We start from the raw sequence: 576,716 nt of genomic DNA, 5'->3' as shown, positions 1-576,716 counted from the left end.
AACAAATATACCGTTTCTTAATTTTTCTACTCGGAGTTCGGTTATGAATTTAATTTAGTTTTTAATACTTAATGTCGAAGAAAAAAATTAAATACCGAAAAATGCATGATGACGTCATACATACGGTTGAATGAAGTAGTTCCTTGGTCCAACTTATTATTTATTTTTAAAAAACTAAGATACCGTCACTTGTCAAGGTCAAACGTCAATATTACAATAGACACGTCACAACTGTCACTTTCAAATAGATAAAGAGAAACAAAGAAACTGTCACTTCACTTCTTTTTTACTGCAAAGCAAAGGTCATTACGTCTTGAGCCGTATATATGACATCATTCGGTGCTTACGTCGTTTTAGAATAAAACAATATTCAAATCAAAAATCTATATATATAAAAATGAATTGCTGTTCGTTAGTCTCGCTAAAACTCGAGAACGGCTGAACGGATTTATCTTATCTTGGTCTTGAATTATTCGTGGAGGTCTAGGGAAGGTTTAAAAGGTGAGAAAAAATCGAATAATTGCCGGGAAAATCCTCAAAACAGCATTTTTCTATTTCCCATACAAACGTTTTCTAACTAATACGTAGAGTCAATTTGAGCTTTATTGCTATAGTTTAAAGTTCACTGTTGTCTAAGCAATGTAGGTGTGTTCCTAACATCAAAGCAGTGTGCGTTGGAGCACAGAATATAATAATGTAATGTCGCGTTCTGAAACTCAACAAAAGTGATATCGCGGACCCGACTAAATTGAACAGTCACAAAATTTAATATATCATTAGTTATTTGGTTGGCTTCACGATATTATTTCTTTTGTTTTACTTTAAAATGCATGTTTTCGTTATGGACAATTTTTGAGCTACTTTTGCATATCTATACTTATAATAAATCTGTAGAGAGGTCAATTCTGTACATGAAATATATTTCCAAAATAACTGGGGGTGATTAGGGATCGATACTGATGCCAAAAATGCAATTAGTAAAATTTTTGTCTGTCTGTCTGTATAACCGTTATAGAAACAAAAACTACTCGACGGATTTTAACTTAACTTGGTACAATTATTTTTCATACTCCTGAGCTGGTCATAGTATACTTTTCATCACGCTACAATTAATAGGAGCATAGCAGTGATGGAAAATGTTGGGAAAACGGGAGAAGTTACTCCATTTTTTAAGCTTCCGTCATTTCGTGTGCAACCTTAATGGTTAAAAGTTCCTTCGATTTCACCAGGATCCCATCATCAGACCCTGACCGGACAATCGGACCACCTGCATACCACCATAAATTAAAAAAAACATCCCGACAAATTGAGCACCTCCTCCATTTTTGAAACCCGAAATCCACGCGGGCGAAGCTGCGGGCGGAAGCTAGTCATGAATAAAAATATGTAATTTGAAAAAAGGAAAAATATGGGTCTCATAATTTTAGATCTAGTTTCATAAAATATAAACATTTGAGTATGTTGAAAAAATGAAATGTTGTCCATTGCGGGGAATATTTTTTTTATTCAACCTCAACAAAACGATGCATTACTCTTGATGGTAAACGCGAAGCCGACCATCGCCTTTGCTGGTGCTAGGATATATTTTATATTCGCCTGGATAGCGACCACCGTTCACATGGTGTTAAAACCCGCCATAGTGGCCCACGTAAGTGTCACGCTCCGGGAACAGTCTGACAATGTGATACAATACTTTAATACCAAGTTCAGAGTAACAATCTTCCGTGTATAAATGAAGTAAACTCTCAAATAAACGACCAATTTCTTTATTCGATAGTATAACAACTTAACGACCAGTTTCGATAAGCTTCGAGTGTAAAAACAAACAAATCGTATTATAAGATACAATAGCATTTATTGTATTTTAAACTGCGATGAATTCGTAACGAGATAGAAATGGCATTCAGCCAAGATGCAAAACAAATTTAACAATAAAAGGCCTCGACATCGAAGGAAAGAAATAATTGGACCAGTGTTTTATTTTATTCAACTGGGAAATTGTTACACATCACGCTTTTATTCAAATAAGGTTAGGCAGAGATACAACTAGTTCACCTACTTTTTCCAAGTGTGTTTTCCCCGTGATGTCATAGAGGGCGAACCGAGCACGATACCAAGAACAAATTCCAGTCTCAAGGATGATTTTGATTAGAAAACCCGACCCAGGATTCAAACCCGGTGTTCTCAGAGCGGTGTCGTACCGCGCACACTATACGCCAATGAGCCAGTTGAAAAATTGTTGTTCCCATTTTAGGGACTACTTAGACCTACCACCAGTAAAATGTGTATTTCTACCGTCAAGGAGCAGTATGTATGCACTGTTGTGTTCTGGTTTCAAGCACGTTGTAGCCTAGTAAGGTATTATGAGACTTAAAATCTTATGTTTCAGGGCGACTCAGTGGAATACTGTTATTAGTGTTTCTTTAATTATGCACGACAAAGTGACCCCTCTTCACCCTCATGGTAAGTGGAGTGGGGTCCAATAGAATATTGACTGACGAGAGATGATTACCCTCAGCAATGGACATAATTATGCCGGCTCGTTGGAACCAGATGTAGGTTGATCTATATCCGGTCCCAACTGCGGTTCTGGCTGATACAGACTGATCCCAAAATGAGACACACTGACGTGGGCCACTATGGTGGGTTTTAACACCTTGTGTATGGTGGTCGCTATCCGGGCAGATATAGAATATATCCTACCACCAGCATAAACTATTTTACTAGTATTTGGGATACTTTAACCGAGCTGATGATGGTATGGATCGCTACAGGGATTTTAGTAGTGGAGAAGACCGTTCACGGACGCAAGATGGGAGCGACACCTTCGTTTACGAACAAAACGCAAAATCTAGTTGAATATTTTCCTTAACAAAACAGTCTCACGTCTTAACAACATAATTTTCGCTCTGACGTAAATTAAAATCCAGAATCCATTAAAATACACCTATTTTTATAAATAAAAATGAGATTCCGAATTCAATGGTTTCCAAGTTAAGGTCAGGTTGTTCAAATTACTAATTTAACATTGCAAAACATTTAAGATTTGACAAAGAAAAGTTAGATTACAATACCAGACGCTAAGGTTCCAAATTAAATTTCAGTACTTTAAATGGAAGTTTGTTTTGAACTGTTAGCTATTGTCTGAACGTCGATGGAACGACTGAAAAGGACAGAAACAAAAAGAATTACTTTGTTATCGCCGCGGGTATTGCGACAAACGATTTTGAACTTTGTGTTAAACGCTTTTTTTACAGTAAACATTATATTAGCAAAATAATTACAGAATACAATTTTAGACATTTTTCGACAAAGTCCAACCAGAGAGAATAAAAGAATAATCGCCGCGTGACATATCTTCTCTTCTGCAAGCCTGCCCGCGCAGCCGAATACTTCCGGAAACGCCCGATGTCATCGGCTAGGATAGCGGTGCGTAACATTTGATTATATTGGTTTGGAATGGAATAACAAATCGGAATAATTGGTGAAATAAAATATATGATAACTTGATAAAGGTCGCAGGAACACACTGGATGCAGGCCGCTTTAAATAGGTCCTTCTGGAAATGTTACCATATAAAAACAAACTCCTACATTAGGTTTTACACGTTGTGTACAGTCGTCGCTATGCGGCCGGATACAAATATCCTGTTAGTGTTAATAGAAAGCAGTATATAATGTACATTTTTGCCTCGGTGAGCGCTGCTTTCTCTTCCTTCCTCTACTCTGTGTGATGTGTCACTGTAAGCGTGTAATTTTCCAATATACTTTTATATACAACTGTTTTCTTATTGAACCAGGTACAAACTACAATACCAGACTCATTTTTGTTCTTTACTATTATCAAATATTTACGTTATATAAATTATAACACAAAAAAATTTATTAAAATCCGGTAAGAAAATCAACAAGTTATAAGTCTTTGAATGTCGGTGGTATTTAACAAGAAACAGAAAAGAGACAAAATACCCACATTTGACGTCATCGGGAATTACGACGCGTGCAAAAGAAAGAGATGAAGCGATATCCTCACAACGCGCCCACTTTTGCACGTTACAATATTTAAAATATGAATTACTAGCTCATTTTTAACCAATTTTTATGCAATTTTCGCAGGAGTGCTTCTTTTTCGTGTAATTAACCATTACATATAGAATAATTAACAAAATCAAACATGGGCCGGTACCCTATTCCTCCATATCCAAGCACCAGCGAAAAAACCAAAATAACTTATCTTAAAGGAAATATTCAATAAAATAGTTTCTGGTTTAAATTAATATCGTATCGGTTTACAGAATAGCTTCGATGCAAGTGAAAGACATCGTTGATACGATAGAGTGGGCAACGAAGCGACGAGCTAAACAAATGTGTGCTGTTAGCTTTGAGTTATCTCCTTCTAGTCTATTCAGGGAAGTTTTGGAACAGTGGTTTGTTGCATAATTTTTTTTCTTATTGGGTCACGTTTCTTGACAATTCAGTGGTAGGATATATTATATCCGCCAGGATAGCGACCACCCAGGTGATAAAACCCGCCATAGTGGCCCACGTAAGTGTCGCGTTCCGGGATCAGGCAGTGTATATCTGGTTCTAACAGGCCGGCATAATTTTGTCGACTGACGAGGGGTAATCATCTCTCGTCAGTTGATATTCTATTGGACTCCATACAACTTACCATCAGATGCATAGGGGTCAATTTACAATGCCAATAAAAAAAAATCAAAGCTCTAGGATTCTATTTTTAGATTGTAGCCCTATATTATATACTGCTAACTGCTAAGCACGAGTCTATTATTGAGAGGTTTTAGGGCCTAGTGCGGGTTAGCACTTCACATACCCTATATAGAGACTAGGTTTTGCGTGCAGCACCGCATGGAAAAGTTTTTGGGATACATATTTTCCTGGGATAAAAAGTAGCCTTTAACACTCAGGAGTAATATAGCTTCCTATTAGTTTACCTCCCTATTAGTAGATCAACACCTCAGTTCCTCCCGTGACCACGAAGGCTGCAGTCTTCGAAACGTCAAGATAAAATTATAATATAAAAAATCACGAGAAAATCCATAAAATAGTTATGTTTCAATCTCTATTTTACAATTAGTATTAAATTATTTTTTGGATTTTATCGCGGTTTCTATATCTTATTTTTTTCCCTGCTGCAAAGTCTTCGAAACGTCGGAAGAAAATTAAAATATAAAAACTGCTATAAAATCCGAAAAATAGTTTAATTTTAATATCTAACATTCGCGTAAACTATGAAATCTCTATTTTACAATTTATTTTCTAACAACTAATTTGTATAATTAATACGATTTTTTTTTCTAATTATTTTATCAGTCACAGTGAAAGCTACATACCGCATGATGCAACAAACTTCGCAACCGCTAAAACAAACAAGTCACATTAATTTAAAAGTATTCAAGTCGCTTTGGACTGAATAAAAATGCGCGCGAAAATGATGTTCATTCTCAGTTATCTTCGTAACCAAAATTTTATCTGCGTTTCTTTTGCATGGTATTTTTAAACCTGACCTTGTTTTTGTATAGCTATATATCTGGAAGCTATGCTATACAATGTATTTCATGAATAGACCGAACTGGGATAGTACCCCAGTCTTACAAAAAGCGGAGAAGAGAACAAATTTGCTTTTTAAACACGGTCTTGACAAAGAACTGGATAAACAACACACAAAATGATCCTGTATGGGTTCGATTTGAAGTACGGAAGGCTAAAGAACTGACGTATTTCTGGTTCCAACAGGCCAGCATAATTGTATCGACTGTCAAGGGGTAATCATCTCAGTCGACGATCTATAGCCGGTGAGGAGTGCGACGCGTTACCCTTCTATTATCCCCTACTTGCCAACCTGAGCTTGTTACTTCGGTTTGTACCTTGTCTACATTATAAATGTTATCCCTAATTTAAAATGTCCATAGTTATACAAGTAATTTTAATAGTTGTTTAGAAATAATGATAATTATGCTTTGTTTTGACGTATCATAAGTGCAACTTTGTTCGCCTACGTGATAAATAAAGTATTTTATTTTATTTATTTTTATTTTACTATCGGAGCCCACTCCACTTACCATCAGGTGTAGAGAATACTTACCTTTCTATCATAATTACCATCGAATCTTACATAACTGACAAAGGAAGCCATGCACGCTATAATGTGTGTTACTCTGCTAATTCTAAAAAGTGAATAATGCTTGATGTTTGGTATAAATACCGAAGTACAAAGATAGATAAAAATATAAATACATTATTTAAAGGCATACCTGTGTTTTATATAAATACCAAACTACAAAGATACATAACGATACAAATACTACTCAGTAGAAAACTCATTAACAGATAAACTAGGAAACTGTTACTGTTAATTACCCTGAGCCGCTGTAATTCCTGTCTTATCTACACTGCGTTGCATCGTATCGTGCGTTGCGTGATTCAATTGCTTTTATTGGTTTAGTTTGTTTGTTCGGATATATATAGGAATTCCCAGAAAGAGGCATGCAGAATAAAAATTTGACTTATTTTAATTTATAACTTTTATTAATATGTACGACGTATAAATTCTAAAACAGAAGAAATTATTGAAATCTGATAAAAAATACACGCTACAAGTTATAAGCCATTGGAATTTGGTAGTAGGGGTAAGTGTCAAAAAACAGAAAAGGGACGAAGTACCTGCACGTAACGTCATTGGGAATTACGATGCGTGCGAAAAAGAGATGGAGCGATATCCCCACTTCGCGCCCACTCCTGCACGTAGCAATATTTGAAATATGAATATCTGCCTCATTTCTAATCGAATTTTAATTCTGTTTTCACAGCAGGACTTCTTTTTACTAATTACTATCACATATTAAAAATGCACAATGCATTTGTGTGAAGTCCGATCCGCACTAGGCCAGCGTGGTGGACTAAGGCCTAAACCTTCTCAGTAGCTGAAGCCCGTGCTCAGCAGTGGGACAGTATATAATACAGAGCTTATATTATTATATAAACATAAGAGACCTAACTTACAAAAACACTATCCCAACCAAAGGAAAAAGGCACAAACAATGATATGTTAATACATCGGAATAAAACAGGGCCGGACTAAATTATTCATCACGCATTCGCAGGCTGACAGGGACGTATCCTGTTGCGGAAGGGTGCATATAAAATTACCCACTCGCTTTCGTTTTAAATTTTTATACCACTAGTTTTTTCATTTACCTAATTTTCCGTTTGCGAATGTTTTATTAGGTTGGATTTCGTGTGATGGAATTACTGATTAAGTAAAATGAATGTTAGAAGCTGGTAATAAGATAGAATATCTTATACCCGTAACGAGAGCAACCATGATTAGGTAAAATGAAAATTGGTATGCTGGTGGTAAGATATAATAACTTGTATCCGAAGAGCAACCAACGCACACAATGTATTCAAAGCCGCCATAGTGGTTCACGTAAGTGTATCGCGGTCCGGGATCGGCCTGTGTATATCCAACTCCAACAGGCCGACATAATTGTGACGACTGGTGACGGGTAATCATCTCTTGTCAGCCGACTCTATCTGAACTGCTCAGCGTACCATCAGGTGCAAAGGGAACACTTTTCTGTGCCTAAATAACTAGTTTTCATAAAATCTCAATTCTGTATTTTTTTCCCTTTAGTTAATAACGAAAAGTGTTATATATATGCCTCTTGTGATTCACCGACGATCGTTATATTTGGTGAGAGTATGCCGTTCGATTCCTGAGTTAAATTAAATAACAGTTACGTATAAGTCCAATCTTGTAATAAGAACTGAACGAAAATAAATTTTCAAAATAATAATTCATATTATTAAGATCGAACATATTACATGATTTTCACCGCCAGTTCAATACCCACTACGCCACGCAATCTAAAGTATCTTAATTACTATTTTATAATAACTCAATACTCTATTAATTGACCTCATCAAGGTCAATATAAACAAATTTCAATACACCGAAAGTGCTATTAAATTTGATAATCCTTCGTAATCTAAGGCACATTAAGATGATTAATGTAACTTTTGTTAAAGCAATTCTTCTATATTCATAGCCATTTAACCGAATATACATTGATTATAGTGCGAGAGCTGGGTATCTTTACATATTAAAAAAAAAGTCTCCCGTCATGTCTGTCTGAATGCGATAAATTCAAAAGTAGCAAATGCATTTCAATAAAATTTTGAATGGAGATACTTAGAAGCTGTAGGAAGGACATAGGTTACTTTTTATCCTGGAAAAACAGCCGAAGCTGCGAGTATAGGCTAATAAAAATTTTAACATAATATTCGCGGATTGGCTCAAGAGAACAAAATTACTTTTTTGAGAGTTAAATTTTCATTATTTATATAAGCTGCTTTATATTTTAATACTGCATAATCTACTAACTGTTCGTCAAATTGCATTTAAATTCGTTATGGAATTTAGCATAGCATGCCAAAATTTTCCTCAATCATCGCATTCATAATCTAAGTAATCCTAATATACAAATATAGTCAATAAATAGACTAGTCTAATAGTAACCATTGAGATACAACTGCATCGAGATATCTATGTAGGCTTTTACTTCAAAAAAAGTTTATACAGTTCGAAAATCTTCACAAACTGTCATTCATAATATAAGTAATCCTATATGCAAAGATGATAGTTATCAATAAATAAGCTAGCTTAATATACTACGATCGAAATACAAGTGTACTACAATAACTACCAAAAAAATATAATTACTTTTCAGTCACTCATTTTTCCAATATAAAAACTGTGCCAAGCTCTCGGCCTAAACTAATTCGATCATCAAAAACTACACACAATTAATTCCCTAAACGATAAATCATTGTACACTAATGATTCATTAGACCCAGTTATTATAAACATCACAAAATTGGTTCAATTTAACAAAGCAATTAGATTTCGGGAGGCGGGAAGTGTTTTTAATAAATATTAAATTTCAGTTCGTGGTGTAATTCCGGACTTGATGTGGGTGAGGTGAATTATGAAAGTAGATCGAAATACATCTTATGATGTAGTAGATGTTGCACGCGGCTTTACCTAAGTGAAAAACCTTACATGCCACAAATCTCTTAAATAAGGATCCAGCATCATCGATTTAAAAAAAAAAATATAATAAATCCATTAATAATAATATCAGCCCTGTATTATATACCGTCCTACTTACTGTTGGGCACAGGCTTCCTCTACTACTCAGAGGGATAAGGCCTTAGTCCACCACGCTGGCCTAGTGCGGAATGGTAGACTTCACATACCCTCAAAATTCCTATAGAGAACTTCTCGGGTATGCAGGTTTCCTCATGATGTTTCCCTTCACTGTTAAAGCAAGCGATAATTCACAAAGAATACACACATAATGTTTAGAAAAGTCAGAGGTGTGTGTCCTTGAGATTTGAACCTGCGGACATTCGTCTCGGCAGTCCGTTCCACACCCAACTAGGCTATCGCCGCTCTATAATATTAGTAAGATTAATTTTGAGTTTTCACTTTTATTAATTTTACATCGTTCAAAATACTAGTAATATATTTGTATTCGCCTGGAGAGCGACCACCGTACACAAGGTGTAAAACCCGCTAAAAACAAACAAATTTGATCCCACTATTGCTTCTCCTATAAGCTAGGATCGGCAGCACGCATTTTATATCTAACAGTGAAGTTCGACAAGTTTCTGAATTCAATGATCAGTTAAGTATAGTTATATCAACAAATAAATAAATCAAATAGATAAAGAAATGTCGATACATCCTAATTTTTCAACAAACAACACAATAGTATCATTAATACGCTTAGGTTTTACCCTAATGAAGCCAACAAAGTAACTTCTAGCCGCAGTATATTTAACTACCTCTCCTATAAGCTAGGATCAGCAGCACGCATTTTATATCTAGCAGTGAAGTTCAACAAGTTTCTAAGTGCACTGATCAGTTAAATCAATAAATATACTAATCAAATAGATAAAGAAATGTGTAAACATCATAATTTTCCAACAAACACAATAGTATCATTAATACGCCTAGATTTTACCCTAATGAAGCCAACAAAGAATCTTCTACAGTACATTTAACAAGACGTTGTCACGTGGTTTGACATGGCTTGTCTCGAGACCGTCGAGCACCTGGGCGCCTTATCACAAGGACCCTTCTCAAGTGTCCGAGATTAATTGTACTACCTAACTATTACTGAACATTAAAATGATTACATTGCCTTTGTTTCCCCTTTCCGTTATCTCAGTGTGAGAACTATCAAGATATTTATATTATTATATAATACAGAGTTTGTTTGAACGCGTTAAGCTTTGGAACTACTGGTTCGAAGTGAAAAATTATTAAGTGTTGAATAGCCTATTTATCGAGGAAGGCTGTAGGCTATATCATCACGCTATGACCAATAGGAGCCGAGGATCTAACGAATAATATTCCTTTACATATTTATTTTGTAGCATAATTATTACATTAACACAATTCATGTTTTTTTTTTATCACGAATTTAGTTTATATAACATTCCAAAACCAAAGGAAGCCTTAGGGAGAGGTGAACCGCAAGGAGCATCAAGCTTACAGTCGCCTCGCGTGGTATCCTCGAAGACCTTTTTGACGATCTTATCAAAGTAAGTTAAAACTGGGGAACTTTTCTTTGGCTCCGCCCGGGGCCTAGCGTTGCTTCTTTTTCTTTTGGCTGGGGCTTCGCATCTTTTAATGCTGTCTAAAGATAAAAACGATGAAGCAATTAAATATCCAAAGAGAATATACCATACTAATTTAAGGCATCAAAAATACCAAACCGGTAACGGGTAACGAGTTAAAAAAAGTACAAAAACTGGTCGCGATATTAATAAAAGTGGCTTTATTGAAAAATTTAATATTCGGAGAATTTTCAGTGCCATGGAAATTAAAGTCTATGGAAATATGAGGAACGCAGTTTGGGTTCCTGCTTGTATTTTCACGATATACACACACAAGGGGTATGCAGAGGCGCAACCATGGCACCCACTTTTCGCCAAGTGTGTTCCGTCCCATGATGTGATAGGGGGCGAGCCTATCGCCATATCGGGCACAAATTCCAGACTCCGGGCTGAATACTGAGCAGAAAAACCCAAATATCACTTTGCCCGACCTAGGATTCGAACCCAGGACCTCAGAGCGCTGCCGTATCGCGCATGCAGTACAACTACGCCACCGAGGCAGTCTCACAGTTTTCACGATATAATTATATTTTTATTATCACTTACACCACTTACCATCAGGTGCAGAAAGATCAATTTACTGTGCATTTGCATAAAAAAATTGCCCAGGTGTTGGTATCACATACTAAAAGAGTCTTTTGATTGTAATATTGTTTTAGCTGATGTTCGAAGATGCAAAGTTGTTAGTCAAAGTGTACACCTTATGTTTCACCTTATATCAGTCTAATTAGTGTGATGAAGTTTTTTTTGTTATATTAGTTAATTTTTTTACATTCATCATAAAAAGCGGCGATAGCCTAGTTGGGTGTGGAACGGACTGCCGAGACGAATGTCTGCAGGTTCAAATTCCAAGGGCACACACCTCTGACTTTTCTAAAATCATGTGTGTATTCTTTATGAATTATCCTTCGCTTTAACGGTGAAGGAAAACATCGTGAGGAATTCTCCTATGCAATAGTAGCTGAATATGGGTTTTTATAAAGTGTAGTGACGGTGATTCCTAATCGAGTTTCGGCCACGGCGGTCAATCTCAACGGAAATCAGCCAAGTACACAGGAGATATTATAGTGCACAAGTGTGTGCGCAATACACAAGTACTCTCTATTCCTTCACTCTTATAGTCCGGGAAGACGGCAATCCGACATGACCAAATAGAGATCAGGCGCAGGACCAACGGCTTTACATGCTTTCCGAGGCACGGGATACCACACCGCTAACTTTCTGACTCCGAGCTAAGACTGAAGAATTTTTAAGATGGAAAAACCCAGTTACAATTATTTTGGTCCGACCCGGGATTCGAACCCAGCACCTCGGGGCAGTAGTCGCTCTCGTACTGTGTACAATTCCAACTACGCCACTGAGCCGGCCGTTTTTTTATGAAGTGTAAAAATTACTTAAAGCCCGATAATTCCTGCATTGATTTTAAATGCGTCATCGACTTCATAACTGACAATGCTTTTAACATAGCCAAACTAAAATTACCATTAGAACATAAATAGCTTCACAGTATCGGATCAGTCATGAGATATGTGAATAATAACCGGCGATAGCCGTCAATATACTTGAACGTTCAACGCATCGCATCCATTAGAGTTTACTGATTATCAGAAACTACAAAGAGCTATCTAGAGTGTTCACACTATACTATTATAGCAATAATGTTGTTGCATTAATTATTATATAAAAAATGTGCAATTACCGTTGGCTGAAGTAGCAGAACCTTCGGTAGGTTATATTTATTTACGTATATTGTTTATGCATCGATATACATTTATATGCACTACGGTCTAAACTCTATTTATAACGCTTTAGTACTGCATTTTAAAAAGTTTGGTTATACGACGATTGATGTTTTTGCGCTGCAACGAACTTTAGTTCTAACTCCAGATTTTGAACAAATAGTTTATATAGACGTTTGTGTCTATAGAATATACGTCAATGTGTTTATGGCTATATTTACTAGGTGTATACAAATTACTATGAGTTACTTGAAGCTTCGCTCGTGAGTACAGCCTTTCTATCTACAAAAGTCCTTAAAAACTGCAAGCCACCAACGCCATATTTGTCCCTATAACACTGCTAGTCTCTAGCGTCATCTTATTAAAATCTGATTTAAAACTTCTATTATCCATCGGAGTAAATTATCGTAATAAAAAGTAGGCTCTGTATTCATCCCGAATATCGTCTATCTCTGTGCCAATATTCATCAAAATCCATTCAGCTGTTTCTGCGTTTACTTCCAACAAACATTGAAACATTTTCACAATCTTTCGCATTTCATTCGTAAGAGTAAGATCGTATAACAATATTTATTGCATCCACATTTTTAATATTAATTAAAATCAATATATTTATTATTTTGAAAGCTATGAATTTCTTGATGTATTATTCCTTTTATAATTCAGTTATGTAAGTATTTTTTCCTACTCATTCATTACTTATTCAAGAGAGTTTTGTCATGACCATATAATACTAATTTATAATACCAAAATGCTTACTCCAAAATCAATATCATTTCGCACTCCGTATTGCTTCATTAATTATTTCTACATCGAGAGTGCCTTTAAAACATTCATCTCTGTCTACAATATTTAATGTTTCAATCATAATATTAGCTTGGTATCGGCTGAATCTGTTAAGTTAGTATATAAGTCTTTGTAGGTTAGACTGGGTACCATTAGCTATTTCAGTTTGAATGACACTGAAGTCATTAGCCAATGCAGATATAGACATCTGATGCATCAAAATGGTTACTTTATATATATTTAGTACAATTCAGATATAATTTTAAATTCTGTGTACCTACTTATTGTTAGTTCTATAATAGGCCCTATCTACCACTATTTTGGATCCAAATTCCCTTGGTAACTTGATTGCTCGCCAAGGTTAAAATCTAATTTACCTTGGTAACTTGGTTGCTGCAAAGACTAAAAACCTAATCCTTGATCAACCATGATATGATTTTTCCATAAATTAATAAATATGTTTATTGCAGTTGAATGACGAAACGAGCTTGCCGCTCGCTTGATGGTAAACGATACGACTGCCCATAAACAGTAGCAACACCATACAGAACTTTGAATTACAAAGTATTGCGTGGCACTCCACTGCACGCGTCACCCTAAGAAATAAGATGTTAAGTCTTATAATGCTCAGCTATACCGCTAACTAAAATGTCCTTCAAACCAGAACGCAACACACTGCTGGCTGGCGATAGAAATAGACATTGCTGTAATACCTACCCACACGACGCCTCGCAAATGTTAGACCTATAATAAAATAACATTTTCTGAATAAGAAATCTACATAAAAATAAAACTATTTTTCCATATTTATCGCGATTTATTTATATAATAATTTTCGCGTGACGTTTTGAAGACTGCAGCAATTTTGGTCACGAGACTGTCTCAGTTGTGGATAATCTAAAAAGACAAACTTTTTTTCAAATATTACCGTAAACATAATAAATCAATATACATACATTAGTGTAAATTAAGATATACAATACATTCGTACATTATGCTGGTGGTTGGATAGTTTATATCCGCCTAGATAGCAACCACCGTACACAAGGTGTTAAAACCCGCCATAGTAACCCACGTAAGTATGTCGCGTTCAGCCTGTGTATATTCAGCACCAACAAGCCGGCATAATTGTGTCGACTACCGAGGGGTAATCATCAATATCTATTAAATAAACTTCTATATACAACTATCATTAGAAAATCTAAACATGTCATAATATAACGATTAAAAGGCTCTAACTAACCACAACTTTAGGGTCTAAAGCATTGCTTTGTAATGGTAACCTGTCATTATAATTTGGAGCCAATGGGCATGTACAAATTATTACGCAGTAACACGAATAATGAAAGTGTTAATGTATTTAATGATACAATAAATAATTAATTTGCATGTAATTGTATGGTTTAACAATATTGTATTTTTTAATCAGTCCACGGCGAAGTGTACCTACTGGACGTCATGGTAAGATGAGTAAGGTCCAATAGATTGACAAGAGATGATACCCCTCGCCAGTCGAAACAATTATGCCGGCCTGTTGGAACCGGGAACGTGACACACTTACATGGGCCACTATGGTGGGTTTTAACTTTTAACACTTTGTAGTGTGGTTGCTATCTGAGCGGATATAAAATATATCCTGCTACCAGCAAAATTTATAAATACGTCCCTTAGGCAAGTTGCACTATTCTATTCCATCGTCTTTTTAGACTTATTTCTCATCAATTCGTTCGCTTCGACCACGTGATATATTGCCAAAATGTCATTTCCACAAATTTTTCCCCTTCTATTAGTGGTAATGTTATCTTATGTATTTATTTATCTATATCTATATACATATATTTATTAATTATTATTTGATTTCCGAATATTTTGTTTTTCTTACCTTCCTTTTATGCACGTACCCTGCATACTTATACCGTATGCCTGTATACTTTTGTATATTTTTGTTTAAGTGCTAAATAAATAATGATAGAAGCACATTATCTAAGACACATTGTTTGTGTAAATTGTTTTTCTAAAGAAAAAGTGACTCTTTATAGGAGTCTGGAGTCTAATTCGAATTGAATCTAAACTTATAGTATAAAAAAATCATCGCCCTCACTCCCACCACAGAAGCTTCTAGAACGAATTAATTTCAACTCTACGTTAATTTAGAGGGCCGTACTCCTGTGATCCTTCTGAGGAGCTCATTATTTATTCTTATAATGCCTCCTAACCCGACAGCTTCGGGTTAATTTGCTACGGGTCTCGTTACCAAAAATTCGTGAGTGGAATCTTGAAGTTTTTTGAGTAACAGGTGTAATTTTTTACATTTCTATTTTACTTAACGTGATGAATATTTTAATTGTGTTAATTGCTGTTTATTTAAAATTTTGATAGAGGATTTTTTTTTGATTTAATGACGACACAAGCTTGCTATTCGCCTGAGGATAAGCGATACGATCGCCCATAAATAGCAGAAACACCATTCAACACCTTGAATTACAAAGTGTGTGGTATTCCACTGCGCTCGCCATCCTGAGACATGAAATGTTAAGTCTTATTATGCCTAGTAGTTACACTGGCTACAATATATTCACAAAAAATACTACGGAGACTCATAGTGCGCCCAAATGCATGAGGACAGCAATTTCATAGTTTTTTTTTTGATTTGCTATCTGACAGTCAACTGCAGAAATGTCGTATCTCAATATAAGCCAATCACAGCGTCCCTATGTACTGCGAAGATTTTCATTCCCAAAGCATTGAAGATCAGACTGACAGACTGCTGGTGGATATATTTTATATCAGCCCGGGTAGCGAGCACCGTACACAAGGTGTTAAAACCCGCCAAGGTGACCCACGTAGGTGTGTCGCGTTCCGGAATCAATTGTGCATATCTCGTCCCAACAGGCCGGCATAATTATGTCGACTGCCGCTGGTAGTCGTCACTCGTCATTCGACATTCTATTGGACCCCACTTCACATACCATCAGATGCAGTGGGATTAATTTAGCATGCCCAAACAAACACTTCTTATCATACCATTATTTTGAACTTAAGTTAGTAACGATTGCAAATACGAGCGTCTTTTGCGTGTCTCCTCTGTCACGGAGTCGATGTAACATTGAAAAACATGTTGCGAACAAGAAATAGCTTAGTTTTTACCACATATTTTTTGTCGTCAGCCTTTGGCTGTTTAACATACGGAGACCTTGACAGCGATCGATATATCTATTGTTAGTACTTAAAATATTTTTGGGAGGGAATTTGTGACATGAACTTTTTGCTATAAAAACCCGAAACCCAGAAGCCTTCCCGCAGCAGAGATCTCCTCGGTGTCAACGGCAGCATGAGGTCTGCCTTCCACACTGCAGTCCATTCTGGATCACCACACACACTAATGGCGAACGGCCCCTTGCCACCCGCTCGTGACTATTAGTCGCCTTTTACGACAGGCAGGTGATATCGTGGTGAATGTAGGCTAGGGACTGTATATAGGTTAGGGACTCAGCCCGGCGGTCGCCCGAAGGTCAATATCAACGCCGGGTCGTAAGGCCGTTATGTTGGGGTGACCGTCCCCAACATAACCGCTCAGTCGCCCCCCACGAAGGCTAGGCGGTCGTAATGAGGCACTTTCTCCGCCAAAACAAAAAAAAAAGGTGATACAGTGGTAGAATTCCCTAAATTCCACCAATCAACAGAACGGGAAACGCTGGTAAGTCGTCCACCTGGCGCCTCCTATGTCTCCTCAGGTGACAGGAGGGATCTTCACGCTCCCGCTCCCCCTCGGAAAGTATATTCATAACCTTACCCAACTATTGCAAAGACCGTGTATTCAACATATTAAAACTTTGCATGCATTCGCGTTTCATTCGGTATGCCAACGGATAACAATACACAAAGCAATATCAACACAAAATATTGAATGCGCTCGGAGCTTGCTAGTCTCTAATCTAAAGTATGAGTCTCATTTTCCAAGGCTGTGTTTACACAGACGCGAAACTATGTTAGAAATCTTTATGATTTTGGATATATAACACTGTTTGTTCATTATTGTGGACATTATTTTTGCTTATCTCTTAGATCGGTGTCACTATATTATATAATATGAATTGTGCATTCTTAAGTCGAGAAAACTGAAGTCGGTTTTTAAAATGGTTTGCATAAATAGGACGCCAGATGGGATTAAAGCCGTAAAAACAAAACCAATTAGTTTTGAAAACGTAAATAAAAAAGTGTTTTTGCTGAACCTACATTGAACGAGAATGAAGTCATGTAAAAGAAAAAGCAAATAACAGTTAAAAAAACAAATTACCAGTTGATACGATAATTGGCTTCTTTTTAGCGTAATATTTTTGTCTAGACGATGCGTTTTCATTATGAATTTCACTGAATGTCCTCCATATATTTAATATGTAGGCTTTATAGTAATAAAATCGCTACATAAGACTGGTGGTAGGTCTCTCATATGTGAGAGTCTGCCTGGGTCGGAACCAACGCCATATCTATTTCTGCTGGCAAGCAGCAGTGTCTACTCACTGTTATCACTGTAGGTACTGTTGTGTTCCGGCTTGAAGAACATTGTAGCCAGTTTAATTGGACATAAAAAGACTTAACCTTTAACTGTGGACGCGCGGTCTCACAGGCCGCTCGCAGTTTGAAAATTTCGTGTTTACACCTTTCCACTTGCTCCCCTTGTATAAGGCGCTCAGTAGCTTTAGTTTTAGTGACGTAACGTGTGTTAAAATGGGAGACAGTATTGGCGGCTGCAAATAAGGCCATTTATTTGTCTTTAAACTTTAACCGCGGTCTGTGAGACCGCACGTCCGTGTTTCATATACAAATTTTTTCGCCGAATTTGTTTTTTTTTTATGTTATTTTCATTCAAAATGTTAATAAATATTAATGAAAGTGCATCTACGTCAAAATAAACGCCAAGGTCACAGCTGCAACATATTTATGATCTACTTTTAGAGTCACACCAGTCTGATAATGAGGAAACTATCGAGGATTGCTTTTATCAGAAGCTTATTTTATCCGAAAACATATAAGTGACTATGAAGATAATACCAATGTCTCTATCATAGACGATAACATTATAAGGAATATCAGCCCCAAGCGAGGATCCGCGAAAATGTATCTGGTTTGCTAGTACAGTACTAAAATGTTGACTTGACGTCACCTATCAATATAGGCAGATAATATTGATAGGGGTCGTAAAAGGCACGTTGAGCCTAACATAGCCCCCCGCGATTCCTGGGCGGTAGTAGTAATGTACTTTCTCTGCCAAAACTAAAAAAATAAAAAGGTCCACCGGAACCAAAAAAATTTTGAGAGGGGTCTATGAGATATATAAATCTGGGAACCTCTGCTCTAGACGAACCCCCTAGTCAGGATACTGACTCGTCAAAGCGCAAAACATGTCGTATTTATCCCCCAAAACTAAAGAGAAAGTCCAATTTTAATTGCATAAGTTCTAAACAGGTCATACAGTTACAGTGTTCCAAACTCTTGTGAAAAACTGCCAATAATTTGATACATATTGAACCATTGTCAAAATTTTTATGTTTGAATTTAAGAAAACGTTTATTTGATTTTATGTTAGAATAAGCCTTAGATTTATAGAAAACACGGTTAATTTTTAAAAAAAGATTAATTCATTAAAGTTTTCAGCCCTTAAACTGATCTCAAGTAAATTTATGCCAAATAGTGCCTTTAATTGTTAATATGATTTGATTAGGTGAGAAATACATAAGGATTGATTAAAAGCTTCTAAATTATTTTATTTTAATATGCCTAGAAAATAATAAATAAAATAGCGTAAAAATAAAATTTATATTCACGTTGTATTTTAACTCAGAACATAGCGGTCCGAGAGACCGCGCGTCCGTGGTAGTGGGACAAAAAAATGACGTCCATAGTTAAGGGTTAACATTGAACAATCGACAACATATTGGAATACCAAACAATACTTTGTAATTCTATGTGTTGGATGATGTTTCTACTGTTTATGGACGGTCGTATCGCCTACCATCAGGCGAACAGCAAGCTCGTCTCGTCGTTCAAAAGAATTAAAAAAAAAGAATATTTTTCAAATTCGTTTCTCTTGCATTTGTGGAGTTAAGTCTTTCAATAGCTCCATCATTAATCCTCGCTCATTACGCTTCAGTGTAAACTCGGCCAACTATAGGTGAGCTCCTATAGCCGGTTATAGGAATTAGATATCTAATCTTAAATGTGTAGCTTTTATGTAGTTGTATCTAGGCTCTACTGAATGTTCCTTTACGCTGGATTAGAGAGAGAGGGTTCAATTTCTTCAATGTTAATTTAATCTTAAGGTCTAGTAGCAGTTATATTAATTCTAAGATTTGTCGCTTGTCTAGTCGCAGATAATAATTAGAGCCTTCTTCAGAGTGTTCAGCCACTACAGACCGCTTAAAACGTCGGTGTTTCACATATATGCAGATGTTAATTACACCGAACTTTTTTTTTAGATCCACTTCTGTTCGATTGCAAAAGTGATCTTCTATGTCAATACCGAAAGGTACAACCAAATTGCCAAATTGTTGACATGCTTGATCAAATAAAGCATGCGTTAAAATGTCTATTAATTCTGATAAATCTGTATTCGAAATATATTCGGACGAATATTCGCTGGTTCGCAATCCAAGGGCACACACCTTTTTTCTAAAATTATGTGTGTATTCTGTGAATTATCGCTTGCTTTAACGGTGAAGAAAAACATTATATACATGCATGCATACCTGAGTTCTCTATAGGAATTCGGAAGGTGTGTGAAGTCTACCAATCCGCACTAGGCCAGCGTGGTGGACTAAGGTATAATCCCTCTCAGTAATAGAGGAGGCCCGTGCTCAGCTGTGGGACAGTACAATACAGGGCTGATATTATTATAAATCTGTATACCTCGCAGCATTCATACTTTCTAGTACTGTCCGACGAAATGTTATTTTAGTTTCAATAACAAATACCGTAGTTTGTTAGTTTCAATCGTTGATTTTTTCCATTCGTATCCGTTCTTTGTATGTTTGCATTTTGTTTACGTACATGTTTTATGTATTTTATTTATCTATTTTAGATAAAAGTTTCATGTTTAATTTTTTATATGATCATGGTAAAACACTAGTGAGGTAAGCGATGTAAACTCATATTATAGAGGCAAGTTACGTGGATAGTCGTACCAGTCGATAAAATTATGCCGGCCTGATTCATACCAAAAATTGACGCTGATCCTTGAACGCGACATACTTATGTGGGCAATATGGCGGTTTTTTGCTTTTGGATGGCGGTTGTTATCGCAATGGATGCAAATATCCTACCTCCAGCAAATATAGATCATACTGAATATGGTTTGTCTTAGTTTATGTTACATTCAATATATCTATTTGACAGCCAGACCCTAACGATTGGATCCAGCATTCAAAGCCAAGGATAAGATCGGATGGCGGGTTAAATCAAAAAACGAAAGAATCAAAATTAATTCTCGAACATCAAAATAGTATTGCACTGTTTTGTAATTTAAAATTATCGGTCTTGCCCTGCTATCCGGAATTACCCAACTCGCTGCAGCCATGCATCAGCCAATGATAAGCCAATATATCTCAGTTAGCAGAGCAATAAAAGGAGAACGCAATTAGGTCTGCAACACACCGACAGACAAATTCCGCTAATAGGGTCGAATCGCGGGTAACGTACTATTATTGTGCCAATAACAATAAAACAACCTGCCTTTCTACAGGGCCGGATTTGGAGATTATTAAGGGGATCGTTTTAGTTCTTATGAAATTTGGATTATAGGACGGTTTTGTATCATTAACCGCCATTTTCAATAAACGATGCCATTTGCTCTTTTCTAATTATCGTAAAAATATACCATTCAAAATAAGTTACTTGAGCCGTAGATGTAAAATAAAGAAGTGTAAGTTTCGAACAAAATAAATATAAATAAAACGTATTTTTGATTTTACGCGCCCTAAAGCCACTATTATTACTCTAAGATAATTCGTTGCAATGGCAACATCATACTTTCAGTAGGAAATACACTAGCGCACACGCCATATTCGCATTAAACTATGAATGATCAAAAAATTAAAAAACTAAAACCAGGATTTTTCTTGAAAATAATAGTTATTAATAGATGATTTTTGACACAATTCCACTAAAGGTGAAGACGAGTATGTGATTTTATTTAGTAACGCAATGTCAAAATGACCCTCTATAATAGAGTTTAATATCTAATAGGCTGAATACGTCCCCGCATCTCGTATTTATGTGTAGAAATATATTTTACGTGGGGCCGTTTGTTTCGGGCTATGATCGCGCCAACGAAATTGATGTAAAGGTTCTCACTTTACGCACGTGAGTCTAGTAAACTTTTATAACATAATAAATATTAGTCTTTAAACCGGTCACCTTAAAATTCTTTTTTCTCTGCGTTATGTCAGCTTTCATATTTTTACATATAAAAGAAAGTTGTGTTAGTTACACTATTTATAACTCAAGAACGGCTGGACCGATTTGACTGAAAATTGGTAGGGAGGTAGCTTAGAACAAGGAGACGGACATAGGATACTTTTTATCCTGTTCCCACGGGAACGGGACGTGACATACAATGTGGTATAACAAAACGTAATTTGGTATGGAGATAGTTTAATACCCTGGGAAGGTTGTTGGCTACTATCCCGGGAAAATATATAGCCGGACTTTTATCCCGGAAAACACATTCATGCGGGGAAGCCCCGAGCCAAAGCTGGTACTGTATAATTATTGATGTCTCATTCTTTCCCAGTGACCGTCATGAGCCGAGGTTCGTTCGTTATTGGGTTGCTCTCAGTCGCTTAATTTTCAAGGGTTGCAAGCTAAAGCACTCGCCCAAAAGTTCGGTGTGTTTGTATAAGTCAGCCATTGCCAGGCAACCGTAGGGGCATTTTAAAAAAATCACATACAAATTAATAAAATCCGTCTGTCCTGCCATTATCATTAACAATATGATGTCCACTGATGAAAGTAGACGTCCTCTAGCGACTTTCAAAGGAGTCAAAAGGGCCTGGATCCAGCATGTTTCAGTGACCAAGTAAAATCGTCTATCCATTTTCTAATTACACATGGTAAAAAAAATAATAAGTCTGATAGCTAGGAGATAATGCTTAACAACTTCCAAAAACTTCAATGAATATAAAATAGAGTAGTCGAACCCCTAAAATTCACATCCTATTCTTTGGTATAAAACGCAACCAAAAATAGTAAACACACACACTCTCGCCTTTCATCCGCGAAGAGGTAGACACAGGCGTAACTGGTGCACCCATTTTTTGCCATGCGTATTCCGTCTGATGATATTACAGGTGGTCAGCCTATCACCATATCGGGCACAAATTCCAGACTACGGCCTGATACTGAGTAGAAAGATCCAACATCACTTCGCCCGATACGGGGATCTAACCTGGGCATCACCACAGGGAGCCAAACATGCACATTGCATAGCATACACTGAAAGCGGAGAGCCCCCTACTGCCCGCCGACGACCCCCCAATAGCCCTTATTAGTCGCGATGCCTCAGCATTGCAGTCGTTCCGTGATACAACTACGCCACCGGTGTAGTCAGTGTATTATTTACACATTATAAATAACCTCCCAGTAGAGCTATTCCTGAGCACTGATCAAATGAAATCTGGGCTTAATCTAGATATTTAGACACTGATGAGTCCCACCCTGGGTTCAGGCTTAATCCAATAGGGCAGACATAACTGTGGCTGCCATCGAAGACCGCAACATATTTCATTGGCTGACATCAAAATTGGTCCCTAACCTCACTAGGTTAGATACAATTTTGTCCAATACTGTGGTGACAGTAACTCGTTCTGCTGAGTCGTATTCCAGGATCATCCCACTCACTAAAAAAATACTGGCGACAACAAAGGCATTAAGGCTAAAGACCAGTAGTGAAAAGTAAACATTTCCGAAAGGCAACCCAACATAGCTTAAAGGTACTAAATATGCATTAATAGTGTCTGCAAATCGTTCTCGTGATAATTAGATTCTACATAAACAGAAGCTAGTAGGAATCGGACTATATAGACCCTTCAGTACTACTAAATAGCTACTAAAAACAAGGCTAAGAAAATTTGTGAAGGAAGAATTTTAAATGCATGTAAATTTTGATTGGTTAACCACAGAGACTTTCCCGTTCTCACACCCACCACTACAACTCCTGTCAGGATCAGCAGTGACACGCATTTTATGACACCGAGCAATGAAGCTCGGAGTCTCAGGGAAAACTAGTTTGTCTTTATCCAACGAAATTAACCAAATAGAAAGATAGGCAGGAGTTGGAAATATTAATTGTCCACTTCCCTTCATAGCAAAGCGGGAGACAAAATTATAAAGTAAGGAGCATTTTAACCTAAAATATTCATATAACCTCATGGTATAGTGAGCTAAGCATATTTATTAAGTTATTTTAATGCACTAATACTCATTGCAAATGGACAACTTGTCTTTTATTAGTGAACTAGCTTTTGCCCGCGGCTCCACCCGCGTTATAAAGTTTTTCGGGCTAAAGTTTTCCATTATAAAAGTAGTAGTTTCCCGGGAGCCTATATTCTTCCCAGGGTCTCAAACTGTCTCCATACCAAATTTTATCCTAATACGTTGGGTAGTTTTTGAGTTTAACACGTTCGGGCAGACCGATGCAGCGGGGGACTTTGTTTTATGATATATTTTTGTAGAACTTTTTAAGAGGAACAATCCCGTCATACATTATTGTTGCATAACTTTAACCGTTTGCGCAGCGCACGCAACAGAAGCTCTCAAAACTAATAAATTGTCCCCGTTTTTGCATCATGTTTCATTACTGCTCCGCTCCTATTGGTCATAGCGTGACGATATATAACCTATAGCACTCCAGGAACAAAGTGCTATCCAACACAAAAATATTTTTTCAGTTCGAACCGGTAGTTCCTGAGATTAGCGATTACTGCTCCGCTCCTATTGGGCATAGCGTGATGATATATATAGCCTATAGCATTCCAGGAACAAAGGGCTATCCAACACAAAAAGAATTATTCAGTTCAAACTCCTAGTTTCTGAGATTATCCATTACTGCTCTGCTCTTATTGGTCATAGCGTGATGATATATATAGCCTATAGCACTCCACGAACAAAAGGCTATCCAACGCAAAAAGAATTTTTCAGTTTGGACCGGTAGTTCCTGAGATTAGCCATTACTGCTCCGCTCCTATTAGGTATAGCGTGATGATATATAGCCTAAGGCACTCCACGAACAAAGGGCTATCCAACGCAAAAAGAATTTTTCAGTTCGGACCGGTAGTTTCTGAGATTAGGCATTACTGCTCCGCTCCTATTGGGTATAGCGTGATGATATATAGCCTATAGCACTTCACAAACATAGGGCTATCCAACGCAAAAAGAATTTTTCAGTTTGGACCGGTAGTTCCTGAGATTAGCGCGTTCAAACAAACAAACAAACAAACTCTTCAGCTTTATATAATAGTATAGATAGAATTAGGGTTTACTAATGGACATGAATCTAGACTCTATTGTAATCATTTAACTACAGTAAACACAAACAAAAGCAACAATAAAAACCAATAACCAACTGAAAAATAAATAAACCACGAACTAGTAAATAAGAACAGCGAAGCTCATCACAAACCCCAACGAATAAATATTATTCTGTTCAGCTCCCGTAAGAATAAAAATAAACAAAAATGCAATAAATATTGGGAAAATTCATTGCAGTCGATGGTTGGTTTTTATGTAGCCCGAGGAAATTTGTTAAGCCGCGGGTAATCGCACGCTACGTAATGCAACGTTATGTGACGTGGTGAGAGACACACTGGTCCCACCCCACCGTATTCCACGTGGTTTTGTGTGCGTATTGGATTTATTTCTGAAGGTAACCCCATAGTATGTTATTTGGTTTTGTGTACGTATTTGATTTATTTCTGAAGTTAAGAGTGTCGCTAGCAGGCCTTGCTACATACCTTGCTATATATTTTTTTATTTATACGGCACAGCAAACCTCACTTCACCTGATAATAATGGAGAACCAATAGAAAGTCGATTGACGAGCAATGATGACCGCTTGGCAGTCGATACAATTATACCGGCCTGTTGGAATCGGATATACACAGAATGATCCCGGAACGCGACGCTTACGTGAGCACTATAACGGTTTTAACATATTGTGTACGATGGTCGCTATCCGGGTGGATATAAAATGTATCCTACCACCAGCAAAATACCAGCAAAGTACCAGTAGTAGTAGTAGTAGTAGTAGTAGTAATAGTAGTACTAGTAGTAGTAGTAGTAGTACTAGTAGTAGTAGTAGTACTAGTAGTAGTAGTAGTAGTAGTAGTAGCAGTCCATTAAGATTTTGTTTTATTTGTGTTACCTTCTTGCTTATATTGAGATCTACAACACTACGCTAATGCGGGTTGGGGTGTGCCTAGACCCATGTCTATAAACAGGGTGCACTAAGTCTTTATACTTTATTAGATAATAGCAAAAAATTAAACAATAAAATACAAAACAAACACAATTAAAACAAGACTTATGTTTAAGTCACTTATATTTCCACTTAGAATACATTCAAACAAAAACATAGAATAATGTTTCAAGTCACTTGTCTATTTTCACTTAAAAATACATTCGAAATATCGTTTTAAACCCAACTACTAGAATTGAATAAAAATTCTAGACTTTGTCAGTTCAAGCACATACTTTCCGAAGCGGCGTCACGTGGCGATCTCAAAATGTTCCCCCAATTTTAATATAAACGCACGTACCATTTTGACAAATGGCTTGTAACGGCACACTGAATAAGCAGACAAGCCCTTTTTGTTTAATCACAGCTCATAAAGGGCTGGACTCTGGGGCATAAATCGAATATCGTTAGACCCTCGCCAAAGTGGGAGGCAAAGGTGCAACTTCTCAATCGCAATTTCGTCACCACGTCAAGAATAAATTTGGGAGTACGAGCAAATATTGAGAAATACTCAAAAGCTATACCGAAGAAAGCGGCGATAGCCTAGTTGGTTGTGGAACGGACTGCCGAGACGAATGTCCGAAGTTTAAAAGCCCAAGGGCACACACCTCTGAATTTTCTAATAATGATGTGTGTATTCTTTATGCATTATCGCTTCCATTAACGGTGAAGGAAAACAGATGAGGAAACCTGTATACCTGATAAGTTCTCTATAGGAATTTTGAGGGTTTGTGAAGTCTACCAATCCGCACTGGTCCAGTGTGGTGGAAGAGACCTGATTCCTTTCAGTAGTAGAAGAGGCCCGTGCCCAACAATGGGACAGTATGTAATACAAGGCTGATATTATATTATTACCTAATAATACAAGGCTGATATTGTTATTATTATATTTTTACCCAATATAACTCTGACCGACTCAAGTAACGAACCTGAGACATCGCACTGGTAGTCGCACCACACATGAAATACAACTACGCCATCAAGGTCATCAGAGTTTGGTTACGTAAGTATACACTAGGTGCCATGATATTTATTTATTATTAGTATCAAAGTACATAGAACAATGTAACAAATGACTTATTCTAACTTATTGTACTAGTAGTGGCTATATCTGGTGCTCAATAAGGAAAGCCTGAGCTATAAGCATCAGAAACCTTCCATTGTGACTGAATTTAATTTATATTATTAGACCAGAATAATAAATCGAACTAATTTCATTCTTAAGTGCGATACTGAGACGCTTTTAAATTAAAGTCAGTTAATTCATTAAGAGGTAAGATGACGGGTTTTAACTTATAGCTGATCGAGTAAATTTGTATTTCAACTAAGCATAGCTATGCGAATTTTTTATAAGAAAGACTATAAATGTCTACTTGAGATCTAACTCTAAGGTTTTATTCATTTATTAATACGGCCCCTTAGTGTTGCTTTCGGCTCGCTCGCATTGAAAGACATATATTTAAAAAATCTGATTAAAAGTCTATTAGTTCCCATAGGAGCACATTACTGGGATAACAAAATGACATACACAACATCATGCATTTATCCCCGAAGGGGTATGCAGAGGCGTAACCAGGGCATCCATATTTCGCCAAGTGTGTTCCGTCCCATGATGTGATAGGAGGCGAGCTGTGTGATATCGCACACAAATTCCAGACTCCGGGATGATACCGAGCAAAAACCCAAATTTCACTTTGCCCGACCCGCGATTCAAACCCAGAGCCTCAGAGCGCTATCGTACCGCGCATTCAGTACACAAAATTACCTATGTGTTAATCTATGATATGGTTTAAAAGTTCGCAGGTAATTCTGCGCTTCTAATTGGTTCTAATTGGTTGGTCTAAAGATCTTTAGGAGATATGTTCAGCAGACGACTTCCAAAGACTGTTGATGGTAATGGATATTATAACGTGAATATTTTATTCCACCAATAGCCACGCGAACGAAGCCGCAAACAAAATCTTGTATCTAACATTTTTATTATAACAAATAACCGTCTTTGTAATAAATAGTGTACCTTCATCGTTGTTTAATGGCAAAGGAAATTAGCCTTATTTATACTAAAACATCCTTTATTTTCTTATGATAAATTATACTTTTTACGTTCTTGTAAAGATTAATGTTTATGTAATGTTTAAAATGGTGGCTTGTTCGTGGCTTTTACAATCTCTGGTATTGTAGTTATCGGACGGTATTTAACTAGTGATCTACTTACTTAGCTGGTAGGATATATTTTATATCCGCCCGGACAGCGACCACCGTACACAAGGTGTTTAAACCCGCCATAGTGCCCCACGTAAGTGTCGTGTTCCGGGATCAGCCTGAGTGTAACCGGTTCTAACAGGCCGGCATAATTGTGTCGAAAGTTGAGGGATAATCACCTCTCGTCAGTCAACACTCTTTTGAACCCTACACTACTTACCACCAGGTGCAGTGGGGACACTGCCGTGCCCGTCCAAAAAAATCTTTGGGTCTTGTTTGAGGTTGGTGGCAGTATTTTCTATTCGTCCGGATAGTGATCGTACATAAGGGGCTCCTACATGACTCGCCACATACTCACGTGGGACACATTGGCGGGTTTAACACCTTGTGTTCTGTGGTCGCTATCAAGGCGGATATTTATTTATTTATTTGAACAGCCAACAAAACATACACCTTACATAGTTTTTTTAACAATTCAGTAAGTAATTGCTGCAGTGCTGTTTTAATTACAGGCTGTCACAGCATGAACATATTAATACATAACAATAAACAATTGGCTGCACCATAAGTGCAGTATATTTTAAATATAAGACTGAATATAAAACTAAATTTAGGTTTCAACGAGGGAGTTCAATATTTTCTTTTTGAAGATAGGAAGCGAGTCATTCAATATGTCATTACATTCAGATTTTTCTACAATTCGGTTATATAATCTGGATAAACTAGATAATGAAATGATATATCCTACCACCAGCAAAGGGTTCACGTAGCTTATTGCATGTTAGTTCCCCAACAAAGTTTCAATGCGCTCATACTTAAGTCTAATCATTTCTACCGTACCCGACCATTTACTTAGAGAAGTGGTAACTTAGAGAGAGTTTTTGGCGATCTTTAACTTAGATCAAACTATCGACCCAAAGATATACTATCCCACTGCTGAACACGGGCCTCTTGTACTGCTACTCAGAAGGATTAGGGCTTAGTCCACCACGCTGGCCTAGTGCGGATTGAGTGCACACACCTTTAAAATTCCTATACAAAATTTCTCAGGTATGCAGGTTTCCTCAAGATGTTTTCCTTCACCGTTAAAGCAAGCGATAATTCACAAAGAATACACACATAATCTTAGAAAAGTCAGTGTGAGCCGTTGGGATTTGAAACTGCTGACATTCGTCACGGCAGTCCGTTCCACACCCAACTAGGCTATGGCCGCTTTTTCTGCCGACCCAAAGATCCCACCATAACGAAGGGAGCAAGTCACGTCTCTCAACACAAAAGTCCATTACAAAACATAGTCTCACTAAAAATAGTTACATTGAGTTTACATCGCAACGTTTGAGTTCTTTACGTCGGAATTCAATTTGTAAGCCATCAGTTCACCTCGTCTGGAATCCTTTACGAATTTACATATTAAAATGAGTTCCACGCTTATAGACATTTAGTAGGTGATGCTGTGAAAATTGATTTTATATTGCTGAAAATTTTATATTTAATTGGAATTTTCGGACGCATTTTTGCCGCGTTATCTACTATTTGCTACATTACTTTTACATCTGGTTTTCTAGTTGAATAAAAGTTTTATTTTAAGGGAATATAATACATATATCTATATATTATCTTTCCCTCTCTATTTAGCTAAACCAGAATTATAATTATAATATTTTAATAACATTAAATTTTACTGACTTATTTAAAAGTCATAGACTATAAATAATGGCCTTCGTAAGTGTGTCGCGTTCCGGGATATGCCTGTGTATATCCGCTTCAAACAGGCCGGCATAATTGTGTCGACTGTCGAGTAGTAATCATTCTCGTCAGTCGACATTCTATTGGACCCCACACCACTTACCATCAGGTGCAGCGAGGTCACTTTGTTTCGCACGTATAAAAATATCCACTACATATTAGAGCAGGCATAATCATTAATGTCTGATTCTCTCCCAGTGACCGTCCTGAGACGAGGTTCTTAACCTGTTAGTGGATTGTCCTCATGGTTGCTTAATTTTCAAGAGTTGCGCATAACCCGTTAGTGGGTTGCCCTTATGGTTGCTTAATTTTCAAGGGTTGCGACCTAAAGCGCTCACTCAAAAGTCCAGTATGCTTGTATAAGCCGACCATTAACAGGGTGACAAACGCAGCGTGATGTTAAAAAAAGTCATATATAAATAAATAATATCTGTCTGTCCTGCCATTATCATTAACCAAATGATGTCCACTGATGAACGTAAACCACTTCTAGCGACTTCCAGGGGAGTCAAATGGGACCTGGATCCAGCATATTACAGTGACCAAGTAAAGTCGTCTATCCACTTTCTAATGATAAAAAAGTGTAAGTTTGATAACTAGTTGGATTAATTTTCAAGGATTTCGGGTGCTTAAAGAGTTCATCCGAATCTCTATTTATTTATTTATTTACGGACCTCTAACGAAAGATACACGGCATATAATAAATCCAATGTCGTAGTATTTTGCAATTAACAATGTGACGTGCCTCTTCAATTAAAGGAGACCATAGCATGCAAATGTATATATTAGTACAGCGACAAATAATCATATTTGTGACTAATATTATTTTAATATAAGTAGAAACTTAAAACGTATGTCCGTTGTGTTTGTATAAGCGGGCCCTTCCAGGCTAACAAACATTCAGGTTAAAAAAATTGAGTAGTCGCATAATCTTCATTCTACCTCAAGGGTAGCCAGACCTCTAAAACACATAAATCAAAACTGATTACAACATTCCCGGCCACAACAAAACGTCCAGAATAACTGTCATTAACGAACAATTATGAAAAATGGCCGCCACGAATTTATGAGGTGTATAAAATGAAACAAAGGAGAAAAAATCGCGTCCATTAGTAAACGTGAAGTAGGATTGTGCGGTTTTAAATGCTTGCGGTTCGGTACGTTTAGGCGCCGCGCAGACATTACGTTACTATTAAATAGGCGAAAGGTGAATTTTTTTAAAAGGAACCCGGTACTACTTATTCTCCCGTGCTAAGCTCAAAAGCATTATCTCAAAAAAATCAAAATCTTGATTTTTATGTCGTCAGATAGCTTAAAGAAATACCTATACAATGAACTTACTTAAATAACGATATCTTGTTTAGAACTTCTCAAAAATAACTTAAAAGAGTTTCTCTATCTCAGTTTTACAAACAAAACTATAAAACTATATTTACAAAACTTCGATTATCTCGAAATAAGGTTTCCCTGACATACCACTTGCGCTTAGCATAGCATTATAGGTATTAATATGCGTAAACGTGGTTTGGTAATCGTTTTATGATAATTAGTTTTATGTAGATTATGAAAACAAAGCCAGGAAAAAATCGGGTTATATGGACCCTTTACCACTGACATATACACGCCCATATCCCGTAGGGGCAGACAGAGACTACTGTGAGCCACATCACAATAACAAATTTCAACAAAACAAATTTCTTTTGTCTCTTTCAGATTCAGAAGTCTTGAAATGCATTTCCGCATGTAAAAGGAGTCAAGACTATAAAACGGTTTTTCAGAATAGTGCAGTATTTCTGGGCAACAAATTGACAACATCTACGCAAAGACATAGATTTTTAACACTTATAGGTAAATTAGCGTCAGTAGCGGTGGTTCTTGCCGTCTGGGTGGACCCAATATTTACCACCCACGGCACCTTATAAGGGAACAAAAGTCATTTCGACAAACAAGTGTCACATACACCCCTACCCCTGCCCCACTTGCCATTGGTACATGCGGCAAAAGTAAAAATATTGTATAATTTAATTAATTTTGAAGTACATTCATCCGTGAACATTGTTACAATAATCATATTGTATTCACTGTCGATTTTAAAGAAAAGAAATTGGATTTCGGAAACAGGGGTGTGTCTAGAATGAAGAGATCGTGGTTTCCTGTAAGTGAAAGAATTATAGTAATCGGAACATCAATTCCATAACTAAGCAAGTTCAAACAACACAAACCATAAAAATAAATCTTTTCAATTAAATTTATAAAAATATGTTCGAAATTCAAAATATTATTTCGATAAAAAAAGTTTTTAAATAAACGTCACCGAACCGCTAAACCGGACAAGGCTTAAAGAAAAGCTGTGAGTAATTTTCCACGAAAATACATCTTTCGCGACCTTTCAGAGGGCTTAATCACTGATGTTTGATGAATAAAGTTTTTTTTTTTAAGTACATGATATTAAATTTGTATTCAGGCCAGTTTTAATGTAAAAGGTATGGTATTAAAAAGAAATAAACCCAAAATAGATTATAATACTTTCTTTTATTATAGTACTAATGTATATTGGTGTTAGACTGAGAGCTTCTAGGTTTCTATGATTTTCGTAAGATCATGATCGTTATATGGTGCCATGCAGTTCTATTGATGTTACAATTTATGATTTTATGTTTGTTTGTTTGTTAAATTATATAACATAGATCCCTGTATAAATATTATTAAAAAAATGTTTTCAAGGGCTTCCTCTACTACTGAGAAGCCTAATGAGAGTTAGAAAATGTCACATTATCTTTTTTTTTCTTAGAATTTTTTATGAGGAGTTCCCAGGTATGTAGGTTTCCTTATGGTGTATTCCTTCACATCTATATGACTGCCTTGGTGGCGTAGTTGTACTTGTACACGGTACAAGTACGACTACCGCGCTGAGGTCCTGGGTTCGAATCCCGGGTCGGGCAAAAATAATTGCGACTGTGTTTTTCCATCCTTAAAATTACTCAGTCGCAGCTCGGAGTAGGAAGTTGGCGGTATGATACCCTCGTGCCTCGGAAAGCACGTAAATCCGTTGGTCCAGCACCTGATCTTACTCCGTTCATATCGGATTTTCCGCGTCACTGGACTATGAGAGTGAAGGAAGAGAGTGCTTATATATTGCGCACACACTTGTGCACTATAATATCTCCTTCGTACTTGGGTGATCATTGGTGAAATCGGCAGCCGTGGCTGCAATTCGGCTAGGAGGATTCACATTCCTACACCGTTAAAACAAACGATAATTGATAACCAACCCCTATTATCCACTTCTGTTTAAACTGCCCCCTTCCCACAATCCAATGACCATACACGTCCAAAAACAATAAGTTTATATAAAATAAATAATAAATCAGAAAACATTAAATAATCATGGAAACACTGCGTTCAAAGAAAGGTCAAAAACCGTCAAGAATTAAATTATTCTATTTATTTGGACATCTGCGAGCTTTTCCTGAAATACGTAATTGAGAAGGGAGAATTCTTATTCCGCTATTGTTGGATTTATATAGAGTTGTTACACTTTTTTCGCTAAACCGTTTCGATAGACAAGTATATTATATGCAGCTGCTCAGATTAAGTATTTTATCGACGCTTGAAAGGCAATAATATCTAAGCGACAAATATAAATGAATTATATAAATATTTAGAATCGCCATGAAAGCAGCGATAGCCTAGTTGTACACCCCTCTCACTTTTCTAAAAAAATATGTGTGTATTCTTTGTGAATTCTCGCTTGCTTTAACGGTGAAGGAAAACATCGTGAGGAAACCTGCATACCTGAGAAAGTCTCTATAGGAATTTTCGAGGGTGTGTGAAGTCTACCAATCCGCACTGGGCCAGCGTGGTGGACTAAGGCCTAATGGCTCTCGGTAGTAGAGGAGGACCGTGCCCAACAGTGGGGCAGTATATAACACAGGGCTGATATTATTATAGCATCGTCATATTTTTCTGCATCATTTGATCTAGGTTTTATAGGTTCAGGATAATTTTAATATCATTAGACTATATCTTTATAAAATAAAAAAATTAATTTGTATGAATTTTCATATTAAAATCAAATTTATAGCACTCTACTCAACAATTTATCGATTGTCGCTTAGATATGATTGCCTTAAAGCGTCGTTATATTTGTAACTTTATAAGTTTATGGCGCAGTTGGCCAGCGATCAGAAGGGAGGCCACGACCGATCTCCATGTAACATCAAATCATTGCTCTGGGAACATGTGTCTTGTTTATGTTGTGAAGCAATAAAAACCTCCTCCTAGCCGAATTTCGACCACGGCGGCCAATCTTAACAAAGATCAGCCAGGTATAATACACAAGTGTGTGCGCAATACACAAGCGCTCTCTGTTCCTTCACTATCATATTTCGGTGAGACGGCAATCCGACATTACCGGAGAGAGATCAGGCGCAGGAGCAACGGCTTTACGTGCTTTCCGAGGCACGAGGTATCACACCGCCAACTTCCTGACTCCGAGCTGTGAGTAATTTTTAAGATGGAAAAACCCAGGCACCTTTACATTGTGAAGCAATATTGCGTCGTGAGAGGAATAAAGGTGTAAGTAGACTGACAGGATTGTGACTGTTATTTTACGTCTATCATTAATCGATGTTGTGCAAGTGCAACAAGATACCCTGGGACCGTCTCGTGCGCGCCGAAGAAGGCGGGTTTTGTTTGGTTTGCCAGTGTGGGGTACACAGGGGTTAGGGACTCGGTCCAATGCTCGCTCGGACACTATACTCCCGAGTGTCGACATTGGGCTGTAAGACCAGTGGAACCAACATAACCGTTCCACTCATCCTCCAAGTGATGGTAGCGAAAACGCGTTTTTGTTCGCAAATAATAAAGTATATTATATACGAGAGCTTGTATGGGTAATATTGTTTACTTTGTCGGCCGAGCAACAATGCGCAAGGTTGGTTCAAAGCTAAGAGCAATATTGCTGATGTAATTACTGCGTATTTTGATTTACTATGAGACAAAAATATAATGATTACTATCAGATAAACAAAATACTAGCAGCATACTTTAAAAAAAAAAAACAAATAATTAAATTTTTATGTAGAAAAAATTACAAAAAAATAAATTAACATTTTCCTCTTTTCTACAAAAGTATGAAAGGCAAATTAAATATAGAAAAAACTTGTTAACATGAAAAAGGAGTTACTACACACATCTCTCTAGATATATTGTTGCGTGTGACCTAATTCGCAAGGCGGGGTCAGACCCGCGGTAACAAGGTTGGGACCTTCATTTGAAAAGCAATTCTTTCTCTTTTTAACATCCCATAGACGTCTTGTTTGGGAGTCAATCTGTTACATTTGTTTACAATGACATTTGACAGTCGAATAAGGTATGGTACACATCTGACTATACTGTTGTTTTTTTAAGCTAAGAGCACATTATCGCACCGGGCAAACGTTTTTGTTAAGCAAGTTTCAAATCAGTGTAGTGACACAGTCAGATAAGGTATGGTACACATTTGACTACTCTGTTGTTTTTTTTAAGCTAAGAGCACATTATGGCATCGGGCAAACGTTGCTGTTAAGCAAGATTCAAATCAGTGTAGTGGAACAGTCACATAAGGTATGATACACATCTGATTACTCTGTTATTCTTTTTAAGCTAAGAGCACATTGTGGCACCGGGAAATACTGTTGTTGCCAAGACTACACTAATTTGAAACTTACACAAAGTTGCTGAAATAAATCAATTTGCCTACAACGCGAAAGCGTGTGCGTGATGCCTTAGGTTATTTGCTGGTGGTAGGATATATTTTATATCCGCCCGGATATCGACCACCGTACACAAGGTGTTAAAACCCGCCATAGTGGCCCATGTAAGTGTGTCGCGTTCCGGAATCAGCCTGTGTATACCCGTTTCCAACAGGAGACATAATTGTGTCGACACAAAACAGTCGACTGTCGAGGGGTAATCATCTCCCGTCAGTCGACATTCTATTGGCCCCCCTCTACTTACCATGAGGTGCAATGGTATCACGTTGCGGAGCACGAGTAACAAAAAACACCCATTATAAATGATAGAAATATATATAATAATAGGCTTCAAAATAACACGTTTAAATGAATAATATGAAATATTAAATGCCTATATCAAATTACGTCTTCAATAATGCAATATTTATTGTCATTAGACGTTAATATGGCTTTAGTATGATTGAAAATACTTCCTTATATTCAAAGCCTAAAAACAAAAAACAGGACTTTGAGAAGGACAAAAGTAGATTTAACTAAAAAGACAAAGTCCTTCGTAACGCATAACAAACACTGTAGTATATTTTTAATTTAATAAACACGTTAAAAAAGGTGATAAAGTCGAAGCCGTTGTCAGGGTTCTCTATAAAAATCATTTTTTACACCCGTCCTTTTGCCGCTTGAATGTGGTTTAGATGATTTAAGACGCTATGGGTTATTAAAAATGATATTACTGTTGGATTAAACATATTTTTCTGAGTGTATCTGTGACACTTTTTGCTATAAAAAGACTAAGCGTTTGACGGACCGAAGCCCGCGTGTCGACGAATGCCGTAATGTTTAGATAACGGTGAAGAAATACATCATAAGCAAACTGGCATACTTGAAAAGTTCCCTATAGGAATTTTGGAAAGTTCAATCCGCACTAGGCCAGCGTGGTGGACTAAGGCCTAACTACAGTGGGACATATAATACAGGACTAATATTATACTAAGTCAAAAAGGCAATCAAACTAAAACAGTTTTGCATACACCACACGGAACTCCAAACTACATAAAAACATCCTGAACTATGAAAAGATGGAGTGAGCTTTTAACTAATTAAATATGCATATATTAATTTACGCCGTCCGACCGCATTATATAGAGTAATTTTTATTAGTCAAGTGAGCGATATATTAATTAAACTACTTTATTAAACATGTATTCAGAGTTTAACATTGTGGTATAAAACTTTAGCGCATAGTCAAGCACTGCGTACGTAATTAATCGCATTGCATTAGTTTGGCAATTTAGTTGAAGCAACCTGATGAAATTTACTGGTGGTAGGTCTGCCTGGGTATGTACCACCGCAATGTCTATTTCTGCCGCCAAGCAGCAGTGTGTAGTCACTGTTATGTTTCGGTTTAAAGAATATTGTAGCCAGTGTAACTACTGGACATTAATAAGACTTAACATCTCATGGCGAGCGTACTGGAATCATTATGTCAGCCACAGAAAGTCCACTGCTGAACATAGGCCTCCCCCAAGGATCTCCACGTCGACCTGTTGGAAGCGGCCTGCATCCAGCGACTTCCTGCGACCTTAGCCAGGTCGTCCGTCCACCTTGTAGGCGGGCGTCCGACATTCCGCTTGCCGGTACGTGGCCTCCACTCTAGAACCTTTCGACTCCAACGGCCATCGGTTCTTCGAGCTATGTGTCCGGCCCACCGCCACTTCAACGTGCTAATCCTATGGGCTATGTCGGTAACCTTTGTTCTCCTACGGATCTCCTCATTTCTGATTCGATCTCGTAGGGAAATACCGAGCATAGCCCTCGCCATAGCTCGTTGAGTGACCTTGAGTCTCCTAATGAGGCCCATAGTGAGAGGCCACGTAGTGAAATACCAAACAATATTTTGTAATTCAAGGTGTTGGATGGTTTTACTGCTGTTTATGGGCGGTCGTATCGCTTATCATCAGGCAAACGGCAAACTCATCTCATCATTTAAAGCAACAAAAACAAGTAATTAAGCGCATTGCATTAATTTGGCAATTTAGTTCATGTAACTGTCAACCAACCTATTGCTGATTAATTTAGAAATAAACAACTGTAAGGTTCATTTTAATGGCGGGAAATGAAAAGATCCCGAATGCCTTTTATCATACGTCATTTTAAACAAAAAAGCGTTATAAAAAAGTACCTTTTTGAATCCCGGGCTTCCCAAACGGGATAAAACGTAGACAAGTAATTAAATGAATTAATTATTATTCCCTACGCATAACGTTTAATATTCAAGTAACGTATTTACAAAGTGTTCTTAATGAATATAATAATATTATCACCGATCTATGTACTGGTAGTGTTTCTCAAAGTGGGGCATTACGCTCTCTCGTGATCGCTGGAGGGTTTTAGGGGACCTATAAAGGGTCTAGAAGGAAAGTAGACAAATACTAAATGTCACCTATACCTTTTGTAAGTAAAAGTATGAGTCTTTAAACCCAGAAGTATGTCACACTCATGTCACATAATAGATATAAAATAAAGTGATTTTGGGGCAGTTGCGGAGCGTAGAAAGGGTGTTCATATATAAATGGGGGCGAGTGGCTGTTTTTTGCTCTTCCACAGCGCCTATGGGCGATACATTTTGGGTAAGTCCCGGTCGACAAAAAGCCATCCCACGAGACTGTTCGGAGGGCGATTATAAATAATTGCCTCTCAAAGAGCACTAGAATAAATAACTTTGATGACCTAAGCGCTAGTGGATTTGGATGATAAACGGCGGAGAGAATCTAGTTTTGAATTCCAGGTTAAACCATGCAAACTGCTGTTTGGCGGCAGAAATAGACCTAGAATCACATGTATATAAGAGACCTACCTTATATTAGTACGTGTGCGCTCCGTCTCCACACGGAATGCATGCCCATGCATGGACATTTGTCGCGGCCCTAGACACACAGTTAAGTGTATACCTCATGGTTGCCAATTCACATTGAGGCCTATAAGATCTCGCGAACATTTCCTGGCCTTCTTCCTTCCATACTAAAAGGTTTCCTTATTCTCCCCTCACACACTTCCTTCCCAACTTTCCTCCAGGGCAGGTTTCCTTATCCATCCCCCACAATTCCTTCCTATCAGTCAGGCAGGCCTGCAACTAGCGACTGCTAAGCCGAGGCATTCCAGTATCTCATGCAGCAGGTTTCCCCCGATGTTGACTGCCCGATACCCAAAAAAAACTATACATAGCTTTCTTTTACCATATTTGAACACCAGGTCGTTAATAAAACCGAACGGTCGGATTGGCAAAAAGGTTAAAATATTCAAATGTGGATAGCCTTAATGACCGGCAGCTAACGACGTCATGGGTTATGCCTTCACGCGTTTTTTAAACTGTTACAGTTAGCCCTATCGCATACTTAGCGAGGATATATTGAGCTATACATCGCATCTGGAAATAGGTACGAGGCCAGCGTGGCTGAGTAAGGCCTAAGCCCTCTGTTTGCTTAGTAGTTTCGTAGAGGACGTCAGGTCCTAGCAGTGAGATGGGATATAACACAGAGATGGCCTTTTTTATATACTTACTCCTTTATTCATAGACGTTATTTATCAAAGGACGGAGTAATGCTGTTATAACAAATCTGTCTCTCAGCTTCGTTTATCTGACGGCTTGCTGTTTGTTCAGCTTTGTTTATCTGGCAGCCAACTAGATTCAAGTTGTATCTCAATATTAGCTAATCACAACAGCCATAAGTCTACGCACTGGGAAGACTGCCATGCCGGCAGCACTGAGAAACAGACTTGTTATCACAGCAATGCTCCGTCCTTACATAAATAACGTCTATGAATAAGACGGTTAATGTATAACTTTTGAATATGTACTGAAGTCGAAATTATAATATGTATTTTGATTCCACATAATTTTAAATTAGTTATATCAATTTTATCCTTACATTTTTCAGTATATATATAACTTAGTCTTATAATAAATTCACAAAACTTCAATAAATAACCTTATGTATCACTAACTGTAACTCTTGCCGTATTATCTACGGTTAATGAATATACAAATGCTTTGAAATCGCAGTTAATCGCATCGCTACACACGCAGGCGGTAGTGTGGAAACGGCTTTACAGTACATCGGGTTTGATCGTTCTGTTTCACAAATAATTTGTAACGACATTAAATTTTAAATTTAGAATCGCTTGATTTTGTAATCAAAATTGTAAAACTAATTAAATAAATGTGAAAGCTAAAGAAATTTTACATCCCTAAAACCTTAACTTAACCTTACTTTACTGATTTTTTCTTCAAATGTTATGCGTTTAGGTTGACCTAGAAAAAGGCAGTAATACTAATATATTATGCTGAAATAATACAAAATAACACACAAGTTATAACTAATAAAAAGAGCAGCGATAGCGTAGTTGGGAGAGGAGCGGACTGCAAGACAATTGCCTGTAGGTTTAAAACCCAACGGCTAATACCTCTGACTTGCCTAAAGTTATGTATGTATTCTTTGTGAATTATCGCTTGCTTTAACGGTGAACGAAAATATCGTGAGGAAACCTGCATACCTCAGAAGTTCTGTGTAAGAATTTTGAGGGTGTGTGAGTCTGCCAATCCGCACCAGGCTAGCGTGGTGGACTAAGGCCTAATCCCTTTTAGGAAAACATCGTGAGGAAACCTGCATACCTGAGAAGTTTTGTGTAAGAATTTTGAGGATGTGTGAGTCTGCCAATCCGCACTAGTCCAGCGTGGTGGACTAAGGCCTAATCCCTCTCAGTAGTGGAGGAGGCCCGTGCCCAACAGTGGGACAGTATTTAATACAGGACTGAAATTATAAATTTTTATATTATATGACGAAATAAACATATATTTTATTAAAAACATTTTTATCTAAGACAGTCGAAAAATAAGCAATGGATATACTCCAACTTGGCAATTTTAGGTCGTTTAAGTAACAATAGGAAATTGTTTATTTTTGCCGTTAAGCAATGAACCAGCTCAATTATTTGAAAACATCTCAGACAATTTTATTGAGTGTTATGAAACCATCAAGTATCTATGATGAATTGTAGGAACTTATACTTTGCCCGACTTAATGTGTTTTAAAACTAATATTTTAGGATTTTTTTAAGGAAATTCGTTTTAGCTTGTAATAAATAAAAATAAAATGCTTTCTTTTATCACTTAGGCGCACATAGTTGTACTTATAAGTCAAGGTACATGAGAATATTTAATTATTACTTAAATTAAGTCGCTTATATAACTACAGACACTTTATATTTGACATAAAATAGATGAGACTACAAAGTCAACGAAGAAGCCAGCTCGGGCTGACAGGAAAGAAGAAATAAAAAAGATTACTCATAATTACTTATATTACTTATAATTCTTATTTGAACTATTTATACTTATCATGTCTTGAAGATATTGCGTACATATAGAGGGTAGATAGACCTAAATAATAATAACAATGGAATACGTGCAACATACTAAAAATATCCTAGGACCTTGTTAGTAAATAAATCTTATCTTAAACTGTTTCATGCATACCAACACCATTAATGATACAAAGATAAACCTATATCCTCTTACTTATATTGGCGTAGCTACGGTTTTTTCTAGAGAGGGGAGTTCAGCTGGCGAAAGTGAAAAAATCACCGCATTCAATGAAATTCGAACCACACGAGGCCTCTATAAGTCCAAGGCTTTTTCTAAGATAGAGAAAGACTTCTAGGGTTGATGTCGCCCACCCTTGCCCCAAGCCTGAACCACACCAGGCCTCTATAAGTCCAAGGCTTTTTCTAAGATAGAGAAAGACTTCTAGGTTGGATGTCGCCCACCCTTGCCCCAAACCTAAATTACACCAGGCTTCTATAAGTCCAAGGCTTTTTCTAAGATAGAGAAAGACTTCTAGGTTGGATGTCGCCCACCCTTGCCCCAAACCTAAATTACACCAGGCTTCTATAAGTCCTAGGCTTTTTCTAAGATAGAGAAAGACTTCTAGGTTGGATGTCGCCCACTGTTGCCCCAAGCCTAAATTACACCAGGCTTCTATAAGTCCAAGGCTTTTTCTAAGATAGAGAAAGACGCTTCTAGGGTTGATGTCGCCCACACTTTCCCCAAGCTTGGACCACACCAGGCCTCTATAAGCCCAAGGCTTTCTCTAAGGTGAGGAAAAAGATATCGCCTACCCTAACCCCCCTAATAACGTCCATGCTTACTTCCCTAAATTCCGTAATCAAAATCAAGTTTCCTAGTGGATGCGTTTATTTAATTACTATGCAGACGGCTGTAAGACAAATTTCCTCTCAAGTGTGCGGATCAACGGAGCATAAATCTACGACCATTCTAATATGTATAATTTACTTTATCTAGCAATGGAGAAGTATTCATACAATAATTCCTATCTTCTTCCCTTTTAAGTTTATTTAGTTAAATAGTTAAACTAGCTGCCATATATTAACTGGGGCATTTTTTTGTATTACCTTTTGGAAAAATTTCACCTTTCGCAACTGTTATCTAGTAATCTATTCTAATAGTGTTAGAGTATTTGTTTGTTTGAAAACGTGAATCAAAGGAACTACTAAACTGATAATTTTTCACTAATAGGAAGGTACGTTACTCCCGAGCGTATTGGCTATTTTTTATCCCGAATTTTTGTATCACGTAGGCGAAGCCATAGGCAAAATATAGTATAATATAATTTACTTACATTATAACTATTAATAGGTATATGGTGACTCTTAATAACTATGGGCAGTTTCTATTTATCTTTTTTCATTACTTTGAATGTCGAGACGAGCTTGCCGTTCGCTTGATGGTAAGCGATACGACCGCCCATAAACAATAGACTCCATCCAACACCTTGAATTACAAAGTATTGTTTGGTATTTCACGGCGCTCGCCACCCTGAGACGAGAGCTGTTAAGTCTTATGTCTAGTAGTTACACTGGCTACAATGTTCTTCAAACCAGAACACAACAGTGACTACACATAACTACTTGACGGCAGTAATAGACATTGCGGTGGTACCTACCCAGGCGGACTCTCACATATCAGAGACCTACCACTGTGAAACGATGTCATGTGAAATTCAGCTGTTGTCCTCCCCACCCCATCCCCCTTTGATCTCCGTAGGGCGCGAAACAGCGCTCGCGATCTGACTATACTAACTATTCCTAGTACAATAAGTAACAGTTAGCCGTCTAGTATCGTGTAACCTCGCATGCGAGGCATACCGCCTAGCTATACCTAAATTTAACAGTTAAAGTCTAATCCAACAATAAGCTTCGCCATAATTGGCTTGGTACCAGACGGCTTAAACTACCAACATTAAGCATACCTGCATAAGATTTATTCTAAGTCAGCTCGAAAACTTTGAGCACGGAATCCGTGGCTCAAGAGGCTCGCTGAGTTTCAGTGCATTAATTCACGATCGGTTGAATTATGAACGTTTTGATATTTAGAACTTTAGGTTTTTTTTAGAAATTCCAATATAGTTGGATATTTAAATAGAATTATGAGATATACATAAAATGACCGCCGTATGGCGTAGTTGTATTACGGTGACTGCAGCGCTGAGGCCTGGGGTTCGATCCTCAAGTCGGACAAAATTATATTTTATTTTTTCCTTTCAATATCAGCCCGGAGTCGGGAATTCGTTTCTGAACGGTAATAGGCTCGCTCCCTATCACATCACGGGACGGAATACACACTACGAAAAGTGGGTGCACTAAGCACCTCTGCCTGCTTCTTCGGGGATAAAGGACCTCCTCCCATTTATATAATTTAATCATCCCTAAGATATTTGTATAACTATTACAACGCTCAGATTCAAGCGTTAGTAACTTTATATCCACTCCACAATCCTTTGAAATGGATCGAAGTTGGAATCCAAGGACGAGTCATTAAGTTCTATATGTGATACCCGATCGAAGGTATAATTATGAGTCTTAGTTTAATTGGCAATGGTTTTTTTATGGAAAGCGTTAGTTACTGGCCAGATAACAAAGTAAATAAAAAGAAAGAAGTATTTATTGCTGGCATTAAAACACAGAACAAAAATCAATATGAATGTCTATAATATAATGAGCAAGGTAACGTGGTCAGTCGTGCGAAAAAAAGAAAGAAAAAGAGCGCGAAACTGAATCGGCTGGCCAGCGGAGAGAGAGAGTAGTAAGCCGAGACGTCTCCGGCCTAAAGATCCTTAACAATATTGCTTGGCGGCAAGAATAAACATTGCTAATTGCAGTGATATCATCTCACGCATCATTATCAGCCGCAAGATGTCCACTGCTGAACATAAGCCTCCCTCAAAGATTTCCAGATCTATTGGAAGCGGCCCGCATCCAGCGATCCCCTGCGACTTTTATTAAGTTATCCGGCCACCTCGTGCACAACTCTCGCATAATAATACTATAATAATATCAGCCCTGTATTACATACTGTCCCATTGTTGGGGACGGGCCTCCTCTACTACTGAGAGGGATTAGGCCTTAGTCCAACCACGCTGTCCTAGTGCGGATTGGTAGACTTCACACACCTTCGAAATTCCTATACAGAACTTCTCAGGTCAGGTTTCCTCACGATGTTTTTCTTCACCGTAACTCTCTCATACAAGGCATAAACTAGTAAACCTTAACAATCTAAGCACAAAATACAAAAGCCAACAATAGCCTACCTCTAGACACATATCCATGGCATATGACGGCATTGGCGGGTCGCGGAGACGGCTTGTTACGGCATTAGCGTCATGGGAGGTGGCTTGCGAACGAGCGCATTAAAACTGAATTGAGTTAGGTTCGTGGTGTAGTGGGAGACTCTGCTTATATGAAAGCTTACGCGCATAAATATCTTCTCGGGAAAAAAATAGCCTATAACACTCCGGAATAATGAAGCTTCCTATTAGTAAATATTTTTCAAATCGATATAGTCTTGAGATTAGCGCCTTCGAAGAAATGAATTGTAAAATGTAGGTAGATACTGTAACATTGACTTTACGGTCGACCAGCGCCTTAGTTCGATTCTTCGAAACGTCAAAAGAAAATTATAATATTAGAACAGCGATGAAATGCGAAAAAATAATTTTATTTCAAGATATTAAAGCTCAAATCCCAAGGGCATACACCTCTGACATTTCTAAAAATTCAGTGTGTAAATTAAATTCTTCGTAAATTATCGCTTGCTTTAACGGCGAAGGAAAACATCGTGAGGAAACATACTCGAGAAGTTCTCTTTTGAGGAATGGTAGGAATTTCGACGGTATGTAAAGTCTACCAACCCGCACTAGGCCAACGTGGTGGACTAAGGCTTAATTCCTCTCAGTAGTAGAGTCGTACCCAGCAGTGGGACAGTATATAACACAGGGCTGATATTATTGTATTATATATTACAAAGTTATCTAACCTCAGTGTACCTCGCACCTCATCGACCTCTTGCCTCCGCACAATTCGCAAATTGCAGTGCCAAGCTGTTTGTGGCCCTCTGTAGGCGCTAAGTAGTTCCTTTCCTCAAATGGAGTGATTATTGTCATTGTATGAAGTTTAATGAACTGGTAGATCTTAAAGCAAAGTTTTTAATTAGTATTTTGTATTCAGTAATATTTTTTATGCTTTCCCGTTCTGGCTTCGGTTTGGTAGCAGAACACCTGGGCCTCAAACTTTCTCTTTAATAAAATATTGCTCGCGGTTACAACCGATAAAAGAAAAGTGGGATAAAATTCTGCTTCAATTTTTTTGGGATAATAAGTAGCCTATGTCCTTCCCAGGGCCTCAAACTATCTCCACACCAAATTTTATTGAAATTCATTTGGTAATTTTGAGTTTATCGCATTCAGACAGACTGACACGTGTTTAGGTACTATGTTCCATAAAATGTATGTAAGTATAAGAGTCAGTCGATGGCGTAGTTGTAATGGGCGCCCAGTACGCCACTGATCTGAAATTTCGGTTTCAAAACCCGGGTAAAGAGATATTACGCTTTTTCCTCAGTCGGAATGTCTAGGATTAGCTCAATTGGGCGATCGCCCTTTAACTCATAACGAGACGGAACATGGCAAAAAGAGGTACCCTGCCCCTGCCTACCCCTTCTACGATAAAGGACAAAAAAAAATGGAATGAAACAGTAGTTCGCATTCAACCATTAAAAGTTGGTTTTCTAAAGAACACAGATCAATTCAAGATCTCCACTTTAAACAACATACATGCAAAAATAAATATTAGAGAACCTTCACTTATATTGTAGCCCATCAAATTAAGTCCAATAGTCTTTCAACACCATAAAAAACGTACCCAAAAAGGGTTAATATCAAAGGTGTTAATACTTAACCCTCTAAATGCGATACCGTGTCATGTTATAGCAAGCTATTATTTTTCCTCGGGGGTCGAAACGATCTGGCAATTTCCGCTATATTCTTAATTATAGTGTAAATAACCCTCTTAATGCTATGAATTTTGTTTGCTTTTTTTGGGTATGCGTTTGGAGAATAAAAAACTTATAGGATGCGTGTTTCAGAAGTTGTATTAACAAATCAATCTTACTTTTGAGTAACATCTCAAATAGACATTTCATGTATTGAACTATTTAATAAAGTAAGCTTCAGTTGTAAAATCGACAGTCTAGAGTTAATCATCTCTCGTCAGTCGACTTTCTATTGGACCATACTCTACTTACCAATCAGGTGCAGTGGCGATAAGTTGGCGTAGTTTAATAAACAAAACATAGCTGTCAAAATTCGTCAAATGCTGGTACTTAAGATATCGTTTGAGATCTATGAAATAGCGGAAAAAAAAGGAATTGAGTATAATTCAGGTTAAATTGCACTAACTGACGAAGCGGCGATAGCCTAGTTGGTTGTGGAATAGACTGCCGAGACGAATGTCCGCAGGTTCAAATCGGAAGGGAACACACCTTTGACTTTTTAAAAATATATGTGTGTACTCTTTGTGAATTATCGCTTGCTTTGACGGTGAGGGAAAACATGGCGAGGAAACCTGCATACTTGAGTTCTGAATAAGAATTTTGAGGGTGTGTGAAGTCTACCAATCCGCATTAGGTGGTGGACTAAGGCCTAATCCCTCTCAGTAGTAAAGGAGGCCCGTGCCCAACAGTGGGACAGTATATAATTTACAAGGCTGATATTATTGTATATTTATATTATAATTGACGGAAACTTAACCGTATCACCTTAATAATTAAGCTCATGTCATCTGCCAGTAAATTCAGTAAATAGTTCTAAAAATCCTACATATGTAGAATGTCAAAATTCTACACTTCACTCTCTTTAAAACTCACTCCGTTAAAATGCACCAAACTAGCTGGCCACAATATTTTCGGTGCAAAATATGCTCGAATAGTCAAAGAATTTACGCAAGGCATGTAGTTCGAAGCTTTGTGCGGTGAAAAATTACAGCTCACGGCAGGCATTTTTCACCTTTCATAGTGAAAGTATGCTTGATTACGAGATGCTGGATGGGGCATCAGAACTTGTTTATTTTTGATATGACTGTCATATTTGCGAATGGTTGCGAAACTTTAGATGTTAGAAGTAAATACGGTAACCGCTGAACGGATTTGGATGAATTTGGCAGTTGGGTAGACCTATATTTACATAAAGGCTACTTTTTATCCCTTGAATTTGTTACCATAGGAATTTTTTTAATTTTAATGAGAAGTAGATAGCGCTGCTGTTTTAGAGCCGACCCTAAGGATCACTAGTGATATATTTTTGTATGGGCTTCTCATGCGAGTAAATCCACCTTAGTTTCTAGTAGTTTATTGTCTGCAATAGGGGCTCTGGCCCCTACATACAGGGCATTTTGACATTGCGTTAATCCTTGTATTACTTTTCTAATTTTTTAATCATTTTGTAGTTTTTTGCCAAAACGGCGTAGAAGTGAGTGTATTTTTGACTGAAAGTGTGATGTTGCCGCTGCGACGAATTCTCTTAGAGTAATAGTAGTGTCTTTAGGAAATTTAGGTAAGGATATCCTTTATTGTTATTCAACGGTGAAGGGAAACATCGCGAGGAAACCTGCATACCTTAGAAGTTCTCTAAAGGAATTGGGGGTATGTGAAGTCTACTAATCCGCGCTGGGCCAGCGTGGTGGACTAAGGCCTAATCCCTCTCAGTAGTAGAGGAGGCCCGTGCCCAGCAGTGGGACAGTATTCAATACAGAGCTGTTATTATGATTATTGATATTTTTTGGTCGAAACTTTATTATTTTACATCTACGGTTCGAGTAACTTATTGTAATGTTATTTAGAAGATATTTGGTTTAATATCGTAACTCAACGTTACAATGACCCTGTATATGATACATGAAAATAACATTCGAATTTATTAATATTATAAATGCAAAAGATAGAGAGGATAGATGTATGTTTGTTCCTCTTTCACGAAAAAACTACTGAACGGATTTGGATGAAACTTTACAGTATTATTGCTTATACATAAGAATAATACATAGGCTATAATTTATAATGATTTTGTGTAGTTTGGCCATAATATAACAATACATATCAAATAAGTCGGAAAACTCCTTCACGCGGGCGAAGCCGCGATCAAAAGCTAGTATTATATATTTATAATTTATACAGAATCTATTGAAACAAAACAACGAATATCTCAAATGCTCAAAAACTCTGCGCTGTATAAAATAGTAACCACGTTTGCTCTAAATCTTTGTCCCGCAATGATTTATGGGGCTCGCCTCCAACATTTCAATTAGAAGTTTGACGACTCACTCAATACCGTTGTATTGATTTATACACTCGACACTTTCTTATTTGGCAAAGGAAATGGTGGAAAAGTTCGGATGAATGTTTTTCGATTCAGTATTGCGTTTTGCTTTTCAATTTTGGTATTTCTGTGTTTATTGTTGTGTTCCAACAGTGCATTAGTGGGGAAACGTGATTTTTTTTAAAGGGAATTCGACACAATATTTAGGTATGTATGCGGTATCAAATCGTTTTAATGACAATTATAATAAATAAATAATTAAGGGAAGCCGACAGGAATCGGAGTTATATGGACTCTACAACATTTGTTGATAAAAACACATATTATATGTTATAATAATAAATAAAATATAAATTTTCTTTGTTTAATTTTGTTTGTTTAAAGTAGTATTGTGTCTATTTAAAATTGTGCCAGCAATAACTCTTTCTTTCTTTCTTTCTATATACACACACGCCTACTCCCGCACATATACTCTGATTCACACTTCGTGCCTTTTATCTTCAAAGAGGTAGATATGTTGCTAGGGAACCCCCATTCCGCTTGTTTGTTGATGTGATCGCCTATCGCCATATCGAGCACAAATTCAATACAGCAGAAAAATTTAATATCACTGTGCCCGACCCGGTTTTCGAACCTAGGATCTCAGAGCAGCATCGTTTCGGGCACGCAATACAACTACGTCGCGAGATAGTCAGCATTATAGATGATGATTTACTGGGATCACAATTAACTAGTTTCTTAACCTAATGCTGTCAAAAATAAAGTCAATTACAAATGAAATTTCTACTTTATATATTTTTTATTTTTTATACGGACCAAGTGGCCCAACTGCTCCTAATAGTAAGAAGAATGAAGTCCAGATAAAGTTGAGAGATGATTATCTAATCGACAAAATTATGCCGGCCTGTTTGAATTTATACCCAAGTATCATATTATAAATAATTTTTACTAACTTACAATACAATAAAAGGTTATACGATAACCTCCTAAACCTTGAAAAAACATAATTTATAACTTAGTAAACTATTACGTCATTAACTGAAAATCCTGTAAAATTACATTCAATTTTAAACCTTAAGTAATTAATTTAAAGTGTAAATTGAATGTGGAATTAGTGCAACAACTTGCTATTAAAATGCGCTTAAGGTAATTGTTTCGGAATATTCCGCGATAAAGTTTTAATATCAAAAGTGTCTAGAACAAGGTATCGCTATTTACAGCCGCCCAGCCAAAGGGCACAGTTGTTTCGTAGGGTTGGCACTTAATTAATTTGCTGGAGGTAGGATATATTTTATATCCGCTTGGATAGTGACTACCGTACAAAAGATCTTAAAACCTACCATAGTGGCTCACGTAAGTATGTTGCGATCCGGGATCAACCTGTGTATATTTTGGTCTAATTGGCCGGCCTAATTGTGTCCACTATCGAGGGATTCTATCGGACATTCAGTCAGATCCATCCTATCGGATCCTACTCCATTTCCCATCTGGTGCCGTATAAAAAAAACATATTTATTTATTTTTCAGTGCAATGATAAGCTATTGTACGGTAGAGTGTTTTATATTACTCCTATATCAGGTATATATAGTCGTGCTAAAGCAAGAAGAAAAAAATTATCATATATTTTTATCGTGTTAAGATAATGTCAAATAAAAGCTGAAGGTAAATATTACCTACCAAGAGATGAAGTCTTAATGAATTTTTGATACAACAGAAGTTTTTGCATCGTAATAAAATACACATTAGTTATAACATATAAAAATACTAATTAAATATTGTCTCCATTAGTGAGTATATCTTGGGCAAATTACATACCTTGTATAACACCAACTTAAAATCAGTAAACATAGCATGCTACGAAAAAATATACAAAGCTTTCAACAAAATCATAATGAAATTTTAAAATATATAAGGAAAATTTAATTAAAGATATTTTAAATTTGAAGAAGTGGCAACCCTACAGATTCCGCCGTCGAAACGAGCCCAGTCTTACACAGGAGTTAAATAATTAAAACGTTAGTGCTACAAAACTAATCAGCTTGCGGTTACTGGAAACTGGTTAAGTTTGTGTGACCTATGAACAGCTCCAGAGGTTAGAATAGTGAAACTGATTTTGTTTCTAGTAACATTATTAACACGATATTTTCATAATGATTTCTTATGTTTAAATGTGAGACATTGAAATATAACTATTTTACGGATTTTAGCGCAGTTTTAACCGACTTCAAAAAAGGAGGAGGTTATTAATTCGACGTGATTTTATCTAGCTTAACTAGCAATTTTAAATAGGCACCGAATCCAAAATTGGTATCCAATATATAACCTGTTATGTGAAATTATTTTTTGGTTTTGAGCGGTTTTTGAAGGCGGTCTAATTTTTTGTTATTTTTTTTTTATTTTATAATTTTCTCCCGACGTTTCGAAGAGTTTGCAGCCTTCGTGGTCACGGGGTGGACTCACGATATTTTCAATTAATACTTCAATATATGAAAATAAAATTACTTGTATATAGAACAAGTTTTTACTCACGGCGTCGTCTGGGATAAAGGGTTTTTCCCGAGATAAAAAGTAGCCTTGTTCTGTAATCCGCGTTGCGGGATCAACTTGTGTATATCCGGTTCCAACAAGCCGGCATAATTGTATCAACTGTCGAAGTGTAATCATCTCTCGTCAGTCGACATTCTATTAGACCCCGATCCACTTACTATCAGAAGCAGGGGGTCAATTATTCATGCCCGTATAAAAATAATAATAATAAGCCCGCAGGGGCGGCTTTGTGGCGAGCCGACGGTGAGTGGCGACACCGCGTTCCCTGATTCCTTGGGGGCTAAATGAGACCCCCTGACCCTTGGCTTGCCTTAACTGGCTGGCTAGGCGTGGAAGTCGCAAGAGCTAAGAACCTAAGCTCCAGGGTGGAAGTGCTCAATCTGCGTAATAGCGAGGAAGCCCGCTCGGGGACGCGATAGCGACCCGCGACGGTGAAATCGGTGCACACCTCTCGACACCCTTAAGCCACCCACACCGGTGTTGCGTCCTTGGCTTACGCCACTTATGGGATGCCCATCTAGTGGGGGGCAAGTCACCGTCTGCCTTGAATACATAAGATTGAGACATTTTACTTGGCAGGCGTCCCGTTGTCTCAATCAATAGCCCAGCAACCAGTCCAGCTAGCTCCCATCCATAGACCCGGTATAATTCCTATCTTTTCTGCAATAGTCCCTGCACCTTGCAAGCGCTGTCTTTGGCTGTATTTCCTCCATAAGTACAGACAGAGAGAGTACTCGCAAGTTGTATAAACCCCAACTAGAGTAATGTATCTTAAAGGGGCCTCTACGTGTTGGATCCATGTCCCCACGCAAGCCTTCCAAAAGGACCGGCCTTTATGCCGTGATTTCCCGCAGGAAAGATACAACATAATAATAATATCAGCCCTGTATTATATACTTGCCTACTGCTGAGCATGGGCCTGCTCTACTACTGAGAGGGATTAGGCCTTAGTCCACCATGCTGGCCTAGTGCGGATTGGTAGACTTCACACACCCTCGAAATTCCCATAGAGGACTTCTCATGTATGCAGGTTTCCTCACGATGTTTCCCTTCACCATTAAAGCAAGCGATAATTTACATAGAATACACACATAACTTTTAAGAATAATCAGATGTGTGTGCCCTTGGGATTTGAACCTGCGGACATTCGTCTCGGCAGACCGTTCCACAACCAACTAGGCTATCGCCGCTTGTCTAAATATAAATAATTGCGCCATTTAAATTCAGACAAGCGGCTTGCAGGTCCCATCATTCATTGATTATTTTTAAGATAAACAGGTCAGCTGACCTAGCTTATGATGTCAAGATTATTGCCATCTCATTATGTAATAGATTACGCTAACCCTTAATCGAGGTCTTTCAAACCTGGACTCAAGTCTTTTTCGAATCAATTTATTATATATACTATATATTGTCGATTCTGTGAATGAAACCTGGCATATTACTACCCAAACCCATCTCTGGGAATTAAAGTTTGACTATGTTTAAGATAAACAGGTCAACTAACCTATCTTATCATGTTAAGATTATTTTTATCCCATTATGTAATAGATATCCCATAATCGAGGTCTTCCAAACCTCGGCTCAAGTGTTTTTCGAAACAATTTGCTAATTATCCATCCTGGGAATAAAATTCAAATCCTATTTACTAACCAAACCCATATTAAAATAATAAACATCTCGAAACTAGAATATATTAGAACATCTTCCAAAGCAGAACCTTGGAATATCACGTTAGCTAGTAAAACACACGCTATGACATCGCGGTAATTACATTAATTCGCAGCGCAATAACTCAAGAATCCCATTATATCACGCTAAGCCACTGTATTCTGTTGCATAACAGCTTTCATCACACTTATATGAATAAGGCACACCATGGGTTTGAAAATTTGAGGACAAGCTCAATCGGATATTAATTCAAATTTCCAAACCCAACGTAACATTTTTATGGGTTTGGAAATTTGAGGACAAGCTCATTCGCATAAGCCAATGTAACGCATGACGTCTAGGCATTTCATTTTAAAGATTTGTGCATTAGAAGACTGAACTAGGCGATACCACGTAAGGGCGGTTTCAGAGTATCTTCTTGGCAAGCGTGCTCTACCGTAGACCAACCATTTACCATCAGGCGAGATACTGGTGAAACGCAAGCCTATAAGCTATAAAAAAGACTATGCACTTACAGGAAGAACCTGCAGTTGTCTCTAATGCGCTGAAGTTAGCGACGGCAGTTTTATTTGGTATTGTCATGTAGCGTGGTATATAGGGTCATTTTGACTGCGTTACTAATCCCTGATTCACGGTCAATATTATGATCAAGATGATGGTAGGATATATTTTATATCTACCCGGATAGCGACCACTGTACACAAGGTGTTAACCCGCCATAGTAGCCCACGTAAGTGTGTCGCGTTCCGGTATCAGCCTGTGTATATCCGGTTTCAATAGGCCGGCATAATTATGTGGACTGTCGACCCGCCATAGTAGCCCACGTAAGTGTGTCGCGTTCCGGTATCAGCCTGTGTATATCCGGTACAAACAGGCCGGCATAATTATGTCGACTGTCGAGGGGTAATCATCACTCGTCAGTCACAATTCTATCGGACCCTTACTTACCATCAGGTGCAGTGAGGTCACTTTGGCGTGAACATATAAAAATAATCCAGCCGGCCTAGCATGCGCATCACGAGATATCTCGAGAACGAGAGTAGACAAATTGTCGATGTCGATTAATATCTCGTTTTCTCTAACATGCGCACCACGATCGACAAATTCCTCGTTGAAGACATAAGTTTACTCGTGAAGACAAACCGATGTTGCCCATTGAAATATATATTCTAATCATTTTATTTTCTAATATAGCTACAATGGTTTTAGTTCATTCAATTTTTATAGATCTATGATCCAATTAGGTTTTTTTGACGTTTTATGTGACAGTTTATGTCATAACAAAGAGCATAATGTAAATAAAAAACGTAAATAAGTAAACAAATTCAAAATTAATAATAATATTGTACAATATAATAAGGATTCTAACACAAAATAACAGCTCCGCCCTATTTTGGAGTACGAAGTAACAAGACACAAATCAAATGAAATCTAATAAGACAATTATTTGTACGAGTATATGGTGCCCAAGCCGGACTTTACCTCGGGTGACTACAACCCGCCGTGAGAACGATGTACCATAATGCCTAATGGAATCAGTAGTCCAATCGGGAAGGAGATGGCTGTGGCTTTGGGCCTCACAAAATACCCAATTGATGTAAGTATAGTGAAACAATAACCTTATTAGCAAAACACCAATGTTGTAAGTTGAACTTTGCAGCCACAAAGCTCAAGTTTGTTCTTATTCGATGGTAATTGATGTTTTTTAGTATAAGTGTTTATTAAAATATGAAGTATATATTTTCTTTTTGTTTTAGTTCCGTGAATCAAGTCCCTCTACATTCATTGGAATGTCCCCAGCCCAGCAGTCAACACCATGTTGAAGAGCTTACCAATTACTACTCCCAAAAAGTTTTTTAGTTGCTCGGTTTGAACTTAATACTTTAATGAAAATATGTATTTTTATAACCAGTTTTTTAAAAAAAAACTACATTTTTAAATACTTAATATCTTGTATATATATTTCGTTAGGTATCTTTATTTATACACTAGATAAAACATCTGTATGTTAGGAAATTTAGTTCTGTTCTGTTGTGTTCTTTGTTCTGTTGGTTTAGGAAATTAATAATATAAGTAAACTGCAGCAATTACTTGAGAGTGCAATTTCTGTTTCTTGTAAGTGTTCATAGTATTTCATTACAGTAATTATTGTAGGAAATTTGTTGTATAACAAGTTATTATGAAATATTCTATTGTTGCCTAAATTTGTGTAGAAGATTTTGTTGTAATAATGAAAACTATCTTGATATTTAAAATGTGAATATAATAAACTATACATTATTTACATAGGAAAATATCTATTTATTATAATTGAGGTCATCCTGCTTGAGAGACACTTGCAGGTACTGATAATTGTACAGGTTCTTCTCACATATGATGTTCATTTATAATAGTTTCCTCCATTGGAACACTGTAACATAAAATACTGCATTACCTACAGTTACTTAACAATAGTAATATAATGTGAAGTTGTACCAGTGGTAAAATAATATAGTCAAACAACAATTTGAAACAGTGTATAACCATATATCCATTATTGTTAAGTCCATCAGTATACAATCAGTGTAAATGAAGTTTTTAATAAAGAAATAAAGCAAGATATTGTTTGTTTATATTGTTAAGTTGCATAGTAATAGTATCTTCTCCGATACCTGGCATTCACATTAAGAGTTTTGCTGTTTGAATCCATAATGTGACATTTTTTTGGTAACATATAAGTACTAGTTTTGCAAAACATAATGGTAAAACAAGTTACTCATTTGTATTTGTAGTATTAAAATAAACAAAATTAAAACTGCAATTAATCTGATTAAATAGCTCTTATTACCTCATTAGTTGGCACACTTATTTCATTTTTATGAAAGGTAACCCGCTATGTATTAATTGTGAAGATATTTCTCAAAGTACATTCATTTTTTATTTCTATTAACTCTAGTAATTAATTAATAGTACATTACCAGTTGAACCTTGGTGTCGCAGGCATCCTTCCTCATTTTTTGATATTGTGCACTTTGTGGCTCATTAGGAGGTAATATTTTTATACGGGTACAATCTAAGAGCCCTAACATACCTTGCACGTAAAATTCACGAGTCTCACCTTAAAAAAATAAAAATGATTCCATTATCTATAAATCAAAATACTTCAATTGATATTAAACTCAGCTACTTATGTAATTAAGTATGTAATAAATATATTCAATTACCTTTAAACGGACGGCTATGCCTTTGGCTTGAGACTTCAAATCGGGAGCAAACTTTTCTTTAATATACAATGCCATTCGTTTTGTAGCAAAGGGATATCATAAATCAATTAAGTATAATATGTCTTCTTTCCACTTTTCACGCCTCTCGTGTGTCATATATCGATATTATTTTACTATAGTAAGATACCACCATCGCGTTTTAACGAATAAATTAAATTGATAATTTTCTCGGTTTATCTCTTCGTACAATATCAAAGAAGACAAATATCTCGTTTACGTGTGTCAAAAAACGATAAAATTATTTGCTCATGTTAGGGTTTGTAGACAAAAATACCACAGATTAATAAAACATTAATTTTTCTCTACTTTTCTCGTGACAAGTCGAGAAAATGAGCGCGCATGTTAGTGTCGGTAGACATATAGAGATAAACGACAAAATCACGAGAAAAAGTGTCGATAAAATCTTGTCGTCGTGCGCATGCTAGGCCGGCTGATTTCGCTTAATTCGTTGCATACTTGCGGGATATCCGTCAAGGTTATGTCTGAAAGGTACAAGGAATAAATGAGTACCAAATTCACATGATATTCAAAAGAATATATGTCCCATCACCGTCTCGTCACAAACAATAATATTATCCCTAAACATTCAACAATAAACACACCACAAAACATCCCCAGAACCCACGACGACATGGCCACCACACCACACGTATGCAGGTAATCCTAATTGCATAGATTCGAACCTGGAGCGGTTCCAAGAGCCGTCGCCGCGCCACAGTGCCTAAGAGATTAATTACAACCAATTTATGATCAGCCAACAATAGCATGGCTGGGCAGCGGCCAATAACTGGCCTATGGGGTCATTCGTTTACTCTTGGATTAGTTGCTAATGGCTTTAATTGTGATAATGGTTGATAAAGGTGGAGGTGATGATAAATTAAAGAATATTTGAGTTACTGGTGGTAGGTCTCTTATATGTGAGAGTCCGCCTGGGTAGGTACCATCGCAATGTCTATTTCTACCGCCAAGCAGCAGTGTGTAGTCACTGTTGTGTTCTGGTTTGAACATTGTAGCCAGTATAACTACTGGACATAAGATATAACATCTCATGTCTCAGGATGGCAAGCGGAGTGGAATATCAAACAATACTTCACAATTCAAGGTGTCAGATGGTGTTTCTACTGTTTATCGTTAGTCGTATCGCTTACCATTAGGCGAACGGCAAGCTCTTCTCATCATCCAAAGAAATAAAACAAAAAGTTTAGCACTAATAAAAAGTAATTACGCTAAACGCCGCTCTTAATTGGCCGTTCCTTAGCCAGATGCAGAAGGCAGTATTGCTGGACTCGGCGCGCATTGTGAGGAGATTCCTCACTTTGCATCCCTAACCGCCGATGGCTTAGGTCTTGAGCTTTGCCAGCGGAGGGGGAATCATTTTTTATTTTTTTATATGCATTGTCATTTTTAAAATAGGTATAAAAATGTAAAAAGAATACCTTAAAAATGACTTATTGCCCCGAATATTCGTATCGAGTAAGTTAACGTTTAAGTATTTTGGACTATACGTCAAATAATAGATTCTTGCTGCCAATTTCCATACATTTCGAGTTAACTGTTATGTGGCTACAGGATTTAATACTAGAAGTTTACACACGCCCAATGTGTGCTGCCGAATTTTAGTTCCAAATACGCTCGCGGTGCGCTGTTCAAATCTCATTACACAAATTTACCGAAACAAAACCAAAAGGAAAATATTTGTGTTAGGGATGCTGTTTTGTAGGTGATTTCGCGTTTTTTATTTGAATGTTTATTCACAGCGTAAATTTTATTACATAATAAGGTCAGCCCTGTATTATATATACTGTCCCACTGCTGGGTGCGAGTCTCCTCTATTATTGAGAGTGATAAGGCCTTAGTCCACCACGCTGGCTTAGTGCGGATTGGCAGACTTGAGATACCTAAAAAATTCCTATAGACGACATTAAAAGTATGCAGGTTTCCTCACGATGTTTCCGAAAAGTCAGAGGTAAGTGCCCTTTTGAAACTGCAGATATTCGTGGGCATCGCATCGAAAAGTATTTATAGATTTTTGTAGTACGATACGCATTTCATACAGAAGAAATCGCGAGTAACACTAATCTCATAAAAAGTCCAAGAAAATATCAAGAAAATTCCCAGTTCCTTTCAGAATAGATCAAAAACCTTTAAGATATAAAAGATTATGTCATTTGAATAAGAGCAAGTCAGTGTTACTTATTGACAACCCTTTTAGAAACCAACGGCGAGGAAAATGTATTTATTAGATTTTTCATGTTCCCCCTCGGTTGGCAAGACGTACTTATATGTGCACGGCATTATGACCCTACTGTACCTGATGGTAAGTGGAGTGGGGTCCATGTCGACTGATGAGATGATTACGCGGCAGTCGAGATAATTATGCCGGCCTGTTCATTCATTGACTACACTGCTTCAGATGGTAATTGAAGTAGCGTCCAGATCCTGGATCGACGAGAGATGATCCCTCACCAGTCGACATAATTATGCCGGCCTGTTCATTAATTGAGTAACTATAGTCCTCCTTATAGTAAATGAAGTCGCGTTCAGATCTTAGATTGATGCGAGGTGATCTCTCGCCAGTCGACATAATTATGCCGGCCTGTTCATTAATTGAGTAACTATAGTCCTCCTTATAGTAAATGAAGTCGCGTTCAGATCTTCGATCGACGTAAGATGATCCCTCACCAGTCGACATAATTATGCCGGCCTGTTCATTAATTGAGTAACTACAGTCCTCCTTATAGTACCTAAATGAAGTCGCGTTCAGATCTTCGATCGACGTAAGATGATCCCTCACCAGTCGACATAATCATGGCGGCCTATTCAGTGATTGAGTGACTACATTTCTCCTTATAGTAAATGAAATCGCGTTCAGATCTTCGATCGACGCGAGATTATCCCTCACCAGTCGACATAATTATGCCGGCCTGTTCATTGATTGAGTAACTACACTCCTCTTTATAGTAAATGAAGTCGCGTTCAGATCTTCGATCGACGCGAGATTATCCCTTAACAGTGGACATAATTATGCCGGCCTGTTCGTTAGTAAGTTAACTAACATTTTCATCGTAAACAATAGTTACATTACAAACCGCAACCTTAGAACTAAGTGACCTAACTCAAAATTAAATATTTTCTGATTTTAGTAAATATGACCTTCCAAAGCATGCTCTGTAACCCTATGATGAAAAAACGACAACATTATGGAATAGAAACAGAGATTCTTACTTTCAACGACCGGCCAATTCAAAGGATTCATTTTTGTTTATTGCTTTGAATGACGAGCTTGCCGTTCGCCTGATGGTAAGCGATACGAGCCATAAACAGTAGAAACACCATCCAACACCTTGAATTACAAAGCATTGTTTGGTATTCCACTGCGTTCACCATACTGAGACATGAGATGTTAAGTCTCATTATGTCCAGTAGTTACACTGGCTACAATGTCCTTCACATCGGAACACAACAGAGACTATACATTGCTTAGCAAAAATAGACATTCGTGTACCTACCCAGGCGAACTCACATATGAGAGACCTACCACCAGTAAAAACAGTTTCAAACAGTCATTTTTGATTTAGGTTATTTGATTATTTAGGACAGCCAGTAGTTGTGACAATGTTGCTTACACTAAACAAACGAAAAACAATATTATAAAATATAACACCTTTTTAAGTCAGTCACAACATGCACTATATGTGATAAAAAAAAGTTAGTTAGGTTAGTTCTAAGGGTAAACGTTCCGCTGAATGCCAATGCCCCATACATATCCATAGTGTATTAGCGCGTCTAAATTATTTACAAGAAAATGGTCAGTCTGTGTTCCTAACTCCAATTAACATATGTGGACGGTTTCATGCATGAGCGCAAGCCTGTTGTGACACAACTGGAAATTATGGAATTTTGGACTGTTATGCTGGTTGTGTCTCGGATTTGAATGGAGTTTGGTATTTAGGGGAAGATGTAAGCTTTATAGGTATTGTAAACATTTTGTAAAGATAAAGTCCACCAGGTATGGTAAGTAATTAACTATTATTTATTTATTTATTTATTTATCATCTTCATCATCATCGTCAGCCACATAAAGTCCACCCTTTAACATAGTCCTCCCTTAAAGATTTCCAGACGGACCTGTCGAAAGCGGCCTGCATCCAGCATGTTCCTGCGACCTTTACCAAGACGTCTGTTCTTGGACGTCCACCTGGGACGTCCAACGCTGCGCTTTTTTGCCCCATCTGCCGCCACCTGAGCGAATTATGTGGGTACTAACTAATTAACTGTCGCCACCAGTCAAATAGGTTATGGATTCTATGGACCATGAGACCCTGTGTTCAAGCCCCGATTTGGGAAACACTTTTCTAACATTTCTCTGGATTTGATCTACCAAAAGGAGTTGACTTCAGGTGGGTAGTAACAACCAACCTAAACACACTCTTCAAAATACTTTTTTCTTCAAGTTTTTCATCAATGACAGTACAGTGTTTCCAAAAAAACATACGCTACTTTATCCTGAAGGAATAGGCAGAGACGCAACTGATCTCCATTTTCCACCGTATCTATTCCGTCCCATGTTGTGATAGTGGGCGAGCCTATTACAATATCAGGTACGAATTCCAGGGGGTGGGGGTTAAAATATAGATAAAAAATATGCTACCGAAGCAGTGCGTGTTTCTAAATTAATATTTTAAAAAACAATATTGCATACACCGATCTCTGTTACCGTCGCGGTGACAAATTAATGTTTGCCGTAAGGAGTGGCCGGGACATCACCTGTCTATACAACTACAACACACCAACACAACACCCACACAATTATACTTATACGGTCAAAGCAATGTGACTCTTATGCATTATGATATAAGAGTTATTAAACAATATCAATCTTCAATCCGATTCCAAGAATGAATCAACATAACTCATTTGTAATCTCAAAAAAATCTTTGCTCTGATTGGCCATTTTGGGATAGAAAGAAGCTTATTGGTGGTAGGTCTGTCATATGTGAGAGTCCGTCAGGGTAGGTACCACCGTTGACCGTAATGTCTATTTCTGCCGCTTAACAGCTATGTGTAGTCACTGTTGTGCTCCGGTTTGAAGAAAATTGTAGCCAGTGTTATCTGGACATAAGATATAACATCTCATGTCTCAGGATGGCGAGCGCAGTGGAATTCCAAACAATATTTTGTAATTCAAGATGTTGGATGGTGTTTCTACTGTTTATGGGCAGTCGTACCGCTTACCATCAGGCAAATGGCAAACTCGTTTAGTCATAGAAATTAGTGTATAGCAGTGTAAAAAACTCAGAATAATATTTTTGAAATATTGAATATTTTTCACTTCACAATATCGGCGCACTGTAACCACACAATGCCATGTAAACGCCATAAAATCCAACTTTTTGGCCTTAACGTGGGAACATCAAACAGAATTCAATATATTTTACAACATACAAACAGACAATAACGCGACACTCATAACTTGACGACCGGTAAAGCCGACATAAAGAGAGCAATAAACCGTTGAAAATATGTTTTCCTGCTGTACTATAAAATATTAATATAAAAAATGATCGTAAAGTAGGCCTTGCTCGCTGTAGCTATTGGGTTTTTATAGAAAATAAGGTAAATAAGGCTACTAGTAAATGATCATGGTTGACTATAAACATAAAAAATATTAGAAGGAAATTCGATGCTTCGAGGTTCAAGGCGGAAAGGTTGTTTTTCTTTGGCCCAACGCCCAGATACAAAAAAAAATCACAAAAGTTTTTAGCGCTTTTTTAATCTGGTTTGAAACTATAGTACGTGACGATAAATTCGAGACCTTTAAAGAAAACTTAAATTGTAATTTTTATATTATAAAATTACAATACGGGAGACGCAGCGTAGGCAGGCCCCCTACGAGATGGACCGACGACCTGGTGAGAGTTGCCGGAGTCCGATGGATGAGGGCGGCCCAGAACCGGTCCCTGTGGCGCTCAATGGGGGAGGTCTATGTCTAGCAGTGGACGATTCCCACCTGACATGATGATGAATATTGTAAAACATTATTTCTAAAAAATACTAAAATGAAAAAAAAATATCTTGGAACCATTTTAACAATATACGTTCTAGTTCCAACTCTAACCCATAGAAGATAGAGGCTATATTTATGTACAGTCAAAATATAATTCATCTAATTCTAAAATATTAAGCATGCTACGAACGTGGCACGCGGTGTAAGGAGTAAAATACTTCGAGATGTCCTGAGTGGGCTCTCTAGTGTTTAGCAAGGTGCATTGCACCTTACACAGAGGGGGATCGAGGGAGAAAAGTGGGGGATAAGTCCCCCGAGAACAATGCAGTTAATTCTGATGTTGTCATTTTAATAGCGGAACTGTTATCTATACTTCTACTATAACCGAAAAATACATTTTGCGTTGGATAGCCCTTTGTTCGTGGAGTGCTATAGGCTATATATCATCACGCTATACCTAATAGGAGCGGAGCAGTAATGGCTAATCTCAGAAACTACCGGTCCAAACTGAAAAATTCTTTTTGCGTTGGATAGCCCTTTGTTCGTGGAGTGCTAGAGGCTATATATCATCACGGTATACCCAATAGGAGCGGAGCAGTAATGGCTTATCTCAGGAACTACCGGTCCAAACTGAAAAATTCATTTTGCGTTGGATAGCTCTTTGTTTGTGGAGTGCTATAGGCTATATATCATCACGCTATACCCAATAGGAGCGGAGCAGTAACGGCTAATCTCAGGAACTACCGGTCCAAACTAAAAAAATCTTTTTGCGTTGGATAGCCCTTTGTTCGTGGAGTGCTATAGGCTATACCCAATAGGAACGGAGCACTAATGACTAATCTCAGGAACTACCGGTTCGAACTGAAAAAATCTTTTTGTGTTGGACAGCCCTTTGTTTGTGGAGTGCTATAAGATATATATCATCAAGCTATACACAATAGGAGCGGAGCAGCAATGGCTAATCTCAGGAACTGTCGGTTCGAACTGAAAATTTTTTTTGTGTTGGATAGCCCTTTGTTCCTGGAGTGCTATAGGCTATAATATCATCACGCTATGACCAATAGGAGTGGAACCGTAATGAAACATGTTGCAAAAACGGGAAAAAATTATTAGTTTTGAGAGTTTCTGTTGCGTGCGCTGCGTAAACGGCTAAAGTTATGTAGCAATGATGAATGACGGGATTGTTCCTCTTAAAAATTTCTACAAAAATATATTATAACATAAAGTCTTCTGCTGCATCTGTCTGTCTGAACGTGTTAAACTCAAAAACTACCCAACGTATTAAGATGAAATTTGGTATGGAGACAGTTTGAGACCCTGGGAAGAACATAGGCTCCCGGGAAACTACTACTTTTATAACGGAAAACTTTAGCCTGAAAAACTTTATAACGCGGGCGGAGCCGCGGGCAAAAGCTAGTGATAAATAAATCAAAAGAATAATGGTATTTGTCATTGTGGTTTTATTGTTATGAATGAAATTGCATGAAACTGAATATCTATATACATAAAAGAAAGTGGTGTTAGTTACACTATTTATAATTCAAGAACGGATGAACCGATTTGGTTAAAAATTGGTAGAGAGGTAGCTTAGAACCAGGAGACGGACATAGGATACTTTTTATCCCGTTCCCACAGGAACGGGACGTGACATAAGATATGGTAAAAACTGGTTCAACTATGGTTGAACTTTAAAACCATACCATTAAGTCTAAGTGTTAGTGGAGGGGGGGAAGGAAAAACAATTGACGTTAGATGGAATAATGGAAAACTTTTAAGTGTTTTATAATTTTTATTTTTTGACATAATGTAATTGTTGACATATCAACTTTCTTTTTTCCTTTTTTTATCTTACTAGCTGACTCAGTGTTCCGAATAGCAGAATTAGTATTAAATAAAAGAAAATTAAGGAATCGACTGTTAGGCGGTACGAAGTTCGCCGGTTCAGTTAGTTTGAAATAAACTAGCCGAACGTCATATTCTCACATAAGAGTTATTGCTGAACACCCGACCCCCCAGCCTTGTTCCCAACTCCGCCCCTGTACCAGACAAGGCGTACAGCCTCTTAGTCACCCTCGGGGGAGAGCAGCCGGTCCAAACTAGCCGCGTTCTGTTTACGTTGTATCGTAAGGAATTCACTGACCGCAAATTGTCGTGTTTACGACACGGCGTCAACGAACACCTATGGGTTTTAGAATATTTTAGTTCTATCGATTTAAATTTTACATTACACACACAATATCACGCATTTATCCCCGAAGGGGTATGCAGAAGCGCAACCAGGGCACCCACTTTTCACTGTGATCCATCCCATGATGTGATAGGGGGCGAGCCTATCGCCATATCGGGCACAAATTCCAGACTCCGGGCTGATACTGAGCAGAAAAATCCAAATATCAATTTGTCCGACCCGGGATTCGAACCCAGGAACTCAGAGCCCTGTCGTACCGCGCATGCAGTACAGCTACCAACCAACGCAGTCGAGGCATTTTACATTACAATGAGAGACAAATAAAAAAGCGGTGATGCCGAATCAGACTGCTGAGACGAATGTCCGCAGGTTAGGTCCAAGACACACGTCTATGACTTTTCTAAATTATGTGCGTATTCTTTGTGAATTATCACTTGCTTTAACGAAGGAAAACAGCGTGAGGAAACTTGTATATCTGTAATTAAAACCCTTCTAGCGTATACTGAAATTTGAACCTAATTTCTTATTCTATAAACAAGCTAATACTTTCAGAAGATAAATGATACGACTATCCAAGATCCTGTGGGTTAACGCTAAGTTATAACTCTGGAGTGCAGTTCAACCTCTGAAAATGCACGAACACAACTAAACATGCCGTTATTTTCTCCTCCGTAAAGTCAGAGTAACAGCTGACTTGAAATACCGATGCTCTAAGAAGGTTGCAGTTGCTAAACATTCTGAAAGGCTTCAAAAATTATCTTGTTTACACAATAAATCCTTCCCAAACCCACTTCTACCTGGGATGATACGTGAGGTTATTGAAATTTAATGGTATCAAACGGACTGTCACATATGAGAGACCACCAGAGAACTGGCGTGCTAAGCGCAAAAACGGTATGTCAGGGAAACCTTATTTCGAGATAACCGAAACTTTGTAAATATAAACTTTGTAAACTTTGTTAACTTTGTAAATATAGTTTTGTATGTAAAACTGAGATAGAGAAACTCTTTTAAGTTTTTTTTAACAATTTCTAAACACGATACCGTTATTTAGGTAATTTCATTGGATGAGTATTTCTTTAAGCTATCTGACGACATAAAAATCTTGATTTGTTTTTTAGATGCCGCTTTTGAGCTTAGCACGGCAATGTACCAGCCTTTCGATGAGGTTTTTCAAACGTTAGAATTGATGTCGTATGCCTACTAGAGAAGTCTGAATGTCCTTTGGTTAAAGTATAAATCGGTGATTCTGTCACGGTGTGCGTTGGCCTAAAGCCGCGCGTCTGCGGTCGCGGTCCGCAGAAATGCCGATCGACTGGTTCACCAATCGAGCAAAAAGCCGGAATTGCACGCACGATTTTTATTATCCACTAGTTGACCCGACAGACGTTGTCCCGTCTTAACTATAAAGCAGCACGATTTCTGTCAATCGCTGACAGTTATTTCAAACAATTGACAGTTATATAAAATTAATATTTTCGTTAATATCTTAATTTTTCTAATTTTCCGCGCAATTTTTTGAATTTTTTTCTTTCATAATAACTTTTACCTGACAATAACAAACACAACAAAGAAAAAAATAGTGAAATCGATCCAGCCGTTCACGCGTAATGGCATGACCAAGGGAAATAGGGATTAATTTTTATATATATATATATATATATATATATATATATATATATATATATATATATATATATATATATATATATATATATATATATATATATATATATTTATATAATTCATATTTATATAATTTTATATATATATATATATATATATTTATATTATTAATTTTTATATATATATATATAAATATATAGACAAAGAGATCTAAGATTATATAGAGCGGACATTGGGAAGATTGTCATACAAATATTTGCGATCATGCGATGGATACCTACTCACACATCGGGAAATAGCTAAACACTAATATAAAATACTTTATATTCCATATCGTGATATGCACGATTTGACGCGTTTTAGCAAATTTTCTGTAATCATGTTTTATTTGTATTCATATCTAAGGAAATTGCTAAAAAAGATATGTTTTTATTCCTGACTGGTATAATGAATGAATTAAAAGATACTATAGAACCTATTTTCAATACTCTTAAAGTCAGAAATTGCTTAAAAATTTTTCCATACATTTTGTATGAAAAATAAAAGAAAAATCGACGCTACGCCTACACAAATACGCTTTTAAACATAACAAAACTTTGTATTTAGTGTTGATTAATCTACAAAACACAATAAAAAGTTGTCTCACGCCCCTAATGCTTTGTCGCGACAACCACACTGTGTACGTCCATACTGATTGTAGTGTGAAAGTAAAAACAAGATATTAAAAACACAGTAGGGCTGATACGAGGAAATTTATATACAAATTACTATCAGATAAAACAATTTGATAATAATAAATCATTTATTTTGGACAACAATGATACATAGGGATAAGTTACTTACCCTATTTACACATTTAATCTTTGCAAAAAATATAATAATAATATCAGCCCTGTATTATATATTGTCCCGCTACTAGGAACGGGCCTCCTCTACTACTGAAAGGGATTAGGCCTTAGTCCACCACGCTGGCCTAGTGCGGATTGGTAGACTACACACACCCTCAAAATTCCTATAGAGAACCTCTCAGTTATGTAGTTTTCCTCACAATGTTTTCCTTTACCATTAAAGCAAGCGATAATTGACAAAGAATACACACATATTTTTTTAGAAAAGTCCGAGGTGTGTGCCCTTGGGATTTGAACCTACAGACAGTCGTCTCGGCAGTACGTACCACACCCAACGAGGCCAACCAATTCAAGAAAGAAACATTTTTTGTCATTCCTATTTTGATGAATGTTTATCCCTCAATATTGACTCCGTCATACGGATAAAATTACTAAAAAGGCAGCTTATCACATGATTATTCTGTCCACCCTCCGTCACAGCGTGATTATACCGTTAGAGTACCTCTTACACTTTTTTATCCGGCACGTGAAAAACTAAATGAGTTTTTGATGACCACGGGCTAAGCCGGGACCGCGGCTTTGAACGGAAGCCGGACTTGAGTACGTGAATCTCTGTTCCGTGCAACTATTTTAGACTAGCTTTTACACATAGCTCTGTCTATTTATTTTGATGTTAAGGAATTGCAAAATATTAACACCAGTTGCTATAATGAAAACACTTATTACTGGTGTTGGGTCTCTTATATGCGAGAGTCCGTCCGGTACTACCGCAATGTCTATTTATGCCGCCAAGCAGTATGTAATCACTGTTGTGTTCCGGTTTGAAGGACATTGTAGCCAGTATAACTACAGAACATATTAAGACTTAACATCTCATGTCCAAGATGGCGAGCTCAACTTTGTAATTAAAGGTGTAGGATGGTGTTTCTACTGTTTATGGGTGGTTGTATTACTTACGATAAGGCGAACGGCAAGCATGTTTCGTCATTTATAGCAATAAAAAAATATTGTGCAGAAGTTGTAAAAAAAAATCAGCAGCCATATTATATCTACTTATTTTTCCACTTACAAGTATTAAATTAGAATAAATTTAATCACATGTGGCGTTGGCATCACTTTATTTTCGGTACATGGTCTATCTGTGACCTACATTCATTCAAAGTATCCTGTATTTAGATTTAAATATTTTAAAATCCAAATTCTCAATGTGGCAGTATAATTAGCGTACACCGCCATCTTGTCAACATCACCGGGACTGCAATGATCGATGCATTGACATAATTGTAGTGATAACGCACAACAATCACGCTAGATGGTGAGAAACGATACTGACTTACAATAGCAGAATTTGCGCGACACGCAGCATATATCGCACTCTTTATAAAATAATGACCCATTCCAAAATTGACAATTTGTGGGAATCGTCAAACAACCAATTTCTGTTTGCGACCTTTTAGTTTTTTCCCTCTTTTTCATGCTAAAGGTTTCATTTTTTACCTATCTTTAATAAGCTCAATTTTATAGCAACTTCAAAAAAAAGGTAGCATACAAAAATTATTTTTCCGACGACTGCCACAAATTAACAATTTTGAAATAGTTCATTATTTTATTAAGAGTGCGATTATACCACCTCCGAATAGGAATCGTCGGAGGGCCCGCGGTCGGTCACAAGCAATATCTGCCTGACTGGAAATCTTTCCCTTCCATAGAGGAACGCAACCATCTGTTCCTCTACAGCGGTGTCTTACCTATACACCGCTAAAGTCACTAACATTCTTATTTATAATAATCAAAAGTAGGATTAATTTTTAAACTGATGATTAAATATAAATAAAACAATTTATTTTTTAAATATAAAAAAATAGAATTAGTTTATTAAACGGATGATTAAGTATAAATAAAACAATTTATTTTTTAATAAAATTTAATCCTGCGAGCATTATAACTGAAAATGACAATATGCGCATGCAAATACGAAACACTGGTAACATGCAATATTTTTATCGATTTTCCATTAAATTTTTCAAACAACGTAAATTATTCGCAATGCCCATTATTAAAATTACGATGAGGAAATTTGAATTCACATTTTAATTTAATTTATGCGCAAAAACATTTTTAATTTAATTCAAACTTCCCCGAATTAAATGAGAAATATGACACGCTTCACTAAAAACTATTGCATAAGTTTATGATATAAAATCATTTTATTACAAAATGCATTATATCCCCTTCTATACAATTATCACAGTAATTATGTATCTATCGTATCATTTCACTACAAACTCAGGCACAAGGTCGATTTATTTTGTACCAAGAAATATTCATAGCGTTGTCATAAAACTGAACAATGTGGAACATAAAACGTAATGATTTTGAAAGTACCATATATGTCAATAATAATCTTATGATGCTAAAATTCTAACAAAATATCGACCGCACGCCTGAGCTCTGCAAGTTACTAAGTTGCTAGACACCATTTTGTTAACGGCTTTAAGACAAAGATGAATTACCACGGCGGGTTTATATAAAATTTATAAAATATTTTCTCTCAGTCTGTATTACACTTACACTATAAATTAAATGGAATTTAACATCAAAAATACGTTGAGCAACCTGCTGTGAACTTTGCGTAATAAATGAAAATTAAAACATAAATCAGCAAAAGCAAAACAATGCAAACTGATTGATTGCATTCAATCGAAAGAAGCGAATACAAGGTAACTATTTACATTTAATTTAAAAAAAACATACATTTATGAGCATTCTTAATGAAATTGAAACAATGAATCACGCGCTCCAATTAAATTAATCGAAAAAACTGGCGTAATTTTATTACATTGTATTTTTATGATATTCATTCCAAATTTAAAAATGAAACATTTTGATTATATCAACACGAACAGCGCAAGAATTCAATGAATTAATAATTTCAAATTTCGAATCACGAAATTATTTTATTCATTTTTAATAACCAATAAATTAAATCGTGCATTTTGAATCTTCAGACTTATGCTAAAAGTCGCTATTTACATTTCAGTCAAATTTTATGTATAATTAGGAACATATATTACAAACACCTCAAAGTGTACATTACAAAGTTCATTACGTAATAGGCGAAATTTTTAGTACACTTTGAAGCTAGAAAATATTATTTACTGTCCATATTATACAAGATATAACGCTGCCTACACGTGGGTGGCTTGCGACGGTTGGTTGCCATTACCTGTGAAAAATGACAGCAATTAGCCTAAGTGATATTGAGGGAAAAAACCTCTAGTTAAGTGACACGCCACGGATTTATGACTTAGATATTAAAATTCGGGGTCGCCAAAGTTAATTTTTAATGCGTGTATATAAATGGGCGCGCTTTTGTGATTACAAATAAAATGAATTGTTTTTAAAATTAAATTAGGTTTGTTTATTTAAAAAATACGGCATTCATTTTTAAAAATAAGGATTAAATTTAATTGTAATTTTAAATATAAAATAAGGCAAATTAATTAAAAATGTACATTTAAATTTGATGGCTTTATATTTAAAGTACATTTCTGGAAATTATCATAAAAACCAATCATTTTTTATACTAAGCCGATAAATATAACTTATTTGAATAATGAACTGTTTATTCAAATTATATTTAATTCAACAACTATAAACCCAAACACGAGACAAATCTGGAAAGTACAATAAACTAAATAGAGTTTTGGAAACCTATTAATTATTCACGAAGGCTCGTTCGGAATGCAATTAAATTTATGCGACTTGTCAAACTTCGAACGTATAAGTAAATATCGAGTGGCTACAATAGTAACTTCGCAGACATAAACTTACATTATTCATGAACTGAAGTAAAAGGTATAAGAGTTAACACATATCTAGTTTAGTTTAAGGTAATAGTAACTTTGATATTGGCGATAGCCTAATTGGTTGTGGAACAGACCGCCGAGACGAATGTCCGCAAATTCAAATCCCAAGGACACACACCTCTGATTTTTCTAAAATCACGTGTGTTTTTTTTCTGAATTATCGCTTGCTTAAGTTGGTGAATGAGAACATCGGGAGGAAACCTGCATGCCTGAGGAGTTCTCTATGAGAATTTCGAGGGTGTGTGAAATATACCAATCCGCACTAGGATAGCATGGTGGACTAAGGCCTAATCCCTCTCAGTAGTAGAGGAGGCCCCTGCCCAACAGTGGGACAGTATTATAATACGGGGCTGATATTATTATATTATTAATAGTAAATTTTACTGACAGCTAACTGATTGAAAATAACACGATTACATTTATTATGAGATGTTGAAAAATAAAAATGGCCTTTATCCTTGAAGAGGTAAGCAGAACAGCACCTAGTTTTCGCCATATGTGTTTTGTCACGCTTTTATCCTTGAAAGGTAGGCAGAAGTGGTACCAGGGCACTCAAATATTCGCCATTTGAGTTCCGTCCCATGATGTGATAAGAGGTAAGCCTTTCGCCATCGGATACAAATTACAGAGTTAAGGCTGATACTGAGTAGACAAACCCAACGTCACTTTGACCGACTAGGGATTCGAACACGGGACTCCAAAATAGTAGTTGTCTCGCTCTCAATACAACACTCCACCGAGGCCTTTTCAATTTTATTTAAATTTATTTGATGAAATACATATTGTGCTCTTTAGGTATCAAGTGTATTATTAAAGTAAAATCTATACAAATACCCGACCTGGGTATCGAACCCAAGATTCCTGGTCCACCTATATTCGATCATAAGAGCAAGTATATTAAAATGTATTTAATAACTTAATTAATCAATGTATTTAAAAAAATATAGTCACAATTTCACACAATATAGTTCTCCTATTATAAAAATAATTTTATAATTAAACAATGAAATAAATATCGACTAAACACTACACCTAAATATCATTTCAAATTATTAATTAAATGCAAATTCCCCGAATATTATTAATGGCATTGTCTGAAATTTATATATTCCACGAAATGGAATGAATTAAATATACAAATATTTGTATTCTTGCCAAAAACATTTCATTGTTTTCTGCTTTAATGATTGGTCGTTAAATTTCAAATTTAGAATGAGGCCGTTTTTTTTTATTAATTAGTAGGGCAAATGATATAGGCTCAACAGATGTATGGAATAATTGGGTGAACAATATTCATGTTATTTGGTGTATAATAATAAATAAAAAAGAGTTTGTCGGCTGTTTTCTTTATTGACTGTAACAAAGCTACTGTAACTTTTTTTTAAATTTGTGTTATGCTAACTCTTAAGGCTATTACTTTAACGATGTTTATGTTTTGGCAAATTTTAATGGCTTCTTTACTTTTAATTTATAACAAAACTTACTGAGTTTATTTACATGTGGCGCGGTTTGCAAATAAAGATATATTTTTAATTTAAACTGATTTTACCTGTCGGCATTACCACTGAGCTTCTAACTGCCGAATATGGCGGAGGTGCTGGAGTGGCAGCGGGCTTCGCTGTGTGCACTTGGTTTCCATAACCTGTATTAATAATTACAAAAAAATAATCAGCACTGACACAAGATAATATGAGATGTAACTAAAGAGTTGAGTCAAAGTAATGTACCTTCCTTAATAATATAATAAGTAGTAATTTGCTGTTGGATATATTTTATATCCGCCTGGATAGCGACTACCTTACACAAGGTGTTAAAACCCGCCATAGTGGCTCACGTAAGTATGTCACATTTCGGGTTCAGCCTGTGTATATCCGGTTTCAACATGCCGGCATAATTGTGATGACTGTCCAGGGGTAATCATCGCGTCAGTCGACCTTCTATTAGATCCTATTCCACTACTTATTAATTAGGTACAGTGGGGTCATTTTACCATGTACGTTTAACAGAGTGGATAAATTAATTGTAAAATATTGAGGGTAGATTAAAAACTTTAATCTAAGATTGAAAATGAAAAGAGATGGCGCTTTTCTAATAACAAACTGCTTTGACTGGATACAAAGAATATGCATGTATGTAAAGCAAATTATACTAATAATTTTACTAACATAGCTGTAATGAAGAAGAAACCTTAAAACAAAATAAATAAGCATCAAAACCAGGAAAGAAAAAATTACAAACTAATTTAATCTTGAAACCAACATTGAGGAGTACAAATAAAAATCCGCTTTGAAAATACTTTTTCCTGCTAAGGGATGCGATGAATGCGATGTTTAGAAAGAGCGACATCGTGCAAGTTAGTTGAATGGTGGCTTGTCGAGAGCTTGATTGTTTTCTACCACAATGCTTGAGGGTGCGTACGTAGAAAATTCTAGACGATTTTAATAGCGGATAAAAATGAGTATTTAACGCTTGGAATGAAGCAGAGAGGGTTATGGCCGCTAGATTACTGGTGATAGGTCTCTCATATGTGAGAGAGGGTAGGTACCACCGCAATGTCTATTTCTGGAGCCAAGCAACAGGGTGTAGTCACTGTTGATTTCCGATTTGAAGGTCATTGTAGCCAGTGTAATCACTGGATATAATAAGACTTAACATTTCATGTCTGAGGATAGCGGGCGCAGTAAAATACCAAACAATACTTTTTAATTCAAGGTGTTGGATAGTGTGTACTGTTTATGGCCGGTCGTATCGCTTACCATCAGGCGAACGGAAAACTCGTCTCGTCATTCAAAGCAATAAATGTTAATAATGTCGTTATTCGCGTCTCTGAATTCCACATAAAGATTTTTGATACGGATTCCATTTATTTTTACACGGGCAAAACAAAGTGATTCCATTATACCTGATGGTAGCTGGTGGCCTGATATGGTTGATTACGGAACGCGACACACCCACGAGGGCCATTTTGGTGTGTGTTAGCACCTTGTTTACGCTGTTGTGGTAATCAACAGGGGCCTTATTCTCTATCCCGCACGTTATTTTAACAGTGCGTAACAAGCACGTAACACAACGCATCATGTTTAGGACGATAGAAATTTGGCTTACAGAATACCATTCCACACACATTTCTCGAAGATAACATGACACGGCCGCGTTACGCGTTTACACTATCATACAGAATAAGGGCCCAGCAAGTCAAAGACGGTCAATTTATTTCTTACTAATTTGGAATGTTCTAAACGAATTTTCTTTCTATTTAGGTTTCATATATCTTCGTAAATTAGAAATGCATTTTCTTGTTTGATAACAGCAGTAAGAACGATAAGATAATCTTGTTAACCATCTAATAGAGCAGAGGCACCTTTTTTACTTTTTTTCTCGATTATTACTGTAGTACAATGGTCGCTATCCGATAGAAATATGCTACCGTTAGCAGTTGTTATTTCCTTTATACGGAAGAATTTAAGTACAATATAATCTCAGCCTTATAAAAGTTGTAGAAGATCACTAGATGCGGGCCACTTCCAATAGGTCGATCTGGAATTGGGGGAGGCTCATGTTCAGCAGTGGACATCCTGCGGCTGATGATGATGATGATAATCTCAGCCTATGTAATAAAAATTTACCTACTAACTCGCTTTCCTGTACCTAAACTTCCAATATAAAATTGCTATGGATTGCAAAGTTCTTTCTTCTTTTTCCTTCAATAAGTTAAGGACCTTTGTCGAAGCCCTTCTTGAGCTAAAGTTACTTACCAGTTGTGCTGTTCCTCAAATAAGGGTTGCCGTATGTTGCAGCGTATCTCAAGTCCACTCCATGCTGAACCTTCGCGTTCGGCTGAGCGTAGATAGGCGCTGGTGGGCCTAAGAAGATAAAAAATTATTAACAACCAGCTAACTAAACAGACAATATTATAGCGCATCGTCATGTTAAACAGTTTGCAAATAACATCCGGGGTTGTATACTACATGGACCTTGTAGAAACTAGACGGAATTTCCGTGCTTTCCGGCGTTTTTGCCATGCCCATTATAATCAAATCTAACAGCTCATGTGATAGGATCCTTTCGTTTAATATTTATTTATGGTGCTTTACAACTAGCTTATCTAGTTGTGAACCCTATACTTGAGGTTAAAACGCCTCTTTAGTTCACCATTTTGTCTCATGCTTTGCTATGGAGGGAAGTGGACAATAAATATTTACAACTCCCTTCTGTCTATCTGATTAATTTCGTTGCCGGATAATGACATATTAGTTTTCCCTGAGACTCGCCGAGCTTCACTGCTCAGTGTCATAAAATGCGTGCCATTGCTGGTCCTGGCTTACAGGAGTTGTAGTGGTGGGTGTGAGGGCTGGCAAGTGACTAAACAGACGCTGATCTTAGCTATGAATATTTAATTCAAACTGCGGCTTTTCGTTTGATTTCTATTCAAAACCATTTTGGGAACTAAAGTATTTCAAAAATCACATTCGTCAAACGCGCGAAATATCAAAAATGATAAAAAACACACGTAGTTAAATTAAACGTTAAGTTTTCGGAGATTTTCCTTTATTCTGATAAATTTACTTAATTTCTGTTTCCGTAAGAACCTTAGGCAAAGTATTAAATGAAAATGAAAAATGAAAAAAATGAAAAAATCTTTATTTAAATAAAAAAAGGTACAGAAAAAATTTCCAGAGGTTCTCAAATTAGGCTGAGCCTGTGTCTTGAGAAACCAATTAAAATTACATGAAATGGTTTGTTAAGCGCGAGTTAGAGAGCGTCATGTGTGTGTGTGTGTGTGTGTGTGTATGTGTGTCTGTGTGTAAGTGTAAGTGTGAAAGAGGGAAAGTTTAAGTGTGTCATGTGGTAATAGGGTTAATATAGATATAGAGTTATCTAATTCTGGATTACGCAGTGCAAAAGAGAATTTGTAGAATACCAATGAGAGTTAATAATATTTTCAGTCGCCTCGTAGTTGAGATTAAGGAGTACATTCCTAATTTTTGTTTTTGCTTCATTAAGAGTACAGTTCTTGACATCACAGAGTTTAACTATAGAGTTATAGATTGAGTGGTGACTAATCCAGGGGAATCTTTCGGCAAATTTTGTTTTAGTGGTGGGAATAGGCAGCTGGAAAACACGCTTATCCCGTAAGTCAGATAGAGATTCAGATTTTAGAATATTTTTATGGACAACTAAAGAAGTGGATAAAATGTAGAGCTGGCGAACCCGTAACACATTAGCTTCTTTATACAAAGTGTCTGTAGGGAATCTATAGGGTTTGTTGAGCATCCTCTTTAAAAAAGAGCGTTGAGCTCTTTCTAGATTTAGAAAAATGGTTTTATTCGCGCTACCCCAAATGTTGATGCAGTATGTTATAATAGACTGACAAATTGCAAAGTATACTTGTAGTAAAGTGTTTATATCGGCACAAGTGCGTAGTTTAGTTATAATACCCGAAAGTTTACGCACTCTATTGGACAAGGTAATGATGTGGGGTTCGAACGTTAAGCGTTCATCAATTTGGATACCTAGATACCTGATTACGTGGGTGCGTTGAATTTTGTCACAACTGCATGGAAGGAGAGGGGAGTGGTTAATGCGTGGACAAGAACAGATTTTCAAAGAGTTGAGGAGGAATTTTGGTTTGGAAGCGGATGTCTTGTGAAAACAGATAAACTTCGTTTTATTTGTATTTAACGTGAGTAAGTTTAGTTGAAGCCAATTAAATATAGAATTCATGCCCCTTTCAGCTATTGTAAGTGTTCTGGCCCAATCAGTTCCATGAAATAAAATTGCAGTATCATCAGCATAGCAGATGATCTCTGAAGACTTGAGGTGGAGATCATGAATATCATTCATATAAATGAGAAAGAGAGTAGGGCCAAGAATGCTACCTTGCGGAACACCATAAATTACAGGCATTTGATTACTGCTAAGGCCGTCTAATTTAACTGTCTGTTTACGATCAGTAAGATAGCTTCTAAACCATTCCCAAGCTATACCTCGAATGCCCAGCAGTTCCATCTTGCGGAGAAGTATTTGTGTGGAGACAGTATCGAAAGCCTTGGCAAGGTCAAGAAAAACCCCAATACAGGAAAAGCCATTATCTAAGTAGGATGATGTTAAATTACTTAAAAGTGTTACAGCATCTTGGGTGCATTTGCGTTGACGGAATCCAAATTGTCTATCAGAGAGAATATGTTGTTTTTCAAGAAATGCAATTAGACGTTTATTTATGATTTTTTCTAGGAGTTTTGAGAAAACGGTAAGGAGTGAAATAGGTCGGTAATTGTTGGGTATATTTTTCGGTCCGTCTTTGTGAATTGGGGTGACAGAGGCTATTTTCCAGCACGCGGGGAATCTACCGGAAGAAAGACTCAAGTTGAAGATAAATGTAAGGGGTGATATAATGCAGTTACTGATTAATTTGACTAACCTATTGTTGATATTGTCAATACCAGGTGCTCCATCAGGCTTAAGCTGTTTAATTAAGTTATAAATTTCAGTTTCGTCAGTCGGGGTTAGGTAAAGGGAGTTTGATAAGTTATTACCTATTCTTATTTTCGAGACTAAACTGTCAACGGTAGCATTCATTTTTGAAAGGGTAGTATTGGCTAGGTTTACGCCTACGGTAGAAAAGTAGCTGTTACACATGTCAAGTGATTGGGATGCACTATTTGCACAAGTAAGTAAATCATTTGCGTTATTGTCTTTGGATTTAAAATGGCAAATTGATTTAATGTTGGACCAGAGTTTTTTTTGGATTATGTTTATTTTGAACTAACGATTCCTTCTCATAATTATTTTTAATTCTGCATAAAAGATCATTACAGAAATTTTTATATCTTTTGTATATTTTTTCCAGGATTTCGTCTTTTGGGAACTGTCTTGTCACACGGTAGAGGTGATCACGGTGGCGCATACAGCGGAGAAGACCGGGTGTAATCCATGGGGACAGATTAACTTTACTCCTACTTAGACGAATTGTATGCGTGCAATTAGCAACGATTGAAGCTATGGTAGTGGTTAAAGCTGAAGCAGCGTCATCTACACTAGCCTCACAATAAACATTATTCCAGTCGCAAGTCTTGAGTTCATTTAAAATTGCCTCGTAATCAATTTTATTTGTAAACCTGTTCTGAGATTTTTTTGGTTGGGTTATGTTTAATACCGATTAAAGCAGCATAGTGGTCAGTGATGTCTGTTTCGCATACTGCACTAGTTATTTTATTTTTGGATCTAACAAATATGTGGTCAATACAACTTTTTAATCTGGTAGGAATAGTGATTGCTGGAATAAGTCCATGAACACTGGCTAGGCTCAGGTAGTCAGTTGCGTCTATACCAACATTATTAGAAGGTAAGATATCTATATTAATATCGCCTGCAATTGCTAGGCAGGGTTTATTTTGAAGTTGGTTAAGGGTATTATCTAAAGAGTTAAGAAAGTTGTTTAGACATCTGATAGAAGGAGACCTATAGATTCCAAGGATTGTGATCACATTCGGAATATCTACTAATAAGCAGCACGCGTCCGAGAAAGAAGGTTCTGATACATTAGCAGTCCAAGTATCTTTAACATATACCACTACTCCGCCATTTTGGTTTATGTTATTTAAGGTAGAGTAACATGAATAGCCGAGTAATTGTCCAATAATTGTGGAATCATTTAAACGACATTCAGTTAGTATAATTGCGTCAAAAACTGTGTTTAGCCGCTGTAAGAGAATCGTAAATGCGTCAAAGTTTTTTTGTATGCTTCTAATGTTGAGTGTTAATAATTTAAAGCCATATAGTTCTGTTATCACCTCAGAACATGTCTCTGGTGAAATAGTTTTGCAATTGATATCTAAACAAGAGTCTATATCACTGGCTAAGTCTATTCTATCCATGTTTATAGTTTGGTTTTAACGTATATATTTGAATTGCAGTACGGGTAATTTTTAATAAATGATTTTCTAATAATAAAGATATCTGTTACATGGCTTAAACAAGGAACACAATGAAGGCTTTCGCTTGTCGAGTAAGGAAATTTTGTATTAAGCTTCAAGTGGATTATTATACTATGACATTGTGTAGTAAGGATCGAAATCAATAGTCGGAAGTTGTTCAAGGACATGATAAACAATAAACTTTGGGTACGAGAATTATGAGAATTGTCTGTATCCGTGAAGAGTGATGGATTATGCAACGGGCAGCCAAACATTTTTAGATATGTGTTTAAGTAATGTGTAGTAGACAAGTGAAGTATTGCATTTATGTGGTTACACTTATTCTTGAAATAGTGACAATAAATGAATATATTAAAATAAGACAAAAATAAAGTAATCTTAAAACTAACAACGTAATTATAACATGAACAAAATCTGAAGTATAAACAATAACGAATGTTTACAATAATTGGAAGGTAACTTAAGAATGAATTAGCATATGGTATATTTAAATCGATACAATGTAGCAAAGTGAAAATAATAATACATGAGGAGTGAGAGCTGGATAACATTAATATTTTAATATGTATGTCGTAAATTAAATGGTTTAGGAGAAAATTATGATTACGAGTAATTAAATTAAAGGGGTGCGAAACACTGAAATAAAAAATAAATCTGTAGTTAGGAATACTGATTAGGCTCCGTACTAGTGGTGGGATCTTTTTTAGTCTCAAGAGAATTGCCTCAGAAGATACTCTCAAAATAGAGCTGGTTTCAGATCTGCGCATATATATACTACCATTTGACGACCAGACATATTTAAAATTAAGATCTTTGCCGATAGAACGTGCCTTACTGAAGAGTATTCTATTTTCTTTAGTTAAGTGTTCGTTCACAAACACTTTGCGTGAGTTTCCGGGAACTTGAAGCATTTCTGTTGTAATACCGCGGCGGACGCGGGCGGCTCGCAGAAATTCGTCGCGCGGAGCACGCCGTGTCATGGTGACAATGATGGGGCGCGGACGTTCTAGGGCTCCAGGCCCTCCGCCACGCAGACCGACTCTCCGTATCTGGTCGATATTTTGAGAATCCATCTCTACTCCTAGCTTTACCGAAAGAACAGAAACTATTTGAGGTAAATTCTCCTCTTTATGTTCTGTGATACCCGAGATTTCAATGTCTTTTAAGAATTTTTCTTGCTTCTGGGCGGCCAATTCTTGTCGAAGTTCGGATACTTCGCAACGCAGATTTTCAACTTCGGTTTTATAGGAATCCAACTCCTTAAGTTGTGTTTTTACGTCTTGCAGCTCTTTCCGAAACAGAAGAATGTCATCCGTGGTTGAGTTAAGAGAAGCTGTGAAGCTACACATTTCTCGTTGCATAGCAGAGAATGCCTTTTCTAGTTGTTTAAGTGTTGTAGTGAGTGAGAATATTGCATCGTTATCTTTGATGCGCACAGGCTCCGAGCATACGGGTGGGTCAACCTCAGGGGATGGCTTAGGTTTTTCAGTCGAGCCACGACAAGGAGTTGAATCAGAGCCATTTTCGCGTTTCTTCGCTTTACATGTCGGTTCATGTTCGCATAACTTAAAAAAAAAACAAATTCGTAAATAGAACGACTTAATCGAATGAAATCGAAGTCGTTCTCAAGTTATGTCATGACGAAGGGAAATAGAGATTTATTTTTTTATTTATAGGTTTGTCTATAAATAGCATTTGGTCCGGATTCTTCGGACTTCATAACAAGAAACTTAATACCAGGCAGCTTTGATAGATTATTTAGTAGATGTCTTGAGCCTATTTCAGAATTAGTGAGGCTAGCGACGCGGGGGATTGCGTGTAACAACTAACGCCGAGCACCAGCTCGGCGCGAACTGTTTTAAAACTACCTTAAATACTAACTTCATTAAATACAGAAAGTACCAGGAATTTTCAAATTATGTAATTTCTGTATCTTGGGGAACCATGATTGCATGAGGACTTCATTAGAGATTACCCATAATTTCTTACCTTCACCAACTGGCAACCCCAAGTTGTTGATCGCGTCAGTCTCCTCGGGAGACTTCGTTCGTTGTAAAGTGTTGTTTTGCGACTCGTTGCCCGCCGATAGAGGGAGCGTTGACGCCGTATCGATGCTCCTGGTTAGGGAGCCTTGAAGGGACCTAGGGAGAACAGGGATTTAATCTTCGTGGTGAGCTTAAGAAGAAGTAAAAGTAACTGATAATGTCTTCCTAGCCGTTGCCGTAAACATATTTAACTCTAGTCGTGCCCATTGATTGGCTCTTATTTGATATATAGCTAATTTTATTTTTGAATTATAATTTTATTCAAAGCGCAATTTGGGCACAATAATACCCCGTAAACGTAATTATAATTAATGGCCACAGATAGACGTAAATGATGTAACAACTGTCAACTACCAAAAGACTGTGATGTTATTGTTAGGGTAAAAAAATTGTGAGGGTATTTGTAACATTTTTTGCTGTAAAATCACTCAGTGTTTAACAGGTTGAGGCAGTTGGTCTTTGACAGTCGGATCCATCGGTTAGTTGGTGAAATATCAATAGTTCTTTTTATTTTTAACTAACCAGTTCAGTTTCTAACATTACATTATTAAAATATTAATTACTGATTGTTTCTCGAAGCTCCGACCCTTATTTCACATCTAATATCAGTCAATTTATTAATAATGCCATAAAGTAAATAAAGAACCTTCTATGTTATAATACAATTGGATAGAAAACAAAATCATAAATGGAGCGCTAATTTGAGCCACGCAACATGTTACACAAAAGAACAACGTGGCACGAAAATAAATCCGTTGAAATCAATATTACGTTGTTAAATATACGTAAATCTCTACTATTATATAAAACTGAAGATATTATTTGTTTGTTTAAAAATGATAATCTCAGGAACTAATGTTTCGAATTGAAAATTATTTTAGTCTACCCATTTATCGAGGGAGACTACAAAACATCGCATTAATAGGAGTAGAACATTAATGAAAAATTAAGGGAAAAATTGTCCTTTTGTGAGCTTCTGGTGCGTGCGCTGCATAAACGGTTAAAGTTTCACAACAATCATCTATAACGGAATTGTACGTCTTGAAACATTCTAAAAAATATAAAAGAATGTCCCCCCGCTGTATCTGTCTGCTTATTCGAATGCAATAAACTCAAAATCCACCCGACGAATTTCAATGAAATTTGTTATGGAGATAGTTTTTTTTGGGGGGGGGAATGCTATGGTTATCACCTGGGGTTCCCTGCTAATGGTGTACAGGCGATCCCCCGGCTTAGCAACCATTGGATGGAGATAGTTTAATAACCTGGAAAGGACATAGGCTACTCCCTAGATAGAAAATATATAGCGAGACTTTTATTCCAGAAAATTCTACCACGCGGGCAACACCGTAAGCAAAAGCTAGTACAAAAATAATTCCAATACTACCCGCCATTCAAAATCGCTATCGAATGACAGTAACGACGCCATAATATAATACTACACTTAGCGTGTTTGTCAAAGCAATATCCACGTTGTTCTTTATGTATAAAGTTGATGTTGGTTTGAACGAAAATCCAAATACGCGAAATGTGACCAAAGGTATTACCTGCTCGCCGGCACGTCGGGCGACTGCACTCGCAGGTGAGGAGGAGGCGCGTACCCGTGCGGGTAGTCATAGACATACCCCGAAGGCGCCTGTTGGAATAGTTTTACAGTATATTAGGGGGTTAAGTTAGGTTAGGTTAGGTTAGGAGTCCTTGTAGAAAAAAAAAAGAGTCTTTGTAGAATAAGTCTCCAGTATCCGCCAGAATGTCGAAGTACAGAATGATACTGAACTTCAGAACCCAATAACACCCGATTGGACGGAAACTGCAATCGAGGCAGTCATGTGTTTTTATACGAGAATAGCTAACCCACTGCACCTGATGGTAAATGGAGTACTACAGAATGTGGACTGACGAGAGATTACCCTTCGGCAGTCGTCACAATTATGCCGGCCTGTTGGATATAGACTGATCCCGCGAACGCGATAAATTTACGTGGGCTACTATGGGTTTTACCACTTTGTGCACGATGGTCGCTGTCGATGGTCGCCGGATATAAAATATATTTACCACCAACAAATTTTTAATTAATACTACATGCCTTATAGTTATAACTTACAATACTGAAGCTCCAAAAATGTAAACGCATATATTCAATCATTTTTGTTACCGGAGTCTGTAGCTTGCATATTTTCATACTTTATCCAAATTTTCACATTAATCAAATCTGACATCTCTCACCTTATAATAAGGCTCATTGTACGCCGGATCGGAGTAATCATTGCTGTAGCTGAATTCGTCGTGTCGGATCGCCGGCAGGGGCACGGGTCCGGCCAACGGCAGCCCTGCTTGCAACTTGCTGTCCGATCTATCGGAGCTCGTGTAATCCTGGTGCAAAATACGTAGTATCTTTAAATAATAGATATTTATCGACTAACCACTATTTGAATAAACGAAAGGAATTTTTTTACACACTAAGGAGCCGTTCAAGTATTACGTAACACAATTTATGAAGATTTTTGACTTCCCATCTCCCCATGTTACGCGCCGTAACATATTCCTGTACGCCCCCGCCACGCCTCCAAAAGTTATGTAACTCTAAAGTGTCATTTTTTTTGTAATATTCACAATTATTTTACACAAAATACCGGAAAGTCGCTAAAATACCTTTGTTATTGTTTTAAAATAAAAATCCAATGTTACATAACGCTTTGTACGAAAGCCCCTTCCCGCCCCTGTAACAATTGCGTTACGTAATACTTGAACGGCCCCTAACTAATATTTTCAATAAATTATCCAAATTTTTTTTACACACACACATCATGCATTTATCATCGAAGGTGTATGCAGAGGCGCAACCAGGGCACCCACTTTTCGCCAAGTATGTTCCGGCATATGATGTGATATTATTGATCTATTGCAAGCAGCCCGTATCAAACGACAGCAACAGATTAAGGGTTGTTTGTTGATGTGAGAGTTATCTATCAATTATAACTTGACTGAATATAAAAGTTAGATATTGGACCAACATTATTCATATTATTGTCATTTTAATTTGTTCACGTAGTCTTTTATACAACAAATAACTTATCTAATGATTGAATTTGCCCTTATATTAAAAACTAGCTTCCGCTCGCAGCTTCGCCCGCGTGGATTTCGGACTTCAAAAATGGAGCCGGTCGCGAACGTTCGAGAATGTTCGTTTTACGAAGCTACTCGCTAGGTGATTCGCTAGCCTCTAGGTGCCAAGCAAGCCGCCTGCCTGTGCGTTCGCGACCTTATATATATACAAAAATAATCCTTATAGCATGATTCAGTATTCACGCATGATGGCTTATTATTAGCGTATGTCATGTATAACTTTGGTGTTTCTATACCGATTTCTATGATTCTTTTTTATGGAATATTTAATAATGTTAACTTTTTTAATTAGTGATGACTGAGAGTGTTATAAACGTAAGAGTAGACAAATATAATGAGAAAACTTCGAACTGCTAAGCTATCGGGAGTTACACGTGTTATTGTGAGTCAACCATAAAAGATATACATATACTGTCGTGGGATATTTTTTACATAATATTAAGGAGAACATTTCCGTCATACATGATTTCTGTGTAGCTTTAACCATTAAGCTTGCACACGCGACGGAAGCTTAAAAAATGGAGTAACTTCTCTCGTTTTCCCAACATTTCCCTTCACTGCTCTGCTCCTATTAATTGTAGCGTGATGAAAAGTATACTATAACCAGCACAGGAGTATGACAAATAATTGTACCAAGTTTCGTTAAAATCCGTCGAGTAGTTTTTGTTTCTATAATGGTTATACAGACAGACAGACAGACAGACAGACAAAAATTTTACTAATTGCATTTTTGGCATCAGTATCGATCCCTAATCACCCCCTGATAGTTATTTTGGAAATATATTTCATGTACAGAATTGACCTCTCTACAGATTTCTTATAAGTATAGATAGATAATGTTACAGATACTGTGTCAAAACAGCATTGATGTTATAGTATGTAGTACATATATACATATGTATATATCGATGTTTATCTGATGATTAAAGTAGTATATTAAAAATAATATATAAGACAATAAACAAAACAGATATTAAATACTATCGTACAAACATACAAATTCTGAACAAATATCAACGAAAGCTGGAAATTTTTAATCCCGATACCGGAGACGTAACAGCGGGCGTATTTACAACAAAATGGCCGAACGACGGTTAAGGCCGAAATAAAACTTTTTATTGCCCAGTAACGTGGTACAACTACAAAGTAACACGACCTACATCGTGGTAAGTCATTTGTCAAAGTTAAAAAGCAATAGATCAGGTACGTGGTCAGTCTAATTGGAACTGATAGAGAAAGTATTATCAACTGAAGATATGAATGAACAAATTAATTGTTATTGTCTTTCCAAAATTTAGTAGACATTTTGACATTTATTAAACAAATATGAACAAGATTTGGATGAAATTAAGTTGAAATCATTGTTTTAGCATCTTAATCTAATAACTAGCATTTGCTCGTGTCCTCGCCCGCGTGAAGTAATTTTAATTAATTAATTAATAAGTATTTTTTTAATTTATTGAGATAAAAGCCCGTTATATATTTTCTCGGGATAGAAGGTAGCCCTTATAACCTTCCCATAGTCTTAAATTATCTCCATACCAAATTCCATAAGAATCCGTTTAATGTATTTTGAGAAAATCCATAACATACAGATAGAAAAGGCGACTTTATTTTCTAATATATACAGATTTGCAAGTGTGTGTAATGGCAAACACACACTACTAAATATAACATAAGTTATAATTATGTGAATAACTGTATAGTTTTCTAGGGACTTGGAGCAGGAAAGGCTTCACGCGGGTGGAACCCCGAACACCTAGTGATTATAATATAAACTTACCAACTCATAGCTACCATCGCTTTGCGGTAACTGTAACTTCAAATCACTGATGTTAGAACTTCTATCACTCTCTTTATACATGTCTCCGGTAGTGACAGTTACGTCTGGCTTCTCGTTTATGTGTTTACTCTTCTTCCGTCTTCTTCTATGGCAGAGGACCAGAAGAATGATGAAGGCGGAGAAGATGATGATGCCTGAAGACGCCGATGAGGATTATGTAGAGGGGCAGGGTTTCTGGAAGAAAGATTTGTTGTAGTACCATTTTATCATAGAAGTGAATTTCTCAAATATTTAAATTAAGAATCTATTCAGTATTATTTATTTATTTATTAAATAAAACATTAATGACAAATGCATCTAAAAATCTCTAATAGTAAATACAAATTCTGATACATATTATGACTATTAAAGGTATGTACAGGATTCTCTTACGAATAACATCTACATAAAATTACAAAATAAAATATGACCAGAAAATACTAATCGTTTCGAAATTAATGAATACAAAACAAATATAAAATTTTAAAATAGTAACCATAAAAAATCATGCCGTTTTTGTTTTCATGAAGCTTTAACACCGTATTAAAAAAAATTACCGCTGTTAAGTTTTTTCCATAAAAATACCACTCATAGTAAATGATAGATGATTTTATCACATGAAAACTGATAGCCAGCATGAGTGAAATGTGGCTTGTATGAAGTTTAAATGAATCTACAATTAAAACCCCTACACATAACGTATATAAGTATAAACTCCGAGAACTAGAAGCAAAATCCTCCATAGCTAAAGTTATAAAAATGAATCCTTAAAATAAAACTATTTGTCGGATTTGAACGCGATTTTTTTAATAAACATACAGAATTTTGTATAATTGTAAATTGTAGGTAGATATAGTAACTTTGACTTTTCGGATGACCAACACCTCATTGCCCCCGTGACAATGAAAACTACAATCTTCGAAACGTCGAGAGAAATTCATAATACAAAAACCCGCAATAAAATCCATAAAATAGTTTTATTTCAATATTAACATTCGCGTAAAAAAAAATCAAAATAAGTCTTATTACACTACACTTAAAGATACTTACTAAGTGGTTTCAACATGATGCCAGCGTTTGCGTTGCCGTATTCGTTTGTGACGCTGCAATTGTACAATCCGTAGTGTTTCGACTGGCTTGCTCTGATCACTAAACTAGATTTGACTGTACCGTCCGGGAACGATTCTTCTAACGTCGCGTAATCCTGTAGATATGGGAAAATTAGTATCTTTTAAAATAAATATTTAAAAAAGAATTCAACAATATATTAGGTTTTAATATAATTTATTATTCTATAGATTTTAAAGGAGAGTTTTTTACGTGGGGCACGCATTCCTCTAGTAGACTGTCAGGGTGCACAATGGATGGAAAGTACGGGACCCTTTATATCTTAATAATAATATCAGCCCTGTATTATATACTGTCTCACTGCTGGGTACGGGCCTACTCTACTACTGACGGGGATTAGGCCTAAGTCCACCACGCTGGCCTAGTGCAGATTGGTAGACTTCACACACGCTCAAAATTCTTATAGAAAACTTCTAAGGTCCGAAGGTTTCTTTACGATGTTTTCCTACACCGTTAATGCAAGCGATAATTTATAAGGAATACACACATGATTTTAGAAAAGTTAGAGGTATGTGCCAATGGGTTTTGAATCTGCGGACATTCGTCTCAGTAGTCTGTTCCACAACCAACTAGGCTATCGCCGCTTATATCTTATTCAGTTCTATATACTGACAATTTTACAGGGATACACTATATCTTGGCAATTTAATGAGCGAATCAAAGGCTATACATTTAAGCTAGACCATTTCGTTATTTTACTCACTGGATCATCGATAGCGCTGATCTTCCTTCCTTCGAAGAACCATCGTATATCATCAGGTTTTGGCACAGACAGAGCGAGACACTCTATCCGCGCACTCTCTCCTTCTGACCCGAACTGAGTTCTGTTTGACAGTATCTTAGGAGCGTCTGTTAAAAAAGATTATCGTTTATTATAATATTGCATAATGTCCCACTGTTGAGTAAAGTTCCCTGGCTCTTTATAACTGAGAGGGTTTAGCTTTTAGTCCTACATGCTAGCCTAGTGCGAGTTGCTAGACTTCACGAAGCATTAGCGTTACAGGTTTATCGCTTATTTGCCAATATATTTCTGATATATATAAATTACTGCAAATCACCATCTGATAATCTTCAAAAATAATCCAAATCCATTGTAAGAAATATCCAAACATCTTTCACAAACTTTCGCACCCATTAAGATTTCCCATACCTTTAATAAAAACAGTGGCTTCGCTTTCGATCTCAGGGTATCCTTCCACGGTGGCCTTGCAGATGTACCGTCCAGCCGTCTCCCGATCCACGTGCCGCAGCTCAAGCTTGGAACTCTTCCCTTTAACCTGCTGGAGAATATTACACGCTCACATAAGGCTGTCTTGAAATCATTGCACTTTTTTTAACATGACTTTTTAGCCTAACAACGGTCGGCTTATACAAACACACCAGACTTCTTGGTGAGCGCTTTAGACGCTCGCAACCCTTGACAATTAAGCGTCCTGAGGGGAACCCAGTAACGGGTTACGGACCTCGGCTAAAGACGGTCACTGGGAGATAATGAGACATCAACAGTATGTGTACTTAACCATGATGATTGTATTTTATGGAATTTTACTAGCTTCTGCTAGTGGCTTTGACATGGAATTTGGGTTTTTTTTTCCAAACGAGTCACATAAGCTTTTATTTCTAAGTCAAGTAGGGGGGTCAAGTGTTTCTCATAGGGTGAGGGGGGTCGAGGTTCCGCTATTTGATACGTAGTTCGTCCCCCCCCATGGAATTTGGTTACTAATAATAAAAAAATGTGTATGTCCTATATTGGGATTTAGACTAACTTCTTAATGAATTTCATCCACATAGATCAATGATTAGCAAGCATAAAAAATGAGCATCCAGAATTATTTATGCATAAATTATTTTACTAGCGATTGAGATGCATAAAATACAAATAGATTTCAACGTGAATCCCAAGGAAGGATACGCATTTTCCATTATATCAATCGAAATTTCAGCCGAAGCCACGAGTAAAAGCATCATAGAATTTTACAAGATCTTCAACTACCTTTTAAACCGAACGTTACACAAAATACCCGAGAAAATAGCGAGCAAATGCACTTACAAAATCAACTAACACTGTTTCCTCGGCTTAATCTAGGGTTGCCATTTACAAACTGGGATGTCACCGGTTTAGAATATTTTGTCTGGATCAGTCCACGATACCGAAATTAGAACTAGTATTGGTATGCATACCAGGGCAATAAAGATTCTAGAATTTTCTCATGTTTTACGTTAGTCATTAAGTTAAAATTGCTCAGGATGGTGAGCGCAGTGAAATACCAAACAATACTTCATAATTCAAGGTGTTGAATAGTATTTCTAGTATTTATGCGTGGTTGTATGGTCTACCATCAGACGAAAAGCAAACTAGTTTCGTCATTCAAAGTAAAAATAAAACAGTATGGCTACCCTAGTATAATCGAAGTTTAAGTGGCATTTTGCGAAGTAATAGTACGTCCATTAAGTTCATATTCGATTGCTTCTTACACCGGTTATTTCTTATACTAGCGCAGTCACATAGCTTAGGAACTCATTAAAATCCATTTCCTTTAAACATTGCATTAACGGTATACAGATCTTATGTAAGGTTTAACTGTAAAAGTATTGTGGAAAGAAACAGGTAGATGATGATATATAGCCAGGGCTCTATTTCGTTTAGGGGAGTATATACGTCTGTTGCAATTAAGGATGTTCTTATTTATATATTTATTTATGGGTAGACATACAGATTAAATTTTATATAGAGTTACATAGTTAGTTATCGAAGTATCGCTTGCTCTAAAACGGCTGTGCTGTATAGTCTATCCATGCTCATATAGTCAAGTCAAAAAATCCGTTAGTTATCCATATGATTATCTCCCGTAAATGGAATAAGGGCCTCTGACTATAAACTGAATTGTATTTTACTACCATCGAACATCAGTTTGCATATTGAATTTCGTTTTAAAGAACATTGAAGGCATTTTGTATTTCTGAATGATGAGCATAATTCCTATACGTCAATCAATGATTTGATCTGTTTGAGCGCCAAATTTCATCCAAAACTGTCTACCAATTTACTTGTAATATCGGAACGTCTTCACAAATCGCATAGTAAAATATTCAGAATATACTATCAGCACCAATCTACGTTACCAAGCCATTTTTATATTCTGGAACAAAAGTAACTTCACAACTCCTGGGCTGATCATTATATCATATATCAATTATGACAGCCTGCCAAATTGCGTCCTTATTTCCTGTGTAATAGAGGTAGCATGGTAGCCACTTACCCCGATGCGACCTGGCTCGCTGAGCAGCCATCGTATTGCCGGCGCTGGCTCGCCGTCCACATCGCAGTTCAAGGTCACGCGGGAGCCCATCTCAGCTTCTACGTTCTCTGGTCGCGATCTGAACTTCGGGGGATCTGAACAAAATGAGAACATAGCATCACGACTTTTCCAGTTTTAGAAGTAAGTTACATTTCGCGACTGTGTCAAATCTGATCTACATATAACAAACATAAAAAAGCAACCTATGCACTTTTGCACCTAATTTCATCAAAATCAGTTCTGGGGCTTAAAGAACTTTAAGACAGTTTCGAATTTTTATTATGGATTCCAAGAAACCCAATAGGCAAGGGAAACAACGGATGATGAATTGCAAAATCCAGTTTCACTTTGTTCTTTCTTAAAATGTTTACGTTTAAATCATCGATAGCTCTTTGATTTATGCGAGTTGTTTTAAATCTAAGTGCGAACCATTTTTGATTGTTAACGTTATGTGGGTGTTTCCGTTAGTTAATAATAAAAATGACTTACGAATTGAAAATAGGACAAAAGGTAACAAAGATGGAGAATGACTAAGAGTTTGGTCGAATTATAAATGAACTAGATATCCAAGAAATATCAATATTAAATATCGAATTAAAATTGAACTTGATAATAATTACTGTGGTAGTTCAAGTTAATGTCTCCTAAAATAACACTTATAAAATATATGTTACTATCTCGGTGGCGTTGTTGTATTGCATGTCCGGTACAATAGCGCTCTGAGGTCCTGGGTTCGAATCCCGGGTCGGGCAAAGTGATATTTGGGTTTTTCTGCTCAGTATCAGCCCGGAGTCTGGAATTTGTGCCCGGTATGGCGATAGGCTCGCCCCCTATCACATCATGGGACGGAACATACTTGGCGAAAAGTGGGTGCCCTAGTTGCGCCTCTGCATACCCCTTCGGAGATAAATGCGTGATGTTATGTATGTAAAATATATGTAACCGAAAATCTAAGCAGAGATTTAATATTCTTGTAAGACACACACACTCACCTTTATTCTCGTGGTGCTACGCCAAAGTGCAACTGATGTACCCACTTTCCGTGGTGTGGATTTAATCTCATGATGTGATAGGTGGGCCTATCGTCATAACGGTCACACGGTCACATTTTGGGCTGATACTGAATAGAAAACTCTATATCACTTTGCCCGACCCAATCGAATCCAAGACCACAGCACAACAGTTGAACCGCAATAGAACTATGCCATCGAGGCAGTTACACTGTACACACACATTTTTTACACAATTACATTATTTTAATTGCTTCAACAATATATTTGTAGTTTTTTTTATGTTATTTTGTGTCGTGTTTTTGCAGCAATAATCGTTTGCGTGGCGCCTAACACATCATTTTCGGAATCAGTTTATTGGATACCCACATCAATTTCGAACCTAACGATGTTGAAACTAAGGTTGATTTATTATTGTTACCTATAAATACTTCGGCTTTTTCAGCGGTGATTCAATCACGATTCCTATTGACGTCATCTGTTGTGGGAATTTCATTTGTACAAACACTTGAGACTTGAATATTGGGCATATTTCTTATTTGCTTAATTAAAGTCTCAGCGTACTATTTGCTTCGATATTTTAGTTCAGTAACTTTAGGAGTGATTCTTTATTAGTTTTGTTATTCGTAGAAAAAACAAAAAAATGGGCTTTTTGTGGAACTAGTTACAGGTCGGAAACTTGTTATTTTGTTGAAAAAATATATACATACACGCCTTTTATACCCGAAGGTGTAGGCAGAGGCCTACCACCCACTCTCTACCGCCATTATTCTGTTCCATGATATGATAGGGGGCGAAGCTATCGCCGTATCTGACATTCATTTCAGACTCAGGGCTGATACTGAGCAGTAAACTCAAATATCACTTTGCCCGACACGAGATTCGAACACAAGAACCTCAGACCGCTTCCGTACCGCGTATGTAGTACAACTACGGCATCGAAGCAGTCTCAATCTAATTGCATACTTACAAGTAACATCTAAGGTGACAATAGCCTCACTGGTACCAACATTGTTGCTAACTTCACATTTAACTTCAGCCTTGTTGTGTTTCCTGGTCACGTTGAATATAATCTACAAGAGATATCAATTAGTTGAGTAACTCAGAGAATCTTGCTGCAGTCATTTTGGATTTGAGATTTTGTTATTTAGATGATACCTTCACATTGTGATTGTGATGTAGCTATTTGAGCATTCATACAACCAAAGGTCCTTTGTTATAGGTTCACGCTAAAGTGACTCCACTGCACCTGATGGTAAGTGGATTGAGGTCCAATAGAATGCCGACTGACGACAGACGATTATTCTCGGCAATCGACACAATTATGCCGGCCTGTTGGAACCGGATATACACAGGCTGATCCCGGAACGCGATACACTTACGTGCGCCATAATAGCGGGTTTTAACACCTTGTGTATAGTGGTCGCTATCCGCGTGAATACAAAAAAATATCCTACCACTAATAAAGAATCCTTAGTAACAAGGAAAGTTCTTAGACCTTGGAAAACACTACAATCAAAGTCATTTTCAAGTTACTTGTTAAACCTAAAATTATAACCGCTTCCACTACTGACACGTAAATCTCCGATTTCTTCTAATTGTTTTTGCTGTCATAACAATTACAAGAACACAAAGAACCCCTCCCTTCCCATCTCTCCTAAACTGACCAGATGGTGACTCGATCCTATCCCTCAAGCCGTCCCTAAGACCACAAACAATAATTTTCCCAACATCAATCTTGTCGGAGTTTCGGAACAGCTACAGTTAAAACAAACAAAATTGTAACACACGTGCTGACAAAATCCAAATTAATGTTGTTGATTACGTTGAAGGACATGCGAATGTCCATGCATAAAGGATGCAGTGCGCTCTAGTGAAAAATTCAGGAACACTGCAGCCGCTGCGATTAAATTGGGTAATTTACGTTTATTACGCACTTACAAACGAAAATTTGTTTTCATAATAAATGTAGTAACTGGATTTACTTTGTGCGATCTTTTAGAGCATTGCTTTTCAAAGTTAATGCATTTTACTGGTGATAGGATATATTTTAAATCCGCCAGTATAGCGACCACCGTAAACAAGGTGTTCAAATCCGCCATAGTAACTCACGTCAGCATGTCGCGTTCCGAGATCAGGCTGTGTAAATCCGGTTCCAACAGGCCGGCATAATTTTCTCGACTATACGGGATAATCAACTTTCGTCAGTCGACATTCTTTGACCACGTCCTCCTAGAGAGGCATTATAACATGTACAGGAGGGGGGAGTTGAAGTAGATTTTGTTAATCAATGTATCCCTCGAAAGAAAAAAATTGTCAGAATTAAAGGTACCATAGTATGTCCTTCAGTACCCTTGACAGTTTGCAAAAATTCAAGATCATCGGTTTGAGAAGAAAAGGCGTGAAGGCGTAATAAATCATCATCATCATCAGCCCTGTATTATATATTGTCCCACTGTTGGGCACGGACCTCTTCTAATACTGAGAGGGATTATAAACGACTTCTACTGAGAGGCGTAATAAACAAAAAAAACTCGCTTTCATAATATTATATTAAGACTGTCGAAGGGTCCCTGGTCAGTCGACATTCTATTGGACCCTTACTTACCTTCAGGGGTTACTTTGCCCCGCCCATAAAAAAACGAAAAAAAATGGTACTTATATTAAAAACATACTTCAACCTTACCATTTCATTAGCATAATCTCCTATAACTGGGTTGTTGTTGAGGTACCACCGGTACACCTGTGCAGGCGGGTTTGCATCTACGTCACATTGTATCCTCGACTCCGAGCCTTCTGGTATCCGCTTCTTCACCAGCCCGGTCTTTATCGTCAGGTTCACTTTCGGCGCGTATTTTACCTGTTAATATTGATTTTTTAAATAAAAACTCTTGTGTTAATTTTTGTTCCCAAAGAAGTGACATTATATGATGTTTATTTTTCAATCCAATTCCAATTTGTTGTAATTGGTTCAATTAATTCAAAGCATAAAAATCATTCTAAATTCTACCCTATTATTTGATTGGTTCCACAGAGAACAGTCTAAGGTCAGAGACCATGCTGCCGTGTCATAAGTAAACATTTGAGTAAACACTTGAAATTTATTTATAAAATTTATAATTATATCTATAAATTGGTTTGTGTATGTGCCAGCAATCATTTTATTAAAGAGATTACATTCTCTTTTCATCTATATCAATAGAAATATTAAATGCTCTCGTATCACGCTAAAGCCACCGATTAGATTAGAAATTTAATTGCTTTAAAATCTTAAGCTTTGTCATACGCATACGGATAAATTATGAATTTTATACTGGTGGCAGGTCTCTCATATGTGGGAGTCCGCCTGGGTAGGTACCACCGCTATGTCTATTTCTACCGCCAAACAGCAGTGTGTAATCAATATTATGTTCCAGTTTGAAGGACATTGTAGCCAGCGTAGCTACTGGACATAATAAGACTTAATATCTCACGTCTCAGGATGGCGAGCGCAGTGGAACACCAAACAATATGGTAATTAAAGGTGTTGGATGGTGTTTCTACTGTTTATAGGCGTATCGCTTACCATCAGGCGAACGGCAAGCTCGTCTCGTCATTCAAAGCAATAAAGAAAATGTACCTCAATATGCACAGTGGCCATCCGATGCGCCCGGTCGGCTGTGTTCTGCGCCTGACAGGTTATTGACTGATTGTGGTCCTCCTTGCGTGGGGTTAACCGCAGCACCGATCTGTGGGGTTCATGACAAATGCGATTATCTGTATAAATATTAGGCGAAGTTTGGAACATAATATTAGACCTATTATCATTCTCAAAGGTTAAAGAAGTGAATCAAATATGTTAAGTTTCATGTAAACCAAATTAAATGCAATTCTAAACTCTTCTTCTCGTTATTTATTACGAGACGGAATCTGTATTGGGTTCAGCTAAGAATCAGTGCTTCAGTTCACGCTGTAACATAAAACTGAGCTGGATCCGTTTTGGTTTGTTTCTTTGATTTTTTTTGATTTCTCTTGTATTAACATAGTTTTGATTTCGTTCTTATTATTTGTTTTGTTTTTTTATATTATGTTACTAAAACCAAATAAAATATTTCTTTCTTTCTTAATATTTTAATAGAAAATTTCAATATTTTTTCATACTAACAAAAACTACGTTTTACCCAAAGAGAGATACCGCTCCATACTTCAAAAGCATAATAATTAATCACAAATAAAGAAGGGAAGAGTTCCAACTCCTTATTTTGGTTTCTGAAGACACAGGCTCAGCCTAATTTGAGAACCACTGGTATTTTTTTTGTACTTTTCTTATTTTTAAATAAAGGTTTTTTCAATTATTTTTTTCATTTACCTCGTTTTGAATCTCTGTCCATCCTCTAGCAACTCCACTTTGCTCTTCACGTGTTTCTTTATTACTTGCTGGTTGCCATCCAACCAAGTTATCTGTAGGAAATAAAATGTATAAATATCCAAATATATTCTGATAGTGAGGAATATTCCAAAAATTCTTGATACCTATAATAATGTTTTTATAGTTTTATGCTAGTATAGTTTAGAATTTGCTATAATTTGATTGTAATCTCTTTTGCGTCTTAATTTTATTAAATAAATAAATAATGCAAAACTTTTTTGTAACATGGGAAATTTGTTTTTTACTGTCAAGAATGTATTTTCGTAATGAAATATAGAGGTAAGAAAAATATTTGTTTTTTATTCTCAAAGTATATGGTGGGTAGGAGAATATAAAAAATATTTTGAAACTTATTACAGAAACTGTTATGAAATACCTACCTATAGTAATTATAATATACAGGAAATTAAACAAAAGTAAACCATTGAAATAAAATTATTTTTCAGATTTTATCGCGATTTTATCTATATATATAAAAATGAATTGCTGTTCGTTAGTCTCGCTAAAACTCGAGAACGGCTGAACGGATTTATCTTATCTTGGTCTTGAATTATTCGTGGAGGTCTAGGGAAGATTTAAAAGGTGAGAAAAATTCGAATAATTGCCGGGAAAATCCTCAAAACAGCATTTTTCTATTTCCCATACAAACGTTTTCTAAATAAAATGGAGAGTCAATTTGTAATTTATTACCGCTGCATAAAGTTCAAATTCGCGTGCGCGTTGGAGGATCTAATATCGCGTTCTGAAACTCAACAAAAGTGAAAGTGAATCGCCAACGCGACAAAATTGCATAGTCTCAAAATACATAGTACATAAATAGTGGTCGGCTTCGAGAAACTCAATTTTAGCTAACTTCAGTTGTTAATATAATATATAACTCAAAGGTGACTGACAGTGATATATCAAGGAACAGCCCAAACCATTGGACGGATCGGGCTAAGACTTTACATGCATAAAGCTACTATGACGTAGGCATCCCCTAAGAAAGGATTTTGATAAATTCTACCCTTAAGGGGATAAAATAGGGGATGAAAGTTTGTATAAATGTTCTTAGATTTTCGACTGATTGAACTGAAATTATAGATTGGGGATAAAATTAGTTTGAACCTATAAGTACCGGGAAAATATGTAGCAAGACTTTTATCAAACAGTGGAATTTTATCCTGGAAAACACCTTCACGCGGGCGAAGCCGCGAGCAAAAGCTAGTTATATTATAATTTTCTCTCGACGTTTCCAAAACTTTGCAGCCTTCATAGTCACGGGGGAGACCAAGGCCAATGAAGCTGATTTGATATGTCTTAAAAATTAACGCGCTCTTAATATAATAATGACCTATTTCAAAATTGTTCATTTGTGCCATTCGTCGGAAAACTAATTTTTATTTGCTACATTTTTTTTAAGTTGCTATAAAATTGAGCTTATTATAGATAGGTAAACAATGAAACCTATAGCATGAAAAAAAGGGAAAAATCTAAAAGGTCGTAAACAGAAATAGGTTGTTTGACAATTCCCACAAATTGGCAATTATGGAATGGGTCATTATTTTATTAAGAGTGCGATATAATGGTTATAAATATTCCCGCCAAAACTTACCTCGGCAGCCGGTTTCCCGCCAACCGACTCGCATTCTATATCGATAGGTTGGTTCTCTGTGGCGTCTATAAACGCACCCTGTATAATCCTGGGAGGATCGGGGGCGACCAGCACCGTCACCTGGGCATACCGGGAACGGATGGCTGGTTCTCCTGGATACAATTTTTTTTATTAAAGAAGTGAATTTTGATTATAGTCTCACCATTTCCAGAAATGTGTATTATTCTTAAGTCATTTATACTCAAATTATGTATTTTTCAAATTTGAATAAGCAGTTCCTATAATGTTAAATGTAATTAATGTTTTTTATTGATATATTATTTTTTAAAAAACTCCGTCCTTAGATAAATAAAATCAATGAATAAGGGGGTAGGTATTTAATGTTTTGGTTTCAATATGGACGAAACTAGTGTGGGAAATGGGAAAAACATGACAGATAATAAACTGGGGCTAGGGTAAGCAATGAAGGTCATGAATAATTCTCCGCACATTAATAATTCATCAAGCTTAATTAAATTGTTTGTTTAAAATTCTTGGCAGATCTGAGTAAAAATATTTAGTGCATACATATGGCTTGAAGGTTACAAATGATTAATGGTAACGGCAAAAGTTATAGTCAATTTCCAAATTTCATTTATATTAACTACTCTTGTTGCTAAGCGACTTTCTTGTATTAGAGATACAACACAACCGTTTTGTTGAAAGTAGTAAATTTATGAATATTTCCCAAGCAAATTAAATTTAAAATGTTATTGATTTCAATGGATTACAAAAAGAATTATTTTTATACCTTACATAGAGATTGGCATACGTAAATCTACATATTCGAAGCTTGAGAACATGTCTAAGCGACAAATATACCTGAAATAAGTTATGCACATCTTTGGAATTGACAGAATTTTCGGTGTTCTTTTATTTATATGTTTTGTATATCTAGAACTATTTTAATATCATTAGACATTATTTATGTAAGTAAACAATTTTATTGTTATAAATTTTCTTATTTAAAACAAAACTTTAGATCACTTTACTCAAAATTGCTAATTGTCGTCTAGATAACGTTCCAAACATCAAATTATTATTAAGAGGAAATTGAAATCATTTTTCTAATCCATATATTTTTTTCATATTCAACATTGAATTGTTTTGAATGTACTGAAATTACTTACCGTTTAACCCTGAGCTGACTTGGCACTGGTATTTTCCATCATCTTCTAACGTCAAGTCTTTTATGTCTAGTGAATAATCTCCTGAAACAAAAGCTATATCTTAAATACTGAACTACTATCAAAGTATAACAATTAATAAACATTTTCAAATTGGATTTGGTCTTAATATTTATATATCTTTAAGCTAACACACAAAATCACGCATTTATTTTGAAGGGGTATGCAGAGGCGCAACAAGGGCACCCACTTTTCGCCAAGTGTGTTCCGTCCCATGATGTGATAGGGGGCGAGCCTACCGCTATATCGGGCAAAAATTCCAGACTCCGAGCTAATACTGAGCAGAAAAACCCAAATATTAGTTTGCTCGACCCAGATTTGAACCCAGGACCTCAAGGCTAGGCTAAGAATATTGAAGGTTTGTGAAGTCTACCAATCAGCACTAGGCCACCGTGGTGGACTAAGCCCTAATCCCTCTCAATAGTAAAGGCCCAACAGTGAGAGAGTATATAATACACGACTGATATTTTATAAATATATTCTACATAAACTGAATACAAAACTTGAAAAGCATATTCTTGTTTCCACTGAAGTATTAGTTAGCAACATCCTTCCCAGAAATGCAAAATATGAAAGTTATAAAGCAAATGGATACAAAGAATTTCTAGAAAATTGTGCGCGCTATACATTTGAGTCTAGAAAATTCTAAGAAGTCGTTTGATGCTTTAATATTCATTTAGAGTTTCAATTATAATACGCGTTTATTTATTCTTCATTTATTTATTAATGTCTTTGTTTTTTGTTAATTCCTCGGTGACTTAGAAGTGTTATTGTACAAATGCAGTGTTGAGGTTTAGGGTTTAATCCCACAGACAAAATAATATTGGGTTCTTTTACTCAGTATCAACTCAGAGTCTGGAATATGAGCCCAATGTGGCAATAGGCTCGCCCCTATCACCAAGGCTCCGCGTTTTAACTATATAAAAGACTGTTGCATGTTCATAAGGTGTTATCAAATTATAGACGGAATAGCTACTTGGTGCGCGCAAGCAGATATTACAATAATCTATATATAAAAGAAAGTCGTGTTAGTTACACTATTTATAACTCAAGAACGGATGAAGCGATTTGGCTGAAAATGGGTGGGGAGGTTACTTAGGACCAGGAGACGGACATAGGATACTTTTTACTATATACAGCTGAAGAGTTTGTTTGTTTGAACGCGCTAATCTCAGGAACTACTGGTTCTATCCCGGGAAATTATAAAGCGTAACTGTTATAACGGAAAACTTTATCCCGAAAAACTGTATTACGCGGGCGGAGCCGCGGGCAAAAGCTAGTATATAAACACAATAATGTAGATCCATTTTCAACTTATCCATTTATAACACGTGTCTGTGGCGAGGAGGTGCTTAACCCTTGATTTCTTTCGTTAAATGTTTTTTTTTTGTATCCATTATCTTTTGTTAGTTTGTTTACTTAATTTAACATTCTTTTTGTCAAAAGAGTTTTGCTCACACTCAACGACGTAATTTAATTGGCATTTTGACACCTAAATTGTTGCTTTCTAATATAATTATATAGCTCTAAATTTTCTATACTGTATAATAAATGACCTATGTGCCTATTTTCTTTAAATAAATATGTTTGCTGTATTTTAGCTCTCAGTAATCAATGTACAATATTGGCACAACATTCATTAATTTTATTGGAAATGTTTCTAACAACCACTCTACTTAATTAAGCAAATTAACCAGCCTCGGATCCCTTGCGAATGCGAAGTGTTCTTTATTAAAAGATGTTACTTATTAAAACTTAATTACGCGTATAAAAAAAAATCTTTATATTTTTTTTCTTTTATATTATATACTTCAACCAGTTCTTACTCGGCTTCGGATAAACATAAAGAATACTATATTCATATATATGCTATGTTATAGTTTGTATATATACATAGTACTTCTATTGCTTTGTATGACGGGACGAGCTTGCCGTTCACCTGATGGTAAGCGATACGACCGCCCATAAACAGTAGAAACACCATCCAACACCTTGAATTACTAAGCACTGTTTGGCATTCCACTGCACTCGCCATCATGAGACATGACATGTTAAGTCTCATTATGTCCAGTAGTTACACTGGCTACAATGTCCTTCAAACCAGAACACAACAGTGACTACACACTGCTGGCGGCAGAAATAGACATTGCGGTGGTACCTACCCAGGCAGACTCTCGCATATGAGAAACCTACCACCTGTAACGAGTGGTCGTCTAATGGATACCCTGCCCATAGACTTTAAGCAAACCTAGGGGCACATCCAAGCCTTATATTGAGAAAACCATAAAATCACTTTACCCTACCCAGAAATCGAACCTTAAATCTTAACGCAGCACACGCAATACGCCACCGAGGCCGATTATTTATTTTACGTGGAAATGTTGATCAACCCGTATCTAAATAAGCCGCAAATGTTTTGAGCCACTTAAAAACTAAAAATAAACTCTACTAGCATCGACATAAATCCCATTTCTCCATTATTGCTTATTTTAATAGCACGTTAGAAACGCCTTTCATCGCGCCCTGAAAATGTTACAAAATTTTTCAACGAGCTTTCATGCGCTTTAGTAAAAGCTTTCTTGGTAGAGTTGCTACGCGTTATAGACTGGCCTTGGGTTTGTTCGTGGTATTATGAAGCCAACAGTAAGGTAGCTTTTTAGTGTATTAATTTGTTGTAAATATCAGCTAAAAAATTGCATTATAATATATAAAATTTAATAACCTATGAGGAATTTTATTTAACTTATTTATCTTAAATTATATTATAGAAAACAGGCAAGCGCAGCGTCGGATATCCACCCACGAGGTAGCTAGATGACTTCATAAAAGTCGCTGGATGCGGGCCGCTTCCAATAGGTCGATCTGGAAATCTTTGTGGGAGGCCCATGTTCAGCAGTGGACATCCTGCGTCTGATGATGATGATATTATGAAGTTTTTAAAAATATTTTATTTTTAATATACAAAACATTGCAAAAAAAACAGTTTTTATTTTTTTAGAAAAATAATATCTTCTAAAATAAATAAATTCCAATAATCGTAAACAAAATTACAATGAACATCGGAACCGCACATACCAATATTAATATTTATTGCACTCAACAGAAACTAATGCCAAAAACATATCATACTAAACATTTACTATATAACATTAGAACAATCATTGCTCTATGCCAAATGTGCGGTCATTGACTCATTACGTAAATTCTATTAGTACGCGTGATGCAAAAACTATGAAAAGTGAATTGAGAAATATTTGTATGTATTTAAACGCCTACGTTTGCCAATGCCCTGGGTTTATGAAATTACAATGAGGAAACCGGAGGACCGTGCAGCGTGGCGCGCTTTAGGGAAGGTCTATGTTCAGCAGTGGACAGCTGTAGGCTGATGATGATGAACGATAGCTTAGAATGGGGACTGCTGAGACGATCTGCAGGTTCAAATCCTAAACGCACCTGCCTTTTTTAGTTATATATGTGTTATGTATGAATACCTATATGAAAACCAAACTTCGACAAATCTAATTTTAATAAACTTGTGATTAACACTAAATAAGTATACAAGGTTTTGTCTTAAACGTCTTGGTCTTAACTATGCAGGCCGACTTCCTCTCTCTTACCTGCTTGCACACTCTTTCTCGCTCATCTCGTTTACGGCCGGTCTACAAATCTTTTCACCCCTATATGTTTGGATATGTGAGTTAATGCTTGCTTTAATGGTGATGGAAAACATCGCGAGGAAAACCTGCATACCAACATATAAACAACCAAAATTATGCATATACAGTTTAAAACAGGCCGGCATAATTGTGTCAACTAGTTGTAACATCTTCTGTAAATTGATCTATCTGGACCCCACTCCACTTAGCATCAGGTGCAGAGGAGTCAAATGCTCACACACTTACGCCTTGTAACTCCGAAGGGGTATGCAAAGGCGCAACCAGAGCACCCACTTGTCGCCAAGTATGTTGAGTCCTATGATATGACAGGGGGCGAACCTATCGCCATATCGGGCACAAATTCCAGACCTCGTGCTGCTACTGAGTAAAAATACCCAAATATTACTTTACCCGTCCCGGGATTCGAACCCAGGACCGTAGCGCTGCCGTACCGCACATGTAGTACAACTACGCCACCAAAGCAGTCTCCCAAATACTAAATAAATTAATTAATTAATTAAGTTCACTGGACAAATTGGCTGTACAAATAGATACCCAGACTTTATATTTATAAGCCCATGTAATTTCTTTTAGTCTAAGATTCGCGTACGTCATACATTTCCGAGAATTAGTCACTATTTATTTGGAGTAGAAATATCTAACAAGGCGGCTACTACACACGCTGTGCGTTCAATTTCGCGGAAAAATAATAATTGATTCCTTCCTAGTTGAATTTCGGCTGCGCCGGCCAATGACAACAGAGATCAGCCACGAAAGATATTATAGTGCACAAGTATGTGCGCAATACACAAGCACTCTCTGTTCCTCCACTCACATAGTCCAGTGAGACAATCCGACATCATCGAGGAGAGATTAGCCGCAGGACCAACGGCTTTACGTGCTTTCAGAGGCACGAGGGTATCACAACTTCTTGACTACGAGCTGCGACTGATTAATTTCAAGATGGAAAAACCAAGTCACAATTATTTAAAAGTACCTCTCCGTTCAGATAGGCAGCCGTGGCCGAAATTCGAAAGGTTTCAAAAGGGACGAGGGTTTTCTTGGCACTAATATAATTTAACTTTTTTTTTATTTCTTTGTATGATGAGACGAGCCCGCCTTTCGCCTGATTGTAAGCAATACGACCGCCCATAAACAGTAGAAACACTATCCAATACCATGAATTACAAAGTATTGTTTGGTATTCCACTGCGCTCGCCATCCTCTGACATGAGATGTTAAGTCTTATTATGTCCAGTAGTTATTCTGGCTTTAATGTCCTTCAAACCGGAACACAACACTGCTGCTTGGCGGCAGAAATAGACATTGCGGTACCTACCCGAGCGGATTCTCTATTATGAGATACCTACCACCAGTTGTCTCACACGTGGACAGATATAAACCAAGTTGTAGGCATCGCATTCTTGAGTATAGAATAAAAAACCTTAATTCAAAAGGATATAAAGATGCTTTCTCCAATCACTTAAAAAAATCATAGTCAAATGCGGACTAAAATGTTCACTATTCAATAAATTGTAGTCTAGTTTACATTACATAATCGATCTTAAAGACTTTAACCAGGCTCCAACCCGACCCTGTACCAATTTTCTTTCGTTAGTAACAGGTGCCTACCGTGGAAACTCCAAATACAAGCCAAACATAATTTACCTAAATATTTTTATGTTGTGTTATTTTCGCGCGGCGTGTGCCAAATAATCAACTTTTTCCTCTATGTAACAGCGAATTCTGTTTATTGGGCTTTTTAAATGGTAGATTACGTATGAATGCGTGATTTTTTTGTTTCAATCCAAGAGTTCTAAACATCGATATATGTACTACGTAGTAGATCTACTACGAACTGTACTGCAATCCGTACACCTGACTTTAGTATGGTTTTAACGTTGACAGCGTGTGGTTTGTACGAAGTGGCGTTCATGAGAACTCGAGTCTAAGTGTAAACCTGGATGTGAATAAAAAATATTAATTATTTGTTGTTCAAGTGAATAAATAGGATATAACAGTAACGTTTTGGTTGTCATTTTAGTTCAGATTTTGAACAAATAGTTTGTATAGACGTTCGTGTCTATAGAATATACGTCAATGGTTCTAAGATTATATAGAGCGGACATTGGCATGATTGTCATACAACAACTGCGCTCATGAGATGGTTACTCAATCTACCATAAATAGCAAAACACTAATGTAAAATACTAATTTTTTTTCCATATCATGCTTTCGACGGTCTTAATGATTAATGACGAATATATTCACCAAAATCATGGTTTTAGTTTTCTGATTTTTTTATCATTATGTAGTTTAATGCAAATATAGCATGCGCCTGAGTGTATTTCTGGCTTAAAGTTTGATGTTGCTGCGACGAATTCTCGTAGACACAGTAATAGTGGCATTAAGGCGTGTAAAATTAAAACTACCTTTTAATAATTTTTATTTTGTTCGAAACTTAGACTTTATTTTACATCTACGGCTTAAGTAACTTATTGTAAAGTGTTATTTCCAAGTTAATTCAAATTCAAATAGTTTATTATAAATAAAACTTAAATGCTTAAAATATATAATAAAAATAATTTTAACAAAAAATTAAACCGCCTTCAAAAACCACTCAAAACCAAAAAATAATTTCACATAACAAGTATATATTGGATACCAATTTTGGAGTCGGTGCCTCATTAAAATTGCTGCACACACTGCACAGTACGACTATCGCGATGAAATGTTACGCCTCTGCCTACCCCTGACACGGGGAAAAGATGTTATGCTATATGTATAAGTATGTGAGAAGTACAGTCAACCAAACTCAATGCAAAAAAACATAACTAAACACGTCACAGGAAAGCTAAATTCGCGATTTCGTTTTCTTGGACGACATAATTATTCTAGTTTTTTTAATTTTAAAACCAAACTACCGAAACGATCTTGAAAAAAAATTTATGGGACCAATCTGGAGAGAAATTCTTTCGAATAAAAAATCAATTTTCCAAATCGGTTCATAAATGAGCGAGTTCTGAGGTAACAAACATAGAAAAAAAAAAAAAAAAATTCACGTCGAATTGATAACCTCCTCCTTTTTTTGAAGTCGGTTAAAAATAAATAAAATTGCAAGAATTTATTATAGACAACTACGTAATTACCAGAAGTACCCAAAGTAGGCAAGGCCTGATCTTAAGAAACAAATGAAGAGATTATAACATCAGTGAAATAACTTTATATTCCTAAATAGGTGTAGACAATAATACAATAACGGAAAAAGATGTTTATGTAGTATGAAAACGCAACGTCAAAATGACCCATACAAAAAAAATATATTCATCAAAACAGTAACAAACTAAATTCACTTTAAAACTGGTACAGCACGTCAGATACAGCTCTTCGCGTCCGGAACCGATGACCGAACGTTTTTTCGCTGAACAAAATCGTTGATGCGTAATTCTATAATAAAGGGTACATTGTTTCGAACAGAATTGGAAAATGCGATTTTAGGATTTTTGAAATGGATGCGCTGTACGGAACTGGATTTGTTGACGGTGTATAAAGTTACTGTTGTATGTCGTGTATAAATAATTCCCCGTTTTTGTAACATTTTTGATTGATTCTTCGCTATTGGTCTATAAATTATAAAATACTAGCTGACCCGACAGACGTTGTCCTGTCTTAACTGCGTATGCACGCGCGCATTCTGTCGATCGCTGAGTTATTTCAAACCACCGACAGTTATGTAAAATTAATATTGTCGTTAAGTTTACAAAAATTCTAATTTTCCGCGCATTTTTTTGAATTTTGTCTTTCATAAGAACCTTCTCCTCACAATAACAAACACAACAACAACAAAAAATAGTGAAATCGGTTCAGCCGTTCACGCGTGATGGCGTGACCAAGGGAAATAGGGATTCATTTTTATATATATATATATGTACATAACTGTCACTAAATTTATGTTTGTCTCCGTGATCGGGTTATCACGAAACTGGACCTAATTTGTAAGTAGGTACAGTGTATTTAAAAATGACGACTATTGAGAGACATAGTCCAGATTTTTCCTAGACTGTATTGCTTTATAGATATTGGCTGAGATCTGACACAATTATCATATACGGTAGACACTATTGAGATAAAAAATATATACATAGCATAAATTCATTATGAATATCCTTTTGATACTATACAAATACTTGTCTCAATTATTATGGCCTATGCACATGACTTTTTGATACGCGTGCAGTTTCCGTTTTTAGCACACACACGGTATATAAAATACTAAATAATTACTTTATGCTTCACACCAACTTAGTGTCCGTATGTCACCTGGGCCCCTCATTGAAAATCAGCGCTACAGTATCAGTCATGCTGGTACCGCAGCATGGAGCTGAATGAGGGTTCCCATTGTTGGCACAATAGGTATAATTTTGTATTTTTTCTTTAAGTATATGTTTTGCTTGTCTTTGCTTGTATTGTACATGTTATACTGTTATTGTCCCAATAATAAATCTTTCTTTCTTTCAAAATAAAAAGAATTTTCTGAGGTTACAAACATTTAAAAATCATCGAATTGTAAACTCCTCTTTTCTTTGAAGTCTTTAAGATTCTCAATTTTCAATGACTCCATCCCATATTACACCTGATACATTAACTGCGCGGTAGAAACGATCGTTTTAAAAAAACGTCGTGCGTAGCGTTTTAAAACTGTTTTAAAATCGTCACCTACCTTCCTCATCGCTGCCGATCATGGAGTATCGGTCATAACCGCTGAGGTTCCGATGCGTGCCCAGCCCGAAGTCGTCCTTGGTCCACTGCAGCGCGCCAACTTTGTTCTCCACTCGACACGGAAGCGTCACTCTTGATCCGATTATCGCGCTCTGTTGGGTAGAACAATTATAAGCTACAAATACAAATTCTTTATTGTAGAAGGTAGGTACTTTATGTACAGGTGGTATTAAAATATAAAAAAATATTCCAATACATTCTACCGGGATACTGTTAGTTAACTATTATCTTGCAAAAGCTTATGAACGCTTAATATTATCACTTAATTGGTATTAGAAATATTTTTATTGTTCACTTTTTTTATATCTAATCGACACTATTCTATTTGCTTTTTAAATTTTTTGGTTTGTAATCTTCATTCGCCTTCTTTTGTTAGTCACATATTAATGCTAGGTAGATATCTCGTATAGAATACAATTCTGATTATGAGGCTCAAATATTTGATAACTCAAAGGTGTTTTTATCTAAGCGACATTTAACTATGTGTTTTTTAAAATTTTTGGTTTGTAATATTCATCCGCCTCCTTTTTATTAGTCACATATGCTAGGCAAATCTCACGTATAGAATACAATTCTCATTATGAGGCTCAAATATTTGATAACTCAAAGGTAATGACACTTTCCCACACACCCACCACAACAACTCCTGTAAGCCAGGATCAGCAGTGGCATTTTATGACACCGTGCGATGAACCTCGGCGAGTCTCAGGGAACACTAATTAGTCTTAAGCCGCAACGAAATTAATCAAATAGAAGTATAGGAAGAAATTAGAGTTTAATTTTTCTTAAAAATCATCAATGCATGGCTAGAATTGAAATTTCGGATTCTTTAGCTACTATTTATTGACAATCATGATTCTAATCAGGCGAGCGACTTGATAAAAAAATTTACCATCTGGTCCAAGACAATAAAACAAATTCTAACATCCATTTAAAGATTCCTATAAATATAAAATATTCCGTCCAAATTCAGATCGTGGAGATAAAATGTAATGGCGCATTACAGTCCGACAGAGTGCCTATGTAAATGAGTTCAATTATACATTCAAATTTATATTGCCCTAATGTTATTTTGAAGAGGAAATATTGCTTACAAACATTAATTAGCACTGGATAAATAGATATGCTAATAGGATATATTTTATATCCGCCCGGATAGCGACCACAGTACACAAGGTGTTAAAACCCGACATGGCCCACGTTAGTCTCGCGTTCCGGGATCAGCCTGGGTATATCCGATTCCAACAGGCCGGCATAATTCTGTCAACTATCGAGGGATAACCATCTCCCGTCAGTCGACATTCTATTGGTCCCCAATCCACTTACCATCAGGTACAGTGGGGTCAGTTTGCCACGCTCGTCTAAAAAAAAAATCTTTGGTCCATAAATTGGTTCTGATAAACATAATAAATAAAAAAATATAACCTTTCTCTACAGTCATCTTAAACTGTACTTCTATCTTCCCTTCCCCCGTACTTTACTTTAGCCGCCCAGCGTGATCATGACACTTGCTATTGTGAGTTTTTTTGTGCCCTACGTCAGGTACCCCATATGCTGTTTGTTTTTTACTATGAAATAAAAAATTGTATTCCGATATTATCAATTCGCTTAATGGTAATCAACTCTTCTTATTAATAACACTAACAAGAACATAAGAAAGTATTTTTCGGATTTTATCGCGGTTTTAATATTTTAATTTTCTGCCACATTTCGAAGACTGCAGCCTTCATGGTCACGGGGGGACTGAGGTGTTGTTCATCCGCAAATTCAAAGTTGCAATATCTACCTACATTTTACAATTATACAACTTTTTAAATTTTAGCTGTTCGTGGTCCGATCTACACAGAATGAACTCACAATGTCTTGAAGAACGTTGGGAAAAAAATAACATATTAAAACCGCGATAAAATCCGAAAAATTGTTTAATTTTAATGTCGAAATTCAAGTCAACATAAAAAAGGTTTAATTCATTCGTCAACAAGAGATTTTTTAGCCTCAAAGCCTTGCACAAATTACGATGTCCCCAATCCGAAATAGTGCTCGCTCACTGCTTGGAGGAAGTTAATAAAAATTGTTACATACCTAAATAGATTCTAATACAAGATAAATAAAATACAGTATAAAACTAAATTCTAATATTCAGAATTGACATCAATCAGTCTAGAGTTCGAGTCTAGACTACATAAAAAATAAACTTTATGACATGTTTGTCATAGATTGATATCAGTACGTACAGATGTTTCAAATGTCAAAACAACTGATTGAATTATTTTTGATAGAAACGTTGTATTGAAAGTTTTTTTGTTTGTCAATTTGATTGACGAGTGTGGATCGGGTCACCTCATCGATATATATGTACTACGTACTAGATTTGGCGTACCCATTCACTGTGTCCAACTGAATTGAACTGCAATCCATTCAAACTGACTTATGGTCAATATTGACAGCTTGTGATTGTGTACGGAGCGCTCATGATATAAGAACTCGAGTCTAAGTGTAAACCTGGATTTGAATAAAAAATATTTATCAAATAAAATTATTTGTTGTTCAAGTGAATAAATATGTTATGACAGTTTAAGAAAGTGAATAAATATGGTTGCCATTTTAGTTCAGATTTTGAACAAACAGTTTGTATGGACGTTCGTGTCTATGGAATATACGTCAATGGACCCATTGGTGACCACCTTTGTTATTGGCAGCGTGTGTTTTAGGGGGTTATGATTATGATTTCGCGATCGATATTTTGTATAAGTTTTCTATACATTGTGCCTGAGGCTGGAGTCTCAGGAGTTGCCTTCAGGTAAACGGTCGATCGTAAACACCAAGTCGTATATGCGCCATAGTGACCCACGTAAGTATGTCGCGTTTCAGAATCAGCCTATGTAGATGTAAATTTTCGATTAAATTTTCCTTTCCGGTGTAAATAGGGCGGCATAATTGTGTCGACTGCTGAGGGGTAATCGTCTCTCGACGACATTCTATTGGACACTCCACTTACCATCTGGTACAGTGTTACATCTGGTACAATATAAAAAAAATATTCTTGGACGCGTCTTTTCGATCTGACATTGGAGTGGGATGAAGAAAGAACTGAACTGAACAAGAAAATCAATGAGACTCCTTATTTACAAACATTACATAGGTACATAACGAAACAATTCAATTTTTAAGTGATGAAAAGACTGGAGAAAAATATAATATAAAACCGCGCTCAAATCCATATAATAATTTCAATTCAATAATACTAAGCATGTCAAGCAAACTTTATTCCGATTAGTCCATTTTTACAATCGATAAAACGATTACAATTACAAAACATGAGAAATCATTGTCTTTTAAACTATAATTTATTTTACAGTGTTCGCTCGACATACCGTATGCCTAATTACTAATTTAAAACGCAAATAAATCCTATAAATATTCATAACAATATCATTCAGGATCGGATTATAAACTATAAACAAGATTACAATCAATAAACATTAATTATATTCGGAGTACTGATTTAGTATATAGAATATTATGGGCGATAAAATTAACATTTCAAATTATACCGGCAAGCTTAGGGAAACGTTTTTTAACAATACTATTAACATTGGTGACTGATTCGATCGTGTAATTGTGTTCTGTCGCTGCGTGCGTGGTACGGCACCGCTTTGAATCCCGGGTAGGGCATTGGGATTTTCTCCTCAGAATTATATCGAATCCAGATAGAATTTCGACTGATGAAAGATGTTCCGTCGTCAGGCAATAGAATAATGCCTGTTTGAATGCCCATAAAGGACGTAATAGAGATGTTTAATTACAATACATTAAACTGTTGATATATAAAAAACAATGCTTATAAATTATAACATAATTACAGCTCTGGATTATATACTGTTCCACTGCTGGGCACGGGCCTCCTCTACTAGTGAAAGGGTTTAGGTTTTAGTCTACCACCCAGGCACAGCGCGAATTGGCAGACTGTTTATACCCTCAAAATTGTTATAGAGAACTTCTCAGGTATGCAGATTTCTTCACGATTTTTCCTTCCCCATAAAAACTGATTATTTCTACAGCACACTAAGGTTGGTAGAGAATGCCTATGGCATTAAATCCTGTATACATTTTTATATGAAGTGCTTAATCAATAAAACAATGTAAAGAATTAGGTTAATAGTATATAAAATAATTAATCACTATACAGAGTAACAGGTGTTTCAAAAGAAGACTTTGATAAGATTTACGAAGTCGACCAACATCAAACACATAATAATTCACGAACAATAAAGATAAGGCAAAGTATTAAAATAAAGTAGATTATTAGCATAAACGATAGAGTTAAATTATCAATTCTTGATATCGCTACGACAGTAGAATTAATTAGAGCTATGGATTTCTCAGAGAATTCTATGAAAAATATAATAGTGTAAGGATTTGTTTTGTATGGTCAATGAAAACTAATATTGAAAGAAAAGAAACTTATTTTGCAACAAACACAAGTTACATAAACATAACAAACAAACAAGCGAAACAGACAAAAAAACTTAAAACCATATTTGTCACAAAAAGTCACCTATTGCTTCGTTCAATACGTATTTTGATAAGAACTGTATCATATCTGTTGTTTCATTCGGTTGTGTCTGCTTTTAATAGATTATCAAATTCTTTATCATCGTCTTTTGCATACTCTTGATTTGCTTCCAAAAATATTTAATTATTAATAACAAAATTTCCGCCCCCGGGTGGACTCGAACCACCAACCTTTCGGTTAACAGCCGAACGCGCTAACCAATTGCGCCACGAAGGCGATGGCAATATTGGTATATTTACGCTATATGTCCGTATTTCAGTACATATCTTATTCCTCTTTGAAATATCTAAATGGAGATAAAAATATGACAAATTAATTATTTAAAAAACCGCCACAATGCATAATGCCTCGTTCTAGCAGGAGGTAGTGAATTCAGAATTTGCATTATTTATTGATATATTAATAAGAATATTGAACAATATAACAAGCTTTAAGGATTTATGTTCCCGTGAATGTAAGACATTGAAATAAAATTATTTTACAGATTTTATACTATTTATACTGAGGTACTGAGGACTCAATCTCCCCGTGACAATGATGGCTACAGTCTTCGAAAAGTCGAGAGAAAATTATAATATAAACTGCGGTTAAACCAGAAAAAAGTTTTATATTAATAACAAACTGTAAAAAATATGGAGATTACATTGACACGCATTTACATACATACATACATAACATCACGCATTTATCCCCGAAGGGGTATGCAGAGGCGCAACTAGGGCACCCACTTTTCGCCAAGTATGTTCCGTCCCATGATGTGATAGGGGGCGAGCCTATCGCCATATCGGGCACAAATTCCAGACTCCGGGCTGATACTGAGCAGAAAAACCCAAATATCACTTTGCCCGACCCGGGATTCGAACCCAGGACCTCAGAGCGCTATTGTACCGGACATTTATATTATATATTTTGAGTTGATATTACAGGCAATAAAGAAATTGATAATTTAAGACTCAACACATAGTAAGTATAGCAGAGGCTGACCGACTCTATGAAATACCACGTAAAGGTAGTGTTGCGGGTAGTCAAAGTTAAAATTCGGGCTAGGATATTTCAATAATGTTTTCGTTGAATTAAGAAGAAAAAGGAGATAATTTAAGCACTGGGAAGTAACACAAGGTAAGTAGCAGACCCTGAATGGACCCGTTTAGCCAAAGATCGAGTCTCATGAACTCCTTAGAGGCCTTTGTCGTAGAACAAGCTGTTGCAAAAAACAAACCGATTGCCAATATTAAGTAATAGTTATTGTCATAAATTGTTAGATAAATAAGTTATAAGATATTGTAATTAGCAGTAACATCAATAAAGGCTTATTTTATGTTTTATTTATTTGAATTAAAGGTATCTAATACAATTGAGATTAGACGATAGACTATATTGCATTAGATTTTAACTTTAAACAGTGATTCAAATTTATGACAACTTACATTGTCTAACAAATAAACTACTTAAAATTTTATTACCACCCAAACTCAGAGAGTACTAGACGTTTTCAGTTAATTTCAGAACAGAATTTCATTCAGATTTAGTATTATCATTAACTCTAACTTCTACCTTTAATGTCTTAAGACGCCTCGTAGACTATCAAGCTATAAAATATAATGCTGTTTGAAGGTACAGTAAATCCAAATAATGTTATTGACAAAATGTTGTTAAATATCTCATAAAGTTTATATATACCACTATTTTACTGCTTGATGCTTTTACTGGACCACTGCAATATCTATTTGTGCCGCCAAGCAGCAGTGTGTAGTCACTGTTGTGTTCCGGTTTGGAGGACATTGTAGCTAGTTTAACTACTGGACATAATAAGACTTAACATCTCATGTCTCAGGATGTCGAGCGCAGTGGAATACCAAACTAATACTTTGTAATTTCAGGTGTTGGAGGGTGTTTCTACTGTTTATGGGCGGTCGTACCGCTTACCATCAGGCGAACGGCAAGCTCGTCTCGTCATTCAAAGCAATGAAAAGAAGACCAAAAGTTTCCAAACTTTTATTCTTATAGAGCCCTTTCAAAATTTTCCTGGTTCCAGTGGACTCCCTGCAGTTAAATATTTTACCATATTACCCAGAAAGTTTTTACAAGTAACAGTCGCTGAGCTTCTTAAAACATTATCTGCCTACATTGATAGGCGAAGTCAAGCCAAAATTTTGGTTCTTTACTATCAAAACGCGATAAATTTTCATGGAACCGCGCTTACTAATTTCAAATCAAATTCGGTCACACCAAAGTAGACCCTCGTTGAGTCTCCTGTGAACCCCTGGGCCACCTGGACCACTGGGAATCAATGATATAGACTGATGAATACTTCGTCATTTAGTGACCGTGTTTCATCTTTTAATATAACTACTGTATCTTAAACTATTTCTTCAGTTAAAGTTACGTGTCCATCTAAATATATACTTTTACATAGATCAGCTTAAATACCGTACATTGCCTCATCTATATTCCACTTGTTTATTAAATAACATATAATTGAATAGAATAATGATTGTGTTGCGTATTGAGGGCAAAGTTATTTCATCTGACCAGAATTCAGTGTAGGCCATCAAGTTAGCCGTAAGTTTTCTTGATTTAATAACTTATAATTTGCTCACCACCAGCCTCATTTATTATACTCTTTAATCTATTAAGATAATAAACGTTATCTAGTTTCTACTTAGATTCACTATCAATCATAATAAGTATACTAAGTAGGTATATAGCGTATACCTGCAAGTTGAAACTATTATTTTTGTAATTATTTTTGAACATGGTCTACATATTCAAAAAAAATAAATACCTGATCCTGTGGCTCCATGGCGAACCTCTGCTCCTGGTGTCCATGACAACCGGCAATCAGTACAAACAGCACCAGCACATCCGGCCGCCCGCTCCATTTCCGTTGTTTATTTACGGAGATCCTGCGCGCGCGCAGCCCTACCGATTCTCGCGCTTTGTGTGTTGCCGCCATTTCAGTTTTTGGTACATATTGACTGCACTTGTTTGGAGGTCATTTGTGATGTGTTCATATGAATGGCATCTGGAATAATAAAAGGTTAGGATCAAATATTTATTACCTTTTACTGGAAGAATATATGTGATCATTCATGCTATTCTGTTTTTTTTTTTTTGTTATAAAATTATTTTCTCACTCACAATCATTACAAAAATTTTCATGGTGACAATATAGGGTAACTATTACTAATGTAAAATAAAAAAAAACAATTATAAACCAAAATAAAACATTAAGTTAATAAATACTAATTATTAGGTATAACAGAATAAATAACAACATATTTGCCAATTCACTTCACTTAAATTGATATTACGCCCTAAATATTATTTCCATCGGAATTTACCCCATTTCCTCTCTTTACCTTGATCACCATTCTATTTTTAACCGACTTCAAAAAAGGGAGAGGTTCTCAATTCGACCTATCTTATTAGAACTGCAATATTAATAGATTACGTACTTAATTCCTTTTCTACTTTTTTCTCTACGTTAGCAAGTTTAGATTACATTTCTAAAATTAACGTTCCGTCCCTTATATTCAATAGATGTTGGAAGCCCCTCAATCGCTTCTTATGCGGATGCATTCTTCCTATAGGAACTGTAATGACATCCTCCGGATATCCTGAAAATAGACCCGGCAAAGGAAGTAAATCTTACTGATTTGTGTTGAAAATGGAAATAGGGAAAGATAAAGGAAGTAAAACATTTAGAAAGTATAAGATATCTAGCATATGTGCTCGCAACTTCATAAGAGTTAAATACGGTTCCGGAGTAATCCTTCTGTAGAAAACCATAAAAACCGTTTTGTTTTTTTTCTGAATAAAGATTAACCTATGTATTATGATCATTTCTAAAATCTATATATTGTACTGATACCATGGACATCAATTTTGTCGAACACAAATGGAAACTAAACCTGGACACAGTAACAAATGCAAACAGGGAATCATTAAAGCTAAATATCATTCACAAATACATACAGTTACTCAAATACTAAATGATAAAATATAAAAGGCGCCAAAACCAGTTTGAAATACAAGCAAGAAAGGATATGCATAATTTATTGTGACAAAGTATTTGTGTTAGCATATATATTTTTTTTTATTGACATTCAATTTGGAGGCGAAAGAATGTTGTTTTTAATCCTTAATGTTGTCAATTTAATTATTTTTTGTATAAGATTTTTATGACTGTTTTAGCGATTTGGAGTACGATAAAGTGATAATAACAAAAATTTATTAACGGCCGATTTTAAAAATCGAACCCAATTTAAATTTTCGAACAGATCCCGAGAATAGGCCAAAGTATACATGTCAAAAACGTTGTTCTTATCGGTCTATTTTGAGATATATAATAAAAAACGGTTAGAATTGTTTGTTGAAATACGATAAATAGATACAGAAATAAATTTATTATCCAAATATTACACTTCTTATAAGGTGGTAGCTACATTTTGTTTCGGCTTTAATCTGGGTGACTAAACAGTATTGGCAGAGTAAAATTTAAATTCACGTCTAGTTAGTGATTAGATCTCGCAGTTGAAGAAATATGTAAATAATTAATCATGGATATTTCGGCCTTTAAAATTTAATATGACGAAATTTTAAAGGCCGAAATATCCATGATTATTAATTATTTTTACATATTTCTTTCAACTGCGAGAACTAATCACTAACTAGACGTGAATTTAAATTCTTTACTTGCCAATACTTGTTTAGTTACCCAAATTAAAGCCGAAACAAAATGTATGAAAATGGACCTTGAGCTACCACCATAAGAACTGACAACAATGTCCACACTAGGCTTATATCGTGGCCATCAAAAAACATCAAATCAAAATGGTAGTCGTGCTTGAGAAGTTACGATTCCGCATTCAAATTTTACCTTTTATTTAGTTTAATAAAGATGTTAATACGCATACGGCGAAAACTTCAGACCGTTTTAATAATTTCTAGGTTAAGAATTAATCAAAATATCATTAAGTATATTATACGTGTTCCAACTTCTGCACTAGTTGCTTTTAAATATAAAATAATTTAAAAATAGCTTCATTCTAGAGGTTATTCTTTACAAACAAACTTTTTCTAATATTAATATAGCTCACACACATCCTTGTATAATTGATTTCAACATTGACAGCGTGTGGTAATGTACGGAGTGACGCTCATAATAAAAGAACTCGAGTCTAAGTGTAAATCTGGATGTGAATAAAAATATTAGTGAAATAAGTAAAATTATTTGTTGTTGAAGTGAATAAATAGGTTATAACAGTGACGTTTTGGTCGCCATTTTAGTTCAGATTTTGAACAAATAGTTTATATGGACGTTCGTGTCTATAGAATATACATTAATGGGTATATCATAAACTATTTAATAACATAAAGATCATCCACTTCATTGAAGAAGCTGTTAGCCAACGGAATGAAGTTCGAAATTCCTCGTGTCGATAATGTGCGCGACACATGTTACAGCCATATGTTACCGTTATCACAGAGATAGTGGCCGTGGATGTGACAAAAACTGTGTTAAATTAATAATTATCAATTATTTTAGGGACGTTTTTAACTTATACCTTTATTGACGGATTTAAAACGACGTTCCCTACGTAAAGTATCGAATCTGCAAAATTGCTTTTTTGTCCTTATTAAAATGAACTGAATTTATTTAAGACAATAAGGATCGAACTGCTTATGGCCATGGTAATATAGCACTAAACAAGCGATGTATATTCGACAGACCCTACGCATAGCGACCGTCGAAAAAAATATGGAGATTTTCAATTAGACGGTTTTTTTATGTTTGTCACCTCAGAATTTTTTACTGGGTGAGCCGATTTTGATGATTCTTTTTTTATTTTAAAGTTTGTGCTTCCCGTGTTGTCCCATATAATGTCCTTGTTGTTGGACGCTTGACTTCGGAGATATATTAGAAAATTTAAAAATATGTCGGTGACTAATTAAAATTGCTAGTTCTCGTACATTTGTTCATTTATTTATCTAACTTAACCAGCAATTGTAATTAGGCACCGACTCCAAACTTGATGACCAGTATATAGAAAATGTAAAATAATTTTTGGTTTGTGGTGATTTTTGAGGCGGTATAACTTTTTGTTAAAAAGATTTTTTTTATTTCTTTAATAAAACTTACATTTTTTCCATATAAAATTACCACGTCAATGTAAGTAGAACGGTGCTAACCTAGTTGGGTGTGAAACGGACTGCCTGCGAATGGAGAGGTGTATTTAACTTAGCGTCCTAGCTTTCGCATTGCGGAGCGAATTTCTGTGGCATTTAATACAGCCCGTACTCTCGAACATCTTAAGATGATGATCTCAGTACCAATGGCGAAGGTGACATTTTTAAAAAGGTAACCCGAAGCAAAAGAAAGTTGCCTTTTGCCATATCGTGGCCAATTTAATAAAAAACAAAAATTAAGACGAACATCAATAAACCTAAAAGGGAAGCCGATAGAAATCGGGTTGTATCAAATGTACTGTGCTCAGTACAGTACCATGATTTTGTTATTCAAAGTTGTTCATGACTTTCTTTATAACCATGAAGTTAATCATTCTTGTGTCAGTATAAAAAGTTATTGGTTGCATTCGCATACACTAAATTATATACAGCATAGATCTAGATCAAATGATTAAATTCCAAAGGAACTTGTAATGCGAGTTGATTATGCAATGCAATAAATTTAATATATTACCATAATCTATACTAATATATAAAGCTGAAGAGTTTTTTTGTTTTATCGAATAGAAAACCCAATATCACTACCCGACTCATGATCGAACCCGAGACCTCGCACTGCCGTAATACAACTACGTCACCGAGGCAGTCATCAATAAAATATATATCATGTTTGTTTATCATATTTAATTCACTACAATTTGTTAAAACAAATATTACTTTAAGGCGATACCTCAAGGTCCATTTTCATACATTTTGTTTCGGCTTTAATCTGGGTAACTAAACAAGTATTGGCAAGTAAAGAATTTAAATTCACGTCTAGTTAGTGATTAGTTCAAAATTTAATATGACGAAATTTTAAAGGCAGAAATATCCATGATTATTAATTATTTTTACATTTTTCTTTCAACTGCGAGAACTAATCACTAACTAGACGTGAATTTAAATTCTTTACTTGCCAATACTTGTTTAGTTACCCAGATTAAAGCCGAAACAAAATGTATGAAAATGGACCTTGAGGTATCGCCTTAAAGATAAAATATAACGAGCGGTGAAAGCCGTACCGTAATGCAACTACGCCACCAAAGCAGTCATCATTAAAAACAAATATTTATCATTTTTAATCAATAAAACATTTTATATCATATTTATTTATCATATTTAATTCACTACAATTTGTTAAAACAAATATTACTTTAAAGATAAAATATAACGAGCGTGGAATCCAACAAATTAAATTGCTATAAACATCCTGCTTTCCACCGGCGCTTTATTTCTTACAAATAAAATTAGTCCAATTAAATTAATTACCTCATTTAATTTAATTAATACGGATGGGTATCCATAACGCAATTAAACAATTTCATTAATTTAATGCAATGTCTTTTATTCCATTGGAATGGTTATTGCTTTTTTGTTGATTAGAATATTCTTGTTTTGTTTATTTTGTTAACTGACTTTTAAAAAAGAACGTTATTTTGATGTGTATTTTTTTAAATGTTTGTTGCCTCAGAACTAAGTTATTTCTGAACCGATTTGGAAAATTATTTTTTTATACGAAAGAATATACCGTTCAGATTATTTATGAAATATAATAAAATTTTGTTAAAAACTTTTTATCAAAAATTTAAGTATACCGCCTTCAAAAACCACTAAAAAACAAAAAAAAATGTAACATTACCTATATACTCGTTACCAGTTTTAGAATCAGTGCGTAATAAATATTAAACATTAGTCATTTAAATTGCTAGTTATGCTAGATAAATACATGAACTATACGAAAACAATGTAGGTATAATTTTTTGTTGAAAGAGTTTTTTTTTCTTTTTTTGTGTTAGTAAAAATCAGTATACGTTAACGACATCATAGTTGACGACATAATTTTAAGATTTTTCTGATGTATCTTCAAATTCAAAGGTCTAACAATATAGGACCACACGGGAAGCATCAGCTTTCAAAAAACAAGAATCATCAAAATCGGTTCACCCAGTCGAAAATTTTGAGGTTACAAACATAAAAAAATCATTGAGAACCTCCTCATTCTTGAAGTCCGTTAAATATGTTATAATGAGACGAAAGAACTTGTCTTCTGGGAGACTAATGTATAAAAAAAGAAACAGAGCAAAATTGCAAAAAAAAGTGTGACATTGCACTGTTTTCCTAGGTTGGTGGTCTTTTACACCATATGGACTTTTTTTACAATAACCTAACACCCATTGATTGTTTTTAATTATTGCATCATAAAAAACTGACAAAAACCACGCTCGTGTCCCTTCCATTAACGGGTAGCCATGTGGCGTTCAAATATTGTTCCGAATAGGGTTGTCAACATTATCTAGAAGTACCTGATATGATTATGAAGTTTTTTATTATAATTCTTAAAAATATAAATCAGCTGAAATACTGTCACCTATATTTTATCGTTAGAAATTAAAGGGATTTTTTATCTTAATCTACATAAAAAAGAAAAATATTAAATTTACTAATATTTTTACGTGAAATAAAATAGCGATTTCTGTCCCTTATTATTAAAAAATATTTTAGCATTAAAATAAGAAACGATTTTTTTTCAAATATAGAATATTGGTTTATAACATACCTAACTACATTTATGCTTTCTTTTATAATATTCCTTTTTTTATGAATAGTTTTATGGCCAGTGCGTAATAATTTTAAAAAAGATGCCAACCCTAATTCCAAAGCTTATTTTTTTCAATAAGTACTCGTAGTTACCGCGGCTGCGTGCAACATGTTAATATTTCGGCGGATGTCTCATTTGTTTATGATTCGTTCTCTTAGAAAGGGTCAATTTTGGTTATTTATAAGATATTTAATATCTATTTATACATATTACAAAATAAAGTCCCCAAAAGCTGACTGCCTCGGTGGCGTAGTTGTATTGCATGTCCGGTACAATAGCGCTCTGAGGTCCTGGGTTCGAATCCCGGGTCGGGCAAAGTGATATTTGGGTTTTTCTGCTCAGTATCAGCCCGGAGTCTGGAATTTGTGCCCGATACGGCGATAGGCTCGCCCCCTATCACATCATGGGACGGAACATACTTGGCGAAAAGTGGGTGCCCCAGTTGCGCCTCTGCATACCCCTTCGGGGATAAAATGCGTGATGTTATGTATGTATGTATGTAAAGCTGTCTGTATGTGATCGATTTTCTCAAAATCTACTGAACGGATTTTTGTACGGATTTTACTAAAAGATAGTGCAATTCTTAAGGAATGTTTAGGTTGATAGTACATTACGGTTTTATGTAAATTGACTGAAATATAACGATTACTATAGAAGAGGTCACGTGTTTGTAAAAATCTCATGTTTAAGTAGTATATCCAGAAATTTAAATCATGTAATTAGTATAGAGGTTGATGTAGCTTAGAACTGTACGGTCTTTTGTTTAAATTTTAAGTGAATTTGTGCGAATTATGTTTTGCATTTTTATTTCCAACATTACCTTCTTAATACATTCATATAAATACTTTGATACCTTTTTGGCAGATTGTAATGCTGCATACTAACAATTAGCTACAAAAAGTGGTCGCGGATTCGTTATCAAATTTGTGTGGGTCCAAAATTACTTTACTAACACACAATCAAACCCTGTTTGTACTATATACGATAGCTTTATGTATGAAAGATTTCGGGATAAATAGTAAACCATAGCACTCAGACATAACGTAGCTTCCTATTCATCATCATCACTTCAGCCGGGAATCGTCCACTGGTGGATATAGGCCTCCCACATTGAGCGCCACAGGGACCGGTTCTGGGCCGCCCTCATCCATCGAACTCCGGCGACCCTCACCAGGTCTTCGGTCCATCTCGTGGGGGGCCTGCCTACGCTGCGTCTCCCGGGAGAGCTTTTTATTAGCGAAAAAAAATCAAAATCGGTTTGGTTCCTGAGATTAGCGAGTTCAAAGTCTTCAGCTTTATACATTAGTATATCGTCGCTGTAGGTGGAGAACTAAATATCTCAAAATTTCTAGTTTCGAGATAAACGCGATTAACTGTTTTTTTTTTCGTTATTTTTAAGCATTACTAAAATACTATAAATAATTTTAATGTCAGTATTTTTATATATCTTGGGTCTTATTATCTATTATATTATGCATTAACAAAAAAAACTCTGACCTGAAGAATAAAAATATAAAAAAATTAAAACTTCTTATTTAATTCTGCCACAACAATGTTTTGTAAGTCTGCTGAAGTAAACTAAATAACTCGTATAGTTATTTAGTTTTGCCACACTAGAAACCATAATATGGTAAAGTAATTATAAGGTTAAATAATTAAAATTATACAGTTTATTAAAGTGAATACCATTAGGATTTTCAATGTCTAAATTAAACAAATCAAGTTGTTTAGTTCTTCTACACACTTGATTAATTTTGTTTACAAACAATAGACTCGAGGAAGAATTAAACAACTCATTTTATGTAATTTCTTTACTATTGAACAGATTATAAGTCGCAGTTTATTGATTTTATTATTTACTTTTTCTACAACAAAATATATATTATTTGAATATATTTATTTCTTCACTTTTAACATAAAGAAGCTATAATTTCGAAACGGGATAAGATAATGAAATGCTTGTTAGGCCAAAATACGCGCCATGTTTTGGGCAACACAAAAGTGATGAAAGTCCAAAATGGCCAAAATTCGAGTTATTTAGTTCTCCACCTACAACGACGATATACTCTTAACAAAATAATGACGTATTCCAAAATTGAAAATTTGGGGGAATCGTCTAAAAACTAATTTCTTTTGGTGAAATTTACTTTTCCTTCTTTTTTTCATGCTATAGGCTTCATTTTTTACCTATCTTTAACAGGTTCAATTTTATAGCAACTTAAAAAAAAAGGTCGCAAATAAATTCGTTTCTTTGACAATTCCCACAAATTAACAATTTTGGAATAGATCATTATTTTATTAAGATACCGATAGTAAGTAACCGTTATTATTTTGCCATGTAAGGTCCTTTCCTTTGTTCTAAGTGTACATTGTACATTCCAGCGTGTCACGATAACAATACAATTCGCCCATGGGACATTGCATCATACCAGCTGGCCGAGCGATCTCGTTACACTGATTACCTATAACTGTACGAGACTGTTTCATTTATCAAATGACGCTTAGTTCATCTAGATTTTGTTCTAGTCATTCACTGTGTTCAACTGAATTGAACTGCAATCCATTCAAACTGACTTATGGTCAATTGACAGCTTATGGTTGTGTATGGAGCGCTCATGATGTAAATACTCAAGTCTAAGTGTAAACCTGGATTTGAATAAAAAATATTAGTAAAAAAAATATTTGTTGTTCAAGTGAATAAATAGGTTGTAAGTGACGTTTTGGTTGTCATTTTAGTTCAGATTTTGAATAAATAGTTTACATGGACGTTCGTGTCTATAAAATATACGTCAATGGTTCTAGTACGAAAAATGTTGAAACCATATATAAAACAACTTTTTAAATAAGTGTGTTCGAAATGCAAAAAAATATATTCCAAAAGTAGGTTCGATACTTTTTCAAATATAAAAAAACATGCGAACGTTTAAAAATGTAATTCATAAATTAATTGTCGATTATAGATTAAAATCTTTTTTAAAAATCGAACGCGTTTGTGATAAATATTAAAAAAATGAAGCTGCTTATCTGTTTGCCTTTTTTTCAATAATGTCAACTAAACGTTTTTACGCAAACAACTTGCAAATCCAAATAGCTTTACACTCCACACAGATAAGATAAACTCCAAGTGTTTTTTTGTAACTAGGTCACATTTTTCTTAATTTTTTGCCGGCGCCCATTAAACTGTCACCTCGCACTGTCATCGTGAAAATTTTGACACTTAAGTGCCTCCAAAACGAGTCGAGGATAATTTTAATAATTCCGAAATTATTTAAAATTACGCAAAACACATTTGGCTTTTCTTTTAACCCTGTAATGTACTTTATATAATTATGGAGTCATTATGTACCTTTTTGTGCCTTAATAATCTGAAAGTTGATGTAAATGAAGGCCTTTTGACTGTCGGCGACGCCCATATTCTCACTCCTTTAAAACCACCCACTAAAATTGCAATCGACAGCACGCACTGTGAATGATTGACATCGAAGTCCGTATCTAAATGAATGTATGGGGCGAAGTATTTATTTATTAATGACCATTTATTTATTTTAATAATAATAAATTATAACATTTGTCGTCAGATAGTATAATTGTAATTTTAGCAATATTTAAATGCGACTTTTGCGAGTCGATATCAAGAGTAGGTAAATGTTCTTAAATGCACTTTATAGGTCACGAAAATGTATTAATTATACGTTTTTAATTATATGTAAGTTTGAGCATTATAACACATAAAAAATATATAAATCTTTTGTACAAAAATGTTGTGGAAAATCAATATGTACGAATATTTTGCGTTAATGTATGAAACAACGTTTTAACTTGGAACTTTAAATACCTATTTATAAAGTGCATTCAAGACTGCTCTTATTTAGAGATATTACTCTATTACTTACACCTGGTGCAATTGAGGAGATATCCCCTCAAAGAATATAAATAGAAGTCACCCTCGTATTTGTCATCATGTGCTTCATGCTTTCTTTACCCTGATAAGTTAAGTCAGAAAGGTGAGTTATAACTCTGCCTAACCTTGAAAAGTAGAACTAGTAAGTAGGCTATGTACAGTTAGCCAAGAAAGTAGCTGAACAAATTCAAAATTTTGGTCTTTAAACTCTTGTGTCCGTTTTAATCGTTATGAAATATTTGCCGCACAAATTATACGTGAATCGGGAAGATTCAAAATCGATTTCCATTTTCAAAATATTTTTTTTTTAGTTTGAATAGAAAAACTATTTAAAATTGCGTAATCTAATGTAAATATTGTATTTTAAATTAAATCATTAAAATAGTACTGAAAATATAGTTTGAAAATTCCTTTGTTTTCATATAAAGGGGTCAACTTATAATGGTTTATATTAAAAGACAGTTACGTGCGAAATCTAGTCATAATGTAACTTAGTGCTTAAGTATTGTTTATAATCATTGCGTTCTGTGCTATGCCTTTTGTGAAATAAATAAAAAAACAATAAAATGTACTTCTCATTACAAATCAATAGAAAAAAACATTAATAAATGTTTCACTCTACACTACTCTCTCTCACTACTCTAAACTATATTTAATGCAAGACAGAATGCAAATTAGATTCAGAGTGATATCGACAGAAACTTACTCGGATGACGAGGCGACATCTGCCCAAATAAATTAGCGGACGGACCAGTAACTATTTTAAATTTCCATTTGTTTGGAACTACGGTCCGTTTCGAGTTGTTTAAAATATCACAAATTATCGTAAATGTGTCGAGAAGTTCTTACATAATTATCTTAATTATATTTATAACAAGAAAATTCTGCTGCGTGAAGGTTTCGCGAAGTTAAAATCCTGTTTTTCCAAGATATAGCTAGCCTGGGTGTTAATCTAAGGCATCATTTATCTATGTGCCAAATTACATCCAAACTTGTTCCTACAGTTTCTGCGTTTATTTCTAACAAATCCGAACATTCGTATAAGAAAGAACACCAAGATGATGAAAAATATTCTCACCCTTCTACCTACCCTTTTTTACTTTTCTGTGGGGTCGAAGCCATACACTTTTGCAAGCATATTGAACGATTTGGTTCTATTAACGAACTTCTCAGGGAGATCTAATCGCGTACATATTGTGAAAGGAAAATGACACACTCACTCCAGAGTTGAGAAAGTGTGATCCACCGCTTGCCGTCAAAGACCACATGACATACAAACAGACATGACACCTATATCCCATATTTAGGCAGAGGTTCAACCAGATCAAGCTTCTTCGCACGGATTTGTTTCGTCCCATGTGATTGGTCAACCATATTCCCTCATTGGACTCCGAGCTGATGCTGAGCACAAAACTACCAACTCTACCCGACCCCAGACAATACCAACGATTCAATATTCGAATTTGAAAACCCTAAGAAGCAAATTATATTCAGCCAAGCAGAGTTCAACGCACGCACCGATATAGACGAGAATGGGAAACAAAACTAAAACGTTACTGAAATGCTGCGTTAATGATATTCCCGCGTCTGGTCCCGGCACCCTTTTAGGGATAAGCTATAAACAGCCCGTGTGGGGGATACTTTTTATTTCGGATCAAATATGTCAGGATATCGAGAATTCAGACTGCCCGACTGGTGATGCGAAGGTTGGTGTTCGAATTCCTTGTATTGCGACTATTGTAACCAATGTAACTGTGTGCCACGTGTGTCGCGTTGTAGGGTCAGCCACCCTGGTTTGAACACATTTGTGTTGATTGGAGAGAAAAGAACGAAAGAAAGATTTTATTATTAGGACATCATCATAACATGTATAATAAAGAAGATAAAAAAAGAAAAAACAAAAAAATGTAAATAAATATAACACAATTATACCTTTTGTGCCAACAATGGGAACCCTCATTCAGCTGCTTGCTGCAGTACCAGCATGACTGATACTGTAGCGCTGATTTTAAATGAGGGACCCAGGTGACGTCCAGAGGGATGATCGTATCTCGTAAGTCAATGCTCATCTGGTAAAGGAAGTGAAAGCCAGATAGTTTTGGCTGAGGGGACGCCAGTTAACATAACTGCGGCCTGTTGGAACGAAATATAACGCGACACACTTATGTGGGCCACTACAGCGGTGTACACGATGTGTTTGTTAGCTATTCAGGGGATAAAATCATCCTACCATAAGCAAATTTATACCGGGTAAAGTGGTCCACGAATTTCAAACTTAAGTATATAGGAACAAAGAAAACTGCGGAAGTAACATAAAGTTAATTATTCATAAATGGTCAATTATGTTAAATATAGTTAACGGAAGATAACTACAAGGTTTACGAACGATGGACTGGTATCCTTTCCATTTTCAAACAAGTTTATTGAAACAAGATCAAAGAATATCTAACCAAGTATTTTTTTTATCTGTTGACTGAAGTATCTTATACTTCCGGAATAATAATGGGATAATTATACGACTGAATAATAATTAAAAAATTAGAAGTAAGCGCCATAACTTTTTGTTAACGAAAAGCATTGGAAGGTCCGTTATGTGTGAGAGTCCGCCTGAGTAGGTACCACCGCAATATCTATTTCAGCCGCCAAGTGGTAGTGGGTAGTCACTGTTGTGTTCTAGTTTGAAGGAAATTATAGCCAATGTAACTACTGGACATAATAAGACTTAACATCTCACGTCTCAGGATGGGGAGCGCGGTGGAATACCAAACAATACTTTGTAATTGAAGGTGTTGGATGGTGTTGCTACTGTTTATGTGCGGTCGTATCGCTTACCATCAGTCGAACGGCAAGCTCGTCTCGTCATTCAAAACAATAAAGAAATGGAACACAATTTGAATTAAGAACAACGAAGCATACCCTCCAACATCCTCAGATATTAGATCTTTATTCACATAATGGCCATTAATTACACTGAATGCAATTTCCTTAAAACTGAAATACAACAGTGCGTGCATTTTGGCGGTAGATAGACACATCTGTTATACCTATCCAGTCAGTCTATCGAATCCAAAAGACCTACCGTCTATTCTATTTTACGAATGCTGCACAAAGCTCTTACGTTCGACCACGTGGCTAAGACTTCAATCTCTTGCAGTACTGATTCTAGGTATTTATTAAACCCACACAAACTTTAACGACGTGGGAATCAAACCCGGGACCAATCTACAGCACTATACCAAGGAGTCATCTCAATTACGACTAATTTAAATACCGCATAGTTAATATGGCGCAATAAAAATTAATCATCGCAAGCAAACATGTCCAAACATGATACTATTAACTAGTGTAATTATTGTGTAAATGAATTAGCAATATTAGCTTTTGAAACACCTTTCAGTTTTTTAGGGTTCTGTGGCTCAAAAGGAACCGTTGGATCACTTTGTTGTCCGTATGTCTGTCTATTAAGGCCCTTTTTCTAAAGCGTGGAAATATCAAGTGGAAATTTATACCAGATAGAATGTTTCTAAAACCTAACTACGTGTATTTATTTGCAATGGAATCTAATCTTTACGTTACATATAACAAAGTCCTCTGCCACATCTGTCTAAATGCGACAAACTAAATAAATACTCAACTAATTTCGATGAAATTTGGTATGAAGATAGTTTGAGACCCTGGGAAGGACATAGGCTTCTTTGTATTCCAGAAAAAATAACTGTTACGCGGGCAAAACCGCGAGCAATGTCAGTTTTAAATAAATTTCGATACGCAATAAATAGGTTATATTAGATAAAGCTTGGAAGCTGCTATTGTTGTATTCAGAGATCTACTTAGCCTGGTCTTATTCTACTCTAGATATATCTGATTATATGACGCGTGTACAAAACGCATGTATCAATATATCACAACGGATGTCTTAAAATATGCGTAATATGGAACGTTTATATTTATTTCTCCCACGCTAGTAAATATTTAGACTAAGAATTACTAAATATTCTTGCTGGATTTATATTCCTAGATTTTAGTGTCACAATGCCGCAAAAAGATTCTTTAGTCACGCATCGAGTGCGAGACAAAGAAATACAATTTTTGTATTGTTTTCGTATTTTTATTACTTTTGCTAGTAAAATAATGTATAATTTGCTAAACAAAACACATAAACATAATTAACTGCGTAACAGTTTCTCGGAAATAATATCTTTTTCAATACGAGCAAATAGGTCATACGCATAACTAACAAAAATACCATAGACCAAAAATATTACTCACACGTTCCAAATTCAAATTCGTAATCACAATCACTTCACTAAATCACAATGGCGTCTATAACACTGATATTTTTCGAAATTCGAAATTCGAATTTTGGCGCGCGGGCGGCCTGCGTTCGTCTGACGGGACGTGCGTGACTAAACCGAGCAGTGATGTGCGTTTATAATCCGTGGCTGTATTTTTAGAATACGCCCCCTTCTTGAAAATGTTCGGCCGAATGCAGGGTCGAACACGTGGTCCGCATCCGGCCGAATGGTTCAAGGAACTGGTGGTATTGGCCTTAAACCCTTAAGGGATGTTTTCGTCGCTAACACGTAAAAGGTTAGGTTAGGTTAGGTTTTATTTAGGTGTGTTTAGTCATAGTAGTTAATCTAACTTTCTGCGTTTTAATCCAAAGATTTTTTATTTATAAAAATTAAAGTTATTTGTTAATTGCTAATCTAAAATTCTGCTCATAATGGAGTATCTGGTTGAAAATGAGAACAACTCGTTATAAATGAACAATATTGACAACTGATAACACGAATCGATGACAGTCGCGCATGATCGCATTCATATAAACATTGTTTTACGCCTGACAGCACTTGTTTTCCCAGCGGCATGGTTTCTGAGCTAACAGCATCCCGACATACACACAACACGATTTTATCCCCCAAGGGGTAGACAGAGATGCATCTAGAGCACCCACTTATTGACACATATGTTCTGTCCAATGATGTTATAGCAAAATAAAGCTACAGAAAACTTCGGTCGTATTTTAGGTACAATTCCAGGGTAAGGCAGACGTCTGGATTTCAATTTTATTTGTGTCTTAAAGGCTCGCTCACACGAAGCTATAAACCAGACTGGGGTTAATTGCATGTCGCTTCGTTAAATTTTTCTTGTGTTTATTTCATTCTAGGAACCAGACAAGTTCAATCATTTTGAAAAAGATATATTTATATAACGTTATAATATAATTCGCGATATTTGTTCTCTTGCTTTAATCGCAGCGCGGTTTCAAACAAAAGGTTTTCTTCCCAGGTTGGGCGGGAATTAGTATGAGTTTTATTATTCGATTTGCTCGGGGAAAGATACTCGAGGAGGTAGATATCCAGGGCGAATGGTCGTTAAAATTTAAAAGCAATTCAGCAAGATTCGCGAAGACACGCCGAACTTCACTGCACGGTGTCATAAAATGCGTGCCACTGCTGATCCTGGCTTACAGGAGTTGTAGTGGCGGCCGTGAGGACTGTAAAGTCTCTTAATTCAGCAAGATTGCTAGCAAAGCGTTTTGTGTTAACCCCACATGGGAATGAAAACGAAACGAAGATGTTGATAACCTACAGTGCCGATCGACATAAAATACAAGCATCCCCGGACGATCGGCACAGTCATGCCGGCCTACATAATTGCTTCTTGGGAATCGTATTCTTCATCACTGAAAGTTGTGTCCATCTTTCTGGCTTTCGTCAGGGCAGTGGTAATAGAAAGTTCTATTATACTTTTTATTTGATCAAACCAGCGGGTAGATAATCGCCCACGTGGCCTCCTATTGTCTACTTTCCCTACAACCAGCAGTTTGTCAAAAATCTGGCTGTCTTCTTACGATGTGGCAACTCTTAATACTCGTTGGTAGTATTTATTTAAAAGTATATTAAAATGTACTCAGCCACCATTTACATCATTCTTTATCTAAGCCCCATGAGGTCATGCGCGAATGTGTTTTCAGACATTTCAAAATGCCACGTGTGCGTCGCCGTGGGAATATTAATGTCTCATCTCAGATGCTAAACGAATGGTATTCAGATGTTTTGTTATTTGTTTGTCATTGGACGAGTAACTTCATGATTATATTGTACTCAAGTAATAATTAATTTAAAATGAGCAATAGCCTAGTTGGGAGTAGGGCGGACTGCCAAGAGGAATGTCGTTATGTGAGTATTCTTTGTGAATTATCGCTTGCTTTAACGATGAAGGAAAACATCATGAGGAAACCTGCATACCTGAGAAGTTCTTCATAATAATTTCGAAGGTATGTGAAGCCTGCCCGCACTAGGTCAGCATGGTGGTCAAAGGCATAAACCCTCTCATTAGTAGGAGAGGTGCGTGCCGATCAGTGAGACAGTATATAATACAAGGCTAATTTTAATATTATTATTGTTTTATTTTATCTCATGTTACTCTAAGTAACATGAGATAAAATAAATGGTTGTGAAATATTTTAACATTTGTTAGAAGTAACATCACCCATCGCTTAACGGATTTAGATTAAATTTGTTAATGTTAGACTATGTCTTAGATTAAGAGAATCTCCTTCCCAGTAAATTGCTTCTGTAGAAAATATTTCAATCTTTTAATTCTTAAAACAGGTGGTGCTAGCGTCGTCACTTCTTAAGCGAAACATAAAAACGATTTGGTTTAGTTCTTGCTACCACGTGTTTGACATCCCCTCTTCAGGCATCCAATCCTAGTTAAATGTTCTTAAAAACCCACACAAAATATTTACCGATATCGGATTCGACCCGGGGAACTCTTAGTTACAAAGTCCATATAAGCCATAGCGGGACTGTAAATGCAACACTTAGATGATTATTGAATATTGCAAATTATTAATATTGACCATGCACAGTATTTAGTTTATAAATAACTTTTAAATGTTTTATTTTATTGCATTATGAAATCAATGATCATATCAGATTCTCCATATGGCATAATTAATGTGCTATAAAAATTTTATTTCTTTATTTAACGATGTTAATAGTAAACTACCGAGAGTGCATTTGGAACTTTATTTGAAATGTTAAAGCCCGTTACACAATGAAAAATAGATAAACTTCACCTAGCCATTGAGAGTGATATAATAATAATATTAGGCCTGTACTATATACTGTTCCACTGCTGGGCGCGAGCCTCCTCTACTACTGAGAGGGATTAGGCCTTAGTCCACTACGCTGTCCTAGTGCGGATTGGTAGATTTCACACACCCTCAAAATTCTTATAAAGAACTTCTCAGGTATGCAAGTTTCAAGTATTATACATAAACTATTGATTCCTTCATAGCCTTATCTCGGCCACGGCGGCCAATCTCATCGGTGATCAAGTATGCAGGAGATAGCAGCGCAAGAGATCAAGCCGGTAGGCAGGAGATATAGTTCACAAATGTGTGCGCAATATATAGGTGCACTCTTTGTTCCTTCACTCTCATACTCCAGTGAAACGGCAATCCGACATGACCGGAGATCATGCGCAGGACCAACGGCTTTACGTGCTTTCCGAGGCACGGGGGTAACACACAGACAATTTTCTGATTCCGAGCTGCTACTGAGTAATATTTAAGGTCGAAAATCCATAATTTTTTTTCCCATTTTTTATTTCATTCTATAGGTATCATTATTCACCAATATTTCATAAGCTCAATTTTATAGCAACTTCAAAAAGAGGGTAGCAAACAAAAAATTGTCTTCCGACGCCTGCCACAAATTAACAATTTTGAGATAGATCATTATTTTATTAAGAGTGCGCTATATCACCGAGGTATATAAACATAGTCAAATAATAGTTTATTTATATATAGTTATAATATCAACATCACCCAAACTTTCAATTGAAATTCGCTGCATATCGTTCCACTGCCCTCGTCACCCTTAAACATTAATTAGTTTCATAACGTCCAACAATTAGCTACAATATCCACCACGAATAAATTATCAGAAGCAGTGTTATTTTATTCCTTGTGGAAAATTCTTTTGATTCCCCGTCGCGCTCAAGGTAGAGTATTCCGGATTTTTTCCTAACCAGACGTATGAAAGGCCTATTTAATGCAAAAGTGGCATGTCTTGGAAATAGACATTACGGTACCAACCCGGCAGTACCTACCCTTGTGGCAAATCCTTTTGAGTCTCTTTCGCGCTAAAGGTAAAGTATTCCGGATTTTTACTTACACAGACGTACGAAAAGCCTATCTAATACAAAAGTGGAACGTCTTGGAAATAGACTGTACGGTGCCTTCCCGGGCTTGCGCATGCGCGATTTACCACCAACAGGTCGGTTGCGAAACACGGAACGTACAAACTAGTACAGTTTAAAAATCATTCATCACTAACAGATTTTTGTAACCTTGCGCAAGCGCCTTGTTTTGTGTGCTTTCAGCGGGCCATTAACTGGTACGCGTAGGTCGGACATAAAACTATACCAGACGTAGGTGTTGCGCACATTGAAGACTACGTATTTTGTCGCAGGTGCGTTTTTAGTGCGATTTTTAAAAGCTCGAATACTCTAGCTATCCTCATTCCTATTAGGTAGGTTATACATAATGGTATTGGGTACGATTCAAATTTCGAAGGTCCCTACGTAAAGTATCGAATTTGCAGATGCAATACTTTACGTAGGGACTGTCGATTTGTATAAATATTCTACTTGTTTATTTTATATAAAAATCATTATGTATAATTTAGTATTGAGAAAAGTAGTTCACAATTAAGTATTTTAATAACGCTTGATGATCGTTAAAGTTTAATTAAACATCGTAAAAAGTCTTTAAAATTAATTACAATAAACCGCCCGAAAATTGTGACCGTTTTAAATTGACCTCGTTAAGTGTGAAATTGCTTTGTAAGTAGAAATCATCTTATAATTTATAATTTGTTGTCTAAAATATAGTTTATTTATGACGGAGGTAGTTTTTAAACCACTTAAAACGATTACAAGTTTAGTAGTAATTATTGATGGTAGATCTCATATAAGAGATTTCGCCTGGGTAGGTACCACCGCAATGGCTATTTCTGCCGGCAAGCAACATTGTGTAGTCACTGTTGTGTTCCGGTTTGAAGAACATTGTAGCCAGTATAAATACTGCACATAATAAGACTTAACATCTCCTGTCTCAGGACAATGAGCGCAGTGAAATACCAAACAATACTTTGTACTTCAAGGTGTTGGATGGTGAATTGTTTATGGGCGGTCGTATTGCTTACCATCAGGCGAATGTATCGTCATTCAAAGAAATATAAAAAAGTAGTTTTTGCGTTTGCGGAGAAACAAATATAAACATAATAATTGTCTTGAGTTCAGTGACCTGTGATTCTAGGAATGTCTATCAAACTTTATTATAATGGCAATAAAAATATGCAGCAAAAAATCATCGTGTGTGAGCAATCCCTTCCGCCTATCATGCCATCCTTCTCTAGTCTATAGCTCCGTCTCTCTCACACATTATTCGTCTGCATTACGTGTCCAACCTATTTTATTTTACAATTTTAAATTTAGAACTTCCAATTGTTTCATGATTTTAGTTGGAAACATTTTAGACGTTAATTACCTTTGAAATGAGCTTGTTCTAAATAGCAATTACGAACTTTATATCTAAGCCACAAAACCCATTTCAGCTTGATTTTTTAATGCAGTTAATTGTCTTCCAGTGAATCGAATATTAGAAATCAGGTATTGTTTTGGTTTTGTTTTAATTGTTTGTGTAATTAGGAAGAAAATTAGGCTCTACTTTTAGACTCAATTTTGACTGAAGAAAGTAATTAGGCCAGTACTTGTAGTAATAAATTTTCCTAATAACCTACTTTCCATTTATTCTCTCTCTCTTTCCATTTATTCTAAAGGGAAATTAGGTCTTGAAGTTCTTAGCATAGCAACACCGGAACGTGGTTTCACAACAATTAATCTCAAAGTTTGTAAATATATTTGAATGTTTGTTACAAGTTAAAGCTAAATAGATTTCTACGAATCTTTGCATACATATAGACCCATGGGCGCCGGAAAGTAAAAATATAATAAAAATGGCAGTATCGTACTATATACTGTTCAAGAAATATATAATATGCAAAATTCTATATTTTCAACACCTAAAAATATCGAAAGAACTGAACTATTCATTGGCTAAATATAGTAAATACAAACTCCGAGCAAATCAATACAACGCCCATTCCAAACATATTTGTGCTATTTTCAACAACATAGTTCAGAATTCAATATACGCAACCAAGACATAACAAAAACAATCTCATACAACTACATTCGTAAATAAACATACATCCTTTCAGAGCGCGCAGTGGACCAACCGGTGTGTAAAAAAAAATTAAAAAAAAATATTTAAAATAACCTTTTTCAAAAAACATTTATAAAACCCAAGCGGAAAAATATTCTCGTACCTATTTTAATTCCTGATGTGCTCGGGAAATTTACCTTGAAAAAGGGGTGCCAACGTCTGAACGGGTATACTTTTTGCCCGCTTTTCGCCGTCGCTCGCTAAATTTGTCCGCAGTGCAACAGACCCGGCGTTTTTTTAATCCCCTACTCCGACAAATGCACCACTGGCTGTGCAAACGAAAACTCGCTTTATAATTAAGGTAATACGTTACACATTCAGGAAATTATAACTTGGCTACAGGAATTCCGATGTTATTCTGTCTGTAATACTGTACAAATTGCATTACTTTGTGAAATAAGGATCGGCAATCCTGGAGCACATGTTTTTAGTTATTCCTTTGGATGCGATTCCGTTAAGCGTTTAATTCTCTGAGTGGTGGACTTTGGAGGAATTTATCTGATGGTAGTGATGTTTATTTGACTTTTATCGCTTGTGACGTGAAACGGCCAATCAATTTGCTATAGTTTTTTGGCCAATAATTTGCCAGTTTTGTGACACTGTGATATGATTATCTATGATACGTTTATTTTAAGGAGTGGCTTTATACTTTATAATAGCATAATGCAGGTTTTGTTTCCTTTTTACTTATAATTTAGCTTTTTAATTATTTTGTTTAACTAATACCTAAATCATTGTGTAAATTAATTAATTATTTTCTTTCGATTTATGTATCTAAATTTTACTTTTTTACTATTAATTACAATTAATCAATGATATTTTTCAAATTTTTAGTGCAGTAAGATACTAAAGGCCGTTTCATATGCTCTAAAGAAGTCCACCACGGGTTTTGATCAGAATTCCATTTTAAGGAGTATTTGTTAGGGACTCGGTCCAATGCTTGCTCGGATGATCACTCCCGAATGTCGACATTGGGACGTAAGACCGATGGAACCAACATAACCGTTCCACTCACCCCCTAAGTAGTCATAGCATGACGCATTTTTCCCCGCGAAAAAAAAGGGTTTAGAAGAGATACCGGTGTTGTGTAGATATTACATCAGAAAAAGACCCGGAGAGAGCAACGAACTAAATCTAATATAGATTCCAAGATGCCAATTTATAATAATGATTCACCTTTAATATGAAACCGAAGAATCCAATGTATGCAAAATTTTTGAATGTCAATGCACTTTGATTCCATAACTTTTTTTTTTATAGAAGCTCGGCGAAGTGCTCAGTTTAAAGCTTTAATAGCAGTAAAGTGGACTAATCTACGGAAATCGCGTATATTATTGTGTTTTATTTCAAATCCATTACAAATGATCGGTGCACCAAATCGAACCTCGTGGAGAATATTACTGAACGACCTTGGACGGGATTACGATCCTCAGTAATGAAAGGCCGACTGAAGAAAGGGAGATAAATTAGGTTAATATTTATATTAGATTATATTTACGTTCAATATATCGCACGTTTAATAAAACAACGATATAACTCAAAATTTCAGCTTTGTGGGAAATTGCTGTTAAAGTTTTGCACCGTCGCACCGAACACTTAAATATTCAATGAAAAAAAACTTAGGTGTTTGTCAAATCTGAAGATAGTCGCGAATAGTACAATCAATAAGCTATTATACAACCGTGTAATATGTTGTTAATTATAATTGTAAATAATTATAAATGAACTTTTAAAATAAAGTTCACTTTTTGATAAAACACACAAATAATTTAAATGTCCAATGTTAATAGATATTATTTATTTGGACTGCCTCGATGACTTAGTTGTATTACTGTTATTTATGTTCTTTTTAACTTGCTTAAACTATATCAAAACATAAAAATCTTAAGAATACTGGTGGTAGGTCTCTCATATCTGAGAGTCCGTCTAGGTAGGTACCACCGAAATGTCTATTTCTGTCACCAAGCAACACAGTCACTGTTGTGTTCCGGTTTGAAGGACATTGTAGTCAGTGTAACTACTGGACAATAAGACTTAACATCTCATGTTTCAGGCGACCGCAGTGGAATACTAAACAATACTTTGTAATTCAAGGTGTTGATGTTTCTACTGTTTATGTTCGGTCGTATAGCTTACCATCAGGCAAACGGCAAGCTCGTCTCGCCATTCAAAGCGACAAAAAAAAATTGTAATTTAAGGTGTTGGGTGATATTTCTGCTGTTTATGGGTCGTATCGCCTACCATCAGGCGAATGGCAAGCTCGTCTCGTCATTCAAAGCGACAAAAATCTAAATAAATAAAACACGATTGCTTGCATGAAGGTAAGTCGATACTTTCCGATACCATTGACCGATAACAACGCCGGAATAGTAATTAAAACTAATTGGACCGTGAACCAGTTATAATTTATACGATTTTTCATTAGTAACTTAGTGATGAGCGGAGCGGATAGCGATTCCTATTTTTTATATGTATATGGAAAAATAACTCTTCTGTCCCTAAGTAAGTGAAGTGGCTTAGCAACCAGATATAGTATGAATTGTTTAAGGATGGTTATCGCTCGCTAGTGTATACAATTATGCCGGGGTGTTAATTTTTTTTACTTTCTTTCCAAACAAAATTAAGGATCACTAATATCAATAGAATTAGCTACTTCAGAGTACATTACAAAATGGTTTTAAAATCCTATTTCATCCTACATCTTACTTAATCTCACTTAATATATAGCATAACAAAGCACATGTGAAGATGTTTGTCAGAACTTATAAGCAAAGACAGCAATCATTAAGTGCAAATTATGAGTTACATTCAAAGACCTTATTCTGAATTACCTTATATTAGGTTAATTCTTATCTCAATAAAACATAAATAAAGAAAATACTTTATTTATCACGTAGGCGAACAAAGTTGCACTTATGATACGTCAAAACAATGTATAGGAATAATTATTATTTTTCTAAATAACAATTAAAATTACTTATATAACTATGGACATTTTAAATTAGGCATAATATTTATAATGAATACAAGGTACAAACCGTAGTAACCAGCTCGGGCTGGCAGGTAGGGGGAAATAAAAGGGTAACGCGTCTCGATCCTCACCGGCGAGGACATGAGCCCAAAAAGTACCCAAAATAAAGTACCCAGTGGGACTTTTGTCAGACTAACAGTTTTTCACGCAGGCAAAGTACCTGGTACAATATAAGATTATTAGTAGCAACAAAATGTGTAATTTAAAATTATATAAGTGACTTATTGAGTTACGTAAATTTGCATGCTGTGATAATGTATAATTTGTAATGACGTTGAGCCTTATTTATGAATAATATGTATTTTAATATTTTCAATTTTGTCAATGTACATTACGTTGATGAGTCTATAAATAAATAAATAATATCCTAGCAGGTATAAAACAAGAAACACAATATTTGCATCATCCACCCGCTGTCTCTAAGCTTATGCACTAAGGTCTCTACTTTACAAACGTTATCAAAACTAACACTAAATCTAATGCCGAATTTATTTACGAATCTGTTTTGAATTAATTTTTATAAGATTTCTAATTGACCTCCATTTTGATTTAATTTTTTTTACTGTTCGCCATACAATCAATGCCTTTAATTTTAAATTATGGTTGTTTTAATTAGACCATCGTATAAAATATGGGTATCTCATTTTATTGCTTTGTATGTTGCGTTTGCCGTTCGCTTGATGGTAAGCGATACGACCGCCCATAAACATTAGAAACACCATCCAACACGTTGAATTACAAAGTATTGTTTAGTATTCCACTGCGCTCGCCATCCTGAGAGGTGTTAAGTCTTATTATGTCCAGAAGTTACACAGGCTACAGTTCAAACCGGAACACAACAGTGACTACACACTACTGCTTGGTGGCAGAAATAGACACATGTATATGCATATGTGAGAACATATGAGACACTTACCACCGGTATCTCATATAATTGCCTCATTCCTACAGTTATGAAGTAATGAGGTCACGTGTTTGATCCTTGCATAGGTAGTGATATCAGATTCTAATGTTCACAGGTTTAATTCTTGGATTGGGCAGTGATATTAACTTTTTTGAATCAGCCCGGAGTCTGCAAACGTAGCTAGTAGTAGTAGGGTCACTTCTCTTACATGGGACGTAACATACCGGGTGAAATGTGAGTGTAACCCGTCATTACAATATCCGCCCTGATAGCAACCACCGTATACAAGGTGTTAAAACCCGCCGTAGTAACCCACGTGAGTGTCTCATTTCGGGATCAGCCTGTGTATATCTGGTTCCAACAGGCCGGCATAATTGTGTCGACTGCTGACGAGGGACCCCACTATATTAGGTGCAGTGAAATCACGTTGCTGGGCTAGTATAATAATATGTTTTATTTTATTTTCATTTATTTGGAAAGCTTACAGCTAGGTAATACAATAAGAATTACCTAAAAAAAACGAAGGCCAATTACAAGTTTTCACAATTAGGTGATCTTATATATTCATCAACCATAGAAATTTTAGTACTAAACATAAGCCCCGCAAAAAAATCCTCACCAACCTGATAGAAGCGGCCTAAGTCTAGAATATTCCTTCCTTTATCAAATCGTTTGCCCATCTTGTATGTATAATAGACCACTATAGCTGTTAACTAGCTCTCTATACGTAATGCATGTCCGCTAAAAGCCTATTGCGCTGTCTTTGAAGCCGTCCCTCTGCTAATTGATGGGAAATGTCACGTGCGATGCGGTTAGCCATATAGACAGTAGTGAATCCGTATGTATTTTACGAAATCAACGAACTTCAGGACCCTGTGAGCTCGTACCCTAATAACAAAAAAATAAAAAAAAAGTTGTATAATTGTAAAATGTAGGTAGATATAGGCGCCGGGAGGGGGGATGCAATCTGTATGGTTTTCTTCAAATCAACGAACTTCAAGACTTTGTAAACTCATTCTGCGAAGATCGTACCACCAACAAAAAATTTAAAAAAAAGTTGTAATATATTAAAATGTAGGTAAATATAGGTGCCGGAAGTGGGTGCAAGTAGGTGGATGTGAACCCCCCAATCATAGATCACAAAAAATATAAGTCACTGCATAAATCTGCAACAATGGGAAATTTCGACATAGGTTTTTGTATGACAAAGCATTTCAAAAAACCTGCGTGATTTGAATTAGAAAAAAAAATGATATTATGTAGTACAGTGCGTAGGTGCAGATGCATCCCCTAAAACTAATCTTGACGGCGACCAGGTAGATATTGTAACTTTGACTTTGCGCATGACCTCAGTCCGCCCCGTGACCATGAAGGCTTCTTTCTTTCTTCGAAACGTCGGGAGAAAATTATATTAAAAAAAACACGATAAAATACGTAATATAGTTTTATTTCAATGATTCACTGACTCTTTAATGAATTATATGTTAAGGGCCTCATGAGTAAATACTATTCGTCATAATGTATAAGCTAATATAGACTGGTGGTATGATATATTATACCGCCCGGATAGCAACCACCGTACACAAGGTAAAATCTGCTATAGTGACTGTAAATGTGTCGCGTTCCGGGATCAGCCTGTGTATATCCGGCTCTAACAGGCCGGCATAATTATGTCGACTGACGAGGGGTAATCATCTCTTGTTAGTCGACATTGTATTGGACCTCACTGTATTTACCATCAGGTGGAGTGCGGTCACTTAGTTTGGGCAGTATTAAAAAAACCGACGTAATCCAAAATTCACATTAATTTACGCTCCCAAATAAACGGTAGTAAATTAAGTACCCTTCTAAATTAGCTGTTAAATATGATAATTGTAGGTAAAATAAAAACTTGAAACTTGTGAAACAGGCCATAAGTGTAGGCTACGTGATTGCCTATAAATAGAAGTTACCACCGTAGGTACCTACTCATGCAATTTAACTCCAAAGAAGTAGATAGACGTGTATCTACCAACCCCATTTTGACCATAGATTCAGCACCAATCAGGACGTTGATTTAGAAAGTACTAGATAATGTGCCCCATTTCTGACATCACGGAGAAACACTAAATCCCTCTACGATAAAGGTCTTACATGCATAGACTTGGCACTCTCAAATAATAATCATAAATACAAATACAACTAGGTTGTTGGGTTCCGCTATATACGCTAAACGAACTGGGGCCTTATTCTCTATCTCGCACGTTATTTTAACAGTGCGTAACAAGCACGTAACACAACACATCATGTTTAGGACTATAGAAATTTGGCTTACAGGATACCATTCCACGCATATTTCTCAAAAATAACATGACACGATCGCGTTACGCGTTTACACTATCATACAGAATAAGGGCCCTGTCAATACATATTTTGACACACACAACAACAACGCTACTCGGCGGATATCAAAAACAAAATAAGTTTACGGGAATACCTTTAAATACACTATGTACATAAAATACGTTTATAAAGACGTTATATAAACCTTTAAATTTATCTTTATTTAACATAGGTATTTAGCCCCTTGAGGCAATTCTTGTGCGCTCGGTCTCCTCACCAAATCCACGCCCATGTACAAGTGACAATTGTCGCGGCCCTAGGTACCTAGGTAGGTAGGCCCTAGGTAGTTAAGTGTGTATACCTCATGATTGCTAATTCACATTGAGGCCTATGAGGGCTCTCGAACATTTCCTGGTCTTCTCCCTTCCTCCCACCTAAGAGATTTCCTTATCCTTCTTCCACATTACCTTCCAAGCTATCCTCTCCCAAAATTCCTCCAGGACCCTGCAGCCGCTATGCCCGGGGATTCCAGTATCCCATTGGCAGATTTCCCCGGTTTTGAATGCAGGGAATACCCAAAAAAGTTTTCCACAAAAACTTCATACACACATTCTAACCTCTGACCTCAGAAAACCAACCAATAATATGAATACAACAGTTTCACCAAAGTATACAACAAAAATCCAATTAAAAAGCTCAGAAAACACATAAAAATCGGAAGATACGATCAGAGACAGATTTGTCAGTTGTAGATCGGAGATATTACCAGTGAATTTTACGAGATATTTTAACGACATGTTAATGAACTTTGGCGATCGTTCGTTCTGATTCTAAAATTGTTTTGTTTAATCGCCTCAACGGTCTAGTTGTCGCATCTGTCATTCTCTGTGTTCTGAGAAATACTTATGAATATTTTTGGTTTTTTGGTTTGGTTTTTTTCATTGCTTTGAATGACGAAACGAGCTTGCCGTTCGCCTGATGGTAAGCGATAGGATCACCCAGATACAGTAAAAATACCATCCACCACCTTGAATTACAAAGTATTGTTTGGTATTCCACTGCGCTCGCCATCCTGAGACATGAGATGTTAAGTCTCATTATGTCCAATAGTTACACTGGCTACAATACAAACCGGAATACAACAGTGACTACACACTGCTGCTTGGCGACAGAAATAAATTACCTCCATTAGTTCTTGTTAGAACATAAATTCTATAATAGAGGTTTTAATATAGGTAATAGCTTGATGTTCGGCTGGATTTAAAAGAAAAGTATTCTTGACTTCTCTAATGGAATTGGTTCTAGTTGTTCTTTCTGTATTTGTAATGAATGTATTGATTGGACTCCACTAATAAAATTCACAGAAATCTAGCTAGCCACAGTCACACACTGTCTTGTAACCAGTGTAACTACTGGACCTAATAAGACTTAACATATCATGTCTCAGGATGGCGAGCGCAGTGGAATACCTAACAATTCTTTGTAATTCAAGATGTTGGATGGTGTTCCTATGTTTATGGGCAGTCGTATCGCTTACCATCAGGTGTACGGCAAGCTCATCTCGTCAATTAAAGCAATAAAAAAAGTCATATTCAATATTAATTTATTTGAAACTGTAAACCTATAATTCTGAATGGTGTTACACTTTGAAGGTACAACTCACTTTACCTTACAAGTCGCTGGCTGGTCCTTTCAAGTATATAATGAATAACAATATACATATACACTATATACTTTGCTATTTTTGCTTGAAGAAGGTGTCACCGACAACAAAGAGCTCGCACAAAACATAAAAAAATGAAACCCGTCCTAAACCGCCGCAATTATAGACCGGTGCTAATGTCCCGGCAATTATTTAAATAACAGACAGCAGATAGCAAATGAGAAACTTTGTAAACGCTAATTTGGGACACGGAAGCCATGTTTCATAATTACTTAAGGAGTTGTTAATGATCCAGAAATTTTTTGAGAGTGAAGTAACTTGAAATGAAACGTTTTAAGACACTGTGAACTCATTCGGCGTATATCGGACCGTCAGCTAAAATTGAATTTTGTGTAATTGTAAAATTTTGGTAGATATTGTTACTTACTTTTGAGATGACCATCACTTGAGCAAATCCCCCTTCTTCCTTCCCGTGACCATGAAGGCTGCGACCACGAAACAACAGGAGAAACTTATAATATAGAAAACTGGGCTATTTCAATGTCTAACATTCGCGTAAACATAAAATATCATTAATTTGGTAATTCATAAAAGGCATTATAGCAACTGATGAAGAACATGTTGCTCGATTGTCGACTTTATTGCTATACGCGGCCGGGAAATTAACTTCACTGCACCTAATAATAAGAGTGACGACACAGAGTATCGATTGACGATAAATATAAATTTGATCTAAACTTACTTAATAAATGCCTTAAAGATTTCCTTTAGTCATTTTGCAGTTTTACAATTAACAAAAGACGAACGGAATATTTTTGGACTATAGATACAGAGAATAGAATGTGCCTACCCAGCTGTAGAGAAAAGCATGAGCACAATAAATAATAAACAGAAATTATCTACACTGTAGGTTGATGGAAAACAAACAAGATTTAAACTAAATCAAAAATTTCTCAAAATCACCATGCACCATACTTACGAAAAGTTGACAAATATATCATTGATATTCCTATTTATGAAAACAAGGAATTTCATCTTCCACATTCTAGAAACTAGACATTAAATACACTTAAACAACATTGGAATGTCTCCAAGCCAGTACGCGGAGAGAATGTAAGAATATTGATTATCGAAGGCTTCCACAGTACGGCTTCCAGTAATAATATGTTATTAGAAACGCATTCGAGGGTAACCTAACCTTTCGTATGAAACATAGTTAACACTCACACACCGACATACATACACACACAAACACACACGTAGACAGAGACATCAAGAGGGGGAAGGAGGAGGGAGAGACAGAGAGAGAGAAAGAAACACACCTTATACCTATAACGGGTAGAAAGTCCCACCACTGCATCTCCTGCACGCATTTTATGACACCTGGTAAAGCTTGTCAAGTATTTGGTGGCACTAGTCTGTCTACTTGCAATGAAATTAATTGATTTGATTCTAAATCATGATTACCCGGATCCCTCCATAGCAAAGCGGGAGACAAAAAAAATACTAGAGGCATTATGACCTGAAGAATAGGAAACCCTAAATGGCAGGCAGAGGTACCAATACACTCACTTTTTGCCATACGTTTCTAAATACGTTGATAAAGCTAGCTTCCACCATATATTAAGCATGTAAAGCCGTTGGTCTTGCGGCTGATCTCTCTCCGATCATGTCGGATTGCCGTCTCATCATATTATGAAAGTAAAGGAACAGAGAGTGCTAGTGTATTGCGCACACACTTATGCACTATATTATCTCCTGCGTGGCTGATTTCCGTTTAGATTCGCAGCCGTGGCCGAAATTCGACTAGGAGGAATTCATCACCATATCAGACACAACAAGCTATATTGATACTAATAAAAACCTAATATCACTTTACTCGACCAGGAGATGGAACAAGCTACTTTACCACTGCAATACATTCAAGACTTCATACAACTATGGCGAGTCAGTAATAGTATGTAATTAGAAATTGCGAGTCTAACCCAACGTTTGGCATGCAACATAGTTAATGTAGTTATTAAGATACGTAATTGGAATCGTTAGATGGTCATGGGAATCTAGAACGTTCTATAATGTTGAACGTAAGCAATTAGTGTTTTTAAATAAGTCCTTAATAGGTCAATCAAGCGTATTGCTAATATAGGGTTAGTAAATTCGAATTATAATAATATCAGCCCTGTGTACTGTCCCACTGCTGGGCACGAGCCTCCTCTACTACTGAGAGGAAATAAGCCTTAGTCCACCACGCTGGCCTAGGGCGGATTGGTAGACTTCACATACCCTCGAAATTCCTATAGAGAACTTCTCAGGTATGCAGATTTCCTCACACATGTTTTCCTTCACCGTTAAAGCAAACGATAATTCACAAAGAATATATACACAGATAGCTTTATAAAAGTCTGAAGTTTGTGGCTTAGAGCTCAATTTGCTTTCAATATAGATTATAATTACCATCTCTATTATAACATAATATCAAATTGACTGTATTCTGTATAGAAAAGAAATTTGTAAACATGAATATTTGTCCCAAAAGGCATGCTAACGGGATAAGTTATTTTATATTGTTTGTATGCAAAAACAAAATGGGAACGGCCACGTTTGTAATGCAATTTGCATAGATACGCGCCGCCACCGCTTTCAAGAAAAACATGATGGGTACACACAGTCGGGGAAAACTACGAACTTTTATTATTAGTAAGAAATGTTGTCGCAGGAGGTCGAGAGATGCGGGCCGTTTCCAATAGTCGATCTAGATGTCTTTAGGGTAGGTCCTTGTTCAGCAGTGGACATTCTGCAGCTGATGATGAAGAAATGTGCATGAATTTTATGTTATTGCTATTATTGGCTAGTCTGCTTTTTAGATTTTTTTCTTGGTTATTTTTTTTTATAACTCTTATTTAAAGAGGTTTGTCGTATGCTCATGAATATGTCGCTTCTACATCCGCTTTAATGTATACCTACTCATTTCCCCTCATACATTAAACATATTCTTTAACTACTAAGATTTTTTAAATTTTAAAATGTAGAGTTTATTATTCTGTTTAAGCTCTTAATTAACTAGCTAATAGTTCTGTGTTATTGACATATATTCTACCTACATATATATATCGATGTTCTCCGTACTTAATTCTATGTCAAATTTATTACCTACTTGCTATAAACATGCGTGGTACGACAGCGTTCCGAGGTCCTGGATTCGAATGCCGTGTGGGGAAAACTCATATTTGGGTTTTTCGGCTCAGTATCAGCCCGGAGACAGAAGTTGTGCCAAATGTGGTGATAGGCTCGATCCCTATCACATCATGGGACGGAACACACTTGACGTAAATTGTGCCCTGGTTGCGCCTCTGCATACATCTTCGGAGATACATACGTTATGTGTGTTTTTGTTTAACTCACACGGTTTCGACAGAAAGAATTCGAAATAAAGTAAAGTTTCACGACACACGTATGTGTTAAATATTCTATTTGAATGCCTGAGTCGTTCTAATATCAATATCTCGCTTCAATATAGGGTCGACGAAACTTAGCTTTGACCATGACGCAAGGTAGCTTGGATACCGAATTAATAGCTTAGCTTTTATAACATGCCTAATCAACCTACTTATGATCCAATCATGGGCATATCGATTTATACTGTCAAAAAGGATGGCTGATTAGTAAGGACCCTGCCTAGTTCATTACCTATTCGTTGATAAAAAGCCTCGTTTGCTAAGGATAATAAAAACTGTTAACAGACCTAGTAATCAAACCTTCCAGTCCAAATACTATGCGCTGATAGTTCCTGATTGAGTACTAAGAAACCAGAAAATGTGTTCATCATCATCAGCCTATATCTTTGTCCATTGCTGGACATAGGCATCCTCCATTATGAGCCATTTTACCCTGTCTTTGGCCTGTCACAACAAGTTATCAGCGATTTTTCGCAGATCGCCACTTTGGAGGGCGTCCTATACTATGTTTGCCGAGTCGTGGTCTCCACTCAAGAACTTGTTTGCCAAAGTGTTGCCTGGTCTGAACTCGAACCTTGTACCTCACAGTATATAATAACACGCTAACTATAGAAAAGCTCGAAGAAAAACTCGCCCGTATTATCCCACTTTGCTATTCACATTCTTATACGTGTTAAACTCGCCACACGTAGAGATTACATGCAAACTATGTTTTACGTTATTTAAATTATGGTTCAAAATTGAAATAAATCAATTTGAAGACAATGATTTATGGACTCTTATTAGCGCAATTTGAAATCAAGTATGAATGAATGATTTTTGAGCAATTATATGATTAAAACCGCTTCTAACAAACGCAGCCAGAAAAAGTGTGTGTGTTAGGAGAAATAAGGATAAAAGAAGGAGAATTATCAAAAACTTTACTATACATGAAGTGACATGTACGCAGAAGTCTCTGAGTAGGTGTAGGAATATAAATACCACAGCTTAGCCAATCTTTAATAATTTATAGTTATGGCTGACTTAGCTACTATCAATGCATTCTAAGCAAGCCATATCATCTCCTATTTGTATAAAAAACGATAATAACACACACACGCACACTTACGCCTTTAATCCCTTAAGAGTTAGACGGAGATGCAACTGGTGCACCCATTTTCCGCCATGCATATTCCGTCCCATAACATGATATAGAGGAGCATATAACCATATTGGAAACATATTCCAAACTTCAAGCCGATAATGAGTAGAAAGACCCTATATCACTTTACCCGACCTGGAAATCGAATCCTATACCTCAACACTGCAGTCGCACGTAACACAACAACGCTACCTAAGCAGTTAATAATTAAAACATCACTTATAAATATCTGATCTTGGCACACAAATCTCTCTCCTAATTAATTAACTGGACACTTATGGCTCAGGTTACATTAATTGATATTTTTATAGTTATTTTCACAGTGTCGGTTGGTACGTAATCTATAGGTGTTCCAAGGTATCAATTACTTCAATTCCAACGTATAGGATCCTGTTTTTGGGAACTTGTTTTTAATCTTTATTATTTGGATAGTGTTGGAGACGTGGACGCTGTCGGTAAGGCTAGTCCATAAATTTAAGGTCGCGCAGCAGGCGATGGAGCAAGCTATGCTAGGTGTCTCTTTCGCGGACAAAATCAGAAATGAGGTTATCCATGAGAGAACCAAAGTAACGGACATAGCTCGGAGAATAAGCCAGCTGAAGTGGCAGTGGGCTGGCCATATCGGTCGTAGGACTGATGGCCGCTGGAGCTGACGAGCCCTAGAGTGGAGACTGCGTCTCGGTAAGCGTAGCGTAGGACGACCTCCGACCCGCTGGTCCGACGACATTCGCAGGATCGCCGGTGGACGCTGGATGAGCAGAGCCGAGGACCGAGCAACGTGGCGCGCTTTAGGGGAGGCCTATGTTCAGCAGTAGACGGCTGTAGGCTTATGATGATGATGATGATTTGGATAGTATTAGTGAAGTCTACCAACTTGTACTGAGCCAGCGTAGTGGATTATGACACTCTTAGTAGGAGAGTAGACCCGTGCTCAAGAATAGACAGTATTTCAAACACGTTGATGTTATTATGAATCTAATAGGGGTATGGCAACATAATATTTTAAAACAAATAACCTGACTATGAAATTTTTTTTTCGGATTTTATCGCGGTTTTATATTAAAAATATTCACCAAGTTTTGAAGACGTTGCACCCTTCATGGTCACGGGAAAGACTGAGGTGCTGACCGGCCGCCAGATTACAAGACACTTAGCTCATTCTGTGTAAATCGGACCGTCAACAACTAAAAAAAATTGTATAATTGTAAAATGTAGGTATATATTGTAACTTTGACTTTTTGGACGACTTAAACCTCAGTCCTCCCTGTGACCATGATGGCAGCAAGTGTTCGAAACGTCGGGAGATAGATTTTAATATAAATAAGGCGCGATACAATCTGATAACTAGTTTTATTTAAATGTCTAACATTCACGTAGAAATAAGAAACCATTATTAATATCTGGACAATTTCAAAGTAACCACCGCTACATAGAAATTCGTAGAATAAAAAGTGCTTCATCGAATCAGTTAAAATTCCCAATTCAAGTATAATTTTGAAATTTTAAAACCAATGTTGTTGGGTGAAAACAAATCAGACTCAAGCAGTTTTGTTTCATAAACATAAATAAATATCACCTGATGATAAGCTCGACTACCACAAACTGTAATCAACTAAACTAAATTACAAAGCATGATATTGAATTGCACGCTACCTCTGGACTGATACAACAGATGTATCTTAGCCTTGCAGTTGATTTTTTTATTGCTTTGAATGACTAGACGAGCTTGTCGTTCGCCTGATGGTAAGCGATACGACCGCCCATAAACAGTAGAAACACCATCCAACACCTCGAATTACAAAGTATTGTTTGGTATTCCACTGCACTCGCCATCCTGAGACGTGAGATGTTAAATCTCATTATATCCAGTAGTTACACTGGCTACAATATCCTTCAAACCGGACCACAACAGTGACTACACACTGCTACTTGGTGGTAGAATATAGATTGCGGTGGTAACTACCCAAGCGGACTCTCACATATGAGAAACCCACCACCAGTAAATCTATGAAGAGAATTCACTTACTTCAGCAATCTTATCAATATTTATTAGAAAATCCATGACGACTCAAACCGGTAACGTGTGACCTCAACCAGTTTCGTAGATTAGTATTTGGACCGCAGATGTGATATCATCGAACTGTAAACTGCATGAGGTTACAAATTAAAGAATATAATTATGAACTGCCGTTCAAATGCTAAATGTCTTACGGTTTTAGAACTTTATATTTATAAATGAGAAACTTAGTGAATCCCTCGTGTGTTAGTAAATTTGCTGGTAGGATATATGTTATATCCGCCCGGATAGCAATCACCGTACACAAGGTTTTAAAACACACCATAGTGGCCCACGTAAGTGCCGCGTTTAAGGATCAGCCTGTGTATATTCGGTTCCAACAGGCCACAATTGTGTCGACTGCTGAGGGGTAATCATTCTACTGGATTCTATTCCACTTACCATAAAGTGCAGGGTCACATTGTCGTGCTTGTTCAAACACAATTTTATAGTAGGACAGTATTAAGAGCCGTAAGTATTCAGATATCACTGTAGATAGTACTACTATGTGTGTAACTTCTAAATACTTGACGAGATTTAAACTTGTGACAGGCGCCAAGCTTAACGCTGTTGCTGTCGCAAGCTATAAAGCAACACGTCTATCGAAATATTTATAAATCCGCAACGCAAGTAAACACACGTAATTGAGCTATCGTGTTTAGTACAATTAAAGTTTCGAACGCCCGTCTAATCGATTTAACCGTAACGTAACTTCACGGTTTTAGCGGAGAACATAAAGGTTATAATGATCTAGTTGATTGTTTCTGAATTTTGAAGTAATGTGATAACTGCACGGATGCATTTATTCGGATGTTTTCATACAGGTAGTCACTTTTTATTCAGTCTCCGTACAGTTACACCACTTCTGCGGTCTTTGGAAGTCCACTGCTGAACAAAGGCATCCCCTGGAGACTTCCAGACGAACCCGATAGCAGCGGCCTGCATCCAGTAAATTCCTGCGACCTCTACGATATCAAAGACGTCCAACGCAGCATCTAGCTTAGTAATTACTACCCCTTAGTAAAGGACAATATGTTGTATGGTCTAACACGCTCCATACAACTACAGAATATACAAATTCCATGCAAATATCTCGAAATCTAGACGTAACTGAATGCAGCTGCGTTCTACAAAGGAACTCAATCGAGAATACGTGTACATGGACATCGCAACCGTGACGTACAATATTTGGCAAATGGAAATCATTCGACCATACATTGAATAACTTAGTTGAATCCGAATATCAGTCTGACTCGTCTTGTTTGGTGGAATTTTTATCCCTATTTCCGTCAAGCAGCAGTCTGTCTGAATGTGTTCTTCTTTGAAGGATACTGTACAGTAATTACTGATGCTGAGACTTAACATCTTATCTCAGGGTGACGAGCGCAGTGCGATTCCAACTTTTTTTTAAAAAAGTTGATTGGTATACTGAGACGGTCGCCATTCGCTTTTCTATAATCATCGCTAATAGAAAACAAAAATATGTATTTGTTAGCAATGGGATATGTTGCAGAGTAATAACGCCCTTAGAATTTAGAAACAGAGCAGACTTTATTTACTATTAACTGAGTTTTACGCTACATCGTATGTATCACAGTTACACCATTTCATATAATTCTCTTTGCACCATTTTTTGTTCTCGTTATTTTCCATCGCTATGGAAACTATAATGACATTTTCTATATCAGCCACCTAAATTGATATAATACATATAAAACCTTCATCAGTATTGGCATATCGTAGCGACAAATCGGTCCGATTCTTTCCCATACATATTTTATTATCGTCGGCTTGTCGTTATACAAGAGGCTTGCTCGTCTTATCTCCGAATTATATAAAAAAAATATTTTATTAAAGCGAATATAATATTCCGACAGGCCAATCCGAATTCCACGCTGGAACCACGAGCGAAACGTGTTAAATATAGCTCATAGAGTAAAAAAAACAGTCAGCTTTTTTGATTTATTCACAATTGAATGAAATATAAAACAATAAAATATTTTCGCCGGTCTCATTAGCGCAATGAAGGCGATTCCAATTATTCAACGTGCGATGGAAACAAAATGTCGGTGAAATATTTTAATCAAAATTAATTGACAATCCTCGCATGAACGTCGGTCTGTTCAGCCTTTGATAGGTTTTTTATAGGCTGACACAAAAGACAATAAAACTGCAATTGGCCTGGGGTGGATTTGGGAGGATCAATTGAGGGTCTTATCCCCTTATACGCAATTATTGTTTAAATTAGTAATTATTTTTACTGACGGATTTGTATTAGCTACATGAAACATATGACCAGAAAAAACACCTACAGTAATGCCAAAAAGCCATTGCAATAAAAAGTAAAAGTTACTTTTGGCATACAAATGTTTAATGAATGTGTTATAACATTATAAATACAATGGCTGCAGATCGGTAAATTTTCTATCATAAAAAAATATTCTATGGTACACAGAGAAAACTAGATAACAATATATGATGTTACTTTTGATTGAACAATAAACTTACTATTTCCTTACCTTGACGTAGTATTTCCCTATTAACCCTTGTCAGATTTTAACCCCAAATCCGTCACTAAATCCGCACCTGACCGGTTCAAACATTTCCCATTTTACAGGCAGGATTATAAAATAGAGCAGAATAAAAAAAACGAGTGACCACACAAGACAGATTAAAAAGATTCAATCGCGATTCATAGCACGTGACATCGGCTGGATGCAGCCTGAATGCTAACCTGTGAAATCAATAGAATGTAGGTTTTTTGCGATTGCTTTTTCAGTGCGTTTAATAGTGGCTTAGATTTTGCAGTGTAGATGAGTCTAACAAATCTACACTAATAAATAAAGCTGAAGAGTTTGTTGAGCGCGTTAATCTCAGGATAATTTTTTTTTATTGCTTTGAATGACAAGACGAGCGTACCGTTCGCCTGATGGTAAGCGATACGACCGCCCATAAACAGTAAAAACATCATCTAACACCTTGAATTACAAAGTGTTGTTCAGTATTTCCCTGCGCTCGCCATCCTGAGATGTGAGATGTTAAGTCTCATTATGTCCAGTAGTTACACTGGCTACAATGTCCTTCAAACCAGAACACAATAGTGACTACTCACTGCTGCTTAGCGGCAGAAGTAGACATTGCGGTGGAACCTGCCCAGGCGGACTCCCGCATATGAGAGACCTACCACCAGTAAACTGACTACTATACTAATGAATTGATTTAGATTTTTTTTTCATTTTTAGCTACATTACTCCTGAATGCTATAAGCGTTTTCTCGGGAAAATATTTATTCCGGAAAAAAAATTTCACGCGGACAGAGACGAAACAAGAAAAAGAGGCCTATTATAAGTTTGAGGTGTATACTTGTATGTCTGAGGCATCGTATTTTACTCTGTTGATAACGGTGTTGGTTGTGTAATTGTTACGCCTACAACTATAATTTTGTATTTATTCAAAGTGTTATTACCGAATTGTTTGTTGTCCCAAATAAAATAAAATAAACTCCCAAAGGAATAAATGGTTTTTAGCCAGCGAAAAAAATTACTGGGGTACTGAGTCCAGTAAAATCCGAAAACTAGTTTTATTTAGATTGCCTCGGTGGCGTAGTTGTACTGCATGCGCGGTACGGCACCATTCTGAGATCCTGGGTTCGAATCCCGGGTCGGACAAAGTGATATTTGGGTTTTTCTGCTCAGTATCAGCTCGAAGTCTGGAATTTGTGCCCGATATGGCGATAGGCTCCTCCCCTATCACATCATGGGACGGAATACGCTTGGCGAAAATTGGGTGTCCTTTTTGCATCTCTGCATACCTCCTCGGGGATAAATGTGTGGTGTGTGATTAGTTTTAATCCGATGTCTAAACAATAAATCATAACTTTACTCGAGTATGAATACTCTTATAATAAACTTGTACGTGTCAAGTAAAATTGAATCAGCTTTCAATCAATTCAAACAAGAATGACTGTAATTACTCGGAAGTGAATGAAACAAGCGAAACACCTATCAATCAATATTATCGCTAGTCATAGTTTATCGAGTTGTTCCGGAAAGGCAACCCGAATTGGAAGTAATAACAATAGATTATAAAAACTAACATGTCAAAAGTAGGGGCAAGAATTAGGACGGCTTTGCATATGCGATGACGATGCGCTGTTTTGATCTCGCTTTTCGAGCGTTTTTAGCGCAATGATATTTCAAAGTATTCAGTCTTACTTTTAGTTCCAAAACGCGTATAAAATCACGGTGTATTTTGTGTGGGACTCCTTTTCGGATAAATTCAACCTTTGCCATTGCATACCATACTAATAGTGACAAAAATGACTCTAATTGTTCATATAAATGGTAACCAGAACTGTGGCTTTCTCTACGCCGCGCCGTCACATGTGCTAAAAAATCAAACACGAACTAAGTTGGACATAGCTTTTAAGTAAAGGTCGTCGACCTTTGGTGACTTGTTTTGGTGTCTTTGTTTAGATAATTAGAGTCTAGCAATGGCCCTGTGGGACGTGAGGTCACGAGTTTGATTCCTGTTTGAGATAAATATTTGTTTTCATAATCTTCAAATGTTCGGACCGAATGCTACGGTGTATAAATTTTGTTAAATCCATTTTAGTGTAAAGTAATCTATATATATAAAAATGAATTGCTGTTCGTTAGTCTCGCTAAAACTCGAGAACGGCTGAATGGATTTATCTTATCTTGGTCTTGAATTATTCGTGGAGGTCTAGGGAAGGTTTAAAAGGTGAGAAAAATTCGAATAATTGCCGGGAAAATCCTCAAAACAGCATTTTTCTATTTCCCATACAAACGTTTTCTAACTAATACGTAGAGTCAATTTGAGCTTTATTGCTATTGTATAAAGTTCACTGTTGTCTAAGCAATGTAGGTGTGTTCCTAACATCAAAGCAGTGTGCGTTGGAGCACAGAATATAATAATGTAATGTCGCGTTCTGAAACTCAACAAAAGTGATATCGCGGACCCGACTAAATTGAACAGTCACAAAATTTAATATATCATTAGTTATTTGGTTGGCTTCACGATATTATTTCTTTTGTTTTACTTTAAAATGCATGTTTTCGTTATGGACAATTTTTGAGCTACTTTTGCATATCTATACTTATAATAAATCTGTAGAGAGGTCAATTCTGTACATGAAATATATTTCCAAAATAACTGGGGGTGATTAGGGATCGATACTGATTTGCCAAAAATGCAATTAGTAACATTTTTGTCTGTCTGTCTGTATAACCGTTATAGAAACAAAAACTACTCGACGGATTTTAACTTAACTTGGTACAATTATTTTTCATACTCCTGAGCTGGTTATAGTATACTTTTCATCACGCTACAATTAATAGGAGCATAGCAGTGATGGAAAATGTTGGGAAAACGGGAGAAGTTACTCCATTTTTTAAGCTTCCGTAATTTCGTGTGCAACCTTAATGGTTAAAAGTTCCTTCGATTTCACCAGGATCCCATCATCAGACCCTGACCGGACAATCGGACCACCTGCATACCACCATAAATTAAAAAAACATCCCGACAAATTGAGCACCTTCTCCATTTTTGAAACCCGAAATCCACGCGGGCGAAGCTGTGGGCGGAAGCTAGTATGGTATATAAATATTACAGATATTTTTTTTAAATGAAATATAATGATTTATTTGAATCTGTAAAATTTTATACATTATTTATATTCCATTTATGACTGCCTCGGTGGCGTAGTTGTACTGCATGCGCGGTACGGCAGCGCTCTGAGGTCCTGGGTTCGAATCCCGGGTCGAGCAAAAGTGATATTTGGGTTTTTCTGCTCAGTATCAGCCCGGAGTCTGGAATTTGTGCCCGATATGGCGATAGGCTCGCCCCCTATCACATCATGGGACGGAACACACTTGGCGAAAAGTGGGTGCCATGGTTGCGCCTCTGCATACCCCTTCGGGAATAAAATGCGTGATGTTGTGTTTATTTATATTCCGTCAATATTAACTCTACCACCAGTTCGGAAAGCAGTTCTCACCAGAGAAGAACGGGCAAGAAACTTTGGTGTTGCTCTTTTCAAAATCAGTTTAAGGTAAATGATAAAGAGCCTTTGAGGATTTTATTGTTTTCGCTAAATTATCATAATAACATGACAATTTATTCTGAATATTATTATATTTTATTTATCGTCATACTGCGGATATATCAATATGAATAATTAAGATAAAATTAATACGTAAAATAAATTATAAACCGTCTGAATATAAAAGTGAGACAAATTTGCAACTGACATTTTTAATTCATTGGTGTTTATCTGACGAATTAAATCAGAAGATTAAAGAAACAACACTAAGCAAACAAAAAAAAACCATTTATTTATTGCAATGAATGACGAGACGAGCTTGCCGTTCGCCTGATGGTAAGCGATACGACCGCCCATAAACAGTAGAAATATCATCCAATACAAAGTATTGTTTGGTATTCCACTGCGCTTGCCATCCTGAGACATGAGATGTTAAGTCTTATACCTAGTGTAACTACATAGGCTACAATGTTCAAACAGGAACACAACAGGCACTACACTGCTGCTTGGCCTCAAAAATTGACAATATGGACGTACTTTCACAGGCAGACACCGGAACATAATAGTGACTACACACTGCTAGACCATCCAGTAGTACCTTCCCAGGCAGACTCTCACGCATGACAGACCTACCACCAGTCACAACTCCAAAACCTACCAATTACCAAATCATAAAACCAAAAATGTCACCAACAACGGTACATAATTACCCTCGTCCGGCATCCAAATATTTATTACCGGAATTATGACTAACAAATTGTCTGCATTTTAATTGTTCGCGTAATGAACTGACAATTCGTTTCCCGCTAGTGTTGATGACACAGGCATTAGTAATGCTTATTGTGTAGCCAGTGGGGTCGACCCCACTTGGCTTGATGTTGATTAACCGTAGTTTCTACCGTTTTCATCAATTGATTTACCATAGTTCTTTAGCATCAAGACTATCAGCCCTTGCAGTGGGGTTGGCCCCACTTGGCTTGGTGTTGATTTACCATAGTCCTTTAGCATCATGACTATTAGCCCTTGCAATGAGGTTGGCCCCACTTGGCTTGGTGTTGATTTAACTTAGTTAGAATCAAGTCTATCTAAGAGAACATTGGTACATTGTGATGGAAATTAAGTCAGGAATTGAATATGGAACCGCTCACTTCATAACCTATACAAGATATTAAACCATGGTTACGATACTGTACTTGACAATAATATTACACGTGTTAAAGAAAAAAAAAACTCGTTAATAACATAGTCTTTAGAAAGAGATAATTAGCTTCGCTTTGGTATAGCGTTGTCTCTGTCACGCCTATGTTTGTTGGTGAGACTTTAGAAATATACACACATATTTTATTATTATGTATATTAATACTCTATACTATATAAAGCTGAAGAGTTTGTTTGAACGCGCTAATCTTAGTAACTATCAGAACGAATTGAAAAAATATTTTTGTTTTGGGTAGCTCATTTATCGAGGAAGGCTAGTAGGCTATATAAAATCACGATATAACCAAAAGGAGCGAAGCATCAATAAAAAGATTGGCAAAAATAATAAAGGACATAGGCTGTCTATCCCGATTAAATATATAATGGAAATTTAATCCCAGAAAACTCTTTAACGCAGAGATGCCCCGAGCAAAAACCTAGTAAATATATGTGATATTTATTCACTTCTCTCTCATTTATAGCTTAGTTTTATATAATAATAATATCAGCCCTGTATCATTTACCGTCCCACTGCTGGGCATGGGCATTCTTTATTACTGAGAGGGATTAGGACTTAGTGCACCACGCTGGCCTAGTGCGGATTAGTAAACTTCACACACGCTCAAAATTCCTATAGAGAACTTGTCAGGTATGCAGGTTTCCTAACGATGTTTTCCTTCACCGTTAAAGCAGGCGATAAGTCACAAAGAATACACACATAATTTTAGAAAAGTCATAGGTGTGTGCCCTTAGGATTTAAACTGCGGACATTCGTCTCGGCAGTTCGTTCTACACCCAACTACACAATCGCTTTTTTCGCTTCACAGATAATTTTACTTATTTGACTAATATTGTTTATTCACATCCAGGTTTACACTAAGACTCGAGTTCTTACTATGAGCGTCACTCCGTACTTAACCACATGCTGCCAATGTTGAAATCATACTAAAGTCAAGTGTACGGATTGCAGTACAGTTCAATCGAACATAATACGCCAGATCTAGTACGTAGTACACATATATCGTACCAATCTGTTTGAAGTGGATATAAAATAAATAAATCAGTTGTTCACTCTCTGTATAGCGTTTTCTTTGTCTCTATGTGACTTTTATTTTGCTGCCGACTGTATTTATTGTAAGCACCGGATAAAATCAAAACGACAATTTCACATCAGGATTTCATGACATAGTATTCTAGAAATCAATGGAAAGTAATCGAACTACACATTATAATAGAATTTTTATGAGTTGACATTATTTTATCTTCCGCTCCGGTATTAAAAAAGTAGACCAAATTTTATTACTGGTGTTCGTCAAAATTCGACCTTAATTCGCTACGTTTTAAGTTTAAACGCCTTTGATGTGTTTGTCAGAATAATAGCTTGACCAGGAAAATAAAGAACATATCTGTGAACGCAACTTTTGCTTATTCGTTTTAAACTTAACATTGTGACATAAGTTTTTTCCTTAGTTTACATATGGTGAAGATTTATAATTTTCGGGACAGGCTATAATAAATAATCAGTTGCTGTTGTTCACCCCAGTCTTTGATAAATTATCAGTCTTACTTATAAACTTGTTTTAGCATTGAGGTGGTAAAGAATTGCTTAAATAGTTGTCAAAAACATCATTTCCTAGTTTAAACCTTATTAAAAGGCAAGATGGCGGGTTTTGACTTACAACTGATAGAGTAAATTTATGTTTTAACTGAGCATAGCTTTGCGAATTTTTTATAAGTAAGAATATATGTCTAGATGGATTAATAGTTTAAGGTGAATATTATGGCGTGCGCGTGAGTGTATTTCCGACTAAAAGTGTGATGTTGCTGCAACGAATTCTCTTAGAGTATTAGTAGTGGCATTAGGGCGTGTAAAACTAAAATTATTATTAATATTATAAATGCGAAAGTTTGTGAGGATGGATATATGTATGTATGTTTGTTCCTCTTTCACGAAAAAACTACTGAACGGATTTAAATGAACTTTTACAGTAATATCGGTTATACATCAGAATAAAACATAGGCTATAATTTATAATGATTTTATGTAATTTGGTCATAATATAACGATACATATCAAGTAAGTCGAAAAAAATTATCCCGGAAAACTCCTTCACGCGAGCGAAACCGCGAGCAAAAGTTAATTATTGATATTTATTTTCTTCGATACTTACACTTTTTTGTTTTGTATCGGTTCGAGTGACGTATTGTAATTTCAAGATAATAATGTGGTTTTATGTAGTAACAGTGTCAAAACTCTGTATAACAAAAACGAAATGTATCGCTTAAATATCAGAGTTCAATTTCTAATGTTTCAACACTGCGTGGGTGTGTTACCGTTATGCTCCGATGATAATATGTGACCTTTATATAAATAAGATACTAAAATATTGGTTTTATCATTCGAAAATGGGTTTATTGGTTTAGAAAATACGGTTGCTCCGGGATTGTTGATAAGGGGACAAACTATAGAAAGAAAGACGTATTGTTGGGAATAATATTAACCATTTTAACTAAAAAATAACAATAACTAGCTGACCCGACAGACGTTGTCCTGTCTTAACTATGTATGCACGCGCGCATTCTGTCGATCGCTGACAGTTATTTCAAACCATTGACGGTTATGTAAAATTAATATTGTCGTTAAGTTTTCTTAAATTTTCTAATTATCCGCGCAATTTATTGATTTTATTCTTTCATAAGAACCTTCTCCTGACAATAACAAACACAACAACAAAAAAATAGTGAAATCGATCCAGCCGTTCACGCGTGATGGCGTGATCAAGGGAAGTAGGGATTAATTTTTATATATATAGATGACTAAAGAACTTAAAATATAATTAAAACTTATATAAAATCTAATTATTGCACCAATAATAGACCTCCATTCAGCTATATCCTGCAGTAAGTAATAAACTAGCTCCATTCATTTCGTAATACTGTTTATATATTTCTTATTGCTTGTGGTCGGATTTGAAACCACCCGAATAGTGACTACCATACACTAGGTGTTAAAACCCGCCATAGTGGCCCACGTGTGTGGCGTTCAGGGATCACCCTGTGTTATCCCGTTCAGGCCGGCATAATTCTATCGACTGCTGAGGGGTAATCTCTCGTCAGTCGACATTCTATTGGACCCTTCTCCACTTACCATCAGGTTCAGTGGGTTCATTACTGTGCCCAATAAAAAAAATATCAATAACTTATAACCTCACTAAATAAAGAAGTTAAAATACAGCTATATCGTATTATAAGTAAATACTTGTTAAGATGATAATGTAATTAGTTAAATAATTAAAAATCGTATTACTTGACGCATATTTTGCAATCGTCATTTAACATTAACGTATATTCTACAGACACGAATGTCCATATAAAGTATTTGTTCAAAATATGAACTCAAATGGCAACCAAAACGTCACTGTTATAACCTATTTATTCACTTAAACAACAAATAATATCAGCCCTGTATCATATACTGTCCCACTGTTGAGCACGGGCGTCCTTTACTACTGAGAGGGATTGGGCCATAGTCCACCACGCTGGCCTGGTGCGGGTTGGTAGACTTTACACCTCCTCAAAATTCTTGTAGAGACTTCTCAGGTATGCGGGTTTCCTCACAATCTCCTTCACCGTTAAAGCAAGCGATAATTCACAAAGAATAAACCTTTAATTTTAGACAAATCTGAGGTATGTACCCTTGGGTTTTGAACCTGCGGACATTCGTCTCGGCAGTCCGTCCCACAACTAGGCTATCGCCGCTTTTCGGTAGCCACCAGGTCTGTTAGTGACTTATATAAAATCAACATTAAATGACTGAATCGGTGGCGTAGTTGTACTGCACGTATGACAGAGCTCTGAGGTCCTGGGTTCGAATCCCGGGTCGGGCAAAGTGATATTTGGGTTTTCTACTCAGTATCAGCCCGGAGTCCAGAATTAGTGCCCGATATGGCGATAGCCTCGCCCCCCATCACATCATGGGACGGAACACACTTGGCGAAAAGTGGGTGCCGTGGTTGCGCCTCTGCATACCCCATCGGAGACAAATGCGTGATGTTGTGTATGTGTGTGTAACATCAAATGGAATTCATTCTTGTCTAGATAGTGGCTGCCATAAAAAACCCGTCTAAGTTTCTCGCGGCCGTCAACTACGTCCTAACCAGACGCACCGCAAGACTAGACCGGCTTTTTCTATCGACGAGTTTGCATTTTTTTTTGCATTGATGACGTAGTTGTTATTAGTAATTCCAGCATAAGTATATTTTTTTTTTATTGCTGCTTGAATGACTGAGCTTGCCGCTCGCCTGATGGTAAGCGGTAGACCATAAACAGTAGAAACACCATCCAACACCTTGAATTACAAAGTATTGTTTGGTATTCTACTGTGCTCGCCATTCTGAGACGTGAGATCTAGTCTCATTATATCCAGTAGTTACACTGGCTACAATGTCCTTCAAACCGGAACACAACAGTGACTTCACACTGTTGCTTGGCTGCAGAAATAGACATTGCCGTGGTATTAACCCAGGCAGACTCACATATGAGAGACCTACCACCGATATTATTAGGAAAAAATATTGTCATAATAATTATCTGATAATATAATAGACTGCGATTTTTATGTTTACGAATGTATAAGAATAAATTTAAATGATTATTACCATAATAAGATCCGTAATATACAAAAATATTTTTTCGCAGCAAATAAAAAAGCTATATCTTAAGGTTATAGCTTAAGGTCCATTATCATACATTTTGTAAAAAAAATTTGTCATATTAAATTTTAAAGGCCGAAATATCCATGCATATTAATTATTTTTACGTTTTTCTTTCAACTGCGAGAACTAATCACTAACTAGACGTGAATTTAAATTCTTTACTTGCCAATACTTGTTTAGTTACCCAGATTAAAGGTGAAACAAAATGTACGAAAAATGGACCTTAAGCTATAACCTTAAGCATAGTTTATAATTTATAATATGTTATAAGTAATTATCTTTCTTAAATTTTTACGTAATACTCAACAGCAACCTATTTAACTTGTTTTTAATATAGGGTTTATTAGTATTATAAATAATTAAGTTATAGTTTAAATATCTATTTATATAAGTAATATGTATTCAGCGTATAATATAGTAAGAGAAAGAGAAATTCTTTATTGCACTTTGGTACTTAATATACAGGTGCTTTTAAAATATTAAAAATGTTCCAATACATTCTACTAGGCTAGGCACCGGTGTGCAGTACTACTTCAGTACACAATGCTACTACTTTTACATCATTTTTTTTATATAATATATGGTTCAAATGATATTCCTTATTATTTTACAATATTCTTTGCAGAATGGAAGTCGTCGTATATGAACTTATATATTATAATTTGCAAAACTTATAAATATCTTTTTCTTTAATTAATAATTTCTACTTTATTTTTTTATTTAAAATATCAGGTATACACCCCCTGCCACAGCTCTTTATATTGAATCTCTCACTGTAAGTCCCATTTGTTTGGAATATATCACTTATTAGCAATAGGACCACCTATTGATGCACATATTTAATTATTATAATCGTATTAATTTTGCTGTTTGGTGGACAGTGAAGTGTTTTCATTCATTCGTTAATATAATGTTAAGTTAAAAATCAAAGAAGTATAACAGACGAAAAAGGTTTAAAGCATACCAGTCTATTTTCTAAGTATGAATTAATTAATCTCTCCCAGATGAATTTCGGTCATGGCGGCCAATCTCAACTTAAATCACCAAGGTACTCAGGATATATTATAGTACACAAATGTGTGCGCAATACACAAGCAATCGCTGTTCCTTTTTCTAACTACACTAAGTATATACACAATATTTTCACATAATCATCAACAATACAGAAAGAAACAAAGCACAAAAATGTTTTACAAAACACTGGCTTCAAAGTAAACAAAATTACATACAAATAGTTCCATGCTAAATTACGGTTGCGTAAAAAACACGCTACGGCTAAACAAGATGATGCCGTACAAATGCAGTGTTTTTTTCCACAGCGCAAACAAAAATTGAATCCAAAAAGATCACACTATGACCACCTGCCCTTACATATCAAACCTGTTTGGTCTTCTGAAAAAATTACAATCTTAAAGCAATAACCGGGAAATATCTCATCGACCCTTATTGATATGTGATAAAGTCGAAATTCGAATGCGGTGTTTATAATTATACGGAATTGGCTTCGACTCATCTTGGGTTCTCCAAAGTATCTTTTTTCGTGCCAACTACTACATAATGTGTTTTTTTAACGTTGGATGTTGAATTTATAGCGATAACATGATGTTTGGGTGCTCGAATGTTTGAGATTGTCTCTTAATAAGTTCATTAATACGGTTTATTCATTTTATATCTTTATACGTATGTATTTTTCAACATGATTTAAAAATATATAACTTTTAATTATATTTGTATTAAAATAAACACTAATTATAAATTAAAACAGGTTCATTAATTATGATTATGCTTTTAAAATTAATAATAACGATTAGATGAATTACCTTAATGTTAACTCTTAATGCATATCAATTATTTATCATCTCAATTACCAAAAGGTTAATTAAAAAAAGTTTGTATATAATTAAACTATCCATGATTAAGAATGAGTATAAAAAATGATTCTTAAGCAAAATGTAGGAACTAGTTTTCGAAGTGCATGGTAGCGACATCTCTTGGCACTTTCACAACAACACTAAATATTATGATTTTTTTTAACTACATATTCCAATTTATAACAATTACTATAATAATGTTAAGGTTACATGTACTACTTTTTGATCTAAACATTATTTATTATTCTTATAATTTTAATGTTACAAAATATTTTTATTCGATATTTGTACTTATACTCTGTAATAATATTACTTTCCTAGCAATGTAAGCGCATTTTATTTCCTTGGGCTAATAAAACCTTTTTTTTATTTTAATTAAATAAATAATAATAATAGTCCTTACCTTTTAAAATTCGAATTCGAAATCCAAACGACAATCACAACACTAATGTCAATCAATAACACTGGCCACTCAGTGCGAAAACTCACAATAAAAGAAAAAAATAAGAAACGGCGCGAAAGCCCGACGGGCGCAAGCTGTCAAAACGTCAAAGATTATAACACAGACGTCCGCTGTGGCGCCTGGTTGATACGGCACTGTAGCCTTACCAGCGCCCATACTCCATGTTTTGTTAACGTTTGCTTTTCTAAAAGCCCAAGGTCGAGTTAAGCGCCAGCAAATTCAAATTTCGAATCTGTATCGATGTTGATTTATATTTAATTTACTATTATCGATTTTTATGACACTGGCAATAAATTCGATAATATTGAACGTATATATAATCTGTATTCCAATATAAAAAATAAAAAGCATTCGAATTTTGAAATTAAAATGGAATTTTCAATCCCTTTTATAGTTGTCGAGGATATTTCTTGGTATTGCGTTTGTTATCGATGTGTAACAGAAAACTGCCTACATCCGCAGAATTTAAGAATTAATTCACAGAATTATATATATAAAAAAAAACCAATTGTAAAATATTTTCCTGAAAACATATTTCGTACATCAATATTTCTAAAAAATATTCTCTCTTGGAAAACAATTGTGACAACTAAAAATACATGTAATTGATAAAGAAGTACAAGACCTCTTGTTAGTAGAGTCCTAATTTTTCTAACGATCGAATGCTCAATGCAAAAGAGCAACTTACCAAGACCTTCTTTAAAATGACATGCATATTTTATAAAAATGTTAAAAATAAAAATCGAAACAAGTCCTCCATTCATGGCTGTATATTTTAAACACAACGAGCTGATATTCCATAACTGGACGCAATACAAAAAGGTTGGTTCCTTTTGGTCTCACTTGTATAAAATTAAACTAAATTCACGGAACGGTTTTTATTCGCCTGTTTTATAAGTAACTAGCTTTTGCCTGCGGCACTGACCGCGTAAAGAAGTATTTCCGGGATAAATATTTTCTCGGGATATAAAGTAGCCAATAGCACTCAGGATAATGTGGACTCCCTGAGGTTGGCGTTTTCAAAGAAACCAACACACAAACAAACTCAAGCTTTATATATTGGTCCATACTAATATAATTTAACTTTGGCTTAGTTCTTTATGTCCATACATAAAGAACTAAGCCAAAGTTAAGTTATATATTTAAATTTTAAAATATAAAAATCATCGTATTGATAAATTATCAACAGCTTTTTAAGAAATATTCTGAAACTGTAATTACACAAGTTGGTTCCTTATAGCATAAGAATATCTCGAAACTTATAGCTTGGTTCTTTCTAGCATAACTCGAATCTGTCTACCGTGCCCTATGAAACAGCGGAACTACTCGCGTGACGTCATTGATAAACACACACGCAATTTGCAAACATTTTAATATATAAAACGGTCACGCCATTCGCGTGTGACATCACACTGCGTCACTTTATACAAAGCGAATTCTATTTTCGTTCCAAATTTGAATATTTAATTTGAAAATTAAGTTCTTTTTTTGTCAGTTATAATGTAAATAAGTTCTGTTTGTTCCTTCGCCTGCAACTGTTTGTGGTAGATATTAAAAAGTACCCTTTATTTATTGTCCTTCCTTAGGATTTAAGATTTTTTTGTACCAAATTTTATCAAAATGGTAGCTTATAGAGTTATTTTAGCACTTGTAATATGGGTCCTTATCAATATAAGCAGTACGTATGTATATATAATTAGCAAAATATTTTATGAAAAATGTAAAAACAATTTAGCTATTAACGACCTAAGTTCTCCATTACATTAAAAAAAAATCATAAGGAATTAAATTATCTAGTGACTTAGTTGTATTACGGCATGACTAAGGTCTCGGGTTCGATCCCCAAGTGAGCAAAGTGATACTTATTTTTACTTAGTATTAGCCTAGAGCTTGGAATTTGTGTCCGATATGGCGAGAAGCTCGCCCCCTATTATGAGATGGAATACACACGTCGGATAGTACGTCTCTGCCGCTTCTCTCTGATATGGCTGCCTACCCCTTAGGGGATAAAAAGCACGTTCCTGTGTTTGAATTTAATAATACTGACTGAATACTAATTTACATGAAACTGATACATAAGGGATTCCATACTCGCTACTCGTTTCCCGTTGACTACAAAGAGTTTTCTTCTCCGTCCAACGACCTGGTGAAACCAGCTTTTGCGGTATTTCAAATTTAGCATCTTAGGAGGCATCCTAAGAGTCGGTACTCAACAGTAAATTAGTTATCTTGGGATAAAATCTGATTTGGAAGGACTGTGGATTCAAAATTACTTTATCACTACATAGTATAAAACAAAGTCGCTTTCTCTGTCCCTATGTGTGCTTAAATCTTTAAAACTACGCAATGGATTATGATGCGGTTTTTTTAATAGATAGAGTGATTCAAGAGGAAGGTTTATATGTATAAAAAATCCATTAAATAATCAGCATTGCACCCGTGCGAAGCCGGGGTGGGTCGCTAGTTATTATTATAAACTAGCTTTTGCTTGCAGCCCGCGTTATAGTTTTTCCAGGATAAATAGTAGCCTATAACACTCAGGAGTACTCTAGCTTCCTATCAGTAAACAAAAATCAAAATCGGTTAAGTAGTTCCTGAGATTAGCCCCTACAAATCTACAACCGTTTTTGTTCATAACATTTGTAAAGATAGCAAGACAAACTGCTCTTAATAAAAGTCACGGCTCTCAAGTAGCAAAAACAACCGTATCTAACGCAAACGTCTTTCGTGGCCGCTAGGTTTTTCTTTGTATCGGATCCCGCAGTCAACATGGGAGGGAACCTGCGAATGGGATACCTAGAATCTCCTGGTTTAGCAACTGCAATGCCCTGGAGGAAAGTTGGAAGTGGATAGCTGAGAAGGAAGAGTGGGAGAAGAATAAGGAAATCTCGTAGGATTGGAGGAGAGAAGACCAGGAAATGTTCGCGAGCCCTCATAGACGTCAATGTGAATTGGCGACCATGAGCTATATACACTTAACTGTGTGCCTAGGGCCACGACAAATGTCCCCCTTGGAGACCGATGGTTATAACATATAATACCATTACAGATTATTCTTGAATGCGCTTTGCATGTTTAAACGGATTTTAGCTCAAACAAAGCCGAGGGGAGAAGCTAGTCTTATAAAACAGGTGCTTAAGATAATAGGATCATGAAATTTAAGTGCAATAACCTGCTAACAATTAGCAAGAAACTTAAGCAATTAGCGAACAGTAATTGAGGATTATACTTTAAAGAAACCTTGTATGGTGTTATCGTAAGTAATAATTCGTTGTACATCGGACCACCAGCAGCGCGGCACCAATAGTACGTAGCACATATATACCGATGACTATTACTTTTAAAATAAGTGTCCTAATCGAACACAGTATTATAAAATCAAATTAAACTGACCTAAAACGCGTGGTAGCTGCTTCAAAACCATTCTTTAATTTAAACCCAGAGAGCCATTAGTTACATTTGGCAAAACAAGGAAACCAACTTACCCCACAGAATCAAGTATCGGTAAACAATTAATTATAGCATTCCAACTTAGAACACTTAGTGTTAAAATCACTTAGGATTTGAAGTCGAAAATTGATTGTACTATTGATTAAACTTTACGTAATGGTTTTTGGAGCTGGAATTCTGAGAACTTGGACACAGCTGTGGAAGATTCATGGGTTGGCGAAGTACGAACAATGGTCAATGGTAGTAGGTTTTTCGTAAGAGAGTATCGTATCACTGCAATGTCTATTTCTACCACCAAGCAGCAGTATGAATGCACTGTTGTGTTCCAGTTTGATGGACAATATAGCCAACGTAATTGCTCGACATTTTGAGACTAACCTCTTATCTCAGGGTGGCAAGCGCATTATAATTTCATCTAGTACGTAGTACATGCTTTATTGAAAGTTAGTGTTGCTACTATACTAGGTCATTATCACTTACCATCCGGAGAGCAGTTTTGAAACTAACATCTTGTCTTAGAGTGACGAGCGCATTAGAATCTCATGTAGTACCTACTTTATTGAAAGTTAGTGTCCCTACTTTTGCGTCGTTATCGCTAACCATCAGGCGAGCAAGATGTTCGTCTTGTCCTTCAATTGTTATAAAAAATCATGTTATGCATTAGCGTTGAAGGAGCTATAGACTCGAAAGGATCTGAGACATTCTTTTATTGCTTTTTCTTTGGCTTTGGACCTAAGTGTAATAAATCAATATTTTCTTTTATTATTCATGGGTTTAATGAGATCTTAGTAAAATCTCTTAGGGATCTGTTGAGAAGGGTTAGAAAAAGTCAGTCCCCCCTGTGACCATGAAGGCTGCAAAGTCTTCGAAACGTCGGGAGAAAATAAAACACTAATTACCGCGATAGAATCCGAAAATTAGTTTAATTTCAATGTCTAACATTCGCGTAAACATAAGAAATCATTAGGGTTAGAAAAAGTTATTTTAAATACATATATATCAATAAATGGAGGAAAAAATGTACACGTCGTTAAGCACATTGCGCGCACGCAGAAGTTTGACATTAGGTGTAATTAGTTCATACAAAAGATTGCAACAAAATAATAGTACATATGTATTCCTAATATATTTAATTAACCATTGAATTTCGACCCCTAAACGACCAATAAAAGGTTGGAAAAAGCTGTTCTAAAAACTACATTGCTCATTTAAACCCAAAATCAATAAAACCACTAATAAGCCGAAAATATCCACCGAAACAGGCATATGAATTTCCTATCCAGAATAACAAATTGTGTACCGATATACTGGGATAAAATTAACCCAGACAGCGCCGTGCTACATAATAGAGCAGGATGCTGTTATGCACATTGTTGCCAATATTACATACTAGGTGTCGCTCGCGGATTCGCCCGCGACAAACTTTTTCGGATACAAAAGTCGCTAAATCAGTAACGGTCAGACAGCAGCGCGATCTATTTATAAATTTGAGAATGTTAATTATTTCTTACGGAAACAAATTACCGGAATAAATAGTCTGTGTTTATTCAGGATATACTTAGTCTATCCGTATGCTAAATTTCATCCAAATCCGTTCAGTCGTTTCTGCATTTATAACAAACATGGAAACATTTTTACAAACTTTAGATATTACGCTTTAATAATATTAATAATATGCGATATATGTGTAGTGAGTTCGGGTAAGACCGAATCACGGGTAATTCCGTAATTTTTTGAATATTTCTAATCTATAAATACCAAACAATTGTGTTACATAACAAAATGTTATTTCGGGATATTTTGTCGTTATGAAACGTTGAGTTTAACAGTAATCTTGTAAGATCGTGATTACCCTTTGATCCAGTATTACCTAAACCTTAAGGATATTAAGACATATGAATACCTAAAATGATTTAGATATTTCGTACTCAGACCACGCCGTAGATTAATGTTTAGGCTACTTTTATCCCAACAAAGTAGATATTAGGATTTGTATTCCAAGAAAAATATTTGGATACATCCCTTTGTGTACTTTTTGTGGCTTATGTAACCTTGGTAGCGTAGTTGTATCGCATGGGCAGTTGAGCACCGCTCTGAAGTATTCCGGGATCAAATCCTGAGTCAAGCAATTGGGCTTTTTTACTTAGTATTGTAGAATTTGTACCGAGATGGCGAAAGGCTCATCCCTATCATAGGAAGGAAAATGGATGGTAAAAAGTGAGTGGGGTTACGATTACCGCGCTGAGGTCCTGGGTTGGATTCCCGCGTCCGGCCAAAAATAATTGTGATTGGGTTTTCCATCTTAAAAATTACTCTGTTGCAGCTCGAATTTACGAAATAGGCGGTGTGATACCCCCATGCCTCGGAAAGCACGTAAAGCCGTTGATCCTGCGCCTAATCTCTCTCCGGTCATGTCGGATTGTCGTCTCACCGGACTAGATTGAAGGAACAGAGAGTTCTTGTGTATTTTGCAACCACTTCTGCACTATAATATCTCCTGCGTGGCTGATCTCCGTTGAGATAGGTCGCCGTGGCCACAAAATTCGACTAGGAAGGATTGAATATCCGTGAATGTCTGCTAAGTACCGTACATAATACTTTTTTATTCTACATTGTTACTTAAAACCATGGTCGCTTGTCACTTGTGTGAAGAGAGGCCTACTCATTAAGTATAAAAAAATATCAATCATTTATTATTTAAGAAGCAAAAACAACTAATTAAAACAAAAAAATTATGAGTCTATGACGGCTTTGCGATTATCGTCTTTAAATTACCCCAATATTAATAACAAAGTTCGAATGTAGCCCCATAAAGCCGAAACAAAGCCTACAATAATTTATCGAATCAATATTGCAAAATCGATCACAAGCTAAAATCAGTAGTGGCTTGCAACAAGTTATTATAACTGGATTAAACAAGTAAGGTTACTATGCATCTCTGTCTCGCGCCACGCGACTGTATCCATCCCTTTCACACCCGAATAAGAAGCTATGTCTGTCTCGGTCTCCCGGCACGCTTATATCGCCCTCTCGCTCGCACTGGGTGAATGCTCGGCACATCCGTTGAGAACAGGTCTGAGATGTGACAGGTGTAAAAACGAACCGAGAGAAAATTCCTTACTCAGTGGCGTTTACGCACAGATGGTCAGTTATGTACCACGCTTGGAACTTTCGAGAAATCGCCGAAGGTGTGTAAAATTAACTTGTTTCGATTGCTGTTATCCTGGTACTTGGTCGATGCTAAATATGAATTTTAATTGTGAAAATTATAAGAGCCTTTCAAATTCCATTCCATAATAACTTCTATTTCGGAACTGTACATTTCATTGTTAATTGTAATCGTAATTGGATTAGTTCCACCATTAATTTACATTAAATAATTTTAATACTTCGTATTCCATACCTATATTAAATTAAATAAATAGTAACATTTGCTCCTTAGCATTTCATTTGTGAGGTTTGTATCAGCAACACACTCCTGGCCGCAGTCTGTAAACAGTCATAAAAAGCAAACAAGCCATTTTGAGTGAATAATATATCAGGTGTATGCATTGGCGATACTTTTATAGAAACCGAAGCGCGGTTTTTTAACTGACCCTACATTTGTTACCCTGGCAAGGGCCGGCCTATACAAAACATCGGTCTTTTGGGTGTATTAATGAATTAAGTGACCATGCTGAGGGCAACCCGCTAACGGGTTACCAACCACGACTCAAGACGGTCAATGGGAGAGGATGAGACATCAACGGTGTAACACCACGCTATACGCCAGTAGATAGCATCGAAAAACTTATAAAGGATCTTGACAGCCATACAAACGGTCAAACTGATTCCACGAGGGTTCCATACATAACCCTAAAAACGACTTAACAGATTATGTAACACCGCGCTATACGCCAGTAGATTTACTAGCATGGAAAAACATATAAAGGATCTTGACAGACATACAGACGGACAAACTGATTCTCCAAGGGTTCCATACATAACCCTAACAACGACTTAACAACCAACGTACAAATTATGAAAAAAACAATTGGCAAGTCACGTTTCGGGCCCAATCAGTCGTACACTGATCCCATATTTTGTACGCTGGTTTGGACCGCAATTTTCTTCGGAATGACTGGTGAAACAAACTCTGGAACTATATAGGGTCTCTCGTATACAAAGGTCGGCCTGAGTATCAACCAAGGTGAAACATTTCCGAAGGGAACCGATGCGAGATAGGTTGTTATCGTGGTCCTTAGCAACACTAATATGCATAGGTCAGCAAATCATTATGATGATGGGATTTTAGATAAATTCTACATAGAGAGATGCCGGCAAAAGTCGGGTTATATAAAAGATATTCGCCACTGGTATCAACGCTATGTATTTTCTGTTTAACACTGGATATATTGCTTCGTTCAAAGGCATTGTAATCAAAATAATTACAAGGCATAATAATAATAAAACTATATTTTTTTTTATAAAGGGTTCAGATCAATGCACACACACTCTCAGCTTTTATCTTCGAAGAGATAGGCAGAAGCGCAGCTGGTGCATTGCTGCCGTATTGATTCAGTCTTCCGTTCAAAGGCATTGTAATAAGAATTAATCTAAGCATAATACTTAACATTTGTTGTCTCCGCGTAACGGGTTCTGGGCAATTCCCGCAAACGCCTTTTATCCCCAAAGAGATAGGCAGATGCAGAACTGTTGCATCCACTTTCCACCCTATGTATTCCGTCCTATGTATTCCGTCCTATGATGAAGAACATGAGGGGGCGAGACAAAAACAATTTAATATTACTCGAACCAAATATCGAAGCCGAAACCTTTACACGTATCACATTACGTACGCCACTAAGCCAGCGCCATTTTCCAATCGTTTATATCACCACAAACAACAAATACATTAAAATTCTACGTTAAAAATCTGTATAACAGTAATATGAAGAGACGCGTCGGTAACTCTCATAATCTGGGATTAAGCAAACCAAACAGATTCCTACGGGATAATTTCCATTCGTGGTATTTAGTGATCGTATCGCTAGATCTGGAATGGCTAATTTCAGGAAGATACACCGGTTATATTTGACTTAAATTGATATACTTCTGTATACTTGAAGCTTAACCAAGGTTTTTAAATGAAGAGTGCATGATTGGGTGTATAGTGCAAGCAATTCAAAATCCAAGGCACATCATAGCTGTGAGTTCATAATTACGTTTTTTTTTAACTCATAATCGACTATATGATATTAACTTGAAACATTTTTTTCATAATACTAACTTGCACTTTTTAAACCAAGTTTCCTCACTTCTTAAAGATTATCCGTTTCCGCAAAAGCCGCGGCAAGAGAGATTCTTATCTTGGACTTAAAATAGCTCCTATTTTTATAACGTCTAGATTTTAGATTGAGTTACCTAGCTTTACAATGATTTAGCGTTTTATAACTGGTATTTAATGGATAAATCTAGAACAATATCACAAAACATTTTGCTGTAAAAGGAATATTTTTGTGATAAACAAAGACAAAAACAAAAATGTTTTTGATGTTTTCTTTTTTTTTATTGCTGTGAATGACAAAGCGAGCTTGCCGATCGCCTGATGGTGAGCGATACAACCGCTCATAAACAGCAGAACCACCATCCAACACCTTGACTTACAAAGTATTGTTTGGTATTCCACTGCGCTCGCCATCCTGAGACATGAGATGTTAAATCTTATTATGTCCAGTAGTTACCCTGACTACAATGTCCTTCTAATCGGACCACAACAGTGACTAAACACTGCTGCTTGGCTGTAGAAATAGACATTGCGGTGGTACCTGCCCAGGCGAACTCTCAAATATGAGAGACCTACCACCAGTAAGTAAGTATTCGCAGTATTTTTAATCCGATTTTATAATCTCTGATTAATAATGATAATCCTTTACATGATCAAATAATTAATTCTCTACAATAATGTAAAATTACTAATGATTTTGAACCTTAAATCCTACGAATAATAAAGGAAATCAAACCACATACAAGGGGAAAACACACACCGTTCCATCAAAACACGTAAGAAAAGGTAGGTAATTACTCCCAAGTCAGTAACAAGCGGCGATTCCCACGTTCGAACGATATCCCGTACGTAATCTATTGTCTTACACGTTATAGAATCGGAATTATGTGTGGAATATACGCCATTTTGGAACGTTCGAAATATGAATTAAAAATGGAATCTGACTATTGTACACGTGATGTTGGAAATAGGCGTGGATTGTCCGCCATTTTGAAACGCGGTTCGAAATTTTTAATTATTTTTATATATTTTAATTATGCGTATTATATAGTATATAGTAATTATATATTATTATATAGTAATTGAAATAATGGAATCAGAATTGCTAACGTCTGGGTATTAACAAGAAAAAGTCAACGGATTTTTTTCACAACTTTATCAATTAATGCTATAGTGTTAGTAGTTTTAGAATGTCTCTATCAATAATAAATGACATGAGCCCACACAACTAGAGAAACTGCGGTTCCATTACAAACTTTGAAAAATAAGAAATAAAAATTGTCAATGCTCAAAAGAATTGCTCAAATTGGGATAAAAAGTTGTAGCGACCCATGGCGTAATCTATATGACGCAACGCCATCTATTAAACAAACCGGTTAAACATATAAATTTTGCCACGACATCTAATTATCGGGATTAAAGTGGTCTATAATCCATAATTATCCAAAGTTCTTGCAAATCTACTTAATGGCTTCTAAGTTTAGAAAGAAAGAAAAAATAATATTTTGCAACAAATACGAGGTACGTACAACAAACAAACAAAACAGACAAAAAGCATTTAAAATGTTTATTACAGAAAAGGCTTCAAATCGGCAATATGCTGGCAGTGGTCAGCACTGGTCTTCCATTGAGTCGATTGTTCCTTGTAACGGAGGACAACAAATTTAACAAAAAAAATATCCATTTAAAAAAGAATAAAATATTTAATAATAATAATACTTAATACAAACGTTTATAGCCAAAATTAAAACTATTACATAAATTAAAAACATAAAAGAAAACAATCCTACAAATTAAAATGGCAAAAGGAAGTGGCCCAGCTCACTGCTGTCTGAGTTAGGACTAACTGTACTTGCATTAATTTTTGAGCTGCTTAGGTCGAATATTATTAATATTTACTTTTAACTAACAACGGATCAAGCAAACATCTTTACAAACATTCGCTTTAATTGTATTATTAGTAAGAGTAGATGGTTTAATTGTATTATTACTAATATTATATGATAATTAAATCAGAGAAGAGTAGTCTGAAGTTATATTATATTACTACCTACCAGGTCTTGTTACTTGCGATATAAATTTTATAGTGTAATCACTATTAACCCAGTTACCATCCTAAGATCGTAAAAGTCTAGGAATGTGTATGAAATGACCACAAAAATGTACGAAATTTTCATGCGTGTACCCTTTTTTAATACTGCATGTGTTATGAAATTATGATAATTTGCATTTGGAATTTTACCTCGTTTTGTTAAGGATGAAATTTGAATAAAAGAGTATTGCCGTGGTTATTTTTTGTAGCGTCGCAGTTAGGTATCGAGCGGAAAGCGTATTCGTTTAAGAGAATTCTGAAAATTCTTTGCCCTAATATATTGGTTCTCTCAAATTGATATACTATTATGTACACTATTGTTTATCCCTGGAAAATATATATAGCCGTGCTTTATCCCGGAAAACTCTTACACGAATACGACACCTTGGAATTGCATGTATTATAAATATATATAAAAATTAATCCCTATTTCCCTTGGTCACGCCATCACGCGTGAACGGCTGAACCGATTTCACTATTTTTTTGTTGTGTTTATTAATGTCAGAAGAAGGTTCTAATGAAAGAAAAAAATCCAAAAATTGCGCGGAAAATTTAAGAAAACTTAAGGCGATACCTCAAGGTCCATTTTCATACATTTTGTTTCGGCTTTAATCTGGGTAACTAAACAAGTATTGGCAAGTAAAGAATTTAAATTCACATCTAGTTAGTGATTAGTTCTCGCAGTTGAAGAAAAACGTAAAATAATTAATAATCATGGATATTTCGGCCTTTAAAATTTAATATGACGAAATTTTAAAGGCAGAAATATCCATGATTATTAATTATTTTACGTTTTTCTTCAACTGCGAGAACTAATCACTAACTAGATGTGAATTTAAATTCTTTACTTGCCAATACTTGTTTAGTTACCCAGATTAAAGCCGAAACAAAATGTATGAAAATGGACCTTGAGGTATCGCCTTAACGAAAATATTACTTTTAATAACTGTCAATTGCTTGAAATAACTGTCAGCGATTGACAGAATGCGCGCTGCAATTTCATAGTTAAGACGGGACAACGTCTGTCGGGTCAGCTAGTATATAATGAATATATTACGACAAAAAAAGAAAATGTCGTAAAAACATTTTCCTTTCTTACTTTTATTTTGATATATACTCTTAGGACAAATGTGAAGGTATGAAAATGGGTTATAGGGTACAGGTATATGTACGAATCTATGAATGATTTAAAATTAAATTTATCTCTGTAGAGTCTACATGGATGGTGTACTGTATAGATTATATCCTAGATGAACATTATAGTCTACTTTTCATGTAGGGAAAGGACAAAGATATTTTTGATTTTATTATCACTGATAGAGCTCTTTTACGCAAAGGTTCATCTGTGATACCACAACAATGTAAAATTATACCACCAAGCAGCAGTGGGCTAGCACTGCATCTTCCGGTTTGAAGGACATTGTAGCCAGCGTCTTACGTCTCACTGGCGAGCACAGTGGAATGGTGTTGTTAGTTGTTATTATTTGTTAGCCATTTAACAGACTTGTAGGTGGGCAACATGCTCGTCTCGTCATTGAGAGCGAATTTTTCAATCGTCAAGTAAAAATTATCTATCAAAGAATTTTAAGCTGAGTATAAAATTTCGACATTTGAAATACTTGATTCATAGAACTGTCATTTTTAATTTGTTCGTATTGTAAATATATATGAATATTTTTATGTAATTCAAAAATAGCCCTCAGTAACACAAAGAATAGAATATTAATAAAATAGTATCGCATATGATTTTTTTTGTGTGAGCCTCTTCGCCCCACTCTCCTTCCCCCTATCCAGGACAAGGGTTTTTATTTATCTTCTTAGTTTTTTAACGCATATGATTATAAGTAGGTTATATTATAAAGAATTTACACGCTACCCGCTCTCTCCAGAACCGCATCGCAACAGGAAAAAACTAATTTAGTTAATCAGCCAGCAAGCTCGAAAGTTTCCAACTATGCACTGCTTATTAGAGTACATTGCGTGACAATTAGCTACTTTTGGTACTGGAACTTTGTTTTTAATGTCATTGCCTTTGGAAAGGCTGAATATTAAAGTATGTGGCTTGGGATTTGAGAATCCCTATGCTATATCTATGAGTTCTTTTAAATTTTGTTTGTGTTAGCATAGTAACGTGCCTTGAGATTGGAGTCTATGTACATAATTCGTCATACGGTTTATGGTATTTTCGAACTGCCTTGGTGTAGGTGTAATGAGTGCGTGATACGACTTTTGGCTGAGGTCTTGAGTTCGAATCCCGGGTCGAGCAAGGGATTCGAGTGTTTGAGTCCGGAGTCTGGAATTTGTACCCGATGTGGCAATTCGCCCCTATTATATCAAAGGAATATATACTGCGAAAAGTGGGTGACCTAGATACACCTCTCTCCATTTCTATGGAGATAAAAGACGTGTATGTGTATGTATTTCCGCCTCTTTTTTGATACGGAGTCCAAATAACTTTGAGCAAAGAGTCTGTATCGATCGATAGTCTAAAATTACTAGCCATTTACGGCGGCCGATATCAACGGAAATCAGCCACGCAGGAGATATTATAGTGCACAAGTGTGTGCGCTACACAAGCACTCTCATAGTCCAAGGGAGCAATCCGACATGACGAGAGAGATCAGGCGCAGGACCAACAGCTTTAGGTGTCTACCACCACCAACAAACAGTTGCTAAACAATTCGTTCTCAACTAACTACACTATAACCCAGCATGGAACTCCATAAATAATTTAATAACATACATTCTACTGTTTCCTTCCAAAATTTAAGATAACCATTTCCAACCCCGGTGCAGTGTTAGATGCTATCTCTTGATAAAGAAACTGAATTACTACCACGAGGTCCTGAACAATCAGATAGGAAAATGGTCTTAAACACTGAGGGATAAAGAGCAGTTTCGCATGCAAATGACTGGTTATATATGTGAAGTGCATGTGACCACAATTTAAGAGGGTACAGAAGGATTAAGTGGTCTAGTTTTCGGTATGAAAATCTACTACCAGGCTGGTTATCGTTTTCTGTTTTATTTACCTACATGTGCATGTTAAAGTGACCCCACTACACCTGATGGTAAGTGGAGTGAGGTCCAATAGGATGTCGACTCATAAGAGATGATTACTCCAAGACAGTCAACATACAAGATATACACAGGCTGATCCCGGAACGCTACACACTTACGTGGGCCACTACGGCGGCCTTTAACAGCCTTTAACCTGAGCGAATATAAAATATATCCTACCACCAGCTTATAATAATATATTTTTATATTTACGTATGTCGGAATTGCTTACTTCTCTCAACCGATGAGCATTAAAATGCAAGCACAGTTATTTTGCTTTAAAAGGATTATTAGGAAGGATAAGTAATAATCGAACAGTACAAAAGTATAATTTGAGGTCCAAAACTGACGAGTACATCGCACGTAATATGTGACTTCAAAGTCTGTTACCGGTTCTTTAATTAACATAGACTTAAAAAAGTCTCCAAAATTACTAATAAAACACGAGATCAAATACAAGACATAATTGACAGAAAAAGACTATATAAACTAATAAATTTATTATGTTTTATTATGTATTAAAATAAATTAAAATGAAACCTAAATTCTACTAAGAGTATTTGTGTCGCTAATTAATGGTTTCAACGTTGTCTTCAGGCAACCTTGTCGATTAATATCAAACAGACAATTTATGCTTGTCTCCTCACTCATTGTAAGATAGATTAAACAGGAGTTTCGTCAAGCTATGACATCTTCGATGCATACCCAGTATATCCACTGACTACAATATTCTTAAACCAGAGTACAAGAGTGGTTGGAAGTAGATATAAATGAATCAGAGATATAGGTAGGTAAAATAGACAAACTCTTTATATGAAACAAATTATCTAGAGAAATATAAACGGTTGCGCGAATAATTTGTTAATAAACGATTTTCCATAATAATTATTTCTTATGTTTACGCGAAATGTCTAAGATAAAACTATTTTACGTATTTTATCGCGTCTTTTTTATTATATTATATTTTTTTTGCGTTTCGAAGGCTTCACAGCGTTCATTTAGTCCCCTCTGTGTCCGTAAAGGCTGCAATTTTTAAAAACATCGAGAAAAGATTAAAACCTAAAGAACCGCATAAAATACGTCTAATAGTTTTATATAATTTTCCATAGTGTTTACAAAATATGATTGTTCAAAAAGTGCACCTTTTGTAGAACACTTCGCTGTAGGTAGCGAGTAGGCGGCCACTTGATCAATATCTTGTTAATGCGAGTAAAGGTTAAGCAGCCTGCACGCCCGTCGCGTAAATCTTCACTGCACTGCGTAGTGAAGGGTCGCGTCGATTGTTTTTAAATCTCACTTATATTCTATATAAAAAATAATCCCTATTTCCCTTGGTCACGCCATTACGCGTTAACGGCTGGACCAATATCACTAATTTTTTTTTTGTTGTGTTTGTTATTGTCAGGAGAAGGTTCTTATCAAAGAAAAAATTCAAAAAATTGCGCGGAAAATTAGAAAATTTAAGAAAACTTAACGAACATATTCATTTTATATAACTGTCAATTGTTTGAAATAACTGTCAGCGATTGACAGAAGCGAGCTGCAAATTCATAGTTAAGACGGGACAACGTCTGTCGGGTCAGCTAGTATTATATAAATAAAAATGAATCACCGACATGTTCGTACGCGCATAACTCCCAAACGACTGCACCAAATTGGATAGATCTTTCTTTTACGTCTTCGTTATTGTTAGTAGAAGGTCCGCATGAAAAACAATAATAGCTAATATTTAAAATTCACATAAAAGCGAGTTTGACGCAGTAGGAAGTTCGCCGGGTCAGCTAGTATATTATAAATGCGATTGTTTCACGTTTAGATGTTTGATAAAAAAGGCAGGAAGAGATGAACAGATTTGAGTGCAATTCAGCACAGGCATTATTCATGTCCTGGATTAATATAGGCTACTTTGTATCCTGGTAATTTGCACACGTGGAAAATAATAATTTTTTATCTGATTTCTTAAATAGATGACACTGGAGTCATCGATCGGTACAGTGATTTAGTAACATTGTAGCGGGAAAGGTCTTAAACGAGGGCGAAGCTGCGAGAAATACCTGGATAAAAAATAAAAAATACACAATATAAATAATGTTAACGAGTGAGGCCAACACCTAGTTGTGAATTTAAAATAAGGTCGGTATAAATGATATTAATGAGAGATGTTTGAAATTTGTGACGAAAAATATTTATTTTAATTGTTAGATATATTAAACGCTGAATTGTGTATCAGCAAAGCCTAGTCTTGGATTAAATTAGGCGGAAGTTAGATTAGGAAATTCTTAATACGTCTGTTTATTTAAGCGCATATTATAACATACCATGTCTCTAAATGCTTAATTTGATGACTATTATTGCACTAGAACGAAGTCTAATAAAAAAAAAGTTTTTTTATAGATAATAATCAGAGAGATCCAAAAGTGACCTAAATCTTTTCGGCTAGCCTTTTTTTAATTACAAACCTTATTAAATTGGCTACACCATCGACAATTCCTCACTATTTTTACCAACACTACGTTATAATTGCATTAGCCCACCCGGTCCAATCCAACCACTTGCTTCAGAAAGCCGCTAATGTATCTGCGACCGCACTAATGGACTGCACGTATCGATATTTTGCCATAGTTTATCGATAATTCAATTAACGTGACGCCCACAGCACTATGTATGAATAATTTTAGATTTTATAATTCGTGTTTGACTTTATTCATTGTGTTGAATATTGGGTTAATTAAATGTTTATTAAATGTGAAAAGGAGTTTTTTATTGAAAAAACGAGCAATTTGCTCGTTTCGTGATGAAAGCTACAATTGTCCATAAGTATAAGCAAGATTACTTAGAAGCAGTGCCGGATTTATATTTTTTATGAGTGTAGGCTATTTTATTTCCGCCGTATGTAGGTAGGTTTATGTATGTAGGTTTCTAAAATACTAAATAATTTTTCATTTGTTTGTACTATGGAAGGCACTAAAGTTAAATAAAGGAAAGATTAATTAAATCGAGTGAGCGTCCTCTGAAATCTACCGCCTCTAAGAGGCTGTCGCCCATAGCCTGTACGGCCTATTTACAAATCCAGGACTGCTTAGAAGTTTATGATACTCTTCGTGGTACTCTGATCGTCACTCTGTAGATGTTGTATAATTCCTAGTTACTACCCCGGGTACAATGTCCTTCAAGACTTTTTTGCTGGAGAAAACGCCTTATAGCTATCATCTCTGGGGGGTAATTGGAACGGTTATATTCACTGGTCTTAGAGCTCCTATATACTTCTCTGTAGTATAAATAAATAAGGCCATGGCTGGGTGTGATATTCACTTCACATTGGCCACGTGTGTTGAACCACACCAACCTACGTGCGACAATTTCTATATAACTTCTTTCATACATTGTCCCCGAAGATCACGCTCTATCTGAAGAGGACTAATATTGCGAAGCACTAATAGGGAGGTACTAATATTGCGATTTAACTTCTAAAATTACGTCGCTTCTGTTATAATACACAATTAAGACAGTTTGCGAGTCGCGACGTCGCGCGACAACTTCCGATGTTGCAAATTATGCTGGCACGAACGCGCGGGGCGCGTGGACTTGCGATTTTTAGTCGCTGCGTTAGTTACGTCGCCGTTATTGAAACATGATAAGAAACATAAGAAGATAATTCAGTTTAAAGATAAGATACATACATACATACATAACATCACGCATTTTATCCCCGAAGGGGTATGCAGAGGCGCAACTAGGGCACCCACTTTTCGCCAAGTATGTTCCGTCCCATGATGTGATAGGGGGCGAGCCTTTCGCCATATCGGGCACAAATTCCAGACTCCGGGCTAATACTGAGCAGAAAAACCCAAATATCACTTTGCCCGACCCGGGATTCGAACCCAGGACCTCAGAGCGCTATTGTACCGGACGTGCAATACGACTACGCCACCGAGGCAGTCAAGTCAGTCAAGATAAGATTCAATGATTATATGTTTGAATTAATAAAAGTCAGTTCTCAGCTTGTTCTCAGCGTGGACGGTCGAGTCCACGGGCTTAATGTAATATATTATTAAAATCATAATTATATTCACACTTTTTTTAAAAGCCCATATCTCCGCGACGAAATATACTTTTTTTTGTTGTTTTGAATGACGAGACGAGCTTGCTGCTCACCTGATGGCAAGCGATACGGCCGCCCATAAACAGTAGAAACACCATCCAACACTGAACTACAAAATATTGTTCGGTGTTCCACTGCGCTCGCCATCCTGAGACATGAGATGTTAAGTCTTATGTCCAGTAGTTACACTAGCTACTTACAGTGTTATTTAAACCGGAACACAACAGTGACTACATTGCTACTTGGCGGCAGAAATAGACATTGCGGTGGTACCTACTCAGGCGGACTCTCACATATGAGAGACCTAACACCAGTAAGAAAGGTAATACGTATTGTCTGCGTATATTATCCGCCCGTGTATGCATTAGGAGGTATCTAAAGTAAATGTCGACTACGTCGTCCCTGCGCTTTTGTCTAAGCGTGAACACAGCATACATAATACAGTAAATCAACTTATAAATACAAGTAGTGTTTGAATAGGTCTTGCTCGCATCAATACGGTCATTTCCTATTTAGTTTATGATTTTATATGTAACAGAAAGTAATATGAAAAATAAATTCTTCTGTGAAATCAGCATCAAAGTTGGTTGAAAAATAAAGCAGTTATTTATATTTGAAATATTGTTGTAAGTCAAAGTGGAGGCGAGATGGCGATATCGCTCTGTCCTTTTCTCACTCACGCAGCGATATGGCTGGTGGCACTGGGTGACGACACATTTCACTATTACTGTAATTTGACAGCTTCCCCTTCCAAATTTCAAAGCTTATTTTTTATTGCATGGATTTTGAAAATTCTTATTCCGATAGAATTTGGATGACATACATTGTTGATAAATGTATCTAAAAAAAAGTCGTCAACTACCCTATTACGAAATTAAAAATATAATTGTAAATCGCAAAATATGAGATAAACGATCATATCTGTTGATAGCGTTGACTTAAAAGTTTTTTTTTTACAGTTGCAAGCTGTAATTTGTTCATAATATAACCATACATATCAAGTAAGTTAGAAAAATGTATCCCGGAAAACACATTCACGCGGGCGAAGCCGCGAGCAAAAGCTAGTATTTTAATATGTGCAAAATAAAAATAATTATTATTCTAAACTATATCTGTGTGTGCGTGTGAGGGTAAGTCTGTGTAATAATGTTATTATTTACATTTTTATAACGTGTTTTCTATTCATATAGCTGACTGTACATAACAAGCATATGCTTAGTATAGCAATTGCCAAAAAAACCTCCAAAAACAAAAAAACAAAATGTACCGTCGAAATATCATAAAAAACCAATACTGTCAAATGTAAGGCCTTTTAAGTTAATCTAAAAGGACAAAAAGGGTCCTAAACTAAGATTACCTCAATAACCATCCTTAGCCGCCCCTCCGCACGCAAAATTCAATTTATTCTTCATTCCCCATAAAATGCCTATGCCAAATTTATTTTGGACCATTAGCATATTAAAACGGATCTTACCTTGGTACGGTTGGCAAATATGTCGTTGGTGTGGACCAAAGAGTTCTAAGATTATATAGAGCGGACGTTGGGACGATTATTATACAACAATTGCGCTCATGTGATGGTAACCATTGTAATATATTCTATAGACGCGAACGTCCATATAAACTATTTGTTCAAAATCTGAACTAAAATGGCGAAACGTCACTATTATAACCTATTTATTCACTTATATAAAATAATTTTACTTATTTGACTAATATTTTTTATTCAAATCTAGGTTTACACTTAGACTCGAATTCTTATATCATGAGCGCCACTCCATACACAACCACAAGCTGTAAATATTGACCATACTAAAGTCAGTTTGAATGGATTACAGTTCAATTCAGTTGAATACAGTGAATGTTCGGAATGCGAAATCTAGTACGTAGTACATATTATATATAGAAGATGGTTACTCAATCTATCGTGAAATGGCAAAACATTATTGAAAAATACTTTATATTTTTCCATATCATAATTCTCACGTTTTTAATGGGCATATTAGCATATTTTCTGTAAATATGTTTTTGTATTAATAAATAAGGATGCTTTGACATCTTGTCACACGGACATTTCAAATAAGATTGTCTTATTACCAATTGGTAATAACTTTTGGAGCACAAATTTGATCCTGAGGTCTGTAACTAATTATGCTATGCAATGTTTCTATTAAGGTAAGTAAGTATCTATACAGTATTACAAAATTTGGTATTAAAATTAGGAATACAGATATAAAAAATATTGTAAATAATACACTGAATAAAAAGAGGCCGATCAAAATGGTTGCGGTATGTAATGTTAAGTAAAGTTCTAAGCAAATGTGCTCACGCACGCTAGTTATTTTGAAAGGTAGGCAGAGAAATATACCGAAAGCTAACATTCCGCCAATTATGTAAAGTTCCACGTAATAAGAAGCCATTTACAGGTCCATACATGTCATAATTATAATTATAATCTTCATATTACCATTGAGCACAACCTATTACCACCTAATCCGGAGATCAAATTTGAAATAATACCAATACAATAACTAGGCATTGAGGAATTCCACAAAAAAAATCATATTTCGTAAAAATCAAAAAAAAGATAATTAAAAAGTTGTATAATTGTAAAATGCAGGTAGGTATTGTAACTTTGACTTTGCGGATGAACAACACATCAGACCACGAAGACCGACGACCGTGACCACGAAGGCTGCAGTCTTCGCAACGTTTAGAGAAAAATAAATATAAAAACCGGGATAAAATCCGAAAAATAGTTTAATTCTAATATCTAACATTCGCGTAAATATAAGAAATCATCAAAAAAAGAATTTTATCCTAAACGTTTTTTTTGCTATCCCTACATCCATCAATACCGCCCTTGAAAATATGACTACATTAGAGAAATAAAAGTTCCAGATATCTTTGTGAGAGTTAATCTACGATTGAGACGTGAAAGGGAAACTTTGCAATTCTGAATTAACCATTACAGCTTGATGGTTGAAGTTTTTTCAGGAATTTAATGGTGGTTCAATTCAGGAATAAAATCTTCTAAGTATACGCTATGATACTTTTATCTATCCATCTGTTTTACTGGAGTAATTAACGGCGACCAATTACGATAAGGTTTCATTGATTGACACTTCCAAGTAATTCACACTTTCATCACATAAAAGGTATTTTGCATAAGCAAACACGCAAAAATATATTGCTAACAAAAATACATACTTAAATAAAAACTAGGAAACATTATTCCCAACTAAAGACAAAACTTTACCATTCAAACTTCCCACAAAAACTATAAAGTGAAAATCATGGAGGCGGTGAATTTTTCCCTGTTTACTGTAAACAGTAGCAACAAAGGTGCCGAAGTTGCAGTGTGCAGCGGGACGACGTGTGAATGCTTCTTCACACTGTTTTGGACAAAGATTATTTAACAGAACCGACAAATGGTGTTTCGTATTTCTTCTGGATTTATTTGTGGTAAAACTTAGCAGCAATAGACTAGTTGGGAGTGAAACAGACTGCCGTATGTCCGTAGGTTCGAATCCAAGGGCACACACCTCTGACTTCACTAAAATTATGTGTGTATTCTTTGTGGATTATCGCTCGCTTTAACGATGGAGGTAAACATCGTGAGGAAACCTTTAGGACTTTAAGGGTGTGTGAAGTCTACTAATCCGCATTAGGCCAGTATGGTGGACTAAGGCCTACTGCCTCTCAGCAGTAGAGGAGGCCAGTAACCTGCAGAAGGACAGCATATAATACAGGACTGATATTATATATTTTAACAATTAAGGAGTGCAATAAATTTAGTGATTGAAAGAAATTGTGTTTTTTTTTTCATTACTATTTGTCGACTCTACACCACAACAATAGATTCACACTTAGTCTATGCAACTGTTCCGAGCACAGTTTAGTCTCGTTTGTTAACAAAAGTCTTTTGTATAACGGTTTAGTTTAATTCTTCTATAAAAATACGTTTCTGTGACCGCTCTGTTTGCCTTAAGTTAATTGTCGTTAAGACCGTTTATTAAACTAATATTACCTTTGAGTAGGATCTTAAGTAGATATTTAAGTTATTGCACTACTTAATAAACAAAACTTGAGCTGTGATTTAAGTGGCTGTTATCAGGCTGAGTCGGCGTTGTCCAATAAATGACACTCAGCTGTCAAAATACATCACATGTGATTTAAGATGTCATTAGAGATTTTCTTGATATCTGTTTATCATCGATCTTAAGATGATGATGTATTTTGACATTATCTCAGCGATCGCACTTTTTTTTTCTATATTTGATCGGCAAAGTGACCTCACTTCACCTAATGGCAAGTGAAGTGGAGTCCAATAGAATTTCGACTGACGAGATATTATGATGACCCCTCGGCAGTCGACACAGTTATGCCGGCCTGTTGGAACCGGATATACACAGACTGATCCCGGAACGCGGCACACTTGCGTGGGCTATTATGGCGTATGGCGGAAATTTACGTAAATATGATTCCAGAATATGGTCTATCGGTGTTCCAAATTACATCCAAATCTGTTCAGAGGTTCCTACGTATATCCAACATCCAAGATCGTCATAAATTTTCACATTTACAATATTAAGTAATAAAAAGTATTATGTTTTTTTACTTAATGATACGCAATAATTATTCCTTATTTTAGTTTGGCTAAGGGCTTTACGACATCTGAGTGCTAATCGTCGAATATAAGGCGGTCAAATATAAAAAAAACAATCCGCCCCGTGACCATATAGAATGCAGTCTTCGAAACGTCATGAGAAAATTATGTTGAAATGGTTTTATTTCGAAGTCAAATATAAAAGTCAAGTTTCCAGATAAATTACTTACAAAAGAATACTATGTGCTTAAGTGTCTTGGTTAATTGACGCGTAGCATCGACTTAACTATATGAAACAGATTGTATACATTAAGGAAATTTCTCTATACTCCTTACTTAAGGCAAAGGGTTAAATATTCCGAAACGGAAGCGGACACAAAATATAGGTACTAATACCATTTATAATACAATTTAGCCCGCTATGTTATAAATATTAAATTTATTATATAATTTATTTAATAGTTTGCTTTCAATATAAAAAAGAGATGCCAGCAAGAATCGGGTTATAATATGCCTTGCTACTGCTTCTTACCTTATTTAAAGTAAATTTTAAAACAGCATCACAAAATCCTTTTTCATTCCCCTTTCTAATTTCCACTAAGCTAAAGAAATATGCATCATTACCATACCAGCTCGTTACGGTAGAAAAATATTTTCCAATATTCTTAAAACCCGGCGCCATTAAAGCCTTCCAATACATCTAGTTGGTGACAAGGTTTTTAGCTCGCTTGCTAGGAATATTTCCAAGTTAATATTGTACGAAAGGTGGACTGTATTTTTGTTGTTTTGGTTTAGGAATTATTTAAGCTTAAAAGTTAATAATGTCGGAACATATCTTGATTTTTTATGAAACATATTTAGTGATTGTATGTATTAATAATGTCCAATAATTTATAATTACGGCCATATCTATACTGAACTCAACGCCAAAAAATCAATCAAATCGGACATGAAATGCATCGTTAAAAACACAATGAATCGAATTAAATAACTTCTATTGGCAAAGAGTCCGTATAAACCGATTACTGCCGGCTTCCCTTTTATATAATAACTAGCTTTTGCCCGCGGCTCCGCCCGCGTTATAATGTTTTTCAGGCTAAAGTTTTCCGTTATAAAAGTAGTAGTTTCCCGGGAGCCTCTCAAACTGTCTCCATACCAAATTTCATCTTAATACGTTGGGTAGTTTTTGAGTTTAACACGTTCAGGCAGACAAATGCAGCGGGGGACTTTGTTTTATAATATATTTTTTAGAACTTTTTAAGAGGAATAATCCCGTCATACATCATTGTTGCATAACTTTAATCATTTACGCAGCGCACGCAACGGAAGCTCTCAAAACTAATAATTTTTCCCCGTTTTTGCAACATGTTTCATTACTGCTCCGCTCCAATTGGTCATAGCGTGATGATATATAGCCTATAGCACTCCAGGAACAAAGGGCTATCCAACACAAAAAGATTTTTTCAGTTCAAACACGGTAGTTCCTGAGATTAGCCATTACTGCTCCGCTCCTATTAGTCATAGCGTGACGATATATAGCCTATAGCACTCCAGGAACAAAGTGCTATCCAACACAAAAATATTTTTTCAGTTCGATCTGATAGTTCCTGAGATTAGCCATTACTGCTCCGCTCCTATTGGTCATAGCGTGATGATATATACCCCATAGTACTCCACGAACAAAGAACTATCCAACACAAAAATATTTTTTCAGTTTGAACCGGTAGTTCCTGAGATTAGCCATTACTGCTCCGCTCCTATTGGTCATAGCGTGATGATATATAGCCTATAGCACTACACTAATAAAGAGCTATCCAACACAAAAGAATTTTTCAGTTCGAACCGGTAGTTCCTGAGATTAGTCATTACTGCTCCGCTCCTATTGGTCATAGCGTGATGATATATAGCCTATAGCACTACACTAATAAAGAGCTATCCAACACAAAAAGATTTTTTCAGTTCGAACCGGTAGTTCCTGAGATTAGTCATTACTGCTCCGCTCCTATTGGTCATAGCGTGATGATATATAGCCTATAGCACTCCACGAACAAAGGGCTATCCAACACAAAAAGAATTTTTCAGTTTGGACCGGTAGTTCCTGAGATTAGCCATTACTGCCCCGCTCCTATTGGGTATAGCGTGATGATATATAGCCTATAGCACTCCACGAACAAAGGGCTATCCAACGCAAAAAGAATTTTTCAATTTGGACTGGTAGTTCCTGAGATTAGCGCGTTCAAACAAACAAACAAACAAACAAACAAACAAACAAACTCTTCAGCTTTATATAATAGTATAGATATCAGCCCTGTATTATATACTTGCCCACTGCTGAGCACGGGCCACTACTGAGAGGGATTAGGCCTTAGTCCACCACACTGGCCTAGTATGGATTGGTAGACTTCACTCACCTTAGAATTTCCTATAGGGAACTTCTCAGATGTGCAGGTATCCTCACGATGTTTTCCTTCACCGTTAAATCGAACGATAAATTCACAAAGAATACACACATGATTTTAGAAAAGTCAGAGGTGTGTGCCCTTGGGATTTGAACCTGCGGACATTCGTCCTGGCAGTTCGTTCCACACCCAACTAGGCTATCGCCGCAATTCCCTTCTATAATTTATGTTAAATCTAATTATGAGTAGTATGATTTCTAGATTGTATTTATGCATATTAGTAACTATATTATGTTGTGTTGAATTCCCTTCCGGAAGATTTCCCACACGCCACTAGTACCTTACCCTTTTTGAAATGGATAACAATGTAAATGGGTCATTTTTTAAACTATACTGAATGTAAAACAAAAATATTGATTACAATCAGGCAATATCATCATCATCTCAGCTACAGGAAGTCCACTGCTGAACATAGGCCTCCCCCAAGGATCTCCACGTCGACCTGTTGGAAGCAGCCTGCATCCAGCAATATACTATCGCTTAATATATAAAAAAAAAGTCATAAGTAACATCGTTTTTAGAATTGGTTAATTATATAATTATTATTAACACTAGTGTTTTATTTTTTAACACCCTACATCTAAATACTAATTTTATTTAAAGGATTACAGGTGTCTAAGTAAAACTATGCGACATGAGTAGCTAATCGCCACCCTTAACTTGGTAACTTAACCCCTAGGTTTTAAAGGGTCAGACGCTAATCAAGTGCCTAAGTTACAGGGCTTCTTGATACCTAAGCCAGCAGTTCCTAAACTGTAGATCGCGACTGTGATGTAATTGTATACGGTACGAATACTACCGCGCTGAGGTCCTGGGTTCGAATCCTACGTCGGCCAAAAAAATTGTGACTGAATTTTTTAATCTTAAAAATTACTTAGTCGGAGCTCGGAGTCAGGAAGTCGGCGTTGTGATCTCTCTCCGGTCATGGATTGCCGTCACACCGAACTATGAGAGCGCAGTAATAGAGAATTCACCTGTGTATTACAAATATACTTGTGTATTATAATATCTTCTGCGTACTTGGCTGATCTCCATTGAGATTGGCCGAAATTGAAATTGGAGAAATTTTAATAGATTTAGCAATAAATATATAAACCAGCATAGAAGAGGGGGTAAGAACTTTGCTTACTTTTGCTGACAAGAGGGGCTGGGAGATAAAAATACTTAAATTCTGTACATGTTATACGTTCACAGCTCCTTGTATATAAATAAAATGACTTTGTAACGAGCATATTGCTATGTAAGCGTAATGTATATGGAGTGTAGTAGGTCGGAAGAGTAGAGAGTAACGTGGAGTCCGATACTGTGTACACGCGTATATTTATTTATTTATTAATAGACACACCAACGATTTATCACAGAAAAATACATAAGAAAGATCCACAATATAAGGTACTTATCCTAGGTGACAAATCTTTACAAATATATAATATATATACAAGTATACAATACTAGTGGCTAAATATTTTTTTTGTCTAACAGAAAATTGAATTATGTAAAATGTGTTTCCTGTAATAACCTTTTATTCATATATAACTATACTAGCTTCTGCTCGCGGCTCCGCCCGCGTTGTAAAGTTTTTCAGGCTAAAGTTTTCCGTTATAAAAATAGTATTTTCCCGGGAGCCTATGTTCTTCCCAGGGTCTCAAACTGTCTCCATACCAAATTTCATCTTAATACGTTAGGTAGTTTTTGAGTTTAACACGTTCAGGCAGACAGATGCAGCGGGGGGCTTTGTTATATTATTTAGAACTTTTTAAGTGAAACAATCCGGTCATACATCATTGTTGCATAACTTTAACCGTTTACGCAGCGCAGGCAACGGAAGCTCTCAAAACTCATAATTTTCCCCGTTTCTGCAACATGTTTCATTACTGCTCCGCTCCTATTGATCATAGCATGATGATATATAGCCTATAGCACTCCAGGAACAAAGGGCTATCCAACACAAAAAGATTTTTTCAGTTCAAACCGGTAGTTCCTGAGATTAGCCATTACTGCTCCGCTCCTATTGGTCATAGCGTGATGATATATAGCTTATAGCGGTCCACAAACACAGGGCTATCCAACACAAAACGAATTTTTCAGTTTGGACCGGTAGTTCCTGAGATTAGCCATTACTGCCCCGCTCCTATTGGGTATAGCGTGATGATATATAGCCTATAGCACTCCACGAATAAAGGGCTATGCAACGCAAAAAGAATTTTTCAGTTTGGACCGGTAGTTCCTGAGATTAGCCATTACTGCCCCGCTCCTATTGGGTATAGCGTGATGATATATAGCCTATAGCACTCCACGAACAAAGGGCTATCCAACGCAGAAAGAATTTTTCAGTTTGGACCGGTAGTTCCTGAGATTAGCCATTACTGCCCCGCTCCTATTGGGTAAAGCGTGATGATATATAGCCTATAGCACTCCACGAATAAAGGGCTATCCAACGCAAAAAGAATTTTTCAGTTTGGACCGGTAGTTCCTGAGATTAGCCATTACTGCCCCGCTCCTATTGGGTATAGCGTGATGATATATAGCCTATAGCACTCCACGAACAAAGGGCTATCCAACGTAAAAAGAATTTTTCGGTTTGGACCGGTAGTTCCTGAGATTAGCGCGTTCAAACAAACAAACAAACAAACTCTTCAGCTTTATATAATAGTATAGATTATTGGGACACTCACATACTCCCTACACTAAGTTACCCCGTTACAACTTCATAACAGCCAGGTGAGTGCAGACTTTGGAAGTTTTTAGTCGCAGTCGAGTCAACTTTGGGAACCACTGAACTAAGCCATTTATTGATGATAATGTAATAAAAATACATTCGTTCTCGAATGGAAAAGAACAGAAGCACGAACCCTGTGTCTAAATTTTGGCGACCTTATGTTGATTCCTTGATGTGAATAGGCGAATATCATATCGTGTATTAGTAGCAAATTAGGTTATTCAGTTGCATTTAAAAAATGTAACCTCTAGTCGGTATAAATAGTCAAAATATCAATAACTTTTCCTCTAGGTGATTTTTTTTCATTTTGCAATTGAAAGAAGTTTTACAAATAAATTTGTTATGTATATTTATTTATAACTAGCTTCCGCCCGCAGCTTCGCCCGCGTGGATTTCGGGTTTCAAAAATGGAGAAGGTGCTCAATTTGTCGGGATGTTTTTTTAATTTATGGTGGTATGCAGGTGGTCCGATTGTCCGGTCAGGGTCTTATGATGGGATCCTGGTGAAATCGAAGGAACTTTTAACCATTAAGGTTGCACACGAAATGACGGAAGCTTAAAAAATGGAGTAACTTCTCCCGTTTTCCCAACATTTTCTATTACTGCTATGCTCCTATTAATTGTAGCGTGATGAAAAGTATACTATAACCAGCTCAGGAGTATGAAAAATAATTGTACCAAGTTAAGTTAAAATCCGTCGAGTAGTTTTTGTTTCTATAACGGTTATACAGACAGACAAAAATTTTACTAATTGCATTTTTGGCATCAGTATCGATCCCTAATCACCCCCAGTTATTTTTGGAAATATATTTCATGTACAGAATTGACCTCTCTACAGATTTATTATAAGTATAGATATGCAAAAGTAGCTCAAAAATTGTCCATAACGAAAACATGCATTTTAAAGTAAAACAAAAGAAATAATATCGTGAAGCCAACCAAATAACTAATGATATATTAAATTTTGTGACTGTTCAATTTAGTCGGGTCCGCGATATCACTTTTGTTGAGTTTCAGAACGCGACATTACATTATTATATTCTGTGCTCCAACGCACACTGCTTTGATGTTAGGAACACACCTACATTGCTTAGACAACAGTGAACTTTATACAATAGCAATAAAGCTCAAATTGACTCTACGTATTAGTTAGAAAACGTTTGTATGGGAAATAGAAAAATGCTGTTTTGAGGATTTTCCCGGCAATTATTCGAATATTTCTCACCTTTTAAACCTTCCCTAGACCTCCACGAATAATTCAAGACCAAGATAAGAGAAATCCGTTCAGCCGTTCTCGAGTTTTAGCGAGACTAACGAACAGCAATTCATTTTTATATATATAGATATGGGTTAAAACTGTTTCATGAGGCTCCCATTTTGTTATAAAAAAACATTTTCTACAGAAAGTACTAAAGTACCAAATTGACAACGTCAAATCTAATACTTTTTGAAACGATATGTAGCAAAAATTATATCAGTCATGCTCACTTGTTGCACATATTTTATTACCAACAAAATAATTTCCAATTACATCTTTACCCTTCCTACCTACCCCACTAACTTACAACTCCTGCTACGATGAAACCATACATCGAAAAAATTTAATCAGCCATAATTACCATCCGTTGCACATATCTTATAGCCAATTTACATATTTACCCCACCTTGAATAAACTTACTGCCCCTGCGAGCATATATCGTATTTTCCAAGTAGTTTCATCTCATCTAACAGTAACTGTACGCTGGGCGATAATTAGCATCGCCATGCATTCAACTGATTTACGGGCCCATGGAGGCCAGCTAACTTTATACCTGCAATGAACAGAAATATGTTTGCTATAACAAAAGACTCGGTTTAAAAGTAAGGCTGTTGAATAATATGTGGGATTTTCTTTTCAATGGGGTAGACAGAGGTGCATAACATCCACTTTTTTGTCAAGTATGTTTCTTCCCTTGTGGTAGGCGAGGCTACCGCTATCGAACTCAAATAGAAGTCCGAAGTGATAGTGAGCGAAATAAAACAAAAATCACGTATGTATCAGAGACTTTCCCGCCCTCACACCCACCACTACAACTCCTGTAAGCCAGGATCAGCAGTGGCATTGTACGACAGCGAGCAGTGACGCTCGGCGAATCTCAGGGAAAACTAATATGTCATTATTCCGCATCGATATCAAATAGAAAGATAGGAAGGAGTTGGAAGTATTAATTGTCCACTTCCCTCCATAGTAATGCGGGTGACAAAATCATGATCTAAGGAGGCGTTTTAACCTCAAGGATAAGGACGTTTACGACTAGATAAGCTAGTTATAAAGCACCACGGATAAAATTAAAAGAACCTATCACATATGTATCACGTATGTATCAGTGGCCGTATCGCGTACGCTACAATTACGCCACCGAAGCACTCGCCTAAATCTAGACATTAAACAGTATATAGCTAGTTATAGACGGACATCAGGACTTTTGTACTCCGAATTTATTACCAACTAGCTGCCCCGACAGACGTTGTCCCGTCTTAACTATGAATTTTAGCGCGCAATCTGTCAATCGCTGACAATTATTTCAAACAATTGACGGTTATACAAAATTAATGTGTTCGTTAAGTTTTCTAATTTTCCGCGCAATTTTTTGGATTTTTTCTTCCATAAGAACCTTCTCCTGACAATAACAAACACAACAACAAAAAATTGTGAAATCGGTCCAGCCGTTCACGCGTGATGGCGTGACCAAGGGAAATAGGAATTCATTTTTATATATATTTATAGATATACAGACATAGATTGGTAATATATGTCACAGTGCCCTTAGATATAAATGCATGTCATATTTGTAAAAATGATTCTAATATGCTCAATGATTTCTTATGTTTACGCGAATGTTAGACATTGAAATAAAAACTAAAAACTATTTAAACGGATTTTATCGCGGTTTTTTATATTATTATTTTCTCCCGACGTTTCGAAGACTTTGCAGCCTTCATGGTCACGGGGGGACTGAGGTGTTGTTCATCCGTAAAGTCAAAGTTACAATATCTACCTACATTTTTCAAATATACAACTTTTTAAAATTTTTATCTGTTGACGGTGCGATCTACGCAGAATGAGCTCACAGTGTCTTGAGGTCTGGCAGCCGGTCTTTTGGGATCCGATTTAATTAAATGTAGAACAGGATCCCAGGCTTGTGCAAGCTTCCAACCATCTTCCCTATTGAAATTTGGGTGTTTTTTAATTTCAATAGCCTCGCGAATAATAATATAAAAAACCGCGATAAAATCCGTTTAAATAGTTTTTAGTTTTTATTTCAATGTCTAATATGCTCATTAAAAACATGCAAATCACCATATAGAATACGAAGTATTTTATATTGATGTTTTGCTATTTCACCCATCGCATTAGTGCGAAATTTTTGTATGACTAACTTCCCAATATCCGCTCCACATAAAATAAGAACTCCTCACCTAAATCTAATAAAATATGAATAATATTTTCTATCGATATTAACAAAAATAAATCAAAACTAAACTTTATATTTAGTAACATGATGACTAAAAGATAAAACTAAATCATCATAATCCATTACAAACAGCCATTATAGTATTCAAATTCAATAACCTAAAGTTTCTCGTAAAATTATTCCACGCCCCGGGCGACCTGGCCATCAAATTTTTATGTGCGACAAATTTAATTTGAATATTGGAACCGTTTATTATATTTATAAGGCTATATAATAATCAATTGTATGTAAAAGCATCACTTTAGAACAGTTTGACTGATTCCTTATTTGTCTAATTCCATTATCAGGGCAAGATTTGAAACTAAGAATAATTTTGTAAAATTAACCAGAAAAGGCGGGAAAAGTTGCCAATTTGGGTGATGATTGACAGATAGGGTACAAGGTGTTGTCAGCGATAACTTTCCACTGTCCTCTATAGTACCACGCGTTTATTCTATGTCTATTGTAATCAAATCTAACAGCTCATGTGATAGGACGCTTTCTTTTAATTTTATCCGTGGTGCTTTATAACTAGCTTATCTAGTTGTAAACGTCCCTATCCTTGAGGTTAAAACGCCTCCTTAGTTCATTATTTTGTCACCCGCTTTGCTATAGAGGGAAGTGGACTATAAACATTTTCAACTCCTCCCTATCTTTCTATTTGATTAATTTCATTGCGGGATGATGACATTAGGTTTCCCTGAGACTCGCCAATCTTCACTGCCCTGTGCCATAAAATGCGTGCCGCTGCTGATCCTGTCTTACAGGAGTTGTAGTGGTGGGTGTGAGGGCGGGAAAGTCTATAGTACCACAAAAGAAATTGGCAACATTTGCGCACGGTTTCTTTTTTTTTTATTCTTTTTTATTATTATTTTTTTGCCCTCCGTGACATCAATTTAATTTATATGCCTTGTGTTTATTGCAAAATAAATTTCTTTCTTTCTTTCTGATATTTTTGTATGAAAATCCTTGCCAAAGAACACCGATTCCTGCCTAGGATGATCCGCGAGGCTATTGAAATTAAAAAACATCCTAATTTAATTAATTAATAGGGAAAATGGTTGGAAGGTTGCACAAGCCTGGGATCCAGTTCTACATTTACTTAAATCGGAACTCAAAAGACCGGCTGCCAGACTTTAATACACTGTGAGCTCATTCTGCGTAGATCGGATCACAGCTAAAAAAAAAAAATCTAACGATTCCTTCCTAACCGAATTTCAGGTCAGCCAATTACGCAAGAGGTGTTATAGTGCACAAGTGTGTGTGCAATACACAAGCACTCTCTGTTCCTTCACTCTCATAGTCCGGTGAGGGCAATCCGATATAACCGGAGAATGGCCGCTGAATACTTCACGCGTCCGGTTTATTGAATGTTTAATAGCTAATAATGTAAATTCATGGCGCATTTCGCAACTTGCTGAGACTCTCCGACAGATGCCATACAAAATACAACCCATTTCATGATACTAGCGCGGATGAAGAAATTTTGGATGTGGCATGTATATTTTTGTGGCGTGTTTTTAAAGTATACGGTAAGTTAATGTCTCTAATGAACCTTATTAGGAATGGTTAAGGCTGCAAATAGAATTATCTAAACTCCAAAGTTAACCATAGGAATTTGGGTTTATAATTTTTGAAGATTGGTTTATGCTACGTATGTGGTCGTAACTAATAAACATAGCTTTTAACCGCGGCTTCGCCCGTGCAATTAAAATTTAAATTAAAACCGAATTTTTAAATTCGGTTCATTAGTTTCAGAGAATAGCCCCTACAAACCAAGAAACTTTCTTCTATACTATTAGTATAGATATAGAAACAAGAATCCTAAGTATATTTTCCACTTATAAAGTAGGAAGTCGTACTTTCAATCCATAAATTGAGCAATATTGTCACGCTTTTTCCTACGGAGTTAGGTTAGGTTAGGTTAGAAATGCAACTAATCCACATTTCGTCAAACTTATTGTTGTAAGTAATTGGTATATATGTTCTGACTTATTTATAAAATTAAGTAAAAAGATGTGTTATTAACACGAGTGTTTCATTCAGAGTAAATATGTAACTAGGCAAACAAACAATAACATTCAAATATTTACAAAAATAGAACACATAAAAAAATATTGGTAACAACAAAGGTTACATTCTACAACAATTATATTCAATCCATAATAAACGGCGGCATATAAGCGGCGATAGCCTAGTTGGGTGTGGAACGGACTGCCAAGACGAATATCCGCAGGTTCAAATCCCAAGAGCACACACGTCTGACTTTTCTAAAATCATGTGTGTATTCTTTATGAATTTATCGTTCGCTGTAACGGTGAAGGAAAACATCGTGAGGAAACCTGCACATCTAAGAAGTTCTGTATAGGAATTTCGAAGGTGTGTGAAGTCTACCAATCCGCACTAGGCCAGCGTGGTGGACTAAGGCCTAATCCCTCTCAGTAGTAGAGGAGGCCCGTGCTCAGCAGTGGGCAAAGTATATAATACAGGGCTGATATTATTATTATTTACTAGCTTCCGCCCGCAGCTTCGCCCGCGTGGATTTCGGACTTCAAAAATGGAGCCGGTCGCGAACGTTCGAGAATGTTCGTTTTACGAAGCTACTCGCTAGGTGGTTCGCTAGCCTCTAGGTGCCAAGCAAGCCGCCTGCCTGTGCGTTCGCGACCTTATATATATATACAAAAATAATCCTAATAGCATGATTCAGTATTCACGCATGATGGCTTATTATTATCGTATTTCATGTATAACATTGGTGTTTCTCTACCGATTTCTATGATTCTTTTTTAGGGAATATTTAATAATGTTCACTTTTTTAATTAGGGATGACTGAGAGTGTTATGAACGTAAGATTAGACAAATATAATGAGAAAGCTTCGAACTGCTAAGCTATCGGGAGTTACACGTGTTATTGTGAGTCAACCATAAAAGATAGACATATGCTGTCGTGGGATATTTTTTACATAATTTTAAGGAGAACATTTCCATCATACATGATTTCTGTGTAGTATTAACCATTAAGGTTGCACACGCGACGGAAGCTTAAAAAATGGAGTAACTTCTCCCGTTTTCCTAACATTTCCCTTCACTGCTCTGCTCCTATTAATTGTAGCGTGATGAAAAGTATACTATAACCAGCACAGTATGACAAATAATTGTACCAAGTTTCGTTAAAATCCGTCGAGTAGTTTTTGTTTCTATAACGGTTATACAGACAGACAGACAGACAAAAATTTTACTAATTGCATTTTTGGCATCAGTATCGATCCCTAATCACCCCCTGATAGTTATTTTGGAAATATATTTCATGTACAGAATTGACCTCTCTACAGATTTATTATAAGTATAGAAGATTATAATAAACGGCAAGCTCATCGTCATAATTTCGAATAATTTTAAGCCTCCTCCATTATTCCGACATCCTGTTCGCATTTTCTATTACGAGTAAAAATATGACAGGTATTTAGAAGCGCTAGCGAGTCGGAAGTCCGATAAATTAACCTTTGCGCTGACCACGGTATGTCGTAGCGAAAACCGGGCGTATTATGTGGACATACTGGGGGTATTATTGCGTTAATAACCGAGTTGGTAGGAAGGGCGGATCCAGGGGGTCGTGGGGGTCATGACCGCCCTGGGCGTAGGTACTAATCATTTTTAACGATTCTCATTGATCTATACGTATTACAAAACAAGGTTCCTTTTTCTGTCTGTTTGTATGTTATTGATTTTCTCATAATATACAGCGGATTTTTATGAAATTTGGTATAGAGATACTTTGAGACCGAGGTAATATATAGCGGGACTTTTATCCCGGAAAATTCATTCATGTGGGCGAAGCCGCAAGCAAAAGCTAATATATTTATAAAATAAATAATTTGTGTAATAGCAAGAACACGCGAATGGAACGCATAATCATACATGCTGTTATTTAATTTATGAGTTATTTGATAACAAATATATTTTGACGTTTACCAATAGCATATTTCTTTTGTAATTAGATTTATTATTGGAATCGAGTTGGCGTCTGTTCTGGCTAGATGAGCTATATGACCCCCCTGAAACTAAAGCTGCATCCGCCCCTGATGGTAGGATAATAATATGGTTTTGACGTTGTTTATAGAGGTTTAGTTTTTGAAAAGTTTGAACTGGACATTATTTATTTGTACATTTTATATATAGAGAAATATATAGACTGACGTAATGCTTAGGGCATTTTCTACCCGTTGATTACAAGGTGGTGCCATTCCATAGAACTTTTATATGCAAAATTAGGCTTGACTCGATTAAATGCAGTGTATTTACTAGACATTATGAGATACATAATATAATGTCTCAGGGTAACAAGCTCAGTGGGAACGAAGTACTTTTTATTTCTAAGTTCTATGGTGCTGCAACTGTTTATAGGCGGTCGTATCATCATCAGGCGAGCTTCATACTCGTCTCGTCAATCAACTAAAAAAATGGTTTGTATTTCCCATCAAACAAGAAATATCTTCACAAACTTCGAATAATAGAAAGAGGTACTTGAGCAAACTTAGTTTGAAATAGGTCGAGATTAACACAAATAGGTTTTCGTGCAGCACTGAAATCCTTTTAAACTCTAACCAGCACGTATTGCGCTCAGAACTGTATAAATAAAAGGCAAATAGAAAGGAAATCGTTTGTTATTAGAATAGGTATTAAAAACTTTATTAGGGTAGCATAGGTATTCAGGTCTTTAGGCTGGCTTTCTCTGCGAAAAAGCGTTAGTTGAAAATTGAGACTCTCCCGCCCTCACACCCACCACTACAACTCCTGTAAGCCAGGATCAGCAGTGGCATGAATTTTATGACACCGAGCAGTGAAGCTCGGCGAGTATCAGGGAAAACTAATTTGTCATTGTTCCGCAACGAAATGAATCAAATAGAAAGATAGGGAGGAGTTGGAAATATTAATTGTCCAATGATCTTGTGGAAGCGTATATGTAATGGGCGGCCTTGATTTGATTCCGACAGGACTGATACATATTTTTTTGTCTCATAATGCTCAGTAAGTACGCTGGCTACAATGTCCTTCGAATTGGAATACAATAGGGTAGTTTCCTATTATTTGATTTAGTTAAATATTTTATATATAACAGAAAATAATATGAAAAGAAAATTCTTCTGCGGATCAGCATCAAAATTAGTTGAAATATAAAGCAGTTATTCATATTTATATTGTGAGCAAAAGTGGGGTTATCGCGCTGTCCTTTTCTCACTCACGCAGCGTTATGACCGGTGCTACTGGATGACGTCACAGTTCACTATTACTGTAATTTGACAGCTTCCATTTCCATCAAATATCAAATTTATTTATTATTTCGAGGATTTTGAAAATTCTTTTTCCGATACATTTTAGATGAAATACATTTTTAATAAATGTATTTAAAGAACGTCTTCAATTGTATAGTGCATGTAGGCTGTTTGTCTGAAATAGACAAAGCGACCTACCCACCTACCCATACGACCCCATACGAGAGCTACCAGTAAAGCCAGTCTAAGTACTCTCCATCTTCACTATTGTCTCCTAATCAATGCTTGCAATTGTCAAATTATCACCGAGCGCCATCGATCTCAGCTAATAGCGATGATTGACATATGCATGTAATGTATGAATTGTAGCGAGAGATGCTTTGTTCTAGAGTAACATTGCCGGCCAAGAGAAGTGTTTACTGGAAATTATACTACTGGTGGTCTCTCATATGTGAAAGTCCGCCTGGATAGGTACCACCGCAATTTCTATTTCTGCCAGCAGTGTGTAGTCAGTTGTGTTCCTGTTTGAAGGAAATTGTATCCAGTGTAACTACTGGACATAATGAGTCTTAACATCTCACGGAGTGGAATATCAAACAATACTTTGTAATTGTATATGATTATGCCCGAGCTGGCTTCTTTGTTTACTTTATAGTCTTTCATTTATCTTTTGTTCAATATAAAATATCTTTAGTTTATATCTTTAGAGTATCTAAGTAATAATTAAATATTCTCATGTCCCTTGACATCATAAGTGCAACTATGTTCGCCTATGTGATGAAACAAGCATTTTATTTTATGGATGCTACACTGTATTGTCCGAAAGTGTATGCCGCAGTCAATTTGTCGGTATTACGCGCTTGTCAATATAGTACGCTATGAGCTGATGTGGTCACGATATGACGTTACTAATGGGCTGCTGGTGTTTGAAATATAATTTAATTTACCTACACTTTTTTCCCCGAAGGTTTAGACTGAGTTATAATGTCGTCACAAACTACTTAACCAATTTTAATAAAAGATGAAGAATACTTCATAGTCTGATGAAAAATATTTGATGCAATGTTTCTAGTTTCCGTGAAATACATAACCATACATACTTACATACAAACATACGTCTCTAACATTTAGAAATTTGGCACATGTTGAAAATAAAACTATTTAACGGATTTTTTCAAGGTTTTTATATTATTATTTTCTCCCCACGTTTCGAACACTTTGCAGCCTTCATGGTCACGGGGGGACTGAGGTGTTGTTCATCCGTAAAGTCAAAGTTACAATATCTACTACATTTTACAATTATACAACTTTTTTAAATTTTAGCTGTCGATCTACGCAGAATGAGAACACACTGTCTTGAGGTCTGGCAGCCGGACTTTTGGGATCCGATTTAATTAAATGTAGAATAGGATCCCAGGCTTGTGCAAGCTTCCAACCATCTTCCCTATTGAAATTTGGATATTTTTTAATTTCAATAGCCTCGCGAATCATCCTAAGCAGGTATCGTTGTTCTTGGGCAAGGATTTATGGCTTGTCTAATCGCAAATAATGATTGGAGCGTCCTTCAGAATGTTCAGCGACTGCAGACTTCGTAGAGCGTCGGGAGAAAATAATATAAAAACCGCGAAAAAATCCGTTAAATAGTTTTATTTTCAATGTCTGACATTCGCGTAAACATAAGAAATAATTTGGCACATGTGTTTAGTTCTAATAGGAATTATATTGGTGCACGTTGAGTTGATAACCTCCTTTTTGAATATATTAAAAATGAAAAATTCTCACAAAATTATTAAAATTCAACTTCTACCTAGATCAAGTCTAGATACATCTTAGTTAAAGATAATTAAGTCTGTCCATATTTTAACATCCGGCTGTATAAATTGATATTATTCATTCACAGCGCGAACTTTTGCATCAATAATGAATTATTTACGATATATTTTAAAATATTTTATTTCATCCGGATGTTTTTGAGAATCGAATACGTGATTTTATATATTATAAAACAAAGTCCCCAAAACCTGTCTGTATGTGATCGATTTTCTCAAAATATTCTGAACGGATCTTTGTATGGTTTTTACTAAAAGATTGTGCAATTCTTGAGGAAGGTTTAAGTTAATAGAACATTACGGTTTATTGTAAATTGACTGAAATATAAGATGTTGAAGAGGTCGCGGGGTTTGTTTAAAATCTCGTGGATCGGGATTTACACGGGAAAACCTTTGTGACGCACTAATTTCCACGCGGGCGAAGCCGTGGGCATAGCTAGTATAAAATACTTTGTAAAATTTTATCTACCTATAACAATAATAATATCAGCCCTGTTACTTACTATCCTACGGAGATGGACTCCTCTACAACTGAGAATAATTATATTAATATTATCTTGCTGGTGATAGGATTTATTTTTATATCCGCACGGATAGCGACCATCGTACACAAGGTGTTTAAATCCCGCCATAGTGGCTCACGTAAGTGTGTCGCGTTCCGGGATCAGTCTGTGTATATGCGGTTTCAACAGGCCGGCATGATAATTGTATCATCAGTCGACACTCTGAAGGACCCCACTCCACTTACCATCAAGTGTAGTATGGGCAATGAGCTGTGCACGAATAAAAAAAATTAAAAAATAATCAAATAAAAATGGAATTTAATATATTAGTAAATACAAATTTATAATTATATTGATTTCTGACAATGAATTGAATAGATCAGTATTCAGTATCATCTAACGTTGGCATTAGAGCATAATGAAACCAGCGGGAAAATAAATAAAACGAAAGCATGTTCTAATATTAAAATAAATTGGAAAACATCAAAGTAACGGCTTTGATATTAAGCCTGGTCGTAACACAAAAATTGATGTTGTAAATGTAAATTATATTAACACTTTAATAATTTATGCATTTGAATAGTCTACGGTAATTTTTACCTTGATAGGTATTCTATCAAATGTACTTTTTAATTAGTACCTATCTATAAAACATGCAGTTTTCAACCGACTTTAAAAAAGTAGTGGGTTATCAATTCGACGTTTTTTCTTTTCTTTTCTTTTAAATGATATATTTAGTAGTCATTTTCAGACAGCTTTTAGGTTATAATTTTTTTTGTCATTCTTTAATTGAATTCAGTATCTTCTCGTTAAGTTGCTCAGGGCCTATAACTACAAACTACATCTCTTTAAACACGTCGACGATAGCATCACGCTTTTATTTCAAGGGGTAGATTACATTCTCAATTCGCCAGTGTAGGTACCACCGCGTACCACAAACAGAATGAATCCTTCCTAGCCGAATTTCGGCCACGAAAGTGAATCTAAACTGAGAGCAGCCAGGTACGCAAGAGATATTATAGTGTACAAGTGTGTGCACAATACACAAGCATTCTCAGTTCCTTCACTCTCATAGTCCAGTGACATGGCAATACGACATGACCGGCTTGACCAGGCGCAGGACCAACGGCTTCACGTGCTTTCTTAGGCACGGGGGTATCACACCGCCAACTTCCTAACTCCGAGCTGCAGTAATTTTTAAGAAAGAATAATCAAATAACATTTATTATTGGCCCGACTCGAGATTTGAACCCTGGACCTCAGCGAGTACTCGTAACGCGTACAAATTACGTCACCGAAGCATTTATAGTCCATAGATTAAATTAACTATTAGTTACCACACCATAAACGTTTTAACATTCATTTTTATTGCAAGAAAATAAGAATAGCTCCATGAAGCCATTTGTGTTATCGTAAAAGTATACTGCGCCCTCGGTGGTAATATCAATTTCTTCAACACTTTATAGTTTGTAGAAATTGTTGGTAATTTTCTTATTATGGACAATTAGTTCTAGAATGTAAGAGAATAGTTATAGTACAATATATGTATAGAAATACAGGTTTGGCAAGGTGACCCACTGCACCTGGTAAGAAGAGAGGGTCAAAATAGAGGATTGATGATGGAAGTTTATCCCTCGCCAGCCGGCAGAATTACGCTGGCCTTGATGATGATGTTTGAAACTGGATATAAGTGATCCCGAACACACTGCACAACACACTTACGTGCCTCCCCGAGGTAATTCTTGTACGCTCGGTCTCCTCACCGAATGCACGCCCATGCACGGGAGACATTCTTCGCAGCCCTAGGTACACAGTTAAGTGTGTATACCTCATGGTTGCCAATTCATATTGAGGCCTATGAGGACTCGCGAACTTTTCCTGGCCTTCCCTCTCCTCCCATTCCAAGAAGGTTCCTTCTCCTTCCCCCACACTTCCGTTCTTAGATATCGTCTCCCAACTTTCCTGCAGGGTCTTGTAGTTGCTAAGTCGGAGGATTCCAATATCCGATTCGTAGGTGTGGCCCTCAGTGTTGACTGATGGGTCTGATACACAAAAAAAACACGTGCCTAACTCCGATTTAAAAAACCAGGATAAAATCCGACAAATTGTTTTATTTCTTTGTCTAACATTGCATGAACCTAAAAAACTACTATGAAGTCGTGGTTTTTACCCAACCGCGCGAAAGGGAGGCCATGCAATTAAGCTGTAAGTTCGACGTTTTGACAACGTCCACACTTCTAATTTCAAGTCACAGAGACCTTATTCTTAGTTCCCAAAACGGGACAGTCTAATCAGCACTTGGTAAGTTTGAAGTTTAAACCTCGTGCGAATGGGGTTCGGGTCTATGAAAATCGCAATGCTTGCTGTAAAGTTACTAATCTCCGAGTGTAACATACGCGGTCAGGGACTTGATACTAAATAGTTATTCTTTTGTTCTAGATTCACGTAACAAAAATATTTATTTTATTGACTAAAACCGTCTGCCATTCACACTGTGAGCTCATTCTGAGTAGATCGGAACCTCAACAGCAAACAATTAAAGAAAAGAAATTGGTATATTTGTAAAATGTAGGTATACCAAACAATACCTTGTAATTCAAGGTTTTGTATGGTGTTTCTACTGTTTATGGGCGGTTTTATCGCTTACCATCAGGCGAACGGTAAACTCGCCTCAACATATAAAGTAAAAAAAAGGAAAACACTAATCTCCGATATCACCTAACCGATTTCAATGATATTTTTGTAAGTTATTAGCATCGATATATATGCACTAGTTAGTAGATTTATATATATAGCGGCGATAGCCTAGTTGGGTGTAGAACGGACTGCCGAGACGAATGTCCGCAGGTTCAAATCCCAAGGGCACACACCTCTGACTTTTCTAAAAAATCATGTGTTAATTTATCGTTCGCTTTAACGGTGAAGGAAAACATCGTGAGGAAACCTGCACATCTGAGAAGTTCTCTATAGGAATTTCGAAGGTGTGTGAAGTCTACCAATCCGCACTAGGCCAGCGTGGTGGACTAAGGCCTAACTCCTCTCAGTAGTAGAGGAGGCCCGTGCTCAGCAGTGGGCAAGTATATAATACAGGGCTGATATTATTATTATTATTAGTAGATTTGGCGTTCCGAACATTCACTGTGTACAACTGAATTGAACTGCAAACCATTTAGACTGACTTTAGTATGGTCAATTTTGATAGCTTGTGGTAGTAGCGCTCATGATGTAAGAACTCTAGTCTAAGTGTAAACCTGGATTTGAATAAAAAATATTAGTCAAATAACTAAAATTATTTGTTGTTCAAGTGAACAAATAGGTTATAACAGTGACGTTTTGATTGCCATTTTAGTTCAGATTTTGAGCAAATAGTTTATATGGACGTTCGTGTCTATAGAATATACGTCAATGGGTATCAGTTAGTTCCAGCTAGAATTATAAAATAATTTAGGAGCTAATAGATGGCTATTCTTCTGATCATAAATATGAATCGCACTTACCAACAACTCTATATCATTTAATCAGCTTTGAAGTCTTCAAGTCCATGAGAAAATATTTAGATCTCCATTCGGACGTAAGGTCAATAATGAAATATTCAATCGACAATAATCATACCTCGTATCCAACGTATACTTAAATGAAATGTAAAGCATATCGGAGAATGGTGTGGTGCGAAGTATAAGCGTATTCCATGTAAAATTTTATTTACAACTAGTTTACTGATAACTTTTAGGCACATTTTTCTTTGTAGTAAAAAAGGGTTAAGTAAATAAAAAATTACTAATAAAAATATGTTTATATATGAATAACATGCAGGCCGCTTTCGACAGGTCTTTTTGGAAATCGTTGGGGGAAGGCCTATGTTCAGCAGTGGACTTTATGTGGCTTATGATATGTTTATTATTTATACCTCAGTGTCCTTTCTCGTTATTTTATCTTATTCTATTTAATAGTTGTGTGTAAGACATTGTCTCAAGCGATAAGACAGTCAATTGTAACCTTTCTATACCTTCATTGTTTTTAATCTTAAGTAAAGTGTTTTTGTCTTTGGTGTACAATAAAGCTATAAAATAAATAAACGCTCGAAGTAAATGTTTAAAAATATTTATTGATTATAATTGAACCGGACAAATTTTCGTCTGCAATTTTTTTTTCTTAGTATGGTGTATTTTTATCGAGTAATGATCCAATCTTATAAGTAGAGATTAGCGAAACCAAAAGTAATAAAAAAAAGTGGAATCTTATAGAGTTTGCTTACTAATTATATAGTTTTTCTTCCAAAAGCTTATTCTAAATGATGGATTCTAGGCACGGACGTCTAAGTTATCCTACTAATATTATTAATACGAAAGTTTGTGAGGATGTATGTTTGTTCCTCTTTCACGAAAAAACTACTCAACGGATTTGGATAAAACTTTACAGTAATATTGGTTATACATCAGAATAAGATATAGGCTACGTTTTATAATGATTTTATGTAATTTGGTCATGATATAACGATACATATCAAGTAAGTCGGAAAAAAAGTTTATCCCAGAAAACTCCTTCACGCGGACGAAGCCGCGAGCAAAAGCTAATCTTTTATGACTTGCGCCAAGCCTAGCTTGGTTAAGTATAACGTATAATGAAAATAGATTCAATATAAATCGATACACTACTGATTTATAACAATAACGCATTGGCATATTATGGTACAAAAATAGTTAAGTTTTTTGTTCCCATTCAAATTACTACACTTGATACGTTCACAAACAAGCAGGGTTTTATAACTGTATCGGCTTATACTACATGTGTGCAAGATTTTTTCAAGAATAATAATCTCGTCATAGCCTATTAGTCGAATTAAAACCCTATTATATTAGCAAGAAGCCTCACCAAAAAAAATTTAATTTTAAAATAATTACCACATATGATTAATGGAATACTTTAGGAATATATAAGAATATACAATATATACTTTAGGAATACAGTCTAGTTTTTATGCTTGTATATTTTATAATTAGCTTTAATTTTGATTGTAATATGTTTTGCGACTTAATTTTATTAAAATAAAAAAATGGAGATTGGCATTTAATACATCCAGACCGCCTTGGTGGCGTAATTTTACTGCATGCGCGGTACGGCAGCGATCTGAGGTCTAAGTTCGGAGCCCAGGTCGAGCAAAGTGATATTTGGGTTTTTCTGCTCAGTATCAGCCCGGAGTCTGGAATTAGTACCCGATATGGCAAAAAGCTCCCCTATCACATCATGGGACAGAACACACTTGTCGAAAAGTGGGTGCATTATGATTTCTTATGTTTAGCGTGTTAGATATTTCAATTAAACTATTTTTCAGATTTTATCGCAGTTTTAATATTTTTCTTTTCTCCCGACGTTTCAAATATTTTCAACGCGGATATGCGTAGATCGGACCACCAACTTAAATTTTAAAAAGTGGTATAATTGTAAAATGTCGGTAGATATTGTAACTTTGACTTTACGGATGAACAACACCTCAGTCCCCCCCGTGATCATGGAGGCCGCAAAGTCTTGAAAATATGAAAAATTTATGCCTTGGTTGCGTCTCAGAATACCCATAACATCACGCATTTATCCCCGAAGGGGTATGCAGAGGCGCAACTAGGGCACCCACTTTTCGCCAAGTATGTTCCGTCCCATGATGTGATAGGGGGCGAGCCTATCGCCATATCGGGCACAAATTCCAGACTCCGGGCTGATACTGAGCAGAAAAACCCAAATATCACTTTGCCCGACCCGTGATTCGAGCCCAGGACCTCAGAGCGCTATTGTACCGGACATGCAATACAACTACGCCACCGAGGCAGTCGAATACCCCTCAGAATACCCCTCCTCCCCTTTTCCCAATCCCTCCTTCCTTCACTTTCCTTTCCCTTATTACATGGGGGGAGCGGGCTACGTATCAAATCGCGGAAACCCACTCCCCCCTGAAACCCACAGTGTACAACAAATTCTAACCATCACTAGGCGATGTGTCACCTGGTTGATGGCACTAAATAAAATAGGGGGGAGCGGGCTACGTATCAAATCGCGGAAACCCACTCCCCCTCGACACCCACAGGGTACCACAAATTCACTTTGCGAAACATTAGGGAAAAAAAAAAAAAAAAAAAAATACCCCTCAGAATACCCCTTGGAGATAAATGCGTGATATGATTTAATACATGCGGCTCAGTCACACTATTCTCACCCAACACCTTATTGCCATTTATTAAAGCTTGCTACTTCGAGTAATAACGCAAAGGAGCATGCTTATTAAAATCATTATATTGGTTGACAAATCATGATTCCTGTGCAATGGTAACGCTTCTGCCTACCCCTAACACCTTATGTAAGACATTCTCTATAGACAACGTACCAGCCAAGCAAACCGCCACAAACAAACAACAACAGCAAATGTTTGCGCCGGAAATCGAACTCATGCCGTGTCATTCGAAGGCCATTTAGTTAAATTGATCTGAATCAAGTTAATAGGCCGTGGTAACAGCCATTCTACGTATAATAAGTCAATATAAACATTGAAATAAAACTATTTTACGGATTTTATCACGATTTTTTATATTTTTATTTAGGGTTCAATTTACAGGCCCAACTAACGTGTTCAAATAAATCAAACTGATAGGTCTCTCATATGTGGAAGTCCGCCTGTGTAAGTACCACAACAATATCTATTTCTCCCGCCACGCAGCAGTGTGTAGTCACTGTTGTGTTCCGGTTTGAAGAACATTGTAGCTATGACTAGACATAATAAGTCATAACATCTCATGTCTCAGGATAACAAGCGCAGGGGGATACCAAATAATACTTTGTAATTCAAGGTGTTGATGTTTCTACTGTTTATGGGCGGTTGTATCGCTTACCATCACGCGAACGGCAAGCTAGTCTCGTCACTGGAAGCAATAAAGAAAGCCTAGTTACTATGAAAATAACAATTGCATATTGCATACCGAAAAAAATACACCCAGACTCTAATAATAACTTCAAACACCTACAGAATAATGTTTTCAAATTTCAAAGAGAATTTTGAAAAACATCGCGTATAAAGAGCGTTGTGTATCGTTTGAAACGCGTTGTCCCGGAGTAAGGCTATTGTGGCGGGACGCCTACCGCGACCATCAAAATATAACGTAGGGTCTGCAAAACAATCAAGCCGGCATAATTGTTTCGACTGGCGAGGATAATCATCTGTCAACGCTCTATCTGGACTCTTGATTATTCTGTGTTGCTGTTCAGGCCGCGCCTTCTAATAGCCTCATTTCAGTCGCCTATTATATGCAGATGATATGGTGGAATTCTTTAAATGCCCCTATACTACAGACTGGACTCTACTCCACTTACCATTAGGTGGAGATAATTTAGTAATATCGGTATGTAAAAAATGGCTGTTGTTCTTTTTTTCATTTAATGTCGAGACGAACTTGCGGGTCGCCTGATGGTAAACGATACGACCGCCCATGAACAGTAGAAACACCATCCAACACCTCGAATTACAAAGTTCACTAGTTTAAAATGCCTCGATGGGGTTATTGCGGTATGATTGCTGTCCTGAGGTGTTGGATTCCCTGGATTGGGTATGCTTTTCTGTTCAATATCAGCCTGGAGGTTAAAAATGTCTGATATGGCGATATCTTCGCTGCCATCATGAACGGAATATACATGTCGAAATTGACAGTGAAAACTACCTCTGCCCCTAAAAAGGGGAAAATAATTGAAGGTATATACCGCCTTTGTCCAGTAACAAACCACATATTCAATTCTTGACTAACAGAATAGTAAGAGTGTTGAACAACCTCTAACAGGATGTAGTTGCAGCAGAAAATGTGAACAAATTTGACAAATATATTGCTGGGAAGTGAAACCGGAATCGAAAATTACAGGATACAGGCATATCAGTTAAATAAACTGTCTGCCTGATAACAAACAAATAATAAATAATAATAATATACATACATACGTAGCGCAACGTCGAACATCAACCCACAAGGTGGAAAGATGACCTCATAAAAGTCGCAGGTCGATGTGGGCCGCTTCCAATAGGTCGATCTGTTAATCTTTAGGAGAGGCCCATGTTCAGCAGTGGACATCCTGCGGCTGATGATGATACATAAGTATGTAAAGCGATGCTGTACACATATTAATTTGATAATACATATTAATTTGATTATACAAACAAATTAATATATGTGCATATATATAGGGTGACACGAAGGTAGTAACTATATCTTGAAAACAGAAGCGATAGCTTGCGATCTCTCTTACAATAAATGGGATATCCAGAAACCCTGATAAAAATATGTATTCTCGTCCAGAAATGTTGTTCAAAAACTTAAGCTTGCTTTGAACAATGTGTAACTTTTTACGCCACCAGTACACACAGTAATATAGAATAAAAAAACTAGTGCAAGGAAGAAAAGTGGGTGCTTTTCCTGTATTTTCTGCAAGAAGTTGCTTGAGAGTTTAATCATGCGCTAGATAAGCAGGTCGGCGGTAGGGTTGTCACTTTAATAAAAATATTTGCATATTTCATTTCACCAAAATAGTGTGGATATTTTCGGTTTTAAAACCCTGTAAATTCGTGGTCCCTTTTTTATTATGTTCAATAGCGAATGTAGATTGCGAATCGTGAGTTAGTGTGATGTTTAAATCCATACTAATATATAACTCTGAAGAGTTTGTTTATTAAAACGTGCTAATCTCAGGAACTATTAAACCAAATTAGATTTTTTTTTTAGTGATAGCTACGTTACTCCTGCGTGCTAAAGGCTATTTTTTATCACAGGAAAATATTTATCCCGTAACGTTTTTTCATGCTCACGGGGCCGCATGCAAAAGTTAGTTAACAGAGGCATTGAATTTCTAGAACTTTATACCTGCATACTAGAAATCCCGAGGCACCACAATAACTATTACGAATACATCTTTAATATTACAAATTATAAATTACCATTCGAATTGATAAATTACTTTGACATTATAAATATTTCTCTACGGAACGATCTATTTTTTCCAAATAATTTATATCACACTGTTAATATTATATAAAAGATATCACAAATTACAAAGGTTTTCATCCGGTTTAATTAATTACATTAATTTTATTTTATTTTAATTTTACATTAATTCCATATATTTCAATCGGTAATGGGCTATATTCTTGGAAAGAGTGAAATTTTCCTAAAAGACACCTTTACCTTTTTTATGGACATACATAAATAATATTTTATAGTATATATTTAAAGGTTTCTACGTAAAACCAGTATGGCATTAAATAACCCTTCGCCACTAACACAATTTTAATAAACAATATTATGTGGAGCGCCAACCTTGAATATTTTCGGTGGCAGCCCATCCGAGCCTTTTGTGTACCGTGGCAATTCAATTTAGTGATAAGGGATAAGTGAAGGGCTTTTATCGATAAATACATAGAGAAAGTAGCCATCGATAGATAAACAGGTCGATAGTATTGAAAATCGATAAAGCTAGAGATTTCAAATCAAAGTGTAACCTTTGGAATATTGAATGTTGAACGTTGTTTTGGGTATGATAATTGTGAAAGGTTAAACACGTATTTCCACGGTTATTGTTGTAGAGCCTTTTAGTAGTAGAGACTAGTTCTCAGCAGTGGGATAGTATAAAATAGAACTGATATTTTTATACAGGGTTTTAAAATTGCATTACTAATTGAAACATACTTAGGTTCTTGAAATGTAAAATTAAAAAAATATAAGTTTCGAACAAAATCAGTATCAACAGATATTTTAATTTTACACGATTTGATACCACTGTTACTCTAAGAAAATTCATCGCAACGGTAACATCACACTTACAGTCAGAAATTGCACACGCCACAAAATAATTTACTTGCACCAACTTAATTTCACAATAGTAAAACCATATTTTGTAAGCTAGTTGCCATTTCATATCTCATGGAAGAAAGCATCGGCAGGGTATCATAAAGATTGAAAAAAGGAGCTTATTTCGATCAGAATATAATTCAAAATTCAACAAGTCATAGAAGTTTAGGATCCGTGATAATAACTAAACAGGGAACCCGTTAGCTTGTCCACATACTTTCTGGTAAAATGCTATAGCTAATTCTTATGGCTGCATTCCGTACCAATGAGTCCATTCTATGACCTCAAAATCGGAATCAGCCACCATCTTTTTGCATCGTGTATTGGAGTTTTTGGGCCACATAGCCAGAAAGGTCATAACCTCGAACAATTGATGTTTACTGGCAAAGTCGAGGCCAAGTCCGAGAGGCAGTAATCCTATCAGATAATTGAACCAAATCCACTCCACGCTTAGCACCAAACTTCATGTTGCGCTATACGATGCCAAAGAAATTAATATGTGAGCGTTCCTCTGCCAAACAATACCTATAGCTATAGAATACCTTCAGGTGAACGGCAAGCCCGTGTCATCATTCAAAGCAATAAAAAAACAGGTAACGCAACGTTCAACATCTGAACTAAAATGGCAAACAAAACGTCACTGTTATAACTTATTTATTCACTTGAACAACAAATAATTTTACTTATTTGACTAAAATTTTTTATTTACATCCAGGTTTGCATTTAGACTCGCGTTTTTATATCATGAGCGCCACTACGGACACAACCACAAGCATCAATACTGATACCATCCTAAAATCAGTTTGAATGGATGATAGTGCAATTCAGTTGAACACGGTGAATATTCGGAACGCCAAATCTAGTACGTAGTACATATATTATATCGATGGCTAAAACTAATTACAGCCAGAATTCTAATCAAATCTCCTTTCATAGCCAAACTAACAGAAAACATCATAAATAATAACAGCAGGCCAGATGGCCTTAATAACCCGATAATTCATCAAACAAATAGTTTCAACGCAAAACGGTATTAATCCATGTGACCGAAGCTATCGACTAATCGGTAAACAATCTAAATGTACAAACCTATTTGATATCGATAAAACAACATCACTACATGGCGGCTATCGTGTGCGATTAATATTTCGTAATGATAGGGTTGTGTTTATAATTTTGTATTGTCAAATATCGGCTTATTTTTTGTGTCTGTAGTGAGAATGAGATTTAACTGTCGTTTCGAACAAAATTTTTTACCTGAAAGGGTAGGCAGACATACCAGGGCACTGACTTTGCGCTGTGTTCCATCCCATAATTAAAAGGGGCATGCCTAACGCCATACCCCGCACAGATTCCAATATCTTTTTGGTCTGCCAACTCCATCTCTGCCCAATGAAAAATGTGATTTTTTTTGCCGCTGCATAAATATTTAAATTTGTATGCTGTAGTTCCTATAATTGAAGAAGCACGTCACACAGTTCATAGTGAAAATGCTACACCATTGCTTTTATTATATGTCGAGCATACTTCGTTGGAGATCCTTAGAAAAATAAACAAACACGTTTTTATGAATATACGCATTTATATTGTTTGAAACGATCTCAGGTTATTTTTATTGCACCTTAAATGTAATATGATCCAATTTATTATACATTTTTCCTGCAGCTCTGCCCGACTAAGAAGTTTTTTCAAGACAAATCTAGCCTAAGACCCTCACGAGTAATGTAGCCTCCTATTAGTGATAAAAAAATCAAAATCGGTCTAGTAGTTCCAGATATTTGTGCGTAGAAACAAATTATTCAGCTTTATATATTAGTACAGATTAATTTAAGTTAGATACGAGATAATCCTAGTATTAGAAACAGACTATATTTTAGAGTAAGCCTGACCTGTCAAGCGTTTAAAAAGGCTTACGGGTTTAATCATGAAGGGCTTTGGAAAAGTATTTTTTGTAAAATATAATTTGAAACTATGAACAAGGCCTCAGAATCGATATTGGCAATGAAGATTTTATTGTATGAGTCGCATTTTTATATTACTAGATTTTGGGTTCAGAATATAATTTTTTCGCGAAATAAAATGCAAATGTATAAGTGAATCCAAGATATAATCTATCAAGGTTTCAATTTACATCCAAATCTGTTTATCGGTTTCTATGTTTACTACTAACAAACATTAAAACATCTTCACATTTTGCTGGCTCACTTTTACAAGGCCCATTGTTAATGTTTGTTTACGTCGGAAAAATTAAAAAAAAAACAAGTCATGGCCCCCTTTTATTTAATTTCGGGATTATTGGATTATTGTATTAAAAACTAACATAAGATTATGTAATATATACTAATTCAAGTTGTGCAAAAATAGACCTTGTAATAGTGCGCCAGCGCTTTACCAGAACATAAACCATGCAAGACTAAATTTAATAAGTAAATGTAACTAACTCCATTTACCGGCTAGTGTGAAATTAGTTAAAAATGAACGTAAACTTCGCCGAAATTCATGCAAAATTAATCCATATAATCTGTCAGCCCTAATTGTTTGCTACTATGGCGGCCGCAAGCGTTTTAGTGAAGTGAACTGAACTTAATGGGATTTTTGTCCACACCCGTCGCTCGACCGCGCTTAGATTGTATTTTGATAATATTAAATACATTATCACGATCAATTATCGTCATGATTTTAAGTTTAGACCTTGGGGTTTGACTATTTCAATAACAGAAAAAATGCGTCGATGCTGCCAGTGTTTAACACTTAGAAATTTAACGCTTACAATAACACTTCAAGTTATAGTTAATAAAAGTTACAAGACGCAACTCTTTTCGTAAAAGTGCGATATCAGATGAGACGCTGTCAAATTCAACATCTTGAGATAGTCCCTATTACGTAAATGCATATTAACAGCAACCCAAATGATATCTTAAACCACAGTATATAAAGGGTTTTCATAAATATGATTTATTTAACAGCGCCAACTCAGTTGAGTACAAGCTCTTAATAAACAGTTTGAACTTGGTTTATCAAATAATACAATATAGTTATTAAATATCTACTTAAGATGTTACTCAAAGAGGAGATTGAGTTATTGATATGGCTCTGAGTCACAAATTGCAAGTAAAAGAATCTCATTTCTCGTTAGATATCAAATAATACAATATATTAAATGCCTACTTGAATATACTCAAAGATGAGATTGAGTTATTAATACGGCCCTGGGCCACACGTCGCAAATAATAGAATCTCATTTTTATCAAACTTAAGGATTAACTAGCAGCACCAAATCTTCGGTCTATGACTATTACATCTATGTAGGAATATACTTATAAACAAAACGATCATTTACTTTCACTCTCTCACTCCCATTCTCTCTCACAAGATGACGCGACGACGCAATTACACACGGGAGCAACGAATTTGTAATAACGATTAATAAAGAATAAGGAAGTATGGATATACAAAAAAAAATTTCATTGTTGAGCCTCTACAATTTTTTAGGAGAATTTAGTTTAGAAATCCAATACTACATTTATAAATCTACAAACTGTAAATAAAAATATATTTTAGCGGGAGAAATGAACATATTTTTAGACCACAAACAATAAATAACAGTTTATAACATTAATATCAAAACCGTATTTGTAATGTAGAATGTATCTGTATTTCAAACTAACACAATAACTCAAATTCAAACACATTTCATAACAAAACAATCATTGTCACAATATATAAAAACGCGAATAACTTATTTATATATGGAGAGACAGTTGCATTGTTTTTTTGTTCATACGTCGTAATCGGCGGATGTAGCACCGAATTCTGGCTTTAGAGATCAAGCTACGATAGTATGGAAACAAACTTGTTAACTAGGTCTTGCTATCTCCACTTTAAAATCTCTCATGATATCAAAGTATTACTAAGGCCCTGTTAGTGTCTTTTAGAACTTTAATTAAAAACATGGGTACCTATTGCCTGTTTTTTTTTCGGACACGGTATATATTGCCATGCTAAGACCAAAAACGGTATCTCAAAAAAAAAAATCTTTATTTTTATGTCGTGAGATAGCTTAAAGAAATACCCATCCAATAAACTTACCTAAATAACGGTACCTTGTTTAGAACTTGTTAAAAAAAAACTTAAAAGATATTCTCTATCTCAGTTACAGTTTTACACACAAATCTATATTTATCAAAACTTCGATTATCTCGAAATAAGGTTTCCCTGACATACCGCTTTTGCGCTTAGCGCGGCAGTATAGGGCCGTAGTAGAATATTTTATATCAGCCGGGATATCGACTATTGAACGCAAGATGTTAAAACCCGCCATAGTGGCCCACAAGTGTCGCGTTCTGGGATCAGCCTGTGTATAACCGGTTCCAATAGGCCGGCATAATTGTGTTGACTGTCAAGGGGTAATCATCTCTCGTATTCGACAGTTCTCGTAGTCAGATGCAGTGAGGTCACTTTGTCATATCCGCATAAGAAAAACATACTCCACTACAACTGATGGTAAATTTAAGATCCAAATGGAGTGTCGACTGACGATAGATGATGACACCGCGCCATACACAATTATGCCGGCCTGTTTAATTGATTAAAAAATCTTTTATCTCAAGTTAAAATGCAGTGGAATGCCATTATTTTGCTATTTTACGAACGTGTCGCTTACTGTCAGACAAGTGACTTACTCATCTCGTCATACAGTTATAACCGAGTAAGTAACTCGTCCAATAACCGCATCAACTGTTATAAATAAAGCTTCTTTCGCAGCAGTTTGTATGAGTCGAAACCAAAACTAGATACAAAAGACGTCTCCGTTAATCAAACGTGTAACCCAAATTGGTACAAAAAGAACATAAAAGTACAATTTGTAGCAAGCTATCGTGTGTGATGATATCCGGTCGTTATCAAAATTACTCTTCAGATTAGAGGTTACGTGTGACTTAGAATTGGAGTGTCATAATTATACTACGCAAAATTTGTGTTTGTCTACCGACCACCGTAGAGCACTCCTGGATTTGTAAATAGGCCGTATAGGCCGGGACATAGGCGGCAGCCTCTTCGGGGCGATATATTTCAGACGCTCACTCAATCTAATTAATCATTCGTTTATTTAACTGTAGTGCATTCCATAATATAAAAAATGGAAAATTATTAAGTATTTTAGAAACCTACATACATAAACCAACCTACATGGGGCGGGGGAAATAAAGTGGCCTACATTCATTAAAAATATAAATCCGGCACTGCTGTGGAGGGTCAACTCTAAGGGCCAAGGACATCTGTGCATATGGAGTAAAGGAGAAAGATTTTTCAAATAATGATTTATGTTTACACGAATGTTAGACATCGAAATAATACTGTTATACGGATTTTATCATGGGGTTTTTATATTCTTATTAACGACAGCTGGAATTAACACTACGCAAATTTTAAAATGTCGACTTTATAGGAGAGACGTTTAAAATAAAAAATAAGATACATTTTATAATAGAGCTTTCTTAATGAGCGCTTTGTGTAATTAAAGAATTCTTCATTTTATAGCAAATAAATATATTTTGTAAGCTTATCTATCTATCTATACTTATAATAAATCTGTAAAGAGGTCATTTCTGTACATGAAATATATTTCCAAAATAACAATCAGGGGGTGATTAGGAATCGATACTGATGCCAAAAATGCAATTAGTAAAATTTTTGTCTGTCTGTCTGTATAACCGTTATAGAAACAAAAACTACTCGACGGATTTTAACGAAACTTGGTACAATTATTTTTCATACTCCTGAGCTGGTTATAGTATACTTTTTATCACGCTACAATTAATAGGAGCAGAGCAGTGAAGGGAAATGTTGGGAAAACGGGAGAAGTTACTCCATTTTTTAAGCTTCCGTCGCGTGTGCAACCTTAATGATTAAAGCTACACAGAAATCATCTATGACGGAAATGTTCTCCTTAAAATTATATAAAAAATATCCCACGACAGCATATGTCTATCGTTTATGGTTGACTCACAATAACACGTGTAACTCCCGATAGCTTAGCAGTTCGCTCAGCTTTCTCATAATATTTGTCTACTCTTACGTTTATAACACTCTCAGTCATCCCTAATTAAAAAAGTTAACATTATTAAATATTCCATAAAAAAGAATCATAGAAGTCGGTATAGAAACACCAAAGTTATACATGAAATACGCTAATAATAAGCCATCACGCGTGAATACTGAATCATGCTATATGCTTCCTTCGATTTCACCAGGATCTCATCATCAGACCCTGACCGGACAATCGGACCACCTGCATACCACCATACATTAAAAAAACATCCCGACTAATTGAGCACCTCCTCCATTTTTGAAGTCCGAAATCCATGCGGGCGAAGCTGCGGGCGGAAGCTAGTAAAGATAAAGAGATAACAATTTGCTTTCTAGCGGAAATAAGCCAAAAATCCACTTAGCGTAGTGTTAATTGCTGTCGAATTTTTTCCCGACATTTCGAAGACTATGCAGCCTTCAGAGTCACAAGGGTACTTCAATGGAAAAATGGTTTGTCGTACATCATATATGTAGTTCATCTTTGAAGTATCCAGTCATGAATAAATGGTAGTTTTTTGCCTATGTAAGTATTGCATAGTCTAAGCAAGGAACATAAGATCTCCGGATACAAATTCTAAATTATATTATTTTTAATTCGTACACAACAAAGTGATCCAACTTCACCTGATGATAAGTGGCGTGGAGTCTAGTAACATGTCGACTGACGAGAGCTGATTACCTCTCTACAGTCGATACAATTATGCCGGCCTATTGGAACCCGATATACACAGGCTGATCCCGAATTGCGTCACATTTACATATGTAAGGCCACTATGGCGGGTTTTAAACCTTGTGTGCGGTGGTCGCTATCCATGTAGATATAAAATATATCCTACTACCAGCAAACAATTTACATAGTTTAGAACTCCCAATTTCGCATAATCCAGATATTTTTTGCATTCGCCTCTAAAAATATATATTTGTTGGCCTTGTTAGAATTCACAAACCGTTCAGTTATGATTTAATAACAAACTTTATCACGTTGATAATAGCTAATTAGATTTAATTAAAATAATGTTTAATTATTAACAATCAGTTATTATATGTTCATGGTCGGTAACAGAAGTATTTTTTTTTCTAATATCCATATCACAGACAATAAATGAATATTAAATATTTTAATTATATTTGAAGATGTAAAAGCCATATTATTTGAAAATCTGGAAATTAGAACACGTATTTCAAAAACCTAAAAAAGAAAATAAACGACTGTGGAATAATACGTGGACTGACTAAAAGTGTTAAACGCAAATATGGATGGCAATATCACAATGGAAATTAACAATACGACTGATATAAATTTCGACAATGAAACGACTTCAGACGATAATGATACAGAAAGACGTTTTCTAGAAGACCGCATTAAAGAGTTCTATGAAAGGAATGTAAGCTACATAGGAAATGATATAACAAAGCGAGACGAAGATATAATTACAATATTTTTCCGACTTGCACCGGTGGGAATTATATTTTTATTCTTCCTAATCTATGTTTACAGAAACAGAGAAGGTTTAAAAGAATTAAAAAATTACATAGCAATACAACATTTATTATCAGGTTTGCTGCGTGAATCGTGTGTTATTTATTACGATTTAGACCTAGGTTGTGGCGAAAAAGAAGTGACGGAAGCAACATATTCATGTCTAGATCTTGTTATTTGTCTATCTACATTATGTTTGTCAGGTGTGGTGTTTTTAAAATTATTCTTCTTTCCAAGTGGTGAATCTTTGTACAACAAGAAAGATATATCTATATTTTCAACTGTTTCTGTGACTATTTTAGAATTATCTGAACAAGTGTTTGCTTTATTTGATTACAATGATAGGAATTTACCAGGAGCATTGAGATTTACATCGATTCTCTTTATAATGTCAGTGCCTGTTGTGATTTGTTTATTGATATTTTCAACTTTATTTTTTAAATCATCTGAAATACCGAAAAAGGAGGCTGTTTTCTATGCAGTCCATTTATTTGTCTTTATATCGAGTGATTTATTGTTGGTTGCGAGCAATTTAGAAATGAAAAACTATGGTAATGTTATGGAATATTTTCAAATATTGATGTATGTGCGGTTAGTTGTAGAAATGGTGTGGTATGTAATCAGTAACAGTTGGATAAGGAAATTGTAATATTAAATAAATGTATTCTGATTATATTTCTTTTATTAGTAGTCACATGAAATATACGAGTGCCATCATGATAATAATTTTAATATAATTAATTTAGAAATGTTCTTTGTCAGAAATAAATGCAATACCCGTCGAATGGTTTTGATTGAAATTCCATACGCAGATAATATATCGAATGCAAAAAAAATCTCTAAAAAGTACTCCATGGGCCTTTTAACGAAATGACATTCCGCGAGACGAACCGCGAACAAAAGCCGGTCACTACATCTATCTTAAAGATATAGACAAATTAGAAAACATGGTAGACATCTAAACCCTATCAGTAATAGAGGAGATCCGTATCCACCATTGGAATAATATAATATTAGCATTTCTAATTAGATTACATTAGTAATCAGAGCTGATATAACATGAGTAAATACATCTTTTACAAAATGAATTTAAAGCTTCATAATATCTCTTTAATCCATATTATTTAATCTCATGTAAATGTTTTTTAATATTGCACGCACATTAAGAGACGGGCGTTTAATTAATATCGTTGAAATGTGTGCATCGCATAATTGATTATTGGAAAAGCACGTATTCGAATGTTTGTTGGCGAGGAACAATGGATGTGTTGTGCCGGCTTTGTTGAATGGAAATATTGGAATTTGGACACAAATCCCTTTGTATGAAACGGAGTGAAGTTAAAATGTGACTGATTGATGTATAATGATTTCTTATGTTTACACGAATGTTAGACATTAAATTAAACTATTTTAAGGATTTTATCGCGGTTTTCGAACGTCGGAATAAAAATAAATGATTAAAATCGCGATAAAATCCGAAAAATAGTTTTATTTTAGTGAATGACGTATGTAGCTTAGATTAATAAAGAGCTAAAATACTACAAATGGCAAATTTTAATTAACTATCCATCTAATCTCGGATCGGGAAGTGATATTTATGTTTTAGTATCAGCCCGGTGTCTAGAATTTGTGCCCGATATGGCGATAGGCTCGCTCTATCACATCATGGGAACACACTTGGCGAAAATGGGTACCCTGGTTGCGCCTCTGCATATCCCTTCGGGGATAAATGCGTGATGTATGTGTGTTCTAATTAACTATCTTAACCTATCCTAACCTAACCTAACGACCCGTTAATGGTAAAATTAAGCCATTCAAAATTAGTTAGTAAACATGTCAAACTTTATTCTGATTGGTCCATTTTTGCCATGAATCCGCCGGTAGTGGGTAAGATGATGTCCTCAACGACGTATCCGTCGACGGCGACTCTTACTGTCTTCTTAGAGATCGAATAGGGCTGGAGAGTCCGATTTTTGTCTTGAAAGTCCGGTCACATGTGGCGCAATATAGTTGTCCTGAGAGATTATAAGTGTAGTTGTAGGCGACCTGAAGGCGGGTTTTGCGATGTCCACGCTTTTAGTCAAGTTCTACCAACCGGGCAGACTCGAAAGCGTCTGTACTGACTTGGATAGTTCTTAAGAAGATAAGAATCGATCTTAGCGCACCTTGATTCATGTACTAGATTTTTTATTTGCTAATTAAATTCGATATTTCTAATCGCTGTATTCTACGTATGGAATGTGAATAAAAAAAGGACAGGATACAATAAAGGTCAAGAAACTAAAATTTCAATTTTCAAGGCATCACGGTGTTAAAGCAAAAAGGCGATATAACATGCAGTAGGTATAATGCAGTCGGTAACAGCGGTATATTACTGACCCACTGCTAGCTTCTCCTGGTCATAGGGTTTGCACACTTAGTACGGGTTGGCACACTTCACATTCGAAATTCTTATATAGATCTTATAAATATTCGTTTCTTCACGATATTTTGAGATTCTTCCAGTTCCGCGCTTATCCATATCTGCTCTTGATACACCTTACAAACGTTCGTGCAATTAAAAACATCCTCTAAATTAAAGCTCATAAAACTCTCAGTCGTATGAAAACTAAAATCCATGACAAAATTTTCTACTACATAACTGTTAATTTCGTCTCAACTTGTTTGGGTTTAGTAAATTTATAACTATTGCTACAAATTCCAGCAAATTAATCCAGCTATTTGTGAATTACAATCAAAATAAACGGATTAAGGTTGTTAATTGTTTGTGGTATGATTGATCATAACTATAGAGACTGGTTTAGAAACACAATGTCTGACCTTTTTTGGTTACACCTACGCGAATTCTGTACATTTGAGACGATAGACGTATGGACATTCTCTGCGGTTTATATCTTTTATTCAATAAGAGCTAATTTTGTCCTCGAAGAGCTCTGACCACACTATCTATCCACACTCCGATTTTACGATACGGATTTACGATAATCAACCCTATAAACATGGTCGATCATCATAAAATATGTCATAATACTCCTCTTACTAATTATGTAGTAGGGTTACTTTCCCGTGAATACATATTAAGCCTTATATTAGTAAGAATTAGATAAGATAAGCCCATTTAAATTTCAAATATGGATATCCATTTCCGAATAAAAAATCACATCCATGCAATCCGCGCAGCTGCGCCGGCGCCGACGCGACGCGAACGAAACCGTTAATACACACGCTCGTTTTAAACCAAGGAGCAGGAAGCGAGATATCTACGGGGTTTTAAAATGTGAAGCTATGAGTAGGTTTGGTGTTTTGAGTGTATTTTATGGTGTCGGTTTCTGATTCAGGGAAAACTTCTAGTACCTCAGAGATTTAGTTGGCATAATAGATGAAATTAAAAGCTTAGCTTTGGCTATTAATCAACAAACAACATCTCAAATGATAACTTAAGTCACACACACGGATTTGGCAAATTAGTTTTGTTTATACGACGCTGCATCGGGTGAGAACATGCTTTTAAATGACATCTCAAGCTTGGGTTATTAAATAGTTCAAAACACCAAATTTCTACTTAAGATCCAGCTAAAAGGTGAAGCTGATTCCTTAATACTGCCTTTAATTCCCAACACGCAGTTTTAAATATTATGTCAACGTATCTAGAAGTAGAAATACAATGCAACTTTTAGCTGTAACATGCAATTTTAGACACTATATCAACGTATCTAGAAATAGAAATAGAATGCAACATTTAGTCGTAACATCATGTCTAATCTCGTGGTACTAAGATATTTGAATAAATAATACCCACCATTTCAAGACTATGACGACGTTAATGCGCATTATCTGACCCTTTGACCATAAACGTAGCTTTTGTCATACAAAGGGTTTTGTAACATTACCAAAAACAGCCCTTTGAACGGTCCGAGATCTTAGATATTTTTTACTTACATTATTGCTTTCTTGTGGCATGGTTCTAAATGATAGTTTAAACGATTAATCCCTTTATATCATTAACGTATATTCTATAGACACGAACGCCCATATTAACTATTTGTTCAAAATTTGAACTGAAATGGCAACCAAAACGTCACTGTTATAACCTCTTTATTCTCTAGAACAATAACTAATTTTACTTATTTGACTTATTTTAATTTTATTTATTTTTTATTCAAATCCAGGTTTACACTTAGACTCGAATTCTTATATCATGAGCTACTTCGTACACAACCACAAGCTGTCAATATTGACCATACTAAAGTCCGAATGAATGGATTGCAGTTCAATTCAGTTGAACACAGTAAATGTTCGGAACGCCAAATCTAGTACATAGTACATATATATCGATGCCTTATATACTTAGTCTGGCCATAAATACTGTTACACTTAATTATAAAAAAATATTACATTTGAATTTCGAATCTGTCATTTTTATACGATTGTTCATTGTGTTTTCTCATTTTGGCGCCAATACATTGTAAAATATTTTGCGATATTAAAATGGTGTGGGGTGATAAAGAGAACCGAATCGCTGTGATAGCATTACACAAAGTAGGTATGGAGCCAAATGCAATTTTTAAAACTCTCCATACACTTGGTATTAGTAAAATGTTTGTGTACCGGGCTATTAATAGGTACAATGAGACCTCCTCTGTTTGTGACAGAAAAGATCTGGCCGTCCACGTAGTGTTCGTACGAAAAAGGTGGTCAAAGCAGTAAGGGAAAGAATTCGAAGAAATCCTGTCCGAAAGCAAAAGATTTTATCTCGGGAAATGAAGATAGCACCTAGAACCATGTCGCGTATTTTAAAAGATGACTTAGGACTTGCAGCCTATAAGAGACGCACTGGCCATTTCTTAACTGATAATTTAAAGAAGAATAGGGTGGTAAAATCGAAACAACTACTGAAGCGGTACGCAAAGGGAGGTCACAGAAAAATTTTGTTTACGGATGAGAAAATTTTTACAATTGAGCAACATTTTAACAAACAAAATGACCGTATTTATGCTCAAAGCTCTAAGGAAGCTTCCCAATTAGTCGACAGAGTGCAACGTGGACATTATCCGACTTCAGTGATGGTTTGGTGGGGTGTTAGCTATGAAGGAGTGACTGAGCCATATTTTTGTGAAAAAGGTATCAAAACATCGGCACAAGTGTATCAAGATACCATTCTTGAGAAGGTAGTTAAGCCCCTTAACATCACCATGTTCAATAACCAAGTATGGTCCTTCCAGCAAGACTCGGCGCCGGGTCATAAAGCTCGGTCCACGCAGTCTTGGTTGGAATCGAACGTTTCGGACTTCATCAGAGCTGAAGACTGGCCGTCGTCTAGTCCCGATCTTAATCCGCTGGATTATGATTTGTGGTCAGTTTTAGAGAGTACAGCTTGCTCTAAACGCCATGATAATTTGGAGTCCCTAAAACAATCTATACGATTGGCAGTGAAGAATTTTCCCATGGAAAGAGTGCGTGCTTCTATTGATAACTGGCCTCATCGTTTAAAGGACTGTATTGCAGCCAATGGAGACCACTTCGAATAAGCTTTTTATATTTTTAATTGTTTTATATTTATGTATTAAACTGACACACTGTAAAAGTAATAAATGTTATTTGCAGTTAACAATTTTCTTTTTTCTTTATTACAATATTTATGGCAAGACTAGGTAAATATTGTATCCGTGTGTATTTTGTTTGTGTCGTTGTTAAATGACATTTGTGCCGCGCCATCAGGCTGTGGAATGGTTTGGCCAGTGTAGCGGTTGTATGCGACTGTACCGGTGTAGTTAACCTGTATGTGTAGAATATAAGTGTCAGTTGCGCTAGGCTAAGGACACTCTATGTACAACCGTCGAGTACAATAAACGTGTTATGCAACTCCGTGTTTTCATTGAATGGTCACCCCCGCGTACTACTACTCCTTACACCAGCATACGTGTTCCATCCTTCCTATAACTTGGGGTCCTTCAAGCGGAGCATGAGAAAGCAATTATGCATGCCGGCATGACTGTGCCGACCTCCAGAGATGCTTGTATCTTTGGCTGGTCGGCACCTTTTTTGGCCTTTACTTCGCTTAACATCAGGTGCAGTGAAGCCACATCGCCAAGCTACAATAATAAAAAAAATTACCATCAAAGGAAGCGAGACAAAGTTCTATGACGGATGTATTCAGTTTATTAAGGTTATTATTGTTTAAACCGAAATTAGAGAAAAGACTTTGCACATATTATACTTGAATTCACATTTAATAGAGAAAGCAAACTAGTCCGTTCCGAATATTTTCGTGTCATAATTTGACAAAGAGTTCTATCAACGTTTTAATATTGCAACTATGCAGTCTTAATTGCTTATTCTTCATTATTACTGATGGTGTCAAGTCATACTTATAATAATATGCAATTATATTTTTCCACATTTAATTCTACTACAATGACTTTCCATATAATATTAGAAATTGCGTAATACCATCTAGAAAGAATTTAAAAACGAAACTATAAAAAAGACCTGCTCAAATACAATTTAAAAACGTATTTACAGTAACTAAAAGTCGGTCAACCGTTTTTTAATCAACCGGTTAAACTCGAAACTGAATTTTAAAATAAGTATTCAATAAGTCATCGAAGAGACCGCTCGTAAGTTGGAAACATTCTGCGAGGAATAATGAGAAAAACTTGTAATTTATTGCATTTAAGAATTTTTCTTCGGTTCGTATTTAGTTTTAAATGGATTTTAGCGATGTCTTCGATGTTTAGTAAAATCAAATATTAATTAATGGTAGGATATATTTTATATCCGCTCGGATTAAGACCGTAAACAAGGTGTTAACACCCGCCATAGTGGCGTGTGTGTCACGTTCTAGGATCAGCCAGTGTATATCTGGTTCTGTTGTAGAATGTAACCTTTGTTGTGACCAATATTTTTTTATGAGTTCTATTTTTGTAAATATTTAAATGTTGTTGTTTGCGTAGTTACATTTTTACTCTGAAATAAACACTAGTGTGAATAAACGCTCGTGCCAATACCAATTACTTACAACAAGTTCCAACAGGCCGATATAATTGTGTCGACTGTAGGAGTTATCATCTCTCGTCAGTCGACATTCTATGAACCCCGCTCCACTTACCATCAGGTGTAGAGGGGTCACTTGTTCGAGCCTTTAAAAAAAATCGAATTATAGTCTTGATGGCAAAGTTGTATGAGTATACGTTATGACTAGGGATTGCAATCCGGTACAAACTTAAATCCGGCCGGATTCAGCCGGAATCACGAAAATTCCGCCGGATCCGGCCGGATGCGGATTGGTATTTTAGGTGTTCAACATAGCGCATATTTCTAACTTCATGGCATAATATAAGGAATAATCTACGGGGAAAAATTATTCCTTGACGCTTGAAAATTTGTTCAGATCGCAACATCGAGCGCCTCGGTTTTGCATACGCCGTGTTTTTTAGTACTTTCGCACGGTTTTGATAGAGAAATTAGGTTTTTCTTAATATATCGGAACCGGCCACCGGATCCGGTGATATTGTTGGATCCAGTAGGCAACGAAAACGTACCGGATCGGCCGGATTACCGGATCTGCCGGACCGGATTGCAATCCCTAGTTATGACTGTAGCACTGAGGTTTTAGGTTTCGATCCATTTCACAGCCAGATTGAGTCTCCTAAGTGTCAGGCCGGAGTCTTGTGCCCGCTAAATGACAACGATTTCATCCGCTATTACATGCGACCTAACAAGCTGATGAAATGCAGCTGAGGTATCTTTCTGCTTACTTCTGAAAGGAGAAAATAGCGTGATATTATTAATGCCAAGCAAAAAAGTAGCATTTTTTTATTCGGTATAAGTTACAAAACACAATTTCCACCATTAATATACCTTTGCTAAACTAAAATACTATCTAAAGCGATAATAGAACAAAATTCTTTTCCAGCTCATTTTATACTGGTTAGCTAACACAGGTAAATTCTCACTAATGATAATTGTAGCCTTTATCACAATGTACTAAGATTCATTTCACGGTTGGATATCGGAAAACCGTAGCTGGTTTGAAAATTTAAGTTTCATTCATTACGTTTCGTGTCAGGCCCGGTGAAAAATGATGTCGCGGTACCTTGCCTAAATGATGGAAAGGAACGATGAATGTTATAAAGAAGCATGCAGGTAAAATAAAATTTGTAAATAAATTATGATGTGCAAACATTTTGAAAGAAAAATCTTTTTCCTTTGTCAAAACGCTAGGTTTAATGATAAAGGAAGACATCGCGAGGAAACCTACATACATATCTATAAGTCAGCTATAAGTTTCAAAAGTATGTGAGATTTACCAACCCAAAATGTATAATAGTAAATTATATACAAGAGCCACATACAGCAATCAGTGTATGTATCTAGTTGTTATTTCGGCCATAGGTGGGACAGCATATCTTCTTCCTCTAGCCATCATGCAATCCAAATTTTACAAGTACGTTGCAGGAAGATTTGGTTTAATTTTTATGACCAGCCGACTGCCTGTTTTCAATCCCCGAAGGCAATTCTTGTGCGTTCGGTCGCCACACCCAATGCATGGAGGGATATGTGTCGCGGCCCTTGGCAAGCAGTTAAATGTGTATACCTCATGATTGCCAATTCACATTGAGGCCTATGAGGGCTCGCGAACATTCCCTGGCCTTCTCTCCGCCCATTAAAAGAGGTTTCCTTCTCCTTCCCCCACACTTCCTTCCCCAATCTCCTCTCAACTTTCCTCCAGGCCCCTGCAGTCGTTTAGCCGGGGGATTGCAGTATCCCATTCGCAGGTGACGTGGGGTCCGAAACAAAAAAACCCTCTGATGGAGAATATACTGAGCTTTATCATAAAAATGGTTCCTTTTTGCACGAACCGATCCAACCCCACATAATACACGATTAAACTTCCCTAATATGAAGTGTAACGTGACGACGTCTGATTATTTTTCAAACACCCCAAACGTCGATAATGTATATTTCGCAGTTTTATGTGTTTGTATTTTTGTTTGGTAGATTATGTAGTAGAAAAATCATTTTTTTATAAACGTGGGTAACATGGGGTAAGACCGGATCACGGAGTGAAATTTGTTTGTTGGTTTGCTGGTGGTAGGTCTCTCATATTTGACCGCCTGGCTAGGTACTAGCGGTATCTATTTCTGCCGCCAAGCAGCAGTGTGTAGTCACTGCTGTGTTCCGGTTTGAAGGACATTGTAGCCAGTGTAACTACTGGACATAATGAGACTTAATATCTCATGTCTCAGGATGGTGAGCGTAGTGGAATACCAAACAATACTTTGTAATTCAAGATGGTGGATGGTGTTTCTATTGTTTATGGGCGGTCGTATCGCTTACCATCAGGCGAACGGCAAGGTCGTCTCGTCATTCAAAGAAGAAAAAAAATATATTGCTGACATAATTTTATCATTTTATTAGTTTAATAGTATTGTATTTTTTAAACTGCACCTGATGGTAAGCGGAATGGAGCCCAGATATTGTGTTAGCTGCTGATTATCCCTTGCAAGTCGACATAATTATGCCGGCTTCTTTGAAACCAGACTGATGTCGGAACGCAACTCTTACGTGTACCACTATGATCGCTAACCTGGTGGATACAAATATAATTAGCCACAAACGTAGTTGGACTCATCAATATCTTCACAACGCTGACATAATTTACTATACTTTAATTGTAATCTTTGTCTAAAATAAACCCTATGAAGTAGGTATATTTTAGTGGAGAAAAAATTATGGTAAATATTGGAGTTTGCAACAATAGTTTCAAATTTTGACACGGCGGTTTCAAATTTTGAGTTTATTAAGCTACGTTTGTAGCTGACTACCACCTAGATTCTAGAATCACGAGGCAAAAACTAACCTGTCGAATAAGCGTGTGAAATTGTATCACCTCCGATTTCTAATGCTCTTTGATCACCTTTGTCTGCTGTCAGAAAGCTGTCTTCTATTTTTCAAATTTGATTTGAATTGTAAAATCGATACAGCCAATCACAACAAATTGGAATTGAATTGGAGTCTACATATAAATACAGACATATTGATAGACATGTGTTAATATTTACACATTCCAATTTCTTACTAATCGAAAATGTTTACTATATTGCTCGACTACCAAATGCTTGCGGTTTCGGTTGCTTTAAAAAATATATTTTGATTCTATCAACAATGAATTTAGAAGTAGGTGGAAATCATAATTGAAATGAAGGTGTGGAGTGGAATCTCTTCTTAACTCTTGGAAGACGTTTTTTGACTTTTCTGTAAGAATTATTACGAGACGAGCAACCCGTTAGCCTAATGGTAAATGTCAGTTCTGTGTTTCTACTGTTCATTAACAGGTATAGAGCAAAAGCACCATAACTTTGAATTAAAAACACTGCTCTCTTCACCTTGAGATTAGACGTAAAATACCAAGTAATTAAATTGGCTGTATCATTATCTTCAGCCTTTAGAAGTCCATTGATGAACACAAGCCTTCCCTAAACTTTTCTAGACCCGCCTGTAAATTCTTGCGATTTTTAGCAGATTTTCTGTCCACCTCGAAAAGCGTTCAACATCGTCACGTAGTGGTCTCCAATAGAGAACTTTTTATCTACCTACCTACAATGCTCTTCAAATTGGAACAAAACAGTATTTGCAATGCTACTTGGCGATCATCAACTGAAACTGTAGGGGGTTCTGGGATCTATTAGCTTGGATTTTGTTTTGAGTTTTGCTAAGAAAGGTAACGCTAGGAGATCGTCTGAAAAACTTAAGCTAAACTGTGTAGGTAATATGTATAAAACGTGTGTTGGTGCAACCCCACTTTGGGTTAAGAAAAGGGTAAACAAACACATAAAACTAACAACTTACATAAAATAAACGAAATGACCGACACTCCAATCGTCTATATCGAAATGTTTACACACAATGAATAGCCATTTGTTTTGATAAAACAATAATATGACAAATATATATTGAATCGTTCGATAACAGAGCAGACAGTGGTGTTGGACGTGCGAAAGTGTATAGTTCAATGTGATTGGGGCAATACAAATGTAAGTTTAATAGGAATATCTGGAACTTATTGGGACATAATTATTGTAATTCGTGGAAATTCGTGTGCAGAGAAATGTGTTACTTAGGAGCGATGCTTAGGAGCTATTTTTAATCGCCCAAAGTTATCCGTCAAGTAATTTATAACCTGATTTTTAGTGAAACTTTAGATAAACTCTATTCAGTGTAATTTTTTATTAGTTTATGTTGTAGTATATCCTGCGAATACTTTTAATTGATGAATAAAAATTTGTCATAAGTAAGCTAGTCAATAGAGGCAAGTCATTTCATAAAAAAATAATTTGAAGTTAATGTTATTTTTCGCGCTGTTAGTGAAATTTTCAGAAACGTACGATATCTTCATAATAATAACATTCATAAAAATATAATATAATCAAAGAATACCTTCTAAATCTATTGTTCAAATCTAATTATATCATAAACAATGAAAATAATTGAGAAGTAGGTGGATATCAAATTCTGTTCATGTATTCATTTCCTGAATAATATATTATGATGTATTGTTTTAATTTCCTGAATAAGTGGTGATCTTTTACCATCAGCTGCTTAAATTACGAATTTCTTTTCCTTCAGTGTAAAAAATAAAAATAACAGCACTCTGATAATATGATTAATCGCTTACTTGGTGAAAGCAAGCTTGAAATTTAGATAATCAAAATTGCAACTGGGTTTGTTTATATATCCACCAGCTTGTTTCACGCGTAATTTAGAACGTAAATTGATTTAATTGACTACAACTACACAGGAGTAGATTAGTTAGTAACTACCGTATCATCGATCATGTCAAACATGCTTATGTGGTAACTGGTTTTAAGGATTTCCGTCAACTTTACGTAGACATGAAATATTTATTAAAATAAATAAAGCTTACTTACACAATGGACCATGAAAACATAATTTACGTACTTTTTCCATTTTAAAAACTAAATTTTAGGTAGTATCAACAAGTCTTCAACTGGCAAGACTTTTAACTTATTCATTCAGACATTTTTTATTTCAGATGTCGAAAACAACGCTACTATTCCTCTTCATCATATCATCATCACAGTCAAACCCGGTGATGACACGACAGAGTCTACTCAAACAGATAAACAGAGACCACTTCTGCTCAAATCTACTTAATTTCAACAATTTCTACTACTCTTTAGAAGAGCAAAAGAACGTCAGCGGTATACCAGCTGACATGAACATCCATTGGAAGACTGGTAATGTATTCTTCACGCTAATAAGTGAAGAAATGAAAATGAGTCTTCAAGTACTACGACCGAGTGGTGAATTTGAAACGATAAAGGTCGCCGGTTTGGGTCAATCGACTACTGTCGATAACCTTAACGACGTTGTTTATTTGGCCACTGATAACGGAGTATACAAATACAAGGAAGACTCCTCTATAGAGCTATACACAGCTTTAGGAGAAGATGTAATGTATGTTGCGGTTAGTAACGATGGAAGTTCAATGTATATCGCGACGTGGCCTCAGAACAGAGTTCATAAGATCACAAATGACGGACAAAAGCAAGAAATGTTCTCCGCAATACCGAACGGTCATGGATTAACAGTAGATACGAGAAATAATATATATTTCGTAGCAACAAAGACATCGTATATACTAAAGAATGGATACAGCATTCCTATAAAGATTAAAGGTCTTCCAAGTGATAAAATGACTGGTGTGTTCGTCAGTAGATCTGATGAAGTGTACGCTATGGATGAGAATAGCAATTTATATGTAGTTGATTCAGAAAGTGCATCGGCAAGACATGTAGGGTCCTTCAGTGTCAGTGGAGTGAATTCTTTCGCTTTAGATTCAGCTGATAATGTTATGATTGGTATAAAAGGCGCCATTTTGAAGTTTAATGCGAATGAAAGAAACCCCTGTCCGGATTACCATAAGTAAAGGTTTTGATATTTCTGTGATTAACATATTTGTAATTGTAAATAAATGTTTTGTGTAATCTGCTATTTTTTATGTTGGAATTTGTGAACATAAATTGTTTAGGGTGTAATAATCAAACTATGTTGCACTTAAATTAATGCATGTACCTCTATAGGTTGCTATAAATAAGTGTTACTTATACTACTCAAAGTGTTCCGTTCAATAGAGGACTCTAAACGTTATTTTTCCTAAAAAATCTACCTATATAGGTTATTTACTATTAAAATAACTGGATTGAAATTTATTTAATTGATAGTACCAATGATGACATATTTATTAGGTAAGTACCCATTTCTAGGATCTAACCAATTGTAGCTGAAGTAGAGGCAGTTGTGATAAATAAGTTTAAATTGGCATTTTTCCATAAACATAGAAGATGGACTAGAAATAACCTGATACTTCGTAAAATGGATTATCTCACACTTTTTGTCAATATTCTCTAAAAAATTATGACTAGAAGGCGTTTCCGGTGATCAAAATGAAAATAAATTTACCTAAGAATAATATTTTTTTTTATTTTAGATTAAGCAAGAAGGGTAAGAGACACAGCAAACGGCGTAAAAATAAGAAACGTACTACTACTACTACATCGACCACAGAAGCCACTGAGGAAGAAGAAGAATAAAATTAACCTTAACAAAATAATTCTTGTGAAATGCAAACTAGTTAAAAATAATGTTTTACCGCCCTCTGTACATTTTTATATAAACTAAATTGGCACTGAAGAGATCTCTACTGCCATCTATTGGAATATCTTCAAACTGTATACTACTCTTATTTGAATAAAACTTTAATTATTGTAGATGGCGTATAAACGAAGTTGCATTTTGTTTAGTGTAAATAATAATACCATTAAATAAAATTACATTTTGTGAATAATAGTTATTTTAAATATTTGTAGATTATAAGTAATTATAAATATAAAATAAGTAAAGAATTTAATATGTAACGGATTTGTTAATCTTGTGTGTATTGAAACGTTGTATTGACAGTATTACTATACTAATAAATATTTCCAGTAATGAAGGGAAATTGTTATTCATCAAGTATCTAAATAAAATACAATGAATAAAATAAATAATAATTCAAAAGAGATAAATAAATAATATAGTCCAATCTCTTTAATGCTAATATTACCACTTAAACAACAATTATTACGAGATATGTTTTTGATGGGTTATATTTATGATATGAAATGAAATCGTCTATAATATAATAAATCATATAATAGTAGGGTCACGATATTGCTACATTGTTTCATTTCGAAATTAAATTTGGAATTATTTCGAAATTAACTGGCGTCGAGGAGACTGGAAACACGTGGACAGTTTCTAGGGTAAAATAATTTCATATGACAACACATAGTCTCGCAACTGCATTCCATTCTTTCCTGTCACTTCATTCATTTGATTTGTCAAATTGTCAAACGCGTCGGCGATGTGTCAGTGAGTGATCGTTGCATAGTGATGTTATTTGTATCGTAAATGTTGTGCTGGAGTGCGATAATGAGAAAACACATGCCCCACTGCATAATTATAAAGTGATGAAAGTGTTTTGATTTAAATGTCGTGTTAAAAAAACGTTGTTTTCATTTGTATGTCATCGGAGTTCACAATATGGCGGCGGCTCGACACAAATCACAACAGAAGAACATTAGTTCTATATTTTCCAAGTTGCACGATGCCGTGTGCCCGACGAAGCTGGCGACGGACAAGCGCACGCTAGACAAGACTTGGAAACTGATGGACAAAGTTGTGAAACTGTGTCAGCATCACAAAATGAACTTGAAAAACAGTCCGCCGTTTATACTTGATATACTGCCGGATACATATCAGAGGTTACGCGTTATATATTCTAAATACGAGGACAATATGCAAGCTTTGAATAATAATGAACATTTTAACATATTTATAATTAATTTGATGAGGAAATGCAAGCAGGCTATTAAGTTATTTAAGGAGGGCAAAGAGAAAATGTTTGACGAGAACTCACACTTTAGACGGAATTTGACGAAGTTGAGTTTGGTGTTTAGTCACATGCTGAGCGAGCTGAAGGCGATGTTTCCAAACGGCACGTTCGCCGGTGACCAGTTCCGCATCACAAAAAGTGATGCCGCCGAGTTCTGGCGGAGTAACTTCGGTAACAGGTCAGTTATAGACGTAATATCTAATTTAAATACACAGTAAGTCACTTTACAGGAGCCAAGGTTTTTAGGTACGAACTACTATGTAAATTTTTTGCGTTTTATGACTCTTGTCCGTACAAACATCCCAAAAATTCAACAGAGATAATATCACTTCCGTATTCAATAAGGTATTTGTCCTAAATCATTGAAAAATTGACGATTGAAAGAAAATGTTGACTGGATACAGATTTTATGTATATTTACACACCACCATACACAAAATGCAACATTTAAATTATAACTTACAAACCAAATAACACCGCTTATCAATAAGTACAATTATTTTTTCAATAAGTACAGGAAAATATTTGACAGCTTTGAGAATCATAATATTATTGACAGTATGCTATCTATACTAAAAATACTGTATTACTTATAAAGATATTTACAAAACACTAATTTATATAATTGATTACACCCTGGTTAGATCACATCTGATTATGGCTGAGTAAGCCGATGGTAGATGGAATAAATAGGAAAAAAAATACAATTAATTCAGATATGAAAATCAGCATTAAAGTTGTACTTCTACAAAGCTATTAATATTGAAAATAAAAAAGTTTATGAGAGTGTCAAAAAATAACTGTACCTTATTTTAAAAATGTCTATGTTTGACCTATTTAAATAAGTGTGTGTATAGCACCTAACTCACCATTACCTTAAAAGATTTTTCATACAAAATTACAGGTATATTAATATTCAATTCAATTTGCCACCACTTCGATGGCGCAGTTGTATTTTGGTACATCTGCAGTGCTGAGGTTTCAGTCCACAGTCGGGTAATGTAATACAAGGTTTTTCTACTCAGTATCGACCTGGAGTCTGGATTTGTACCCAATATGTTAATATGCACACTGCAGAAAATAGATGCACCAGTTGCACCACTGCTTACCTCTTCAGTGATAAAAGGAGTGTCTGTATTGATATTCAACATGCTTACAGTACATGGGTTAACTCAGTTATTCTTTGACGTTTTTGGGTCAAAGTCAGTATGGTATGTGTTATACGCACAATGATTACAAATGAGCAAGGGTAAATACTGATTATTATATTATAAAGGCTATGTGAATATGTTTTGCATGATAATAGGAGTGTTGTGTTTTCTCATACATAGCATCATATCCATATTGCTAGCTTTGTTAGGTACCATGTTACAGGGTCGACTTCCATGTAGGCTCGAGTCTATAGAAAAATAGATTTTGTACAAAATATACACCAATAGTTTGGGTTTGTTAGGGTTGATTTAAAATATGTATTGATTCTCTTATACAACTATGTCCTATTTGCATGATTTTTATGTGTGTCAACAATAAATATAGATGAATTATATATTAAAAAATGTTGAATACACCACATCTGTTATTTAATAAATTATCAGCAGGATGTTAGTTTTAAAATATTTCCATTGTTAAATATAATTAGGTATTGATAATTTCAAACTCTATTATAATTTAAATTGATAATAGTTTAATTTGGATGCAATATTTTGTGCATATTTTAAAACTAACATTAAAAACTATTTAGTATTTCATACTTATTGCCAGATTTAAAAAAACTTTAAAAATATACTTTTCTTTTATATGTGCAGAGATAAGCAAATCTTTAGAATTAATACATATATTTAGATTTTACAGGCCTCTGATTGCAAAGAAATGATCCTAAATAAACCATTTTGTAAACTGTCCTCTAGTTCAAATTTTTTTTTGTCACTACTGAATGACGACCAACTATCATGAATTTTGCGTGATGATGAGCGACACAACTTTCCATAAACAGTAGCAACACCATCCAGAACTTTGAACAACAAAGTACTGTAGGGCACTCCACTCATCACCATGAGACACTAGTTGCTAATCTCACAATCCACAGTAATGATGCTGGCTATGTCCTTTAAATGGGCAACACTGTATGCATACAGCTGCCTAGGGGTAGAAAAAGATATTGCGATGGGCAGTAGACGGACCCTTGCATATAAAAAATGTCAGAAGATTCATAATTTTGTCACTCTCTTTTAAGAGGGCCCATCTGTGTAAGTCTCTGCTTACCAGTATCATGTTTTTTGTAAAGGATGTACAAAAATATTAACTAAACTATGCTCATATTTTTGTATGTTAACCATTAGAGTAATTCAAGTAAATGTCATAATAGTTCATATTGTGTTCTAAATATAGTAACATTGTCAGAGTGGTGACTTAAGATATCATGCTTTATCCTCAAAGGTGTACAATGAATTTGTGGTACATTTGTGATTTTAAGTATAGATACCTTTATTTCCATCACATATTATGTTTAAAAAGGAATATTAATCCATGGAATGTGTCTGTTCGTCAAAAATCACTTAACAAAAATAAACTTTATTTCATGTCGATTAAAGCCACTCTCAAAGCCCTGCCTGCAATTGTTTATCAGTTGCAGTCGAGTAATTAAAGGAAAAATCACATATGTATTTCATACTGTACATGTATCAGGATGTTTTTTTCCAACTTAACTGGTAGGCTATTACATCTATTTATTAGCCATAGTAGATCCTATAGGGTATGAGCATCTTGCCATTTACCAGCCCCATTTCAAGACTCGCAATACACTTTATTCCGAAACATCAAGCGCCGTATTGCCGCGAACACATAACGCAGATAGACGGTAGCACACATACATATACCATTTATGTTTTTGTGAACACACTAAATACATAAGATACACTTGTCTGTTTACTTATACTAATCTAATCAATAGAGAAAGATATGATCTTTCCTATCTTTTATGGAAGATAGGAAGTCTTATATATTATCTTCTATGCAGTGCCGGTTTTTTATTTTTTATGAGTGTAGGCCACTTCATATCCACCGCCCAATAGGTAGGTTTATGTATGTAGGTTTCTAAAATACTTAATAATTTTCCATATTTTGTTTGTATTATGGAAGGCACTAACGTTAAATAAACGAATGATTAATTAAATCGAGTGAGCGTCCTCTGAAATCTGCCACCCCTGAGAGGCTGCCGCCCATAGGCCGCGGCCTGTACGGCCTATTTACAAATCTAGGACTGCTTCTATGGAAGCAGCGTCCTTTATACATATATATATACCTACCTACATATTGCCTAGGTAAAAAAGGAGAAAATCCACACCAAACTCTCCTAAGGCCTTATTCAGTATGATATTGTAAACACGTAACGCGGCTGTGTCATGCCATCTTCGTGAAATTTTCGTGGAACGGTATTCTGTATGTCAATTTATATTGTATTAAATGTGACGCAGTGCGTTACGAACTTGTTATGCTTAGAGAATAACGTCCCGGGCCACTAAATATCCACTTGTCTACATTTAAAATGCATTTAACATGCATACTTATCCTTAACCTACCCAGGCAGACTCTAATACGAGAGACCTACCATCAGTAAGTAACAGTTTCCACTGCCTTTTCATTATAAACTAATGAGGCAAATCAATTTACGTTATATTCACAGTAATAAATTCATAGTTAATTATTTTAGTTATTAGATTGTCTATACGAGTTGATATGGGGAGACAATATAATATCAATGGGTCCTGGGTACACTATCTGAAAAAAACGTGATTTTACACTTTTTAAGCGTTTCGTTATCTAGATATTGTTTACTATTGAACCCATAATATTTTTAGTTTTCTTAAGCTCTATCAATATGTATGTATTACATATTGATACATACATATTGATAGAGCTTAAGAAAATAAAAAATATGTATGTATTACATATTGATGGCTCTTAAAAAAACTATTTTCCAATTTGAATTTGACTACTGTAGCTATGGTATTCTAAATTTTGATGCTTTTTAGTTGCAAGTTTAATAATTGTACTATTTGTATTTATGGTACCATCGCCACACTGCACTATGCTGCTATGAATGTAATAGAATTTAACTCACAAAATAAGATAAAACAATCTTTTCAAAGAAATGTATTATCTATGTGTTTTTACTGTAGTTATTATTTCATTGTGACATTACATATAAAAACTAGTGGGTTTTCACACATTGATTTTAATAAAACACTAGAATGAGAAATTGTCACTGACAGTAAAAATGTCTCAGGTTTTTATTGAAATTCCCAACTAATAACAGTAATGCTGCAATGTGTTCCATTGTAATGTAACATTAAAAGCATTTCCTTGTAAGCGTTAAAACTGCATTTTAACATGTAACAATGGTTGCATTAGTTCTCATATTTTTCTAGAGCATTGAAATATTCATTTAAAAGTATTTTCACATAAGAAAAATGTACAATGTAATTGTATGTTGAGATGTAGATTGATATGTGATATTATAGTGGTTTTTTATCTTATTATTTGTGTATACTAGCCATTATTCTTTGATTACCCATGAATAGCAGACCGTATTTGCCTATATATTTTTTGTCATAAATTGTTGAATTAACACATAAACTTAACTCATCACTCTGTCTATTGATGAAAGTCTGTGTTACAATATATATATATATATATATTTTTAGTTTTTTATACTCCTGTGCCTTCATACACCTATGTATAATTATCTTAATGTACTCATTAGTGCACGCGATCGATTGTACGGTGTACTTTCTACGTACATGTTTTCATAATAGCCTTTATTAAACTGTTTAAACATAATTATAGCCTAATGAAGATAGTATAATAATAAATTTATGTAATAAACGTAAACGAGGATGCGGTGTCAGATTGCGTTCATTAACGTTGTGTGTTTTAGCTACTTGAGGCTTTGCAAAATGGTTGAAGGGCATTTTGTAATAGTTTCATAGTGGCCTGCATAATTATATTTTTTACTAATGAAATATTTTTAATGAGTGGTTTAAAAATATCTGTAGTCTTTACCTATTTCTAAAATAAGTATATGTGTGTTAATGTAATATGGAAACTCAATTAATCTCTACCTTAAATCAGGTAGAGTACAATATATGTTTCAATAAGGAACAGCACCAAAATCCTTCAAGTTATTAAAGAAAACAGTGATATTTGATATTGAACTTGTTAATTTGAATTTCTAGGGAAATAATATATATATTTTTTACATAACGAGTAAGAAATTAACGTAAAGTAATATGGATACAAATTTTTAACTTCTATCAATTCCTACAAGGAAAAAGCGATGACGTATTAATATTCTTAGTTATGTTACTGGCGAAACAACTGACCTATTTCGATTGTTTACGTTTTATGTGACGTATTTATGTCCTAATTATTTATCTATGGGTTTACCTGGAATTTTATATGTATTGGCTTTTCAACAGAGCTCTTATTTCGAAAGCATTATAGTTTCGTTTGGTTATATTGTGTTTTTTCAGGGTTTTTAATATGAACGAACCATAATTAAAATTTCATACGTGAAGATATTCCGAAATAAAAATCGCGAAAATATTGTTATGAGTATTTGTTCTACAAAATTACACAACTTTCTTGTAAATAATAGGTCGTAGTAATTTTATTTTTTATTAAAAAAGATCTATTGAAAAATATGTAATCATGTAAGTATGCTAATTAATTAGCAAATCTTATGTAATAAAAATATTTCAAGAACCCAAAAAAAGCTGCAAAACACTCCGATTTGTGATGGAGTAGAAGAGGTGAAATGTTTGTTTACATTAAAAGCAAACTCGGGAACGGGGAATCGGAAAAAAAATGAATTATGCATCCACGTTTTTATTAAACATAGCATGTAAATTTTCTGTTTGTATTACGGCTAAGTTTATGTTTGCCAGAAAAATGACGCTAAAACATTATCCATTCATGGAGTTTGGCACGTCAATAGGCGATGACAGTTGTGTTCGCCAAATTTTTATGAATGAGCGCCGATACGCTATCTCGTTGAAGGATATCTGCCAATGGCTGTGTTGTAGTAACGGTTGGGAAATAGACATTTTGTAGATTACCTAGTCAGAGATTTTTTTAAGTTATTGTATCTCTTAGTTTACGTTCAGTGATAGTTCTGGGGTTAAAAGTAGTGCTAGTGGTAGGTTACCCGCAAGGTGTAAAACCCGCCATAGTGGCTCACGTAAATGTGTCGCGTTTCGGGATCAATCTATGCATAGCTAGTTTCAAAGGGGCCGGCAAAATAGAGTCAACTGGCCCTCGTCATAAACAAATCTCGTTTGTCTACACTATATTCGCACCCCAATCCATTTACCATATTAGGTATCAAGAATTTGGCGTAATCGTCCTCAAGGTGCGAACAGTATTCCATACCCAGCCGCTTGGTTATAGCTTGCTTCAAAATAACGATTACAATTGAATATGAAATGTAAAAGTTAAGAAAATGGAAAAATCTTATTATTTTCTTAAGTAGTGCAAAATATATTTATTTTTGGGTTCAATTACCAATAAAAAAATACAGAAGCTTTGTTGTTATTATATATAGATTTCTAGATATTTTATATTTATGACATTTGCCCTTTTCGAAATTGCATATTCTATCAATATCTCACAATAAGAAGTAGTTGTTACACTGATTCATATATACGAGTATATTGCTGTTCCATCCGTACGATTGTAGGTGTATTGCCTGACAAATTTATTGACGTCGGGAGAAATTACAGGCCGTGTAGGTTTTTTAGTGTTTATTTAGTACTTTCGCCTACTCCGTCCCATTTTAATTTACGTAGGTTGTCCCTCGCAAACTGTATACAATTTTATGAATAAAAATGTCTTCATAACATGCCTTTTGTGTTTCGATAAATAGTGTATCAAATTAATTTAAAAGTGATGACATAAAAGGCCCAAGTAATTACGTAATATAATAGATAATAAAAAAACATTTCGCTTTTTCATAGTACGGTCTAATTGGTTTCTGTTTTTCGACAGGCTATTTTAAAGCTTATATTTGCGAATCATGAATATTTATTGTTCAAATGTGGTTGTGGTATTAGTTTTACACCTGATGAGCTTCTAGAAGCATCTGCTTAAGCTATGCAACGCCATACAGTCCGTCAATAATTAAGAATTGTACACACCAGACGACAGTTAATAAAAACCTCCTAAAACAAAAAAAATAATATTTTTTTATTGGAGTTTTATTGGAATACTAGGTATTGTTCCCGGCTCTGTCTGCTTAATAGAATTAACCCCGGATAAAGAAATTTGTACATTAATTTCTGGATTACAGATCTGAGCGCTAAATTTAATTTAAATCTGTTGAACAAAGTGAACAAAAACACCGTAAACAAGGTGTTAAAACCCGCCATAGTGGCGCACGTAAGTGTGTCGCGTTCCGGGATCAGTTTGTGTATGTCCGGATTCAACAGGCCGGCATAATAGGGGACCGGCCTATGCTTGATTTTGTCCATTATTCTATATATAATGGTTAATAATATGAAAAAGAAGTACTCCTGCGAAAACTGCATAAAAATTGGTTAAAAAATGAGCGAGTAATTCATATTTAAAATATTGTAATGTGCAGAAGTGGGCGCGATGTGAGGATATCGCTACATCTCTTTCTTTCGCACGCGTCGTAATTCCCGATGACGTCACATGTGGATATTTCGTCTCTTTTCTGTTTCTTGTTAATCACCCCTTCCACCGAAATTCAAAGACTTATAACTTGTTGATTATTTACCGGATTTTAAAAATTCCTTCTGTGTTATAATTTATATTATGTAAATATTTGATAAAAGTAAAGAACAAAAATGAGTCCGGTACCCTATTGTGTCACTGTCGAGGGGTAATCATCCCTCGTCAGTCGACATTCTATTGGATCCCATTCCACTTACCATCAGGTGCAGTGGGGTCAATTTGACGTGCAGATTTAAAAAGAAGTTGCTCTAATTTCTGAATATTTTTTTGTTTGCAAATTGCTCGTGTCATGGTGTTGTGTGAATAAATGTATTTTGTAATATAGCTTATGTTTTCATGCGATTCAATATCTTGTTTTTTTCAAAAGCCTAGTCCTATTACCAAGAACAGCCCGTATTTGTTGTTTCTCGTCTATTTTTGACATATTTTCGTATAAACAAACCACTTGGCTGTGATCAGCTCGCTATACAATACTGTATTGCATTTAATATTTCTTGATACATTGTTGTAAAAAAATATGAAAGGCGAATGTCTGACTCACTTTAGTTACAAGGTTATATGTATATTATATTTGATGTGCAAATTGAATTATATATGTCGTGTAATTCTTAGAGTAATTCAGTGATAATTTCCAACAATCCCGAAACGTAAAAGGAGAACCATGAATTTATTGTATTATGCAAATATTATAATCAGTGTAAATAAATCATACTTGTGGCGCCATCTAGTATGTTGCAAGTAAAGAATTGTCTTTATCCGCTTCCATGTTTTTTTTTAACTGTCAAATATGTCATATCGTAAAAATACCGTTGATTTACAAATAATAAATAAAATGTGTTCATTAAAAGTCCACAAGTTTTCCTGTAGTAAACTATTCCAAGTCTTTTGAAAATCTATACCAACATTAAATTTTATCATCTCCTTTTTTGCGACATAAATAATAATTTAAATGGGTCTAGTGATAATGAGCCAGCGAAATGTCAATCGCAGTCTTTACAATCACAGCATGAACTAGCCTTTACACGAGCAAGATAATGCGATCGTCGGAGCCTGTTAATCGATCGGGCATAATCATTTCCTGCACGAACCTTATCTATTGCAATAAACTATGTTTCTTTTGCATTCGCGATGCTTTCAACACGGGATGTTGGCTATCTTATCGTTTTAATCTCGCTTCTGAATCATGCGTGACGCGTTTGATTTGACGGTCGTAATTTGTGCGCGTGCGTGTTGATAGAGCGGTTTAATGATTTAGATGTGTTTTCGTTCGATTTTTAAATGTAGTTAGGTTTGAAAATCGAATTCTCCCGTGATCGTGGCTTCGATTTGTCTTTACTAAGTAGTTTAGTAAATGTCGTATTCGTCGATATGAATGCATCTTAACATGTCATAATTTAATGATATTTATAATCTATATGCATTTATAACACTTAGTTAATTTTTCTGTCTATCTGTATGTTATCGATTTTCTCAAAATATAATGAACAGATTTTTATGACATTTGGTATGCAGATAATTTAAGACCCTGGGAAGGTTATAAGCTACATTCTATCTCGGAAAATACATAGTGACTTTTATTCCGGAAAACTCATTCACGCGGGCGAAGCCGCGAGCAAAAGCTAGTTTTTAGATATTATAATCATTTTGGCCAGCTAGATATCCGATAGTACACTATCTGTTGGTGCAATAGTTAAGCTGAAAACTCAAAATCATATTTGAAATGATATTCAACAATATATAATACATTTAATGTAAAAATTAATTCAATAAAACTCTTAAATGACTGACGATAGATCATTGTAACTCATGCGCCTGTCAAATTGCGTATTGTTAGTATAATATGCTGCTTTTGTACGGTAGACCGGATACAGTTTGAAAATATTGTTTAAATCCGACCGACCGAGGCCGCGCATCCGATTCGATTGTGATGCATCGCTTAATGTTTGAGTATTGGAGTTTTTGGAGAGCTGTGGTCCATTATTTTAGAGGTTGAAAATGATAAGATAAAAAAAAAATATATCTTCATGTTTAGTTTGGTGTTGACTTCTAAAGGCTGGCGTTCGAATGATTGAAAACTTAATAGGTGTGTTTGAGAAATGTCAGTCATACGTCCTATAAAATATCTTGAAAAATTCATAATTAATCAGTAAATATGTTTTAATTTTTAAGTTACATCAATAATTTTGATAGCTGTTCATGATCCATATTTTGAGTATAATCAAATAATATTTCTTCGATTCCGAAATAAATGATAATTTCGGTTGCAGAGGCCGGAGGTGCAAAAAAACATATTTATTTACACAACTGGGAGAAAGCTAAACAAGCTGCAGAGAAGGGACTTTATAAAATAAATATTTGGCTTCAGAAGAACCTTCTGACCCTTAACACAAATAAAACCAAATATATATGCTTCCACAAAACTGCCAAATCCCAGCCACCTCCTCTGCCAGATCTCAGGATCCACACTAGCTGTGCGCCTGATCTTTTCTCGAGTTGCTGCTGCAAACAAATTCTACGGACCAATGAAATTAAGTACTTAGGTTTAATTATCGATGAACGTTTAAACTTTGAGTCACATATAGGTACACTAACCGGTAGAATCCGTAAGGTCATTGGGATTATGAAACTTCTACGCATCTCTGCCAATATTCAAATTATAAAATTGGTCTACTTTGCAATCTGCCAATCTCTGCTTAGTTATTGCATTGGTGTTTGGGGTGGTGCAGCTAAAACCATCATGTTGCCTCTTGAGAGAGCCCAGCGTGCCGTTTTAAAAACAATGTTGTGTAAACCCTTTAGATTCTCAACAAATGCTTTGTATAAAGAAGTAGGTGTTCTAAGAGTTCGGCAGTTATACATCCACAAAGCCTGTGTCTCGACACACAAATTAACATTAAAGTCTACAGAATACAATTCATTATTAAAAAAGAGGATTTTTATTCTAAAACTGCCTTTAGTTAACTCTAGTTTCGCAAAAAGGTTTCAAAATTATGCTTATCCATGTGTTTATAATAAGGTGTCTAGATTGTGCTCTATAAAGCACTGCTCAACCAAAGAGTGTTCTATTAAAATCCTGAACTTACTTAAAAATCTAGATTACGAATGCACAGAAAATATTTTGAGCTCCAAAGTCATAAAAATAGGTATTATTTAAGAACTGAATTTAAATTAAGTCTCAGTTTATAATTTGTTTTAATTTTATTTTATTATTTATTTATTTTTTTTATTTTTATTATTATTACTTTTTGATTTGTATCCAAAATAAGTTGTTATATTGTTTTGGCATTCTGTTACCTACATGTATTTTCTTCCTTTCACCCTAATACTCAGCTAAAGCAAACTCTGTTTTGGGTAGCCCAAGATACAGGCTATGCCTAGTTTGGGTACCTCTGGAAATTCTAGTTTTAAGGATCTCATATTGTTTGTTCATTTTAAGTAGCATTAATTCTCTGTAAGTCTATTGATTTCCAATAAAAGATTATTATTATTATTATTATTTAAAACTAAATTTAATTTTAACAAAATTACAATTATTTACTCATTACTATTCATTATGATAATGGGTATCTGAAGATTTATAGCTCGTATATTTAATATAAAATAAATTTTCGTGTCAACACTTTCCATATCTTTTTTTTTTTCCTAACTGGCTGTTTCCTTTGGGACAATTTTTTCCATTTCTTAATATTGGCACGACACTGTCAAAGGTGGTGATGAATCAGCGGTCTTAATATATTAGATGTACGTAATTTGATATATCCAAATCACTACATAGTATAAAACAAAGTCGCTTTCTCTGCCCCTATGTCCCTTTGTATGCTTAAATCTTTAAAACTACGCAACGGATTTTGATGCGGTGTTTTTAATAGATAGAGTGATTCAAGAGGAAGGTTTATATGTATAATAACATCCATTAAATAGCAGAGAAATACTGTTATTTTGTTATGTTATACCCGTGCGAAGCCAGAGCGGGCCGCTATGTTTTTATATACAACGTTCACAGTTTTTCTGTAGTGTATTTAGTATCAGCATTGCACCCTTGCGAAGCTGGGGCGGGTCGCTAGTTCATAATATTTTACAATATGTTAAATAACTGCAGTCGTGCTTCTGGTGAAAAATTAAAACACAAACATCCTTTTGCGCGGACATTTCTTTGTTTCATAAATATTCAGATTGTAACGGTGTTTCGCTGGCTGGGTAAATGTTAATTGCAAATTAGTTCCCGACACCGGATGGCAGGTGGTACCTCGTCTTGATCAGACCGCGTGGTGTTGTGAACTGATTAGCTGGGAATTAACGTGGTGCGAATATTGTGTTCCATGTCTTATTTTACTGATAGAGTTGAATATTACTTATGGAATTGTTTTTGTAAAATACTTTTTTATTGCTTTAAATGACGAGAAGAGCTTGCCGTTCGCGTGATGGTAAGCGATACGACCGTCCATAAGTAGTAGAAACACCAACACCTTGAATTACGAAGTATTGTTTGGTATTCCATCGCGCTCGCCATCCTGAGAAATGCGATGTTAAGAATTATTATGTCCAGTAGTCACACTGGCTACAATGTATTAAATTTAGATTTAATTAATTTAGTTTTAAATTTAGACCAGTAAACGATCGAGTAGCGTAAAGTTGGTACATTTACTCGTTTGACGGTCTTATTGGAAAAATTGCTTAATACCGAAGAACTTACAGAAAGTGTTAATTCTGTTAATGGCAAATCCGTATAAAATATTGTTCGACTTGAGATTCGAAATAGATTAACAAGTCTAAAAAGAAAATAAACCTCTTAACCAAAGGCGCAGTTTATGAAAGTACAATACTCCTTCACCGTGATGGTAATTATGTGTTTTTCCTTCCTGTAATTTCACAGAATTACATTGTTTTTTTTTTGTGTTCCATGTTTTTCGAAATGGGTTTCTCGGAATGCTTCTTATCATAATAAGCTCGAAACGGGATAATACCGACATGACATTAACATATGTTGTTTTGTTTACTTCGAGGAATCATTTGCAAAATATGTAAACACAGTAACCTTGAGATAAATCTATTCAATTATTATTATTGTTTCCGATATACTTTTTATGGATTTTCCTTTCGTTCCCTCTTTCTTTGCTTTTGGAATAAGGAAAGAATCTTTATTAATATTGTTATGTTTATTAATATTATAATGACTTTTTAAATGGCAGATTATTGTCCTCATTATTGAGTAAAATATTGTGTTTAGTTTTTTTCCAGCGTTAAAAAAACATTTCGTATTCTGTTATTTTCATGAAATATTAAAATACATTGGCTATCTAAACATAATATTATGAAACAAAGTCCCTAAATGCTCTCTATATGTGATCGATTTTCTCAAAATCTACTGAACGGATTTTTATGATATTTGGTATGGAGATAGTTTAAGACCCTGGGAAGGTTGTAGGCCACTTTCTATCCCGGGAAAATATATAGCGGGACTTTTATCCCGGAAAACTCCACGCGGGCGAAGGAGCGCGCAAATGCTAATTATTACATATAATCCAAGCCTGATAAATTACATATCGACTTGGTGTAAAAACACGAAATACTGCAACATAGTTAAGAGACCAGCCCGCGGCTAACTTGGTCACATTGGCTATAAAAGATCCAGTCTGTTTTTGCGCGCAGACCCGTGCGGTTGGTCACTTAGCATTCAATCATGTACTTGTGCCAAGCGAAATGGTTAATTTAATCGTTCATTACACTTTGTAGACCGGATTTGTTATTGGTACACGGTGTTGCCAACTCTTTTTTGCTCAGCAATACACGCATGCTGTAAAGTACTAAAAGTCGGATTTTTCGCGTATAGATTTCTTATGTTTACGCGAATGTTAGACATTGAAATAAAACTATTTTGCTGATTTTATCGCGGTTTATAATATTTAGTTTTTCTCCCGATGTTTCGAAGACTGCAGCCTTGTTCAGTCCGCTCCGTGGCCACGAACGTCAAGAGAAATTATAACATATTTAATCGTGATAAAATGCGAAAGGTAGTCTTATTTCGATGCTGATAAGAGGAGGGTATTAAGCACCAGTTTTAGTGGTAAATCTGCTAAGCTGGCAACACTATTGATACAATGTATGACAAGTTTGAGGCGAAATCTCTTTGAAAAGGATCCAGTAATGTTCGTTGAGCTTAAGCTACTTATAAAACGTAATATTGATATTTGCAATTACTAATATACTTTTTATTGATAACAAACCGGAAATTTCGTTAAGAATGGAACCGACTGCCCAGAAGGTAGGCAGGTTCAAAACCCAAGGTACACAGTGCACACATCTGACTTCGAAGTTGTTGTGAAGAAAGCTTATATAGCTAAGAATTCTATATATATAAGAATTTCGAAGATATGTAAAAGATTTCTAACCTACACTAGGTTAAACTCCAGAAGTAAAGAAAGGCCAAAAGTGGGTAATTAGTATGATAGAGGGCTGTTATTATATTTCCTTTACATAAAACCGTAAAACAAGAGTAAATTCGTCCTTATTGCAAAGTGAATAAAATTTTATGAATGCTAAATACGCGTATTTGTTTTAAAAATCCCACAATGCCAGCTAATGAGGTACATGAAATAACCCCTGCGGTGCCTAAATACGTATTGTGGTGGGACCACACTAGGTGTAATACAGCGAATATTTGCCCTATTCAGTCAATCCAAAATCAACATTATAAGTAATCAGTGCAGAGTCGACATTGCTTTGCGCAAAGGTCGCAAATATTTTGACAAACACGCCAAGTGTGGTGCCACCATTACGCACAGCGGGTGTTTCAATCGTTGGTCTGGTGACGTCACAGGAATAAGGGGGAACCAACAAAACTACGACTGAATGGGGTCGTTAAGTCTGCCGGATGTTTCGGGCGGATGGTGAATCGCTGTCAACGTTCCTAATAGAGATGAGGCGATGTCGATAGTTGAATCGGTTTATATCGATTATTTTTAGGATATAACTCTACTAGAGCTGGATGTTTTTTCTATATATGGTAATATACACTATTTACATAAATAATGAAACAGTAATTGTTGACCTTTTTAAATACTTGACAATACATTATAGTACCTGTCACTTTGTACCAATGTCCATGTTAAACCAAAAATAACGCAATATGTTTACAATATGCGTACCATAACGTTATGAAATAAAATATGTCGTAATATACAATGTTAATTATTGTATATCATAAAGCTGAAACACCCAAATTAGATTTAGGTGTAGAAGATCACATAAAAGTAGAAAAATAATAATAGCTATGAAAACTCACACGAAATTGATAGAGCAAGCACATTGCCCGCGCAAGGAACGAGGGGGACATGTGCGGGGCCGCGGGGTGAAGTGTGTGCTTGTAATAGTCGACTGTAGTAATAGGTATCAGTGAGTGACCGACATGCGCCGAATTTTTATTAATACAAAAGGTAACCCTGACGACATTTTAATAAGTTTTTGGGATAAAATACAACATATGGTAGAATTAGTGCAATGGATTGTGCTACTGATTCTCGACAAACAAATTTTTATAAAAAAACGAAATATATTGTTGTAATGATGTATGAATGAAAGTATAATGTATATTGTCTTAATACTGTAAATATTGTATTATCATTACCTTATCGATTCCAGTACGTTTATAATCGTTATCTATGTAATCTTTTTAAGTGGTTATTTCCGATAATTCGTTATCTATCAGGCTTTAACGGTTAACGCGACTTCATTGGTTTAGCCCCAGATGGGATTTTCATCGCAAGTTTCTTATATCCGTATGACGAGACGAGCAAAGCTCGTCTGGTAGCTATACGGCTACTTATAAACAGTATCACTCCACTCAAACTTTGAATTATAAAGAACCACAAGAAGAAAGCCTACGCGGCATTTGGTTCTTGGTTGACAATACTTTCACGGTAATACAGCGGATGAAAAACGAACAAACAAACATTTTTATAATAATTAAAAGATCACTATATCATTATCGGGTGTTTATGGCAATAATCTTTCGTTGTAGAAACAGTCTTAGATGGTAAGTCTGAATGATAGCAAATTATCAAACATTCACTATTTATTTTGCTTTCCATGATAAAAAAATAAAAGATATCTTAATAAATACCACATCCGTCCATAAAAAATTTCTAATAGCGGCGAATTACGCCTTAAATTTCGAAATTTTTTGCAACCAAAACAAAACTGAAATTCAATTCAACAAAACTAATTTTGTTCGTAATCTGAAACCACTTGCATCCTGGGGACATGGGATCTTCACCTTGAACTACGTGTTCGGTCTCATAGTGCCCAGTAATTAAGTGTCATGACTGGCTACAATGTCCTTCCAACCGGAACACAGTGCTTGCACCTCATTGCTTGATGGCAGATTAGATATTGCGATAATATCTACTCAACTCGCATAATGCGGCTTTCATATGTTCAAATGTATGTTATAAACCTCAGATCACAGCGACAGTCGATATACCGTCGGTCCCCAAGAACAAAATGTCTAGTTGCAGTATGAAGGTTTTAAGGTAAGTGAAAATATAAATATCAATTACTTATTTAAAACTATTGATAGTTATCAAAAATTTGGAGGTAAGTAATTGATTTTGTTCTTGGGGACCGTCGAAACATATCATCAAAAACATTACCCTTCCTGGATGCGTCGAAGTCGGGTAAAAAATTACGACGTATGAAATCCTTTATGAGAACTGGCTGAGGTGATAACCTACTTACCCGTGCAGCCTTAAGTTATAAAAGCAAGTACTGTAATAAAACATATCCGGTGCAACGAAAGTCCGGAATTCTCACATAAGGACGTATTTAAGGAGATTGCAAATGTGAGTCATTGTTTTTAACCTTTTTTAATATCCTGGCATTGGCAATGTAATTGTCAGTTATGACCACATCCGGAGGCATAATGTGCACACTGAAAAAAAATATCGTGTAACATTGATTTGTGTCGTATACAAAACATTTAGTCATATAAACTTGTTTTAGCGTTAAGAGGTGGGTAAGAATTGCTGTCAAAAATATCACCGGTTCCTAGTTTAAACCTTATTAAGAGGCAAGATGGCGGATTTGACTTACAGCTGATCGAGTAAATTTGCGTTTTAACTGAGCATAGCTCTGCGATTTTTTATAATTAAAACTGAATAAGTCTAATGAATAAAACAAAGATGTTAGGACCATTTTACTATAGCGTAATGAGATTGCAATATACAAAAATACTCAGCCTGTTGAAAAATATCGATAAATAAATATCGACTAACGCAGAACTATTCCGCACTCACAGCCCTATAACGTTCCTTATTTAGACTGAATATTTTTAGACATTGTACACATAAATACAGGTATAAATGAAAGGTCAAGTTGGATGAAGTTTCTCAATGCGTTTTCAACGCGCTCTCAATTCGGCTGATCTGAAAGCGGTGAGTGGGGGTTTGAATTTTAATTCAAATTCAACCTTATTTCAAGTGCGCTTCGTATCTCAGCATTTTCGAGTTGTCAAAGGTCACGTGGATGAAAGTGGTTTTAGATTGCGAACAAAATGAATTTTGTTGATTTGAATTTCAGTTTTGTTATGGTTGCAGAAATTACGAAATTCAAGACGTAATCCAACGATATTAGAAGATTTTTATGGATGGATGTGGTATTTAATGATATAATTTTTATTATTTTATCATGGAAAGCGAAAAAGTTACCGAAGGTTTGATAATTTGCTATCATTCAGACTTACCATCTAACGCCCGAAATTAATAATGTATCTGCTATCCAAGACTGAAACCTATCTTAGATTGCCGACTATCTTTCGATTGCTCTCCTATCGGCATGCCAAATCTTAACTCGCCTATCCTTGATTACCTTCAAAGATAGATCGCCGGCAATCCTTTCCAGATGCGTTTCCTCCTGACCATTCCATTTTATGCAGAATATTCCATTCGTAAAAAAATACTTTTTGTATTTTCCATACAAACTATGCGTTTAAATATTTGCCCAATTGCTAAAAATAAGACATGGAGTAATAAAAAAATATTTTATTGATTTTAGCCCTTAAAAGCAATAATTAATAATTAGTACATGTCATATTTAAGGTACAAACTATTTAATGAGTTGAAATGGAACGTGACTAATGTCGTTGCTAACATATTTTGACTCTGAAGTTTAATAACATTGTTCATAATATATTAATAAATCTTTAAAGGATTTAGTTTTTAGTATGAAGTACGCAGTAAGCTCGGTGCCATATAGTAATAATTGGACTCTTTACACATTATCCTGTGTTATGGAATAAATTACAAATCCGTTATACATAATTGTTGCATAACTTTAACCGTTTACGTAGCGGACGAAATGGAAGCTCTCAAAAGTAATCAATTTTGCCCATTTTTGGTCCCATTGGTCATGGTGTGATGATATATACCCTATAATAGCCATCCTCAATAAATGGGCTATCCAACTCTAAAAGAATTTTTCAATTCGAACCGGAAGTTCCTGAGATCAGCGTGTTGAAACACACAAATAAACAACATACTCTTCAGCTTTATATAATTATAGTATAGATAATGTATGGAAATTTTGCCTGTTTCTATGATTTTAACTTTTAACTAATAAAACTATGTTAATTTGTAATAATTGTTACTTTGAATTACAAATGTAGATAATCAATAAAACTAAATAGCAGTGATTGCAAAGGTATTTATTAATGCTCTTCTTTCTCCAACATCTTGATTCTATATATTGTTCTCATAATTAATAATATCAGCAGTTGATAACTCCACTTCGGTTGGAATTTCCTCTAACCTATGATTCCGACAAATATTATGCAAAACTACAGATGCAATTATTATTACTTGAAGTTTAGGTAAAGATAAACGCAATGTCAATGCAATCACAGGGAAGCGACGCTTCCATGTACCAAATGTCCTGAAAAAGATAATATAAATAATTCCTATTCCTCAGCAAAAGTTGATGGAATGGAGAAACACCATAGTTCATGAAAAAACGATGCAATTGCCCCTTGTTAGTACCTATCTAATAGTTCGGTAGGTACGTTTTTTTTTTTGTAAATAATGTCAAAAATTATTTACCTTATACATAGAAGTAACACGGATATACGGCATCAGTTTAACTAATAATGATTGGCAAGCAGGTTTCGAAAGCCTAATCTAAACATGAAATCAAACTCATCCAGGGTCTGCATGTAGTTAACTCTTTTCATTACCCGTGATGAAGCGCGACTTTCAGTTTCGCTATCAGTATCGCTAGTGCCTCCAAATCACTGTCGTCACTGTCACTAGAGAATATGGATATTTCCATTGCCTTTTCGTTTCCCTTAAAATCAGTGTAAGCGATATTCAAAACGTATGGAGTAAACTGAGGAATTGGTCCGATTGGAAAATGTGATTGTTTACAAAAATCAAATCAAATGTCAAAATGGATAGATAGAGTATTGGCAAGCGTAAACTGTCATTTTCCAACAGAGGATAATCTATGATCTGTAATCTGTCCTCTAAAAGATCGATTATTGTTAGAGATAGCTTACTCAATCAATGGATTGGTTATTGGCATGCTTTATCCATAAAAACGAATGAATTATCAATCTTAGATAGCATACATTGGATTAGGATTGGATATTAATTTCGGGCGTTAGACTGTTTCTACAACGAAAGATTATGGCCATAAACACCCGATAATGATATAGTGATCTCTTATTAATATAATAATGTTTGTTCTTTGTTTGTTCGTTTTTCATCCGCTGCATTACCGTGAAAGTATTGTTAACTTATAACCTGTACTTGCGAGAAGGTTAGAGATATACAACGAAGTCACAGTAGTGGCAATTAACATTTCATGTCTTAGGGTGACGAGCGCAGTGGAGTGCCACGCAGTACCTTAATATTGTTCAAAATTCTGTGTGGTGTTACTACTGTTTGTGGTATCTTTACCATCAGAGCCGCTGCCCGTCTCGTCATTCAACAGCAATAAAAAACAAAAAAAAACTGTGGCAAGACAACGGCTGCCATTGCCACTAGAAAGTACGAAGCATTTCCGGTAATCCACACCCAAAAATAATTTTTACCTGAAACGGAATAATTGTGTCGACTGTCGAAGGTTAATCATCTCTCCTCAATAGACATTCTATCGGTCACTACATTTACTATTAGGAGCAACGGGATCAAATCCTTGTCCTTGTAAAAATATCCGAACATTTTCACTGACATTCACATTTATAATATTAAAATGAAGTATGATATTACGTTGACGTACCTACTTGTCCATCATAACTATTTCTTCAATGAATTTCAATCAAAGGACTATCTCCAACCGGCGATAAATTTCCATTGACTTATCGAATTACTGATAAGATATCGCGATATTAAAATCGTGTTTATCGAACTCACCGTTCGAAGAAAGTAACGATTTATTCAATGGATATTTGATAGCGTGTAGTTCACTTCCTTCATACTTGATATTGATATTGTTTGCGATATAGATTAGGTTTTGTAGACGCCTATAAAAAAAATATATAAGTACTAATAAAACCGAGTAATACAAGTGCAAATGCAAATAGTTTCGGAAATATAGGCAATGAAGAATGTAGAAATATAATGCCTTTCATAGGCGACGAGAATCAAATGCCAATCGAGTTTATTATCTATACTTCTATACTATTATATAAAGCTGAAGAGTTTGTTTGTTTGTTTGTTTGAACGCGCTAATCTCAGGAACTACCGGTCCAAACTGAAAAATTCTTTTTGCTTTGGATAGCCCTATGTTCGTGGAGTGCTATAGGCTATATATCATCACGCTATACCCAATAGGAGCGGAGCAGTAATAGCTAATCTCAGGAACTACCGGTCCAAACTGAAAAATTATTTTTGCGTTGGATAGCCCTTTGTTCGTGGAGTGCTATAGGCTATATATCATCACGCTATACCTAATGGAAGCGGAGCAGTAATAGCTAATCTCAGGAACTACCGGTTCAAATTGAAAAAATCTTTTTGTGTTGGTTAGCCCTTTGGTCGTGGAGTGCTATAGGCTATATATCATCACGCTATACCCAATGGGAGCGGAGCAGTAATAGCTAATCTCAAGAACTACCGGTTCAAATTGAAAAATTCTTTTTGTGTTGGGTAGCCCTTTGGTCATGGAGTGCTATAGGCTATATATCATCACGCTATACCCAATGGGGGCGGAGCAGTAGTAGCTAATCTCAGGAACTACCGATTCGAACGGAAAAAATATTTTTGTGTTGAATAGCCCTTTATTTGTGGAGTGCTATAGGCTATATATCATCACGCTATGACTAATAGGAGCGGAGCAGTAATGGCTAATCTCAGGAACAACCGGTTTGAACTGAAAAAATATTTTTTGTGTTGGATAGCCCTTTGTTCCTGGAGTGCTATAGGCTATATATCATCACGCTATGACCAATAGGAGCGTAGCAGTAATGAAACATGTTGCAAAAACGGGGAAAATGTATTAATTAGTTTTTAGAGCATCCGTTGCGTGCGCTGCGGAAACGGTTAAAGTAATTCAACAATAATGTATGACAGGATTGTTCCTCTTAAAAAGTTCTACAAAAATATATTATAAACCAAAGTCCCCCGTTGCATCTGTCTGCCTGAACGAGTTAAACTCAAAAACTACCCAACGTATTAAGATGACATTTGGTATGGAGACAGTTTGAGACCCTGGGAAGAACATAGGCTCCCAGGAAATTATACAGCGTGACTTTTATAACGGAAAACTTTAGCCCGAAAAACTTTATAACGCGGGCGGAGCCGCGGGCAAAAGCTAGTATAGTATATAGCAGCCAGTTTCCTGTCGTATCATATAGACGTGACTTCTCTACAAGTTTATATTCATCATCATCATCATCTTCAACAGTCTTTTGCAGTCCACTCGTAGGCTTCCTCTAGTATTCGCCATTTTACCCTGTCTTCAGACTCACGCATCCAGTTTCTGCCAAGGACCTTTCACTAATCACCACTCCACTTGGAGGGCATCCTACACAACTTGCCAACTCCTGGTCTCCTCTCAAGTTCATATTGAGTATGTGAAGTGGATGTCTCATGGTAGCGGGTCCTATTCAGCTATTTACAATTGAGAGTTTAGAATTGTCACTCGTAAAACAATTTTTCATAAGTAAGGGAATGTTTTCATCGCTATATACAGTAAAATTAAAAAGCTTTAAAACTCCTATTAATATTTTTCTTTTTTCGAAAGCCAAAACACAATTTCAACCATTCAAAGGTCAATAACTTATTTTCCGTTCTTTTCTCACAAAATACTCTTAGTACTATAGTAAATTATCAACTATCGTTAACAAATACAAGTACGTAAACCAGAAAATAACTAGAACCCTCGGGTGAAACTTAATTTGTTGCAATAAAGGCTTCGTAAAAGGAAATTGAGTCGCTGAAGTTATAACTTGTTAAGGCTGTGGCACACTGTTATTGGCGAAAGTTAGTTTTTGTCATCGAAATATATGTACTACGGATTAGATTTGGCGTTCCGAACATTCACTGTGTTCAACTGAATTAAACTGCAATCCATTCAAACTGACTTTAGTATGGTCAATATTTACAGCTTGTGGTTGTGTACGGAGTGGCGCTTATAAGAACTCGAATCCAAGTGTAAACATGGATTTGAATAAAAAAATATTAGTAAAATAAGTAATATTATTTGTTGTTCAAGTGAATAAATAGGTTATAACAATGACGTTTTGGTTGCCATTTTAGTTCAGATTTTGAACAAATAGTTTATATGGACGTACGTGTCTATAGAATATACTATTTTTGTTTGTTAAAATTGTTGTGCACATCTGTCACAAATGTAAGCACTAGTCTAAGATTTTATTGTTGGGTTAATTTATATGTTTGTGTTTGCATTGTTGGTGTGGCTAAATAAATAAATATACTGACTAATGTCTACCTTCTATGGAATCGTGTGCATCGTCCCTTAAAGTTTCAAACATTAATAAAACTAATTTCACTGCAGTTATGTCGCAGTTGGTATAAAGCGGGAATGCTGTTTCTAATATTTAATAGTGTCCCTATTTTTAGTTCATGAAATGTGGTCTCTTTAATAACTGGAAATTCATATTCACGTAAATTGCATAATCACGGTAGTACAATTTTTTATTGAAACATTTATCGAGTAATTATAATTGTATCTTGAAAAATACAGCGACATTGTAGCCAGTGTAACTACTGGACATAATGAGACTTCACATCTCATGCAGGATGGCGAGCACAGTGGAATACCAAACAATGTTTTGTAGTTCAAAGTGTTGGATGGCGTTTCTATTGTTTTTGGACGATCGTATCGCTTACCATCAGGCGAACAGTAAGCTCGTCTCGTCATTCAAAACAATAAAAAAAATTGTTACTTGTGGTTTCAGTTTAGGTGTCTAAAGTATCCCACGCAATCTAAAACCCTCCTAATTAAATAAATAATAACGTACACATTCATACATGAAAAGCGGTAATAAATTAATAGACCACAGTCGCTATTAAGTTTCAAAATAAACCACGACGCAGTCCCGTTATTATAAACGCCTCTGTCATCAATCAATATTACAAAATTAACCTCACAGCAAACGAATACAATATAAACACTGTACAGTTAGATCCGAAAATCGCTGAATAAAACTTCACATCCACACCTAAAATTTATGAACATTTTCTTTTTGTCTTAAATTGAGTACACCTTTGGTAGTTTGTTTTAATGAAGATTTTTTTTCTTTTGATGCAGAGTTAATGATTTTGGATTTGTTCAGTAAATTTGTGACTGACTGTATACTGTTAGTCAAAGTTTCGACAGGCGTCCCGCAACCTCCCCCCTCTCGGCTCACTGTCGGCGGCAAGTTGTGTTATCAAACTTTGGCACTTGCCGAGTTAATAAAGGCTTTACAATGGCGTTTTAGACAAGTTTGTAATTGGGTTGGAATAGTGAAAATTTTGACGGCCGCCATTGTTACAAGTTTTATAGTGTTTAGGTCCTTTCGGCGAGGTTTGGAGAAGTGGTGTTGAATGAATTGAGTTTTGAGCGATATATCTAATTTCATTTAGTTTGCGTGAGTTTTGCGAGTCTTAGAATTAGATTGGTAATTGGAAATTGTGATTAATATTGAAATGGGCTCGTTCCTGCTATATCATAGGACAATGATGACCAGGTCAATCTTGGCCCAGAAGTTCTACGCAGCTATCTCAGTTCAAGATAGCCCGGGGCCGTCCCGCATTAGTCAAAGGTCATTTTGGTTGGTATGCCAATGTAGGGTATTAGGTTAGGGACTTTGTTCAAAGCTCGCTCGGTTGATGCTGTACTCCCAAGTGTCTATTGTGCCGTAAGACCGGGGTAACCAACATATACCCCCAAATGGTGGTAGGGATAACGCGTTTTTCCCCTCGACAAAAAATATGTTCAATCTTAGCCGCACTAGCTGTAGCTTTGCCTACCTCCTGTAGATTATCAGCGTGAATTTATATTATGTCAGCTACTCAAAAAAGGTGATTAAAGACAGTTGTAAAACTCAATCTTCATACTTATTTATGATGACATTATTGTATTATTTCACAAATAAATTGTAGAATCGTATAATTAACTCTTTAAATTACCTTTCCCATTATAAAATATTGACCACGTTCCACTTGTCGACTTAAATGCCACCTTTTTTGTACAAATGACTTTCATACATAGCATAACTCTAGCATATATGGCGCTTATTGCCTTTAAAATGGTGGCATGTTAAAGGGAGCAAAGATGGACACGGCGCAAATTATAATTTCATATGAGGACATTTAAAGGATGTAATAAAAATGAAAAGTTACGCAAAAACTTGCTTTTGCTTTGTAAAGGCCAGAGGGTCGGTAAACCTTCATTTCTTTGTGTAAATTATAGGTTGTTGTGGTCTATATATTATGTTATGCTTTTATAATAAAACAGTTTTGCTTGTTGATATAGACTATGTGTAAGTTCTTTTCCTGAATAATTGTTTATTGTTCAGGATCTGTACAATTTTTATTCTAAAAATAAATCACGAAACATGCAGTTCGTTAGACCAAGTATGAAATTGTTTTTTTTTTGTTTTTTCCCTACGTCATAAGTACTTATACTTATTGGAAGTAATGTTTAACACCCAACCAGTGGGCAATAAATGTTTTCTTTATTTATTTATTTCTTTCTTTCTTTGTTTGATGGTAAGCGAGTCTACTGCCTAAATAGTAATACCATCCAAACTTTGAATTGCAAAGTACTAACCTTTTCTCGGGGCTTCACCCGCGTAAGAGTAATATTTCGGGATAACATTTTTACTATATTATATTTTCCTAGGATCTATAAGTAACTGCATACATAATTTCATCGAAATCCGTTTTGAGTTTATCTCGTTCAGACAGACGCGGCATGGAACTTTGTTCACCGACTTCAAAAAATGGTCATCCATTACGTGCATTTAAATAATATATTAGGATTGAGAAGCATGGCATTGTGCTCATCTCCGTGGTCTTTAAATGCTTCTTATATTGTTTTGCTATTACAATAGCCAGGAGGTAGAAAACTTACCTTTTAAAAATGTTTCACAGTATTGTTTACATTACTGACTTGCGCCATATCCGCTGCATCTGACAATATAATAGCCTTAAATTAAGCAATAAAGTGTTCTTTCATCACAATTTCTTTTCCATTCACCTTTCGTGTCATCTAACCGTGCAATTTGTTAAAATTGTCTCACTTATTACTGGGTTTAAAATTATTCATACAACTTATTACATAACCTCTCGTTGTTTCCTCTGGTTGTAAATAGAATTGTATTTCGTATATTACCTTTGAAACAAGTTATTGCCGCGGTGTTTCGATGAACCAGTTATTTTGTTAAATGGCCAGTTTTTTTGTATTGATTTTATAGTAACATGAGTTGTACAATTATCTCGCTAGATGTAAGCTAGATTTCCTATAAATTTTAAAATGCAGTTATGCATGTCATTGAACTTAGCTAGTCTTCTTGAGATTTGGGTACCTTCAAACCGATGTAATGGTAATGTACAATCGGCTTCAAATTCATGTATATGATATTAGATAATATGATAGTTTTGCGTTCATTTCGGACATGCGTAGATGACACACGCCCCATCTTTAAGTTGAAAAAAAAAAGCACTCACAAACTCCACGCCTTTTATCCTAGAAGAGGTAGTTAGAGGCGCAATTAGTGCACTTTCCGCCGTGTTTATTCCGTCCCATGTTGTAATAGGATTAGGCGATCCTAAGGCCATATCAGGTACAAATTCCAGACTCCGGATTCCAGATCCGACCCGGTATTCTAACCTGAAACCTTGGCATCGCAGTCATACCGTAATACAACTACGCCACCAGAGCAATCAATAACAATAGTAATGTTTGCCAAACATCAATTTTTACAGTTTGTCTACAACACGTTTTCAAGTGCTCGCCATTTATGAAATCAAAACGTACCAAGTACAATGCGGTTTCGTGATCGGCTAAATGTCATGTTATAGGCCAAATGTCTGGAAGATTATGGGAATTACGAACGAACACTGTTAATCAATGATTTATGGAATCAATATTAGGAATAAACCGATATCTATTATCTAATTAATCACTGCTTCGGTGGCGTCTTTGTATTGTACTTCAGTGGTGAAGTCTAGAATTTGATCCTGGGGCGGGGCAGTGATATTAGGTTTTTATTTATTTAAACTTTATACACATGGTGTACAGGCGGAATTAATGCCGTGGGCATTCTTTGCCAGTCAACCTTAGGGTGGTGTGGAAAGAACGAACGATGTTTAACAAGACATTACGTATGTTAGCCTGACAAGGGTCGGCTCTCTCTCAACCCTTTGAAATAAAGTGGACATGTTGAAGGCAATCCACTTACGGGTTACGAACCTCGGGCTCAAGACGGTCACTTTCTATGAGCTTACTGGGACAGGATTTTTCTTTTGTGCCACGGCAAAGTGGCTTTATTGCGCCTGATTTTAAGCGGAATGAAGTCCATAGAAAGTGCGACCATGAGACATTAACGGTTACGCGGTTCACGCTTATTCAACCTAAAAAATGGTACATTCGTCGATATATATGCACCACGTACTAGATTTGGCGTTCCGAACATTTACTGTGTTCAACTGAATTGAACTGAAATCCATTCAAACTGACTAGTATGGTCAATATTGACAGCTAGTGTATGTGTACGGAGTGGCGCTCATGATATAAAAACTCGAGTCTAAGTGTAAACCTGGACTTAAATAAAAATATATTAGTCAAATAAGTAAAATTATTCGTTGTTCAAGTGAATAAATAGGTTATAACAGTGACGTTTTGGTTGCCATTTTAATTCAAATGTTAAACAAATAGTTTATATGGATGTTCGTGTCTATAGAATATACGTCAATGGGTATATTCAGTTGCTATAAAAACAAAATGTAGAGGACCAATTCTATGAACTCAATGATCAGATACACAATTTTTTTTCTAACTTCTATTCCATCTAGTTCTAGCTCTTATTGCTCTCTTATTAACCAACAGTCTTTTAATATCTATTCTATATTGAACTTCTATCAAAAGGAGCAGTCGTGTAGACGAAGCACCTCCCGTTTATCAGAATCGTAAACGTTTCGCCGTTCACTCGTGAAATATTGCCTCGTAGCCACCTTTAGACGAGGCGACGTTTGGACCGTGTCGTAACCGATTAACAGTTACACCTGTCTGTTGCTTCGTTTCTGTAGGGAATTATTTTAGGTTTGGATTTGTTTTATCTTATTGAATTTTAAATATCGTTGAATAATATATTTGACTATGTTTGATTTTGTGCATTTTTTAATATGTAACAGCAATAAGGATAAAAATGAAATCCTTTTGTGAAAATAGCATTCAAATTCGATAGAAATGAGGCAATAATTCATATTTCAAATATTGCTCCACGCAGGAGTGAATGCGAAGTGGGGATATCGCTCCATCTCTTTCTTTCGCACGTCTCGTAATTCCCGATGACGTCACATGCAAGTATTTTGATCCTTTTCTGTTTTTTGACAATCACCCCTACCACCTAATTCAATGGCTTATAACTTGTATATTTTTCACCAGAATTCAATAATTAAGGCTGTTTTAGAATTTAAAGTTAAGTCAAATATCCTATTGAAGACGATCGAACTTGTGTAGAACAGAAATGATTTTGTATGCACAATATTATAATATAAATTTGAAATCCCCAATTGCGTCTAGCAAAGTTCCTGGCGTCGTCAGATTTTTTATATTAAAGAAAGAAATAATTGCACTAATACAGTATAATCCCATAGGACTATTAAACTGCTTGGCAATTAATATTTGTATCGAATTTGGAATCAAACACGTCGAAATTTACAGCCAACCATTGCGATCCGATCATTCAGTGTATTATCTAATAGAATAATTAAATAAAACCATGCACAATAACAAAATACAATTTATATGAATCATTGTAAATCGCCGTGTAATACATCTTGTAACAGTTCGCACATCCGTCAATTATATTAATCAGTATGCAAATGCATTTAGCACGTTTTATTGCAGCTCTTGAATGTAAAAAAACAATCGAATTATGAATTGTACATCATAGTTGTTATGTTTGATTAATAACAAACGGCTTTGCGTTTAAAATCGTCTCTTTTTTCATCTTAATATGATTGATGGAAGAGTTGGTCGCGTGATGGCAAGTCCACGCGTGCCCGTTAACAATAGAATAGCTTTCAAGATCTTGGATGCAAAGTGGCGCATGACACTGCATTGCAGTTCACTATACAGCTAATAATAGTCATCTATATATCTACGGTTGAAAGGCTAATTGACTTAAGCGAAATTTTTACCGACACTAAGTTTGAAAGAAAGGAAGATTTATTATTGGGACAATAACAGCATAACATGTACAATACAAGCAGAGACAAACAAAACATATACTTTAAGAAAAATACAAAATTATACCCATTGTGCCAACAATGGGAACCCTCATTCAACTTCTTGCTGCAGTACCAGCATGTCTGATACTATAGCGCTGATTTTCAATGAGGGCCCCAGATGAAGTACCGATACAGTTTCATACGTATGTAAAATCAGCACCGTTTTATGTTTTTTTAATCTAATTATTTTTTTTTGAACAAGAAATGTCGCTTAAGTCCATCAGGAGATATGGACCAGTTCTTAACGTCGCGTTGCGTCATATGGATATTTTGTTTCCACGTGCCTTCGACTGTCTTCAATTTAAGTTTGTTTAGTTATCTGTTGCGACTGCAGGTGATAGCATCTCTGACTTATAAGTAGAAATGTCCTAATAAAAATATTTATAAAATGCTTATGATTAGGTGTTTTAATTTACACTTTCTAACAAAATAGCGTCGATAATCTTCGTTAATCATAAAATTTGTGAAAAACTATGTGTAGGCCGGGCCTATAAAATTTGAAGGATGCCCTCCATTTCCCCAGGATTCAAAGATCAGATCTTACCTTGGTGACTTTGGGACCACTTCAGAAGTATCTCCTTTCGACGAAAAAAAAATATTTGAAAATCGGATCAAAATTGACGGAGTAATCGCGTAACTAACACACAAAAAATAACATACAGTCGAATTGACAAACTTCTTCTTTTTTTAAGTCGGTTAAAAAACAAGTAAGCCTCACAATCTACCTACAGTTAACAATTCTATGCGACAATTTTAATACATACTTATCAAGTACGATCTAAGTCGTGTTACAGTCATTCATTCATACATAATACAGCAGAGCCGCAGAACGTCTCGCGATAACCCGAACCTCTGACATTATTCAAATGTAAATCAGCGTCGATGCCTATTCCGAGAAATCGACGTCGGTTTTCGCGAATTCCGATGTGGATACTCTTGTTTATAATTGATAAGACCTCACCAAGATGACCTTTGATGTCCGCTTGATGTTTGGACTTGATATCGTGTTCCGTTGGACTCGGTGTACTGTTTGTTATATCATTTGTTTGAGTAAATAACGGTCTTTTGATTAATGCTTTTTGATGATAAAAAAGTTGGGTTTTTTAAAGAAATTTATCATTTTCTTTGTTGTTATCTATTTGTTGGGTAGGGTTGTGCTAATTTGACATATGTTGTTTAGTAGAAACCTGGCTAAATGACTCGGTGTTTGACAAGGAACTGTTTGATGACAGATACGACGTCTATAGGAGAGACAGGGAAAGTGCCGGGTTTAACAGCGCTAAAGAGGGTGGCGGGGTGCTGATAGCGGTTTCAAAAAGATTCAAATCTTCCCGGGTAAAACAATGGGAAAGTAAATGTGAAGATCTATGGATAGTCATGGAAGGTTCTGGGGTTTCTCATATTCACAGACTGACTTTGTGTGCAGTTTATCTACCACCTCCTGTAAGTCGAGAATCTCTTGACCAATTTATTTCTAATTCAAATTCGATTTTTGAGCTCATAAACTCACAAGTCTGTATTCTGGGAGATTTTAATCTTGGTAATATTAACTGGCAAATTCACAAAAAGTGTCCTAGTCATGGCGTTCTACCATACGTTCACCATGCCTTCCTGGACTTTTGAACATTAACAAGCTTGAGCAATGTAATTATATAACAAATACTAGCCGCATACTTGATCTCGTACTGACTGATATTGACTCATGCTCTGTAAGTCACGCCATTACGCCGTTAAGTAGCGTTGAGCAGATACACCCCTTAGACATAACATTATCCTTTAAAAGAGAGCGCAGTCTGCAGTACAATGCCGATTTTTCAAAACTAAATTTTTTCAAAACCGACTATAATCTCGTTGGAAAAGCAATTGAGGACATTGACTGGCTTGAAAGAATCGGTAAATTCGATAATGTCAATGATATGTTAGAAAAGTTTTATGAAATATTATATTCTATCATACAGTCAAATGTACCCGTTCATAGGAAAAAAAGTATCCGCTATCCTTGCTGGTTTAACAAAAATCTTATAAAATTACTACGTGAAAAGGCTAAAATTCGAAAACGTTTTAAAAAATATGCGAATCCATTGGACGAGATTGAGTTAAAATTACTAAATAAAAGATGTGAACGACTGGCCAACAAATGCTATAACAATTACTTAGATATCTCTGAGCAAGTAATTACACGGAGCCCAAAATCATTTTGGTCACATATAAAGACAAAGCACGGTAATTCCAGTGCCTATCCTATTTCTATGTCAGACGGTACACGGCATACCTCTGAGGGAACTGAGATTTGCGATTTGTTTGCCACATATTTCTCATCGGTCTACACCGCTGACACTGAAAATGTTTCCATAGAATATTTTAATTATATGAATCTTATTGCCGCTAATAACCAATGCTTAACAAGTCCTACGATAGATTTCAATACTTTGTTAAAAGTGTTGAAAAATCTTAACATATCCAAAGGAGCTGGTCCCGACGGTATTCCACCAATTTTTGTACGATCCTGCGCACCAATGTTAGTCTCACCTCTTTTAATTATATATAATAAATCCTTAACCACAGGAGTTTTTCCATTGAAATGGAAAATTGCCAAGATAGTTCCGGTTCATAAATCCGATGGTAAGGACATAGTTTCAAACTACAGGCCTATATCTATGCTATCTACTCTTGCCAAAGTTTTGGAATCTTTCATTTGCCAGCTACTACAGCATCATTTCAAGTCCAATCTTACTCCTTATCAACATGGTTTTACTAAAGGCAGATCCACAGCAACTAATCTTACACTTTTACTGAGGCTATATCAAAAGCGATGGATACTGGGAAGCAATGTGATGTTATATATACAGATTTTAGTAAGGCTTTCGATAAAGTTTCCCATAGTCTATTGCATTATAAACTGTCCTTATATGGAGTCGCTGGCCCTTTATTGCACTGGTTTGAATCATATTTGAAAGATAGGTCTTTTTACGTCGTCCTAAATGGTTTCCAATCTAGTAATCGTGGTATTACGTCAGGTGTACCCCAAGGATCTCACTTAGGCCCCGTGCTATTTAACCTATTTATTAATGACATCCCCTGCTGTTTTCAGTTCTCTGAACCATTCATGTACGCCGATGACTTTGAAATTCTTACGAACAATATCTTCCATAGAAGATTCCAAGTTGTTACAAGAAAAAATAATAAAAAAATCGGCAAAAATGTTAGGTTTTGTTTTGAGAAACGGCAAAATATTCTGAAAATCCAAGACTAAAATATTACTTTACAACAGTTTTGTGCGCAGCGTATTGGAATACTGTAGCATCGTTTGGCGTCCACATTACGCTACCCATTCTTTACGATTGGAGCGAATACAAAAACGCTTTTTGTGGCACTTGGCTTTTGCAACTGGGAAAGCAAAAAAACTGCCTTCTTACAATAGCAGGTTAGAATTTTTCAAAATATGTTCTCTCACTAAGCGAAGGGATTTATTAGATATGACTTTTTTATTTAAAGTCTTCAGAAATAAAATAGACTGCCCTCAACTCTTAGAACTATTTAGCATACGTGCGCCGAGTAGAATTCCTCGCAACCCCATCACACCTCTCTATCCGCCACCCCGCAGAACAGTTGCCGGTGCCAACTCTCCTGTGCCACGATTATGTAAAATCTTAAACGACTGTAGTAACCTTGTTGATATACACTTTGACAAAAAAGTCTCATACTATAAAACAATCTACTTACACTTTGTTAATAGCTGCAGTCCTAGCCAGAATATAATTAAGTAAGATCCGTTTTGTCTTAATATAAGTTCTCACTGAATTATAGATTCTAAAAGGTAATTAATACTAAATTAACACACCTTATTGCATGCTGTGATTACCTTAGTGTGGTTGTGCATTTAGCTTGATTTACATTTGTATAATCCTTTTGTAAATGTTTTAATGTAACAATTGTTGGTAATCCAAAATAAATAAAAAAAAAAAAAAAAAAAAAAAAAAGGGTGATGGAACGGAGATTCTTAGTTTCACCGGGTCAAGGAAATTATAAAGCTCATAAATTCTTCTTGATGTTATTTACTTTGGTTTCACTGTCAGTGAGGAACATGCGGACATATCACCAGGTGACCTAAGTACATAGTCACCTAGCGTTCTACTATTAATATTGAAAAATATTTAAGGACAAAAAAGTATAATGTTCATCTGGGTACCAAAAAGGATACTGGTTTTACATCATACATAGCGTTTTAAGATAGGGTGAGTATGTACGCACATTATGTAATATGCATGTATTTAAATTTATCCATTTTTACTTAAAAAAATAAGATCTATAAATTGGATTATAGCATAAAGCCGGAACGTCAATGTGTATATTAAATTTAAAAAATCAATTGATTCTTGCTCTCATATATTTTGAAACAATATCCACAGAAACAGGTCACAAGACAATATTCGCAATAAATCGCGGTCAAAAATAAAAATAAACTACAACGGAGTGAACAAGAACAATTGTAAAGTTTTTATTGCTGCAGTTCGGTAGTTAGCTTCTAGTTGTGTCGTATCGATCGCTTGTTTTGTCAAGTTTTTCTCTTGAAAGCTCCTGATCTTTGACTTCTTAGTTTTAACGACCATTTAGGTTGACTTATTAGTCGTTGGAATTATAGAAGTTTATGTTCTTAACTGTTATACTTCTTTATATCAGTATAGCAAAGAATCTATTACCGTTTTCATTTATTCCATAACATTTTAAATCATTGATGGGATAAGATACTGATCTATCATCATTATGACCTTCTATTATAATGTTTGTCATGATTTTTCCACGAATTAATACTGTAGAATTTGCTATTGTTGCCCTATTTTGATTGTGATAATTAAGTTTCAAATTCTAGTAGTTAATAATGATTGCTTAAATAATATAGTAGAAAGGTTGAATCGATGAAAAACTGGAAAGGCATTAACGATTAAGATAATGATACGTTCGCATATTTTAAACCCAGTCTAAGATTACCGCGAACTCTCTAAACGCGATGTAGATTCAGCTAAACACAGTTATGTAAACACAAAACGTATTACATTCCCCATTTAAGCTCTTAATCTGGGATCAGTCAATATTATCCACGACGAGGCAAATCGTGGTTGTGGTAAAGGCGGAATGAAATAGATCGCGGGGAAGATGTGTCGCTTTACGGTTTGTTTTTTATGTGTTTATTAAAGGATCTATTGTAGCAGAATCTGGAGTTAATGAATCGAGGATGAAAGTTTTTTTTATATGTGCACAGCAGACACCCACTGCACCTGATGGTAAGTGGTGTGGGGTCCAATAGAATGTCGATTGACGAGAGATTAATACACCTCGGCAGTCGTCACATTTATGCCGGCCTGTTGAAACCGGATATACACAGGCTAATGCCGGAATACTACACATTTATGTGGGCCGCTATAGCGGGTTTTAACAACTTATGTACGGTAGTCGCTATTCAGACCGATATAAAATATATACTACCTCCAGCTAAAGTGGGTGCTGATGGTTATAATGACAGAATAATAAAAATCAATACCAGCCCTCTCTATCAAGTCCCACTGTTGGGCACAGGCCGTCTCTGCTACTGATAAGCTTTAGTCTAATGTGATCGCCTCGTCTCGCTTCGTGCTCATTCGTAAACTTCCCATTAAATCTTCAGGTATGCAGGTCTCCTCGCCATGTTTTCTTTCACTGTTAGGAAAGAATGTGATAAAATGCTGTACGGTTACGGTTGTCTTAGGGCCTGTTTCACAATATTCAAGTATTTTATCTGCCTTAACACATAATGCATCTAATTTAGATAAAACTCATTTATTTAAATTTTATTTTGGGAGCATAGTTGACAGCGTAACTTTCGTATTTGATCGTCTTATATTTGATAAGTAGATTTATCTACAAGTATTGTAAAATAGTCTTGCTTAGTTTTTGTTGGCAATTTGAAATTGCATTGTTGTTATTCGATTTCCGACACGATTTTCTTCAATCACGAATTGTTTCGACTGCTATTTACTAATTGTTCGTACGTTGTTTATTATATTACGCAATTTCTCAGTACTAAATGGCTTACCAGTTTTCGTCCTTACTATATAATTCAATGAGGAAAACCCAAAATATATAATTGAGTGTTATTCACTTTACGATCAAAGAGATTTCCTCAAATCTTTATCTCGGAAAGTGTTAGACATTTAACTTTATCGTGTCCATTAATGTTTTGGAAAACCCAAAATTATTATTATTTCCATTTGTGAGATAACGTCATGTTTGCCTTGATGTTCGTCTTTTGGAAATGTCTGTTTTGGATTTTACGTTGGGTATTATACGGATTTAAGATCGTTATAAATATTGAAATCAGCTGTAGTTATATCAATATTGTTGTGTAATTTTAGACATCTTACAGTTACATCATTAATTATTATGACTAGATTTTGTGGCGTTTTGTCCCGTCATTTTTAAGACTTGATGTATTCAAGGGGCCTAAACCATGAAGTTCTGATGATTATCGAGGTGCATTTATTTATTTGGATGCTTAAACAGCAGAGTGGGGTTTGTGGCGTACCTTGAGAGACGCCTTTGTCCAGGAGTGGACTGCAACGAGCTGATGATGATGATTTATTTAACCTGATTTTGTTTTTCGAACTACAAGCCATGTAAACTTTTTAAATGACATTTGGATATTCAGTATCATAAGCTAGTAATACAATAACTAAAAGGTATTTCTTAACCGTGGCGTTTTTATCTTTTTTTCTTTTATTCCGTTTAAAAAATTGTGTCGAACTACTACAAAGTACAAGGCAATTTGCTTATAAAACATTCCTAATGCTTCCAGTCCATACTTTTTCAAATAACTTTGATATTTACGACGAAATTTCTAATTAAATTTGCATCACCTGTTTCATCTTAATTGATATTGATAATTCGGTTTCTCATAGAAGCGCTGTCGGCGTATTATCTTCCCATTTCCAAAGTGATTGCTTTATTCACCCATGTTTACGATGTCGTAAAACCTTCTAGCCAGAAATGGTATTTTATGATTACAAGGTTTGTTTTTGAATTTATGTCTGCCTTATCAAATTATGGCGTTCAGTTTTTCAATCAACGCATAATCTAGTAATGCTTTAATGATGATTAAAATTTAATCGAAAATATATTATCGTTTAATCTGTTTCCGATTTAGTCATTTTCGTAGGTAAGCTTAAGTTAGGTTATTGCTAAACAACAGGCCTTTCAGAATTTGTTGAAATTTGTCAGATAGTTTTGTTATTTTGGACATAAATCTATACCAAGTACGAAGAATGATAGAAAACTCAAAATGTAATTGGGGAAAAAAGTAAAATTAAAGACAATTTAAAAGCCTCGACGGCCAGATAAGAGTCGGGAAAGAAACTAAGATAAATTACACTGAAATATTGCGTTTATAATCTCGCTTTCAAGTGGTTCTTGATAAATATCCTTAATGAAGCATCCCTGTTATATTCAAAATTCGCTGTACATATCTGATTAATACGTTTCAAAACTGCAGCCACATCAATCGATTTCCTATAGATCGTAACCGATGCTAGACAGCGGCAAAAAATCTGCGTGGGAAGCCTACGGTGTTAAAGAGCAAAACGCCAACATCATGAGTCAATGTTTAAACTTGACCCGTACACTGAGTGCAACTCAAAAACACACGGTATCATTGCCACGGTTGCCGCTTAATAAAACAAATTGATCTTTAGCGAACTTGACCCCTCATAAAAAAACTGTAGCGATACGCTTCTTTATTACTTTTAAAAACGCCATCCCGTTTCATTAACAACTTTGTTTCTGTATGTTAAGTTTCATTTCAGCTTGTGCAGAGTGTGATCTTGTTGACGTTGAGTGCGTCATGGGAGAATTTGCTGTGAGTGTAAGAGTTAAGGTCGATTATCGTTTGTTCGTTCAGTTCAATTGATTCCGATGCCCCACCTTACTCTTGAATGGATTATTTTCGCCCCCCATAGTAGGTGCTTTCACATGTGTCCTGGATATGTGCCAAGGGATTCCGTCCGGGCCGCGAACGAAGCTTTGTTTCTCTCGCGGATTGGCTTTTATTCGCACTTCGCGCATTCCGATTGTATTCTCGATGGTTGGCGATTTTCTTTTCATCATTTTTGTTGATGGAATTACTGTTTTCATCAATGAAAGTAGTTATATTTAACGATTTTATTGTTGCTAGATAAAATTAATATATTTTGAACCTGATTATGGGTAAGGAAAATTGGAAGAAGGAAAACAAGAGTAGGTACCATCTATTTATTACGGCATTGCTAAGACATAGAAATATAACTTCATGGCGTTACAGGTAATAAAGGAGATATGCTGACGCAATCATAGCATCAACGATTCGCCAATCACATATCCTATCACCAGATTGGGTAATAATTTTAATTCCGGGCAACTTACAAGCGTTTTTTTCAACGAAAAGCACATCCATGGTTGAAAAGCTATTTGACTTAAGCGATTTTTTTTGCGACACTAAGTTTCATATACAGGGTGTCCCAGAAAGTAGTGTCAAGCGGAGGTTCAGAGATAGAGCACCCCTTGGGGTATCCGAATCACCTCCATGTATGTTCCGCGATTTTTCATAGTTTTCGAGTTATGAATATTTTTCTGAATTTTTGAGAATTTTCGATTTAAACGATTGTTTTCTTTTAAAAAAAAATTGAATTCCGAGATTTTTTTATTGCAACTAAAGTTTCATTAGTTGTACTTTTTTGCTGAAAACAATCAGCTTCGTAACTTTAATGATAATTATGAAAATGTTAGTGTAAAGTGAATTACTTACGTTCTATGACTTAGTTTTAACTATTCGACAAGAAAATGTAGCTTAAGTCAATTTGCGTTTGAACCGTCGACATTATAATAAGCATGTAAGTATTTCAATATATTACTCCACGAGGACGAGAGTAATCCTTTTAAGCTGTCTGAGTGGCGCTTATCAAAATTATCTTTAAATTATAGTTTGACATCAAATTCCGTTTGGAACACTAGACTATCTGATATGAGCGATTACATAAGTCAATGTACGTTTGATTAGACTTACATTATTAATATCTAGATACAATATTGACATGCAAAAAATGTTGTAGGGAAATTACGAAATTGTATTATGCTGAAAAATGCGCCGTTACTTTTAAATGTATGTTTATTTGTTTCCTTGATGATTTGTCTTATACGTGCTTGACATAGTGACCCCACACCTGATAGTAAGTAGAATCCAGAATAGATTGTCGACTGACGAGAGATGATTGCCCCTCGTCAGTTGACAGTTATACCGGCCTGTTTAAAACCATATGTATGTGCCCAGGATATCTTCAATTTCATCCAGTAGTTTCGAATGGATATAGCCCAGCGTAATCAATTACTTGAAGATGAATCATCTGCTTGTTTTTACCACGTGTTATGAAAGTTTTTTTTATTGTTTTGAATGAAGTGTCGAGCTTGCCGTTCGCTTGATGGTAAGCGATACGCCCATAAACAGTTGAAACACCATCCAACACCTTGAATTACAAAGTATTGTTTGGTATTCCACTGCGCTCGCCATCCTGAGACATGAGATGTTAAGTCTTATGTCCAGTATATGATGGCTTCCACCGTTTATATATCAGCTATTGTCGAGTAGTAATAATATCGGATACAAAATAAAAAATGTGTACCTGAACACTCATCAATATAATTTTATCTACCTTCACAAAAATCAGTCTTACTTATATTTTATTTTTCACACTAACTACTGGACGTTCGTGTGAAAAAATGGTTAAAATCATACATAATAAAACGACCTAAAAACTGTTTAGTAAAGATAAACATGAAATAACGTTAAATTTTATAATGTAAAATGTTGACAATGTTTTAATTAAACCAAAGCGGGGCTATTGAAAATCAGAGTTATCAAAGCGTGGCATAAATAATGAGGCAGGACTAAAAGCGTCGCCGGTTAAAGTGGATTATACGGTGACCGCGCGTTTCGTTTTCAACGGAATCGTCAGATCGACCAGTGCAAACTATCTTTGCTATAAAAAAACAAAATGATTTCGATTTTTATCTTACTTCTACAACGAAACTTAAAAGACTATTATAGACTGACTAAATCTATTACAATTTTTCTAACTCGTTATATGTAAGTACTTCAAAACGGACACTAAGAAGTTACGCTTTCTTTATATTTCAAACTACAAGAGACTGACTAAATCTATTACAATTTTTCTAACTCGTTATATGTAAGTACTTCAAAACGGACACTAAGAAGTTACGCACTCTTTATATTTTAAAGAAACTCTTAACATTAACAAACAATGCACAGCTTGAATCAGTGGCCTCAAGAGCATTAAACTGTACAGTTATTACTTTACACAACATAGTTGAGCATTACTAAAGGCTTCAAAATTCAAATTACGTACTACAATAATTACATTGTACATAAATTCATTGCCTTTAAATATACGCTATTACACAAAAGAATCTTCCCAATTAATCCTAAAGACGTGGCCACCGTGGTTTTACGAAATGATTTACACCCAAAAGCGGCTCCAGCGGCGCCTAATCGTTTATTATGGAGTTTAAAGCCTGTTTCACTACGTATTATTTTATGGCTAATAATTATTTAATTGATATCCACCAATCGAGGCACTCGTTAATGGTTGGGCAAGTGAAATAATTAGAAAGTTGATTTCGTTTGACATTTTGCTACTATCGTGTTGTTTATAGCGTATAGACAACGGAGACTAGACTCTAAAGCAGTGTTTCCCAACCTTTTTTAGGCCATGCCCCACCTTAACATTTCTAAAATGTTTAAGCCCCCCATACATAAGTTTTAACCTTAACCATTGAACACTTGACATGTTTGCCGGTAAACATGTCAAGTGTTCAATGGTTAAAAATTGTTTTGTTCCCTTAAGAAATATTAATGATAAGTTTTAGGAAGAAATCACTATGAAATTGTTATCAAAACATTGTATGTAAAATTTCAAAACATATTATGAAAAAACTGAAAATTCTGTTTAAATTGCCGCCCTTAGCTATCACATTGCCCTCCTGTGGGGCGTGGGCCCCACGTTGGGAAACACTGCTCTAGAGTATTCGACGTGTTTTACAATTTTTGTTTTAATTATTGCAGATGCAACAGTTTATGAGAATGTTTAGATGTTTGTTAGAAGTGAACGCATTTACCGCTGAACGGATTTTGATGGAATTTCGCTCACAGATAGTCCATGTCCTGGATTAACGTTTAGGCCAATTTCTATCAGGGTTATTTGCACCCGTGGGAAATTTTAAACTTTTTAAATCGATATTGATACTAGATGGCGCTGGAATCGTACAAATATCGTTATACATATCTACAGTGATTTAGCTATTTTTGTATCGAGAAAGGAGTTTCACGTGCGTGCGAAGCGGCGATAGCCTAGTTGGGTGTGGTACGGACTGCTGAGACGAATGTCCGCAGGTTCAAATCCCAAGGGCACACACCTCTGACTTTTCTAAAATCATGTGTGTATTCTTTGTGAATTTATCGTTCGCTTTAACGGTGAAGGAAAACATCGTGAGTAAACCTGCACATCTGAGAAGTTCTCTATAGGAATTTCGAAGGTGTGTGAAGTCTACCAATCCGCATTAGGCCAGCGTGGTGGACTAAGGCCTAATCCCTCTCAGTAGTAGAGGAGGCCCGTGCTCAGTAGTGGGCAAGTATATAATACAGGGCTGATATTATTATTATTATATAAATAAAATTTGTGCCCTAGTACTTTAGTACTTAATCTTTTGACTTATCCAATGTAAAAAGTATTTCTGACAAATAAAACTAATATATGTCAATATCTAATTTTAGTAGCATTGCGTAACGTCGGACACTCCCTACGCGTCATAAATAGAGAAAGATTATATAAAGCATTTTATCTATGGCTTTGAATGTTGTCGAATCTTAACCCTTGTCACGAAGGCCGGTTTCAAGGTCACTGTCAGCAAACACGGGTAGAACTGGGAACGTCTTGTTTTTATTCTGGAGGACGGGGTTATTTTGTGTGAATTAAAAATACATATTTATAAAGAACTAGCATTTGCTCGCGGTTTCGTATGCGTGAGGGAGATTTCCGGGATAAAAGTCCCGCTAAAAAAGTATCTGATATTTATATTTATGGCACACTGTTTTAGTCATAGTGGCTTCCACATAAAAGGTATATATATGCTGTCACTGACTTTAAGACAAACAATCCTGTGGTACATCATCTTTGTCTAACTCCAACGGTTTAGGCAGCGTATGTCAAGGTAGCAATTTTTTTCCGACTGACTTGATATGTATCGTTATATTATGACCAAATTAAACAAAATCATTATAAATTGTAGCCTATTTGTTCTATATAGTTTCATCCAAAGCCGTTCAGTAGTTTTTTCGTGAAAAAGGAACAAAAATACATACATACATCCATCCTCACAAACATTCGCATTTATAATATTGGTAGGATTGAATCAACATGACAGATTTGTTATAGTAAAGCAAGACCCAAAAATAAAAAAGTTTTCGAGTTCAAAGTCCAATATCTTTCATCGTAACAAATGAAACGAATGTATCTCAATAAACAAAACTAACAGAGAGCAGAAACTAAACGCTCACAACAATACCCTAAAATAGACTTCTAAACTTCAGTGACATGTTTTTGTAAGATCCCCCGTAGCGTGGGATAAGGACGGCAGATAATTGATTATATCCCCCGTCGTATGGATGATATTACTTGAACGAAAGAGACACCAAGGTTAATTATATCTAACATCGCCAGCATATAAATATAGATAGGTCGGGCGATCGTCTGTCGTACGAACACATTCGCGCTCTTGAAAGCGCTCACGATGCATGAATGGTTATTGAGTTTCATTGATAAGTGCGATATAGCGAGGTAGTTGTTTGTTCAATGTGTAGATATAGTACTTATGTTGGATTATGGTTGTCGGATTCGCGATATGGTGTCGAGTGTTTCGTGAATAGATATTTGTGAATGTTTATGGTTTTCCTTGTATTTAGTTGGGTGACGCGACGGTTTTTATTTCTATAGGAATGCTCATGACCTGGATGAAAGTCGAATAAGTGAAATGTCCTTGGTCTATTGACAGCGATATATTGGATTGTGGACTATGAAGTCTTGGCACCTCTAGGTTTGAATTTCAAGTCGGATACTGATTGTTTTTCTTTTTTATTGACTCGGAATTAGACCCTCTAAAAGAGGTTTAGATCGGCCGGTCAACACTAAACCAACTTACAAATACTTGCTACAAATGGAGTGCTGTAAGGCGTGGAAAGAGATAAAAGTCAATAAGAACTATAGGAAAATTCCATCAGACACACGATATTAGAAGGCTTGTTATTATGAATGAAGGATATCTTTGATATAGGCGTTAGAGATTACGTTATCTGTTTGTTCAACGGCTCTGCGTTGTTTTAGTATAATATTAGGAAAGTCTGGGTTGGCAGTGGCTGTACACAGCGTGAAGTTTGTCTTAGTTTCTACGTCATAGAGTTTTATTTGAGTTTTCAAATGTAGCATGGATTTTTTGACATTTTCTGGAGCTTCGTGTTTGACGAAACTTTTCCCCCACCGCGCTTCACCTCTGCTCTTTTTTCTTATACATTGCCATGCTAATTTATTCCTTATGCAAGCTCTGATATAGCTTCTTTTTCCTATCTTAATACAGTTTTTTTTTTATACGTGGACAAGCTTGTTTCACGGATACTTTGCCTATCTTTCTTTATGACCGAAAGTTTTTTATCATTAAAAACGCCGCCTCTGGAATGTAATTACTTGATGCGCGTTATCAAGATATGCTTTTTATCTGTGAATTTCTTCTTTCATGAACTTGTCTTCATACTGATTACGTAATTTTAGTGATATAATGATTATAAAGTAATTTTCGACTGGATTTAATTTGAATTCAGGTGCAATGTAGATAGACAATCCTGATAAACGAATCGTCAATAAATAATTAGAGGATACATTTACGGGTATTAAATCAAGTGGATTGCGTATCTGCAACTTCATGTGATCACAACGTGCAACTGTAGCGCGGCAACAGCGCTGATTTCTAAATCCATATGAATTGCCACCACAAAAACGACGCTAAAGTAAAACCCCTATGATTGACTTTAATTTGCTGTTAAATACCGCGAAATTGCAACGCGATCGCAGCGCGCCAGTCGCGCGTATCTTTTTTATATGGTGTTACCTAGCCGCGCGATCGCCGCGCTGTGATAGTGCGACTTATTACCAGGCGCTCTATAAAAGTCAGTATTGATCGAATACCGATATTTCGTACGCTTATCATTCTACTACAATTATTGATCACAAATTAAGTGTTTCACCGGAAACTTGCAGCGATGCAATGAGATGATAATGCAATGATAATAGAAAGGAAACGATTTAAATTCTAATCGGATATCTGATTAGATTTATACGTATTTTTAATAATCACAATTTCCTTAAAACTGTATATCGCTAGGTTAATCAAATTAATTACTTATCTTGTTATTATTCTATTGAAAGTCGAAAGCGAGGCTGGAACTTCAACACTGCTGGCATGATTTTGAGATATTCGATGTTAAGTCACTTAATATTGCCCAATGAAAGAATGTCTGTGACTTTAGTATCCTTTAAACAAATGCTTTGGGGAGGCCTGTGTTCAGTAGTAAACATTCTATAGCTGATGCTATAACATGATGAGAGTAATAGTTTTAAGGAATGCACCCTAACGTTTGTCTGTAGTACTGTAACGTTTTTGTGTGCCAATTTTTATAAATACGATACTTATTATTGAGACCATTTTTACAGCTGTCAAAGCCATGGTCTCTTTGTCTTTTCTGATGGTAAGCGATACGACCGCGCATAGACAGTAGGAACATCATCCAATACCTTGAATTACGAAGTATTGTTTGGTATTCCACTACGCTCACCATCCTGAGACATGAGATGTTAAGTCTTATTATGTCCAGTGATTACACTGACTACAATGACCTTCAAACCGGAACACAACAATGACTAAACACTGCTGCTTGGCGGCAGAAATAGACATTGCGGCGATACCTACTCAAGTGGACTCTTACATATGAGACCTGTAATCTTCTCCTTGTGGAAAAATAATGGAGTTTTCTATAGATAGAGAAATGGTCAAATATAAAATACATAAAGAAATTTCCAGATTCTTGGTCCATAAAATTACCGAAACTTGGAATAGAATCAATCCATAGAAAAGGCCGTTGCTAGGATCACGTGTCTGTAAACACTCGAATTTTGTGTTGTTTTCCGTAAACAACGCACTTCAGACCTAGAGCGTTCGATTATCAAGGTCCCTGGATGTTTACGATGGAATTTCACTGGTACAGTTCCCGGTATGCTGTTACTTTTCACTTTGATGTTTTGTTTATTGAAATTCGCTATATAGCTGTCTCTATTATGTATTGTTGGAAGTTTTGATGGTAGGATATATTTTATATCGGCTCGGATAGTCACCGTACACAAGGTGTTAAAACCCGCCATAGTGGCCCACGTAAATGTGTCGCATTCAGGGATCTGCCTGTGTATACCCGATTCCAACAGGCCGGCATAATTGTGTCAACTGCCGAGGGGTAATTGTCCCTCGTCAGTCGATATTCTATTCGACCCCACTCCACTTACCACCGGGTGTAGCGGGATCGTTTTGCTGTGCCCCAATGAAAAAAATAATAATGACATTTTGAATATAATTAGTTATAGGTTGAAGTATTTAGAAATAGCCTTTGAAAAGTTACATTTGGGGTTGCGTTTTTTAGAGGACGCAATTTTATTTTTTTGAAGTGTAGGGGAGGGGGGGGGTCAGTGTAAAGCTAAAACCAAGTTTGTGGGGTCGCCACCCTTGTCCCACGGCCGCCATCTTGAAAATAGGGGTTGGAATGGTTTTTACGATGTATCTCTTAAACTATTTATCTGACAAAAAAAAATTATAAACATTTTTTGTTGCAAATTAAATTCTCTACAACTTTGGTCCAGTAACTTTTTGTCGTAGAATTATAAATAAAAAAGTAATAAGCGAAAATGTTAAGAAATTCAATGTTAAGCAATGTCCATTGCAACGTCATTAGAACGTGTGTTTATAAGATTCATAATACTTTTTTTGAACTTTCATTACGTACAACACAAACCCGCGGTTGTCGGCTTGTACGCGAATTACTTAGATCCTGAATCGCTTTGGCACAGATGAAGCAATTGTTCACAAAAACAAAGTCTGGCTCTGGAGCTTCTGAAACTGGCGATAAACTACTGGAGCTGCTGCTGCGACAACGAACAACATTATCGGTTCGATTGTCCACGTAATAACAATAACACGCAATATGTACAGTAACTTCCGAAACAGTTCGTAAAAAATTGTTTTTGTGAACAATTGCTTCATCTGTGCCAAAGCGATTCAGGATGTAACATTTCAATGGACTAAAAGAAAAGTTTTAAAAGTGAGAAAAACCTTGCAAGAAGGCACTAATATCAAGTAGAAATAAATAAGTACGCCGCTTTGTCTTCGGATGTCCTTATGTCAAATTAATTAAAACCGAAAAAAGACTTACATCATTTCCTAATTCAAATACTCTGATAATGACAATAATAAATAATAATATCAGTCCTGTATTATATACTCTCCCACTGTTGGGCACTGGCCTCCTCTACTACTGAGAGGGATTAGGCCTTAGTCCACCACGCTGGCCTAGTGCGGATTGGTAGACTTCACACACCCTCGAAATTCCTATAGAGAACTTCTCAGGCATACAGGTTTCCTCACGATGTTTTTCTTCACCGTTAAAGCAAGCGATAATTAACAAAGAATACACTCATATTTTTTTTAGAAAAGTCAGAGTGTGTGCCCTTAAGATTTGCATTTGCGGATATTCGTCTCGGCAGTCCGTTCCACAACCAACTAGGCTATCGCCGCTTTCGACACTGCTTTCGACTAATGACAATAATTATGGAATATAATATAATTAATAAATAAACGAGTCGTGGAAAACATTAAAAAACTCACGCCAGATCGTTCATAAAGATAAACCTATCTAGCCATCAATGTAGATTATAGATTCATGATTTATTGCCAATACGCAGCCCGCAAACACCTGAACACTTTAACAATAAGGTGAGTAAACTGTTATCGATTTGCCCCTTATCAAAGCTGTTTCCGGCCTTGCTGACTGATTATGCACGTATTCAATCAAACTGATCGATGATTTTAATGAAGCCGTAACAGCAATTCGAATGTCAATGCAGGCCATTAATAATTCTATAAAAAAAACAGCTTAATCGAAGATGAGACTTTATCTAAGAGTAACGTCTACCCATAAGCAACAGCAACACCATGATTTCTTATGTCTACGCGAATTTTAGACATCGAAGTAGAACTATTTTGCAGATTTTATATCATAATTTTCTCCTGACGTTTCAAGACACTGAGGTCATTCTTCGCACGTACAACAGCAAAAAATTCAAATGTATGTAGATATAGTAAGTTAGACTTGTCGGACGGGAAGGGACCATGATGGCTGCAAAGTCTTCAAAACGCCAGGAAAAATTATAATATAAAAAACTTCGAATTTAACTGAAGAATAGTTTTTATTTTGATGAGTAGCAACACCTAGAATTTTGATTACGAAATAATTAATGGCAAGTGTAAGTTCTAGGAGGGCTAAACCGAATGTGACAGCACTTTCTTTGGCAAATACAATAATATAAAAAAAGTAATCTATGCTACATTTAATCCCGGGAAATGATTGCTAAGCGGATGAAGTAACGAGCAAAAGCCATTCTTGAATAAACAAAATATTGCCGCTCTCACCCACGCCAGTTCACGGTTCAAATGTTTTGTTTGCGTCGTTTTTCTATTCATTAGTGTAGTGTGAATATCAAATGAGGAAATGGGCGGGACCACAAATATATCGTGACCAGATAGTGTATGAAGGTTGAAGGTCGGTCAATGATAGGACTTCGAAAATCCTGGCAGTTGTTTTAGTACTGCATTGAAAGAAAAACTTTGCATTTAATTCTGAATGGTTCTTTAGGTTGGGCAAGTTCTACATTTGGCTGTTGCTTTCAGTTTGTCATTCTTATAGCCTTGTCCTACATCGTTTGTACAGGGACACAATTATCAAATTAAAGCCTGAATTATTCTTTACGTTAGTTCATATTTCCCCCTGACCTAGCGTCAGTTCTTAATTTATCATTACTGTAAATATAATAGTCACTTTTCAGAATTTAAGATTCAATTGATTTGACCATTCGCTTGGAGTAAGAACATATACTGTAAATATATTTTTTATTAAGTTAAATTTCCCATTCCTTTAGTTTGGATTAAAAATACATTGCTTTTCCCAATAAAGCTAGCGTAATTTATAAAGTAGCTCGCTTCTGTCCCAATCTTTTATTCGTGCCAGTGTTCTTTTATTTTCTTTCGCGTTTTCCACTCGATCGGTCAGTTACTGCGCTTCACCCTTTAATCAAAGCCAGTTTATTTTTTATCATCTTTTTATCCTTTGATTCTGTGTTTACAATTAGTTTGACTTTTTATGTTTATCTGCCTTTGTGTTCGGTTTTATCTTTACAAATGATTTGGTTTTATTTATATTTGGTAATGTTACATTAGATTGTTTAGAGAAAACTGGTCATTAAAAATAGTAGGAGTTATTGAATTCAATTTAGATGGCCTTATCGGTCTCAATGTAAAACAGGTGCATATTGGTTTTATTCACGCATCATGTTAAACCGTTTGTGCTAATTATGATATTAGATGTTTTACTAACTTTCCAATAAAACATATTAAAACAAAAATATCCATCTCACACATTAACGGGTAATCTTTCTCCATATACATCTCTACATTCATCGTTTCCAATGTCAGTGAAGACTATAACGTGATCCATTATCAATTATCATTCACACCACGTGACACATTATCAACCGAGCAGCACATTCGCGATATTGTACGCTCAACCTTGCCACAGGACCAGCGCCAATCGGATGTGTCTATTTTAGTTCACTGGGTCATTAAACGTGCCCCGCCGACGTCTATATGCGGCGCTCTGCAGGGCTGCCGTAGGACCGAGTGGCGTAATAAAATTGTGTACAATGTCTGTAGTGTATGCATTATAAATGCTAATGGTAATGTTAGAGCAGTGACTGAGAGACAGATTTGGAAGAAAATTTACCCGCGAAGATTGAAGTGTCGAATAGTTCATCATGACGGCAATCATCTCTCGTTAGTCCCCAGGGCCCCACATCACTTACCATCAGATGCAGCAGGGTGACATTGACGTGCTCGTTCAACAAAAATATCACTTCCTTGGGTATACTGAAAGTTTTATTCCAGAGCAGGTTTTTCGCAAAAAGTATTATATTTTCTTCTTTATCATTGTCATCATCTTCCTTTGAACACAGTCCTATGATTTCGAGATGTTACAAGCGTCCTCTATCTATCAACTTCCTGCCTCCTGGCACCTTTATTAGAATAATTATATTAATTCCATGTTACGATGCATGACGAGAAGAAATTTGACTTCAATTTCCTATCTCAAACGATGCCATCATACGGAGGGAATATGTCTTGGCGTAATGGAGTGCTGTTCATAGAAGGAAAGATTTAATATAGTCTTTCTCGCGATGGGCAAAGCTCACTGAGAGTCGGAAGGTCAAGCAATGTGAATTAGTATTGTTATGTTCTATATTGTCTAATGTAATTATTTAATCACAGAGTTTTATGAGGCTCTAACATATAAATGTCATAGTCATAAGTACAGAGTAATGACACGCAGTATAATTTAGCATGACATCTATAGTGACAGTCATTTATTAAATTTCAATATAGTCTTAATAATGATTTATCAACATCAGATGATCATTTTGTCGAACCATTCTAACTAGGAAAGAAAGGACAAGATTAAGGACCTGATTCATAGTTTTTAAGAAACTTTTATTTGACAGTTATCTTATTAAACGGCTAATGTAGATAGTACACATTTTATTACCATTTAATTGGGATGAGTGACTTTTGTATTTGTTAGGTTTATACGTTACTGTGACGAGTAGTATTTACTCAGAAGTTGAGATATAGGCCCTAATTCGAACAATAGAATTAAATACGACATTTATTAAAGGAAACATCCATGACGTCACTAACAGATGCGTTCCCGAATTGTCCCTAACAAGTACTTAGTATACTTAGGAACGTTTGCGTGAAAGCGGCCACGTTGCAATACGGTTTTAAATCTATTTCCATACAGAATGCATTCAAGTTTTATAACAATAAAACGATTTGAACTAAGCGATGAAACGGCTATTTGCGAACTTAACTTGGAGATTTATGTTTGAATAATAATTTTAATGTTTGATTTAATTTGTAAGATTATGTGTGTTATCGTGTTGTAGAAGTGTACTTGCTTGTGTAGCGTTAATTAGTGGTTTCGAATCTCAACATAGGCATCTAAAATCATAAGGTTTTTATTAATATGTGTATCATCGTAGCTTTCGACCAGGAATCGTCCTACCAGGTTAATTTATATATGGACTAGCGCAGGCTTCAGTTTTGTCTTATGGATACACAGCTCCATGCTGTAATCTGCCAACCGGGGCTTGGCCAGTAGCGGCGGAGGGTCCATATACCTCGATTGCTGCTGGTTTCCCTTTATGTAGAATTTCTTTAGAATCTAATTATCATCAGAACGCTTCGCATACTGCATTTATGCATAATAATAATAATATCAGCCCTGTATTATATACTTGCCCACTGTTGAGCACGGGCCTCCTCTACTACTTAGAGGGATTAGGCCTTAATCCACCACGCTGGCCTAGTGCGGATTGGTAGGCTTCACACACCTTCGAAATTCCTATAGAGAACTTCTCAGATGTGCAGGTTTCCTCACGATGTTTTCCTTCACCGTTAAAGCGAACGATAAATTCACAAAGAATACACACATGATTTTAGAAAAGTCAGAGGTGTGTGTCCTTGGGATTTGAACCTGCGGACATTCGTCTTGGCAGTCCGTTCCACACCCAACTAGGCTATCGCCGCTTTGCATTTATTTATGTTCTCTTTTGGAAAATTTCACATTTTGCCAATGTAGTCTGGCATGGTAGATTTATGGCCTTAACCTGTTGTAGTAATAGGAATGTACGTACAGGGCTGACATTATTAAACTATTCTCATGTACCTTGACCTATCATAAGTACAACTATGTTCGCCTACGTGATGAATAAAGAATTTTATTATTTTTTTTTATTTTTAAACAATTCACTTATTCCCTACAACTGCGTCCAACCGATACCCACGTTAATAACGCTGCATCGTCGTGTGAATGGCGGCCGTGTTCGAGTTTCAGATGACTTTTGCTCGTGTTGTGTGCGGATGTTGTCCGTTCATTCATGAGGATGTTGAGTGATGTGGGTTTGTTTTTTATTAATCGTGTGGTATGTGAAATGTTAATCGATATAATGTGGACCTCGGTGACGTGTGATCAGTCGGGGAAACTAAAGTGTTAAATCATTAAAATTAAAGTATTTTTCGGATTTTATCGAGGATTTTATATTTTAATTTTTTTCTGACGTTACGAAGACTTTGCAGCCTTCGTGGTCACGGGGGGATTGCAAAGTCTTCGAAATGTCAGAAGAAAATTAAGATATAATTATTATAGTCACTTGATTATTTCTACACCACCCTAAGGTTGACTGGTAGAGAACTGGTTAAGTCCGTCTTTATACTTTTGTATATGAGGTACTAAATAAATAAATATAAAAACTGCGATAAAACCCGAAAAATAGTTTAATTTTAATGTCAAACATTCGCGTAAACATAAGAAATCAATACGAAAGTATAAGGATGTACCGTTGAGTCAGAAGTTAGCAGTACGTAGACAGGTGCCAAGATTTGTTTGTGAAATTAAGGAAGGGTCTATTTAACAACTTCTAAGTAGATTCTACTCGTCACATAAATGTATAAGCCGCACAAATATTAAAGTCACGCGAATATATGCTCCCGAATAATTAGTAATCACATTTACTTGAAACTTTTAAACGGCCCTAAGACTATTTGTGACTGTTTTATTAAAAAATATGTTTGAGGAATCAATATTCTTACATTTCTTAAATGTTATTCAATAATTTTATTAGAAAATGAAAATAATAATTTAACTTATCAATGTTGTCATTTAAAATATACTTATTATATATTTTTTATCATCTAATTTAGCATTCAAATCAAGCTTAAATCAGTTCATTAATAGTCAGTAAAAACATATCACCATTAATTTGGATTCCCAATATCTAAAGAAAGAATTTCCAATGAATTATGCATCCAACCATAAGCATTTATGGATGGATGCAATGTTACGCATTCCCAACGTCGAGAGCGAACGTTAAAGTCTTCCCCGAGCAAACAGCCTTGAACAATTCGTTCCATACTTGGCGGTTCGCGAGTTGCGGACGAAAATGTGGACATTTACAAATAATTTCTTTAAAAATCTATTTTAGGCGTTTTTAATTTTTTTTAAATACTATAATATTGCTTATTAAATTGTCTACCTCATGATGTTGGATGCAAATTAGAATAATGTACGCTTTAACAGTAGATGCGCGGAATCTACTAATGTAAACTACTAGTGTAGTGATATTTTGATTATGAAATTAATGAAACAATGACCACATTACAATAAATTTGATATAACCAAGTAAATACAACATATTGCAGAAATATTATATATTTTTTTTTAAAAAGAATAGATAGCTTCTAAAATTACGGATAGTCCGCCGTTTTGCTGAGCTTGGCCTTAACAGAGAGCAAAAAACTCGTCCGGTGTCGCGGGCAGTCGGCCGTCATCTGCGAGCCGGGCGGCGCTTCGCATCCGTCGCCGCTTCCGGCGGCCATGTTGGATTTATGGTGTTTCAGATGACGTGCGCGCTTCGGACATGTGTTGCGATGTAACCGAGTAATTTAGTGTGTAAATATTTTGCGGATAGGGGTGAATGATTGGTATATTTGTCTAATGGAGTGGAGTGTCTCATTGATCATATTGATGATAGAATAATCTATCAATTGAATGATTATCATAGTAGGCAAGATTTGCATTTCTGACATCTTATTTCATTCATCAATATTTGCTAGGCAGAAAATTGTAGATTACTTATGATTAAGGAAAATGCGCGTTAACAAAACTTTGTTATCTTCGAAAATCATAGGCTCGTTTACAACACAATATTATGGTTCATTTTTTACTCACAATAAAATGACATTAACAAGACAAGTCATACAAAGGTCGGCTAACTGAGGGTTATCTGGGCTATCTTCTGTTCATAATATAGGTTTGTAGACGTTATAAATATCTCGTGACATTAACAATTAAATACCTCTCCCATGCCATTTTCAAATACCATTGAACCAATTAACGGATCTATAATTCATTGTGCTAATTACGTAGTTAATTAATAAAAGTCTCGTCCTTTTCGGTTCATCGCACACTCATTAATATTTCTTTTTTTTATACATATGAGTGCAGACTTCATCGCTTGTTAATTGTTTGCGATACGATGATCATTGTTGAAGATGTGAGACGCATTTAGAATGATAGAATGTAAGTAAGGTGGATAGTGATATCGAGTGTTTTGTATGCGAAAGTTTTGCTAGTTTGCCTGCAGTGTGTTTGCTCAACTAAGCATTGTGTGCAATGCAAGAACTTTTGTAGTCTAACGTGAATAAATTCATTACCGATTCAAAATTGACCATTTTAGTACAATAAGATTGGGACTTGAAATCTATGGTTGCGTCTTATTAGCTTTTTATCAGTTTCATTTGATACTGATTGACCGTTATTTTTATATCTACACTACTAAGTGGCCCAAAAACCCTCCTCTATCTCTGGACCTCCGCTTGACACTTTTTGGGACACCCTGTATAATATAAATAAGTATATATACATTTAACCCTTGTCATGCTATTTTTACTGATTGTGATTTGAATAATGTGTATTTTATAATATATCTTGTGTCGCCATCATCATCTTTTCTCATTCCAATACTCGCCACGCTTCGCAGGCAGGTTGGCGAGCGCAGGAGGGGACTTACGCTGATGACGCTGCTGCCCATCAGCCGGGGAGAGGAAATAGGATTTGTGGGTAGACGATGTTATGGAAAAGGAAAGTATGGCCTGTAGGAGTGGATACTGCAGTCATGGAAGGGAAGGTTGGTAGTGACTGCAGTAGCTCGGAGGCCGAGGTCGCATACTCGTAGCACTTATTCTAGGGCGGGCCATGACCACTAGATAGGTGCATCCCTGACCATGTCGGACGAAAGGTGGACGGACGACCTAGCTAAAGTCGCAGGAAGTCGCTGGATGCAGGCCGCTTCCAACAGGTCGACGTGGAGATCCTTGGGGGAGGCCTATGTTCAACAGTGGACTTCCTGTGGCTGAGATGATGATGATTATTATATATAAAATACTTTTCATCGAAATCGTCCTTATCTCTTCACAAATAAAGTCACGAATAGTTTTGCGTTGTTTAAACAAGAATTAATGTCCGTGCGAACACAATATTGCGTTAATTGTAAATTTCCGGTGCGAACGGTTCTTTTTTCGTTTACACATAAGACATATTGATTTTGTGATGATTCAATAAATATTTGCACTTCAAATAAAAATGTTTTGTCTGGCGCCATTGTATGATTCTATACTATTGTATAAACCCGAACAGCTTGTTTGTTTGTTTGAAAGCGCTAATCTCAAAAACTACTGGTTCGAATTGAACAATTATTTAATGTTCGATAGCCTATTTATCGAAGAAGGCTATTGGCTATATGACATCACACTATGACTAATAGGAGCGGAACATCAATGAAAAATGTAGCACGAACGGGGAAAAGTATTTCTTTTGAGAGCTTCCGCTGCGTGGGCTACGTAAACGGTTAAAGTTTCGTGACAAACGTATGACGGAATTTGTGCCCAAAATGGCGGTAAGCTCACCTCTAAACACGTAATGGGACGTACCAAACAGGTGAAAAGTGTCTCCCTCGCATGCACCTCTGCATGCCCCTTCGAGAATAAAGGCGTGATTATGTGTGTATAATGCGTCTTGAGGTCATAATTCATTTAGCAAAGATTTTAACTCTAAAGCGTGGTCGCACTGCTGGGAAAATACTGTTATTTACTTTATCAATTTCTTCCCATTCCTTTGCAATTCCTTACATGTATTAAATTAATCAAATGTAAAAATATATCTTCTGAATTATAGTAAAATTTTTATCATTTACGCTGTGATTGTTGAAGCCTTTGTTGATCTAAAGAAATTACAGAATTTAATATTCAAATTTTATTTTTTACAGGTACATATCAAGTTATTTATAGTGAAGGAGACACTTGTAAGTACATATTTTAATAGAATAAGACTCGTTCTAAGATATTTATATATTACACATACATAATTATAACAGTTTGGCATAATTCTGACTATCAGAAGAAGTAGAATTGTTAAAATTTTTGTCGGTCTGCTCTCTGCACTGCATTTCTCTTTTTCGTCTCTTCCACAGGCCCTTAACCCCCTGTGGGTTTGGCGCAACTAACTTTCTCTAGCACGTGGCAGATAGCAATGGGCTTCATAACTTTAATTTAATACATTAAAAGCATAAGAGTTCGTTTTTAATAATTCACATTTCACCATATCTATTAGTGATGTCGCCTCATCGCCGATTTCAATAAATGATGCCGAGGTTTTTTTTTTATCAAAATGAACCGATCATATGAAAGTTTTATTGATATACTTACTAATTATTTTGATTGGATCGAATATTGAAATGGGCTGCAAAACGTATCCGCCATATAGTTCTACAAATCACTTACAAAATCGTTTTAACCAAATGCCAAACTCTCAGGTGCATGTTAGATCTGCAACGATCTCAAGGTGGGCCAGTTGTCTTCGTTTATTATATTTATTATAGATTCAAATTGCGCTGCCTTCAAACAATGTCGATTTTGCAATGTAAAACAACCGACGGGATCCGTTTTCGTAATGTGTTATGGTTTGAGTCGGTTATTATGCTGTTCATATTCGTACAGTGGTTATATTACTGAGTTATTATCTTTTATATTAAAGGTCTAACGGTATTTCATGATTTTGTAGTTAGTGATTGCAGCAGACCGGGCTCTGTGGCGTACCTTGGGAGAGGCCTATGTCCAGCAGTGGACTGAAACATGTTGATGATGATGATGAGGATGATGATTGCCTCAGGGGTGTACTTGTAATGTAGGCAGTATGAGACTACTGAGGTGCCGGGTTCGAAGTCCGGGTCGGGCTTTAGACAATGTAACTAGGTTTTTCCATCTTAAAAATATTCCGGTCGCAGCTCGGAGTCAGGAAGTTGGCGGTGTTATACCCCCGTGTCTCGGAAAGCTATACTGGTATAATATAAAGGTGAAGAATTTGTTTTGAACGCGCTAATCTGAGACTACAAAACCGATGAAGATTTTTTTTCACTAAATGGAAAGAACATTACTCCCGAGTGCTATAGTACTTTTTATACCGGAAAATCTTTTTCACGCGGACAAAGACGCAGGCAAAGGCTATCAACAACAAAGCTCTACATACTGACTAACCATATAAGTCTCTTTTATAATATTTAGGATGGAATTACAATTTTACGATGCTCAATAATAAAATTATACAGGCCTAAACTGTTTAACCTTTAACCAAATTAGGATATATTATATTGAAATCTTTCAACAAAATAATACCTCTTTCAATTCGAATCGACATAACTCAAAAGACAGCTCTTTAAAACACACACGAGACGTGAAGTAACAACCGCGACATTTCTTTGTACATTAAAATAAATATTTGAACTCACTCGGTGTATATTGAAGATTGTAATTAAAATCTTTTGAAGTGAACTGTGTATTGTTGCAATGGCAAAGGGAAATGTCGACGGACCGAGCTCTTTTGTGAACACAACATCCTTGTTGATTTTGTTTCCTTTTTTTTTCTGGGTTTTTAATGGACTGGTCGTGGTTAATTGCGGTTTAGGTAAAATGTGCTTTGTGTTCTTTTATTTAAATCTGGATTTCAGGAATTAAAGAGATAGTGCTGCTCTTTTGTATAAATACTATAATAACTAAAGTGGTTTAATAATTTCATTTAGAGATAAATTTGAATTGAATTTTTATAAATTTTATAGTCTAAATACGTAATTTTGGCGATTTTTTAAGTAAACCGCCGTTACAGAGCACGTCACGTGTATGTAGACTCTTGCAACCTGGAAATCAGATCTTTTCGCTTGATAACACTGTCGAACTGCCAGTATCATTCCGCGACGCGGCGCAAGCGCAGTAAACATTAACACTCTTTATATTTTATAATAATTCAATATAGATTTTTTTTTGTTTAATCCCCCAATGCATAAGCAATTAGATCATATTATTCGACATCATATTTTTCACTTTGTTGTTGAAATAATGGGCCATGTTCATGTCGGTTGAAGAACAAGAACTAAGCTACTTTAGCTTAGTTCGCATAGCTGACAAAATAACAACATAAAAATAAATAACCTTACGTAGTTTGCGGTTTGCGCACAAGTACCTGTACAAAATATGTTAACTTGGCCTGCAACTCGCCTTGGTGGTAGACATACTGGGGTTTATAATGATGATGAAAAAGGGTAACACACATCACGCCTTTCTCCATGAAAGGGTAGGCAGAGGTGCAAAGGGATCACCCACTTTTCGCCAAAAGTGTTCGATTCTATGATAAATTATATACTCTGAGCGGATATTGAGCAAAAAAATAGTCACTGCCCGACCCGGAATTTGAACTCGGGACCTCAGTCATACTCCGCACGTAATACAACTACGTCATCAATGAAGACATACTTAAAAAATCTACAACCATAACCGAATTAGCAAACACAGTCACACTTGGTTAGCCGCTTACACCATGCATAAATGGCAGGTAAAGAGAAAGAGATGTTATACCGTCATCGGCTCACGCAATCCGACACGCATCGATCATTTCACGGTACAACGCTGAACGTGCATTATGAAATTCTCCATGGTTACGTATCGAATTCAGTTGTCTAACAGAAATTTTCGATAAACATTCCCAATTGTATTTAAGATCTATCACAAAGATAGAACAATTAGAACAAGTATGGTGCGACGTGCTTACAAATGATGTAAATGATCATGTTGATATTGCCTTACTAAATTAATCCACATAATTATCTTCTTGAACATAGCATAAGTTACTCGAAGCATAGACGTAAAATATTTTTGATTGGTTCCTTCTGGAAATCGGATTGAAATTGGGGTTGGTTATTAAAACGGCTGAATATGGCTTATAGATAGGATTGCTGTGATGTTTTCATGACCCTTGACAGTCACCCCAGTCCACCTACTGGTATGTGAAGTGGAGTCCAAACATGTCGACTGACGACACATTACCCACGCCAGTCAATCACATATTCATTCGCACAACACCTATTAAAAATTAAATTAAAGGATGATTACCCACGCCAGTCGACAGACATAATTATACAAAATACAAAATACAAATCATTTATTCGCACAACACCAATTAAAAATTAAATTAAGTTAATTAACAACAATTAACTGTCTGTAATATGGATGCGGTGATTTTGTGACAATATAAGCTGAGAATTTAGTAAATTTGATATTACTTGACCTTCACTCAGAAAAACCTATAAAAAAATATTAACACCTTTGGGCTAAGGGATGGTAGGGGATGTTTGACTCTCTTGAACCCTTAAATCTGTTTTATCTAGTATAGTTTTCGTATTTATTGCCATTAAGGAATGTTTTTTTTTAATTCTCAATTTTTTTTTGTGGACTCTATCAAAGTAACAGCCAAGATAAAAAAACACACCAAATCTAGTGGTAACGTCAAAGAAATATGAATACTAATGTAACTGAATTAAAATACAAAATTATTCATCATAAAACCTTCTTTATTGTTCTGTCTTAGTCCGTGAGATGTTAAGAAACTTGCTGATTAAAATGGATCGATGGCTTATTTCTTATCGTATTAAAACAATAGACTCTATTGTATAGGGAATAAAGAATGAAAAGGATTTTAATCAAATACAACATTTTCCAAGTTGCGATGAAATTTTAATAAATTCAACCCGATTTACAAAGGCATTTCCTTTGAAGTGAGAATTACAATTTTTTATTCACAAACACTGCTTCATGATTAAATCCTTTCTTTTAGTATTAAAAGTTTAACAATTTATTCTGTTGCCTTAAGCTCTCTTTAGCATTTAATTTCATGCTTTGTATATTTCTATACAACGAAAAATTTGCTAGCTTTCTAGAATACGTCACTGCTGTCCATTAAGAGTAACTAGACTGGCTGTGATTTAGTTATACCCTTAGAACTACTATAAATGATATCTAGCATATTTTGTCTTACTCTAATTAGCGGCCGGCGCAATACTTTCACACATGTTGCAGAAAGGTTGTGGCTTTTTGTCTTAGAAAAAGCAACCTTGCATAGTCCAACTTTAAAGTTGAATCTACGGCGTCCACAGCCCATATAAGCTGGCAGTAGATTAAAGAGCGGATTAATCAGTCTAGGTACTTATAGTAAATGTGTTTAAACTTATTTTCAAGCTCTTGGCCTTCTTTCTTGACGTCAACTCTTCTCGATAATTCTTTACTTAATTAGCCATGGTCAACATACTACTAATATGTTTACCCAATTACAACAGCAATTAGTTGGTCGATTGCACATTCAAGATTACAAACACACTTACATACTTTAGCCTCCAAAGCTTGGAATTAAACTTACTTACATTTTGCCTCCCGATACTCACTATTAAAATTAACATAGGGTAAATATAAATAAGGCCATCTCGCTTGCACGCCCGTACCGTATCGCAAATGACGTCATAATCTAGGGTTTCTTAATCTTCGAGCCGAAATTTCTGGCAAATATAATATTTTTTAATTTGTAAAAAACCGTATTGTCATATTTTAATATTCGCACATATAAGATCTTTCCGTTCAAAACTCAAGAGAGCTTCGAAAAATATAAAAATAAATACTGTCCCTCTCTTATTTATACTTGAGTAAACATTCAACGGATTCAAATACAATTCTGTTCGTATTCAAAGTCACGATCGGGTGTGATCCATCCCCCCGGGAGTCCCCGGAGCGCACGGATGATTTCTCCTGAGGCATACTTGTAATGTACACTCGGGATGTTTCTTTTATTGCGCTCGATTAAATTACATTTTGTATGTCGTGATTTTAGTGGTGTAACAGATTCAAAGAAATGGGACGGTATTTGATTTTGGTGTGTATTTGTATTGCTGTGTGGGTATTTTGTATTTTTTTACTGTTTCGTCCTACTTGCTGGCATGTTCTTGGATTTATAATTAGTTTTTGCCCGCGTATCTGCTTCCTGGAAAATGTTTTTCCGGGGTAGAAGTCCCGATTTATATTTTCCTGGGATAAAAAGTAACCTTTCGTACTCAGGTATAATCTAACTTCCTATTAGTGAAAAAAATCAAAATCGGTTTAGTAGTTCCTGAGATAAGCGCGTTTTAACAAACTCTTTAGTTTTATATATTAGTATATGGAGATTATTATTAATAAGCATTTATTTGGAACTACGTCAAACCCCGTTGGACAAGGGTTCAGGGTTTATAGACTATGGTCGAAGCAACCGCAATCATTAATATATATACGTATATATATATATATATATATATATATATATGTATATATATATATATATATATACTATGTACTAGATCTGGCGTTCCGAACACGCACTATGTTCTATTGAACTGTAATCCTGTATTGGTTGCAATTTTACTTATGTTCTATTTAAAGCCCTTTAGCACTGCATGTTTAAAGTTTGGTTAAACGACGATTGACGTTTTAGCGCTGCAGCGAACGACAGATTTTGAACAAATAGTTTATATGGACGTTCGTGTCTATAGAATATACGTCATTGCCTAGAGAAATCTAAAAGACTCACAATTCAAACACTGGTATTACGCAAACGTTCGATAAAATGTCTATCGCGTGTCGCGTGCTCGCAATTCTAGCGACAAAGACGCCGTCCATCAAAACGCGCGGCGGAGTGCGATTGTTTCAATCAAGCTGATTGCGAGCTACAAGCTTGACATTCTCGACGTTTGCCATGGCTTGATGTTTAATGTAGGTATTTGGATGGAACTATTTATCTTCATTAGGTCTGTTACATGAACTGTTGGTTATGACGTTTATATCCCAGCGAAGGGTCCATATTACCTGGTGTCTTCCGGCTTCCCTTTCGTAATTGTCAAATATAATTATCATTAGGACGATTTGTAGACCGCATACAGGGTCATTTTGACATTGCGTTGGTAAATGAAACCACATACTCGTCTTTACCTCAGCTAAAATGGTGTCAAAAATCAGCTAAGAATAACAAATATTGTCCCGTTCCTGGGTCAGCCTGTGAATATCTGTGTTTAAACAACATCGTCATCATCATCTCAGCCACAGGAAGTCCACTGCTGAACATAGGCCTCCCCCAAGGATCTCCACGTCGACCTGTTGGGAGCGGCCTGCATCCAGCGACTTCCTGCGACCTTAGCCAGCTCGTCCGTCCACCTTGTAGACTTTTAAACAAAGTAGCATGATTGAATCAACGGAGAAAATTAATTCATTTTGAGAGTTTCAGTTGCGTGCCCTGTTAATGGATAAGTTACACAAACAAATAAACATGTATGACGGAATCATTCCTCATAAAAGGATCTTAAAAATATATTATAAAACAATGTCCTCCACCGCATCTGAATGCCTGTTCGGACGCGCTAAATTCAAAACCCCATCAGATTTCGACGAAATTTAGTATGGAGATAGCTTGAGACCCTGGGAAGGACATATCCTTTAAAAATATAATAGTTTTATCCCGGAACCTGTTACACGCGACCGAAGCCGCGAGCAAAAGCTACTAAATTATACAATAATTTGAAATTAAACTAATTTTCGGATTCTATCGCGGTTTTTTGTATTTTTTTTTCTCCCGACGTTTCGAAGACTTTGCTGCCTTCGTGGTCACGGGGGGGACTGAGGTGTTGTTCATCCGTAGAGTCAAAGTTACGTCGGGAGAAAAATAAAATACCGCAATAGAATCCGAAAATTAGTATAATTTCAATGTCCAACATTAGCGTAAACATTAGAAATCATTATACAATAAAGAAAACTCACACGTTCTTTTCCCAAAAGCGATACATTAACACGACACAAACCTTTAACGGCCCAAAAACTTCCCAACAATAATTACTGGCGCGCTCAAAGAATATTTCCACAAAGGTCCAAGTTAGTACAGAACTGCTTGTACCGACCGTAATTATTTTTACTATGTTCTGTGGCTCCGGGCTGTGTTTGTTGAGTCGATATTAAAGGTAGGGTTTCGTTATAAAATAATAATTTTGTTTGCAATTGGGAATGATATTAAACTAGAAACGAATTATTAAAATTAATAGACTTTTCAACATACATTATGCTTGGATAATATCTTGGTATACTAGTTATAATTAAATAAAATATTAATTGATTGGTGAGCGCTGACTTGTTTGTAGTGTTTGCAATATTGATTGGTGGTAGGACTGCCTCGGTGGCGTAGTTGTAATGCATGCGCGGTACGGCAGCGCTCTGAGGTCCTGGGTTCGAATCCCGGGTCGGGCAAAGTGATGTTTGGGTTTTTCTGCTCAGTATCAGCCCGGAGTCTGGAATTTGTGCCCGATATGGCGATAGGCTCGCCCCCTATCACATCATGGGACTGGCGAAAAGTGGGTGCCATGGTTGCGCCTCTGCATACCCCTTCGGGGATAAAATGCGTGATGTTGTGTAGGATATATTTTATATCCGCCCGGTTAGCGACCACCGTACACAAGGTGTTAAAACCCACCACAGTGGCCGGCATGATTGTGTCGACTGCCCATGTGTAATCTTCTCTCGTCAGTCAACAATCTTTTGGACCCTACTCCTTGCCATCAGATGCAGTGGAGTCACATTGCCGAATAAAAAAATTAAAAGAAAATATCCCAATTGTACCGCTTTATTTCGTAAAATGCTGTAGTGTGATATGAGATATTGGCCAGAGTTATTTTTTTATTTTATATATTTATTGTTGGTGTAGATGATTGGAAGTCTACATGTTTGTTAGAAGCATTGATTTGGATTTAATTTGACACCGAAACATCACGTCCTGGATCACCATAAACATTTTGCTTTGTCCAACCTTCGGGGGGGGGGGGGTCCCTCACTAGTTTGCGCCTGGTTAATCCATCCTAGATTGTCACATCCGGTTGTTGGAATTTCTCGGGGTCTCATTGTAAACAACATTATGACCCAATAAATCAAACGTGGGACTTTTATTTCATAAAGGTCATTGCGCGGGCAAATCCGCGAACGACTATCTAGTGCGATATAAATTTCTTTAAACCGTTCCACCTGACAATAGCGTCGGATCTCAAAGGCGTCTTTACCTTGCAAAGTTCCTTTAGAAATCGCGCTTAAAGCGCCTTTATTGAAGTCGACGGGAGTTAGCACGAGAAAAATGAAATTAATTAATATTGCCGAGGGAAATACCTTTTTATATGTTAATTGAAAGTGGCAGATGTTTGCTCTGCAACATTGTATGAGATGATAATTTCTTTGTGAAATTTGGATTTGATTTGAGTATGTGATTTTGAGTGTCGCCTTCTTGACGCCAAGTATATTAGGAAGAAAGATTTATTGTTGATACAGTAAAAATAAGTATGTATAATCATTTTTACATAAAAAAAAAATAAATATAGTATTAATATCTTTGAATCCCTTTGTAACCGAATTTCGGCCACGGCGGCCAATCTCAACTGAGTTCATCCAGGTACGCAAGAGATATAGTGCACAAGTGTATGCGCAATACACAAGACTGTGTTCGTTCACTCTCACACTCCGATGAGACGGTACTGTGACATCACCGGAGAGAGATCAGACGTAGCACCAACAGCTTTACGTGTATTCCAAGGCACGTGGGTATCACACCGCCAACTTCCTGACTCCGAGCTGCCACAGAGTATGTTTTTATTAATAACTTAAACATACCTATTGTGTCAACAATCGAAACCCTCATTTAGGTCCTTACTGCGGTATGGTCTAGCTGATGCTGCAGCGTGGAAGCTCTGTTATGTTCTGATTTGGAAGATGTTATGGTCAGTGTTACTGGGCATTACCGAAACATGTGCATTACATCTGACATGTCAAGATGACGCATGAAATGCTATGGATACTATGGTATAAGTCTTAGGCTAAATTTGAAGTAAGCATTTGCAATGCTCATGAAATTTGAGACACGTGTGATCGTATCTTCAATCAGATGCATCTTAATCTGAAAATGTTGATAGGCCTAACCCATCTTCAATTAATATTGACGTATCATGTTTGAGCTTCGAGAGCCTTCAAAAACCGATTCAGTACTTTTTAAAGGTTTAAATGATATAAAGAAAAGAAAAGTTCATTTCAAATAAAGAACGTCCATTGAAATAAGTTCAAGCGACGGCCATTTTGTGCAATTTTCTTTTGTAAGAACTAATCCGGGATAACTGAGAAACGGCTACGAAACAAACCTTGTCTTACTGTTTACATCACAATGTCTAGCGTCGACTGCACGCGCCGAGTCGAATAGAATCGAATCGGGTTAATTCGCCTGCAACATATATTCTGAAACTGCATCATTAATAACCGCGGGGTGTCGAGCTAAATCACTGTTCATCTTACGTCTTCTTCCATCTTACCCAATTTTACGGCGATATGCTCGCCCATGGCGGGAACTGGCTGCACCAGTTGCGCCTTTGCCTACCCCTACGCGGATAATAGTCGTGAGTGTGTGTGTGTCTTCATATCTTATTTACTTCTCACTTACAAGAAAAGTGGTAAAGTTTGTGAAAAGTGTGCTTTCGGATGTTTGTTAGAAGTCAAATATATGATGCGGATGAAATTTAGCACACTGATACACCACGTCCTGGATATAGGCTACTTTTTATCCTGGTAATTTGGTCCATTGTTAAATGAATGAATCCCTCCTAGCCGAATTTCGACCACGGCGGCCAATCTCAACGGAGATCAGCCAGGTACGCAGAATATATTATAGCGCACAAGTGTGTGCGTAATACACAAGTGCACTCTGTTCCTCCACTCTCATAGTTCGGTGAGCAGGCGATCAAATATTTGAATAAAAATATTTGAATTATGATCACATTTTTATACAGATGGCGCCATAACACGCTACAATGATTTAAAGAGTATTGTAGCGTGCAGAACGGCTATTCACGTCGGTAAAGCCGTAAGCAAAACAGTACAAAATAAACGTGATTTTGAAATTGCCAAATCGACGCCGGACTTTAGAGTGCATTTTAAAACAATTACATTTGGATTGCATGGTGACGTTTTCCTTTTAGTAAAAGCAGTCTTATTGTCTCTAACCCACTTTGGCTAATTGCATTGTTGACGCACGTTACCGCTTGCAATGTAATGTTTACGAAACGTTTTCCTGTACATTTAGAATTACTGCGTAACTTGAATGTTCGTTTATTCATCTTTAAATGGAGATGGTTACATTTTCCTATGTAGAACTTTTAATAATTTTGATTGGAATGTATCTGAAATCAAAATGATATCCTCGTTTAAGATTAGATAGGACTACGATACTAATTGATATGAACAAATATAATCATTTTGAAGATATGTGAATTCTTCCAATCCACACTACAGTAGGGCCTATAACCTCTCAGTAGCAGAGGAGGCACTTTTTTATATTATTAACATTAGGAATGGAAATCCTCAATTTTCGAAACTTAATTTAGCCTTAGTGTGTATGTCTAGAGAATTGCACTACATTAACTCCTGGCTGTTGTTTGCTCCTTGTTGTAAGAGGCGACTAAATGGGGCTATATGGGGGGCGAGCAGTGGCGGCTGTTCGTTCATATACTCCAATGTGGCCGCCCCGAGGTGGACGACAACGCGGGTGGGTGCTGAATGTCGCTGGGTCGTCTCGTATGCGCCGAAGAAGGCCACCGCGAATTTTGCTCGGTATACCGGTTTGAGTACATAGTGCTAGGGATTGGGTCTGCCAAGTGCTCGCTGGAACAAGGCTATACTCCTGAGCATCAACATAGGGTTGTGTCATCGGTGAACAACCGTTCCACTCACCCCTCCAGTGTAGGTCGACAACGGGCTTTTTCACCCTAGAAAAAATATTCTTCGTATTTAAAACAAAATTTATGAAAATGTCACCTACGTGACTTGAGATAGTCGTTACTAAATATACCACTTATGCCAATCTAGATGAATATCACAGATCTTATCTGTACAATAACGAATCTATAAAAAATGGATTGTGCCGGACGCGTATTTACATTTACAATATGTACTAACCGACGTCGCATACGCGGATTTCCTACTAATATTCACCTTCACCTTTAGTGAACACCCTTTACTTTCGAACGAGTGTCATTTTAACCGACTTGGAAGAAACGAGTTATGATTTCATCAAATGATAAAAATCATTATAATCAGAGAGGTTTTAATACATTTCCATAATCTCATTGTTTTTATAGACAAAGTAAGATTGTTTTAAACGAAAGGTTTTACGTTTGGAAAAGTCCGGTGAAATAGTAAAAATGTATAATTAATAATAATATCAGCCTTGTATTATACTAATACTAAGAGGGATTAGACCTTAGTCCACCGAGCTGGCCTAGTGCGGATTAGTAGACTTCACACATCCTCGAAAATTCCTATAGAGAATTTCCCAGGTATGCAGGTTTCCTCGCGATGTTTTTCCTTCACCGTTAAAGCAAGCGATAGTTCACAAAGAATGCACACATATTTTTTTAGAAAACTCAGAGGTCTGTGGGATTTGAACCTGCGGACATTCGTCTTGTCAGCCCGTTCCACAACCAACTAGGCTATCGCCACTTTTTATAATGTATGATTTAAAGAAACCAATATATTATTCCCAATAACATTTTCAAAAGTAATATTGATGTGAATATGGGAAATAAAATGTGGAATATGAAGCTAAAGCTTCGCTTACAAAGAAAATGAAAGTAGATATTACACGTGCCGGCAAAATGGAGTCGGATGCACCTACGACCGGTTGATCGTAGTTTGTCATAGATTTGCTTCTGCTGGGAATATATTAGTGACTGCAAACTAACTGTATGCATCTTGAAATGAGACTATTTTTCGGATGTAATTTTTTATATTAAAATTTTGTCCCAGCTCACGGTGCCTTGTCGATTTCTGCCACCAAGCAGCAGTGTGTAGTCACTGCTGTGTTCCGGTTTGAAAGAACATCGTAGCCAGTGTAACTACTGGACATAATAAGACTTAACACCTCATGTCTCAGGATGGAGGGTGCAGTGGAATACCAAACAATACTTTGTAAATTAAGCTGTTAGATGGTGTTTCTACTGTTTATGGGCGGTCGTATCGCTGACCATTAGGCGAACGGCAAGCTCGTCTGATCATTTAAAGCAATAAAAAAACACAGGCATGACATATAGAGATGATTTTAAAAGAGATATTACTGAAATATACTGTTGATTTCATCAGGTTCACTATTTGACAACATACAGTTTAAATCGATGTTTTAACATTATATTACAAACAACCAACCACCAAGAGTCTGTAAAAATAAATTCCAATAGTCACTTTCTTTTTCAAACCGAAAAAAACTTTCTCAACGCGAAACAAAGAGCGGTGAAACAAATACAAGTTAATTAAAAACCCGAGCGACAATGACGTAAATGTTTGGCGGTTCGTGATTCCGTAGTGTCAGGATTGAGGTGTCAAAGGTGACTGAGGACCGCCGGGGGGAGGGGGGTAGACCCTTTATAGTGAACGATACGATATATCGGATGCAATAAAATTTAATGATGATGCTTTTTTTATTGCTTTGAATGACGAGACGAGCTGGCCGTTCGCTTGATGGTGAGCGATACGACTGCCCATAAACAGCAGAAACACCATCCAACACCTTGAATTACAAAGTATTGTTTGGTATTTCAGTCGGTAGGTCTTATTATGTCCAGTAGGTCCACTGGCCGCAATGTAAATTGGGTGTTTTTTTATGAATGTAAATTCGTGTGAATACGTAAACCCTACAAATTACAGTTAAAGTTAATGCATTGAACAGATAGAGAAACTTCTAGTAGGCATTGTGATATAAGGGGGCCTATTCCGTCTAGAGGGGTGGATCCGTCTCTTTTGCAATAGGGTACCGGACTCATTTTTGTTCTTTAATATTATCAAATATTTACATAATATAAATTATAACACAGAAGGAATTATTAAAATCCGGTAAAAAATCAACAAGTTATAAGTCTTTGAATTTCGGTGGAAGGGGTAATTAACAAGAAACAGAAAAGAGACGAAATATCCACATGTGACGTCATCGGGAATTACGACGCGTGCGAAAAAAAGAGATGATGCGATATCCCCACATCGCGCCCACTTCTGCACATTACAATATTTTAAATATGAATTACTCGCTCATTTTTTAACCAATTGTTATGCAGTTTTTAGCAGGAGTGCTTCTTTTTCGTATTATTAACCATTACATATAGAATAATGTACAAATTCAAGCATAGGCCGGTCCCCTATTACGGGCGTTTTATTCAAAGAACAGCTCCGATAGCCGTTTAGGTATAATAATAATAATAATAAGCCTTTTATTTCTTGCCCATTAAATTACATATTCAACAAATTTAAATAATATTGATTCAAATTAATATTTCGAGATTATTTTTTTTTACATTTTGATTTTTTTAATGGGTTGAGCAAGAACCTTTTTCAGGTGAAGGCCTCCTCCAGAGATTGCCATGCTTTCCTGTTGTTTGCTATCGTTACCCAGTCGTATAGGTAAGAGAATAAAAAAAACGCTATTTACCTATACATCCATCAAAGATATCCTTCGATTAGAACGCCCGTGATTGCAAAAAGACGGATATACCCTCGTAGACGGAATAGGACCACCTGACCTTAAATTGTAAAATGTAAAGATTTCCGTAACGTAATCGTTTTACCAATAATGTAAAGTAGCGTATTTTTAGGTCTCCGGATATTTATTTTGTAGCGATGTCTATGGATAGATGTTATCTATATGATTTTCTTCACATTTTCCTTATATTTTTGCTCGACAATATAGTATTAATGTTAAATCAGTAGCGATCAATACGATACGAAGGAATCTAGATTTAATTGCCTGAAAACAAAAAATATTTTTGGAACGCATGACTGATTTCAGCATGTGATATAAATAGTTGCGTCTGTATTATCTTTGGAGGAGCAATGTATTTTAATTCGATGTTGATTTTTGATAGCATGGACTGATAAACTAACGGGGTGACATGATGTTACTAGGTGATGTTTTACTGAATCAGTAGTACTTAACTCGTATAGTGATATAATCAACGATTTCTAGCTTTAAAATCTCTGAATTACTAAGTTTTAAGTTTTAAAGCCTCCCGCAAACATTTCCAGATCGCGCTATTGGAAGCGGCCCGCATCCAGCGATCTCCTGCGATTTTTATGAGGTCATTTGTCCATAGTTTTACTTGGAAAAATATTTTATCTATATATACTATTATATAAAGCTGAAGAGTTTGTTTGTTTGTTTGTTTGAACGCGCTAATCTCAGGAACTACCGGTCCAAACTGAAAAAATTCTTTTTGCGTTGGATAGCCCTTTGTTCGTGGAGTGCTATAGGCTATAATATCATCACGCTATACCCAATAGGAGCGGGGCAGTAACGGCTAATCTCAGGAACTACCGATCCAAACTGAAAAATTCTTTTTGCGTTGGATAGCCCTTTGTTCATGGAGTGCTATAGGCTATATATCATCACGCTATACCTTATAGGAGCGGAGCAGTAATGGCTAATCTCAGGAACTACCGGTCCAAACTGAAAAATTCTTTTTGCGTTGGATAGCCCTTTGTTCATGGAGTGCTATAGTCTATATACCATCATGCTATACCTTATAGGAGCGGAGCAGTAATGGCTAATCTCAGGAACTACCGATTCGAAATGAAAAAATATTTTTATGTTGAATAGTCCTTTGTTTGTAGAGTGCTCTAAGTTATATATCATCACGCTATGACCAATAGGAGCGGAGCAGTAAAGAAGAAGAAGATGAAACATGTTGCAAAAATGGGGACAATTTATTAGTTTTGAGAGCTTCCGTTGCGTGCGCTGCATAAACGGTTAAAGTTATGCAACAATGATGTATGACGGGATTATTCCTCTTAAAAAGTTCTAAAAAATATATTATAAAACAAAGTCCCCCGCTGCATCTGTCTGCCTGAACGTGTTATACTCAAAAACTACCCAACGTATTAAGATGAAATTTGGTATGGAGACAGTTTGAGACCCTGGGAAGAACATAGGCTCCCGGGAAACTACTACTTTTATAACGAAAAACTTTAGCCTGAAAATATATAACGCGGGCGGAGCCGCGGGCAAAAGCTAGTTATTTATAAATAATTATTATTATATTGTGGTGACTGAGTTTTTCCATCTTTAAAATTACTTAGTCGTAGTTGGAGTTAGGAAGTTGGCGGTGTGATACCCCCGTGCCTCGAAAAGCACGTAAAGCCGTTGGTCCTGCGCCTGATCTCTCTTCGGTCATGTCGGATTGCCGTCTCACCGAACTATGAGAGTGAAGGAACTGAGAGTGCACCTATCTATTGCAGACACCCTTATGCACTATAATATATCCTGCGTACCTGGCTGATCTCCGTTGAAATTGGCCGCCGTCGCTGAAATTCGGCTAGGAGAGATTCATTCGTTCATTCGTTCATTATTTTATAGATTTTTTTTGGATCGTATCGGATGGTGTAAAGGTACCCAAAAGTCACTTCCTATTCATAGAATTCTATCGGTGTAGGGTAAGTGCGGGCCGTGGGGGGTGAAATTTCTGTTTTAATAATTCCCTTTCATATTTCCAACGGTATGTGTTTTTTTATGTGTTTCCAGTCTATTGACCATTCGTACGAATGAATGCCTTTTTTATTGCGTCTTGTTTGTTTATTTGTTAACTTTTTAGTATAAATAATATGTCGTAAGTAATGTAAAATTATGGAGTCAAAGTGGAGATAGTTCTATCTGCTTGGTTAGTAGGCGCATGGGATTGCAAAGGGTTTTGTACTTTATTGCGGAACCGGTTGGGTTAGTTTTTAAACATAAATCCTATGAAGCAGATGCTTTATTGCAACAATTGCTTGCGATGCATCCTCACGTATATAAATGGTTTTCAGAAGGTCGAAGGTTCTTTGTTTATATGCAAAAGTCAAGTGTATTGTTCTGCAACAAGATACCCCGGTGCCTTCCCGTATGCGCCGAAGAAGGCCACCGCTGCTTTCGGTTGGTATGCCGGTGTGGGATATACAGGGGTTAGGGACTCGGTCCAATGCTCGCTCGGATGCTATACTCCCGAGCGTCGACATTGGGCCGTAAGACCGGTGAAACCAACACAACCATTCCACTCACCCTCCAAGGTAGCGATAAAGCGTTTTTTTTCACCGCGAAAAAAAAACGTGTCGTTCTGATTTATAAAAATCTATGTAAAAATAACCGATGGCGAATGGTCCATATAACTCAATTCCTGCTGACTTCCCTTTCATAATTAACGTAAAATCTATATATTATATATATAAATGAATCCCTATTTCCCTTGGTCACGCCATCACGCGTGAACGGCTGGACCGATTTCACTATTTTTTTGTTGTTGTTGTGTTTGTTATTATAACAAGAAAGTTCTTATGAAAGAAAAAAATAAGGAAGTTGAGCGGAACGTTAGAAAAATTAAGAAAAGTTAATTTCAGCGATTGACAGAATGCGCGCTGCAAATTCACGGTTAAGATGGGACAACGTCTGTCGGGTCAACTAGTGTAATTATAATTAGAACGATTTCTGAACGCATTTATGCATATTATTAGTACCTTTAAGTTGTGTCAGGTTCCCTTTGCCATCATCTTTCGTCAATATAAGTAACATGTCCAACAGCCAATGAAACACTTCCCGTTCCTAATTCTCTACCTTAAAGTTCTACAACGCATATAATGATTCTGTGCGTGTGGGCGCTCATGGGCGGTACCTATTAATTATCTTCTGGTATAAAAAATACAGTGATGTTTGTTTTTAGTATGGATCCTTTGTTTAATACATTGTAGATATTTTGATATAAATTATAGATATACAGTCTTATAAAAATTTCGCAAAGCTATGCTTAGTTACGTGTTTACTAATCTGTTCTTAAACTTTTAATCACCAGCGATGATTAATTTTAACAGCTATTTAAGCAATGCTTAACCACCTCTTAACGTTAAAACAAGTTTAAAAGTAAATTTTTTGAATATCGGTGGCAAAACAAATGATCGAAACATATGACGAGTTTCTAAGTAAGACTGATTTTTGTGAAGGTAAAATTATATGGATGGGTGCTTCAAGTAGTCACTTTTTGTTTTGTATCCGCTATTATTAGTATTGTCCACTACATAAACGGTGGAAGCCAAAATTTACTGGGCCCTTATTCTGTATGATAGTGTAAACGCGTAACGCGGCCGTGTCATGTTATCTTCGAGAAATGTGCGTGGAATGGTATTCTGTAAGTCAAGTTTCTATAGTCCTAAACATGACGCGTTGTGTTACGAGCTTGTTACACACTGTTAAAATAACGTGCGGGATAGAGAATAAGGCCCCAGGACATAAAGAGACTTACATCTCATGTCTCAGGATGGCGAGCGCAGTGGAACACCAAACAATACTTTATAGTTCAATGTGTTGGATGGTGTTTCTGTTTATGGGCGGTCGTATCGCTTACTACCAGGCTAACGGCAAGCTCGTCTCGTCATTCAAAGTAATAAAAAAAACCTTGTTTAGGATGGGCCCTAACTGGGCGAAAGCGCATATTCGACCACCAGAAAAACCACCATACACAAGGATCTCTAAAAGTCTCAAAATACCTACCTATTTATTTATTTAAAAGTCTTACAAGAGAAATGTTTTTTTAAACATATGGCATTTAAATTTCATATTCATGTTTTAAACGACACGGTAAATAAATATAAAAAGATGAATAGAATATCTCATTAAATACCCTCTCAACTTGGTTAAAATCGTGCTCGGTTGGGTCTCAAAGTATGATCAGCATTGACCTAGTTTTATTTCGCACTCAAAATGATTTGATGGGCTTGCAGTGCTGGCGAACGGGCTGCGGGTTGTTTATCGATGCGAATTTTTACTTCAAGTTCAGAGTGACGCATTCCTGTTTGACTTACTGACCTAATGTGAAGATTTTTAGCCTGTATTTGCCTATACTAGCGGTACTTTTTATTGTGGACCCCGCAGTCTATACCAGGGGAAACCTGAGGATGGGATACTGGAATCCCCCGGCTTGGCGACTGGGGCCTGGAGGAAAGTTAGGAGGGGATATCTAGGGAAAGGCAAGGAACTCTCTTATAGGCGAAGGGGAGAAGGCAAGGAAATGTTGGCGAGCCCTTATAGGTGTTAATGTGTAGTAACAACCAAGAGGAATACACACTGAACTGTGTCCCTAGGGCCGCGACAAATGTCCCCCCATACATAGGCGTGTATTTAACTAGCGGTATTAGAATATTGTAAATTTTGACAAAGATCGGATTAGAGACTTTCCAGCCTTCACACCCGCCACTACAACTCCTGAGGCCTTATTCTCTATCCCGCACGTTATCTTAACAGTGTGTAACAAGCACGTAAAACAACGCATCATGTTAAGAACTATAGAAATTTGGCTTACAGAATACCATTCCACGCACATTTCTCGAAGATAACATGACACGGCCGCGTTACGCGTTTGCACTACCATACAGAATAAGGGCCCTGTAAGCCAGGATCAGCAGTGGCACGCATTTCACACTGAGCGGTGAAGCTCGGCGAGTCTCAGGGAACACTAATTTGTCAGTATACCGCAACGAAATTAATCAAATGGAATGGTAAGAAGTTGCAGATATTAATTGTCTACTTACCTCCATAGCACAGCGAAAAACAAAATAATCAACTAAGGAGGCATTTTAACCTCAAGGATAGGGACGTGTACAATTAGAAAAGCCAATTGCAAAGAAAGATCAAATAGCATGTTTAAGACTAAGAGTTATGATATACCTGTAGAACTATTCCATATGTCATTCGATATGTTCGCTGCATCGGATCCAAATCCAATTCTAGCAAATATAAAATTTTCTAAATCGAAATATTCGGTTTGCAGCATATTTTCCGTGTCACTGAGACACACAAATGCGATACTTCATGTTACTCGCAATAAATAACCTTAATAATATTGTCGTAGAGTTTAAATTGCGTGAACACTTTCGCATCAATTAAACAAGTATCACAAATCTCGTTTCTGAATCCCGTTTTCTATATTCCCCACATTTCATGGCTTTACTATCAAATTAATTTCAACAACGGAATGAGCTATAAAAGTGTAGTGTTTAGTTACAATATTTAAAAAAAACCAGTGGTTTAAGTATTGATATTCCATTTAAAAATGGAAATTATGGCAAAATTATTGGTGGTAAGTCTCTCATATGTGCGAGTCCGCCTGGGTAGGTACCACCGCAATGTCTGTTTCTACCACCAAGCTGCAGTGTGTAGTCACTGTTGCGTTCCGGTTTGATGCACACTGTAGCCAGTGTAACAATTGGACATAGTGAGACTAAATATCTCATGTCTTAGGATGGCGACCGCAGTGGGATACCAAATAAGTTTGTAATTCAAGGTATTGGATGGGGCTTCTAGTTTTTATGGGCGGTCTTATCGCTTACTATTAGGTGAACGGCAAGCTAGTCTCATCATTCAAATCCATTAAGAAAAATTACGAGTTAAGAATCAGCTCTAGGTATAGCACATGATTGGAAAATAGGAATATTTATTTATATATGTAGGTCCTTGTTTAGTATTATAATTAATGCAAAATTGTTTCTGTTGGGTTGTGCTTGTTTTATTTAATAATGGATGGATAGATCTAAATTACTATATATTTTATAGAGCAGATAGTATTAACAAATCCATTTATCCTGAAAAAATTATAATTTTTTTCTAATAAAAGAGTCATGCTGAGATCACAAATTAAAACATAATTTTGTATACTATTCTTACTCTGGTCTAAGTCATTGAGAGGACATGGAATTAATTTGACACCATGCAATTGTATTTAACAAGGCCATATAAACGCAAATTCATTCAGTCGTTTTACGAGCAAATAAATAACTGGGGTTTAACCTTTTGCCAGAAAAGAGGTGAGAAATATCAATGTTGTACATTCAAAAGCAGTTTACAATACCCTTTTAAGTTTTCAGACACTTTAACTATGTAAACATATAAGTGTTACTCTGAGAAACCAGTTTTAAAGTGTAACAAATATTTAGGGTCACGTCTCACCTTGCACCCTGCAGTTTGGATAACGGTCCATATCTTGGCGTCAGCTGTTTAAAAACAATGTGATAACTTTTTGTGAAGTAGATAAAGCTATATAGTGAATAGAAACATCATACAATGATAGTATCTAAGATCTGGTCGAAGCCATCGAGTCAATCTGTAAAAAAATATTTAAGAATGACGTCTATGTTAAATCTTGTATTATAAATTTATCTTTTATTATAAATTTTGAACTAATTATATTATTAATTATTAGCGATCTCTTAGATTGCTTAATTACTATAAAGAACCATCTAGAAAATTTACAATAGAAAGAAACCAAATTTTAATTCACTCGGTATAATGGTCGTTTATTTAGACACTTTTCTATTCCTTACAACTACAGACAAGTAAGTTAGTCAAACCACTGAGCAAATGGTACACATAAACAGTCTAACTTATAAAAATTTCGCAAAACTATGCTTAGTTTTAAACACAAATTTACTCGATCAGCTGTAAGTCAAAACCCGCCATCTTGCCTCTTAACAAAGTTTAAACTAGGAAACCGGTGATGTTTTTGACATCTATTTAAGCAATTCTTAATCACCTCTTAACGCTAAAACAAGTTTATAAGTAAGACTGAAATTCCTTAAGGGCAACTCAATAGGTCCCAATCCGTCATAATCGTAAACAAACTATATTGCCTGATAATCAAAATCGTTAATATATTAATAGAACCAGACAGTCTAAAGGTCTCCGCAAAAGATCTGCCGAGACATTTAATAATTTTCATAAGAATTGATTCGCTACACCTCAGACGAATGTTGTTCTTGATAACCATGACTAACTAAATTCAATAAAACCAATAACCTGTATGAGTTTTATTAGTTTGCTTTACAATTAGTCTCGTTTTGCAGAATGCCAAGGATCTTGTTGAGTGGTTAAGATGTAAATGCAAATGCTGGCGCCAATTATATTAATAGAAAATGCTAATTAGATGGACGGTAGAATGTTATTTCAACTGTAATAAAGACTATTATTAGAGAATGGACACCAATTAGTGATATTTACAATTCTTGTACTGGGGACTTCATTCTTTTATTCTTCCTTGCGGACCGTAGTTTAATAAATAATCTCACATTCACCATGACAATAATGAAAATGTCCACGAGGTGGATAGATGATCTAACAAAAATCACATAAGGTCGCTGGATGCGAGCCGCTCCGAATAGGTCGATCTGAAAATCTTTGGGGGAGGCTCCTATTCAGCAGTGGATATCCTACATCTGATGATGAATAATTAAAATGGCGAATGTTAAAAATAAGAAATGGATAACAAACTATTTTCGAAGCTCTTCTCAAAGCCTTGTCGGGTTCTAATTCAATAATTTGTATGTAAGTCACGTCTTCAAAATATTTTCCTAAACTTTGATGCAATTCTCTAGTCTTAACAACAGCTGCAACCCACCAGTTCAGACCTGCAAAAACCTGTTACTAACTAGTATAAACAATGTCAACGCGATTTCTATTCTCACATCAAAAAGCCGAGATGCGCCACCATCTTTCCATCGGAGACGATCTTGCAATACCAGTTTCATAGTTAACTGTGCCACATCGTTTACCGTTACACGCCCCGATCGAATATGCACTTTATATCAACTATTTTACATCAGCATTTCGTTTGAAAACAATCTGTCCATATTAAATTGGCGTGTATATGACATTTGAAATGATCTTATATTGTGTTTGACTTGTCCAATGTCCATGTTCTTCTCTATTTGTGTCTCGTCTGTGCAAATATATACTTGCATTCCTGTCTGCTATTGCTTTTTATTTTTTATTATCTTTAGCTCACATGCTTTTGAGTGCAATGTTTTGATAGATTATCTCAATGCTTAACGTGACATGACAACAAGTTTTAAAGCTTTAAACTTTGTCAGTATGGCATCGTTATTCAAAGAAGTAATTATTATTATAACATCAATTATGCATCTTTCAAATTATGGTGTAGTTACTCGTGGCCTACAAGTTCAATACCCATACTGCAAAATTCTGGAAATTTATAAGCTCGAAAAAGAAAATTCTAAGTTCGACACGACTGTAATTCACATTGGTTTTTCAAGAGCCTTAACAGCACGCCAACGCTGCTGTTCTTATTTTGAAGACACTACTGGTTACATTGCTAAGTATAATACTGTATGGAAACAACACGTCGAAACTGTGGTTTTTTTTATGCTGAAGGTACTACTGGTCATATCTATATAATATAAAAAATGAATCCTTATTTCCCTTGGTCACGCCATCACGCGTGAACGGCTGGACCGATTACACTAATTTTTATTTTTGTTGTGTTTATTATTGTCAGGAGAAGGTTAAGAATGTAAGAAAAAAATTCAAAAAATTGCGCGGAAAATTAGAAAATTTAAGGAAACTTAACGAACATATTGATTTTATATAACTGTCAATTGTTTGAAATAACTGTCAGCGATTGACAGAAGCGCGCTGCAAATTCATAGTTAAGACGGGACAACGTCTGTCGGGTTACCTAGTTGTTAATATAAACACAGTATGGTTGTATGTCGTGTGAACAAATGAGCCTGTTTAAAATCGTTGGCGGTGTTATAATTTCGCCATTATAAAACTAAATGTTATTTAACTGCCTTATAAAGTTGCGTAAATTAAATTACAAAAACTCTTTAATGGACGCCAAAAATTATCGCCATAATTGTAGTTTCGTCCGTCGACCTGTATAAACTTAACAAATATGTGACCCAAGCACACAATTGCAGCAATTAAAACATCGCACGGTTAGGTGAGACGTAAACGTTGCGATTTTAAATCGCATGGATAAAAGATGTAAGAAAAGAATAAATAGTAGAGTCACGTTGCTGGCTCATTAATATAAGGTTCTATATTAATTTTTACTTATGTTGGAGAAAGGAGATTTAAAATTATAATGTTGGTGAAAATTAGAAAAGACACTAAGTACGGTTCCCTCTTACTTACCTTTCGGGATTATTGGAATTTTTAATGGAAAAGATATAAATCATGTGATATTATATAATTCGAATTGTCCAAAAATTATAATTTGTCTATAGAATGAATCAGTGTGAGACCAAAGCACTATTCAAAATCAAGGCAAATTTCGTTGTTTAGAATGGATAACGCACCCACGGCTTGACTTGTAGGTTATTCATTAGCTGTAGTTAATCAATAATTCATTATCGGCTTTGATACATAAAAAGAATACTTAATCTATCAATGACATTTGACAGCTGCGAAAACGCACGAAAATCGCAAGTCTGCAATCATCTTTATCGGTGACATCGACCCTGATCAACAATGACTGCAATATTCTGAGAATTTTCCGCTTACCACCGAATTCGGTATGTCGCAACAGTTCTTCGTAAGATATAATTGTGGGGCCTCAACAATTAATAAAAACATCTGTTCTTATATATTTAAACATATTGTTGCATCGTTAAAGCATATAGTTGAATGACGTTGAATTTTATACTAAAATTTTCTCATAAATGCGGCACAATGTGAGAATAATTTTTTTCATTTTCTGATCCTTTTGATCTATCTTTGCTAAATCCCTTTCGTCTTCTAAATATCATTTTGTCTGGTGCTAAATCCACGTATTTCTTCCGCAATACAACCCACTTGAAATAACATAAAAAAACACGTAAACACAACCCAACACGTAATACAAGTCGGTTATTTTATTTCCGCCGACGCTGCACCATCATTTTCCGGATTATTTTGTTGATCCTCTGCATTTGATCCTTTATCTTGTATCTCTTTACAACATGCACCAACACACGTGTTAGAATGAGATGGATAATCTATAATCTACACGTGAGATATTGTAACATTTACGATAACATTGGTATTAAAGTGTTCCCTTTATTGCTATAATGTTGAAAGGTTTTACGTTTCCACCTCTGTGGCCGTTTAGCAATTTGATTTCTCTTGGGAACAGTGACTGTGCTATTCTTAGAACATTGTATTGGTATCCAGTAGAGCGGTATAGGAACTTGGTTATTTTTACTACCGCGGTTACTTTGATTCGTTTAGGGATCAGACTGTCTACATCGAGGAAAGCAAGATGATATTCTGGTGATTGTTGAAGGATGCAACGGTCTTGGTTGATTTTAACATTATTATTAACTTCTCTATTTTCCATCAGGTCTTGGGTGACATGCCTTTGTGGCGTACCACTGCACGCTCAGATGAGAATACAGTTTTTGGTAAATTTTTATCCCCAACTAGCTCTTGCTAGCACCATCGCCCGCATGAAGGAGTTTTCCGGGATAAAAGTCCCGCTACATATTTTCCCGGGGTAAAAAGTAGCCTATAACCTTCCCAGGGTCTTAAACTATATCCATACTAAATTTCATAAAAATCCGTTCATTGGATTTTGAGAATATCGATCACATACAGACTTTACGGCTTTTGGAGACTTTGTTTTATAATATGTATATATGTCTTCAAAATTGGTCTTGAATGTTTAGGTAGTATAAGATATATTTTCTGTACTTTTATTTCTAATTGCCTTGTTCAAGTTAGCTGACTAGAGGAGATTTTCTTGCAAGTACAAAAACAAAAGGACATAATCTTGAACACGTTAGTTTTTGGAATATCTGAAAGGAACGTCGTTTGTGCTTAATTTTCCATAATGTAATCCCGTTGTATAGCAGTTTTGTGTACCGTTAGTGAAATGCAATTTTGTTTTAAGCGACCGGTTTCTGTGTACGCGAATTTGATATTTATAATTAAGTTGGTAAAGACAAAATTATGAATTTGATCTTTTTATTGCAGAAATTTAGAAGTCAGTCACCAGTTTCTTTGATCTTTTTATAATATAACGGCTGTATCAATTTGATGTTTAATCTCTACTCCAACATCTACACTAAATGACTCATGGATGTTAATGCCCACCAAAAAAGGTAATTAGAGGGTTAAGAAAAATACATCGTCGAACTTCATTTTTTGAAGTAGTTTAAAAAGGAGGAACTATCGAAATTCTCATCGAACTTTTTGCCTTATGCCAGAAAGCAACACACTGTCGCTTCTCTAGCATGCCGCGAGCAGATGTATTGATCTTTCAAAACATGTTGTTTTCACCCATAATCATTATAGTCATTTGAATCGGGCCATCAGCTCGCGTCAAAAATAAAACGCCAGTCCAGTACGAAACCTATCATCGAAAACCATAAACAGAACGTAACGTTTTCCGTAAAGTTATCTCATCTTGTATGCATTGAATGGAAAGTTCTAGAGTCGACGACAGATGTAACGGGATGCGCCATTAATTGATCCGTGTTAACGGAACGTCGGTCTGCTTAGAGTTGATCGCGGATCGTATTGGAATCGAGATAAAATGCGTAATAAGGTGTGTTGCTAGTTGTAGGATATATTTTATATCCGCCCGGATAGCGACCAATGTACACGATGTGTTAAAACTCGCCCATGGTCTACGTAAGTGTGTCGCGTTAGGATCAGCCTGTGTATATCCAACAGGCCGGCATAATTGTGTCTCACAAACTTTCGCATTTATAATATTAAACATTTGAAATCTTTTTGAAGATAGATAAATAAATGATATCCAATCAAAACTGACTCGCAGAGTAAACAAAAGTAATGTTATGCGTATTCGATGCTCCTCAGTTATGTGCGTCGCGTTTTAAAATCCGGTTTCACTCGTAATTCACAGCACGAGATAAAAATTACAACTGTGACGAACATGATCGATGTAACGATTGTTATTGTTTAGAGGATGATAGTATTTCTTGCGTGAGTTGAGTTGGAAAAGAAAATTTTAACGTACAAAAACATTTAATCGTTTTTATAAATTTACATACCACATTGTCCGCATTGACTTGATTGTCCGCAGGTTCAAATCCCAAGGGCACACACCTCTGACTTTTCTAAAAAAATATTTGTGATATATCGCTTGCTTTAACGGTGAAGGAAAAGATCGTGAGGAAACCTGCATACCTGAGAAGTTCTCTAGGAATTTCGAGGGTGTGTGAAGTTTACCAATCCGCACTAGGCCAGCGTGGTGGATCAGTCCACTGTCCGCTTTTCAGCTAATTTTGTCTATAACAAGAATATACATGCCTAATTGCTTACCAACTCGATGGCTCACTGTTACAAGTTCCTATGTTAATTTGTATATATGATAAAAAGGGAAAAGACACTAAGGCTGACTTGCACAACCACTCACTAAATACGATTAAAGTTAAATATGTTCTAATCACAGTGCTGTCTTCCTCAGCTCTTAAAAAGAAGACAGTGACAGCACGAAGTTTTAAATGTATTTAGCGTTAAATATGTTTAGCAAGTCGTTGTGCAAGCCAACCTTATTCATGGTTCCCCAGTTATTTATCATTCGGGATTATTTTTTTACTGCAGAAGACTTAGAATCAATAGATATAATTTCGATAAACCTATAGAAGCTTCTAATGTGAGCCAGCGTATTGGCATCAGATCATTATCTAGTCTCAAAGGAAGCTGCCGTAGATTGTGGATTACGCTGAACATAGCTTTTGAGTGTAGCTGGTCCGATATGTTTTCTCATTGGGATATCGAGAGGCTGAAATCGTCTCACTGGCCAATTTTTACAGCCACAGTTCTAGAATTAAGAATGTTCTTTGGTGGTGGTCATGGCTACATCAAGAGATCCTCTTAATCGTTTGCTTAGGTTCGGGTTTAACAAAAAAATACAAATCAGACACTACATTAGGCCAACTTACATCAACAGAAAGTTCCAGAATCCGGCCCCGTTCGCGCTGTACATTTTCAATTCCTTTACGCAAACCAACATTTTGTCAGGATGTTGAAATAAAAGGAGAAGGTATTATAGTACCAAGACCATTGTTTTGTCGTTCAATCAAGGGAACAATGAATTTTGAGGATCACGCCTCTGGCTACGTCCCCGATACCTTGGTGTTTCGTTCCACGCAAGATTGTCTTTTTGCCGCATTTAATGTAAAATGTTTTGTTTCAGGTAACGTATCCTGTGCTGCTGATTCAAATTTGCTAACAAAGTATTTGTGAGTAGCTAATTTAAGAAAGTATATACAATTTTGAAATAGGATATTTTATTCACCCGAATAGGGATCACCGTACAAAAGATGTAAAATCCGCTACACTAGCCCTGCACCTGACACTATTTGGACCCTACTCCATTTACAATCAGGTCTAATAGGGTAGCTTTCCCGAATCCGTATTAAAATATAAGTCGATAAGACTTAGAATTATGGAAAATATCTTGAAATAGCAGTTCTTACGAATGGTCCAAGAAAAATGGATTAATTATAATTCAACAAATAATAAAGGTTATTATAAAACTTGGATTGTGTTGGTTTTTGTAGGCAAACATGGTGGAGATTCAGTCATAGTTCAAACTGTAGTTTTCGAATATTTCCTAATTGTTTTTATTACCTTTCTAACTTGAAGTACACTCTTCAAGTTACTATTAGTATTTTTTCAACAAAAAGACGATCGTAAATCGTAATCCAGTTAGAAATAAAATAAATGCCGTACACCTGCCATACACAACAAATAAATAAGCATACATGCTCAAAGATAGATGGCGTTGGTATCGCGTTCGTATTTCAAATTTGACATTTCATTCTATACATATTCAATAAGTGCCGTATTCCGTGACGCGTAAAGTCGGCAATGGACGAAATTAATATTGAACGTCATCCTGCTTTTCCGTTACGCGTAGAAACTTTGTTATATTACATATACATACATATATACATATATTATAAACTTTGTTATATGTATCACTTGTTGCAACGTGATTTGTGTGTGAAGTTTTCGGTTTGCTCGACCTACTTATGTTCGGAACGTCTACTTGAATAATAGAAATGCTCATTTTGTACGTAAATGTAATGTAATTTATCGCCTACTGTATGAGAATTATTAATTTGTATGTTAATTCATAGTAAATGCTTATAATGTCAATATTGATTGGCATTTTGTTCTATCGTCTCTGCCCATGTCTTCCCAATAAAGTTTAAAAAAATATAATTTAATATTACAATAACAGTATCGCTATGTCTTAAGCCTATAAAAATGTTGTTATGGAAATTCTAGAGATTATACCCAGAAATAAATACACAAATAACCTACAATGTTTTGTTAGAATTTGTGTATTGCGAGAAGTTTGATTAAAATTGTTCAAGTGGAATCGAAGACATCGTGACCCTTACTAACTCTTGACCTTACCGCAGGGTCCAGAAATGTCCGAAATAGACATAATCAATAGAACTCTCGGAAACTCCCTCGTCACAGAGATTCGTAATTAGCGTTGCCAGCCTCGGTGGCGTAGTTGTAATGCTCACGTGGTACGGATACGACTAGCGCGTTGAGGTCTTATGTTCGAATTCCCGGTCGGGCAAAAAAAAATTAATGGGTGTTTCCATTAAAAGAAAAAAATACTTAGTCGCAGCTTGGAGGCAGCTAGTTGGCGGTGTGAGACCCCCGTGCCTCGGAAAGCACGTAAAACTGTTGGCCTTGCGCCTGATCTCTCTCCGGTCATGGATTGTCGTCTCACTGGACTATGAGAGTGATGCAACAGAGAATGCATCTGTGTATTACGCACCCACTTGTGCACTATAATATCTGCGGGCAGTGTATAATACAAGGGCTAAAATTATTAAACATGCCATATCTTCTCAGTGTTTACGGCTTGGCGTGGGTAAACCGTAGACTTTAAAAGTAATCTAATGCCCTTCGTACACGGAGCATTGTTAATTAGTGGTTGTATGTTTGAGCAATTCGATTAGTGTAGTGGGATTAGATAAATTTATACCTCAATGCAGCGAGCCTATTGTCATGGCGACCGATGCCCAGAATCCGGGCTGATACTGAGTAGAAAAACTCAATATCATAGCATGCTGGCAACCTCGACATACCCGCCTTGGTTCCTTGGACTAATGCGGGATCTTAACCCATTTGCCATCGGAATGATTGGAATGTTAGCTGGCTAACATGACAGCTACATGACGTTACGCGTGTCACGGAAAAATAAACTTATTATGTAATAAATAATAAGGTTATATTCCCGTGACACGCGTAATGTCATGTAACTGTCATGTAGCTGTCATGTTAGCGGGCTAACATGACAAGCTTTAAGTACAAAATACAATTACAATTTCCCCGTGACAAAAAAAAAGAGGTACAACCACATTCACATTATATGATAGGAGCGAGCTTATCTTTATATCGGGCAAAAATTCTAGACTCCATGCAGTAATAAGCAGCAAATTCCAATATCACTGCCTGATCCTGGATCCTCAAACCTCAGCACTGCAGTTGTACCGTAATAAAATTACGCCGCCGAGGCAGTAACTGTGCTCCCCACCGAATGCACTCCCATACACAGGGGGCACATTTGTCGCGATCCTAGGCACACAGTTAAGTGTATAAACCTCATGGTTGCCAAATTCACGTCGAGGCCTTTGAGGGCTCCTGAACATTTCCTGGTCTTCTCCCCTCTTCCCATCCTGAAAGGGTACCGTCTCTTTCCCCCGCACTCCTCTCCGCGGATATAAATCTCCTATCAACTTTCCTCCAATCCCCTACAGTCGTTAGGGGATTCCAGCATCCCATTTGCAGGTCTCTCCCAGTGTAGAAAGCGAGGTCTGATACACTAAAAAAGAACAGTAACTGTGCTTATATTTCGTCGTGTACAAGATGCCTAATGACCCGATTGTGTTATACAATCCGTAATATTACAGTATTTACGTGATATACAGTACTTGGTCTACCTGTGTGACAAATTTCATCCAAATTCGTTCAGTTCTTTCAGCGTTTACTTCTAACAAACATTTTCACGTAGTTTTGCATTTATAAGTATTAAGTAATAAGTTTCTATGTAAAAGGCTATTTGTATGTCTTCATAATATTCTCTAAATTCAAGAGAAAAACTGTTTTCTTAGGAATACTGCGTGGGTCATTTAGTAGCTATTTTTAGGTCAATTAGTTTCGCTCAGGTTGTGGGTAGGGTTTTAACGGCCGGTCTCAACAACTTAGTAACATTTAATTGAAGTTACCTACACTACTCTACAGTAAAAGTTGCGGTAACTTTTACTGCTGTTTCGATATTAAAAACTTAAATGCTTGTATGAAATTAAAAGATAACATGTAACTCTAGTGAGTGCATCATCCTAAGCGTTTTATTTTTTCAATAAGTAGTGGTAATGTTATGTTTGAAAGAAAATGTATTGAGTACCATTATCTATACGTGCACGAAAAATTGACCCCACGGCACCTGATGGTAAGTAGAGTGGGGTCCAAAAGAATGTCTACTGACAAGACATGATTACCTCTAAGCAGTCGATATTATTATGTCGCCCTGTTGGAACAGGACATACACAGGTTGATCCCGGATCGCGACACACTTACGTGGGCTAATTTGACCGGTCTTAACACCTTGTGTATCCGGGCGGATATAAAATATATCCTACCACCAGCAAACTACCTTTTTATGTAAGAATTATATTTTAAAACATAAAAGTACTCAATAAGGGGCGAGTCTATTGGAAACCTTTCGCACAATTTAATCCGTGGTGGGGTCAGGATAAAAATGTTAAAAAAACACGACGTTGTGTCCGCTACAAAATTATTTGCTCACTCCACAAAGAAACCGGTGTCTAAATAACCCTCTTAGACGTAGTTTACATTTTCTTGTACCACAGCTGTAGGGATGTTCCTGTGTGAGTCATATCGATAGATTTAACATTATTTACCACAATTGCAAATAAACATTGCTAGCTTTAGAATGTATTGTAATGGTGTGCGATTAATTGATTTGCTTGAGAGTTTTTTTAAAGTAATATTTGTAAGCTTTTAATGCTATATTGGAAAATTAAAATTGAAATAAAATTATTTTTCGGATAAAGGCTGCAGAGTCTTCGAAACGTCGAGAGAAAATAATTATATAAAATACCGCGATAAAATCTGAAAAAAAGTTTTCTTTCAATGTTTCAAATGATTATAAACCTACCAGCGACTATCAATTATAACCAACCGATAAATAATCATCTCAAACAATATAAATATTTTAACTTACAACGTATCGACATCCGGACCCATCCCTTGTACGTCTCGGTTCTCCGGGCGGCTAATAAGGCCCGCGCTATATATTAGTTATGTTGACCCACTTCCACGCAGCAACGGGTGGATGGGTGTAGTTTTACACCTCCGCGCTTGTATGCTACCCTATTCGCCTGTGTTCTAATGATACTAGGTTATAGTCGCGGCTTTGTCCGTGTGAGGCTTCCCTGAAAGGCCGTCGAAGCTAAAATGTAATCTATATAATGTTTTAAATTAGGTTAGCGATGAGTAAATCTTTTTATTTACTAACATAGTAAAGGTGAAATTTTAGTCAGTGTAACTCTGGCGATGATAAAACTTAACATCTCATGTCTCAGGATGGCGAGCGCAGTGGAATACCAAACAATGCTTCGTAATTCAAAGTGTTGTATGGTTTTCTACTATTTATGGGCGGTCGTATCGCTTTCAATCGGGCGAACAAGTCCAGGACAAATACAATACAGGATAATGTTTATCGAGAAAAACGTATACAATGGGCCTATTTATTCTAACCCGCCTAAAAATATTATAATCACACAAATTACATCTGTAATGCAGATCCGACTGCCTCGGTGGCGTAGTTGTACTGCATGCGCCGTATAACAGCGCTCTGAGGTCCTGGGTTCAATCCCGGGTCAAGCTATGTGATATTAGGGTTTTTCTGCTCAGTATTAGCCCGGCGTTCGGAATTTGTGTCCGATATGATGATAGGCTTGCCCCCTATCACATCATGAGACGGAAAACACACTTGACGAAATGTGGGTGCCCTGGTTGCGTCTCTGCATACCCCTTCGGGGATACATGCGTGATGTGTGTGTGTGTACTACAGATGTAAACAGTGTAACTCAAATGCACGAATTTTAACAATTGAATGCATCGCGCAAACCTACACAACACAAATCCAATTACTTCCCACCGTTCAGTAACAGCGAGACGCGGGCGAGCGATACGCGCGCAAAATTTGAAGTGCCCGCGGACGCTGTCGATAGTGCGAACTGGGTCGAGCTTCCTATTCTGTTTAGTTGATATGTGTATTTAAATTAAACTTTTTTACGAATTTTATCGCGGTTTTAATATTTTACTTTTCTCCCGACGTTTCGAAGACTTTGCAGCCTTCATGGTCACGGGGGGGACTGAGGTATTGTTCATCCGCAAACTCAGAGTTACAATATCTACCTACATTTTATAAATGTACAATTTTTTTTAATTCGTAAAATAGTTTAATTTAAATGTCTAACATTCGCGTAAACTTTGATATGAGTATTTTTTTTATGTTTTTTTTTTATTAATTATCTGTATCGTTCCAGCCAGTTCTAGAAATAATCCGTGGTAATTGAGAGGGCAGTAAGTAAGAAAAGGGATTCTGCTTTATTAGATGGTTGACTAGATTGTCTTATCGTTCTTACTGCTGTTTGTAAGACAAGAAAATGCATTTATTATTTACGTAGATGTATGAAGGCTAGATAGTAAGAAAGATCGTTTAAGGTATATTCAAAATCAGTAATCAAAATTGTCAGTCTTTGACTTACTGCTCTTGCGATAAACACGACAGCATTATAAGCTTTTGAGTATTTCTGCCTAATATCTGTAATTTGTGTCCGATATGGCGCTGCGATAGGCTCGCCCCTGTCACATCATGGGACAGAAAATATAAGTCGAATTGTGTGCTTTGGTGGCATCTCTGCCTACCCCTTCGGCGATAAAGGCGTGATGCATGTATCTTATCATGATGTGTGAAATCACTTTGACCTACTAGAGAAAAAGAATATCATAAATCTATTCAATCAAAATATTATTTTTTGTGTAAGCTTAACTCCTGGTTATTTCTAATAAAACAACTGTAACTATACTTAGAACTATATACCTTATCAAACTCAACTTTACGGTTATAATAGGATAACACGAAATTGTTAACTTAATAGAGAGATATTAGTATAATTTTCTGAAACTAGCTGTTGAATACAATACGGGTGCAGGAAAATAACAATAACATCAAACACAACAAAGATAATTCGAGAATATATTTGTTTGCATACAATTTTTCCATTAAAATATTCCGTAATAAGACGTCGTACGACGTTCCGCTCGGTTCCTTATTATGTAAATTCAACCCAGATCCGTGCAACGACGTCTCAGTACGTCCTATTCGCGGCGCTCTATTCGTCTGCATCTCTTAGCAATTTGTTATTTCGAATCTTGCATTATACGATGAGAAATGTTGCGCATTTTGTGTCGTGTTTTAAGTGGGAATGCATATTTATTTAGCGATTTGTACGCGAACGACCTGCTTTTGTATTCTGCATGTCAATTTTTGCAAGGCAAATTTGTATTGCTCTAACGTTTATTGGGTTGTAAATCATTTGTATGGTATTGGGGTATGAAGGACATAGTGTTTTTTTTTTTTCATACTGACACTGCTTTGATGGTAAGTGAAGTGGAGTCGAATAGAATGTTGACTGACGAGCGATGGTTACCCCTCGCCAATCGACACAAATATGCCGGACTGTTGGAACCGAATATACACATGCTGATCCCGGAACGCGACACTTGCGTGGGTCACTATGACGATTTTCAACACCTTGTGTACAGTGGTAACTATCCCGGCGGATATAAAATTTATCCTACAACCAGCTGGTGTTGTGATAGTTTGGTATTTTTATGCTTTTACAATTACTGCTATCACATAATTTTATTGTCCCAAGATTGAATGTCGTGTAGACTCCAAAATTTTGTATTTATGGCATTGTCTATTAACATCGAATTTCCTAGTTCTGGATGGTGATGCAACTGTTTATGGCCAGTTATTTGCAGTCGAGGTCTTTCATCGACTCTTCACACAGCTGTAAAAAACATACAAGTTACATTATTCCAGTTTTACGAGTACACGAAACTCCTGAATTCAATTCCAAAAAAAGGCCACTAACAACATTTCGCCGAAATGTACTTAATCAATTTGATTCCCGCCACCAAATTTCAACGTAAATTCCCATTTGACGTGAAATACAGACATATTGTTTTTCCATTACAATAAAAGCAGTAACAATCAATACACCACGGTTAGTGGTCAGATGGCGTGTTAGACTTTAATATAATTTGTTTCTGCCTACCTTTGGAGTGATAACATCTATGGTCTGTTGAATTTTAATGGATATCGAATGGCCACCTTTCTTGTGTTGTTTGTAATTTGCATGTGATTAGTTTCTGACTTTATTATTGGTGCTATCTTTTATTTTGCCATGGTGGCTAATTTACTTTGACCTTGTTCGACTCATGCATTTGTTAATTTATTTCGTGTTGGTTTTTATATCACTTAAATACTGGTAATGCAGTGTATTCGCGTAATTTTAGACATCATACCTTCTCAAAAGCAATATCAGTAACATTCAGATATTAAAACGAATAGTGATATTAACAATGACCAGATATAGCTTCTGTCATACTGGCACAGCAAAGTGACCTCACTAGATCTGGTGCAATGTCGACTTTCAAAAAATCTATGTAGTCTTCAATTAAAGATATTTTCGTTCTATACTCAAAAGTAATCGTCCCGAGCTCTTCTTTCGAACTTAAACATAGTTTCTTTCAGCTATATCTACTATACTAATTACAAAGCGAGAAAGTTTGTGTTTGATCCCGCTAATCTCAATTAATAATCGATTTGGATTTTTTTCACTAATAGAAAGCTACATTAATCCTGAATGATGTACTATTTTTTACCCGAGGAAAATAGAAAGCGGTACTTTTATCCCGGATAACCTTTTTTGAAAAAGCTGGAATAATATATATACATTTCTGACCACCCAGCGACTTATTTTCACACCCATCAGAATATAAACATACAATTACCCCAATCTCGCACGATCGGTCGTTTGTTTCCCCGTAGAGAACCGAGGTTTATCTATGTCTTGCCTATTTCGATTGTCTATTGTATGGATAGTTACCAGGGCTGTGTCAAGTTTGTAAACTTTTTGGACAACTATTTTGGTGTTTGGGGTTTGAAATACAGCCAATGGTATCGGCTCCTTACTTCTTAGTGGAAGTGTAAGTCTGTAAATCAGGAGGTGCTGGTTTCGAATCCAAAGTCTGGAAATGTTTAGTGTTTTTGACAAGATTTTTACGTGATTGGATCTTTAGAAGGCCGTTATGCCAAGCAGTCGACTTAACGTTAAAACAAAGCGAAGTGTAATAAATAAGATATCTGAAGATTTTGACAACGCCCAAATAGTAGCAGCCCTGTTCTCACAAGCCCACAATTCTGCACAACATATATGGAGCAAAGGCACCATTGTGTGAATTCCACACGCCTTTTATGAGGCACAACGTGACATAGATTCGTGTTGCCCGGTGACTCACGCTTGATATATTTGATTTCGAAATTTGATCTAAGACTGCTGATTGTTTACATTACGGTGGGCGGGTATGGCTTGTATTTAGTTAACTGAAAGGTTGAGATTAAGAGTAAGGATATATCTGCAATAAATAAATAAATTTACTGGTGGTAGGTCTCTCGTATTGTGGAGTCCGCCTGGATATGTACCACCGCAATGTTTATTCCTGCTGCCAAGCAGCAGTGTGTAGTCACTGTTGTGGTCTGATTTGAAGGACATTGTAACTAGTGTAACAACTGGACATAATGAGACTTAACATCTCATGTCTCAGGATGGCGAGCGCAGTAGAATACCAAACAATACTTTGTAATTCAACGTGTTGAATGTTGTTCCTACTTTTTATGGGTATTGCTTACCATCAGGCGTACGGCAAGCTCGTCTAGTTATTCAAAACAATAAAAAAAGGAACACTGGTAGTGTTTGATCCAGCATTGGCAATCCAAGATCTATGTCTACCCCTATGATATAGGGACGTGATATTATGTAGAAGATTTGACTATTTAAGTGTATGTCTTTAATAGTTTTGTATCGTACTAATAATTGGCCTGTACGTAGCATAATTATTTGAAAACATCATCGCATTGAAGAAATTGCTCATTATAATATGGGGAGTAAGTAATATATGAATTCATTGGAGTTTCCTACTACTATCTGCTCAGCCTAGCGGTTATAAGATAAAAGCGGTAACCACGCAATTGTGGTAAAGGCACATTTATGTTAATCACATTAAGAACTATTTTTAATATGTCATTTTGTCATAGCATGAATTGGTTTTCTCCCCGGCCATGAACGTCCATTGACGTCACAGAAAATATCAATTTAGACGTCATTATAAAATAGATTAAAGAATATGAAAATACTATTGTCATAATAGTGCCAGATATTATAATGCTACAAATAAAAATCCTGTGTAAACAAGCTGACGTGAATACACGTTCAATATTCAGTAAAAAAAAAAACTCGGCACGCTCTCAATCACCGCGATAGAAATAATGATAAAACGTAACGACCTCACGTAAAAACTATGTATAGATAAGTGGACGTGCATACACGTTCAATATTCACGGTGAATAAACACGGGTGATATTTCAGCGACGTAAATGCAAGTCCGGAGTCGACATCATTTCCGCGCGTCCGACTACGATGTACACACGGTGACTGCGATTACGGACGGGATAAATCCTGCACATATATAGATAGATAGAACGAAAGATTCTCTGTTGGGATAATACAGATTATAAAACAAGCATTAAGTATAAATAATAGCAAAAAAGTTCTCGAGTGAAGATTTTGTGCACCTGTGCCTGACTGTCTCGGTGGCGTATTTGTATTGCGTACGCGTCAATTTCCACTCTGAGAAATTCGAATCCCGCGAAAGGTAAAGTGATACCTATTAGATTTTTCTTAACATCAGCGCGAAGTCGGAATTTGTCTTGACAAAGATGGCGCCCTCTATCACATCACGGGACGGAATACACAGCGAAAATCAGGTGTACCAGTAATTAAAGGCGTGAATGAACGTATTTGTACGTACGCGGATGCTGTGATCTACCGCCGAGGCTCGAATTGATGATGTTTCGAACTCGTATATTGGATAGTATCTCGCTAACTTCTTTATCGCATTATAGACCATCGGTTGATGTTTTATGTGATAGTTTATCGCCAGCGATGCTTTTTGGGAATGTCTCGAAATCATGCCGAATTGTGGTAACATTACAATGATAGAACGAGGCGACCGGTGTCAACGCTAGCGTAGGTGATAGCGTACAAGAAGATAGCTTTTACATGTAATATTTATTCCGATAATTATGGAAAGAAAATAGAAAAATACTGCGCCAACAAAATGGAATAGGTTTAAAAGTCAGTCAATTTTTTTTTTATTTTTTTTTTCGTTTTGGTAAGTATAACATATAAAAAAATTCATTGTACTTGCCACATTAAGTCTGATCCAACTCTCATACAAAGTCCGTTAATATTTTTCTATTCATCAAGCAAGGGAAGCCACGTCATTCACTAATATAAATCAAAAATTAATTACCGTTATTACACCCGTGACCCCTGCTATTTAATTAGACGGGACGCCCCGCGGAGCTCCGTTTTGATAGCTCCCTGCCTGTGACAAGAGGTACGGGCCATTGAATATCAGTTAATACGACTAATTGGAACAGAAACACGCGCCCATATTGTTAAGGTACAGTAGGGCGCTTAATATTTATGTAATTGAGATTATGAGTGACGTTAACGCCCTCTGTTGATTTAGTATCGGATTATGATGTTAAAAGTGGTAGAAAGCTACTTAAAGTGTTTTTTATGATGGAATTAAAACATGAATTCGGATCTTTATATTATGTATATATGCTGTTAGTAGACTAAGAAAATGTTTGTACTATTGTATTAAGTCGAAATAAAACTAGTTTTCGGAATTTATTGCGATTTTCATATTACAATTTTCTCCAGAAGTTTCGAAGACGTTGCAGCTTTCATGGTCACGGGGCGGACTGAGGTGTTGGTCGCCAGAAAAGTCAAAATCACAATATTTACCTACATTTAACAATTATAAAACTAGCTGATGATGGTCCGGGTCAGGCAGGGACGTAGCTGGCATTCCTACTTTTACTGTGCATATTCTATCCCGTGATGTGATAGGGGCGTGTCTATTAGCATTGCGGATACGAATTCCAGGCTCTGAACTAACACTGAGTAGAAAAACCAAATGCCATTTAGCTCGACCTAGGGATTGAACCCGAGACCTCATCACTGCGGACGTAACGTAATACAACTACACCACCGAGACAGTCAGGTTGACAAGATATAAAACAAATGCTATAACACTCACGAATATGTGACATCCTAATATTACTCGCACCAAATCGATATTGATATTTTATCGCAAATATGCCTCACTGTTTCATCATACTCACGTCCAATTACCATTTTACGACGTCCCGCCCGTCATATCGGCACGTTTCGCTATCGATTGGACAACATTCGTGGACGCGACTGCCGCAAACATTTGACCAAACGTCGTCCGGCCAACGGGCCAATGTCGTGCATAAATGATGCCTTACTAAGTGTTTAGTTTCTCGAGCTAGAAATATGGATTTCGATTTTAGAGCCACCTGTGTTTAGATGTTATTCGGTAATAGATTTTTCAGTATAATAACTTAAGAATCCACAGACAAATACTTAGTCTGGCCATAAATACTGTTACACTTAATTATAAAAAAATATTACATTTGAATTTCGAATCTGTCATTTTTATACGATTGTTCATTGTGTTTTCTCATTTTGGCGCCAATACATTGTAAAATATTTTGCGATATTAAAATGGTGTGGGGTGATAAAGAGAACCGAATCGCTGTGATAGCATTACACAAAGTAGGTATGGAGCCAAATGCAATTTTTAAAACTCTCCATACACTTGGTATTAGTAAAATGTTTGTGTACCGGGCTATTAATAGGTACAATGAGACCTCCTCTGTTTGTGACAGAAAAAGATCTGGCCGTCCACGTAGTGTTCGTACGAAAAAGGTGGTCAAAGCAGTAAGGGAAAGAATTCGAAGAAATCCTGTCCGAAAGCAAAAGATTTTATCTCGGGAAATGAAGATAGCACCTAGAACCATGTCGCGTATTTTAAAAGATGACTTAGGACTTGCAGCCTATAAGAGACGCACTGGCCATTTCTTAACTGATAATTTAAAGAAGAATAGGGTGGTAAAATCGAAACAACTACTGAAGCGGTACGCAAAGGGAGGTCACAGAAAAATTTTGTTTACGGATGAGAAAATTTTTACAATTGAGCAACATTTTAACAAACAAAATGACCGTATTTATGCTCAAAGCTCTAAGGAAGCTTCCCAATTAGTCGACAGAGTGCAACGTGGACATTATCCGACTTCAGTGATGGTTTGGTGGGGTGTTAGCTATGAAGGAGTGACTGAGCCATATTTTTGTGAAAAAGGTATCAAAACATCGGCACAAGTGTATCAAGATACCATTCTTGAGAAGGTAGTTAAGCCCCTTAACATCACCATGTTCAATAACCAAGTATGGTCCTTCCAGCAAGACTCGGCGCCGGGTCATAAAGCTCGGTCCACGCAGTCTTGGTTGGAATCGAACGTTTCGGACTTCATCAGAGCTGAAGACTGGCCGTCGTCTAGTCCCGATCTTAATCCGCTGGATTATGATTTGTGGTCAGTTTTAGAGAGTACAGCTTGCTCTAAACGCCATGATAATTTGGAGTCCCTAAAACAATCTATACGATTGGCAGTGAAGAATTTTCCCATGGAAAGAGTGCGTGCTTCTATTGATAACTGGCCTCATCGTTTAAAGGACTGTATTGCAGCCAATGGAGACCACTTCGAATAAGCTTTTTATATTTTTAATTGTTTTATATTTATGTATTAAACTGACACACTGTAAAAGTAATAAATGTTATTTGCAGTTAACAATTTTCTTTTTTCTTTATTACAATATTTATGGCAAGACTAGGTACATACACATTACTATAATACTAGAAGACGCCTAAATACGTAGTCAATAAAGATTTGTTTATTTTTAAACTTCCAACTATGTCTTTAGAATATAATAAAATTTCTGATTCTCCAACGCAAACACTTCATAAAATTCCATCAAAACCCATTTCATTTTACATGGTATCCGATCTTCATTCCAGCACGCTGGTGCCGTGGAAGATCTTCCGCGAGGAGCTGAACAACGTGCACCCGATATCCTCAGGCTTGGAGACGATGGCGCTCAAGACAACCATCGACCTCACGTGCAACGACTTCATATCCAATTTCGAATTCGATGTGTTTACGAGGTGAGTGTGATTTTCTTTTTATCTTCATCGAGTAAGTAAGTTTTGTGGGATTTTAATTGATAACAGAGGCCTTCAAGAGGTCCTAGCAACAATCCTAGGCTAGAAAAATGATCGAGGTGGACGAGGTCTTCAAGACGCCTAGGTTATCATCTTCGACTAGAAAATAGGCTTCAGGGTAAGGTTGTTATAAGTGGCTTACGCCTTTACCAAAGTCGTCTAAGACGACCACTGATAAATAGGTGCCAATTATATCTCTTAAGTGGTTGGTCTCTTGTGTGCGAGGCTCGGGCTACGTAGGTATTTCTCCAATATCTATTTGTGCCTATCTTATGTTTCGGTACATAATGTTCAGTAACAACTAGATGTTGCTACTGAACTGTCGTTAACTTGTCACGCCTTACCATCAGTCGAGCGGTTTGAAATACTTTGCGCATAAAGTTATATAAAAAATATATATTTGAAGCAGTTAGATATTGTTTGATAAATATTTAATTTCCTTCCTCGATGGCGTAGTTGTATTACGGTACGACTGCTTTGCTGAAATCTCGGGTTCGATTCCAGGGTTGGGTAAAGTGATGGGGATTTTCTTCTCAGTATCAGCCCTGAGTCTGGACTTTGTGCCCAATATGACGGTAGGCTCGCCTCCTATCACATTGGAAGAATAGTGGATGCACCAGTTGCGCTTCTGCCTACCCCTTCCGAGACAAAAGGCGTGAGCGTGGAGATGTTTAATTTTCGACATGTTCCAGATTGTTCCAACCGTGGAGTACGCTGCTGCGGAACTGGCAGCTGCTGGCGGTCACGCATCCGGGGTACGTCGCGTTCCTGACGTACGACGAGGTGAAGGCGAGGTTGCAGAAGTACATACACAAGGCTGGCAGTTATGTGTTCAGGTAATGTATACCTACCTAGAACTGAATTATTGAATCTCCTAGCCGAATTTAGACCATGGTGGCTAATCTCAACGGAGATCATTCACGCAGAACTTCTAGCCGAATTAAGGCCATGGTGGCATCAACGGAGATCAGCTACGCAGGAGATATTATAGTGCACAACTATGTGCGCAATACACAAGCACTCTCTGTTCCTTCACTCTCATAGTCCGAAGAGACAGCAATCGGAAATGACCGGAGAGAGATCAGGCGCAGGACCCACGGCTTTACGTGCTTCTCGAAGCACGGAGGTATAACACCGACAACTTCCCTACTCCGAGCTGCGACTGGGTGATTTTTAAGATAAATCCAGTAAAAATGTTTTTGATCCGACACGGGATTGGAATCCAAGACCTCAGCGCGATAGTCGTACTCGCACCACGTACCCAATTCAAAATACCCCACTGAGGTAGTCACTGAGTTAATAATAATACAATTCTGTTTATTTACATTTTGTATTTTCTTTCCCGGCTATATCCGTATAACATTAGCAAATCATTTTGATTATTTCGTCGCTGTACCGACTAAAACTTTGCTATCTGTGCATGGAAAAATAGGCCAAACCACCATCGATACCAACAAGAAACGTTCAATACAACACTATACCGATTGTAACATAGCAATAAGGTTTAAAATTGTTTAATTTTTATATAATATCTATTCTGTTGCAGGTTATCATGTACGCGACTTGGTCAGTGGGCGATTGGTTACGTGACGGTAGATGGAGAGATATTGCAGACCATACCACAGAACAAGAGCCTCGTGCAAGCGCTGCTGGACGGGTACAGGGAAGGATTGTGAGTATATCAAAGACTTTACTTTACTGCCGAGACGAATGTCCGCAGGTTCAAATCCCAAGGGCACATACCTCTGACTTTTCTAAAAAATCATGTGTGTATTCTTTGTGAATTTATCGTTCGCTTTAACGGTGAAGGCAAACATCGTGAGGAAACCTGCACATCTGAGAAGTTCTATATAGGAATTTCGAAGGCGTGTGAAGTCTACCAATCCGCACTAGGCCAGCGTGGTGGACTATGGCCTAATCCCTCTCAGTAGTAGAGGAGGCCCGTGCTCAGCAGTGGGCAAGTATATAATACAGGGCTGATACATTATTTTATTTTTTTTTATATCAAAGACTTTTGTTCCAGGTTCAATATACAGGTTGGGTTTTATATAGGATAGATTGGTGTTAAAAAAACTGTTGCGTAAATTGTTCATTTTCGTGCTGATTGTACATGTTTTTCAACATTTGTAAATGTAGATTTAAATATCTTCAAAAATGATGGACAGTCTTCTAAGAAAGTTTTCTTGTAGCAGCAGCAGTTAAGGTACCTAGCTGTCGTTGTTGCTTCATATCAAAAATCCACCTTGTATAATGTTTAATTTAATAATTCAAAAGTAATTTAATGTTACCTTTGAGCATATGCATACCTCGCGTGTTCTGTGCATATGCACATCTCGCGACAGCAACTTCGACATAACAGAGGGAACATTTCAGAATTTTAGTTATTAAGATGGTGTTTATCAAATAACTCTTCAAGCGTTTATCCGCTTGCTTTTTCACATATATTTTTAATTATTGTGTAATTAATTCTTCACTGCCTTGATGGCGTAGTGGTATGATTGAATTGCTGAGGTATCGGATTTGATCTCCGGGTAGTTATATTGGGTTTTCTACTCAGTATCAGCCCGAAGTCTGGAATTTATGCGCGATATGGCGATAGGCTTGCCTGTTATCATAACATGGGACGGAATGCAAACCGCCGAAAGTAGGTCCATCAGTTGCGCCATTGCCTGACCCTTTGGGGACAATAGGCGTTGGTATTTGTGTTTTAATTAATAAAAAAAGAGAGAAAACAGAGAGGGAGAAAACTAAAATATTTTTTTTCTCAAGGAGAAAACTGAAGTATTAAAACCGCAATAAATTCTGATTTTTTTTTTTTTTTATTATTTGTTTAACATTCTTAATACATTATTGTTCCAGCTATCTGTACCCGGACGGTCGGGACGTGAACCCGGACCTGAGCAGCGCGATAATCTCGCCCGCGGAGGACCACATCACGGTCACGCAGGAACAGTACGAGCTGTATTGTGAAATGGGTACGTTATGCGCGTGCGCATCACCATTATTAAGGCGCATTCATTTCTTTTTTTCATTGGTGGAGATTAGTTTGTCGGGTTTTAATACCATTTTTTTTTAATCAAAAACAAAATTATAGATTTTAATTTGTTTTTTTTTTTTTTTTTTAATTCCAAAATAAACTTGCGAAAATTATATTTGTTAGATCTACGAGTATTTAATATTTTTTTATATATATATTCTTTTTTTTTATTGCCCAAGTAGGCAAACGAGCAAGCTTCCCGCCTGATGGTAAGCAGCATCCACCGCTCATGGACTTTGCAATGCTCGTGGCACAGCCAATCCACAACCTATCGGGAATTTATTTATTATTGTGTTGTTTGCAGGTAGCACATTCCAGTTATGCAAGATATGTGCGGAGAACGACAAGGACATCAGGATAGAGCCGTGCGGACATCTGCTGTGCACACCGTGCCTTACAGCTTGGCAGATTGTGAGTAGCCTTATTATTATTTTTTTTTCATACGGGTAAAGTGAGCCCATTGCATCTCATGGTAAGTGAAGTAAGGTGTCGGTTGACGAGAGATGATTACCCCTTGATGACACGGGTATGCCGGCCTGTTTGGTTGTTCCCGGAACGTGATAAACTTTCATAGGTCATATATTTTTTTACAAGGGGATATTCGTTTACGGATTTGTCGTTGTCACCTAGTATGAACCTGGGTTTATAGACTATTGATTGCCACTTTGCACGATTCTGGCATACTTCTCGCGGTTCCTCCACCTTCATTAATCTTTTCATGCATTCCAGCCGGTTCCGGTTATTTTGACCTGGACGTTACTGAGAATGTCAGATATCTGACATTCGAAGGTTCGGTGCGGTCGACCCCTACCGGCTCTTCCATCCACATTCGCCTTATAAACCCTCTTTGTCAGTCTCTTACCATCCATCCTCTCCAAATGCCCAAACTACCTTTGTAATGAAATGAAAGGCGTAAATGTGTATTGAATGTTGTCTGTCGTACAGGACTCCGAGGGCCAGGGCTGTCCGTTCTGCCGCGCGGAGATCAAGGGCACGGAGCAGGTGGTGGTGGACGCGTTCGTGCCGCCGCGGCCGCCCAACACCACGCAAGACGCTAAGTGAGTTTATATATGTAAAGAAACATATATTTTTCTTGAATTTAAATATTCTAGCGCATCTAATCTCCATCGCGATAATTCGACCATAGACCGATTCTGTATGAAGTGTAATTTATGAGGCATTTAGCTGTCAAAAGAAAACAATTTATTTTGTTACGTATGATATGGAATATAATTAATGTATTGGTTATTTTGGAATCGACATTGTGATCAATAACATTAAATGTCGTTTCTTTGCTTACGGGTAAAGTTTTAGTGGTGAATACTTTTGTTTAATTAAGTGTATTATAACCATAAATTTACAACAATAAATCTTTGCTTACGGAGAAACTCAATAGGGGACCGGACTCATTTTTGTTGTTGATTATTATCAAATATTTACGTTATATAAATTATAACACAGAAAGAATTATTTAAATCCGATAATAAATCAACAAGTTATAAGTCTTTCAATTTCGGTAGAAGGGGTAAGTAGCGAGAAACAAAAAAGAGGCGCAATACCCACGTGTGACGTCATCGGGCATTACGACGCGTGCGAAAGAAAGAGATGAAGCGATATTCCCACTTCGGCACATAGTAATATTTGAAATATGTATTACTCGCTCATTTTTTAACCAATTTTAATGCAGTTTTCGCAGGAGGGTTTCTTTTTCGTATTATTTACCATCACATATAGAATAATGTACAAAATCGAACACAGGACGGCCCCTTATTGTGTTTTGATTGTGTCGACCAATTTAACAAAAAAACCATATCTTATATATATATTATTTTTATATTTATCCACGTCACCGTTAATTCGTTTAAAAACTATCTAAATGCGCTCAAACAAACATTACTTTACACTGACAATATTTTATTACCATTATCCTGTGTTTGACATAAAAGGTTAACTAATGCCAGCCCGAGCTGGCTTCTTTGTTTACTAAGTATATTTTTCATTCATTTTATTTTCAATATAAATTGTCTTTGTTTATATAAGCTAATTTAATTATGTAATAATTACATATTCTCATGTACCTTGACTTATCATAAGTGCAACTATGTTCGCCTGCGTGATGAATAAAGCATTTTATTTTAAAAATGGTATCTCTAATTGATGTCCCAAGATACAGATCTCGCATTGTTCAGGTACTTTAGCTAATTTTGATGTTAATAATTCCTGTAATTTTATTTATTTTTGTGTGAGCTTTTATATAAGTCTGATTTATAATAACGAAAATAAATATTAAAAAAAAAACCTTGTTACAGAAACACAAAAACGACAGTGAAGGCGGTGTCATCGAATTCTTCAGGTTCATCCGGATCATCCGGATGTAATGGATCTAGTGAGTACACAACACGATCGTACTGCACTTCTACTGTGAAATATAAATTACTACTCGACTGCCTAGGTGGCGTAGTTGTGATTGTACATACGAGTATTAGGCTGAGGTCTTGGGTTCGAATACCATGTCGATCCAAAAAATAATTGTGACTGGGTTCCATCTTAAAAAAGACTCGGTGGTATTTTGGAGTCAGGATGCTGGCGGTGTGATACCCTGTGCCTCGGAAAGCACGTAAAGCCGTTGGTCCTGCGCCTGATCTCTCTCCGGTCATGTCGGATTGTCTCACCGGACTATTAGAGTGAAGGAATAGAAAGTGCTTGTGTATTGCGCACACACCTGTGCGATATAATATTTCCTGCGTACCTGGCTGATCTAAAAAGCAATCATGATATTTAATCTTTTAAGAATTATTTAAATTTATGAATTAATTTCTTTTTATTTTATACTTCGTACTAAATTTCATCCAAATCTGTTAAGCAATTTCTGACTTTAACTCTAACAATCAAACAGCCTCTTATTGGAGCTAATTAAAAGTTAAAGGTTTTGTTTGTCATTACCGTCAAGAGACGAGCTTCATGCTCGTCTTGGCATTCCAGTATAATAATAAAAAAACACATTCCAGGTGCAGACGTGACCATATCGAGCAACGCGAACGGCTGGGCGTCCAGAAACACAACGTTCAACGGACTGACAGATGACATTGACGACGCTGAGGTAAAACACCTATAATAATTTCACGTTTGTACTGAAATGTGTCTTATTGCATTTTAATAAAGTTTAGTTTTGCGTGTGTGATATAATCAGATACGTCATTATAGTAAATCATTTTTTTATATGAAATAGAGCACGTAGAATATATTTTATTGTGTGGGATAACGATTTAAAATAATGCTTTATTATTTAAATTAGAAGATTAAAATTCATACTCATCTAGTTTTATCAAGAAAATGGAACACCCTGTATCATTCCATAATTTATAAAGGTAACTAAAGTGCCATAACATCTGAAAGCCCATAAAGAGTGGGCTAACTTTCATCTCGTTGAGTGATGTACACTAACATAATAATAATACATTTTTCGGTGTTTATAAATAAAAAAAAACCGTGAAAATGTTTTTCCGCGTTAAAAAACTGCTTTATTTTTTCCCGGGATAAAAACCCTATAGCATTCAGAATTAGTAGTAGCTTCCTGTTATTAAAATAATTTTCAAAATCGGTTCAAAATTTCCAGAAATTTCCTCGTACAAACTCACAACTTTTCTTCTTTATAATATGAATACAGTTAGTAAACACACCAATTTTTTGTGTACAACGAGATAGCACACGATCCTTAATATCGAACAGGCCGACAAAATCGTGTCGACTGGCGAGAGATAACCATCTCAATCGATACTCTATCACGATTCTTAAACCGTCAATCGCGATGAAGTCACTTTGACATGTATAAAAAAATCTACCGAGGCATATCTGTCCTTATAAAAATTGTTTCAGCATACTCATTTTAGTACAAAAACTACTAGAGAATATTAAAATAAAAACTATCTAACGGATTTTATCGTGGTTTTTTATATCACAACGTCTCTCGACGTTTCAAAGCCTGCAGCCTTCGTGACTTCTTGTCTTGGCGACCACGAAGGCTGCAAAGTCTTCGAAACGTCAAGAGAAAATTATAATATAATAAACCGCGATAAAACAGTAAAAAATGTTTTATTTAATGTCTAACATTCGCGTAAATCATTATACTAGAGAATATATCCTATTATACGTATCCAACATACATTTTAGTACAAATCTTCATGATCATCTATATAAAGGGTGTTTTATGTTTGTCCATGCTTTGGCATGTGTTGTTGGCATGCTTGTGTTGTGTAACTAAAAGCTTGGACTGTTAGTTGTTTTTCATTTGTTGTTGTTGTTTTTTTTTTGTTTTCATCGGGCTGTTTATATGTGCATTGTTTTTAAGATATTAAAAAAATAAGTAATGGCAATTTAACGAAAAAAAAATATAGTGTTTATTTTTTAAGTTTTTTGATTTTTTTTTCAGTATGTTTAATAATAAAAAAAGTTCAACCTCCAATAGCGAAGCTCAAGACCCAAGTTATAAGTGGTTAGACTGTTGTGTCTTAAATAGTGATTATAACAATGGTTGTTATAAGATGAATCACTATACATTATTTTTATATGTAGGTTAATTAATCTTAACGACTAGGTTCTTTCTTTTTTATTATTATTACTTTTTTATCCAGTTCAATGTTTATTTATTTATCTTTTTTTGCATCTTCGAGAGCCGACATTATCAATGGCCCAAGCTAATACTATTTTATGACATTTTTTTTACTACTCTAACTCTTACTATCTCAACGTCAACATCCTTTGATTTCGAATTTGACTTAAATGTTTTTCAATTTTCTCGGGGAATAAAAAAATCTAATTACTTACAATGCACAAATAAACAGCCCATGGTGTTGCATGTGCGTCCATGTTTAAAAACCAGTTTCATTGTTTATTTGCAGAGACATCAGCGAAAATCACCGCATGCTTAGTATTGCACGCGCGTAGTTACGTTCTACGTCTCAACGCGGATACGTTATCGTTTCCAAAACGTACACTTTAGTATCGAGCTGTTAACGTTTACGTTCGCGTTTCGTTTACGTTCATAAAAGTTTGCGTAGTGCTGATTGTAACTTATACGTGTGTGTAAACGTTAACATCTGACTAAAGGCTTAGAGCTCGTGTTTTGATGGCTATTGTTCTAAAATGTAGTGTAATATTATGTGTAATGAAATGTCAAAATTCCGGCTCGAAGGACCACGGCAGTAAAATAGAATCACCAATAAAAAATTTATCGATTTTGTTATATTATCCCATAGTGTATATATCTTAAAAATATAAAACAATAATACATTTGATTAAAATATATTCATGAAATATTGAAAAGTCCATGTAAGATAAAAGAAAAAAGTGTTATTCACAATCAACAAGTATAATTAACATAAATATAAATTCGATATTGCTATCTTCTTTCCACATACCGAATCCGCTATGCTAGAAAGAGACAGCACTACATTAATCATTCGCCATTCAAATATCACAATATGAGCTCTCGCATTGTCGTGTATTAAAAACGTTGTAAAATAGTATTTTTGAAAGTATTTTCTTAATTAAAATAATTTATGGATTTATTTTACAATGTTTAAAGTTTAACGCGCCATTTTTTTTAAATGGCTCTAGGCTTGTAATCGTAATTTATTTGAATATGAAAAGTGACTTGCAATATTGTATTAAGACAAAGCAATAAAGTTAGATTGTACAGTTTCAATCGTTTCGAATAAAATAATCGATATAATAGTATGATTAATGACTGACACGGTGGCGTAGTTGTAATTGTACACGGTACAAGTACGACTACCGCGCATAGGTCTTGGGTTCAAATCCCGACTTGGGCCAAAATTTGACAAAATTTTTTCATCTTAACTATTTAGTCGCAGCTCTGAGTTGGGAAGTTTGCGGTATTATACCCCCGTGTCTCGGTAACCACGTAAAGCCGTTGGTCTCGTCTAATCTCTCTCTGGTAATGTCTGATTATCTCACTGGACTATGAGAGTGAAGGAACAGAGAGTGCTTGTGTATTGCGCACATAGTTGTGCACTATAATATCTCTTGCGTGGCTGATCTCCGTTGAGATTGGCCGCCGTGGCTGAAATTCGGTTAGGAAGAAATCAATCATAATTATTAGATATCTGGTATACTTTTATATTTACATTTTAAAAATCGTAATCTTCATGATAGCTTTATATTAGGTCTAAAATAAACAGAGCCATATGAAATGAAACTCACCGTTCAATAGGATCTCAAGTAGCCATTTGATGTATTGGACTATTTAATAAACCAAATCTAAGCTGTCACTTGAGAGCTTGTTCTCGGCCGAGTCGCCGCTTTTAAACAAAAAAACTTAGCTGTCAAAATCCGTCATAAGCGATACTGAAGATATAATTTGAGTTGTTGATACATGCTTTAAATATCGAAGACCTTAAGATGACTTTAATTTGACTGCATCTCAACTGATATTGCACTTTAGAGCGAACTTGAGATGCATCTATTATACTGGCATAATACGGGCCATGGACTTGAGTTTCACTCAGTACCAAGATAAATAATAAAAATGAAAAAAAATAATTTCGCTAGGGATTTAACATATCGTTTTTTTAGAAAACAAAGGAATGGAGTATTTTATTATTACTCGAGTGTAGAAACGATTTTAACTGTACATTCTGAACAAAAAGGGCATTTATGAACAGCTTGTTTTTATTTATTTTCTATTATTTTGCAGTTGCTATGATCATAAGTCACTTTTCATTGAACTAGTTCAGTTTTAGTGCAACTGGTAGTAAAATTATTTGAATTTCGTGTTCGTTGATTGTTATGGTATCTTTAATGATAGGGTCAGAAAAAAACTGTTTTTTCTTTTATTTGCTAAATAATACTTAGCCTTAATTCACTTCGTACAGATCATTGCTGACTGAAAGAGTTGTGACGTAAAAACTATAACAATTATAATACATACATGAATCACCTGAGCGACTTAGTAACGCTTTTTCCCATCAACCATTAGATAAAAGCAATAAGGTGTAATTTTGAAGGACAACTCTTTCGCTTCGCGTTAATGTAAGCGATGACCGCAACTATACGTCTATTGTTACACTATATTCTAAAACAATCAGCAGTAGACATACTTATTTTTAAAATTTATCATTAATAAGTTTATTTGGATATGTAGTTTTTTAGCTTTGATAATTTGACCAAAAGTATAATGGATTAAATGGTCAACTCTGAAACAAAAAAATAAAAAGAAAGTCAAGCAGGCCGGCATACTCATGTTTATCATTGCGTTTCAGCATGCCTAATTGAATTTAATTTGTGGAACTCTAAATTGAGCATTTCCCTCTTTTATCAAATTACTTTTTGATACATATTTTTGCTACCATTACAATCAACGGATTCGTACGCAATTTATTTATTAATTTTCATTATATCGAAATGCTTTAGTGTCGTTATTGTCCTGTGAGTTATTTTATAAGTTTTTTTTTAGTTGGACAATGTTTTTAATGATTTGCAGCAAAAAAATCATGAGAATATTAGATTTTTTTTTGTTTTCAAACAAATCAACTCGACGCGTGTAATGCAATGTTTTTTTTTTATTATTAATTATATTAATTAATTTATAATTATTAAATAAATCGATTTGTTATGTGCGTTATTATAGAATTAGAATGTGACATTTATAAAAGATTTTTTTTTTACCTGATTATACTTTTTAATTTTTTAAGAGCTAGATACCCATAGTTCATGGTTTTTTGTTATTTTTTTTTCTAACAGTGCTATTCTTTCCATAGTAACGCGCATGATGTATTGTTTAACGCCTTGACAATTCGTATCGGACAAACCGCACTAAAAATTAGGTACTGAATGGACACTTCCATTTTACTAGAAAGTATTTTTTTTTTATTTAATTTGCTTTTGTGTACATGTTTAGTGAATGACCATTTTATGTTGTATCTCGCTTGCTTATGGCAGCTATCGATTTTAAATATGCGATCCCAATCTTAATCGTTGATCCGAACCTGATAACCAATCAGTCATTTGTAAGCATGTTAAAAACTTTCATTCTATTAGTTCATTTTTACGATCGATAAAGCAATTGGGGTCGTATATTAAAATCGGCGCTAAGTCGACGTATTAAGTGCTATTTTGTTGTGCGGTTTGTCTGTCCGGATGTTGGCGGGTGCCTATTTTATTTATTTTCTAAGTAAACGTTGACAATACATGCTTGGTGAAATGTGCATCGTGTTTTCTTTCCTGTTTGCATGTTTGTTTACCTTTGGGATTTTTATCAGTATATTCTAGAAGCCCTTTTATTGCCTCGTATGAGATTTTAACAAAGTATGTTAATCAGAGGTCAAGAAATCTCATATATTTTGGTATAATGTCTAAAATGACCCGAACACAATAATACCTTTCATAAATTTATTATCAAGTGAAATACTCAATATCATAATTATAAAACACTATAGAAAATCACTATGAAAGAAACACAGTAATGCTATGTTTTTATTTTTTTTAAATAACAATGGAATTGAATTTCATGTAAAACTCATTTTAACCACACTATAGAACGAAATATGAACCCCATCCTGCTTTATATAAAGAAGGTAAGCAGACTTATTACTTATACACCTACATATTCTAATCAATGAGAGATAATTAGGGTATGTAAAACCTTGTCAGTAAATAAAGTGCCTAATTAGATGATTATTAAAAAAAAACGCTAACGGTCAAAATAATCCTGATTGGTATGCCGCCATTTTGAATAAAGAATCTCAATTTTTTTTTCGATCGCGAAAATTGACCAATCAGAACAAAGTATTTTGACATGCTTACAAATGACTTTTTTTGATTGGTTTATTTTAATGATCGGTTCTAAGATTAGGATTGGGATCGTTTATTGAAAATGGCTGACGACTGGTAGCAGAAATTGACCAATTAGCATAAAAGATCACAGTTTGCATAAAATCTTTGACAATTCTAAAATTCGACAATAACTTTTTTTTTGTATTGATCTAAAGATAGATTGTTTTGTTTACAAATATGTACTATAAATTATATGTACTTACAATAATAAAAAAGGTATTCCTTAACATACATTTTCTAACCTGCTTAAATATACCTACCAGAGTAGTTAATTGATTTTAACTAAATCCAATCGGATATTTATCCCTGACATAAAAAAAAATCTAATAAGCAACGACACAATACTAAGCTGACTTTATCGTGGTATAATAGCTGTCTAACAAGAGAATGAGAGCTCCTAAAGCGCTCACACAAGAGTCCAGTGTGTTTTTTTTCCTAATGATTCAAGGTTGGAGTGTAATTGATTCGAAGTGTGGTTTTACAATAGTGTCTTACAAAGGTTGAGGGTAGCGAGGTTACACTATTTAATACGTCTGACATAAAAAAAATAATAAGTAACGTCACACTACTAAATTGAATTTATCGAAGTATTATAATAGCTGTCACATAAGGTGTTTGAAGCCTAAAACGCTCACCCAAAAGTCCTGTGTGATTGTATAAGCCGACCCATGTCAGGTTTGCCATTAATTTATGGCAAGATGTAATGAGACACGAGCTGGTATTTGGTCTGATTTATTCTATGTACAAATGGTGCTTATATACTAATGTGGTACGTGAGTTAACACTCATCCAAGCATCTACGTGATACTATGTGCGACGCTGTCGCTACATCAGGTTATCCAACATGTTATAAAAAGACTAGTTATAGTCAATGACGTTTTACAAATAGACACGTCATACACTAATAAAATGGCACATAAAAACGGCGCACTATTCGCTATATTCACGTACCTGTACACATAATTACAAATTAGCTCGAAGAAGGAATAAAAAGATGCAGCACACATTCGTTAGAAAAGGATATATATACATCGAGTTACGTAACAACGTTAGTGCCGCACGCTCACTGGCTGTTAAGTCGGGCACCTTACTTTCGTCTTGCCAGTATTGAGTTCGGACAACGTACCTATGTAGTAAAACATCTTAGGTTATAGTGGTGTTCCCTCAGGACTGGGCGGAGTTCAACGCGGCGACGTCGACGATAGACGCGCTGCGTCCGTCCCGCTCGCCCGCCGCGTCGCCGCGCCACTCGCCGCGCGCCGCCCGCCGCGCGCACCACGAGAACGCGTACGGCGAGCTGCGCGCCCCCCCACTCCCACCAAGGAAGAGCCTCTCGCCCGCAGAACCCGCCATCGCGTCCGCGTCCAGTGTGCAGGACATAGCCAGTGCTTCTAATCATGGTAAGTCGAGTAAAGTATTCAACACTAATGTACTGTCGAGCCTTTATTGTATACTAGTTGACAATGGATACATGCCTACACTAGTCAATTCCAATACATATAGCACTTAACAGTAGAAAGACGAGAATTCGGTCAATTAATTTTATTAATTTAGTAGAAATTGGCAATAAAGGTTTTACCTTCGTATGGCAACCCTGTTATCCCAATGATATAGTAGAATAAATTAATAACTAATCACTTGTATCATCTGTACAAACTACAATTTATCTGAATCGCATAAAAAATCCAATATTTCCAACAAAACTATTCAAATTTCAATTAAAGTAAAATATTCCTATCCCTCAGAACCCAGACGACGATCATCGTTAGAACCAGAGCCAGATTCCAGGCATCGATTGACTTCAGTCATCACAGGGTCCACGGAAACCATCACTGGCATTATAGACACGCGGCATGAGGTAAATAACAATTTATACATATTATAGATAGGTAAAATAAAGCATATTACAATACTATTAACGGTCAATAAAACATTGTGGGAAAGAATTCTCCATAAATGTCTGAAGTCATTTGTGACTAAGGTCTACTGAGTCGTAGAGGAGAACTGCGCTAAAAACTGAACAGTATATAAAACAGAACTGGTATTATTATATAACTTTTAATGTTAACAATTAGTCCTAAAAAATCTACCTTAGTCGACATACAAAATTATACCTATTTAATCAAAATTTTTGTTACAGGTGCCACCAGACCCAAGAGCGTTCGAGAAACCCCGTCGAGCCTGCACTCCCCAATCAAACAGTAGACCTCTACCTGCCCCGCCTGCCGAAAGACCTACAGAAGAACGTCCCACCCCAACAGAACCTAAACTCGAAAGACACGATCGAGATAGGTCTAGCGCCGACACTCGAGACAGACCTAGCCCTATCGATAGACCACATATCGATAGAATCGATAATCGACACCCACTAATGCCTCAGGATAGATACCCAAACTTAGATAGAGTCGATCGACATTACCCGGAGACACGTCCCTACCCAGAGAGGCAAGATAGGCATATCGATAGAGTCGAACGGCATATCGATAATCGACATTTAGAGAGGGGGCAGGAGCGGCATTTAGCAGGTATCGATACTCGACAAGAGCGGATATCGGATCGGTTGCCGGATAAACCAGAGAGATTGGCGAATGATTCGAGATTTGAAAGGGAGAATAGGGCGCCACCTAGGCAAAGGTCGCTTCCGTCGTCAACTAGTGGATGCGTAGAACAACCAACTAAATCGACAACTATGCCAAAGTTCCCCTCGGAGGATATAAAAGATCCACCGTATGAGAATGTTGGTGTTGAGAAAAGCGAAATCGCTATAGCACGTAAGTAGACTTATATTATTTACTAACACAAACTTTTATTAAACGTAAGCATGTTTTCTTTCTAGACGTTTGATAAGATTCCTAAAAAATAAAAAAAAACCATCACAAAAAGTATTATAAGTTAAAATAGATAAAGTCGTTATTATTTTAAAACGGATTAGATAATGATTATAGCTTAACATTTCAACAACTTCATGATATACAATATTCCTCTTCATGATAATATTTCTTTCTTTTATTTCTTGGGTAGCAGACTTACCGTTGATTTTCAGGCTTATCTCAATTAAATCAAACTAATTTGAATTATTTTTTGCAGCTAAGAAAATCAACCCTCTAACGCACGACAAACACGGCAGAAAATACGGCGATAACGTATCATACGAAAACATCAATTTAGACTACATAGCACGATTGGTAGGGGAGGGTTATCCCAAGGACATAGTGGTTAGGGCCTTAGGCATCACCAGGAATGATCTAGAAATGGCCTGCGACATCCTACATGAATTCGGGTCTAAAGTACCCAATAAGTGTTAGGGTTTAAATAAATTAAAGAAAATTTAGTGCAAACTGGTGAGGTGTTAGGCAAATGTGCCATGTTGAAAAATGGAACTAAAATTAGGAATGTTAAGTAATGGAGATTAGTTGTACAAGTCGGAGTCAAAAGTACCCAAACTAAGGGTTAAATAAAGGAAACTAGTAAATTTATATTATCGAATTTCTAACTTTCAAAACACAATTTTATCTAATAGTCATATAATGAAAAACCAGAAAATTCACTTTAGGGAAAGTAAATATCTTATAAAATTTAAAAGTGACTATGTAAATGAGTAAAAATGTTTCAAATACAAAAATCGCAACAACTAAAAACGCGTTAAAAAATCAAAAATATCTGATTTCTTCTATTCCTAGATGTCTTTCCACGCGTCCCGATCCCCGGTAATCTGAATCCTGCCATAATACATACCCATTCACACAAAATAATTAATGTTGAGCATTTAAAAGACTATCCGTTCACACCAATCTCTTTTACGATCCTTCGCAAAAAAGGACCAATCCGAACAAAGCTTTTATGACATGCTTACAACGGCTTGTTTTGATTGGTTTATTCTTGAGATTGGATTAAAATAAAGATTGGGATCGTTTTTTGAAAACGTCATAGTTCAGCAATGTTCTGTGTCCTTTGACGGGAAATATTCAACGTGGTAAGACAAAATGAATGACTATTACAAACGAATTTTGTTAGGAAGGCGATTAGGCCTTTGTCACGGTATAGTACACGTCATATTTCCGGAAACCGGGACGTGTGAAATGACCCTTAGAATCAATAACTAGCACTGGAATGCTAAATAACATTCCCCAAATCACGATATTACCAAATTCCTAAAACACAATTATACGTTTGAATCGAAATCAATGCCTATTGTAACTTATGTAAAAGACTAAAATATTCTGACATGAAATACCTAAACAAAACTAATATACTGCTAAATGCAGATATTTTTCATCTATAACTAATGGTGCATTTACACATTCGTCTATTCGCGATTCGCTACCTTTCTACTATAACGTTTAGAGACGTACATCCCTTTGACGTGTCAATCCGTTTTGGTATTGACGAAAAACAGTAGGATATTGTTGAAAAAAAAATAACATTTAAATCAACTAGAAAGGATTATTACGTTAATTATCAATCGCATTACCTATCAGGTTTTTAAACGAACGTGTGATAGTATTATAGATTAAATATAAAATTTAAACTATAGACATAAGGCACATTTTTCTATAACGTATTTATTTCACGTAATGTTATTCCAATTTCTTTCTTTATCAGTATTCACACGATATTTTGTATAAGTAAAAATAGCTCGATGTAAATAGTTGTATTATAAATACTTATATTTTCATATAAATTAGCTTCCTCATACATAGTTTAAATAGACGTATATTTTTTCATTATGTACGATTGCGCGGGAGTTCTGACACTTACTTATGACACTTGCAATATTTAATATAGCATAATCGACCTTGTTAATGTATATATAAGAATATAATTTCTACATACTTATTGTATCGAATGTTTTTAAAAAATAAAATTAATCAAAATTGAAAACTAATTGTTTTATCGAGCTTAAAAACAGTACCAAATTTTCGTCGAAAAAATTATTTGGGTATTTTTCTAAAACATTTTTTTTTTTACTAATCTTCGTATGACTTGTACTAGCTTGCGGAACCGGGTTTTTTTATTTTTGTATAAAAATGCTTTAATTATTAATAAAGATATTTTAGATTTAGCTTGAAAACATTTTGCAAAGTGTAACTGAGTAATTTTGAGTGTAACGTGCTTTACTGGATGACCTGACTGATTTTAGTTTATAATATATCTAGTCTTAATGATTTGCTGATTTCACGAATACATATAATTGTAATGTTTGTAATTTATTACAATTGTAATATAGCGTGTAGACGATGCGGTCTAGGTAATTGTGACATATCCATCACAGTCACATATTTCCAAATGGTGACGTTGATTGGAAATTGTATTTAGCATAATAGATTGTTGAGTTTAGTATACAATTCATAATGGACGGGCTTAACTCACAAAACGTTAGCGTGAAAATTTAAACATAGAAAAACACTTTATACAAAAATTAAGTGCAATATTTGGCTATCAAAAATAAATTGAAAAAAAAAACGATGTACATATTAAAAATAACCTCAAACTTTTGGCAAGTTCCAATAAGTCATCACTACACGTATGCTTCTTAATATTAGTTATATGAAATTAAAATGTTAAATGTAGTAATTATTTATATTTAGTAAAATTGTTTATAATCTCACCGAAGATATTTTCTGAATGTAGAAAAATTTTAATGGAAAAGGCGATTAAACAATATCTACTAAAAGATATATAAAAAAAAAACAGACATATTACGTGGATATTTATTCAAATACACCTCTAAATTGTCTTAAAAAATTCAAAACCGTAGAAGTTTTTACAGTGAATTATTCTCTAATAACTCAAAAAAAAACGTATTTACACTGTCTCATAAATATAAATATCGCCTTTTTCGAGTGAAAATGAGAGAGAAACATGTTTAGTAGAATTTCATATCAAGGGACAATATTCATCGCAGCCTCTAATGAGATTGCGTTAGCGGCAACACAAATCATTGCACACTTGACGAGTACGATTGCACAAGTCAAGTTTGACAAATGCTTCGGCACAAGTAAAGGTTGTCCAATGCGCAGGCACAAGTATAAGATTTTTCATAAGTACGCATGCACAAGTATAAATAAATGTTTAGTTGATAATAAACAAGAGATTACTTTGAATACAATATTGGTACATATTCTTATTGGAATTTAGATGAAATTAACACCATACAGGATATTTAAACGTTTTTACACGCATATAATTAAAAATAATTGCGACCAATACGTATATCGATTTATTATACAATACTTTCTCCTTTACTTGTGCAATCATAGAGTTCAAGTTAGCATGTACTTGTGCAGCCGCCGTTATAATACATGCACTTTTACAAATGTTAGTTGTTACTGGCAATTGTTTTTTGGTGTGAAAGATTTTGGAGATGGCTGACGGATGTTCTCAAGACAAAATTTTATATTTTCAATATCCCTGGCACGCTTTTATATATCAATTATATTGTAATTATCTATACAATTGCCAATATTAATTGTTCAATGAATTTTAATAACGTAATAGCATTTAAGTTAAAATTGTAAACTTGAGTAATTTCTGCAATTTACCTAGCCAGGGATAGTATTTGTAAAAATATTAAATTATCACACTCAGTGGATGCCATTTTTATAAACGTGATCTAATTTCAATATTTTGAATTCAATATTACCCATTTTGCTTTTCAAGATGAAAAAGTATCGAATAAGTACTAAAAAAATATAAAATGGCGTTCAGTGTGTTCCTTTTTGATTGTAGCCTATTTTGGCGTACTGCAGAATAATCAATTTTAATTCATAATTCACTGGAGTATGTTGAGTGCAGTGTTACTATCATCGAATAGAGTTGGGAAGGTTATGTCTTGTTTTACGCTTTAGCAAAAATACGTTGCAAATAAATTTAAGTAAAAATATACTGTTTTTTATTCTTATTAACCCTATGATTGGTAAAAAGAAAGGTATGATTTTATAATGCAAGTATGTATAGGTGACACGAGCTACTCAATCTTCTTCAAACGAAGAATATTAGAAGAATTTTTAAATATTATATAACGACTAAATATTGACCGATTGCCTCGATAGCGCAGTTGTAGTGCATGCGCGTTACAGCAGCGCTCCGAGGTCCTAGGTTCGAATCCCGGGTCGGACAAAATGATTTTGGATTATTCTGCTCAGTATCAGCCCGGAGTCTGTAATTTGTGCCCGATATGGCTATAGGCGCGTCCCCTATCATGTCATGGGACAGAACACACTTGGCGAAAAGTGGATGCCCTGGTTGCGCCTCTACATACCCATTCGAGGATAAATACGTGATGTGTGTGACTAAAAATAATCTTAAAAATTTAAATTCATTGCATATACTGGAAAATACTTGAGAATACAGTGCTAAAATATTTGAAAGGCATAAATAAATGGAGCATTAGAATTCAAGAATGAAGTAAGAAATCTGACGTAGCTTATAAAATACCAAGCAAAATCTAATACTAAATTTAATTGAAAATGAAACTAATGAATCTTTATCAACCACCTTCGTTATTTCGACGTAAGAAACAGAGTTAAAATGTACACTCATAGTATATTTGTCATATTAATTTTACTATTATTTGAGGTAAGATAATTTTCTTTTATATAAAATTAAAATTTAAATGATATAATAAAATTAAAATTTAATATGACGTTTTGGGAATTAAAATTAATAAGATTTTGAACATCTATTTCAAAGCATCAGAGACATCCAAATTTAACATACACCTACAATCTGATGCTTATGTTCCTAACTTACTGTAAGACTTATACATACTAAATAATAATTTCAAATTTCGTTTAGAACATAGGCGATTGTATAACTACTTGTGTCAAACATATTGCAATGAATACATATTTTAATTCCAGTTACAATCATCAAATTCCCAATTTCCAAAGCACATTGATTTGCTAAAGCTTGGCGATGTTAATTTAAATGGAAACAAATACAAACTGTTAAAACCAACAAATCATATAATTACTGATTATTTCAAACATTTCATGCTCGGACAAATACGAAGATACCCAAATGAAAAAGTCTTTATTGATGACAACGGATTTAGGCATGACTGGGATGATTACAAAAATTCAAGAAAACATTACATATTCCAAAAAGCAACTACACTTAAAGAAATTAAACTAACCGATTACAAAGGCAACAAAATAATTGAAGAAAATAAAAAATTAAATGAAACAAAAGTCAGAAAGAAGCCTAGAAGAAAGAAAAAGGTTATAGAGGAAGAAGAAAAAAGAGAAAAAATCAGTTTAAGAGAAGGTGGTAGGACGGTCGCCAGAACTACATTCTTTTGTCCATTCTTCGGAGTGATTACTATGTCTTCCTATCTTGACTAATAAATACGAAATAAGTTAAAATTATAATTGGAAAGTAGGTACAATATAATTCATAGATATAAAGTTAAATTATATCCAAATTATTCTTAATGAATAAATATTCTTAAAGAATTAACACCTAATGGAACTATATAGATTTTTTTAAATTTTAGATATTAGTTATCAGATGTAGGTACTTGATACTTAAGGCTATATACATCTTCACATTTTATGATAAGATAGTCAATAACAGTCGTAGATTATTCCAACAATTGATATTTGGTAATAGTAAAACTTAAACACTTATTGGGTCCCGTAAGGCCCATGTAAGTTTGCTGCGTTCCGGAATCAGAATGTATATATCTGGTTCCAATAGGCCGGCATAATCGAGTCTACTGACAAAAGGTAATCATCTCTCGTCAGTTGACATTCTATTGGACCCCACTCTACTCACCATCAGGTGTAGCGGAGTCGCTTTGCTATGGCCGTATACAAAAGGTAAAGAAAACAATCAAAAAATAAAACATTTTATTAAAATCAATCTTTCTCCTTCTCTTTGGAATCATAATTAAACCTTCTATTAAACCGTCTCGTCATATAAGGATCATCATCACTTTTATATTTATCAAAAGTACCTAAAAACGAATCCACAGCTGTTTTGAACGCTCTCCTATAACTAGTTACAGGCATTTTCTCCTTCAACAAAACAACAGGTTCAAAAGGAATAACCATTCCGGCAGCAGACGCTATTAAAGGTATAAAGGGAGCTGGAAAATAGTATGAGACGATCTCCATCGCTCCGTTTACAATGCAAGTTCCGATATTTCGTAATACAGCATTGACTTTCGGAGCTGAGATGAATTTGACAATCGGCGTGCTAAGAAAATGGTAAAGTTTTGCACTGAAAGTAATTGATACCGCATTGCGTCGAGTTGCGTCTACTTGTGTATCTTCTGTTACATTATTGAGTTCTGTAGTTTCGTATTGATCGTTTATTTCTGGTTGCTGAGGCTGTTAAACAGTTTGTTTGAATAAATACAATAATAAAATAATCTTCAAGAAAACATATGCTGAGGCTGTTGAGCAATTTATTTAAATAAATACATCGATAATTAAATCTTCAAGAAAACTTATTATGTTCCTTATATAATTAACAACACTATCAACTTACTGAATCACAGTATTTACTTTAGTTATAGCATTTCTTATTACATTTTTCTTGAGAATACTTAAGAGTTTTACTGCACCAAATTAAATATTTTTTAATGATTTTATGACATTTCGTAGATCCATATATAGGTACCGAACATTAAGTCACTTTGTTTAGGATATCAAAAGACATACTAAAGTCAATAGGAAATTTACTTACCGCACTTTCAACAGAATATATAAATACATATCCAAGAATAACATTTACGAGCAATAGGGACATCTTAAAATGTTCTTGAAAAAATGCTATTTATTGTAGTTTCATCATATCAATATAATAAAAAGTTTCTTTTATGTTTTGTAATAAATCATGCAAAACTGCGCAGTGAGTGTTTTGAATATTATTTACTACTTGGATTTATTATTTTAATATCTAAATAAAATAGCTTTGCACGTAAAAATATATAGGGTAAAGATATATTTGTTTTTAAATATCATCTCATTCGTTTAGTAGCTGTACTCTATGGCTGTCTTCTATTTTCAAGTCTTTAAATGGAACACTTCTTACAAAAAACAAGTACATGTGGTATGAGCATTATTCTGCTTCCGTATATCTCACTAAACGGCGATAACAAGCGTTTGGTTACGATATGTGACGTTCAGATTTCCTACAAATCACATGGGACAGACTAATAAAGAAAACTATTTACGCCTCAGCTTACTTTGGAAGGTACAGACACATCACGCATTTATCTCTGAAGGGGGTAAAGAGAGGTGCAACCAATGCACCCACTTTGCGCCTTGTCTATTCTGTCTTGTGATGTGCTTGGGGCTAAGCATAACGTCATATCGAGCACAAGTTCCAGCCTCCCGGCAAATAATCAGTGGAAAAACCCAATATTGCCTGACCTGGGATTCGAACCCAGGACCTCAGATCGGTGTACCGCAGCAATAACCACGCCACTGAGGCAGTCAAGTAAAATAGACTAAGAAATAAATTCACACTTTTGAATATCTTGTTCAATTCAAGAATACTTTACCGTACGTCACTGACACGGATTTAAAACTGATATTAAATCGTGAAAAATTTAGAGCTGAAATAGGTCATATGTTTCCGATATAGAGCACGTAGCAAATGTAAGCCGTGTCGGATATTAAACTTTGCCAGTTTGCTTGTGGTCGAAATTCGTTTAATTACTTCGGAGGCAAAGGAATTATAGGATTGTACAGCCCTGAACTAGATTTATGTTTTATTTGATTTACAATACAATGTAAAAAAATAATATTATATCAATTAATAAGTTGATTTTCATTGAATAACAAAGCAGGTTTTTCATAGAATTACAATAAAATTAAAGTCAGAGACGTATTATTGTGTGCCTAAGTACAGGTATTTAGAGTCTAAAAAGGTATAACCGTTGAAATCTGTATGAAATACAAAATAAACACCAACAATAATAATAATATACGCAGGAAATATTTTGCTTATCTTTGCAAAGAGCACAGTAAATATTTTATTCCACGAAACAACATTCATGTAGGCGAAGTCACGAAAAATAGCAAGAAATAAACAGAGGAGAATTATAGTCGAAGCGAAGGCCATATAACTTTTAAAAAAGATATTACTAATTCCATATAAAAAGCCGAGTCAGTGCAAAATCGATTACAATTCGTCATCAAATTAAAAAAGCAATTTCGAATTCACATTAATCTTTCCCCACACTTTAACCGCTACTATCGGTTTTAGAATACTCGATTTCAAATCGTGAACTAGAAAATTACTTTATCATATAAGTTTCGAATTACGTATCAAATAGCGGAACCTCCCTCACTCTGTGATAACCACAACCCTGCGACTTTACGTCTTGTGAAATATATAAAAAAATTGTGTTATCATTGGGAAAAAAATCGAATTCCAAAGATAGAATTTACTATTACTTATTCGCTATTGCTCGCGAATTAAAAAAAAACTACCTAATGAGCTAACGCAACACATTGTATCCAAATTAGTTTAGCATTTTCTGTTTTTACAAGCCTTAAAACATCTTCATCAACTTTTGCATTTTTAATATAATCAAATAGGATTCTAATTATTATACTTCTAAAGAATCTTTCCTAATAAATCCCTATTTCACTGGAGCTATACGAAAGAATGTCATTTAGTGTTTATGATGTTACTTGAGTTTTTATTACGGACCGGGGCCACATTTTACTGTTTATTTTTTTAATATGACGCCCAAAATGGCGGACAGTTTAAAGACTTTTTTGCAGTAAATACGATGTAAAGAGTAACGTAAACCTTTCGTGTTCAAGGTTGATATATAAATTAGTTATATCTGTTGCTTATATTGCTTCCTTTTACTAAATTTTAATTATTTTATTAATAAGTTACAATGAAATACGTTATATTGTTTGGTTTCATGGATCTTTACGGATCTTAATTGTTTAATACCAATATATTATATAGAAGCGGATTTTTCACTTAAGCTATAGTGCATGGATTTGATATTTATTCGTCATTTGAGGTCCCCCAACTCAAATGACACATACACACACCTTTCATCCCCGAAGAGGTAACAGAGACATAACTCATGCACCCATTTTCGCCGTGTGTATTCCGTTCCATAATGTGATAGGGGCTATTCTATCACCACATCAAGCATAACTTCAAGACTCCGGGCTGATACTGAGCAGAAAAACCCAATATCACTTTGCCCGACTTGGGATTCGAACCCAAAACCCCACCACTACAGTCGTCCCGTAACTCAGCCATCAAGGCAGTTGATTTAAGAATTTATGTTAACGTACAAATATGAAGCGATAAATTTTATACACTACTATAAATTCCTTTTATGTTTTTATACAATACATCGTGATAAGTCGTGTGGAACGTAGTAATGGTCGAATGCTATATTTATTTCTTCGTACGTGGTAGGGGCAGATTAAAAGAGTAACACGAAGATAGCCTCACGTACCTAGAACATGAAGTTGGTAGTATTGAATTTATTTTTATTTATCGTCCTTACAAATGGAAAACCACAGGTAATTTAGATCTATGTTTTTAAATATTAAGACCCTTTCCTAAGCAAACGTCCTTGAGCATTCGTTCAATACATTTTTGGCGCACGAGTGACAGAATATGCAAAGAATTATGAATAATTTATATTATTGAATGCGACCCCAAACTGGATCAGGTGATATTTTCTGTAGTTTTCAAGCTAAATATCAGCCCGGAATTTAGAATTGTACCTCATAATAATGTCTACTAGGCTCATTCCCTACATGTGGCCTAACGTAGCTAGGTAAATATATGTGTGTAGGCAAACTTTTCCCTCGAAAAGAGAAAATGTGATACGCCCTAATTGGTGCTCACAAAGACTCGTTCAGCTTCATTGCTTGGTGTCACAAACGTGTACAAATCTGACTTACAAGTCAAGCAGGCTGAGAGCATGGGTTCTCTTTCTATAAATTTCTCATAATTTTAATAATACAGACACTCATACCTTTTATCCCCGATGGAGTAAACAAAGACGTAAATGATGCACCCACTTTCCACAGTGTATTCCGCGCTATAATGTAATAAGGAGCCAATCGTCATATCAGGCACAAATTCCAGGCTGATACTGAATAGAAAAACCCCATATCACTTCCCGAGCCAGGGATCGAACCAGTATAGCAGCAGTCGTACCATAATACACACGCTACCGAGTCAGTCAAATTTGAATTTTTTTTTTCAGGTTCCAATACATACGTCACCGACTCAGCCAAATTTTGAAAATAATAATTCTTATTATTATTTCCAGGTTCCATATGACTACATACCTTTGGGTAGGGAAGCCCGTCGTCAGGTCCCACTCCAGCCCCATCCTTCTGATGTAAACCTGAACTACGAGAGACTTTTCCCAGCAAGACGTAAATGGATTGACTGATAAACTTAGCTGAAATGGAATGGTGTTTTATTTTTCGTTATAGTTTTGTAGATGCTAATTTTGTGTTACAAAGTAACTTTTATGATTCAATTCAACCATTCGTATCAAAGTTATCAGCTGTGGAATACTTAAGACTTCTTTGCACCAGCCATTATTTTATTCAAATGGGAATACGCAAAACACTATTTATATAAATATGTTGCAAAAATAATTTATAGCTTCCTAATATTACCCTTCTTTCAGCCTTTAATGAAGCCACCCAACACATCATCATGTAATCAAACCACCTAACAACCCATAAACTAATACACCATAACGCACACTATCACGCCTTTTATCCTCATAGAGATAGAGGCGCATCTAGAGCACCAACTTTCCGCCATACATCCCGTCCCATGATATGATAGAGGCGAACCAATCGCCATATCAGACACCAAAACTTCCAGTAAATTAAAACAAAAAATTGACAAACGCACTTCAACACTTTAATAAAAATTCATAAAAAATTAAACATAAAATTATATAAACATTTTGGAACTCAAAAGTTAGTGGGGAGTTTGTACCACATCACATTATGTGGTGATTGGCGGTTAGAACCGTAGTCCGAGGCTGGCTGCCGTCAGCCTGGCTATCAGATCTTGGATGTTGACGTGTTCCGGGACCGGTGAAGCCAGCTCGGCATACCGGCTGGTATAGTCGACTTGGTCTGACTCCTCACACTGGAATTAATAATAATAAATAATATCAGCCCTGTATTATATACAGTCCCACTGTGGGGCACGGGCCTCCTCTACTACTGAGAGGGATTAGGCCTTAATCCACCACGCTGGCCAAGTGCAGATTTATAGACTTCACACACCCTCGAAATTCCTATAGAGAACTTCTCGAGTATGCAGGTTTCCTCACGATGTTTTCCTTCACCGTTAATGATTTACTAATTCACTGGAATTCATAATTTATTTAGATTAATTGTACACCAAAAACAAGAACACTACTTAAAAACCATGAAAGCAGAGAGATGAACGGTTGGCAGTTTTATCGCACCAAACAATCTCATACGAATATATACTTGTACGCGCTAACATTTTATTTTGTCAGCATTTTGTGCATCGCGCGTGTTTAGGTAATTAGTAGGTAAAAAATTATCCGCGTCGACTGTACTCAAGCTAGCAACTTATTTTGAATTATTATATTTTAGCTAGTATCCATTCATCCTTATTATGTGCAAACCTCCAAATATGTAAACGAAACTATGTTCTATTATATCTATGCGATCCGTTAAACTTACTTTTAGTTCTTGGCCTGTAACTGGTATTAAGGGCTTCCAAAAATTAAAGCTAATATCAGTATTGCATGAATCCCTTCTAGCACAAATTCCACTACAGCGATCAATCTTAACAGAAATTAGCCAGATATGTAAGAGGAGTAGGTTCCTGTATTATAAACTGTCCAACTGCTGGGCACGGTCCTCCTCTACTACTAAGAGGTTAGACCTTAATCCACCACGCTAGCCTAGTTCGGACTGACAGACTTCACATAAGTTCAGGAAACCCTATTCCGTCTACAGGAGTATATCCGTCTCTTTGCAATCATCGGCATTATAATTCAAAGATAGCTTTGGTGGCTATAAAGGTAATAGGCAGTTTTTTGAATCTAACCTATACGGCTATCCAAGCTGTCCTTCGAACAGAACGCCCGTAATTACAAAAAGACGGAGTTTCCCCATAAAATGAATAGGGCCCACTGACCTTGCCTTAACAATTCTTGTAGAGAACTTCTCAAGCATGCTGAATTCCTCACAATGTTTTCCTTTACTGTTAAAGCAAGCGATACTTCCCAAAGAATACTGACATAACTAGAAAAATCAGTCGCCCTTGGGTTTTAGACCTGCGGACATTCGTCTCAGCAGTCCGTTCCACTACCAACTATAAAGCTGCTTCGATAAATATTCAACTATACAGAAAGAAAATGTTAAACTCACCAGACCCAAGTACATGATGGACAAAAAAACACATAACAGTGAAACCCACTTCATGGTTCCGTCTCCGCCGCCAATTGGAATGGTTCAACGCGTTTACACTTTTATATCAAGTTGTTGACAACCGCGACGAGGATTTAATTAAATTCTATATATTTATGGGTGACTGATTGATTTGGCCACGAGTATTTAATAGAATTAAGTAGGTTATAAGTACCTTTACTCATTTTATAACGGGTCGTTTGTGGCTTTGATATGATTTTATAGAAAGAAAATATTTTGCACTTAGGGGCTATATTAATGTACCTCTGTTTCAGTAGCGATAGTATCTGAGACGCTATCAAATTAACGTCAGTATCTTAAGATAGCCGCTATACAATATACCCATATTAACACACACGCACAACATCACGCATTTATCCCCAAAAGGGTATGCAGAGGCGCAACCAAGGCACCCAATTTTCGCCATGTGTGTTCCTTCCAATGATGTGATAGGGGGCGAGCCTATCGCCATAACGGGCACAAATTTAAGACTTCGGGCTGATACTGAGCAGAAAAACCCAAATATCACTTTGCCCGACCCGAGATTTGAACCCAGGACCTCAGAGCGCTGTCAAACTGCCCGTGCAGTACAACTACACCACCAAGGCAGTCACCCATATTAACATGAGCTCAAATGGTATCTTAAGTGACAATGAGTGGCTGACGTCTTTCAGTCAGAAATACACTCAAACACATGCCATAGTCGTACTAAACTACAAATATAACAAAAAATTCAAAGTAAAACAGGCGTTTTTGGTGACAATATTCACTATTCATGGATGATTTTGACACAATATTAACAAAGGTAAGGGCGAGTATATGGTTTCATTTATTAAGCAATGTCAAAATTACCCTGTATAAGACATCGTAAGTATATAAGACCTGTGAGGTAACCCAGAACACAGAGTATATACTATATAAAGTATGTATTACATGTTTTATAAAAAATCTAGGCTGGTTGCGGCTGAAAAGAGCTCCTTAGAGCCATAGGTAGAAAGATTCCGCTGGTACTGTCAGAATACGAAATCCTTATCCCCCACTTATTAAATAAGCATAAACATTTATTCAGCTCTCATAGTAAAACTCGATAAAGTACAAAACAATTTCAACAAGGGCCGACATAGCGAGAACGACGCAAGCCACGATGCGACTGTACCGCTTCACTTGCTCAGCAACGCTTGTGTTGCTCGACAACTCTGTGAAGCGGCGGCGACGTGTTACCGGCATCACGGCGCGCCACGGCTCGTCCTGGACAAATATTGACGTCACTTAATTAATAAATTATAATAATATCATCTCTGTATTATATACTGTCCCACTGCTGGACACGGGCATCCTCTCTTACTGAGAGGGATTAGACCTTAGTTCACCATGCTGGCCTAGTGCGGGGAGATTTCACATACCCTGAAAAATCTTTGAGAATTTCTCAGGTACGCAGGTTTTCTTACGATGTTTTCCTTCATTGTTGAAGCAAGCGATAATTCATAAAAACACACACGTCATTTTAGAAAAGTCGATAATATATGCCCTTGGAATTTGAACCTGCGGACATTCGTCTCGACAGTCCGTACAACAACCAACTATGCTATCACCGCTAGTGCTAAATTACTTTCGAGAAATGAATAATCGTAAATGTTTTGCCTTTAGAGATCAGTCCATTGTTGGTTGCAAGATATTTGTATTTAGACGGATAGCGATAACCGTAAACAAGGTGACCGCCATAGTTGCCGTCAAAAGTGTGTCGCGTTCCGGGATCAGCCTATGTTTATCCGGTTCCACCAGGCCGGCATAATTGTGTCGACTGCCGAGGGGCATCGTCAAGTGCAGCAATACAGTGCTCCTGTATACTTTGTTGGTGATAATGGAAGTTACCATCAAATCTAAACGATTAGTCAAACCAGAATCAAAAAAATATTCCTCACCTTTCTCGACACGAAGGCTGGGTTGAGTTCTTGCGGCATGAGCGCTGTTTCCATGTCCGCATCGTTAACTGGTTGCTAGAATACATTAAATATGGTTGAGGCTATTTCAACAATAATTACAAAGACAGCTTCTTTCTTCAATCTAAGCTATATTGGTTTAACAATAATTAAAAATACATCTCTCTTCTATCTACTCTATAAGGGTAAAAGGATAGGAAAAAATATACTGTCCCACTGCTAGGTACGGGCCTCCTCTACTACTGAGAGGGGATAGGCCTTAGTCCACCACGCTGACCTAGTGCGGATTAGTAGACTTCACACACCTTCGAAATTCCTATAGAGAACTTCTCAGGTGTGCAGGTTTCCTCACAATGTTTTCCTTCACCGTTAAAGCAAGCGATAATTCACAAAGAATACACACATAATATTTAGAAAAGTCAGAGGTGTGTGCTCTTCGGTTTTGAACCTGCGAACATTCGTCTCGGCAGCCTGTTCCACAACCAACTAGGCTATCGACGCTTTCTAAATAACAATATTACCATAATTTCAGAATAATTTCGCGTGTAATTGCGTTGCTCTTTGTCAACATTTCGATAATATCGGTGCAAATTAATTGGATGTGTGGTTAGCCAGTAATTACTACTGTGTACAAACATTGGGACAATTATGGTCTATTTTCGTTGGAGTTAATACATCCACGTGTCATTTATTTCATATTTACATTTATTGTTGTCAGTTTAGAATTATGCATACATGTACATATATTATATAACGGAAGGGTAGATAGAGGGATAACAATACATAAAAAATAGCCTATTATCAAAGAGTTCTAGGATTATATGGAGCGGATATTGGTAAGATAACAAAGAAAAATATTGCGCTCATGTGATGGTTACTCAATCTACTGTGAAATAGCAAAACAAATATAATTTGTAAAATACTTCATATTCCATATCGTGATTTGCACGTTTTTAATGCGCATATTAGCATTATTTCTGTTTATATGTTTTCTTATAAATTAATATCTAAGGATGCTGTGACTTCTTGTCACACGCACATTTCAAATAAAACGACTTATTACTAATTGATAATAGCTTTGCACAAATTTGGTTCTGGTGTCCAGTCTATAACTATACTGTTTTGTCTTTAATAATAATAATAATATCAGCCCTGTATTATATACTTGCCCACAGCTGGGCATGGGCCTCCTCTGCCACTGAGAGGGATTAGGCCTTAGTCCACCACGCTGGCCTAGTGCGGATTGGTAGACTTCACACACCTTCGAAATTCCTATAGAGAACTTCTCAGGTATGCAGGTTTCATCACGATGTTTTCCTTCACCGTTAAAGCGAACGATAAATTCACAAAGAATACAAACATGATTTTAGAAAAGTCAGAGGTGTGTGCTCTTGGGATTTGAACCTGCGGACATTCGTCTTGGCAGTCCGTTCCACACCCAACTAGGCTATCGCCTCTTTTTGTCTTTGCTTATTATAAATAGCATAACATTTTAACTGCTTTTCCGCATTCATTACGAGAAATTCACAGTAAATGATTTTAAACCAAATAACAGACAGACAATAATTTCTTTGGAATGATGCAATTTGCAACGATAATTGCAATAAATAACAGTTAATGTGTCCCTGTGCTGTTATTAGTAACATAGTTCCCTAGAGAAATACTACACATTGTACACGATAATAGAGCCTTCGTGCTTTTTTGATTGTTATAATTATTGGGTAAAACACAACGATATTCTTTTAATTCCTTTATCTTTTATTAATGTATTTAAAAAGGTTGTAATCTAAAATCTAGCGAAAATGAATTTCAAAATTCTTTTATAAGTAATTTATAAAGGTTTGAAAAATTGTGATGTAGCTGTCGAATAACATTAATGGCAAACTATGATATAACGGGATGTCACCGGCCATAACGGTGCAAGAATCAAGAGATAGTATGACGCCACGTCGCCCCTACTTTTGCTCATATATTTCAAATATTAATAACTGTTTTATTTTGCAAACAATTTTGATGAGCCAAAAACCCAAAATCACTGCCCGCCACCTAGATCTAACCCGAGACCTCAGCCATGCAGTCGGACATATACAACTACACCAATGAGGCCGTTTAGTTTTAAACTTCCTTCCAATTTCTGTTTCACTTTTCCTTAGTACTTCCTATTACGAAATATATAATGCAAAATCACAAAAATGATGACATGCATCATACTGTATCAAGTATTGATTGCGTTCTATTCAGAAAGGACAGTGACTGTCACGGCGCTTCGCGGCCTCGGAATATATTCATGTAATTGGAACGATAATGTAGACGATTTTCGAGAAATTTATTAGTATTTCTATCAATATGTAAAGACTTTTTATCGTTAAAGTCAATGATCTTGTTGAGGTGAAAGTAAATCTGACTAATTCCACGAATAATTCGATATTTGCTGCTTGGGTCACAAATCATATGTTGTTAAATTTACTACAGATATAAGTAATATATTTAAATTTTAATCTAAAATAATATACACTATCTCTTAGATTTATTAAATTAAAATTGAAATATAGCAAAAGTAAATTTAACAAAATAAATTCCATAATTAATTATACAATGTGTATATTATTTGGCATGTCTCGGTGGCATAGATGTATACGACTGCAGTGCTGAAGTCTGGGATCCGATCCCCGGGTCGGTTAAAGTGACATTGGATTTTTTATATATCAGCCCGGAATCTGGAATTTGTGCCCGATAAGTCGATAAGCTGGTGTGTATAATCGTGGTAGGCTTCTCATATGTGAGAATTTGCCAAGGTAGTTATCACCGCAATGTCTATTTCTGCCGCTAAGCAGTAGTGTGTAGTCACTGTTTTGTTCCGGTTCGAAGAACATTGTAGCCAGTGTAACTATTGCACATAATAAGACTTAACATCTCATTTCTCAGTATGGCGAGGACAGTGGAATACCAAACAATGCTTCATAATTCAAGCTGGTATTTCTACTGTTTATAGGCGTGTATCACTTACCATCAGGCGAACGGATACTCGTATCGTCATTCAAAGTAATAAAAAAAAGCTCGCCTATCACATCATGGGACGGAATAGACACTGCGGAAACTAGAGCAGACGTGATTATATGTACGATTATTTACGTAGTCCCTGCATTAACTTAATTTAAACAAACATAAAAAAATGTTTTTCATGCTTCGAATTGCATAAATATTATATCTAAATGGCGAATAATGCAATTTTCCGAAAGGGATACAATATAGATACTAATATGCCTAAATGCGATTTGCAAATCGAAAATGATAATTAGACTACAGAAATTCTATATAAGGGAAGTCGACAAGAATCGAGTTATATGGACCTTTCGCCATTGCAACATCTGTATCAATTATTTTCCTTTCTTTCTCCGACATATTCTAACGGGGATGCGCGAACGCTCACTCAATTAATATATGCCTAAATAAAGCTTGATTAGAGGTGGTCTAAATTTTATACATACTTACACTATGACCTTGTACCGCGACAAACAGACAAACACATAAAACAACCAACATATTAACCGTCTGAGGAAAAATACTTACTCGAAAATAAAAAATATATTATACGATAACATAGAAATAACTTTTTATCGTTTGAACAGGCGTATTTTATTACAAAGAACAATGCTTACAATATGAAAACACATATATTGTTAATATTCAGTTTAGTGTCTGTACGCTGTATTAGAAATGTGAGTAATCAATAACTAGAGGTTTCTGTTATCCCAGAAGTATAATTAGGCTTGAATCTAATATGGAAATACCAAATATTAATCTACTCACTCCTTTTAACATACATAAAAAATAAAGAAAAAATTTGAATGAAAATCTTTTTGGAAAATGCCAATATTTTTTACATTTATTTGGTCTACTTGTCGGTTGGTTAAGTAACTGGCATTTTATGAAGTATGATTTCTTTGGTCACCTATGTAGTTGGTCAAAGACTGCTGGCATTAAATATAAAAGAAAGGTACTCTTTGACGGTTGTTTATATTGTTAGGTTTAGGCGTCTCACAAACGACAACGTGTTGCGCAACACTAAAAACATTTCCTAAAACTTTAAACACATTTTCATGATATGAAATAAAATCTGCACTGTATTATAGTTCTTCACTGCTGGGCACAGGCCCCTCTTCTACTAGAGTGACCTTAGTTCTCCACGCTGGCCTAGTATGCAAAGTTCACATACCTTTCAAATTCAAAATTTTCATATTTTCATATAATGATTTGTTTCTGCACCAACCTGGACTAACTCCTAAAGAATACCTTTGGCATTAAGTCCGAATTTACATGCTGTCAATAATCCGAAAAACAAATACATATTATATTATCAAACTACCATATCAGTCTAGTCTTTCTTGGTCAGAAGTCGCGTCTGCGCGGCGCCTAACATCTATTGTATTACAGGATCCTACTGTCTATACAAGAGCTAAAAGAGATACATCAGGAGCTCTTCACATCTTGACTAACCACGCCCAGCCAATCCACGCAGATGTTAAACAAGAGAGAAACGGAGACACCAATGATAAAGTAAGCTCTTTTCAAATTATTCATGCTTGTTTTCAGAAACACGGAAATAGACCGTATGCTTGTTAACTTACGATTTTTTTGAGCCCAGCTATTGTGAAAATGTAAATTCCTATCGACTCTATGTTGATTAAACAGAATTAGGTCTTGGAATATATGTCTTATATTTAAAAAAAAAAGTATTCTTCTCAACACTTAATAGAAGACCTAAATTTTATGATCGTTGAGGTATTATGCGTAGTTGAGACTTTACGATCTCGTTCGCTCACATTATGTTAATTACAAATAAACTTCCTGGCTAATCATGAGGGACTGCCGATGAACGTCCGCACGTTCAAATCCGAAGAGCACACACCTCTGACTTTTCTAAAATTATGTGCGTATTCCTTGTGAATTATCGCTTGCTAAACCAATGAAGGAAAACATCGTGAGGAAACCTGCATGCCTTAGAAGTTCTCTATAGGAATTTAGAAAGTATGTGAAGTCTAGCAATCCGCACTAGACCAGCGTGGTGAACTAAGGCCTAATCCACTCAGTAGTAGATGAGGCCCGTGCCCAGCAGTGGACAGTATATAATATAGGGCTGATATTAAAACCACTAATATTACTCGGGAATTATTAAATTCTTCGGTCGTGGTTATAGTAAGTATGTTTGCAGCGGTGCAGTGGTAACCACCTGCCCGCATCAATAGAGCCTGGAGTTGTATTCCAGGTAATGAATGAATTTCTTTGAACTTGCAACGAAACAGGAAATTGAAACGTCAAGCAAATTTATTCCTGACTGCCGCGTCCGCTACGAAACTTTACAAAAAGGTGTTTTAAATGAAGTTCTTTTAATGTATCAGAATTACCTTGAAAAAATGGAATACTTGTAGATTATTAATTATATTGTAATTCTACTAAATTGCAAAGGATACGTGAGAAGCATTTGACATTATCTTGATATTGTTTCCTGACTTTCACCAAATGGGAGCATCCTTATCATTAGATTCTTAGTTAATTGTATAACGTCTAGTCATTAACCTTTTATCCTAAGAATATTATCGGTAGAAATGCCTTAAATGGTACTAAAGGTTGCACTATAATTCTTATTCAGGACCTTATTCCTCTGAACACAATACATAATTTTGAGTACTTTCGTCTCATTTTTCAGGTACTGCCACCAAGCAACGTTGGGTACGAGCTAAAATCACTCAGAAAATCCTCGCCACTCACAAATAAATTAGATTTGATCAGAAGCATCAGTAGAGTGGCCACACTTTCTGTACTTTTAATATCCGCCATTTTGGAATTTTATCCGATGCTGCAGCATTTGTATTACACTATTTATAGTTTTGTTTATTTTAAATAAATTATATGGATACTTCTTTTTGGAGTTTCTTTATCCTACTCTGAAGTGGGATAGATCCTAAATGATCCTGGATCCCTTATTTCTTCGTAAACCTCTCGGTAAATACAGCTAAGAGCAGTAATTTAGTGGGCTTGAAGGAGATTTGAGATTTGGAAGCAAGTTCATGGACATTTCTTGTAAACTGATATATAGTCACCCACATCAGTAGCTAGACGAATTTAAAACTTAGAAACACTAAACAACTTTGTGTTCTTACTAAAATTTTGTTTTTCTTTACAAAAATATATAAGAAAGGATTTACTTTACTAGACACAAGGAAAAAACATTAAGTAAACTTGTATAGACGACTTGAAATTTTGAATTTGTCTAGCTATTTATATGGTTGACTGTACAATTTAAGTCTCAAGACGTACTTTAAAATGACATCTTATTAATCTACCTATAAATTTATCACAATTAAAACGAAGTCAAAAGATTTCAGCAAAATAATACTTAAAAATCTCATGATTACTTTTTTGCATCATTCCCATTGAAAATCGATTATCAAATTTCAAAAACATTGGATAAGAATATTTTTAATTTTACTCTCTGTGTGCTAGATGCAGTAGAAACATGATATGGTAAAGTAAAGTTATAAAACATGGAAGCGTACGTAATATATTTATTATTACTTCTAACTGATTTTGCAGTAGGTGAAAATGTGAGCAAACTTTTGATTATTTATTTTTATTTAATTATTTCTACTCTATAAGTTCCCTTCCATGACTCAATCTATGATCTGAATAGAATAATGGGGCTTAAGAAGGCCAAGTATTGTGATCTTTATTGATTGTTCCTTAACTATCAAAATCCCCTAACAGTAAACTAAAAAACAACATAAATCTCTTCATAGACTTAATGTTTTATTGACTCTCTTTATTACACAATAAAAACAATTATACTTTTTATTTTGCGTATAACTCATACTCCTTGTTTATCAAAGTTATATATCTCTCTGTTATGTTTAGATAGCCATCAACGATGTAATTGAATCTTTTCAGGCAGCATCAGCAATAAGAGATAAAAAATTACGTGATCCAGGAGTGCTAATAAATAAATTAATGCCTCAAAAAGTGTACGTTGTACCTAAAGTAAATCCAGTAGTATCTAAAGTTAAAGTGAATCCTGGGCAAGTCTATAGATCCGATAATAAACCAAATACTGTTCCAAAAGTAATGGCTCCTGTTGTTAATCAGCAGAAAAATATATCACCAAATTTAATTGCGATGAAAGATGCTAAACCAATAATTGCAGTAAATCCAAAGCAAGAACCAGTCAAAGAATTAAAGAAAACAGAATCTGTTCAAAATGAAAATAAGAGTGAAAATGTAAAAGATAATTTTAAACAAAATTTGAAACCGAAAGAACCTCAATTCATTGAAGAAGTTGACGATGAAGACATTACAAATACGGACACTAAGAAAACAGACCTAAACATACCATCAAAAGAGAAAGAACAGCAAGACAAAACAAAGAAACAAGATATGAATACTGACCTTGATGTTTCAAAAATAACAAATATAAACACTGACCCTGATCTTTCAAAAATAACAAAAGATAATCCAAAATCTAATCAAGAAAAGCAGACTACTGGAAACCCTTCTAAGACCATGCCTATTGTGAATGAAATAGCTGCAAAACCATTACCTGTAAATGAAAATAAAAACAAAGAAATTACTGAGAATAAGACACAGATAGAAATTAATATTGACTACAAACAGCAGTCAGGAAGGCGAGCGAATAATCCTGATAAGTTTGGAACAGCACCAGAAGCACTTTATAATGATGCTAAATACGCAATTCCTATAACTATTTACAATTTTGATGATGTCTCAGGCAGCTATTCTAAATCTAGAGATTATGAATCCGAAGCTTATCCAACTGGGACAGATTATTCAACATATCGTAAGTAATCTTAGTATTCTATATTCTCAAATTCAGTAACATTGTATAATAATAATGTTTTTTTTTAATTTAATCTATTTTACACCTTGTTAACTGTGTAGCAAGCGTTATTTTTGACAATTCTTAGAAAGTTAGCTTAATGTGATTAAGTTACACTGTCAACTAAAATATGATTTAAATTCAAAAAGAACATCACATCTAAAATATGACTTTGTGCTAAAATGACAGTAAAATCGAATAGTTTGTTTCTTCTATATATTAACAGTTAGTAAGATTATTATACTATAATTTGAAAGGGACCATAGCCCAGTTTGGGAGTATAACGGACTACCGAGACGAATGTCCGCAGGTTAAAAACCCAAGGGTACGCACCTCTAACTTGTCTAAAGTTATGTAGATATACTTTGAGATTTATCGCTTGCTTTAACGGTGAAGGTAAACATCGTGAGGAAACCTGCATACTTGAGAAACTCATATAGGCTTTTTGAAGGTGTGTGAAGTGTACCAATCCGCACCAGGCAAGCGTGCTGAACTAAGGCCTAATCCTTCTCAGTAGTAGAGGAGGCCCGTGCCCAGCAGTGGGACAGTATATAATGCAGAGCTGATATTATTATTTTATATTACTATAATTTCAGAACAAACAAGTAATGTAGTTATAAAGAACCAAGATGTAGAAGAATTATTCGAGAGTTCTCAAGATGTCCCTAATCCTTACGAACCAGATCAACAGGAATACTACAATTACGAACCTTATGAAACAAATTATTACCAAAACTATTTGCCGAAATACCAGAATTTCATCCCTTCATCCCCAAAAGACAGAATATGGCGAAACTGGAAAACAACAGAAATATTCATATCGAAATATCAACCTGGATTTAATAATAATGAATATAAAATTAATGCATTTACAACGCCTGTTATGAATGGTGATATGAGCTATGACGCATATAATAATATGCCGCCGTATCAGTGTTATGTATACCCTACGTATAAATATATGTAGATATTTTAATTAAAGAAAATTAAGTTTTTAATGTAGCATGAGTTATTTATGAAGTAAGAAATTAAAAATAATAGAGTCGCTGACAAAATAATAGTGTATAATAAAGTCAAATACTAATATAATCAAGAAAGGTCCCTGATAATTTGATTAGTTAACCTTGAAATATATCTATGTTATCAGTTATTTTAAAATAATATTCAATTATTATATCATTGGGGTCTTTAAAACTACCTGCTACGCAAATTGTCCAAGTCTGCCGCCAAGCAGCAGTGTTTACTGTGTAGTCTGTGTTGTGTTCCGGTTTGAAGAACATTGTAGCCAGTGTAACAACTGGACATAATGAGACTTAACATCTCATGTCTCAGGATGGCGAGCGCAATGAAATACCAAACAATACTTTGTAATTCAAGGTGTTGGTGTTTCTACTGTTTCTGAGCTGTCGTATGGCATGCCATCAGACGAACGACAAGCTCGTCTCATCATTCAAAGCAATAAAAAAAAGTAGTTGATTTGGTTTGAATATTTAAACTAATATAACTGTGCATTGTTACATCTTCTATTTCAGAATTATGCGACGCACCGATATTCCGGCTAGTCTCTATAAGAGTCATGTAGTAAACATTCCCGGTATTATTTGCAAACTGTTTAACTGATCCCCAAACGTGATGAGCACTGCTCATATTCGTAACAACGTTTAGAGCATATATAGCAATAGTACCTACAATATTCATCGGATCATCTTATCATTTAGTAAAATACAAGAGAGAAACGAGGAGTGACAATATTAACGCACATTATTATATTACTAGTTAGTCCATTGAAAAGTTACATTTGGGGTTGCGTTTTTTAGAGGACGCAATTTTATTTTTTAGAAGTGTAGGGGGGGTCAGTGTAAAGCTACAGCCAAGTTTGTGGGGTCGCCACCCTTGTCCCACGGCCGCCATCTTGGGTTGAAATGGTTTTTACGATGTATCTCTTAAACTATTTATCTGACAAAAAATTATAAACATTTTTGTTGCAAATTAAATTCTCTACAACTTTGGTCCAGTAACTTTTGTCGTAGAACTATAAATCAAAAAGTTATAAGCAAAAATGTTAAGCAATTGCTTCATCTGTCCCAAAGCGATTCAGGATCCAAGTAATTCGCGTACAAGCCGACAACCGCGGGTTTGTGTTGTACGTATTATGAACCTTATAAACACACGTTTTGATGACGTTGCAATGGACATTGCTTAACATTGAATTTTTCTTTTTTATTTATAGTTCTACGACAAAAGTTACTAGACCAAAGTTGTAGAGAATTTAATTTGCAACAAAAAATGTTTATAATTTTTTTTTGTCAGATAAATAGTTTAAGAGATACATCGTAAAAACCATTTCAAACCAAGATGGCGGCCGTGGGACAAGGGTGGCGACCCTACAAACTTGGTTTTAGCTTAACACTGACCCCCCCTACACTTCTAAAAAATAAAATTGCGTCCTCTAAAAAACGCAAGGTAAGGCCTAAAAAATGTAACATTTCAATGGACTAAGTTGACCCGACAGACGTTGTCCCGTCTTAACTATGAATTTGCAGAGCGCTTCTGTCAATCGCTGAAATTAACTTTTCTTGAATTTTCTAACGTTCCGCTCAACTTCCTTAATTTTTTAATTCATAAGATCCTTCTTCTGACAATAACAAACACAACAAAGAAAAATAGTGAAATCGGTCCAGCCGTTCACGCGTGATGGCGTGGCCAAGGGAAATAGGGATTTATTTTTATATTTATAGATTATTATATACCCAGGGACAGGGTTGATTAATTATTTCAGCTTCAATTATTAGATTACCTATTGTAATAACGTTTCTATTTTCACATGTATTTAAATATACGTTTTTTTAATAATAATATACATACATATGTATATATTTATGTTATAACAATGTGTATGTTTTGTATTAAAATATTTATAATATTACTTATTTTATGTTTGTATATAATATAAGTAAGTATGTATTAATCGCCTTATTTACTTTTATGTATGTTATTTGTATCTTTGAATATCAAGATACCTTGATTGTACCTACCTTATTAATCTTTGCACCATCCCAAAGTTAATAGAGAAAATGCCTTTGGTATACAAGGTCATTTAACAATTGCGATGCTAAATGAAACCACATACTCGTCTTCACCTTTGCTGACATTGTGCCAAAAATCATCCATTAATAACGAATATTTTCACCAAAAATCCTAAGTTTAGTTTTAGATTATTTGTTAACTTTGTAGTTGAATTCTAATATGTGGTGTGTTTGAGTATATATTTGGCTGAAAGTATAATGATCCCGCTGCGATTAATTCTCTTAGTGTAGTTATATTAAGCCGAGTAAAAATTAAATTACTTTTTATTAATATTTATTTTGTTAGAAACTTACACTTTTTTATTTTAAATCTTGCTCAAATAAGTTATTGTAATATGTTTTTTCCAAGTAGATAAGTATGTGGTTTCATTTAATAACGCAATGTCAGAATGATCCTGTATAAAGTGCAAATAAAAAAAAAACTGCAATTGTATCAAATGGACAATCATCTCCCATTGTTTCTAATTCATCCCCTTTTTTTCCAAGTAGATTAAAGTAACTTTTATCATCATTAAAACCTTTTTCATGCATGTGCCTTGTCATACAAACTCATCCATAATTTGCAATGTACACCAGCTGTTACGTTAACGACTCTATCGTGAACAGGTAGAGTCCAAATTTCCCTGAGTAGTTCGTGCTAATTTCACATAATCTACCCTCGTTCTGGTTAACTGCTGACTTTGATGGGGACGTTACAGTGCTTTCAACGTATTATTGAATTGAGGGTGGCTATTTTTTAATACAAGATATAAAAAATTGCTAACTTTACTGGTGGTAGCCAGTGTAACTACTAGACCTAATAAGACTTAACATCTCATGTCTCAGGATGTCGAACGCAGTGGAATATCAAATCATACTTTGTACTTGAAGCTGTTAGATGGTGTTTCTACTATCTAAAGGCGGTCGTATCTCTTACCACCAAGCGAACTGCAAGCTTGTCTAGTCATTCAAAACGTTAAAAAACACTATAAATTGGAAATTGTTTGATGTTTTTTTTTAACAAGCTGCTAATAACCGACACAGTTTTAGATTGTTGAGGGACTTGGGCTACGTTTTATATCTTATTTTATCTTACTAATATAAATGGGAAAATTTGTGAAAAAATATGGATGTTTGTTAGAAGTAAACGCAAAAACAACTGAACGGATTTTAATGAAATTTGGTACATGGGTAGACCATATCCTGAATTAACAAATAAGTTACTTGCTCCTATGTAAAATATTTTCTATATGATTTATTAAATAGATGGTGGCTGGCGTTGTACAGTGTTTTAGGATCTTTTGTGTCGGGAAAGGTTTTTGGTGCCAGCGAAACCACAAACAACACTTAAGATATTACATAGCATAAAAAAAATATAATTCTAAAATGTTGGTAGATATTGTAACTTTGATTTTTCGGACGACAAACACTACAGTCCGCTCCGTGAGCACGAAGGTCGAAGTCTTCAAAACATGTAGAGAAAATCCCAAAAAATCCGCGATAAAATATGTAAAATACTTTTATTTCAATGTATTACATCCGCGTAAACATAAGAAATCGTTATACTATATAAGTTAGTACTAATTCTTTATACAATCCCGTCTATTACATATGAAGCTGTTTTTTCTCCTGTTTCAGTGTTACTAAAATCTCCACTATTTAGTAACCATTTTTGCAAAGAAACTTGGACCAAACAAGCATATATCCAACCGTCCCACTCAAATTGTATTACTAAAAATTTCTTCACTATTAAGTAACAATTTTTGCAAAGAAACTTGAACCTAAGACATAAATCCAATCGCACCACTCATTTGACAGATACGTAACGCACTGTACAGGCCATAACCATCATTCCATTGTTTGTATACCAGTTTGTTGCTCGTTACACGTGATTTTAGCTAGTCATGCTCTATATTGTGAATATTAGGTTCTTTTGATGGATTCCTTGTTTCAATATTTAACGTTTTAGACTGCCTCGGAGGCGTTGTTGCATGCATGCGCGGTACGGCAGCACTCTGAGGTCCTGGGTTCGATTCCGGGCCGGACAAAGTGATATTTAGGTTTTTCTGTTCAGTATCAGCCCGGAGCCCATCGCCATATCGGGCATAATTTCCGTTAATACTCTACTCCGCAAAAAATCTCATAATCAATTCGCCCGACCTTAATTCGAATCAGGGACTTCAGAGCCATGGTACCTATCGTGCAATACGCCACCGAGACAGTAATTATTTTTCATTATATGCGTAGTGTTTAACAAATACGTTTTATACTACCATCAGCTGCAGTCGGGTCGCTTTGCTGTATTAGTATTAAAAAAATTCTCTCCTGCTAGAATTCAATCTAATAATAGCTTTTGCTCGCTGCTTCGCCCGCATTAAAGAGTTTTTTGGGATAAAAGTCCCGCTATATATTTTCACAGGAAAGAAAGTATCCTTCTCACGGTCTCAAATTATTCCATACTAAACATCGAAATTCGTTGGGTAGTTTTTTAGTTTATTGCGTTCAGACAGGCAGACAAACTCTTCAGCTTTATATAATAGTATAGACTAGGTTCCCTGTATACAATGTGACATTGTTGGAGACAGGCATTTCTTCTGAGGCTTATTTGTGGATTATTTATTGTTTTTTCATTATAGTATGCGTATTTGAGAGAATTTTGTTATTTCTAATCATTATTTACATTTGTCGCCTCTTTGGTCTGACTATAGTTTATAAAGGCTAAAAAATTGAAACCCCAGGTTTGATTCCCAGGTTGAACAATGCTTTGTATGGCTTTTAAATAAAATTACACAGGATTGGATTCATGAGACAATAGTCAAATAGCCCCGTAAGTCAAATCTTTTTTACAAGATTCTTGAAAATAGTATCAAGCCCAAAGTGAATGGCATTTTGCAGTTAAATTGTGTATAATCTTAGTAATCTTTATGATTGATTTTCAGCCCCGGATCTAGGGGGGAGGGGGGGGGGCAAGCCAGGGCGCGTGCCCCGGGCGGCGAAGTTAGAGGGCGACAAATTCAAACTTGGCAGACGAATACACATCTCATCATTAACGCAACTTTGACTACTGTGACATCCAGTATATAACACACATAAATTATTTCCCGCGGAACGCGAAATGATGATGATGATGATGACAAAAGTAAAAATATAGGTGGTTAGGGGCGGCATTACCCAGATTTTGCCCCGCCTTCAAAAAATTGAAGATCCGGGGCTGTTGATTTTACACAGGTTTAGCACGATTTGGAGTACTAAAAATCTTGATAAATGGTTAACATTTTAACTTATAGATGGGATGAAAATAAAACACATTTATGGTACATGCGATTATTAAATGTATTTAATTTAATATAAATTCTAAAATTATCCAGCAAAATGTACAGGAAAAATTCAGCATAATTCGCGTGGTAATATTTCATTGATAACAAACCATAGTGTTGAATAATCCATAGAGAATTTCCATTGAACATAGATTAAATATAAATGAAGCTTGTCGATGGCTCTAAACTACAATAATAATCTTAAAACTACGTTTAATCTAAAATAAATACTTACATATTCAACAAACATTGAAAGAAGAAATGGAATGCTGATAAATTAAGTATGAATTACTCGGTGGAAATGTAATTAAAATTTAAAAAAGGAACACATTTATGTCGTCTAAATCCGCTATTTTTTTAATAATCCGCAAAAAGTATTTAACCTAACTATAATATCGGTAAGAATTTAAAAAAATAATAATTAATTTGGAAAGTCAACAATATATTGAAATATGTTTCCACCGAGCGTCGCCATTATGAGTACACGAAATACTGTGACTGTAATTTTTAAATAGAAAACGGGATAGATATTTTCATATTTCATATCCGTTATGCTACTATGTATTCATTGTTACGTCAATCCAATGCTCTAGGTAACAAGTGAGGTGAAATTGACAATCATATTAAAACCAGTAAAGAATTGACATATCCACGATTACATTTTTAACTATTACACTTGCCGACTTCATATGCAACTGTTTATTAAATTAGAAATTCTAGCTAAACGGATAAGGGTATGTATTTTAATATTTATTCCAATGATAACATAATATCTTCACTCACTTGGGATTTTTTATAATTTTGCAATTCCACTTTCCATTTCTTATAGGTTTCTAAAACCTCGAATTTATTGTTTGACAGATATGATAGGTAAATAATATTGCCAAAACTTATCGACAGTGCGTATGAAGTCCGGACCATTCCCGCGAACATGGCCACCTTAGTTGGTAACGTCCTTGCGCACTTTGTGTCCGCGGAACGAGGCTTGGATCTTGGTGGCCGCTTTGTTCAGCTCTGGGTCCGTCAAATCTATCTTCTCGATGTCTTCCTGAGGGAGAAAACGGGACTCTGTTTATCTTTGATAGTCCTAATTTCTTTTTCTAGACGAGGTATGCAATTAAGAACTATGTAATATGATTCTTAAGGTCTTAAATAATGAATGTAAAATCATTATTTATTATTCTTAAATTATCTTTAGATTATCGCTTAAAGAAATATAAGTTGAAAAACGTGTCCAAGTATTAATCGACTGCTAAATTATATCTTATAGTCTAAAGTTAGGTTAGGTTAGGTTAGGTTAGGTTAGGTTAGAAAACCAATTTCAATTGCAAACTAAAGAAAAGACGCCATAAGTCATTGGTTCTAGTGTGTGTAAGCTTGATATATTTTATATAGAATTATAAATAATATTTTACCTTATCCTGTTGCTCCTTGTCCTTCTGGGCCTGCGCGTCCTTGCGCGCCTGGTGGCCCCGGAACGACGCCTGGATCTTGGTCGCAGCGTTGCATAGCTCTGGAAATAAAGATTTTATTAAATTAAATATAATATACAATTATTTTCCAATTTTCTTTACAATTTCGTCAGTGTTTGTAAGACAATTGTAAGAAAACGCAATTACACAAGAAAACAATTCAACTGCATCAGTATAATTTATTTAATGATTATATTTTTCTTTTATTTTGACGAACTAATTTTGAAGTTAGAAGAAGAATAATCAAACTTACAATAAAAGGAAAATTACGATAAATTAGAGGTTTTGAATTATTATAATTATTTGTTTGTACAATCCATAGATAGACCAAAAAAAAATCACCCCCATGTTGTAGGAAAATATACAAATTTCTTGTATGAGCAACATTGCCTTTAAAACAGAAAAGGAAAGATGGCGGCCCAAATTAGAAGCTTTTTCGTGGTTAAGTTACAAAGATTTCTCAACAGTTCCAAATTCAAATAAAAAATATTCAATGGAAAATTTAAGCGCTCAGTCAATTATCAAACTTCATACCCAAAACACAAAGCATATGTTGCCGTAAGACTTAATTTATTGCTGACACGAGACAGATCATACGCAACACGGTACACTCAGCCACATAAGTATCTTAATAAATTCAAAACGTCAGATTGTTATAAAATTCTGTGTTCTTACTAACCCTCTTTTCTTTAAAGTAAATAATGGGAACTACTTTATTTTTTATTGCTTTGAATGACGAGACGAGCTTGCCCTTTGCCTGATGGTAAGCGATACCGATACCGATAAGCGATACGACCATCCATAAACAGGAGAAACACCATCCAACACCTTGATTACAAAGTATTGTTTGCTATTCCGTTGCGCTAGGCATCTTGAGACATAAGATGTTTAGTCTTATTATGTCGCCTGTGTTACATAATTTATCATTGCCTCAAACACCTTCCCCAAAATGTCTATCAGCGCTCCAGTAATTACACTGTTCTTCAAATCGGAAGACAACAATGACTACACATTGTTGCTTGGCGGCAGAAATAGACATTGCAGTGGTATGTGAGAGACCTTCTACTAGTAAAGTTTTGCAGAAAACGAAAAATAATGTTTCAACTAACTTAACGTGTGTAGATGATTTGAAATTTCGAATTTGTTCAGAAACTTTTGTTCCTGACTGTACATGCATATATATTGTATTATCCACAGTGTATACTGCAATATATCGTGTTTTGTTCAAATAAATAACGTAAGAGTGATGGTTATTGTCAGTTGCGTAACACATTTCGTGTTTGCTTTTGGTAACAAATATTTTCCAGGAAATGCAGGGAAACTAATAAGCGTCACTTTTACATTGCGATACTAAATGAAACCACTTGCTTATCTACTTGAAAATAACACTTTACAATAACTTACTTGAGCCGTAGATATAAAATAAAAAAGTTTAAGTTTCGAACAAAATGAATATTAATAAAAAATAATTTTAATTTACGCGTCCTAATGCCACTACTACTATTCTAAGAGAATGTGTCGTCGCAGCGACATCATACTTTCAGTCAGAAATACACTCACGCACACGCGATTTTCGCATTAAACTACAAAATTATCAAAAAATCAGAAAACTAAAACCAGGATTGTTGGTGTAAATATTACTTATTAATGGAAGATTTTTGGCACAATGTCAGCAAAGATGAAGATGTGGTTTAATTTAGTAACGCAATGTCAAAATGACCTGTATATGTGCATTGATTGCAATTTAGTATGAAATGGAAAAACTTGTGGGGACATAATATGTATTAAATGTACACGTCATGTATTGGTAAGGTATAAACACAGTTGTCAGTTGAGACTCTCTGGTTTAATTTCTCCCTCGAACACACATCATACACCACAAACTATTTTACGGTAAGCTTATTTAGAGGCATTTATTCGGAAATAAGTAAACTATTTCTGCCGGTAAGCAGCAGTGTGTAGTCACTGTTGTGTTTTGAATTACATTGTAGCCAGTGTTTGGACATTGGACATAAAATTTAACATCTCATGTCTCAAGATGGCGAGCGCAGTTGAATACCAAACAATACTTTGTAATTCAAGGTGTTGGATGGTGTTTCTACTGTTCATGGGAGGTCGTCTCGCTTACTATTAGGCGTACGGCAAGCTCGTTTCGTTATTCAAAGCAATAAATAAAAATAAAAAAGGGACTTTTTCTCTGCATCATGTACTGTAGTCAATAATTTAAAGTGATTTTGAAAAGAGCAACACCACAGTTTCTCGGCCGTTCTTCTCTGGTGAGAACTTTTTGAACTGGTGGTAGACAATATTGGCGGAATCTAAATGTATAACATTTTACAGGTTCAAATAGATTTCATTTTATTACACTGAAAATAATGTCTTTCAACCTGAAACAGTATCCTTAGCAAAATATAACGAAAACCTTCCATCAAAACGCTTCGTAATAGCACGAAATCTATTAAATAAATTACTATTAGCTAACCTTTTATCTCGTTTCTTTTATCTTTTACGAGCACTTCCACCCTTTCCCATTATCCGCCGCAATTTGAGTCTTATGGCGCATTGCGGAAATCTTATCAGAATAACATTTTGATTCCGTCAAAATAATGCAATTCAGAATTGGTATAGAAAGTTTTCGAAATGATAGTCATGTATAGATTTTATATTTGTTTATAGACATCGATATATCGATGGGTCCTATGTATATGGGCCAAACTAACAATTTGGCCATTTTGACTTTTTTATGGTAAACGCATTTTATCGATATAATGAATCAAGTGAGCTATTAAAAAAAATAGATTTTTGCATAGAAACACGATTTTTTATTACAGTATAACGGCATATGTAACATAAATTTAAACGTACAAGGTCCTAAGAGTAGTTAGAGACTTATACGCGGGGAGTTCCCGCGCGTTTGTTTACGGTTGGGACCAATCAGCTGGTTTGACACTTATACGTTGAACGGAACGGCCGCACTGTGATGAATACAAATCTAATTGTTGTGTTTTTGCGTTCCAATTTAGTTTAATAAGTAAAAGCTGGCATCCAATTATCGTGTTGAGTAGAAGTCGGAATTTTGTGAATTTGGCATTGAAGCAGAAATGATCAAAAGTGTGCTGGACTACATCAAGATCTATGAACCGGTTGATTCACATTATTGTCGTAAAGACAGTAATAAACTTTATTTAGATGGCTCTTTAAGTTTTATCCGAATGTTTATGTTATACAAATAATGGTATGATTCAACTAAATATGGTAGTAAATGTGAGTCGTTGCGGCAATACAGGGATATAGTAAATAAAAATATTAATTTATCATTTCACCAGCCAATAAATGACCAATGCCAAATTTGTCATTCTTTTAAAAAACGGTCCTGTGACTCCTGAGAATAAAATATTTTATGATAATCATATAATTAGCAAAAATCAGGTTAGATCTTTAAAGGAAAAGGATAAACGTGATTCACAAAATGATACGAAAATATTCTGCGCTACTTTTGATTTGCAAAAAGTGTTGTTGTCCCCAAGTGGTGAAGTTAGTCTATTTTATTACAGCAAAAGGTTTAAAGTACATAACTTATCAGTTTTCGATATTAGTAAGTTAATTGGTACCTGTTACTTATGGAATGAACAAATTGCAATGAAGGGATCGAACGAAATAGCGAGCTGTATTTTTATATTATTACATTGAATAGTCAAGAAGGTTGTGACGATTTCAGATTTTGGTCAGACAAATGCACTAACCAAAACCGAAATAGGATTATGTTTTTTATGTATCTATACGCTGCTAAACAGTTTTATTTGAATGTAAAGCACACTTTTCTTGAAGTAGGCCACACGCAGAATGAAGGCGACTCCATACACGCCACCATTGAAAGAGCTTCAAAATGTAAGAATATTTATACACCCTCTGAGTGGGGCTCATTGATTCGATGGGCGAAATCAAAAGGAAGTCCTTATAACGTCATAGACGTAGTTCAAAATATGATTTATGTCTTCAAAAGATGCAGACAAATACTCAGTTTAACTGGACTAAAAACTCAGAAGGACAAAAAAATCTTTGGTCTAAAATAAAACAAATTCGTGTAAGCCGAGACGAACCGTACGTTTTATACTATAAATATAATTTGGGTAGTGAAGATGCTATTGAAAATCATATTAATATCTTAGATCACCCAGTACGAACAAGAAGACAAATTGCCGATAGACCAACTGATATTCCTCTGCAACTGTTACAATCAACTATTATTACCAATACAACCTTCCAAGAAGAAAGACTTGCTTGATTTATGTCGAAAAAATATTATCCCACCGGTATACCATAGTTATTATGAAAATTTAATAGCATCTAATGACATTGTGACTATTAATGAAAGCGATAATGAAGACATTTTAATCATCATCATCATTATCTCAGCCACAGGAAGTCCACTGCTAAACATAGGCCTCCCCCAAGGATCTCCACGTCGACCTGTTAGCAGCGGCCTGCATCCAGCGACTTCCTGCGACCTTAGCCAGGTCGTCCTTCCACCTTGTAGGCGGGCGTCCGACATTCCTCTTGCCTGTACGTGGCCTCTACTCTAGAACCTTTCGACCCCAACGGCCATCGGTTCTTCGAGCTATATGCCCGGCCCACTGCCACTTCAACTTGCTAATCCTATGGGCTATGTCGGTAACCCTTGTTCTCCTACAGATCTCCTCATTTCTGATTCGATCTCGTAGGGAAATACCGAGCATAGCCCTCTCCATAGCTCGTTGAGTGACCTTGAGCCTCCTAATGAGGCCCATAATGAGAGGCCACGTCTCGATACCGTATGATAATGCCGGTGACATTTTAATAAGCACTTATTAAGAATTACTAGTAAATTTTACCATAAACGTTGATTTTGATAATTTTATTACTTGATTATACTACTTACAGAGATATTTCTTTTGTTTACATCAGAAAGGTTTTTATTTTTGTTATTTTTTTTTGTTGTAATTTTATTAAGAAAATAATAACGTGAATAACAATTTCCTTCTTATGTTTTTTTTGTTGGTAATTTTTATCATTAAAATACCAAAAAGACTGAATACGGGTCCATATGTGTTCTTATAAGGCTAATTCAATTTTTATTTAAATAAATGAATAAAATTAATGTGTGTTTTTTATGATCTATCTGAAAACTCAGTAAATAGGTTAGCAGATTTTACAACGTATAAGTGTCAATGTGACATAAATAACTAAATATCCTAATATCTTTTATTTTTATGAATAAATTATTAACTTCTTCAATTGTTAGTTGATTTTATGGGTGGAAAATAAAAAAAATATGTAATTTATGCTGATTACCGTAATACGCGTATAATGGCCAATATGGCACATTGGCCCTTTTAGGGTGTTTTTGAAAAAATAATTTTAACAAAAACTATCGTAGAAGGGCCAATGTGAAGTACAAAAAAAACCGGTAAATGTATATATAAAATACTATAATATAAATGAGGAGGATAATTGTCATAGCTAACAAGCAAAATTTCATAAACTTCGGATTTATAAATCTAAAGTTATAGTAAATTTTAACTTTGGAAGCCTCTCCTGTAAAGTTGTAATTTTGCATTTTGGCCCATATACATAGGACCCATCGATATATGTACTACGTACTATATCTGGCGTTCCGTACATTGTGTTCGACTCAACTGTACTGCAATCCGTACACGTGCCTTTATTATGATTTCAACATTGACAGCGTGTGGTTAAGTACGAAGTGGCGCTCATGATATAAGAACTCGAGTCTAAACGTAAACTTGGATGTGAATAAAAAATATTAGTGAAATAAGTAAAATTATTTGTTGTTCAAGTGAACAAATAGGTTATAACAGTGACGTTTTAGTCGCCATTTTAGTTCAGATTTTGAACAAATAGTTTATATGGACGTTCGTGTCTATAGAATATACTTCAATGTTTAAGTATATATAATTTACTGCGTGGCGTAGTTGTGTTGGGTGCTGGACACGACTCTGAAGTCTTGGATTCGAATCCCGGGTCGGTCAAAATGAGATTGGGTTTTGTGATGGTGTCGCGATTGGCTCGCTTGTATCACATCACATCACATCACATGTGGGAATGACACATGATGAAAAGTAGATGCCGTAGTTGTATCGGCCTATCTCTTCAGGGACAAAGGCGTAATGTGATTTGTTTTAAAATAATGTGTCAAATCGACTGAGGTTATACGACTGCTTACAAAAACCGAGGAATCAGCGTGTTGCGTTTTGTATGACGAGAAATATTACTGTAGGCCTAGACAATGTAATTAGGACAAAGATATACCCTCCTCTGGTAAGTGGTAATCGAAGTTTAAGAACATTTAATACCATAGAAATACTAAGTACCCACCTTGAACGTAAGCAAAGAAGCATAAGGGATACAGACCTCTAGAAATATCACGGCATAAAAGTTCTGATAATGGAGTGGCCATTAGTTGAATGAAATAACTATAGGTACAAAAAACGTGAAGTAATTTTCAAGGCGGCCATTAAATAAATTAATGTCAATACATTTATCATGAGTTGATGACGATCTTGATGCAAAAGAAATTAATATCAAATGTGAAATCGATTGTTTACCCGCGACATTTAAATTTGGAACAAATTTAAAAATAGAACCATAAAGCCAGTAACAAAAACTATGTACTAATTGTATACGAAATAGTTTTTATTTAAAAAATGCTAATTTACTTTTGATTGTTATGCAAAAAACATTTGAATAAATAACGTTCAAATGTATTTATGTACAAAGAAAGAAAAATGGTAAGAATTTTAATCTATATATATAAAAATCAATTGCTGTTCGTTAGTCTCGCTAAAACTCGAGAACGGCTGAACGGATTTATCTTATCTTGGTCTTGAATTATTCGTGGAGGTCTAGGGAAGGTTTAAAAGGTGAGAAAAATTCGAATAATTGCCGGGAAAATCCTCAAAACAGCATTTTTCTATTTCCCATACAAACGTTTTCTAAATAAAATGGAGAGTCAATTTGTAATTTATTACCGCTGCATAAAGTTCAAATTCGCGTGCGCGTTGGAGGATCTAATATCGCGTTCTGAAACTCAACAAAAGTGAAAGTGAATCGCGAACGCGACAAAATTGCATAGTCTCAAAATACATAGTACATAAATAGAGGTCGGCTTCGAGAAACTCAATTTTAGCTAACTTCAGTTGTTAATATAATATATAACTCAAAGGTGACTGACAGTGATATATCAAGGAACAGCCCAAACCATTGGACGGATCGGGCTAAGACTTTACATGCATAAAGCTACTATGACGTAGGCATCCCCTAAGAAAGGATTTTGATAAATTCTACCCTTAAGGGGATAAAATAGGGGATGAAAGTTTGTATAAATGTTCTTAGATTTTCGACTGATTGAACTGAAATTATAGATTGGGGATAAAATTAGTTTGAACCTATAAGTACCGGGAAAATATGTAGCAAGACTTTTATCAAACAGTGGAATTTTATCCTGGAAAACACCTTCACGCGGGTGAAGCCGCGAGCAAAAGCTAGTGATTTATAAAATCTAAATTTTACAATTTAAAATACACTTCGCAGTAGAGTCTGCTAATCCATAATGTATTAGGAACATCTAAAGTTAATTAAGCAAGCAGTCTCTGTATAAAAATACGTCTAATTCCATTTCAACATTGTTAAATTAAATTAGATCTGGCTGATTTTTTAATTTTAAATGTGGAATTTCTGAAAATTATACCAATTTCTGAAATTTAATTTTCTCTGAGTGAGATTAGATAGTCAAATGTTTTTTTAAATTATATCTTCATTTATAAATATAAAATGCTGCCATATTATGACTCCGCATGCGATAATTTGAAATACATGACTTAAGTATAAAGTTATTAGGTCCACAATAGATTTATCAACACAATCGAATGAGAATAAATCACCAAATTAAAATCGAACAGTTTAAATGCGAAATAAAATTTTATTCAAATAGATTTACGACTCAAAATAGTTGACACAATATTTCATGTCATATTTTTGATAAAGTGCAATACTAAGGATAAAAACAACGTCATTACGTATCATATTTGATGCGGTATTGAAATCCACATCACGATAATAAGAGATTATTGCCTACTATAGCATGTAATGCGAATCGTAGTGATTGCGTTCTGTGCCTTTTAAGCCGACATTGCGTCAGGTAATGCGGGTTTATTTGTTGTTAGAGGTGATATTCCTCTGACTAGCCTATCGGTTGTATTACTATCATAGGATGGCGAAGGGTGACATTTTTTAAAAGGGAATCCGACATACATGGTCATTTTGACATTGCGTTACTAAATTAAACCTTGTGCATTTTGAAAATAACAATTAACTATAAGTCACTCGAACCGTAGATGTAAAAGAAAAAAGTGTAAGTTTCGAACAAATTAATATTAATAAAAAGTAATTTTAAATTTACAGTCCCTAATGCCACTACTTCTACTCTAAGAAAATTCATCGCAGCAACATCATACTTTCAGTCAGACACACGCACACGCCATATTCACACTAAACTACAAAACGTTGAAAAAATCAGCAAAGTAAGACCGAGATTTTAATGATGTTAACATTTGTTATTTATGTTAATGATACCAGAGGTAAAGAGTACCCGCCCTGTGGAATGGGGGCGTTTGGAGAATTCCACCACGGTATCCCCTGCCTGTCGTAAGAGGCGACTAATAGGGGTCACGAAGGGGGTCGTCGGCGGGCAGCAGGGGGCTGTCCGCCCTAGTGCATTTTTGTGCATTTTGCACATTTTTCGGTTGACCCCCGGGATGGACGGCAGTGTGTTATTGGCCTCATACTGTCGTAGACGCCGAGGGCGTCCTTTGGTGCGCGGGGGCTTCTGAGACCCCCCCCCCCCATAGGAGACGGGCCGCAAGGCGGCACCGCGCAGGGGCGGCTGCGGTCGTAGACTTAGACACTACAACGTCAGAGGAAGCCCGCAGCCGTCCCAAATGCGCCGAAGAGGGCCACCGCGGAGTTTTAGCTGGTAGGCCGTGCATAGGTTAAGTTGTACATATGGTTAGGGACTCGGCCCGGCGGTCGCTCGAAGGTCACCATCAAATCCGGGCGGCTCAACGTCGGGCCGTAAGGCACGGTTACCCCAGCATAACCGCTCAGTCGCCCCCGCGAAGGCTGGGCGGTAGTAATAAGGTACTTTCTACGCGAAACCAAAAAAAAAAAAAAAAGAGGTAAAGAGTATGTGGTTTCATTTAAGGCAATGTCAAAATGACCCTGTATGAGGGCCCAAGCGTGTGCGCAATACACAAGCACTCTCTGTTCCTTCACTCTCACAGTCCGGTGAGACAATTCGACATGACCGGAGAGAGTTCAGGCGCAGGACTTTACGTGCTTTCCGAGGTGCGGGGGTATCACACCGCCAACTTCGTGACTCCGAGCTGTGACTGAGTAAATTTTTTAAGAAAAACCCAGTCACAATTTTTTGGCACGACCCGGGATTTAAACCCAGGAGCTGTGCGTAGTAAATTGTACCGTGTACAATTACTATGCCACTGAGGCACCCCTCTTATAAATAGTACCCAACTAGCAAAAAAAGGTGTACATATCTACCTCTAAAAAGGTGTGATGGGTGATTTTTGCAATAATAAATTATATTAATACAATTAAGCGGCGATAGCCTAGTTGGTTGTGGAACGGACTGCCGAGACGAATGTCCGCAGGTTCAAATCCCAAGGGCACACACCTCTGACTTTTTTTAAATTGTGTGTGTATTTTTTGTGTATTATCGCTTGCTTTAACGGTGAAGGAAAACATCATGGGGAAACCTGCACGTCTGAGAAGTTCTTTATAGGTATTTCGAAGGTGTGTGAAGTCTACCAATCCGCACTAGGCCAGCGTGGTGGACTAAAGCCTAGTCCCTCTCAGTAGTAGAGGAGGCCCGTGCTCAGCAGTGGACAAGTATATAATACAGGGCTGATATTATTATATTATTAATACAATAACCATCTGAACTTGAAGATAAAAACGTAAACCCCTTTATATTAACATAATGTTAGCACAAAGCAAACATTAAAGTGATATTGTGGTGAAAATAAGGTCGTTTCGGCAGAGCGGTGTCCACGCAGTCGAGCTTTGTTGACCCTTCGTTATAATGATAAATGATTTACCTTGCGAGGGATTATCTTGGGATTTTGAAAAATGAGGAAAACTTTTTTTATAACAACGGAGTTATATATTTAGCTTCTCTTTTATCTTAATCTATACTTATACTAATATAAATGCGAAAGTTTGTGAGGATGTATGTATGTTTGTTCCTCTTTCACGAAAAAACTAGTGAACGAATTTAGATGAAACTTTACAATATTATTGGTAATACATCAAAATAACACATAGGTTACAATTTATTATAATTTTGTGTAAGTTGGTCTTGACAAAGTAAGTCGGAAAAAAATTGATATATTCACATACGCTGCCTAAACTGTTGGAGTTAGACAAAGATGATGTACCGTAGGATTGTTTGTCTTATATAGTTCTAAATAAAAGTCTGCGACAGCATATATCATTTATACATTTTATGTGGAATTATATACATTTTATGTGGAAGTCACTATGACCAAAATAGTGAGCCATAAATATAATTTAATCGGATACTTTTTTTACAAAGCACAAGCGGGTCCTTTATCCCAGAAAACTCACGCGGGCGAAACCGCGAGCAAAAGCTAGATAAAGAACTGAGTCCACAACGCTGGTAAGTGCTGGCAGACTTCACATACTTTCGAGATGCATTAAACACATTTCCTACTTTTAAGCCTAGCAAAGTATGTAATAATACTTAATAATAATAATATCAGCCCTGTATTATATACTGTCCCCACTGTTGGGCACGGACCTCCTCTACTACTGAGAGGGATTAGGCCTTAGTCCACGACGCTGGCCCAGTGCGGATTAGTAGACTTCACACACTATAGAGAATTTCTCAGGGATGCAGGATTCCTCACGATGTTTTCCTTCACCGTTAAAGCAAGCGATAATTCACAAAATACACACATAATTTTTTTAGAAAAGTCAATGATGTGTGCCCTTGGGATTTGAACCTGCGGACATTGTAAAGTATGTAAGTGAACCTAAATACGGAAAGATATTTTACGTATGGGTATGAGGTACAATATACCTCTATTTCTCAAATGATGGATCACTTTATACCAATGTATTCAAGAAAGCCATCCATCTTGGCCCGATGACTTCTAAGGATTTCCTTAAGTCGTAAGTCAAACGCCAGTGCCGGTAGAAGAGATGTTTTAAAATGTGGTGAGAATATTATGCTATGAAATACGAATGAGATTTTGTTACAGAAGGTAACGGGGCCCTATTCCGTCTACGGGGCATATCCGTTTTTTTGCAATTGACTACATTTAATTTTTTCAACATACTCAAATGTTTATATTTTATGGAACTAGATCTAAAATTATGAGACCCATATTTCTTTTCAAAATTCTGATATTGTCATTCATGATTTTCACTTTGAATTTTGTTTTATTCTAAAACGACGTAAGCAACCAATGACGTCATATATATGGCTCAAGACGTAATGGCCTTTGCTTTGCAGTAATAAAAGTGAAGTGATAGTTTTTTCCTCTCTATCTCTTTAAAAGTGACTGTTGTGAAGAACCTATTGTAATATTGACATTGATAAACGGTTTCTTAGTATTTGAAAATAAATAGTAAGGTAGACCAAGGAATTACTTCATTCAACCGTATGTATGACGTCATCAAGCATATTTCGGTTTTTAATAAATTTTTTTCGAAATGAAATATTGAAAGAAATAATAAATACCCAATACACACAGACTGATCCCGGAATGCGACACTTACGTGGGCCACTATGGCGGGTTTTAACACCTTGTGTACGGTGACTATCCGAGCGGATATAAAATATATCCTACCATCAAAATTATTATACTATATTAATTTATACTTGTCTACACAACTACTATTTAACGTAGGATGTCCTCCATTACACCGGTTAGCACGATCGATATTTCAAGGTATTTGCGGTACGCAGTCGGCAAACCACGTTCCGTTATATGTAGTGAATACTGCGTATATCTTGCTTTATCATCAAACCTCGTGTTTGTATGTGGAGAAACATACCTAATGATTATGGCAATTAAGATGATTTTAGCTTATAAAATCTAACGCCACTTGTGTGTACTAAGGTCATTGTAAAAAAAAATGTTTTGAATTATAAAGACCTGATCATTTTCGCTAATAGAAGTTTAAAGAGTAGATATAAATAAAAAATGGCTTTGATTGAATTAAAAGAAAACAAGGTAAGGTAATGTAAAGAATAAATATTTATTAATCAATAATTTTAATATCATAGCTTTAGTACTTATGAAGCTTAGGGTAAGTCTACTAATGAAAAGGAACCGCACCGGCTGATCTGATGATTATATAAGATTTCATTAAAATCGCAGTTTTGAAGTCCAAAGACTACTTACACAATTATTTTTATTTTTATGTAGACTAGACAATTTTATGTCTTGATCTAAGGGCATACTAATTTATATTAATTTTCAATGCAACAAACCAAAATTCTTTACTCACGCACCTGAGGTTTATGTGAAATATTGAACGTAGCTTCCAATTCTGAATACGAAACCGCAATGTTCCTACAAATTGCATGCCATAAACTCTAGATTTGCTACCTGATATTTAAATTCAAAGCTGCACTATCTCATTGATGGGACGAAATAAGTATGGCAAAACGGGTTTTATCTGCATACCCTTTTGGGAGAAAAGACATGTGTTTAACCTTCAAATTTGTCAATCACATTTTCTTAAACCTGTTAAACAGCGAGCCTTTGGGGACGGAATAAGTATGACAAAACGGGTTTTGTCTGCCTACCCTTTTGGGAGAAAAGACGTAACAACCTCAAAACTTTCCAATCACATTTTCTTAAACATGTTAGACAACGAGCCTTTGGGTGGCCGACGGGTGACCCGACATGGCCCAAATGATGCCTAAGATGCTGGTGTGCAGTATTAAATACACGCGTATAATTTTATCAATGTCTCATTCCTTATGAGAGGCTCTAGATACACGCGTATGATTTCTTTCTTCTCCAAGGTCTCATTCCTTAGATAGTGAGAGGCTCTACCCAAAAGACGATTCCTGCGAGGGTTGAATGCACTTGTGCACATCGAAACCTTCGATATTAGAGAGTTGAATGACGAGGTTTTAGTTGGTAGGACGGCTTATACAGGGAGTCTGGCAGAAATCCGTAAACGGTATTCCCCGTGTTAAAAAAAAGGCCTTTGTTACACCGATCGATCAGTCAGCTAATATTTAGTTACCAACAATAAACTAGAAGTCGTACGCGTGATTTAGATCGCGTGTTGCCATATTTATGTCGGTAATAAAATGGGTTTCAACGAAAAATCTATCGGTGTTCGTAAACATAGGGCTGTGAGTGGAATATTCGATAATGCTTGATAATAGATTCGAAATGTATATTGTGAATAGAATAATATTTTCTTGTCATTCGCTTAAAATAAAAATAAAAAATGCTTTATTCATCACGTAGGCGAACATGGTTGCACTTATGATAAGTCAAGGTACATGAGAATATTTAATTATTACTTAATTAAATTAGCTTATATAAAAAAAGACAATTTATATTGAAAATAAAATAAATGAAAAATATACTTAGTAAACAAAGAAGCCAGCTCGGGCTGGCAGGGAAGAAGAAATAAAATGATGTATATATGTATTTTTGAATAAGCAATAAGGGAGAAACGCGTCGCGATCCTCACCGGTGAGGACAATAAAAGCCCTAACCTAGCTAACCTACCAGCCTTTCACTAACTACCTAAGCGATGACTACCCGAAGAAGAAAGGCAGAAAGAAACTCCGGGCTTTATTTTTTGTCATCAATTGTCCATTCTTTTATAATATTGTTATTAAATATATATATTTTTTAATAAGGCTTGATGCTATACGACCGCCCATGAACAGTAGGAACACCATCCAACACCTTGAATTACACAATACTGTTTGGTATTCCACTGCGCTCGCCATCCTGAGACATGAGATATTAAGTCTTATTATGTTGCCAATGTAACTACTGGACATAATTTTACATTGCCTTAAACACCTAAAAAATTTCTATCAGCACTTCATCTAAATAAATAAATTAAAGTAATCAATATTAATAGAAAGAAGTAGGAGATTCATGCCAACATCAAGAAAAAAATTAAATACACCGACCCGTCTATATTAAATACATAAAAAACAATACCAAGTCCATCGATATAATATATGTACTACGTACTAGATTTGGCGTTCCGGACATTCACTGTGTCCAACTGAATTGAACTGCAATCTATTCAAACTATAGTAAGGTCAATATTGACAGCTTGTGGTTGTATGCGGAGGGGCGCTCATGATATAAGAACTCGAGTCTAAGTGGAAACCTGGATTTGAATAAAAAATGTTAGTCAAATAAGTAAAATTATTTGTTGTTTAAAGTTAAAAAATATATTTAATAAATAGGTTATAACAGTGACGTTTTGATTGCTATTTTAGGTCAGATTTTGAACAAATATTTTATGCGGACGTTCGTGTCTATAGAATATACGTCAATGACCAAGTCACAGTTACGAATGGATATTATATGATCTAAAAGTTAGTTGGGCGAACAATATTCGGATTCAGCTTCATGCATATGCCACAATACGGAACTCGGTTCAAACATTCTCTAACTGGCAAACTTTAACGAGCACATGCTGCTACAACGGGCCCGGATTTACTACAATTTGATTGGACAGGGTTATATGATGGGTTATCTGTGCCTTTACCTAACATTTAATGCTTTACCTGACAATAAAGGAGGTATATAACCTTAGTAGGCAATTAAAAACGTCGCCATGTTGCGGTAATATGTGGATGATGATATAGGTAATAGTATATATAGAACATATGGAAGTAGTTTCTTATATAAACAACGTTAAGTTAAATCGAATAAGCAGAAGTGACGCTGGGTAGCGGTTTTCCTATTTTTCTAATCAGGTTATAATAAATATTACCAATTTAATTACAAATATGAAAGCCAGGTAATGATTTGATTCGGAATAAAGTGCAAAAACAGCTGGACGGATTTCAAGGAAAATTAGTACACACAGACAAAACCCACGATAAAATATGGGTTACTTCTCACTGTCACTTTCAGGATAGCTCCTGGAATAGTAGACAGTAATAAATTACAGGAATAATATTTCATGTAGGCGAAGCATCGAGAAATAATTAGCATAATAATATTTTTCTTCCTTTTGTTACTAACCTGCTCAAAACCACTACAAATTTTTTGTTTTTTATGCTACATAATTTCTTTCCACTTCGTCTTCTTACTTTTTCAAAGTAAAAATGGTGGAATAATCTTTATTCTTCACTTAAATATTCTGCTTGTTTAACTGGTATCATTATTCCAATAGACAATCTTGAACGATAACGGCGATAGCCTAGTTAATTGTGGAAAGCACTGCTGAGACGAATGTCCGCAAGTTCAAAAGCCAAGAACACACACCTCTGACTTATCTAAAATCATGTGTCTATTCTTTGTAAATTATCGCTTGCTTTAACAGTGAAGGAAAACAACGCGAGGGAAACTATATACCTGAGAAGTTCTCCATAGGAATTTTGAGGTTGTGTGAAGTCTACCAAACTGCACTAGGCTGGCGTGGTTGACTAGTAGGCTCGTGCCCAATAGTGGGACAGTATACAGGACTGTTATTATTGATATTCTAATACAACAAATCGAAAATAGTTCAACCCTTAACGTGACATACTATCAAAAATACTTCTTATTAAGGTAAAACTTTACCAAAATCAAACCCGGTCAATGCCCTAACACACATAAATCTAGCTTCGTCAGTCCAAACTGACAAATAGCTTGGATGAAAGCCAACGTTTTATAAACTCAATAAATCAACGCAATACAAACTACTTTAACTTTCAAACAAATTGCTGTGGAGTTGGAATGCATAGTTCGAGAACTGAACTCCGCTGCCAATAACCGTTTAATTAGGGTCGTTAATAAACTGGTATTACGTCCAATGTGGGGTTGACGCAAATAAATTATTTTACTTTCAGTCCCACCTTCACAATTTATGAATGTTTTTGTTTGGCAAATCATATTTTTCCGGTAACGATTCTATACAGGGAAATGATTGCCTATTCCAAATTTCGGTTTTATTAGTATTATGATAATTCTTTCATTCGGTGGCGTAGATTAAATTGTTCACTGGGTTGGTATGGTATGGTATGGTTATGGGTATCCTTTTTCCGCACTTAGCCCGTAAAATAGTTGGGCCATTGCGTGTGTTCACTGGGTTTATCCATTTTGAAAATTACTCAGTCACAGCTCGGAGTCACGAAGTTGGCGGTGTGATACCGTTGGTCCTGCGCCAGATCTCTCTCCGGTCATGTCGGATTCCGTCTCACCGGGCTATGAGAATGAAGGAACAGAGAGTGCACTATAATATCTTTTGCGTACTTGGCTGAACTAAACAGGAATCGTAATAATTCATCCTATAACAATTATTTAAATTTACGAATTTATATCTTATTCCTCTTCATCTTTTTTAACCCTGATCCGTATTTTATCATCGTCATTACAGATCAAAATCGCTCATCATCGAAGCAATACTGTCATTTCTAAATCCATAGTAGATTTATTACCAACACTATGTCGCCTAAAGCAAATATCATAAATCATGACGTTCGTAATGAATGAGTTATTGCTACTGGCATTTGGGCTTTATTAGAAAATTAGATGTAATTTGGAAATAATGTCCAGAGATTGCTTCGATAGTTTTGTATTGTATTGTATAACATCGCTCTGAGATTCCTGATTCGAATACCGGGTTGGACAAAGTGATATTAAATAAATAGTACTTCATTTCAAATACTACTTTCAAAATAGACCCGATTTTACCTCATAAGATTACAAGGTAAAAAGCTATCTTCAACTCGGAGATTAGGCTCCGGTTCATTATAGCTCCCGCGGGATACCCTAGGAACAACCGGGTCTCGTTCTTGGGCAATACTTTTAGTAATATTAGGTGTTATTATTTATTGGGGATGCTATGAATTTATTATTGAATGTCTTGAACGTAATTCAATTAGTTAGAAAATAAGAATTTAAGAATTAAAATGATGTCTTCCTCATTTTCACAGCGTGATGTTATGTAGCCTATACTCTACCTCAATAAATGAGCTATCCAACACTATAAGAATGTTTTAATTCAATCTAGTATTTCCTGAGATTAGCGCGTTCAAACAAACAAATTCTTCAGCTTTATATTAGTATAGATATAAAATATACATGTTAAGTTGGCTACATCTCAGTTTTTAAGACATGATTTGTACAAAAACAATGTCACTATATCAGTTCAAGGTAACCTTGTGTAATGTTCTATAATAAGAGTTAGTAACTAGTAAGGCGTGAATTATCTCCCTGTTTTGCTTATTTATATCAACTATTATAAAGTCAATCACCAGATGTAAGAGTGGTAGAATTCAGATATTTGCTTTAAAACTATTTGAAATGATCGAATACAACAAAATATCGTATACTTTTACAATATAAAGCATTTGCTACACGACAATAATCGATTACGCAACACAAATATAGAATCGATTACCGGTGCATCTTGGTACGGGCTATTGGAGTTTGGATTATTGCCGCGGATTCAATGGTTGTGCCAAGATTATGTCATTGTGATATATTGCATCAGATAAGGTACAATGTTCTATTTGCGACCATTGGGTTTACAAACAATGTTATCTTACTTTCTGACATAATATTGTTGATCCGTACTTTTATTTAGTACCTATATTGCAGCTTATTCTATGACTAAAATATCGCACCTTAGAATTACCATGACGCAAGTGCAAAAACAATTAAATTGACTTTATAATCCATAACATTGGAAAAGTGACGAACTATCGAATGCAACATCGACTTTCCTGTAATTACCGAAAGTTGTGGATGTCCAATTGTTGTGTAGTATAAAGTGAATTAAACGGTTTTATGCACTTACATCATTGTAATTCTAAAGGTGCAATATCTTGCGTCATTGTAATTCTAATATGTATCTAATAAAATTAATGGATCTGTATTTGCCACAGAATCTGATTGCATCTTAAGCAGCGACAAATGCTGCCATCTCTAACGTGCATTAGGTACTTTTTATTTAATTAAAAACAACGTCAATGAACGCAACATAGTTTGGTGCGCCCTGTCTTACATTTTGCTGGTGGTATATATTATATATCCGCCCGGATAGCGACCATCGTACTCAAGGAGTTAAAACCCACCATGGTGGCCTACGTAAATGTGTCGCGTTCCGAGATCAGCCTGTGTATCAAGTTCCAACAGGCATATTTGTGTCGACTGCCGAAGGGTTATCATTTCTCGTTAGTCAACATTCTATTGGACCTCACTCCATTTACCATCAGGTAAAGTGTACTTAGCTGAGCACGTATAAAAAAATAATAGCAACACCATTCAGTTTGTACAGTACTGACACTCCACTGAGCTCATCACCTTGATACATAAGATTTTAAGTCTCATAAAGCCGTATAATAGTTGCCTTTAAAGCTATTTGACAGACCTGTCTTATGTACTATACCATTCTTTTCAAATAAAATACCTAACGTTCAAGAAAAGATATCGTAAAAACACAATACATGACCTTTGATCAAAGGTTGGACTTAACAATTCTATAGCGGAACAGTTTTCTATAGAAGCCCAAAGCCCCACCTGACATTAAGGGTGGGGGCAAATTGAATTATGTTTGGCCCACCCTTGGAAGCAAATGACTTTCGAATTTGTGGCTCTGTAAAAGGTGGAATTATAGAAGATTTTATGATTGTTTGTACTGTTTATTTGTTTATTAGACTCGCCCTCTTGTGATAGAGATGATGTGTCATTGGTTACATCTCTGCCTATCCCTTCAGAGGTAACGGCGTGATGAGTGTTTAGTTATAGTTTAGTAATTAATATGTATGCTCCTAGAAGTCTTATGATAATAATAATACTACTTAAATAATCCGTGGAAAATGGTGTGGATTCTGCGTTGCTTAAAAGTTATGTAAAATGCTATATATCTAATTTGTAATGTACAATTGTTTATTTTCCCTAATAAACAAAAAAAGCTTTTTCTAAATCTTCGTGATGGATTAAGGCCTTAATCCTATTAGTGGAAGCGAACTTCTGGAGACGAATCTCCACCAGTAGGATAGTGAATGAAGGGCTGATATTATTTGTTCATTCTGGAAGTCATGGGCACCAGCAGGAGGGTGCAAGGAGTGAACTTGTATCCCTCTGTCTCCCGTCATGATTCCACCCCGTGACCATAAATGCTGCAAAGTCTTGGCGACGTAGGGAGAATATAATATAAATAATCGCGAGAAAATGCGTAAATATTTTTATTTAAATGTCTTGTTAAGTTGTTGTTTTCAATTAATTCCATTAAAGTAATGTCTTTAATAAATATCAGTTATAAAGCAAAGATAATCTAATTTAAAACCGACCGTTGACTCTGTGAACGGATTTTAGAATATACAAAATTAAACCCTACCGAAAAAGAACTTTGAACTTCCAGGAAATTAAGTCCAATTTTCCCTGTAAATTGTTCTTTATGTTTACGCCGGTAATCCAGAAAACAAGAGACACATCACACCTATACCTCCAAGGGGGTAGGTAGACGTCTTTATTATTTAAATCGGTAATATACAAAAAAACACGCCACACCATTATTTCCAAAGCGGTAAGCTGAGGTGGGACTAGGACACCCACTACTCTGATATGGGTTCCGTCAAATGATATAGGGGCGAGCCTATCGCCATATCAGACTCAAACAGACTCCGCGCAGATACTAAGTTGAAGAACACAATATCACTTTAACAATATTTAAATGCATACATATCACACCTACTTTTTTGGGGTAGGCAGAGGTACACGTCCACATTTCGTCATCTATATTAATGTACTTGTTATTCATTATGAAGTTTCGGAGTTGAACCCCGAGCCAGAAGTTATCGTTATTTTTATGTACATAGAACTATGTTCGATAAATGACAATAGTCTTCCTTTACGGCACCTAACATTATCGAAATCTCCTCCTAGGCAATTCTTGAGCACTTGATCTCCACATCCAATGCACGCCCATGCATGGAGGCACATTTGTCGGGGCCCTAGACACACAGGTCAGTGTGTATACCTCATGGTAGCTAAATACACATTGAGGCCTATAAGGGTTCGCGAACATTTCCTCTCCTCTTCCCAACTCTCCCTTCCAACTATCCTGAGAGGGCTCCTTCTCCTTCCTCTTCTCTTCCTTCTCTCTATAACGGTAGAGCCTATTAAATCTTCCTAGGGACTACTGTGGTGCTAAACCGGCGGATCGCTTATACCCCATTAGCAGGGTACCTCTGGTAATAACCACGGCAGCACTCCAAAAAAAACCTTGTCGAAATGTGGGTGTTACCTTACCTACCCAAGAAAAGGGAGAAAGGCGTGATGTTATATATCATTGAAATGAAAGATATTTGTGTGCAAACGTTTTCGCGGGACCTCATTGAATTTCTATCGGTATTCCGTTGTCACGAACATTGTGAAAGGACCCTTTAACAAGCCACTTACCTCACCCTATATGGGATATTGGTATTACAAAGAATATGAATAATATTGACGGCCTCAGTGGCAGTTGTATTACGGTTCGACTGTAATGATGAGGTCTCGGGTTCGATCTCCAGGTCAGGCAAAGTGGTATTGAGTTTTTCTACTTAATATTAGGTCGAAATCTGGAATTTGTGCCTGATATGATGGTGGGGTCCCATCACATCATAGGACGGAAGATACACGACGTAAATTAGGTGCAATAGTTCCGCCTCTGCGTACCCCTTTGGATAAGAGCCGTGAGTGTGTATGTAAGAAAAATATTTTCTAATAATACGCATCGATAAAACGGCAGGTCGATCGACTAATAGTAAATATTTTTGGAAGGTATCAGATATTTTTTCAATTAAAAAGTGATGTACTTACTATTAAGAACACTAATTAACAATATTTTAAAATAATTTTATTGTTAATGTGTGTCCAAAATGTTATTCTTATTGATTTGATATTACAAATATAAATCGTGAAAACATAACATTTAGAATAAACGCAAAAAAAACCTGAACGTTTTAAATGAACATTGACACAGAAGACCATGTCCAAAATTAAAATATCTTAACTATTTATCCCGAAAAACTACAAAATAAAACATTATACGAAAGATATTTCATGTGGATTTAAAATATTCTAAACTTTCTAACCAGGAAAACTACACAACGCGACTTATTCTACAAAAAACTTTTTATTTGGACGATACCACGAGAATCTAGTTATTAATAATATTAACATGTAAATACGTCCTCGGAACAAACGAACAAACAAAACTCTAGCATATAAAGCAACCCAATTTCCATATAGAACGTCCGGAATACTAATCCAGAGAGTACAAAAGTGGATAAGTTCAAATTACTGCCATCCGAACTCGGCCCGTCGCTTAACGTTTCCGAACGGAATACGTACGGATAGCAAAAAAGGTAACCTATTACAATTTGTTTTAGATTGAAATTTGGTTAAACCTTATGCGGATATCCGTCTCTAGGTAATAGTGGACTAGATTCAGGGATTATGAAACTTGTTATTAATGAGGGAATTTTCAGAATAAAATCGGTAAATCCAGAGACTCCGCATTCAAATAATAAAAAATATTTTTTGAATATACTATATGTCGGAGTGAAACTGTTTACTTGGTTATTTTTCTACTTGACCGGTAAAGTATCACCGGTCTATATTTATTTATTCAGTCAGTTATTCAATTATTGAAACACTTCTTTACTTCACTAACAATTTACTGCATAGTAACACTAGCGGAATATACAATGTGCTCGGTTCGAACGTCCAAACAAGACTGCTAAAGACTTCTACAAGACTTCTACAAGACTCGTACAAGACTAAACTCTCATCGTTCGGCCGGTCCTTATATTGACAGCAGTCAACCTCCCTCCTTTTCTAATACTTCCTCGATGTAATGATAGATGGCGCCAGTATCGCTCCGGAAATTCACCAACGAATAACGGGGTGCTGCGGCGACAGATATTATAATAATATGTGTTGTACATATGTACTATCAGCCCTGTAATAATACGTGTATAAAAGAATATAAATACGGCCCCACAGCTGGGCACGGGCCTCCTCTACTACCGAGTGCGGGCAGACTTCACATAACTTGGAAATTAATATGGAAAACTCAGGTGTGCAGACTTCTTTCCGATGTTTTCCTTCACCGTTAAAGCAAGGGATATATCACAAAGAATACACACATAACTAGAAAAGTTAGAGGTACGTGTCCTTGGGATTTGAATCTGCGGACATTTGTTGTGGTTTCGCTTCCAAATTAAATGTAAAAAACCGCGATAAAACCCGAAAAACAGTTTTATTACAATTTCTAACATTCACGTAAACATAAGAAATCAATATACATTAACTGTATTTTCCCAAACAATACTTATATATAATCCTCTTATTTACAAATTTAGCAACAAGGCCACAAGGAAAGACTGACAAAAACTCACATCTGAACAAATATTGGACAGTAAATATTTGTATTAGGGGTGAGTATCGATCGAACCAAAGCTTATAGCCTTTCGCTAATTGTATATTATTTATACTTATCCAAGTGATTCGTTATAATATGCAAGCATTGCTTATATTTAGAATACTAGCTGTGTAATGAAAGGATGAATATATTGTGTTGAAACACAGCTGTCCCTGCGGATTCGTTCGCGTGGAAATCAATGTGTTAATAATAGTAGTAGTAGGTAGTAGTTTTTTGCTGACGCTACATTGACACCCGTACCGTCACCGGCCCGACTAATGAACCTGCAGTTGTGACTCCTTAATAAATTCAACTTCGATTTAAAACTACACCCGCAAATAATGCTAGGAAGAATGTTGAAATAAATTTTGTATATGGATATATAAAATCTCATGTCTCAGGATGGCGAGCGTAGTGGAATACCAAACAATACTTTGTAATTCAAGGTGTTGGATGGTGTTTCTACTGTTCATGGGCGGTCGTATCGTTTACCATTAGGCGAACAGTAAGCTCGTCGCATTATTCAAAGCAATAAAAAAAAACCTTCAATAAGTAAATGACGAGCATGCCACTCGTCTAATAGTAAACTATACGGCCACTATAAACAACATCAACGCCATTAACCACTTTAAATTAATTTGTATTGCGGAGCACTTCACTGCACTGGACCTTAAAACGATGGGGGCCCCCCCCCCCCCCCCCCCGAGCAAACGTCCTTGCGCGTTTGTTCCATACATTTCCGGCGCACGAGTTACAGTAATATGCAAAGATTTACGAATAATTTATATAAAAATCAATTTTAGGTCTTTTTTAAAATTTACAACCAAGATATTCCTCATTAAATTGTCTATTTAATAGTGTTAGATGCAAATTAAAAGCATTAGATTATTTTATAGTTACACTTCAAACCTTATGTCTTATTGTTTGCCTTAAAACAATTTTCATGTAGAAGCTCAAGCCCTATTAGCTTAAGCCTATTAAATAATATAATAATAATATTATCCCTGTATTATATACTGTTCCACTGCTGGGCACGGGCCTCCTCTACTACTAAGAGGGATTAAGCCTTAGTCCACCACGCTGGCCTAGTTCGGATTGTTAGATTTCACACACCCTCAAAATTCCTATAGAGAACTTCTCAGGTATGCAGATTACCTCACGATTATTTCTTTCATCGTTAAAGCAAGCCCTAATTTACAAAGAATACAGACTTCATTTTAGAAAAATTCAGTGCTGCGTGCTACGTTCCACACCCAACTAAGCTATCGCCGCTCTTCAAGTTTAGTTTAAGCCGAACACGTAACTTCAAATTTGCGTGTCACAAACAATTATATTTACATTTTTCGTTCTCATATATGCACAATAGCCTCTTGATATTCCTAATTCACTTTTCGTGCTGTTTTGAGTACTTTTTTGCTAATAACAACGTTAAAATTAAAGAGGCTTAATTGTAACATGCAATGTTCTAATCTGCACAAAATATCCCTTAATATATTTTTGTTAAAGGCAACCATTTTAATTTTTAAGCGATTTAGCATGCAACGACGTATGCAAATAAGTCTTTTGCATATTAATTAGAGTTGTTAGTTTGTGTAACACTTTGGGATGTTTGGTGAACTACATAATTCAGTGAAACGTTAAAAAAATATCGAAAGAAATATAGTTTTCGGGTTTATTACGGTTTTTTAGATTTTATTTTTCTGCCGACGTTCCCTACATTAATATCTTTTTTTTTATTCCTTTGAATGTCGAGACGAGCTTGCCGTTCGCTTAATAATAAGCGATACGACCGCCCATAAACATGGGAAACACCATCCAACACATTGAATTACAAAGTATTGAGATGTTAAGTCTCATTATGTCCAGTAGTTACATTGGCTACAATGTCCTTCAAACCGGAACAACCGTGACTACACGCTGCTGCTTGGCGGCAGAAATAGACATTGCGGTTGTACCTACCCAGGCGGACTCTCACATGTGAGAGACCTCCCACCAGTCAAAGTCAAGTCAGTCATGTCTACTCGGACTCGATAATACCGTCGCTGCGGATATGTTTGATGCAAATATCCGAAAAATTACAACCGCCACTGCATACCCCATCCATAGTTCGGATAAAAACGCTCAAACTGTCAAGTTCATCTCCATGTCTACGTATCGATTGATTGATACGGATCGGCATTGTCCAACAAAATGTCTGTGTGAAGTTCTTAGGGTCCGTAAAAGGTCCGGTTTTATTGTCCGTTTTAGGCCGTTGCGTTGCCCCTCTTCACATTCGGGTTATACTAGGTACGCTAGTCGGGTTGGGCTGACATATGTTTTTTGCCTACTAATCCTCTGTCGGATTTCGAATTATCCGCATTTTAGATATCCGAAACGCATCGAATAATGGCCTATTAAATATATAAATAAGTCTTATCCTTACTGAGATATGAATATTTAAGATACTAAAATAGAATATTAATCTGAAGAAAATCTGATCAAATTATAAAATAAAAATAATAATGCAGATTTTGAATTTATACCGCCATTTTCAATGGTCGATCGTAATCGCTTTTTTTGATCTCCCGAAAATGCACCAATCAGAACAAACATATTTTAAAGAAACGCATTAATCTGAGAGAAATAGGATGAGATCGAGATGGTGGACTAATTAAATGTTCTAATACTCTAATTTTCTCACCAAGGGTTAGATCAAAGTCTCAATAACGGCACAGTTTTTAAGATTATTTATTGTTAAAAACATCTTATAGAAAAGTGATAAACGAGCATGTCAATTAATAATAATACTTGATAAACATGCCTTGCCAGAGAACTATGAACCTTATGAACATTATGCGTAAATAAACACATTTACTAACAAGAGCGCTGACGCAGTAAATCTATTTTTGCAATAACAGAGCGACGGAACGAAGCGTTAACAGGGGTGCCTTCGAGGACTAACAACGGCTATAAATATTCCCGTAACACTATAAGGTCAGAGGGTATAAAAAATAAATAATGAAATGTAACTCCTGTACCGCTAGCATGAATTTGGTCTTGTAGTCTTCGCAACTGTTTCGTTTATAGTATGGAAATTTCGGAACTAAAATTCGGAAGGAAGACTACGCGTTTATACTTTAAATAGTAAATTGTGTAGCTATTGACGGCAAACTAATAGTAGTAGGATATATTTTATATCCGCCAGGGTAGCGACCACCGTACACAATGTGTTAAAACCCACCATAGTGGCCCATGTAAGTGTTTCGCGTTACGGGATCAACCTGTGTATCCAGTTCCAACAGGCCATTTGTGTCGACTGCCGAATGGCAATCATCTCTCGTCAGTTGATATTCTATTGGACTCCACTTCACTTACCAAAAAAGAAAACAAAACGTGTAGGGAATTGGTATCACGAATCTTTTGTTGACGTACAATTTCGTCTAACGACTGTAAAGAAAAATTTTACGTTGTCATGAACGCCCGTAGTCAAATTAGTATAATCATTTTAGGTTCAATTATTCGTGCTAAGGTAAAAAATTGTTTACAAAGGCATCTGAGCCTTTGAACTCAATAATTTTGACATAAGACAGACAAAAAACCTTTACATATCAAAATACAACAGAAAATTTAAAATATTCAAGTTAGAATATAAAAACATTAAAATGCGCAAATTCGTTTACAGGCCTCCGGAGCTAGATTAAAATTTAGTACTCCTTGGAGACAGCACGATTTACAAACTGAACGCAACGGCAATTTAAAAACCGTTTCAGAGCTCCAGTTGGCAAAGAAATTGGACGTGGCAAATGTAAAATAGCAATGGTTTAAGTAGTGGAATGAATTTGCTCATGGTAGGATATATTTTATATCTTCTCTTCTTTCCTTCTTTCCTGCCAGCCCGAGCTAGCTTCTTTGTTTACTATATTTTTCATTTATTTTATTACCAATATAAATTGTCTTTGTTTATATAAGCAAATTTAATTAAGAAATAGTTAAATATTCTCATGTACCTTGACTTATCATAAGTGCAACTATGTTCGCCTACGTGATGAATTTATTTTTATCTTATTTTATTTATTTATTTATCCGCCCGGATACCGACCACCGTACACAAGGTATTAAAACCCGCCATAGTGGCCCACGTGGGTCGCGTTCCGGGATCAGTCTGTGTATATCCAGTTCTAACAGGCCGGCATAATTGTACCGACTGCCGAGGGGTAATCATCTCTCGTCAGTCGATATTGTATTCGACCCCACTCCATTCACCATCAGGTGCAGGGTCACTTTGCCGAACATTAAAAAATACTTTTATCCCGATCAAAAAGTAAGCTGAATTAGTTTAGCTTAGCTCGAATAGCTAATGATTTCTTATGTTTACGCGAATATTAAACATTGAAATTAATCTTTGTTCAAAAACCGCAATAAAATCCGAGAAGTAGTTTAATTTTAATATCCAATAGCTAAGTTTTTTACTTGTGTTTAGAAACAAACTATAGGAACCTTGACCAGGCTCTCGCAAAAACCAACCAATTTCGCATAACATCTAATTGGTAGCAAACTTAAGTGTGACATCAGCTTAAGAACTTACAACAGCAACATCAACTCTATAAATATCAGAGTAAGCACTTCTTTCGCGTTTTTCCCTCGCCAAGAGATATTTATCTTAGTTTTGTTTCAAACTAGTGCAGACTAATGGCTTTACTGTATCTGGGTCGATGGTTATATATTCTGGACTTAGAACTTATTATTAGAAGCATTTCAATTTAGCGTGACTTGCGATCTCAACTGAGACCATGGACGCCATCAAGATTAGTTTTTGGGAGGTGCATCTGCACCTAGGCAGTATTTAGAGACAGCATCGCACATAGTATCACGTAGATGCTTGGATGAGTGTTAACTCACGTCACGTACAACATTAGATATAAGCACCATTTGTACATTGAATAAATCAGACCAATACCATCTCGTGTCTCATTACATCTTGCTATAAATTAATGGCAAACATTATAGTTCACTAGACTACACAGTATCATTAAGGTTTCTTTTAAACTCAAATCGGCAGGAAATATGCTTTATCATAATATAACCTTTGTAGTCAATAGTTCCTATTATTGCAGATTTATTCAGTGACTTATATGTTTTATTTCTGGGCAGGAGGATGCACGGGCGGCTCATGGACGCCGAGAGGAGGTGCAAGTAGGTACTTGCACCTCCTCTCGGCGTCCATGACTCAGACGCTCTCAAATTAAAGTCAGTATCTTAAGATCGCCGATATTTAAACTGATAACACACCACAAATATGTAAGTTATATGACGCATATAACGTTTGACGGATTTTGACAGCTAATATAATAATGGTTTAAAATGTTCATTGATGGACATTGTAACTGATGTTAAGCTGAATGAGGTAGATAATATCTCTCGCCAGACAATAATGCGACTGGTCATAAACGCTGTACCTGAGTTACCTATGCCTGTATTTTTATTTTACAAAATTATACACAATATGATTAATAAAACACCAAAATAATTTAAGGGAACGTTGACATATAACAGAATTTACGATTATTAAACGGCTATTGATTAACTGTCAAATTTGAAAATCGAACAACGAACTCTCGACAAAAGCGTCACTTTTCCACACGCCTGCCATAAACAATAACATCAACGACAACACTTTATTTATTTGTTTTATACTATGCTAGCTATAGGGAATGTTTGAAAATACAAAACAGTAAATTCTTCCTACTAATGTTGAGTAATAGGCAGTGGGTTGGCTATACATCTAACATATTACATAATCTATGTCTATAGACGATGGTGACCACTTACCATCGAGTGAGCAATAAGCTTCATTGTGTACGGAAGCTATAAAAAGATAAACAAAACTTTGTGAAGATGTTTGAATAATTGTATTAGAAATAAATAAAGAAACTGCGATTTAAATAAATGGCACGCAGGTACACCAAAGCCTAGAGTATATGTAGTTGATTTTTTCTTTTTTTACGAAAGCTACGCAGGAAGACTAGAATGCATTCAAAGCGTAATACTAAATAAATTAAAGTACTCAGAAGTTACTAACAGGAACTTCCGTGACAGTGAATTCTATCTTATTCCCATTTCCCAACACACACAAACTTGTTTAACGCGACCTTTTTATAAAAAAACTATCAACTTCGAAATTCAAACAACTTTATTCCGCCCGAAACTTCCCGAAACGTGACAAGTCGAAATAAAATCCAAACACGATAGTTTAGAAATTATGCCGTCCCACTAAACCAAATAGTGGCACAACGACGAGCTAGTTGAAATGTTGCCAACCAAAAGAAATATCTGACAATACATCCCACTATATTTGTGTGGCGACACCGTGTCTGGCGGGAAACTTGTTTGCCGCCCGCCATTTTTCATAGAATAGAATTTTTTAAATATGGAACGTTTTGCATGATGTGGACGTTAGTTTTTTAATTTTTTTAGCAAATGTGTAGTACGTACACAGCCTTCGTTGTTAACACTAATTGAAATTAAATTTATTTAGAAGTAAATGTGTATAATATACAGTCTTCTTTAATATTAATATCAAAATTAATTAATTTTCTCGTACAATCGTATCTGTTTACGTTTTTAAGAATTTAATAACTGGATATATAAAGTTTCTTTTTAATAACATCTGAAAGTGGGGCAATATTGTTCTTTTATTTGTCGTTGAAAGCGAGGTTTTTAATCTGTGAAATTAAACGGAATGTTGACCGAAGAGATCGTATTGTTTTCATCAATCTATTAAAACAATAGAAATGTAAAAATGTTTTCTTTCAATTATTTTATTACTTAAGTTAATCATTCTCTTATACGTATTACTATATATAAAAATACATTTACTAGATAATAAAATAATGGTAAATTAAAATGTGGCGAAACAGCAATACGCTCAAACGAAATTTTAAATAATTGTGTACTGAATATCCTCATTTAGGAGTTGAGTGCATAAATTTCTAGTATATAATTTTTATTATTTATATAAAACGGGAAACAAAAAACATAATATATTAGATTTAAAATGCCTAATAAGCTTACGAGACCATTGATAAAGCAAAGGCATTTGTTTCTGGCCGAAGCTATTTCTATAGCGCGTCCAAAATTTTTCATCCAAAAAATGGGTATCGAATGTCAAAAGATTTGTCAAACACAAACAACAGAGTAACGAACTATTGTTTAAAAATAAAACGTGTGCTGGGACTTTACAAACATTTTTAGTTTCAAGTTACAAAGGGTATGTAAAAGCTGCAATAACAAAATCGAATGTTATAAATGCTAAAGTTTTTGAGATGTTTTGGATGTTTGTTAGAAGGGTTTCTGATCGGATTTGGGTGAAATCTTTATCGTAAGTATACCACACCCGAAATTTAGACAATTTTTTAACTCATAAAAGTGTACGTAATTTTTTTATGCCGGAAGTCTCTTTCACGCACGTGGAGCAAGTAAGAAAGAAAAAAAATATTACTAATCTTTTACAGCGTCAACTAATTATAAATACAATAAAACTGTCAGATGTTTTAGTATCTAAACTGGAACGCTGAATACAAATTTTAACAAAGTAAATCTTGTAAAAATAATTTAATTTCCAACTCCACTAAATATTTAAGACTACAAAATAACGAAACAAAATCCCTCTAGTACGTCTTGGCAGAATCCATTACAAACTTGAGAGCCTGCGATACACACGGTCAGTTAAAACTGACAGTTCTAGAAAATTCTACGAGATCAAGATCGTTCGTTTGATGGTAAGTGGCTGGTAAAATAGTATTGTAATCTTTAAAATTAACTCGAGTGTCTCGGTGGCGTAGTTGTGTTACGGTACGACTGCAGTGCTTCGGTCTTCAGGTCGGGCAAAGTGATATTGGGTTTTTCTACTCATTAATCAGCACTGAGTCTGTAATTTGTGCACAGTATGGCGATAGGGTCGCCCTCTATCACGTCATGAGACGGAATACATACGGCCGTAGGTGAGTGCACCAATTGCGCCTTTGCCCATCTTTGGAGATAAAAAACATGTGTGTGTGTATCTTTCAAAATAATATGTAATAGACTTAATGGTACTATACTTTACTAGCCATTAAGAGTAAAATTTTTGACTCCCCATATCTAGTAAATTTTGGCTTATTTCCTTCAAACAACAGCACAGGACAGTCTGCTAAGTAACGCCCAAGCTTTGCCAAATAAGTAATTATCAAGCATGTCAGAAATACTTATTATCCTTTGAAAAACGCAACTATAAGATCAAGATCAACAGTCAATACTGTCAGTCTGGACTGACCGTGTGTATTAACCACAAAAATTCCAAGTACTACCCCCGCTCTTGTACTAGAATACCTTACAAAGGTCTCAAGAAGCGGGTATCAAAGGACTATAACAAAACTTCCAAACTGGGGGAATGTTAGTTAGGATTTGATGTCTAGTCATCGCCTGTACGCAGTGTTTGATATCCTTAATTTTTTTCAATTGTCTTCATTAATTTACCAATGGTCAAAAAAATACAATTAGGCGCATTTATGTTTAAAAAACCGAGGTGTCAGGGGGGGGGGTCTGCTATTTGATACGTAGCAGCCCCTCTTGTACAATGTTGGGGTAACAAAAGAACAATATTCTCCATAATTTATACACTTTAATTAGATGGGATAGGATGAATGTTTTTAAAATAGACAGTACTAACTCATTATAAGGCATATCGAAGACCTATTGAATAGAAAGAGATTGAGTTTGAACAAAAGATTCCGTTTGAAAATGTTAAGTGGTAAAATCGATCTTATTTACAATATAAAGATTCAACCACGGTGATATCTTACTCGAAGAGCATCTGTGTTTTGAGTGTCGTACAGTCTTGGAATTTAGAGTTTCAGGAATCTTAAGTATGCCAAGCCAGCACTAAGTCAGCCTGGTGGACTAAAGCCTATACCTTCTTAGTAGTAGAGGAGACCCGTTCTCAGCAATAAGCAGTATATAGATTATGCAGACATCGTATCAAACGTAGGTAGCCAAAGATCAGACCCAGATCGCACACTAGGCTCTCTAAAGAAACCAGATAATGGCCACATAACTGACTCAGAAATGTGCGAGTTGTTACTCAACAAACACTTTCCATACATCACGGAGACCATATGGAAAGAGGAGGATCAATTTAAACAAGCAATTATTGACGCCATCACAAGTGCCCAGCGAGTAATCACTAGGAAAAAGTCCTAAATAATAAACGTTAATTATCCCTACTAACAACTTTATTCATAGGCATTTTTTATTTAAGGACGGAGAGCTGTGATAACAAGTCTGTTACACAACAACAACAATATTAGCCAATCACAACGGCCCTATGTCTACGCACTGCGAAGGCTGCCATGCCGTCAGCACAGAAACAGACTTGTTATCACAGCTTTACTCCGTCTATAGATAAAAAACGTCTATGAATAAGGGGGTAAGTCTCTAATCATTTATAACAAGCTAGTGGCGCAGATAGTCGGTCCACTGCTTTAAAAAATAAAACATGAATGTAAAGGTCAAAAGAATTTTCGATTTAATCTCTCAGCGCACTTCATACATCTGAATGGATCTTAATGAAATGTCAGAGCTCACATATTAACATGAATTTCATGCTGGATAATAAGGTTCATTTTTGCGTGTAGAGATTACTATACTTGGTACAGTGGTATTCGAATAATGTCGATCGACAATTAATGTTCGATAGTGGCCGACTACAATGGAATATCTTATTGTATTAATTAATAATCTATATCGGCCTCGGATCCCACGAGATGAGCTACTATAATGAATCATGTATTAATAGATTCAACACAGAATCTCAAGTACGATATATTTTTTTTCTTTTTTTTTGGTAACTGCCTTGATAAGGTGTTACTTATAATTTATAATATTGTTTTTCTTTTATTTAGTGTGGGCAACGATGTCACAACTACTGGCTGTCCTAAATAAATAAGTAAGCATCTTAAGATCATCGCTATACATACATATCAACAGCGTAGCTTGAAAGCTTGATGACCATTACGTAATATCTTTTATTTTGAGGGCCGAGTTTAATTGATTAATCAGCCGACTCAACTAACTACAGTTTCAATAACAGCTCAAGCTTCGCTTATTAAATAGGTCAGTATCTTAAATGGATTACTTGAGATCCTACTTAGAGGTGAGATTGGTTTATTAATACGTCCCTACATACTTAAGATACAACTTATACACACACCTATGTACGTGTTAGTTTTATAAAATCAGCTGCTACATCTCAAAGAACAGTTATTTGAGTGTAGGTACTTATCATTTGAGATGAAAATATAAACTACTAACTTTTGATAGCGACTTCGCTCGCGTGAAGAATTTTTCTGAGATTTTTTTCCAACTTACTTGATATGTATCGTTATATTATGACCAAACTATACAAAATCATTATAAATTGTAGCCTACGTGTTATTCTGATGAATGACCAATGTTACTGTAAAGTTTCATCCCAATCCGTTCAGTAATTTTTTCGTGAAAAAGAAACAAACATATATACATCCATCCTCACTTTCGCCTTTATAATATTAGTAGGATATAAATGCTAATATTAGCTACTGGAGATAGCTGTGTCAGTCGACATTTCGCGGTCACATAATCCTCTTTGTACAGATCAAAGCATAATTGTAATGAGATTAGCCCCGCTCGCTTTCTACACGATGCTTCAAATATGTCATCTATTTTTATATGTTTGCTTAAATTAGGGTCAGCTTATGTGCGGTGGAGTCTTTTGCCGTCTACCCTAATCTTTAATTTGCGGGCACGTGTTGACCCGAAATTGGAGTATTACCTTTCACGTATATTGTGAATTACATTAATTCGTAAGCTGGATATTAGGTTTTTTTTATTGCTTTGAATGACGAGACGAGCTTGCCGTTCACCTGATGGTAAGCGATACAACCACCCATGAACAGTAGAAACACCATCCAACAAATTGAAATAAAGTATTGTTTGGTATTCCACTGCGCTCGTCATCCTGAGACGTGTAATGTTAAGTCTCATTATGTCCATTAGTTACACTGGCTACAATTCCAGCCAAACGATATAAACATTCTTGAACAATGTGGCACGGAATTAACCAAAAGATGATATGCAAAATTACAATTTCTTTAAGAGTAAAATATAATAATATTTCAAAGCATTTATGTTACAATTCGATCATTTCTAAATTGCCATGCCACGCAAAATAAAACGCCATCCCACAACCACGCATCCCTTACATAATACATCCCACTGTAATATTAAAGAGGCGGAACGGCAACTTTGCCCATTTAAATATGTACGCGTTCTCTTATTCTCAGCTCGAATGAACACTGTATTGCCAACACCTTGAGATGAGTTTTATTATTTAGCTTTTAGCGTGACTGCGAGTTGGTGACATACTACCAGTTTAACTTGACCTCAGTAATGTTTAATGGGAGGTCAAGCTATTTGCTGTTTGCAAGTTCATGAGAGTGAATTTAACAGGATCGAGGTGGAAACTGTACATATTACTTAGTAGATATTCCAAGTATTATGTAATAGATCAGGAATGGTGGAAAATATTATTATGGATCGCTGGCTTCTTTATATGTGCACAGCAAACTACACTGCACCTGATCGTAAGTGGAATGAGGTCAAATAGAATGTTGACTAACAAGAGATGATTACTCCTCGGCAGTCGACAAAATTATGCCGGCCTGTTGGAACCGTATTTACACAGGCTGAACCTGGAACGACACTTTTACGTGGGCTACTAGAGCGGGTTTCAATACCTTGTGTACGATAGTCGCTATCACTGCGGATATAAAATACATCCTACCCCCAGTAAATTGTTCTGTATTGCTGTCCAATTATGCATTGATATAGGATCCTCAAGAAAAAATAAGTACTTAAATCTTTTAATAAACCATTAATCGACGCCATAAGCCATGTTTTTACGAAAATACTGCAGGTCATTGAATTTTAAAAGTAATATTTTGAATAGCCGATTCCCAAAGTCTTATACAGCATTACTTCAAAATATCAGTAATTCAATTTATTCCGTAACAGAGTACGCCCATTAATGCCTTCAAAGTAGAGAACTTAAATGATTAAAGTAAATAAACATTCTAGAATTCAAAATAAAATTTTATTACAAGCCTTTGTTTAAATGTTATAGTGGATTAAGAGTAAATGTAGCTTTATTTTCTACCTACTTTAACTAAGTGAGGGTCTAGGTGACCCTTTCCAAATTTTACTGTCCAGGTGTACTTTAGAGCTCCTAACTTTTCAACTGGACAGAATGGCTTAGTTCTAATTAATAGTTTAAAGTACATAGTTTACCAAATTAAATTATACTTAGGTATTATTATTATTATTTAAAAAGCGGCGATAGCCTAGTTGGGTGTGGAACGGACTGCCGAGATGAATGTCCGCACGTTCAAATCCCAAGGGCACACACCTCTGACTTTTCTAAAATCATGTGTGTATTCTTTGTGAATTTATCGTTCGCTTTAACGGTGAAGGAAAACATCGTGAGGAAACCTGCACATCTGAGAAGTTCTCTATAAGAATTTCGAAGGTGTGTGAAGTCTACCAATCCGCACTAGGCCAGCGTGGTGGACTAAGGCCTAATCCCTCTCAGTAGTAGAGGAGGCCCGTGCTCAGCAGTGGGCAAGTATATAGTACAGGGCTGATATTATTATTATTATTATTATAGCGGCGATAGCCTAGTTGGGTGTAGAACGGACTGCCGAGACGAATGTCCGCAGGTTCAAATCCCAAGGGCACACACCTCTGACTTTTCTAAAAATCATGTGTGTATTCTTTGTGAATTTATCGTTCGCTTTAACGGTGAAGGAAAACATCGTGAGGAAACCTGCACATCTGAGAAGTTCTCTATAGGAATTTCGAAGGTGTGTGAAGTCTACCAATCCGCACTAGGCCAGCGTGGTGGACTAAGGCCTAATCCCTCTCAGTAATAGAGGAGGCCCGTGCTCAGCAGTGGGCAAGTATATAATACAGGGCTGATATTTAAACAGTTTACCAAAGTAAAAAATACTTAGGTATTATTATTATTTAAACAGTGATCCCAATGCATCGGATGGTGTGTGGGAGATCGGATCGGTCGTCAAAATTTTTCCTCGTATATAATAATTTGTTAAAATATTAATATTTTGTAGAAATTGTTATTAATTAAGTGACTAACAAAGAAAATTACTCATTGTTCACATAATTATTATAAATTATAGTGACTGCTAAAGTGGAATTGTGATAAAGGAAATCTGACATCGCAACGTAGTCAACGGTCATCTGACTTTCAAATAAGATTAAAAAAAAACCCGGCGAGTATTATTGAATCTAATATTTTACAATACATTACACTTCACAACATTAATTACACTGCTCATTTCCATGAGTTACGTCTATACACACATTGGCAACGCTAGAATCTCGTTCTATTTGACAAAAGTGGAAATAGAACTGACGATTTGCATTTCTTGCCCCAGACAGCATTAAAAACTACAAAATTCTACTTGAATAACTCAAAACATAATATATCAGTGTTTTAGTAAATAGTGTAATATTGTAAATTAGTATTAAAGTACCCGCCCCACTACTTCACTTCACCTATTGGCCTTACTCTCGCTAGATCAAAGGTTTTCTGTTCTCCTTATTTATTTTCAGTACATCAAAGCACAAAACTTCCACTATGCAGACCCGTAAGGCTGCAGCTGTAGAAACTGAACTGAAGTTGAGGACAGCCCTAATTGATCTGAGGGCATACAAAGACCAATGCCAGAAGCTCCTGCAAGAACGTGAGGACAGCGAGGAGGAAGTGGCCATCATTGTTAACAAAAATGCAGCTCTTAAGCGTCAGTTATTAGAGTTGCATCAACAAAATGAAGTTCTAGTGGAGGAACGGAACAAATTACAAGCGGTCACAGATTCCTTTACTCACTGTAGTTCTTTATATGAGGCGGCTCTGTGTAGGATTAGGGACTTAGAATTAGAATTAAATAGTGCCAACAACATTATAAATAATCTAAATGTAGAAAAGGAGTGCTCTGAGGCAGCGGTGAACCAAAGCTTATATACTGAATTAATTTGTGGAAATTTTGACCCGCACCCAGTGAAACCTACCTTAACAATTGATCTTACTGAGGATGACTCACTATTAAATAATAATCAACCTAATGTGCATAATTTGAGTCATAAAAAGATAATTAAATATATAAAATTAAATAAATTTATTAAAAAACATAAAAGACTTAGCCAGAACCAAAAACAGTTTGCCAAGAATTTAGCTTTAAGGAAGGAACGTAGGGCTTTATTAGATAAATTTAATAACTTCCAGATAAAATTAGAAGATAGCAAGAGGATTTATGAAATTGACACCCAGCATTTGTTAAATGAAATTAGAATGCTGGAAGAATCTCTAAGCTTAACATATAATAAATATATATCTTCTAAAAATAAAATTGATGAACTTCTTTTACAATTAGATAATAAAACAGTGTCTCAGTTAGATCATGTTACAAATATTAATAATAACTGTAAAACTTGTCAGAGAGTACTGCTGTGGCATCTGAGTGCACTGTGTCTTTGCTTGACACAGAAAAGATTGTCATGGGTGATGTTCAGTGTATCGGTCAGTTAAACCACCAGTCTACCAATATGAGTAACACTAAAGAAGAGACCCATTGTGCGGGATTTTCTACGGTGGTATTTTCAGATAACATAGGAAAGGTTTTGGTACATTGCTAAGTAACAGTCTCGAGCACTCTGTTACTAATAACTGCCTGTCAGGAATGCACTATAAGGATATTGTTAAATGTTTAATAAGTAAAAAATATAGTTCTCAGTCTTGTATTGCTCTTTTAGTGGGCAATAGTGAGAACTTATGTAAAAGGGATATTACAGAAAGCATTGCCTCTATGACCAAATTAAATTGTAAAAAAGTAATATTATGTGCAATGACGTTTTACAAATAGACGCGTCATACACTAACAAAATTGCAGATAAAAACAGCGCAGTATTTACTATAGTCACAGCCCAAGCGGCTCGCATTGATACGCGCCGAGTGAGCCCGAGTATGTCCGAACGGACCCGAGCGTCGACCGCCCCGTCGCCATGTCGGTTGAATCAAATGCGTTTATTAGTTAAAATTAAGTTAAATAGTGTATACTTATTACTAACGTATGAAATGAAACGTTTTTTTCATTCACAATTGGAGTATAATTTGTACATCGTCTAAAAACACAGGAAGACATTTTATTTATAAAAATACAAAAGTTAGTAAGCCGACTAGCGGCGACAGTGCTTGGAGGTTAACTAAGTGAATGTCAGGCAATTACCTTACTTTCGTCTTGCCAGTATTGAGCTCGGACAACGTATCTATGTAATAAAAACATCTTAGATTATGTGCATTTCCCTTTCTGGCCAATGTACCAGACAGGTTAAATAAGCACATTCACATGTTAAACAATCATATGCAATTTTTAGTAAGTCACTATAGTGATAAACTGTTATTTTTTGACATAAATAAATTTACAGACAATTGTAGATTTTCATTGACTAGAGATACTATGTATCTATCAAAATTAGTTAAAGTTAAGATTGCTACATTGTTAGCATTTAATATTAACTCAGTCACAAGTACTATGACGAAGTCCTCGATTACTACATGTTTTAGTAGTATTACTAATATAAGTGTAGTAAATAATTTAAACAATTAGTTATGACAACAGAGAAAAGTGACTTAATATTAACTCATCAAAATATAAATCGTTTCTCTGGCAAAATACTTGACATAGAATTATTAGCAGAAAAATATAATATTGATATTTTATGTTTTACGGAGACATGGTTAAAAGCAGATAAAATGGCATTTAGTGTTAGTGGCTACAGAGTCGCCAGCTCGTTCTTTAGGATATCAGCAGAAGGTGGAGGCACCATGATCCTCATCAAGGATGGTGTCTCTCACAAGGATAGGCAGGATATTGTAAAACTTTCTGTAGAACGAGTGTGTGAGGTCGCGTGTGCAGAGACCAGTGGTTATATTATATTGTGTGTATATAGGCCTCCTTCATCAAATATATTGGCATTTATTTCCAAAATGGAGGATATTCTTAAAAAACTTAAAATGAATAATAACATTTTAGTCTGTGGGGACTTTAATATAGATTTGCTAGTGGATTCCACAGATAAAAGACTTTTTGAATTTACTTCAATCATTTAATCTAAACTGTCAATTTCTCGAGCCGACTAGATTAACTACAACTTCAGCTACCTGTATTGATAATGTTATTTCAAATTTTAAAATTAACTCTAAAGAATTATTAGCTGGCGTTCGCTCAGACCACACATGTCAAATGGTCAAACTGAATTGTGAAAGCAATAGAACTAAGAACATAGTACAATTTAGACCCCTAACCCAATATAATCTACAGAAATTTAGTGCTAGGCTTAATTTGGTGTTGCCTATGCTGACTTGCGGTTCAGACAACCCAAATAATATGTTTAAAACATTATTAAATGGTATTACAAACATATTTAATAAAACATGTAGTGTAAAATCAGTGCCACTAAAAATAAAATATCATTCAGTGCTTGGGCGACAAACGGTATTAGACGTAGTAGAGATGTTCTCTATGAATTATATGACAGAAGGTCCTTTACACCCAATGTCGAATTTAATAATTATGTGAGAACATACTCTCAAATTTTTAAACGTGTATGTAGGTATGCTAAAGCTGCCTATATCAGTAGTCATATTAAAAACTCAGATAATAGAATTAAAACTACTTGGAAAATTATTAATACTGAAACTGGCAAAAATAAAACTAATGACAAGATTTTATTGAACATTAATGACGAGCTAGTTTCAGATAAATATAGAATAGCTAATTACTTTGAAAATTTTTTTACTAACATACCTTTTGAAACGACAAAATGTCTGCCATCCTCACCAGGGGCAGCTGAGTCGTTCTTAAAACAAAATGTTGATCTGTCGATTCCAAATTTCGAATTTGAGTTTGTCACGCACTCTGATATAATAAAAGTATTTAAGAGCTTAAACATAAAAAGCACTGAAGACCTATGGGGTTTATCTGTTAAAGCGTTGCAGTCAGTAATAGACAACATTGCCCCAATTCTTGCGGAAATCTTTAACTGCTGCGTCAGAGACGGCATATTTCCTGATCTTATGAAGGTTAGTAAAGTAGTACCAATTTTTAAAGCAGGTTGTTCTAACACCCCTCTAATTTCAGACCTATTTCTATTTTACCAGCCTTAAGTAAGGTATTTGAAAAACTAATGCTTAACCAAATGCTGGTGTTTTTAATAAAAATGGGATCTTACATAATAGACAATTCGGCTTTACAAAAGGCAGATCCACGCAAGATGCTGGACGTGCTTTAGTCAAAGCTGTGTTAGATGCTTGGGAGGGATCCCAGGATGCACTGGGGGTCTTTTGTGATCTTTCTAAGGCATTCGATTGCGTCGATCACAAAACCCTCATTTTAAAGCTTCATTATTATGGTATTAGAGGAATTGGACTTAAACTAATATCTTCATATTTATCAGGTCGAAATCAAAAGTATTTATCGACAACGTCTCCTCTGCCGGGTCCGCAGTTAGAATTGGGGTTCCCCAGGGTTCCATATTGGGTCCATTCCTATTCTTAGTTTACATAAATGACCTGCCTTACATGGTTGATAATATGGCAGATGTAGTATTGTTCGCTGACGACACTTCGATTATTTTTAGATTAAATAGAAGGGATGAGAATCTCGGTGAGCCACATAAAGTACTTAGTTTGATTTCTGACTGGTTCTCTTCTAATAATTTACTTTTAAATGCCGCAAAAACGAAATGTGTCAGATTTTCGTTACTGAATAAAAAAGGAACTAAATATTGATTTAGATGGGGATAAATTAGAATTAGTTCCCTCAACGGTCTTCCTCGGGGTTTCAATCGATAGTAAATTGCAATGGGGCCCCCATATTCAAAAAAATTCTAGTAAACTGAGCTCTGCCGTGTTTGCTATTAGGAAGATTAGACAATTAACTGACGTGGCTACGGCAAGGCTAGTGTATTTTGCATACTTCCACAGCATTATGTCCTATTGTATTCTTCTGTGGGGCTCTGCTGCAGATCTGCAGACCATTTTTATCTTGCAGAAACGAGCGATTAGAGCTATTTACAACCTTAGCTCTCATGATTCCCTTAGGCAAATGTTTAAGGAGGTGAATATACTGACTTTGCCGGCCGAATATATTTTTCAGAATATAATGTACGTACGTAAAAACCTTAGTACTTTTATTAAAAACAGTGACTTGCATAGTCTAAATACCAGAAATAAAAATAAATTGGTTGTCCCTAATCATAGGCTCTGTAAAACCAATAAATCTTTCTTAGTTAATAGCATTAAGTTCTATAATAAACTTCCCTTCAAAATTACCAATTTGACCGAACAAAAATTCAAGTGTTATGTTAAGCGTGAATTAATGTGTAAAGGATACTATACTGTATCTGATTACCTTAATGATAAGACGGTTTGGAAAGTTTGTCCTGCACACAATGACCCACCATGTTAGCACACATTAGTAATTAATTAACTGCCTAAAATGTCTTTGTTACATGTCTCACATGCTTCTTTTTTATAATAATGACATTTCTTTAGTTCTAATTTGACATAATCATATCATATCTTAATGAAATGTAATTTTTGAAAGACGACCACCCGATCATGTTGTGTTTGCCTGCTCAATATCACTATTTTTTTTTCTTTTCTCATGATTGAAAACTATGATTGTAAATGTAGGCGAATGCACGCTGTACGCCGTTATTTATGTATGAATCTATGTTCTCTTTTATTTGCTATCGCTAATTTTATTTTATGCCGCTCCAGGTTTAGTCGATTGGATTTCATCTTATCCCATGTTAACGGTGATGTGCGTGCATTAGCTTATATAACTATTGTGACTATGTACAAGAAAGACTTGGAAAAAATACAAAAGAAGTACTGAACAATTGATGACAAAAAAGAAAGCCCGGAGTTTCTTTCTGCCTTTCTTCTTCGGGTAGTCATCACTTAGGTAGCTAGTGAAAGGCTGGTAGGTTAGCTAGGTTAGGGCTCATGTCGCGATCGCGACGCGTTACCCTTCTATTTCTCCCTACTTGCCAGCCCGAGCTGGTTACTTCGGTTTGTACCTAGTCTTTTGTATAAACATAAACTTTATCCCTAATTTAAAATCTCTATAGTTATATAAGTAATTTTAATAGTTGTTTAGAAATAATAATTATTCTTATTCTTTGTTTTGACGTATCATAAGTGCAACTTTGTTCGCCTACGTGATAAATAAAGTATTTTATTTTTATTTTTTTTTTTTTATCCAATGGAATGTCGACTGACGAGAGATGATTATAAAAGTATAAAAGATTTGAGTGTGTGTACTGAAACTAATGGCCTGATATAATAATAATATCAGCCCTTTTTACTGGCCCACTGCTGGGTATGGGCCTCCTCTGATGAGAGAGATTAGGCCTTAGGCCACCACGCTGGGCTAGTGCAGATTGATGGACTTCACACACTCTCAAAATTCCTATAGAGAACTTCTCAGGTATGCAGGTTTCCTCCCGATCTTTGCCTTCATTATTAAAGCAAGCGATAAATGACAAAGAATACACACATTATTTTAGAAAAGTCAGAGGTGTGTGCCCTTGGGATTTTAACCTGAGGGCATTCATCTAGGACTAGGCTATCTTCGCTTTTTAATTGTCTTATAATAATGCTATAATCACATCTGATGAGCTTCGAATACTCATCAAAATAGCCGTAGCCGTTGAATCGTACCCCGTCGCTGGAGCGTTGGTGTAAATAATATTATATGATCACTAATGGATAGTCCGCTTCACACATGGATGCCTGCTCATCCGCCGATGTGACTTTGCCGAGGGCGAGAATTATAAACATAACCTCGTAGACTGAAATATAATCACGTTCTGGTTTTGACTAACTTCATTGGACTAATACTTATTCTTTTAGAAGTTCGTTTCAACAGTAGAGGTAACGTATGTGTTTAGTCAACAAATTATACGGAGTATTATGTCGGATATTGTATTGTAACTTTGCTGTCACGAAATAAATACTTCAAAAGAACATGTTTGAAAACAAAGTAGTTTCGGGTCCGGTTCCAACAGGCCGGCATAATTGTGTCGACTACCAAGGACTAATCATCTCTCGTCAGTCGAGATTCTATTGGACCCCACTCCACTAACTAAAAGGTACAGTGAAGTTACCATGCCGTGCAAGTATTAAAAAAAAACATGTTTCACTACTACCACGTATTTATTGTTCGCCTATTATTATAAAACAATGTAGTAATAGCTGTTTACTTTGTTCCTCACTTTTGTTTATGTCAGAATGTCTCAAATCACATGAACTGTTGACCCAGTACTGTAATGGAGTGAATGAAAATTTAGAATTTGTTTCGGATTTGACCTAGTTTTGGAGTTCGAGGATTATTTGCTTCTACTAAGTTTGATTTATTGATGGGGTTTATAAATATTATATTCGCTTTAGTTATGTTTAAAATTTGTTATAATAAATGCTGTAAGAATTAAACATCGGATATAGTATTGGATCATCGGATTTGCGGATGATAGGATATATTTTATATCCGCCCCGATAGCGACCACCGTACACTAGGTGTTAAAACCCGCCATAGTGGCCCACGTAAGTGTATCGCATTCCGGGATCAGCCTATATATATCCGGTTCCAACAGGCCAGCATAATAATGTCGACTGTCAAGGGTATTCATTTCTCGTAAGTCGACATTTACATTAATAACAATAAATAATATCAGCCTTGTATTATATACTGTCCCACTGCTGGGCACGGGCCTCCTCTACTACTGAGATGGATTAGGCCTTAGTTCTCCACGCTGGCCTAGTGCGGATTGGTAAACTTCACACACCTTCGAAATTCTTATAGAGAACTTCTCAGATGTGCAGGTTTCCTCACGATGTTTTCCTTCACCGTTAAAGCGAACGATAATTCACAAAGGATAATTCACGGTTACATTGCCGAGTTAAATAAGACAAAGTTGTCCTCTTAAATACAACTAAAATGTTATTTTATCTTCTAAAACATCCCATTAAGGCGATACCTCAAGGTCCATTTTCATACATTTTGTTTCACCTTTAATCTGGGTAACTAAACAAGTTTAAAATTTCGTCATATTAAATTTTAAAGGCAGAAATATCCATGATTATTAATTATTTTTACATTTTTCTTTCAACTGCGAGAACTAATCACTAACTAGACGTGAATTTAAATTCTTTACTTGCCAATACTTGTTTAGTTACCCAGATTAAAGGTGAAACAAAATGTATGAAAATGGACCTTGAGGTATCGCCTTAATACATTATACTCTCAAAAGAAATCGATCTGAAAACCTTAGGTACGTCCAAAGTTAAACGAAATACTCGCTCCAAAATTCTTTGCCAAAATAACTCACGGTAATAACAAAACTCAACAAGAACTTTAATATTCATGCACAAATTCTTGTTACTTTAATTAAACTTGATAAAAGTACGAAAGTTATTTTTTTCAACGTGATAATTTAATTTTTTTACGCCTCTTGCGGTTGGATCTAGTATATTTTATCTTTGAATATCTTAGTAGAGATGCTACGTTTCGGCGTATACTAAAATATAAACATTCTGCTGTTTTATTATTGCCTTTAGCGAATAATATAAAGGCAATAGTTAATTAGTTTCTCAAAAAAGAAGCTCAGCCTAATTTAAAAACTTCTGTCAATTATGGTGTACCTTGCTTTTATCCAAATAGCGGCGATAGCCTAGTTGGTTGTGGACCGGACTGCCGAGACGAATGTCCGCAGGTTCAAATGCCAAGGGTACAAACCTCTGACTTTTCTAAAATGATGTGTGCTTTTCTTTGTGAATTATCGCTTGCTTGAACGGTGAAGGAAAACATCGTGAGGAAACCTGCATGCCTAAGGAGTTCTCTATAGGAATTTCGGGGGTGTGTGAAGTCTACGAATCCACACTAGGCCAGCGCGGTGGACTAAGTCCTAATCCTTAATCATTTTGCATTAACAACAACAAAACCTAGCCTATATCTATGTAATATTTGGGTAATTAATAATTTAATGCAAAATTATTTCGCTATCCTTTATAATATCAACTTTGATATCATACAAATAGCGAATGAAATCTGAAATATTTCTGAATAAATATAATCACATTTACAAAGGCTTACTTTTCAGAATTTGAAATATTTAAATCAAATATTAAGACATTAAAGACTCAATGAAAATCCTTTAAAATAAATTAAAAATAAAATGCTTTATTCATCACGTAGGCGAACATAGCTGTGCTTATAAATCAAGTCACCTTTGTCGTCCGAAATGTATAACAAAATATAAGCCACTAAGGTAAACAGCTAGCTAACTATAAGCCACTACTATATTTATATATTTGTGGGTACATCGTTTTTATGTCATACGTTTCTTTTATTATTATTCTTATCATGTGTTTTTCTTTGTCTTTATTATTAATCACCTGCCACCGTTCTCTCTACACTACCCCAAGGTTCATTGGGAGAGAATGCCCATGGCATTTTATACTTTGTATACCATATGTACAAAGTGTAAAATAAATAAGGAACTCACCTTTATCATCAGCCCTAAACTCCGCCTCCAGCTCGGCCTTGGTCGGCTCGGGTTCTGGCTTCTTGCTCTGGTTGGTTGCCGCCTTCATGCTCATTGATTTCCTCGTCCTGTGACCACGGAACGCTGCTTGGATCTTGGTCGCCGCCTGCTCTTCTGAAGCTTGGCCTTCTTCTTTTTGCTTCTCTTCTGGAGAAGAATGATTTATTTAAGAATATCACACTATAACAGTTAATATAGGTGGAAATATTTTAAACATAAAGGTATATAAAATACAATATGAAGAATTACACAATAAACTCCCACTAAATAAATAATGCATAAAACACCGACAGATATAACATTATAATAAGTAATAGATCCTTACTAATAATATACCGTTCATTTCGAAAATAACTCTCTCTCTCTTAGCTTAAATGGCAAAATTTCTAAACCAAATTCAATGATATTTGATACTGACAAAAGTAGACCCTAAGACAAGACATAAGCTACCTTTTCCATTACTTATCACAAACTTTAATCTTTGGATGCCAAGTCACAAATAAAAGCTAGTTACTATTTTTTATTCCTTTGAATGAACGAGCTTGCCGTTTGCCTAATGGTAAGCGATACAACCGTCCATTAACATTAGAAACACCATACCACCCTTGAATTACAAAGCATTGTTTGGTATTCCACAGCCTTAGCCATCCTGAGACATGAGTTGTTAAGTCTTATTATGTCCAGTAGTTACGCTGGCTACAATGTCCTTCAAACCGGAACACAACAGTGACTAGACACCGCTGCTTTGCGGCAGAAACAGACATTGCAGTAGTACCTACCCAGGCTGACTCTCATATGTGAGAGACCTACCACCAGTACAAAGTATGTCATAATGAAACACTGACCATCATACTACATTACATTTACATTCTCGAAACGAAACATGTTTTGCGAACAAACTGAAATGTTTGACAGAGTCAGCATACAGCCGCGTTTTAGTCGGATTTAGTACGTCGGAAATGAAAGGCGAGGTGCGGTAACTTTGCCTGAGTTTGTGTTTCGCAGTGATTTTGCCGTAGGCCGAACAAAGGAGGGCAACGTACTGACGATTCATCACTAGTTTGAAGAGTTCTGGGTTGAAAGACTGAGTTCGTTTACATAGAATCACTTTATAGTTTTTATAGAAATAGAGAACTGGCGTAACTTTGCCGATACTCTGGGTTTCGGTGGTGAGCATTCGTAATGTTCTCAGACCCTTCATAAACTTTACTTTATTCATTATGTTGAGGATACGGATTTATTGTATCTTTTATTGTCTTTTGAGATTTACGTTTGCGACGGATTCAAACTCAATTTAAATAAATTTACTGTATTTACGAAATTAACTGTAAATTGAAAACAAAAGTGATGCATCTAAAGTAGGTTTTTTTCTGGTGAGGCTATAAATATACCGATATTATAAGGGCATTTTCTTAAACCAAAGGAATCAACCTATTCTTGTTTATCGATATGAATGTATAAAGGTCTATAATATTAAAAAGCGGCGATGGCCGTTATTTAGTGCTTATTGTAAAACAGCATATTCTTTTTATTTCGAAATAATTTACCTTACTAAAATGCAATTTCAATTCTATTTTAAATCCAACTTAAGTATTGTCATTTAAATTCCCCACCGTGCGCAAGCTTTCTTAATTCAAAAGCTCGACACGCAGCTTATCGGAACGCACGTTCTATTCAAAAGCTTCTGTAAGAGAAAAAGCTTTTTCACTTGCAACAGAATTTTCCGAGCCATTGCAACTGTTTATTGACTCTGAAAGCACTTTGGATTCGAAAACTTTCAACTGAAATGGAACGTGATATTTTTAGTGTAGGCTTAGAATACTATAGATTGTTCTAGACTATTCCACATTTAATTTTAAAAGAAGATGAATCAAAAAATCTTATGAATGTGAAAGTTGGTGAAAGTATTTTGCTGTCAGAAGAAAATGTAGAAACTGCTAAATTAGTAAATACTTGGAACAGGTATAGGCTAATACCTAGTTTAACATTGCGTGCTGAGTGGCATTGTTAGCAGAGAGATGATTTCATCGTGGTACCGCATTTTATAGGGGCAAAGTTACCGCACTGCACCTGATAGTAAGTATAGCAGGGTTAATAATATAGTATCGACTAACAAGAGATCATTTCCCCTCGCTAGTCGACATAACTATGGCCTGTTGGAAACTGCATGCACAGACTGATGCCAGAACGCGACACACTACGTGGGTCATGGTAGTGTACACTTAGTGTATGGTGGTCGCTATCCAGGTACATATAAATATTCTATATCGAGTTAACGATTTCGGAGATAGCTGTCGCAAACTAATCATAAAATATTTCTACACATTTGGTCTGAACGAACCATTTTTCAAACAGTTACAAGTTTTGATACAATTATAATGTAATCACACTCCACAAACCAAAAACTTGGTACATCAAAATCGGTATTTTCCTCCATTCGTAAGAAATATTTTTGCCAGAGACAAAAATTTCTCAAGATTTCGCTAAACATCAATCAAGATGGAGCGTCGTGTATTTGGATTTGATGAATGGTGCCCGTTTGAAGAGCCTTTTCAGAAATGATACCGCAGTAAACAAGGGGAAATGGAACCGAAATGTTCATTAGAATTACAAATATTCAGTAAAATAGAGATCTCTGAGAAATATACTTTAAAATGATAATGGATGTTTTTAAGATACTTAAGGACTTATTTTTTTTTTACAGAATTTGAAGCAACCATTAGTAGTTTCAAATTATTAGTTTGTTCCCATAAAACCACTAAATTAGCTTTAATAAAATGCGGTCCAATGTTCAACACTTTTCATAAGTGTTTCGGTATCATCTGTGTCATCCTCTGGCATGGCGAAAGCAGAGCCTTGGAGGAAAGTTATTAGGAGATATCTGAGAAAGGAAGTGTGGAGGAAGAAGAAGGAACCCGTTTAGGATGGCAAGATGGAAGAAGTCCAGAAAATGTTTGCGAGCTCTCATAGGCCTGAAAGTGCATTAGGTATACACACTGAACTATGTGCCTAGGCCCGCGACAAATGTCCCCCCATGCTAGGCGTGTATTCGGTGTGGAGACCGAGCGCACAAGTATTGCTTTGGGGGAATTCAATGCGGGTTACAAACCGAAACTAAGCAAAATAGTTCAACTCTAGTTGAGATAGTATACTTGTGTCAAATTCCAGATCCAGTAAGATGACATTGTGAATTATCGCTTGTTTTAACGTTGAAGGAAAACATCGTGAGGAAACCTGCATACCTGAGAAAATCTCTATTAGGAATTTTCGAGGGTGTGTGAAGTCTACCAACCTGCACTAGGCCAGCGTGGTGGACTAACGCCTATTCCCTCTCAGTCGTAGAAGAGGCCCGTGCCCAACAGTGGGACAGTATATAATAAAGGGCTGATATTATTATTATTGTAAGATGACATTGCGTATTTCTGTTCAGTATCATCCCAGTCTCCAAATTTTGGTTGACATGGTGATAGGCTCGCCCCTATATCTTAGGGCGAAACACACTTAGCCAAAGTTGGTGACACCTCTAACCTACCCATTGCGTGTAAAAATTTCCTAGCCCCGCTTGCTGAGTGGTTTCTGAACCGATAAAAATGAAATTAGGGTAAAAATACTGTCATTATTAAAATACAACAGCCGCGAAGTAATATCGTATTATATAAAAAGTAAGTCCGTCGTTTCGAACTGTTTTCGGACGTAGGGTTGTCACGTTTTAATGTTATATTGTTTTGCAATTTTACTACTAAATGTTATTTTACTGATATTAATTTTATTAAATAAATTTGAGAATGGAAGCAAGGTAGGGCATGGACACTAAGGAATAAATGTTTTTTTTAATACGATACTGTAATTCACTTTTTGGCATTCGACGTAACGACGAGGAAATCATTCCGTCAATCTAAGTATATAAATAAAAATGAATCGACGAAATGTTTGTACGCGCATAACTTCCAAACGGCTGCACTAAATTGGATAAATTCTTTTATGTGTTCGTTATTATCAGGAGACGGTTAGTACGAAAAAAATGTTAAAAAAATATTAACAACTATTTTAAAATCTCATAAAAGTGAGTATGCGAATGAGACAGAAGACTGTGAGACGTTTGCAATATATTGACAAAACTCTGACAGTTTAAGATAGAACAACGACAGTCGGGTCAGCTAGCAAATTATAAGCAAAACTATTCTTACCACGAGAACTGCAATGTTAGTCTTTATGATCAGTTTCATAAGGACCATTTTTACGGATGATAAATATATTCAGCACGATCAGGTTCAATAAATCGATATGGTTTGATTTTTTTTGACATTCAGAAGGAGCGTACTTACGCTTGTTCAACTTTTTGGAAATACATTGTATTCGTCATATGCCCTCGCAGGAACCCTCGGAACCAGAGGCGAAAGAAGAAGTTTTCCAAAAGGGAACCCGATACAACATATAGGTATATATATAAAACCGGTCTGCAAATCGTTGTGATGATAATTAATAATAATATCAGCCCTGTATTATATACTTGCCTACTGCAGAGCACGGGCCTCCTCTACTACTGAGAGGGATTAGGCCTTAGTCCACCATGCTGGCCTAGTGCGGATTGGTAGACTTCACACACCTTCAAAATTCTTATAGATAACTTCTCAAATGTGCAGGTTTCCTCACGGTGTTTTCCTTCACCGTTAAAGCGATAAATTCACAAAGAATACACACATCATCTTAGAAAAGTCAGGTGTGCCCTTGGGATTTGAACCTGCGGACATTCGTCTCGGCAGTCCGTTCCACACCCAACTAGGCTATCACAGCTTTATGATAATTAGTTTCTCATAAAATTTACATAAAGGGACGCTGGCAGGAATTGGATTATATAGACCCTTTGTTACTGCTCGGAATATAAGGAAACCAATTGGCACTTTTACTACGACCTTATCTATAACGAACACCGTTCCCAAGGTGCGAAATTCTTTGTCCGATAACGGACAACCCTACGATAAAAATGTTTCCTTTATTACTCAGAGTAAATTGGTACTAAAATTCGTATTATACCACACGCCTTTGTTTCTAATAAGGAAATGTTTGGAATAATTGATTACTTTAAGATAATTCAACATACTTCTTCAACAATCTAGTTGAGTGTGGAACGGACAGCCGAGACGAATGTCCGCAGGTTCAAATCCCAAGGGCACACACCTCTGCCTTTTATAAAATTATTTGTGTATTCTTTGTGAATTATCGCTTGCTTTAACGACGAAGGAAAACATCGTGAGGAGACCTGCATACCCGAGAAGTTTTCTATAGGAATTTTCGAGGGTGTGTGAAGTCTACCAATCCGCACTAGGCCAGTGTGGTGGACTAAGGCCTAATCCCTCTCAATAATTGAGAAGGCTCGTGCCCAGCAGTGGGACAGTATATAATACAGGGCTGTTATTATTATACACTTTTGCGTTATAGTACTGGAGCGGTCGACAGAAGCGCAACTAGAGAACCATTTTCGACTTGCTTATTCTGATCTATAACGTGATTAGGCGAGCCTATCGCCATATCGTCAGTTCCTTTCGTTGGTCTTTACTTGATATCCACTTCAGATTCAAAATTCCTATAAAACCAAATTCCTTGCCATGTTTCCTCTATTCAATTTCCTAAAATTGTACCTCTATACAAATAACGAATGTCAGAAGACCTCGGAGAACGATTTATTTTTTACCACAACTTTCGTTCCATATTAATTTTCTTTTATTCATGCAGTAGTTTGTTCTTTGTAGCAAAAATGCTTCGTTGTTTTATGAGGCTAAGTCGTTATTTTCCAAGCTTGGCCACCTCTTAGAAAAGGAATGGCGTGCGGAAAAATAAAACTTAGTGCAGTATTTTTGTGTTTTTGGTTTTAATATTGTCCCAGTGGTAGAGGCGTAAGCCTAGTTAACCTGGGTGTGGAAGGGATTGGAACGATGGTCCGCAGGTTCAAAACCCAAGACACCTCTGACATTTCTAAAGACATCTGGGTATTTGTGAATTATTAGTTTAACGGTGAAGAAATACATTGTTGAAACCTGAATACCTGAGAAGATCCCTATAACAATTCTGAGGGTATGTAAAGTCTGCCCGCACTCGGTCAGGGTGGTTGACTAAGGACTAATCCTTCTCAGTAGAAGAGAAAGTCCTTGCCTGCAGTGGGACCATATTATATATTATATCATAATGATTTCTTATGTTTACGCGAATGTTAGACATTAAAATTAAACTACTTTTCGGATTCTATCGCGGTTCTTTATATTTTAGTTTTCTCCCGACGCTTCCAAGACTTTGCAGCCTTCATGGTCACGGGGGCGGGGGGGGGGGGAGTAGTTTAATTTTAATATATTATACCAGTCTTAAAGGAGCAAGTCATTTGTAATAACTGCTAAGTGATAAGAGGTCACCGTCATCTCATAGTAAAATATTTGTATCTGCCCGGATAGCGACCGTACACAAGATATAAAACCCGATCTCTAATGGTAGGATATTCATACGGGTCGGATAGCGACCACCTTACACAAGGTATAAAATCCGCCATAGTAGCCCACGTGAGTCGCGTTCCGGGATCAGCCTGAGTATATCAAAACCCAAAAACATCGACAACGCGTTCAACATCATGTATAATAATGGCTTGTATTTTGTCATAAATCGGCATATTTTTATATCTATTTTATGGACACCAGTCGGTTATAAAAACAAAGCCGAGTCAGCAAAAGGCGCAGAACAACATGTCGCTCCGAAACCACATTAGGAACACAAGGGTGAAAGGGAAAGAACATAGTTGCGGACGGCATATTCGAAACACAACGGTGATAGAAGATAGTTTATGGGCTGGATGTTATAGTTTTTTCTATAAATTAAATAATTAAATTAAATTACACGTCAGTTGGAATTATGTATCTATACATATTATAAAATAAAGTCCTCTTTTCAGTCTGTCTGTACGTTATCGATTTTATCAAAATAAACTGATCGGATTTTTATGAAATTTGGTATGAGATAGTTCATGACCTTGGGAAGGTTAAAGACTAGTTTCTATCCCGGGAAAATAAATAGCGGGACTTTTATCCTGGAAAAATATTCTAAAAGGAACATTTTTATTGAAAATAATCAACCGCTCGCGTCTACGCTCAGGTGAATGTCTTCTCCGTTATAAAAATCGCTAAAACAATATACGACGTCAACGCCATCTATTTCAAAACTAGATAAGCTATTATTTCCAATGGGAGCAAATTATCGGGATAAAAATCAGTCTATGAGTTAATCCAGGATATGGTCTACTTATATGCCAAATTTCATCTAAATCCATTAAGTTGTTTCAGTTTTTTCTTCTAACAAACATCTAAACCTTTCCCCAAACTTTTATATTACTAAGAAGTAAGATTAAACATTTTAAATTAGATACATTTTAAATTTTACTAAAGAGAGTATATTCAAAACTGGACTTATGAAATCGGTATTATATTCAATGTAGTGTTTACTTATTCAACTAAAGTTGAAATCTAAGTTACATAGCCTGTGGTATTGCAGCCGGGTAAGTTCAAAATGGATTTAAATTATAATACTGCACTGAGAAGTTAATAAGTCATTCGCATCGAGTTCCAGCAGCACAGAGCCACAATATTATGGAATGTTCTGTGCTTCTTAATACTTCATTAATAGTTACTATGAAAGAAATAAATACTTTATTTGGTTTTAGTGACATATAAAAAACAAAACGAATAATTAAATAAGAACATAATTAAAACTACATTAATACAACAGAAATCAAAAATAAAAAGAAACAAACCAAAATAGATCCAGCTCAACTTAATGCTACTGCGTGAGCTGAAGCACTGATGTTCAGTTGAACCCAAGATATGATATTATGATAGACAAAATAATGTTCGCATTTGAAAATTTACAAAGTATGGCTTAAAGAGCATCATTTTGCCATTCAAAAGTCATTTTTATACCCTAAAATTAAGGACGAACATAGTTTTGCATTAATGGATTTCATAATTCATTATTATGTATTAGATAAATTATCAAGAAATCAACAAAAAAAATCCAAATTGTATTATCCAGGCTAGGCTAACGTACTTATTGAAAAAAAGTTATGGATATATTTGAGCTGGGCATAAAAATTAAGCAAAATTCTTTCTGCAACATACAAAAGAGTGGCATCTATCCTACACAAAACTTTAAAGGCAAGAAAATACCACCATAGTGATGATACCACTATAGACTATGATGGGGAACAAAGGAAAAAACAACTTTTGGAGCACAAATTTGATCCTGATCTCCGGACTAAAACTAACTAAACTGTTTAATGTTTTTATGATTGACCGAGAGTCCAATGCGATAGTCACGTGATAGTCTCTCAGCCAATCCTAATAAAGCAACATGGAGTCGTCTCATATTTTTTGAAACATTTAAAAAAAAAAATGAGTTGCTTATTATGCATGAGCGAAGAAATAAAGACAACCAATCCTGATAAAGCAACACGGAGTCATGTCACATTTTTGCTAGATTTTAGACACTCTGCTTATAATGCATGAGCGAATAAAGAAACCAACCTAATACTAAAACCTCTTCGCGTAAAAGCTATTGCAGCACGTTCTGACTTGCTCGGTAAGTAGGGTGGGAATCCGCAGGTGACGCCGCCGCTGGCATCGTTCACAGCACAAACTATTGTAAAGATATTTTTTACCGGAGAAATGAGTCATATGCCTTCAACATTATTTGTGTATGTTAAGGTGGTTTGGGCACCATATCGGGCACGAGTTTCGGACTACGGGCTGATAGTGAGAAGAAAAACCCAATATCACTTTGCCCAACCTGAGTATCGAACCCTAGACCTCAGCACTGCAGTCGTACTGTAAAACAACGCCACCTAAGTCTTATAATAATCAAAAAGATAAACAAGTGACTATAATTTGAATTATCATTGCATTTATTCACCTCATCTTTTCCAATCACTACAGCAAACACTATCTAAAAACTTTCCAAACCTCATAGGCCATAATGCCATCAACCCAAATTTCATAAAGCCAAACCAAATTCACGGAAATGGTAAAGCAATTTCGTGTGAAAGTTCTTTGTTCCCAGACCACTTCGCGTGTCACGTGTTCACACTACCGTGTAGGGTGGACATACGTCAAGGATAATGTAGGAACGTCCGGGCATTGTTTTGGAAAAAAAGAATTTAATTCGGTTATAGTTAATCAACTCTTTTTGTAGCCATGTTAGATTTATATGATATTTCATATAGCTACTAGCGGAATTAAGTAATATTCTATTTAGCTAGACGAGTTGATGAAACTCATTTGAACAACTTATAGTAGCAAGAAAACGTCATCTAAAGTGAAGTTTCAGGTTGAAAGGTTCCCACTAACAAACATAAAAGTCTTTAAAGAGAATTATTTTTAGTAATTGGTCTATTTTTATTATCGCCCGGGATATAAAATACCAGGTAAGGAAAAACAGGAATGAACGTTAGCACAAAGTTGTTTTTACCTTCTTTTACATATAACAAGTAAGTGTTTCTGGCAGCTTAATTTAATGTTTATTTTTGCCACGAGGAGCGCTGCTCTCCCCTCCCGTCCTTTTGTCTGTGATGCGTAACTTAGCGTGTAATTTTCCAATATTCTTTTCGATCTAATCAATCATTCAATCTAGTCTTCGATTCTGGAGTTGAATGAGGATTCCCATTGTTGGCACAAATGGTATAATTGTGTTATGTATTTTGTTTTTCTTTGCTTTTATTGTACATGTTACTGTTTTGGTCTCAATAATAAATCTTTCTTTCTAATTGTTTTCTTATTGGACCACAATTCCTTCATACATATACATTATATGACTAGCAAATAATATACAACGCGTGTTTTACGTCCATAATAATGCAAAACACTAGTCCTAATTCACTTTAAAAATATACTACATTCCGAGCAACCGTAGTGACCTTAAAAACCACACTTTAAGCGGCTTTCTTATATTTTCATTTTTAAGTCACAGTGCAGAACAATATAAGCCGTGGTATTGTGTGGATACTCTTTTGTGCTTTGGTAAAAGCTCGGATATTTTCAAATAATAGAGCTTACAAAGGCTATTTACTGAAAAGGTTAATTAGAACTATTTAGGTTGAGTTAGTAACAGAATCATTAATAACTAAGGTTCGAAGAATTTAATAACTAATTACTTTAATTTGGGACAAAGTTACACCTTTTTTGTATCGTGAATATTTCTTTAGAAGAGAATGACTAAAGCATTTGCTGTTTTAAAGATTGCCAAATCAAGCCAAGATGGTAGTGAAACCACCCAGAGCATTAAAGTACTAATATAGAAACAAAGCTACTTTTCGGATTTTATCACAGTTCTTTATATTATTATTTTCTTCCGACGTTTCGAAGACTACAGACTCCACTAACCCTCCAAGTGATGGTAGCAATAACGCGTTTTTGCCCAGAAAAGGGGTTGCCAATCGTAAAAGAGAGACTATTCGAAGTCCCATTGAATATGACTGACTGCTTGGTTCACTTCAGGGGTGAAAGCCATAAACAATGAATTTATAAACATTGTATATTGGCGGTATACCTACCTCGGTGGTGTAGTTATACTGCGTGCGCGGTACGGCAGCGCTCTGAGATCCTGGGTTGAAAACCCGAGTCAGGCAGTGATTTTTCTGCTCAGTATCAGCCCGGAGTCTGGAATTTGTCCCCTATCACATCATGGGACGGAACACAATTGGCGAAAAGTTGGTTACCCGGTTGCGCCTCTGCATATCCCTTCGGGATAAATGCGTGATGTGTGTGTGGAATTCATAAAGGTGACTATAGCAATTCTTACTAATTTATAAACTATATGAAATATCTATACACACCTATCTGTATCTGAATATGTGACAATGTAAATATAACCGCATTGAGTGTAACTCTTGTAAGATTATATTTAATAAATTAATACAAAAAACCAAGCCAAGTTATCAAGAGTAGTTTGAAGTTAATTAATTAAAATAACCTATAAAAAAATCTACATTCTTAAGAAAGTACTCGAAACTTAACTTGAAGAGGTCTTGCTGACAAAGCTAGGGTACTTGTGTAGAGAGCACTCAGTAGGGTGGTAACGAACTGAGAGCAAGAGATAGCTCGCACCCCTCAGGGAAAGGAAAAGAATTACGTTGTAAATTAAAATTTAATTCAAGCTAGGTATAACTTAGAAGGAAAGAATTCACTTGTAACTTGTAAATCAAATTCTAATTCAATTTAAGTAGGGTACAAATTTAAAACTTCTTCCGCACTATTCGCTCAGCGAAATGATGAATTAGACGCAAATTGCTAAACTTATCTTATTTTTCGAATCAGATAAATAAGAGAAAAATAAAATTAAAAATACTGCGATATAATAAAAAAAAAAGTTGTATTTTCATGTCCCACATTCGCGTTAATATAAGAAAATATTTAATATTTAATTATTCCATAACAACCATACAGACGCAATCAACACATTTGGACTGCGCCGTATGTATCATAAAGTATAAGATAGTCACCTTGCCAAAAGAGGCCGTTCAGCATTAAAGGGGGTAGGGGGATCTTTGCTTATTTTTATGACATGAGGAACGGGAGGTCTGAACAGTAATTACTTCAGCATTTTTGGGTTTTCATATCAATAAATAAAAATAAAGAAATACACAGACTTTGTAAAGAATTACATAAGCATAAAAGAGGAGTAAGAACTTTGCTTACTTTTTAAACCTTATTCCTTAAAAAACACTCAACAATTATTTAAGAACACATGTAAGAAATGAAATATGAAACGTACGTGCCAACGAAAGACAGTTTAACACGTATGCGAACTGACAAAGCGATAAAATGTCTGCCGCACGCGCCAAGAATCTAGGTCAGGTACCCATTACAAATCATCCATGTTTTGCACAAAAACAAACGAAATCTACAACTAAAAATGCTTTAAGCAAACTTATGTCGTAAGTTGTAAGGTTACAAATACTTTGGCGTCAATTTATCATTGTTAGAAGCTGGTTAGAAATTTTAAATATTTTTTAACGGTTTTTTTTGACAGCCAAGGAGATAGTTGCTTTGACTAAATGTCGTTTGTATTGTCGCAATGATTGTAGGATTTATTTTAACCGTTAATATTAATAACGTATGAATAAAATCCCTGTTTTGTGATTGGTGCATTTTATTGTATACTTTCGCAGTATGGATTTAGGACTGGCTGTATGCCAGAAACAAATTAAAATCAAATTGAAATTATTCGTATTTTTTTAAACTTGTAACGTCATTCATTTCTCCTAATTGGAATAGCAATTCAAAATCAAAGTTTAACGACTTTGTCATATTATATAGTTGTTTAATTTCCTTCCGTTTTAAATTCGTATGTGCATCTTTTTTATCTATTTTTTTTTAATTAATATTATTCAATACGATTTATTATAGTTTTAACGTTACTAAAATTAAAGATAAGTTCAATAATCATACAATAAAGGCACTGTATCACCAGCAAGTCGTCTATAGACTTGAGTTAAGGGAGCCATATCCCAGGGCGTTGCCCTCACATAGAAGAGACGTAACGATCCGAGATATACGGAAGATTAACCCGCTCCCATTCGCTACAACCAATGGCGCAGAACTAAGGAATTGAGTGATTAAAACATGGTCCGCAATTTTATGGTATGTGAAAGAGTTGAATTCACAAATGTAACGAAGATCACAAATGTCTGCTTAGCAGTGGTGGAGGTTCCATATAAGCAGCCATTTTGTAGCCAGTGTAAATACTGGACGTAATAGGATTTAACATCTCATATCTCAGGATAGCGAGCGCAGTGGAGTGCTACTCAATACTTTGTAATTCAAAATGATGCTACTGTTTATGGGCAGTCGTATCGCTTACCATCAGGCAAGCGGCATGATCGTCTCGTCAGTCAAATGCAATGAAAAATAGTTTATCAGGTTAATATTGTAACGCAAATTAAATTGTGTTGCCTACCAAACGTCAAAGAAACCTACCAACTCACATGCCAAAGTTTTATATAGGTTTTTCTAACACGAATGGCTCGTGAGTAGATATCCCAGAGTAGTCGGGCAGCTGGTCGTAAAAATATAAATCTGTAAAATATTTTTTTTTCTGCGACATATTCGAAATGAACTTTATGCCGCCGACATTGGAGTGTGATGTGGGCAAGTAATACAATATGTTACTCCACAATGTTAAATAAAGATAAATTTAAAGACCTGTTATAAATGTATATTGTGAATCTAGAGGCGTCTTTGTAAACTTTTTTTTTGTTTCTTTTCATTTCCGCCGTACAGCGTTCTTGTTGCCTTATGTCAGAATATATGGAACAGATAGTTTACCGTACGAATTAATAAATATAAATTGAATCTTACACAATCTTATTTAAATAGTCATAACCCAACACACAATATAATAATATTACATCATTATAACACAAGCTAATTTAACATCTAAAACACTTCGAAAACAAACCTTATATACTATTTATAGAATAAACCGTGAACCCATTTCAGCATAATTAACTACCTCTTCCCGTTAAAGCGTTAACAAAGGATTTATTTTTAAACCTTCATTTGGGACGGACGATTGACCTGAGAAATAAATGGAATTATTGATACGCAGCCTTGGAAACATTGGTACACGTGTGTTTCTGAATAATATATTGTTGAGAGACAAACACGATATGACGTAATTGAAAAGGAGAAATTTGCTAATGGAAAATATGATTTTTTATTGTGGACTGGCTGACCCGACAGACGTTGTCCCGTCTTAAATATGAATTTGCAGCGCGCATTCTGTCAATCGTTGACAATTATTTCAAACAATTGACAGTTATATAAAATTAATATTTTCGTTAAGTTTTCTTAAATTTTCTAATTTTCCGCGCAATTTTTTGAATTTTTTCTTTCATAAGAACATTCTCCTGACAATAACAAACACAACAAAAAAAAATTAGTGAAATCGGTCCAGCCGTTCCCGCATGGTAGCGATGACCAAGGGAAATAGAGATTCATTTTTATTTATATTATATAGAAGGAACACTATAAATGCAGGCCGCTTTCGACTTCCATCTGAAAATCTTTGGGGGAGATTTATGCTCAGTTGTGGACTTTATGTGGCTGATTATTATGATGAAGCTAGCGAACAAGATAATGGAATACCAAAATGGAAAAGTTTTGAAGGCAGCCTTTTACTTTGAAAAGTTGACTATGCCCAAAATATAGCCGACAAACAAGGGTGACGGTGATCACTTACCGTCAGATGAGACGGAAGCTCTTCTGCCTTTCGAGGTAATGAAAAATCCACTAGTAGTGCAGTTTCGACTGCTCAAGATGCCTGATCCCGCAACGCGACACACTTATGTGGCCCACTTTGGCAAATAAACTTATCGGCTTATCGGTCTTAAGACAAATGTTCTTTTGGAATAACCTATTAATAATATGTAATGAATATTTATGGTAATTATTTTAATTATACAATTGATATTATTTCTGACTGCCTCGGTGGCGTAGTTGTACTGCATGTGCAGTACGAGAGCGCTCTGAGGTCCTGGGTTGGCGAAAAGTGGGTGCTCTGGTTATGCCTCTGCATACCCCTTCGGAGATAAATGCGTAACGATGTGTTGGTGTTGTGATATTATTTCTACAAAACATAATATTACAGTGACAATTATTTTTGTACAACAATATATACAGGGTCATTTTGACATTGCGTTACTCAATGAAACCACATACTTATCTACTTGAAAATAACAATTTATAATAAGTTACTTGAGCCGTAGTTGTAAAACAAAATAGTGTAAGTTTCGAACGAAATAAAGACGAATAAAACGCAATATCCAAAGGACTCTGTATAATATACAACAAAGTCCCCTTTACTGTGTCAGTGTGTTATCGATTTTCTCAAAATCAACTGAACGGCGTTTTATGAAATTTGGTATGGAGTTACTGCAGACCCTGGGAAGGTTATAAGCTACTTTCTATCCCGGGAAAATGTATAGCGGGACTTATACTCCAGAAAACTCTATCACGCGAGTGAAACTGAAACGCTAGTCTTACATAATTAACGAAATGCCCCAAAAAGTCGTGATTTCTTATTGATTTCTCGTGAGAATGGGATTGCCACAATCGGCATAATCATCAGACAAATATGTCTACAGATTCTATCACTTTAATATTTACTATTTCTGCTTACAATATTTTGTATCAAACGGTAACCCAATTACACTTTCAAAGTGTTTTACGCATAAAGAAAATGTTAATTTCAATTTAAATATTTAGCTTGGGAACACCGGCGGGATACGACCGCCGGATATCCGCAGCGGAGGGCTTTTTGCGCGCCGGAACCGGACGTTTCGCGGTATTGTAGTTAGATAACTCTAACGTCTTGTATCGATTAGTTTGATGTTGATAAATGTTTGTTTGACTTTATGCTGATTTAATTTGTAGCGTTTATTTGGATGCCATTATTATCAATTATGTAATCGTATGTATTTAAAAGTTAATTAATAATAATCTATTAAATTGTGGACATATTTTCTATTATTTGTTAGTTCAACCGGTTTTACCAATGTCATATTTATTAAAATATCTGTTACTTTACATCGGTTTTCTGTAATTATTAAAATGAGGCATATAAATTAAGGTGAAGTAAAACCGTCTTTAATTGTATAATTTATCACGCTATAATAGCATTTTTAATAAATTAAGATAATTAAAATGCATACACAGCAATCAATATAATATTTTAACTCTAACAAACAAACAACCTCTTTACAAAGAAAACCAAACAACAAATCAAAAAGACAGTTCAAAAATGGAATCTCAAGTTCGAGGAATGTTTACGACCGTTTATTTGTCGCATTCTGTTGTTCCATTTTCAAAATATCAGATAATTTCGCGCGCTTTACAGACAAAATGGCGACCGCGTCCGAGCAGCGTGGTATTTATTCTCTTTGTATTTCGAACATCGGGGACTACTCGTATTTAGCTGCTATTCTTGTATTTATCTTAATGAGTTTTATCTAGTCATTTAAAGCTATCCTCGGTAAGGTTTAAAATTTGTCGTTTCTAATTATTATTATCCATATTTTGAATGAATGTAATCATTATAAATTTTATACCTTTTTAATATTTTTTTTGTAAAACGGAACTTGGATATAATTCAGGCATGTTATACCAAAATCAACTCACAACAGGACTTTCTACACATCTTTAAGAGTTTTTTAAATGTAGAGAATGTTCCAGGAACTAAAACATTTGTTGCATTAGGTAACAATTCAAATCTTTAATAACCTATTTCTTCTAATAACCTTTTTAAATCTACATTTACCTTAAATAAACGAGCATCAACATTTCAACAAATACCACACAATTCAGTATAAATCACACAGAAATTTATTTATTTACCACGTCCTGAGTGAAGAGGCTCGACCTCTCGATGCGAGTGCCGTCCCCACTCAGGGGTTCGGAGGACCATTTTGACATGTTACAAAATGTAAATAACATCCCTCCTTGACGTTCTTAAAATAGCTTGTTTGAAAATTCAAAAAGTTTGGATGCTTGTTGGAAATAAACGTAGAAACACTTGCACGGATTTAGATGTAATTTGGTACACTGACAGACCATGTCCTAGATTAATTGATCGTCATTTTAGCCGGGAATTGTCCACTGCTGGATATAGGCCTCCCACATTGAGCGCCATAGAAACCAGTTCTGGGCCGCCCTCATCCATCGAACTCCGGCGACCCTCACCAGATCGTCGGTCCATCTCGTGGGGGGCCTGCCTACGCTGCATCTCCCGGTTCGTGGTCGCCACTCCAGAACTTTTCCGAGATTAACTCATAGCCTACTTTTATCCCGATTTGCTCCCATCGGAAATAATGTTTTTTATCTGATTTTCAAATAGATGGCGTTGACGTCGTGCAGAGACTTAGCGAAATTTGTAGCGGGGAATATTTTTACGTGGGCGAACCTACGAGTGGTTGATCATTTTCAATAAAACTGTCCCTCTTAGTATAGTTTAAATGATACACTAAATAATTTTACATTTTAAAATGATTTGTGTTTTCTTTGTGAATTATGTGTGTGTGTGCTTGCTTTAACGGTGAAGAGAAACATCGTGAGGAAGCCTGCGTACCTGAGAAGTTCTCTATAAGAATTATGAGGAAGTGTTAAGTCCACGAATCCGCACTAGACCAGTGTGGTGGACTACGGCCTAATTCCTCTAAATAGTAGAGGAGGCCCGTGCCCAACAGTGGTACAGTATATAATACAGGGCTGATATTGTTATTATACGTTACATAGTAAATTTCTTGGAACTCCAGCATTTTACCATTGATGTCCTTTGTTAGTGTTGTAAATATGGTATATGTTCTTAGTAATTAAATAAAGTTAGTAAAAAGATGTTATTGACACGAGTGTTTATTTCGGACTAAAGAGAAGTAACTATGGCAAACAAAATACAATTAGTTCTAAAAATAGAACATATAAAAAATAATAAGTCACGACGAAGGTTACAATCTCCAACAGCCGCCCTTAATCGCAGTTGTGACAGAAAACAAAACAAATAAAATAATTAAGTTTCTAAACCTAAGTTAACTACACATCGTTTGTGTGCTAGAGGTCCGAGGGCCTTCGTTAGTACATCAGCAGGCATATCGTTACTTTTTATATATTCTAACTTAACAATATTATTAGATACCTTTTCCCTAATAAAGTGAAACCTAGTATCTATATGCTTCGTCCTGCTGTGGTGTACAGGATTTCGAACAAGATTAATGGCACTTTGGCTGTCAGAAGCTAAGTTAACTGAACAAAGTATACCTGTTATCTCGTATATAAACCGACGTAAGTAACACGCTTCCTTCGTGGCAGACGCTAATGCCATATATTCTGACTCGGCCGAACTTAACGCAACAGTAGGTTGCTTCTTGGATTCCCATGATACTGGACCTCCACTTAACTTGTAAACATAACCGGTGTATGACCTTCTGTCGATTGGACAGTTTGCCCAGTCTGCGTCACAAAAACCCTTTAAAGGTTCTCTATTCTTCCTGTAAACCAATGAATAGTTTAGAGTACCTTTTAGGTATTGCAGAATCCTTTTAGCAGCATTCCAGTGTTCTTTAGTAAAACACGTATTAAATTGACTTAAATAGCTCGTGGCGTAAGCGATGTCTGGTCGTGTGTTTACCGCTAGATACATGAGGCATCCTATTAAGTTTTGATAAGGATAAGACTCACCGACTTGACCATCCATTCTTTTTTTCATATTCTATTTAATTAATGGAGTATCCACGGCCTTACAATCCTTCATATTAAATTTTTCTAATATAGAAAGAATATAATTTCGCTGGTTCAACCTTATACTCTCGGAATCACTTTCAACTTGTAGTCCCAAATAACATTTCAGTATTCCGAGATCTTTTAATGAAAAATATTTCGACAAATCATTCTTGACAGTGTCAAATGTCAAATCAGAATTAAAGAAGACTATTATGTCATCAACAAAATTCCCAATATCATAAGTTCTTTACCATAGAGTTTGGTAGTTTAATTTTGTAAATCCATTTACATGGCATAACCTTTTTTTTTTTTAGGCTTATCTACTAAATTCCATGTATGGAGTTTCATTAAAGAACTATACTCACCAGCCATATTATGGTGCCACTTATCAGCATCATCGGCATGAGTAGCTTCGTAATATGTCGTAGGTTCATTAGAATCTACCATTGACGTATTGTAAGCTTTATAAAAATTTGTTGTTTTTCTGTCTCTGGAAGGGTATCTGCGCTCAGGGTGCGATTCCTGTTCCAAATTCGCTGTCACTTCTTCCACACTAGGCAGTCTTAAGCCACTGAGAGACTCTCGTTCTTCCAGAGTCACTGACTCTTTTGTACTTTCTAGATTTACTGGTAAAGTTGCTTCAGCCGCCGGGCTGATACTCTCATCACAGTCATAGAATTGACAGTCATGATCAAACTCAGAATCAATCTCTTTTTGCTCATCAAATAACAATATAGATTCTGACTGTGCGACAAACTCAGATTGCTTCTGCTTTAGCGCTGTAAAGCAATTTTCAAAAAGGTTGCATCTCTGGATATAATAACTTTTCGTGGGTTAGCAGGGTCCCTAAAAATATAAGTGCCTGGATTTTCAGAATAACCGACGAAAATTGCTTCCTGTGCCTTGACATCTAATTTTTTCCTGTGACACGAAGGTATATGGACTAGAGCTCTACAACCAAACACTTTTAAATGGCTAAGATCACCTTTTCGTCCATACCATTTGTCATAAGGAATTTGTCCACCTAAGGCTCGATGAGGAGACCTATTCTTAAGGTAAATGGCAACTTGGAATGCATCTTCCCAGAATGCTTTCGGTAGTGAACTTTCAGCTAGCAACGTTCTTGCCTTTTCTGTAACCGAACGATGGGTGCGTTCCGCTACTCCAACTTGCTGAGGACTATAAGGCGTCGTTGTTTGATGTTCTATACCTTTTGAAGCAAGATAATCAACAAACTCTTTATTCACGAACTCCTTACCTCCATCAGTCCTAATTGCTTTAATTGTTTTATCTAACTGATTTTCAACAAAACATTGAAACACACAAAATATATCTTTGACTTCTGTTTTAGAAGAAATAAAATAAGCAAACACTTTTCGCGTATAATCGTCTACTATTGTCAACATATATCTATTTCCTTGAAAAGAAGTTGTAGACACCGGTCCCATCAAATCCATATGGATCAGTTCCAAAGGGGAAGTAGCCCTATTAAACGCTAACCTTTTGAAAGGTTTTCTTGCTTGTTTACCTTCCACGCAAGCGATACAACTAGTTTTATCTACTCCTGTATACTTTATACCTACCTTGTGATTTTTCAATTGGTTCATGCCTATACGACACAAATGTCCTAACCTCTTATGCCAAATTTGATAACTATCCTGACAGCCAGAGTGCACATCTTGTGTCAAAAATTATCCGCCACATTCTCGGAAACATTTACAGTACCATCTAAAACGTACAGTCCACCACAGGGCGAGGCATGAGCAACAGATTCACCTGTAAAATTAAAAGTATCAGATTTATAAAAGTTACATCCATTTTTATCAAAAACACAAATAAAACCCTTTTCAACAGTTTTATATACAGATAACAAACTAGCTTTCAAATCTGGTATATAAGCAACATCACTAATATTGTTGACCACGTTCTCGGGCGTGTTTATTGAAATATTTCCAATTCCGCAGCACTTAATCTGTTCTCCATTTGCGACAGTAACAGTACCTTGATTCTGTATCGAGATATTCTGAAACCAGTCCCGTCTAGAAGTCATGTGTCTAGTACAACCTGAATCTACATAAATTATGTCCTTTCTTGGGTTTCCAGAAGTATTAAGACTTGTAAATATCGTATCATTGGTATTTACCGCATTGCCTTTCTCCTTCTTGTTTCTCTGTGGACAGTCTGGTCTCTTATGTCCAGGTGTCTTGCACTCATAACAAACTATATTCTTCTTCATTGACTTAGGCTTCTTCTTCGCATGAAAAACAGAGTCTAATGACGTAGCCACATCTTTGGACATTTCATTAAGCAGTTTTGTTTTCACCAACTCTGTAGTCACGTCTACATTGCAATTTTCTAAAGCCATAATGAGAGGTTCATACCTTGGAGTTAGACCTCCCAAAAGTATTGCAGCAATAGACTTGTCCTCTATGACTACATCAATATCCGCAAGATCCTGTGCGGTTGACATAACTGCGTTAATATATAGTTCAATATTTTTGAACTCTGATAGACTCAACCTGTACAGTCTACGCTCCAAAAATAATCTTCGTCCTATTCCCTTATCTTCAAAGGCTTTTTGCAAACAAGTCCATGCCTCAGATGCAGTTTTCGCACATCTTATATGGGTTATCGCTGCACCTTCTACTGATAAGCATATCTTTGCTAATGCCTTTGCGTCTTTGCGTACCTTTGTAGAGGCAGGGGTTGTGTCTCCATTTGGGTATCCACCGATTGTTTCCCACAGATCCTCATGCATAAGGTAATTGCGCATCTTAAATTTCCATGTAGGATATCCATCTTTATTCCTCAAACATGAAAATGTAAAAGATGAGCTCGACGACGGGGAATTTTTCACACTCGAAACATCTCCAGATTCATGTGACATTTTCAGACTATTACTATTTCCTAGTCACACAAAAAATATATTCAACTTTATTTTACCAAATAACGTGAAAAAAAAAAAGAACTAAGCGTTCGTGCTGATAACGTGTTGTAAATATGGTATATGTTCTTAGTAATTAAATAAAGTTAGTAAAAAGATGTTATTGACATGAGTGTTTATTTCGGACTAAAGAGAAGTAACTATGGCAAACAAAATACAATTAGTTCTAAAAATAGAACATATAAAAAATAATAAGTCACGACGAAGGTTACAATCTCCAACAGTTAGTTTATCAGTGACCCCAATAAATCTAACATTTAAAAGGTCAAGACCCATTTCAAACGATAAATCACGAGTCACACAACCAAAAATATTATCTAGATTTGCTTTTGCCAAAAACTTCAACGATAAGCCATGAAAAATCTCATGTAATTTAAAAACTCATACGAATTTTACCGTGCGAAACGTAAAAGATTACCGGAAGCAAATTACTTTTTATTCCGGATTTTTTATTCCACTTTTTTCATTTATGAAACAACGGCGCCAGGGCGGTTGGTTTGATAAATGTGTTTTTTTATGAAAGCGATTATGAAGGACATGAATAGTTTTAGGTTTAATGATATTATTAAAAAGGTAATTAAGTTGAGTGTCTGCACCCCATCGGTATTTTTATAGAATAGCCAACCACAGAACGGTATCTTATATTACATACTAGCTTCTGCTCGCAGCTTCGCCCGCGTGGATTTCGGACTTCAAAAATGGAGGAGATGCTCAATTTCTCGGGATGTTTTTTTAAGTATGGTGGTATGCAGGTGGTTCGATTGTCCTGTCAGGTTCTGATGATGGGATCCTGGTGAAATCGAAGGAAGCTTATACCATGATTCAGTATTCACGCGTGATGGCTTATTATTAGCGTATTTCATGTAAAACTTTGGTGTTTCTATACCGATTTCTATGATTCTTTTTTATGGAATATTTAATAATGTTAACTTTTTTAAATTAGGGATGACTGAGAGTGTTATAAACGTAAGAGTAGACAAATATAATGAGAAAGCTTCGAACTGCTAAGCTATCGGGAGTTACACGTGTTATTGTGAGTCAACCATAAAAGATAGACATATGCTGTCGTGGGATATTTTTTACATGATTTTAAGGAGAACATTTCTGTCATACATGATTTCTGTGTAGCTTTAACCATTAAGGTTGCACACGCGACGGAAGCTTAAAAAATGGAGTAACTTCTCCCGTTTTCCCAACATTTTCCTTCACTGCTCTGCTCCTATTAATTGTAGCGTGATGAAAAGTATACTATAACCAGCACAGGAGTATGACAAATAATTGTACCAAGTTTCGTTAAAATCCGTCGAGTAGTTTTTGTTTCTATAACGGTTATACAGACAGACAGACAAAAAATTTACTAATTGCATTTTTGGTATCAGTATCGATCCCTAATCACCCCCTGATAGTTATTATGGAAATATATTTCATGTACAGAATTGACCTCTCTACAGATTTATTATAAGTATAGATAGAAGATAGATTAAATTGGCGTTTAGTATAGTAGTACAATGTAGGAATACAAAGTAAAATGTCAAATCAAAAGAAAAAACAAATAAATAACGGTTTTCGAAACTCAAATGTAGCAGTTAAATGCATTTATAAATTTGAATTTGGAATTCTTAACCAAAGAGGAAATAATAAAGATCAAAGTAGCCAGTATGACAAAACGCCAATTTCATATGTAAGGACCTAATATTATGTATAACGAAAACCAAAATGGAAATAAGCTTCTCTGTTTTATGAATAGCCAGAAATATCATAGGAAGTCAAAAAAGCTCTTTAACCTCTTCAATTCAGTTTCCTTCCCTAAAATGGTAACACAAACACGATCTTTAAATTAACGGCAGAGATCATCTAACAATTAAATTTCGTCGTTTGCTAGCTGCTACAAAAAGGTTTCCAGTGTAGTATACAAACTCTTAAATTGACGTAAAATATTAATCATCTCAATTCCAAAACGTGTACAAAGGGAATTAAGTTTCAAGCAAATCCCTCCAATTTTAACGGTAATTATGCGAGTCACGTAAAATTTTGAATTTAGCGCCACAACCCCGCGAATCCTGGGGGATTATGCTTTGCGGCCGCTGTCGGCTGACTGATACCGCCGTGTCAAAGGATTTGACAAGTCTCTACTTTGAATGTTCGATTAAAAAATAGAATGCTAATGTGAAATAACTTGAATTAATCAAATACATATCTTAACAATAAATTAGTATTAATAACTCGTGTACTTTAATTCATTTGTTCTGTAATTTATCGTAAGAAGGTTTAACAGGTAGCCTGACTTAAACTCATCTTTCGAAATAACAAAAACAACAACATGAAAAGAACACCAAACAGAATTTAATATGACACAGCGCCATCTCTTATTCACGAAGAGAAACATAACCTTAAAAAATTCAAAAAGAGAATAACAAATAAAACGCTCACTGCAACGATACTTGACCTGGCATTTCAGTTATTTCCTTTAACAATGCAGTATTCAAAAGTAAATCTGGCACTTGTGAACGTAAACCATAACCATTCGTTGGATTTTATACAAATTGTAGTGAAAAGTTCCGAGCATTTTATTCGTGTTTTACGTTTCGCCAGATATGAAGCGGACCGGCAAAAGTTGAGCTATGGGGATCAAAAACAAGGGTTGTAATAACTGGAATGTTCGGATTTTATATTCGGCCATGTTATGTAGTGTTGGTTCGACAACTTTTAGTGACTTGAAATCCCATACCTACTCCTTTCCAATAAGGATTATATTTCAGTAATTATCTATTAGGTTTACTCATGAATGGTTCAGTCGATACTCTAACAAACATTTGAGCATAGACAAATCAAAAACTTTTTAACATTCAATTTATTCCTCACCTTTATCAGATAGTATTTTCTATAAATATTTAATGTATAGACACGAAAATCTTCGTTTTTATTATATCTAGGGCTTCTTTTGTGAGGGCACGCCGAGGCAGAACCCCCAAAGAAAATTTCGAAAATATTGAAAAAATTGCCAATAAAAAGTACAAATAACCATCGACTTACAACCTTCGAGAATTAGCGTGCCCCATAAAAGAAGTGACAAAAAGAGGCCTGATTATATGTATAAATACCAGTGGCGAAGGGTGAAGTTAGCCGAAACGGAATCTGATACAACATATAGGTACTTGCATTATTGCGGTCTGCAAATCGTTCTAGTAATTATATTTTATATAAATTACGAAAGGAAAGCCGGCGAGAATCGGGTTATATGGACTCTTCGCCAGATAAATATAGATAACACTATGTACTACTATGATATATAAAATAAATTTATTTTATATAAAACTAGTTGACCCGACAGACGGTGTCCCGTCTTAACTATGAATTTGCAGAGCGTATTCTGTCAATCGCTGACAGTTATATAAAATTAATATTTTTGTTAAGTTTTCTTAAGGTTATAGCTTAAGGTCCATTTTTCATACATTTTGTTTCACCTTTAATCTGGGTAACTAAACAAGTATTGGCAAGTAAAGAATTTAAATTCACGTCTAGTTAGTGATTAGTTCTCGCAGTTGAAAGAAAAACGTAAAAATAATTAATATGCATGGATATTTCGGCCTTTAAAATTTCGTCGGATTAAATTTTAAAGGCCGATATATCCATGCATATTAATTATGTTACGTTTTTCTTCAACTGCGAGAACTAATCACTAACTAGACGTGAATTTAAATTCTTTACTTGTCAATACTTGTTTAGTTACCCAGATTAAAGGTGAAACAAAATGTATGAAAATGGACCTTAAGCTATAACCTTAAATTAGAAATTTTTCCGCGCAATTTTTTTATTTTTTTTCTTTCATAAGAACCTTGTCCAGACAATAACAAACAAAAAAAATAGTGAAATCGGTCCAGCCGTTCACGCGTGATGGCGAGACCAAGGGAAATAAGGATTCATTTTTATGTATATAGATAAAGATAAAATAAATATCCACAAAAAAAAATTTAAGCATCAAAAATTGAATTCTAAAACGTTTAAAAAAAGTATCATTTTGTCCAGACAATATCAACCGCGACCCCATTCAACAAAGACAAGACAAATGCCTATACAAATGGATGTCTTCTTGCGGAAAAAGAAACGCTGTTATAAATGGGCGAGCCGGGGCGAAATCATTATCTTTCTATTATACTGTTAACATGGCGTTTCAGGGAATTGAAAATGTGCGGGGGCAAAGCTGAATGGATTAAATATTCTATAGTCTTTTCGAAGAATACTTGAGCTAGTCTTTTTGTTTGGTTCCCCAGGAGGGAAACCTTTTGGGTTTTGATTAGAACAATTAGAATGTTATTAAATTAAGTTTAGCAATGCATAAATGTTATAAATGCTCCTTTCCCTGATCCTTTGATGATAAAAGGTTTATGAGTCAAATATAGTTTTTGTGTTTTTTTAACTCCAATAGTATAGATGCTATTAAAATGTGGTTTAGAAAATAATGAATATTATTATTATATAAAGTAGGTATTACACCCACGCCTACCTCTGAAAAGACAAAGAGACGTGTTGCTACTCAAATATTATATTATTTAAACGCGAATGTTACACATTAAAACAAAACTATTTTTCGGATTTAAACGCGTAAATTTGAGCAGACAAGAGCTAGTGGCAGTAATGAGGCTCCGCTCTGGGCATATTCCGACAAATATGTTTAAGCATCTTATGCGGGCGTCAAACTCCCCAAACTGCTCTGACTATGGAGTAAGAGATGACTTAATTCATGTTTTGTCGGAGTGTGTGCGGAGTGGGCCTCATACTTTGAGCTTTAATGTGGGCAACATAAATATCTTTTTGTCCATTCCAGTATCGGAAAAGGCTAAAGGCTTATTAAAAAAATATTTTGATTTTATAAAAAAATAGTAGGCATGGATAAAAGTGGACGTACGGAGCGACATAGTCGTGAAATAACGACCAAACTCCTTAAATAAAGATTAAAAAAAAAATCGCGTAAAATTAATTTATCTTTTAATGGCTAATCAAATATTTTTTACTTTACCAGAACACTTTCCCGCAGTATAATCAAAATCAGTTCTCATTTAAAAAATCTTCACTCCTTTCGATTTTAGTCCAACCCACAATATGTCCTTTGTATATGAATTCTCCAAAACCTCTAAAATGGCCCGCAGGCACATGCCACCTGAACCTTGACCTAATTGCTCCATTTTTTACCACGAGTCGAGTCGCGCCCTCGCATAATGATGTCGAAAAATGACTCGGATTTTAAATGACGTGACGAAATGAGCTGATGGTTTTAGTGAGCCGAAATCTTCAATATGTAACATAGCAAAATTACTACAAAATATATACGTCCACCTTCAAAATGGACAGATGACCTGCAAGAAACAACCTTTTTGATATAATTTTATTTTATTATACTTAACTCTTATACCTTAAATATACGGGGTCATTTTGACATTGCGTTACTAAATGAAACCACATACTCGTCTTCCCCTTTGCTGACATTGTGCCAAAAATCATCCATTTATAAGCAATATTTTCACCAAAAATCCTGGTTTTAATTTTCAGATTTTTTGATCATTATGTAATTTAATGAGAATATGGCGTGTGCGTGAGTGTATTTCTGAATGAAAGTATGATGTTACTACTGTAATGAATTCCTTTAAAGTAATAGTAGTGGCATTAGGGCGCGTAAAATTAAAATGACTTTTTATTAATATTTATTTTGTTCGAAACTTGCACTATTATATTTTACATCTACGGCTCAAGTAACATATTGTAAAGTTATTTTAAAGTAGATAGGTCTGTGGTTTCATTTAGGAAAGCGATGTCAAAATGACCCTGTATAAAAATTATATCGGAGACATTTTGTTACTTATCAATATAACTATGTACAGATGACGTGTATAAGTGCCTGCAAAAGTCTATTTACTGAATAAATGATTGATTGATTGATAAAAGTCGCAGGAACACGCTGGATGCAAGCCGCTTTCGACAGGTCCGTTTGGAAATCATTGAGGAAGGCTCATGTTCAGCAATTGACTTTATGTGGCTTATGATGATGATATCTTCTGCCACTATATATTCTCAGAGTGGCAGCAAAAACTATTAAGAACTTGAAAGTATATTACTTATATGATGCCAAAAATAAATCTTGTATTGTAACGCATGAAAAGAGAGATAACTTTAATCGCATTACTGATTTATCGCTCCGTAACTAGAAACCAGTTATATCCTGACTTTATTTCTAGCATTAGCTATTAAAATTTCTATAAGTTTTATTATGTTACGCGAATATTTGACAATGAGACCTCGGGGATAAAAAAACGAATAATCGCGTTGAAATCCTTTAAGTAGTTTTATTTATTTAATTATTGAAAGGAACATCTCACAAATATACATCGATGCCAGACTGCTACAAGATTTTATACAAAAAGCTTAATGTTTTAATTACGATTCGTCACATTCTAATAATACAAAATGAATGAAAGAATAACATAGAGTAATTTTTTTATAGATATTTTTACCACTTTTCTTTGTTTTTAGGAAACAAAGATACAATTTATCAAATCCATGTACGTAACTATAAAGCCCTAATTGAATATAAACTTCACCCCCTAATACAGCAAAAGATGCGCCATCGTTCTTGATTAGTGTCAATGTAAAGTTAAGACGGAAGCCTTACATGTAAATGTGTGAAGTGTTGTACTCAACATTGTATGAAATGACTAAATAATGGTCACGGTAAATAATTACTTAGAATTACATCTCCTACAAAAAATTGTGCGTACAAACTGAGCTCATGGACATGCCACATCCAAATATTTATGCTTAGAATCTAAAACGGGGACGTGGGGTGTGACGTCATAGATAAACCGGGATAATGTGACTGCCCGCCATTGTTCCCCGCGCAGGTATTTTGTATTCACGATGTATTGTTTCGGGTAAAAGGTTTTTTGTTTTTATCGTGAATAGGTGAATTATAGGTGTTACGTGAATTTATAAAGAGGTTATAGACTAATTATTGTTTAGAATAAACAGTATAAATGCTAATATGTAATAGTAATAATAATATACAGTTTTTTTTTAGTAAAATACCCATGAATGGTTATAATAATAATTATGATGAGTGGATACTGTAGTAAACGGTATTTTTATTATAAGGCATATACGAGTCATCTATATATAAGTTTTGATAGCTAAAAATTCTCCTACTAATTATAAAAAAAATATATTTTTTTAGGACCACAACGAGAGCACATTCAACGAAGTAAATGTCATAAAAATCGGCCTACAAATTTCTAAGTTATTGATGTATAATATAATCCTATTACAACTTTCAAAGTTTTCTCTGACTCGAGCTTTTTTGCTCGGGTTTATTGACCACCCGCCCTGATACCTTCAGGGAAGAGGTGATTCAGTCTCCCTGTTGTTCCCCATGTACGTAAAACGTGTCTCCTAACACTCTGCTCAATATAACAGACGTATGTATTGCTGCTTGTTTTTGGAGGATGTTGATATCTATGCTGGAATTTAATGTGTTAATATATCTGGATAAACTTTTTGTCACCATACCAGTTGAACCTATTACTATAGGGATGACTTGTGTTTCCGTGTTCCATAAACGCCTAATCTCAGTTTTGAGTAGGTGGTATTTATTAAATTTTTCTATTTCCTTTGCTCCTATATTATAATCTGATAATCCTATTATAATATTATAAATGCGAAAGTTTGTGAAAATGGATGTATGGATGTATGTTTGTTATTCTTTCATGAATAAACTACTGAACGGATTTGGATGAAATTTTACAGTAATATTGGTTATACACCAGAATAACATATAACATATAAGGTACAATTTATAATGATTTTGTGTAATTTGTTTATAATGTAACGATACATATCAAGCAAAAACTCCTTCACGCGGGCGAAGTCACGAGCAAATAGTATAATATAATAATAATATCAACTCTATATTATATACTGTCCCACTGCTGGTCACGGTCCTCCTCTACTACAGAGAGAGATCAGGCCTTAGTCCACCACGCTTGCCTAGTGCGGATTGGTAGACTACACACACTGTCCAAAATTCCTATAGAGAATTTCTCAGGTATGCAGGTTTCCTCACGATGTTTTCCTTCACCGTTAAAACAAGCGATAATTCACAAAGAATACACATATAATTTTTTCGAATGAACCTGCGGACATTCGTCTCGGCAGTCCGTTCCACAACCAACTAGGCTATCGCTTATATACATAAAAATACAAATAAATAATCAACATACTTCATTTTGAAGTTAGTTAAAATACAACTTTCACTATCCAATTACACCAGGTACGGGCTAAGTGCGGGAAAAAGAGCCTACAACCAATCCAATTGCCCCTATACTAGTGGTAGTTCTCTCATATGTGAGAGTCCGCCTGAATAGGTACCACCGCAATGTCTATTTCGGCCGCTTAGCAGGAGTGTGTAGTCACTGTTGTGTTCCGGTTTGAAGGACATTGGAGCCACTGTAACTATTGAACATAATGAGACTTAACATCTCATGTCTCAGGATGGCAATGGACCAAACAATACTTTGCAATCCAAGGTGTTGGATGGTGTTTCTACTTTTTATAACCGGTCGTATTGCTTACCATCAGGCGAACGGCAAGCTCGTCTCGTCATACAAACATAAAAAAAAAAACGTGGTACACAGACAATCGTCCAAAAATAATTTAAATTTCAACCCTAAAACTTTTACGCTGAAGATTCTAAACGGTAGATTAAAAGTTGTGTACCATAGTTTAACCGACGATTATAATTAGCAGTTTGCGAAGTAATCTGGCGAGTGCGGTCTTTGTTAAACATAATTAATCTTCACAAAGGCTTTGTGTTGAGAATTTACTATAACCGGGCGGTTTTAGTGCTTTAGATAACGGTGTGCTGTGACTATAACGAAAATTGTTACAAAATTTTTGTTTTAAGGCAAAAACTGGGTAAGGGACGAAAGTTTATTGAAGGAAATTCATAAGTCTATTTATTATTATTATTTTTTTATGAGTTTTGTGAGCAATGAGTATATCCCGAAACGTTATGTTTTCTTAAAAGTACTTTATACAGACAGATCTGTCTGTGAAGTAATGATTGGGCATTACAACATGAAATCTAATGACATTGACATCTAATGACTTAGGATAACAATACTGTTTAACAGTGAACTGACTGACGTTTAGTAATTCTAAATTCTGAATGACAGATGGCGTACTGTGGATAAGCTTACAATTAGGCCCTTTAAATAGTTCAAGTATGTATATACTATAACACACATATCATCACGCATTTATCCCCGAAAGGGTATGCAGAGGCGCAACCAGGGCACCCACCTTTCGCCAAGTGTGTTCTTTCCCATGATGTGATAGGGGACGAGTCTATCGCCATATCAGGGACAAATTCCCGGGTCCGGGCTGATATTGAGCAGAAACACCAAAATGTCGCTTTGCCCGAACCGTGATTCAAACCGAGGACCTCGGAGCGCTCTCGTACTGCGCAAGCAGTACAATAATACTTGCTATTTTTAATTAAACAATAGAATTATATTATTATCGAGACCTCGAACTTATTTAATTATTAAGTCGTTTATCAATGTTTTTAATATGCACAATATACTTCCATAATATTAAAAACACCACGTCATTCAACACTCTATAAAAAACACCAAATGGTTTAATCCTTTATAAACATTAATTTCCACACCTTTCAACCCGATAAACAGTGTTGCCAATTAACCTTCCAACCCACTTAAAAGGAAATTAAAGGCTATCAATAAAAATTCAATCTTACGCGGTAAATATAAAGTACATTTTCAGGGTTCCGTATCTAAAGGGGTCCAGTGGAAGTTTATTATTAAATTTATATATTCAGTTAGTCCGTATAAATGTTTGAAGTTAAAATACTCTTATTTATTAAATCATAACAGAAATGGCGAATATTCTAATAACTGAAAATAATACCAAAAAATACGTATGCAGAACCAGCGGTGCGTAATTTCAATTCGTCCTTGACCAGCTTTTTAACCCGTCATGACTTGTCAAACAGCTACGCGTGTGACGGAAAAATAACCTTATTATGTAGTATATAAGGTTATAATCCCGTGACACACGCAAATGTCATGTAGCTGTCTTGGCTCGCCGGCGAGCCACGAGAGACCAAGAGTTAATATTTGAAAGTGCCCAATTTGGTAGAAATTTTATATTCCTGGCAACACCAACTTTGCATTTGGGTTATTTTGTAGGAAACATTTTAGGCTTGTTAGTTTAACATGTTAGCTCAACTAGAAATAAAGTTAGAAAGCAAAACATGATGAAAGTGGGGCAACGTTGTATATTTTATGTTTGGGTTGGCAGTCGGCTGTGTAATTGTCACAGGTTTGATTCCTGTTGATGTTTGGGTGATCATATTTATTTTGAATTTGAAGTCAGAGATTTTTTTATAGTTTGGCGTAAGATTTACGTATTAAGTAGTAATAAATTTACACTATTCTTTTTGATAATAAAAAAATGCTAAAAAATATATTTTCTTTTATAAGCGACACACTGTCGTACTTACTCTGTTATAATATTACTTTATGTTAACTAAAGAATATAGTTTTAAAGCGCAGTTGATTTACTGTTACAATATATTTTAATAAAACTTGAAAAAGATTTGTTTTTGGTTTTTAAAACGTTTAGTATGCCGACGCATGAAGGTAGGTATAAAAATAAATCCCTTTATCCGCGCAAGCAGAAGTGGAAGAAGGGAACCAACTTTTCGCCATGTCTGTTCCGTTCAATAATAATATGATTAGTAGCCGGCCTATCACCATATCTGGTACAAATTTTAGATATTGAGTTAATGCCGAGCAGAAAATCCCAATATAATTTTGCCGACTCGAGATTCCAAATTCAAATATAACAGGGTGGCTTCAAATACCAAAATTTACCCTTCAGTGGCCTATAAAAAATCTTCAACAAATTTAAATACTTAATAAAACTAAGAAGATTAAACACTACATTTAATATTCCATATATTGCACAGCAACAAAATTTCATAATTTAATTTAATTCTACATGGTAACACTGCGGCAACACTGCAGATTAAAGTGCCAGCGCCGCCATATTGTGCGGGCGAAGATAATTTAGCAAAATGGCGGGTGACTGGCAACGTGCTTTGATTTATTGAGGCGTTTACAACGTGTTCGGGGTAATTTCTCTGATCGGTATTGCTTTTGTATAAATGGTGAGGCTTTAGATAGAAATTTCGGTGTTAAATCGTGTGTATAATACATTTATATTCTATTTGTATCAAAAAGTTCTAAGGTTATGTAGAGCTGTGATACAAAAATTTAAGCTGATGTAATGATATATCAAACTACCGTGAAATACCAAAACACCAATGTAAATTACTTCATATTTTTTCCATATCATTATTTGCACGTTTTTGGTGCAAATCTATATCTATATAAAAAATGAATCCCTATTTCCCTTGGTCACGCAATCACGCGTGAACGGCTGGACCGATTTCACTATTTTTTTTTTGTTATGTTTGTTATTGTCAGGTCAAGGTTCTTATGAAAAAAAATAATCAAAAAATTGCGCGGAAAATTATAAAATTTAAGAATACTTAACGAAAATGTTTTTTATATAACTGTCAATTATTTGAAATAACTGTCAGCGATTGACAGAATGCGCGCTGTAAATTCATAGTTAACGGGACAACGTCTGTCGGGTCAGCTAGTATTGGGATATTTTCTGTGACATCTTGTCACGCGGAAATTTCACGGTTTTACGGATTTTGCACTTGCGTCTTTGTAATTTTAAAAGTGCGATATCATCACTAAGTGTGACTGCGGCGAGAACGTTTTCAATCTTACACAAAAAAGCGCGAAGTTTGTACAGCGGCACACGTAGGCTATCCGAAGTTGCTTTACTACTGAAGGCAGTCAGTATATTTCTTTTTACATCTGACGCAAAATAAGGTGTGTACAAGTGAGAGGAGTCTGTAGAAGTTTCGAAAATATGAGAAGATGTTGCTTTACTATTTTTATTTACGCTAAAGTGCGTGTTGGTAAATCATTTTGGTGGTAGGATATATTTTATGTCCGCCCGGATAGCGACCACCGTACACAAGGTGTTAAATCCCGCCATAGTGATCCACGTAAGCATGTCGCGTTCTGGGATCTTAGAAACTTAGTTCCGGTGAATTAGAAACCGGGCTATCTCCGACCGTACTATCATACAATAATACAATAAGACAAAAACATCTTCATAATCATCGATATAATTATATGCTCATGTTCAAGGAATATCAAACTCTAATCCTACTTAGGGACCGTTCGAGTATTACGTAACGCAATTTTTGAAGATTTTTGAGGCCCCAATGTAACACGCCGTAACATGTTCCTGTACGCCCCCTCCAAAAGTTACGTAGCTCTAAATATAAGTATATTATATTTAGAGCTACGTAAGTATTTTATTTTAAGAAAATAAAATACTAGCACCGCTATAGAATCCGAAAATTAGTTTAATTTCAATGTCTAACATTCGTGTAAACATAAGAAATCATTATGCATACCTTGGTTATTGTTTTAAAAAAAAAAACAATGTTACATAATTCTTTGTACGGACCCCCGTTTTACAAGACCCCTGGGGCCTTATTCTCTATCCCGCACGTTATTTTAACAGTGCGTAACAAGCACGTAACACAACGCGTCATGTTTAGGACTATAGAAATTTGGCTTACAGAATACTATTCCACGCACATTTCTCGAAGATAACATGACACGGCCGCGTTTCGCGTTTACACTATCGTACAGAATAAGGGCCCTGCTCGCCTCCAAATTGCGTTAATACTTGAACGGCCCCGTACTTAGGTCAGAGATTAACGAATTTTCTAAACAAATTAGTCGCCCTAGATTTATTTATCCGGACGTCTTGCGAGACCTAACCGAAATTAGTTTGTGAGGCTACCCTTGTAGTTAATCTTATACAATTTGTCCTGTTTCTATTGTCTTATGTTAATCAGGCCAGTGCTAAAATAGACGTTAAAGAACATAAGGAGCTGTTCAAGTATTACGTAACGCAATTTTTGAAGATTTTTGAGGCCCCATTGTAACACGCCGTAACATTATCCTGTACGCCCCCGCCTCCATAAGTTATGTAACTCTAAAGTGACATTTTTTTTGTAATAATTACAATTATTTTATAAGTTTACAATATACAACTTTTTAAACTTTTTAAAATGAGTACACAAAACGTCGGGAGAAAAATAAAATATTAAAACCACGATAACATCCGTAAAATAGTTTAATTTAAATGCATTAGTCATTTTGGCGTGTCCGTAGAAAAAAAGTTGCCTACAATTTGGCACTCAAAATATAAACTACGCGGGGTAGGAGGCGAATTACGTATCAAATAGCGGACAAATGCGAAATACTTTGTCACACTCTCGATGTTAATTAAATTCTAATAGTCGATTCATGTATATACTAGCGACCCGCCCCGGCTTCGCACGGGTGCAATGCTGATACTAAATACACTACAGAAAAACTGTGAACGTTCTATATAAAAACATAGCGGCCTGCTCTGGCTTCGCACGGGTATAACATAACAAATTAACTGTATTTCTCTACTATTTAATGGATGTTATTATACATATAAACCTTCCTCTTGAATCACTCTATCTATTAAAAAAAAACGCATCAAAATCCGTTGCGTAGTTTTAAAAATTTAAGCATACAAAGGGACATAGGGACAGAGAAAGCGATTTTGTTTTATACTATGTAGTGATATAAAAAAAATTGCACTACGTTCTGGATTATAGTATAGGTCACTTTTTCCTGGAAAAAAAATTTACCCGGGAGATGCCGCGAGTAAATACATTCTATTTAATAACAAACAACGCGTTTACTATGAGTTAATATAAGTGAAATAAAACCAACGTATTTTGGCAATGATCGTCAGGCTGGCATGCTCTCAAACCACAGAAATTCGAAACCGCTAAATGCTAGCGCCAAGGGATACGAACGTTGAAATTCTGGTTATTTTAACCTACTTCGACATTAAATAGTACCTATTTTAGCTTGGTTCAGGCTAGGTAATTAATGTTTTTTTTTCGATTTATTCTAATTGCTTTATTTTTGTAAAGCCAGTGGCGAAAGGTGAATGTGGTCTGCAAATCGTTGTAATAATAATTAAATTAAACATAAATAACGAAAAAGAAGCCTGCAAAAATCGGATTATATGAACGCTTTACAACTTTAATCAATGCATAGGTATATTTTTTTCTATTCTAGAAAGCCACAGACTATAAAACTTGTGTCCGTTACCTGGTATCATTCAGATGACAATCTTCCATGCGTTCCAAATTCAAATAAAACGCCATAAATTCAAATACAGTATATTTTTATGCGTAGCGGCATTTTAACAAATTCATAGCAAATCATGCTTATTTTGCACTCGCCGTGATACGTTTTGGGACCTCATGGACGCAGTTTCATAGTAAAAGTAATGATAATAACTTCATAATAAAATGAATGCGACTCCATTCTATTCGACTCGACGCGCATTGTCCAACCCATTAATCATGTGTTTTTAATGACTTTTTAACCCCTGGTGGTATGTCCTGAGGTTTTAAGGTACCCCTCCTCCCCCCCTACCCAAAATAACGTGTAGTTTTTGGTACAAAGTATTTAACCACGTGCAAAGTATTTGAACACACCTCTGACTTTTCTAAAATTATGCTTATTTTCTTTGTGAATTATCGCTTGCTTTAACGGGGAACGAAAACATCATGAGGAAACCTGTATACCTGAGGAGTTCACTATAGGAATTTCGAGGGTGTGTGAAGTCTACCAATCCGCACTAGGTCAGCGTGGTGGACTAAGGCCTAATCCCTCTCAGTAGTAGAGAAGGCCCGTGCCCAACAGTGGGACGGTATATAATACAAGGCTGATATTATTATATTTAAATTTCTTGATTAAATAGCGCGATCAACGAATAATAAATACACGTCATATCTCATTACCCCATCCTTGTGATGTTTCGTGATTTTATTTCCGAACGCCTCCCCCTCTTTCGAGCTTCACGTGGTTAATGGACGAACCCCAAGATACATGAGAATATTTATTAATTAAATAAAGTCTTTATGTAACTAGACATTTTATCATTGCATTTTATATTGGCCATTAAATGTTAACTTTGTTGGCATTGGACCATTTTTGCAAACGAAAATAACGATAGGTCGTTTATTGAAATCGGCTGATAAATATAGCTATCTGTAAAACAAATCCACAAAATAAATAGTATTTTTAGGTCGAATTTCCAAACCGTCCAGTAAATAATAGATACCCAAGGCTAAGGCTGTAAAGGGTACCGGAGCCGTATCGGCACTTTGATATACGACCATTGTTGCGTATTTTGTTACGAATACCTAGATGATTTCCCGAGAAGGGTTGAGTTAGTCGATTTTTATTATGTTTGCTGGAATAGTAGATGTTTTACTAGCTTTGTCTGTAGTTTTATCCTATAGCATTAATAATAATAATAATATCAGCCCTGTATTATACTTGCCCACTGCTGAGCACGGGCCTCCTCTACTACTGAGAGGGATTAGGCCTTAGTCCACCACGCTGGCCTAGTGCGGATTGGTAGACTTCACACACCTTCGACATTCCTGTAGAGAACTTCTAAGATGTGCAGGTTTCCTCACGATGTTTTTCCTTCACCGTTAAAGCGAACGATAAATTCACAAAGAATATACACATGATTTTAGAAAAGTCAGAGGTGTGTGCCCTTGGGATTTGAACCTACGGACATTCGTCTTGGCAGTCCGTTCCACACCCAACTAGGCTATCGCCACTTCCTATAGCATTGCCAGCTTTTAATTTAGGGGGGAGGGAAAAATCTCATATTTTTTTTATTCAAGGCATAAATTTCAAGTCATTATCCCAATAGTTTAGTATCTACCTGTGCTTTAAAAAAAGTATTTTACATTTAGGGGGCGCTCCCCTGCACCTTTCTACGCCCATAGTTTTATCAGTGAAAAGTCTGTTTTTGAATAAAACCGATCCATAAATATTAAAGATAATCAACGAAAGAATTTCCATAACCTTTATTAGCTACGTACTAATGCAATGTCCATTTCTGCTGTAAAGCATCAGTATGGATGCACTGTAGTGTGCTAATTTCAAAGACATTGTAGACAATATAATTATGTGTTAAAATTATTTTTACCGGGTATTATTTTATGTGACATACGTTTTTTAGACTGACAAGAATCGGCTCATACAAATATTGACTTCGTGTGGTTTCGCAACCCTTGGAAATTGAGCGACCATTCTGAGGACAACCCACTAGCGGGTTACAAACCTCTTAGGACAGCCACTGTGAGAGGATGAGACATCATCAATTTGGGATCAAAGGGCATCATAAGACTACATCTATATCTCACGCTGACGAATGATACGCCTTTTTTTTAGTACAGACTCCGCAGTCATCATCGGGGGAACAGCGAACGGTATACTGGATTCCCTCGGCATAGCGACTGCAGGGCCCTGGAGGAAAGTGGAAGAGGAGAAAAAGGGAGAGCAGTAAAGGGGAAGGAAGAGGAACCATACTAGGATAGACAGAGCGGAAAGAGAAGGGAAAAGTTCGCGTGCCCTAAGTATAAGTACATAACGTGACCAGACGTCCCGTTTTCAATTGGACCGTCCCTTTTTTCGGTATCCTGTCCCGTTGTCTCCTCGAAAAACTCGGGGACCGTGCGAAAATTTAAGAGCCGACCGGGCTGCTACTTAACTACAACGCCTACGATTTTTTTCTTTAATGAATAAAATGTGGACATCTGAAAAAAGTCAGTTACAGATTTCAGTTCTGAAAGCGATGTTGAAAACTAAAGTCAATATAAAAAAAACGTGCCAATAGTTTTATTGTTACTTAAAATCGTCCTCAGCTGTATTAAAACAAATTTGTACTTCAGACAAAAAAAAATATAACTGAGCATTTGTATTTTACATTATATTTTTAATTTATAATTATCTAATAATCTAATCTTATCTTATTTTAATAATATTATAAATGCGGAAGTTTGTAAAAAGGTTTGGATGTTAGGACGTTTCTGTATTTGGATGTTTGTCAGAAAAAAAACGCAGAAACAGCTGAACGGATTTGTATGCAAGTTTGTTTTTAGATCAGGTTTTGCTTCTTAATTTTATATTTATAATCGTTCGGGAAAACGCGAATTCCCGAATTTATGGAACCCGAATCTATGGAACGCTCGACCGACGAAGTACAAACTTTCTAAAAAACGTGTGGTTGTGTTTTTTACCATTGAGAACCTATACTTAACGTAAATAAATCGACATCCCGTTTTTAGACGCAAAAAAAATGGTCACGTTACTTATAAAGGGCTTCAATGTGTTGATAGCACCATGAGGTATACACACTGCAATGTGTACCTAGGGCCGCGACAAATGTCCCCCCATGCACGTACCTCACATCATCATCATCATCTCAGCCACAGGAAGTCCACTGCTGAACATAGGCCTCCCCCAAGGATCTCCACGTCGACCTGTTGGAAGCGGCATGCATCCAGCGACTTCCTGCGACCTTAGCCGAGACCTCACAGTGCTTTGTAATTCAAACTTTGGATGATGTTGCTGTTTGTGAACATTCACTTCGCTCACCATCATAACTCGTCACATCATTCAGTTGGAATAAAAAAATCATAACAGAAAATGAATAATGGACCACTTAACGACAATCGGAACTAAGAATTGATTTTCTCGAAGGGGGATGAAGGGGCTAATTCGCTTACACAGCGGATGGGGTAACGCAGGGGAGAAAGGGGTATCTTGTAAGTTAAGAGGTTTGAGCCACTTAGAATCGGAAAACTATTGTTAAGCTGATTATGTCGAAATGGCAAAATCTTGTTATTGGTTGGGTCAGTTGGTTACTGAAGGACTGCGTGAAATTGAAAGTTTTTTAAGACTTACTTATTGTAAAATTACGACATTTAATTTAACTAGCAGTGGCCCATGATTTCCAACGTAAAAAAGTTATTTTTAAAGCATTTATCCTAAATTCCCCTCTGAAAATTCCTCTACTTGCATCTGAAAAGTTTATCAAAATCGTTTCGGCCGTATTTGGGATAACCTCTGACAAACATAGACTAAAACTTAACTTATTTATGCATATACAATATGTTTGAAACAGGCCTGTGCTGGCAAACAGATCTATAAAAGATTTGCAAAAAACAAATACCACATTAATTTAAGGGCGTTTTTCACAACATGTAATCTATATATATAAAAATGAATTGCTGTTCGTTAGTCTCGCTAAAACTCGAGAACGGCTGAACGGATTTATCTTATCTTGGTCTTAAATTATTCGTGGAGGTCTAGGGAAGGTTTAAAAGGTGAGAAAAATTCGAATAATTGCCGGAAAAATCCTCAAAACAGCATTTTTCTATTTCCCATACAAACGTTTTCTAAATAAAATGGAGAGTCAATTTGTAATTTATTACCGCTGCATAAAGTTCAAATTCGCGTGCGCGTTGGAGGATCTAATATCGCGTTCTGAAACTCAACAAAAGTGAAAGTGAATCGCGAACGCGACAAAATTGCATAGTCTCAAAATACATAGTACATAAATAGTGGTCGGCTTCGAGAAACTCAATTTTAGCTAACTTCAGTTGTTAATATAATATATAACTCAAAGGTGACTGACAGTGATATATCAAGGAACAGCCCAAACCATTGGACGGATCGGGCTAAGACTTTACATGCATAAAGCTACTATGACGAAGGCATCCCCTAAGAAAGGATTTTGATAAATTCTACCCTTAAGGGGATAAAATAGGGGATGAAAGTTTGTATAAATGTTCTTAGATTTTCGACTGATTGAACTGAAATTATAGATTGGGGATAAAATTAGTTTGAACCTATAAGTACCGGGAAAATATGTAGCAAGACTTTTATCAAACAGTGGAATTTTATCCTGGAAAACACGTTCACGCGGGCGAAGCCGCGAGCAAAAGCTAGTTCGAAATAAAATATAGTGTCAGGCTTATAACTCTCTTTAATTTTTTTTCCGCCTTTCATTTTTGTCTGACGTTACTTAGCCAATTCCAAACTTCGTCAGTGATTCATTCTATCTCTTATCTCGCACACGCATTGTTTGTTCCATGCTATGCATCATGTTAAAGTTCCATTCCCACATAAATATACACACATACACACACAACATCACGCATTTATGCCCGAAGGAGTATGCAGAGGCGCAACCAAGGCACCACTTGCCAAGTGTGTTCCGTCCCATGATGTGATAGGAGGCGAGCTTATCGCTAAATTGGGCACAAATTCCAGACTCCGGGCCGATATTGAGCAGAAAAACCCAAATATCACTTTGCTCGACCCGGTAACTGTAAAATAAAATTTGATTGAAACTTGTGAAAGAGCCCAATAGTATTTAAATTGTATCTTTAAGTTGATCTTAATTAAAGGCTATATTATTTCTCTTTAGCTTTAGCTATATTATTGCGGTAGTACCTACCCATGCGGACTCTCACATGTGAGAGACCTACCAGTAATATACGATCATAACTTTCTATAACCTATTTCCAATATCACAAGATAAAAAACAACAACACAAAACCAATAAACTCCGCCCTCGGCCTACTGCCCCGTAATCAGCTAAGTTCAATCATGACGCAGATTAAAAGCATTGACATCGATTCACTTTGTAGCAGCCCTAGCATACATCGTTAACTTTAAACCGATGGACGATAGCCTATATTCATTTGTAGGGTTGCCACTTTTATACGGCATAGTTTTTATTTATTTTTAGAGAATAATTGGAATTGATTGACTTCTTGGTTTAGTTTCAAACTTTACGTCGTTTATTGTTTTATAATAGTCTCTGAGTGTCCTCCAAAATTGTGATGGTAAAATATATTGACTCCTCCCTTAGACGATATAAAAATGGCGCGCCATGTGCTTATTTGTCGGACAATTTTTTTTGTCGGAAACAAAAAATTCTGTCAATTTCAATGAAACTATTACATAGAAAGTGCAACGTACATTCCGTACCCTACTGTGTCGATATGAACACACACACATAAATAATTTTTAAAACACTTAACTACGCATACTACAACAGTTAGTATTAATGTGTGCATGAGCATTTGATGTTATACTTTGGCAGAAGGTGTAGATCAGTGGAGAAGGGTCTAAAACCCAATTCCTGCCGGCTTTTCTTTACGTAGAATCTAATTATCAGTAGAACGATTTGTAGACCGCATACGTAAATATAAATACCTATATGTCGGGTTTCCTTAAGGAAAATTATACCGATCGCTGCTGGTCTAGATTCATACAAAACGCTTCAATGCATGAATTTAATAAAATTTTATATCAAAACTATAATTCATAGAGCTGCAGAGAGATAAAGGAACAATTTTAATATCATAGTTATTAATAATACAGCTACAAATAAATGAAATAAAGAACCAAAAAAAAACTCAGATTATTTTTATTTAAAAAGTGTATTTAAGTCAGTGACAACCCTGAATGGAAGGCCTTGTTAACACTTTAGTTACCAGCTGACACTGGGCTATAAAAGCCTGTGTGTTCTCTTTATAGTGTAGATTGACATAGCTATCTATGGCTGTAGACTAAATTACTTTAAGGCGATACCTCAAGGTCCATTTTCATACATTTTGTTTCGGCTTTAATCTGGGTAACTAAACAAGTATTGGCAAGTAAAGAATTTAAATTCACGTCTAGTTAGTGATTAGTTCTCGCAGTTGAAGAAAAATGTAAAAATAATTAATAATCATGGATATTTCTGCCTTTAAAATTTCGTCATATTAAATTTTAAAGGCCGAAATATCCATGATTATTAATTATTTTACGTTTTTCTTCAACTGCGAGAACTAATCACTAACTAGACGTGAATTTAAATTCTTTACTTGCCAATACTTGTTTAGTTACCCAGATTAAAGCCGAAACAAAATGTATGAAAATGGACCTTGAGGTATCGCCTTAAGGAATTGGTGAATTGTATAATTGGGTTTTTAGCTTATAATCAGACCTTTTTTGTTACTTCTTTTTTGGGGACATGCTAATGCACGAAAGCTGTTAGTCGATAATTTTTTGTACCCCCCTTCCTTCCAGAACTTTTTAAAGGCAATTTTTTTCAATATTTTCGAAATTTCATTTAGCCCTGCTTTTAATAATATTAAATTGAAATGGATAAGATGTTGACGAAATTATGCTACGAATAACTATGTTGGTGTAATATTATACTAACGCTATTTATACCTGAAAGGGTATACAGAGGCGTAACGGGTGCACTAACTTTTTGCTATGCGTATTCCGTCCCATGATGTGATAGGCAACTATCATCATATCGCGCACAAATTTCACACTCCTAGCGGATATTCAAGAGAAAAACACTTTATCGCTTTGACCGACCCGGGCTCGAACCTGAGACTGTAGCACTACAGTCGTACGGGATAGGCTACTTTTATTCTGGAAAAATCCTTTCACGCGGGGGAAGTTGCGACCAAAACCTAGTTATATGAATATAAGATAATATATATAAAGGAAGCGTGGAGGCTACCAATCCGCACTAGGCTAGCGTGGTGGACCAAGGCCTAATCCCTCTCAGTAGTAGAGGAGGCCCGTGCTCAGCAGTGGGACAGTATATATACAGGGCTGATATTATTTATATTATTATATATAAAGGAAAACCCCTTGTTTTAGTAAACACGATTCTCATTATTTCAAAATATTTCCATATTATATGTATTTGATGATACAATTCTTAATCCACAATTACTTACAGCACAAAACAAACCAAAACACGAAACAAGCGAACAAACGCACCTCCACTTCGGCAAGATTGATTACATTTTCATTTTAATGAGCACCGCAGTGCGGCCGAGACGGGTGTTTGGAAGTCATTCATCAACCCCACGGTATTTGGGTGTAGCTAGAAATATATCTTGCACGCGACAGTCTGAGTACTACCTTCATTAAATAATTAGTCGCCTATCATCAAATTAATTCCTGGTTTTCGAATATGAAATTAGTGTATTTTTTTTTTACAATTTTATGACGAGACGAGCATCCCACTCGTTGATAGTACGATACGATGTACAACAGTACTATCGCCATCTAGGACTTACAAAGTAAGCATGGCACTCCACTAAGCACGTCACCCTGAAACATAAAATGTTAAGTCTCATAATGGCCATTAGTTACACTCCTACTAATTATTTTGTTGGGAGGGATATATTTTATATCCGCCTGGATAGTGAGCACCGTACACAAGGTTTTAAAACCCGCCATAGTGATCCACGTAACTGTCGCGCTCCGGGATCAGCCTGCGCATATCCGATTCCAACAGGCCGGCATGATTGTGTTGACTGTGTAATCTTTTCTCGTCAGTCGACATTCTATAGGACCTAACTCCATTTAACACTGGTTACTTTGCCGTCCACGCATTATAAATAACACTGGCTAGAGTGTTCTAAAAACTAGAACAGTGTATACGCACTACTGTTTAGCGGAAGATTTGTACGTTGCAGTGGCACCTATCCAGTCGGATCATGGGCCACTGAATCTGAACTAAACATGTACTTACTGTATTTTACATTAAACATATTTGAAAAGAGCAACACCAGAGTTTGTTGCCCGTTCTTCTTTGGTGAGAACTGCATTCCGAACTGGTAGTAGAGTTAATATTGATGGAATCTAAATAATTTATAACATTTTACAGGTTTAAATAAAAAATAATTAATTCGAAAACCGGCGATAGCTTAGTTGGTTGTGGAACGGACTACCGAGACGAATGTCCGCAGGTTCAAATCCCAAAAGCACACACCTCTGACTTTTCTAAAAAAAAACATGTGAGTATTCTTTGTGAATTATCGCTTGTTTTAACGGTGAAGGAAAACATCGTGAGGAAATCTGCATACCTAAGAAATTCTCTAGGAATTTTTGAAGGTGTGTGAAGTCTACCAATCCCCACTAGGCTAGCGTGGTGGACTAAGGCCTAATCCCTCTCAGTAGTAGAGGAGGCCCGTGGCCAACAGTGGGGCAGTTTACAATACAGGGCTGATATTAATATTTATTATTAAATAAAAATTATTTCATTATATCATTACAGGTAGTCATCAGGCGAACGGCATACTCGTATCTATATTCAATGGCTATAAAACCAATACAAGCCACGTAGAGTAAACAAAACTAATAATTACAAGCTTAAGTTCCTTGACCGAACAAAGACGAAATCATTTCATAATTTCAGATCCGACATAAATCCTCTTTGAAACTCCCAAACTTTCGACGTAAACAAAAAACTCAAAACAAACGCTGTCGGGTTTCTTGGAAGTATATTTAGTTTCTATCCAGAATTTCTTTTGTAAACTTAGCAAAAATAATTTAAGGTGACACGAGGTACGATACTAGATTTCGGAGGCCAATCTCAACGGAGATCCGCCACGCAAGAGATATAGTGCACAAATGTGTGCGTAATACACAAGCACTCTCTGTCCTTCATTGTCATGGTCCGGTGAGACGACAATCCAACATGACCGGAGAGGAATCAGGCGCAGGGCAAACGGCTTTACGTGTTTTCAAAAGCACGAAGGCATCACACCGCCAACTTCCTGACTCCGAGCTGTGACTGAGTAATGTTTTAAGATGGGAAAACCCACTCACAATTATTTTGGCTCGACGCGGGATTCGAACCCAGAACCTCAACGCGGTAGTCGTGCTCTTACTGAGTACAATTATAACTACGCCACCGAGGCATTCATAAACGTATAAGCTGAACAAATACAAAAGTCACTCTAATCCACACTCCTCAATAAATGGTAATAAAATGAGTACTCTACATTAGCTATTTAATCCTATAACTGTCAAATTAAATTTAGTTTCTCATCACTTTATTGGTGGTAGGTATCTCACCTGTGAGAGTCCGCCTGGGTAGGTACCACCGCAATGTCTTTTTATGCCGCCAGCAGTGTGTAGTCACTGTTGTGTTCCGGTTTAAAGGACATTGTAGCCAGTGTAATTAATGGACATAATGAGACTGAACATCTCATGTCTTAGGATGGCGAGCGCAGTGGAATACCAAACTATACTTTGTAATTCAAGGTGTTGGATGGTGTTTCTACTGTTTAGGGACGCTCCTATCGCTTACCATTACGCGAACGGCATGCTCGTCTCGCCATTCAAAGCATTAAAAAAAAATACTTTGCTTCACGTTTGCTAAATTAGACCAGCTTGGCGGACTAGTTTCCTTGTGGCGATTAACCCCCAAAATTTATTTAGAATTTATAAAACAGCCCATTACCATAGTCTAAAATTTCCAAACTTTTGACGTGGACAACAAAAAGCTCAAAACCTAGTTTTCTCTGAAATTTTGCTGCTATCGTAAACTGTCCAGATTTTCTTTTGAAAAGTTAGCGAAAACAATTTAGCACGACACGGGTTACGAAATGAAGTATAAAATAAATTGACGGCAAAAGAAAGTCTTAAGATTAGTTTATGTAATGTTACTTCTTACTAAAAAATTATTACACAATTAAAATAGTCATTACAATTCTGATAAAATTTGAACATAATTTTAAAAATACACAATACTTTTAAACCTAGTCGAAGAGGGCGCCACGGACCATACCTGGCGCAAAGGTGTCCATAATGCTGGCAACATTACCACCCTTTATAGAACGTGACATATGTAGCACGGAAATCCTCACCGTTTTTTCTTAGACGTTAAAATTTCACATTTACTAAAATACTAAATGTGAATTTTTTTTTAACATGTTAGAATAAACGGTTTCTGCTGAACAGATTTGGATGAAATTGTCATATTGCTAGGCCGTGTCCTGGAATTACGCAGCGGATACTTTTTATCTCGATAAGTATATTATACTTTTATACTTTGAAAGGCCTTTTACGCGCAGAGCCGCGAGTTAAGCCTAGCTTACCTAATAATATTGAGAGTTCACTGCTGACGTGGGTTTTAATCCAATTGCGTATATTTTTCGGTGAAGACGCAAGCAAAGCCATGAGCAAAAGCGGGTAATTTAAAACAGTTTCCAATTTTCTAAGCTTAATGTATAATCTCCATCGGAATATAAGTATTATGTACTACGTCTGCCGTTACAAACATGTGTTTGACTCAACTGCACTGCAATCCGTACACCGGACTTTAGTTTGATTTCAACATTGACAGCGTCTGGTTATGTACGGAGTGACGCCCATAATATAACAAATCGAGTTTAAATGTAAACCAAAATGGATGTCGATAAAAAAAAAGTAAAATTATTTGTTATTCAATTGAATAAATAGGTTATAACAGTGACGTTTTGGTTGCTATTTTAGTTCAGATTAAGAACAAATAGTTTATATGGACGTTCGTGTCTATTGAATATACGTCAATGAATAATCTCTTTATTTCAGGATGAACCTGACAAAGATTCAGCCTTAAATTTTAAACGAAAATCGGTCAGCCCTATTGATCTAGATATTTCAGGAATGATTGATGGCTAAACTCCTGCTTTCATTTTTTGAGCTGATGCGAGTTTAAAATGAGGGATTGGCTGTCGATTTTTGTGATCCAGTTTAGTGTTTGCTGATCGATGGACAAAAAAATATTTTTAAAGACCACTTATATGTACGGTCAGCCAAAAAAGTAACTGAAAATTAATAACTTCATATCGCCTATAGGTATAGCTACAGGATTTTTGTGTGAAGTATAGTAAAAAAAACATTTTATACTATATAGCCTATAAGCTTGATAAATGAGCTATCCAACACTAAAAGAATTTTTCAATTCGAACCAGTATTTCCTTGGATAAGAACATTCAAACAAACAAACAAGAAGCAAACAAAAACTTTAGCGTTATATGAGTATAATAGTATAGATTTGGGAAGAACTGTTGGTAAGAAAACATAAGTGTATATGCGTTTTGAATTTGGTCAGCTACTATCGTGGGTGACTGTACATGAGCATTTCAATATTGTAAATTTTCTACAGACTAGAATAGTAACAACTAACAATCATGACGCAGATTAAAAGCATTGATATCCATTCACTTTGTAGCAGCCCTAGCATGCATCGGTAACTTTAAACCGAGGGACGATAGCCTATATTTATTTGTAGGGTTGCCACTTTAACAGGGCATTGTTTTTAATTATTTTTAGAAGATAATGGGAATAGACTCACTTCTTGATTTAGTTTTAATTGGCGAGTTATAAAATGAGCCATAGGAAGTAAGCCACTCAGAACTTCGACTGAACTACCATTTCACACGCCATTCCATTTATTCTTTCTGACTATTTAATTTATAATACGGAATCATTTGACATTGTGTCACTAAATAAAACCACATACTCATCTTCTTGAAAATAACTACAAATAAGTTACTCGAAATGTAGATGTAAAATAAATAAGTGCAAGTTACGAACAAAATAATATTGATAAAAATAAACTTCATTTTAAACGTCCCACTGCTACAGTCCTGTATTACCCAAACTAAAACAATCATATAATTAATACTTCACCTATAAAAACAAGTTGTGTTCACATCGAGCGGGTTTATTTGTTTGTGTAAGCTAATATCACCAGTGTTAATCTTAAGTCTGTCACCAGTTGTGTGAACCTTTAAATAAAAAAAACACTCTATGGACTTAAAAGGTAGGTATATTTATTCAGGTGACAAACCAAAAATTTAAGTCAGTATAGCTTAATTCGCTATGGTAGGAAAGTTACATAACATATTAATTTAAATAGTTAGTGGTATAAAAGTATTAAATACCTCAGCTATGCGAGCTAAGGTAAAGAAACAAAGCTTAGTTTTCGGCCTGCAGCCCATTTACCCTAAACCTAGTTCATGCTCCATTCAAAACAGTAACAAAAACATTCAAATGAGACCGCACTGCCTTGTGTATTCAATGGCCGGGCATCGTGGCATGTACACGCGCAATTTGGCTAATGCGTCGGACACAGGCACCCAAACATTTCCAGTAGTAACATTTTTTCATGCTTTACAATTGGCTATTTGACTTTTCGTAAGAATATTTTAAGAGACAATTATCATGCTTGTTTTTTATTATAATTATTATTGTAGTTAATAAATATTGATTAGAGAAAAGTTGTGGGATTTATAATACAAAAAATATAAATTTGCTGGTGGTATATATTTCATATCCGCCCGTATAACGACCACCGTACACAAGGTGTTAAATTCCGCCATAGTGGCCCACGTAAGTGTGTCGCGTTCCGGGATCAGTCTGTGTATATCTATCTGGTCCTAATAGGCCGGCATAATTGTGTCGACTGCTGAGGGGTAATCTTTCGTCAGTAGACATTCTACTGGACCCAAATTCACTCACCATCAGGTGCTGTGGGGTCACTTTGCACTTCACGCACAAAAAATCATATTATAGTAATTAATAAGTAAGTTTTTGTATATTATAGGTACCATTTTTTAGTAATCAAATTTGGTAACGACAGAAATATATTAGGAGTGGGAAAAGCAACAAAATTGTATGTTCTGATTTATATACAAAAGAAACGATTTAGCAGTACATTAAATGCAATGTGTGAGAGAATGTATTAGTATAATTCTTGTGAGATATGTCTATAGATTTTATCATTAACAGTAGCCACGTTAACAAAGCCTGACAATAGTGAATTACATATAAATATTAGGTAGATTGATATAAGGTAGTTTCCGATGTTTGATTTTACACATTATTTTATATGTAACAGAAAATAATCGAAAAAATAAATTCTTCTGTGAAATCAACATCAAAATTGGTTGAAAAATAAAGCAGTTATTCAAATTAAAAAACCGGTTTGAAGTTCTGCATTCAACATGGTGTGGTGTTTTGTTTTCCAAGTCAGGCTATAATTAACATTTGCAAGTTAGTAACCCATCCTAAAAAGATATCTTGATGTATACTCGGATGTTGCCTAACTTTGTCTTCAACAAATAAGCCCTTTCTTTGAACAACTCTCCCGGTCACACTTAGGAGGTTGCTGAGATCCTCAAATTAGGGTCGAGTTAATTATATTAAGGAGAAATTTACTCACTGTAATCCTTGATATTTTTGTTATATTTGTAGCGACGGTTATATGCGTCTTGTTTTTGTTAAATTTTTAAGAAGAGGTATCTTTATAATATCATAATAATATCAGCCCTGTATTATATACTTGCCCACTGATGAGCACGAGCCTCCTCTACTACTGAGAGGGATTAAGCCTTACTCCACCACGCTGGCCTACTGCGGATTGGTAGATTTCACACACCTTTGAAATTCCTGTAGAGAACTTCTCAGATGTGCAGGTTTCCTCACGATGTTTTCCTTCACACGTTAAAGCCAACGATAAATTCACATAGAATACACACATGATTTTTTTTAGAAAGTCAGAGGTGTGTGCCCTTGGGATTTGAACCTGCGGACATTCGCCTCGGCAGTCCGTTCCACACCCAACTAGGCTATCGCCGCTTGTATTTATCGTGTTACAGTTGATGAGAGAGATCTCTCGTCAGTGCTCACTATTACGCCAACCTATTCAAAACCGGATTTACAAAAACTGTTCCAGAAACGTAAACATGATGTACCAAAAAGATTTTTGTGATTCATCACTAGAATTACCAACATTGAGAAACACAGTCCGTTTAATATTTTACTCACTCACACGCCTTTTATCCCCAAAGAGGTAGGGTGAGACACAACTGGTGCACCCACTTCCCACCGTGTGTACGTCCCATGACGTGATAGAAGGCGAGGCTATCGCCAGATACTGAGTAAAAAAAAACGAATATCATGTTGCTCGATACGGAGCCCAAACCCAAGACCTCACTGCAGTCATATCACAACTGCGCCACCGAGGCAGTATTTTATATTATACTATAAAAGTATTTTACATATCAGGGGATACCATATTGAGAACCACAGTCCTACCAAATTGATTGATGATGTGTGAAGAAATATAACATTATCTCGGCCGCCTTGTACAAAGCCGTGTGCCGCCCAATTTGTACAGTCTATTGGAATTTATGACTTATGAGATAGTGGAGTAAGTCTTTGGGAAACGTGCCTAGATTCTTTTATGTCGAGCATGTGTTGAGTTATCGTGAAAACATTATCATCGGGTTGTCAATATTTCGTTTCCACACACTTATTAGAGCAACAAAGGAAAAAAAAAGTTGCATTAATTAATAATAATAATAGCAGCCCTGTATTACATACTGTCCCACTTTTGGGCACAGGCCTGCTCTACTACTGAGAGTGACTAGGCCTTAGTCCACCACGCTGGCCTAGTGTGGATTGGTAGACTTCACGCGCCCTCGAAATTTCTGTTAAGTACTTCTCAGGTATGCAGGTTTCCTCACGATGCTTTCCTTCACCGTTAAAGCAAGCGATAATTCAGAAAGAATACACACATCACTTTAGAAAAGTCAGAGGTGTGTGCCCTTGGGTTACGAACCTGCGAACGTTCGTCTCGGCAGTCCGTTCCACAACTAACTAGGCTATCGGTGCTTTTTATTTGAATTTGCGCATTAATTACTGAACTAATATTACTTTGTGACTATAAATAACCAACTATTGATTATTTTAGCACAAAACTGTTAAAGCCTACGCCTACCGGCCGCCAACGCATTAGAAATTTGACCGCCAAAGGTAGTCCACTGTCTCATTTGTTACCAAACATTACAAAAACCCCTACTACTCTCACTAGTTAACATTTTTGTCATCAATTTTATTAAGCTGTGTGAGGATTAAAGCTTAAAATTTATTATATACTAGCTGACCCGACAGACGTTGTCCCGTCTTAACCAGAGGCGGCTCATTCGAAAGAGCGCTGGTGCAGTGCACTCCCACAAAAATTACATACTTATTACTTAGCTAATGTAATAATTTATATATATTTATAATACATAAAATCCTTACAATACATTTTTTATATTTTACTATGCCTATAAAAAGTCTATTATATTACCTATATAGGTACATGTAGCGTCAATTTGTAACGAGTGGAGCGCCAGCGATTGTGCTCCTATGATACGAAGTTTAGTACGACTCTTAGTACTGTATTCAATGAGTGCGAAAGAGAGAAATCGACTCGGGCTGACGCGTGAAACAAAAGATATCGTATGAGAAATTAGCGTAATCTGGAGCGCCGCTCACGCGTCACTCAGTTGTTCAGCCAGCCGTGCCGTGCGCGCGTCGAGGGAATATGCTACTTATGCGCAGTTGTCGTTCTTATGTATACAAACAACTTCAAGCAAGCTCGTCGACTTCGTCAGTTAATTCGCAGTTTTTTTTTTAAATAGGTATTAAAAAATAATTTGTGCGCGATATTTTGTGTTAAAATGGAACAATACAGTATATCTTTTTTTAAACAGTGTGAAAAGAAGATTCTTTTAATCGAAATGCGGCTAAATACAAATAAAATAAATAGTAAGCTCTAGTTTTTCAATTATTTTTTTGTGAACCCCCATCAAAAAATTTCACGAGCCGCCTCTGGTCTTAACTATGAATTTGCAGCGCGCATTCTGTCAATCGCTGACAGTTGTTTCAAACAATTGACAGATAAGTATATAAAATTAAATTAACAAATTCGTTAAACTCTATGTTTTGTCTATAAACCATCACACGTAGAATTAGCATTCCATAACTGAATTATTAACCGGTTCTCTTGGAGGCGTTAATGAAACCCCCGGGCTATGAGTAACAAAGGATCTCGCACCGTATTGAGATATTGCGAGCTTTGTTTACCTTTTAATTGTTTTTAATATTTTCTAGAATTTTTATATGCTTATGTGTACTCTTTTGTGAATAAAGTATTATTTTACTTTAAATAAAACTATTTTACGAATTTTATCGCGATTTTTTATATTATATTTTTTTCCCGACGTTTCGAAGACTTTGCAGCCTTCATGATCACGAAAGAGCGGAGTTTATTTTACTAAACTATCTACGTCCCGTGTTAATAAATACATTTCATGCTTAAGTAAAATCTCAAGCGGACATTTAATGTATTAAATTATAATAAACACAACCTGTCACTAAGTGAATACTTAATCTGTCACTTGAGAGCTTGTCCTTAGCTGAGTCGGCGTGGTTCAATAAACAAAACTGAGCTCTCAAATCAAAATCCGTCACACATTATGCCTTCGAAATGTTGGAAGAAAAATAAATTAAAAAGCGATGATAGCATAAACACATCTCAAATTACACACACCTTTTTTCCGTCGATGGTTAAAAACTGTATTACTATAATATGCTGTGCTATGCTTGCGTCCTATATGTTGAGAATTGAGAACGCAAACATTTTATATTGTTGGCAACATTTTATATATTTTTGTACTTTATATAACTAGCCCTACGTACTTTCTTTCTGCCCAGATTGTAACGTATGAAAACGCATTTGTTAATATACGTCTTTTAAATGTTCCTGTTTTATTATTATTGCACCACAATAACTTTAACTATAGATAGATATCAGTAAATTGACACACGTTTACTTGGAGAAAAATAAAATACAAAATATCGATGATAGCATAAATACATGTTGAACTTCACACTCCTCTTTTACCGTCTACGGTTAAAAACAGTATTATAATAACATAGAAATGGCTATGCTTGCGTTACATAGATATCACATCGACACACATTTACTTTGTAAGGCAAACAATGGATCAGAATTATATGTGTCGGTCCTCGGTCGCCTGCTAGTAATTGCACGACAAACCACGCACTACCGTAATGCCATTATACTGACACACTGCTGTTCCAACCGACCAACCTCTGTAGTTATATTGCGCGGTACGACTCTACTACGGGTTCGAATCCTGAGTAAAAGTATTTTGGGTTTTCTAAATACCTAAGTCTGCAATTTATGTCCTATGGCGATAGGCTTGCCTTCTATTGGACGGAACATATATGTTGAAAAGTGGGTATAGTAGTTACCCCTCAGCCTACCCTTTTGGGAAAAATGGCGTGATGTATAAAACTATCAATATAATAACTTTGTATATATTACTCACTGCTGGAGGTTAGGATTGAGTCCAGCTGTCGAATTGGTAGACTTCATATACCTTCGAAATTCTTAGTTAGAGTATATAAAATAGATTTTCTATTGATTTCTGTTTTGTCAAGGCAAGCATTAATTGATAATGTTAATAAATATAAACTTTATAAATTGGACGTAGATTCGCATATAAGATCCAGCCCACAAAATGACATTTTTGAGATAGTGAAGATTGAAGTTTAAATCATATTTTTGCTCATTAATATTCTATTATGGATTTTGTTAATAAAAAGTTCAAATAAATATTTCGACTGAGATGTTTTTACTAATGGAAAATATAGCTTATAGACTAATTTGGCATACTCGGCTCATTTTCGACCATCGGGTTGAATCCTTTTTGCGTCTCTACGCCCAATTAATTCACCTTTAAATCCACCAGTAAATGTATACTGATTAGTTGGTGTACCTTATTCTTTAAATAAATAAACATAAAATGCCACATACACCAATTATCTAAGTTAAATGCATGCATGTAGCCGCGAGCAAAATTAGTTTTAATAACAATGAAACAGCGCAAGACTTCGCGAGCATGTGTTATTGTTCGAACCTTGCCGTAATGTTATTACACTGGGACACACTGCTGTACAGAGAGACAAACTTAATTGCAAAAAAACATATTATACAACCAAATAAGTCGATCACTCGTAATATAAATTTGCTGGTAGTAGTAGCAAACAGTGTTGAGTCTGTTCCTGCAAATGTCAGTTCAGTCTCTCTCCCCCGTGCCCTCCGAAGCTCCATACGTCACTGGTGTGTGCTTTTTAATTAACTAAAAACAAATCAAATAAATAAAAGAGTCTTTATTAGTGTTAAAACCTGCCATAGTGATCCAAAAATCCCATCATGATTCACCTTTTGGTGTCATAAAATACGTGACATAGCCATACCTGGCTAACAGGAATTACAGAGGCGGTGAAAACATATTGTTGAAAATTTCCATTCCCAATTAAAATCTAGCAGACTTTTTTAAAAGAAATACTGATATTTTTAGAAATATATTTCAAATCCTACACTAGACGATAAAAATACATAATCCTTACCCAGTAACAGACGCTAGTTCACATAATCTGATAATCCCCAAGGATTAATATAAAGTCAATGTTATACATACACTTTCAGCAGATTTGTAATTTTATATGGACGAACTTCTTCACATAATGTACTTTATCCCTAGAGGGTAGGTGTATTTATAAAACGCCTTTATCCTCGAGGGTTGGGCAGGGATATCTAATACACAAATTCCTCAAACTTATATGCGTCCTATGATATGATAATGGACTGAGCCTATTACCATATCTGGCACATACAATTCCGCGATGCAAAACTTTAAGAAAAGTTTTTTTGAATATTTTTTTAAGTCGTTATTTCACGCTTATGTCGCTCCGTACTCCGGTACTATCTTAATAAAAGTCTTCAAATCTAATAATCGAACTAAAAACTCCATATTCCAACCACATCACCTCGAAAGTTGGTAATCCACTACAGTACATTTTTGATAGCATTTTTAACACGTACTACAAAATTATGAAACCAATTGCCGCCAGGACAGATACGACGTGTTGACCTTCAAAATCGTATTCCCACCTAAAAGGCAACACATCTATGCCTCCTGGTATAGCAAATGTTCATGGGAAGCGGTGATCACTTACCATCAGGTAAACCATATCCTCCTTTGCCCCCTATATTGTAAAAAAACGACCTTTCCCGGGTCAAAGCCACACAAGAAGCAAAGATGACAAAAATAAAATTTAAAGAGAATTATCGCTAATGTTAGCTAAAATAGTTGTTCGCCAAATGTCGCGTCTGTGTGTATTTAGTATTACACTTACCTCCTATAATATAATAGAAAAACTCTACCATTCCCGGAGCAAAGCCACACACGAAACGAAGATGACAAAAGAAAGTTTAAAGAGCATTACTGCTCATGTTGGCTGAAATAGTTGTTCGCCAAAGGTCGCGTCTGTGTGTAGTTAGTATTACACGACGCCTACAACACTGCACTGGGTAAACATCAATTTCAATAGACTGTCTATGAAACAATGCTGTAGGTTCAGACCGTATAATTTAATGTATGAGAAGGTTTGACTAACTTCTGTCCTCGACTTTGCCTGGGATTCGAATAACTATTGAATCTGCTTAATTACTCACGAACTTGGGAAAATACTAAGACTACTGGTAGGTCTCTCATATGTGAGAGTCCGTCTGGGTAGCACCGCAATGTCTATTTCTACCACCAAGCAGCAGCGTGTAGACACTATTGTGTGCCGGTTTTAAGGACATTGTAGCCAGTGTAGCGACTGGACATAATAGGACTTAACATCTCATGTCTCAGGATCGCGAGCGCAGTGGAATACCAATATTTTGCAATTCAAGGTGATGGATGATGTTTCTACTGTTTATGGGCGGTCATGTCGCTTACCATCAGGCGAACAGCATTCTCGTCTCGTCATTCAAAGCAATAAAAAAAGACTACAGAGTTAACCTGCAAGACAACCATCCTTCGAGGACAATGTCCTGTAACATTAGCTCTGTATATGTCCCATTGCTGGGCACAGGCCTCCTCTACTTAAGGGATTAGCCCTTACTCCACCACGCTAGCCTAAATCGGATTGGTAGACTTCACACATTCTTAAAATTCTTATAGAAAACTTTTTAAGTATACAGGTTTCCTCACGATCTTTTCCTTCACTGTTAAAGTAAGCGATAATTTACAAAGAATATATCCATAACTTTAGAAAAGTCAGAGTGCCCTTAAGTTTTAAATCTGCGGACATTCATCTCGGTAGACCGTTCCACACCCAAATAGGCAACCGCTGCTTCTCTTCTTCTAACAATTACAACTAACATCTTTTATTAGTTCTTATACATAAGTAGTATTTAATATTTATACTATTCTATACCATTATTTGGTTTAATGTAATCCTTTTGCAGCACCGAAATAAACAAACACTGTATTAAAATTGTCAGAATACTAAAGAAACCTTACTAAAACTATTGACAGACAAAATAAAGCCTTTCGCGGTAAATTATTAATAACCAGTTTAACAAGATCCCTCCGTTCCTTAATAATACTTTATACTAGAGCTCCTAAATGAACTGTTGAAAAGGCAAATCAACAATTGTAAATATAGAAATAAATGTATACGAAGTAAATATAGACTGTAATTGAATAAACACAAGATACAAAATAGAATACGTAAATAAGATTGAATAGGAGAATAGCGCCCACTCGCGTTTGAAATCGTTGGTAAATAAAATGTATTGTTAGAAAAATAGAAAATTCTTAGAAAGTTTATCGTTGTAGTCTTTAATACTGTATATTTAGATTATATTTTTTTTTATTAAATACTTATACTACGTCGTACAAATTAATATATAATATCATAATATCAGCCCTGTATTATATACTGTCCCACAGTTGGGCAAGGGCCTCCTCTACTACTGAGAGGGATTAGGCCTTAGTCCACGACGCTGGCCTAGTGCGGATTGGTAGACTTCACACACCCTCGAAATTCCTATAGAGAACTACTTAGGTACGCAAGTTTCCTCACGATGTTTTCCTTCACCGTTAAAGCAAGCGATAATTCACAAAGAATACACACATAATTTTTTAGGAGAAATCAGAGCTGTGTGCACTTGGGATTTACACCTGCGGACGTCGTACAAATTGCATTTTCACAATCAACAACCAGAAAAAACTTAGGCAATATAACAACATAACAAAATAAGCTATACTTATATAACCAAAAATATTACAGAGAAAAATGTCTTAAATTCTCAAATTAACAATAGTTCCTAATTAAGCATACAGAATGCCTCGGTTTCTTAAATAGTATTAATAAAAAAGCTATGTTTAACATATTTATTTACTAGTTGTTCACGGATTCGCTCGCTAGAAACTAATCCCCGCTACAAAAGTCTAAAACACTGAATCAATTTATAGCGCCATCTATACGACGCCAGCGACATCTATTACAAAATAGACTAAAAATCCCATTATTTCCTAAGGAAGTAATTTACGGGGATTAAGTCTATATGTTAATTCAGAAGATGGTCTATCCGTGTTCCAAATTACATTCTTATCCGTTCAGCTATTTCTGCATTTACTTCTAACAAACATCTACACACTCACTTTCTCATTCTAGTAATATTAAACATGCGAAAGTTGGTGTGGGTGGATGTATGGATGTATGTTTGTTCCTCTTTCACCAAAAAACTTCTGAACGGATTTACATAAAACTTTACAGTACTATTGGTTATACATCAGAATAACACATAAGTTACAATTTATAATGATTTTGTGTAATTTGGTAATATAGGTAATAACGATACATATCAAGTAAGTTGGAAAAAAAAATTATCCCGGAAACTTCTACACGCGGGCGAAGCTGTGAGCAAAAGCTAGTATATTTATAAAGAAATAATGGAGCAGTAAAGACTGAAGGGTGACGTTTGAGTGTGGAACGGATTGCCGAGGCGAATGTCCGCAGGTCCAAAACACAAACCAAAAGTAAGGAGTAACCAGAGTTATCAACATGTTAAATTCCACCATAGTCTTATAGATAACATACTCCAAAAGCAAGCAGCAATCTATACGTTTATAATATGGATCAAAGTGTCAATAAACACATTTTGGGTACTCGGGGAACAACTTGAAACACTTTTTCAAAAGTATCAAGACGGCCATTAAACCCGAACAAAAGCTCGAGTCAAAGAAACCTCTGAAAGTCGAAGTAAGATAATATTAGTTTTCAATTCTAAAATATTCGTCGAACATTCTCTCATAAAATTAATTCTAAAACAAACAGTACTAAAATTAGAACCACAAACAACACAAAATACACAGCAATTAGCAGCCGAGAGCTAAGTCCAAATAATGCCATTATATTCAACACAATTGTCGGGTCATGACACGTTCAGAATTAATGTGTGACGTCACAGGGTCGGAAAGGCATTCCTGTTCAGTTGAATATGCTGTTTCGAGAATGGCATATCTCTGACATTTTTTACGACTGCCTCGATGGCGCGGTATGGTAGCGCTCTGAAGTCCTGGGTTCGAATCTCGGGCTAGCAAAGTGATATTTGTGTTTTTCTGCTCAGTATCAGTTCGGAGTCTGGAATTTGTGTCCGATATGGCGATAGGCTCGCCCCCTATCACATCATGGGACGGAACACACTTGGCGTAAAGTGGGTGTCTTTATTGCGCGTCTGCAGTCTACAGTCAGGCACACAGTTCGGTTTGTATTCCTCCTGGTTGTAACTACACATTGAGGTCTCTGAGGGCTCGCGAACATTACCTGGCCTTTTCCCTTCAGCCCATCCTAAGAAGGTTCCTTTTCCTTCTCCCACACTTCCTCAGATATCCCCTCCCAACTTTTGTCCAGGGTCCTACAGTCACTAAGCCTGGGAATTCCAGTATCCCATTCGCGGGTTTTCCCCGGTGTTGACAAAAAAAACTTTCCTCCAAACCCCTACAATCGCTAAGTTAGAGGATTCCAGTATTCGATTCGCAGACTTAAATTGCGGAATCTGGTACACAAAAACAATTGTTAAATCCATAGTGATCACAAGACAAATCCAATTTAGGCAAAAGTAACGGTAACTTGACTGTTACTTTCAACAAACAAATTCGCTGTAAGAAATATTCTGGTACAGGCAAGAATTTAGTAACCTACAAGATAAATTACTTACATTGTACCCAGACTTATTCGTGTCACGCCTGTCCTCAAATTAAATAAATTGCGAGCCATTTGTAGCTGACTTGAGACTTTCATTGAATGAATGGCATTACAAAGTTTTAGTACTAAATAGATTTTTATAAAACCTAACCTGACTACTTTTTAGAAAAATCATAGTCTACTCTAATATATATGTCTAACAATGAACGCTGTGTACTCCTTTAAGTTGGTTGTGCATCAGAAGTTGACCTTTGTTATATTACACGTGTGTAAATTGAATGTATAATCTCCTGGAGAATCTAAAATAAATAAATAAATAGCCTTGTTGGTTGTGGAACGGACTACCGAGACGAATGTCTGCAGGTTCAAAGCCCAAGGACACGCAGCTCAGACTTTTCTAAATGATGTGTGTATTCTTTTTGAATTATCGCTTGCTTTAACGGTGAAGTAAAACATCGTAAGGAAACCTGCATATCTGAGTTCTTCATATTTAATTTCAAAGGTATTTGAAATCAGCCCGCACTAGGCCACCGTCATGGACTAAGGCCTATTCCTTCTGAGCAGCGGAGGCACTGAAGAGTTTGTTTGTTAGTTTAAACGCGCTAATCTCAGACCTACTCAACCGATTATAAACTTTATTTCACTAATAGGAAGCTACATTACTTCTAAGTGCTATAGGCTACTTTTTATCCCGGTATAATATTTATCTAGGAATAACATTTTTACTCGGACCAAACCGCATGTAAAACCTAGTAAATCAAGTTCACAAACTTCACAAGGATCCATTTCCATTACCATGACTATTTCAATCATTCTTAAACTTTGGACATGAAGGCTGCAAAGTTTTTGAAACGTCGGGGAAAAACATAAAAATACACGATATAATCCAAAAAGTTTTATTTTGATGTTTAACATTCGCGTAAACATAAGAAATCATTATTCTACATTGCGTTTCATTATTGTATTACCGCCACTGTAGATTCTTTACTACCCCTATCATATTTGCCCGAACAGTAGAATCCAAGTCACTGACTGATATTTAGGTTAAATCTATTTGCATTTCGCTCCCAGAATAATTTAATTTAATATTATCTGACCTAATGCTTCTTAGTTCATTTATTTCGGTTTACGATACCGATATTTTCGAAAGCCTGTTCTTAGTAAATCAATTTGGTTGAACTCTATGATTTCTTGTATGAGATTTGCCCGGGAATTCGCCCGCGTTTTTTTTATGTTATAGGAGGCAAACGAGCATATGGTAAGTAATCACCTTCGCCCACTAACATCTGCAATACTAGGGGGTAGAGAGATGCGTTGCCGGCTTTTTAGGTAGGAATACACTCTTTTTTGAAGGTCTCCAGGTCGTATTTATCCGGAAATGCGTTAAACTTTACCCGAAATAAAATTACCTATAGCAGGCAGGAGTAATGAAGTTTCCTAATAGTGAAAGAATTATCAAAATCAGTTGAGAAGTTCCAGAGATCAGCTCTTACAAACTTACAAATTTAAAAACTTCCTCTTTATAATATTAGTATAGATTAAGTTAAAACTAATTTTGAGGATTTTATCAAGCCTCTGCCAACCTCTCGAGGATAAATGTGTATGTGTGCATTTTAGAGTTAAATAATTCACCTAACAAGATATATAATATCAGCCCTGTATTATACTGTCCCACTGTTGGGCACAGGCCTCCTCTACTACTGAGAGGGATTAGGCCTTAGTCCACCACGCTGGCCTAGTGCGGATTGGTAGACTTTACACACCCTCAGAAATTCCTATAGAGAATTTCTCAGGCATGCAGGTTTCCTCGCGATGTTTTTCTTCACCGTAATAACAAGATGCCGCTTTCTAAAAGTGCAATATATAAAACTGTTACAATTCCGTCCTTACGTTGCAGACATTCATTCACATTAAGGGGCCGTCCCACAGCACATTAAAAAATCATTAACTCGCTCCCAAAACCTAGTTTTGTTGGTGAACAGGTCTTCCGTTAGCCTGTAACTAAAATTTTCGAAAAATAAAGAAACACTGAGCAATTAGTTTGTCTGAGAGAGAAAACTACCTAATTTATAAAGAGTTTCTTGCAAAATAGTTGTCGCAAGCCTTGATTGCGTATTTTTTTTTTGTGGCGTAGGGATTCCTGCAAAAATCTATTCTTATTTACCAGATCACATACAGTAGAAACCGGATATAACGACTCCGGTTATAGCGACATTTCGGTTATAACGACTATCGGATATAGCGTCCAGATTCAGTCATCCCTTCGATGTCGCTATAACCGGTTTTCACTGTATTTCTCAATAACAAGTACTTTAAAATCCATTATCAACTTATCTTAACATTATCAACATAACTTAAATATCAAATTTACTTAAGAATTTCAAAAGCGTCTTAAATTCACAGAAACAACATTTATGAGAATTTTAAATTCTAGACGTAGAAATATCGCTTGCACCAGTCCGTATGTACATCCCACGGGGATATAACAACTCTAACTCTAAGCTGTGTGCTCTGAAGGAATTTTAAAATAGCTGGAGTTCTACTGACCTTATAAGCATTATGGAGTAAGTTTGAAATAGAGGAAAGACGGTGAGCTAAAAATTAATGCTAACTAGATCTTTATAATCCAGTGAAGATATTTTGTGACACAGAAAAAAAATTGTAGATTTCTGAAAATCGTTACTAGTATTAAAATTGTGTTGTTTAACAGAAATAACAAAGAAATTAATTTTAAAAGTGGAACAATATTTATTAATGAAATTTTCACTCAAGTTTCAGATACTCCAAAAAAATCTTAACAAAGGAACAAAATTTTAATAATTTTCGGAGATCTTTTTATAATATTAAAATAAAAAAATTGGTTTTTATAATACTTTCGCACAATTTCCATACATCTCTAATAATGGCAACAAAATATGAATTATTCTTTAAAATACGCACATAATTTATTACGCACAAATAGTACCAAAATCATAAAAAGAAAGAATAAATCATGCAACTTTACCGTTGTTTGCATAAAACTTACCCAATTACGTTACTTTACAAACTTGGTCAAGAGATATTAATGCTTCTTTTTAGTTTCCAAACTCTTTCGCAGTTGGCTTATGTTTTTCTCGCCGTGAAGGTCAATTATTGTATTCTTGACTCAAAACAACATGATCTTAGATGTTACTCTACCTAAACGGTTTTTTTTTATTACGAAGACAGATGATAATCTACTAGCTATCCTGTAGAAATAATTAGAGATTAATTCAAGTGAAATATAGTATATTCATTAGGGTAAAACTACCAAAAATTTGAGAAAAAATTGAGACCATAATATTGCCTTCATAATGGAAAAGACGAAACTTTTTTTTTCGTATTTTTTTTTTTGTAACGTCATTTTTCCCTTATGATCGCATTTTTAGCCCGTATTTATTTCGGTAATAAACTACTTTTGTCATATTATGGCCTGAGTATAATAGTTTTTATATAAACAACAACATCACCCAAACTTTGAATAACAAAGCACCGTGTAAGGTTGAATTTTGCTCGTCACTCTGAAACAATAGGAATCTTAGGGTCATATTAATAGGTGCTATTTAGTATCGCTCTGAAGTACATCAGCCGACTCCGAGACGTTGTTAAGTTACAGTCAGCATTTTAACATCGTGGCTATTTAATAAGCAGTTATTAACAGCATCTCAAATGATATCTTAAGTCACAACATATGGCGAATTTTGAGAGCTCAGTTTTGCTTATTATACTCCACCGATCCAGCTGACAATCGGCGTTCAAATGGTGGCTCCAGTTTTGTTTATTAAATAATTTAATACCTTAAACATCTACTTAAGATCTTACTCAAAGTAGAGTACGCTTTATTAATTCAGCCCTTCTGACTCAGCTGACAACTGGCGTTTAAATGAGAGCTCAAGATTATTTTATAAAATAATTCAATACCTTAAACATCTACTTAAGTTCTTACTCATACATGAGATCAGGTTATTAAAACGACTATAATGCCCATAATTACGCTGGCTAGAATTTTCTTCAAATCGGAACACAACAGTGCGCGCACACTGGTGCTTGGCGGTAAAAATAGATTGCATTGTTACCTACCCAAACGAACTTCTTCATACAAGAGACCTGTCAAGACAGCTTATAGTCATAAAACTGTATCTACGTGGAGATAAGTGATGCACAATTCACCTCCTTTCTACGGTTCGCCGCGTTTATTTCCTGAGTTAGGCGATCCTATCGCTATATCGAGCATTCCAATCCCAAGCGACTGAGGCATGTTCTCAAATCGTTAACTATGGACTGACATGGGAATTAGAGTGATAATGGCACCGGTTATGGTTTATGTTTGGACATACAGTTAGTGATTCTAAAAATATATACTAATACAAATCCGTATCCTCAGTTGTAAAGCTAATTAATTGACTTAGGCGACATTTTTTTGCGACACAGTTGTCATGCATATTTAAAATCATCTCTTTTTCTATGTTTTTTTAAACAAGAAAATATTTTTGCAAAATTGTCGCTTAAATTAATTGGCCTTTCAACCCTCGATATTATTTTTGAGTATTATTGCCTTTTATCTTAGAAACAAATTCACACACGGCTGAAGCCACGAGGAAAGCGTAGTCTAAAATATAGCAATGTAAAAAAATATATTAAGGCAAATATAGGTCGATAGCTAGATAAATTAGCTTCTGAACCACAGTGGGAAAAAGAAGAAGTCATTCTGCTACGCCTGACACCCTTATTCAGATAAAAATAAGGCTCATTTTTAGTATATTTTTTTGTTATACTAACAACTTCGGCCTGTAAATTGAATACATTTCTTCAATAATTCATGAATTGTTCGGGTTCGAATAAATCTCGGCGTTTTTTCCGATATATTTTGGTGCCAGTGGGTTTCTCATAATTTAGGTTAATATTGAGGTTTATTGCTCAACACCAGCTGAGAGTCTGGTTATTCTAAGATTGCGACAGGCTCGATCTATCAAATCATAGGACAGTTATAGTTATATATAACATAGAACTATAGTTCTATGTAAAAAAATTTACACAATTTGAGATACATATCACATGATCCCGTTTTTCTTAGTAAAAACATCTAATAATGCCGTAAGAAATAAAAGGTGAATTATGGACTATTCGTTTAAAATTTTTACCTATATGAAAATTTTAATTCTCATATTTATAATATAAATAAAAATGAATATAAGTCCCGGCAATAATGAACCAATGACATGGCAAAAAATAGGTGCACTCATTATCCCACTGCCTTTCCTTTGGGGATATAAAACATGAACGTATGTATGTATAATTCAGGTACCGAATTTTTTTATACTGCACTTAACTTTGATAAATTACTATATATTATTAGATAAGTATATTATACTACTAATATTATAAATGTGAATTTGCTTGGATATTATTACATTTTGTAGCCAATTAGGCATAAACCGCTGAATTGATTTTAATGAAATTTAGTACATTATATCCCATAACTAATAACACTATTTTGTTTATCTAAAAAAATGTAATTCCATGGGATTTTAATTTCAGAAGACATTTACACAACGTACGTATCATTACATGATCCTATCCCTTCTATTTACGTTTTATAATCTAAATACAAGAGCTCAAGTTATACTGGTCTAGCTATCACCAACGTTCGTAACAATAACCTTGTGTACACATGTATGTATGTATATGTGTATCAACTCGAAATCCAATTCCGTGTTCCCTTTGCTACGCTCTTACTTAATGATGCAAGCTCCTACAGGATTCTGGTACCATCTCTTTTGGACTTTAGTTGGTTTTGATACTTTCAGAGTGGGCAATAATAATAAACTATTATGTCCAAAACGCCTAAGGGTTTACTGGTGGTAGGTCTCTCATATGTGAGAGTTCGTCTGGGTACGTACCACCGCAGTCTATTTCTACCGCTAGCAGTGTTTAGTCACTGTTGTGTTCCGGTTTGAAGGACATTGTAGCCAATGTAACTACTGCACATATTAAGACTTAACATGTCATATCTCAGAATGGCGAGCGCAGTGGAATACCAAACAATACTTTGAAATTAAAGGTTTTGGATGCTTATTCAAAATGGCCCCACTGCACTTGATAGCAAGTGGAGTGGGGTCCAATAGAATATCGACTGACGAGAGATGATTACCTCTCGCCAGTCGACACAATTATGTCGGCATGTTGGAATAGGATATACACAAGCTGATCCCGGAGCGCGACAATACGTGGGCCACTATGGCGGGTTTTAATACCTTGTGTACGGTAGTCGCTATGTGAGATATAAAATATATCCTACAACCATCAGAAAAATCCCTATATTTGAGGTTAAAACGCCTCCTTAGATCATGATTTTGTCACCCGCATTGCTATGGAGGGAAGTGGACAATTAATATTTCCAACTCCTCCCTATCGTTCTATTTGATTAATTTCGTTACGGGATAATGACATATTAGTTTTCCCTGAGACCCGCCGTGCTTCACTACTTGGTGTCATAAAATGCGTGCCACTGCTGATCCTCGCTTACAGGAGTTGTAATGCTAGGTGTGAGGACGGGAAAGTCTCAAAAAAACAAAGTCTCAAACCATCAGCATCTGCTAGACTAACCGAAGCAATATACTGAGTGACACGCCTCGTAAAATAAAATCCGACAATAAATCTTCAATCGGCCTTCAATTTACATAAATAATATGGGAAGAGCCTGATGCACCGCAGTGGCTATGAATATTTAAACTATATTGATTTACGTCATTGTCACACGGTTTGTGAAATCGATCGTAAAACATCAGTGGCGAAAGGTGAAGTGTTCCCAAAAGGTAGCCCATCACAACATATAGATTACAATATGCAAGAATAATAATATCAGTCCTGTATTATATACTGTTCCACTGTTGGGCACGGGCCTCTTCTACTACTGGGAGGGATTAGGCATCAATCCACCACGCTGGCCCAGTGCGGATTGGTAGACTTCACACACGTTTCCTCACGATGTTTTCCTTCACCGTTAAAGCAAGCGATAATTCACAAAGAATACACACATCATTTTTTTGAAAATTTAGAGGTGTGTGCCTTTGGGATTTGAACCTGCGGACGTTCGTCTCGGCAGTCCGTTCCACACCCAACTAGGCTAGCGCCGTCTTTGCAATATGCAAGAATGCGGTTTGTAAATTGTCCTAATGATAGTTAGATTCTACATTAATTCCACATAAAAGGAAGGCAAGAATCGGGTTATGTGGGCCCTACACCACTGCTAAATAGGCTTGCAAATATTAGTAAATACGTATACATTAAACAGTTGTACGTAAACACGATACTATGAAATTATAGTTTTGTTCTAATATTTTTATTGACCTTCTTCACTACATAGTATAAAACAAAGTAGCTTTCTCTGTCCCTATGTGTGCTTAAATCTTTAAAACTACGCAACGGATTTTGATGCGGTTTTTTTGAATAGATAGAGTGATTCAAGAGGAAGGTTTATATGTATAATAATAACATCCATTAAATAGTGGAGAAATACAGTTAATTTATGTTATACCCGTGCGAAGCCAGAGCGGGCCGCGCTATGTTTTTATATACAACGTTCACAGTTTTTCTGTAATGTATTTAGTATCAGCATTGCACCCGTGCGAGGCCGGGGCGGGTCGCTAGTTTTGATATAAAATTTATTTCAAAACTATGAAATATTGAACAATATTTTAGAATATTTTTACTCTAACACCACTTCGGTAAAAGTTTCGATTAAAGAAGGAAACACAAGAAACTAGTGTTGCGCTTTTCATAATCAGTTTAATAGTATATGGAAAGTATACGAGTAGTATATAAGATGAAAGATAAGGTTTATGCAATTAGGTCGCTTATTGCAGAGCAATAATTTATGAATTCATATTTATCTACATATTTTAGTGCTTCAGAAAATGTATGTTTCATAATAGTGTAATGTTTACGACAAACATGTCTCATCTTCACAGAGTCAAGTCGAAAACTCAAAGCTACCAACAAACAACAAATACATAAAATTAAAAAAAAATGAGAATGTTTAATATTATATTTAATAGTTAAAATATTAAATGCCACGATAAATCCGAAAACTAGTTTTATTTCCATATACATGACATTTTGACTTAATCCGAATAAAGTGTTTTAACAAACTGGCATAGATTTAGGTAATTACTACAATATAAAATTAAAAGAAATCGTCAAAATATTTTTGAATTCTTCAATAATTGCATATTTCTATGTGACACACACAATCACGCTTGTATCCACGAAGGGTAAAGCAGACGCGCAATTGGTGTACCCAATTTCTGTCTTATATACTCTGTTCCATAACGTAATAGGGAGCGAGCCTATAGCCCATTTTTTAAAACTTATTCAGAACAATCCATCACCGTAAATCGTAAACAAAAATAAAACTTACAAAGTAACACGGACGGCAATCTTCTAAATGTAATCGTTGTCACGAAGACGTTCCGATAGCGATAACACTGCCATTTGTACCTTTTTCTCTTTGTTTTTCCTTTGTTTTCGGTAGGGCGTAGTCATGATTTTTTATTAATTCTTTTTATGGTGCCTAAGCGTAGACAATATATAAAAGAAACGGTTTGTATGATTCCTTTCTGCAAAATAATAAGAGAAAATCTCATGCACACATTTATAGAAAAATTGTAGTGTGCGTAAACAAGCGAGTATTAAAACTACACATTAAAATTAAACTTCATTTCGGATTCTATCGCGGTTTTTTATATTTCCGCGGTTATTTATGTCCCCCCCGTGACCATGAAGGCTGCAAAGTCTTCGAAACGTCGGGAGAAAACTAAAATATAAAAAAACCGCGATAGAATCCGAAAAGTAGTTTAATTTTAAAAAGTATTAAAACTTATTTATCTGTGTGTTTATAATGAAACAAAATGGTATACTATGTATTTCATATTCTATATAGTGTTTACATTGGAAGCAAAGAGTTTTATGGTTACATAGAGCGGATATTAGAAAGAATTTCATACAAAAAAATTGCGTTTATGTGATGGTTACTGAATCTACCGTGAAATAGCAAAACATCAAAGTAAAATACTTAATATGTTTCCATATCATAATTCTCACGTTTTAATGCGAATATTAGCATTTTTTCTGTAAATAGGACACTGTAACATCTTGTCATACTGACATTTCAAATAAGACAGCGATTTATTACCGATTAATAATAACATTTGGAACAAAAATTTAGTCCTAATGCCCGGTCTATAACTAACTATATATTTCAATGACTTTGATTGGAAGTAATATAATTTCTCGACAATAAGGAGAAGGTGTGTTCTTCCTAGATGGCTTATGACAATTAAATTTCACTAAAATTTATTTCCAAGTATGTTGTCCTATAAAAAATTTAAGTGAAACTGCACATATTTTTAACCAAACTTAAACCAAAAATTTAGGTTTCCAAAAATGGATAAAGATATTTTAATATTAAAATGAAAAAAAAATCCCCTACTTATTTATAAATGCGAAAATTTGTGGAGATGTTTGGATAGTTCCTTATACACAGAAAACCGCTGCACATATTTGAGAACAATTTGGTACACAAATAGACCATATCTCGGATCATAGTATGGGTTACTTTCTAATCTAGAAAGACATCCCAGTAGAAGAGAAGGATTCATACAACGCGATTCCTGCCGGCTAGCCTTTATGTAGAACCTAATTATCATTAGAATAAATTTCAGCCGGGAATCGTCCACTGCTGGACATAGGCCTCCCCCATTGAGCGCCATAGGGGATCCATCGGACTCCGGCGACCCTCACCAGATCGTCGGTCCATCTCGTGGGAGGCCTACGCTACGTCTTCCGATTCGTGTTCGCCATTCCAGAACTTTTTTTTTTTTATGCATATTAATGATGATGATGTCTTCCTAGCCGATTTCGGCCACGGCGAATATAGATTGCGCTCGTACTTTCGTTAATAAAATTGGCTATACAAGTCACGTAAGAGCACATCGAAGGGCAGAAGCGCGACTAGAGGATGCCCAGTCTTAGCTCAAGTTAAACATACCTGTCCAGTTTATGCATATTAGTGCCTATACGTTATGTTGGGTTCCATTAGGGAAAATTTCGCCTATTGCCGCTGAATTTCAGGACAGATCTTACACGTGGCGGAAATAAGACTACGCTGTAACATAAAATAGTTTTTAAAACTAAAACTACTGTTTCACTTCGGGATAATGTAAACTACATAGGACTTGTGAGGTCAGCCTCCATTAAATTAAAGTACTTTCCACATTGTTACTGGTTTCTTGGACTTAATTTTATGTTAGGGACTTATCCTTGAAGATTTCACCGCCGTGTAGTCTAGTCGACACAAAGACGCAAGATTCTAGGTTAAACTCCCAATATAAAAGAATTAGGTATTATTTTAAGTCGTTTAAGCGAGTTTTTAAAATAATTATAATTAGGATTAGGTTTGAATGAAATAAAATATATACTTTGGATATTTTTGTAAATATACACCCATAGCTTTAAAAAAATAAGGTATATAGAAAAGGTAAATATTAAAAATGTGCAGTCAGAATTTTCGTATATGAATGACAAAGCTACGACGACTTAAAAAGAGAGTTTTTGCCAACGACATCGTCTGCGTGATAGAGTTTTTCCGAGATAAAAAAATTATATCTATTCTAGGATCTCAAACTATTGCCATACCGAATTTCAGCCAAATGCATTTGGTAGTTTTTGAGTTTATAGCGTTCAAGCAGCAGTTCAAGCAGTCAGTAGCGATGCGTGACTTTGTTTTAAAATATGTATATAGCGACAGGCTCGCTTCCTATCACATCATGGGACGGATATATACTTAAATAGGTGCACTTAGTTTTTAGCCTAGCCTTTAGGGATAATGGCGTGAATTTATGTTATAAGAAGTTCTCGTCTTATACCAAAGCCGAACCTAATATTGGAGCGTCACAAAATCATTAAGGTCAATGAAGGTTGACCGTAAAACAAATATTTTCACAAAATCCATATTACTCTGTCGCGGTGGCGTAGTTATATTACTGTATGACTGTAGTGAGGTAGCGGGTTCGAATCCGGGGTCAGGAAAAATTATATTAGGTTCTTTACTTAATATCAGTCTGGAGTTTAGAATTTGTGCTAAATATGCCGATAAGTTTCCCACCTATCAATGGACCTATTATAGCGAAAAAAGGGTGCACTAAAAGCATCTCTGCCTACTTCTTCGGGATGAAAGGCGTGAACATATATGAGATCTATAACACGGGAGTCGTGTGACTACTTATTAGCCTAACCTTGTAAGCGATGTATAATACTTTTACGTAAGAGGTCAAATATGTTCCAAAATTCCGCAATTTTTATTGTTTTAAAACGTGAACCTGTGTTAACATACTTTGGGGATAAATTCCTGAGGTGTGATGAAATTAAATACAATGGAATTATAGTTTTTTTGTAAATTAATTTTAAAGTAATACTGGCCAGTGTTAAAATAATTGTAGGCATGTACTATTGTATTCTATTTAAATATCGAAGTTTGTATCTATTCTATTCAAATATAGAAGTGTAAAACATGTGGTTTTGATTGTGCCGATTTTTTTATAACACATCTATTAGATTTACAAAGAATGAAACGTCCTCTACAATTAAATTTTATCAACAAATAACCCAAATGAATACGTTTGTAAGCACATTCCTTTTCAAGGGTTTCCACAAACCGTCCTCAAAGTATTCAAATAAATATAACAAAGTGAAAACCGTTTACCGCAAGAATTGCAACCCTTAACGCACGCGGTATAAATATAAACAGTGAAACCCTCCCTAATTAGTTTTAACCCAATTAGCTCGCCCTTCTTCCACGACCTTTAAGATGATCGCTTCAAACAACAGATTTTTTTCGAGACTGAACGATTCGATTTCCTTTGCCAAAAATTATAACTTAAAAACTCACCCAAATCCCGCGCTGTCAAATTTCAAGTGTTCTTTTTTTAAATTCTCACCAAAGAGGTCGCGGGTTTTGTTTGATTATTTTTTGTAAGGAAAGTAGGTTGGCGATTTTTTTTTAGGATTCAGACCGCGGCGTGCGCCTCCAACGGCTTTCTGAGCGACTGTGAAGCGCGGTTGCGCGGCGAAGGGCGGTTGTTTGCTCCACGTAAGTAATTTTAGTAGGGCTCATGTGTTTTTTTAATCTGCCAGGTACAGCCGCATATAATTTTATTGTGATTGTTATGTTTATATTTGGAATTAGATACGGAAACAGAAGTTCAGTTAATTTAAAATTGGAATTAAGATACAAAAAAATATTGAAAAAAGAATTTAATTACAAATAACGAAATAAATTGGTAATTTTAATAAAAACGAGAACAGAATAGTTCAACGCTTAAATTATGATTTCTTTTCTCAACAATAGATGACGCTACCGTCTAAGGGTTAGCTAGTAATTACGAATTCATTGTAAATGAATAATAAGACCAGAGTTCGCTTCGTAAACTCGAGGAATTTTACTTGTTTTATCCCGTGAGACCGTCCGGGAATGATAATAAGTAAAATTTATTAGAACTAAGGCAACAACTAAGACCAAATGAAAACTTTAACTCTTGTTAGGCGAGGGCTGACCCAAATTAAATAAATTTTTCTTAACATATTTTATTATTCAGCATAATAGTAAACTAAATATTAATAGTAAGGGAAGAATAATAAACATTTTTGCAAATACTTCATAGCTTCAAATGTTATAAGGCATGTAAAGTTAAATAATAAAATGATTAATGAGAAAGTGGGTTTCGTTACATATTTTCAATGTTATAAGAAAACAATTTAGAAATTTTCACAATATTTTAATTAACTATCTTGAATTAATTCTGCAATGATTTCTTATGTTTACGCGAATTTCAGATATGAAAGTAAAACTATTTTTCGCATTTTTATATCGAGCAGGCGTTGCTTGCTACCGAAACCTTGTGTAAAGCGTAGTACCTACTTATTCCAATATATATATATATATATATATATAATTGTGTATCATGGACTTAGTATTATTTATCCCTCCTGCACCAGTACCCAAATACGTACCCCCTTATTCATAGATATTATTTATCCAAGGACGGAGCATTGCTGTGATAACAAATTTCGCAGCTTTATTTATCTGACAGCTTGCTGTATTTTCAACTTTGTTTATCTGACGGCCAACTAGATTCAAGTTGTATCTCAATATTAGCCAATCACAACGGCCCTATGTCTACGCACTGCCATGCCGTCAGCACTGAGAAACAGACTTGTTAATGCAATGCTCCGTCCTTAGATAAAAAACGTCTATGAATAAGAGGGATAGACTATACGCACAAGTGAACACAAGTAATACAATAACGTAAAATCGAATTATTATTATAACGATTTGTAGATCGCATTTATCTATACATTTAGTAGTCATATTGGGTCAAATTCCCTTTCAGAAAGATTCACATTTAGACTCTGATAGTGTGTCAATTATGTACTAGTATTTTTATCCTTCATATGTGGACTCGACAGGCATTTAATAAGACTTTTCTAGAATTCTCTCTGTATTTCTAAATTGGCAACGTTCTCAAGGGATAATAAACAGAACTATGCTGTATAAGGCTCATATTACTGACTTAGTCATATTATGTCGGATTTTGTCGTGTTTCTTTGTATACGACCTAGTTAGCTAAGTGACTCTGTATAATTTTTTGGTTATGTCTCAGTTATGTAGTTTATTGCGTATAAGGTTCGAATTCCTGGTCGGGCAAAATAATGTTTTTCTACTATCAGAACGGAGTCTGGAATTTATGGCCGATATGGCGATTTGCTCGTCTTCTATCACGTCATACTAAAACACATATAGCAGGTTCATTATTACAAGGTCCAGTGGAATTTTAATTCATGTTTGAAAAACAAGACTGAAATTTTTTCATGTTCGTAAAAATTTGAAAATGCAGTAATTTATGGTTTATTATTATTTATATGGGAATCCTTGGATATTTTTACTGAAAAAGACAAATAACCATGTGATATACATAACTTAATTATATGAAAAATATAACATAGTACTTTGTAATAGTGAGTCAGCGATATGGCGGAACGTAAGTTCCCTAGTTGGACATCTACCCATCCCTTCGAGGGTAAAGGCATGATGTGTAAGTTACTATGTTTACTTTTTGATTACCATTATTTTTCTGAGAGCTTCAACTAAGATTTGGTTTAATCATGGCTTTTTATATTTAAATGCCAGTATTAACTAATAACTATATCTATAGAAAAAAAAATATTCTGGAAATGTGTCAGATGTATGTTATATGATATTTAAGAATTTGTATTTTCCTTATTCAACACTGTAATATCAAATAACATAACATTTCAATAGCAATAGCCTAGTGTGCGGCAATAGCCTAGTTGGGTGTGGAACGGACTGCCGAGACGAATGTCCGCAGGTTCAAAGCCCAAGGGCACATACCTCTGACTTTTCTAAAAAATCATGTGTGTATTCTTTGTGAATTTATCGTTCGCTTTAACGGTGAAGGAAAACATCGCGAGGAAACCTGCACATCTGAGAAGTTCTCTATAGGAATTTCGAAGGTGTGTGAAGTCTACCAATCCGCACTAGGCCAGCGTGGTGGACTAAGGCCTAATCCCTCTCAGCAGTAGAGGAGGCCCGTGCTCAGCAGTGGGCAAGTATATAATACAGGGCTGATATTATTATTATTATTATAACATTTCAATAAAAATGTATTATTTCTGTCTTGCTAAATGTATATTATTATTTCCTTTTATTTGGCCCTACGTTAATTACATTCCCAAAACCACTAAAATATTCCTTCCCAAAGAAGCTGAAATTTGCCAAACAAAATTAAACCTTTTATAAACTAACCAGCACTTGTGGAGTAATTAATAAAGATTACTTTAAGAACTCGAGCGTCTACGAGCACTCGTAGCACTGTATCACCGTAGCAGCGTAGCGCCGTAGACCCGTAGCAGCTACGGATAATTTCCCACTAATCCTCTTGGTATTACGAAGTCTGCTAGTATTTAGTATAACATAAATTTTCGTGCAATTTTGTATGACTTAGGGTTTTAGAATCGGATTAACTAGATCCTAACTATATAAATCTTGATACTGGTGGTAGACCTCTCATATGTGAGAGTCCGCCTGAGTAGGCCGCAATGTCTATTTCTGCCGCCAAGGAGCAGTGTGAGTCACTGTTTTGTTGTGGTTTGAAGTATATTGTACCCAGTGAAACTACTGGACATAATGAAACTTAACATCTCACGTCTCAGGATGGCGAGCGCAGTGGAATACCAAACAAAACTTTGTAATTCAAGGAGTTGGATGGTGTTTCTACTGTTTATGGGCGATCGTATCGCTTATTATGTGGCGAGCGGCAAGCTCGTCTCATCATTAAAAGCAATAAAAAAAAGAAAAAAAAAATAAGTAAAAAAACCATATAAAGCTATATTTTGCATTTTTTATTTCTGATAAATTTATATTTAATTAAGTTTTCACCAACATATAGAGTTATTCAGGGAGGATTTGCACCACACTTGCAAATAATACAGAATATGATTTTTTCAAGGCTGTAGTTGCCAAAATTCTCTTGTATGACTCGGTTATCTCCTGATTATATTTAGTAGAGCAAAATACACTGTTCCCTGATTTTACTTTTATTCCGGACCATCAAATCTATGAGTTACGAGATGTCTGTAGCTATGAGCAATACATACTTTTAAAGAAACTATAAAAAGTGTGTTCTCTAACCAAGCGTACTTTTTGTAGAAGAAAATTTACTAGGTAATATGAATGTTTCAGAGAACCCATCTAAAGGCCTCTGAGGGTAGCTACACTCGTATAAAGACTTTGATTAAAGTTGTTTTTGTACGAAAATAAATGCTGAGGAAACTTATAACATCACGCTGAAGTTGCGTGCATTTTGCAATTTTAGGGTTTTGGCAAATAGTCTAAATAAAAAAAAATATTATTTTTTATAGATAGTGACTATTAAGTATTTTTTTAATGTAATGAACATTTAGGGACATACTTAAAGGTACAGCTCAGTTTTTCAGTGCGTTATGAACTGAGATGCTGCCAAATTAAGGTCAGCATCGTTAAGATCATTACTATTTAATAAACAAATCAACATCTCAAATAATATTTTAAGACACAGCATTCGATAGATCTTTAAAAGTTTTGTTTTGACAGCGACTGCTAAAATAACAGCTCGAAATTTTGTTATTAAATAGTTTAATACCTAAAATATTTACTTAAGATCCCGCTCACAGTTAAGATCAGTTTATAAAATCGGCCCTATGATGTTAAAAATTAGTCTTAAGAGTTGCTGTATTATTCCGGTGATAATGAAAAGGAACAAACAAATATCATAAATATACGCTACCAGACTGCTTCGGTGGCCTAGTTGTATTGTATGCTCGGTACAATAGCGCTCTGAGGTCCTGGGTTCGAATCTCGGGTCGGGCAAAGTGATATTTGGGTTTTTTCTGCTCAGTATCAGCCCAGAGTCTGGAATTTGTGCCCGATAAGGCGATAGGCTCGCCCCCTATCACATCATGGGACGGAACATACATATGGCGAAAAGTGGGTGCCCTGGTTGCGCCTCTTCATACCCCTTCGGGGATAAATGCGTGATGGTATGTATGTATGTACGCTACCAGTCTTGAGCACATTTCATATAACCGCGTTAAAATCCGAAAACTAATTTTATTTCGACATATCAAACAGCAGTGGTGCAGGGTCCGTATAACCCAATGCCTACCGGCTTACCTTTTTGTAGACTCTATTTACAACGATTTGCAGACCGAATTAATGCATATTAGTATGTATAGATTATGTCAGGTTCCCTTTCAGAATATTTTACTTTCCGCCACTATCAAACAGTTATCCTAGCCACCTACAAGCATTGAAGGTCCTCCAGACAGCGCGACGTCCTCCCATAATCCGATTGTATTGTCGAGGGTCGCTCTGAGTTTACTAAAGGCTCTTATTTAATAATAACGGATGATGAGTTGATTAAATGCTAGATTATTATATATACGAGTATTATTTGTCTATATAATTGTACAGCTTGTATAGTTTGGAACAAGGAATTTATTATATTAAATTAGATTAAAGCAGTCCGTACGTAACCTAGTTTTTAGATACAAAATACAGTATAAACCAGTAGCATTGTAAGCGAAAATAGGAGTGGAATATATATATATTTTTTTTATAGTAAACATAATACCCAATTGGGTAAATCGCTAAGCTGAGAGATCACTTATAATAATATCAGCTCTGTATTATATACTGTTCCACTGCTAGGCATAGGCCTTCTTTACTACTGAGAGGGATTAGGCCTTAGTCTACTACGCTAGCCTAGTACAAATTGGTAGACTTTACATACCCTCAAAACTCCTATAAAGGACTTCTCAGGTATACAGGTTTCCTCACGATGTTTCCCTTCTCCGTAAAACCAAGCGATAATTCATAAAATAGTCACGTATGATAGCATAAAACCAATTAAGTATTTATGCCTCAAAGTTCTTCACAAGATTCTTATCGGATAAAAAAAATCTAGAAATTTCATAAAACAACCGATTTTACAACATCCAACTACACAAAAACATCGCCGAAGTTATTCTACTGGGAAAAAAGTAATATAAACTGATAATAACGAAATTATTTAAAGAGTCTCACGACAAGACCTCGCCGGATCCATATAAATCGTAGAATTATTCAAGTGTGGGTTTATGTGTTGTAAATGCGAGCGAGGCACGCAAGCTCTTGGATCTGGTACGGGATGTAGTAAACGAGAAGGTAATGTGTTTTTAGACTAGTGCTACATAGTAACTACACTATTATTATATTGACTTTTTATGCCAATTTACTCTCGTAAGAAATTTTAATTTGTCTCCTTTTTGAGTGGCGATTACACTGGCTTCAATGCTGTCAAACCGGAACACAACAGTGACTACACACTGTTGCTTGGCGGCAGAAATAAACATTGCGGTAGAACCTACCCAGACAGACTCATATATGAGAGACCTACCACCAGTGAAACAACAAAAGTGAACAAACAAATATTTGAAGAATTGTCGAAGGTAATCGAAATAAGAGTAGATTTGATACTATAATTGTGTTATCCTGTCTTGGATGTACGTTTAATATCGATTGACCTTGCGACACGGTCAGAACGACAAATCGTGACACGTTAGTCGAATACTAGCTTTTCCTCCGACCCCGCTTGGTTGTAAATGTCTTCCGAGATAAAAGCATTCTATGTCCTTCCCAGGGTCTCCAACTATCTCCATACCAAATTACATCGAAATCAGTTAGACGGTTTAAGTGTAAAGTAATAGACAAAATTACTTTCGTATTTATAATATAGAAGATATATAATATGTATACTGTAAGTCATCGACAATAAAGAAAAGTCCATACCCGATTCCTATCGCCTTCCCTTTCGTAATCTATGTAAAATTTAATTATCATTAGAACGATTTGAAGACCGCATTTATGCATATTAGTAGATATATGTTGTGTCGGGGCCACTTTTGCAAAACTTTACCTTGCGCCGCTGATAGTCGCTATCCTTCCTCCCACTAGATTATACTAAAACGGGAGGAAAATATAATAAACAGGAAAAGAGTCATATATTACGTTCTGAATTTATGGCCTCGCTAGTCCCTTCTCGCTGATTCCATTACCCCTTCTTATGTTTTTAGACAAATTCAGACAATGATTGTATAATATCCCATGATTTAGGCAAAGAAAATATGTTATTAAATGACTCCTACGGATAAAAAACCGTTATATTGTTTGATACTTATAGATGTGAGAAAATTAATGCTGGCTTTAACAACCAATCTTCAAACTAATCACAATTGTAATTGTGTTTTGTAACTACAATAGATTTGTTGGGATATGAGCTACATAAAAATAATCTGATGTAACAAAAACAATAACCCAAAGGAATGCGTCAGTTAATAGTCTGATATTACAACAGCAATAACTCTCTTTCTCCCTTTAATACACGGCAACAACAAAAACATAAAATAAAATCCATAATATCAACCAACATAATACTACTGCCATCTATGATCGAGAGTAGGAGGCATTAGTTCAGAGAAATTAATGGACATCGTGGGAGCACAGCTGAGCGTAGTAAAATGTTTCAATGTCACTCGCTAGATGGCGTTAAAACAAATTTCACCTTGTTACTAATTATATTGAGCGGTGGCTACTAGCGTCATCTGTGTTATTATTCAAACAATAAAATGTATATTTTTTAACCGACTTAAAAAAGAATGTGGTTTTTAAATTCACCGCGTGTATTTTACGTATGTACACTAATTACTCGAAGATTTTTAGGTCGATTTAGATAATTATTATTTAGTTGTGTAGCTGAGACGTTCGGCCTGAACAAAATTTATCTTGTAAATACTTAGAGATTTTTTTAACTGTCATCAACGATTATCAAAATAAATTTTCTTTACAATTACGACAGTAAAGTAGATTGGTAATAATATACACTGTAAATTTAAACTTAATAAATATTAAACTTTATAGACTCTACTTAAACCTATTGATTTAATTTTTGTACTTATATTTTAAAAACATTACGACGGTAGTAAAGCATTTGATTAAGGTGGTAGCTCAAGGTCCATTTTCATACATTTTGTTTCGGCTTTAATCTGGGTAACTAAACAAGTATTGGCAAGTAAAGAATTTAAATTCACGTCTAGTTAGTGATTAGTTCTCGCAGTTGAAAGAAAAATGTAAAATAATTAATAATCATGGATATTTCGGCCTTTAAAATTTAATATGACGAAATTTTAAAGGCAGAAATATCCATGATTATTAATTATTTTTACATTTTTTTTCAACTGCGAGAACTAATCACTAACTAGACGTGAATTTAAATTCTTTACTTGCCAATACTTGTTTAGTTACCCAGATTAAAGCCGAAACAAAATGTATGAAAATGGACCTTGAGCTACCACCTTAAAGCGAAATTTTTTGCGACACTAAGTTTCATAAATATTTAAAATTAGCACTTTTTAACTGTTTCTTTAAAGTAGTTAAATTTTTTCGAAAAAGAATGTCGCTTAAGCTTTTTGTTTCCACCGTCGCTTAATACTTTAGCTAGTCCATAAATATAAAGTTACGCGCATAGGGTACATATTTAAAGTCATTAACCGAGGTAACCGAGGTCATTCTAGAATAATTCCGTCTAGAATTTAGTGTGCATAACTTAAAATCTAACCTTCAAGTATGACTTTGAAATACATCATATTTAATTTACTTTGTTCTACATAAAGAAGAATATTATAATTAGATTATGATTTTAAATAATGCGAAATATTACTGGTAGAATAAAATACACTATAATCTTGAATATTACCTTTTGTCTGCGGATTACAAGGATAAGTACAAAACGTTATTGTTTAAACAAATAATTTCATATTGTATTGCACGTCCGGTACAATAGCGCTCTGAGGTCCTGGGTTCGAATCCCGGGTCGGGCAAAGTGATATTTGGGTTTTTCTGCTCAGTATCAGCCCGGAGTCTGGAATTTGTGCCCGATATGGCGATAGGCTCGCCCCCTATCACATCATGGGACGGAACATACTTGGCGAAAAGTGGGTGCCCTAGTTGCGCCTCTGCATACCCCTCCGGGGATAAAATGCGTGATGTTATGTATGTTATGTAATAATTTCATATACCCGATAATAATAATTCTATTTGTATTTTTATTTGTAGGGACAATAAACTGTAACATGTTAAGGAATATTAACCTTAATTTAAAAGTATATACATATTACCCACACTATTATCCACATATTGACATAATATAGAATTAAGAAGAATACAATACAATAGGCATGATGACAGATGTTTAAAAACTATTTTATAATGTACGGAAATATTTATTTATTACAACAAATATCATATTATGGCTAAAAATAAAGATTTTAGTAAAAAATAACTTTTATTTTATAAGTTTAAAATTCGCGCTAAAACGCATCAAAGTGTCATGGCGTTGCCTGTGACGTCACGTTCGAGTAATCGAGGTGTAAACACAGTACGTTTTTAATATAATTTAGTTATTTATTTAGAGGTTTAAAAAAAGTTACACGGTGGGCAGCGGCTCGGCTGCTCTCCTGGTATTGCTGACGTCTGTGGGCGACGGTAACCACTTACCATCAGGTGGGCTCAGTGGCGGCGCTAAGCGACACGAGGCCCCAAGTAAAAGCAAAAAAAAAACAAAGCGAGGCCTCAGACGGAGCAAAAAAAGTTCCCCGGTTTTAACAGTTTCGTGGGCAAGATCGTAAAAATAGCTCCTCCAAGGCAGCGTGCGAGGCTCCGTGAGGTTGCCCGGTTAGCCCCCCAAAAGGCCTTAGGGAATTATTTTTGTTAAATAGACAATTTAAAGGCACATCGAACTCCGAAGAGACCTTATCTGTAAGAATATAATTTTTGTTACCTTACTTCCTTCCAATATTTAGTTGTGTCCTTTCAAAATTTTATAACTCATGGTTCCGCGCGAAGCTCAAGTAAATGCGAGACCCCGGGCACTTGCCCGGTTCGCCTTCTCCTTAGGCCAGGGATGGCGAATAGCACATGTGCCAGTGTCACAAAATAATTTGGGCACGCTACTAATACGCCGAACATTGTATATGAATCTTTCTTTGGACTTGACTTCGCTTATCATCAGGCGCAATGAAGCCACTTTGCCGTGCACCGATTAAAAAAACATAATTGGTTCAAGAAAAATGTCGCTCAAAAGGAGAACTCGAATAGATAAAATCGGTCCCGGATGGCACGTTACTGTCAATATTTTTTTTATTAATAACAAGCTTTTGCTCGCTGCTTCGTCGGGGTGAAGGAGTTTCCGGGATATTTTTTCCGACTTACTTGATATGCATCGTTATGTTATGACCAAATTACACAAAATCTTTATAAATCGTAGCCTATGTGTTATTCTGATCGATAACCAAATATACTGTTAAATTTCATCCAAATCCGTTCTGTAGTTTTCTCATGAAAGAGGCACAAACCTACATCCAATATCAGTAAGATGGCACGTTAACCATTAAAGGTTCACCATACCTGCCTGAAGCCCTCTGATGAGGGTGGAAAAGGGTAAAGGGTGAGCCGATAGCTGGTCTGCATTCGCAAGCAATAAAAACAAGTCAAATACCTGTAGCATTGTTGGCTATATTCTCCTTAGTTTGTTCCTTCTGGTCTTTAACCTGCTCGGTTTTGGCTTCGGAGCTCGTGTTGCATCCCATTTTGATAACTATTTGTTTATTAGTCTCTGAACGGTATACTACTGGCAACTAATCGCAACTGTAAACTATAACATAGTTATTGTGGTCCAGTCGCTTGTTGACACCTGAAACAAAAATAAATAATTTTAGCATATACTTCATCAAACCCAAAATGGCCCCACTGCACCTGATGGTTAGTGGAGAGGAGTTCAGTAGAATGTCGACTGATGAGAGATGACAGTCGACACAATTATGCCGGCTTAATGAAACTGGATATACACAGGCTGATCCCGGAACACGACACTCACGTGGGCCACTATGGCAGGTTTTAACACCTTGTGTACGGTGGTCGCTATCGGGGCGGATAAAAAATTTATCCTTCCAGCATTTTTTTAAATAGTGTAGTAATATTTAATTTTGTGCATTATTTTATACCAAAGGTATTTAACTATATACGATTAAAAACTTAATGCGTAACAGAAATGAAGCTTCATGTGAACTTAGAAATTAACCCACCTATTCATAGATGATATTTATCTAAAGACGGAGCATTGCTGTGATAACAAGTCTGTTTCTCAGTGCTGACGGCATGGCAGGCTTCGCAGTGCGTAGACATAGGGCCGTTGTGATTGGCTAATATGGAGATACAACTTGAATCTAGTTGGCTGTCAGATAAACAAAGCTGAGAAACTGTCTTGTTATCCCAGCAATGCTCCGTACTTAAATAAATAACGTCTATGAATAAGGGGGTAAGTAAATATTTATTGTCGTTGGGTTTAGTTCTGCATATCACTACATAGTATAAAACAAAGTCGCTTTCTCTGTCCCTATGTATGTACGCTTAAGACTTTAAAACTACGCAACGGATTTTGATGCGTTTTTTTTTTAATAAATACAGTGATTCAAGAGACAAGTTTATATGTATAATAATAACATCCATTAAATAGTGGAGAAATACTGTTATTTTGTTATGTTATACCCGCGCGAAGCCAGAGCGGGCCGCTATGTTTTTATATACAACGTTCACAGTTTTTCTGAAGTGTATTTAGTATCAACATTGCACCCGTGCGAAGCCGGGCGGGTCGCTAGTCTATACGTATAAAATAAAGGTAAGTACATGTTACATTACGCATAATATCGGTATTTACGAGTTTACAACATAGAATCGAACAAATTAGGAAAGAAGGAATAAAAATCATAATATAGATTAGTTAATTATTTGTTGGCCTTTTTTTAACCTCCGACGTGGAAAAATGTTTATTATAAGTTAAACGTGTATAATTATATATATCTGAGAATGACATCGTAACTTCCAAATGAATGGCTTGTTTTCGATACTGTTTTTGTCTGATGAAAATATCTTAACCAGTTTACAATACCTGAACAAAATTTGATATTTCTCAACAAAACGTTTCCCACCCTTTATTCTCAACTTTACCGTTCGAAATAAAACATTGTACCTATTAAATACCACTTTGAAAATCAAAAGATATATTTCTTAGCCGCGTAAAACCCGATTATAACTCGAGGGTTGAAACAAAGGGTTGTTCGGGAGCTAACGAACGCCATTCTTCGGCGGGGGCTTAAATAAGGGCCCCTGATGTTGAATGCTGACGCTTTGAAGTTACGCTATTTATGTTAAATGTGGTTTTGAGGTGTTAAAATGTATTTTAAAACTTTGTAAAATTAACAATGATATTAACAATAGGGTAGTTTCCTATGTTAGATTTAGTTCATTATTTTATATCTAACAGTAATTAATATTTATTTATTTCATTTTAGGAAGGCTTACAGACTAATTTACAATTATACAAGAATATATTCTGATAAATTGCTGACAATAAGCCTCCACCTATAGATAACTTAAATAAGCGCCTGCAATGTATAAGCATTACATTAAAAATTTAAGCCATTGTGTCCTAAAGTATTTTATAAAGAATTCAATTAATTATTAGTAAAGAATTGCTGTGATAACAAACGTTTTACAGTTGTCGTGCTGATGCAAAATAGATCGATGTTTAGGTTCAGAGGCAAACTATTAAAGTTGTCCATACTACGAAGCAAAAATTAATTTCCCCTATTTTTTTTTTAGCAAACAACACACTTAACATCTCTCTTTGTCTGAGGCCTAAGAGATTTGTACGAAGAGATATGAAAAAGTAATTCTTCTGTGAAATCAGTAACAAAATTGGTTGAAAAATTAAGCAGTTATTCATATTTGAAATATAGGTATGAGTAAAAGTCGATGACTAGATGGAGATATCGCGCTGTCCCTTTCTCACTCACGCTACGTAATGCCGGTGGCACTGGGTGACGTCACATTTCAATATTGCTGTTATTTGACAACTTCCCTTTTCACCAAATTTCTAAGTGTTATAACTTATTTATTACTGCATGGATTGTAAAAAATCTTTTTTCCATAGATTTTGGATGAAATACTTTTTTGATAAATATATTTAAAAAAAGTTGTCAACTACCCTATTCTTCCGACTCGCCTGAATGACCTTCCCGCGAATGCTGAGCGGTAGTGGTAGTGTACTTTCTCCGCGAAACCAAAAAAAAGGTCCACCGAAACCGTAAAAATTTTGAAGGTGGTTTATGAGAAAAAAAAGTTTGGGTACGTCTGCTAACAATATATTTATGGATAGGTCATGTCATGTGCATATTTTTTGCAGTTTAGCGACTGCAGGTGAAGAAAAGTTGGGAAGGAAGTTTGGGGATAGGGTAAAGAAAACTCTTAACATGGGAGAATATTATTACTTAACTAAAACACAGCATTCGTCACGACACGTAGCTATATTTCTCACAGAACAGAAAGAAAAAGTTACATAGATAATGGAAAAAGTCATAGACTTAAACAGATACAATATAATCAGAAAGCTAGTTCATGATGTTGCCAACTGGAGGCACTAGTATACAATATCAAATTATTTCGATATCATTACACCTAGACGTTTGCGAGCCACGATAGGCCTCAATGTGAATTGGCAACCATGAGGTATACACACTTAATTTTGTGCCTAGGGCCGCGACAAATGTCCCCCCTGTGCATGGGAGGGAGTGCTTTCGGTGGGGAGACCGAACGCATAAGAATTGCCTCAGGGGAGCCTGTGAAACATGTTGCAAATATAATATATTTAGCATCACATTAACCATATTTTTACCAAAACAAATGGAATTATTTTTTTTTACTGGCGCGAACAATCTGTCAATCAATACTCTATCTGAACTTTACTTACCAAGTGCATAAGAGTCATATTCCCGTGTAAAAAGGCATCGAGAAAAAAAAGACAAAGCCGTAAAGTAATTGCTTCTCTTTCCATTTTCATTTTTCCTTCATTACATGACGGTAACCGTACGCAATCAAAGAAATGGCTCGGGCTATCTACGATTGATCACGACAGGTACGGATTTGGGATAAGACCCCCAACAGTACTCAGGGACGGATTTAGGTACCAATATACTGCAAATTGATATATCACATAATTCTCTCTTTATAAGTGCAAAATTCCACTAATACTGACAGAAATAAAGGAAAACTATGAATAAGTCTATTCTAATTGTTACCAACATGAAAATGTTGAATTTCATTTTAGCAACAAAAAAAATCAGAAGACTTTGAAGCCATCGTAGTTAATGACATTATTTAAAGAGTTATGTGATGTATCTTTGAAGTCAAGGGTCCAACAACAATGTATATAGGACTACAAGAAAAACACCAGCTTTCAAATAAAAAAAGAAACAACAAAATCGGTTTAGCCAGTCAAAAGATTTGACGTGACAAACATTAAAAATTATACAATTGGATTGAGAAGATCCTCCTTTTTTGAATTCGGTTCAAATTAAATATAATTGTAATTTATACTGCTTATGTAGATAAAGCATTAGAGAATTTACTGGTGCTAGGTCTCTCATATGTGAGAGTCCGCCTGGGCAGGTACCACCGCAATGTCTATTTCTGCCGCCAAGCAGTAGTGTGTAGTCACTGTTGTGTTTCTCGTGTGTGTGGGTGTGCTCGTCTCGTCATACAAAGCAATAAAAAAAGAATAGGGGACCGGCCTATGCTTGATTTTGTACGTTATTATGTAATGGTTAATAAAACGAAATTGAAGCACTCCTGCGAAAACTTCATAAAAATTGGTTAAAAAATGAAAGAGTAATTCATATTTAAAATATTGTAATGTGCAGAAGTGGGCGCGATGTGGGGATATCGCTTCATCTCTTTCTCTCGCACGCGTCGTAATTCCCGATGACGTCATATGTATTTCGTCTCTTTTCTGTTTCTTGTTAATTACATAACTTGTTGATTTTTTACCGGATTTTAATAATTCCTTCTGTGTTATAATTTATATTATGTAAATATTTCATAATAGTAAAGAATAAAAATCAGTCCGGTACCCTATTACAAATAAACAAAACGCTGTAAATGATCACCCCAAGAGAAATCAATACAATCAGAACATGAAGAATCAAGCGTTGATATTTACAACTAGATAAGTATATACAGTTGTCCGCTCCCCTCGTAGGGCTCAGACGGCACAGCTGTGACACGATAATCTCTTTGAATATCATTGTTTGGAACACGTACAACTGCATATGAAATGAAAACTGTTTTATTTAACAAAGGATTTTGCTATACCTTACGCATATGCCTTGCTAAGCTCAAAAGCGGTAGGTATCTCAATAAAAAATGAAAATCTTGATTTTTATGTCATTGGATAGCTTAAAAAAATACCCATCCAATGAACTTACCTAAATAACGGTATCTTGTTTAAACCTTGTTAAAAGAAACCTTAAAAGAGTTTCTCTATCTCAATTTTACTTACAAAACTATAAAACTATATTTACAAAACTTCGATTATCTCGAAATAAGGTTTCTCTGACATACCACTTTGGCGCTTAATACAGCAGTATACTAAGTATAAATTTTAGTAATGTACGGAATTAATAAATGTATTGACAACTGAGTGATATCACTCAGAAGTGCTTTTTACCACAATTATTTATTTTTATTTTATGAGCTTTTGCTAGCGACGATGTTTGTGAAGATAAATATTTTGGCCGAATAAAAAGTATTTATAGCACTTAGGAGTAATGTAGCTTCCTGTTAGTAAAAATAATCAAAATCAGTTTAGTAGTTCTTGAGATTAACGCGTTCAAACCATCAGAAACTCTTCAGTTTTATATGAGTCTAGATTTATGACGCCAATTAAACATAGATACAGAGAGAAAGAGAGATACCCGTGAAAATCAGATAGAAAAACGAAAAACCCTTTAAATTTACATCACGGATAGACAGTTAAATTTCATATATTTATTATTTATTAACACTTTGTATACATAAATTTATAAAGGTAGGCTTAATGCCGAAGGCATTCTCTACCAGTCAACATTTGGCTGATGCAGAGATGACGACAATTATATAGGTAGGTGAAAAAAATAATATAGCATAATTCATATATTCATTTAAATATTATCGTGTTTATGTGTACTGAATTTGTTCTAGTTAAGCTTTATAGCTGCTTTTCTAGCAATAGACTAGTCATTATGATTAATTAATCTTCTCATATTTTGTTTCTTCTGTATTATATTATATCAGCCCTGTATTACATTCCGTCCCACTGCTGGGTACGGGCCTCCTCTATTACTGAGAGGGATTAGGCCTTAGTCCGCCACGCTGGCTGAGTGCTGCTTGGTAGACTTCACGCACTCTCATAATTCCTATAGAGAACTTCTCAGGTATGCAGGTTCCCTCACAATGTTTTCCTTCACCGTTAAAGCAAGCGATAATTACACATAACTTTAGAAAAGTCCGAGATGTGTGCCATTGGATTTTGAACCTTCGGACATTCATTATCGGCAATCCGTATGAGCGTTAATTATCGTACTAATTTTTCTAACACCCTAGGCTCATGATAGGTGGCTACCCAGATAGCTTTATTTTATACAAAATGTATGAGTTCGTATGACGGGAGGGGGCAGACAGAGGGATGTTGCCTCGTATATCTTAATTTGTAAGGGTTGGGGTTGCGCAGAAATATTTATGAGTTACTGGACATGTGTACAAATGATGGAATTTGGGAGATAGCAATGCTAGTTTTGTTTAAGATGCATGACGCCTCATTTATATAGATTTGAATTCTAGATATGTAGAGATAGAATTTATTTTTCTTTGAAACTCGAGTTATTCTGTCTACAGGACGTGAGGAAATTCAACTAGGATATTACTATTTTAAATGATATTATTTCTTTACAATTGAAATATAAAACGAGCAAGGTGCTCTCCTGAGTGATGAGTGAGTGACGACGAACATTGGTGGTATGTCTATTATAAGTGAGTTTCCGCTTGAGTAGGCAGGTACCACCGCAATGTATACTTCCACTGCCAAGCAGCAATGACTAGTCCCTGTTGTGTTCCCGTTTTAAGAACATTGTAGCCAGTGTAACTACTGGACATAATAAGACTTAACATCTCATGTCTCAGGATGGCGAGCGCAGTGGAATACCAAGCAATACTTTGTAATTCAAATTGGATGGTGTTTGTGCTGTTTATGGGCGGTCGTATCGCTTATCATCAGGCGAACGGCAAGCTCGTCTCGTCATACAACGGCCTAATCAATATGTCTACAGCTCAACCACTTTTATCAGTCAATACACGCGCATTCCCCCTACAAAACAAATTAAAGAAAACATTAATTTGTAACTGATTGAATTAAAAACCATTGCGGTTGGCAAACAAAGGAAATTGTCAATTAGAGGAGCTCGGGGCTTTCGTGACCGGACGAACATAAGTATTTTGGACTTTAAGATCGGAGATTTCGACGGAAACTTAAAAATAATGGTTTGTAACATATTTTTTTTAAGATATATTTTCTGTAATTGTACAATTGAATTATTATATCTAATATAAAATAGGGTATTGCTTCGTATTTTTAATGTGTTTTTACTTTATTTATAACATAAGTTGACACCAATGCAGAGCGAAGTTAATTTTTTTTTGTGTTTGCACAAATTTTTCGCTATGTTTATTCCGTCCCATGATGTAATGTGATAGGAGACTAATAACATTTTGGGCATACATTCCATACTCTGATAGAAAAAAATATGACGTCATAGACGTGGGAACCAAACCTGAAACCTTGACACTGCAGTCGTATCGTAACCTTTGAATATTGTATCTAAAATTGTATATCAACGGTTGAAAAGCTAATTGACTTAAGCGACATTTTTCTTCGAAAAGAATTTAGTATATTAAAAAAAAATTGAAAAAAATGCTGACTTTAAATATACATTGACGTTTAAAGGCTTATTGAGTTAAGCGACATTTTTTTTTTTTAAATTACTCCGTTACAAAAACATAGGAAAAAGTGCTGATTTAAATATATATCGACGGTTGAAAAGCTAATTGACTTCAGCGAATTTTTTGTCGAAAAAATTTTACTTCGTTAATAAAACATAGAAAAAAGTGCTGATTTTAAATATATATCGACGATTGAAAGGCTAATTGACTTAAGCAACATTTTTTTAGAAAAAATTTTACTTCGTTAAAAATACATAGAAAAAAGTGCTCATTTTAAATATATATCAACGGTTGAAAGGCTAATTAACTTAAGCGACATTTTCTTCGAAAAAATTTTACTTCGTTAAAAAAAAACAGAAAAAAGTGCTGATTTTAAATATATATCCACGGTTGAAAGGCTAATGTACTTAAGCGACACTAAGTTTAATACATGTATTTAAACACAGCACATTTTTCTATGTTCTTTTAACCTAATTAAAAATTTTCGAAAAGAATATGTCGCTTAAGTTAATTAGCCTTTCACCCGTCTATGTTATGAAATACCAAGGGACTGTTTCATAACTTCTGAGTAAATGCTATTCGTCACATAAATGTCTAAGCCAACTAATTACAAAAGTCGCTTTAATCTACGTTCCCAAATTAACAGTAATAAAATGAGTACTATCTACATTTGCAGTTTTACTTATAAAAAATTCACAAAACTAGTCTTAGTTAAAACACAAATTTACTCAATCAGCTGTTAGTCAAAATCCTCCATCTTGCCTTTTAATACGGTTTAAACTAAGAAACCGGTGATATTTTTAACAGCTATTTAAGCAATTCTTAACGACCTTTTCACGCCAATATAATTTTATAAATAAGACTGCAGCTGTTTAATACCATAACTGTCAAATAAAATTTGCTTGTAACTTGCGAGGCTTAAATAAAATCCAATAAAAATGCTATAGTCGTTTGTTTCAATTCGCAACACTGCAGATGTTAACTTTAATAAGATTTGCGCGCGCTCCATGTGGAGTCTAGACGCCAAACCAATACGATTAAGAGCATTATTGATCGTAAAATTTATATTTATTATTAATAAAACAAAGACATGAATTGACAATGTCCTTTTTTGAAAGTAAAACATTTAATAGAGAAAGTGCTCGCCTGATGCTACTCACACGCCATAAACACCAAGGCTTAGTAATTGAAACCACGAAGGTCTTACATAAATTTTATACTAAGCAATCTTAAAAACTTATTTATATTATCTATACTAATATAAAAAGCTGAAAAGATTGAACACGCTAATCTCAAAACCTTCTAAACGGATTTTGTTTTTTTTTTCACTAATAGAAAGCATTATTGCTGAGACTCGCTACGCCTCGCCATCCTGAGACATGAGGAGTCTTATTATGTTCAGTAGTTACAGTGGCTACAACGTCCTTCCAATCGGAACACAATAGTGACTACACACTGGTGCTTGGCGGCAGAAATAGACATTGCGATGGTACCTACCCAGGCAGACTCTCACATGTGCGAGACCTACCAGCAGACCAGACTTTAACCAACTTAAGTAACTCAGACATTCACAAAATGGCTACCTACTAACACAAATTGCACATAAATTAACATATTAATATCAGTTTTAATCGGCTAATAGGTAATTTGCGTCAATCATGGCGGGTGAGGCCGCGCCTGCCGCATGAGCATTGCCTTTAGACACGACAGCTTTGGAACTTTTAAATGAGCTTTGTCTATATCATGAATTATCAAAAATAATAGTGTTTTCTTCCTGCGAATATCATTTGGATTTTTTATCTATATATATAAAATAATCAGTATGTCAGTGGCGAAAAGTCTGTATAAACCGATTGCTGCCGGCTGGACCGATTTAAATAAACATTTTTAGGTTATTTTTAGATTATCCCAGCGAACAATCCAGTGCCGTTTGATAAGGATCAAACAACGAGGAATCATCTGACTATAGATAATTAGAATTGCCTGCGCGACTCTTAAGCGTGTCGTTACTATTATAGAACTTCGACCACTACTTATTTCTATATCAACACATCCTGATTAAATCATAACTAAGTCAAGTAGATAAAGCGTCAACATGAAGCCTCCACGTCACGTTGACGCGCTTCCGGTCTACACGCTTCGAGAAACTTCTGTGATAGCGAAGTTTGTTTGGGCATGTTTATCTTGATAGCTCGGACTCGCCCGGGGGCCGCTTGTAGAAGTTTAATGGATTTGTTATATATTTCCTTATTTGTTGTACACGTGATAAAATCGAATGTACATTATGACAGTTTATGAAGATATTAGATATTATAAATATTACAGAAAATTATCTCCGGTTTAAAGCACATTGTAGCTACTGGACAATATAAGACTTAAAACCTCATGTCTGGGTATGGCGAGCGCAGTGGTTTACCAAACAAAACTTTGTTATTTTGATGTTGGATGGTGTTTATACTCTCTGTGGGCGGTCGTATCGCTTACCATCAGGCAAACGGGAAGCTCGTCTCGTCATTCAAAGCAATAAAAAATAATTTAAAAAGTATTATGTAGTATTAACGCTTGTAAAAAAAAGCACAAATAGAACATGAACTGGATAATATTTAAAGCGATTTCGGAAAGAGCATTATAACTGACATTTTGCATTTTTGGCTGACACGTCTTTTTTATTATTTCTGAAATATTTAAATCTACAATCAACTACGAAAGTAGCTGAACAAATTTCAAACAGCCTATAAACTTTTTTTATCATTATTTAAAAATATTTTTTGCTTAATTAAACTTCAAAGGGTTTAGTTTATTTTAGATTAAGAAAGATTAAGGAATTTTGAGAGTATATGAAGTCTACCAATCCGCACTAGGCCAGCGTGGTGGACTAAGGCCTAATCCCTCTCAGTAATAGAAAAGGTCCATGTCTAGCAGTGAGACAGTATATAATATAAGGCTGATATTATTATATTAAGAAAAAAATATATTTCAATTGAAGCTAATGTGTAGAGCGTTTTAAAAGTTAAATTTTGACTGTCTATGTGTTACACTACTCGCCAGTGGAGAAGGGTCCGTATAACCCCTCTCGTAATTTATTTAAAATCTAATTATCATCAGAACGATTTGCAGACCACATTTTTACATATTAGTACTCATATGACTGATAGAAAGACCAGATTAAAGACTCGTCTGCCACCAAGTTCCATAAACTAGTTGAAGATGCAATGAACAGAAGCCGGTGGAGACAAATAATCCGCTCTAAATGAAATACATCCAATGATGACCACGATTCTCATTGAGGGACCGGCTACAGGGAAAGATACTCATATGTGGCATTTCTTTCGGAAAATTTCACCCTTGAGTACTGCTGTTTATGCTGCAAAGGTATGATGTACGACTATACCTAATCGAAGCGGTACCCCTGAACAACGGAGCCTATAAGGTTAAATAACCCGTCACAAGGGAGCCTGCGAGCTTAAAACATAACAACAGAACGCTGCAACAAAACATCTCAATTCCAACAGAAGCGTGTTGAGTTCTTTCATTGAATAAGAATAAAGGAGTGATCCACGACACGCGTCCATTGTGTATGTGGGGCGAGGTATGTAGGGCTGCTGGGGCTTTTTTAAATAGTAAGTAAAAAGGATTATATTTGAGCCAGTGTTATTTTATGTCAGTAATAAAAGCAATTCATTAAAATTAAATAATTTTTCGGATTTTATTGCGGTTTTTATATTATAATTTTCTCTCGATGATTCGAAGACTTTGCAGCCTTCGTCGTCACGTGGTGGGAGCGGACTGAAGTGTTGATCATCTGCAAAGTCAAAGTTACAATATCTACCTACATTTTACAATTAGACAACTTTTTGAATTTTTTTAGCTGTTGGTGGCCCGATCTATTTTTAATGTCTAACATTCGCGTAAACATAATAAATTATTATAAAAGCAATTCGTTACGTGTATTCCTTACGATTTTCTAAATAAATATATAATTAGGTGCTATCTCACATGGACTTGCATAATTATGTCGACTGCCAAAGGGTAATCATCTCTCGTCAGACGACATTCTATTGGAACCCACTCTACTTACTATTAGGTGCAGTGGGGTTGCGGTGCACGTATTAAAAAAAAAACACAGTACTAATATATTATGCTCCTATATAAATGATTATAAAATGTGCACTATCTACATTAGCTGTTTATTTCGATAACTCTAATAAATATTACTTAAAACTTGTGAAACAGGCCCTAGATACCTATTTCATGACTTCTGAGTAAAAATCATTTATCGTCGCTTATAAGCCACTCATATCTAAGCGACAAATATACCGAAAATAAGCTATGTGGCAACTTTTCGGCGTAGTTTGATTTATTTTATGCCAAGCTTTATATTATTAGGCTTTATGTTTATAAAGTAAATAGGGTTTTTTATTAGTATCTAAATTTCAAATCGCTTTACTAAAATGTTTACCGATTGTCGCTTAGATTTTGACGGTATGTGCATATATTTCATTGCCAAACTTTTCTGCGTAGTTTGATCTAGCTTTTTTATCCCCTTGCCAAGTTTTATATTATTAGGTATTATTTTTATAAATTAAACAGTTTTTTTTTTATTAATATCAAAATTTTAAATCGCTGTACTAAAATGTTTACTGATTGTCGCTTAGATATCGACGGTTAAAAGGCTAATTGACTGAAACGACATTTTATTACGACAATTTCATACTTATTTAAAATCAACACTTTTTATATGTTTTTTTTTTTTTAAATTAGTTTTCTCGAAAAAAAATTTCGCTTAAGTCAATTACCCTTTCAACCTTCAATACTTTCAAACTTCGTTATTTATTCACCGAATATAACAATTCACATAATCGGAAACAAATAAAAAAAACACCGACTATTTGTATGCTATTTGATATAATACAAATTTTAGTACGTATTAACATTTTTGATTTTTTATTTATAAAACTATCAAAACAGTCCTTCGATTACAAAGTCCCTAAGAGTAAAAAAGTAGATTTTTCCTGTAGACGGAGTAAAGACTGACCTTACATAAAATATTTTTATTTCTTTTCTACAGCATGAATGTCATAATATACTATAAGTACTATCATATTATACTATACTAGTTTTTGGCTGCAGTTCCGCAAATATATTTTTTTCCGGGATAAATATTTTCCCGAGAAAAATCCTATAGCATACAGAAGTAATGTAGCTTCCTATTAGTAAAAGAATTATCAAAATCGGTTCAGTAATTCCTGAGATAAGTAATATACAAACTCTTCAACTTTATATAAGTACAGATGATGTATTTTAGAAGTTCCTCAGATATTCGTTCAAACAAACAAACTCTTCAGCATTATAGTATAAATGATATAAGTATATAAATTCTTTACTTCTCTGCCACAATAGTACTTAATATTGTGAACCCGAGATAAAAAGAAGTATTTTTACATTGAATTTGCCAGCGCATTTACTGTCGGCGAGAGCTGGCAACACTCACAGAGCTCTCAAAGGGTACGCATGTAAATTGGCTGTTTTACATTCATCTCGAAGGGCAGAAAACGTTCCATTGTAGCTGTCTTGCTAACGTTTGTTCACAACTTTTCTTATAACCATTCTCAGGATTATAAATCGGAATAAAAATAATAATAAATAATTTCACATAACAGGTATATACTGACCAATTTTGGAGTCGCTGCCATATTAAAATTTATTTATTTTATTTATTTATTTATTTATACAGATATAATAACACCATACATACACCATTAGTATAAATAAATAAATATTAAAATTAATAGTTAAGCTAGATAAACACATTAACGAATATACGAATACAATGTGCTGCCAGCGTACAAAGTCAGCAAATCAGATCAAAAATCAAGTTTGATTATAAATGAGCGAGTTCTGAGGTAACAAATATAAATAAAAAATCACGTCGAATTGATAACCTCCTCTTTTTTAGAAGTTGGTTACTAAAATATAGAATATTTTTGTTGGTGGGGGGGGGGGTTGGCTCCCCAAAGGGATAGGCAGTGATCCATCTCCCCTGGTACTCATTTTTCATCATGTGTGTTGTGAGATAGAGGGCAAGTCTGACGCCATATCAGGCACAAATGTACACTCTATGCTGGTACTAACTAATAAAACCCAATATCACTACCCGAGCCGGGATTCAAACCCGAGACCATACCGCGCACACTATACAACTACGGCACTGAAACATTAAAGATCAATGAAACAAAAATACATTACATTTTCTAGAAACATCGCAGCCCTACACGGGGAGATTATTGGCTTGTCATATGAAAATAACATGAGATTGTATGGTTTATTCAACGGATATGCGCGATAACCGCCAGGTCCAGTAGTACCGCAGGTTGCCAATCTAGTGAAGTTCTAAGTTCGATTTGTTAAAGAAAACATCTGTAAAGTTTTCTTAAATATACACAAGGCTAATTTTATATTATAATAATATGTCTTGAAACTCCATTCACCGGTGTCACAGTTTACGTATATCCAAACTTTTAAATCTCTGAATGTCTTTATACACAGTAATAGCCAAAGAGATCTAACTAACTGTATTGTTTAATGTCTTTGATAATAGCATACATAATAATAGTAATAAGTGTCTAAATTTGAAATTGGATTGTCGAATCTATATATATGTATATAAATGAATTCCTATTTCCCTTGGTCACGCCATCACGCGTGAACGGCTGGACCGATTTCACTATTTTTTTTGTAGTGTTTGTTATCGTCAGAAGAAGGTTCTTATGAAAGAAAAAATTCAAAAAATTTGCGCGGAAAATTAGAAAATTTAGGAAACTTAACGACAATATTAATTTTACATAACTCTCAGTGGTTTGAAATAACTGTCAGCGATCGACAGAATGCGCGCGTGCATACATAGTTAAGACAAGACAACGTCTGCCGGGTCAGCTAGTTTAATATATTTTTAACACATATTATACAATTATTTCATTTTGCAACACTCCTCTATATGGACTTTAATAAGGTATTTGCACCCTTTTTTAAATACATTTATCAAAAATGTATTTAGTCCAAAATCTATCGGAAAAATAATTTTCTAAATCCGCGCAATAATAAATAAGTTATAAAGCTTTGAAATTTGGTGGAAAGAGAAGTTGCCAATTTACAGTAATAGTGAAATGTGACGTCACCCAGTGCCACCGGCCATAACGCTGCGAGAGTGAAACAAGGACAGCGTGATAGCCCCACCACGCCCCCACTTTTGCTCACAACAATATTGCAAATATGAATAATTGCTTTATTTTTCAATCAATTTTGATGCTGATTTCGCAGAAGAATTTCTTTTTCATATTATTTTCTGTTACATATAAAATAATAAACTAAATCAAACATACGAAACTAAAACATTTAAAAGTTCTATAATTGTAAAATGTAGGTAGATATTGTAACTTTGACTTTACGGATGAACAACACCTCAGTCCCCCCCGTGACCATGAAGGCTGCAAAGTCTTCGAAACGTCGGGTGAAAAGTAAAATATTAAAACTGCTATAAAATCCGGAAAATAGTTTAATTTTAATGTCTAAATTAACATCTAACATTCGCATAAACATAAGAAATCATTATACGAAACTATTATTAACAGACTGATCCACGCGCATTGTACTTAAACAGATATACAAAGTCTTTTCTTTATTAATTAGAAGATTCCTTGTTAATATTTAAAAAAAGAACAAATTACAATTAAAAAAAAGCCCTTAACACAAACTAACGTCATATAAAAGTGGAAATATAATTAAATTACAAACGAAACAAGGACGGGTGTGCCTTGTCGCGTGATCATTCCCATTCCGGACTTGATTTGACGTAATTTACCATCTGGGCCAGGTTAATAGATGACTCATCGGTGCAAGGACGAATTAGGGTCTTGAAATAGAATATTTGAGTGTCAAATGTCAATCAGAATTAAACCTGTGTAACATCTTAAAATAGAATATTTAATTGTCAATGTCAATTGTAAATTGACAAGGTCAAGATCGCGAGCAAGATCTTGCTAATATTCCAAATTCAAAAGGTGGGAAAATGTTTGGTTAGAAGCATTAACGTATATTTTATAGACACGAACGTCCATATAAACTAGTTGTTCAAATTCTAAACTAAAATGGCAAACAAAACGTCACTGTTATAAACTATTTATTCACTTGAACAACAAATAATTTCACTTATTTGACTAATATGTTTTATTCAAATCCAGGTTTAGATTCGAGTTCTTATATCATGAGCGCCACTCCGTACATAACCGCAAGCTGTCAATATTGACCATACGGAAGTCAGTTTGAATGGATTGCAGTTCAATTCAGTTGAACACAGTGAATGTTCGGAACGCCAAATCTAGTACGTAGTACATATATATCGTTGGTTATAAGTATACGTAACTGCTGAACTGAAGATTTGGATGTAATTTGACAATTAGAATTAGCACATAGATTGTTTCTTGTGTTAAATATAACGTTACCTACTTTAATATATAACATACCGCTTTTATCGTTAAAGCGGTAGGTAGAGACGTAACTGGGGTACCCATTTTGAGTGTATTCCACCCCATCATGTTATAGACAAATTCAAGACTCCGGGCTGATAATGAATGGAAAAACCCAATATTACTGCCCGACCCGAAATCATACTCGTGATCTTCGCTCTGCAGTACCGCAATACAATTACGCCACCGACGCAGTATATAAGTATATACAAAATTATATTATATTGTATAATATACCTATATTATTATTATACTATCAGACAGATTTTTTCGGTATAATTTATTGATTCAAATTATTTATCGAATCAACAGTTTAAAAAAGGAACGCCAGAAATTCAAATAAATTCCATATTCCTTGCCAAAAGAGAGAGAGAAAAAAAAAGTTCCATATTACCGATAGAAAAATACTATATTCATAAAACTTAATAATGTTCATAAAATACGCGATATCAAAGTCCAGAATTAACGTTCGAAAATAAAATTTAAACCATTCGAAGCATTCTCTTTTCATTAACGATTTATTCATCGCAAACTGGCAGTCGTACGCCATTTAATTACATATGGTTAACCGAAAACGGTCGATAATTCATTTCCAGTACCATCAAATATTGGCTTTATTGAAATGAAATTGTATAAATAATCAAAATTGTTTGTCTACATTACAATTTACTCAGAGGTATTTAATAACTTTAAACGCAAGTAATACGCTTATAAAAATCGATAATTCTTTGGTCAAAAATAAATCATCACTATTATATGTCTTTAAAATAATATCAGACATGTATTATATACTGTCCCACTGCACGGGCTTCCTCTACTACTGAGAAGGATTAGGCCTTAGTCCACCATGCTGACCTAGTACGGATTGGTGGACTTCACACACTCTCAAAATTCCTATACAGAACTACTCAGGTTTTCAGTTTTCTTCACGACGTTTTCCCTCATTGTTAAAGCAAGCGATAATTCACAAAGAATACACACATAATTTTAGAAAGTCGGAGGCGCGCCCTTGTGTTTTGGACCTGCGGACATTCGTCTCGGCAATCCGTTCCACACTCAAACGTCACCCTTCAGTCTTTACTGTTCCATTATTCCTTTATAAATATACTAGCTTTTGCTCGCAGTTTCGCCCGCATGAATGAGTTTTCCGGGATGTATTTTTTTTTCGACTTACTTAATATGTATCATTATTTTATGATCAAATTCCACAAAATCATTATAAATTGTAGCCTAAATGTTATTCTGATGTATAACCAATATTACTGTAAAGTTTAATCCAAATCCGTTCTGTAGTTTTATCGTGAAAGAGGAACAAACATACATACATCCATCCTCACAAACTTTCACGTTTATAATATAAGAAGGATTAGCAGGATATCGTATGTTAACTCATGTAACTGCATAGAATAATATACGTTCAATAAATACGCATATTCCATAAATTGTTTACAACTTACGTCTCGTTTAAAAAAATACTTCTCAAACTTCGTACAAAGGCTGTTTTCTCACAATTTATTCTCTCAAAACTGTAAACATGAAAAAATAACTAATTTCGAATTCAGAACGCGTCGAAGTTAACGCTCTCTCAAATAGAACGGTTCTGGCCAAATTAAATTGCGGTGTTCCGTCCTTACAATTATTACTAGGGAACACTCGCGAATAATTACTATAGTTCGTTTATATAATATAAAGTTTTGTTTTCCACAGAAAAGATAACAATGTGTATTAAAAATAAGTAGTTAAATCTGTATCTATCTATATATATAAAAATAAATCCCAATTTCCCTTGGTCACGTCATCACGCGTGAACGGCTGGACCGATTTCACTTTTTTTTTGTTATGTTTATTATTGTCAGGAGAAGGTTCTTATGAAAGCAAAAAAATCAAAAAATTAAACGTAAAATTAGAAAATTTAAGAAAACTTAACGAAAATGTTAATTTTATATAACTGTCAATCGTTTGAAATAACTGTCAGCGATTGATATAATGCGCGCTGCAAATTCATAGTTAAGACGGGACAACGTCTGTCGGGTCAGCTAGTACTATTATATATAGCGAAGAGTTTATTTGTTTGAACGCTCTAATCTCAGGAACTTATATTGGTACGAATTAAAAAATTCGATTAGTGTTTTTTTATTATTTTTTTTTATTTTATTTAAAAAAATCCACAGTCCTTAATACTAGAGTGACACAATCTGATACACTTATCTTAAGGCCAATAACGGATTTACATTTTGTTTACACGTTTAAATAACAGGCAGTCAAAAGTGGGATAGTGTCTCTAGAGGAGTATATATGTGTGTGTGTGTGTGTGTGTGCGTGCGTGTGCGTGTGCGCATGCACGTGTATGTGCGTGTGTGTCACCATTTATATATATTTATACATTTACATATGTATTATTTAGTTATTTATTTGTATTACATTGTCTTCATAAAGGATTTTTAAAACATCACATTTAAATTTGTTTTTGCTTGCATGAAAAATGTCAGCTGACATAAGTGTTGGATAGTTTATTTATGGAGAAACCCTGGGAAAGACCTAGGTTACTCTCCGTATTGACTACCTCGCTGACGTGGTTATATTGCGTGCGTGGTACATCTCTCAGGTCCCGGGTTCCTCGGGTACTACTACTACTACTACTACTACTACTAGGTTTTATTACCCAGTGTTAGCCTGGAGTCTGAAATCACCGATATGATGATAGGCTCGCCCCCTGTCACATCATAGGACGAAACATAGTTGGCAAAAAATAGTTGTATGTGTTTAGAGTATACTTGTTACTTTGAAATCATGAAATTAATTTAAAATCTGTTTAGAAACTTTATAATAATAATATCAGCCCTGCATTATATACTGTCCCACTGTTGGGCACTGGCCTCCTCTACTACTGAGAGGGATTAGGCCTTAGTCCACCTCGCTGGCCTATTGCGGGTTGGTAGACTTCACACACCCTCGAAAATTCCTAATAGAGAATTTCTCAGGTATGCAGGTTTCCTCACGATGTTTTCCTTCACCTTTAAAGCAAGCGATAATTTACAAAAAATACACAGATAATTTTTAAGAAAAGTCAGAGGTGTACCTAAAAAATATTTTTGTTCTAAATTAGAAACCCGTTAAGAAACTTGAAAAAATTCAATATACTTATTGTTACTTTACAAAATTTTTACAGAAACCCGTTTAGAAATTTAATAAAAATGTTATGACGACAAAGAGCCCTAAACCAAGTTCGTTGGCTTTAGTGAATTAAAGCGCCTTCGCAACGGGCGGCGCGGTGAAAAATTAATTTTACTCATATCAAAAGAGGCATGTTTTGAACGATTCTAATAAATGCTTAGGCAAATGGATTACTATAGTCAACACACACACATATCACGCATTTATCTCCGAAGGGGTGAGCAGAGATACAACAACGCACCCACTTTTCGCCAAGTGTGTTCCGTCCCATGCTGTGATAGAGTCTCTAAGGTTCTGGGTTCGAGTGCCGGGCGAAGTGGTATTTGGATTTTTATACTCAGTATCAGCCCGAAGTATTACATTTGTATTGCGGCAATATGCTCGCTCCCTATCACATTATGGGACGGAAAGCCAAGCTATGCCGAAAAGCAGTCGCCCTAATTGCTATTTGCTTTCGGGTATTAAGACGTGATGTATGTTTTGTTTGTAATCTATGAAACTACAAAATTTTATATTGGTTAACATCCTGTATAAACATTTGACAATATAGTCACCCTGTATAAAACCCAAGGTGGTTTGAAAGATGTTCGTAATTTAAATGTAATCTTGTCACAGAACACAAATATTTGTCGCACAATCGGCTTCCCAAGAGCGACGTCGGATTTATTTACAAAAATGAAAATGTAATTTCGCAAATTCGTACATTGTTTGGATTCAGATATTTTTTCTTGCGAGAAACACATTCCTCCGAGGAATGAGAACAAACTTTACTTTTAAATTCTTGAAAAATACTAATAAGTAAAGTTTAGCCTAGCTTATTTGTTAGTGGAACGGACTGCCGAGACGAATGGCCGCACGTTCAAAATTCAAGGACACACACCTAATTTTCTAAAGTTAGTGCATATGTAACTACTAGATATAATAAGTGTTATTATGTCCAGTAGTTACACTGGCTACAATTTTCTTCAAACCCGAACACAAAAAAGACTACACACTGCTGCTTGGCGGCAGAAATAGACATTATAGTGGTACCTACCCAGGTGGACTCGCACATACCGTGCCCGTTTCGTTGTTCAAAAATATTACATTAAATGATGCTCAGAAACTAATTTGACTCATCCAATCACAGTAAAATACCGTAACAGCTGCTATAAAAATGACAAATGGCTCATAAACCCTGATTCTAATGCATACAAGGTCAGAGCTGCAAATGGATATCGATAAGACAGTTACTTAAGGGATAGCAAGAGCGTTTTCTTTCCAAATGAGTACAATAAAGGTGTTTATAATTAGTCACTTAACTTAATTCGACTTTTTTTTACGTGTCACTACGTTTGTTAGCCTGGCGAGGCCGGATTATAAAAAAACACAGGACTTTTAGGTGATCGCTTAAGTCTTTTGCAACCCTTGTGATATTCTCCCCGAGGCAATTTTTATGCGCTCGGTCTTCAACAGAATGCACGGCCATGCACTCTAGGCACACAGTCCAGTGAATATAAAATAAATAAAAATAAAATACTTTATTTATCACGTAGGCGAACAAAGTTGCACTTATGATACGTCAAAACAAAGAATAAGAATAATTATTATTTCTAAACAACTATTAAAATCACTTATATAACTATGGAGATTTTAAATTAGGGATAAAGTTTATACAAAAGACTAGGTACAAACCGAAGTAACCAGCTCGGGCTGGCAAGTAGGGGGAAATAGAAGGGTAACGCGTCGCGATCCTCACCGGCGAGGACATGAGCCCTAACCTAGCTAACCTACCAGCCTTTCACTAGCTACCTAAGTGATGACTACCCGAAGAAGAAAGGCAGAAAGAAACTCCGGGCTTTTTTTTTTTTGTCATCAATTGTTCAGTACTTCTTTTGTATTTTTTTCCAAGTCTTTCTTGTACATAGTCACAATAGTTATATAAGCTAATGCACGCACATCACCGTTAACATGGGATAAGATGAAATCCAATCGACTAAACCTGGAGCGGCATAAAATAAAATTAGCGATAGCAAATAAAAGAGAACATAGATTCATACTTAAATAACGGCGTACAGCGTGCATTCGCCTACATTTACAATCATAGTTTTCAATCATGAGAAAAGAAAAAAAAAATTGTGATATTGAACAGGCAAACACAACATGATCGGGTGGTCGTCTTTCAAAAATTACATTTCATTAAGATATGATATGATTATGTCAAATTAGAACTATAGAAATGTCATTATTATAAAAAAAAAAAGCATGTGAGACATGTAACAAAGACATTTTAGGCAGTTAATTAATTACTAATGTGTGCTAACATGGTGGGTCATTGTGTGCAGGACAAACTTTCCAAACCGTCTTATCATTAAGGTAATCAGATACAGTATAGTATCCTTTACACATTAATTCACGCTTAACATAACACTTGAATTTTTGTTCGGTCAAATTGGTAATTTCGAAGGGAAGTTTAATATAGAACTTAATGCTATTAACTAAGAAAGATTTATTGGTTTTACAGAGCCTATGATTAGGGACAACCAATTTATTTTTATTTCTGGTATTTAGACTATGCAAGTCACTGTTTTTAATAAAAGTACTAAGGTTTTTACGTACGTACATTATATTCTGAAAAATATATACCTCATGGTCTTAACTACACATTGAAGACTAGCGTAGATTTCTTGGCTATCTCCCCTCATCCCATCCTAAGAGGGTTCCTTCGCCTTCCTTCACACTTCAATTCCCAACTATACCCTCCATTTTTCCAGGGCCCTACATTCGGTGAGTCCGGTGAGGCGAGAATCCAATGACCGGAGAGATTGTGTAATTTTATAAATCAAAATAAATCTAATTTTAGATGTGCCCTAGATTAGGGAATCGTATCTGTTGTTAATTAGCGTGTGTTATTTGATAATGATATCTTATCTAATATCGATTTGACGCTTTGATACCACAATTACCTATTATCGATATAGATCTGTTGTTATTCTTTTATGTGTTATTTATAATATTACTCGTGCTTCTGCCCGCGTTATTGGTAAAATCTGTTGTCGCCAATTTTAACCCTATAAACGCGAGCATTTGTTTCTAAGCTAACCTTTGTTTCTAACCATAAAAATTTCAAGTTTTACGTTTTTACCTTGAAAAAGTTGTATTCTGATACATAGTTTTATGCTCTATGTTAACCTCGGGGCTGCCGGATGCATTTCCAAAAATCCCTGTTGGAGCATCTTTACTACCTAGGTGGTAGGTTAGCTAGGTTAGGGCTTTTATCGTCCTCACCGGTGAGGATCGCGACGCGTTCATTCCTTTATGTTTGTTAAAATTACACATACACATCATTTTATTTCTTCTTTCCTGCCAGCCCGAGTTGGTTCCTTTGTTTACTTTATAATCTTTAATTTATTTTATGTTGAACATAAATTGTCTTTGGTTTATATAAGCGACTTTATTTGAGTAATAATTAAATATTCTTAAGTACCTTGACTTATCATAAGTGCAACTATGTTCGCCTACGTGGTGAATAAAGCATTTTATTTTATATTTTATTATGATTATCTTTTTGAGTATTTCCTTTGATTCTAATACAATTATATAAAGAAATACATATAATTGCTTATATATTTGCTTCATTTTAGCCCCAAAACAACTCCATTTCAAAGAACTCACTACCAACTAAACGTTTTCCTCAAACATTTCCCGAAAGCTTCCGCTAACATTACCAGAATTATTTCTACATAAGCTCCCTTGTACTCAGTTCATCGCGTACGCCGGCTCGTTTGGCACGCACCCTTTTACGAACGGCATGAAAATAAAAATATTGAGTGGCCATGCAAAAATTTAAGAATGTTATTACTTTTCTTGGCACCAGTCATTCTTAAAAACTAGATTATGTTACAATCATTGATGTATATTCTATAGAGACGAACGTCCATATAAACTTTATTTTATTTTATTTATTTATCATCATTTTGACAATATCCTTACAGGTACCTTAAACCTAATACAATATTGTCGCTATTAACTATAGTAACTATTAACTAATCCACTACTTAATACTACAATATTCAAACATATAATATCAAATATATATTTTTTTGTATACGCTCAACATTTTTATACTGTGAAATATGTAACAATCTTATATAATATTTATCCTGCATAACAAAACAGACTTAAAACGACTCTCTCAATTTCACTCAAAGTAGCTGAACTAAAATGGCAACCAAAACGTTACTGTTATAACTTATTTATTACTTGAACAACAAATAATTGTATTTATTTAACTAATATTTTTTATTCACATCCAGGTTTACATTTAGACTCGTGTTCTTATATTATGAGCGCCACTCCGCACATAACCACACGCTGTCAATATTGGCCATACTAAAGTCAGTTTGAATGGATTGCAGTTCAATTCAGTCGAACACAGTAAATGTTCGGAACGCCAAAACTAGTACGTAGTACATATATATCGATGGTTACAATTAAAAAAATTAACACAATACACTTACAGTGCGAATAATTAGTATTTAAGATTTAGTACTTATAACTATTTGGTACTCTAGATAGTTTTTTAAGTAAAGATTGCCTCGTTTAGTTGTGTTTATACCAGATTTAGTTGTATTAATACCACGAGGCAGTGTTGAACACTTTACAACACTGCCTCTGTGTCGTAGTTGCAATTGTACACGGTACAAGTACGACTACTGCGCTGAGGTCCTGGGTTCGAATCCGGTTCGAGCCAAAAATAATTGTGACTGGATTTTTCCATCATAAAAATGCTCAGTCACAGCTCGGAGTCAGGAAGTTAGCGGTGTGATACCCCTGTGCCTCGGAAAGCACGTAAAGCCGTTGGTCCTGCGCCTGATCTCTCTCCGGTCATGTCGGCTTGCTGTCTCACCGAACTATGTGATTGAAGGAACAGAGACTGCTTGTGTATTGCGTACACACTTGTGCATTATAATATCTCCTGCGTAGCTGGCTGATCTCCGTTGAGATTGGCCGCCGTGGTCGAAATTCGGCTAGGAGGACGTTAGGTTATACCAGATTACAATCAAAATTTTTAAATTTTTATATAATATAAAAACGTAAAAAAAACTTGTATTGTGTGGTACATTACGCTCAGGTCCCGGGTTTGAATCTCATTGAACAAATTGATGGCTGTTTTCTACTTAACCCGGAGGCTGGAATTTGTGAACTATACGGTGATAGGCTCGCTACCTATCACATGGGATGGAATACACACGGTGAAAAATGAGTGCACTAGTTACGTCTCTGTCTACCCCTTCTAGGATAAGAGGAATGGTTTGAGGTAATTTTGGAGTATGTGAAGTTTGCCAATCCGCACTAGGCCAGCGTGGTAGAAGGCCTAATCCCTCAGTAGTAGAGGCCCGTGCCTAGCTGTGGAGCAGTATATAATACAGAGCTGATGTATTATGTAACTCAATACTAGCGGTACAATATATCAGATATCTTTATGAAGAACTAGCTTTTGCTCGCGGCTTCGCCCGCGTGAATGAGTTTTCCGGGATAATATTTTTTCCGACTTACTTGATTTGTATCGTTATATTATGACCAAATTACACAAAATCATTATAAATTGTAGCCTATATGTTATTCTGATGTATAACCAATATTACTGTAAAGTTTCATCCAAATCCGTTCAGTAGTTTTTTCGTGAAAGAGGAACAAACATACATACATCCATACATCCATCCTCACAAACTTTAGCGTTTATAATATTAGTAGGATATATAAAGCACTCAAATTGGAACGTACAAATCGACGTCGCAATAATTCAAATAGCAACAGATTCCAATTCTATTTTCAAATGTCAATCAACAATGTTTGGTATCACGAACTATCAGGCCCAAGGTCTTGTTTGCTCGATACACCACGGAAACTGGTTTAAACTAGTTCGACCCAGTTAGAGCCTCGGCGTTTTGGCTGTGCGAAATTATTTTTACTGGTGGTCTCTCATATGTGAGAATCCGCCTGGGTACCTCCGCGAAGTCTATTTCTGCCGCCAAGCAGCAGTGTGTAGTCACTGTTGTGTTCCGGTTTAAAGGACATTGTAGCCAGTGTAACTACTGGACATAATAAGACTAAACAACTCATATCTTAGAAAGGCGAGCGCAGTGGAATACCAAACAATACTTTGTAATTCAAGATGTTGGATGGTGTTTCTATTGTTTATGGGCGATCGTATCAATTATAATCAGGCGAACGGCAAGCTCCAATCAACTTCAAAAAAAGGAAGACGTTCTCGATTTAACGAGTAATATTGTGTTTTATTTATTTCTGTTACCTCAGAACTCAGTAATTTATTTAACCGATTTGATTTTTCTTTATTTGAAAGGATATACTTCCAGATTGGTCCTATAGAACTTTTAACCGATTTGGATTTTTTTTATTTGAAAAGATATTCTTCTAAATTAATCCTACAGAACTATACTTAAAATCGGTTTAGTTGGTACTCGTAGTTTTGCGGTAGGTAAGTTATATGAATATCTAACTTGAAAAATCTGTTCCAAGACATGCCATTAGTGATGATTAATGAACATAAAACGCGCATGGATGCATTAAAATCTTGATAAAAATGGTGGAAAAATGCACACCCGGGAAGTTTATTGATGTTTGACGGGTATGTATAAAAATATTTACGAGTAAATTTTGAAAAATAGCGGATGGATATGTCAAACTTAGTTTGTTCATGAAATAATACGTATTATGTGTAGATTTGAGGAGATTTCTTTTAAATATTAAAACATAAAATTTCGCAACATAGAAGTATAATTAGTTTATTTTTATGTTAATAATTCGAACTTGCTGCGAGGAACATGCGCAGAATTTCTGAACGTTCAGGAATTCTTCCAGCTTTTTAATTAAAATATATGTAACAAAAGCTATATTATCTTTATTATACTTAATTACTATCTACTCTGATTTAGCGTAAACACGATATTCTGACAAGAAACTGCCTTTTATACTTTTATTGAAACCATAAACTAACTCGACTATAATAAATAACTCAGTAACATTAGAACTTGTTTGGTTCCGTGACAGCATATATTATGGCTATGGTCTGGAATTTGAAATTCGAATCCGCAGTCGGTCAACACTGGGTGACTGGTGGTAGGTCTCTCAAATGTAAGAGTCCTACTGGGTAGGTACCACTTCAATGTCTATTTCTGCCGCCGAGTGGCAGTATGTAGTCACTGTTGTGTTCCGGTTTAAAGGATATTGTATTTAGTGTAACATAATAAGACTTAACATCTCAGGATGGCAAGCGCAATGAAATACCAAACAATACAGTGTAATTTCAAGGTGTGACATGGTGTTTAGATACTGTTTATGGGCGGTCATATCGCTTACCATCAGTCGAACGACACGCGCGTCTCATCATTCAAAGTAATAAAATAAAACACGATTTGCCCCATCTCCTCTAGAGGAGTTAGGACTCAAAAAGGCCGTTAAAATTAAGCCACATCCTTTCTCCAACGTGCTCAGATATCCCCGCAATCCCACATTAGAGTGATATAAGGACAGATGGAATATGAATACTAAAAAGAAGAGTGCAAATTATGTACTATACAAGCAAAAGACAAAGAACAAATTCATTGTTCAATCGCATTGTGTCAAACAATTGTGCCTATCAAATAATCACGTTCCATTTTACGCAGAAAAATGACATCAAAGGACAAAAAATTAAATGAACGCACGCCGAGACCGCAATTAAATATTGATGAAGCGCCCGGGGCGGTGAATCAGCACAATTTTATCTTTTACTTCTGCGTGAGTTGGAACGTCTTTGATGTTTGAGGATATGTCTTCATCTTAATTTTATACGCGAAATGGAAAATCTGTCAAGTTTGCGGATTACTTTGAGTCTGTCAGTTTTTCTTTTCAGTGCACCATAGAGTCTCTCAGTACCGTAATTTTGTTGTGCGGAAAGACATCGCTCTGAGGTCCTGGGTTCGAATCCCGGGTCGAGCAAAGGGATATTGTTTTTTTTTTGTTTAGCCATGAATCTGGAATTTAGGCGATGGTGATTGGCTCTTCCCCTAGCATATCAAGTGTCAGAACAATGTGGCTTTGGCATGGGAAGTGGACAATTTAGTGTATTTCCAACTCCTCCCTATCTTTCTATTTGATTAATTTCGTTGCGGGATTATGACAAATTTACCCTGAGACTCGCCGAGTATCACCGCTCGGTGTCATAAAATGCGTGCCACTGCTGATCCTGGCTTACAGGAGTTGTAGTGGTGTAGGAGCGGGAAAGTCGCTGGTGAGTGTCAGAACAAACATGACGGAAAGTAAATGTCCTGATTATTCTATAGGAACGACAATGTGACTCTACTAGATCTGATGGTAAGTGGAGTGAAGTCCAATAGGATGTCGACTGACGAGAGATGATTACCCCTCTGCAGTCGACACAATTATGCCGGCTTGTTAGAACCGGATATACGACACACTCTTGCCACTATAGAGGGTTTATCAACTTGTGTACGGCGGTCGCTATCCTGGCGAATGTTTAAGCTTACGAAATATATGCAAATATTTGAATGCCTTATATATTCTATTAACTGCGCAACATCTTAAAGGAATTTAATATACGTCCATATTCGTCACATTTGAAACGAATATGAAATAATATTTCTGTGAGACGTCATGCTGTTAATAAATTCTGCGAAATTGGATTTCCATTTAAGGTGGTAGCTCAAGGTCCATTTTCATACATTTTGTTTCGGCTTTAATCTGGGTAACTAAACAAGTATTGGCAAGTAAAGAATTTAAATTCACGTCTAGTTAGTGATTAGTTCTCGCAGTTGAAAGAAAAACGTAAAATAATTAATAATCATGGATATTTCGGCCTTTAAAATTTAATATGACGAAATTTTAAAGGCAGAAATATCCATGATTATTAATTATTTTTACGTTTTTCTTCAACTGCGAGAACTAATCACTAACTAGACGTGAATTTACTTTGTTAAATGGACCTTGAGCTACCACCTTAATGTTTCTCCGAAACACGTATAGAAACAATATGGAAAGTTTGCAAAATGTTACTGAATATAATTCAGCGAATAAATAATCATGAATACTGGCTTGTATAAAAATAAAAACAAACTTAAGAAAAGATCAATAACTAAAATTAATTTGGTGAATTTCAGAATAACATAACACTGGCTTACGATAAAAAAAAATAATTTGTTCAGGAGAGATGAAGGTTGAAAGGAATTGTGTTCTTTTTATGAAAATAAGAAAAAAAAGACGAATTTAAAAAAGTTTACATCGGATGTAAGAAAATAGTTCTTTGTCTATTTCTTTTTTTTTTATTTTAAACATCTTTTTAAGTTCACAACTAACTATCCAGGCATTCTTGGACAGCGGTTATCACTTACCATAATGTAAATTAATTGTTCGCCCTTTGCTTTAAAAATAACATATTTCTAACATAAATGTGGAATAATTGTAGACCCTAATAAATTAACAATACGACACTAATTGAAACTTACGTTGTTACTTGATCATTCTATTTTGTCAAAAGAGGCTAATAACCTATACGTAATAACATTTTAGGCAATTTAAGTTTAGAGCTTGCGGTGCGCGTGTCGCTCTTCCATTTAATTAAGTGCCAGGGAAGCGAGCCCTAACTTTTTGTAAGGCTGCATACACAACACATGGTTTTGCAACTTCAAAATGAATTTTGTTAGTTAACTCTGTATGTTCACTATAAGTGTCCGTGGCGCGAAACTACTGCATAGATTTTTTTTAGCTTCGTTCCTTGAATCAAAATATTTATGTTTACAATAATACAATATACCTAAATAATTTCAAGTTTTTAATCAAAGAGACCAAAAAGAAACACTTTAATACTCGTCGAATTTGGCAAATTGAATATTTTTCTGTATAAAACATAATACTATAACGGCAATAAAGTTCTATTTTTAAATGTTTTCAAATTTTACCATATATCACCCCTGTATTACATATTGTCCCATTGTTGAACTCGGGCCACCTTTACTACTGAGAAGGATTAGACCGAAGTCCACCGCGCTGGCCTAATGCAGATTGGTAGACTTCACACACCCTCAAAATTCCTATAGAGAATTACTCAGGTATGCAGGTTTCCTCGCGATGTTTTCCTTCACCGTTAAAGCAAGCGATAATTCACTAAGAATACACATATAACTTTAGAATAGTCAGAGGTGCGTGCCCTTGTGTTTTGAACGTCCATTCATCTCAATTCAATTTTACCGTTCTTAATTTATTAAGTTAAAAGTATTCTATAAAACGTATAGTCTATTATAGTGTAGACACGCCTTTATCCAACCGATGAACATGCAAAATTAGAATATTAATCATAATGCAATGTCTCCCTTTGATGTACCCTATCTTTGAGATGAATTTTAAATTTTTATTTGAGGGGTGCGGTCTTTGAAATGTACAAAAATATTTCGTATTTTTTTAAATCATCTGGTTATTTTGGACGGTTCCATGTAGCCACTTTTTTGTGAAAAAATGTACAAAAAATCAAATAAATTTATGAATTATCAGATAAACTTGCGATGACCACCAGAAATCATCTGAATATAGATTACTAGCTATTACCCGCGTCTCCGTCTGCATGTAAAAGTATTTTCGTTGTAAATATTTTCTCAGGGATAAAAATCTATACCACTCTGGACTAATATAGCTTTCTATGACAGAATTTTCATAATTGGTTCAGAAGTTCCAGATATTAGTTTCAACAAACCTACAAACTTCCTCTTTATAATATTAGTATAGATAATTATTGTTACCCATGCACAGCCGGGGCGTGTCACTAGTTAATAATTTAAAAAGGTTATTTAATAATTACGAGTTATATTTAACCCCTTTCTCATTCCTTTAGACCACTTCACTGACCTTCCGTTTGATTGGAAAACTTTGCTAAACGATATTGCATTTCTGGCTACAGGCAACTTTATAGCCATTGTTTAAACTTTTAAAAGATAAATAAAATTCTTATTGCGAGTAAAATACTTTTAAACCGACTTCGAAAAAGATGAGGTTCTCAATTCGACTGATTTTTTTATTTTGGTTACCTCAGAACTTTTGACTGGGTGAACCGATTTTGATGATTCTTGAAATGAAAGCTGGTGTTTTTTGTGTGGTCCCATATAAATTTCATTTTTGTTGAAAAAAAATAAACATTAGTCATTAAAACTGCTAGTTAAGCTAGATAAATACATGAACAAATGTACGAAATCACTGTTTATTTTTTATTAGGCACCGACTCCAAAATTGATAACCAGTATGTAACGTTAAATGATTTTTTAGTTTTTAGTGGTTTTTGAAGGCGGTATGATTTTTTATTAAGTATACTTATACTTTTAAAGGATTGCCTTTTATGGCAAAAAGTGAGATGATGTTTATTGCTAAGAGCTTAGAGTCGGAAGGAACAAAGTCTAAAATGTAAAGTCTACTAACCTGCACTAGGCCAGGTGGACTAAGGCCTAATCCCCCTCAGTAGTAAAGGGCCGTGCCCAGCAGTGGGACAGTATATAACAGGAAATTGATAACGACCACAAATAAAATATTTAAAACAGCCGATTCAAAATAATTTTCCAAGAAGGTCCCGAAGTTAATCTGAAATGATAATGTTAAGGAAAATTAATTTTGAAAGAGTACCTCGTTGGAAGCGGCGATAGCCTAGTTGGGTGTGGAACGGACTGCCGAGACGAATGTCCGCAGGTTCAAATCCCAAGGGCACACACCTCTGACTTTTCTAAAAAATCATGTGTGTATTCTTTGTGAATTTATCGTTCGCTTTAACGGTGAAGGAAAACATCGTGAGGAAACCTGCACATCTGAGAAGTTCTCTATAGGAATTTCGAAGGTATGTGAAGTCTACCAATCCGCACTAGGCCAGCGTGGTCGACTAAGGCCTAATCCCCCTCAGTAGTAAAGGGCCGTGCCCAGCTGTGGGCAAGTATATAATACAGGGCTGATATTATTATTATTATATTATACCTCGTTGGAGGAAATGATGCGGAATATGCAAAAGAGAATTTAACCAGATTAAGGACATTAATATTGCTACGTGGTAGATAATGTTTTGATTTTTTTTATATTGGCACAGTAAAGTGATCCCCACTGCATCTGATTGTAAGTGGAGTGAGGTCAAATAGAATGTCGACGAACGAGAGATGATTACCCCTCGGCAGTCGACACAATTATGCCGGCCTGAAAAAATATGCCATTTGTCACCATATGTGTTGTTGCGTGTTACGTCTCATGATGTGATAAGGGGCGAGCCAATCGCCATAACAACCACAAATTCCAGACTCCAAGCTGACAGTAGAAAATCCCAATATCACTAACCGAGCCGGGATTCAAACCCGGGACCGTACCGCGCAAGCAATAAACTACGCTACTGAAGCAGTCAAGTTCAATGAATGAAAAATACATTAAATCTTTTAGGAACATCGCAACCCTATACGAGGAGATGATTGGCTTGTCATATGAAAATATCATGAGATAGTACGGTTTATTCAACGGATACGCGCAATAACCGCCAGGTCCAGTGGTAAAGCAAAAATTCAAAGCCAACCAAGTGACCTCTGCAGACGTAGTGACCTGTCCTAAACTTTCTGAAACACTAAAGTGCCAAACTAATATCGAGACTCCGAGACAGGGGCAAAAAAATTATCTCTAGAGACTACTTCAATTCAAATAAAAGGATGTCAGTTCAACCCTGATCTAAAAGTTTGAAGGGTATATTAACTTATATTCGTTGTGGATTATTTCGGTGGGATAGTATTGCGTGCGCCATACGACACCGCTCTGATGTCCCGTTGTGTTTTTTTGGTCAGAACCAGCATAAAGTGGAATTAGTGTCTGATATGGCAATAACCCAATATCATTAAAGGATGGAGAGACATGGCGAAAAGTGGATGCCCTGGTTACACCTCTGCCTACTCTTCGGTATAAAGGCGTGATGCGTGTGTGCGTGCTATTTAGGTACTATTCATTGTCCGCGGCTTCGGTCGCGTGAAAACCTAGCCTGATAAATAAATAAATAAATAAAGATCATATTCCCGCTATGAACTTTTTGAAGATAAAAGGTAGGCTAGTAGTAATATAATTTTATTCAAGGATTGGTCTATGTGCAAAGTTTCATCCATATAAGTTCAGCGGATTCTGCCTATCCTTCTAGCAAAGATTGAAACATCTTTCTAAACTTTAAGTTACAATACATTGACATATATTTTACCGATCACAATATCAATAAAGTGTTTATGGTCCAGTACTAGTTAAGCAGTGGGAAAAAACACAGAAAAATTAACTACAAATCTGAATCCAAGACTTCCCAACCTACAACTCCACCACTAAACCAAAGCAATGAACATTATACATGTTTTATTTCAATGTTCATAATTAAATCCAAGGTCATTAAACCTTTTAACAAAACTAAACAAGCAACGTTCGTGCTTACGCCCTATTAAAACTAAAATATTACCGCGAATAACTTCTGTCGTTACAAGACACGGTAAATTCGCATGCGGCTTACAAGAAGTTATAATTCAAAATGAAGGCGGCATCTGCATATAAAGATTGAATAGCAATGGCGAAGGTTGAAATTTTCCGAAACCCGACACAACTTATAGGTACTAATATGCATAAATGGGATCTACAAATCGTTCTAATGACAATTAGATTCTACATAATGTAGTAACATTGTGTTCCGATTTGAAGGACATTGTAGCCAGTGTAACTACTGGACATAATAAGTCTTAACATATGTCTCAGGATGGCGAGCGTAGTGGAATACCAAACAATACTTTGTAATTCAAGGTGTTGGATGGTGTTTGTACTGTTTATGCGCGGTCGTATCGCTTACCACGAGGCGAACGGCATACTCGTCTCTTCAAACAAAGCTATAAAAAAAATAGGCAGGCAAATAGGGTTATATGGACCCTTACGCCACCGTTGGGTAAGTCTCTTTTATGCGAAATCCAGGCTACAGTAATGCTCCAACTCCTCCCTACCTTTCTATTTGATTAATTTCGTTGCGGGATAAAGACAAATTAGTTTTCCCTGAGACTCGCCGAGCTTCACTGCTCGGTGTCATACAATGCCACTGCTGATCCTGGCTAACAGGAGTTGTAGTGGTGGGTGTGAGGGCGGGAAAGTCTCTGTGGCTATGCCTATTTCTGCAAAGCAACATTGTTTTAGTCTTTTGTGTTTGGATTCGAAGGACATTGTAACCAATGTTAAAGCTAGGCATTATGAGACGTAACATCTTATATATTAGAGTGACGAATGCATTGCAATTCCATGTCTTTTAATTTTAATTCAAATTATTACTTCTCTATATGGATATTGGTATCTCGTACCATCAGCTAAGCGACTTACTCATCGCATCATTGATTTTGATAATAAAAGACAAAGACATATTTAATTTCTATTTCATAAATAGATAGATAGAATTTCATCTTTAAAGAGTGAGACAACAAATACAATGTCTTCAAGTATTCTTGCCGCCTCCATTTTTTCTAACTTCATGGTCTTGAGCCACGATGGTATCTGTTTCGCATATTTTTGTAAATGCGCGAGGTATGCGTATAACTGATGTACAATTTTTGAGTATCTAAATAATTTTGTAATTTGTATTTATATAATGTACTTTTTTTGCATCATGGTTGCTAACTCATATTGAGGCCTATAAGGGCTCGCGACAAAAAAATCAGGCCGGCATAATAGTGACGACTGCCGGGGGAATCATTCTCTACCTAATAAAAAATTTCTACCGAGTATTGTTTCACATTCTGTAACTCGATGTGTTTTTCCGAATATATAAAACTATACTTACTCTGTGGAATATAAATAATTTACCGTTCCACAAAAATATTACAAGAATTCATAGTAATATAATCCATTATTCCTTAATTACGTTGGTGTGGCAATAGACACCCCTTATCACATCATGGGATAAAAAACACACAACGAAAAGTAGGTGCAATAGTTACGCCTGTAACCCTTTTGAAGATAGAAGGCGTGAATTTATGTTTTTTTTTTTGTCGCTACTTGAATGACGAGATAAGGTTGCCGTTCGCCTGGTGATAATCGATACGACCATCCATACACAGTATATTATACACCATCCAACACAACATAACACAACGCAGTGGGATACCAAACTATACTTGAATCCTCGCCATCCTGAGACATGAGATATTAAGTCTTATGTCCAGTAGTTATATTGGTACAATGTCCTTCAAACTAGGCCACAACAATGACACACTGCTGCTTGACAACATAAATAGACATTGCGGTGGTACCTACCCAGGCGGACACTCACATATGAGAGACCTACCACCAGTAAAAGTACTTTGTACCAGTGCACCTAGGAGTATTATACTTTACCCAAATTCTCTTTAGTCTCAAAGCAGTTTTATACATTAACTAAAACGAATACAAGTTGCGTAATTTTCCATTCTCATTGAAATTAATGCGCAAGAGCAAGCGTTGACTTTTACCGATTTCTTACGAAAGCTTTCATTAATTATTTAGCAAGCCAATGCAACCACTACTATTGTCTCGGCGTACTCGACATTACTTATTTATGTCTGTAGGTGAGTTATTTATGTCTGTATACTATAGCCTTCATCTGACGTCTTTATGGTCTCGTGGATGTACGGGTGTGACCTGGGTTCGATTTTCAAGTCGGGCCTTTTTTTTATACGGACACAAGTTGACGCCACTGCATCTCATAATAAGTGAAGTGAGGTCCAAAAGAATTACGACTGACATGAGATGATTACCTCTCAACATACTACACAATTATGACTGACATAAGATGGTTACTTATCGTCAGTCGACATATTATACAATTATGCCGGCTTGTTGGAACCGGATATGCACAGGTTGATGGAACGACACATTTACGTGGAATAATTGTAACAGTTCAGCGACAGTTTTGATTATGCGGCCACGACAAAGTGACCAGCACCTGATGGTAAAAGAAGTAAGTTCATTAGAATTTCGACTGACGAGAGATGATAACCACTCGACAGTCGACACAATTATGCCGGCCTGTTGGAACTGTATATACACAGGCTGATCCCGGAACGCAAGTCACGTGTGGCACTATGCCGGGTTTTAACACCTTGCGTACGGTGGTCGCTAACCGGGCGGATATATAATATACTACCTACAAATAATAAAATAATTATGTCAGGGTTTTTATAACAAAAATCCAGACATTAGATTCCATATACCTGGGATTAGTCATGATGGTTGTAAAAACTTATTCAAATCTTTTTGACGTTAACTTGTTTGTATAGGAAGAAATTTAGAAACGTTAAATTTCGGCTTCAGTTTCAGCGTTTGATGAAAATAAAGAGAAAAAAATGGCGTCCAATGTTTTTACGTATGAATAATAATAAATTATTCAAATAAAACTAAGCCTTCTTCGGTTTCGAATACTTTAAAGAATAATTTTATATCGATGCCTACCATTCGCATAAACATAAGAAATATTTAATAATCAATTATTTAACATAAAAAACTTTTACGCAGGCACAGCGGCGAATAAAAGCTATATTGTTAAGTTCAGGGCAGTTCAACGACATTTTCTTTAAATTTTTTCACAGTTTCAAACTCTCGTGCATGTTTAACAAGGCTTAAACTGATTAAAACTATTATAATTTTCGTCGACTTAGTAAATTTAATGAATTGATCAAACATGTTATTTGTTTGACGTAATTATAAAACTTTTTGATACAACCGAATAAAAAATGTGACATTTCTTTGGTAGATTGAGATAGGTTAATGTGGATTACTGCCACCGACTAGAAACAAACCTTAGAAGTATGTATACCTCATGGTTGCCAATTCACATTGAAGCCTAGGTTGGCTCATGAACATTTTGCTGACCTTATCCCCTCCTCCCATTCTTAAAGAGTTCCTTTCCTTCCTCTACACTTTCATCCCCAGATATCCTCTCCCAACTTTCTAGGACAGTCGCTATGCCGGGAGATTCCATTATCCCATTAATTTCCCCCGGTCCTTGCGTGGTCTAATACAAAAAAACACAGTCGAATGTATCAATCGGCAGACAAATATTTTTGCAGCTTTGCTTTAAAAATAGTGCAAAGGAATTTCTCAGCGTAAATCATTTGTTAAACCCATTACACAATGTGCCGTCGATTTCTGGCTAGCATTTTTATGACTGTCGTAAAGTACTAGAAATATTTTAAAGGCGCTTCAAGGCAATGACACTCGCATATTTCTGCAACGATCTAAGTTTATAACAGAATATACACAGTTGCACCAAAACACTCCGATGCACTCATTATATTTCTTGTTTATCTATACTCTATACTATTATATACAGCTGTAGAGTTTGTTTGTTTGAACTCGTTAATGTCAGAAACTACTGGTTCGAATTGAAAAATTATTTTAGTGTTGGATAGCCCATTTTTCGAGGAAGACTATAGGCTGTATAACATAACGCTTTGACTAGAACGAAACATCAATGAAAAATGTTGCAAAAACGGGGATTTTTTTCCATTTGGGAGATTCTTTCGCGTGCGATGCGTAAACTATTTAAGTTACATAACAATAAATTATGACGGAATTGTTTCCCTTAAAAAATCAACAAACATATATTATAAAACAAAGTCCCCCAACGCTTCTGTCTGCCTGTCTGAAACCAAGAAACTCAAAAACCACCCAACGAATTGCGATGAAATTTAGTATCGAGATAGTTTGAAAAACTGGGAAGGATAGGCTATTTTCTATCCCGGAAAAATATATAGCGGGACTTTTATTACGGAAAACTCTTTTACGCGGGCAATATAATAATACCAGCCCTGTATTATATACTTGCCCACTGCTGAGCACGGGCCTCCTCTACTACTGAGAGGGATTAGGCCTTAGTCCACCACGCTGGCCTAGTGCGGATTGGTAGACTTCACACACCTTCGAAATTCCTATAGAGAACTTCTCGGATGTGCAGGTTTCCTCACGATGTTTTCCTTCACCGTTAAAGCGAACGATAAATTCACAAAGAATACACACATGATTTTTTAGAAAAGCCAGAGGTGTGTGCCCTTGGGATTTGAACCTGCGGACATTCGTCTCGGCAGTCCGTTCCACACCCAACTAGGCTATCGCCGCTTTTACGCGGGCAAAACCTTAAACATTTACTTTATAAAGATACTAGCATAGGCCCCTAGTAGTCATAGAGAATGTATGGACAATTCGCCAACAATATTTCTGGCTCATGATACGCTAGTCCACCTACTGTCGTATCAAACAAAAATCACACAAAAAACATACATATTATCAACTCAAAACACAAATATCATTCCAAATTAACAAAATACTACAATAAACTTGTTTCTAGTTTGTTCAGACAAAATTTCACAACTCACAAGAAGACTTATTTAGTTCGAGTCCAATTCGAGGTACAATGGTTGCGGTCAAAGGAGATATCCAGTGCCAAATTCCACATTTCATATACCATTTTGTTGTCGAGTTAATAACCAGCATTCTTTGTAATAATGTAGTCTACATTAGATATTATTTGTAAATTGTTTTTAGTCCATTGAAATGTTACATTTTTTAGGCCTTACCTTGCGTTTTTTAGAGGACGCAATTTTATTTTTTTGTAGTGTAGGGGGTCAGTCTAAAAGCTAAAACCAAGTTTGTGGGGTCGCCACCTTTGTCCCACGGCCGCCATCTTGAAAATAGGGGTTTAAATGGTTTTTACGATGTATCTCTTAAACTATTTATCTGACAAAAAAAATGTATAAACACTTTTTGTTGCAAATTAAATTCTCTACAACTTTGGTTTAGTAACTTTTGTCGTAGAACTATAAATAAAAAAGTTATAAGCGAAAATGTTAAGAAATTTTTTTTTGTACTCATTAATACCCAAATACCCAAGGGACCATTAGGGAACAAAAGAACATCTGCCTGCTATTATTATTATTATTTCTAACCTCTCTTATTGTAAGAATAGCTGATAATATTGTGTTGAAGTTGTCGTAAGTAAGTTCAAAAGCTAGTCCTAAATAAAAATATATTTTACAAATATTCATACTTATAATACCATATAATAAACCTTTGACGCTGACAACTAAGGATCTCGTAATAAAAATTCATGGTATATTGTAAGCGTGTCATAATATGGAAAACACCTTGTTCTACAATGGATGGCGAATATTGATTTTTCCTTTGTCATAAACATGTTGTTCATAGCTTTAATGGTTAATTATTCCATTACCTTATGAGTGTTTATAACTCACTGACATACTAATAGGATTAGGCAAGATTGATCACATAGGAAATAAGCTCACGCCTCGATCCCCGAGAGGTTAGGCAGAGGCGAAAGTAGTGCACCCGAATTTCGTCTTGTTTTTTTGAAACGTACATGGCAATGTGACCCCACTCGTTATGGTAACTGGAGTGGAGTCTAATAGAATGTCGACTGCCGATTATCCCTCGGTAGTCAACACAATTATGCCAATACGACAGTTTTTTTAATTTTTGTCTATATGTTTGTACGCACTTGACGCAAAAAGTATTGCATGGAATTGACTGCAGTTTTCACTGATGCATTACTAGAGGTCTAACTCAAAATATAAGCTCCATTTTATCGCCAGAAAATATAACTCCGGACTAATATTCCGGAAAAATGTTATCATGCGGACGGAGCCACGAGCTGTAGCAAGTTAACATTATAATTGAATATTTGGTACACATCAATTCAAGCCATTTCAAATGGACCAAATTAATACTGTTTAATCTCACATAAATGGAAGGTATTTTAAACGGTAAGCCTTTGTAATTAAAGTCTATTTTCGGCTTTAAATTTATTTATGGAGCCTTATGAAATAACATTTTGGATGAGTGATTTATTCAGTATTATTATTTTGTATGTTGAAGTGGTATTGAGTTTTTCTGCTCAGTGTGGGCCCAGAGTCTGGAATTTATGCCCGATATGATGATAGGCTCATTATCACATCATGGGACGGAACACACATGGTCAAAATGCGTGCTCTAACCGTGAGAGTATTTTTCCTTAATTTATACTAATATATAAAGCTAAAGAGTTTGTTCGTTTGAACGCGTTAATCTCAGGAAATACTAAACCGATTTTGAAAATTCTTTTACTAATAAGTAGCTACGTTACTTGTGAGTGCTATACTTTTTATTCCTATGACTTCATAGGAAGAAATGTACAAGACGAATACACAAAAGAGGCAATGGCTGCGCCTTTTAAACCAAATTCTTAAGATATAGATACTGTATCACAAAATAAATGTACAAGACATAACAAATAGCTCCGCTAAACTTCATTAAAACAATTCACCGACATTTTAACATGATATTAAAAATAACTAAAATGAAACTATATTATAAAGGTACCATTTCGCGAATATTCTATAAACGAAAAAGGAATCACGCAAGTCCACAAATTTCATTGAAATCTGTGTATATACATTAAAAAGTATTATTATTATTATTATTATATTAATTAAAGTGCGAAATAATTACTTTATACTTTAAATATATCATTTAAAACCTATTTCAAAGCCAATACTTTACATTCCATTATCTAAATTCTCTCAATATGTAAATCTTAAACGGTTTGCTATAACAGTCTATCCAGGTGGATCTCACTATCGGCCGGATAATTGCCTTTGAGATTGGACCATCGCCTATCTACCTAAGGTCAATATGATTTTCACGTAAATTGCATATGCATTCTGTTAGATGTGAGAATATCCGTTTCAAAGGCATTGTTATGTCGACTGGCGAGGGATTATCTCTTTTTTTTTTGGGAACCACTGTGGTCATCACTGTAGGTACCCTGCGAAAGGTGTACAGGCGATCCCCCGCCTAAGCAACCACAGGAGTCCCTAGGGGAATAGGTGGGAAGGAAGTATGGGAGATGTTCGCGAGCCCTTATAGGCCTCAATGTGAATTTAGCAACCATGAGGTATACACACTGAACTCTGTGCATAGCCGTGCATTCGGTAGGGAGACCGAGCGCACAAGAATTACCTCAGAGGGGGGGGGGGGGTTGATTATCTCTTGTCAGTCGATACTAGGACTGAACTCCGCTTACCATTAAGTACAGTGGGGTCACTTTGCCATGACAAAAAATCTCTAGGCAAAGAAAAATCCAAATAAACTAAAGTTACTGATGTGACATGTACTGAAACACTGATGTTATTTTACCCACAAACAAAAATTATGATTTAGATTACAATTAAGTTGACTGTCAGTGGCGGGGTTTTATAGCAGTCTTGGGTTCGACCCCGGGTGGGTAAAAACAATATTGTTTCTTCTGCCCGTATCAACCTTGAGTCTGGAGTTTGCGCTCATTATGGCGATAGTCTCACTCGCTATCATAAGCGAAGGATTTCAAATGGCGAAAAATCGGCTCTCTAATTGCCCATATGTGTGTATGTGAGAGGGTGTATGTGTGCCTGTGCATACAGACACACCCACATATTTACATATTTGTATATAATTTCAAACAAAATTTCTTTTCTTTTCATTGAGAGAATTTAACTCTTATACTGATACTGTCAAAGTATAAATGATATTCCTCTATCCCATAGTGTCCTCTATGGAACATGTCCGAGAATGGAATAGTAACCAATATGTTGACAGGCTGCTATTATAGTATGGAAATTCGTTCGTAGCAAGGCACTAGGTATATACCTTGTTACCTTTGGTGATACAATTGTATGTTTATACTTCTTACTGCTTACATAGACATTAAAGTAATTGTAAAATGTAGATATACTTTGACTTTTCGGACGACCAACACTTCAATCTCCTCCGTGACCATAAAAGCTGCTGACTTTTCGGAATAAACTACATCATCGTGATAAGCATCACTGCACAAATAAAATAAACTAAAAAAACTATGACGCATCATGATTTCATCATTCGGAATCGCCTAAAGTTAAGTTAAAAATAGTATCAAATACGTCAACTTACATTTTAGGAGAGTCCGACAACACCCCTAGGTCTTGTGATTAATGGGAATCATTTACACCCTTGTGGAACTTGCGAGGGTCCCCCCCCCCTCTCGAGGCAATTCTTGTGCGCTCGGCGTCCATACCGATTGCACGCCCATGCTTGGAGGGACATTATGACTAGGCACATAGTGGAACGTGTCTACCTCTTGGTTGCAAAATTCACACGGAAGCCTATAAGGGACCGCGAACAATCGCTCGCCCTCTCCCTTCCGCTCATCCTAAGACGGTTCCTTATCCTTCTCCCACTCTTCCTTCCCATCTAGCCCTGCCCCACTTTTATAACGATTACACTGACTCGTTGTTGGGCACAGACTCTTCTCAAAGGATTTAAGCATTAGTCCACCACGCCGGCCTAGTGCGGGATTTCAAATATAAATTCTTGTGGATATCAGGTATACAGGAGAAATCCTTCATATATTCAAATATTTACCAAATAGCCTAGAGTGTTAACTGAAAGTCCCTCATGTCATCTTGCACCCACAAGTCCGTTTAGTGTCACGACTATTGACTATAAAAACATATCCTTGATAAAATCAGAAAATAGATTTTATTTCAAAGAGCGTAAAAATCATTACGCCAGTGTTATAAAATTAACTCAAACTGATGTCATGCCAGGATCTAAAGTCTAACAGAATAAGCGATTTAAAATATTATAAAGTATTTCCCTGCACGAGATTGTTGTGCTCGATATGGCGATAAGCTCGCCGTTATCATAAAACTGATATAACATCTATCATTGCAATAATCACATCTATATACGTTTCAAAGATTAAAGCGTAAACATATGTCATACTATATTTATTACTCTATCCTTTCCATTAAGCTGTAGTCGTGTTCCCTACACGGTTCCTTCATAATAAAAACATTTTAACGACTACTGCGTACATTCCCATCTATAAAAAACAGAAATATAATATTTACACTAAACAGAAATGGAAATGGAGTTATTTATGTAATTAAACTTTTAATTACACCAGTGTGACTACAGACTTCGTAATGACGGGAGAAACTATAATTTTAAATACCGCAATAAAATCCGTAAAAATACTTTTATTTCAATATACAAAACATATTTTCCAAATGCTTTTCTCATACTTTTATAAAGGATAAATAAATATACAATTGTTTAAACAATTCTATTTTAACTAGTATACATAAATCTACATGTCATAACTTTTTCTAAAATTACACAAGTAATTACTATTTATTATAAATATAATTTACTTTACAGTCATGACTATCTAGATTCTAATCTAAATTTATGTGACCTTTTTATTTTATATTATTACTAATTTCATAACCGTTATATATATTTTATTAAATATAATGACTCATCAAATCGCACGTGTACTTTACTGTGAAAAAGTCATCATATGACAAGAATATTTTATGACCTTACCTGAACGGTGAAATATAAAAACGCCGTAAGAATATTCTTCGACCATTACCCCAATATTATGAGTAATAATTCATCTTTACCCATACTGAGATGTAGATTCGACCCATTACCGACATGCGGTCTGACACCGGCTGCACGGACCGAATCCTTTGCCATAAATCTTTAAAACTATTAAAACAATCTGCTGCTTCGTTGTCTAGTCGAAAGCTAAAGAGTTTATGTTGACTAAGATTTTAAAAAACAACGCCGTACACATGTCAATACCAAATAAAATTAAAAACCGTACACCACTTCAAAAATAACCGTTAATGAAACAAATAAAATTCACAAAACAAAACAGAATCAATAAACAAGCACGAATATAAAAGGATGAAAAAAACTTACAAGGCTGTATGCTTTGATGCCAGTTGCCAGAACAATCCAAAAAAAGTCACACACACTGTAATGGCGGGTGTTAAATTGCAAAAAACACGCACAGATTATATGTTTTTTGTGTCTGGAACGCGCGGGCGGCGGGAGCGAGCGTGCGGGCCCACCGACGGCAGACAGACGACTGAGATGAACAAGGATGGGGTGCAATCCTTGTGTCTAGCTATATTTTAAATTTCGAATGTCTGACTATGACCAAGTCAATAATAGGCGAGTGATGGCCAGACGGCTTTTTATCTGTACACGCATAGATAAAATTGCACCAGCTTTTACAAATAGATAGCTATTACACTAGACAAATACAATTTAGTTATGTAGAGTTCATCCATGACTCTTTTGGTAATGGATCTATCGTGATTTTGAGTCTTGTTTTTACAAAAAAAAAATGGTCGAGAATGCAAGGAAAATAATTTATCAAGGACAATTGATATAGAAACAATCAAACTTGCTCTACGGCGGTTAAAAAAGCTGACATTAAAGAAAATGATTCAATTTTCTATACTTTTAAATCCTATCTAGCCAACATCATGAAATTATTAATAAACAATCTTGCAAATCCGTATTTGCATTTCGTTTTACAGTCGATAAATTGCTTTTGGTTAAGTGGCTTGGTCTACATAGTAAACCATAAATATGACTATATTTAGACATTAAAAATCTTCCTAAAAACAGTGACATGATCGCTACATAGTAAAAACAATTTATTAAACACAATATGACATACATTAGACGGAAATCCACTTCCAACAAAACAATACGGACATATTCGTATAGAAAACATAAACAGATTATTTCTAAGAATTTTCCTTAAATAGTAACATGTTCTCGGTAAAGACCGGATATGTATTGCGGAGAAACTATTCCTTTTAGGATTAAAATCACGTTTGCGAGCAATGATTGTCGTTTAATATCTAATTTAATGGTTTCTATTTACTGACGACCTTATATTCATTGGAAATAGAACTAAAATTCCTTGAATGGCAGATAACCAAATGAATTTAGCGCAGTGGAATACCAAAAAATACTTTGTAATTAAAAAAGTTGGATGATGTTTCTACTGTTTATAGGCGGACGTATCAATTACTATCACGTCCGGCAAGCTCGTCTTGTCATTCAAAGCAATAAAAAAATCCAAATAGCTGATAATATTTTGCAAATCCTGAAAATGCCCTTTTGCGTTTGATATGGCGGTAGACTCGCCCATATCATGGGACGGAGCACAAGAACATGCCTTTTTGTCTCCGAAATGGCGTTGGACTCGCCCCATCACATCATGGGACGGAGCACACAAAGCGAAAAGTAGGTACCCTGGTTACTTCTACCCCTTTAGAGATAGGTGTGTGAGCTTTATCTGTGTGAAAATTTCTTCCAAATTCGTTGAATAGTTTCTACGTTTATTTCTAACACCGAAACATGTTCACAAACTTTCGCATTTATATTTCTTAAAATAAATGTACGCAACGAAAAAGCTTTTTATGATGTATTACGATACATTTCAGTCGCATCTGATTCTTTTTTGTATGTCTTAAAACATACAACCTATATAATATTATTTTATAGAACGAATATGCTCAGACAAACAAACAAAAAAAACAGACAAAAAAATAATAAAACAATATTTCATAAAACTATTTCGTTACGCACATTTATTTTGCGAAATACTCTTATAATATTAGCATTAAAGCCTAAGTAAAAAAAAATATCCTAAAATAGAAAAATACGATTTCTATCAAATTATAGCAACTGGGAGATGTATTTTTAATAAAGCGTTGTGAAAAGGCCGAGACCGCGTGTAATAAATAATAAAAATACGTGCTTCGGTTTCGGGGGCTTATGAAATATGTAAGTGAATGTTACAGTGGGCTCTGGATCGCTTTTATTCACGACAGTAGCTTAGGGGATAGGCAGCAACAAGTGAAAATTGTGATGGAAGATACCGGAGATTCTTACGAACAACGAGTTTTTAGTAACATCCCGAAGTCTGGAATAGGGTATTTGTTTTTTTTTATAACTTTTATCAAATATGTACGTCGTATAAATTTTTAAACAGAAGAAATCATTGAATTGTGTAAATATCCACAAGTTATAAGCCATTGAAGTTAGATAGAAGAGATGAGTGTCAAAAAACAGAAAAGAGACGAAATACTTGCATGTGACGTCAGCGGGCATTACGATGCGTGCGAAAGAAAGAGATGGAGCGATATCCCCACTCCACGCCCACTCCTGCACGTAGCAATATTTGAAATTTGAATTACTGTCTCATTTCTTACCCAATTTTAATATTTTTCAGAAGACTTTCTTTTTTGTACTGGTTGCTGTTACATATTTAAAAATGTTGAAATTAAAAGTCAAATACCCTATTATTTTCGGTAAATGACAAGATTTGATCGCTATTACTTAGCATGCGAAATGTAAGTGTGTTACAAGTCTGCCTACCCCTGAAAAAGAAAAGTTACCTCAGGGGTAACTATTTCGTGCCAATATAAAAAAAATATATCTAACATTAAACACTGACCATACAAGTACATTACTTAATTGTTTTCAAATTAAAAGCCGGGATTTTTTTTTTTTGGATTTGAACCCCGAACGTCCCTAGACCAATGATTTTCAAAAACCCGCAAAAAAATCTGGAATTCGAACCCCGAACTTCACTGCCCGTGTCTAGTACACTCACTACACCAATGAAGCATTTTACCGTCCACCTATATAAACTATCAATTTCACTTCACTGCCTTCAAAAATATATATAGTCATGCTTATCTCAGACCCTTAAAGGTTTGTGGGTCAACTATAGAATTTCGTGATGAGGGTGAAAAGTACTTAAGGGTCAGTTCATTATCATAGCTTTTATCGTCGCCGCGTCATTTCGGGGCAAGTTATTTATGACTTTATATTCCTATAGACTTCTGGATGTTGATCTTTTATTATCTTTTAAAACAGAAGGGTGAAGTATAAATGTAAAATTACTTATTTATTTTAGAATTATATTTTATCAGGAGGTCGCTGGATGCGGGCCGCTTCCAATAGGTTGATCTGGAAATCTTTGGAGCCTATGTTCAGCAGTGGAAATCCTGCGGCTAATGATGATGTTGATGATGATTTTATCAGACGGACAATATTTCTATACAAGTGCACACAATTGAATGTCCCCTTTTTTTCTTTTTTTTTTAACACGAGGAAATCCGTTTACGTATTTCTGCCGGACTCGCCGGTATAAACCGTCCCTCCGACTAAAACCCAACCATTCGACTCTCACTCCCTAATACAGAAGGTCGCGGGGTGCGCAAGTGCATGCAACCGCAACCTTCACAGAAAAACGATTGCCGCCCAACGTGCGGCTCGAACCCACGACCCTGATATTAAGAGTCTCATGCTCTACCGAATGAGCTAGCAGGGCTTGCATGTCGCCTGAAATGAATGTTTTGGGTATTTATAGGCAATATTCGTCAATTAAACAGTTGGATCTGACGTCACGAACAATCAACGGCGGACCGTAGACAATGATTCTGACGGGCTTTTTTTATTGCTTTGAATGACGAGACAAGCTTACCGTTCGCCTGATGGTAAGCGATGCAGCCGCACATAAACAGTAGAGACACCATGCAATACTTGAATTACAAAGTATTGTTTGATATTCCACTGCGCTCACCATCCTGAGATATGAGATGTTAAGTCTAATTGTGTCCAGTAGTGACAATGTTTTTTCAAAGCGGAACACAACAGTGACTATACACTTCTGCTTAGCGGCAGAAATAGGCAATGCAGTGGTATCCACGCAAGGGGACTCTCACATTTGAGAGACCAAAAACCCAAGCTTGATTGAAAGTTGCAGCATATAACTTTCGTAGTATTGGCTTGGCTTAACATATAGCTGGATGTGCAAGGCGTGCCGTTATGCTTTTAGATAACTTAATGAAATAGCCTAGCTGAAAAGTGTCCGATAGCCTTGATTCTAAATAGTACGTTCTATAATATTGAATTAACAACAACTTGCCACTCCTATGTTGTACAATTTCGAGATCAAACTTTAAACAAGAAAAAGGACAAGTGCGCAATAACTAAGGATCTATACAACTCGATTCATGTCGACTTCTCTTTATGTAGAATCTAATTATCATCAGAACGGCATACAGCTCGTACTTATACATATAGTACCTATATACCCAATAAATCGTTTTTCTTCTTCTACTATATGGTGTGTCGGGTTGGCCTTTAAAAAAGCCAATGCGATTTAGACTCGGGCTCCGATTGAACCCTTCGGTAGCACAAACTGGTAACTAACGTATAGTAAATATAAGTACGTGTTACGACTTTCATATTTTTTACTTTACTTTTACTGTCAGATATTGCGTCTTGACAAATATCATGATTCTACGAGAAGTACTATAGGTTTTCATAGCTTGATTAAATCGCAAAATGTGCAAAAATATGCCACGTAAAACCTCATATCCTTTCATCACGTTTACAATAAACATTTCATTGATACATAAACTAATATTTAAAACTGTATTTCTTCCTTATATCGATATACCATTTTTAAATTGTAAATGCCCTTAAACAAAACACAGCCTTACGAATGAATAAACAAACTGAAAATCCGAGATTAAAAATCAACTCTGCGAAACTTCGATTCCGCGTACTCTAGCCTCAAAATCCGATGACTCAACATTCAAATTAATTGTACCGTAAAAAGGGAGGAATTTTGACTCATTGCGAATATGCCAGCTACGTGCTTCGTAGCATCCGCCTACGTTCGTAGCGTTCGTAGCGAATGTCTACGAAGCTACGGTATTTTAATTATTGTTTTAATAGGAAATGTTTTGATATTTAAATGGGATGAAGCTTGCAGATTTAAATTGAGAGATAGATAAGACTTATTTACGATATTAAGGTTCAAAAACAATATTAAACTCAACTTTAAGAACATTTTTGTAGTAATTAGGTGGGATAATTGTGCCAATCCATGAATACGATATAGCAAAATTCTTCTTGTAACTTATGTAAGGAAGTCATTTTGCCATGTTACAATAGAATAAAAAGTATAAATATTTGTTTCTGATGGAACTAACTCTCCTTATTTCACTATATTTTCTCCTACTGCGTTTTAAATTGCCCCATAACTAAAAACCAAAATATTATTGATTATTATGATTCTTTAAATGTTGCAGTAATATTTAAATATAAATATACTTTTTAAATTAAATACTCTCATAATAAATCAAAATGTATTGTGATTTAGGTACAATAATCGGATAATGGTATTTTTTTAAATAAAAATTAAAAGGCTTTTTTATTGTTATTTATTTAATAGTTTCCTATCCTTGTCATACCAGTAACGGAAGGCAGATAAAGCAACACATGTTTTGAAGAGTGCCTTTAACTCAACCGTGCGGCTGCCGCGCTGCACCGCTATGTCAGATATTTATTGTCTCATAAATATTATTTAAATAAATCTCATAAAAACCGCAAATAAATGTAAGCATCCCAACTAAACCCGAATTTAAACCTGAGTAACCGAACCCAAGACCTTACGGTATACATACCAACCACCATACCTATAGACCAAGCTCCTTAAAAAAAGATAAAAAAAAACACCATTCAAACGAAATATTTAAAACATACATTAACACAGTATTTTACCAACACGCGACAGTACAAAAGTTCAAACGTTGAACTCAGAGCTTTTTGATTACAAAGTGATTGTTTTTATGTGTTGTTATAGATGTATAAATTATACAGTAATTGTTTTATTTTAAAATGTTGCTGTTTTTCTACCAATATGATAGTCTCTATATACATACTGTTGGTGGTAGGATATATTTTATATCCGTCCAGATAGCGACTACCGTACACAACAGTGGCGAAGCGTCCATACAAGCCGATTCCTACCGGGTTACCTTTTGTAAATTAATTTAAAATATAAAATGAAAAACATAACTATATAACTGGAATAATAATAGTATATTCAAACAAGTCATCCAATACCTACTTATTTCATTAAATCAATACTTCAACGATTACGGTACATAGTTCATATTATTATCAATACGTTAAATCGTAACTCGCGCGCAGTGCTCGCGCCTTAGTGTTCGAAGTGAACCCGGCCGCGCATAGCTTCCCTCGCGATATTGTTGTCTCTTTCACACGCAGCGCGGTGTCTTTGTCTAATCTTTTGGAAGTGACGTAAAAATACATGTGTGCGTGCGTGTATGTGTACTTCAGGGTAACCCGAGAATTTGCGGCTTACTGTTGGGCCATTGGCGCGAAATTTTTTAATAATTTTGAATGTATAATTAATGTTTGGGTATAGTGTGGGTTATTAATTTTTGTTAGGCTATTTTAGATAAGTACCTATGTTCAAAATATGTGATTATTTGTTAAATTTAGAGTTTAGACATAATGTTTATGTTTATGTATTATGTATATAAAAAAATATTTCCTCGGGTTACCTTTTGAAAATTTTCACCCTTCGCCACTGGTACACAAGGTGTTAAAAACCGCAATAGTAGCCCACGTAAGTGTGTCGCATTCCGGGATCAGCCTGTGTATAGACAGTTCCAACAGGCCAGCATTGTATCGACTGCCGAGCGATAATCATCTCTCGTCAGTCGACATTCTACTGGACCTCATTTCTTTTACCATCAGGTGCAAGTCACTTTGCTGTGTCCATATAAGCGAACTGTCACAATTATTCTATCGCCATATTTATATTTTTATATATGTATCAAATCATCAATTTTATAATATACTAACAAGTTCAAGAATGCTAATTAATGTTATAAAACAAATCACTAATTATAAACATAACACTGTTTAAACAATTATGTTAAACGATACAACCAAACAAAATAAATTGGATTGGAAACACTTATGTAATCATAATTGTTGAGCAAAAGAATCAAATTTAATCTATGTTATCTACGTTATTGTCTATGCCCTCGCGTCAATTGTCATCTTGACATACCATTTTCGAATAAATAAGTTTCGTAGTGGACAAAATTTAACATTTTGATACAATTTCAATTATATGTCAAATTGATACGGTAAGAGAAAACAACAATTACAGTTTTCAAAATGGAGCTTTGATTGCCTAATTTTTAGTCTCTTTTATTTATTACTATTATTACTCGACATTGGCATCACCGAAAAAAACGTTGGCTGTTATAATAAAAGAAGAAGTTTCGCGGTAATAATAATTATCCGCCTGTATTATTAAATAAAAATTCCTGATAGACAGGCAGATCAATGGACAAGAGATTAGTCGACAGTCGACACACACTGGCCTGTTCGAAACCGGTTACATACAGGCTGATCCCGGAACGCGACTCACTTGAGCCATTATTTCAATTTGTACACCTTATAAGTATAAGGTCGCTATTTTTATACAAATATCCTACCATCACCAAGCTTAATATAATATTACATATTCTCAGGTACTTTGAGTGAAATCGAGAGAGTTTTTTTAAGTCTGATTTGTTATACAGGATAAATATATAAGATTGTTACATATTTCAGTTTAGAAATGTTGAGCCTATACAAAAATATATATAATTAGTTGATATTATATGTTTAAATATTCTAGTTTTAAGTAGTATATTAGTTAATAGTTACTATAGTTAATAGCGACAATATTGTATTAGGTTTAAGGAACTTGTAAGGATATTGTTCAAATGATAATGATAATAAATAAATAAATAAATAATCTTATATAGGTGCAATACGTGCCATTTCAATATATCAGCTCTAGATTGTGAAGGGAACATGAAAATCTCATATCAGGCGCAAATTCAATCTCGGGTAAATAAGATTTGCCAGTCGGGAAACTCGAACGAATTTTATTTAATCCGCTTTAATGGCTTATTTATTTGATTGCAACACATTGTTAACACCAATACGATCTAAATAATAATACATCATCCCTGTATTATATACTGTCCCATTATTGGACGCGGGTGTCTTCTACTACTGAGAGGGATTAGGCCTTAGTCCACCACGCTGGCCTAGTGCGGATTGGTAGACTTCACACACCCTCAAAATTCCTATAAAGAACTTCTCTGGTATACAGGTTTCCTTTTTCCTTCACCGTTAATGCAAGCGATATCTCACAAAGAATACACACATTTTAGAAAAGTAAGAGGTGCGTTCCTTGTATTTTGAACCTGCGGACATTTGGCAGTCCATTCCACTACCAACTAGGTTGCCGGCGCTTTTAATTCCACAGTAGCATACTTCAATATAAATAAAAATATTAACGCTTTATTAAAATCCTCATTCCGTACTGATAAATAAAGATAGGTTGAACAAAGCAAACGGAAATGAATCGAATCAGTTCAACAGACACGCCGCAAAACATCATTCCACTGGATACAGGCATCATCAGATTAACTACGTGTTTAATGATATAAAAACATTTTCGGTGCTGCAAATCCGCCATGTTGGATATCGGCTGGAATTTATGTCATACGAAATTAATGCAATCGGTTTTTAAACTATTCGTGGAATAGACCTTTATTATGTGTGTGTATGCGTGTCTGTGTGTGTGTCTCTCTCTCTGTGTGTGTGTGTGTGTATGTTTGTATGCGTGTGTTTTCTGTGTGAATTATTGTATTTATTTCCTATATGTATAATAATGATTTTAGAACCTATACTATTAATAGCCTAGAAAATATTAAATAGTTTTATTGACAACTAGGTGATTCATTTTAGCTACATAAATATTTAACTCGTACATACATGATAAATTTTATATTAATGTTCAAATAGGGTTTATTAAATATTTTTAGCTTGCTATTTTATTAGTTTTGCGCAACCAATTTTAGATCAATCGTCTGATGGTAAAAATACACACGAGATACATAACTTATAAACTATTATAACATTGACAACCCCAATTAGTCACTGACTGAACAAAGACCCTTCGAATGGCAACTTCCGTCTCGCTTTATACAATTATTTCTCAAATCACAAAGACTAATAAAAATTGCATCCAACTAATAAAACCAACTTGAACTCAACGATCTCTTGGATTTAATTAATTGCAGTCAACAATCTTACATAAATCTTTACTAATATAATGACTGAAGATTTTGTTTGTTTATTACGCGCTAATTTCAGGAACTACTAAATCGATTTAGAATTTTCTCTGAATGTTGTAGGCTACATTTTATCTCGAGAAAATCTACCAGCAAACATCTACAATAACTGAAAAATCATCGATACGTTACGATTGTGGCGAGAATAGGGCCTTTTAAGTCCCTAAATCGTATCGACCTCGCACTAGATAATAACATCCAGGGGCGATTGCGGACTAAACACTTTCAGTCAGAGGAATCCTTCAGTCTTTAATGCGAAGATGGTACCGTCGACTCCCTTGGTGGCGTAGTACTGCATTCGCGGTACGGCAGCGCTCTGAGGTCCTGTGTTCGAATCCGAGTCGAGCAAAGTGATATTTAGGTTTTTCTGCTTAATATCAATCCGCAGTCTAGAATCTGTGACCGATATGGCGATAGGCTCGCCCTAGGGGGCGATCCCATGGTGTGATAGGTCACATCATGGGATGGAACACACTTGACGAAAAGTGCCCTGGTTGCGCTCTCTGCCTACCCCTTCGGGAATAAATGCGTGATGTGTGTTTGTTTTTCGTTACCATGGAGTTTTGATATTGCCATGCATAGGATATATATAGGGATTCAGCTGAAGGTCGTCTGATGCTTTCCATCACTCCGGGAAGCTCAACGCCAGGTCGTAAGACACGGTTAAACCATTATAACAGTCCAGCCTCCAAGAGGGCAGTAGTGGTAAATTACTTTCTTTGCAAAACCAACCAAAAGTAGGGCGACTATTTTAAATCTTTACCTTCCCTTTATCTTTAAGTTTAAGATATAAGTAAGGCGTGGCTTATAAAGGCCATTTCTTAATTAGACTAATAGCCTTGTGCTAATTGCTTACACCAAGCGCTGAAACTAGCAACGTACTAAAACCTTAAGCATACAAGCTCACCTTTATACTGCAGTAGACAGTAATTACACCCTTCGCTAATATAATATGTGATGTGTAAATCAGTTTCAAATTCTAAAGAATAATAATGTTTATAGTCCATATAATAGGTAGACAATTCCATTTCCAGTTTAACGGTGCTGTCCTCATGGTGCGCTTGTATCGAAGACCTCGCTTTAATTTCACACGCGTATGTATTCTAATTAAAAATAATTATTATTCCAAAGTAATGTTTCTGTGTGTGTGTCTCTGTATGTGTGTGCATTACTTATTCTCTCTCTCTCTCTCTCTCTCTCTCTCTATCTGTGTACGTGTGTGTGTGATATTATGTTCGTATAATGTAAAATTATGAATTTATTTCAAGAATCTCTCTCTGTCTGCATAGTTTAGATTCATTATGAGAATTTTCACTTTGGTCGTTACTTAAAGCATAGATAATGTTGTGATATATATTTTTTTGTATTTCATTATAAATATATGAATGAAAACATGGAGAAGCGCCTAGCAAAATACCACTTTGGTGTTTTTTAACTTAAAATCTGATAATTTTTCCTGAACTTCAAATCGAAATTTGAACCTTGTAACAATAACTGCCTCCAAAACAAGTATATGTCATAAGGAATAGCATATACGGAATTCAGGAAAAGATATAAGATTAACTGAATGTATGAAAAGCGATATGACGTTGTCTGAAAAATCGTGCTTAATAGTAATTGGCCGACATAATTATGGCAACTGGCAGGCAATCAATTTAATCAATCGATACTCTATCTAATACTTACCATTCCTCTTGCCATCCATTAGTAAAGGTACTTTTTCATGCCCGCCAAAAAATTTGGTACCCTAAATTTTTACTCAAAAATATTTGCTACCCTAATTTTTTTTTTATATTTTGTCCCGTCTGTGGATCCCCTAATATCCATATTAAGGATGCCATTCTTGAACCTGAGGAACAGAAAAATAGTTATGTCGGACTAACCGGCACTCCAACCCAAATATCACCTAACTGACTTCTTGGTCAAATCCGTACTAATTTACTGGTGATAGGTCTCTCATATGTGAGAGTCCGTCTGGGTAGGTACCACCACAATGTCTATTTCTATCGCCAGCAGTGTGTCGTCACTGTTGTGTTCCAGTTTGAAGGACATTGTAGCCAGTATAACTACTGGACATAATGAGACTTCTCGTGTCTCAGGATGGCGATTGCAGTGGAATACCAAACACTATGTAATCCAAGGTGTTGCATGGTGTTTCTACTGTTTATGGGTCGTATCGCTTACCATCAGGCGAACGGCAAGCTCGTCTCGTCATTCAAGGAATAAAAAAAAATAAAAAAAAAATTGGTCGGAATACCTAAAACCTGCAGTGGCTTCTGCGCATGAAAGACGGTTTCAGAAAGTGGAGTATGCATCTACATTCACCGGACTTGTCTTTGAACAATGTTTCTTAGCGGTTCATTAAGGCTCAAAGATCTCCTTCCTTAACCAATCACGCTTATTTTGTAGGTAATGGGATCTATCAACTAACTCCACCACGTGGTATAAAATGACTTCCATCGTGATCACTCTTGTCTCAGCAGAAGACCTCCGTTATAGAAGTCTTCCATTTCATAGTCAGTAATAATAATATAAAAGCGGCGATAGCCTTGTTAGTTGTGGAACGGACTGCCGAGACGAATGTCTGCAGGTTCAAATCCCAAGGGACACACCTCTGACTTTTCTAAAAAATTATGTGTGTATTCTTTGTAAATTATCGCTCGCTTTAACGGGGAAGGAAAACATCGTGAGGAAACCTGCATACCTGAGAAATTCTCTATAGGAATTTTCGAGGATGTGTGAAGTCTACTAATCCGCACTAAGCCAGCGTGGTGGACTAAGCCCTAATCCCTGTCAGTAGTAGAGGAGGCCCGTACCCTACAGTGGGACAGTATATAACCACTGCTGAACAAATCTTCTGTTTCGACCTAGGGACCGTTCAAGTATTACATAACGCAGTACCAGAAAGTCGCTAAAATACCTTTGTTATTGTTTTAAAATAAAAAACCAATGTTACATAACGCGACGTACGAAATAACCCCCCCCCCCTCCCATCCATGTAACGTATTGTATCATTTTACGAGATCCCCTTCCCCTCCAAATTACGTTACGTAATACTTGAACGGCTACCTGAAACTTTCTATAAGATTCGTAAATAAATTTTCAAACAAAGAAAATGCCTGATCCGATTAACTAAAAATAACATAAAATATTCTTAGCAACTTCACAATACATAACTACCCATGTACCACGTTCGCGCAGTGAGGCGGAACAAAACGATCGATAGTTGTCGAACATTTTTTCCGTGTAAATATCGCTAATGAGATACCGTGGTAGGAGTTGCCCGGGCGGCGTATTCACGCGTTGGCGACGTCACGTCTACCGAATATACAGAGTAGTTTGCGATGTACATCTACTGTTTTATTTAATTATTTACTGAGGGTGCGATGGATTTATTTTTACCCACATTCGGTATTTTATATTTATTTATTTAAGATACTATTTACTAACAATAACATTGGATATTCTGTAGTGTTATTATAGGTGAATTCAACTTTCTTGATATAATATACAAAGTATTTATGTTAATTTCAATGGATCAATATCCAGTATTCAATTAAATGTAACTATGAACTTATTAGGTAAAAAAAATTATTGAAATACTAAAATAATTATCAAAAATAAAGACAAGATTCAAAGTACTCTGACAATGTGGATAAATTTATAAAAACTATTGCGAATAAAATTTCGATTTTAACATAGAATTATTGTTGTTCTAAAAACATCGTACAAAAGTACAAAACCTACATAAATTCATTAAAAGTATAAACTAACAATGATGTAGATTTATTAGTAGTCTTATTAATAACTTAATTCTAGCTTGGTTACGTCTCAATTTGCCTGTATGTCTAGGTATTTACACGGTTATATCTAATTTTGACGCTAAATGGCAAAGAAGTATTGTTATCCATTGTGAAATTCCCTACAATGAGTCATTACTAGGCATTATGGGGAACAGCAGATTTGAATGTAATTCGACAATATTTTGTACTTTTAATGCATTTAAGTAGTAAGTATTTTTAGACATTTTTAAGTAGTCTACCAAGCGATATTGATAATATAGCAAAGAACCCCCAAACTTGCGTTCAAAACACTGAACTAACACTACTTATTTAGTTTTCGTTTATTTCTATAATTGCACAACCTCTAAAGTTGTTATTCTCCTGTAAATATATATTCTTTATCCTTTATTTAGATCATTCATTTCACAACTCCCGTAAGCAAGATCGCTTTTAAACACATTATCCCATATCGGTCACTTTTTAAACTTCCAAACAATATCAACCAGGACAATATACCTTGTCGCTAACTGAAACCAATCAATACAACGATAATCCCCTCATTATACAGTTCAAACAAGTGCAGCGATGCGCCGTCACGCACACCCGGCACTAATCACTATAATTGTCAATTCGATTGGACGGGGTTAGCTCCGTGACAAGTTAGATTCTAGATGACAAGTCACAATGACGAATAATTATTCGTAAAGTACTAGGCCCTACACTACACGAAGTATTGTGGCGGCACAATTATGTTTAGAACAGAATTATGCCACCATATGTTTAAAAAGATTGCTGATAGTTCATGTAAATCAGTCTAGCTTTAAATATTTCAGGGCATCATAACTTAAATAAATCGATATATAGTGTTCGCTAAAGTGTATAAAATAAATTGTTGGCTTATAATTGAAATTAAACTACTTTTTGGATCCTATCGCGGTTCTTTATATTTTAGTTTTGTCCCGACGTTACGAAGACTTTGCAGCCTTCATGGTCACGAGGAATTAATTGTGTCTAATAACGTTTGACTCAGTTAAAACAAGTTCCAAATTCAAAAAATAATTTCTCTACCTAAAAACATCGACGCTTCTATGTCCATTTGGCATCAGTATTTATCTGTGCGTGCGGTTGCTCTGTGGCGATTGCCGGGAGACGGTTGCTAGGCAACGGCCGATCGTTCCCCCGACGCGACCTCACGCTCCGATTTCGCGCTGCGTTCCTATTTTGAATTTTTAAATAAACGTAACATGTTGTCAGTATTTGTTTTTATTTTTTTACAAACATCAATCGAATTTATTCTGGCCAGTTGCTGGAAGTTATTGGGACTCCTTTTTGCGAATTGTTTGATAGAAATTTAAAAATGGCTGCCAGGATTTGTATATTTATATACAGAATGTTTCATTTAAATGAGACAATATTTTTTTATATAATAAATAAAATGTAATACAAGAAAACTCCTTTTAATACGTTGATTTTGTTTTAAAAGACTACATGGTAAATTGTACCTTCAATTATAATCTTTTTAAAACTAGGCATAAAAACACTATTCATTGACATATATTTATGGACGTACTTAAATACAAAGCTTAAAAACTAAGCCGCACTTACCGCTCAGAGCTTTATCCGCCACCCCACGTGGACGTCCTGATTTCACAAACTATTTTCAGCAACTTTTCCCAGATATGGTTTTCCGAGAATCCTATGCCAGGTGGTATTCAAACGATTTTAGTATATGCTTACGTTGAGATCTTATTGCGATTATTTGCCAGATAATTTCCTAATTATTCCGATAGGCAACGGCTTGGCTGTGCCTCTGGCATTACTTTAATCCATTGATTCCCAAAGTGGTCCAAATGGACCCCCAGAGGTCCACAGCAAACTTGACGGAGGTCTACGTTGGTGTGACCAAAAATGCGGGTCCACAATTGTAAGCTGGTATCCACGAAAATACATCTGGTTTGATAGTAAAGTACTAAAATGTTGGCTTGACTTCACCTATCAATGTAGACAGATAATATTGATAGGGGTCGTAAGGCACGGTGACAACATAACTGTCCAGACGCCCCCCTCCAGAGCTGGGCGATACTTGTAATGCACTCTGCCAAACCAAAAAAAAAGTCCATCTGAACCAGCAAAATTTTGAAAGGAGTCTAGGAGAACAAAAATATTTCGGTCAGCCCAATGACCATGAAGGCTGCAGTCTTCGAAACGTTCAGATAAAATTATAATAATAATAACCGCGATAAAATCCATAAATAGTTTTTTTTTATCTTGGTTTTAATTTTGGGGTGTTTATCTTTGGCAGACCTGGCAACCCCATCGTAAATAGTTATATTTCAATATTTTTTCAGGTTATAATATTTTCCTGGGATAAGTATTATATACCATTCTGGAGTAACGTAGCTTCCTATTAAAAAAATCGGTTTAGTACATTGACGTATATTCTATAAACACGTACGTCCATATAAACTATTTGTTCGAAATCTGAACTAAAATGGCAACCAAAACGTCACTGTTATAACCTATTTACTCACTTGAATAACAAATAACTTTACTTATTTGACTAATATTTTTTATTCAAATCCAGGTTTACACTTTTTATTTATTTATTTATTTATTAGCACTGCCACATTGTACATATAATAACAGTTACACATAGTTATACTAGTTTTAAACAATATTATAGTCGCTGATATGTACAACAAGTACGGCGTACATAACATTCGCCACAGCACTCAGCGAGTAGCATATTTTTATGGGGCCTCAATACGGTACACATAATATTAATAATAATGAACAATTTTTTAACTACAGATACAATATAAAAAAAACAAAAACAAAAACTTAACTTCTATGACAAAAAAATAAAAAATAATATGAGATAAACCATGTAATTGTGAGGGTTATGAAAGTGATTCGTAAATCTTGCGTTTAAAGATCGGGTAAGAGTCATGGAACACGTCTAATTCCTTACAATCTATTAAAAACTGATTGTACTGGTTGCAGATTCTAGTACAGGGTGATTGAAGACCCAAGTTAGTTTTAGAAAATGGAGTATAAAGAATGTTGCGAGTTGGAGTTCGTGGGTGATTTCGCGGAACTGAAAGGCTGAAACGTTCGAGTATATGGTTACAATTAGTTTTACCGTTTATAATCTTATGAAGCTGACACATGTTCTGGAGTTTACGACGATTAGTGAGCGATAACATTTTAAATTTATTCAACCGTAGATTATATGGAGATCTATGTGAAAAGCCAGGAGTGAGAAAAGCCAGGTGTCGTGTAAACACTCTCTGTATATTCTCTAAGCGTTGTGAGTGCACGCTGTAGAAGGGGCTCCAAACTGTGGCTGCGTATTCTAGATGACTGCGAACTAATGCATTGTACAATATAATTTTGGTGTGCGGTTTGAAGCCCTTACTGTTTCTTCTTACAAATCCTAACATCTGAGCCGCCTTAGCGACTATTTTGTTAATATGTGAGATAAAATTAAGTTTGCTGTCCATATAAATACCGAGGTCACGGATTTCATTTACATGCTGAAGATAGACCCCGACAAGCTCATAGCTAGTATCATATGGTTTCTTTTTACGGGTGTAACTTATATGGAAACATTTATTGATATTGAGTGACATGTCATTCATATTGCACCAAGAACAAATGGCGTTTAAGTCTGTCTGTAAGAGAATCGTGTCGTTGCGATCATTAATTGGTTTGTAAAGCTTCATATCATCGGCAAAGAGAGATATTTTGCTGTGTTTAATAGCAAGCGTGATGTCATTGATAAATATCAAAAATAGTATGGGGCCTAAGTGCGATCCCTGTGGGACACCAGATTGTGCGATATAAGCCTGTGACTCGGCTCCATTAACGGATACTGTTTGAGTTCTCTCAGACAAGTAAGACTTAAACCAAGTGAGCAATGTTCCTCCTATGCCACAGGCGTCTAGTTTCTTCAACAGTAAGCAGTGACTGACCTTGTCAAATGCGCTTGAAAAGTCAAGATATATAGAGTCCACCTGTATACCTTTATCTAGTTCTTGTGAGAGGTCTGAGACATATGAGATCATGTTAGTGCTGGTGGATCGACCCGCTCGAAACCCGTGCTGGAAGTCTGATAATTGACTATCAATGTATTTTGATAGTATTGGACAGATAAGGGATTCAAATATTTTAGAAAAAGTACTGAGGATTGAGATTGGACGATAGTTTTTAACTGAGTTTTGCTCACCCTTTTTATAAATGGGGACTATACGTGCTTTCTTCCATTCATTAGGAAAATTACCCTTGCTAAGGGAACAATTAACAATGAGACTCAAGGGAAGAGCAAGAACAGATCTACATCTGTGGATAAAAAGAGGAGGGATATTATCCGGTCCTGTACCTTTCGAAGTGTCTAGTTTTTTAAGGGCTTTAAGAATATCAGATTCCGTGAAACTGAGTTTAGTTAGAGAATTTGTTATAAGTTGGGAATTTTCCTGGGGTTGATTAGTAGTTGAGGATAATATTTTGTTCATGTTAGGGTTGTAAACAGAAGAAAAATGTTTAGAAAATAGATTAGCAGCTTCAATGTTAGTTCTCGCAATTTGATTATTTAGTTCCATATTTGCAGGGATATACGACTTAGTTCCTCGTATGTTTTTTATATAACTCCAAAATATTTTTGGACACTTTGGTAACACTTAGACTCGATTTCTTATATCATGAGCGCCACTCCGTACACAACCACAAGCCGTCAATATTGACCATATTAAAGTAAGTTTGAATGGATTGCAGTTCAATTCAGTTAAATACAATGAATGTTCGGAACCCCAAATCTAGTTTGTAGTGCATATATATATATCGATGATTTAATAGTTCCTGAGATCAGCGCGTTCACTCTTCAGCTGTAATAGTATAGATTAATTGTTGTCTCTGAGGTTTTAAAATACTAAACTGAAATCAATCCTCTACAATCAGATATATCTATCGCGTAATTCATTCGGACTGTTGAGAGTATTGATCAGTGGTCAATTTGTTAGTGCCTGCCCGTATTTAGGCATGGTGTGGCATTAATGTATGGTGAATAGCGTGGATGTATATTAGGACTTGCACAAAACTAATAGAACGTGAGAAATATTAATATATTTAAACATAATGTCAATTATGTTACAAATGGTACTAAATAACGTCAAAGGAGTCACATGCAGGGTCATTTTGTCATTGCGTCAATAAATGAGACCATATACAGGAAATATAGATATGAAAGTAGCTGAGGCTGACTTCTGTATATTTGTGATGTTTACATAACTAAACGAATGAATCAGTTTGGTTCAAATTTGGTCCAAAGCAAACTCTTATACAAACCATACGCTATTTTTATAATATTTATCACAAACTGATTTGTTACTAACAAAAACACAAGAAATAGTAAATAGGTGCTGATGGTAGAATATATTTCAAATCCGCCCGGATAGACCATACACGAGGTGTTAAAACCCGTCATAGTGGCCCACGTAAGTATGTCTCGTTCCGGGATCAGCCTGTTTATATCCGGTCCCAACAGGCCGGCAAAATTGTGTCGACTGTCGAGGTGTGCTCATGTCTCGTCAGTCGACATTCTATTAGAACCCACTCCACTTACCATCAGGTGCAGTGGAGATACTTTGCCGCGTCCGTAAAGAAAATAATAATAACAATATTGAAAAGTAATCCAAATTTAATTTATTTTTTATTTAATTCTGTGCATTATGAGACCTATCACCTTATGTCTAAAGATGATGAGCGCAGTGGAGTGCCACGCACTTTTAATTAAAAGTTCTGTAATGCTATTGTTCATTATTTCATGATTCCTGAGAGGGTGGAATACTCGTATTGAAATTTAAAATATTTTTTTACCCTTTCTTCGTATAAAAAAAACTGTTCTAAACAACAACAAAAAAGCAATTGTATTTTTTTTTCTTCTCATGTAGGTACTGCAGTTTATACCTTAAACTGATTATGAAAGTTGTAAGTTATTATGTTATTATAGTTCCGCCAGTCGAATTGGGTGTAACCTGTAATGGCTGTGTGTTAAAGTAAGTAAATAAATAAATAAAAATAAATAAATGAAAAGACCAACACCAGAGTTTTTTGCCCGTTCTTCGATGAGAACTGCTTTCAAAATTGGTGGTCATCGATATATATGTACTACGTAATAGATTTAGCGTTGCGAACATTCACGGTGTTCAACTGAATTGAACTGCAATCCATTCAAACTGATTTTAGTATGGTCAATATTGAGAGCTTGTGATTGTGTACGAAGTGGCGCTCATGATAATATAAGAACTCGAGTCTAAGTGGAAACCTGAATTTGAATAAAAGATGTTAGTCAAATAAGTAAAATTATTTGTTGTTCAAGTGAATAAATAGGTTTTAATAGTGATGTTATGGTTGCCATTTTAGTTCAGATTTTGAACAAATAGTTTATATGGACGTTCGTGTCTACAAAATATATGTCAATGCTGATGGTAGATTTAATATTGACGGAATCTAAAGAACCACATTTCATGGATTCAAATACATTTCCTTTCAATTATATAAAAAAATACGGCTAGAAACATTTGATAACAGTATTGCTCAGTTAAGTAACATTGCTGGGTGCGTCCCGACAGAGGTTATAAAGTCTAGACGATCACAGACATTGATCCATGCGGATTTCAACTTTACTCAATACTGAACTATGTTTTTGCACGTCAAAATTACTAACTTGACCTGCCTATGTTTACATTGTAACGAGGAAGTGTAGAGGCTCATCTTTTGAACTAATCAACCGATTTCGAAAATTCTTTTACTAATAGGAAGCTACATTATTCCTGTTACTTCTGAGTGGTTTTGTATATCCGGTTCCAACAGACCGGCATAATTGTGTTGACTTTCGAGAGATAATCATGCTTACAAACTTCCAATTGGCCTATTTTTACCATTAACAGATAGTAAGCGGCTGGGATAGCACGAAATCGACTATAAGAATAATCTTCTTTCTTCTTGATTGCACTCTACATCACTGAAGGTCGTGTCAGCCTTGAGACGTCTTGACGGAGTCGATGACCAGCTGTTTCCAAGCCCTCCTGTGTGTGCCCTTCGACTTTCCTCAGGGCATTGTAAGAACATTATATTCTAAATCGATCAACAGATACTGATCTAACTTTAAATCGGAAGTAACATGTCCAAGTCCCACGTTGGGCAACACTTTGTGTGAATTGTTCAAACATTTCTCGGCATTGGATTCCCCTTAGGAGTTCGGACGACGTGTGGAACGCATATATACTAGACTTGCTGTTGACTCCATCTGAATAATTTTCCAAAGTGAAATATAGCATTACTGTATACAGCGCCATTTCGACATTGCGTTAATGAAATCACATACTCGCCTTCACCTTTACTGACATTGTGGCAATAATCATCCATTAATGACTAATATTTTCACGAAAAATCCTGGTTTTAGTTTTTTGATTTTTTGATCATTTTGTAGTTTAATGCGAATATGGCGTGTGCGTGAGTGAAAATATGATGTAACCTTTGCGACGAATTGTCTTAGGGTAGCAGTATGGCTTTAAGGCGCGTAAAATTAAAATTACTTTATATTAATATTTATTTTGTTCGAAACTTACACATTTTTATATCACATCTACGGCTCAAGTAACTTATTGTAAAATGTTAATTCCAAGTAGGTCGGTATGTGCTTTCATTTAGTAACGCGATGTCAAAATGACTCAACAAAATATAGACAAATTAGAAAACAACACAGTGCTTATTAATGACTTGCTAAATACTATATAAAAATATTTTATAAAAATCATATTATAATTCATAATCGGTGATAGCGTTTTTGGGTGAGGAACAGATGCTACGACAAATGTCCGCAGGTTCAAAACCCAAAAGCACGCACCTCTGACTTTTCTAAGGAAACCTGCATACTTAAGAAGTTATCTATAGGAATTTTGAGGGTGTGTGAAGTCTACCAATCCGCACTAGGCCAGTGCGGAGGACTAAGGCCTAATCCCTCTTAATAGTAGAGGAGGCCCGTGCCCAGATTTTATACCTATATATAATATAATCCGTAATAATTTATCGTCTGTAAAAATAAACCAATTGTATACAGAACCCTCCTAAAACATGATGGTTTTCAATTCCCTCTGCCTACTCTCATCTTATAGTCGTGATGAATGCTATTATTACTACAAATTCCGTAACACATGATGCTATGCATGTTGATTAAATTATGAGACGAGCGGGTATTCAAATATGAACGAACGAGAGGTAAATACACAAAACTGTCGGGAGAAAATGAGACGGAAAATAATTTAATATCTTTGCTTTGTCGTTATTGTGTCCTGCTTTGTGGCCGTCATCACGATTACGAGTGACAATCTATTTATTTATACGAACTCAGTAAAGTGACCGCACTGCATCTGATAGTAAGTGGAGTAAGATCCGGATCGACTAACAGGATCATCACCTCTCGCCAGTCGACACAATTATGCCGGCCTTTATATCAATGAAAAAAGTAGGTCTCTTGTATGTGTGCCCAGGTAGGTACCACCGTAATATCTATTTCTGCCACCAAGCAGCAGTGTGTAGTCACTGTTGTGTTTGAAGGACATTGCAGCCAATAGAACTACTGTACATAATAAGACTTTTACATCTCATGTGTCAGGATAGCAAGCGCAGTGGAATATAAAACAATACTTTGCAATTCAAGGTGTTGGATGGTGTTTCTACTGTTTATGGGCGGTCGTATCGCTTACCATCAGGCGAACGAAAAGCTCCTCTCATCATACAAAGCAATAAAAAAATAACACTGATTATTTTTTGTCTAGGATGCTTAAAATCCCAAGTCTTGCACTGATATTGACTTATTATGCTCAATATTAGCGTGAAATCTTAATCTTATTTTCTCCAAAAGGGCAGGTCAGGAATGCCCTTCCGCTCTGTGAAATGGAGGCGTTTGGAGAATCCCACCACGATATCCCCTGCCTGTTGTAAAAGGCGACTAATATGAGCCATCGGGGAGTCGTCGGCGGGCGGCTGGGCGCCGTCCGTCCTTAGTGTACGTTGTGCACATCTCGCACATTGTGTTGACCCCCGAGATGGACGGCAGTGTGCAATGGCCTCACGTTGCCGTTGATGCAGAGAGCATCCTTCGGTGCGCGGGGGCTTCTGACCTGGGAATGTACGCCCGTGTACGGGACGATATTTGTTGGCCCTAGGCACACAATTAAATGTGTATACATGGTTACCAATTCTCATTGAGGTTTAAAGTGGCTACCGAACATTTCCTGGCCTTCTCCCCTCCTCCTATCCTAAGAGGATTCCTTCTTCCCCCACAATTACTAGCTATCCCCTCCCAAGTTTCCTCCTGGATCCAGCAGTCGGTAAGCCGGGGCATTCCAGTATCCCATTTGCAAGTTCCACTCATATTGACTGCGGGGTTCGATACCAAAAACAAACCCTATGGGAGAGGGCGTGAGTATGTATGCATCAACGTAGTCCACGTCCGCTAGAATTTGCCTGATATAGCGATATGCCCGCACGAGATAAAATTCACACGAAAAGGATCACTAGTTGCGTCTCTGCCTATCCTTCTGCAATAAAAGACGTGTATTTAAATGTTAAGATACTCAAAGCGCTATTGTACGGACTACGAAGTCAATGAACTTACTTGGTAAATAAAATATCATAGGGGGTGCCAAATCGCATCGTTTGGCCCACGCCACATGCTAACTCTTAGAATCTAGAACAATAACCGCATATATCTTAGTCTACATAATGAATAAAGACTGCGAACTAGATATGCTTTAATCTTTGCTTAAATGCAGAGTGCTAAGAATATATAGAGCGGGCATTGGGAAGATTATACAAAAATGTTGCGTATGCAATGGTTGCTCAATTTACCATGAAATAGTATAACACAAATGTAAAATACTTTCTATTTTGATTTGCACGTTTTTTAATGCGCATATTAGTATATTTTCTGTAAATATATTATTTTTGTGGTGAGGCTGCACAGGAAATCGAAGTCAGGACTTCAAGCATATTACGTAAAAAGGCGTGTCTAATTTAAAACAATAATCAAGTTACATTAACGTGTTAAATCCCATTAATTAATACAAGGAACTCATTATGTCGCAATTATCCACGCGTAACCACAATTCGCACATGCCCGATAAATGTTTTAATAAAATAACAGTTAAGGCATTACAAAATTATAATAATGTACACCTAAGTCTAACGAAATGTCTATATTAAAGTCTTAAGTTATAGATATTAGAGAAGCAATTCCAAAATCATTTTTGCGGATCAGTGAACATATAAGATTTATTACACAAACAAAAAAACAAAAGACACATCACACATTTATCTCCGAAGGTGTATGCAGAGGCGCAACCAAGACACCCACTTTTCGCCAAGTGTATTCCGTCCCATGATGTGATAAGGGCCTATCGTCATATCGGGCACAAATTCCAGACTCCGGGCTGATACCGAGCAGAAAAACCCAAATATCACTTTGCCCGACTCGGGATTTGAACCCAGCACCGCAGAGCGCTGCCGTACCGCGCATGCAGTACAATTACGCCACTTAGGCTGTCTAGGATTAATACGATGGATAAACTCCGATCTCCCGTCACACACAGCTAATAATACTGTAATTCTACGCAAATGTGTCAATAATTCTTGCACGAAACAGAAAACAATATGGCGGTGCCTGAACACTTCTTTACCACTGCTAAATCTCACTCTCCACACTAAATGGAATAGCAAAATATTACACATTACTTCCCTGTGGATTCTGCCAACTCGCACTAACCTAGTATGCTAGACTTAAGCCTAAACCCTCTCAGTGTAGAAGACCTATTCCCAGCAGTGAGACAATATTTTAATCTGTTTTTTTTTTAATACTTTCATGGCAAAATGACACCACTGTACCTAATGGTAAGTGGAGTGGGGTCCAATAGAATATCGACTGATGAGAGATGATTACCCCTTGACAATCGACACAATTATGCCGGCCTGTTGGAACCAGATATACCTGTGTATATCTGGTTCCAACAGGCCGGCATAATTGTGTCGATCATCATCATCATCATCAGCCTGTGCTGATCCCGGAACGCGACTCACGTGGCCCGATATGACGGTTTTAACACCTTGTGTACTGTGGTCGCTATACGGGTGGATATAAAATATATCCTACCACCAGAAAATGATATTATTATATCTGAAGAAGACATCAACACTTAACCGCCAAATATAAATCCATTAACAAATACATTCGACTAATTGTATTTTTAATTTTCTAGATAATCGATTTCATACGTCCATGTATCGATTAATATCGATTATGCATGGAATAGAGTTGTATATAAGGCCGTAGACTCAATTCTGATTTCGTCAAGAAGCAATATGAAGTCCATAATAATACTTTGTATTTGCCTGTCCGTAGTTATTGTTGCATCGGTAAGTTATCTTTACTAATATTATACATTTGTTTATTGGCCTGTAGGGGCTAATCTTTGGAACTTCAGAATCGATTTTGAAAGTATTTTACTTGTGAATTTTATTTTTTAAAACTTAAACAATGGCTGTAAAGCCTATAGCCAGAAATGCAATATCGTTTAGGGAAATTTTTCAATCAAACGGCAGTTCAGTGAAGTGGTCTAAGGGAATGAGAGAAGGGTTTAATATAACTCGTTATTGTTACCTATTGAATAACGTTTTTAATTTATTAACTAGTGACTTATATTATAAAAAGAAAAGTTTATAGGTTTGTTCGGCCTAATCTCTGGAACTATTGAACCGATTTTGAAAATTCTTTCACTAATAACAAGTTACATTAGTCCTGAGAACTAAAGGCTCCTTTTTATCCTGTAAAATATTTATCTTCTATATGACCTATATAAGCCGTAAGCAAAAGTTATTTTTATAATTTAAACCTATTCTAAACCTCACTACACCATCAGTGGCGAAAGATGAAATTTTCCAAAAGAGAAGCCGACATATACATAGGTATTAATATGCATGAATGCGGTCTGCAAATCATTCTAATTCGATTTTAAATAATTATAAAAGTGAAGCCGGCAGGAATCGGGTTATATGGACCCTTAGCTTCTGACTCCTATTAAATGATAAAAATGTCTAAACTCATTGAAATTAAACACTAATTATTACTGTTTACTTAAGGGGCTAATGGCACGATTATATTGCTAGCACGTTAAAGGTTTTATATCGTGAGTTATTGAATTCGATTTAAGCCAAACAATTCAAAGTCTGTATATTTTAATAACGAAACGAATTGTTGAAAACGCACGCACTTTTAGAATGGATTTTTTGGCGTTAAGCCTCTCCATATCACAAGAAAAGAAAACATTATAATTACACCATATCCATGTCTACCTACCCCTTTCTTGTTATGACTGTTAATACTAATAAAATCTAGGTTTAAAATATATAGGTCTGCTAATCCAGAGAATCAAATATGAACTATATGAAAAAGCGGCGAGCCTAGTTGGTTGTGGAACGGACTGCCGAGACGAATGTCCTCAGGTTCAAATCCTAAGGGCACACACCTCTGACTTTTCTAAAAAAAAATGTTTGTATTTTTTGTAAATTATCGCTTGCTTTGACGGTGAAGGAAAACATCGTGAGGAAACTTTGCATACCTGAAAAATTCTGTATAGGAATTTTTGAGGGTGTGTGAAGTCTACCAATCCGCACTAGGCCAGCGTGGTCGACTAAGGCCCATTCCCTCTCAGTAGTCGAGGAGGCCCGTGCCCAGCATTGGGTCAGTATATAATACAGGGCTGATATAAATATGAACTATAACCAGCATTAATAATTCATTTAAATTTGTTTTCAGTCAGAGCAACAACAACAGCAGGTTGGTAACTTTGTTACTTTTAAAAGTTACTCGCAGTTCGAGTCTTTCGTTATAACTTTCAATTGTTTCGCAGGAGGATTCCCGGCGGAGGCTGCAGCGGCTTAGTTTACAAGTAAGTCTGTATTCTTGTTTATGGATAGATTTATATATATTACTTGAAAGGCTCATAATTGTGTCGAATGGTGATGAAGAGACCATATAAAAATGTTGTCGACGCCTAAGAGATATATTTTTTATTTTATTAGGTCACTAAACTAGTCATGAACACTAGATACAAAACTCTAAATTTGATCGTAAAAAATTAAGAACCTCGTGCTCGACTTTCTAGAAATAACATGCATAAAAGTAAAATAGGAAGTAAGTTACATTGTGTTTGAGATAATCATATCAAAACGACATTTTCATAATGATTTCTTGTACGCGAATGTCTGACATTGATATAAAACTATTTAACGGATTTTATCGCGGTTTTATTGTACTGAAATGTAATTGAATGATTGATTTCTTATAACCGAATTTCGGCCACGGCGGTCTCAACGGAGATCAGCTACACAGGAGATATTATAGTGCACAAGTGTGTGCAATACACAAGCACTCTCTATGCCTTCACTCTCATAGTCCGGTGAGACAATTCGAAATGACCGGGGAGAGATCAGGCGCAGGACCAACGGCTTTACTAGTTTTAATCAAAGATATATTTCAAACCTTTCAAGCTTGGGCATTATATTGTAGTCCACTTGGTCTAGTCGATTTGAAAAGGTCTTTAAGTGGGCGAAGTCACGTCGCAACAATAATATATTATTAAAGAATAATGTCAGTATTGTAAAAGAACAATATAACGCTTGAGAGTAATGGAAAATTCTAGTTCAATCTAAGAAGATTAAACTACCCAACTGCAGATGAGAAATTCTTAATCTTTGCTATAAAACGAGCAGTAATATTTTTTATACAATCATTGGATACGAAATACACCTTTGTATAAATATTTTAATCAGTTGTAAGGCGCCGCGCAAACGAGAAAGAAACTACACTAATATGAAACAGTTGAAGCAACTATTGCTTCAGTGGCGTAATTTACGGTACAAAGCAGTGATGGCCTCTGATTCGATCCCAGGGTAGTAATATTGGGTTTTCCTGTAGGCAAACTCGGGGTTTGGAATTTTTTCCATATGATGATGGAGTCCAATATCACAGGAGATAAGATACATATTTAAAAAATGGGTACACAAGTTGCCCTTCTGCCTAACCCTTCGGGGATAAAAGGTACGTCTGTTAGTGGTATAAAGTCCCAAATTTCACAACACGTTTAATCCGAAACACGTAATAAAGTTAAAAGGCTCTACAAGTTACTTCAAACGACGAATCTAGACAGTTTTAATGAGGTTATGGAAGTTACGAGTGACTCGCAAATTATGTTAACAAGTTTTAACATTAATTTATCTACGTTATTCGTGACTAGAGTTATTTATAAACATCATGCTCTATCCTCGAAGGGGCAGACAGAGGCGTAACTGAGGCACCCACTTTTCGCCATGTATTTTTCATTGCATGATGCTGATATTATATTATTATTAAAGTTAACGTTTCCTTGTTTTAGCTCGTCGATGACCGGGACGACGATGACGTAAGTATAATAAATGTAATATAAACAAATAGAATATTACTTAAAAATAAAATAAAAAATCTTTCACCTTTGAAGAATACAATTAAGATTATTTAGACGTAACATATGTACTATTTAAACCCCACGTTGAAACACTTTTAATTATATTTGATTTTAATTTTATTCCCTGAGACATTTTTATGATTTGGCAAATTGAACCTTATTCAAGAATACCAAAAGTCCCATTAAATAGACATAAAATAATTAAAAAAACACTAACTCCAAGCATTTCATCAAAACATTTTCAGAAAATCACCAAACGCGAGACACAGGTAACAATAATTTAATATCATTTTAGAGTTCGCACAAACATGATCATAACACTCGAGATAGAAACGATGACGTAGAAAGCAGTGATAGATACGACAAACGTGATAGAAGTGACGACTCATATCAGAAGCGTGATGACCGCCGTGATAGAAAAGACAGACGTGACAGAAGCGACAGTCGGTTTGAGAGGCGTGATGATGATCGCCGTGATAGTCGTGACAGGAGTGATAGACATGATAGCCAAAGGTCTGATGACGTAAGTATATATAATCAGTCTAAATCGCAGAGCACAGAAATTTAGGTAGAAGCTGTTGGGCGTGGCCGCGTCGACATTTGCTCATATAAAACTACAGGGTCATTTTGACATTGCGTTACTATGGAACCACATACTTATCTACTTGAAAATAATACTTTATAAGTTACTAAACCGGAGGTGTAAAATAAAAAAGAGTAAGTTTCGAACAAAATAAATATCGATATAAAGTAATTTTAATTAAAACTTCTAATGCCTCTACTACTACTCTAAGAGAATTCGTCGCAGCAGCAACATCGTATTCCAGTTAGAAATATTCCCACGCACACATCATATTCGCACTACACTGCAAAAAGATAAAAAAATTAAAACTAAATATTATTTTTGATGAAAATATTCGTTATTCTTGGATAATTTTTAGCACACTGTTAACACAAAGTGAAGATGAGTATGTAGTTTTATTTAGTAAAGCAACATAAAAAAAAAGTCTTTGTAATGTAATGTCCTCAATGCTCATAACTCAAAATTCCTTATCTAACATTTTCGTAGTACCAGAATTGATTATTCGAATATCCATAGTTGTATTTAGAAGTATTAGCTCCTTTGCTTACACTCTGTTGTAAATATCTATTGTAAGCATTGAAAGGATTGCATTATTTGTATTAGTGTGCATCTGACATAATATAAACTCGAACTAATAAAGCACGATGGCAGTTTTAACCTTATTCATGTGTTCTGTGGTCTAGATCATGAGTAAACGTTCAAAACGCTTCATACAAATAGCCTGCTTTATACAAATACAGCGCGGCGATGTGTGCGTGAGTTTTCACAGACGCTTCGTCCGGCGTAGAAACCAGTTCGCGCCGGATTCATTGCGGTATATGCTTGGTCTCTGATTGTTACTTATTTGTTATTGATTTTCATGCTGTGGGCATCGTGTAGCGCAGACTCTTAAACTATAGAAACACCACTCTATGAAACAGTTGTTCCAACCGTCTGCGCTACGCCTACAAGTCTAGACATGTGCAGGCTAAAAATAAAGGATCTCAATTGATATCTATGGATCTAATTTAAGAACAAACCATTCAAAACAATCTTAAACTTTGTTCTAACTGTTACTTTTTCACTGATATCTATTGAGATCGATTGATTCCGCCTGTAAAAAAAAATAATACACAGTTAGAAAACTTTAGATCTACTTCTTTCTTTCTTCTTCAGCCTTTATTTACCTAATGCTGAGTAAAGTCCTCTTCCATATTGCGCCGCTAGTCCGGTCTTGGGCTTTCCGCATCCAGTCTCTCCCGGCCGTCCGAATGTTGTCGTCGGTTCAGCTTCGCGGCTGCCTCCCCACGTTCCTGTGCCCAGTTCTAGGCCTCCATTATAGTACCTTTCTCCCCTATCATACCTCTGATGTACGGCTTCTAAGATCTACCCATTTCCACTTCCTTTGAACTAACTAGATCAGATAAATAAACTAATCTCTTTACTTTGTCAGAGGCAAGACGATGACCGTGACGATGACTCTTCGCGCTCTTTGAGAGTAAGTCTTGGTCCATATTAAGATTCTTTAACGGCAAATGTAATTTCATTGTACCTGAAGGTAAGCAGATGGTAAAATATCGAATATCTGGCTTGTTCGGAGGATATACATAAGCTGATCCTGGACTGTGACTCACGAAGGCCTTACGGTACTTATGGCGGGTTTTACATTTTGTGTGCTGGTCACTACCCGGGCAGACACAAAGATACCAACCATCTGCAATATAATATTGTTTCTACCAGTATATCTATGCAAACTTATAGATGAGATTAGTTTTTACACTAAATACCGAGACGTGGAAACCCCTGATGGCAACCGCCCCGACCGATAATAGTAACAACAGAACTTCAAATTACAAAGTACTGGGTAGCATCCCATTACTGGTGTCCCTGGGACATAAGATGTTAAGCCTCATCAAGCCTAGTAATTACACTGGTTATAGTGTCCTTCATACCAGAATACAACAATGTAAACTACTGCTTAGCGGTAGAAATAAATATAGAGCCCGCCTTGGAGAGCCCTACGACCAGTGCGCTCGTAATGTGACCTACCCAGGTCAACCTACATATATTTACATAACAGTACGCAACACTAGAAATACCTGGTGGTACCTACCCAGTCAGACCCATGCACAGGAACACTACCTTTTAGAATACATTAGATTCTTTCTGAATTACAAATTTTCTTTCAGTCATACTATGGTCATTCGGTAAGTAAAATTTATTATCAGTTTAGTTATAACGACGCTTTAGGCCTTGCTTGTTGCTTATATCCCCGATCAGCTCAATTGAGATCTACTATGTATCTATCTCTATGTACTATCTCTTGTGCAATATATTGCTTCGAGAACATGCTATTCTAAATTAGCTCAATCCTGAAATCACTCCTGTTCAAGATTTCTTTTGCATTTTTATTCCATTTGTATACTTTATTATTGTTTACATATTCACCCCGTCAACAACAACAATTCAACAAGTCAACATTTTTTTTTCTATTCATATAGATCGTATTTCTTCTGCTTTTCATTTCAAACTTGACATTTGAATTTGGATTGCAAAATTGTAGTATAAACAATACAGCAAATCAAACAAATTAGAATTTGAATTGGATATAGGGTAAATAAGAGCCTAATCCCTAATCCTTTCCTGCCAGCGCATTTATAATTATTTATGTATCAAAGATGTTTCTGGACATTGGAATACATTTACCATTAAACGACCCATAAACTCTTTCGCCGATTAATACAAGAAAAAATAACTTTAACTTGCTATACCTTTATCAATCTATACTAATATATAAAGCTGACGCGTTTGGTTGATTGTATGAACGCGATCATCTCAAGAACTTAAAGGTTTTTTCACATTACTTATTCCTGAGTGCTATGATGAATAGTTTGTTTGTTTCACGCGCTTATTAGAAACTATTAAACCGATTTTTACTAATAGGAACACATTACTGAGTGCTACAGTGCTACAGGCTTCTTTTATCCCGAGAGAATTATAAAACGGGACTTTTATCCCACAAAAAGTTGTTTACGCGGAACTGAACCGCCAGTAAATCTAGTAAATAAGATTGAAGTAAAATATACACGTCATTTATTGTCTATGTAATCATAAATTTAGTTTCTGCATTAAAGTAATTAATTTGCTGTCCCGGTACATCTCGCTTTGTACGAGTTAATTAAATCCTTTGATTAATTGTTTCGAGTATTCAGATACAATCTTATTTATACTAGTTTTGTTTGTAACTTCATTTGGGTTAGTTTTCCGGGGTACTGGCAAAATATACCTAGATGTTGTTTGTGCGACCCGAGCAAAGCCTTTCTTGTTACAAAAATCTATTAATCGCTATAGAGATCAATTAAATGCAGAACTGGATCCCAGGCTTGTGCACTGTGCAGTCCCACCCACCACGAAGGCTGCAAAGTCTGCGAAACGTCGGGAGAGAATTATAATATAAAATTCGCGATAAAATTCAAAAAATAGTTTAATTTTAATGTCTAACATTCGCGTAAACATAAGAAATCATTAGGTATGTTTTTTTAAGTTATTATAACTGATTTATAATTTGTTTCAGTACTCATATCCCTACCAAGATTATAAGGGCTATAATAGTTATAATCAGGTGAGTTTTCAGGTTATTTTTATAAGGTTTTGGACCTTCTTTAATACGTATTAAATTATACATGAATTAGCTTTTGCTTGCGGATTCGCGCGCACTAAAGTTTTCCGAGATAAAATTCCACTATATATTTATCCCAAGACAATCAAACCAAACTTCATTGAAATCTGTTCGTTCTTTTTTGAGTTTACCTCGTTCAGACAAAGACCCGGCAAACTCAAAAGGTTACTTTGTTTTATAATATGTAAATCTAAAGATCATATTTTACATACATTATACACATAAGTAAAGAATATCTACCTTATATTTACTGAAAGAAGATCCCAAACATAAATCATAATTATGTCGGCTTTATTTTTTTAAAATGAAATAAAAGGCTATTTTAAGTAAGAACAATACAGGTACGATGTTTTCTTTGTACCTCTTTCTAATTTGCATAATAATAACAGGTCATTGCTTTAAATGTGACCTCAATAAAGGCCGAAAGCGTTGATATCGTCTACCTATTGTAAGAAGTCTATAAGTCACAATTTAAAAATTTCTTGCATCACATATACATTTGTTTATTTGTAATTTTGGGATAACTACGCGTACTTGTAATGTTTTCTATTTCTTTTTTGTACAGATTTAGTTGATTTTATATGATTATATAATAGACTTAACACATATCTTAGATATTTTAATGAGCTATTGTCTATTACCCATTTCTGACTATTCATGACTCCCGACATACCCCTTCGGGGATAAATGCGTGATGTTGAGTGTGTGTGTGTGTGTGTGTGTGTGCTTGACTCCCGATTATTGAATTAGCATAATATTAATTTGTATGGTCCTCATTTTGAAGTATGCAATGCAAGTTCGGTCTATTTTGTATATTCGGCAAATGTTTTTCATACAGGCCTAAAATTTATCATACTATTTTCTTTTTTTTTAGTATTCCTACCCACGCTCTGAGTACAGCGACAACTATCCGTATGCCTACAACCACAACCATGTAAGTACAAAAAAAAATTATATCCCTAAAGATGCGAACCAAAGGAATACTTTTTAATTTTTTACGTATTAAATAAAATATTCGTAAATTATTTTTCCTTTTTTTTCATTTCAGTATTATAAATATAGTAAACCGGTGAGTGAATTTTTCAACTTAAATATTTAAGTTAAATGTTTTATTTTTGTTCCTTTTTTTAATATAATATGTTATTATGTAGTACGGCGACTACTCATATTATAAGGTAAAGTACATTTTTATATTTAATTACTATATCTTTCAATCTTAGGTTTCTTGTACACTTTTGTCATAAGGCCGTTTCTATATTATATTTTACACTGAGATTTTTTTTGAATCGTCTTTTTTACTTATGACGAATATATATTTAACTAAGCTTAAATAAAAAATGTTAGTTACGTATTTTATCATGACTGCCGTGGGTACGGAAGTCCGTCATAGATATCTCTGTATTGTGTATTTCAGTCCTCAAGGGAGAAAATTTGCAACAATTCCTACATTCCTTTAGATCATTGTAGCTAAATTAATTTCTGTACAATCTGAGACTTAATTTTCAACCTGACTACACTATTTCTTGCATGACTCTGAAGAAGTATTTCTTATGCATACAAAACCTTTTTTATATACAGAATTACTACGGGCATAATGATGACTACGGCTACGATTATGTAAGCAACCTACTTGTAAATAGCTTTAAAAAGTACTTCCATCTTGTATTACGAGATGGCGCTTTAATAAAATCAGAGTTATTAAATAAGTGAAAGCAATGTAAATTGCTTCGAGTTCATTGATATGCAACAAGAATAGATTTTACTGGAGTAGTACGACATTACACCTAATTGAATATAAATATGAATACAGCTATATTAATATATAATGGATCAAACCCATTTGCTATAAAAAATACAAAGTAA

General features: G+C 35.7%; 8 protein-coding genes, 3 long non-coding RNA genes and 1 other non-coding gene across 17 annotated transcripts in view; 6 read left to right on the top strand and 6 right to left on the bottom strand.

Moving 5' to 3' along the window:
* Nucleotides 1–68,211: 68,211 nt before the first annotated feature.
* LOC115451609 (irregular chiasm C-roughest protein) lies at nt 68,212–128,042 on the bottom strand. Its single transcript, XM_037437400.1, is given in 21 exon segments — nt 68,212–69,527; nt 71,720–71,812; nt 73,926–74,033; nt 80,097–80,248; nt 81,700–81,788; nt 82,379–82,525; nt 85,062–85,263; nt 85,265–85,295; nt 86,151–86,304; nt 86,932–87,077; nt 87,379–87,505; nt 89,489–89,622; nt 91,508–91,610; nt 93,224–93,397; nt 94,157–94,265; nt 94,886–94,977; nt 96,540–96,691; nt 97,709–97,789; nt 106,142–106,292; nt 113,562–113,801; nt 127,777–128,042. Coding segments are annotated over 20 exon segments (2,454 nt in total). The 5' UTR covers nt 113,733–113,801; nt 127,777–128,042; the 3' UTR covers nt 68,212–69,489.
* On the bottom strand, nt 110,919–110,992 carry Trnan-guu. The gene has a single exon. It is a non-coding gene; the product is annotated as a tRNA-Asn (tRNA).
* A 101,840-nt stretch (nt 128,043–229,882) lies between the features above and the next one.
* On the top strand, nt 229,883–233,005 carry LOC115452012. Of its 2 annotated transcripts, none has more exons than XM_030180446.2 (3): nt 229,883–230,024; nt 231,044–231,936; nt 232,502–233,005. In XM_030180446.2, the coding sequence occupies exons 2-3, from the start codon at nt 231,044–231,046 to the stop codon at nt 232,602–232,604; spliced, it is 996 nt and encodes a 331-aa protein (XP_030036306.1). In that variant the 5' UTR covers nt 229,883–230,024; the 3' UTR covers nt 232,605–233,005. The 2 variants fall into 2 exon arrangements, with proteins under 2 accessions (XP_030036306.1, XP_030036307.1); XM_030180447.2 differs by having other exon boundaries at nt 231,044–231,942.
* A 348-nt stretch (nt 233,006–233,353) lies between these two features.
* Nucleotides 233,354–347,304, top strand: LOC115454290 (E3 ubiquitin-protein ligase CBL-B-B). Of its 2 annotated transcripts, XM_037436721.1 has the most exons (13): nt 233,354–234,125; nt 328,328–328,474; nt 329,224–329,367; nt 330,078–330,203; nt 331,391–331,506; nt 331,873–331,979; nt 332,514–332,626; nt 333,878–333,954; nt 334,577–334,668; nt 341,590–341,821; nt 342,167–342,279; nt 342,562–343,192; nt 343,509–347,304. In XM_037436721.1, exons 1-13 carry the CDS (start codon nt 233,596–233,598, stop codon nt 343,724–343,726), a joined length of 2,646 nt encoding a protein of 881 aa, XP_037292618.1. In that variant the 5' UTR covers nt 233,354–233,595; the 3' UTR covers nt 343,727–347,304. The 2 variants fall into 2 exon arrangements, with proteins under 2 accessions (XP_037292618.1, XP_037292620.1); XM_037436723.1 differs by lacking the exons at nt 341,590–341,821; nt 342,167–342,279; nt 342,562–343,192; nt 343,509–347,304 and adding an exon at nt 336,467–339,793 and having other exon boundaries at nt 233,357–234,125.
* A 1,952-nt stretch (nt 347,305–349,256) lies between these two features.
* On the bottom strand, nt 349,257–350,321 carry LOC115452973. Its single transcript, XR_003939533.1, has 2 exons — nt 350,115–350,321; nt 349,257–349,756 (listed from the first exon to the last, which is right to left on the bottom strand). It is a non-coding gene; the product is annotated as an uncharacterized LOC115452973 (long non-coding RNA).
* Nucleotides 350,322–352,466: 2,145 nt separating this feature from the next.
* On the top strand, nt 352,467–353,843 carry LOC115452974. The gene is made up of 2 exons (XR_003939534.1): nt 352,467–352,936; nt 353,698–353,843. It is a non-coding gene; the product is annotated as an uncharacterized LOC115452974 (long non-coding RNA).
* A 443-nt stretch (nt 353,844–354,286) lies between these two features.
* LOC115452972 lies at nt 354,287–355,903 on the bottom strand. The gene is made up of 2 exons (XR_003939532.1): nt 355,805–355,903; nt 354,287–354,542 (listed from the first exon to the last, which is right to left on the bottom strand). It is a non-coding gene; the product is annotated as an uncharacterized LOC115452972 (long non-coding RNA).
* A 980-nt stretch (nt 355,904–356,883) lies between these two features.
* On the bottom strand, nt 356,884–361,341 carry LOC115452969. The gene is made up of 3 exons (XM_030181593.1): nt 361,276–361,341; nt 357,766–357,840; nt 356,884–357,091 (listed from the first exon to the last, which is right to left on the bottom strand). The coding sequence occupies exons 1-3, from the start codon at nt 361,324–361,326 to the stop codon at nt 356,909–356,911; spliced, it is 309 nt and encodes a 102-aa protein (XP_030037453.1). The 5' UTR covers nt 361,327–361,341; the 3' UTR covers nt 356,884–356,908.
* Nucleotides 361,342–361,386: 45 nt separating this feature from the next.
* LOC115452968 lies at nt 361,387–363,704 on the top strand. Of its 2 annotated transcripts, XM_030181592.1 has the most exons (4): nt 361,387–361,502; nt 362,218–362,340; nt 362,996–363,049; nt 363,491–363,704. In XM_030181592.1, the coding sequence occupies exons 1-4, from the start codon at nt 361,446–361,448 to the stop codon at nt 363,686–363,688; spliced, it is 432 nt and encodes a 143-aa protein (XP_030037452.1). In that variant the 5' UTR covers nt 361,387–361,445; the 3' UTR covers nt 363,689–363,704. The 2 variants fall into 2 exon arrangements, 1 of the variants encoding a protein (XP_030037452.1); XR_003939531.1 differs by lacking the exon at nt 362,996–363,049 and having other exon boundaries at nt 361,391–361,502.
* A 584-nt stretch (nt 363,705–364,288) lies between these two features.
* Nucleotides 364,289–366,673, top strand: LOC115452967. The gene is made up of 3 exons (XM_030181591.1): nt 364,289–364,388; nt 364,729–365,632; nt 366,268–366,673. Exons 1-3 carry the CDS (start codon nt 364,329–364,331, stop codon nt 366,636–366,638), a joined length of 1,335 nt encoding a protein of 444 aa, XP_030037451.1. The 5' UTR covers nt 364,289–364,328; the 3' UTR covers nt 366,639–366,673.
* A 5,378-nt stretch (nt 366,674–372,051) lies between these two features.
* On the bottom strand, nt 372,052–543,284 carry LOC115452970 (sperm surface protein Sp17). Its single transcript, XM_037438052.1, has 5 exons — nt 543,136–543,284; nt 500,244–500,438; nt 418,943–419,128; nt 373,469–373,566; nt 372,052–373,101 (listed from the first exon to the last, which is right to left on the bottom strand). Exons 2-5 carry the CDS (start codon nt 500,332–500,334, stop codon nt 372,994–372,996), a joined length of 483 nt encoding a protein of 160 aa, XP_037293949.1. The 5' UTR covers nt 500,335–500,438; nt 543,136–543,284; the 3' UTR covers nt 372,052–372,993.
* Nucleotides 543,285–567,437: 24,153 nt separating this feature from the next.
* LOC115451955 (stress protein DDR48) overlaps nt 567,438–576,716 on the top strand; it is a 16,419-nt gene continuing 7,140 nt past the window's right edge. For 2 of the 3 annotated variants that reach the window (XM_037438177.1, XM_037438173.1), the window contains exons 1-12: nt 567,438–567,526; nt 568,926–568,946; nt 569,020–569,058; nt 570,544–570,570; nt 570,908–571,135; nt 572,628–572,672; nt 573,364–573,381; nt 574,749–574,796; nt 575,728–575,787; nt 575,902–575,922; nt 576,005–576,028; nt 576,432–576,470. In XM_037438177.1, coding sequence (XP_037294074.1) covers nt 567,473–567,526; nt 568,926–568,946; nt 569,020–569,058; nt 570,544–570,570; nt 570,908–571,135; nt 572,628–572,672; nt 573,364–573,381; nt 574,749–574,796; nt 575,728–575,787; nt 575,902–575,922; nt 576,005–576,028; nt 576,432–576,470 — 624 coding nt within the window. In that variant the 5' untranslated portion in view covers nt 567,438–567,472. Of the gene's footprint in view, nt 567,527–568,925; nt 568,947–569,019; nt 569,059–570,543; nt 570,571–570,857; nt 570,882–570,907; nt 571,136–572,627; nt 572,673–573,363; nt 573,382–574,748; nt 574,797–575,727; nt 575,788–575,901; nt 575,923–576,004; nt 576,029–576,431; nt 576,471–576,716 lie in introns of all 3 variants that reach the window. The other variant, XM_037438178.1, reaches the window with a different exon arrangement.

This window comes from Manduca sexta, chromosome 2, assembly GCF_014839805.1.
Source record: "Manduca sexta isolate Smith_Timp_Sample1 chromosome 2, JHU_Msex_v1.0, whole genome shotgun sequence".
Taxonomy (NCBI): domain Eukaryota; kingdom Metazoa; phylum Arthropoda; class Insecta; order Lepidoptera; family Sphingidae; genus Manduca; species Manduca sexta.
This window is presented reverse-complemented; position numbering and strand designations above follow the sequence as displayed.

What these genes read in the sequence shown, in the direction of transcription:
- LOC115452012 (XM_030180446.2), top strand. Translation starts at nt 231,044, where the DNA reads ATGTCGAAAACAACGCTACTATTCCTCTTCATCATATCATCATCACAG. An exon ending in CCCTGTCCGGATTACCATAA is followed by an intron (nt 231,937 to 232,501) that starts GTAAAGGTTTTG and finishes TTTTTATTTTAG; the next exon opens with ATTAAGCAAGAAGGGTAAGA.
- LOC115454290 (XM_037436721.1), top strand. Translation starts at nt 233,596, where the DNA reads ATGGCGGCGGCTCGACACAAATCACAACAGAAGAACATTAGTTCTATA. An exon ending in GAATTCGATGTGTTTACGAG is followed by an intron (nt 328,475 to 329,223) that starts GTGAGTGTGATT and finishes GACATGTTCCAG; the next exon opens with ATTGTTCCAACCGTGGAGTA. An exon ending in AAGCGAAATCGCTATAGCAC is followed by an intron (nt 343,193 to 343,508) that starts GTAAGTAGACTT and finishes TATTTTTTGCAG; the next exon opens with CTAAGAAAATCAACCCTCTA.
- LOC115452969 (XM_030181593.1), bottom strand. Translation starts at nt 361,326, where the DNA reads ATGTTGGTTGTTTTATGTGTTTGTCTGTTTGTCGCGGTACAAGGTCAT. An exon ending in TCGCGGTACAAGGTCATAGT is followed by an intron (nt 357,841 to 361,275) that starts GTAAGTATGTAT and finishes AATGTATTCTAG; the next exon opens with CAACCAGTTAACGATGCGGA. An exon ending in CAGCCTTCGTGTCGAGAAAG is followed by an intron (nt 357,092 to 357,765) that starts GTGAGGAATATT and finishes ATATTTGTCCAG; the next exon opens with GACGAGCCGTGGCGCGCCGT.
- LOC115452968 (XM_030181592.1), top strand. Translation starts at nt 361,446, where the DNA reads ATGAAAACACATATATTGTTAATATTCAGTTTAGTGTCTGTACGCTGT. An exon ending in ACGGAGACACCAATGATAAA is followed by an intron (nt 362,341 to 362,995) that starts GTAAGCTCTTTT and finishes GTATGTTTGCAG; the next exon opens with CGGTGCAGTGGTAACCACCT. An exon ending in AGCCTGGAGTTGTATTCCAG is followed by an intron (nt 363,050 to 363,490) that starts GTAATGAATGAA and finishes CTCATTTTTCAG; the next exon opens with GTACTGCCACCAAGCAACGT.
- LOC115452967 (XM_030181591.1), top strand. Translation starts at nt 364,329, where the DNA reads ATGGAAGCGTACGTAATATATTTATTATTACTTCTAACTGATTTTGCA. An exon ending in ATTTTGCAGTAGGTGAAAAT is followed by an intron (nt 364,389 to 364,728) that starts GTGAGCAAACTT and finishes GAATCTTTTCAG; the next exon opens with GCAGCATCAGCAATAAGAGA. An exon ending in GACAGATTATTCAACATATC is followed by an intron (nt 365,633 to 366,267) that starts GTAAGTAATCTT and finishes CTATAATTTCAG; the next exon opens with AACAAACAAGTAATGTAGTT.
- LOC115452970 (XM_037438052.1), bottom strand. Translation starts at nt 500,334, where the DNA reads ATGGGATGCAACACGAGCTCCGAAGCCAAAACCGAGCAGGTTAAAGAC. An exon ending in GTTTAGGGCTGATGATAAAG is followed by an intron (nt 373,567 to 418,942) that starts GTGAGTTCCTTA and finishes CTTTATTTCCAG; the next exon opens with AGCTATGCAACGCTGCGACC. An exon ending in ACAAGGAGCAACAGGATAAG is followed by an intron (nt 373,102 to 373,468) that starts GTAAAATATTAT and finishes TTTCTCCCTCAG; the next exon opens with GAAGACATCGAGAAGATAGA.